A 533,484-nucleotide genomic window follows, 5' to 3' on the forward strand; every position below is an offset into this window, starting at 1 on the left:
GGGACAGTCATGGGCATGTATTTCCGCCCTCTGTCTAGTTACAGCCTGAAGGATGCAGTGGTAACTGTGATGTACATGACAGTGACCCCAATGTTAAATCCTTTCATTTATAGTCTGAGAAACCAAGACATGAAGGCTGCCCTGGGGAAGCTCTTCAGCAAAACACTCTCCTCATAACCAATGTGAAGTCATATTGGAGAGTCAATTGGAGCCATCCATCAATTAGAATACACTTGAAAATCCAGTTCCAATGTCCTCCTCTACCAATAAGCCAACTTTGTTTTTCCTAGCTAATAATTCCTCTTCTCTGAAATCTTATGATATTTCTTATAAAGTTATCATTTTTACATATTGTTGTCCTTTTGGCAGCACAGGAATATTGGATTCATGACCCAGATAAGCTACTGATAATCAGAATAAAATTGAGAAGGTCTAAAGCTCTGCTTCTACATGAACATATTAGGAGTAATAGTATCTGCCCCATTTTGGTCACAGGGTGTGAGGATCACAATAATCTATGATTTAAAGGCTATAAATTGTTATTTAAATGTCAATTTTTTTACTATTACTATTTGCTAATTACCCCTACAGTGCTTACACACCTCTGAAGGCAAGAACTGTCTTAAAACATCACTGTACTTCTCATAGTCTTGGTCCTATAAAGTGTTCCCAAAGATTTATGGTGGAAAGTGACTTGTACAAATAAAAATACTATTCTCCAAATTTTAATCTGACAATGATAGACCTAGTCAGACTAGACTTTATTTACCCATCCAGTAAAATCTTTAAAGGAAATGACCTGGGTAGATATTTTGTTCTTATAGATTGTTGCTTAAACTAGACTGTTTCTAAAGAGCATAAGATTCTCCCTAGATTCTCCCTAGAATTTACCAAAATGACCCTCACCAATGGAGATACTGTATCTTAACATAATAAATATTCTGATTTAATAATAGCATGAAATAAAGTTATTTTAATAAAATTATTCATCCCAATTAATAATTGGGGTTCTAAATGAAAAAAAAAAAAGAGGAATATTGAAAACTCATTTCTCCAATATGGCCCAAGGAAGATGAGACTTTGATTCTGGATGATCAGCCCTGACATGTAGGTGATAGTTCCTAAACAGAGATAATTAATCCTGCAGGTCACTAAATACCCACCAAGGAAACCCACAACCTATGATTTGATTCAATTCTGAAGAAATTATAAAACTTTCTCAAAATATTAATAATATATAAGTGATTGTCCCTAAATATCATTTTTCCAAACAGGGTAACATTTGTAAGAGGTAAATTGAGTGTATCTTAAAACACTGTGCAAGCTGTTTTATTGTTTACTATTTAACTGTCAGTGAAAATATAAAATTATTATTTTCTGTAGATAATTCACTTTGTCAGCTAGTTGTCCATATTGGAAGAATTTGGATGCTGGAAGATGACATCATTCACCATTTAATGCTTTCTGGGTCTCTAAAATACCAAGGATGAGAACTATCCCTATCTTCTTTTCAACCAAAAAGGATTTGATTACATGTGTGTATGAATCTGTGTGAATGATTGACCAACATGGAGTAAATGGAGGTATTTCATGTAGGGAATTTTCAAGGTTGGCCAAAAAAATGTTCTATAAATGTTATTGCCTGTCTCTCCCCCATGAGAGTATGAGAGTATGGGATCTGTTTTGTTCACTGTCATGTATTCAGTACTGAGACAATGCTGACATATAGTAATTATTTAATAAATTTGTATGAAATGAACATAGGAACCCTGCAATAGTATGTTTAAATAATAAATGCAACAAGGTTAATTTTGCTGTTGTGGGTAAGCTCAAGAAGGCCAAATGGTGTGAGATATTTCAAATATTTCCCATAATCAAAGTGCCAAAGAGAAGTATACAGAAGAAGAAAATGTAGGCTTTTAGGAGAACTCCATACCACTTAGCTGCTCTATATCAGTCTCACATTATTCCTCTATTTAATTTGGAGAAGAGAAGTTAATCTCCTCTACTGTATCCTACAGTAAACATAAGTATCTACGTTTATGTTTGTAATGCAAATAAAAATCTCTGCATCTGTACGTCAAGTTATTGTCTCAGCCATTTCCCTTTGATTCTGTCAAACAAGCTGTTCTGGAATAAATTTAGCACTATAATTTCAGTTACTTCACATACTAATATCCAGGGATTGGCTAAGTCTGGAAAAGACTACAGTACATATGTGGTGTCAGTTTGGGTCAGTTCAGGCCCACTCAGGAAATACAAATCACATCTGGTTTTTTAAAAACCAAGAAGATGTAATACAAAGAAATAGATACAGAGGTTTGTCTTGAAAGACTGTAGGAGAAAGATGTATGTGAAGGTAATGCAGAGATTATTAACTGCAGTAAAAAATCGCTTCCCCTAGGTACAAAAGGAAAGGTGGCATCACCAAAACCTGGGAGCTCAGAAGAGACTGACCACATGTCTGATGTTTATGTCTCTGAGAGAGCTATCTAACAGCTGCCACCGGGTCTTCACCTGCTGAGAGGACCCAAACCTTCATTCTTGAGGGATCTCTGTCCACAATAATACTGCCTTTATTATTATTATTATCATCATCATCAACATTATTATGATTATTATTATTATCATTATTACTTTGGTTGTTATGATTTCTGTTCATCTCTATTATTGGGCATAGAAATACAAAAGTCACCCCAGACATAGTTCTAAACATGGTTCTAAGGAAAGCATGTTGTGTGAAAGCAACTAAATATCCTTGGTAATTGGGTTATCTCTCCAGCCAGTAGAGAAATTCCTTTTTCTGAATGGCTCACAAAGACAGGCTATAATTTTACTGATTCCAAGTAACATAATAACATTTAAAAATATAAATCCCTTCCCTAGATAGCCTAAGGATGAGACTTGTCATTAGAAAAAAACAAGAGATTGTAGCATTAGATCTTCCAACCCCACCCACTAGCCCTTGAGGCAGGGAGAGTTTGCTGGAGGTTGAACTCTATATAAACACTCTTAAAGAACCAGTTTAGAAGACTTTCCAGGTTGATGAAAGTTTCCATGGGTCTCGATGGTAGCACACCCCACCTCCATGGGGTACTTGGGACACTTCTGGACCTTAACATTGTACCTCTACATCTGACTGTTTATTTCTATCCTTTATAATAAGCCCATAGACCTAAGCAACAACAACAAAAAAGTAAATCCTTAATTATTATTATTGATACCCTTTTATAAGGTTATAAATAGCTGAACAAAAAAGTTTCCGGGAATATGTAGATGCAATAAAAATACATTAAGAAAAAAAAAAAAACAGAGACTTCTGAAAAGTTGGTGGAGTAAGAGTATCTAATCTCTCCTTGTCCCACAGATATTCCTAGATAACAGCCACATCAGTGCAACCAACCCAGAATATGACTTAAAGACTGTCAAAACAGACTTTCCACAGTTAATCTTATTGAGAAGGACACATCAAGAAGGGTAAAAGTGGTGGAGATGGGGTCAGGAACCGAACTCCCAGCAACACTAACCACAAGCAGGAGGGACACCACAAGCACGGAGAAAGGAGAGGAGCAGACCCCATATCAGGCACCCCAGTCAAGGGAGACCTGCACTGAGTCAATGAGTTCTCATAACATTTGGCTTTGAAAACTGTAAGGTTTAACTTCTCAGAGTTTTTACAGCCAGTGGGGTTTAAAGCCAGGCACTTTGAAAATCATCAGGCCTGGTTATGTGAGAGCAGAAGGGTGATAGGAAACTGATTCCCCACATTTAAAGGCCCAGCATAATAAACTACCCCACCAAGATACAGCATAGGAGCAGCAGTCTGAAAAGTGCCTGGGGGTATATGTGAAGGAAATTTATTTATTAATCTCAGAACATTGCTGGAGGGGCAGGGACATTTAGGAGACCTCTCCAAGAACAAAAACCTGGTAGGCATCATTTTTCTCCCCTTCCCCCAGTCTAGATAGCCATACACTTGGAGGAACCAGTGCAAATACCCTTCACCTACCTTGGTAACACCATGTGCTCTTCCCCTCTGTTCTATTAATCTACACAACTGAACACACCCCACTTGGCAGGTATCCCTCCAAAATGGTTCTGGAAAGACACATCCTACAAGCAGTCCCATCAAGGACAAGCATCACTCTGAAGTGACTGCTTCCCTGGGGAGAGGGGAAGATACCCACATACACCAGTTTACCTGTAGCCCCAGCAGATGGAATGGCTTAGACACCTAATCTGACTACCAGCCCTGACTACCAGCAAAAATGTTTCAAGAGTCAACACTGGAAGAGAGCCCTCCAGTTTGGGTTCACTGAAGCCCCAGTAGATGGATTGGGGTCAAACATCTGACTGCAGACCCTCCCCCCCTTTCAAGGGACAATACAGGAAAAGCAACATACAGCTCAGTTTGCCTGCAGCCCTGGCCCACAGGCAGAGGGGAAGCATCTGATCTGACCACCCAAATGACACTGCTCAATGATAAGCCCACAGAGGCCCCTGACTCACCACTTAACAGCACAGGGACAAAACCCTGTTCATAGTAACAAAGTTGATCATTGCAGCTGACAGAACTGGAGAAAAACATGATTCAGCCACAACAGTAAGGTAGAAACAACCTACACAGGAGACACACTTGAAGTACCTGGTTCTGGTAAAAAGAGTACATTTTACTACAGAGCACCACAGGATCTCTTCTTCATAAGGCCACTACTTTCAAGATCAGGACACATAGCTGACTCTCCTAATACATAAACACAAACACAGAGAGTTAGACAAATGAGGAGAAAGAGGAAATTGTCCCAAATGGGGTGGGGGTTGGCGGGGAGAGCAGGACAAAACCACAGCAAAAGAGCTAAATGAAATGGAGATGAGTAATATGTCTGATAACAAATTCAAGTAATGGTCATAAACATATTCACTGGACATGAGAAAAGAGTGGAGGCTCTCAGTGAGATTATCAACAAAAAGAACATATCAAAAAGAATCTATCAGAGATGAAGAACTCAATAACTGAAATTAAAAATTCACCAGAGGGAACTAATAGCAGATTAGAGGGGGCAGAAAGATGGATCAGTAAGCTGAAAGACAAAACAGTGGAAAGCAACCAACCTTAACAGCAAATAGAGAAAAAAATAATAAAATAATGAGAACAGGTTAAGGAAACCCTGCATCATCAAGCATAATAACATTCACCTTATAGGGATCACAGAAGGAAGAGAGAGTAAAGGGGGCAGAAAATTTATTTGAAGAAGTAATAGCTAAAAATTTCCCTAATCTGGGGAAGGAAACAGATATCTAAATCCAAGGAGACACAGAAAGGCCCCAAGGAAATCAACCAAAAGAGGTCCATATCAAGATACATAATAATTAAACTGGCAAAAAGTAGTGACAAAGAGAGAATTTTAAAAGCAGTGGGAGGACGGGACTGGGGGGGTGGGGCAGAGAACAGTTACATACAGGGGAAACCCAATCAATTCGAGCTGATTTCTCAGCAAACACTTTTCAGGCCAGAGGAAAATGGCATGATACACTCAAAGTTCCAAAAGGAAAAAAACATGAAACCAAAAATACTCTATCCATCACCATTGTCATTCAGAATAGAAGGAAAGATGTTTCCAAGACAAACAAAAGTTAAAGGCATTCATCACCACTGACCCAACCTTACAAGAAAAGTTAAAGAGAATTCTTTGAGTGAAAAGAAAAGCCCATAATCATCAGTAAGAAAATTATAAAGGGAAAATTTCACAAGTAAACTCAAACATAATGAAAGTTTGTTTGATAGATTGATCAGTTATAAAACCAGTAAGGAGGTTAAACAACAAAAGCAATTAAATCTATAAAAATCATCCAAGATATTCACAAATTAAAGAAGGTAGTCTGATATCATATACATAAATCATGAGGGGGCAGTAAAAACCTAGAGCTTTTACAATGGGTTCAAACTTAAGCAACCATCAATTTACTATCGTCTGTAATATACATAAGAAGCTATATGAGTGAATGGTGACCACAAATCAAAAACCTACAATAGATACACAAAAAAATAAAGAGAATGGGATCCAAACATATCACTAAAGAAAGCCATGAAACCACAAAGGAAGAGAACAAGAAAAGAAAGAAACAGAGAAGAACTACAAAAACAACTACAAAACATGCAACCAAATGGCAATAAGTATATATCTATTGATAATGTAAATGGACTAAATACTCCAATCAAAATACATAGGGTGACTGAATAGATTAAAAACCAAGTTTCATCCTTTATGCTGCCTACAAGAGACTCACTTCAGACTTAAAGACACATGCAACTTGAAAGTGAAAGTATGGAAAAACATTTACCATTCAAATGGAAGCAAAAAGAATATTAATACATATATTGGACAAAATAGACTTTAAAGACCTTAGGGGTGCCTGAGTGGCTCAACCATCTAAGCATCTGCCTTTGGCTCAGGTCATGATCTCAGGGTCCTAGGATCAAGTTCCACATTGGGCTTCCAGCTCAGGGTAGTCTCCCTCTCCCTCTCCCTTTGCACCTTCCCCCCATGCATGCTCTCTGTCTCACTCTGTCAAATAAATAAATAAAATTTTTTTAAATAAAACAAAACAAAAATAAAAATAACAAGAGACATAGAGAGACACTGCATAATGATAAAGGGAAAAATCAAACAAGAAGACATAACAATTGTAAATATTTATGCACCCAACATGGAAGAACCAAAATATATAAAACAAGTATTAAAAGACATACAGAACAAATTTGACAGTAATACAATAATAGCAGGAAACTTTAACACCCTACTTACATTACTTTCAAGTGTGCATGGGACATACTCCAGAGAAGATCATGTTAAGCCACAACACAAGTCTCAACAAATTCAAAAGGATTAAAATCATATCATGAATCTTTGCTGATCACAAAAGTACAACACTAAAAAGCATTCACCAAAAAATTCCAAATAGATAGAAGCTAAATAACATACTACTAAACAATGTATGGGTCAACAAAAAAAATCAAACAGGAAATCAAAAAATACATGGAGACAAATGTAAAAAAAAAAAAAAAAAAAGAAAAGGAAAGGAAAGAAAACACAACACAACACAATAGTCCTAAATCTTTGGAATGCAGCAAAATGTGTTCTAAGAGGGAAGATATAGCAATACAGGCCTACCTCAAGAAGCAAGGGAAATATCAAATAACAACCTAATCTTTCACCAAAAGGAGCTGGAAAAAGAAGAACAAAGCCCAAGGTCAAAAGAAGAAAGAAAATAATAAAGATACGGAGCAGAAATAAATGAAATACAGAAAGAAAAAGAAAAATAACACTAAAACAGATCAGCAAAACCAGGAGCTGTTTCTTTGAAAAGAGCAATAAAATAGATCAACCTTTAGTAGACTCATCAAAACAAAGAGAAAGAGAGAAAATGAGTAATGACTCAAATAAACCATAAATGAAGGAGGAGAAATAAGGCAAAGATTAGAGATAACATTCTAGGTTATTTGTTTTCCAAAGTGGCTGCACCAACTTGTATTGCCACCAATAGTATAAGAAGGTTCCCCTTTCTCCACAAACTAACCAACACGTGCTTCCTCTCTTGTTAATTTTTGCCATTCTAACTGGTGTAAGGTGGTATCTCATTGTGGTTTTGATTTGTATTTCCCTGATGGCTAGTAATGTTGAACAATGTTTCACGTGGCTGTTAGCCATTTGTATGTCTTCTTTGGAGAATTGTCTCTTCATGCCTTCTGCCCATTTCTTGACTGGATTATTTATTTTTTAGGTGTTGAGTTTGGTAAGTTCTTTATAGATCTTGGATACCAACCCCTTTATCTTAATGTCATTTGCAAATATCTTCTCCCATTCTGTGGATTGCCTCTTAGTTTTGTTGACTGTTTCCTTTTCTCTGCAGAAGTTTTTATCTTGATGAAGTACCAAGAGTTCATTTTTACCTTTCCTTCCCTTGCTTTAGAGATGTGTCTTGAAAGAATTTGCTGTGACTGATATCAAAGAGGTTACCACCTATGTTCTCCTCTAGGATTTTGATGGATCCCTGTCTCACATTGATGTCTTTCATCCAATTTGAGTTTATCTTTGTGTAAGATATAAAGAATGTTCCAGTTTCATTCTTCTGCATGTGGCTGTCCAATTTTCCCAGCACCATCTTTTTTTCCATTGGATGTTCTTTCCGGCTTTGTCAAATATTGGTTGACCACAGAGTTGAGGGTCCATTTCTGAGGTCTCTATTCTGTTCCACTTATCTATGTGTCCGTTTTTGTGCCAATACCATAGATCTAAGATCTATAAAGAACTTACCAAATTCAACACCTAAAAAACAAATTATCCAGACAAGAAATGGGTAGAAGACATGAACCAACACTGGTCCAAAGAAGGCATATAAATGGCTAACAGACACATGAAAAAAATGTTCAACATCGTGAGCCATCAGGGAAATACACATCAAAACCTCAGTGAGATACCACCTTACAAAAGTTAGAACGTCTAAAATTAACTAGACAGGAAACAACAAATGTTCTGCTGTATGCAACTAATGAATCGTTGAGTGCTACATCAAAAATTAATGATGTACTACATCAAAAAACTAATATGTTGGCTAATTGAACATAATAAAAAATATTTTTAAGTTATAAAATTTCCATATTTGTCTCCAATTAAAAAAAAGAAAGAAGGGTGCCTTCTTAAAATAAGAAAGAAGGGTGCCTTTCTTAAAAAAAAAAAAAAGAAAGAAAGAAGGGTGGCTTTGTGGGTTAAAGTCTCTGCCTTCAGCTCAGGTCATGATCCCAGGGTCCTGGGATCAAGGCCTGCATTGGGCTTTCTGCTCAGTGGGGAGCCTGCTTCCCCCTCTCTCTCTGCCTGCCTCTTTGCCTACCAGTGATCTCTCTCTGTCAAATAAATGAATAAAATCTTTTAAAAATATAGATCTATTTAAAAAAGAAAAAAAATAGAATAAATTTTATGACAATAAAGGAATGAAATAGTGAGGAAAAGAGTAATTTTTTTGTAATTATTCCTACTTGAGGAAGAATTTAGAGGGTCCTGTGGGACACTCTTGTGGAAGTATTTAATAAATTGTGCAATGAAGATCTGAAACATCGCAGGAAAAATTTACAGAGCATGAATCAGAATGCAGTTGATACAAGGAAAGTTTGGAAATAGATGAAGTCATCTAAGAGATTCTTGTAGAATGTCTAAATTTTTACAAAGGGCTCCATGTTGGAGAATAAGGATTCTAGTGGAAGAAGGAAAAAACTTGTACAATCTTGACTGATGTCCCTGCAAGTCAGGCTATTTGTCTTTTTCAGTGTGCTCTGTCAAAACCCATAGCACAGTGTATATTCACTGTATTGTTATTATACCATTGAGTGGGCACACATATGTTTGTTTTGGAAAAAAATGAAACAATAGCCTTCATAAGGACAAAGGGGTGAATGCTACAAAGGTAGTTCCACATGCCATGTAGTTTCAGAAAAAGCAAGCAGTTCATTAAATATCAGAAAATGCGAATACATATGTACTTTAACTATATCACGTATATGATAGTCTCTTTTAATTCTCAAAACAGTCCTGCAGCATAGAAAATAATAGCCTTCTTTTACAGAGGAGAAAACCAAATCTCTGACAGGGCATATGAGTTATGTGCTGTCTTTCAATTAGAAAGAGGCAGATTAGGATTTGAGCCCTATTTTCCAGATTCCCAGTGTTCTCCTGACTCAATAGCTGGCCTATTATATAAAATAATGAGAGACATCTGAGGAAGTCAGGCTGTGTGCAGGAGACATAACTAGGATTTTGACAAGCAGAAGGTATGCTCCTGCCATGGTAATATTTGAGCTATAGGGCAGAGGTGAGAAACATGGACCCAATAGGACTATCAGACTTTATTATTCTTTGGCATTGAAAAACAACATTTATTATTAATTTCTTTAATTATACGGATAATGAATTCTTATCTACCATTTATTGAGCAATTTTATGTGCCTAGCCATGTGTGAAGCCCTACACATGAAATACCTCATTTAACCTTCATGACTTTAAAGCAGGAAAGAGAAGTGATCATTCTAGTCTCTGTTTCCATTCTCATCACTGTCATTCAGTCCATCCAAATGTATCCAAGACCACTACAAAAAATTCACAAGGAGAGATGATGGTAGCATAAATCACAGCTATCACATTCCATTCATGTCTCTGGTTTCCCAGGAGGTCATATAGATATGATTAAATGGTATGGCATTGGGCCATGGGCTTGGGTAAAAAGCAAAGCAAATAAGCATTTCTATTCTAAAATCATGCCTTCCCTATCCTGAGGGGATAGCAAGATAGATGTCTACTGAGGACAGGTCTCTCTCAAGGTACAAAAGAGAAGGAAAACGTTCCAAGTCCTTTTTAAAGCAAGTGGAATATTGATTTTAAAACCTGACAAATATTGCACAAAACTAAAACCACAAATGAATCTGACTTGGAAACACTGATGCAAATTCTCAAAAAAATATGAGAAGGGGTCAATGAAACATTAAAAAAGCACAATATCTTCATCAGATGGGGGTTATTCCAGGAATCCTAATACATAGGAAATTACTTATTAAGAAATATACTGGTATCATCCATGAGAATGCTTCATATATTTAACAATATTCAAAACCCATTTCTCATTAAAAATAATCACTAATTGGAAATCAGTTGATATTTCAGTAACATGATATAATATTATATACCTCTATTTAAAAGCTAATTTCATAGTGGGAAGAAAGGAGGCATTTATACTAAACTCAGGAATAAGATGAAGATATTCATTGTTAAATCCTATTTTTTTAAGAGTTAAACTTCCAATTTTTTTAAGTTTTCATTTAAATTACACTTAATATACTGTGTAATATTAGTTTTAGGTGTACAGTTTAGTGATTCAACACTTCCATACAACAACCAGTACTCATCACAAGTGCACTCTTTTATCCCCATCAACAATTTAACACATGCCCCTTTCAACCTCCCCACTAATAAACAGTATGTTTCTCTGGTTAGAGTCTGTTTCATGGTTTTCCTCTATCTTTTTCCTCCTATGCTCATTTTTTCGTCTCTTAAATTCCACATGTGAGGGAAATCAAATGGTATTTGTCTTTCCAAAGACCTTGACCTTAATTTCATCTGATCCCAGGAATTCAGCCAAATACCTATCAAATCGTTCTAAACATATGCAAACTCAACCAGAGATCAAAGAAAAGAATAGCTGCAACTCTATGAATAGAAAACTGACCACTTTCTGCAAGGAAGAAGGTGTGGAGAAGTGAATCCAAGATGATATATGGGAATACAGAGAGCTAGGGGAGGGAGCCTACATCAGCCAGCTACTGGCAAGTGATAGACATCTAAATAACCAACAGACACATGAAAAAGTGCTCAACATCACTAGGCATTAGGGAAATACAAACCAAAACCACAATAAGATACCACCTAACACAAGTCAGTATGCCTAAAATTAACAAGTCAGGAAATGACAGATGTTGGCAAGAATGTGGAAGAAGGGGAACCCTCTTACACTGTTTGTGGGAATGCAACCTGGGGCAGCAACTCTGGAAAACAAGTATGGAGGTTCCTCAAAAAGTTGAAAATACCTTACAACCCAGCAGTTGCACTACTGGGTATTTATCCCAAAGATACAAATGTAGTGATCTGAAGGGGCACCTGCACCTCAATCTTTATAGTAGCAATGTCCACAATGGCCAAAGTATGGAAAGAGCTCAAATGTCCATTGACAGATGAATGAATACCCAACTTTTGTAATAACATGAATGGGACTGGAAGAGATTATGCTGAGTGAAATAAGTCAAGCAGAGGGAGTCAATTATCATATGGTTTCACTTATTTGTGGAGCATAACAAATAACATGGAAGACATAGGGAGATGGAGAGAAGGGAGTTGAGGGAAATTGGAAGGGGAGATAAACTATGAGAGACTATGGACTCTGAAAAACAATCTGAGGGTTTTGAAGGGGCAGGGGGTGGGAAGTTGGGGGAGCCAGGTGGTGGGTATTATGAAGGGCACGTATTGCATGGAGCACTGGGTGTGGTGCATAAACAATGAATTCTGTTAAGCTGAAAAGAAATAAATAAAGAAATAAAATAAAATAAAAAGCATAAGCTATGGGGATCTAAAAAAAAAGATGTGAAATATATAGGGAGGGACTAATGAATATGGTGGAATACTACTCATCCATGAAAAAATGAAATCTTGCCATTTGCAATGACATGAATGGAACTAGAGGGTACTGTTACATGAAATAAATTAATCAGAAAAAGGCAGTTATCATATGATCTCACTGATATGTGGAATTTAAGAAACAAGGCAGAGGATCATAGGGGAAGAGAGGGAAAAATAAAAAAGATGAAACCAGAGAGGGAGACAAACCATAATAGACTCTTGATCATGGGAAACAAACTGAGATATGCTAGAGGGGAAGGGGGTTGGAGAGATGGATAACTGGGTCATGGTCATTGGGGAGGGTATATGCTGTAATGAGTACTGGATATTATATAAGACTGATGAATCACAAACCTGTGCCCTGAAACAAATAACATATTATATCTTAATTAATTGAATTTAAATAAAAAGAAAAAGAAAAAATCTTATTTTAAATTGTATTAGACAATATATTAATGCAATTCAGCAAAAGCTGTGCTAAAGGGGAAATTAATAGCCAAAATGCTTATATTAAAAAATAAGAATGAGCTCACATCAATAACAACCTTTACAACCTAAGGAACTAGAAAAAGAATACACCAAAACCCAAAGCTAGGAGAAGAGGGAAATATAAAGATTAGAGCATAGTAGCAATGGCCACAATCACCAGACTGTGGAAAGAGCCAGGATGCCCTTCAACAGACGAATGGATAAAGAAGATATGGTCCATATACACAATGGAATAGTAGGTTACCATAAGAGAGGATGAATACCTTACTTTTGCATCAACATGGATGGGACTGGAGGAGATTATGCTGAGTGAAATAAATCAAGCAGAGAATGTCAATTATCATATGGTTTCACTTACTTGTGGAGCATAAGGAATAACATGGAGGACATTAGGAGAAGGAAAGGAAAAGTGAATTGGGGGAAATTGGAGGGGTATATTAACCATGAGAGACTGTGGACTCTGAGAAACAAACTGATGTTTTTAGAAGAGAGGGGGTGTGGGAGATGGGTGAACCTGGTGGTGGGTATTGAGGGTATGTACTGCATGCAGCACTGGGTGTGGCACATAAACAATGAATCTTGGAACACTGAAAAAATAAAATTAAATTTTAAAAAATAATATAAAGTTTAGAGAAGAGAAAAATGAAATAGAGAATAAGAAAACCATAGAAAAAATCAATAAAACCTAAAGTTGGTTCTTCAAAAAGGTCATCCAACTTGACGAAAAATTGGTTGGATGGACTAAGGGGAAAAGAAGCCTCAAATTACTACAATCACAAATGAAAGTGGAGACATTACAACCAATTCTGCAGAAATAAAAAAGGATAATAAAAGAGCATTATCAACAATTATATGCACAATTCCTAGAAACACACCACCTACCATGACTAAAGCATGAAGAAACAATCTAAATAGACCTGCATTAGTAAGGAGATTACACTGATAATCAAAAATTGCCCAACAAAGAAAATCCCTGGACCTGAGAGCTTCACTGGTGAATTTTAACAAACATTTAAAAAACCCAAATATATGGTTTGCAAGCATTTTGGATATTAACTCCTTGCCAAATATATGGTTTGCAATATAAATACATTATTGTTTCATTTTGTTGACTATTTCTTTCCCTCAGTTGTACCACAGTCTTTGCAGCGCCCAAGGAGACACTCCAATCTGTGCTGAAGCAAAGGACAAGGGCCCAGATTCCAACAAAGTACCTAGAAGAGGTCAGCTCAGGGCTTGGACCCTGGAGACACACTCTCTGGGAAACACTCTTGCCCATCCTTTCTTCTAGAAAAAAACTCTGGGAAAGATTACTCTTGAGGATCATTGTCTCCTCAGGGCACAGCTGTAGGAGTATGTAATGAGTCTCAACAATTACTCTGACTATGGCCACAATGAAGACCTGAGGGAAACATGTTTAAAGAGATCTTATAACCCGGCAAATAGCTCCTAATTTTCTCTATTCTATGACCACCTTCCTTCCCGAGGAGGAAGCTAGAGGCCTCATCTTCCTGCCCCACCTAGAACAGTCACCCTTTCGGCTCCATGATTAGGAAACTCAGAGCTCTTCTTTCCAAACCATCCCAGTCCTAGCTCCCTCACCTCAGGTCCAGAGGATCAGAGACCTCCTCTCCAGGCCTATTCATGGCCATTTCTGCAGCATGCCTGTCCCCTAGGGGGACTGTTAACAAGTGCTACAGCAGCTGGCTGTGAACTTAAGAGGAGGGAAGGCCACAGGACCAAAACTCTTTTTGACAGCATCTGAGCTGACTCCTCAGTAGGAGCTGTGAATGTTGGAGAAGCCGAGTCTTTATACAGTGACAAATCAAGGATAGATAGCCAGCAACTGTACTACCTGCATTATTTCCTTTGACCCTCCACAAAACCTCCAAAAGGTAAGTAGAATTATTTTTGTCATTTTTTTCATACCAAGAATGATGAACTAAATTGCCTAGGGACACAAATAGACGTAGTAACAACATTAGGACTCCGACTTTGGCTCCAGAACCCAAGTTCTCAAGATCAGCATCAGCTATGGCTTACAACACTTGTTCTAAGTTTTCTTCTTGTTTCTCATACCTAGGTATTCCCATTTCTCTCCTTTAGGTTTAGCTACATGCATCTTTTTTTTTAAGTTTTAAAGATTATCTAGAATTTCTATGTGTTTTAATTGGAGGGACTTGTCAACATTAGCTTAATTCTCCATGTTGCCAAAAGCTCCACCTCTGAAACATTATAGACCACATGAACTATTCATAGTCTCTTAGCACTTTAACTTTATTGAACCCTCCAAACCCAGTAGGGAAAGTCGTTTCAAAAAGAAAACAAGTTTCTTTTGTTATAGAGATTATTTTAAGTATATCATATTTGGAGAAAATATACTGAGAACTGCATCTCTGTGCCCAATATATAATTCACACAGGTACTACAGGAGACATTGAGAATTAGTGCTTGAATTAAATATAGATTGAATTAATTATTGAGTATGCAGTATTCAGTACTTACTATTGAGTATTGAGTATTAAGTATTCCTCCTTAGAAAAATTAATGAATTACTTGGGATATCCTGAACTACAATAACAAATAGATCACAAAATGTATGACAACTTAAACAGAATAAAGTCTATTTCTGTCCTATGTAATAGTTCCTGTGGGTATCCTTGGTGATGCATGGCTCCACTGGATATGGAGAACTAGGGACACAGGCTCATTCTCCCACAGGACTCCACCAACCCATTCAACCTCCTGGCCATTTCCATCTAGTTGGAGGAAGCCCAGAACTGGAACACATGGGTTAGGATGGACCAGCCAAAACTCAGGCATGTGAACACACATCAGTGCAAGGGAGGCTGGGAAATGTAATTTAATTGTGTGTCCAGGAAGAAGAGAACACCAGGGATTTGGATGACAGTTAGCAATCTCTGTCATCACTAGTATGTTGCAGAATGGAAGTGAGTCAGAGGAGAGACTCTGTATGCAAGCAGTTAAGGGAGCATTATAATATTTCAAGCAGAAAATGATGACAATCTAAGCCAGAGTTCCAAAGCCATAAGTAGAAAGGTTGAGTTATGAAAGCATTATTTTAAATGAACAATCAAGAAGATCAGATATAAAAGTGAGGGATATACTGGGTAAGTACGCTTCTGAACCTCCCACATGTGGGGATCCCAAAACAGAAACCTTGATTTAACCCGAGAGTTAATTGAGTACATACAATTGTCCACAACAGTCTCTCTGGGTTATTAAAACAAACAAAGTATAGTTTTCATTTTCAAATAAGCTTGCAAACACTTAGGTTGGAGTGTAGAGTATAGTGTTTGGACAGACACGTTGGCAAGATAGCTGCATGAAGAAATATGGGAAAGAGAGCTCAAGCATACAGACATAGACCCCAGAGTTTTCATAGCACAAGCTGAAATGACTAGGGAGTTGGATGACTCAACAAAAGAAATAATAAAGAAAGAGAAGAGACAGCTGTGTGATTATTGATATTAGAGAGTTCTCCAAAGAGGTACTCCCTATCAAAAGAGGTGGTGAAATTCTTAGAAAAAAGGGACATTTGGGGAAGAAATTCCCTAGGCTTGTTATTACTAGGACATAAATCCAGTGATCCTAGTGTCTTACAATCATCCAATGTCACTGTAGACACCTGCTATTTCCTGGGCCTGGGATCACTATTAGTTTGGTCATTTGGACAACTCCCAAGTTCATGGTTTGTCCTTGTAATAACATATCCTTTGCACGGGCGTATCTTGTCATATATTCCAAAATACTACCCTTTCTTTGTCAAGTGTAATAAAATTGGCATCGTGACTTTTGGTTTTTCCATTACATTCTAAAGTCCCTGAGAGCAAAGACTATGTCTAACATGTTGAATAAGTGGACTAAAAATTGTATTTTACACATATTTTTTCCATAAGCCTAGCAAAGTATCTAGCACATACAATATAAAAAATATTGCTTAATTGACTAAATCCTAGGTGTTTGAGGGATGGTTCTGGGATGGAGGAGGGTGGGCATCTTTGATTCACAGATTACTCACTTCTTAGACATTTTGTCAAGTGCTAATTGTTGATCAGTCCCACGGATGAGCAACGATAATTGCCCAAAATGTTGGCTATCCCTGGATTCAGCAAATGCTTCATAGAGATTGCTGGTCACTTGAATCAAAACTGATGGATCAGGAAGATCATCACAGTAACTTTGCTAATATTTCTGGATTCCTCTCCCCTTTCTTAACAAAGGAGCCATGAGAGAAGACAACCAATCCTCTACCTTGGAATTCATCCTCCTGGGAGTTACTGGTCAGCAGGACCAGGAAGACCTCTTCTTCATCCTCTTCCTGTTCATTTATCCCATCACATTGATTGGAAACCTGCTCATCATCTTGGCCATTCGCTCTGACATTCGCCTTCACAACCCCATGTATTTTTTCCTTGCCAATCTCTCCTTTGTTGACATCCTCTTCTCCTCTGTAACCATCCCTAAAATGTTAGCCAACCATGTCTTAGGCAGCAAAGCCATCTCCTTTGGAGGATGCCTAACACAGTTGTATTTTATGATTGCCTTGGGTAACACAGATAGCTATATCCTGGCTGCAATGGCATATGATCGTGCTGTGGCCATCAGCCGCCCACTTCATTACACAACAATTATGAGCCCACGGACTTGTGTCCTCCTAGTTGTTGGGTCTTGGGTGGTTGGAAATGCCAATGCCCTCCCCCACACTCTGCTCACAGCTGGTCTGTCTTTCTGTGGCAACAAGGAGGTAGCCAACTTCTACTGCGACATTACCCCTCTGCTTAAGTTATCCTGTTCTGACATCCACTTTAATGTGCGGATGATGTACCTAGGGGTTGGAGTCTTCTCCATGCCATTACTATGCATCGTCATCTCCTATATTCATGTCTTTTCCACAGTTTTACGGGTTCCATCTACCAAGGGTGTGCTCAAGGCCTTCTCCACCTGCGGTTCCCACCTCACGGTTGTTTCTCTGTATTATGGGACAGTCATGGGCATGTATTTCCGCCCTCTAACTAGTTACAGCCTCAAGGATGCAATCATAACTGTGATGTACATGGCATTGACCCCAATGTTAAATCCTTTCATTTATAGTCTGAGAAACCGAGACATGAAGGCTGCCTTGGGGATACTATTCAGCAAGAGAATCTCCTCATAACCAATGTGATATTGGAGAATATAGTCACTAATTGGGTGCACTTGGAAATCTAGCCCTAATATTCATCTCCTCCATGAAGCTGCCTTTGATCTTTTCAGCTACAAAGTCCTCTTCTCTGAAATCTAGAAACAGTTTATAATATATCTCATTTAATTTATCACCTTGTACAGATTATTATCCTTTAGGCAGCACAGAAATATTGGGTTCATGTCCCAGATAAGCTACTCAAATCAGAGTGAAGTTGAAAAGGTCTGAGGTTCTGCTTCTACATCAACATACTGGGAATAATAATATCTGCCCAGCATGGCCACAGGATGTGAGGATCACAATAGCCCATGATTTAAAGGCTATAAATCACTATTCAAATGTCTGATTATTACTATTATGTTAATTACCCCTACTATGCTTACAAGCCTCTGAGGGTAAGAACTGTCTTAAGACTTCACTGTACCTCTCATGGTCTTGGTCATATAAAGCGTATCCATAATTCTTGTTGGAAAATGGGATGAACAAATGAAAATATCACTCTGAACTGTAATTTCATAATGATAGACATAATCAGACTAGACTTTCTATACCCATCCAGTAAAATCTTTAAAGGAAATTACCTAGGCAGAGATTTTTGTTCTTACTGTATCATTGCTTAAACTAGACTGTTTCTAAAGAGTATAAGATTCTGTCTATAATCTTAACAAAATGACACTCATTAATTGAGTTACTGCATTCTAAAATAAAAAGTATTCTGACTTAATTACATCATGAAATAAATTTACAGTGACAAAAAACTGGGGTGCCAAATAAATGCAGAATAAAAGAGCAGTATTGAAAATGATGTGACCTCATATCTCCAGCAGGGAAGATGAGACTTTGATTCTGAATAATCAGCCCTGACATTTAAGTGATAGTTGCTAAACAGAAATTGTTAATCCAGTGCATCACTATCCACCAAGGAACCCTAAAACCTATGATTTGATTTAATTCATGAGGAAATCATAAAACTTTATCAAAATGTTAATAATATATAAGTGATTGTCCTTAAGTATCATATTTCCAAACAGGGTAACATCAGGAAGAAAGGAGTTGAGTGTATCTTAGAACAGTATACAAGCTGTTTTGTTATCTACTATTTTTAACTGCCAGTGAAAATATAAAATTATTTTTTTTCTGTAGATAATTCACATTGTCAACTAGTTTTTCATGTTGGAAGAATTTGGATGTTGGAAGGTGACATCATTCACCATTTAATGCTTTCTGGGTGTCTAGATCACCAAGGATGAGAACTATCCCAGTTATCTTCTTTTCAACCAAAAAGGATTTGATTACATGTGCATATGAATCTGTGTAAATGATTGGCCAAAACGGAGGAAATGGAGGTATTTCATGTAGGGAATTTTCAAGGTTGACCAATAAAAATGTTCTATAAATGTATTGCCTGTCTCTCCCCCATGAGAGTATGAAGATTTGGGGTCTGTTTTGTTCACTGTAGTGTATTCAGTACTGAGACATGCTGACATATAGTAATTATTTAATAAATTTGTATGAAATGAATATTTGAATCCCACAATAATATGTTTATTATATGACAATAGTATGACAAATGCAACAAGATTAATTTTGTTGTTGTGGGTAAGCTTAAGAAGGCCAAATGGTATGAGATGTTTCAAATATTTCCCATAGTGAAATATTAAGTGCCAAGGAAGAGTGTATAAAAGAAGACCTGACAATGTAGGTTCTTAGGAGAACTCTATACCACATAGCTAGTCTATATCAGTCTCACATTATTCTTCTGTTTAATTTGGGGAAGGGAAGTTAACCTCCTCTACTGTATCCTGCAGCAATCATAAGAATCTACATGTATATATACAAGGCAAAAAAAATCACTGTACCTGTATGTCAAGTCATTGTCTCACCCATTTCCCTTTGACTCTGTCCTGGAATAATTTAAACACTATAATTTAAATTATTTTACATGCCAATGCCCAGGGATTGACTAAGTCTGGAAAAGGCTGCAGTATATAGCTGGTATGTCAGTTTGGGTCAGTTCAGGCCCATTTAGAAAACATAAATCACATCTGGTATTTTGATACCAAGAAGATTTAATACAGGGAAGTAGAAACACAAGAAACAACAGCTGCTGGCGAGGATACAGAGAAAAAGCAATCTTCTTCCACTTTTGGTGGGAAAGCAAACTGGTGCCCTCTGGAAAACTGTATGGAGATTCCTCAAAAAGTTTAAAATAAAACTACCCTACAATGTAGCAACTGCTCTACTAGGTATTTTTCCAAAGGATACAAAAGTACTGATTTGAAGGGGTACATGCACCCCAATGTTTACAGCAGCATTATTACCATTAGCCAAACTATGAAAGGAGTGCAAGTGTCCATTAACTGATAAATGGATAAAGAAGATGTTGTATATATATATATTCAGCCATCAAACAGAATGTAATCTTGTCATTATATATACCACATTCAGATGTGGTATTCAGCCACCAAACAGAATGTAATCTTGCCATTTACAATGAGGTGGATGGAAGTAATAGAGGCTATTATGCTAAGTGAAATAAGTCAGTAAGAGAAAGACAAATACCATACGATTTCACACGTGTGAATTTAAGAAACAAAACAGATGAACATGAAGAAGGGAAGGAAAAATAAAATAAGATTTAAAAAAGAGGGGAGAAAAACCATAAGAGACTCTTAACTACAGTGAACAAACCAGGGGTTTCTGCAGGGGGTGGTGCGTGGGAGGATAGGCTAAATGGGGGATGGGCATTAAGGAGGCACTTGTGATGATCACTGGGTGTTACATGTAAGTGATGAATCATGAAGTTCTACTCTTGAAACCAATACTACACTATATGTTAACTAAGTCGATCTTAAATAAAACTTGGAGGGGCTCCTTGGTGGCTCAGTGAGTTAAAGCCTCTGCCTTCAGCTCAGGTCATGATTCCAGAATCCTGGGATCGAGCCCCACATCATGCGCTCTGCTCAGCGGGTAGCCTGCTTCCTCCCGCCACCCCCCGCCTTTCTGCCAACTTGTGATCTCTGTCTGTCAAATAAATAAAATCTTTTAAAAATAATAATAATAAATAAATAAAGGGAAGTAGATACATAGATTTGTCCTGAAAAAGACCATAGGAAAAAGAGATGGATGTGAAGGTCCAGAGACTATTAACTGCAAGAAAGCATTTACTCCCCATAGGTACAAAAGGGAAAGGTGGTGTGACCAGAAACTGGAAGCTCAGAAGAGGGATGATCACATGTCTGATGCTCATGTCGCTGAGTAGAGCTGTCAAAATAGATGCCACTTGGTTTTCACCTGCTGAGATGACCCAAAACTTCACTCCTGAGGGATCTCAGTCCACAATAATACTGCCTTTATTGTTGTTGTTGTTGTTGTTGTTGTTGTTGTTGTTTGGTTGCTGTAGTTCCTGTTAATCTCTATTATTGGACATGGAAATACAAAAGTCACCTCAGTGGGGCACCTGGGTGGCTCAGTCAGCTAAGCCACTGCCTTCGCCTCAGGTCATGATCCCAGGGTTCTGGGATCAAGCCCCACATTGTGCTCCTTGCTCAGGGGAGAGCCTGCTTCTCCCTTTCCCTCTGCTACTCCCCTTGCTTGTGCACTCTCCCCCAACCCCATCAAATAAATAAATAAAATCTTTTAAAAAAATTTCACCTCAGGCATAGTTCTAGACATGGTCCTTCTTGCCCCTCATTGTGTGAAGGCAACAACACGTCCTTGGTAATTGGGTTATCTCTCCAGCCAGTAGAGGAATTCCTTTTTCTGAATGTCCTGCAGAGACATGCTACAATTTTACCGAATCTAAGCAACATAATAGTAATATTTAAAAATGTAAATCCCCAAAGATTGTTACTGATACCTCTTTTTAAGGCTATAAATAGCTAAACCAACAAAAAAAACTTTCTGTGAATAGATATATATGCAATAACAGTGTACTATAAACAAAAGAAAGGCAAAGATAGCACAGGATTCAGTATGAGAGGAAATTCAAGAGTGGAGAGTCAGGAGAATGCAGCTGGGTATACCATGTAGTTAGATACGAGTTATTACTAAAGACCTAACTTTCAAGTTGCATGGTGGGTCTAGGGGTATTTATGGTATTATGTAGATAGATAGATGATTGACTGATTGATAATAAAAGCTCTGCATGAGGGAATAATGAGGGTTTGTGTTGAACTAAAATTGGGTAGACCAAGAACAGTATGGGAGCATAGGATTGGTGAGACCAGGAGTTTAATTATACAGCTCAGAGAAATCTAAAGAAATAATGAAGATAGAGAAAGAGGATCCACAGTTGACTCTTGAACAAACATGGTTTTGAACTGCACAGGTCCACTTATGCATAAAATTTTTATAGAATAGTACTATAAATGTATTTTCTCCTCCTTATGATTCTCTTAATAAACATTTTATATTCTCTAGCTTATTGTAAGAATACAGTATATAATACAACATACAAAATATGTGTTAATAGACTTTTTGTGTTATCAGTAAGGCTTCCAATCAACAGTAGGCTATTAGCAGCTAAAATTTGGGGGAATCAAAAGCTACTAGCAGTTTTTTTGTTTGTTTTGTTTTGTTATTTTTACTGTGTAAGGGATTGGTGTCTCTAACCCCCAGTTGTTCAAGGGTCAACTGTAAATACAAAGGTAATGGAAATAGAAACTATAGAATACAATAATTATTATGAAAGTAGTAAGTAAGGAGATATCTTTAAGAGCTTAAGGTTTCACTAAAAATTCAATGATGCATTTAATGAAAAATTGTAAGCAAGAAAGTCATTTAAGAAAAATTAATTCCATGTTTTCAAGAGTTCTTATGGGACATTTTCATGGAGGTATTCAATAAAATAGTAAAATGAAAGATATGAAATTTTGGGGTACAATTAATAGCACATGGATCATAGTGTAGTGATAAGTAAAGTTATGGAAATAGATAAAATCATCTAAGAGTATAAGATTCAAACCTGAGAGTCTTGTAGCGCAACAAAATTTCAAGAAAAGGAGCCATGATGCAGAATGAGGATTCTAGTGGGGGAAGCAAGACACTTGTACATTCTGGAATTGATGTCAAGCTACATATCTGTCTCCTTTTTGTAACAGCTAAAGCACATGGCAGTGTATTGTCACAGTAATGTTGAGTAGGCACTCAACTCAAAACAATGAAACAATAGCCAACAGAAGGAAAAGAATGATATATAAGTGCTACAAAAGAAATTTAAAACATGCCATGCAGGCTTAGAAAAAGTAAATAACTTCATTAAATATCAAATATACATTTGTATGCAGTTATATGTATTTACTGTAATATACATATTGTTGTGTCTTTTAATTTTCCTTTTTTTAGGATTTTGTTTATTTATTTGTAGGAGAGAGAGATTGTGTGTGTGAGCATGAGCCAGGTGGGGGGAAGGGCAGGAGGAGAGAGAGAAGAAGGCTCCCGGCTAAACAGGGAGCCTGATGTGGGGCTTGACCCCAGTACCCCAGGACACTTAATAGACTGAGACACCCAGGCCCCCCTGTGTCTTTTAATTTTCAAAATAGCCCTGTGGCATAGAAGAAATTAGCCTTCCTTTACAGATAAGAAAGTCATATCTCCAAAAGGTAAAATGACTTATTCAATGTCTTTTAATTAGTAAGATGCAGGTCTAGTAAGATGGAATTTGAGCCCAGTTTCCTCATGAGGAATGCTCTTCCCTCAACTCCACCACTGACCCACTGAAAAGATACAAAATTCTAAGGGATATCTAAGTATATCAGGATGCATGCACTAGCAGAGCTATGGCTAACACTTTGACAAGCAGAGTGAACTCTCAGCCCTTAGTAAAGCGTGAGTTATAGTTCAGAGATGGGAAACATGAGCTCATAGAAGTTAGCAAATTTTGATACAAATGAGAGAAATTATCCTTCTCTGTTTCTGTCTTCAATCTGTCAACCCAAATTTATCCAGTGCAGACTGAAGTAGATGCTGAAAAATTCCACAAATAGCTTGATAGTGTTCAAAAAAAGAGTCCAAAATGGTGTCAGCGTTCCCAAACTGATGCTTAATATATAATCTAATTGCAGTTTCAACTTCCCCTAGAAATGTAGTCTTAATTGGTCAGTCAGAAATTTTTCAATCTGCCCTAATGAGATCGCCACCTGGGCCCTCAGCATCTCTCAAAGAAAGAGGAGGTCATCTACATGATAAGACCGCTTGCTTTTCCCCCAAGCAAACAACCCCTTCTAGAACAATCCTTTATTTTTTTTTATTTATTTATTTTTTTTTGCTAGTAACTCCTTGGTCTGCACCCACTTACCATGAAAACCTTCCATTTTGTAAAACTCCTTGTAGTGCCTCTCTACTTGCTACTTGGGGGGCTGCCTGATTCATGAGTTATTTAATAAAGCCAATTATATCTTCAAATTTACTTGGTTGAATTTTGTTATTTAACACTAGTAACATAAATCACAGCTATCATATTCCATTCCTCCTCTGGTTTTCCAGGAAGTCATGGGAAAATTTAAAATATGTGGCATTGGCCCATGGGTTTAGGCAAAAATCAAAGCAGGAAAAGTATTCCTTTTCTAAAATTACACCTCTTTATTTCTGAAGAAAGGAATAATATAAGAACCATGTGTCCTCTGAGGACAATTGCTCACTGTCTAGAGTTAATGAGAAGCACTGGGGCTCTAATCTCTGATGATTGCAGCAAGCCTTGAAAGATGTCCATGTGTCGCTGGTGAATAAAATGCTAGGATCCTACCCAGACCACAGAGGTGTGATGGCAGGTCCTTAATACCTTAGTGTCTCCCAGACCAGCCTACAACAGAGATACAACATTGGATTCTCAGTGCTTTTGGGTTTTGGTATTTCTCAGAATTAGTTATCTTTAATTTAATGGATCTTGAGATTGGTCCTGCTTATAGCTAAGAATAGCAGAAACTTACTTCCAAAGATGCTGATGAAATTACTAGAACACATTTCTCATGGGTCCTATGAACAAGTAAAAGGGGCAGACATTAGCAAAATTCTGAATAGGAAAGGGGTGTTTCATGGTGGTTATCAAGCTCCATGTGGTATTCCTTGAATGCTGCATCCCAGTATGACATATGTTGGCATGGTCATAATCAACCTGGAAATCTTGTACCTTTTTCACAGAATGGACCAAAATTAAAAGCTCTCTAATAAAGTGAGACAAAAAGGAGAAATTTGAGCAAATGCAGTAATGGCAAGAATCATTCAACACATCCACAACATGAAGCAAATTTCCTTTTGGTGCCTCTAAAAGATGCTTCTGTCTCCTTCCTCTAACCATCCAGAGTGGGAGAGAGGTATGTGAAGCAGATGAAAGCCTGCCAGTTACACCCTTAGTGACTGGCAAGAACAACCAGGTAAGAGCTAGAGAGGAAGATACATGACTCTGTTCTGCCTCTTTTCTCCCCCTTTCTCCTGTGTCCATCCCACACTGTAGTCATCAGGTTGCCCATCTCTCACGAACAGCTATGTGACAACAGTGATGATACTGCACTGCTTTAGAGCAGAGACCCAGGTCTTTGAACTCTTATAGACAGTGAGAGTCATTGTGCTTTAAGGAGAACAGAGCACAGGAATCAGCAGTTACTTCTCTCCAAATAATTCCATGATAATCCTTTTCACTCAACCTCTAGCCTTAGAAGGACACACAAATGCACACACACACCACGCACATGTACAAACACACAACATACACAATCATGCCCACACACCACATTAAGCCATTAAAAGGATATGGCTCCAGCTAAAGAAATTTATCTGCTATTTATAGAATCTTCAGTAAAGAGAGGCTACGTTATACTGCATTGTCTTTCACTTTATACATTTTATGAGCCCTTGGTTTGGTTTTGGAGAATGGTTTCCTCAATTAATTTATTCTTTAATAAGTACTACTTTCATGTAGTTCAAACTTCAAAATGATGTAAAAGATATGTATGAAAATCTCTCTCCCTCTCCTGTGTCTCATCCACCCAATTCCCATACCTCTAACAAGTAATCACTTGTTAGATTATTAGATTATTGGTTTCCTGTTTATTTTTCCAGAGATTTTTAATAAACATACAAAATATTATTTTGAGAGGTGAGAATAAACTGTTCTATATAGAACCAATGTAGGAATAGGACTTGGAAATATTCCTGATCATTCAGTCCCCACCTACCACATTATTCCTTGTTTCTAACATTGTAACTTCTACTTTTTTCCTCCCTGGATGTTCCTTTCCTCACCTGTGGGGAACAGGGCTTCTCTAAATTTCATTTCTGTTTTCAAATGTGAACCTGAGTTCAGAGGGCTTCCAAGTTAAGTTCACTAAAAATTATAATCGATCAACCACAAAAAGTGTATGTTAAAAAAGCATGCAGCCATATAGAATATGAGAATGAATTTGTTTTGAGTCTCAGGAGTTATATTTTATAGTAAGCCTGGGGAAATCCCCAATGTGGAAAAACAATGCTCTGAATGAGTTTTATGTTTGGATGAAGTGCTGAGTATTTTTACAAGAGATGGCCTCAAAGTTGGAAGCAAACATAGAAAGAAAGGACAGCGCATGGTCTCTAATCTGTGACTTAGAGAGCTAAGAGGAAAGCTAGTGGGGGAGTTAGGGTTTCTGTCTGCTGAGCCAGAAATAGTCAAGAGACAAGACTGATAAGAGTGAAGATGCTGAGACCCTTTTGATCTGCCTTGAGCCAATAAGCCACCTCCGTCCTGATGGAGGGAGAGGGGAGGGTCAGCTCCAGGCAGTGGAAAAAGCAAAAGCTCTGGAGGTCAAGGAGCCACAGAAGTTAACTGTGGTTAGAAAGGGCATAGGGAAAGTCAACCAATGCAGCTGTGTACAAACACGCAGCTAGTCCCACTATTCCCCCACTACACAGAGATCTCTAAGGGTTTGGAGATTATAGAATCTAGTATTGTGGGGACTCCTAGAAGAGAGTGGGGGAAAGACCACCTATCATGATCACATTTCAGCCAATGACACACAGCAGGTGACCTTGCAGGTATCACCTGCTAACAGACAAATTGTGGTGACTTAAGGACACCAGGAGTGGGGTGGAAGGAATAGGTCTTGCAATTAAACACTGAGGCTGGGTCCAGGTTTTACACTTGCTGGATGTGACTTGAGAGTTAGTGGTTACTTATTCATTTTTCTATAGGGGTAGGTTATCTTTTACCAATTCATTAAAATTATTGATTACTCTTTTAAGAATATTAATTCTTTCTATAATATACATTAAAAATAACCCCCCACTTTTTTTGTCTTTTCGCTTTGTGTGTGATCTTTTTCTTTAAAAGGATAATTTTTAAATTTAATCTGATTAAACAAATTCTCTTTTCCTTTTCTTTTCAATGCTTCCATTGTTTTTTACTTAGGCCATCCTTGTTCCAAGATCAAATAACTATTATGTGGTATTTTTTTCTGGTTACTTTATAGTTGTGTGTATATATATATATATATATATATATATATATATGTATATATATATAAATGCTATTCTATAAATAGCATATATATGTATTTATTCTATAAATAGCATATATATGTATTTATTCTATAAATAGCATATATATATACATAAGTATATATATGTATATACACAACTATAAAGTAACCAGAAAAAAATACCACACACACACACACACATATATATATATGTACATATATATATATATATATGTACATATATATATATATACTTTAACCACCTGAAATTTATTCAGTAAACACTGGCAGGACCAATGTAGGAATAGGAGATGGGAATGTTCCTGATCATTCAGTCTAAATTCACTTTCCCCATAGAGTCAACCAGCTTGTCCCAATACCATCTGTTCAATCTCCCTTTCCTTTCCTACCATTTGGCACTACCATCTTTAGCGGAGTTTACTTATGTTTACTGTGCTGTTTCTGTGCTTTCTATTTTTTCCTTTGATACGTTTTTTAATAAGGAGGGGGAGCAGTGTGCAACATGCCATGCAGTATCTACATACAAGAGAAAGATAGTTTGGTGAGAAATATATATGGTCAGGGAGAGAATAAGATACCACTATTGCCTGGTGAACAGTAATTCCAGTGGGTGCAGCTAGGGCTGACAAATGCATAGGACATGCTTAAGTTTGGAGGGGAACAGGAGCAAGGTGGAAAACATTCTGTGAATTAATTCCTCAGATGAAAGAGTGCTCCATTCCCAGAATTTTATGTAGTATATTTGTTTTGTTTGACATCTTTGTGTCTCTGTCACCATAATGTTTTCTGCAAATTCCTATGGCCAAGACATTATGAACTCAAAGCTATGTGTAACTACTAATCAAAAGGTGCAGGCTGTTCCCTCTGCCTGATATTACTTCTAACCAATCTCCCTTTCAATTCTTTCTATTCTTTGAAGTTTATTTATTAACATGACAGATACTTGGTGAGCACCTATGTTATATCAGGCTCAGGGCTAATGCTAGATTTCAAAGATGAACAAGATAGACATTTTCTTAAGCTGCTCTCAAAGATACAGTAGAATGGAGGACACAGACAAGTAAATAGGTGGTCACAATCCAGAGTGACACATGCTGTAATGGGGGACATGCAGGACCAGAAGGGGCATGAACCTGAGTTATTATAAAGAGGGTAAGTCAGGGAAGACTTCCTCAAAGAAATGACATCTAAGCTGAGACATGAGGGAAGACTATTCTAGCACAAGAAAATAAGATGGAAAAAATCCCAAATGTGAAAAAGTATCTAGATCTTCTAAATAATTGAAAGTATAATTGTTCTTATGATATAGAATGGAGAAGGAATTCATGAGTCAATGGAGACATCTATAATAAGTGCCAGTATGAACAAGGGTCTTCAGGCCATGTAAAGAAGTTTAGGGCTTATCCTGGGAGTAATGAAAAACCCCGAAGAATTTTTCAGGTGGAGTGACAAAATCAGATATGATTTGTAGGAAGCCCACTCTCTCTGTGGTGAGGAGACCAGATGACAGATGGGTATGCCTACAGGCAAGAAGAATGACTGCCTTAATCTAAGTGATAAATGAGTATCCTGAACAAAGGTAGTGACAGCTAGGACCAAGGACAGTGGATAATTTTTTTTAAATGGGTAAATTTTCACTATGTTGAGAAAGTAAAATCACCAGGATTTGGTAGTATTTGGATACAGATGAGGAGGAAGAAAAATTGGTCTATAATGGCATCCAGGTTTCTCATCAGTCCAGCTGTATAGATAGTGGTGATGATGATTTCAGCATTAGATATGCTTTTCACCAATTCCAAACCTTTTTTCCAATAGCCATGCTTTTCAAAATATTGGGAAAATATGCTAAAGATTTATTTGACCTGTGAAGTCTTTGGATGGGTTAATGTCACAATGTCCACATGAGTACCACAGGAGTTATGCAAACAAACAACTCCAACGTAGCTTTAAAGTACATGCATTGAATTAATGCTTATATAATTTTTTTTAAAAGAAACCTCTTGGGGTGCCTGGGTGGCTCAGTGGGTTAAAGCCTCCGCCTTCAGTTCAGGTCATGATCCCAGGGTCCTGGGATCGAGCCTGGCATCGGGCTCTCTGCTCAGCAGGGAGCCTGCTTCCCTTCCTCTCTCTCTGCCTGCCTCTCTGTCTACTTGTAATCTCTGTCTGTCAAATAAATAAATAAAATCTTTAAAAAAAAAAAAAAGAAAGAAACCTCTTTCCCATTGCAAACAAATCTTTGGTTTCCCATGGCAGAAAGCACAGACATTTGCAAATACTCAATTGAACTATATGAAACTGCCATTTTTGTAGGTCCTAAGCAGTGAAATATTGGTATTTCATATGATTCCTTCTCACACTAGAAGATTAACATTGGAATACTGCATAATTTTCAGAGTTCACAAACCAAGGCTTACCAATTTCATTCTATTAACCCAACTTTCTGTTTACAGGCAAATGGGGTGGGAAAACCTGACCAGCATCTCAGAATTTTACCTCCTGGGGCTTTCTGAGCAGCCAGAACAACAGGAAGTCCTCTTTGGGCTGTTTCTGTCCATGTACCTGGTCACAGTGGCAGGCAACCTCCTCATCATTCTGGCCATCATTGCTGATGCTCACCTCCACACGCCCATGTACTTCTTCCTGGCCAACCTCTCTCTTGCTGATGCCTGCTTCATGTCAACCACAGTCCCCAAGATGCTGGCAAACATATGGATCCAAAATCATGTCATTTCATATGCAGGGTGTCTATCACAACTGTATTTTTTCATGTTGTTTGTGATGTTGGAGGCATTCCTCTTGGCCATCATGGCCTATGACCGCTATGTGGCCATATGTCACCCCCTCCATTACATCATGGTCATGAGCCCTGGGCTCTGTGTCCTTCTAGTTTCTGCATCCTGGATCATGAATGCTCTCCACTCTCTCCTACACATACTCTTGATGAACAGCCTGTCCTTTTGTGCAGACCATAAGATCCCACACTTCTTCTGTGACATCAACCCACTTCTGAGTCTGTCCTGCACAGATCCCTTCATTAACAAGCTGGTAATTTTCACCATTGGGGGTCTTGCAGGCCTGGTTTGTGTGTTTTGCCTGATTATCTCTTACACACATATTTTCTCGACAATCCTGAATATCCCCTCAACTCAGGGGAAGCAGAAAGCTTTTTCCACTTGTAGCTCTCATCTCTCTGTAGTTTCTCTATTCTTTGGGACTTCCTTTTGTGTTTATTTCAGTCCTCCCTCAACCCGCTCAGCACAGAAGGGCACAGTTGCATCAGTCATGTACACAGTGGTAACTCCAGTGCTGAATCCTTTTATCTATAGTTTGAGGAACAGAGACATCAAGTCTTCCTTAAGAAAGCTAATTTGGGTTAAAAAAAATCCACTCCCCTTTGTGATACTGACTTCATATCCAATATGGGGGTCTCCACTTAATTGTATTCACCATAATTAAGAAGTAAAAAATGAGAGAAGGATAAAAAGTGGAGACCGCACTTCTAGGATCTGTAATATGAACTTGAAATATTCATGCCTAAGCTATAGGACTATATCAAAACATACCCATCATCAGGCCAATATCATTAGCTTAATTTCTTCCAGTTATAATGTTCTAAAATCAGTCATTCAGATTTACAATATAATAAAGGATATACCTGAATACTTTCAAAATGATATGGAACAGCTCATGACCAAAATAAGGGAATATCTGGTTGTGCTCTTGTATGTGGCCAAGAATAAACTCCAGGGAATCAATTTCCCCACCATGTTATGACACTGGTGACTTGGATCCCTACCAATAGTGTTTTTGACACTGGGAATCCCCATATCTATGAAGTCCCCATGCTGAGAGAAGAGAAACTGGGACTGGGAAGGAAGTGTTTTCTTGAGATGGAGTCCTTAGGTAGACCTGATATAACATTTTACCAGGCTACCAAGACCTCCATCCCTTTTAACATCTTAATTTTCACAAGAATTTTAATTTTTATCTTTGGGGAAAGTTTTTCCAAGTCAATTTCATCTTTGCAACACCAATTCTTACAATTTGGTATAACACCTGGCACCATTAACCTGAGCCCCACTGGCATGGTTACATTCATACAGTTAGGTGCCAGGAAAGAATGATTCAATGGACAGTTCATAGTCTCTTAGCTAAATGATTGAAAACCCACTGAAATGTTCCTCGGTCCCCAGTCTCTCCCCACTCCATCCATTCTGCACAACACAATCAGATTAATCTTCATTGAATATGATTACCACCCTATTAGAAATATCCAGTGACCTTACACTGCCTGCAGAATAAAGTTCAAATTTATTTATTATAGCATTGAGGAACAGTATCACCAGCTCATAACATATATGGTTCACAGCTCACACTGTTCTGCATTGCTACCAAGATCAACTCAGGCCAATATTTTCATAACATGCTGATTATTGTTGAAGTTTTCCAAAAAGGACTTGGAAAGCTAGGTCGGTAAAATGTTTTGGCAAGTATATGTACAATACGGTACACCATAACTAACTATGTTCCATAAGAAAATAAACAGCTACTCTGGGGTGTTATTTTTTATTCTTCCCTATTTCCCTTTAAGTATCTGGTTGCATGCTTAGTAACTTAGGTTGTGATTACTGTAGAAAACATGTTCTCCAGTAGAAGTCAATTGTTGATAGCCAGCTCCCCTGCTGGGTGATGTTATGATGGTCATATCACCCTCAATGGGCAAAAACTGAGAGCTTTTCTCCTAAGGTAAGGATCATGACAGCAATGTCCACCCTCATCACTATTATTCAACATAGTACTAAAAGCCCTAGCCTCAGCAGAAAACAAAAAGAAATAAAATGTATCCAAATTGGCAAAGAAGAAGTCAAGGTTCATTCTTCACAGATGACATGATACTTTATGTAGAAAACCTGAAAGACTCCACCAAAATATTGCTAGAACTGATTCATTAATTCAGCAAAGTCATTAATTCATTAATTCAGCAAAGAAAAATTGAGGAATCAATCGCACTTACAATTGCACCTAAAACCTTAAGATACTTAGGAGGTAAAGAATCTGTACGTAGAAACTACAGAACACTTAGGAAAGAAATTGAGGAAGACACAAAGAGATGGAAAAATATTCCATGCTCATGGATTGGAAGAAAAAACATTGTTAAAATGTCTATGCTGCCCAGAGTAATCTACACATTCAATGCAATCCTAATCAAAATAACACCAACATTTTTCACAAAGCTGGATACAAATAATCCTATAATTTGTATGGAAGCAGAAAAGACCCCCAATTGGCCAAAGTTATACTGAAAAAGGAAAGTAAAGTGGGAAGCATCACAATTCCAGACTTATAGCTGTTTTACAAAGCTGTGATCATCATGACAGTATGGTACTGTCACAAGGGCACCTGTTTGGCTCAGTCAGTTAAGCATCTTCCTTTGGCTCATGTCATGATTCCAGGGTCCTGGGATAGAGCCCCATGTCGGGCTCACTGCTCAGTAGGGAGCCTGCTTCTCCCTCTCTCTCTACCTGCCAGTCCCCCTGCTTGTTCTCTCTCTCTCTCTCTCTCTCTCTCTCTGTCAAATAAATAGATAAAATCTTTTAAAAAATAAATAAAAGTATGGTACTGGCACAAAAATAGTCACATAGATCAATGGAACAGAATAGAGAACCCAGAAATGCACCCACAGCTATATGGTCAACTAATATTCAACATAGCAGGAAAGAGTACCCAAGGTAAAAAAAGGACATTCTCTTCAACAAATGGTGTTGGGAAAACTGGACAGTGACATGGAGAATAAAAATGGACTACTTTCTTACACCATACAAAAAGACCTAAATGTGAGACTGAATCCATCAAAATCCTAAAGAAGGAAACAAGTAGCAACCTCTTTGACCTCAGCTGCAGCAACTTCTTACTAGACATGTCTTCAGAGACAAGGCAAAAATAAACTAATGGGGCCTCTTCAAGATAAAAAGCCTCTTCACAATGAAGGAAACAATAAAACTAAAAGGTAACAGACAGAATGGGAGAAGATATTTGCAAATGATGTATCAGATAAAGGGCAAGTATCCAGAGTCTGTTAGGAGTTTATCAAAATCAGCACCCAGAATGTAAATAATCCAGTTAAATGGGCAGAAGACATGAACAAACATTTCTCCAAAGAAGACATACAAATGGTTAATAGACACATGGAAAAATGCTGAACATCACTCATCATCAGGGAAATACAAATCAAAACCACAATGAGATACCACCTCACACCTGCCAGAATGGCTCAAATGAACAACTCAGGAAACAACAGATGTGGGCGAGGATGCAGAGAAAGGGAAACCCTCTTACACTTTTGGTAGGAACGCAAACTGGTGCAGTCACTCTGGAAAATAGTATAGAGGTTCCTCAAAAACTTAATAGAACTACCGTATGACCCTGTAATTGCATTACTAGGTATTTGTCCAAAAGATACAAAAATAGTGATTTGACGGACACATGCACCCCAATGTTTATAGCAGCATTATCAACAATAGCCAATTATGAAAAGAGCCCAAATGTCCATCACCTGATGAAGGGGTAAAGAAAAAGTGGTGTGTATATGTGTGTGGTGGAATATTATAATGGGGGACAGGCTAAATGGGTGATGGGTATTAAAGAGTACACTTGTTGGAGGGAGGAGCAAGATGGCAGAGGCATAGGAGACCTAAATTTTGTTGGGTCCCAAGAATTCAGCTAGATAGCTATCAAACTATTCTGAACACCTACAAACTTAACAGGAGATTGAGGAGAAGAATAACCACGATTCTAGGAACAGAAAGGTGACCACTTTCTGGAAGGTAAGTCATGCAGAGAAGTGAATCTGAGGCGATATACAGGAAAAAAGAATGCAGAGGGAGGAGCCAGCTCCCGGCAAGCAGTGGAGCAGTGGAGCACAAAATCAGAACTTTTAGAGAAGTCTGCTCCACTGAGGGACATCGCTCCAGAGGCTAAGTGGGTTAGAGCCCTTACAGGGACAGTGTGGTCTCAGGACCTGAATGGTCACAGAAAGACCAGGAGTATCTCAGTGTGGCAGAGCTCCCGGGTATAGCTTTAGGAAAGCCGGCTGCAAAGACAGAGCCAAGGAGGGGCTCTCAGCTAGGGGTTACCTTAATCTGTGATCTGAGGCACAGTCAGGCCACTGCTCTTTGTGCAGGGACCCCCAGAAGTGGCAGATCTGGGGAGACTCACTTTCCTCCCTTGGGGGAGTGGCATGAGAATATGCTGCAGGAATCTGCTGGGTTTGGAGACTCCAAACAGGGCTCTGTGCTAGGGATAGAAATGCTTGATCACAGGCTGGGTGAGCATGGAGTGCGGGCAGAGACCAGGGAGACAGGAGGGATTGACTGTTTTTCTCTGAGGGTGGACTGGGGAGCAGGACCCTGAGCTTTCAGCTCCTCCAGCTAGAGATTGGGAGGCTGCCATTTTCATTCCTGTCCTCCAAAGCAATTCAGAAAGCATTCAGGGGAAAAAAGCTCCTGAGAGCAAAACTGAGTAAATTACTTAGCCTGGCCCCTGGCAAGGGCAGTGCAATTCCACCTCAGGCAAAGACATTTGAGAATCACTGCAACAAGCCCCTCTCCCAGGAGATTAGCAAGAACATCCAGCCAAGACCAAGTTCTCCGATCAATGACAACTATGGAACTCCAGAGCTAGGGAAAAGCAACACATGGACTTCATGGCTCTTTTCCCATGATTATTTAGTCTTTCAAAGTTAAATTTTTTTAAGTATTATTTTTTTCTTATTCTATTTTTTAAAATTTTTCCTCTTTCCTATTTTAACCTTTTAAACTATTTTATCTTATGGATACCATTTTTAAAAATCCTTTTTAATTTTCATTTTTATAGTCATATTCATTGTATTTAACCTTATTTTTTGTATACATATGGGTTTTTCTTTCTTTAAAATTTTGGGATACTGGGGCACCTGAGTGGCTCAGTGGGTTAAGTCTCTGCCTTCAGCTCAGGTCATGATCCCAGCGTCCTGGAATCGAGTCCCACATCGGGCTCTCTGCCCCACGGGGAGCCTCTTTCCTCTTCTCTCTCTGCCTGCCTCTCTGCCTACTTGTGATCTCTGTCTGTCAAATAAATAAATAAAATCTTAAAAAAAAAAACTGGGGATACAGTTTCTTCTAACAAATCAAAATATATCCTAAACCTAGCACATGTTCTAGTCTCCAGCCTGATCACATTCTCTCCTCCTTTTTTATTTTTTCAACCAATTTCTTATCTTATCAATTCCTTTTTTAGAATCTTTTTTCATTTTCATCTTACAGTCATTTTCCATCCCTTCATGATGTTTACCCTTATTTTGTATATATATAAGTTTTTCTTTCTTTCTTTCTTTAAAATTTTGGGAGGCAGTTTATTCTAACAGACCAAAATACACCCAAAATCAAGGGTGTGTCTCTGTCCTATTCACCAGTCTAAAAAAAAAAAAAAATATATATATATATATATATATATATATTCCTCCTTCTTTCTTCTCCCCCTGGTTTTGGGTATCTTCTGATTTGCTGATTTGGTTAGAGTATGTTTTTATGGGGTCATTGATACCCTTTTAGTATATTGTTTTCTCATTCATCCATTCTTATCTGGATAAAATGACAAGGCAGGAAAACTCACCTCAAAAAAAAAAAAAAAAAGAACAAGAGGCAGTACCAATGGCTAGGGACCTAATCAATATGGACATTAGTAAGATGTCAAAAGTAGTTCAGAATGACAATTATCAAGGTGCTAGCTGGGCTCAAAAAAGGCATGGAAAATAGTAGAGAATCCCTTTCTGGAGAAATAAAATCCCTTTCTGGAGAAATAAAAGTACTAAAATCTAACCAAGTTGAAATCAAAAAAGCTATTAATGGGGTGCAATCAAAATGGGAGGCTCTTACTGCTAGGATAAATGAGGCAGAAGAGAGAATTAGTGACATAGAAGACCAAATGATGGAGAATAAAGAAGCTGAGAAAAAGAGAAGTTGTAAAGAACCCAAATACATGGAGGCTAAAGAGCATCTTACTAAAGAGTAAATGGGCCAGGAAATTAAAGGAATACATGGATACAAATGAAAATGAAAACACAACTGTTCAAAATCTTTGGGACACAGCAAAGGCAGTCCTGAGAGGAAAGTATATAGCAGTACAAGCCTTTCTCAAGAAACAAGAAAAGTGTCAACTACACAACCTAACCCTACACCTAAAGGAGGTGCAGAAAGAATAGCAAAGAAAGTGTAAACCCAGCAGGAGAAGAGAAATAATAAAGATCAGAGCAGAAATCAATGAAATAGAAACCAAAAGAACAATAGAACAGATCAACAAAACTAGGAGGTGGTTCTTTGAAGGAATTAAGAAGATTGATAAACCCTTGCTCAGACTTAGCAAAAAAAGAGAAAGGGCCCAAATTAATAAAATCATAAATGAAAGAGGAAAGATCCCAACTAACACCAAAGAAATACAAACAATTATAAGAACACATTATGAGCAACTATACACCAGCAAATTAGACAATCTGAAAGAAATGGATGCATTCCTGGAGACATATAAACTATCAAATCTGAACCAGGAAGAAATAGAAAACCTGAACAGACCCATAACCAGTAAGGAGATTGAAGCAGTCAGCAGTCATCAAAAATCTCCCAACAAACAAGAGCCTAGGGCCAGATGGCTTCCCATGGAAATTCTACCAAGCATTTAAAGAAGAATTCTATTCTCCTGAAATGGTTCCAAAAAATAGAAAATGAAGGAAAACTTCAAAACTCATTTTATGAGGCCAGCATTACCTTGATCCCAAAACCAGACAAAGACCACACCAAAAAGAAGAATTACAGACCAATATCCTTGATGAGCATGGATGCAGAAATTCTCTCCAAAATACTAGCCAATAGGATCCAACAGTACATTAAAAGAATTATTCACCACAAACAAGAGGGAATTATTCCTGTGCTGCAAGGTTGGTTCAACATCCACAAATCAATCAATATGATACAACACATTAATAAAAGAAAGAACAAGAACCATATGATACTCTCAATAGCTGCTGAAAAAGCATTTGACAAAGTACTGCATCCTTTCTTGATCAAAACTCTTCACAGTGTGGGGATCGGGGGCACATACCTCAATATCATAAAAGCCATCTATGAAAAACCTGCAGCAAATGTCATCCTCAATGGGGAAAAACTGAGAGATTTTCCCCTAAGGTCAGGAATATGCCAGAGCTATCAACTATCACCACTGCTATTCAACATAGTACTAGAGGTCCTAGCCTCAGCAGTCAGACAACAAAAAGAAATTAAAGGCATCCAAATAAGCAAAGAAGAAGTCAAACTCTCACTCTTTGCAGATGATATGATACTTTAAAGATTTCTACTTATTTATTTGACAGCGATCACAAGTAGTCAGAGAGAGAGAAAGGAAAGCAGGCTCCCCACTGAGCAGAGAGCCCAACACGGGGCTCGAACCCAGGACCCTGGGATCATGACCTGAGCCAAGGCAGAGGTTTTAACCCACTGAGCCACCACCCAGGTGCACCAATATGATACTTTATGTGGAAAACCCAAAAATCTCCACCTGAAAACTGCTAGCACTCTACAGGAATTCAGTAAAGTGTCAGGATATAAAATCAATACACAGAAATCAGTTGCATTTCTATACACCAACAAGACAGGAGAAAGAGAAATTAAGGAATTGATCCCATTTACAATTGCACCCAAAACCATAAGATACCTAGGAATAAACCTAATCAAAGAGACAAAGAATCTCTACTCATAAAACTATAAAGTACTCTTTAAAGAAATTGAGGAAGATGCAAAGAAATGTTCCATGCTCATGGATTGGAAGAACAAATATTCTGAAAATATCTATGCTACCTAGAATAATCTACACATTGAATTCAATCCCTATCAAAATACCATCAACTTTTTTCAAAGAAATGAAAAAAATAATCCTAAAATTTCTATGGAACCAGAAAAGACCCTAATAGCCAAAGGAATGTTGAAAAAGAAAACCAAAGTTGGCAGCATCACAATTCCAGACTTCAAGCTCTTTGCAAAGCTGTAATCATCAAGACAGTATGGTACTGGCACAAAAACAGACACATAGATCAATGGAACAGAATAGAGAGCCCAGAAATGGACCCTCAACTCTATGGTCAACTAATCTTTGACAAAGCAGAATTCCAATGGAAAAAAAGACAGTGTCTTCAACAAATTGTGTTGGGAAAATTGGAAGCCACATGAAGAAGAATGCAGAAGAATGAAACTGGACCATTTCCTTATTCCAAGAATTCAGAAGAATGAAACTGGACCATTTCCTTACACCACACACAAAAATAGACTCAACATGGATGAAAGACCTAAATGTGGGACAGGAATCCATCAAAATCCTTGAGGAGAGCACAGGCAGCAATCTCCCTGACCTCAGCCGCAGCAACTTCTTTCTAGAACCATTGCCAAAGGCAAGGGAAGCAAGGGCAAAAATGAACTATTGGGACTTCATCATGATTTAAAAAAAAAAAAAAAACCTCTTGCACAGCAAAGGAAACAGCCAACAAAACTAAAAGAGAACTCACAGAATGGGAGAAGATATTTGCAAGTGACATATTAGACAAAGGGCTAGTATCCAAAGTCTATAAAGAACTTATCAAACCCACCACCCATGGAATACATAATCCCATCAAGAAAATGGCAGAAAACCTGAACAGGCAGTTCTGCAAAGAAGACATCCAAATGGCCGATAGACACATGAAAAAGTGCTCCACATCACTCGGCATCAGGGAAATACAAATCAAAACCACCGTGAGATATCACCTCACACCAGTCTAAAATGGCTAAAATAACAAGTCAGGAAACAGCAGATGTTGGAGAGGATGTGGAGAAAGGGGAGCCCTCCTACACTGTTTGTGGGAATGCAAAATGGTGTAGCCACTCTGGAAGACAGTATCAGGGGCTTCTCAAAAAGTTGAAAATAGAGCTCTCCTACAACCCAGCAATCATACTACTGGGTATTTACCCTAAAGATACAAATGTAATGATCCAAAGGGGTACATGCACCCCAATATTTATAGCAGCAATATCAAACTATGGAAAGAGCCATTATCCATAGTTTGTAGATAATGAAGATGTGATACACACACATACACACACACACACACACTTGCGCACACCATGGAATATTATGGAGCCATCAAAAAATGAAATCTTGCCATTCACAGCAATGTGGATGGAACTAGAAGGTATTATGCTAAACAAAATAAGTCAATCAGAGAAAGACAATTATCATATGATCTCTCTGATATGAGGAATTTGAGAGGCAGGGTGGGGGATCATAAGGGGAAGGAAGTGAAAAAAATGAAACTAGATGGGACCAGAGAGAAAGCCAAACCATAAGAGACTCTTAATCTCAGGAAATAAACTCAGGGTTGCTGAGGGTTGGGGAGGAGGGATGGGGTGGCTGGGTTATGAACACTGGGGAAGTTATGTGCTATGGTGAGTGCTATGAATTGTGTAAGACTGATCATTCACAGACCTGTATCCCTGAAGCAAATAATACATTATATGTTAATAAAATTTAAAAAAAAAAAGAAAAAGAGTACACTTGTTGTGATGAGCACTGGGTGTTATACTTAAGTGCTAAATCACTGAATTCTACCCCTGAAACCAACAACAACAATAAAAAGCCATTGATGTTTTCCTTATTACTTAGTGGTAGTAAGATTATATTTCACAGATGAAAAAATTTTGGTTCTAACAAGTTTAGATATGTGGAGCTGAAGCCCAAGGGAACTGATGTATATGACTTTATCTATTATTTTTTAAAATTTTCATTTAAAAAATGAAATTACCCAAGTGTAAATATTAGTGTTTACCAGATTTGCCTAAATAAAATATGTAGTCTGTTTAAAATAAAATAAAATAAAAACCATGTAAAGGGTGAATTCCTAGAATATGGTATATTTTAAATAACTGTTAGTGGCCATAGTCTTGTTAAAATTAAAGCCAGGAGGTTACTGCTAATTCCCTCCCCAAAACTGTAAGGAATCACCTGTGACCTGCTCTGTGAAACTAGATGGCATTCTGTGCTTCAATCATATTTTTGGAGAACATTTTGAGTTCAATGTAGAATCACCTACTTACTGGGATTCATGTGAAGGGATGATTTTAGTCTATCTTAGAAACCATGCTTTCTAGGTACTTAAATTTAAAGTAAAAATTTACCTAATTAACTGAAAATACACAGATTTGTACTGTCCAATACTCTCTCCTAATTCATGGACAGACATGTATCTGCCACTGGTTAAATAAATTTTCACCAAATTTTTAGTTCTACCTTTAACTTAAATTATGTTACCCTTTCATATTTATATTTTTGTATGTGAATGCATTTGTAACAACACAGTTTACATATCTGTCATAATTATACCTTTTAAGGCGTGTCAATACACCCTCACACCACAGTTTTTTGTTTGTTTGTTTGTTGTTTGTTTGTTTTAAATATTTTATTTCTTTATTTGACAGAGAGAGACACAGTGAGAGAGGGAACACAAGCAGGGGGAGTGGGAGAGAGAGAAGAAGTCTCCCCAAGGAGCAGGGAGCCTGATGCGGGGCTTGATCCCAGGACCCTGGGATCATGACCCCAGCAGAAGGATAACAAATGAAGATAACAAGGATAACAAGTGAGCCCCCCAGATGCTCCAACACACTGCAGTTTTGTCAAAGACTGCCCTACTATATGTTTGAGGATAAATTTAAATTTTTGAATATTAAAAAATATCATTTCAGCAAGCATTAACCTTTTCACATAATTTACTCTCCTAGTTTACATTCTTAAAAAGAAATACACCCACACATATATATGAATTTGTCATCAAAATATAACTGTTTACCCACAGTCTCACCGATAATGTTTCACTATTGTATTCATTTTAGTAGCTTAGTAAATATGTAATACTATAATTATTGGTATGGATGATTATCTTCTGTAAGTATTGAAATCTGAGAAATATTTAGTAAAAGTCAAGAAACACATAAGAATAAATCTAGCAAAAGATGTGGAAGATGTCTACTCTGAAGATTATACCACATTATTATTTGTTTAAAGTAATAGCCATCTGTGTGTCTTTTTCAGAAAAGTATCTATTCATGTCTTTTACCTATTTTTTTCCCTAGATTATTTGTTTTTGGGCTGTGTAGTTTTATAAGTTCCTTATTGTTTTGGATACTAACCCTTTATCAGATATGTCATCTACAAATATCATCTCCTATTCTGTGGGTTGCCTTTCAGTTTTGTTGATTGTTTACTTTGCTGCACAGAAGCTTTTATTTGAACAAAGTCCCAATAGTTTATTTTTTCTTTTGTTTCCCTTGCCTCAGGAGACCTGTCTAGTAAGAAGTTGCTACAACCAGTGTCAAAGAGGTTGCTGCCTGTGTTCTCCTCTAGGATTTTGATGGATTCCTATCTCACATTGAGGTATTATGAGCAAGGGGGTTTCAGAGGGGCAAGGAAGAGAGGTAAAACAAGTAACAGATTATTAACTACAGAGAACAAACTGAAGGAATGGGGGGGTTAAATAGGTAATGGATATTAAGGTACTTGTGGTGATGAGCACTGGGTGTTTCATGTAAGTGATGAATCACTAAATTCTGTACCTGAAACTAATATTATACTGTATGTTAACCAATTAGAATTTAAATAAGAATTGGGGGAAAGAAAAATATAATTTTAAAAATTACCCAAAAAATAAAGTGAACTAAAAAAAAAAAAGGAAAAATACACCATGTTCAAGCTTTAGTTGGATATCCACACTCGTGGGGGGAAAAAATGTATCTTGACCTCTATCTCACCAAATATCATAATCAATTCTAGATTAATAACACATCTAAGTGTTAAAGTTAAAACAATAAATCGTTTAACATAAAGTATAGGTACTCAAGAGTCAAGTGTAGCTGCACTATTCATAACAGCCAAAATTGGAAACTACTAATACTCATCAAGGTAGAATGTATTTCTCCTAATGGCAGAGTCATAAAACAGAACATTAGACAGCAATGAACGATCTACAACCACATAGAGCAAAATGGGTAAACTTCACATATATAATGCTAACTGAAAGAAACAGACACAAAAGTGTACAAACTATGTTCTTTCATTTATATAAAGTACAGATATGGGTTAAACTAAATTACAGTATTAAGAGTGGTTAGTCTTGGAGGAACAGTGACTGAGGAGGACATGAGGAGTGCAAAGTGATAACAATGTGCTTTTTATTTGAGTTCTGGTTATTTGCATTTTGTCAGTTTGTCAAAATTCCCACCAAAATTTTCAGGTTTGGTTTTAGCTTATAAACACCTTTGGTTTTTGGTCTGTGTCTGATTATCGTATTTTCAGATGCCTTTCATCTGTTGGTTCTTGCTTTTAGTATCTTATTTCCTTGTGTGTCTGCTTCTTTTTTAATTTGTGCTTAATACTATGTTTAAATATTATTGAAAGTAATCATTTGAAGATTAGGCTAACATTATTTTCCTCTAAATGTGATTTTTCTCAATTGTTTTTATTTAGTATTTGGGGTCATAACAATCTCGAATCATCCTAATCCAAATTTAGTGCTTCAGATTTTCCAGTCCTCTGATCACTCAAAGCCAGGCAGGAGTATGTGTGTGAAGTCTTCTTTAATTATGGTTTATTCTTACTCCTAGGAAACCTTTTAAGATGCTGCCCAATATGGAGTTGGTTTACTCCTGTAAAAAAAGACCGATTTCCCAAGAAACTTTCTAACAGATATTGATGTTGGAGCAATTATCCAGGTTTATCTCAACAAGCTGTCTTGGGATTGCTTCCCCAAGGCCTCTACAAAAGTAATAAATAGGCCTGATGTGCTCCCAGTACACCCCCTTTCTTCATGAACCTGAGATCCAAGCATCAATTCTCAAATGCCAAATTCTCATCAGGGCATCCATTTCTTCCATACTGTCTCTTCTTTACAAGAACTGAAGATCCAGGCACCAATACCCTCCTTCCCACTTTAGCCAATAGGACATATTGCCAAGTGTACTCAGAAAGCAATGCATTAGGGTCCTTTATGCCTTGATTGGATTTATATCCTATGTAAGAGGAAACAAGGCAGCAGAACCAGGCAACTCTGAGAGCAGCAAAGAACAGTGGGTAAGGTGTACACATGACAGACTTCATTCTCTCTCCCTTTTACCCTTTATTATCTTCTTTCTTCACTTCTCGTCTGTCACACAAACATACAAACTTTAATGGCCGTCATATAATCTAATCCCTTAATATTTGAAGGTAATTGGCATCCCCTCCCATCTTTTTAGCACTCTACAGTTTTCAAAGCGCTGTCACATACTCTGTTCTCAAATCTGCAAGAAAGGCTTCATGGGTGGGATGCAGCGGCTTGGGGAAGCTCCATGCCCTCCTCATCTTCCTGCAACCAGGGAGCAACACAGGAGGTACCAAAGGACACTTTTCCAACATCAAGTTTGGAACACTTTTCCATACCACCCCTACACTCTCTGCCCTCACTGCAGAGGGGTTTGTGTCTCTAAGGCCATCTGACCACACAAATGCTCAGAACCCATTGAGTCTTGCAGACTCAGAACAGCATTTCTGCACAGTGAGAATCACCAGGTGGCTGCTAAAAAGGACTTGGTTCTCAAAACAGAATCAGTATTTCCAGAAGGGGGCCACAAAATCAGCTTTTTGTTTTAAAGTGTCACAGGTGTTTCTCTGCACACTGAAGCATGGGAGACACCAGCCTTGAGGGTTAGAAAAACAAAGATATCAAGCCCTCTGGGTGTTCTCTGTCTTTCCCCAGCCCTCTTCCCTGCTTCCTTTCTTCCCACCTGTGAGGCAGATGTCCCAGAGGGCCCTAAATCCAGACAAATGGGCTATGGAAGGAAGTAGTTTCTGATGAGGTCTAAGGAGGTGTAAGACCTTTGTCTCCATGACAGAAACAGAGATGGTATCCAGTGTGCTCAGGGTTGTGGTCACTCAGGGAGTTACCATTATGCTCATTTTCATTCTTGGGCCTGGAGTGGTCTCTGGAATTAGCCCATCAGTTCCCCATTATTAGTCAACTATTCCTCTAAGAGACAAGCAGTCTTCTACTAGCCTCAAGTTTCCAGGTTTTCTACTTTCTCCCAGTTCTAGACTAACAAAGTAAACACATGGTTTGGAACTCCTGGTCAAAGCCTCATCCCTGCCACCAAATCATTCTATGACCTTGGACAGATCTCTTCAACCAAAACTCTCCCTTAAGTATGGGTAAAATAAATTATCTCATTCATGGTGTTGAACATAGGTGAATTATATGGTGACAAACAACAAGTATGGGAAGCTGTATATATACAAAGTATAGAGTCTGTGCTAAGAGTTACTCCCATTTTCATTCAAATGCCAAAGAGGCATCACATGATTACTGGAATCTTAGAGTTTGGAATCTTGGAGTTAAAAGAGATCTTAACCATAACCTACTTCTACTAAATTCTTGTTCCAGCTCTGAAATGACCACTCAGCCTGTGAGATAACGTTTGAATGCCTTCTGTTATAGGAAATCCACTTCCCCACCAGCCCCTTTCATTCACAGAGTATTAACTCTCCTGGGAGATAGCCTGGCTCTTCTCTTTGTCTCCATTTTACTCCCTAGCTGCTGACTTGGACAAATCATACCCCATGTATGGGAAGCCCATGATAGTAGGTTCTGTCACTCATCTCTCCCCATGTACACAGCACCAAGGTACCAGCCACAAATGAGTCTGCATCTGGGTCACTCTCTGCAGACACAGGTGGGCAGAGCCAGTCTGGGGATGGAAAAGAGACTTGGACCCCTGATGCCTCTTTTCCTGAGAGCAGGGTTTCCTGCTGGAGAAGGTGGGAGATAATCAGAAATAATCAGAAAAAAAGGACTCCCTTTACAGTCACTCCCATTTAGGTTGGAGAAGTACCTCCGTGTAGAACATTTCAGTTCTCAATACATCTTTTCAGGTAGGTATTGTCTTATTCAGGTATGGCAAAATCATTAGGACATGGACTTTCCAGGAAGAAGAAGGAGACTCTCATTCTGATTCTATCAGCTCCTGGTTAAGCAACTTGGTAAATCATTAACCTAAGTCTTGGTTGCCTGATCAAGAAATTGGAATATTAGAGTCAACTTGTGATATTGTGTGAACTAAATACAAGATTTTAATAGATATAAAACACATTGTCTAACCTTCCAATAAGAGGTAGTTTTTTGTTTAGAAAAACAGTTGTATGTGTTAAGCTAGGACTTGGACCTAAACTTCTGACTCAAAATGTCCTCCCTCCACTCCACCACCCACTCTGGATATGCGGGGAGTGAACTTTGTGAAGATAACAAATCTGCTCATCTGCTAAATTCTGGGCCTTCTACCCTTCCCCCAAACTGGAGCTCCAAGTTATTCTAATCTCCCGGGTTACTCATTGTCCACACATTTGCAGTTCTTTGTCCTGCTGCTACTTCAAATTCATCATATTCCAGATGGAAATTCCAGAACAGGCCTACTTCCCCCACACACACTGGCTAATTTTTCTGATGACTGCATCTTATCTGTAGTATTGCTGATTCGTTTAAGCTTTCAGGCTGATCACTGTACTCCATTCATCTTGTACACATGCAATGCTTGATATTCTATATACAGTTCAGTTCCGCCTTCATATGTTGATCCTATGCTGTTTCTGATGCTGTGCAAGGTCCTGGGGTACAATAATGAAAATGTTATTGTCCCTGTTTTTGAGGCACTCACAGTATTGTGGAGAACAGACATTTATTTAGGCACTGTAGGACAGGAAAACTATAAAAGTGTACAAAGCCCAAGAAATAATGTTTCCTACATGTCTCATATCTTTTTATGCCTCTATTCCTCCCTTAACTGACTTCTTTTCCATTAAGTGAATAGTTTCTAATATAGCATTTTAATTTCTTAAATGATTTTGAAACAATATTCTTTGAGGGTTGGGTTGTTTGTTTTGTTTTGTTAGTGGTTGCTCTAGGATCTCCTATATACATCTTAAAATGGGAGAAGCAGCTTCAGATCTATTGTAGCTTAATTTCAGTGGTGTATATACAAACATGGTTTTTATGTAGATCTATTCCCTTTCCCTCTTTTTCTACTATTATATGATATAACATCTAATAATTTACAAGCCCAACAAAATATTGTTATAATTATTACTTCGCTCTCTGTAGTCATTTCCTTAGTCAGTACAGGTTTGATCCCACTGACATCCTTTGTGGTGCTATTGACAATATATTACACATATATTATAGATCTATAGGTTCAACAATATATCATCACATATTATTTTCTATACTTGGTTTGTAAATCAGTTAAGGCAAGAAAGGAGAAAATAAGCATAAAAAAAGCAGTTTATATTTACATAATTGCCTTTCACTGTTCCTTGTTTTCTGTGTGCATATGAATTACAATTGGGGTCATTTATACTTTCAGTTCAAAAAAAAACTGCTTCAGTATTTTCTGTGAGGCAGGACTGCTAGGAACAAATTCTCTCAGTTTTGTTGACCTGAGAAATATCTTATGCTGCCCTCATTTTGGAAAGTAACTTCACTAGACATAAAATTCTTGTTTGATCGGCTTTTTGGATTTTTGTTTTTGTTTCATACTTTAAATATGTTATCCCACTGCCTTCTGGCCCCCATTGTTTCTGCTAAGTGATCTATTAATGTTATTAGGGTTTCCATATAAATAGTTTTTGGTTTCTTTTTTTTTATTGTGTTATGTTAGTCACCATAAAATACATTACTAGTTTTTGATGCAGTGTTCCAAGATTCATTGTTTATGTACCTCACCCAGTTATTGGTCTTGCTGCTTTCAGGATTTCTTCCAGTATTCACTTTTTAGCCCTTTTATGATGATGTGTCTGTTTGTGGAATTCTCTCTGTTTGCTGAGCTTCTAGATGTGTAAGTATTTTTCAGTAAATTTGGGACATTTTCAGTAATTATTTCTTCAAATATTTTTCTGCACCTATCTCTTTCTTTCTCTCTTTCAATCTCTCTCTCTCTTTCTTCTTTCCAGTACTCCACTACATATGTATTTGTGTGCTTAATGATGTCCCACATTTCTCTGAGGCTCTCTTCATTCTTCTTCATTTTCTCTTTTTTCAGTTTGCATAATCTATAACAATCTATCTACAGGATTACTAATTCTTCTGCCAGTTCAAAGTCACTCTTGACCAGGGAACTTTTCGTTTTAATTATTATACTTAGAAACTCCACAATTTCTATGCGGTTATGTTTTAAAATTCCTTCCTCTTACTGCTAGTTTTGATTTGATAGGCATTGTCATAATACTTTCTTTTACTTCTTTAAACATGTTTTCCTTTTTTCTATGAACATATTTTTTTGAGGCTTATAAACTTTATTTTCTTTCCAATGTTTTTTCATTTTTTAAGTTTTTATTTTAATTCCAGTTAATAAACAGTGTTATATTAGTTTCAAGTGTCTGATGTAGTGATTCAACAATTGTATACATTAGTGCTCATCTCCACAAGTGTACTCCTTAATCCCCTCATCTATTTCACCCATCCCCCACCCACCTCCCCTCTGGTAACCGTCAGTTTGTTCTCCATAGTTAACAGTCTGTCTCCTGATTTGTCTCTTTCTCTATCTCTTTCTTTCCCTTTGCTCATCTGTTCTTTCTTAAATCCCATATATGAGTGAAATCATATGGTATTTGTCTTTCTCTAACTTATTTCACTTAGCATTATACTCTCTAGCTCCATCCATGGCATGATTTCATTCTTTTTATGGATGAAATATATGTACATACATATGTATATATATATTCTTTTTTATAGATGAAATGTGTGTGTGTGTGTGTGTGTGTGTGTGTGTGTGTATATATATATATATAGAGAGAGAGAGAGACAGAGACAGAGACACTGCTTCCATACCTTGGCTACTGTAAATAATGCTGTGATAAACATGGGGGTACAAGTGTCTCTTTGTATTAGTGTTCTTACATTCTGTGGGTAAATATCCAGTAGTGCAATTGTTGGATCATATGGTAACTCTATTTTTAGCTTCTTGAGGAACCTCCATACTGCTTTCCTCAGTGGCTGCACCAGTTTGTACTCCCCACAACTGTGCAAGAAGGTTCCTTTTTCTCCACATCCTTACCAAAACCTGTTGTTTCTTGTGCTTTTTTTTTTTAATTTTCGTGATTCTGACAGGTGTGAGGTGATATCTCATTGCATTTTTTTTCCTCATTGTAGTTTTGATTTGTATTTCCTTGATGATGAGTGATGTTGAACATTTTTTCATGTCTGTTGGTCATCTTGGCTTCTTCTTTAGAGAAATGTCTGTTCATCTCTTCTGCCCATTTTTTAATTGGATTATTTGTTTTGGGGGTGTTGAGTTTATAAGTTCTATGAACATACTTTTAATGTCTTCTTTGAAGTATGTTTCTGTTAAGGCTGTCCTTTCATCACTCTCACAGATGGTTTCTCTTGCCTGCTTTTTATCCAGCTGTATGGGTCACATTTTCCTGTTTATTTTTATGATATAAAAATTTGTTGGAAAATGGACATTTTCAGTAATACATTGCAGCAACTCTGGGTACTGAACCTCCCTTCTGGATCTTGTTATTGTTACTTATTTATTTGTTTAGTGTTGGCTGAATTATTTTATTGCAGTCAGTTTTATCCCCCACAGTGATAAGCCTCTGGTGTTGTTCCTCAGGGCAGCACAGCCATGGGTATGCCTACAGTCATTGTGAGCTGACCATAGAATTGGTAAGGCTCCTCCTCTCTTCCCTTCATAACACTCAGCTGTTAAACACCACTGCTTGGCAGTTGGTTTTTCTATGATTTTCAGCAATTACCTGGGACATAAATTGCTCTACCATGTATCCTATCAAATTGTGACTCCATGGAAGGAATAGTATTTTAACTCAATGCTTAATATCTCTTCTCTCTCTGGGAAGGTTCCTCCCAGCTGTCTTTTTACTCCGTTTTCTATAACACAGTAAGGACCCTACAGCCTAGGCTATCTCAGTATCAGATCCACAAATCTCCTCCCAATTGCCTTTCTCCTGTTCTTGAGAGCACCTTTGGGCTTGAATTTATCTGTGCATTATTGCAAATAAATTCAGTTCTTGGGAGAAGAAATTAAGAGCTATTTTTTAGGGCTGCTTCTACAACCAAGCAAATCCCTAAGCCATGACTCTGGAGCTGCAGGTGAGGAAATTAGTAGTCTTTTCTCTGAGTGGTCCCACAATACCTAGACACTGAGCATTTTGTTAGAGGGGAAGCAATTTGAGTTCCAGTGAGCTTACTTCTCCTGGTGTAGAACCCACAACTCATAAGCCAGGGAAGCAAGGACACCTGGAGTTCCTAAAAACTCAGCACTCCATACTAAGGTAGAGCCTCCATTCCAGAAGTGGAAGCTAAGCAGAAAAAGGACCCACCTTTCAACTACACTTGTCTAGGGCTTAGCCTCAGCAACAGGTAGCTGGGGGCATGATTAGGAGCACCAATGACCTGCTCTCATGGGAAGAACGTTCTTCTGCTGGGTGTAAAGACCTGTGTTCTGAGATGTGGTAGTCTGGAGTGGAGTCTGCACATCACTGAGATAAGAGGGAAAGAGGTAGAGTCATGGTTCAAAATGCCACAGCCTCCAGTGTTTCCCACTGAATTTTCAAAATTTTTCTTGAATAGATGTTTCTTCATTTGCTCTTCATCTTTAGAATCATTTCCAGAAGTTTTAAATTATCCTTTTTCTATATTTCTACCAATAGAATGGATACTGGAGCATCTCACACTGTCATGCTGGAAGAAAATTGCTTCCTCCATTTTAAATTGTATTTATTTTGTTTTTCACGCAAAAGCAAGACTTCCTGAAGTGAAGCAGTCTTTTTAGGTAGAGGCACTATTTCCCTGCCATTGATGTAATGAATCATTTTTTTTTTAAGTTTCTCTTTTTTCATAAAAGAAAAAGTCTTCTGCATAAGGGGACCATTCACCTGATTGCTTAGAATGATACCTAACTTTTAGACTCTTTAGTTCATTCAAATGACTATTATTTTATATGTCTGTTCATTTTCAGAGAGGTAAGTTTGGATTTCCTAGAGGTTTGGGGGAGAGAGTAATGGATTAGTGTTTCCCAATATGAAATACTAATGTATATCTCCTATAGTATTAATTTCAAGAAGTGTAGGAAAACTAAATTAATGAAAGAGTGGAATAAAATGAGAGGAGAAATAAATTTTGATTGGAAAATATCCTTAATTTCAAGTGGAGAAGCACTAATGAAAAAAGACTGGGAAAAGTTTTAAGATTAAAGAAAAAAAATATGCAGGTTATGCAAGAAGAAAAATCTCTAACACTTCAGCTGTACTGGATTTCATTGAGTGCTTTAAACACAGTAAGACCTTTCCCACCTCAGGGACTTTGCACATACAGCTCTCTTCCTGCAATGTTCTTTGCCCAGTGCTTGACAAGACAGAATTCTTTTGTCTTTCATGCCTCAACTAAAAAGACATCAAAATGTTAGCAGTGGTTATCTATCTCCACATGGTAGGATTTGGTATAATTTATTTCTATTTATTTTTTTATTTTTAAAATCTTTATTCCTTAAACATTATGTTTTCAAGTGGTTAAAGATGCAATAGATATTTTAGTCTTTGCTATCTTTGAAATTTGCTTAGTAAGATAAAAACATTGATTTAACTTTTCTCCCAAATAATAGACAGTTGTCCCAGTGACATTTATTGCATGGTGCAACTTTTTCTGCTAATTTAAAGTTTTATCACAATAATCCACTTAATACTACATGCACTTGGTTCTGTTTCTAAAGTTTATATCCAGTTCTAGTGATCTTTCATTCTACCATTAGCACATGCTGTTTCAGAGTCCTGGCTATGTGACAAAGCAGTGACTCCTTCTTACTGTTTTTCCACATTTGCTTAGCTTATTTTCATGCTTATTTGTAGATGACATTTAGATTATCTTTTATTTCTTAAAAACCATTTTAGAATTTTATGTTTCAGTGCATTTAATTAAAGATTACTTCAAGGGAATATGCACCATTACAACCAATTTATCTTTCTGTTTGGTATCATTGTGTATCTATCATTAAATTTGTACAAGGTGCCTCACTGGAGATTTTGAAGGTCCTGCCTGACTCCTGCTAACGTTTTAAGGCATGGATCTGTTTGTTGATAGTGTGGATGTGACTGTTTCACATTATGTTCTATCCTATTTCTGATTAGTGTTTACATGTAAGAACAATAGGCAATGGTTCTTAACCTCTCACTGCAGGCAAGCTCCCTGTGTTAATTAAGAACATTACTACTTAATATTATCCTTGCCCATTTTCACATGAAGAAATGGACTATTAAAGGTCTCAAGTAATTTATCAGACAACTCACAGCTGGCAACACTCAGACTGGAATTCAAGCGTTCTGACAATATGATCTTAATAATGGAGAGTGCCATGAGTGTAAGGTCCATGTACTGTATAATTGTCCAGTTTCATGAAAACCCTTTTTATTCCTAATGTCATATCAGTTGATTATCTTAGATTTCCCAGATAAATTTTCATTTCAACAAATAATTTTTCCTTCTCCTTTCCAATACTTTTACTTTGTATTCTTTGTGTAATACCCACTTTTATAATGTATATACTTATTTTAAATATCTTTGAAAAACAAATGCATATACACTATCATAGCACAACATAGTAATCTTTAAGCACTGTAAGAGTATTTAAGAGGATAGGATTTCATATATGACATTGACATAATCCCTAGAATATTGAGAATGCCAAACTAGAAGTTCCTGGAATGATTAAGGTGCATAAAGATTTTTTTATGTTCTGTTTTAGTGTCTGTTATTTCTTTCTTATTTTAAAAGAAAGTATAAAATTGAGCCTATTTTAATGATATTTTTACAAAATTGAGATATTTTTAATGCTAAGAAAACCTTGATTTTGCTTATCTGAATATCCTTATTCAATAGAGGACACTTAGCAGACATTTGATGGTGCTGATGTTGCAGAGAGTTGGGGAAATGGATGAAGGCAACCAGACAGGAGTCTCTGAATTCCAACTCCTGGGGATCTCAGACAGTCCTGAGCAGCAGCGGGTCCTGTTCTGGATGTTCTTGTCCATGTATCTGGTCACAGTGGTGGGAAATGTGCTCATCATCCTGGCCATCGGTTCTGACTCCCACCTGCACAGTCCCATGTACTTCTTCCTGGCCAACCTCTCCTTCACCGACCTATTCTTTGTCACAAATACAATTCCCAAGATGTTGGTTAACCTTCAGTCCCAGAGCAAAGCCATCTCCTATGCAGGGTGCCTAACACAGCTGTACTTCTTGGTCTCCCTGGTGACACTGGACAACCTCATCCTGGCCACAATGGCATATGACCGCTATGTGGCCATCTGCCGCCCCCTCCACTATGTCACAGCCATGAGCCCTGGGCTCTGTATTTTGCTCCTCATCTTATGTTGGGCACTTTCTGCCCTCTATGGCCTCACCCTCACTCTCCTCATGACCAGGGTGACATTCTGTGCATCCCGGAAGATCCACTACATTTTCTGTGAGATGTATGTCTTGCTGAGGCTGGCCTGTTCCAACACCCAGATCATTCACATAGTGCTGATTACCACAGGCATCTTTATTTTCCTTACCCCTTTTGGGCTCATGATCATGTCTTACATCCGTATTGTCAGAGCCATCCTCCGAATACCCTCAGCCTCTAGCAAGTACAAAGCCTTCTCCACCTGTGCTTCCCATTTGGCTGTGGTCTCCCTCTTCTATGGGACACTTTGTATGGTATATCTGCAGCCCCTCAAAACCTACTCCATGAAGGACTCAGTAGCCACAGTAATGTATGCTGTGGTGACCCCCATGATGAACCCTTTCATCTACAGCCTGAGAAACAAGGACATGCATGGGGCTCTGGGAAGACTGCTCTCAGGGAAAGCCTTCCAGAGGTTGACATGAGGTAATTTTGAACACTGTGAAATGGAGACTGAGAATTTCCTTCACCATGTACAAGGCATTATCCTATGGGGAATACAAGAGGGATTAGGACAAAGCTCCAGCTCAGAATGAATTTATGTATCTGTGGTAAAGGAAAGACATGTATGCATAACCCAAAGTCCCCCAGTCTCAAAAACCTTGGAAATAAATAAAGCCACACTAACACTAATACCAGAATTTTGTAGGATAAGATCCTTCATCTTATGTGACCACAGTACCACATTGCCACCATGCTTTGGAATCCATGTAATAGAGTAAACTCACCAACTAAAATATACACAATGTCTGAATGGATAAAACAAATATATCCAACTATATGCTATCTACAAGACATACCACTTGAGATTTGAGAACACAATGGCCTGAAGTGAAAGGATGGGGATAAGATATTCCACATTATATGTAGCCTAACCATAGGTGGCTATGTTTATATCAGACAAACAGAACTTTAGATCAAAAAACTCACCAAAGACAGAAGAGGACATTATAAAATGATTTTAAGTCAATTTAACATAAGATATAAGAATTATAAATGTATGTGTACCCAAGTTCAGAGGACCTAAGTATATAAAGCAATACTAACAGAACTGAAGAAGAAATGGACAGCGACAATAATAGTAAGAAACTTCAATACCCTATTTTCAACAATGGATAGATCATACAGGCAGGAAATCAATAAGGAAACAGCAGATTTGAAAAACACCACAGACCAAAGGGACCTAACAGACACATATAGAACAGTCTACCAAACAGCAACAAATAAGCATTCTACAGTACACACAGAGCATTCTCCAAGGTAGATTACATGACAGGCCGAAACACAAGTCTTTTTTCTTCTTTTTCTTTTCTTTTGGGGTGGGAGTGTGAGAAGACACATTTTATTTATTTTTTTAATATCTTAGTTCAACTAATTAACATATAATGTATTATTAGTTTCAGAGGTAGAGATCAGTGATTCATCACTCTTATATAATACCCAATGCTCATTATATCACATGCCGTCCTTAATGTCTATCACCCACTTACCCAATCCTTCACACCCATCCCCCACACCCCTCCCCTCTAACAACACTCAGTTGTTTCCTATGATTAAGAGTCTCTTATGGTTTGTCTTCCTCTCTGATTTCATCTTGTTTATTTTTTACTCTATTCCCCTATGATCCTCTGTTTTGTTTCTTAAATCCCACATATAAGTGACATCGTATGATAATTATCTTTCTCTCACTAACTTATTTCGCTTAGCATAGTAACCTCTAATTTCATCCACGTCATTAGAAATGGCAAAATTTCATCTTTTTGATGGCTGAGTGGTATTCCATTGTGTTTGGGATATATCACACACCTTCTTTATCCATTCATCTGTGGATGGACATCTGGGCTCTTTCCATAGTTAAGCTATTGTGGACATTTGGCTATGAACATTGGGGTACACGTGGCCTTTCAGGTCACTACATTTGTATCTTTGAGGTAAATACCCAGTAGTGCAATTGCTGCGTCATAGGGTAGCTCTATTGTCAACTTTTGAAGAATATCCACACTGTTTTCCAGAACTATTGCACCAGCTTGCATTCCCACCAAGAGTACAAGAGTGGTCCCCCTTCTCCACATTCTTGCAACATCTGTCATTTCCTAACTTGCTAATTTTAGCCGCTCTGACTGGTGTGAGGTGGTATCTCACTGTGGTTTTGGTTTGTATTTCCCCAACACAGTGTGATGTTGAGCATTTTTTCATGTGTTTGTTATAGTCATTTGGATGTCTTCATTGCAGAAATATCTGTTCATGTCTTCTGCCCAGTTCTTGATTGGATTATTTGTTCTTTGGGTGTTGAGTTTGATAAGTCCTTTATAGATTTTGGATACTAGCCCTTTATCTGATACATCATTTGCAAATATCTTCTCCCATTCTGTCAGTTCTCTTTTGGTTTTGCTGACTGTTTCCTTTGCTGTGCAAAAGCTTTTTATCCTGATGAGGTCCCAATAGTTCATTTTTGCATTTGTTTCTCTTGCCTTTGGAGACATGTCTAGGAAGAAGTTGCTGCAGCTGAAGTTGAAGAGGTTGCTGCCTGTGTTCTCCTCAAGGATTTTGATAGATTCCTGTCTCACACAGAAGTCTTCATCTATTTTTTTATGTTAATTGTTTTTTTTTAATTTTCAACATAACAGTATTCCTTGTTTTTGCACCACACCCAGTGCTCCGTGCAATCTGCGGCGCCCTCTCTAATACCCACCACCTGGTTCCCCCAACCTCCCACCCCCCGACACTTCAAACCCCTCAGATTGTTTTTCAGAGTCCATAGTCTCTCATGGTTCACCTCCCCTTCCAATTTCCCCCAACTCTCTTCTCCTCTCTAACTACCCTTGTCCTCCATGTTATTTGTTATGCTCCACAAATAAGTGAAACCATATAATAATTGACTCTTTCTGCTTGACTTATTTCACTCAGGTCTTCATCTATTTTGAGTCTATTTTTGTGTATGGTATAAGGAAATGGTCCCATTTCATTCTCCTGCATGTGACTGTCCAATTTTCCCAACATCATTTGTTGAAGAGGTGGTCTTTTTTCCAAATAGATGCATTTTATTAATTACCCTACATCTACAGTTTAACTTGAGGTAAAATATAAGCAACACATAAAAATATCTATTTCTGTTATCATGTAATATAATTATCCATTGTGAATATTTTGATAAAGCTAATGAAAACTCTATGCCATCATATACTCTAGCTTCTCTTATAGCTGGTATTTTCTAGCTCTCATTTTCTGTGAAATCCCAATACATGTAAGATTCTCCCACAAATGGTGTAGAATATCAGAGTGTCCATAATTAGCTTATTAGCCCCTCCTTCCCCACCCTGGAGCCTCAAAGTTACAAGTAGAGTTCTAAAATAATGAAGGCCATGAAAACTCCTTGAGTCTGATCCAAGCTGGGCAGTGTTCCAAAGAAATACACACCACAATTTAGGTTGCATGATAGTGAGTGTTTAGTGTCATTGAGCTTGCCCAAACACTCAGACCTGATCTTAAACATCTGGTACACCATGCCTTTGGATGAAAAATAAATGTAGAAGAGATTCTCTGTATACCATCTATAAGCCACATGCTGACATATGTTATTTCCCATTAGGTGATCCAGATGGTGATTTTTTAATTATAACAAAAATCATATGAACCATGATAGATAGCTTAGGAAAGGGTTTAGTCAAATATACAGATTCTAACTGTTCACTCAGTCACCAAGGAGATCTGTAAACAAAAGGATCATTTAAATGACTCTTCAAATAGAAAAACTAAAGGGTTGAACTATCACAAGTGTTTTCTTCACTGCAGAAGATGATGTTCCAGTAGGGGAGATCTTCACTTGACTGGAAAATAGACACCATAGTTGAAGGCTCTGTTGATACATAAAAAATCTGGTGAGTTCCATGCCTGTCATTTTCCCTGTCCTTTTTCCAGCTTTGCTGTAAAATATTTATAATACATTCCAAAGTAAACCAGCCATTCCAAATCTACAGTCACTTTGCTCTTTATTTCAATTGACAGAACTGCTGAAAAAGTAGACACTTCTATCTAAAAGAAGGAAAAATGTTTGTATAGAAGGAGTTTCTGTGGGGCACTTGGGTGGCTCAGTCAGTTAAGTAAGTGACTACCTTCAGCTCAGGTCATGATCCCAGGATCTTGGGATTGACCTTCTCATCAGGCTCCCTGCTCAGCAGAGTCTACTTCCTCTCCCTCTGCCCCTCTCCCTGCTCATGATCTCTCACTCTCTTACTCTTGCTCTCTCTCTCAAATGAATATAAGCTTAAAGAAAAAATAAGGTTTTTCTGTTACACAAAGTAACAGCCTGTGGCAGTAACACATCTGAAAACTCTTCTGACCCACCAATACTTTAACCCTGGAGGGAAGAGGTCTAACATGCAGGGCCTGGTTTTTGCTTGATCTGAGAGTTTCCATCAGTCTCTTTATTTCTTCTGTTGCAGGAACCTCCGACTGGCTTGGCTCAGCTGATTCTTGTATCACTGGACCTTTTGACTCACTCTGATCAACCAATTCTAGGATCAACAAGTCCTAGAAATGGTCTAATGACTGTGAATTTAATGAACTCAGCAGAATCTAAGATTCTTCCCAAAGAGCTGATTTCCAGGTAACTGGGGGCTTTGAATGACCCTGTGGGAGGAATGCCATTAACTACCACACAGCCAGGGTTAATTGCCATTTTCCTGCACGGAACATTCACAGGAAAGCCCATACTAATAGCTTCACCAAATTTTGACTGAAGGAGCCATTAACTGTTTCTCTGAAAAAGTTGTCTAGTTTTTCTCAACTTTTGATATTCTTTCTTATTCATCATCTGGAATTGTCACCTGAATGATGTTAAGATCTCCAACATCTGATTCAGTAGTATGAACACTGGGTGATGAATTTATTCTCAGAGGGGTGCTCTCCTTAACTGCGGTCTCAAACATTTCAGGCTTTTTAATGATGAACTAAATTTTAGCTTTGTTTCTGAATATCTTCTTCAGCCTTGGAATGCCAAAAGGAGACTGCAGTCAGAATGACACACCTTTAAGCAAGCTTTCCGCATAAAAGTCTTCTGGGAAAGATTCAAATAATGCAAATGGCACTTACAGAGCTTGCTTAAGGCCAAGAACTTCACAGCATTTTTCATTGAAAAGATTTTCGACTTTCTGTTTTAGGTCTATGATTTTGGCATTCCAGGCCACAGAAAAATACTCTCACCCTTGAGGATTAAAGGGAGCATTAGAACAATTAGTCTGAGTAGGGGTTTGAACTGTGAGGTTTGAGGTCATTTTTTTTCCCCTAGATTTTTATTTATTTATTTGACAGAGATCACAAGTAGGCAGAGAGGCAGGCAGAGAGAGAGAGGGAAGCAGGATCCATGCTGAGCAGAGAGCCCAATGCAGGGCTCAATCCCAGGACCCTGTATCATCACCTGAGCTGAAGGCAGAGGCTTTAACCCACTGAGCCACCCAGGCGCCCCTGAGGTCATTGTTATTAGGACCTTCCACAGTGACCTCAGTTTCAGGAACTTTTGAATTACTTCCAGGACTTCATGGTCTTTTCAGGGACTTGGCAAGCCTTTAGTGTTTACTTTACTAGCCATTCCCAGAGGCAAATAGGAGATAACTAGTTCAGGATTTTTAACAACACAAAGTGATTGTATTACTCCCAAAGATAATCCTTTCAAGTCACAAAACACAAGTCTTAACAAATCCAGAAAACTGAAATCATTGTATCTTTTCTGACAACAATGGAATGAAGCAAGGAATAAGGAACAAAATGAGAACAGAAATACTCACAAATACATGGAAGTTAACCAATATATTATTGAATAACCTATAGGACAAAGAGGAAGTCAAAAGGGGAATTAGAAAATATCATGAGTCAAATAAAAGTGGAAACACAATATTCACTTCATTAGCAGATATACTAAAATTGGAACAAGACAGAGAAGATTAGCATGGCCCTTGTGCAAGGATGACACAAAAATTTGTAAAGAGGTCCATATTTAAGAAAAGAAAAAGAAAACACAACATATAGAAACTTATGTAACACAGCAAAAGCAATTCTAAGAGAAAAGTTCATAGTAATAAAACAGCAGTATTTAAAAAAGAAGAAAAATCTTGGGGCGCCTGGGTGGCTCAGTGGGTTAAGCCTCTGCCTTCAGCTCAGGTCATGATCTCAGGGTCCTGGCATCGAGTCCCGCATCAGGCTCTCTGCTTGGCAGGGAGCCTGCTTCCTCCTCTCTCTCTCTCTGCCTGCCTCTCTGCCCGCTTGGTCTCTGTCAAATAAATAAATAAAGTCTTTAAAAAATAAAAATTTTTTAAAAAAGAAGAAAAATCTCAAAAACAACTTTATTATATACCTCAAGGAACTAGAAAAAGAATAAATTATGTCCTGAATTAACAGAAGGAAGGAAATTAATAAAGATCATAATAGAAATTAATGAAATAGAAAATAAAAACATATAGAAACTAATAAACTAATGGTTTCATTTTTTGAAAAAAACAAACATAATCAAGAAACACTAGACAGAGAAAAAAGAGAAGACAGATTTTGTCAATTAGAAACAACAGACATCACATTTAATGTCATAGACATAGAAAAACAAAAAGATAAAGGACTCATATTAAAAACTACATATCAACAATTAAACAACCTGTAAGAAGTAAATAAGATCCTTGAAACATACACCTACCAAGACTGAAGTAAGAAGAAATAGAATGTATGAAAAAAAAAAAAACAGCAAAAAATAGATTGACTCAGGGGCACTGGGGTGGCTCAGTGGGTTAAGCCTCTGCCTTCGGCTTGGGTCATGATCTCAGGATCCTGGGATCAAGCCCCACATCAGGCTCCCTGCTCATCGAGGAGCCTGCTCCCCCTCTCTCTCTGCCTGCCTCTCTGCCTACTTGTGATCTCTCTCTCTGTCAAATAAATAAATAAAATCTTTTTTTTTTTTTAAGAAAAAATAGATTGACTCAGCAATAAAAAATCCAACAACAAAAAAGTGCCATCCTTCAAATATCTAAAGAATCATTCTTAGGTTCTTCCCCCACAAAAAAAAATGAAAAGGAAGAGGTACGCTTCCAAACTCATTTTACAAGGCTAGCATCATTCTGAAATCAAAGCCAGACAAAGACACTGCAAGAAAAGAAAGCTATAAGCTCACTTCCATGAAGAATACAAAGGCAAAAATACTCAACAAAAATATTATCAAACTGAATTCAACAGCACACTAAAAGAATTATACACCAATAACAACCAGAATTTACCCAAGAGATGCAAGGATAGTTCAATATATGCAAATCAATCAATATGGTACAGCACGTTAACCTTATAGAGTTTAAAAAACCACTTGATCATCTTAATGGATGTAGAAAAAACATATAACAAAATTCAACACTCTTTCATGTTAAAAACTAAAAAATTTTATATAAAGGGCACTTACCTCAACGCAATAAGGGGCATATATACAAGCCCACAACTAACGTCATGCTCAATGGTGAGAAAAACTGAAAGCTATTCCATTAAGATCTGGAACAAAGCAAGGATACCCACACTCACCACATCTATTCAACACAATAAGGGAAGTCCTAATCAGATGAATTATTCAAGAAAAAGAAATAAAAGGTATCCAAATAAGAAAAGAAGAAGTAAAATTACCTCTGCAGATGACATGATCTTATAGGAATAAAACACCAAAGATTCTACAAGAAGACAATTAGAAATAATCAAGGAATTCAAAAAATGTGTAGAGTACAAAATCAATGCACAAAATCAGAGATATTTTTATACACTAACAATGAATTGTGAGAACAGGAAACTAAGAAAGCAATTCCATTTACAATAGCATCCAAAAAATAAACAAAATACTTGGGAATATTTAAACAAAGACAAAAAAAAGACTTGTACATTGAAAATTATAAAATATTGATGAAGGAAATGTTAAAAGACATATAGAAAGACATCTCATGTCCATGGATTAGAAGTATTAATTTTGTAAAAATGTCCATGTTACCCAAAGTGGTTTCTTGATTCAACGCAATCCCTATCAAAACTCCAGTGGTATTCTTAACAGATATAGGGGGGCAAAAAAAAAATCCTGAAATTCATTTGGAACAACAAAAGACCCCAAATAGCCAAGGCAATCTTGACAGCCAAGACAAACTGGGGGCATCACACTCCCTGATTTCAAAATCAATAGTAATCAAAACAGTATGGTGCTTGTATAAAGGCACACATATAGACCAATTGAACAGAATAGAGAAACCCAAAATAAATCCACACATACACACTGATCATTGAAAAAGGTGCCATACTGATATTTAGTAAGATATACATATCCTTTTTGATGGCCATCAAGAAGAATGAAATCTTGGGGCATCTGGGTAGCTTGTGATCTTGGTGCCCTGGAATTGAGCCCTGAAGGGAACCTGCTTCTCCCTCACCCTCTGCCCCCCTCCTACTCTCGCTCTCTCTCTCTCTCTCTCTAATAAACAAATAAAATGTTTTTTTAATTTTTTATTATGTTCAGTTAGCCAACATGTAGTACCATCATTAGTTTTTGATGTAGTGTTCAACGATTCATTAGTTGCATACAACACCCAATGCTCATCACATGTACGCTCCTTAATAATCATCATCCAGCTACCCTGCCCCTCCCACCCCTCTCTTCTGAAACACTCAGTTTGTTTCCTCGAGTCCAGAGTCTCTCATGGTTTGTATCCTCACTGAAAGTAAAATCTTCTTTAAAAAAAAAAAATGAATGAAATCTTACCATTTGCAAATACATGGATGGAACGAGAGAGTATTATGCTAAGTGAAATAAGTCAGTCAGAGAAAATCAAATCTCATATGATTTCACTCATGTGAAACAAACAGGTAAACATAAAGGAAGGGAAGGAAAACTAAAATAAGATGAAAATTGAGAGGGAGGAAAACCAGAAGAGATGTTGAACTCTAGGAAACCAACTGAGGGTTGCTGGAGGGGAGGTGGGTGGGAGGAAGGTGACCCATTAAGAGGGACACTTGAAGTAATGTACACGGGATGTTATATGTAATTGATAAATAACTAAATTCTACCTCTGAAACTAAAAAAAAAAGAGAGAGAAAGAGAGACCTACATGTAATTTTGGTTAAGTTGACCTTAGGTGCTCTCGCCACACACATACACAGACAAACAATGGTACTTTTGTGAGGTCACTGATATGTTAACCAGCTTGATTGTGATAATCATTGTACAATATATATATTTGTCAAAATGTCATATTGTAAAACTTAAATATATACATTTTTATTTGACAATAGTAGTTCAAGAAAATGGAGACAAATTAAAGTGTCATTTCAGTAAGCATCTGTATATTACCTATAGTCTTAGAAATTAAATTATCCACCTATAGGGGTACCTGGGTGGCTCAGTTGGTTAAGCATCTGCCTTCAACTTGGGTCGTGATCTCAGGGTCCTGGGATTGAGCCCCACTTTGGCTCTCTGCTCAACGGGGAGCCTGCTTTCCTCTCTCTCTCTCTGCCTGCTGCTCTGCCTACTTGTGATCTTCTTTCTTTTGGCCAAATAAATAAATAAAATCTTTAAAAAATATATCCACCTATAATTATGGATAGTTTTAATTTCATGTCCTATAATGCCAAACTGATATCAAAATGTAACCATTTCCCCACAGCCTCACCAACACTACTTCAATATTTTTATTTATTCTATTAGCATAATAAAAACAGAGTAATGTAATTTAATTATAGATAAGGATAATAATTTGCCAATCAGCATTGGCAACTGAAAATTATTCCTATCACCCAGGGTTTTATCAAATTTTCAATATCCTTGCTACTCCTACAAATGAAAATTTTAAAATAAAGATATTTGTGGTGTGCCTGAGTGACTCAGTTAAGTGTCCAGCTCCTGATCTCCCCTCAGGTCTTGATCTCAGGGTTGTGAGTTCAAGCCCTTCATACCCAGCATGGAGCCTAGTTTAAAAAAAAAAAATCTAAAATAAAGATATTTGTAAATAGAGCAATACGGTGTCATCATCACACAACTGAAGGCATATTCTTAGACAACAGAATTAAATAAACCGCATTAGCACTTAAATGTTTTCCTCCAAGATAAAGTAGCCCACTATCACCATTATTATTGAAAATTGTACTAAAATAATAATAAAATAATACTAAGGTACAAACCAGGAAATCAGGGGAGATGAAGAAATTAAAGAAATTTAATATACAAAAAAATTCCACCTATGGTAAAGTAACAGGGTCTGGACTACCAATGCAAGCTTAAAAACTGGATGTAGGAAAAGCTATTTTAAAATATTGGACAACAGGCAGCAAAACTTGTAATACCTGGAAGAAGGACAACAAATGACATGCACTCTATCACTGGACAGATTTTCTGTCTGGAAGAAATTTCCAGACTGTAGCACAAGGAGAGAAAACCCAAAGACCATAAATCTCATTGAGCTAAGGAGAGAGATCAGTGTTAAGGGAGACTGGGATGGCTAGAATTTGCAAGGCAGAGTTATGGAGAGGAGAAAGCCACCGAGACAAAGAATTATATTTATCAACAGAGATATCTAAATAAGACTTAGGCTGAATATCAACTTCTACATTCATAGGATGAAAGCCCTGGTAGAGCCCAGATGTCCAACAGAGGAATGGATAAAGAAGATGTGAGATATGTGTGTGTATATATACACATACACACACACACACACACACACACACACACACTCATACATACAATGGAATATTCATTAACCATCAGAAAGTGTGAAATCTTAACCATTTACATCAACATGGATGGAACTGGAGGGTATCATGCTAAGTGAAATAAGCCCATCAGAGAAAGACAATTATCATATGGTTTCATTACATTCTACTTGTAGAATGTAAGGAATAGCACATAGGACCATAGGGGAAGGGCAGGAAATCTGAATGGGAAGAAATCAGAGAGGGAGACAAAACACGACAGACTCTTAACTATAGCAAACAAACTGAGGGCTTCTAGGGGGCAGGTGAGTAGGGGGATGCGGTAACTGGTGATGGGCATTAAGGAGGGCATGTGATGTGATGAGCTCTAGGTGTTATATGCAGCTGATGAATAACTGAACTCTACATCTGAAACTAATGACATACTCTATGTTGGCTAATTGAATTTAAATTTTAAGAAAATACTGGAGACCTGTACAGCAAATAATTCTCTGTGCTCACACTGGATCAAGAATTGTTTGAGCTCCCTTCACCCAAAATGGAGAGACTTTTCCATATACAAGACATTCGTAAGATCCCAAAAAAGTGTTTTATAGGTAGGATTAAATTAGCCCTAAAATAAAGGCTATTCTAGACAAGACCTAAAAGAAGCTTTAAAATAGCTTCAAAGCCATCAAACTAACTCATCTGTAACTTAACCATCAGCAGCAAAAGTCTCACACTCCTTACACAAACACAACAGGATCCAGTGCTCAACAATATAAAATTCACAGTGCCTGGAATACAATGAAGTAATACTAGATATACAAAGAAACAGTAATGTTAGATCCCATAATTGAGAGAAAAATGAGTTATAGGAACAGACCCAGAAATGTTAGATGATGAGACTAGCAGATAACTATGTTAAAACAGCTGTTACAGATAGACTTCATAAGATGAAGAACACAAATGAAAATGAAAACATATTAAGTAGAAAAATAAAAGGAAAAAGAACATTAAGGAAATTACAGAGACTTTTAAAACATAATACATAGAATGAATATTTCACTGGAAGAGATTAAAAGAGTATTTAACATTGTAGAGAAAAAGAGTATTGAACTTGAAACATAAAAATATAACCAATAAAATAAATAATAAAATCCAAAAAGAAAGCAGAGAGAAGAAAATATCACAATAAAATTAACAAACTCTCAGTGAGCTGCAGTCTAATGAAAAATCAATAATACTAATAATGATAATAACATGCAATAATATCATGTGGTCTAACAAATATGTCATTGGAATCTCAGGAGATAGAGAGAGGGCCAAAAAATGATTAAAGAAATAGTGACCAAATATTCCCACACAAAATAGAAGCTTAACAAATATCAATTGAGCAATCTAAACACATCCACACACACCCATACCAAATATGGAGAGGAGAAAGCCAATATGCAAATTACTGAAAGTGAGCAATAAAGTTTCAAATATAGCCAGAGAAAAATAAGAACCATTACCCACAAAGGAACAAAGGCAAAAATGTTAGCAAATTTCTTATGAGGATATATGCATACCAGAAGAAAAAGAAACACATATTAAGTGCTGAAATAAAAAACCTGTCCACATTGGGTTATGGACATTGGGGAGGTTGTATGCTATGGTGAGTGCTGTGAAGTGTGTAAACTTGGCAATTCACAGACCTGTACCCCTGGGGATAATAATTATTATATGTTAATAAAATAATAAAAAACCTGTCCACAAAAATTCTATGTCCAGCAAATACCCTCTCCAGTCATCCATCCTACCTGCCTAGCAAATCTGCAATTCCTGGATACACACAAAACTCTCCTTTCTCTACTTCTACACTCAAGCTGACAAGGACTATCAGAAAATATGTTCCAAAATATGAACATGTTCCATGACAAATTCATCTTCCACCTTGTTAGGTCCATAATCAAAGGAGCAAGACTGATACAAAGCAAAGGTCAAGCAAAGCTTTATTACTAACGGATCAGGGCTGTCTCTTACAAAGAGGTGCCGACGACCCTTCCCACCCTCACAGACTAACTTTTATAGAGGTGGTTGAGCCTGGCTTATACACAGGTGGCCAATGAGATTGCAATACACAGGGAAAACTGCACAGTCATGCTAGGTCGGCAATACGGGTGGCCAATTGAATTTCAATTTACCATAGTAAATATATGCGTGCCCTACTGATTGGATGTCTCCACCCTGCCTGGCCTGCCCTTGTATCTGGGCTTTGCAAGTAAGTTTTTCTGGGAGGGGCAGGGTCAATCTAAGTTTACAGCCAAATGGCTTCCTCTGGCTAACCAGGCCCTTACACACCTCACCTAGTCTCTCCTCAAGAATCCTTTCACTCAACCTTGGCAAGTGGTTTCTACGATTTTCTTCTTCAGCACTTCCACACCTTCATTACACAACTTGGGTTCCCTATATCTCCCCACGCTCCGATAATTGCACTATATCACACTGGACAAGTTGCCCAACATTTCCTGCAGCTAGAAACTTGAATAAAGTTTATACTTCTTCTTTAGTCAATTTTGGCCATTTCAATTTTTATGTGTGCTAGAGACTGAATTGTGTCCTTCCAAAATTCATATGTTAAAGCCCTGCCCCCAAATGTGTTGTTTTATGGATCTGGGCCTTTCGGAGACTGGGATTACATTAGATCATGAGGGTGGAGATTTCATGATGGGATTAGTGCCCATATAAGAACAGACACCATGTGAAGCGTGTAAGCCTAATGATTCACAGACCTGTACCCCTGGAGCTAATAATACATTATATGTTCATAAAAAATTTTTTTTTAAACTTAAAAATAAATAAATAAAAAGAACAGACACTGGAGCTTACTCTCTCTGCCATCTGAGGACCCAGCAAGAAGTGGCTGTCTGCAAACCAGGAAAAGAATTCTAACCAAATCCAACCCAAGTAGCATCCCAGTCTCAGACTTCCAGCCTCCAGAACTGTGATAAGTAAATATCTCTTGTTTAAGTCACCCAGTCTTGGGATTTCTTGTAAGTCAGGCCAATCTAAAACAATATAACTTCAAGTTAACAAATAAACCAAAAAATCCTGATATTTATTTACTTTTCATATATCTTGGTATCTGTTGATGGGCCAACAATGTTATAAATACATACATAATTCATAATTTCACCTATTTAATGTATAATATTGATTTTTATGATCATCATTCATAATAAACAAAATTACAGATTATGTTATAATTGAGATTTTTACATAAGTGTTTGTTAACATAGTTTACATTTCTATTGATAATAATGATCTAAGGATTTAAAAATAAAATGTAATTGTGTTCAAATATGAAATTTCACAATAAATGATATTAAAGTAAATGGAAAAATTGAAGTTATTATTTTTTAAATGATTTCAAAAAGTTTTCTTCTAAAACATTACAATTATGTGTGACAGGCAAAATAAAATTTAAAATAATAAATATAAACTTTTTACTGAATGAAATAAAACTGTTGATTTCTTAAAATTTTAATTAAATTTGTTTTATATCATAAAAAATAAAACGATTTTCAAATTTAGCATTCAAAGTTCATCCAGTTGCCAATGTAAACTGTCAAATCATATTTCATACATGTTATATTGACCTACGTGTATAAACATTACAAGTAATATAAATTATTTAATATTTCAAATGTTTTCAATAGCTATGTGCAATTGTTATGGATACAGAACCGGAAGAAATGGGACGCTCAGCACTTTAAGAAACAACACTTCATTCATGCATGAATCCATTGCACACATGCTATCATGAAAGGGAGGGCTTAACAAGTTACTCAGTCTTTTCTCTGACCTCAGAGCTCCGCTGGTCCAACCCTTCCTACACTCTGAATCTGTGACCGCCACCGACACCAGCAGAAGCACAGCACACAAGGCTTTACAATATTAAGATGTAGGTGCTTCTCTCTCAAAACCTTGGGAAAGTGAAGTGAAGGAGTCTTGCTTGCCCTGGGGCTTGAAGGCTCTAAATTGCAAGAATGGGCTTTCCAGTTCCAGACCCTGCTATGCCAGAACAGAGCTCCAGATCCCCAGTAGAGGAGGAACCAATGTGTGTTTGCAAGGTGTAAGAGCTCTCTCTGAAGCAGTGGGCTCAGCTGGGGTGATTATGCACCCACACCACACCTGAGGCCATTTGGCAATGTCTGAGGATACTTTTGGTTCTCACAGCAGGAATGAGGAGTAATGTCGCTGGCAACAAGTGGATGGAGGTCAGGGATGTGGCTGAACATCTTACCGTACACAGGACAGCACCTACAATAAGGAATTATCCAGCCCAAAATGTCAGTAGTGCCAGAGTGGGGCAAATGTGGCCCAGGAGAGGGGACCATGTTGCCCAAGATTAAGGGCAGGTCTATAAAAGGCTGCATCTGGAGGGCAAACATGTTTTATTTGACCTGAAGAATATTAATTTTTATATGAATTGTTGTCAATATTAGAAGCTGAAAGATTCTCATAAAAATCCAAATGAATAGTTTATAGTTTAATAATTATAGTTTAATCCAAATATGTAGTTTAACAGAATGTGCTCCCAAGAATTGGACCAGTCATCCAAAGCTTTGCTTAATAATTGGAGACACAACATGTTGGACATCTGTACCAACAGAGGCCAGACACAGGGCCAAATAGCTGGGAGATTATGTGATCCTGGGTCTATATTACTATACAAAAGCAACCCCCTGTGGCTCAGTAGCACTTTGACCTTTGAGACAGGGCATAAACTCTCCCATTCATCAGCATGTTTCATAGTCTTCTTGGTATTCCTTTTCTCAAAAGAAGGTAACATATACTGGATTCATAGAGATATCAAAAATGGAAAAATAAATAATTACGCTTTTCAGGAAAAAGTGAGAATCTTTCTGGAACGTATGGCATCCCAACATGTTTAATAAGCATGCATCAAAGAGCACTGAGTCAAACCTATTTTACATTAAATGAATCTTACAATGATCAGTGTACAAAAAATTATGATACAAAAAACTTAAGCAAAAATAAGACTGAAATTTTTAGTTTATTTTTTCTTATGACTATAAAATTAGAAATGATATTGTACAATGCTGTTGTATTAAATGAAATAATTGACTGGCCTTTACACTCTTTGGAGATTTCGGGTATAAATAATGGTCTTTAGGGTTTAGCAAAAATTATGTTCTTCAAACAGAAACAAGCATCTATGTCTTGCCACACGAGAATATAAACATAAATAATATCACTGAATTCACTGTTTGTGATGTTGATGAAAGGTTTGATCTTTTCATGGAAACTTTGGGAAAGATTCCCTAATAGACACAATATCACGAAATTAGCTATATTTTTATTGGAGTAAAAATAACTTCAAAATTTTAATGTCACCTGGTCAGTATTAGTAAGTCTATGACAAACTACACTCTGATAGTATTGGTAATAAGATTAACCTCGTTTTTAAAAATTAAACCCAAAGTGGCAATATTTTGCAAGACACCAGATATGAGTTCATTTATTATATTTTTCAATGTTAAAATGTCAAAAATAAAATGCATTATACAATAATACTTAATATCATGAATTGAAATGTTCCCAAGAATTGAACCAGCTGGCTAACGCTCCACTTTTAAAAAATGGGTAAACAAGATGGTAACCTTCAGCACTACATGGAGGTCAGGCACAGGGCCAGAAGGTTTTGGAAATGTTTAAAGAAAACAAGTTACTTGTGTCATACACTAATTAAAAAAAAAAATCCTCTCATATCACTTGTGAAGGTTTGATTCAATACATGGCCTTAACTTGACATTGCAAATCATGTAAACATTCTGAATATTTCTCTGCAAATACATTCACAAATAACTGCACAAATATTTCATTCAATTGATGGATACTCTTAAATATATGTACTTTGAAAACATGGCAAAGAAAAATGAAAACTACTCACTATAGCTAAAATATATTTAGGGAAATGAAAACAATGACTGATCTACATGTATGAAATTACAGAGTTGAATGATGAGTTCTTTTAAAATGTTCATTTATTTCCTATTTTTTACAATAAAATAACATTATATGTTATATGAACCTACTAGTTCACCTTTCCCAACTAATATGATGGTGTAAATGAAGAGGGAAAATTAAAGTTAATATTAGGAACATTGTGCAATACTGAAAAGTATTATGACAACATTGGAATATCAGAATTCTACTTATACCTCCAAAACAGTGACCTTAATTATAAAAATGTCTGTGCAAAGATTTGATCCATATTCAAAGTACATGTGTTGGTGAGTAGTTCTTGTCTATTATTAAGTAGAAAAAAAAATCTAAATACCACTCCCAGTTAAATGGACCCAAGCTTAAATTCTCTACTAAATAATTCAAGGAAAAAAAAAAAAAAGGACTCCACACTGACATCTTGGTCAGAAAAAATGGTGCCAGGTTTTGCTTCCAAATCAAAGGAGTTATAAAATCCAATAATGTACCTACTGATTAAGTATTTCTATTTTTATTTAGAGTTTATTTGATATCAGGGTTAAAGATCATCTCCAGTGGCATATATTTTGAGTTATGATAGATGAATACTCCAAATATTAATAAAATAAAGTACCTTTTATCATATTTCTGCAGCTGGTTTTTCTTAAATCTGATACACTTTACACTCAACTACATTAACTGCTTGGCCACTGGGATATAGGTTTAGAACTCCTGTTCTATACTTTATGATTATATATGAAGAAGATCATTATTCAACCAGAAAAACAAAGATATGAAAGAAATAAATGAAAGCACAACCAACTGACAAGTGAGTTAAACTGAACAAAACACACCATTACAATGGAGGGATGTGATTCTATAGTCTCAAAATGCAGCATAGTGTAGTCGTGAGGATCTTGGGCTATAAGACAAATGGCCTAGGCTTCAATCTGAACTTCTTATTTGATGTTAGATGGTAAACTAACCTTTCTATCATTTTAGTTATAAAATGGGGATTATAATAGGACCAACATCATAGAGGTGGTAGGTTAATAGATTGGAAAAGAACCTGACACATACAAAAGCACCCAACAACTGTTTGCTATTTGTTTTCTTTCAAAGATTGATTTTCTGCTCTGGCTCAAAAAAATAGAGTTAGAATTAAAGTATAGAATGAGGCAAGCATACGAATGGAGAGAGGGAAATATGAGATGCTTTTATACATAGTGGAGAATAAGGTGTATATAGAAGCTGAGAGCTCCAGGAGTCTCTGTGTTCTGTGAGAAAGAAAGGTTGGGTTTTATTCTTTCTTTGCTCATGCACATTACTGAGGATTCCTGGGCAGGAAAAAAGCAATGATTACAGTAATGTTTTAAGAAGATAATTCCTGGGGGTGCCTGGGTGGCTCAGACAATTGAGCGGCCAACTCTTGATTTAGGCTGGGATCATGATCTCAGGGTCATAAGATCAAACCCTAGGCTGGGGCTCCACACTCAGCAGGAAGCTGGCTTCAGGATTCTCCCTCTCCCTCCACCACTCCCCCTGCTCTCCTTCTCTCTCTCTCTCTCTCTGAAGTGGATAGATGAATCACGAAGAAGAAGAGGAAAAAGAAGAAGAAGGAGGAGGAGGGAAATGTAGGAGGAGGAGGAGGAAGAGGAGAAGAAGAAGAAGAAGAAGAAAGAGAAGAAGAAAGAGAAGAAGGAGAAGAAAGAAGAAGAGAAGGAGGAGAAGAAGAAGGGGGAGGAGAGCAGAAGGGGGAGAAGAAGAAGTAGAAGAAAATTCCTAAATTGAAAGGAATAAGGTATTTTGCACAAAGGTATATAAATCTTATTTTCAACTTCAATTCCACCTAGCAAGAGGGAAATAAGGACTCAGAACAGACTGGTTTGCTGCCCCCAACTCTACCTCAAAACAGCTAAGTTGTCATCATAGTTTCATATTTGCCTTTAATATGATATCAAACAAAAAGTTTGAAGGGTTTAAAATTGAAGGGGAAAAAACATGGATTAAGAGTAATTTTCCATTATCAGTATTACTATACCCACTGAATTAAATAATGTGAAAATCTCAATTGTTACCACTTTAGAGAGAAAGATATTTTATTTTTCCAAAAGACTCTTCCCAGGGCTCCCTTCATGTCTCTGTTCCTCAGGCTGTAGATGAAGGGGTTCAGCATGGGAGTGACCACAGTGTACATCATGGCCATGACAGTCTCCTTAACAGTAGAATTATTAGTTGATGGGCACAAGTAGAGACCAATAATTGTCCCATAAAAGAGAGACACCACAGAGAGGTGGGAGCCACAGGTGGAGAAGGCCTTGTGGATGCCCCTGGCAGAAGGAACCTTGAGGATGGAGGATACAATCCGCACATAAGACATGATGATGAGCAGGAACGGGATGACAAGAATGAGCCCTCCCATGATAAATATCACCAACTCATTAACACGAGTGTCAGAGCAGGCCAGTTTCAGCAGAGCAGACATATCACAGAAAAAGTGGGGGATTGTGTTGTCTGCACAAAACCACAATCTGGCCATGAGCAGAGTGTGTAACATAGCGTGGAACATGGTCAGCACCCAGGACAGCACTACCAGGGAGAGACAGAGCTTGGGGCTCATGATGGTGGTGTAGTGCAGAGGGAAACAGATGGCCACATAGCGGTCATAGGCCATCGCCACCAGGAGGAAGCTCTCCAGGTCTCCAAAAAACAGGAAGAAGTACATCTGGGTCAGGCAGCCGGCATAGGGGATGGAGGAGACTTGGCTCTGCATGTTCTGCAGCAATTTGGGCATTGTGACAGACGAGAAGCAAAGGTCAGAGAAGGATAAATTGCTGAGAAACAAATACATGGGCGTGTGGAGGTGGGAGTCCAGGCTAATGAGGATGATGATGAGAAGGTTCCCCAGGATGGTGGTGACATACATGGTCAGAAACAGGGCATAGAACAGGCCTCGCTGATCTGGATCAATGGGCAGACCCAGAAGGAGGAAATCTGAGACAACAGTTTGGTTCCTTTCTGTCATTCTGTGATGCTATCATATTTATGAAGAAAATAACAGACCTTAAAATCCAAATATAAGAAATAAACATATGTCTATTGCATGTGGTCTATTGTCAAATGTATGGATGAGTGAGAATTAAGGCACAGGTCGCAGCTGGCTCTATTGAAACTACCCCCATCAAAGTCTCCAATGACTTCCAAGTCTCTGAATCAGATGACAGCACATTTAACACCAATGATCATTTCTTCCTTTGTAAAACTCTCCTGTCTCTTGATAGTGGTGATACCTCAGCTTCATGTTCTTCCTGCCTGCCTTGCAATACCTTCACCCAGTCCTTACAGAGCTCCCCCTTCCCGGTCATCATTTGAATGTTGGTGGTCCTCAGAATATTTTCCTTCTACACTTACCCTAAATATGAAAGTGAATCCCAAATGTATTTATTCAGCCTACATAGCTCATCTGAGCTACAGTTATGGGTGTTCAGCTCTTTGAAGACCAGCTTCCCTGTGTGTCTCACTGTCACTCTGAAACCAATCTGTCTGAAATGTCTGTAGTCTTGTCTTCCTTGCCCTGTAGGTGTTCCACTCCCAGTAGCTCTAGTAGTTCAGTGACTGGCAGTACCACCTACAAGGTACTCAAGCCAGACTGAGGGCCATCCTTGGCTCCCTTCATGCTTGTCACTCATTTACTGTATGTTACCAATCTCCCTTTCTACTCACTTCTCATATACACCCTGCTACCCATCCCACAGCCATCATTCAGGTCACTCAATTTTTCTCACCTGAACCATCACAACCAATCTGGTCTCTCCATATTTACTTTCACTCCCTTCCATCCCATTGACATTACCCAGAATTGTTCTTTTTATGACTCAAACCTGCTTGTGCCACTATTCTAATTGAAGAGTTTCCTCTTTCTGTTAACATAAAGTCCAAAATGGTTAACATGACCCACAAAACCCTTTTATTTAATCAGATCAATTAGCTCATGTTTAATCCTCTCTCCACTCCAAGCATACCAATTATTTCTGATTTTCTCAAAGGCATCCTGCTGTCACCCACCATATCACATCATGTCCTCCATTTACTGACACATGCTGTCTGTATTTCATTCCATCCTCTCTCCTAGGAATTGGCCCAGACCATTAAATCGGGATTATTTGCTCTTTGCTAGGCTTTAAGGAAAGGGAAAATTTCTATCCTGTTCATTGCTGAAGCCTAAAATCTAGAACAATGTGTGGAGAAAGAAAGAAAGAGAGGGAGGGAGGGAAGGAGGAAGGGAAGGAAGAAGGGAGAGAGAGAGGGAAGGAGGAAGAGAGGGAGAGTAGGAGGAAGAGGGGGAGGAAAGGAGGAAGGGAGGGATGTAGGAAGGAAGGAAAAGGAAGGGAAGGAAAAAAAAGAAAATTTATGCCACCCAAGGGATTTCCTATTTGTTTCAACAGACACCAAAAATTTTGGAGGTTGGAACATCCACTGACACTGAGCCTTTCCAAATCTGAGCTCCCTTATCTAAATCTGTTGTACTGATTTCCAGATACCGTACTGCAGACTGTCCAGAATTTCTCTCCCTGAGTCAGCACACTACCCCATCTGAAGCTATCCTGCTCTATGTCTTACACTAATTTACGCAGACAACAGTGCTATCAATTTTTCCTTAAGATTTACCCCACACAACATCAATATTGTAGCTTTGGGAGGTGGGCAGGAACAAATTAGAAGAAATTAGACAGATGTGGAAGTTGGGAGATCATGAAAAAGTGAAAAAAATGAGGATAACTTCGAATCTCTTGGATCTATTTCTGGTCTCCTCCAGATAGCCTTCCCACAGTGTGAGTCAGGATTGACAAAAAACAAGAGCATTTCAGGATGAGAACACATCTACTAACCCTGAAGAGAGAGAAGAGTGCACTCACTGCAGGACATTCACCAAGATCCCAGGGCTTAAACCAGGCATATTCATATGTTCTCACACTTGGACAGAGGACAGAAAGATCTCTTATTAGGTATTACTGGAGGAAGGAGCCATCTCCGACTTCTCAGGAATTTCTTTTTCTGGGAAACAAGTGGGATCCATCTACTGTATAAAATACCTGATTAAGGGCCCAACTCAGAGATCACTATAAATGTTGCCATTGAGGAGCCATATGAACTTTACCTACTCCTTTCATTTTTCTACATCTTACCTGCTTCAGCTTTAAAATGTCAGTACTGACTTGCTCCTGCCCACCTCCCAAAGCTACTGTAAACAGAAATTTCTTTCAAAAAATCTCTGCAAAACACAAAAGACTCTGTCGTGAAATACTTACAAATACTATTTGAAATACATATTGAATCTGGTGACACAAATGAAGCTATTTCTAGAATGTTGAGCATGTGTTGTTGTTGGTTTGTTTTTTTTTTAATTTAGACTGCCTGAACTGCCTGAAGAACAATCCCACAGAGTCACATCATAAAACCTTAGTAACCTGAATGCTAAGAAGAAGTCTAAGTCATGTACCCTCCAGCCTAACTTACCAAGTATGTTTCAAGGGGACTTCAGGGCTTTTTTCCAGGACCCTTCACTCTTATTTATTATAAGCTCATGGAGACTCAGACTGTAATCATTACCTGAATCTACACCATCCCTTTTCACTTCTCTCATTTTGTCTTCCTGAGCCTGGGGGACTTTGGGTCCCTGTGGAACCTATGTCTTGGGGGGAAAAACATTAATAACCAACAAAATAAATTCCAAACCTTCCTGGGACTAATCCCCTAGGATGTCTAAAGCAGGGGCTTCTTAATTACTGGCCATATTTAGGTAGGGGGAGAGGCAACAGAGGAAATAGCTCATGTCCCAGTCCCACCAGGAATACACCCTGGTTACCACAGTCCAGAAGACTTCTTCCTTCTTTGACTTCATTATTTTCACTCCTGAAGTATTTATTTGCCTTCTGAAGTGCTTAAGTATGCCTTCTGAAGTGCTTAAGTATGATAACCTATTTTTCTGAAGAGTCCATTTATTGCTCCTGAAATATCATCCTGAAAACAGGAAAAGAAATTTTCCTTGTTGATCAACTGATTCTAATAATTGAGTCCCATAATTTATCCCTGCTACATTTAGGAAAAGTAACTGTGACTTATTTCCACACATTGCTTGTCACTTAGTGATGAAATCTCATTGCAGTCTGTAAGCACAGTGCCTTCACTACTCCCTCACTTTCCTAGCCACTCCCAGCCACATTTGACAACTGTGTCTTGGATCTTGGATCTCTGTGAGGCAACTGGATGAAAAGAATAGATGGAAAGAAAATGGTTTTCTCAGCAAACTAAATAACTTGTGCAAAGATTTAAGAATTAAAGATAATATGGCATACTCAGGGAATTTGAGCAAGTTCAGCATAACTATCACATATTGTTGAAGGAGGAAATGCAAGGGCCGGGGTAAGAGAGGCAGAGGACTGGTCAGGCAAGATCTTGTAAGGTGTGCTTCTTCATCCTTAAGGCCATCTTCATCCTCAGAAAAACATCTCTAAATAGTTTTAAGGGGAATTAGGTGTTAAATTTTCATTTTTAGGACAGTAATTCAGATTAAAGGAGAACACACTCACATTAAAAAGGGAGAGAAATCATTAATTCAGTACCCCAGGTTAGAGATAATGGTTACTTGAATCCAGGTAGTAGCAACAGGGTTTCAAGGTGGATATATTAGAAGAATGTGTCACTTATAAGCATCCACTAAGTGTCTTAAACAAACTAACATTTCTTGACATGAGGCTCTATGGAAATAAAATAAACAAATCTCTCCATTCACACAGAATATAGTGGGTTGCATCAAGCAATGTGCTGCTGCAATGATCATTTTTAAAGAACAAATTTTTACATCATGAAAGGCATCTAAGGGTTGTAAAAGCAACAAAAAGTACATAAATTAGTTTCAGAGAGAGACAGAATGTTCTGAGATGAGGTGAGTACAACTGGCTCATTTTATATTAGAGGCTACTTCTTGAGTCTGGGCACAGACTGAGACAGGATATATGCTAGGGAAATACAAAGCATCAAAGCTTATAGCAGTTGTACAGTACTGGAAATTTGAGGGGACATAAACACATGGCTGGTTTTCCTCTGGACATTTAATGAATCTCATGCAATTCCAGGGAATGAGGATGAGTTTTTTAAAAGGCAGCATAAAATGTCCTACAGTCCTTCAGAACTGAAAACCAAAGTTCATCAAAGGAAAAGGTCTTCTTTAAACACATGTATGGCCTTTCTGTCAAGATTACTTGCCAAAATTTGAAGTTTCATGGTGCAAGACACTAGAGAGCTAGGGGGAAAACAAAGTCTAAAGAGAACCTCCCATTATCTTTTAGAGCTGAGGAACTCATCAAGTTCTCAATCAAAAGCCTAGGAGAAATACACCCTAGGAAGTAGTAAGTCTGCAGTCCAGCCCTAGGCCAAAATCAATCCCTGGCTATAATAAAGTGAACAGCCCTTTCACCATATCTGCCAAGCAGGAAAGGGAGAACCATCTCTGGCAGAAGATGACATCATCTGGAGCCACAGCAATACTAATGATAATAATGTCCAGCATACAATAAAAAAGACCAGAAATATGGAAGAGGCAAAACACTGTGGCCAATAATAAAGAATAAATAAATAAATAAATAAATAAATAAATAAAAGAGGAGGAAAAGGAAAAGAAAAAGAAGCAGCAAAGACAAGCTGATTTTAGAGGTGGTAGATAAGGAATTTAAACTACAGCAATTAATATCTGAAAATAAAAAAGGGATCATAACTTTCATCAGCAAGTGACATATATAAAAAGAAATCACTGGACATCCCAGAAGTGAAAAACAGAGTATCTGGAATTAACAATTCAGTGAATGAGTTTAACAGCCAACTGGAACTAGCAGGATACAGAATAAATAAGCTAGAAGACAGGTCAATATAAAATACCAAAACTGAATTTAAAAAAGGAAAAAAAAAACAGATGAGATCATAAGAGCTATATGGGCATACATTGAAGATCTAACATATGTATCATTGAAATCCAAAAAAGACAGGAGAAAGAAAATGAAAAAGGGGGAGCAATATTTGAGAAAATAATGACTATTATCTGAACCAATGAAAGACAGAAAACTACAGGTTTAGTTTGTTCAGTTAACCCCACTGTATAAATTCAAACAAAACTAAATCTACACATATGAAACCAAATCTAAAGAAAAATCTTAAAGCAACTGGGGTTGAGAGTAAGGGCACATTATCTTCATAAGAGAAACAATTAAAATGGCAGCTAACTTCATAACAGAAATGATGAAAAACAAAAGACAGTACCATGCCATCTGTTAATAGAGATGATATACAGCAAAAACATTCTTCAAAAATGAATAACATTTCCTGACAAATAAAACTACAGGAATTTGTCACTAAGGACTCCACAAAGAAAAATTTTAAATATTAAAGGAGATGTTGTAGGCAAGATGAAAATGATCACAGACTGAAACTTAGAAATGAGATTGGAGTCTTGTGTCTCAAACATGCAGAAAGGGTAAGCAAATGATCAATTATTGAAAAACTGCCTCTACAAGACAAAAATTATAATGTCCTGTGAAGTTTAAAATATGTGTGGAGATAAATTCCATGATAATAATAATGTGAAGATAAAAGGTGGTTAATGGAGTTTAAATGTTCTAAGATTCTAGTAAAATCATAGAAACGATAAAAGAAAAAAAATCACTTGCATTCAATTGTAATAAGTCAAGGATGCATGTTATAATCTCTACAGTAAAAGAAAAATAAAACAATGTATAAATAAGAAGTATATATAAGGATAAATAGATTTAAAATATTAGACTTTTGAGTTTTGAAAGAAGATAAGAAAAGGAAAAAAGAATACAAAACAGATGGGTAAAAGAAAATTTTAAGTGAGATGCTAGATATAACTTCAAGTATATTAGTAATTACATAAACCTAAGAGGTTAAATACTCCAAATGAAGATTAAATTTTTCAAACAAAATAAAAAAATAAAAACCCAGCTATAAGCTATTTACAAAACACACATTAAATATAAGGATTCAGAAAGTTTAGAAGATGGGATAAGATATACCCTGTACACAAAACTTTTTTCAAAAGAAAATATATACAGTGGAGATGTTTTTAAGGAAGTGATAATACTAGAGATAAAGAGTAATATTTTGTAATTAAAAATAGGTTAACCTAGTAGGATGATATCACTATTCTAAATTGGAATATGCTTAAAAGGATAGCTTCAGAATATATAAAGCAAAAAATGCTAGAACTAAAGTTAAAATTAATAAAATTTTGTTTAAAATTTGTTTTGTTTTGTTTTGTTTAAAATAATTTGTTTTGTTTAAAATAAACAAATGCACCATCATTCCATTCCAGCATGAAAGCAAACATTGACAATATGTAACTGAATGGGGGAGTGGTGAGTGCATGGGTGCAAGATCATTAAGCATCTGCTTTCAGCTCAGGTCATGATTCCAGGGTCCTGGGGACTTGGATCAAACCCATGTCCAGCTCTCTGCTCGGCGGGGAGCCTGCTGCTCCCTCTCCCTCTGACCTCCACTCTGCCACTCTGCTCCTGCTCTCTCTCACTAACTCTCTCTCTCTCCTCTCTCTCTCTCAAATAAATAAATAAATAAAATCTTTGAGGGAAAAAAAGAAAAAATTATGTAACTGAATGGGCCTATGTTTCAATAAAATCTATTTATAAAAACAAGTGGCATGTAGATTTGACTCACCAGCCATAGTCTGTTGACTCTTAATTCAAAACAAACATACACAATGGTGAGATATTTAAAGCTTTCCTCAAAGATCAGTAATGTCATTATCACCACATTAATTCAACACTGTACTGGAAGACCTAGTTGGTGTTAGAAGACAGAAAAAGGAAATAAAAGATGTAGGGATTGGAAAGGAAGAAAAAAATGTCATTATTCACAAGCCTGAGTGTAAACATATAAAATGCAAGAGAATCTACAGATAAACCAATAGAATCAGTAGATGTCTCCAGCAAGATCACCAGATACATGGTCAATATGTAAAAATCAAGTGTGTGTGTATATTTATATGCTATATACTATATATATATATATATATACTATACATACATACTATATATATTATACTATATTTGGTATAAAAAGTAAACAAGTAGAATATATATATAAATAAACATATAAATAGTTAACAGCTAGAAAACAAATACATATAATAGTAAACAGGTAGAAAAAATCTTCAAAATGTTACCATTTAACAAAGTATTTTAAAGATATCAAATTCATAATGGGGAAGAACTCTACTGAAAACCATACAGTGTTACTGAGATTAAAAAAAATAATAAGCCTTCCAAAATGGAGAAATATACTACATTCCTGGTTTAGAAGGTTCAATATTGGAAAGATGCACATTCTATCCCCAAGTTAATCTAATTTCAGTGCAATAAAAATTAAAATCCCAAGAGATCTTTTTGAGGAAATTGACAGGCCTATTCTAAAATTAAATAGAAATTCAGGGCCAAGAATAGTGCAAGAAATACTGAAGAAAAAAATAAATCCCATTAGAAGATATAGTAATCAGGGCACCTGGGTGGCTCAGTCAGTTAAGCATCTGCCTTTGGCTCAGGTCATGATCCCAGAGTCTTGGGATCAAGCCCCATATTGGGCTCCCTGCTCAGCAGGGAGTCATCTTCTCCTTCTGCCCCTCCCCCCTGCTCATGCTCTCTCTCTCTCTCGCTTTCTCTCAAATAAATAAGTAAAATCTTTAGAATATATATATAATAATTTAAAAGTTGAGTATTGATTCAAGGATAGAAAAATGCATAGGACAAAGAGTTCGGGAACAAATTAACATATATACAGTCACTTGACTAATAATAAAGATTTACATAGCAATTCAGCAGGGACAGTATGGCCTTTTCAATAAATGGCACTGAGTCGGTTGGATATACATACTTTGGTAAGAAAACTGTACTTTGATTGCTCCCTCACCTGATATAAAAATCAAGTCTAGATTGACAACAGATCTAAATGTGAAAGGTAAAGTCATGTATCTTTTGGAGGAAAATATAGGAGAATATTGGCAAAGATTTAGCAAAGATTCTTAAACAGGATACAAACAATACTAACTATAAATTAAAAATTGTTAAGTTGGAGTGTTTTAAAATTAAAATATCCTATTTCACAGTATCCATCATTAGCTGAGTGAAAGACAACCACAAAGTTGAAGATGTTACTACATACATCTGACAAAGGACTCTTTTTTTTTTATTAAAAGATTTTATTTATTTATTTGACAGAGAGATCACAAGCTGGCAGAGGGGCAGGCAGAGAGAAAGGTGGAGGCAGGCTCCCTGCTGAGCAGAGAGCCCGATGCGGGGCTCCATCCCAGGACCCTTGGATCATGACCTGAGCCGAAGGCAGAAGATTAACCCACTGAGCCACCCAGGTGCCCCTGACAAAGGACTCTTAAACAAAATACATAAAGAACTCCTATGAATCAACATGAAAGGGTCAGGAAACCCAATAGAAAAAATGGTCACAAGACTTGAAGAGATAATCTACACAAGAGAATATACCTGTGGAGAATAACCACATGAAAAGGTAGATGCTTAACTTCCTTAATCAGAAGGGACATGCAAATTAAAACTACAGTAAGATACCACCACACACCCACCAAAAAGTTCCAAAGAGAAGGATGGAAAATACCAAATCATGTTAAGAATGTGGAGCAACTGGAACTCTCACTGGCTGCTAAAGGGAGCATACCAATACTATGTTAAAACTAGTAGATGAGATGGAGGAGGAGCAAGATGGCAGAGGAGTAGGAGACCTAAATATCATCAGGTCCCAGGAGTTAAGCTAGATAGTTATCAAACCATTATGAACTCAACAGGAGATTGAAGAGAAGAACAGCAATTCTAGGAACAGAAAACCAACCACTTTCTGGGAGGTAGGACGTGCAGAGAAATGAATCTGATGCGCTATATGGAAAGAGAGACTTCGGGGGGAGGGGCCAGCTCCCGGCAAATGGTAGAGCAGCAGAGCACAAAATCAAAACTTTTAGAAGTCTGCTCCACTGAGGGATGTTGCTCCAGAGGCTAAGTGGGGGGTGGGGGGTGGAACACTTGCAGGGACAGTGTGGTCTCAGGACCCACAGGGTCACAGAAAGACTGGGGCTGTCTGAGTGTGGCAGAGCTCCCAGGTATTGGGCCAGGGAAGCCAGCTGCAGAGCTGGAGCCAAGGAGGGGGATCTCACCTCAGGGCTACCTTAAACTGTGATCCAAGGCAGAGTCCCTCTTCGGGCAGGGACACCACAACTGGTAGATCCAGGGAGAGTCCCTCCTTCCTCCTCTGGGAGGAGCAGTGCAGAAGCATGCTGCAGGAATCTTCTGGATTTGGAGATGTCAAATGGGGCCATGTGCCAGAGATAGAAACGCTCAGACACAGGCTGGGTGAGCTCAGAGTGCAGCAGGAGACCAGGGAGACAGGAGTGATTGACTGCTTTTCTCTGAAGGTGCACTGATGAGTGAGACCCCAAGCTCATCAGTCTTACACACTTCACAGCACTCACCATAGCACATACCCTCCCCATTGTCCATAACCCAGCCACCCTCTCCTTCCCCACCCCTCACCCCCCAGCAACCCTCAGTTTGTTTCCTGAGATTAAGAATTTCTTATGGTTTGTCTCCATCCCTGGTCCCATCTTGTTTCATTTTTTTCCCTCCCTAGACCCCACGATCCCCACCCTGTCCTTAAAAGTCCTCATATCAGAGAGATTATGTGATCATTGCCTTTCTCTGATTGACTTATTTTGCTTAGCATAATACCCTCTAGTTCCATCCACATCATTGCAAATGGCAAGAGTTCTGGTTTTTTGATGGCTGCATAGTATTCCATCATGCATATATACCACATCTTCATTATACATTCATCTGTTGATGGACATCTAGGCTCTTTCCATAGTTTGGCTATTGTGGACATTGCTGCTATAAATTTTGGGGTGCATGTACCCCTTTAGATCACTACGTTTGTATCTTTAGGGTAAATACCCAGTAGTGTGATTGCTGAGTCATAGGAGAGCTCTATTTTCAACTTTTTGAGAAGCCCCCATACTGTTTTCCAGAGTGGCTACACCAGCTTGCATTCCCACCAAGAGTTTAGGAGGGTTCCCCTTTCTCCACATCCTCGTCAACACCTGTCATTTCCTGACTTGTTAATTTTAGCCATTCTGACTGATGTGAGATGCTATATCGTTGTGGTTTTGATTTGTATTTCCCTGATGCTGAAGGATGTTGAGCACTTTTTCATGTGTCTGTTGGCCATTTGGAATGTTTTTCCATTTCTTTATGTCTTCCTCAATTTCCTCAATTGAGTATTCTCTGGTTTTCTGAGTAGAGATTCTTTGCCTCTTTGGTTAGATTTATTCCTAGGTATCTTATAGTTTTGGGTGCAATTGTAAATTGGATCAACTCCTTAATTTCTCTTTCTTCTGTCTTGTTGTTGGTGTATAGAAATGCAACTGACTTCTGTGCATTGATTTTATATCCTGACACTTTACTGAATTCCTGTATGAGTTTTAGCAATTTTAGAGTGGAGTCTTTTGGGTTTTCCACATAAAGTATCATATCATCTGAAAAGAGTGAGAGTTTGACTTCTTTGCCAATTTGGATGCCTTTCATTTCTTTTTGTTGTCTGATTTTTGAGGTTAGGACTTCTACTACTATGTTGAATAGCAGTGGTGATAGTGGACAGCTCCGGCATGTTACTGACCTTAGGGGTAAAGCTCTCAGTTTTTCCCCATTGAGGATGATATTTGCTGTGGGTTTTTCATAGATGGCTTTTATGATATTGAGGTATGTACCATCTATCTCAAAACATCACAAACATCATGATTTTTCACTCTGGGTCCAATTGTTCTATTATCTAGAGTCCCTATAAGCCTTTCAGCTATTGGCTTTTGTTTTCAGTATCTTATCACCTTGTGTGTCTGCTTATCTTTGGGTTTGTGCTCAAAATTATATTTGAAAATGGGATTGAGAAAAATAATTTGAAGTCTACTTGATGGTATTTTCCTACATCAGATAAGATTTTTTTTTAACTTCTTTTACTTAGTACTCAGAGCCACTAGCCATCTGGGATTATCCAAATTCAATGCTTGAAGTGTTCTGGACCTCTGATGACTCAAAGCCAAGCTGAAGCATGTTTATGTAGCTCTTTCTTTCCTGCTAATCTAATTTCTAGGGCACGTTTTAGGATTGGAGCTTGTTTACTCCTTGTAAACTAGACTTATTTCCCAAGACCTTTGCATGTAGACATTAACAGTAGAGCAATTATCCAGTTTCATCCCTACAAGCTGTCTTGGGATTGCTTCCCCTGCGTCTCTCCAAAACTGATATATAGCCCTGATGTGGCTCAAGCTCATTCATTTTTTCATGAACCTCATATCCAGGGTTCAGTTCTCAGATTCCACAAGTTCATCATAGCATCCACAGCCTAACATTACTCTTTTGTGCAGGCACTGAAAACTCAGGCACCAATTTCTATCCTATTCAGAAATAATGCCTTAGGGTCCTTTGTGTCCTGATGGAATTTTCATCCTGAAAAGGAAACTGGAGACATTGTACTACAAGCACAGAGGAGTGGGTAAGGTCTGGACATCTCAGACATTCCTTGTCTCTCTTTCCCTCTGTGTCTCCGTCTGTCTCTCTCTCTCTCTCTCTCTCTCTCACACACACACACACACACACACAACCTTTCTTCTCTTCTCCATTTATTCTCATGAACATACCCACATACTTTAAAATTTTCCATGTAATCTAACCCTTCAGTATTTAAAGGTAATACAACAATCCCTCCCACCTCTTAGCACTCTAGTATTCAAAGTGTTGTCACATGCTGTCACTCTTGATTCTCAAGCCTGCAAAGAGGGCTTCATGGGTGAGATATGGAGGCTCACAGATCATGCAGGTAGAGAGCAAAACCAGAGGTATGAAAGGACAGTTTTCTAAGGCTGACTTTGGAGCCCTTGCCCATACTGTCCCCCACCCCCTTCTCTCCCCTCTTCGCCCAGCCACACTGCAGAAAGCCTTGGGCTCTAAGGCCATCTGACCTCACAAGTGTCCAGAAACCACTGACTCTTACAGACTCAGAGCAGGAGTTCCCAAAACACACCATCAGAATTAACAGATGATCACTAAAAAGGACTTAGTTCTCAGAACACAACCAGTATTTCAAGGAAGGGGGCCAGAAAATCAGCTTTTTGTTTTAAAGTATCACATGTGATTCTGATGCACACTAAAGTGTGGGTGATGCTGCCTTGAGGGCTAGAAAGCAGAGCTATCATTCCCCTGGGTGTCCTTTGACTTTTACCAGCCTTCTTCCTTCCTTTCTTCCTCCAACCTGTCAGAAAGATGTCCCAGAGAACCCTGAATCCAGGCAATAGATTACACAAGGAAGTAGTTTCTGATGGGGTCTAAGGAGGTGAAATATCTTTGTCTCCATGGAAAAGCAGAGATGGTGCCCAGTGCTCAGATCTGGGACCCTCAGGCCATTACCATGGTGCTCTTTTTCATCCTCAGGTCACTTCTGGGGTCTGGTAGTGGTCTCTAGGATGAGCCCATCATGCCCCATTTTCACTGAAACTCTTTGCTTTCCTAAGAAGCAAGCAGCCTCTTCAACTTGAAGGCTCACATGCTCAGAGAAACAAAGGAGCTCAGTCATAGTGTAGAAACTTAGGAGAACTATATGAGTAACAAATAGCTATGGGCACACAGAATATCATGTCCTAAGGATTACTCCCATTTTAACTCAAATGCCAAAGGACCAGCACAAGATTACTCTATAATTTGGAATCTTAGGGTTAAAAGAGAGATTAACCATCACCCACCTCCACTAAATGCTTGAACCAACTCCAAAATGATCACTCAGCCCACTATATCATAAGCTGTTTGAAAGTCTTCCATAAAAGGAAGGAAGGAAGGAAGGAAGGAAGGAAGGAAGGAAGGAAGGAAGGAAGGAAGGAAGGAAGGAGGGAAGGGAGGGAGGGAGGGAGGGAGGGAAAGGGAAAAGACAAGACAAGTAAAAGAAAGTCTTCCATAATGGGGAATCACTTCCCCTGGCCAGCCCCATTTGCAGGCACAGCACTTAAGTCAGATAGCCTGAATTGTTTTTCTATGTCTCTTTCATTTCTTATTTCCTGACTTGACCAATCCACACCGCTTAGCCTGTGAAGGCCATAATGCATTCTCTCACTTTTCTCTGCTCCTTGTCAGCAGCACCAAGGGGACAGCCACAAATAAGTGTCCCCTCAACATCCTGGGTCACAGCCTGCAGACACAGGTGAGCTAAAGCAGCTCCTATGTGAGTTGGGAAGAACCATGCCCAGGATAGAGACAAGAATGGGGTCCTCTATCCCTCTTGGTTCTAAAAGCAGCATTTCCTACTGGAGCCGAGGTGGCAGGCAGTCAAAACACAGGGAAACGATAAGAAAAGGACTCCTTCTGAGATCCTCATACCAGCACCTCCCACTTACACAGAGCTTTAAGTTGAAGAAGTGCTTCCACATTCAGCATTTAAGTCTTCTCTAAACCCACAGTGAGGTAGGCATCTTTACTCTTGTTTAATGTGTGGCACAGCAGTAAGGGTGTGGACTTAGAGACAAAAGGAAAGTCAAATCCCAACTCCATCAGTTACTAGTTTTGAGTAACTAGGAATTGGAGAAATCCATACCTCCCAACTCTCAATCACCTCGTCTATAAAATGGGATAATAAAACAAATAGTGCTGTTGTATAGACTAAATGGGGAGGCGGGGGGGGGGCAGTTCAGGAGGGAGAGGTGACAACTCACATGTCGTCTGGTCAGATACTCCGTAAAGGGTAATGGTTTGTTCAAAAGGCACTCGTAGGTGTCAAATTGAGATTTGGACCTAAACATATGACTCAAACTTTCCTGTCACTGTACCATGGACACCAAACATCTGGGAATTCAAATGTTTTCATTGAAATATGCTAAACAGTGAGCTTCCCCATGCCCACCTCACCTGCATACTGGAGCTCCAAATTACTATACTCTTGTAGGTTACTCACAGCTCCCACAGTTACATTTGCTCCCTAACACTGAGATTGCTCAGAGGACCTCTTTTTTAAGAGCTTCTGACATGAAATGTCAGGTTTCACTCCAGAAAGTATAATCATTTATTTCATCAGATATAAAACTGCCTGTAAATCCCATCTTTTGATAAGTAATAAAGCCATATGTTCATATGCTTTTGACTTTGACCTTCTTCTTTTGTGAATTGCACATTCATGTCTGTTCCTATTTTCAAATGAGGATTGGCAACTTTATTACCAGCTTGAAGTAGTTATTTTCTGTTAAGCATATTAAGCCTTTGTCTATCACGTATATGGCAAGTATTTTTCCTTTTTGGCATTTTTATTTGTTCATATTTTACCACTGTTTTACAATGTTTTGATGTAAGAGGTATTTTACTTTTATGAAAATAAAATATGGCATAAATTTTCATAAGTTTTATTTCATAATTTTCACAATTTTTCATTGTTTCCTGCTATCAGTGCCACTCTTGTGAATGTAGTTTTTCTCTTGTTGCTCATGCTTTTGCTGTCACATCTTAGAACCCTTCACTAAATCCAAAATCACAAAATTTCTCCAAATTTTCTTCTAAGAGTTTAATAGTTTTAGCTCTTACATTCAATTTCAAATTGATCCATTTAATATTAATTTTATTTAAATTTAATTAATTAACATACACTGCATTATTAGTTTCAGAGGTAGAGTTTAGCGATTCATCAGTTGCACATAACACCCAGTGCTCATTACATCAAATGCCCTCCTTAATGCCCATCACCCAATTATCTCTTCCCCCCACCCACCTCCCCTCCAGCAACCTTCAGTTTGTTTCCTAGAGTTAAGAGTCTCTTATAGTTTGTCAAATTAATTTTTATATACAGTGTGTGATAAGAATCCAATTTTGGCATGTGGCTAGTGGTCCAGCACTTTTTGTTGAAATTATCTTTTCCCTCCTGTGTAATCTGCATACCCTTGTCAAAAATTAGTTAACCATAGGGACAGCTGGGTGGCTCAGTCAGTTAAGCATCTGTCTTTGGCTCAGGTCAGGATCCTAGGGTCCAGGGATCAAGTCCGGCATCAGGATCCTTGCTCAGCTGGGAGCCTCCTTCTCCGTCTGCCCACTCTGTCTGCTGCTAGCCCTGCTTATACTCTCTCTGTCACTCTGACAAATAAATAAAATCTTTTCTTAAAAATCTCAGTTGAGCATGGATACATGGGCTTATTTCTGGACTCTCAATTCTATTCCATTCATCTATATGCCTATCCTTGTGCCAATACCACATTATCTTCATTACTGTTGTTTGTAGTAAGTTTTAAAATTGGAGAATGTGAATTCTTGTTCTTGTTTTTCAAGATTGTTTTGGCTATTCTGGTCCCTTGAAATTCCATATGAATTTTAGAATCAGTTGGTACCAATTTCTGCAAAGAAGTCAGCTAGGATTCTAAAAGGAATTACTTTGAATATGTAGATCTATTTGGGGACTATTACCAGGTTAACCATGTAAGACTAAGTTATTGATTTGAGATCTTCCTTCTTTCCTAATATAGGCATTTACAACAAAAGTGTTCCTTCTAGGCACTGCTTTAGCTGCATCCCATAAATTTTGGTATGTTATATCTTCATTTTCATTCATCTCAAAGTATCTTCTGTTTTGGTTGTTTTTTTTTTTTTTTCTCTGACCCACTGGCTATTTTGTAGTGTGTTCTTTAATTTCCACAAATATGTGAATGTTCTCAAATTTTTCCAGCTAGTCATTTCTAATTTTCATTCCATTGCACTTAGAGAACATATTTTGTGTTATTTTTATCCTTTTAAATTTATTGAGGTTTGTTTTATGTCCTAGCATATGGTTTATCCTAGAGAATATTCTAATGGCCCTTGAAAAGAATCTTGTCCCGTTGTTGTTGGGCAGAGTGTTTTATATATATCTGTCAAGTATAGCTGATTTATACTATTGTTCAAGAGGCACCTGGGTGGCTTGCTCAGTCAATTGAGCATCCAACTCTTGGTTTTGGCTTAGGTCATGATTTCAGGGTTGCAAGATCAAGTCCCATGTCAGACTCTGCTTCAGATTCTCTACTTCTCTGTCTTCCTCTGTCCATTCCCCTGCTCTCTTGCTCTCTCTCTCTCTCAAATAAATAATAAATCTTTAAAATATATATATATAGTATTGTTCTCTACTCCCTTGTTGTTCTTCTGCTCAATTGTTCAATCCACTACTGAAAGTGTGATGTTCAATTTACCCTTTTAACCTATAAATGTCTCCATTTATTTCTAAAAACCTTTTTATTTTTTTTTAAAGATTTTATTTATTTATTTGATAGAGAGATCACAAGCAGGCAGAGAGGCAGGCAGAGAGAGAGGAGGAAGCAGGCTCCCCGCTGAGCAGAGAGCCCCATGCGGGGCTCGATCCCAGGACTCCAAGATCATGACCCAAGCCGAAGGCAGCGGCTTAACCCACTGAGCCACCCAGGCGCCCCTAAAAACCTTTTTAAATTAAAGTCTATTTTTAATCTCTAAATCTACTTTTATATTTAAAGACTAATGTATAGCCACTCTAGTTTTTCAGAGGTTGCTGTTTTCCCATCTTTTTATTTTCCATATTTCTTATTGAATTTTCAAAGATGTTATTGAACATTTCTTCATTTGCTGCTTGCCCTTAGGACAATTTCCATCAGTTTTAAATCCTTCTATTTTGATATTTCACAACTGTCATTTGGGGAGTGGGTCATTGGACCTCCTCACATTGTTATGCCAAAAGTCGATTGCCTACCATTATATTTTTAAATTTCATGATCTTATTTTTCACCCAAAAGGAAATTTTCTTAATAGAGGAGCACTCTCTTTTGACAGAGGCAATATCCTCCTGCTATTGGTATCATTAAATAATTTTTTAAGTTTTCTTTCTTTATATAAAAAGTGTTTTGCATAAAAGGATTATTCACCTTAATACTTGGAACGATACTCTTCTTTTAGACTTCTTTTAGTCTATTCAAAACACGACTTTAATCTATTCATTTTCAAAGAGACAGGTTGGGGTTTACTATGGGTTTTTTTCAAAGAGATGGAGTAACATCGCTAAAATGAAATGTTAATTTATTGTTAATGTATAGATACAGTATAAATTCCAAAAAAGTACCAAAAAAAAATAAGGAGAGAATGAAAGAATATTCTCATAAAATGAAGGGAGACATAATTTTAAGATTGGAAAGGACATTCTAAGTCAGATAAATCAGTGAAGGAGAAACATCCTTCATATCTCAAATAATAAAAACATCAAAATATGAAGTTACCTATCTCCACACAGTGGAATTCAGTTTAAGATTAAATAAAAAATCATGTAGACAGCAATATAAAGTTATTCAAGAAAAGTATATAGTAGGGGCACCTGGGTGGGTCAGTGGGTTGGGCCCCTACCTTCGACTCAGGTCATGGTCCCAGGGCTCCTGGGATTGAGCCCCACGCTGGGCTTACTGCTCAGCGGGGAGCCTGCTTCCCCCTCTCCCTCTGCCTGCCTCTGTGCCTGCTTGTGATCTCTCTCTGTCAAATAAATAAATAAAATCTTTTTTTAAAGTATATAATAAATCACAATACTGTCTTGGAGAAAATTACTCATCACACTGTTGAGTGCCTAAGATAACTGAAACAAAAACCTCAAGGTATGTTCACCAAAATGTTACAGTTGGTTGCAAGGCAGAATTTGTGATGATGTTTGCTTTCTTTCACTTTAAATTTAAGTAAATTTAAACGCAAATGTGGTTCAGTATTACCAGAGCTATCAGTGTAATAGGCACTGAAAAAGTATTTGATTAAAAATGGAAATCCAGGGGCACCTGGGTGGCTCAGAGGGTTAAAGCCTCTGCCTTCGGCTCAGGTCATGATCCTGGGGTTCTGGAATCGAGCCCCGCATGGGGCTCTCTGCTCAGCGGGGAGCCTGCTTCCCACCCCCTCTCTCTCTGCCTGCCTCTCTGCCTACTTGTGATCTGTCTGTCAAATAAATAAATAAATAAATCTTTTTAAAAAATGGAAATCCATAGTTAATTATTAAAACACTATTGGTAAAATACAAATAGAAGAATAGTTGCTAAATAAATATACCCTCTTCTGCTTTTAAGGCTTTTTAACTTTTTAACTTCTAAGGTTTTTTACTGTACTTAGAATAAAATTTTAAAATCCTAACAAGGCTCTGAATGACCTGACTCCTGCTTCCCTGCACAACCCTACATTTCACCACTCTCTTCACTCCAGCCCTACTGACCCATATGTAACTCCTTACATACAACGAAGTTTCAGCTCAGGTGCTTTGTACATTTAATTCTCTGTAATGCTCTTGACCCAGATTTTATAAACTGGCCTTTTTCATCCTTCACATTGCAAATAATCCAAACACCAAAATGTGCACCATTGTTATTTATCTCCACACAATGGAATTCTAATTAACTTACTTATATGCCCTCCTTTTTATTGTTTGTTTTTACTTTTAAGATTTTTCTTTATTTCAGGTTTTTGAAAGGGAAAAAGACACGTTATTTTAATCTTTGGTATGCTTGAAATGTGTTTGGTAAGACACAAAATACGGATCTCATATTACCCCCAAAATAATAAGACAATTGTCTCAATGCCATATATTGAATAATACAACAGTTTTCTACCACAAAAGTACTAGAGTAATAATAAACTCAGTCCCACATGGTCTTTGGTCTGAATCTGAAGTTTCTTTCTGTTTGGTTGATCCGTTCATTCCAGCATCAGTACCACATAGTTTGTATACAGCCCTTTATATTTATATTTATATTTTTCAAGATTTTTCTAGCTTATTTTCACAACTATTTTGAAGTTAAACATAGATGTTTTCTTAAAAACCCTGTTCAAAGTTTTACTTCACATAGTTTAAATTTTAGATTAATTCAGTAGAATACACACCTTTGGAATACTGGTATGTTTTTCCACTTACCAAGTTTCCACTACATGCTTCTTTGAAGAATTTGAAGATCTTGCCTGAATGTTAACATTTTAATGAGTAGATTTATTTTCTGGTGACGTGGATGGCATTGTTTCACATTACGTATAATACATATATGTATTTTATATATATATGCATAATATAAATATAACTTTTTTAAATTTACGTAATCTTTACACCCAACATGGTGCTTGAATTCAGGACCCTGCAGTCAAGTCACATACACTTCTGAGTGAGCCAGCCAGGCATCCCTTTCACAATATATTAAACTTATTTGTATTTATTGTTTCTTACATATAATAATAATAATAACAATAAATATTTCTTGAGTATTTACTGCAGGCCACCAGCTCTTTATTACTTCATTTTATTCTCACCCTGACCCATTTTTCACATAAAGAAATGGAATATAAAAAAGCTCAGGTAACTGGCTGGGGGGTTAACAGAAAGTGTCAGACCTCAGATTTAAATTGTTTTCAAATCCCGTTTTATTTCTAATGTCATTTTAGTCAATTGTTAAAGGTTTCCCAGATAGATCATCCTCTCAGCAAATAATGATAATTATTCCATTTCCTTTCTAATACTTTTACTTTCCCCCTTGTCCAATTGTATAAAATCAATTTCTTATACTATATGCACTTGTTTTAAATATCACGTAAATCTATACAAGATCATAATATACCACATGAGTCTTTAAGCATTTCAAGAAAATTGTAAGATAGTATGATTTAAAATAAGACATGGACATTATTCCATATTGAGTATACTAGATTAGAAGTTGCTGGAATGACTGAGTTGCATAAAAATTTTCCATGTTATGCCTTTATATGTTATTGCATTGTCTTATATCCAAAAAAATTATAAAAGTTAGCCTAAGATACTTTTAACGCTAAGAAAACAGTTGATTTTGCTTATTTGGATGTCCTTATTCAATTAAGGGCATTTAATAAACAAAATTTGTTGGTGCTGATGTTTCAGACAGTTGGGGAAATGGATGGAAGCAATCACAGTGGAGTCTCTGAGTTTTTGCTCCTGGGGATCTCAGACAGTCCTGAGCACCAGCGGGTCCTGTTCTGGATGTTCCTGTCCATGTACCTCGTCACAGTGGTGGGAAATGTGCTCATCATCCTGGCCATCAGCTTTGATCCCCGCCTGCACACTCCCATGTACTTCTTCCTGGCCAACCTCTCCTTCACTGACCTCTTCTTTGTCACCAATACAATCCCCAAGATGCTGGTGAGCCTCCAGTCTCAGAACAAAGTCATCTCCTATGCGGGGTGTCTGACACAGCTCTACTTCCTAGTCTCCTTGGTGGCCTTGGACAACCTCATCCTGGCCACAATGGCATATGACCGCTATGTGGCCATCTGCCGCCCCCTCCACTACACCACGGTCATGAGACCTGGGCTCTGCATTTTGCTCCTCACCTTGTGTTGGGCACTTTCTATTTTTTATGGCCTCACCCACACCCTCCTCATGACCAGGGTGACATTCTGCGGTTCCCAGAAGATACACTACATCTTCTGTGAGATGTATGTCCTGCTGAGGCTGGCATGTTCTAACACTCAAGTGAATCACACAGTACTGATTGCTACAGGATCTTTCATCTTCCTTGCCCCACTAGGGTTCATGATCATGTCCTATGTCTGGATTGTCAGAGCCATCCTCCGAATACCCTCAGCCTCTAGCAAGTACAAAGCCTTCTCCACCTGTGCTTCCCATTTGGCTGTGGTCTCCCTCTTCTATGGGACACTTTGTATGGTATATCTGCAGCCCCTCAAAACCTACTCCATGAAGGACTCAGTAGCCACAGTGATGTATGCTGTGGTGACCCCCATGATGAACCCTTTCATCTACAGCCTGAGGAACAAGGACATGCATGGGGCTCTGGGAAGGCTTCTCTTAGGGAAAGCCTTTCAGAGGTTGACATGAGGTAAGTTTGGAAAGGGCATTCAAGTAGAGACTGGGAATTTCCTTCACCATGGGCAAGACATTACCCTCTGGGGGATACAGGAGAGTTTAGTACATAGCACCAACTCAGAATGAACTCATATACCTGTGATGAAGAAAAGAAATGTATGCATAATCCAATGTCCACCAAACAATGGAAACCTTGGCAATAAATATGGTCACTAACACTAATACTAAAAGTTTGCAAAATCAAATCCTTCAACTTGCCTAACACAGGACCAAAGTCCCAGCCTTATCCAGACATTCCCAGTTAGGACCTAATGGGGTCTGTTATGTTCTCTAGCACACATCCACTCAGTGTCTCTGAGCTCTGAACTTCTCTAAAAAGCCTGCTTCCTGCAAGCCTTTTATGGAAGACAACTTGCATCAATCCACTGTAGATGTCCGGGGTGATGCCACCCCTTACCTGAAGCTCTGCTGGGCACAGCCCCCATTGCTTCAGTTCTGATCCATAGTCCCTCTGGACACAACCACTGATGTCCAGGCAGAAATGGCAAGAAATCCCTTTCTTTTGCTCTGGGGAGATATTTTTCCTTTGGGCCTCAAAACAATACTATTTCTCTTGCCTTTTTCCTGCATTCCTTCTCCCTGAGAGGAGTCAGGCTGTCTTTGGAAAAGTTCATCCTGTCCTTTTTTCTGTAGTTCCTTACCTCTCATCTTCTTCATTCCCTCAAAACAAAACTCTCAAGCATATCAACATATGCTCATGACAGGAGTGGTGGTATAAGCAGAAAAAGGGGAGCAGGTAACTGTGAGACCCAAACCCTACTTAGGTTCTTCAATTCTGACAGAAATTTTGGTGTGTGTATTTTTTCCAACAACACCAAGCAATTCTCTGATACCAGCTGGATATCCTACAATTCAACTCAATTCTGACACTATCTACCTGGAGATAGAATCAAATCTCACAGCTTAAGGGTTCAGTCCTATAAGACTGCCCTCACCCCACTTCAGACACCAATTGAAGTCCAAATTGTCACCTGTGTTTCTGACTGACCAGCCAATTGGAGGTTTTCAACAATCCCCTCCTTGGGATGGGTTAATTTTCATTAATAGCTTATGGAACTAAGAGAAACATATTACTTAGTAGATTACTAATTATTATTCAAAAACAACCAGATGAAAGAGATCCATAGAACAAGATATGTGGGAAGGGGCATGGAGCTTCTATTCCCTCCCTGCATACACCTCTCCCCAAATTTACATGTGTCACCAACCCAGAAGCTCTCTGAAACCCATCCTTTTAGATTTTTATTGAAGCCTCTTTACATAGGTGTGATTGATCAAATCACTGTTGATTGCCCCTCTCCACAGGTGGGGATAGTGAGCAGCAGTGATAAAACTGAAAATTTCAACACTCCAATCACATGATTGACTACCCTGGAAATTTACATTGCAATGCAGCAGGGAAAGGATAAGCATTTCAATAAATGGGGCTGGACATTTGGATATCCAAGTTGTATATCTAACTTTTGGAAGAAAAAACATCTTCTTAAAAAATTTTAGTTATTTATTTTTCAGAGAGAGAGAGAGAGAAACAACTTGAGCAGGGAGATGAGGAGAGAAAGGGGAAGAGAGAATCTCAAGCAAATTCCTCACTGAGCAAAAAGCCTGACATGGGGTTTGATCTCATAAATCTGAGATCATGACCTGAGCCAAAACCAAGAGTCAAACACCAAACCACCTGAGCCACCAGGTGTCCCTAGGAGGAGAAAAAAAAGTCTTGATCTCTCCCTCACCTGATATAAAAATCAAGTCTAGATTGACAGCAGATCTAAATGTGAAAGGTAAAACCATGTATCTTTTAGAGGAAAATATAGAAGAATATTGGCAAAGATTTAGCAAAGATTCTTAAACAATATATAAACAATACTAAGTATAAATTAAAAACTGATAAATTGGAGTATTTAAAATTAAAATATCCTGATTCACAGAACCCATCATTAGCTGAATGAAAGACAACCACAAAGTTGAAGATGTTACTACATACATCTGACAAAGGACTTCTAAACAAAATACATAAAGAACTCCTATAAATCAACATGAAGGGGACAGGAAACCCCAATAGAAAAATGGGCACAAGACTTGAAGAGATAATCTACACAAAAGAATATACCTGTGGAGAATAACCACAAGAAAAGATAGATGCTTAACTTCCTTAGTCAGAAAAGGCATGCAAATTAAAACCACAGTAAGATACCACATACCCACAAAAAAGCTCCAATGAGAAGGATGGAAAATATCAACTCATATTAAGAATGTGGAGCAACTGAGGGCACCTGGGTGGCTCAGTGGGTTAAGCTTCTGCTTTTGGCTCAGGTCATGACCTCAGGGTCCTGGAATGGAGTCCCACATTGGGCTGCTCAGTGGTGAGCCTGTTTACCCCTCTCTTTCTGCCTGCCTCTCTGCCTACTGCCTACTTGTGATCTCTTTCTCTCTCTCTCTCTCAAATAAATAAATAAAATCTTAAAAAAAAAAGAATGTGGAGCAACTGGAACTCTCACTGGCTGTTAAGGGGAGCATAGCAATGCTATGTTACAACTAGTAGGGGAAGCTGTATAGCACTGTCTTCTAAACTAAATGAACACCTGCCCTGTCATCCAGACATTGCCCCCATATAGAAAGATGCCCAGGAGGAATGTGCAGCTCCACTATTCTTAAGAGCCCAACACTGGAAGCCACAAGTGCCCATCAATTGTAGAATGGATTTCAATGGCAGTCACACAATGCAATGAAAATGAACAACCCACAACCATCTACAACAATGTGGGTAGACCTCACAATATAGAGAGTGAGAGAAGCAGACACAAAACAGTCCAAAAGAGGTACTTCCATTTCAATAATGTACAAAATGGGTCAACTGATTCATACTATTAGGAGTCAGGGTCTGCTGACCTTGCAGGAACAGTCAGTGACTAAAAGAAAACCAGACAGCAACTCTACAAGGCTAGTAAGGTGTTTGTTTGTTTGTTTTATCTGATTGCTGGTTACTCATCTTTGTTCAGTTTGTAAAAAGTCCTGCCAACATTTCACAATTAGTTCTATATCCCAAAACATTACAAACATCATGATATTTCATTCTGGGTCCAACCGTTCTGTTATCTAGAGTCCCCATATGCCTTTCAGCTGTTGGCTCTTCTTTCAGTATCTTATTTACTTGTGTACCTGCTTATCTTTGGGTTTGTGCTCAAAATTATATTTGAAAATGGGATTGAGAAAAATAATTTGAAATCTACTTGATGTTATTTTCCTACATCAGATAAGATTTTTTTTTAACTTCTTTTACTTAGTACTCAGAGCCACTAGCCATCTGGGATTGTTCAAATTCAGTGCTTGAGATTTTCTGGACCTCTGATGACTCAAGGCCAGGCTGAAGCATGTGCGTGTAGCTCTTTCCTGCTAATCTAATTCCTGGAGCATGTTTTAGGATTGCGGCCCAAGGTGTTCGTTTACTCTTTGTAAATAAGACTTACTTCCCAAGACCTTTGCATGTAGATTTAACACTGGAGCAATTATCTAGGATCCTCCCAACAAGCTGTCTTGGGATTGCCTCCCCAGTGTCTCTCCAAAACTGAGAAAAAGCCCTGATGTGGCTCCAGTTCCGTCTCTTTCTTTTTTGAGCTTAGGATCCAACCATCAGTTCTCAGATCCCCCATCTTCAACAGGGCACCCACGCCTGCCATTCTCTTTTGGACAGACTGCTTATCCAGAGGCCAATTCCTCTGCTTCCCACCTTTAGCCAAAACGACAAATCATGAAGTCCTATTCAGAGATTAATGTCTTAGGGTCCTTTGTGTTCTGATTGACTCTTCATCCAATGTAGGAAGAAACTGAGGGCAGCAGAACCAGGTAACTTTAAAAGCAGCATAGAACAGTGGGTAAGGTCTGCATATCACAGACCATTCTCTCTCCCTTTTCTCCTTTCTTATCTTCTTTCTTCACCTTTTCTCTCTCACACAAACATAACAAACTTTGATGGTCTTCATATAATCTAATCCCCTAATATTTGAAGGTAATTGGTATCCCCTCCCATCTTTTTAGCACTCTTCAGTTTTCAAAGTGCTGTCACATACTCTGTTGCATGTGATTCTCAAACCCACAAGAAAGGCTTCGTGGTGGGATGAGGAGGCTCAGGGAGGTTCCATGCCCTCTTCATGGTTCTGCAACCAGGGAGCAACACAGGAGGTACCAAAGGACCCTTTTCCAACGTCAAGTTTGGAACACTTTTCCATACCACTCCTACAATCTCTGCCCTCATTGCAGAGGGGTTTGTGTCTCTAAGGCCATCTGACCACACAAATGCTCAGAACCCATTGAATCTTACAGATTCAGAACAGTATTTCAGCACAGTGAGAATCACCAGGTGGCTGCTAAAAAGGACTTGGTTCTCAAAGCAGAATCAGTATTTCCAGAAGGGGGCCAGAAAATCAGCTTTTTGTTTTAAAGTATCACAGGTGTTTCTCTGCACACTGAAGCATGGAAGACATCTGCCTTGAGGGTTAGAAAAGCAAAGATATCATGCCCTCTGGGTGTTCTCTGTCTTTCCCCAACCCTCTTCCCTGCTTCCTCCCAGAGGGTCCTGAATCCAGACAAATGGGCTATGTAGTCTCTGATGAGGTCTAAGGAGTTGTAAGACCTTTGTCTCCATGGCAGAAACAGAGATGGTGGCCAGTGTGCTCAGGGTTGGAGTCACTCAGGGAGTTACCATTATGCTCATTTTCATTCTTAGGCCATTTGCCGGGGGAGGCATGGTCTTGGAGTGGTCTCTGAAATTAGCCCATTAGTTCTCATTCTCTCTGAAACTCCACTGTCCTAAGAAGCAAGGAGCTCACCCCTTGCTGACTTTGTGTTTCCTGGTTTTCTACCTCCTCCCCCTTCTTAGGCTAACAAAGCGAACACTTGACTTGGAACGAGGTCACAGCCTCATCCTTGCCACCAAATCACTCTGTGACCTTGGGCATATTGTTCCAGCTACAACCTTCCCTTAAATATTGGTAAAATAACTTACCTCATTTATAGTGTTGAACTTTGGGTGAATTTTACAGTACCAAATAATAAATGTGGGAAGCTGTGTATGCAAAAAGTCTCTAGAGCCTGAGCTTAGAGTTTCTCCCATATTCACTCAAATGCCAAAGGACCATCACATGATTACTCTAAAGTTTGGAATCTTAGAATTAGATCTTAACCACCACCCACCTCCACTAAATGCTTGCATCAGCTCTGAAGTGATCACTTAGCCCACTGTATCATGCAGCCCTGTTCAAAGGCCTTCTGCGTTTGGGATCACTTTCCCCTGCCAGCTCTTTTCATCAACACAGCACTCAAGTTTTTTGGGAGACAGCCTGGATATTTATGTCTCTCTTTTATTTTCTAGCTCCTGACCTGACCAATCCATATCTCTTTGTATGGGAAGTCCATAAGAATACATTCCTCCTTTTCTCTTCTCTCTCAACCATGTAGACCACACCAAGGGGCCAGCCACAGGTGAGTCTTCCCTAGGACATCCTGGGTTATTTCCTACAGACACAGATGGCCTGAGGGTGCTCCTCTCTGTATGGTAGGGAGAGCCAGGTGCAAGATGGAGAAGCAAGTAGGCCCTGGATGTCTCTTTCTCCTGAGAGCAGGGTTTCTGACTTTAGGGGATTAAGAGATACTCAGAAGCTTGGAAAAATGGTAAAGAATAAGACTCCCTTTGGGACCCTCATAACAGCTCCTTCATTTACATATGGATTTAGGGTTGGAAAAGTGCTTCCTCCTCCATTTGAGCTCTTTTCTAAACCCATAGTGAGGGAGAAATCATTATTCTTGTTTAATGTCTAGCAGAGCAGTTGAGGCCTGGAATTTGGAAGCAGAAACTGGTAATCAGATCCCAGCTCCATGAGTTACTGGTTGGGCAACATTGGAAAACTCATTAACCTTCTAATCTCCAAAATGGAGAAATAGAAAGTAATAGGGCTATTTGTGGAATAAATATAAGATTTAATATACATAAAATATTCAACACATTGTCTAACAAAGTACTCAATATTGGGCGGTTGTTTGCTCAAAAAACAGCTATATGGGTTAAGCTGGGACACAGACTCAAACTTCTGACTCAAAGTCTCCTTCCACTATACCACTAACACAGGATATCTGGGAATTGAACTCTCTTCATTGAGATAATGAATCAACTCATTTGCTAAAAGCCAGGTTGGCCTCTCCCCTAAAACCCAGAGCTCCAAATTACTGTTATATCACAGGTTATTCATTGTCCCCACATCTACATTTGTTTATATTGCTGCTACTTCAAATTCATCATGTTCCTGACTAAATTTGCAAAACATGTCTACTTTCCTTGACACACTGACTGATTTTCAAAACAACTGCATTTTTTATCTGTACCTTCATTCATTCATTAAGGTTCTTGGCCTTATGACTCCCCCATTCCTTCATCTCAAATCCACTAAATGACTAATATTCTATACAGTTCAGTTCAACCTTCATTTCTTTTTTTTAATTGACAAAGTTGACATAAAAAACCTTACTACTCTCCCAATGACATTTATCACATAATGCAACTCTGACCTGTTATCATAATAATCCACTAAATCCCACATGTACTCAGTTGTTCCTGAAGTTTCTGTCTCATTCTATCAATCTATTCAGTGCAGCACCAGCACTACACCATTTTTTAATCCTTTACGGTTGGCAGAGGAAGTGTCTCATTGTTATTCTCTTTCTCAACATTTTCTTACCTTATTATTGTGCTTATTTTTAGATGAATTTTAGATTAGCTTTTGTTTCTTAAAAACTTGGACTTTGAATAGGTTAGTAATAGAATTTTTGCCCTTGCAATATTTCAGTTTTCGGTTTGGAATCTGGTATATCCATCCATTTATTAAATTTTTACTTTATGCGTCCCTGGAGAATTTGAAGAGCATGCCTGATTCTTTTATTATTATTATTATTATTATTATTATTATTTATTAACATATAGTGTATTATTTGTTTCAGGGGTACAGGTCTGTGATTCATCAGTCTTACACAATATACAGCATTCACCATAGCACACACCCTCCCCAATGTCTGTCACCCAGTCAACACCACCCATGCCGCTCCATTCCAGCAACCCTCACTTTGTTTCCTGAGATTAAGAGTCTCTTATAGTTTGTCTCCCTCTCTGGTTTTGTCGTTTCCTTTTTTACTCTCTTCCCCTATGATCCTCTACCTGGTTTCTCAAATTCCACATATCAGTGAGATCATATTATAATTGTCTTTCTCTGATTGATTTACTTCGCTTACTTCTAGTTCCATCTACATCGTTGCAAATGGCAATATTTCCCTTTTTTGATGGCTGTATAATATCCCATTGTATATATACCACATCTTCTTTATCCATTCATCTATCGATGGACATCTGGGCTCTTTCCAGTTTGGCTATTGTGGACATTACTGTTATAAACATTGAGGGGCAGGTGCCCCTTCAGATCACTACATTTGTATCTTTGGTATAAATACCTAGCAGTGCAATTCCTGGGTCGTAGGGTAGCTCTATTTTCAACTTTTTGAGAAGCCCCCATACTGTTTTCCAGAGTGGCTACACCAATTTGCATTCCCAACACAGTGTAGGAGGGCTCCCCTTTCTCCACATCCTTGCCAACATCTGTCATTTCCTGACTTGTTATTTTTAGCCATTCCGACTGATGTGAGGTGGTATCTCACTGTGGTTTTGGTTTGTATTTCCCTGATGCCGAGTGATGTGGAGCACTTTTTCATGTGTCTGTGGGCCATTTGGATGTCTTCTTTGCAGAAATGCCTGTTCAGGTTTTCTGCCCATTTCTTGATGGGATTATGTATTCCATGGGTGTTGAGTTTGATAAATTCTTTATAGATTTTGGATACTAGCCCTTTATCTGAGATGTCATTTGCAAATATCTTTTCCCATTCTGTGAGTTCTCTTTTGGTTTTGTTGACTGTTTCCTTTGTTGTGCAAAAGCTTTTTATCTAGATGAAGTCCCTATAGCTCATTTTTGTCCTTGCTTCCCTTGCCTTTGGCAATTCTTCTAGGTAGAAGTTGCTGTGGCTGGGGTCAAAGAGGTTGCTGCCTGTGTTTCCTCAAGGATTTTGATGGATTACTGTCTCACATTTGGTCTTTCATCAATTTTGAGTGTATTTTTGTATATGGTGTAAGGAAATGGTGCAGTTTCATTCTTCTGCATGTAGCTGTCCAATTTTCCCAATACCATTTTGTTGAAGATACTGTCTTTTTTTCCATTGGATATTCTTTCCTGCTTTAACCATAGAGTTGAAGGTGCATTTCTGAGTTCTCTATTCTGTTCCATTGATCTATGTGTCTGTTTTTGTGCCAGTCCCATACTTTCTTGATGATTACAGCTTTGTAATAGAGCTTGAAGTCCAGAATTGTGATGCCACCAGCTTTTACTTTTTGATCATGCCTGATTCTTATCAACATATTAATGCATAGATCCATTTGTTGATAATGTAGATGGGATTGTTTCACAACTGATTACTGTTTGCATGTGATAATAATAGGCAATATTTGTGGAGTGTTCACTGCATACAAACTCTCTGTTAAGTGGCTTATTGTTTAATTTTCTCCACTCCTGACCTATTTTTGAAATAAAGAAATTGAGTCTTAAGGAACCCAGTTAAATGGCCTGAGGTTTCACAGCTAGTAAGAGGAAGCACTCACACTTGAATTCCAGTGTCTGACAACACAGTCTTCATCACTGCAGTATATACTTATAAGAGCACCATTAGTTTTGTGACTATTCACTGTGTGATTGGTCACTTTACTGAAATCCCTTTTTATTTCTAATGGCACTTCAGCTGATCATCTTAGGTTTCCCAGATAGATCATACTATCAGCAAATAATGTTAATTTTTTTTCTTTTCCCTTACAATATTTGTCCTTATCTCCCTCCTTTGTCCATTGTACCATATCCATTTCCTACAACACATACACCTCTTTTAAAATCACTTAAATCTATGCAGTACCAAACTATAACATACTAATATTTAAGTACTTCAAGAATATTATAAGCTGATAAGGTTTAAAATAAGACATAGACATTATTTCTATAACATTGAGTATGTCAGATTAAAGGTCGATGGAAAAAGTTGAATAAAGATTTTCCATGTTATGCTTTCATTATTACTTCATTGCTTACATTAAAAAATTATAAAATTTAGTCTAAGATATTTTTAATCCTAAGAAAATATTTGATTTTGTTTACCTCAATGTCCTTACTCAATACTCAATTTGTAAATGTCTGTTGGTGCTAATCTTGCAGACAATTGGGGAAATGCATAGAGATAACCAGAGTGGGACCTCAGAGTTCCTCCTCCTGGGAATCTCAGAGAGTCCTAAAGAGCAGGGGATTCTGTTCTGGATGTTCCTGTCCATGTATCTGGTCACAGTGGTGGGAAATGTGCTCATCATCCTGGCCATTGCCTCTGACTCCCGCCTGCACACTCCCATGTATGTATTCTTAGCCAACCTCTCCTTCACAGACCTCTTTTTTGTCACCAATACAATCCCTAAGACATTAGTAAACCTTCAGTCTCAGAATAAAGCCATATCCTATGTGGGGTGTCTAACACAGCTCTACTTCCTGGTCTCCTTGGTGACACTGGACAACTTCATCCTGGCCACAATGGCATATGACCACTATGTGGCCATCTGCCGCCCCCTCCACTATGTCACAGCCATGAGCCCTGGGCTCTGTATTTTGCTCCTCACCTTATGTTGGGCACTTTCTGTCCTCTATGGCCTCTTCCTCTCCCTCCTCATGACCAGGGTGACATTCTGCGGTTTCCAGAAGATACACTACATCTTCTGTGAGATGTATGTCCTGCTGAGGCTGGCCTGTTCCAACACCCAGATCATTCACATAGTGCTGATTACCTCAGGCTGCTTCAAATTCTTCACCCCCCTAGGGATCATGATCATGTCCTATGTCTGGATTGTCAGAGCCATCCTCCGAATACCCTCAGCCTCTAGCAAGTACAAAGCCTTCTCCACCTGTGCTTCCCATTTGGCTGTGGTCTCCCTCTTCTATGGGACACTTGGCATGGTATATCTGCAGCCCCTCCAAACCTACTCCATGAAGGACTCAGTAGCTACAGTGATGTATGCTGTGGTGACCCCCATGATGAACCCTTTCATCTACAGCCTGAGGAATAAGGACATGCCTGGGGCTCTGAGAAGACTGTTCCTAGGGAAAGCTTTCCAGAGGTTGACATGAGGTAATCTGGATCATTGAAGTGAAAACCGTGTAACTTCATGCCCCAAAATCTTATATTTGCCCCACTTCTACTAAAGTCAGTAAGATAAAGCAATTTAAGCATGTTCCTTCAAAAAAAAAAAGAATTCTAAATGTATTATTTAAATCTGGTTTAAATAAATTTGGGGAAAATGTATAGAATCATCATCATGAAAGGAAATATTGGCAGGTCTGTGATTACTGATGGGTCAGGTGGAAAAATGGTGAAAATATAGAGGATCTAAACAGCATGATTGATGTGCTTGATCTGCGGCATTTACATGCAGTGATTAGAAATCGAATATTTTTCTTAAGCACATATGGAACATTTGCAGGAATTATTAGGTACTAGGACACACACACACACACAGTGTCAAAAAATATCAAGGAATAGAATCTGATCATAACTTGGTTTGAATTTTAATGACAGAAAGGCAAATAGAGAATCCCAAATTTGTGGGCACAAAACGCTAGCTAACTCAAGATTAGAAATGAAGTCAATATGGAAATTTGAAAATATTTAGCTATTTTCTATATTTCCTAAATATATTTAGGATATTTGAAAATGAATAGTAATAGAGACACTGCATGTCAAAAATTGTAGGACATGGCAAACATGAAGTGTTCAGGGAAAAATTCAGTATTAAGTGATTATATTGGAAAAAAAGAAAGCTTCATGTTTATTGAGCTAAGTGTCTCTTAGGATTCTGGGATAAATGAACAATGGAATGAGTGCAGGGAACACAGAAAAAAGAGACAAGTTGAGAGTAGAAATCAATAAAACAAAATACAATAGAGAGGATCAAATATGGTTTGGTTCTTTAAATGAAATGGACAAACTTCTGGGAGATTAATCAATCAATTAATCAGGAGATTAATCAATCAATTATTCAAGAGATTAATCAAGAAAAGAGAAAACACAAACACTATGCTGGGAAAAAGAGGGATAAAACTTAAGATAAAACTGCAATTAGAATGGTTAAGAGTATTATTAACATCTATATGCCAACAATTTTGAACATTTGGACAAAATGAATGAATTCGTGGAAAAATATGACTTGCAGAGCTGTCTCAAAATAAATGGAAAAACAGAAAGTCTATAACTATTAGAAGAATTGAAGCAGTGGTTAAAGATATCCCCACAAAGAAAACATCAAACCCCAATGGTTTCACAGGCAAGTTTTAGCAAGTTCTCATTCATCCAGTGTTTTCACAAATTCTTCCAGAGAATGCAAAAAGAAATAAAACTTCCCCACTCATTCTATGAGATCAGTATCACCTGATACCAAAGCAGAAAAAGGTGCAAGAAAGAAAAATTGCAGGGGCTAACCTCATTTATGAATATAGATATAGGAATTCTAAGCAAAATACTTGTAAATTGAATCCAACAGAGTATTTTAAAAATAATAATAGTAACAAGGTTTATTTATATGATTGGTTTGGATTTATCACAGGTCTGTAAAGATCATCTGGTATTTTTTAAATCCATAAATGTTACTCACTATGTTAACAGATTTTAAAAATATGGCCATCTTACTAGATACAAAGCATTAGATAAAACTCTAGACAAAAAGAATATCCCTGATAAAGCAGTAAATTTACTAAATCTCAAGGCTTGAGTACATATCTTTTCAACATTCTGTGTGATGAAATGGGAAACACACAATGAAGCACTTCTGCATCCCAAAGTACAATGGTTGTCCTGAGAGGAAGCAATTGTGTGTTCTTTGAGTTTGAACTGAATGAGCCACTCCTTGGAACACCACTTTTATTTGAAAGAATAAATTGAAAGAATAAATGGTTATTCAGACTTGGGTATTTGGCATATATTGTCTCAAAAACAAATGAAATAAGCCTCTCCCTGTAAGGAAAATAATCAATGGTGTTCATTACCAGTAATAATATTTGAGATTTCAAGTGAATATAAGAATTTTGGAAAATTTTATGTCATTGTAAGCTCAACAGCTTCCCAATATGTTAGGACTTTTACAATGAGAACTGTGATGAGATAAACAGACAGACAGACAGAATGAGGACATGTCAACAATACGTAATGAAGTGCCTGAATGTTTGTTAGATATACATAACTCAGATAACTCAGTGAGCTAATATTTTCCAAGCAACCAATGCATTATGTGACAAAGTCACACATGGGTAAAAGATCAATTCAAAATGCAAGATAAAACTGATGGATTTTAATGTCATAGAGGATAAAAAGTTCATTCTTACGGTATCAGATTCCACACTGTCACTGATCTCTAAGAAACTACCACTTATCAAGTTTTTATATAGTATCAAAGAAGAATATCCATAATTAACTGAAAAGACTATTAAAATACTCCTCCCTTTCCAGTTACATGTTTGTACAAGGCTGCTGGATTTTCTTCATATACTTCAAACAAAATAACATGAATGCAGATGCAGATATGAACTATCTTCTACTAAGCCGGATATGAAAACACTTTGAAAAAAGTGTAAAACAATGCTATTGTTCAAATTTTTTGTTTTGAAAAATATACTGCTTTTCATTTAAAATCCTACTTATGATAATGTGTAATGGGCACATTGTTTTTTAAATGAATTAGTGACTATTTTCAAATTCAAGAAAATCATTCTTTTGAGAAAGATGACAGAATAGGGGAAGGAATTGGGATAATGCTTCAGTGCCATTTATAACATTTTATACATTTTTGAAGAAGTGACACAATAAGGTAACAAGTTAATATCATTTAACTTCTTAAGGACTGCATCTCTATCTAAAATTATTTCCTATATTGTACTACATGTTTGAAATTATTCATGATCTTTTTTAATTTGTAAATAATTTGAAAGTTTGAATTTGCCATTGAGTTTGATCAGATGTGAGGAAACACCTCTTTCCCTTCTAACTATATAGGAAATCTGATAATACACCTCAAATTTTTAAAATAGCCAAGTTTGAAATCCTAGAAGGAAAAATCATCAGATGCCAGAAACAAAAAGCCATGAAGAGTTGAATTAGTGACCTCTGGGACTACTGGGAAGTTTAGGGGATGGGATTTTTAACTCCCACAGATGCAGGAGTTGAAGTATGAGGACTCACGTTGGTGGAATTTCAATGTGGACTTCCTGTAAATGAAAAATAAAAGAGCCAAGAAAGCTGTGTCTTGTTCATGAGTAGAGCCTGTAAAGTTTCCTCTCTCTGACCCAGAATCATAGCTGGAAGGGAGTCATCCACCCTCAAACATTTCATACTTTCATATCTCTCTATTCCTATATGTGTCATGTCTTAAGAAAAAATCATCAGCTTGACCTTTCACCTCAATACTTTATTTTCAGCTGCATCTACTCTCTACCTGGACCAATTACTCAATTTTTTTTAACAATTAGGTTTTTCATTTGCAAGCAATAACCACTGTCCTTGTTTCATGGATATGCTGGTTCTAGGTAGTTTTGCCATAAGCATCTTTGTTCTAAGCATTTTCACCACAAACATTTTTGCTGCATAATTAATTGGCCATAAGGCTATTTTGCCATAAAAGATAAAATCACAAAAAATTAGGAACATTCATTTAAAAAGACATAAAACATGAAAAATTAGTAACAAAATTGAAGATACTTTAATACAAAATATTTGAATACATTTGAAATGTACAGTGTAGATTCATGTCAATACTGTACATGTAACTGGGGAAGCCTGGTACAGTTAAGCATCTGCCTTCAGCTCAGGTCATGATCCCAGGTCCTGCATCGGGCTCCTTCCTAGGTGGGGAACGTGCTTCTCCCTCTGTTTGCCACTGGCCCTGCTTGTACTTGCTCTTTCTGACAAATTAAAAGAAAAAAAAATTTTTTTATACCCTGCACATATAACTGATTTTATTTGGGGGATTGTACCTTGTCTCCAAAGTCTTTTACTCATAGTATACTTTTTGCTCTTTGCTTGTTCATTCATCTCACTTGGCATTGAACTTTTCTTTTCACTGCAACTTCTTCCTTCCTTAAGAGAAGGATCAGTTTCCAAATAATAAGATGCACATTTGTATTGCATTTTGAAAGCTTTCTACACTCTTGTTTTTTCTTGGTATACTGTCATATGTATAGACATTGCAAAGTTCTATGCAAAGTGAGTTCAAAACTCTTCACCACTGTATAGACCACTATAAAAGCTAAGACTTAAAAATAATGGGAGAACTATATCAGTGGAAAAATGAAACCCAACTGTCAACCAGTTTTTATCTTTCATAGCAAAATTGCTTTACAGCCAATTAGTTATATGTCAAAAGTGTTTGCAAAAATGCTTGTGGCAGATGTCTACAGCAAAGAAGCTTAAAGCAAAAATACTGGACAAGCAATGTTCTACGCAGATGTATTTCTCTGAACACATTACTATACTTACTTAAAAGAAGTCCTGTTCTTGTGCTCAATTAGGTCTATTTCCTTGGGTATAATTTCTTCTTTTTTGTTTGTCTATCGTTTATCATTTCATTTCCATAAATTTTGTGCTTTTGCAATGGCTGGTGGATTCTTGATATATGTACTTGTGTTTGTAGCTGAGATTCCCTATTTAACTGTCCTTTGTCTCTGTATATCACCTGCCTGGGTTGGGGGTGGAAGTTAAAATGGAAGCTTGCATTCTGCACTCTTTTCACTGACAGTTGGATCTAAATACAAATTTAGCTGAGATAACACACCTCAGCAGCTGGTCTTTTGGGCATGAGTGTCCCCTGTTTTCCCCAGATTTCACTAGCTAGTAGGGGCACTTTTCTATCTCCAACCCAACCTTCTATATTTTTTCCCTCCCACCCACAGTCAAATAATCCCATCACTGTTACCTGACCCGACAGAGTTAGGCTGTTGCTGATCCCACTACAGAACGATGGATCACTGTGCCAGGCAGTCCTGGATGCCTTCCTACTCTAGAGTCCATCACTTCTAAGTGGAAAACACACTTCATAATGCCACAAAGTACAGCAGTATTGTGAAACACAGGGAAGTAGGAGAGCAGAGAAGCAAACCTGCCAAGGGGTAGGGACCAGGGAGGAGACATGCCCTGAAGTGGGCCTGGGAGGATAGGAAAAAAGAAGTTATGGCCATAAAAAAAGTAAAAAGGAAAAATGAGGCAAAGGGTGTGGCATAAACAAAAGCACAAGACCTTTAAATAGCCTGGTACATGTAAAGTTATAGGCAGTTTGAATAATTAGACCATTGGGTGATAAAGCTGTTCAGGCAATGTCACAGGTTGGGCTCACTAGGTACTAAGATGGAGTTTGGAGTGGAAAGTGCTTATTAGAGATCAACATCCGAGAAATAACAAGGGTGGAAGCTTAACTGGGTAGATGAAGTCAAAACTTCAAGCAAGCCCTACCAAGTATTAGCCAACACAGCAGGCAGACCTGGAGTGAATACTGATCATTAGAGTTGTCCCACATCAGCCCAAAATAGACACTCTATATCCCCACCTGTCCTGGTCACCTGAAAAGACGTGTTTTCAGGCCAGGAAGCTCTGTGCAACTGAGGTAAAGCCTCAAGGAGTTGACAGCTGGACGCTCTCTGCTGACTGCTGCACTCCCCACAGCTGGACAGCAAGTCTGTCCTTGAATAGGATGTGGGCAACGAATCTCCATTTTTTCATAGACATGCAGAGGCAATGTCACCCAGGATCCCCTATAGCCGGTTAGAGAGCCCAGATTTTATTCCATGGGCAATGAAGAGCCCATGGTAAGGGTCAAGCATGGGAGTGATGATGCTCAGCTTTTTGTTAAGTTGACAGTCTAAATAACAGATGTGAAACTGGAGGTGAAGAGTTAAAACAGAGCCAAATCAGGAGACTACCAAATTGTTCCCTTTCTAGGAAGGACATGCACAGGGTACTAAAAGAAGTATAAGAAGTGGATAGATCAGAAAATTTCCAAACTAAAACTTGCAGGGACCCACGCCAAAACTATGTACTTTGGGGAGGTAAGTTGGGGTATCAAATATGCAAAAGCAGAACATTTTGACATCCGCCCTCACTCCTTACCAGCCCACATTCAGCTGATTAAGGGCTTCCATCTACTTTTGTTCACCAGTTTCCCCAGTAGGTAGAGCACTGCCTCCTACATAGTAGATGCTTGAGAAATATTTATTGAGTGAATGGATAGATGTGTGAGAGGACAAAGACCCCAGTCAACTGACACAAGATGTGAATGCTACTTCCTAATCATGTGAGTCTTCAGAAACCTTATCAAATTGGAGCATATAAATTCACACAACCATCCAAGGTGGAATTCAGAACAATGAGAAGACTGACACAGTAGCACAACCTATCTCTGGGTTAACAGTGACTGAAAAATGGGCATGAACCCTCTCATGCAGCAGATCCAGTGGAATAAACAACCTCCACAATCAGACATGCTACCCACTTAGCTCTGAGCCAAAATTATCTTTTAAACCTAAAAATCTCTCCGCCCCCCACCAACATACATTTCAGATCCCAGCTCTGAGAATGACTAGAAATGCATATTCTGAGCACTCTCAACCAAATATCTAAGATGCCATTTGATTAGAAATTAAAAAGCCTGGGGGCACCTGGGTGGCTCAGTGGGTTAAGCCTCTGCCTTCAACTCGGGTCATGATCTCAGGGTCCTGGGATCGAGCCCCATATCAGGCTCTCTGCTCAGTGGGGAGCCTGCTTCCCCCTCTCTCTGCCTGCCTCTCTGCCTACTTGTGATCTCTCTCTCTCTGTGTCAAATAAATAAATAAAATCTTTAAAAAAAAAGAAAGAAATTAAAAATCCTATCCCCAACCTAATTAATACATATTATGTATGAAGTCCCCATTCACTTGTTTTTTAATCGGTTTCCTTGCAAAAACAAGCAATGCAAATGTGCATAAAGTTAAAAGGAGTGTGTATACATAAATGCCTATTTACGTAAACTGTTCTGAAGGATACTCGAGAAACTTAGGAGGTTCCCTCCAGGTATGTGAACAGGGACATCACAGTGAGAGAGGCATACTTTTCACTGACTACTCAAGCAGCTTCTATTTTGTCCATGTATACGTATTATGTATATGTAGTATATGTACTACTTTTTTTTAAATTGTCAAAAAAATAAATCTTCACCACCACCCCATATGTGCTTTGATATCCCAGAAATTAAGGTTTGACGTGTATCCTTTCAAATACCCATCCTTTCTTCCACAGATTTTCTGGCCCAAGGGTGTGTCTGTCTACATGGTATTATGGAATAAACTACTTAAAATTACCTGGTCATTGTACTAAGTCTCTCTGTTCTTTGTCCTCAGAGCTGAGTAACAGAACAGTGACCCAAACAGGTAGCCAGTGATTCTGCCAGAGCAGTTTTTGCCAGGTTGCATGTTGTGCCCACTGCAACTAACATCTTACCTCCCCACACAAGCCATGGGTCTAGACCACTGCCTCTATCCCAGTCCCCATCAGGTTTATAAAGTATTTTCTATATTCAATTTTTTTGTTTAGCAAGGATCCCCACAGTTCCTTCAGCCTTTTATCTACATGCATATTCTATAGCATCCAGCTCTGCGAGTATGCAGAGAGGCTGGGCCATCTTCTCCTGGTAATAAAAGCAACATCTGTCTGGTTCTCCTTTAATCAGGACCCAGCAAAACCTGGAGCGTGTTGAAGGTGGGACGAGGCAGCGCTACCGTTTTTATCCACAAACCACTCTAGACGCTGGACCTTATACAGTTTCCCTGCTTTGGGCCTACGACCTTTCCAAGTATTGATAAAACACTGAGTGGTCCCCAAAAAAAAAAAAAAAAACCAGATATATATATATATGCATGCCCGCCTTGGCATCAAGGAGCAAAAATGCAAAATTAAATTACTAAATATTTATCTCAAGGTCTACAAAACCTAACACATCAACTTGGCGACAACTCATGTCTTCCAGAGTCACCTACCAGTTATGTTTACCATGGAGCATGGTGCATTTTAGTGATCGATTTTGCGTGGGGTTAGGCCTCCCGTACTGGGCATCTACCGGGCCCTTGGGTGATTCCGGCGGGAGGTGACTCCCGCGCGCAGAGCTCTGCGGGGGAGGGCAGAGGCTGCATACAGTGGTCTCCACCACCCCGGCCTCCATTAAGGACTCCAACCCAGAGTCCCCTCGCCCAGTCAGAGCATCCAGATCTCAAGTCCAAGTAGACTCCGCTTCCCCACCCCCCGCCATGTTCTGGCGAACTGCTGAACGCCCCCAACCCAACCTCGGGACCAGCTGTCTCCCGAAGCTGGTCTGGCCCTACTTGCCGCGGACTTAACTCAGTGTACGGGGTCCAACACGTAACTCTAGCCTGAAAGCTACGGACAACCTCCTTGCCTCCTTCAAGGAGAGGACAGCAATTGCAGGCGCAACAGCCAATGGGAAGCCCTGGGGGTGGCCCTCCTGTTTGATTAGCCAATGGAAGCGGAGGAGCTGGCCAAACCCAGTGGGGAGTTGAGAAAGGCGGGACTTCCGCAGAAGAGGCTAATGAAGAGCTCCGGAAAGTTAGTGCTCAAACAACCTTTTGGTGGCGGACTGACGGAGATGGTAAGCGTCTTTATGAGAAGCAAAACCTGTTTCAACCTTCCCAGCGTTCCCCAGGTTTTAAGAAAAGATCCTGCCAACTCTCCTCTCCCACCTGGAAGCAAAATAGTCTGGGCCCTCTTGAAAACTAAGTAATTCTTTCTCAGTACTGCCTGGCGTGGGCTCCCACTGGGCAGGCTCTCTATTCTGTTAAAGCATTTGATGCAGGGCTCTAAATAAAACACTAGAAAATTAAGTTCAGGATTAAAGTAAGAGAGTAATGCACAATTACAGGGATCAATCAGATCTTTAGAAAAACAATGGCAGTTGATAAAATTTAACCTCAATTACCAAGTTTAAAAAAAAAATGAAATTCTCAGTAAACTAGGAATTCAAGGAACAATTTGACAGACTCAGAAAACCACAGAGAATCTCACACTGTGTGAAATTCCTATGAAAGTCAAGATGGATACAAATACAGTTGTCCCCTTTTATCCAGGAGGTACCTTTCAAAACCGGCAGTGGATGCCTAAAACCAGGGATAGTATTTCCGTACTGTATATACTGTTTTTTCCCATACCTACCTATGATAAAGTTTTATTTATAAATTAGGTATGGTAAGATTAATAACAAATAATAATTATAACAATATACTGTAGTAAAAGGTATGTGAATGTGGTCTCTCTCTCCCAAAATACCTAATATTGCAGTCCTCATCCTTCTTGTGGTGGTATGAGATGATAAAACGCGGAAGTGATGAAATGAAGGGGGGTGAATGATGCAAGGGTTATGATTAGGTTCCATTGATCTCCTGCCCATAAGTCAGAAGGAGGATCATCTGCTTCCAGACCAAGGCTGACCTCCAGAAACTGGAACTACAAAAAAGCGGAAACCCCAGGTAGGGGGACTATCGTACTCCAAGTCTCCCCAATTTCATTTAATGTTTTTTTTAAAGATTTTATTTATTTATTTGACAGAGAGAGAACACAAGTAGGCAGAGAGGCAGGCAGAGAGAGAGGAAGGGAAGCAGGCTTCCTGCTGAGCAGAGAGCCCGATGTGGGACTCGATCCCAGGACCCTGAGATCATGACCTGAGCAGAAGGCAGCGGCTTAACCCACTGAGCCACCCAGGCGCCCCTCATTTAATGTTTTAGAGAGACTGACAGGGAGTGGAGCAGTTAAGAGTAGAAAAGGAGAAGAAAAGACAAAACATCATTATTTCAAGTGAAATTATCCCTGAAAATCCAGAAAAATCCACTAAAACCTGAAGAATTCAGAAAGGCGTCTTGAAGAAAGATGTATTTTTTAAAATAAATTATATTTTATTGCAGAGGTTGAGCCAATGGTAAGTCACTGAATTACTTTTTTTTTTTTTTACATTTTATTTATTTATTTGACAGAGCACAAGCAGGGGGAGCAGCAGGCAGAGGGAGAGAGAGAAGCAGGTTCCCAGCTGAGCAAGGAGCCCAATGTGGGACTCATCCCAGGACCCTGGGATCACAACCCGAGCTGAAGGCAGCGGCTCAACCAACTGAGCCACCCAGGTGTCCCAAGGAAAGATATATTTGTGTGTACAAAGTGTTATGTGTGGGTAATAGAAAGAAGGGAACACATGAAAGAAGACTATAGCTTTTTCTCTATGCTAATATCAAAGACTTATGCTCTGTGGAAGAAAAGAAGATCCCATTCAATTGAAGAGGGAAGGCAAAAATTTGGTATATAGAGATTATATGATTGTGTACTTGGAGATATAAACTCAAATGAAAACTATTAATAACAATAAGAGAATGGCATAATTTGGGTACAAAATCAGTACACAAAAATTAGTGTTTTGGGGGGGCATTAAAGAAAAAAAATTAGGGTTTCCATATACAAAGAATCAGGTAGAAAATATAATAGAAATTAAAATATCCCATATATCATAGCACCAAAAAGAAATACTAACTAGGAAGAAACTAACAAGAAACGTTCACTTTCTTCTATTGGCCACTGGAGTACATAAAAGAAAACTTAAATCCCTGTTTGTAGATAAGAAGGCTCAATATAATAAAGATGTCAAATCTCTCTAATTTAAATTATAACATTAATGTAATCCTAATAAAACTTCCAAATGTATTTGAGAAGTACTTATTAGAAAATTGATTTTTTCTCTTTTCAATTTTTTATTTAAATCCTAGTTAGTTAACATACAGTGCAATATTGATTTCAGGAATAGAATTCAGGGGCACCTGGATGGCTCACTCAGTCAAGCATCCATTTCTTGGTTTCAGCTCAGGTCCGATCTCAGGGTCCTGGGATCCACTCCAGCGTTCCACTCTGCGCTCAGTGGAGAGTCTGCTTGAGGATTCTCTTCTTCTCCCTCTGCCCCTCTTCCTACTCACGGGCTCTTTCTAAAAGAAATTTTAAAATCTTAAAAAAGAAATAAATTTCAGTGATTCGGTGCTTACATACAACACCCAGTGCCCATCATAACAAGTGCCCTCCTAACCCATCACCCATCTAGCCCATCCACCACCCACATCCCTCCATCAACCCTGTTTCTTCTCTATTTTAAGAATCTCTTATGGCTTCTTTCCCTCTTTTTTCTTTTCCCCTCTCCCATATGTTCACCTTTTTTGTTTCTTAAATTCCCCCATAAGAGTGAAAATCATACGGTATTTGTCTTTTTCTGACTGACTTATTTTGCTTAGCATAAGACATCCTAGCTCCAGCCACATCATGGCAAATGGCAAGATTTCATTCTTTTAATGGCTGAGTAATATTCCATTGTATATATATACCACATCTTCTTTATCCATTCATCAGTTGATGGACATCTGTGCTCTCTCCATGGTTTGGCTATTGTTGATAATGCTGCTTTAAACATTGTGGTGCATGTACCCTTTTTAAACCGTATTTTTCATCCTTCGGGTAAATACCCAGTAGTGCAGTTACTGGATTGTAGGATAGTTCCTATTTTTAACTTTTTGAGGATACTCCATACTGTTTTTCAGAGTGGCTGCACCAGTTTGCATTCCCACCAACAGAGCAAGATGGTTCCCTTTTCTTCGCATCCTCCTCAATATCTGTTGTTTCTTGTGTTATTAATTCTAACCATTCTGGGGACGCCTGGGTGGCTCAGTTGGTTGGACAACTGCCTTCAGCTCAGGTCATGATCCCGGAGTCCCAGGATTAAGTCCCGAATTGGGCTCCCAGCTCCACGGGGAGTCTCCTTCTCTCTCTGCCCTTCTCCTCACTCATGCTCTCTCTCACTGTCTCTCTCTCAAATAAATAAATAAAATATTTTAAAAAAAATTCTAACCATCCTGACCAGTGTAAGGGGGTATCTCATTTTGGTTTTTATTTGCATTTCCCTGATGATGTGTGGTGTTGAGCATTTTTTCATGTGTCTGTTAGCTGTCTGGATGTCTTCTTTTAGAAAAATGCCTATTCATGTCTTCTGCCCATTTCTTAACTGGATTATTTGGTTTTTGGGCATTCAGTTTAATAAGTTCTTGGTTTTGGATAGTAACCCTTTATCAAATATGTCATTTGTAAATATCTCCTCCCATTCCATAGGTTGCCATTAGATTTGATGACTGTTACCTTTGCTGTGGAAAAGCTTTTTATCCTGATAAAGTCCCAATACTTCACTTTTGCTCTTGCTTCCCTCACCTCAAGTCATGTATCTAATAAGAAGTTGCTCCAGCTGAGGTCAAAGAGGTTGCTGCCTGTATTCTCCTCTAGGATTTTGATGGTTTTCTGTGCCACATTTAGGTTTTCCATCCATTTTTAATTTATTTTTCTACATGGTGTAAAAAAGTGATCCAGTTTCATTCTTCTGCATGTCACTGTCCAGTTTTCCGAACACCATTTGTTGAATAGACTGTCTTTTTTCCATTGGATATTCTTTCCTACTGTGTTGAAGATTAGTTGACCACAGGGTTGAGGGTCCATTTCTGGGTTTTCTATTCTGTTCCATTGATCTATGTGTCAGTTTTTGTGCCAGTACCATACTGTCCTCATGATTACAGCTTTGTAATACAGCTTAAAGTCTGGAATTGTGATGCCTCCCACTTTGCTTCTCTTTTTCAACATTACTTTAGCTATTTGGAGTCTTTTAAGGTTCCATACAGATTTTAGGATTGTTTGTTCTAGCTCTGTATACAATGCTGGTGTTATTTTGATAGGGATTGCATTGAATGTGTAGATTGCTTTGGATAGTATAAACATTTTAACTATGTTTGTTTTCTAATCCATGAGCACGGAATGTTTTTCCATTTCTTTGTGCCCTCTTCAATTCCTTTTTTAAATTTTATTTATGCTTTTTCCTTTTTTAAATTTAAATTCAACTAATTAACGTATATTATTAGTTTGAGTAGAGGTCAGTGATTCATCAGTTTTAATAACACCCAGTGCTCATTACATCACATGCCCTCCTTAATGTCCATCACCCAGTTATCCCATCCACCCACCCCCTCAATTTCTTTCATAATTGTTCTATAGTTTTCAGAGTACAGATCTTTTACCTCTTTAGTTAGTCTTATTATTAAGTATCTTATGGGTTTTGGTGCCATTATAAATGGATCAATTCCTGATTTCTCTCTCTGCTGCTTCATTATTGGTGTATAGAAATGCAACACATTTCTGTATGTTGATTTTATATCCTGTGACTTTGCTGAATTCATGAATCAGTTCTAGCTATCTTTTGGTTGAGTCTTTCAGGTTTTTTACATAGAATAACACATCATCTGTGAAGAGTGAAAATTTGACTTCTTCCTTGTCAATTTCAATGCATTTTATTTCTTCTTCTTGTCTGATTGGTGAGGCTAAGACTTCCAGTATTACATTAAGTAGTAATGGTGAGAGTGTCTTGTTCCTAACCTCAGAATAAAATCTCTCAGTATTTCCCCACTGGGAATGATCTTAGTTGTGGGTCTTTCGTATATGGCCTTTATGATGTTGAGGTATGTTCCATGTATCCCTAACTCTGTTGAGGGTTTTTATCAAGAATGGATGCTATAGGGACACCTGGGTGGCTCAGCTGGTTAACCACCTACCTTCAGCTCAGGTCATGATCTCAGAGTCCTGGGATTGAGCTTTGACTCCATATTGGAGTCTGCTTCTCCTTCTCCCTCTGCCCCTCCCCCCATTCCTGTGTGCACTTTCTCTCTCAATTAAATAAATAAAATCTTTTTTTTTAAAGATTTTATTTATTTATTTGACACAGAGAGATCACAAGTGGGTAGAGAAGCAGGCAGAGAGGGGGAAGTAGGCTCCCCGCTGGGCAGAGAGACCAATGCGGGGCTCAATCCCAGGACCCTGAGATCATGACCTGAGCCGAAGACAGAGGCTCAACCCTCTGAGCCACCCAGGCGCCCCTAAATAAATAAAATCTTTAAAAAAAAAAAAAAGAGTGTATGCTGTATTTTGTCAAAAGCTTTCTCTGCATCTATTGAGAGGTTCAAATGGTTCCTATCCTTTCTTTTATTAGTGGTGCATCACATCAATTGATTTGTGAATATTAAACACCCCTGCAGCCCAGGAATAAATCCCACTTGATTGTGGTAAATAATTCTCTTAATGTACTGTAGGATTTGATTTGCTTGTATCTTGTTCAGAATTTTTGTACCCGTGTTCACCAGGGATACTGGCCTGTAATTCTCCTTTTTAATCAGGTCTTTGGTTTTGGAATCATGCTGGCCTTGTAGAATGAGTTTGGAAACCTATTTTTTTGAACAATTTAAGAAGAATAGGTATTAACTTTTCTTTAAATGGTTCCTCATCCCCTCACTTTCAATCTGCAGGTGTCTTTAGTCTAAATGAATCTCCTGTAGGCAGCATATGGATGGGTCTTGGTTTTTTTTTTTTTTAATCCATTCTGATGTCTTAGGTCCTTTGATTAGAGCATTCAGAGTGATTACTGAAAGATACGAATTTAGTGCCATTATGTTACCTGTAAAGTTGGTGTTTCTGGTGAGGTTCTCTGTTCCTTTCTAGTCTTTGTTGCTTTTGGTCTCTTGTTCCCCACTCAAACCATCCCCTTTAATGTTTCTTGCAGGACTGGTTTGGTGGTCATGAACTCCTTTAGTTTTTGTTTGACTTGGAAACTCCTTATCTCTATTCTGAATGACAGCCTTATTATAAAATATTCTTGGCTACATATTTTTCCCTTTAAGCACGTTGACTATATCCTGCCACTCCCAACCGACCTGTCAAGTTTTTGTGGATAGATCTGCTGTGAACCTAATCTGTCCTCACTTGTAGATTAAGGACTTTTTGTCCCTTGCTGCTTTTAGGATTCTTTCCTTGTCTATGTATTTTGTGAATCTGACTGTGATATGTCTTGGGGATGACCAGCTTTTGCTGGATTTAATGGGAGTTCTCTGTGCTTCTTGGATTTTGATGTCTATGTCCTTCCCCAGATTATGGAATTTTTCAGCTGTAATTTGCTCAAATAAACCTTCTGCCCCTTTTTCTCTCTCTTCATCTTCTGAGACTCCTATGATACAAATGTTATTGTGTTTGAAGCAGTTGCTGAGTTCCCCAAGTCTACCTTTGTGATCTAATACCTTTCTTTCTCTCTTCTTTTCAGCTTCTTTATTTTCCATACTTTTATCTTCTATATCACTGGTCTTGCATCTTGGTTGTAGCATTTTTAATTTCAGCCTGACTAGACTTTAGGTCTTTTATCTCTGCAGTAAGGGATTCTCTAGTGTCTGCTATGCTTTTTTCAATCCCAGTTAGTATCCTTATAATTGTTGTTTTAAATTCTAGTTCAGACATCTTACTTATATCTGTATTGATTAAATCCCTGGCTGTTACTTCTACTTCTTGTCCTTTCTTTTGGGGTGAATTCCTCCATCTCGTCATTTTATCCAGAAACAAACAACTATATACTAGGTGTGTTTTGGTCTGCCAATAAAAGAAGCTGGATCCAAAAAATATATACAAGTAAATTTTTTTAATTAAAAAAAAACAAAAATAAAAAGGAAGCTAGATCCTATTTCCCCTAGAGCTTAAGCTTTGCAGAACTCTATGTTTAGTAGACTTGGAGCATATGAGGGGTTTGTGCTAGTCTTCTGGGGGAAGGGCCTGTTGTGCTGATTCTCAGGTGGACTTGCCTGCAGGGCACAACGGGGCAAGTTTTGGTGTAAGTGGCTGCAGTCTCCACTTGGTGACACTATTTAGCTCACAGAGGTCCATCAGTGATGATGAGCAATAGGCAAAATGGCCTCTGCCTGCTCTCTGGTCTCCAGAGCAGAGAGCTTGTGCCCACCACCCTTTGGGAAGTACTCACAGCAGAGCAAACAATCACCCTTCTTGTGTCCCCAGCTTCCATCAGATTCCTGCCTTTGCCCTGTCTGTGCCTGAGCTGTCTGCCTGCCAGGCAGCATAGTACTCCTGTGTTTTATCTCAGGTGCAAGGCTGGGTTTCTAGACTCCAAATTTAGGGACTTGCACACCTTGTGGCCCCACAGTGATCCTCTGGGAGAGGGTTTCACCAGGCTTTTGCCATTTGCCAGCCCATCCCAGGAAAGCATTTGCATGACCATGCAGTGGTTCAGAGTTTATGGCAAAGTGGAGCAGAAAGCCAATACCCAGGCTTGCTACCCTCTGCTGTCATCCCTGCTCCTATGCCTGGGAAAGGCACAATACATTAGTGCCACCCATCCTTTTGTCCCCAGAGAGGCCTTGCCACCACTCCCGAATGCACTCCAAGTAGGGGAACTGTTTCTCCCCGTGCAAGGCAGGGGATTCTCAGACCACACTGTCCATTCCAGGGTTTCCTCCCTCTTTCCCCACAGAAGCACTGCTAAGCCAGTCATGGTCCTGGTGCGGCAGACTTCTAAAACTTCAGGTTTTGCACTCTGCTGCTTATAATACCTTGCAGTAGTCTCTGTAAGAAGGGTTCCCTCCCCTCCACAGCACCCACAGTTCTTAATCCCCCCCAAATCAACTCTCTGCACTTCCTACCTTTCATGAGGTTGTTCCTTTTCTACTTCTAGACTTGCAATTTTGTTCTCTGCCTTCAGATTTACTCCTTGAGTGCTTGGAATGACTTGCTATTTATCTAGCTGTGTTTGAGGGACAAGGCAAGCTTAGAGTCCCCGTACTCCACCATCTTAACTCCTCCTCCTAGAAAAGTTGATTTTAAAGTCATATGAAATTGGGGTCCCTTGGTGGTTCAGTCAATTGAGCAACTGACTCTTGGTTTCAGCTCAGGTCATGATTTCACAGGATCTTTAGATCAAACTCCATGTCAGACTACAAGCTCAAGTGAGGAGTCTGCTAAAATTTCTCTCTCCTCCTCCCTCTGCCCCTGCCCCATGCTTGATCTCTCTCTCTCTCTCTCTCTCTCTCATAATCTTTTTTTTTAAATAAAGTTATATGGAATTATAAACTTTCAATAAAATCAAAAGAAATAACTTTAAAAATTCCCTAATCTTATGGTCGCAGATATCATCAATGTTGTAAAATTCACTAAGAGTCCAAAACAATGAAACCCATCTATTTAAAAACTTACCCCAAGACATGTTGTCAAAAAATTTTAGATCACTGGGCACCTGGGTGGGTCAGTGGGTTAAGCCTCTGCCTTCAGGTCAGGTCATGATCTCAGGGTCCTGGGATCGAGCCCCACATCGGGTTCTCTGCGCAGCAGGGAGCCTGCTTGTGATCTCTCTTTGTCAAATAAATAAATAAAATCTTTTTTTTTTTAAATCTCAGATCAGCTGTATATGCAGATCATAAATGCTTCCAGAAAAGAAATATAATCAACTATAAAAGGCTATTCTGGTTGCTAAAAGACTGGTGCAATGCCTTAAAAAGCTCTGAAAATAAATATTTTCAGTCCAGAATTTCCAGCCAAGCCAGGAATCTAGGACAAAAAGTTTGTCTCCTGTTTTTTTCTTAAGAAGGTACTAGGGACAGGGCTTAGCAGAATCAGGGAGTAAGTCCAAAACAAAGAGTTCATGGAATTCAGAAACTCACAGATTTAACCTAGGAGAGCAGCAATACAATCCCAGGTTACTGACTGTGCAGTCGGCTTAGAAAGCAATCCAGCCAGATAGAGCAGAAGGACTCAGTGCTTGGAAAAAAGTAGACTCAACTGGACTTGAGGAACAAAATGAGACTATGCATACGAGAAAGTAGGCAAAGTAAAGTTGAGGTAACTGTTCTCTCTGGGGGGAACATAAAGCTGTACAAGAAAGAAAGTATAATTCTATTTAACTTATAGTGAGCAAGGGGTGCCAGGGTGGTGAAGCCAGTGGGTCACCCAACTCTTAGCTTTGGCTGGAGCCATGAGATTGATCACCATGTCAGGCTCCATGCTCAGCGTAGAGTCCGCTTGAATTTCTCTTTCCCTCCTCTTGAGCCCCTCCTCCTTCTAAAATGAATAAATAGGTGGAGCGACCTCCGGGCAGCTGGAACAAGAGTGCGGAGGAACTACTACTCCCAGAGCAGCCCAGGCCTCCCATCTCCGCCCCGCAGCGCGCTCTGGCACCAAGAACTACAATTCCCAGCATGCCGTGAACTTGATGGCTGGACTTCTTGGGCAGCCTCCAGCCCTCCCACTCGCCCAGCTCTCAAGCCCGGTCCCCGCCGCTGCACCCGCCGCGTGCGGAGCGGGGACGCGAGCCATGGAGGAGACACCACCCCCAGGCTGCAGCGAGACACACCTGGAGAAGTTAACGCTGGGAATCACCTGCATATTAGAATCTTCCCCAGGTGTGACAAAGGTGACTATCGTAGAGAAACCACCTGCTGAACGTCATACGATTTCTTCATGGGAACAAAAAAATAACTGTGTGCTACCTGAGGATGTGGAGAATTTTTACCTGATGACCAATGGCTTCCACATGACATAGAGTATGAAGCTGGATGAGCACACCATTCCATTGGGCAGCATGGCAATTAACAGCATCTCAAAACTGACTCAACTGACATGGGGAGATGGAGAGGAGAAGGGAGTTGAGGGAAATTGGAAGGGGAGATGAACCATGAGAGACTATGGACTCTGAAAAACAATCTGAGGGTTTTGAAGGGGCAGGGGGGTGGGAGGTTGGGGGAGCCAGGTGGTGGATATTACAGAGGGCACGTATTGCATGGAGCTCTGGGTGTGGTGCATAAACAATGAATTCTGTTACACTGAAAAGAATTTTTTAAAAATTAAATAAATAAATAAATAAATAAATAAATAAATACTGACTGACTCAACTCAACCATGTCTTCTATGTATTCACTCCCTAATGCACCAACTCTGGCAGACCTGGAGGATGATGCACTTGAAGCCAGTGAGAACCAGCCAGAGAAGCCTCACTTTGATTCTCGCAGCGTGATATTTGAGCTGGATCCTTGCAATGGGAATGGGAAGGTTTGCCTTGTCTACAAAAGAGGGAAACCAGTGTTAGCACAAGACACTGAGATCTGGTTCCTAGACAGAGCATTATACTGGCATTTTCTCAAAGACACTTTCACCGCTTACTATTGCCTGCTCTTCACGCACCTGGGCTTGCCGCAGTGGAAGTACGCCTTCACCAGCTATGGCGTTAGCCCACAGGCCAAGTAGCGGTTCAGCATGTATAAACCCATCACCTACAACACAGACCTACTTGCAGAAGAGACCAACTCCTTCGTGAACAAGCTGGATCCCAGCAAAGTGTTCAAGAGCAAGAAAGTGCCCCCACGTCCTCCCTCCACCTCTAAATCCTCTTCTAGCCCTGGAAACCCTGTCTGGAAATGAGCACCCCTACCTCCCTGCGAGTCCCTCAGCAATGATTTCCATACACAGATGGCCTAAGCCTCAGATTCTATGAGTTGTACCATAGCTCTCTTCCCATCAGAGTGAGCCAAATCCTAGGCCTTCTACTTCCGTTGGCATTAGCCAGGAGTTCAAGGGCATTCTCAGGTCTCCTCCAAAGTCCTTTCCTCATCTCTTCCCTCTGAAAAAGAGTTTCAGAACTTAAGTGTTAAATAGAGCTGTTAAGAGCTTTCCTCTCTTTCCACCCTCAAGCCTATACACACGTCAGCAGTGATGAGAGAAATCCCCTGAAGAAACCACTGATTTTGACCCATGAGGCATTAGAACTGTGCTGTTCAATTAGTAATCACTAGCCACAGTGGCTGTTTAAACTATATTAAAAATTCAGTTCCTCAGTTGCATTAGCCACATTATAAGTATCCATGTGGCTAGTAGCTTCTGTATTCAACAACAGAGATAATGGAACATTTCCATCATCACAGAAAGTTCTGTTGAGCAGCACTGCATTAGAATATTTTCATGCTGCCCTTATTCAGTTCAGCTCATTTTTGTTAGAAAATGTGGATACCTTGATTTGATGGGTCATAATGTTCCATGAAAATTCTTAAAGATACAGTTGTATATGTTCTTTTTATTTTTCCTAATTCTCTCTGGTCCTTTTTCAGCTTCCTATAAAAGTTTGTTGTTTCCAAAATATAATATAATATAATATAATATAATATAATATAATATAATATAAATAAAATGAATAAATAAATCTTTTTAAAAAGGATTAACTTTATAGTGAACAAAACTTCCATCATTATAATGACTCATACAATTTGCTCACATAACTAAAAATACTGCTTTATTTTGGGAAGATGAAGGAGGGGAGGAGGGTTAAAAGAACTAATTCCACATCTGTTCCAAAAGGAAGATGATAAATACAACTAAAATTGATCAGTCAGTAAATAGCAGCATAAGCATATATCAAACAATACGGCAGATACAATGTGGGATAGGCAAAGTTTGTAGGGTTAAAAGTGACTCTCGCTGGTTAACAAGACTGCGAGTGGGGAAGGATAAAATCAGGTGACTATTTTTTCATTTAAAACCTACTTGTGGGGGCGCCTGGGTGGCTCAGTGGGTTAAAGCCTCTGCCTTCGGCTGGGGTCATGATCCCAGAGTCCTGGGATCAAGCTCCACATCGGGCTCTCTGCTCAGCAAGGAGCCTGCTTCCTGTTCTCTCTCTGCCTGCCTCTCTGCCTACTTGTGATCTCTGTCTGTCAAATAAATAAATAAAATCTTTAAAAAAAAAAAAAAACCCTACTTGTGGGGGCACCTGGGTGGTTCAGTGGGTTAAGCCTCTGCCTTCGGTTCAGGTCATAATCTCAGGGTCCTGGGATCAAGTCCCTCATCAGACTCTCTGCTCTGCAAGGAGCCTGCTTCCTCTTCTCTCTCTCTCTGCCTGCCTGTCTGCCTACTTGTGATCTCTGTCTGTCAAATAAATAAATAAAATCTTTAAAAAAACAACAACAACAAACCTACTTGTGGTATCTAAATTCTTTAACTATGATTTATTTATTTTAATTTAAATAATTATATAACCAGGAAAAAATCTGGAAAATCAGAGATATGGAGAGTCCAGACCTACCAGGAAAATAGTATCTAGTTATAGCAAGTTAAATATTAGGACTAGCAAAGAATAATGCAAGAGAATACAAAGTTGGACCTAACTACAGAAATTTAATAAGTGACAAAGGTGACTTTTTTTTTTTTTTTTACAAAGGTGGCATTTCTACTCAATGAGGAAACATTGAGATATTCCGTAAATAGTGCTGGGGAAGCTGGATAGCCATCTAGAGAAAAACACTCACACTGCTCTTTATATCAAATCCCAAATGAAACAAAGGTTTAATTTGTTTTAAAAAATAAAGTCATAAAAGTTTAAAAACACATTTTTAAAAAAGAACATTTTATGATCTTAGATTAAGGATAGCCTATGTAGATTAGCCACTAAATCATGAAACAATTGAGACAAGACTGATTTGGCAGACGTTATTTATCTCCCTCATAGCCACATTCCTTTTCTTCCTTACTAACAAGCCTTGTTTTAAAAGTGAAAGGAAATGAACAATGTACCTATAAGTCATAGTCTTCTTTCTAGATTCCCTTGGAGATCTGACCAATGAGATATAAGCAGAAACAGTGACTTTTGGGAAAGCTTTTCTTCCCTGGTACAAGGCCAATGTCTTTATTTTTTGCCCTTTTCACTCTGGAACGGAGATGGGAGCACTGGAGGTGCACTGTCCAGCACCATGTGGTTACCACCAGAGTGATGAAGACTGTGTACTAAGAATAGTGAAATAGAAAAATGGAGAAAGCCTGATTCCCTAATGGCTTTGGAACTGCCTATCTCCAGGCTTCATACTTGCTAAAAGACAATTTTTTAGATAAGGTTAAGTCATGGCTCTCATACAGTATAAAAGTGAACACATGTTAAATATTTTATTTAATGCATCAAAGAGGAAACAAAGAGGAATCCAAAGAACACATTTTTAGATCAGGAATACTGAAATAAATGTACAAACTGGCTTTCCCACAGGGTCAGGACAGTGGGAGAGAGTTGTTTCTCTACTGGACATCATTCATTTGCATGTCTATAGGCTATAATTATTTTTCTTTGCTATCAGTTATCTAAAACTTAGATATTAGAATCAGATAATGCAGGAAGATGTGCTCTAGACAATGCAGTTTTCCCTGCATGTTCCATGAAACAAATATTCCCCCATCTGTTCAAACTGTTGGCTCTTTATTTCCCATAGCTAAATACAGTCCTAGTTGATACAACTGATAAATTTGACTACATATAAAAATTGAAAGGGCACCTGGGTGGCTCAGTCAGTTAAGCGTCCAACTCTTCATTTCAGCTCAGGTCATGGTCTCAGGGTGGTGAGATGGAGCTCGGTATCAGTATCAGGCTCTGTGCTCAGTGGGGAATCTGCTTGAGATTCTCTCCTTCTCCCTCTTCCTCTGCCCCTGACTCTGCTCTCTCTCTCTCTCTCTCAAATAACTAAATAAATCTTTAAAAAAAAAAAAGAAAAAATTTAAAACTTCACACAGCCTAAAATAGCATAGAGTCAAAAAACAACAAACTGAAGGAATTATTTCCAATGTGAATGACAAATGGCTAATGTCCTTAATATCTAAAAACCAAACCAGTAAGAAAAAGACTAACGCCACAATAGAAAATGGCACAAGGCATTAACAATTCACAGAAAATAAAATGCAAATACATTTTAAACATAGGGAAGATATTCAATTACCCTCATAAGTTTTTTTTAATGTAAATTAAAACTACAATGAAATACTCTATTTCACCTATCAGATAGGCAAGAATGTACAAGTTTATTGAGAGGGAAATAACGTATTGTCATATATTCTTGTAGAGGAGTAAATTCATATAGCCTGTGTGAAGAGCAGCTTGGCACTGTATCTGAACTCCCAAGTTCACTGAAGCCAAGAAGTGGAAACAAACTAAATGTCCACCAACAAGTGAAATGAAGAGATTGTGGTATTTATGCAATGGAATATTATTAAGCCATTAAAAAGAAGGAAATCCTGCCATTTGCAACAATATGGATGAACGTAGAAGATATTCTAAGGGTAATAAGCCAGACACAGAAAAACAAATACTCATGACCTCACTTATATGTAGAATCTAAAGTAGTCAAACTCATAGAAGCGGAGACAGAATGATAGTTGCCAGGGGGTGGATAGAGGGTTAATGGGGTGATATTGGTCAAAAGGGTACAAGGTTTTATTTATGCAGGATGAATAAATTCTGGAGATCTAATGTATAGCACAGTAATACAGTAAACAATACTGCATTGTATATTTGAAATTTGCCAAGAGAGTCAATCTTAAGTCTCCTCATCTGGCAGGAGAGAGTGGGTGCAGAATACAAGACTCCAAAATATACCAGTTGGCATATAGATTATTTTGAGGTAAAGGCAATAAGACCAATCAGCCTCAAGAAAAACTTTTACCTCTACCTTAACTACCTAAAAGAATTCAGACTGGGGGGTGTGACCCAGAAAGAGAACTCTTACCAGAGAGCCCTTTTTATCTGGAAGGCCTATCCACATGGCAGCACAAACATCAAACTATCAATAGTTTGCTCCTCTTACCATCCTTTCCTTTGAAGCTCCAGCCCCACCCTATTCCTTAGCTCAGGATGGCATATAAGCCTCAGCTGCCTGACCCTTACTCTTGAGTCTTACAATCTGGGGACCCCCATACATGTGAAATTGTATTTGTTTTTCTCCTGTAATCCATCTTATGTCAATTTAATTAGACCAGCCAAAGAACCTAGAAGGGGAAAAGGGAAAATTTTTCAGCCACTATACACCAAAAAAGAAGACAACAGAGGAGGAAAGGGATGAGGAAATGGTAGTGAGGTGAGGTTATGGGTATGTTAATTTGCTTGATTGTGGTGATCATTTCACAATGTATACATATATTAAAACATCAAGTTGTACACCTTAAATATATATAATTTTTATTTGTCCATTGTACCTTAATAAAGCTTTTTGGTGGGGGGAAAAAACCACTCAGAAGGAAAACAGTCAGTAAGAACCTTTGCAGTATCAATATTACTCCCGCATCATTCTTCATTTTTCCACATTCATTAAGTGGTCAGGTATTTTTAGGTTATCAACATATCCCATGTTTTCACACACCCCCTCTGTCTAATAAGAGGGTTCTATTGGTAACCTGCCCACGGGGTTATCTGTGGCAGTCATGTGCTCCCTGGCTGTAGCTTATTGGACCAGGAGATGATGACTTGACCTCCTTAGGCCAATCAGATTCTCTCTCATGGGACACTGACTAGAAGAAAACACTGGCCCAGGGCTGACTCAGATCAGAGCAATCGGACTTGTGTGTTATGGAAAGGCTTTTTACCAGAGAAACTGAGAAAGCTGGCCTGCATCTGGGTCCCATCAAGAAGAGGCAAACTGCACAGTAACTTGAATAGGAAAGATTTAATAAGAAGAATCATTAACTGTAACAGAGGACTGGCATAATGAGAGGTTGGCTACTAAGAAGGGTAGTGAGGGGCTGGCTACAAAAACCTCCAAAGAATACAGGAATAGCAGAAATAAGGAGCAGCCTCTACCCCTAGGGCTGAGATGTGTTGCCCAAGGAAGAGGTTAACCCCAGGGCTAAGATTCAGACCTTACAGGCCTGGTATCTCTGGATAGAAAAAGAAGAGAAGTTACTGTGTTTCCACACCAGTGGAACTTGCTGGAAATCCAACCTCTTTACTTGGGGTGGTATCTATCTGAAGGTACAACATTATAAGACCCGCTGGACCCTGGGTGGGGAAATGGGAATGTTGGAGAAGGTCACCAAGAGGAAACAACTGCTAGTTGACCCTCAAGCTGGATGGAGGTGGTCAGAGGCTCCTCCCTTGCTCCTGTGTCCTTGAAATGTGCGTTCCACCTGTCTTCCCCACAGGGAATTTTCAGGGAGCTCTTGAGAGAACAGTGGGTGGTTGAAACCATCTGCACAGTTTATGTGACTGAACCCAGTTAAGGACTCTGTATAAACTTTTAAGATTCTGGCAAGTGGATGTGGAGATGTACTTCTCTCAGTCAAGTCCCAAGTCTTGTCCCAAGACAAGCTTCATAAGTAAGTTCCCTTGCTTATTAAATCTGCCACCTACTGAGCTAGAGGAGTCTGCCTCTTTTCCTTGCCCTCCTTGTAGGTTTCCAGCTTCAGATCTCACCCAGGGAGTTCCTGAGGTTGCCAACTACAACTGGTGAGCCAGCCAGGAGACCACAGAAATGGGCCTTAGGAAAGAGGCACCTTTGGGAGCCTCCCAGCAGGGCATCACTTCTGTGTAGAGAGGGCAAAATACAAGCCAAGACTGCCTCCAGGTGACGGGCCATGAGAGGCAATCAGAGGTCGCATGTTGGGCTCACTATTTACTAGTACCCCCAGAAATAAACAAAAGATGACAGCTCTGGTTGATACTGGAGCCAAGTGTACTCTCCAGACACCATAACCCTCAGAGGTTTTCTGGCCCCCTCAGTGCCATTAGTGGTTAGGGAGGGCAAATAATTATGCTCAAAAAAGTCCCTTTGACACTCCAAATTAGAAGTTCTCCACCATGACAACTGGTATCCCTTCAATACTAGAGAACATATTGGGCATATCCTACAAAGTCAAACTCTGCAAACCTCCATCAGTGAATTCCACCTCTGGGTTAGAGTAATCAAACCAGTCCTGAGGGGCAATGCCAACTGGGAACTAGTAAGCCCACCACCCATGAGAAAAATAGTATAAATTGCCTGGGAGCATAAGGAGCTAGGAGAATTATCCAAGAACTGCACCAAACTAGTATTACATGCTTTGCTCATAGTGCTTTCAACAGCCCAGTATTGCCAGGTGGCTCATGGCAGATGTCCAGGACTCCCAAGAAACGAACAAGAATGATGTTGGGGCGCCTGGGTGGCTCAGTGGGTTCAAGTCTCTGCCTTTGGCTCGGGTGGTGATCCCAGGGTCCTGGGATCGAGCCCCACATCAGGCTCTCTGATCCACAGAGAGCCTGCTTCCTCCTCTCTCTCCCTGCCTGCCTCTCTGACTACTTGTGATCTCTGTCTGTCAAATAAATAAATAAAATATTTAAAAAAAAAAAGATAATGCCATCCGTCCGCGTGGATGTGACCAACATTGCCACCACCTTGAATACTTTGGCCATGTTCCTAGGAGTGCCCCGTGCTGTACTAGTTTTAGCCAGTGCTTTATTCAGTATATCCTTTGCTACTGAGTCACAAGATCAATTTGCCTTCATGTGGGAAGGGCAACAATGGACCTTCCCCAAGGCTACCTCACAGCACTCCAGTATGTCTAGTGATTGTAACATGAGACCTGATCCTGTTCTCCTTCCCCACAACAGTTACATCAATGATATAATGTTAACACGTGGAGACTCCCCTCTGCTGCAGGACACCCTGAAGATTTTGCTGGAACATCTGCAAGGGAAAAGATTAATTCACCAGAAATTCAAGGCCCAGATACCACCACAAAATCTGGGGGAATTGTTTGGTCAGGTAAGATGCATGTTGGCCCAGAAACTGGGATTGATAAGATACAAGCCTATCCAACCCCTTGGTACATAAAAGAAATGCGAGCCTTTGTAGGAGACTGGGGGTTTGGTAGGACTTTTATTCCCCACTTGGCACGGTGCCTCCACACTTTAAAAGGAAAAAAAAAAAAAACAGATGATCAGAGTTGCAAGCCACCTTTGAGAGGCAAAAACACTAGTGAGAGAGATTAAAGCTCTGGACATCTCCGAAGCAGGTCTACCATGTGAATTAGATGTTTCTGTGACTCTAGAATGTGTGGGCTGGGCACTATGCAGGAGACAACAGAAGGAGAAAATACCTCTGGGATCTGGGTCTTAGCCCTGAAAAGGGGCAAAACCCTGATATACCTCCATAGAGCAAGAGCTCCTAGCAATGTGCACATATCATGGTAAGAGCTTCCCTTTCTACCAAGGGATGGGTAGAGACCATGTTCCATGGACCCAATTCTGCCATGACTCAAACTCCCACTTTAAGTGGCAGGCCACCAGCCCACAGAAATGTGGGTGCTACAAGGCCCTATAGAATATAAAGATCCTCCAAATGCCCCCACCCTATTCTGTGGCAGCCCCTGCAGTCTATAAAAAGGGCATAAGGAACACTGCTGATGCCTGATATCCCACAAGGAGTGTGGAGACTCCACAGCCCAACACTGACACCAGCCCAATGGAAACAGAAGGAAGCTGGCCCTTAACCCTTTACATAGATAGTGGAGTGGTTCTAAAAAGATTAACCCTATGGCTTAGACAATGAAAAGCTGAGGTGCAGATGATCATAAATAAGCCCTTAGGAGGTCAAGATATGGGAAAAAACATTTAGGTTTGCCTGCAAGAGCCTGCGGCCGTCCTCACTGTTTTCCACATCCCAGCTTGTGAAGTACAAACACTCTCTCGCCATCAGGGAACTGATGTCCTAGCAACTAACTCCTCAGTAGATATGGCAGATGGGACACATAGAAAGAGAGGCCACCATAACACCCAGATTAAATGGCATTATTACCAAGAATGCCAGATTGCCCTTAAAATACAGTGGCCTGGAGAACCTGGGTGGCTCTGTGGGTTAAAGCCTCTGCCTTCGGCTCAGGTCATGATCCCAGGGTCCTGGGATCGAGGCCCGCATCAGGCTCTCTGCTCAGCGGGGAGCCTGCTTCCCTTCCTCTCTCTCTGCCTGCCTCTCTACCTACTTGTGATCTCTGTCAAATAAATAAATAAAATCATTAAAAAAAATAAAATAAAATAAAATACAGTGGGCTGGTTAATGCAGTAATAAATCCTGTGTGTTCTAAGCCATCCTCAAGGCAACTGCCAAAGGGATCTGGGACCATCCACTGGAGTTTCCAAATGGTGAAGGATTAGCAAACTGATCACATTCACTCTCATCAAATAGACAGCGATCAGGGAACACATTTCAAAGGGCATGATATATAAGAGTGGACAAATACATGACGTTAAACAGAAGAACGTGCCTATAACATGCAAGCGGCAGGACTGATAGGAAAAAAATAAAGAAATATTAAAGCAGCAGATTAATTTACTAACAAGTAAAACCACCTGACCAAGTGAACTAAAGTATTATCCCAGGCTTTAATACATTTACATGATCAATCAGTAAGGCCCATTACCCAATATGCCAAACTAGGAACCCCTCTGCCAAGGCACCCAATATGGACCATAAAGGTATAAAAGTCAAGGGAGGGGTGCCTGGGTGGCTCAGTCGGCCAAGTGTATGCCTTCGGCTCAGCTCATGATCCCAGGGTCCTGGGATCAAGTCCCTTATCCTGATCCCTGCTCATTGGAGAGTCTGCTTCTCCCTCTACACCTCCCCTCCTGCTCATGATCTCCCTCTCATGCTCTCTCTAATAAATAAAATTTGTATTTAAAAAAAAAAAAAGCATCTGCCTTTGGCTGAGTTCATGATATTGGGGTCTTGGGATCAAGAATGTGTCATGGGGCTCCCTGATCAGTGGGGAGCCTGCTTCTCCCTCTGCCTCTGCCCCTCCAACTCCAGCTCATGTTCTCTCTTGTACTCTCTCTCTTAATAAATAAAATATTTAAAAGTTAAAAAATTGAAGTCGAGGGAGACAGCCTTTGCCCTGAGTCTCCCCATAAATTAACATTCTATCCTGCTGAGAACATCCCCCATCACGCCTTGAAAAGGCATTTTGTCCCGGAATTCTCAATAAGACATCCCACCAGGATAGATGAATTATTTCCCACCAGTGGGAGCCCATTGTCCTGCTGCAAGCCAGGCCTGCTAAAATGCACTATACCCAGAACAGAACATGCCCCCTTTGAAAGAGGGGGGCATCCTGGTCTGGTGTGTCCCACCCCCAGTCCATCTCCTTATTCCTGCCTGCTGCCGTCCCCAGCCAACATGTATGGCATGCACAACCAGGTCAAATTTCTAAAGCTACAGCCACAATAACATCTAATGATCGGGCCACATATGTAATTCAGAAGGACAAGACTTTCCCACACAATTACTTCTCTTTTAACCTTAGACTTCTGCTGCTCCTAGGGTGTCCAGTCATCAGACAGACTCCTAATATAAACACCTTTCTACAGTGGGCCCACTTGTATGCCCAGTGAAAGAACTACTCCAACTATCGGGTATATGAGCAGCTGCCCCCTTCTATCTCATCAGGATTATCACCACTCCAAGGAGAGAATTAAGAAGTCCAAAAGCAGTATGTGAAAAAAGAACAAGCTGGACTAGTCCTCTTAATTCATCTGATATTATTAACACAACTCCAGAAACCAGGACTATGGCACCCACTATTATTAACACTGGACATTCTTTTCCTGAGACTCAAACAACATGAAGAGCCCATCAAAATGACCAAAAGGGCCCTAAAAAAATGCCATTTGAGCCACAGGTGACTGGGCTCAGAGTTGAGATATAGTCATAGGGCTCACCCTGGGTTATGGACATTCGAACACTGAATCATCCGGTACCCCTATGTCAGGAACAGAAAAATCACTCTAAACAGAACCAACCCAGCTGTACCAGAAATATGGATGTCACTGAAACTAGCTGGTCATTACGTCACACTAAAGGATGGCAGCTAGTTGACACTGACTGGTCATATTGCCCAGATATTTTTTGGGGAGTCCCAAATGGAGCCCAGTGGTTTGGTGGCACAGATCTTTGGCCACGGTTTCCGCCTGTATGTCTGGATCACTGCACCTGGCTTTCCCTGGGCACAAGGGAGAATCAGCCCCATCAGAGCAGCAATTGCCAACCTCCCTCTCCTCAAGGCCAGAGGGGCATGTCCTGTTTTCCACTGGTCATCTGGCTGCCATGTTTGTACCTTCCAGTGGCCTGGAGGACATTGAAACCCACATGGAAGCCCTTACTAAATTCACCCCGCAAGCCCTACCTGACAGCCAGTAAGGGAAAAGCCTGCCCTTACTAAACACTAAAATATCTCTAATGAGAAAAGCTGTCCCCCAACATAGGATTACCTGGACATTATCAGTGACTTGCAAGGAGGCACCCAGGCCATCATACAAACAGAAGGCTGGGCATTTATACCTGAGAAATCTGCTAATGTACCATCTTTATTAAATCACATAAAGAAACAACTAAATATCCTGAGTTATCCAACCCTCAACCTAGAGGACCTAATAAATCAATAATTCAGGTCATGGGGCTCTTAATTTTAAAAATCACAACTTATTGTGGGAATCATTATCTTCCTCTATGTTTTTTCTTGCCTGTGTCTAAACTGTTGTTGTGACACCTGCCTCCAGTGTGGCCAGAGTCACCCAACAAGCCACCTCCCTGCTAGTAAAACCCTTGCAGACTGCTCAGGGCACATTACAAAAGAGTGCTACGTGTATTACAGGAGCCAGCCCCAAGAGGCAGAGTATTGGAGGAGGCCATCCAGAGGGTAGGACCGCCCTTTGACCCCTGAGCTGGACCCAGACAGTTGGAGGCTCCTCCCCCTCCCCTGCCCTTGATCTCAAGGCGTATTTGTGCGCTCTGCCTGCCTACGCGCCCTAAAAGCTGCCTCAGGCACACAGACTTGAGACAGTAATGCGTTGTTGAGACCATCCCGGACATGCAGGACTGGATATACCATCTACTAGACATGACTGAACCCGGTTAAGGCCTCTGTATAAACTTTTAGGAGTCTGACAGGAGGGTGTGAAGATTTACTCCTTGCGCAGCCCCCCAGAACGAACCCTATGGGCAAGTCCCCTGGCTTCTTAAAACTGCCACCTACCAATCTGTTGGGCACTGCCTCTTTCTTAGGTCTGTCCTTGCTCCCCATGCCCAGGGGCCAATTTCAGATTTCACCCAGGAAACTCCCAAGGTCAGGAGCCACCAGAGTGCAAGAAGAGGTTGTCGCCAGAAGAAGCCACCGGCCACTGGGCGCTGCTGGCAGCCCTGCCCTGAGGAGCTGAGCGCTGGAGGAGCTGAGCGCTGGAGATGCGGCTGAAAGAGCTGCTCCGTGCAGACGCCTGAGCGGAAACCCGCGCATGCGCCTGTGCAGCCGCCGGCCAAGGGAGACTTGAGAGCCCGCCCGCACAAGCCTCCGACAACCGGAAGCAGACCTCTTTTTTCCTCCTACGGTGTCTCTCTTGCTCCCTCTACTGACAAAGCTTAACAGCATGGCCCGCCGGCAAAGGACACCTTGAAAGGACCCAGATCCATTCGCAGGCTGGGCAGTGAATGGAAACCTTGGTCAGGAGACCAGCTCAGCGAGTCTTCAGGGAGAGAGTAAAGACAAAAAACCATCACAGTTCCTTCAGGAAAAGACCTACAACCCTACATTGAAACAAAACATGTAGCTGCACAGAGAAGAAAGCAGAGGGCGAGAGACAGGTGAGAGGTCTGATGACTTTGCTGTCCTTCCAGTCGCCGGGATGATGCATCCCCGTCCTTTGATTCTAGGAGACTCCTCTGTTTTTTGTTTGTTTCATATATATATATATATATATATATATATATATATATAGATAGATAGATATTTATTAGCAATTTTCCTCTCAGAGACACAGCAAGTATGGGATGGAATGCGATCTGCTCATTCCTTCATGTGGGAGGGCCTAATCCTGCTTTCAAACCACCCCTTCGAGTGCACACAATGTCTAAGATCAAAGGTAATTAAACAAACATTTAATACATTACATTAATACATAATTACATAATACAATACATTAATCAGAGCAACACAGGGCACACAATTCGTGTGGTGACTTGAGAGCTGCAAATAGTCATCAAAGCATCAGAAGACCAGCAACATCCCCGTGGGATTTAGCCTTCCTGTGCGAGTCACCACCCAGAACTCACATCACCCACTGTGGATCAACACCGGTCACATCCATGCCCTAACTTGGAACGGAACGAGGGGTTCCAGGTACCCAGAATTTGGATGAGCAGTCGAGAAAGCGGACAGCTCGGCATCATTAACCATGTTGGGGTGGCGACATACGCACACCGGGAACTGCCAGGTGCCAGACACTTTTGTCAGCTTAAACTAGCTGGAGCTGGCTTTAAGCCCTGCAACAAAGTCATCCAGGCCAGCAATAATAGGTCACCGAATTAAAATCTCAGTTAATCGTTTTATCATTGCCAGGGCCTTATAATAGGTTACAGTTGTTTGCACCTGTGGTAACCTTACCCTGTCGAGTTTTCAGAAGCACTCTTCCTTAGGGACAAATACTATAATTAAACAAGTTAAAATCCTTTTTCCTTAGAGCCATTACTGCTCTCTAATTACTGCTCTCCCAGATTTCATCTGGGCCCCGTTGTCCATTTTCCCTGGACGTTTCCTCAGATTCCCACTAGTATTAAGTTCTTGTAAAACCTATGAATGATATTTTAGAGCAAGGCTATAAAGACTTCCTCGTTAGTCTCATATTTAATTTTATTGAACGTACTGTCATGCAGGTGATTAGTAAAATCCATCCGATCTAATAATTTGGGCAGGTTTTCTACCATCGTTCTCATAAACAGTGAGACACAGTCTCACTGCTGTCTATTCACCCACATGATGCTTCGATGGGGAGCTCTTCCTGCTGCAGCTTGTCTTATGGGTTCTTGGATGTGGGCTGCTTGGTGTTAGTACCCCACCTGATGGAGTCAAGTCATCAGCCACAGTCTTCACCTACCGTAGTTACTGGATTATTTGGCCTTTGACATAGTCAATGGTAAGGAACATCCCACCCATGGGGGTTCTTTCCAGCTGTTTCCATCAGCTCCGTTTTGTCCCCAGGTCTCCAGGAAGTTTCTATACTCTCATGTCACATCTTTCATCTGATCATGTGTTTGGATGAAGATGCTCTAGCCATCTTTTAATTTTTAATTTTAATTTAACTTTGTTTTCTCAACATCTGATTTTTCTTTTCACCAAATTCCTTCTGTCTCATGCACAATGTTCATCTTTTCTCCTGGTGTTTCTCCTTACAGAACAGCCTTGTTCACACGGTCATAATCCATTTTCATCTTAATGTACTCCTTACAAGCTTCATGGTGTATGTGTGCTTCTCTATTCTGTTCCGACTGGTGATTCCCTTTCATTGTCCCCCAGGATCCTATGTCTTGTTGGGAGAGACGTTTCTTCCATTTCTAATGACATTTCTAATGACAATCCCCTTAGTTGCAGGGCAGGCATCACTCAACCCCCCTCCCCCACACACACCCTCGCTCCTCTCCCCCCTTTCTCACTGGACCTGAGACCACCATAATAGGAGAGAAACACACACAGACACTGCAGATTGGATCAGTGGTTCCCGAAGCAAAAGACTGCTTAGAATCTTCCCGTGCTTGTTAAAAATGCAGACTCCTGGGTCCCACCCAGCCCTCTGGAATGCTGTCTACAAACTGCATTTTAACAATCTCCCCAGGTGATTTTTTTTTTAAGATTTTATTTATTTATTTATTTGGGAGAGAGAGAGAACAAGCAAGGGAAGCGGCAAGCAGAGGGAGAAGGAGAAAAAGCCTCCCTGCTGAGCAGAAACTTGACGTGGGGCTCAATCCCAGGACCCTGGGATCATGACCTGAGCCAGTGGCAGACACTTCACCAACTGAGCTACCCAGGCACCCACCCCTCTCCATGTGATTTTTATGCACCCTAAAGTTGAACTGCCAGGGAAGAAGACCTCCCCAGATGGGTATCCTGTTCCAAGAGTAGAAGGCGCTGGTCTGAAGTTAGGAACAACCTTCTACAAAGTTTCTCAAGACCCTGATGCTTCCAGCAGGTATTACCTCCGCCCACAGAAATAAAGATCAAAAGTCCCCTTCTGAGGATCTCTGCCCTCAGGTGCCATAACCATGTTTCAGAGTTCATCTCTGGAACTTAACGCTGGTTCCCATAAACAGTGAGGTCCTTCTAGACGGACTAAGAAGCAAATTGACATGAGACACGTTAATAGGAAAAAATCAAATTTAATAGTGTCTGTAAGAGGAATCCACATAGGCATGGAAATTCCAAAGACAGTCAGGCAAAATGAGGTCTATATGTCATCCTGAACTAGGAAGAAGGGGTAGGGGTCTGCGATTTCAGATGAAAGGAATGGAGGGCAATTAGAAAATGAACAGATGTTTGGTAATCAGATGTTTGCACCGCTATACAGATGGGTCACTCAGAAAAAATTTACCCTTGCTCAACACCTTTATTCTGGGAAAGACCCCCAATTTCAAATCTTCTATGTAGTTAAGGGAGGGGCAAAAGTTTCTCTTGAGGCCATAGAGTCTTGATTGCCTCGAGCTTAGAATAATCTTCATGCCAAAGTGGTCTGTTTTGGGTAGCCTGCCCTCAGCCCCTACCTACTCCACCATAGGAACACAGGGACAACATTAAAATTTGAGGACACATGTTTCAATGGGCCATAGCAGTGGCCCACCAAACTCACATTTCAAATTCAGAGAACAACTGGAGTCACTGGAGCTGGCCAAGGAGCCTCACCAGGCTTGTAGAAAGCACCACTTCATGAGATGAACATCGTTCATTTCATGAGAACCGGCCATGAACCCAACAGCCCACCTCATTCCCTGGGTTATCTAAGAGGAAGACTGTCTCTGTGAAGGAAGGAGAACATCTGACTTGTCCATCTGTGGTCCTCCTACACTGAGGGGCCTCCAACCACATCCCCTCATGGGTCGTGGTAAGGTGATTGTCTGAACGATGGCCAAGACCACGTGTCCTCACTAGGGCCTGGAGAAGGGAGAAGGTAAGAGCAGAGTGAAGAGAAAGAGTACTTGGATATGGCATAGAGCAGCAGACATTGTTACTGCTGGCATCGGGAGGATAAAGGAATATCCTGATAAAAGAGTGGAAACCAAATTAGTAGCAGGGCTTGAAGCTCTTAAACCAGTAACTGAAGACTACAAGGTAGATGTCTTAGGGCAGGAGCTGAGGAAGGGGAGAAATGGGTTCCCCTCTCAATGGCAGAGGACTCGTGACAAAACAGCAGCATTTGGGGGCATGTGGGTGGCTCAGTCAGTTAGACGTCCAACTCTTGATTTCAGCTCTACTCGTGATGTTGCAGTCATGAAATTGAGCCCACATTAGGCTCCACGCTCAGTGTGGAGTCTGTTTGAGATTCTCTCTCTCTCCCTCTTTGCTCCTCCTCCCACTCTCTCTCTCTCCCTCAAAATAAATAAATACAATCTTTAAAAACAAAACAGAGAGGGGCATCTGGGTGGCTCAGTGGATTAAGCCACTGCCTTCGGCTCAGGTCATGATCTCAGGGTCCTGGGAGCAAGCCCCGCGTCAGGCTCTCTGCTCAGCAGGGAGCCTGCTTCTCCCTCTCTCTCTGCCTGACTCTCTGCCTACTTGTGATCTTGTGATCTCTCTCTCTCTGTCAAATAAATAAATAAATTCTTAAAAAAAAAAAAAAAACAGAGGCACCTGGATGGCTCAGTCAGTTAAGCATCTGCCTTTAGGTCAGGTCATGATCTCGGGGTCCTGGATTGAGCCCTGCATTGGGCTCCCTGCTCAGTGGGTATCCTGCTTCTCCCTCTCTTCCCCTCGTGCTCTCTCTTGCTATCTCTATCACTATCTCTGTCTCCTTCTCTCTCAAATAAATAAAATCTTTAAAACAAACAAAACCAGCAGCACTTGCAGGCCTGCCAAGCAAAAGAACCTGTGGAAGTTTGGCACTAGAGAGAAAAAAACAAGAGAAGGGTTCAACCTCCTCCTCCACTAATGTGGGCCTACCCACAAATGAGGGTAAACTGTAATCAGCCAAAACTGAGGAAGTTCATGTGGCTGGTCTCCAATGACAGGGGCATAACTGACTGATGGTCCCAGCACAACACTCCATAAACTGTTGCTGTTTTCCATGGCTCACATCAAAGCCAGGCTTCCCACAGGCCACTCCCACCCAATTGCTGGGTGCAGCAAGGATAGTAAATTGGGGCTCATTCTTGTGATATGGGGGACTCCCCTAGTGGGTGGCCTTGGGTAGAGGACTCTCCAGTGGCCTTGCTGAGCTTTTCTTAGAACTGGACTGACACCAAAGATGCCTCCACCCTGTCTCACTCCCTCCCATCTCTCCTCTGCTCAGGTCAGACCTGTGTCTCAGTCTGCCAGCTCTCCCAGCCTTCTGCAGAGCTCTCCCCATTGTCTCTCAGGCCTTTTCCCCCTCATATATGTCTTCTCCCTATCTCAAGTGCCCATGCTAACACGCATGAGTTTGCTCTTTTGGGGACAGTCTCAAAATAGGTCTCTTCCCCAACCCAGCACTGGGTGCAGAAGAGCAGGGGAGAAGGAGGGGCATGGATGTGCAACAGACAAGCCACCTGTCAAAGAAAAATTGCACCAGAGTTCAACAGGCAAGAACGACTTTATTCAAGACTATTGCAATAGAGGAGAGAGAGATTGAACTCCCCTTCAAGTACAACAGGGGCATGTGGGGATTTCTAGGCAATGGGCAGGATGAGAAATTGGATGGAAAATTACTCAGAAGAACTTGGTTAAGAAGCAAGGGTGAGGAGGAGCAATGTGATTGGATACCAAGAGTGGGGGGGCTTCTCAATAACCAGTTTAACGGGATTCTTTGCTAAAACTGAGCTGGGCAGGCCAAAGACAGACCAAGGATGACACCTCATTGAAAAGAGGGCTCAGAGGAGCCTGACTGAAGTTCGGGCAAGGGGGGAGTCCTTGACTCACCCTGAGCCAAAACTCCAGCCCACCAGCCAGCCTATTCTGGAGGGTTGGCCAGGGAGGGGGCTTGGAATTGAATGTCAATTGAAGTTTAAAACAAACAGGACTGGGTCTGAACCGAAACGAAATGGTTTTCATAACTAATAGCTATTGCAAAGTTTCAGAATTGGACTGGGAATTGTTACAGGAGCCAGCCCTTTGTCCCCACGGGTCAGAGCACAGCTGATAGCACCACCAGACACAGCGGGCACTCAAGAAACGAGATTGAAAGAAATCCCGAGCATGGCCTGAGCAGGCTCCTCAGGAAAGCGTTTCCCGTGTGGCAGAAAGAATAATGTCCCCCAATATGTTCAATGACTGCTGCGAGCCGCTGGACACTGCAGCAGAGGGAAACGGGTTTCAGGAGCCCTGAGAACGAGCGCCACCTAGTGGACAGAACGCAGAAACACAGAACCCAGATGAAAGGTGAGCTTGCGGGACCAGCAGAGGTTCCGAAGGCTTGAAGGGACAGTAACTGGCCCACCTGAAGAGTGCTCATGCCTCCTACAGCACTTCCCCCACAGGCAGAAAACGTTCCACCCCCACAAAGGCTCTGGGGAATCGGTGATCCCCCAGATCCTAGGAAGAAGGCTTGAACCCAGAAACCAGCCAAATCATGGGGTGTGGAAGGTGGGGTGGGGGGGCGGGTTCCTGTGTGAAAGATGCAGTTTCACTTGCCCTGATGGGGGCGCCACAGACAAAACCGGAAACTCCTGAGAAATGGGGCTCCAATGAGGAACCGCACAGCCAGGTGTGACCACCACAACCCAGGATGCTGCAGGCATGGGCTCTGGGACAGCACCTCCAAGGCAGGGCAGGGCAAACAAAGGGAGTGAAACACACCTTCCTGAGTGTGTCCTAGTGCATCTAGAACCCCACACTCCAGTACTCACCTTCATAGTGAAGTCAGCACATCCATGCAAATCGGCAGCAAATTTAGGTTGCAAACTGCAATTGGATTCTGATGCTTTAAGTGAAATGGGGATAATAATAGCACCTGCCTCCGTGCGGGGCTTGGGGGCCTAAATGAGATAGTCAGTCCTGCTCCAACACTTGTTTTGAAAACGGAAATTGGACGCGATGCAATTGATATAGTAGGGGGACATTAGAGTCTTACCCAAGCTGCATGTTTGATTACGCAACTCATCCACTTAAAGTACTAGATGAACTCAGAAAACCGAGCAGCATGGGAGCACACAGACCTAGCACACACACCACACATCTGCCAGAGACCCCTGCAGACCACGTGTCGTGAGCCTCATGCAGCTGCATCTGTGCTCCCGCTGTCCACCTGACTGCAGGGAACTCTCCTTCCACCTCTTCACAAGAACCCACATGCCTGCTTCCACAATCTAACCTCAGGTCCGTGACAAAGGAAAAAGCCCTGTCATAGTATTTATTTCTTAATCATTTAACATGTGTAAAACTATGCTACCATTTTCATTAAACTTTTTATTTGCATGTGTCACTGGCAATGTTTTTGAGTCTGTGTCCCAAGCCCCACTTCCCATAAGCCTTGTGCCTACGGTTTTGCTGGGTGTTGTGATTTTTAGGAACTAGGATGTTATGTTATAGAACATATAGTGTGTAAGTAAAACACCCAGCTGTTGTTATGATCATAGTAACAATTATTATTGAACCTCCAATGCTTGAATAACACTGGCCCCTTTTTTTTTCAAAGTTCTTTCCCAATTATGGATTGACTTCATCCTCATGCTTTGCTTGTGGGCTATTTTTCTGATTATACATAAAACACAAACCCAGAGAAGTGACTTGCCCAAGATCACACCACCAAGTCTTAGCTGAAAAAGACCTGTTACTTGTCTTCAAATTTCTTAAGGAAAAAAAAAAAAGTGCAGATATTTCTTGTAAAACCTACATTCAAATATTGTAAAGCAAAATGTACATCAGAGGAGGGCCATTTGGGAGTCGAAGGTGGCTAGGAGAGAGGGCAGTTCATCACAAAAGAACCCTTGAAGAGGAGACTTGGGAATGTGGAAAAAATGGGTAGGAGGAGGAAAACTGCAGGATGGAGACAAATCAGTGGATAGCAGGGGTCTCAAACTCAAATGCCAACAGGGGCCATGCACAAAACAGGAATGGATGAAATGCTCCAGGTATAAATGGTAGAAAAGGGTGGGGACTGCAGTGACTCAAGTCTCACCAGAGGAGTAGCCTCTGGGAATTGCTGACCAATTTGTACCATGCCTATGGAGTGGATCCAACATCTGGTTTTTTAGGAGAAGCAAAAAATCTCAGATTTTATACGACAATTCTGGGTTGGGATCTTTTTTTTTTTTTTTCATTTTCATTGTGGTCTTAACATCAACCATTTTTTAAACATTGGCAACCAATTCAAGTATTCTAGAATACTCTTCAGGCCAAAGTCACACACGTACAGATATGGCCGTACAGATATGCCAATATTCAACCTCTGATGAGAGATGAGGCTCAGGGCTTGGGGCCAAGCAAAGAACTCTGAACGATGATGGACACAAAATATGTTATTTATTGTCAATTTCTGCAAAGACACATTTAAGCAACAAAATATACATTTGTCGACCTTTTAGAATTTGTTTTATACATTAACAAATACAATGTGCTACCATAGCAATAAATTAAATGTACATTATTTACATTACATAGGCAGTCGGGGTCTACGAATCACCTCCTCAAGAAGAGGAAAGAAAGAAAAGTCATCAGCACACGGATCATCATTTCCGAGCTACACGTCTTAAGTTCTATCACACAAAGGGATCTCTTCACACTAGAACATCAGCACTCCCCGGGCTGGAGTGTAGAAGGGAAACGCCCATGACGGGAGTGCTGGCATACATGCTAAGGAGCGGGAAGGAGGAACTGACCGTTCCAAGTGGAAATATTACAAAATCAAAGACGATGGCCTTTCATTCCAGTTTTCCAGCCAAACACCCTCTCCCCAGTGCCGCTAAGGCACGGGACAGAGCCATTGTCCCAACAGCCTCTCACTAGGCAGGGCTCCACCATCCTTGGCCCTGGTGGGGGTGGTCTCCTTTCTCCCAAAGGGGCAGATGGTCCGACTGAAAGGAGGGAGATGTGGGGTTGGGGTGGGTGAGGGGCAGTAGTAAAACAGACAGCAGAGCTTTTAATGTTCCTTGGCAGACTTGAGAGACTCCACTGGCCCACTCTCACCTTGGAGAAAGGGAGCTAGAGTTTTGGGGAGGAACCATGGGTCCCCTGCCAGCCACCTACCTGACCCTGGCCATTCCCCAATAACAACCTGTCTCTGCTGACTCAGAATCAAATGAGGAAGGTAGTGTTTGCATTGGCACCTTAACCAGTCAGTGTAAGAAAGTGACTCTGGCTCTCGTCCCACATCAGCACAGGAGCCTATATTTTATTAACGACCCTTGTTTAAAGATCAGGGAGAAGAGTTTTCTTTTACCACTTTTCTTCTGAACTTGAGATGGGGAAACTGAGGGCTTGCTAACTGCTCTCTTCCCTGGCCTCCACCCCCATTACAGACCAGAGCTGAAGAACTGAGATTACCAGAAATGGTCCACTAAAATCTTTCTTTGCTCAAGCTGCATCCAAAACCCCAGCACCCTCCCTGGAAAACTGAGCACATAAAATGAAGAGACTGACATCCCATCTTGACTGCAGACAGCTCCCAACCAGTGCCCAGGCACTAGCTGGCCAGCTCCTCCGAAACTCAGGACCCCAGCAAGTGCAGCCACCGGTTCTACCGGCCATGTAGGCGAAGCTGAAGAACAGGCTGGGCTGTGGGCTCCAATCCCAGCTTTGCCACTCGTTGGCTGTGCGACCACCAGTGAGCCATGTCCCCTCACTGGGCCCAAGGTTTCTCAGCAGGATGACAGTATGGATGGATTAGATGTCAAAAGAGGCCCAGAAGCCTTAGACATCGAGATGATACCAACAAGGCTGAAACCATACAACAGTTTTCACTCATTTTTCATTCATTCATTCATTTCCCTTCATTAGAAACTCAAGCTCCAACCTTCTCTCTCAAGCTCATTCTGCATCTGTAGTTAATTAAGTAAGCATCACTGAGCAGAGGCATCTGGGTGCCCTGCAAAGCCTGACCAGTGCAGCTTCTTCCACGAGTCAGGCCCTTCCCAGAAGCAGAGACATGTCCAGGAAACACTTCTCCTGTGTCCAGATCACAAGCAGAGTGCCTCAAATACCAGCATGAGCACCGTCAGGATGAGTCTGGTCCCAGGGACCAAGGAGACTTGAGCAAATCTTTGAGCCCCAAGACTGGGCACAGCAATAAAAGGAAACTTTGGGCCAGAGCAGATGCAAGAGGATATGGGGAAAGCAGCCTTCATGAACCCAAGCTGTCCACCCCATGGTCCAGGGGGGTGACATAAGACTGCCCACTCCCTGTCCTCTTCCTCCCCCTCAGCCCTAGGACCTCAGGGGCTGCTCGTGTGTACTCTAGGAGCCATATATGGACTGGGCTTTCTAAAGAAGGTAAAACAGGACCCAGAGAGAGGGACATTTCAGACTCTGCCCAGCGCACTCCCCAGTAGCTAAGAGCAGGTAGAGACCACTTCTCAGGTCTGTTTTGTAGGGAGCATATCTGTGCCTCCCGGTGTCCCTGGACACTCTCAGCCATCCCGGCTCAGAGGCGGGGACACAGCCCTCCCAGCAGGTGGGGGCTGCAGAAGGAGCAGCCGGAGCAGCAGAGGAAAACAGGTATGTGGTTCCCAACGCAGGTAAGAGAACAGGGTGGGGATGACCAGGAAACTCCAGAGGACCCCCAGACCACAACACAACACAACCACCAAGCAGCTGTAAATACCAGCTACCTGAGAAGCAAGCCAGAACCTGGAATAGTTGGGCTTTTGTTGTTGTTTTTTTTTCCTTTTAAATGCAGTTTGACCTTTCAAGTTCCTTCAGCAAGCCAGCTAACAGAACACTGCCAGAATCCGCAGACCTCATTCCAGCAGTGGGTGCTGCTACAGTGATTTTTAATAAAACCTAAACAGATGTTTGTTGACCTTCTCACTGGAAGAAATTTTACCGGACTAGTATTTTAAGTAAACACATTTCCCAAATAGTGTGAGGGGTAAGGTCCACCCAGCCTGCAAAGAGGATCCCGCCATGTCCACAAGAGTGAGAGACAAAGGATCAAGGTTTTGCTCTAATGGCAAAGCAATGGGGAAACTGTCACATCAGTCAAAAACAAGTATGACATTAACTTGGGATTGCTTTGACTTTGGAATAGGCCCAGATCCCAATGCAGATGAAACAGGTGGTAAAAATCTGTGTCACCTGCTCCCAGAAGCAGGGGCCCAGCGTAAGGCCCCGGGACTATCCCGTGTCACAGGGCCCCACGCACCCGAAGTGCCAACACCCACAGGGCTCTGCGGAGGACACCCCGCCTTACCCTCCACCAGGGGCCGGGCTGCAGAAGCGACTTTCCGCCCTGCAGACAAGGATGGGTGAGAAGCAGGGAAAGGGGAACTTCTCCCGGGAGTGAGCTGGCTCTGGCCAAGGGGGCAGGCGGCAGGCAGCCTCTGAGCTGCCTCTAGCTGGGGCCCACATCATAAAAATCCCACTAATGTGACCACCGCCTCCAGACTCACGGTTGAAGGGGATCGGAGGACCAACCAGGCCAAAGGGCACAGCAGCTGGAAAGAGCCCCAAGGTAGCTCTAGGCCCACCACAGACGCCAAGAGTAGAAATCCCAGAGGGACATCGCTCCTTTCTCACGCCTACATGCTGCGTCCACACATTGACCGAGGTGGACAGGTCAGCCCCCCGCCTCGCCTCCCCGGCTCTGACCTCAGTGGTGGGCTCAGGGAACTCTTCCACGAGCCTCCACCACCAGCGGGGGCCTAATCCCCGCCCAGCCAAGGTCCCAGAACACAGCTCACCAGCTTGTTCTTCCTCGATTCCTTCCTGCTCGGGGGCTGCCCATCCCTCCTTGGGGAAAACACCCACCCCGAGGGGAGAGACCTGCCCAGGGCTTGTCCCACAGCAATGACGCGGGGCCACCTCCACACACATACAGCTGTCTCGCCTCTGCTGCCGGCACCCAGGACACACTGGCCACAGGACCAGAGGCAGTGCCAGGCCTGAAGTCAGCAGGTGGGCAAGAAAGCAGCCCCCAGCACACAAGCACACAGGTGTGGGAGCAACACTGCTGATTCCTGTCACAACATCATGGAGGATGGCTACAAATCTTGGTTCCACCACCACTAAATGGATTCACTGTGCCTGCCACATCCAGGGCACAGGCTGCCCCCCTCCCCATGCAGCATTATGCTGATGGCCCCCGCACCCCACCTCACCACTCTCTGCCCCACTAATCTCTGACCAAGTCCCCGGGGCCCAGATCCCCCCAAGTCCAACTCTTTCTTCTGTGCACAAAACAAGATGATGGATGGGCCAGACACACATCACATGGGCGGTCAGGAGCAGGAGGAGACTTGAGGGAGGTGGCCTTGTCCAGAGAAAGAGAGCGCTCACAGGGTGTCTTGGCTAGGGGACAGGCAGGGCGGTGGCCAGATCGGGACATGGGGACAGACGGCTGGTCTGTGGGCAGGTGGCTGGTGGGGCAGCAGGGCTGTGACGGTCAGAGTCGTGGATGGCACCCCCAAACTGCTGGGAAAAGGCCTTCTCCAAGACAGAATCAGGGCTTCCCTGGAGGAGAGAAGGAGGGAGAGGATGACCAAACACGGCATAAGGAAGGGAAGGAGAACTTGTGCCTGTGGCTTCAGCCCCCTGAAAGGGCTTGGAACATGAGGGGCCAAAGACAAGGGTGCCAGACATCAGGCAGCGTGAGCAACTGGGCATAAACACCGATGTGGTGAACAGAGCAGGGTGAAGATGAATGTCAGAATTCCCACTATCTCTTCTACTTTTTCACAGATCGGGTTTATACAAAGTGGCCCCCACTTGGCTCCAGCTGTGACTCAGCCCCCTCAGCGGGGAGAGGGCTGGGAAGGCAAATGGCTCTCTAGTAAATTTACCAGCAGGGGGTCAGGCCTTGGTGGTGACAAACTGGAACCAGGCCCGACTCTGCTGAAAACCATGCACTCCCGCAGCGGAGGAGCCTCCCTTGGGTCATCCCACACAATGCTGAGGGACTAGGACATCTCTGAACATGCAGGGAGGACACATTTCAGGCCAGAGCCCTGGCTGAAGATACAAGGAGGGAAAGGCTACCAAGAACAAGGAGACAAGGGGACAAATGGAGGAATCCCCTGTCCGAGGGAGGAAGGTGAGGTCTGGGCTACTGCCCGTCTGTCTACTGGAAGCCATCCCTTCCCAAGGCAGGGAGACCGGCTCAGTGAGTCTGGGCAGATCGTACCTGGCAACCCTTCCCACCCGCACCCGAGGCTGTCTGCTGTCTTCCTCCACCCAGACCAGGGCCCCATCCCAGAGGCTTCAGGGAGGAGGCGAGCGGTCCTCCCCAGCTCAGGATCCCTGGGGTTAGTAGACCACGAGTACTCTGATCTTAACATGGACACATCTCCCCTCGTGGCAACAGCAGGACAAACACTTGACCCACCTTTGACAAGCGAAGGACTCCTCTTTCACATTAGTGACCCTGTTTCAAGAAAAACCCATACAAGAGTTTTAAATAACTAGACAACATAATCCCCACCGACTGAAGCTTCTGTGCGCTCAGCTCGCAGCTCTCTGAGCTGCGAGCTAAGGAAGGGACATGAGGCCCCAGGAGCCAAGAGTTCCCAACTCCCACCTGCATGTGTCTGAGGGTATGAAGTTAACACGGGAGGTGTGGTAGAGCTGGCCAGCACCCCTAGGCCACGTACCATGCATGGTACATGCCTGTACCATGTGGGGACTGTGACATGACCGCCAGATCTGACCAGAACTTTCCTTCTCCCAGTGTGCTGTATGAGCCACCCCTTCCTCCGGCCCCCAGGAAAGACAGCTGTCTTTGGGAGGGGGTTGGAAGGTGGGATACGGGAGGCTCCCCCCGACTCCCCCACTACCCCCCACCCCTATCCTCATGCCCCTAAGCCTTACCGCACTAGAGCTGGCGTGGCTGAGCTTATCAAAGCGGAATTTCAGGTTTGACCTCGGGGAGTTTCTGCTTTTGGGATCTAGGAAAAAGAAGTTTCCATGAAAGGTGGGCGGGTCCGCAGAGGTCACTAGGGCTGTTTGGGGGGGGTGCAAGTGGGGGGGGGCCTCCTCTGTCCCCTAGGCACTCCAGCTGACCTGTGGCATTTTATCAGAGCCAACTCTCAAATCTTTAGAAATTTTTAGAAACGTGAGCTGTTTGGTAAACCCAGGCATTTTTTTTAAATTAAATTACAGAAATTTACAATTCAATAAATGATAATCATCAAAGATATTAAATACCCAAAAGTCCTCACTCCCTAATTATTGCACTGATTTTTACTGTTATCAGCTGTCGTTGGGTCACTTCTGTCCGTGGCCATCTGTCTGGCAGCGCACTGCGGGCCAGCGCTCAGCCGTGGTCGAGCCCTCCAAGCATGGAAAGCAGTGGACGCTGCAAAATCAGGGCCTGACCTACTGTTTCATTGTCTAGGCTTCAAATAATGAAGAACAAGTTAAAAAAAAATACTAATGAGATTTGAAAATGCGTCGTGTCTGCACCCATTACATTAGGACCAGCACAAACATGGGAGTCAGTTCTCATCTGACCCTCAAGAATTAGGATGTGATTCAGCAAAGAAGTGGCTGGCTGGCTTACATTCCTGACAAAAGAGCGATCGTCAGTCGTGTCAGAACTACACCTTGCTGGGGACGCCTGGGTGGCTCAGTTGGTTAAGCAGCTGCCTTGGGTTCAGGTCAGGATTCCAGGGTCCTGGGACTGAGCCCCACATCAGGTTTCCTGCTCAGTGGGAAGCCTGCCTCTCCCTCTCCCTCTGCCTGCTGCCTCCCCTGCTTGTGCTTGCTCTCTCTCTCTTGCTCTCTCAAATAAAGAAATAAAATCTTAAAAAAAATAATTACACCTTGTTGGTCCTCTGCAACTTTCAGTTATCCACACATAAAGAGGTTAGACAAAGAGCGATCGGAGTGCTCGGTGAGAATCATTTGGCAATATGAGATTTAGAATAAAGAAGTCTAATGCAGCATTATCTGTATCAGTACACAAGTGTGTGTGCACATGCACGAGTGTGCCATGGGAAAGCTGGGCGTGGAACATGACCAGCACACCCAGCCAGGGGGACCACTCGGCTTTCTGGCTTTCCTCTGCTTGGGGGAGTTTACAGGTCAGTACACTGCAGCCAGAGGCTACTGGCTTCCTTCTGGTGCTTCGGATGAGGGGCTCCAGCCAGCACTGTGAGTACCTCTCAGTCAGATGTGCCAATCCCCTCTCAGGACCCCAGGCACCCAGATGTGACATGCTGATGATTGGGGATCAGAGACCACAGATGCTCGACATCAGGCCTTCCCAGGGGATCCCCCTCTTCCCAGATGCGCCAAGCAGCTTATAACAGGTTCCCAGAAGTCTGCAAACTGACCCCAGTCCTGCGGGTCCCCAGCACAGCCTCCATGAGGCTGGCAGCAGGAGGCCAGGGGTTCAGTACTGCACAGGGGAAGGGGATGACAGCAGCCCATGTGTGGTGCAGGAAACCCAGGAGGGGTTCGTCAGGTCCCTTCAAAGTCCCCCTGTGCCCCGGGTGACCTTCAGCAAGTGGCAAACCGTCTCAAAACCTCCCACTACTCAGAACCTTATTTGATTTGGTACTTATTTAATATCAAGTAAGAGCCAGGCTTGGTTACAGATTTTTTCATTCATTCCTTCAATATTTAATTACGCCTTATTAAAAATCACGGCATTTATATTAGAACAAGGAGTTTGGGTGCTTGGGGGTTTTACAGAAGGGGAGACTGAGGCTCAGAGAGGTGAGCCCGTCCTTGCCCCAGCCAGGACTGGAAGCCAACTCTGCAGCCGCCCAGCACAGGGGGCCATGTGACAGAAAGCCCAGGAATGGGCTCTCTCTATGCTCCTATCATCAGACTCCAGTTTCTCAGCCTCAGCTGATGGATGTTTCGGGCCAGAAAATCCTTTCTTATGGGGGGGGCTGCTCCATCCTTTGTCAGATGTTTAGCGGCATTCCTGACCTCTATCCATCAGGTGCAGGGCACTCTCCTCCCACAATCATGAGAAGCAGAAACACATCCAGATGCTGTCAAATGCGCCCTCGGGAACAGGATGCCCCAGGTTGAGCACTATTAACTACACTATTGTTTTATTCCTGCCATTTAACCTAACCAACATTCAGGTTAACAGTTCTAAGTCTCTGATGACTGTGAGTTCATCTAATCTTCACACAACCAACCACAAAGAGGTAGGAACTATTCTGCTCCCTTCATCCTTTGCTTAGGGAAACTGAGGCATAGAAAGGCTCAGTAACCTGCCTGGTGTCACCAGTAAGTCGCATATCAAGGATTTGGATCCAAACCCCCCAGTCCTGCACCTGCCCCCACACGATGCTGCCCTCCTCGAGGGCCGGACAAGGCTCTGATTTCTGGGTGATGGTGCCCTACCATACCTATCATGCACATCCCCTCGAGTGCCAACCCCTCCCCCCTCCCCAGAGCTGTTGCCTCATACTCTGTCTGACCACAAGGATCCCAGAAGCCCCAAGGGCCCAGATTCTTTGCTCTCCCTGAACCCCCACTACTGAGTGGAAGATTTTACCTCCTTGATATCTCTTGCATCTACATCCTTCTCCGTTGCTCCAGACAGCCCCAACCCACAGCCCAGCCACCCTCACTGCCCACTGTGACCCCTCACTGATCTCCCTCCGCCTCCACTGCCCACCCACCCCGTCTACTCAGCCAGCTGCGGCCACCTAGTCCAGATGGCGCTTCACTACATAAGACCCTCCAGTGGCTTCTCTTGCCAGCAGGACAATACCCAAGTCCTTGCCAGGGTCTCTACAGTGGCCCCGGCCCAGCATCCTATCTGCCATCTCCTCTCATACCTGTCTCCTCTGCGAACTGCAGCCCAAGGAACCACTCACATTTCCCTCCAGCTGCAACACTCACCCCACTTTGTACCCTTGCACTTGTCATGGTCATCACTGCAGCCCAGGCACCCAGCATCAGGGATGGGGTGCAGCCAAAGAGCCTCCACTTTCAAATCCCAACTCCTCTACCCAATCACTGAGCTTCCGGAGCCTCTGTTTCCCCATGAGTAAGGAGATGATAAGAACACTCCGCAAACAGACAGAATGAGCTAGCAGAGCTCAAGGGCCTAACACTTGGGGGCTGGAGCGGAAACCGGTTGGTGTGGTGTGGCTGGAGCTCACACCCATGGTCACAACACAGGCCCTGCCCCTCCGGCCCCAGGGCACACAGCCCCAGACCCCACTGACCTGTAGGACTCCGGCTCATGATGATGGGGGTGGCTGCGGCCCCCAGGCTGGGGTTCTCGCTGCTCGGGGACGGGCTGTAGACAAACACCTCCTGCTTGAAGGGCGAGGTGGTGGATGGCTGGCTGCTCTGGGGAGAGAGGCTGGGTGAGTGAGGCCAGCTCCAGCCTCAGCGGCCCCACAGGGTGGCCTGTGCCATGGCAGGTCTGACACCGACACTGCCTCCCACATTCCGCATGGACCTGCTCTTTCTGCTGCCCCCAGAAGTGCCCCAATCCTCTCTTCTCTGGCCAGGAACCCCACAGCAGGGACCCCACTCAGTGTGGCCCCTGGCCCTCTGCTGCTATTCCTGTGTCACTCCCAGGGAGAAGAGACAGCTGACTGGCCCATCTCTTTCTTGTTTCCATACTTCCCCTTCCCAGCCTCCCCACACCCCCATCCTCAGAGCCTGGATGGGGCTCTACCCACAGCAGCTAGTTGAATGCACACAGCCGGAGTCTGGCTGGACCCAGGGTGCCTCTCCCTGCTCCCCAGGGTTGGAGGGAGCCACACCTACCCCGCTGTCACACTCCTCCATGGCCTCCCCCTCCCCCGCCGTGCTGCTGAAGCTGCTGGTGCTGGAGGATGAGCGGGAGATGTTGGCTCGGCCATTCTCCTTCAACTTTATGAAGGGCCTGTGGGAACGGGAGCAGGACAGGCCTGGTCACTCACGGAGCCCATCCCCCAGACAGGGCAGACCTGGCAGTGACTCCCCCTCCCCCGCTGGCTTTTGTGTTTCACAGAGTTCTCAAGGCAAAAAGGCTGGCTCTAATTGAGAGCGCATTCCAGGCAGCTCCAGCCGGCCCTGCCCCCACCCTCTGCCCTGCCCTAACCCTCGCTCTCTTACTTCTCCTTGTTGGGGCAGATTTCCGGAGAACTGGGGTTGGATGAAGCCTCAGACTTCATCTCCTGAGAAGAGTGTGCACCATCTGGGGTCTTGGGGTTGCTGGATGCACTGTCACTAAGGAAAGAGGAATAAAGAGGGGTGAGGTCGCAGGGCCAGCCCCTAAGCCCCCATCCCACCCCCAGGCCCGAGACAGGCCCAAGCAGCTCTCAGTGCCACAGGGCCTGTGGGGTCACAGCATCCCCTGCCAGAGCACAGCCACCAGGACCTCCATTCCCCCAAGGCCCACTAGAGCCGCAGCGGACAGCAGGGGTCCCTGCCTCCTCTGTGGCTACCACAGGCTCCTGGGTGAGTCAAGAGTGATCGAGCAAGAGTCCTGGCTGGATGCCGCCAAGCCCATATCCACTCCCCACCGATGCTGGCCATCCCACCTGGCAGGGCTCAAAGTCAAGAGCCGGAGGGCCTATGACACACACTTCCACAGCGGGGAGAGTAACCCAATGCGCATGTGCTCGGTGGCGGGGCAGGCAGGGTCGCTGTGCATGATGCCCTTTATACAGACCACAGGACGAGCTCCCTGGATCTGTGTGACAAGGTGGCTGGGAAGGGCATCTTGGCCAATGGGCTACTCTTGGCCAAGGGCTCAAGGGATTCCTTCTCTTGGAGTTCAACAAAGACCAAGTACGCCACCCACCATCTGTCCTGTGCCCCCTGCTGGGGACAAGGTGGCCTTGTCCTCAACGCAATTTTTATAGCTTTACTGAGATACGATCCACATAGAATTCACCCAATTAACAGTGTCCAATTCAATGGTTTTCAGTCTACTCACAGAGTTGTACAACCATCACCGCTATCTCATTTTGGAACAATTTAGACTCTCTTAAACTCCAGACCCACACATAACCATTCTCTGTCCACCCCTGGAAACTACAGATCAGCTTTCCGTCTCTCTGGATTTGCTGGTTCTAGACAGTTCATACGGATGAGATCACATGACCTGTTCTGGTCTTTTCTGACTGGCTTCTTTCACTCAATCTTTTCAAGGTTCATCCAAGTTGTAGGCATATAGCAGTACTTTACTGCTTTTTATTGCAAAAAAAAAAAAAAATCCCATTTTCCAGAAACACCACATTTTATTTATCCCTTCACTGAACCATGGACATCTGGATCCTTTCCACTTTGGGCTATTATGAGTAATGCTGCTAGAAACATCTGTGTGCTAGTTTTCATGCCGACATACATTCTCTCGGGTGTAGACCAGGAATGGAACTGCTGGGTCATATGGTAATTCCACGTTTAACTCTCCAAAGAGTTGCCAAGCTGTTTTCCAAAGCAGGTGCATTAGTTTCCGCTCCTACCAGCAAAGCCCAAGGATTCGAATTTCTCTACATCCTTGCTGACACTTGTCATTACGTGTCTTTTTGATGACAACCATCTCAGAGGCTCAGTGCACTTTTAGTGAGGCTGCTAATGACCTCCTAATTGTCCCCCCAAGCAGGGGTTTAGGCCCTGGAATAGGGCTTCTCTGCACATCTGACATGGTGGACCCTCCCTCCTGGAATTCTTCCTCTCCAGGCCTTCTTCTCGTCTTCCTTCCCTTTCTCCCCTTGTCCTGAGATACTGGTGTTCCCCAGGCATTCTACACACTCCCTTGGGGGGTTGTATTCGTTGATCCATCTTTAAACACCACCTGTGCCCCAGTGACTCCCTTCTGCAGCCAAGGCCTCACTCCTAAGCTCAAGGCCTGCCGTCTGACCACTCAGAATTCTGCACTTCTCTCCTGGGTAGGCCATAAGGACTCTCACAAGTATAGGTCCCAAACAGAGTTTTTCATCCCCCTCAGTGAACCTGCCCTTCACCCTGCATGCCTGAGCTCAGGGCACCACCACCACCATCCAGGGCAGCAACCTGGAAGTCAACCAGGTGTGGGGCTTCTGTAGTTCTTGCCTGAGCGTAGACCCCAGCATGTAGCAAGCACTCGAACACTGCTTGCTGAATTAAACAAGTGGGCTCACCATTAAAGGACGAGAAAGACAATTAGCAAGAACAGGTTAAGGATGGTGCAATATGAAAGCTGCTTTTAACAAAAGGGAAAACATTCTAGAAGCCCTAACGTAAGTTCAGGGAACTATCTGGCAGAATCGCAGAAGGCTTCGATAAGAGTGAACATCTGAGTGAGCATTGGGAAAGGAGGTAAAGAAAAGAAAAGAATCCAAGCAATGTTTCTAGTTTGGGTCCAGACACGACAGACAGTTCTGGAAAGTCCCGAAGAGAGCCTGGCCAAATCTGTCTCAGGGGGTGGAGCAGAGGGAGTGACCTAATGCGGGGACCAAGGCTAGAAGGCTGCCATCTACCAGAGCTGCACAAAGCCATCCCCAAGGCTGGGCATCTGGCAGCGGTGGCAGGACCCACAAACACATGCTGGACAGTTACCATCGTGTCCGGCCATCGCCTTGGCCTTCAGAGCCTGTGTGCAGCCGGGGGAAGAGCCCTGACCGCCGCTTGATGGGGCTCCGTGACTGGTTCTTCACCGCCGCTGCTGCTGCTGCTGCCGCTGCCGGAGGCTGTCAATGAAACCACCGAAATGAGTGTCCACAGCCCACCTCGGACCCCAACTCCTTCCTCTCACCCCCTTTTCTGGTCTACAAACAGCTCCTGCAACCCCCGAGTCTACAGGAGATCCCAGAAAATAGGGAGGCCGCTCGGGAGGCTAGGATCCACGCAACAGGGACTGAGACCCCAAGACTCCTGCCACGGCAGCCTGTTCCCCTGTGTTCTTAAGCCAAAGCTCGTGGCCCCACGTAATAATCACCAAAGACCAGAATTCTTGGAGGAACAGGGGTCAAGGCCACCATAAAGACAGCCCGGCATACCAAGGTCAGGGTGTTTCGGGGGTGTCAAAGACTGAGAACCACACGGCTGAGGGGGCCCTGGGAGAGACCTGGTCCAACCTCTCGCTTTACCCCTGAGGAAGCTGAGGAGCCAAAGGATGAGGGGATTGGGCAAAGGTCACAGAGCAAATTGATGGCAGGAAAGGGACGAGAACTCAGGACTCTGACTCTCCTCACAAATAAGTGGGTCCAAGCCAGGCATCTCTATAACAAGATGGAACGAAAGCAGCAAAGCCAGGTCCACAGGCCGAAGGAACCTGCCGAGAACCCACCAAGAACGTGGCTCTGTGTCAGCACATGCAGGGGGATAAGCACGGGACTGAGGAAAGGGAGACTGTGGTCATTCTTCAGAGTCCACCAGGCCTCTAATGCAGGCCCCAATCTCCTCATCCACAGAACAGGGATAACTGTCCCGCCCTGCTCCTTTCAAAGACCCTCTCGGTGGAACAAGATAACAGCTATGAAAATATCTGGTAAGTTCAATGAATTATGTAAGATCACTTAGAACGCAAATCCTGAGTATCAAGGTGGGTGTATTCTATTTGAAAAGAAAAGAAAACCCTTGTCTATATAAATCCAAAGTCACTTTGTTTTTTATAAATGGACCAACTATGTGGTTCCTTCACCTGGCCAGTTGCTTGTGCAAAGAGACCAGGCCCAAACCCACAGCCACACCAGGCTCCGGCCTTGGGAACTGCACACACAGTGATTAATGGCAAAGACTTTGGGTCAGGGAGATATGGATTCAAATCCCAGCCCTTCAGCTTAGCTAAGGGCCCCAGGGCAGGTTACTAAGCCTCTCTGGGCCTCCTTTCCTCAAGTCTGAAATGGAGAATACATCAGTTCCTACCTCAAATAGCTGTTACGAGGATCAGATGAAAGCATGTCCATGAATTACTTCGCTCAGTCCCTAGTGCACAGCAAGGCAGGGTGGCTACTGTGATCGTTAATAACAAAGTGACGACACCCCTCCTGAGTCCCAAGACACTGGGCAGAGAAATATGCCCCAGAACCACTCTAAGGGGGGCCCACCCTTAGAACAGGACAATGGGCGGGCTTCTAGTCTGGGCCAGCCCCAGCAGTGCCTGGGATAGAGACTGCGAATCACAGGCAGGGCCTAGGGTCACCCCCAAAGAGCCTCGATCTCCCCAGTCCCTGCTCTGGACTCCCAGCCCAAGCCTGGGTGAACAGACCCTCCTTCGCAGGCCCGGGGCAGGGGTGGGGGGCCAGAAGAGGCACCCTCCCTGGGAACCGTGTGCTGCCCCAGGGCCCGAGGCACTCACCGAGAAGGTAGTCTTGGTGACCTCCATGCTGTTGTGCGAGATGCCCCCACTGAGGCTGCCAGGGATGCCCCCGCTGTGCTGCTTTTTCTGGCTGCTCACCATGGTCTCCATGGAGTGGCTACGCACACGGATGGCCCTCTGCAGGGAGAAGCGACAGGGACCCGATCACTGGCGCTCAGCCCACCAGATGCCCCTGTCCTCTCAGGGGGTCTGTAGACACAGCCCTTCGCTTGGGCACACTCAGGCCACACAGGGCCTTGTGCCCACTTAGGGTCACCAAAGAGCAAAGGGCATGTTGGCAAACAGTGACACATCCAGGAGGGAAAACCAGGATGGTCGGGACTTGCTGGTCCATGTGCATGGATAAGAACAGCTACAGTCAAGAATGCTTTGAGCCTACAGCAGGGACAGGCCTGGGAGGTGATGACCGCACCCCCAGACCACTCTGCAGGTCTCTGCTGTTCTGCAACCAGACCCAAGAACAGTAACCACAGTGAGGACAGCTAGTTAACATAGAGCGAACCCTCCCACAGGCCCTGGGCTTTAGAGAACTGCCCTAATTCTAGGAACACATCTGGTTTCCCTGACTGGATGCTCCTTAAGACAGAGGTCAGGCCTGACCTTCTCTGACTCCTCTCCTGTGACTCCCTGGTCCCAGCACAAGGACAGACACATGGGCAGCACGTGGAAAAGAAGAGTAGCCACGTTTACTGGGGACTTATGATCACCAGGCTCTCTGCGAAGAGCTCAAATGTAATCTCACCACTAGCCCATGGTGTGGCTCTCCTCCATCCCATCTCACAGCTAAGGCTCAGAGAAGCCAAGGGACCTGACCAGGGGCCCCAGCTAGTAGGAGGTAGAACAGAGGGCAGACACATGCCAAGATACACAAATGGAGGTATGTGTTGCTCACGTAAAATGGCCATCCCCACCATATTCCTCAGTGGAACAAGGGGTTAAATCAATCAGTCTAAGGTGGTTGCCAAATCTCTCCCCTTGCCAGTGGGGTCTGAGGAGATGGTGGCTGGGAGCTTGAGGATGGCCAAAAGAGAGGCGACATTCTGCACCAGAACTGCAGTAGCCACTCTGGGGCGTGGGGATCAAGCCCGTGGGATGAAGGCAACAAGCCAAGATGGCAGAGTGGGGAAGGGAAAGAATCCGGATGCCGAGGACCCCACAGAGCCATGAGTCACCCCGAGCCTCCTCGTTAAGTGGGCTCGTGGATTTTCCTTACTGTGGGAGCCGGCTGAGGTCCTCAGGAATGCAGCTTCAGAAAACAGGCTCAGAAGGATAACAGTATGGATACGGGAAGCCAATTCAGGAAGAAGGGCCATCTGCAAACATGGCTGCCCTGGAGACTTGCTACTTTTGCAAATGAGGCACGGAGCCCCCCAGCCTCCTACCCCTGATGTCATCCAGCCCCTCCTGGGTGAGTCAAAGATACCACTTGAGGGACATCATGGCTCTCCCTTTCTAAACCACAGAAGAGAATCGCCTAGTGACAGTTTCCAGCCCATACATTCTATTCATTCCATCACCCAAAGTCAACATTAAGTCGCACACCCTTTGAAAAACTGAGAGCAGGACCGGTTGTGGCACCACACTAAGGTGCTCCGGGATAAACAGCAAGGTTCCAAAAAAAAAAAAAAAAACCAGCAAGGTTCCTTAAGTGAGTCAGTTCTCCATAAACCTCAGCCCCGTGACATTCTGCTGGGGCCCTTGTGGGTGCCGCCACCATCAACAATATCGTGTGTATTCTGACACATTCCTCACGGTCTCTTTCCAAGAAAGACCACATGTTGTGTGCTAGGATCTGGTCTACAGAGCTTCACAGATGTGGACTTACTGAATCCCCGCACCTCTTAGAGGCAGACAGGACAGGCACTCACAGAAAAGGTCCAGAAGAAAGGCCCCTGGGCTCCAGATGAAAGGGTACCTGGTATCCCAAAAAGGGGTCGAGATTGAACACCGAACTAAACTAGTGGTTGGAGGATTAGAAATCAAGGGCTCCTAGCCTCTCCTCCAAAAAAAAGTCTCCATGGCTGATGTTAGGAAGGATGTTTTCTCCTCAAATGACCTTGGTGCTGCTGTCCGAGTCAACAAGGAGTCTGAGAAGACGATGGGCTGGCAGAGAATCCCTAAGATGGGCACGGTGGCCATCTGCTGCTTGAGGATAACAGACAGAGGGTTGCATCCTGGTCTTCCCAACACCATGTATGAACCTCTCTGGCACACGGACTCCTCGTCTATACAACATGGTGACAGTCCTGTGTGAGGACGCTGGGAGATCATGCGTGCCAGATGTCTGGTATACAAGCTGCCTGCTGGGGGCCAGCTCTCCATCCCCTACTCTGAGGGATGGAGCTGAGGGACACAACAGCTAACTCAAAACCTTGACATGAAGCCGGAGTTGGACAAAATCACCCAGTGATATGGTCTGAAGTATTTTATGTTTCAATGTGATGTTGAGCTGGAAACACTAGCCTTCTCAAACCGGGCAGAAAAGTCAGGGAAAGGGCCAAGAAAAGAAAGGACAGACTCCCCTCTGCTTGCGTCTTCCCAAGGCTGGGATGCTCATTACGTTCAAAACTGCCTTTTCCCATGGTAGAGAGCCTGACCTTTGGAAAGGTCTTCTGTGCACCGAGCTGAAGTCTTACCAGTTCTAGGGCTTGAAGTCTTAGGCCAGTCTGTTTCGTATCTCACCCAACTGTTCCTCAACTGTCTGAGGACACCACTGTCCCCAGAGTCTGCTCTCCCCCCAGCTGACCACCTCTGGTTCCGGTGTCCCTCCTCAGTCCGGATGGGTTTTCCAACCCTCAGCTCACTCCACGGCTTACCTCTCTGAACAGGCTCTCCTTTGGTGGGGGGGGTGGAGGGGCAAGAAAACAGACATGGTGTCACTTTCTCTTTATCACTGCATGTCAGCAGGGATGTGAGCTACTAGTTAGCATTATGCAGGGAACAAGTCTCTTCTGGGCTCAACACAGGCCTTGTTTCTTATGGGTTTGTGCTTCCTTATGCTTCCAGATGGGTTTTGGGACTTGTTTCAATTCCACAAATTTAATGCACACAGAGCACAGACATGAGCACTAAGGCGGGGTGGGGTGGGGTGTGACAGGATGCCTATCTGTATCAGGTAAGCAACAGAGAGAGGGCTGCTTAGGGAGAAAGTTGCCAACTGCTTGCCTCCTGAGATCACACCTAATTGGGAGGCACCCTGAGGGACCTTGAGGACTGGAACAGGGTCTTCTGTTCCCCCAGAAGGGCAAATAAAGAATGGATGTTGACAGGAGAGGGCAATGTTCCCTCACATCTGCACAGACCAGAGCTCCGACCCATGAGCCACCCAGGCTGCCCCAGCTGCCCCAGCTCCAACCCCAACTGGGGGTTGGAGCACGCTGGCAACTTAACTGCCACTACCCACCCCCCAGAGTTCTGGGAGAAATGCACCTACAGTGGTCCCTGTTTGCCATGGTCCCCATTCTGCCCCTGGGCCTTTTCCTCCCTGGTCCTTCATTCCCCCTTCTGCACGACGACATTAATGGGGGAGTGGGCTAGCTCCCTGTTTCTCAAAATGTGGCTCACACGTGCCCTGCATACAGATCATGTAGGAGCGCTACTTTTTCTTTTCATTACAGACCAATAAAAATTGCATCAACAGCTAGCAGCGGTAGAGAATGGCATTTGAGAACAACGGTCTAGAGATCAATACTTTTCAAAAGTGAATAACGTAGAGCTCTTTTATAAAGGAAAATATTTCTTCAAGACCAAGAATCCATCCACAGACACCCCCTAACCCCCAACAGTGGTCCCACCGACTGCATTTGCAAGATACCTACTTATGCCACACAAATTCTTTTAATTGTGAGTTTCACTGCAAAAGTTTGGTCTCTATAATTGGAAATATGTATATTTTTAGATTATCATCTAAGTGAAAATGCAAAATTTTTAAGTGTTGGTAGAACTGCCAGATTCCTAAGACTATCTCGAAGCCCTCAGTTTGAGAAGCAGGTCTGGACATCCATAAACCAACTGTTCCATTTCTCATGGAAGAAAAGCTTAAATGACAGCCAGCAGAATCGAAGTGAGAAGGGAGGACTAGCCTGCATGGTGGGAGGTGCCGGGCAGCACGATCTAGGGCAGCGATCGCTCTGCTTCCTGGAAGAGGGAAGAATCGTCCAAAGAGGCCAGGGAACGGATGGCTGAGACTGCTTTTAGCCCTGGGAATTCCCAGTTGTTTCCCCAGGAGATGAGACCTTTGACCAAAAGGAGACAGAAAACACAACTTTTCCTTCTGGAATCATTTTGTGCACTTGTTCCAAGAGGGATCCTATGGAGGTGCGGGTAAGGAACTCCATGAGGAATGAAGAAATACCAAAATGAGTGGTTTCCTGAACTGGTTCAGACCATAGACCCGGCCACAGGCACAGCCCAGGAATCAGAAAACCCCAGGGCCCCTGGGTTCCATGCTCCTGTGCTGGCTGGCCCCTAGCTTCGGCCTCCACAGCCTGAGAGACAAAACGGTCATGGTGGAAGGGACAGGGCAAAAGAGCCCATGTTCCCAACTCCGGTAAGCTCATCTTAATGATCAGAGCCCTGAAGGCTTACTCTGTGTGACTGCTAGTGACAGCCCCTCCCTCACGCCATAAGAGTTACCTCAGGGACAGGCGTGGAAACAGAAGGCACAAGCCGAGCTATCTTCAGTCCACAAGTGGAAGGATTAAGGGCTGAAAAAGAAATGGCCCTGGACTACTGGATCAAAGACGAGTAACGATAAAGTCTTGAAGCCTCTCCCCTCCTAGAGACTCCTTCAGTTGGAGCCACTGGAGTCAAGGGCAGATCAATGGTTTCTCCTCCAGAGGCAGGGAACCAGACAAAAGGCCTCAGGCCGCCCTCCTTCAAGACCCCCAGCTCATGTGTAGCTGCTGGGCCATTTTCTCCATGGGCACCACGGGCAGTGTTCAGAGCCCGCAGGCTTTTCTAGTTTATAAAAACCTTTGAAACTTGAAAAAAAACTTGAACTTCCAAATACAGAAAGAAACTTGCAAAACTGAAAGCAACACACGCTACTTTAAAACCTGCAAACTATGCCACATGATGGCAGCTGAAGCCATATATAAATTCCAGCTACTGTGGGACGTGGGAGCATTGTGATATTCTGGAGGGGTGGAGCCTACACGGGCGTTCCCATTTACTGGGCCTCACTCCCCACCCCACCACCACTGGGCTAGCTGAGCTGGCGCCTTCTTTCTTCCCCAGCCCCTCCCCTCCCTCACACCGCTTTCCTCTTGATCTCCACTTTCTCCTATTTCGCCCTGGTTGTGCTGTCCATGAGGCCTGAAACAGATGCCCCAGGAATGTCCCACTAGCCTGGACAGGCAGCTCAGCTCCCACCCTCCTACCCCCACCCCTAGAGGAATATCAGCAGCTGCCCCAAAGCGGGGCGAACGGAGCCATGCCCTGCTCTCTGCAAGGCCAGCTGGGCTGCCAGGGACAGACCCCAGGCTTGCCCAGGCATGGGTGGAATCTTAATGGACCTGGGAACCAGGAGCAGGACAGTGGAGAAGATGGGCTCTGCAACCCAGCAGACTCGGATTCAAATTACTTTGTCTCTTTGAGCCTGCATTTCCTCATGTGTAAAATGACACGCATGACTCCTAAAACAGGAATGAATTAGTATCCCCATCAGAATGGCCTTCCTCACAGGGCACAGGAGGCACTGTGAGGCTTCACATGGGACGGTGCGCGTCCAGCATCCACCGGAGCCAACACCAGCCGCTGACGCTCTCACTGAGCATCCACTGTGTCCCAGGCAATGCACACTCTCCCAGTCAGCAGGTCTTATTTTGGGGATCTCCTGTGGCCTCTCCAGAGGTCCGATCTATCACTCCCGTGTTGTAGAGGAGAGCGCCATAGCTCAGAGACGCAGATCACACCGAGCTGGGATTCTAACACAGGCACACAGTGTCCCTTTACCATTCACTCTGCAGTGGGCAGTCCAGCAGAATGCTAACCTAAGAACCAGAAAACCGGAGCTTGTTCCTCTACCTCTAAGTAACTGTAAGGTGTTGGGCAGTCCTGCCACCTCCTTCAGCCGGTTCCCACTGCGTGCGTGTGGGAATGACGAGATCTGCCGCGCTGAGAGCACAGGAAACAGCCAGAGTTGGTGCTGGCTATTGGGGCTGTGTGGACCACAGAGCACTCAGTAAGCGTGGGACGATACACCCCCTGTACCTCACGCTGGCTCAGGGGCTGGCCGAGCTCTACTTGAATACCTCCAGGAACTGGAAGCTTACTGCTTCTCTTAGCAGCTGGTTATGTTATGATTGGAAGTTCTTCCTTTTGAGACATCCAAAGGGAGTTACTTGCCCGTAACTCCATCGCACTGGCCCTGGCCAGGTCCTCCAACACCCTGCCAGCTGGAAAAACTCATGGCAGTACCACACACTGGCTGCTAAAGACCCCGAAGACTGTGTCCTTGCTCAGGTCCTCCTGCCCTGGGCTCCTCATGCTGACACAGAAGACGACGCTGAAGGCAGTAATGTGCCTGGTTTGTACTGGCTACTCTCCCACTGCTAACTCTCTCCCTGTCCCTGCTTCTCAGACTCCCTGGCCCCAGAGGTCATGATCCACATCAAGGAAGGATGGAGAGGATGCTGGAGACACCACTGGCTGCTCTGACCACTCGTGCTTCCTGAGGCCCCACCCTCTGCCAAAACTGCAATGCTGCCATGAGGGCTCTAGGGACAGGACCCCATGGACCTTGGGCCCCTTCCCTTGTGCCTTCCCCCACCCCCACCGTGCAATGTGCCAGCCACTCTCATGCCCGTACCTTGAAAGACTCCAGGAATCCCCCATGGCCCCCATTCTCAAACTTGTCCTCTTCTGGGCCCAGTCCCAGCATAGCCTGAGTGTGGCTGTGAAGCTCATCGTGGAGGTTGTCCAGCAGGGCAGCCCTCGTCCGGTCCTAAAAGGAAAGAGGGCGGAGATTACATGAGGGCGGGTGGGCATGGAGGAGGAGAGAGTTGCACCCTCTCCTGGGGGCTGCCGACACCTAGCCACCAGCATCTGGGGGACAGTGTGGACCGAGGGCTCCATGCTCACAAACACTGCAGTTACCAGGAAAGCTCTGTGGCTGGCCTCTGATCTCTCCCCTACCCCCTCTCCATGGGCCACCCCACAGCTCTACCCTGCTGACTCCCAGCTCAGATCTCTGCCTCAAGCTCCACAACCTGGTGTACCCAACTGCCTTCACTGCTCGTCTCCATCCAGGTGCTGGGCCAGGGCCATGCGTTCGACCGCTAGGGGGCACCATTCACACATGCCAGCAGCAGCCCCTGTGGGGACCTCCAGATCAGCAGATTCTCACAGACCTCGTCTCCCAAAGGCCCCCAGGTCAGTGAAGAGCCCCAGCAAAAGACCCAAGAGCTACCCCACCATTCCACTTCGCCCTACCCTAGACACAGGATCCTGATCCCAAACCATTTCCTCCTGCAGCCCATCTGAGCAAGCTGCCCTCATCCGTCCTGGGTTCCTTTTATTTTCCCTTTCTTTTTTTTTAAGATTTTATTTATTTATTTGACAGAGAGAGAGACACAGCGAGAGAGGGAACACACGAAGGGGCAGAGGGAGAGGGAGAAACAGGGAGCTGAGCATGAGCCTGATCCTGGGCTCGAACCCAGGACCCTGGGATCATGACCTATGACCAAGGCAGACGCGTAAGGACTGGGCCACCCAGACACCCCTGTCCTGGGATCCTATAACAGCTTCTAACCTGCCACCCTTCCTGCCCTCCTCCCTAGCGAGCTGCTCTTCTCATTGCCGCCAGAGTAATCTAACACACAAAGCAAACCATTACTCTAAGTACTTTATGAGCACCTCATCACTTCTAAAGTTCAAAGCCCTTCCTGACCTGACCCAAACAACACCTCCACTGAGTCTCCACGAGTCCTCCTCTCAGGCCCCCTTCACGCCCTCTGGGGCTCCCTCAAAAGTCATGTTCTGATCTGCCTGGCCTTTGCCTATTGCTGTTTCCCATGCCTGGAATAGCCCTCCCCAAGCTTTCCTCCTGGCAAAAGGCTCGTCAGAGATCCAGATCCAGCAGCTCAAGGGCCACCTCCTCCAAGAAGCCCTCTCTGAACACATCCCAGTTCTTCAGGGACAGAAGCAGTCACAGCCCCTGTGCTGGCCTCCATCATGGCCCAGTGCTGACACGTACCATAACCAGTCTCTTAAGTAATGGCCCCTTGCCACCAGCCCAAGCGCTCTGGAAGGCAGAAACCATGCCTCACTTACCCCTGTATCACAGGGAACAGAACAGAGCCTGGCACACAGCAGGTGCTCAATAAATGACTGGTGAATGGTTGGCTAGACCTAAGGTTTGGGTGGAGTTTCCACAAGAAGAAAGAGTTCCTATATCAACACAGGGCTGAAGGCTTAGAGGGGTGGGCAAAGACAGTGCTCCTCGCCTCGAGCACCCCCAAGAACAGACCCCCAGGAGAGGCTGGCTAACAAGCAGCCAGGAAGGCAGGAGGAAGACGTCCAGAAACAGCGCTCTCACCTCCAGCTTCGCAAACTTGTCTGACTTGCAGCAAGCGTTCTCTGCGTTGGTGAGCTTGGTGAGCAGAAACTCCCTGAACTCCGGGCCCTGGAACAGACAAGAAGCTCTGCAATGCCACCAGCCCCAGGTGTGGCTGAAAGTGCTTTCAGCCACAGGAACAGGTATGCAGAACAGGGGTTCTGGGGAGACCCCCTAAAGGATCCCCTTCTGACATGTGGTCATCTTTTAGCCCAGACCAGGACCACCTGCTAAGATGCCAACTGGTGGAAACCAGGTGTCCCAGTCCTGAGAAATCAATCCCCCACACACTGTTTCCATGACTGGAGGCCAGTCTTGCTGAGGCTGCTTGGACTGTGGAGTACGTATGAAAACCCTTCTTCTCCCACAAAGGCAACCCCGGAGTCAAATAACCTGAACAAGGGGTGTTGTGCTAGGCCAGACTGGTAGCACAAGGAGAGGCGAGAGAGACCCCCCAAGGGAGGAGATTCCCCCAAGCCTGCCAAAGGGGCCTCCAGCCCAGATTTAGCCCCCATTCCAGCCACTGCCGCTCAGATCCTGAAACCTGGAGTCTTGGAGAAGAGAAGAGCGGAGAGGGGAAGTTCTTACCTTCTGGAAAACAGGAGGGCTAGGCAGAGGGGGGCCAAAGGCAGGCACATCTTCCCGGGCCGTGACTGAGACCTGAAACAGAGTCTTGGTGTGGGCGAGGAGGGAGGAGATCCAGCCTGAGGATGATAACGCTTCACGAGCCTTGGCCCTAGGGACGCCCACGGCTCACAGCACATGTCCTCCCTACCCCAGAATTCAAATACAAGCTCCCGTGAGCACTCACCAGCAGGGCCAAGCAGCTGCCGCTACAAGCAGGCCCAAGCTGCACAAAGCCATCCACGCGCTCTCGTCTGCCTTCCTAGGGGCCGGCAGTGAGTCTGGCAAGATGACTGCCCGGGACTGAGCAGTTGACTGGGCCCCGGCTTCTACTGCAGTACAAATGCCCAGGAGACCTTATCTGGTTACCTCATCTGACTGGATATTAATCCCACGGAGACGGCGAAGTGAGAACTGTTGACCCTGTTTCACTGATGAGGAAACAGAGGCCCAGACACTGGGGCCATCCAGATTTCCCGACCCCGCCATGGGGTTCGTTTCCCACAACACTGACTCCTGAACCTGGCCATACAGCAGAATCACTGAAAGTGGTTGAAAAATAAATACCGACTGCATGGGCTCCATCCCAAACCTCCTGAATCACAAGCTCTGAGACGGAGCCAGGAATGTGCAACAATTACGTGCTCCTCAGAGCCTTGGCGCGGTGGGTAAACTAGTGCTCTTGCGCCCTGACCCCACATGCGGGGTCAGACAGTCCAGGCGAGGCTTGGAGTGCCAGGGTCCAGGCTGGCAGCTGTGGGTGGGGGGGATATCAAGGCACTCTGCACAGGGCGCCCCAGGCTCTTCACGTGCTATACCCTTCTGGCAAGCCCAGGGAGGCGGGGAACTCATAGAGTGAGAGCACCCAGGTACTCTGTGTGGGGGGCTCCCAGGCTCAGGACAGACCCTGCACGCCAGCGGCTCTCCCTGCATGGAGGTGCCCTGGTTTCACCTGTTCTCAGCCCACAGGGCCAGAGGCCTCTCTGGAAACTCTGCCCGCTCCCCTTCCCAGACGGCCACTGACGTGAGCCTGGCTCTGGCATGCTGCCAGCCTCCCTGGCCTATGAAGTAGGGCAGATGCAGGGATTCTGCCAGACCGGGCGAGCAGGCAGCTCGGAGCCCAGCCAAGGGAAGGCCCTGCCAGGCTCTGGAAGGAAACAGTGGGAGAGAGCTGGTCAGTACAGCTTTCCCTCCCCAAGCTAAGGCTGTCTGCATGCCTGGAATTAAGAAATGGTGTGTGTTCAGCTGACGGGATTTCAGGCTGGTTCCTGCTGCCAAACACAGTCCCCCAGCACCACCCACTGTGCACAGGAATCTGGAGGGGGGTGGTGGGAAGGCACCTGGGAAGAGGTCAGAGGTCAGGCCTCTGCCTTCTTACCACCCCAGTGCCCCCACTCCTGCTTGTGCTAGAGTGGTCTATCCTGGCTGGCTAAGGAGCTTCAGCCATCCACTGGCCGAATCTCCCGGCCAGATAAGCCCACCACAGAAAAGCAGGGGACAGGACCCTTCCTGGTGATAGACGTGCATCGTCTATCCCTACAGGGTTCCCTCTCCTGACCCCTTTCCAGCACAGTGCCTGGGTCTTTGCTGTTCCTTTTTTTTTTTTTTTAAGATTTTTTTTATTTATTTGACAAAGTCAGTGAGAAAGGGAACACAAGCCAGGGGGAATGGGAGAGGAAGAAGCAGGCTTCCTGCTGAGCAGGGAGCCCTGAAGGGCTTGATCCCAGGGTACTGGGATTATGACCTGAACCAAAGGCAGATGCTTAACTTAATGACTGAGCGACCCATACGCCCTGCTGTTCCCTTCTCTTGAGGACAGGTGGGTTGCTGGGTGGAACCAGAAGCTGCCAGAACACAACCCCACCTTTGGTTTTCTAAAGTCCAGAGGCGCCTCCCAGCAGGGGGCAGGGAAGGGCTGAGGGGAGAGGATGGAAAGCAGGAGGAGGCTTGGGCCGTGAGGACAAGGATACACCAGGGAGGTAGGGCGCCTCCCCTGACTGCAAACCTGAGATGCCACAGCAGTGCGGCCTGGCAGCCTTCATGATCTGTGCCAGGGTGCGCAAGCACCAGATCAGCAGGGAGGGGAAGGGCATACCCAGACAGGCCCCCTCCCCAGTGGTGTGCTTTGCATAGGGTTCCAGAGACCTCTGTAGGATTTCAGAGTCAGGGCCAGTGAGAACTCAGACAGGAAGAGAGGGAGTCTGAGTGATGGCTCAGCTTCTAACAGGGCAGAGTAGGGACAAAATTCATGTCTGAAAAATCATGCAATGTAACCTTTTATGTACACCGGAGTTTGGGAGGCAAGTTCCCACCTGCTCCGACCGCTCAGGGATGCAGACCACAGGTAAGCCTGGACAGCAACTCTGGCTCCACCACTTCCGGGCTCTGTGGCCTTGGGCCTTAAGCAACTTAAGCTCTCAGCTTCAATTTCCTTCCTGGAAATTGAGGAAGAGAGACCCTGCCTGACCAGGGGCTTGGGAAGATTCTAGAAGACTGTGATTCTAAGAATCCAGCACAGTGCCTGATACGGAGCAAACACCTGGGGAGGGGTAACATGCTACCTGGTGCTTTTGGTTGTTGTTTTTTCTTTAACTTTCCTTACTGACCTGCATCTAATAAAGGACACCTCAAATACTACAGAGTTCCCCTAAAACACTTCTTAACCTCCCTCCCTCTCTCTCTCTCACCCCTCCTTCTTCCTCAGCACCTCTGCCCTGGCCCCACTTCCCTTCCTGCAGTATGTCAGGGCTGGAGGGAACTCAAAGACTGTCTAGTCCAACTTCCTCATTTCACACAAATGGAAGCTGAGGTCCAGAGAGGGAAGGAACTGGCCCAAGGTCACAGAGCAGTCAGAAGCAGGGCCAGGACCAGAACTCCCAGCTCCTGAGCCTCTCAGTGTGGGGGCCCTTCCTGAACATTCCTACCCCTGTCCTTCCCTCCCTTTCCTCTTCTTTTCTCCCCTGTGGACGGCTCCCTGGGGCTATCTCAGCCTCTTCTGCCATAGCCCCTAAGTCTGCAGAGGTCAGCAATCCCATTTTACCCTGGACCCTCTGAGGAATCTCACGGGGTCCTCCCCAGTCTTCTCATCACCTGGGGTGCTGCTGGGAGTGTGACTGGACAGAGCTTTGGGGAGTACCTAGGAAGGCTGGTCTCCCTCCCTGTGTTCTGCACCCCTGGCCCCCCATTCACAGGTCTTGCCCTTCTGGCCCAGATATTTCCCCCGCAGGTGGACTACATGGTCCTACAGCTTGGGACAGTCGGGCTCTTCCTGTGGGTCCTACTTCTCTGTGATCGCCACCATCTCTGAGGACAATGCTTTTCCCTGGACCATGGGCTGGGGTTGGGAGGATGTGGTGAAGACTTCCAGCATCAAAGCTGGAGGTGAAGTGCTGCTTTTTTTGGATCGCTGTATTTTCCCACTCCACTAAGCTCTTGGGAAAGTGGAGAAAATGGAGCTGAGTTCCATTTCCTAGTGGGAGCTAAAAACAAATACTAAACGTCCACAAGAGGCCTCATTCTGCCAGCAGGGGCCCAGCAGACAAGCCACACATGAACCCATGACTGCCCGGCAGGGGCTGGGAGCCTTCCCACCACATAGCTTGACCTTGAAGACCCTCCTCGGTGGCCCTCTGCCTCTACTGGCTGTGGAAAGAGCCACTTGGCTGTCTGAGTGGCCCAGTGGCTGAACTCCACCTCAACGGTCCCCTCTCTCTCCTGGGAGGCCAGTTCTATACATCACTTCCACATGCCCCATCCCTAGCCAGGCCCACAGGAGGCACCAATTGAATACACTTGCTCCCATCAACAAACTGGGGAGCTGTCTGACATGAATCCCCATTTTGGTCTAGGAAGTTGATCCTTCAAGGAAATGCCCAAGCCACAGCTTTTCTGACTTTTTTGCTAAAACTGCTCAGTGAAAGAGGAGCAGGAACGCGAACAGGGGGATGTGAAAGAATTAGCTTCCCTCATAGGAGAGAGTGTGAGGTTCTATTTGTAGTCTCAGATTGAGTTTTAAAGTTGATGTGAATTATACAATTAAAATATGTGGGTTTCTACTGATGTAACAATTACATGACATCATTTTTCTTTTCCAACATCTTTGAGAAAGAGAAAGAGAGACAGAGATAGGGCAAAAGGAAAGGATCTCCAGCAGACTCCCACTGAGTGCAGAGCCCAACACAGGGCTTGATCCCATGACCCTGAGATCATGACCTGGGCTAAAACCAATCAAAGCGGATACTTCGTGAAGGTGGCCATGAAGCACTAGGGACTCGTGAGCTCAAGAGATGACACAGTTATTACACTTTCAGGTTTCCCAATTTCCCCTTAGCAATGACGCGCTCATTTCCCTATTATAACAGTGGTTCCTAGCACTTTAGGGAACAGGGAGTCCTCTGAGTATTTAAGCTTTGGTTTCTCTCCCCCTAAAACATAAAGCAGCACCTAAACTCAACATTCTTTGCATAAACAACATTTTGCATATAACCACAATGGGTTATATGGTTATATGGTTAAACCACTTTAAAGACCCTGCCTCAATCTATCTCCCTTGGATCCCACACCCCCAACACCACTGAGATGGAGAGCAACTGTTGCCCAAGAGGTCAGAACTGCTTCTCATGGAGAAGAGAAGGGCAGGGCTGGTGGTACAGTCATCAGGAATGGGCAGGGTGAGGACTGCTGGGGCTTACCTGCATTAAGGAGGATACTAAGCCATTCTGGAAGACCACTTGTTGATCTGGAGGCTCAGACTCAGCCACTTGCAACCCCACCTCCCTGGAGTCTTCAAATTAAAATCAATCATTTCTTCCAGAACAGCTAAACCAGAAGGACCCACCCCATGGCCAGGGTCTACCAGGCCCCCTACTCACCACCATTCTCACCATAAACATTTCTCCTTTTACATTCTTTCTCTTTGTTACCACCCTTCTTCCTCTCCCTTTCCTGATGGTCCCTCCACCCCCAACCTTCTCTTTTTTTCTCTCCTCTGGCTCTGCCTTAGTCCAGCCAATGGCATCACCAGATTCCAAACAGAGGCACCAGGGGCTTCTCAACCCTTGAGTGAGATGCTGCTGAACCCAGAGGCAGCCAGATGGATGAGATGACCTCAGAAGGTGACTTCCACCAAGTCCAGGTCCCAAATCCCAGAAAGCTGGGATTTCTAGAAAACTAATCACACCAGTGCTAGGAGTATCATTTTGGAGAATGGCCTGAGAAGCCATGGAGAACTAGTGGTCCTCGACATTACTAAATCCAGAAGGTATGGTAAAGTACCTGAGCCCCCCAGTTCCTCCAACGAGCATTCTTCTCACCTTGTAGGACGGGGTCTCCGTGCCCGGGTTCTCAGCCTGCACGACAATGTAGGCGTGTAAGAAGTTGGAGGCAATCATATCTGGGACAAACGGTGTGTTTTCTTCTTGGAAGATGATGGCCACAATGTCATTCCCAATGTGTCTCTTTCTCTGGAGCTAAACAAAAAGTGGTCAGTTGTTATAAGCCAGCTAGGAACAACCTGAAAACAGACAAGATCTAGACAGGAAAGTCCTCATTATTCTATCTTTATACAGAAACCCTGTAACTCTGAGACCTAGCTCTCCAGGGGAGTTTTCCCCCCAATCTTCAGAAACCACCAAAAAGAAAAAAATGGGGAAGACTAGATAGGTAGTGGCTAGTGAGGATGTTACAGAGCTCTAGAGGAGCCAGGGTCCTGACACAGGACTCGGGGAGAATGGTTAAAAGATGAGGAATGGGTTTTGCCCTGGCAGAACCTGTAATGGGTCTGGAAGGGACAGAAACACAGATGAAGCCACCTGAGAACAGTAACAAAGGCACCAGCCAGCAGGTGCTACATAGGCTGCCACACACAAAACATCTGGCACTCTGGGGGCAGAGAGGAAGGCAAAATCAGAGGCCTGGCGCTAACTGGAGAAGGCTTCCTGGAAGAGGAGATGGGGTGGGTGGGCAGTGCTTGAAGGAAATGTGGATGCGCAGGGATTATCGAGCAGAGCATTCTATACCAGAGGGAGGGAGAGCCACGCTTAGAGAAAGAGGGCAACCTGGCTTGGCAGGGGTCACAGGAGAGAAATCCATGCCTGATTCAAACTGGGCCAGGTCCTTGCACAGGCTCACTTAGTCACCGAGCAGCTACTGTGCGTCAGGAACCATGCCGTGCTGTTCGCATGTGTGACTTCAAATACTGGGGCCACGGAGTCCTGGCTAGGTGCCTACCTATGCATTTGTTCCTCGATTAAGCACCTCAGGCATGTAGGCTCTACGTTTCACAGTGACTTTCATATTTATGGAGCACTGCTGTAGACTGAGCCCCAGGTTGGGCACTTTTACATGAATTGTCTCACTTATCCCACCCACCTCCTCCCATTTCTTGGGAGCAGAAAATTAATATTTATTCAGCCCTTGCAGAAAGCCAAGCTCTGTGTACTTCCCACTGAATATAGGGGAGACTGAAAGAGAGCCCCAGGCTGGGCAGGGGGCGAGGAGGCCATGAGGGAACAGAGACAAAGGTGAAACGTGGAGAGAAAAACCTACTTTGGATTCAAAAGGAATCCTGCTCCCATTTGTTTCTGGAACATTCCGTGGTTATTTTAGAGCCAAATCACAGTCTCATTTGCCAATTTCCTTTTTCCCTACGAAGCCAGGCACTATGTTTACAGTATTACATCTGTGCTCCCTCCTCAGTTCCCTGCTCAGAGAGGAATGGGTCAGAGTCTGGGGAAGAGCCTACCTTCCTTTCTGAGTTTCCTAGAGACTGAAAAGGCACAAAGAGTGGGAGGGGGCAGATGGTGCAGCAGCCAGGCCTCAGCTGATGATTTCAGGGCTCCCCAAGAAAAGAGCTGGGCCACCTTGGGGACACGCCGCTCTCCAAAGCAGCAAATGAGAGGGAAGGCAGGATAATGCTGGATGCAGAGGTCTCATCCAGGTTCCCTGGTTGAGGTGAAGGCTGAACTCCTGTCCATGAGCAGGTGCAGCAAGAGATGAGACTAGAAAGGTTGAGAGGCAGGGGCAATAACCACTGTTGGGGGGTCCTGCCACCCATCACTGGGGCAGGAAGGAGGGCCATGGTCAGGAAGGAAGCCTGCCACAAGCCAGGCACCATACTGAACCGTACCTTCAGAACCTTCTGTGATGCCCCCAACAATCCTGTGACTTAGGTGGTCTTATCTGTTTTGCAGCGGAGGAGCATGAGGCCACAAGCTTAACCAGCTTGCCCGGAGCCACATACCCCCAAGTGACAGAGCTGGCGTCAAGCTGCTACTTGCAAATGCCATCATGTCCTCCTCACCACCACCCTACACAAGCAGGGCATTTGGACTTTGCTCCCAGCTCTGCCCCCAACCACGCTGAGCTGCAGTTTCCCCACCTGTCAGAGCGAGACAAGCAGGAGCCCTGTCCTGCCTCCCACACCAGGTGCCATGACAGGCCACAAGGGTGAGATGCATTGTGAACAGACTGGCCTCTGGATTATGAAAGTGGGAAAGTGGACCAGCCCCTCAAGTACCCAACACCAGAAGCTGGCTTTCACCTCACATGCCCCACGCTCCCAATGCCCTCCCGATCCAGGTTACCTGCTGGGCGTCTCCCTCGGTAAACGGCAGCTTTGTGGAGACGTGAAACATGATCTCTCTGTCCCGGAATATCGTGTACACGGATTCCACCCCCGTCTGTCCGTGGGTCACATCCAGGCCTCCGCGAAAACTGTCAGCAAAACATGGCAAGAGCAGGAAGGGAGTAAGTGTAAGGAAAAGTAGGCTACGTGGTGCCTTCCCTGAGGATACGGGGGCCGGAGAAGGAACGAGAAGACACTCAAGAGCAGGGGCACAGACAGAATGATGGGCCCGGCGCGGGGGGGTCCAGGCTCCTGAGTACACAAGACCCAGAGGTCTACCCATAAGCCTCTTGTTTAAGAGACAGAGGCAGAACATCCATCCGGCCAATAGGAAGGGAGGTCACCCATCCTCAATCCCAAATGCCATCCCGGGTGCCAGTGGCCCCCACAGCTGGGCGTAAGCCTTTCCTCTCCACAAGGCCATGTCCAAGTCCTCAGCCCAGAGCCAGGGCAACCAGCTCTCCTGTGGGAGAATCCAGAGGCAGCGTGAAGAAGTGACAGACTCTGGATTTCTGCCCAGCCAGTCCCTCACGCAGAGACCCAGCCACAGCAGCATCCACCCCAGCGGCGTCCAAGGAGCCCCTCTCTGGTATCTCCTCAAAGGCAGGAAAGAAAAGTAATAAGACCCTGGGTGGGCTTCCAGGATCCACCCCTTCTTCCTTTCCAGACATGGGCTCCCGGCCATGGGTCACAGTCTTCAGCAAGGGGAGGAGATGCAGGTTCCTTTAAGAAAATTAAATAAAGCACACCCTGGATGTCAGTCTCCAAAAACGTTTTAAGACAAACCAGAAAATGTGCTCCGCCCGGCATGGCGGGAAGCTCAGCAGGCTGGGGGTCAGGCGCTCTGGGTCCTGCCGATAAGCCAGCACGTGACCTCGAGCACATCACTTGACCTGTCCTCATCTGCCCCAGTTTCTTCCTCTACATGATAAAGGGCTAGAAGTCCATGATCTCTGGGGTTCCTTCCTTCCTTTTAACAGCCTTTACTTCATCTATTCTAAGGCACACCTTTTTTCATACTTGAACATCTCTGAAACCAGGATGCATCTTACAATGATGGCTCCTCAGAGTCGATGGAAGGGGGCACAGGAAGAGCAAGAATGGAAGGACTCTCCGCGCTAACTCTGCATGGGGCCCCAGACCTGCTACTTCACCTGCAGGATCTACTTGAATCCCTCAACAACCTGGTGGCATCAGCACTAGTTTTACCTCCCGGCTACAGATGAGGAAACTGAGGCTTTCAGGGGTTAAGGCACTTGTTCAAAGACACAGAGCCAGTAAGTGATGGAGGTGGGACTTTTACCCGTGTGTGACTGACACCAGGTGGCAGTGATGACCTTGGAGGGGGAAAGAAGAAGTGGAGAAGAGAAGGGAGTGGAGGAAGAAAGTAATAACTGAACACCACTACACACCAGGCCCAGAGCTGGGCACTTTCGCACCTGATAGGAGATCCTGTCAATCTGGCTGACGAAGCAGGGGATCCCTGGGGCTCAGCGGCATGTCAGCCACAAAGCACAGAACAGGCTGGCCAGGCTGGAAGTTCCGGTCAAATGTTGCCTTTGTCAAGGGAAATCAAGGGCCAGAGTTTTCCAAGCATAGTCCCAATATTCTTTCTTTCCACTTAAGAGAACCAGAGGCTACTGCACAAATTTCTGCCAGGGAGATTACTGTATTTCCACAAATTCTTAATTATCCATTCTTTTTGCGTATTCTCTGAAATGGGCCCCTTCCCCCCACAGGGCCCTCTTTCCTGAAGGCCTGGCCAGTGAGTGACAGAGAAGGTGGATTCATTTCACTCTTGGTCGGAGCAGTTTCATCACACATCGGAAGGCCAGTGTCAGTGCCATTCAGAGAATGTGCCATTCTGGGTTATCCCCCACGTCACCCATTTTCTTAGAGATGCAGGGGAATGTTGGTCACTTGCCAAAAAACAATTCCATGTTTCCTGTGTGTGTTTTCACCTCTCACATACCCCTGAGACTCAACTGTTGCCCCTCTCCCTTACTCCAGGCTTTCATCACTAGGGCCAGAGGCCTTGGCAGAAACTCACCCTTTGAAATCCTGCAGTGTGATCGTGTCCCCCAAAAGGTCCAAGAACTCCTTGAAAGCTGGACTCTCCTCATTGTTTCCAAACAGCTCTTCCTCCAGGGTCTGAAAGAGAAACAGAATCAGGGTAAGAGTCAGAAAGAAAAGCCTTCCTGATGCCAAGGGAAGGAATGTGGCTGCCCAGCTACCTGGTCCTTTTCTTCCTTTCTCCCCAGCCCCAACACATTTGCCAACCACTGGCTCTGCTTGACTGGAGGAAGAACAAATAGCATTCACTCAGCAGAGCCGGAACTTCGGGGCTGGTTAGTAAGAACTTGCCAGCACAACACAGGCTGCTGGCCAGCGCAAAAGGCAGAGCTGAAGCAAAGAGTTCTTAGACTTGATACCAAAAACCATTCCGTTAATGAAAAATTAATAGTTGGACTTCTGACAAAGGACTAGTAGCTAAAATATATACAGAACTCTCAAAACTCAGTAGTAATCAAAATCATAATCTCTCTCCCTGGGTGGCTATAATCAAGAAGAAAGACAAAAACTGACAGAGAGGGGGTACCTGAGTGGCTCAGTCAGCTGAGCAGCAGACCCCTGATTTCAGCTGGGGTCAGGGGCTCAGGGGCCTGGGATCGAGCCGCATGTCAGGCTCCAAGCTCAGCGGGGAGTCTGCTTGAGGAGTTTTCTCCTCTCCCTCTACCCGCCCCCGCTTCCTCTCTCTCGCCATCTCTCTCTTAAAGAAAAAAAAAAAAAAAAATACATCTTAAAAAAAAAAAAAAGAACTGATGGTGAGGATACGGAAAAGTCAGAAGCCTCATACACTGCTGGTGGGAATGTAAAACGGTGCTGTCTCTTTGGAAAACAGTCTGGCAGTTCTTCAAAAGGCTAAGCATAGAGTTACCATATGGCCCAGCAATTCTACTCCTAAGAATATATCCAAGAAAAAGGAAAACATAAGTCCACATAGAAACTTGCACATGAATGTTAAAAGCAGCATTATTCATAACAGTCCAAAAGTGGAAACAACCAGAATGTCCATCAACTGACAAACAGATAAACGAAATGTGGTATGTCCATACAATACATAATTCTGCCGTCAAAAGAATGCAGGACTGCCTCATGCTACAACATGGATGACCCTTGAAAACATGTTAAGCAAAAGAAACTAGACAAAAAAGACCACATATTATGATTCCATTTACACAATGTGTCCAGAACAGCCAAATCCATAGAGACAGAAAGTAGATTTGTGATGACGGGAGCTGGCGAGAATGGATATGGATAGACCGCTAATGGGTACGGGGTTTCTTTGGGGGTTGATGTAAATTATCTGGAGTTAGATAGTGGTGATGGTTTTATAACTCTGTGAATATACTCCAAGCCACTAAATTGTACACATTTGAATCATATTAAATGTGAGTTACACCTCAATAAAGCTGTTATGAAAAGTTTCGAACAGTTAAAAAAAAAATCCAATTAGAAAATGGTCAAAAGAGGGGCACCTGGCTGGTTGGTCAGGACAGCATATGACTCTTGATGTTGGGGTTGTGAGTTCAACCCCAATGTTGGGTGTAGAAATTACTTAAAAATAACATCTTAAAAAAAATGGAAATGAGGGGCACCTGGGTGTCTCAGTGTGTTAAGCCTCTGCCTTCGGCTCAGGTCATGATCTCAGGGTCCTGGGATCGAGCCCCACATTGGGCTCTCTGCTCAGCGGGGAGCCTGCTTTTCCCCCTCGCTCTCTTCCTGCCTACTTGTGATTTCGCTCTCTCTCTCTGTCAAATAAATAAATAAAAAGATTTAAAAAAAAAGAAAAACGACATGAATAGTCATTTCACCCAAAGAAATATATACAGAGGGCAAATAAGCACATGAAAAGATCTTCAACACCATTAGCTGCCATTAGGGAAATATAAATTAAAACCATTATGAGACATTACTACACATCTATCAGAATGGCTAAAATTAAAAAATAGTAACAACACCAAATGCTGGTGAGGATGTAGAGGAAATGGATTATGCATACATTGCTGGTAGGAATGCAAAATGGAACAACCACTCTAGAAAACAGTTCAGGAGCTTCTTACAAAACTGAACATATAATTACCATAAACCCAGCATATGCTCCTCGGCATTTACCCCAGAGAAATGAAAATTTATGCTCACCCAAAAACCTATATACAAATGTTCACAGCAGCTTTATTCATAGTCCCCCCAAATTGGAAACCACCCAGATATCCCTCCAAGGGTGACCAGTTAAGCAGACCACAGTATAGTCACACCACAGATTACTATGCAGCCATGAAAAAGCAATGACACCCCCCCCTTACAGATACACAGAAGAATTTGGATGAATCTCCCTGAGTGGGAAAAAGAGCCAATATCCAAAGGTTATATAGTGTATGATCCCATCTATGTAACAATTTTCAAATAACAAAGTGTTAGAAAGTAGAAAATACATTAGTGGTTGCCAGGGCTCAGGGACTGGAGGTAGGAAGGGATGATGGAGGCAAGAAGGAGGTGGGCATGCTTATGAAAGGGCCACATAAGGGATCCTTGTGTTGGTGGACTTTTTCTGTATTTTGACTGTGAAGCCTACACTGTAATAAAATTATATACAATGAAATACATACACACACACACACACACACACACACACACATATCCCTATGGTCACATGAAAACCTGGAGAAGTCTGAATAAGATCTGAGGATTGTATCAGTGTCAATATCCTGGCTGTAATTGAGCACTACAGTTTTATAAGACATTACCTTTGGGGAAAACTGGGTAAAGGGCACACAAGAGCTTTCTGTATTATTTCTTAAAACTGCATGCCAATCTACAAACATCTAGAAGTTAAAAGTTTAATAATTTTAAAAAAGTAGAAAGCAAAGCTGAAAATGGTGGTAAGCTCTGCCCTTGTGACAGGCTCCAAGCAGTGCATGGCCCTGCCTGATCAGCAGGCTCTGCCCACTGAGGCAGGATCGGCAAAGAGCGATGACTCACAAACATCCACAGATGGCAGTTCACAGCTGCAGATGACCCAGGAAACTCCAGCATGAGCAATCCCTTCAAGGAGAAAGTCTCTAATAGGTGACTCTTTAATATCTCCTTAACACCTGCTTCATCACAAAAAAGAGCAGATCCCAGGTTCTATGCCTTCAATGGGCAGCAAAATCTAGCTAGATTTCAATAACTTCACTCTTTTTCATGGTATTTCCTTTTTCGAATGACCTTCATTTCATGCAAGGGATATTGATTTTCTAATTAAAATGGTGATACAAAATTTCCTTTAAACCATGCATGTAAGGTGGGAAAAAAAGGCTTTTTAAAGAAAATGTGAGGTAGTTAATAGTACAGGTGCAATAAAAAGTGTAAGAGAGGCAAACAGGAGAAAATATGATCTTGGATGTCATTTGTGAATGTCTGAAGTTTGGGAAACATGGCCCTCTAGCAGGGGTCAGCAAACTGTGGCCCTGGGACCACATCCAGTCTGCTGCTTTATAAATAAAAATTTATTGGAACACAGGACTATCCATTTGGTTCTGTCTATGGCTGCTTTTGCACTACAAAGGCAGGGTTGGGTAGTTAGTTCCACAGAGACAGTACAGCTCATGAAATCTGAAATATTAATTATCCAGCCATTCACAGAAAGTGTGCTGATTCCTGCTGTATAGAGAGCATGCCACAAAGGCATCACACACAACTCTGACCCAGCGTGCTGTTTACCGCAGGTCGTGAGGCCAGAGTGTGCGAGAACAGCTGCTTCCAGGTAACACACATCTTCTCCGGAGAAAGCAATCCAGCTTATTCAGCAGGGCGTGCAGCTCTCGCTAGGATGGACATCCAGCCTGGTGCTAGCAGTGTATTTTTACACTGGCCATGAGTCTGACCATGTGCTCAGGGAGGGGGTCTTAGTCAACACTGTGTCTGACAAACAGGAGAATTAGAGGGAACTTACTTGTATCCTAAGAATGACATAGAGCTTTCATGCAACAAATGTTCATATAACCTGCCCCATGGGTACAGGTCTGCAAAACAATAACTTTTTTAAAATTTTTTTAAAAAAGACTTTTTTCTCCCTGTGTACCTCCACCGGGGCTCAGCAGCATCCAGTAAATAAACAACACCCAGACTCCTCCGAGAGGTAGGTGGTTAATGTTTGGCAGTTATAATTTTGCTTGGAACACTGGGTTGTAATCATCTTATGAGATTTGCTACGGTAAATTTCACAAGCAAAAACTTTAATTAGGGGGGTTATATTAGCAGACCTGTACAAAATAAATATGCAATATATAAAAATAATTAGAGCAGCTACCTGAATAATCTCCCTTCAATTATAAGATTCATCCGTGTTGGCCTCCCAGCTCCTAAACTCTTCACTTAATTAGACTGTTTTTAAGCAAACACACTTCTCTTGTGGTCTAGTATCTTCAGACAAGGAAGTCCACTATCAGCTAGCCAAGAAACACACCATCACGGGGGAAAAAAAAAACAAAAACCCCATAGATAATGTTAAAGATACTATCAACTGACCTACCATAAGAGCACCAAAACTTTTATCCATTGATTCACACAGAAAAAAGTTATTGAGTGTTATTTCCATAAAACCACCATGCTAGGCTCTTGGATGATACCAGGATAAACCTGGTGTAGAACCTTCTAGGTGAGGAAGCATGGGTGTGTTCAGCAGCCCACTTCTCAGGGTGTTAATGCATGTCCATGATAGGCAAGATGGTAAGTTTGTGGTTAAATAAGTATGGGAAACACTGTGTTCAAAAAAGCTCTGTGAGCTCTTTACCCTGGGGTTCTTAGAGCCTTTAAAATGTTCCCACACAATCGCCCCCACCCCGAGGAATTTGTTCACAGAGTACCCACCAGGCCAGCGTCTCATGGAACACACTTCGAGAAACATTATCCCGACCACCTAACCTCAAAGCAGCATAGAAGTGCTATGACAGACAGAGGAGGGGGAGGAGTAGTGTACCCGGAAATTTTTTTTAACATCCAGGTTTCCAAAGAGGGAAAGCAGAAGCCCTAGTTTGCGAATTTTCTGGTGTAAATACTTCCGCCATGGCTGATTTCAAGCCACCGGCATGACATTGCGGAATGCAGAGCTGGGAAGAGATGCACGCAATGCTCCAGCAACCTAAAAAAGTCCAGGGAGAAAGAACTAATTCCCAGCTGGGAGAAGGACAGGCAAGGAGAAAGCAGCTTGTGCTAATCCATTCCCTCTACCCAGTCCGATTATTCTTAGGACAACAGCCCATAGTTCAATATAAGCTGAGGTAGCCAAGAAGAATTAGATGTTCCTTTATGAAAAATGACACTGCTGTTTAAAGGATGTGCAGGCCTTCTTGTGAGGAGGAGCCCACCTTGAAGATCCTGTCACCTCCAGCCTAATTCACTCTGTAACGTGACTATTGTGCTCAGCATGTGGAAGAAGCTAGCGTAGAGCTTCTGTGCTTGAAGGGAGACAAAGAGGGAGTGCCCAGAGAGAAACCACAGGGTATAGTGACCAGTATGGATTCGTGATGCTTACCTGCCTGGCTTTTTGATAAATAACCCCAAATTTGAACGTGTTGTTGACATCGTGCTCATCATAGGACACAATCATTTGGGAGGCCTAGAAAAATGTAGAGAGAAAGAAATCAGGCTGTTCATTAACGGAGGGACAAGGGAGGAAGCAAAAGGAAGGGAAAGCACTCATTCTGGTGGAGAATGTGTCCCCATGGTGTAAGACATCCACACACGTGCGGGGAGGCACAGGGGGAAGCCAGAGGTCTCAGCTGGTTCCCAGACTGGGGCTCTCCCACGGCGGCCACACCTCTGGATCTCCACACCATTCCCATCCAGATGGGCCAGCCAAGGCCTGGGAGTCCAGCAGGACTCAAGGAATGGACTTGCCCCAGTGTTTTATCTGTGATGTAAAAAGTGAAGGGCCCCAAAACTGGTCAGCGAGGATGATGCTGGCCCTAATTACCTCTGATCAGCATACGATTTTAAGCAAGGCACTGCTCATGCCCAGACTTCAATCCCCCTTTATCCATTAAGTGAGAGGTCTCTAAGGAGGAACACACAATACGCAAAGGGAGGGTGGGGTGGGAAAGAACCCTGACCACTGGTTTGGTTTAGTTTTCTCTTGTGCCTCCGTGTTGCTGTCCAGGGCCCAGAAACACCAAACTCTGTATCTTGAATCTGCTGCTTTTACCTGCATAGCTTTGAGTGAGCCATTTTACTTCTCTGGACCTCAGTTTTCCCATCCATTAAATGGAGATGTGTGGTTGTGAAGATTCAGTAACACCAGGCACATAAGGTGCTGAGCAACAGAGCAGCTATCACCATCATCATCCTCATCATCTGTGTAACCCTCCAGAAAGGTCGGAGCTGAACCAGCTTGTTGGGAAGGAGACTTGGGCTTTATTGGGATAGTCTCTGCAGTAAAAAGGAGGGATCTGACTACATATTACACAGGAGGGACAAACAAGGCATGTCTGGCGGTTTAGCATATGCAACCCAAGGGAGGCTCTGAGCCACCCAAGGAAATGGGCTCTTCTCAGCTCCGCCGGGAACGGCACCGCTGCCCAGGCCCAGAGGGAGACCCCACACCCACATGGAACAGTCAAAGTTGCAGACCAGCTGCCCTGCCAGGGAAGAGGCATCTAGCCATGGAGAAGGCCCCACAGAATGTTCTAGACTCTATGAATTATACACACACACACACACACACACACACACACACACCCCTCGCTCAGCCAGATTAACAACCCAGCCGGACTAAGTGGTCCTTCAAATACAGAAAACAAGAAAATACAGCTGCTTTTCCATTATTACCAGAGCCGGAGGCTTTCCAAGTCACAGGGAGAACTGTGCAAATGAGCACCGTCCCCAGCTTCTCTCGGCAGACAGGATTTGATGACAAAAACCCGCCAAACTTGTAGTTAAATAAGGCCTTCATGACGGGGTTTTAATGTTTAGTTAAAACTCACTAATTCAGCTTTAATTATAAAGGGAAGGGCAGCCTGAATGAAAGAAAACGCTCCATGGGGGGCAGCTTATTCTGGGGAGAGCCTCCAGACGCGCAGAGGGTGTCTGAGAGAGGGGGCTCTGGCACATTCCCGTGCAGGTGAGGACCCTGCCGTTAGCTCAGCCACAGCACAGGGATGAATGGTGTCAAGCACAACCAACATCCAAGCCATGTGTTCCAGGGGGGGCCGAATTCCTCGGCCAGGACAGAGCCTCTCTTCCCCACCCAAACATTCCAGCTAGCCATCCCTCACTACCAGCAGCGGGGTGCAGGGAGCGGACTGAGCCAGCCCCAGCAAGCCTCCGCGGCCACTGTGTGGGTGCGCAGGGCGAGCTTCGAAGCACCGCTCACTTCCCCTTCCTGCCCTCCAGACCCTGCCGGCTCATGAAGCAGTCTGCACACCGGCTCTCTTCCCGTGGCCAATTTAAAGCAATTCACTGTCCGTGAGTGATTTAGGTCCTGTCATGCCGTAATTGTTCTTGAGTGGGCTTATTGGTTTAGTTTTGTTATTATTGTTCCTCTGCCCACCCACACTCCCACAACTGGGGTCAAATTCAGGCCAGTCCGAAGGAAACTGATAACAGAACCAGCCTGTTTATTAACTAGGGCTGTGCGGGGGCTGTAAGGCCTCAGAGCTGCAGTAACACTGGCAACGGGAAGCCACAATCTGGCCTTTTCTCTCTTATGGGGTTCTGCCCCCTTGCTCCTCCATGATGGCAGACCAGATCTGCACTAACCCTCCAGCTATAGGTGGAATCACTCCCTACATCAGAAGGGCCTCCAGGAAGTATGACGAGAATAAGGGGGAGAGGTCACAACACTGCAACCCCTCTACCGCCCCCACAACAGATGGGGACCAATTCAGGTGGGTCTCTCCCCAGGCACGGCCAAGGACAGGTTTCCAGTGGACCAGTTTGCAAAGGGGTGAGCAGGGAGAGGGAGAGACATGGAGGTTTACTGGAGACCCCATAAAACCCCACCAAGATGCACAGAACATCCCACAGAGCCACCGGTATGCAAATCCATGCCAAGCTACAGAGCCCTGGGCGAGGGGAGAAGGTGAAGGTCCTCACCTTGGGGTATAGGACAGGGTTGAATTTCAGCCCCACAGCGTCATCACAGAAAGCCTAAGCAGGAAGAGAGAAACACACAGTTCAGGGGCCATTTCCACTGAAAACATTGGGGCTGCAGGATCAGAAGGCCCGGGGCTGAATCCTGGCTCTGCTGCTCACTAACTAGTGGCCAGGAAAGCCAACTCACCTTCCTGGGATTTCCTGATAAGCTGAGGCCAGACAGAAGGCATTCAGCACAATTCTGCTTGGCATTCCTGCTCCCAACATGTGAGTCCGACCATCCTTCTCACCCCACTTTGCTGACTCAGTTCTCAAGCTCCCAATATCTCAGAGCAAAGACATGGGTCCCTCCACCAGCTGAGGGGACAGCTCCTTACTCAAGGTGGGGGGTGGGGGGTGTCCTCTGTCTGGACCAACAGCCTAGCCGTCCTCCAGCCTATCTCTCCTGTGTTGTGAAGACTGTCTGGCCACCCGACCTCCTCCTCCTCTCAAGTCCTACAGTACTCTGCATAGCCAACCCTTTCTTCCCATGTTTCTGGTCCCCTGGACCAGCTGTGAACTTGGGGGTGGAGGCCATGAGCAGCCTCAGCTGTGAGGATGAGATGGGGAGGTTGTAGGCAAGATGAGGACATCTGCCAATAGCCCTCCCTCACCCCAACCATGGCATCAAGGGCCAAAGAGCATAGTGGCCTTCCCCTCTCCAAGGACAGAGCCCTCTCTGGACGAGCCTGCACCCCTGCCCCAGCCCTGGGCTTAAGAGAGGAAGCCCGCTTCTCACAGGGGTTGGTTGTTACCTTTGCAATCTGAGGGACGCTGGGCAACTTGTTCAATCCAGCCAAGGGGATCCTTTCATGCACTGTCTTCACTTTGGACCTGCACATGTGAATGAAGGTGAGAAAAGGGGTCTATGAGAAAGGAAGTCCATTAGGAAAAGCACTGAGGTCACACCAGACCACAAGGCACACTAGCTTTGCATCTCCCTGGGTCAGATCTGCTGCATTCCACCCAACCCATGAGCTGGGCGCCACACTCAAGTGGTGGGAAAAGGGAATCTTGTACTTATCCCGGAGGAGGGTATACTGTTATATTTCTGCAACCAAGATGTGGGATGTGTGGAGAGTCACCTTCAAGTTCACCATGATTTTGGGGTTGTTGTGGGATGTTTTGTGTTCTCCCAAAGAACTGGGCACAACTTCTGGATAGATGTGTGTTCTCACATGCAATTAAGCCTTTATGAAAAGAAAAATCTAATACTTGAAAATCTAGATTTAGTCAAAATATAAAAGGGATGAAAGTTGCTTTATAAAGGGATTCACCGTAAGACTCTAAATTTAGCCTGTTCCCGATTCCTTTAGCACATTATGAAAGTGTTGAATTTTACTGAATGCTTTTCTGCATCTGCTGAGATAGTCACATGGTTTTTAATCTGTTAACCTGGTAGATTACACTTCTGTTGAGCCATCTTTTCGCTCCATGGGTAAAACTCACTTGCTTATGTATTATTTTTTCATAACCTGCTGACTTTAATTTGTTAATATTTCCTTGAGACTTTCATATCAATAGCAACACTGGCTTTTTTATTTTCCTTGTACTTCGCTTGTCAGGTTTTGATATCAAGGTGTTATCCCAGCCTCATAAAATTGCTGAGGAGATTCTGAACCTTTGAATTCGTTTGTATACACCACAGGGACTTACTGTTCCTTAAAGGTTTGCTAAAACTCATCCTTGAAATCTCTGGGCTTCCTGGGGGTTTTTTTGGGGGGGGTGGGGGGGTGGGATAGCTTTGGCTATCAATTCAGTTTATTTAACAGTGAATATTTAGGTTTTCTACTCCTTATTGAGTCAATTTCGGTCATTTATGTTTTTCTATATAATTATCCAACAGTGCAGTGACATAGTATGGGTTTTGGTATTCTCTTAGGACTTAACCTGTACTTATAATCACACCCCTCCCTTCAGTGACTTAACATGATCTGTTTGTATCTTTTCTCTGTTTTCCATAATCAGACCTTGATGGGGGTGTACCTATTTTATTAATCTTTCCAGAGAAAATTTTTGGCTTTGTCGTCTCCATTCCTTTTTATTGTTGCTTTCTACTTCACTAGCCTTGTTCATTGTCTTTTTTATTTCCTTCCTTTGTATTTCCTTTGGGTTTTTTTTTTTTTTCCTGCTGCTCTTTTTCTAACTTCTTGACCCGCATGCTTACACAGTTAATCTATCTTCTTTTTTACAAATGCATTTTAAACTATCCATCTTTCTAACTACCACTTGAACTGCATCTCACAAAATTCTGGGTGGTATTTTCACTGTCATTCAGTTCTAAATATTTTGTCAGTTCTTTTGTGATTTCCTCTTTAGTCCGTAAGTTATTTAAAGGGTCGCCTTCTTTTTTTTTTTTAGCTTTCTAAATGTTCTCTTCCTTCAGTAATTGTTGATTTCTCACTTAATCTTCCCAAGTTCAGAGAACATAATCTGTATGTTAATTATTTTAGATCAGTTAATGTACTACACAGACATTTTTCATGTTCCATGTGGGCTTAAAAACAATGTATTGTTTTGTTTCATTTTGTTGAGTTCAGGAATGTATGTTACAAGATCAGATTTGTTAACTGTATTGTTCAAATCTTCTACATACTTACAATTATCTGCTTATTCCATCGTGTCTGAAAGATATTACTAAACTCTCCTACTATAACTGAGGATTTGTCTATTACATTCCTATCTGTTTCCGCCTGTCTGAATCCAATACCATATTACTAAGTATAGCTCCATGACTGTTAGATCTTCAAGGTGGACTGTTCTCTATCATCATGGGGGCCGAGCCTTCTGTGGGTCCAGTAAAGGGCATTTTTCTCCACCCAGGTAAGGAACAGATTCAGAAACAAAAAAATTAAGAGCAAGGTGATTAGAAGTCAAAGTAACTCCTTCGTTCCTGATAAAAGTCACCCACTTTAGTGTACAGATGAAATGGGTCTTCTAACTAAACCCCAGGATTGTCCTTCAGGTCCCAGGTGCTGCCAGGCAAGAGGCAAGCCTCCTCTGGAGGGGGTTGGCTCAGGTGGGGCCTCCAGCACAGAGGAGTGGAGGGTATATGCTGTGGGCAGCCAATTCCAATAGGAAAAACAGAAAGGGCTACATATGTCAAGTTCTTGCTCCCTAACCCACCGATCAGAGAAGGCAGAGAGAGTCAGGGGTGTTAACACAGAAGTATTCCTTCCATACAGGAGGAAATATCAAGAGTGGGGAGAAGTTATTTCCAAGCTACAAAGGAATATACTCCCTTTACCCTTACTAATTCTTTGTTCCTGAAATTCTATTTTGTGTAATATTATTGTTGCTATACCACCTGGAAGCATTGGTTAGGATTTTCCCAGCGTATATTTTCCATTTCTTTTATTTGAAATCTTTCAACATTATTTTTCTCTAGGTATGTATCTTATAAGAAGAATAGAGCTATAAACCCTATGATCCAGTAATCGCATTACTGGGTTATTTACCCCCAAAAAATACAAAAACACTAATTCAAAGGGATGCACCCCTATGTTTATTGTAGCATTATTTACAAAAGCCAAGTTACGGAAACAGCCCAAGTGTCCACTGATAGATGAATGTATAAAGAATCTGTGCAATGGGATATTACTCAGCCATGAAAAGGATGAAATCTTGCCATTTGCAATGACATGGTTGGAGCTAGAGAGCATAATGCTAAGTGAAATAAGCCAAAGAAAGGCAAATAACATATGATCTCACTCATATGTAGAATTTAAGAAACAAAACAAATGAGCAAAGGGAAAGAGAGAGAGAGAGACAAACCAAGAAACAGACACTTAACTCCAGAGAACAAACTGATGGTGAACAGAGGGGGCGTGGGGGGAAGAATGGGGGGAAATAGGTGATGGGGATTAAGGAGTGCACTTGTCGTGATGAGCACTGAGTAATGGAAGGAATTGTTGAGTAACTATATTATACTCTTGAAACTAACATTACACAGTATATTCACAATACTGGAATTAAAACAAACTTAATTTTTAAAAAGAATGGCAAAGGTGGGAGGAAGAATATAGCTGTAAATTTAGTTCAGTTTTAGTCTGCTAGTCTGGTATATTCATATGGTAAATTAATCTATTTAAATTTATTGTGATTACTAATATATTTGGAATTATATCTATTATTTTATGTTTTCTATTATTCTGTGCTTTCTTTCCTTTTTAAAACTCCTCCTTTCCTGCCCTCAGTTTAATTTAATAAAAAAAATTCTCCTTATCCTTCTGCTAGTTTGAGCTGCAGATTATATGTCTATAACTTCCAATACACATTTTTATACATTTTTCTAACAAACTCTAAACTTACCTTGCTGTGTCTCTTCTGAGGAGGGAAGAGGAAATAGTAACTCAGTGAACTCTTCCCTCCCTATGGTCCTTCCTACTTCTGTCCTTCCAATCATCCTTCCCACTTCCTAGTGAACTCTTCCCTCCCTATCATCCTTCCTACCTCCAGCAACCCTCAGTTTGTTTCCTATGATTAAAAGTCTCATGGGGGGCGCCTGGGTGGCTCAGTCGTTAAGCGTCTGCCTTTGGCTCAGGTCATGATCCCAGGGTCCTGGGATCAAGCCCCACATCGGGCTCCCTGCTTGGCAGGAAGTCTGCTTCTCCCTCTCCCACTCCTTCTGCTTGTGTTCCCTCTCTCGCTGTGTCTGTTTCTGTCAAATAAATAAATAAAATCATTTTTTTAAGTCTCTTATGGTTTGTCTCCCTCTCTGATTCTGTCTTATTTTTTTTCCTCTCTTCCCCTATGATCCTGTTTTGTTTCTTAAATTCCACATGAGATCATATGATAATTGTCTTATTTTGATGACATTTCACTTAGCTCTAGTTCCATCCACGTCGTTCCAAGTCAAGCCTCTTTTTAAACACACAAAAACTAATTCTTTTTCCCTCCTCAGTAATTAAATTTATCAACACAGTTGACCTATTTCTTGCCACTTTATTTTTTTTAAGATTTATTTATTTTGAGAGAGAGAAAGAGTATGCGCACACATGAGCGAAAGGAGCAGAGGGAGAAAGAATCCTAAGCAGTAGAGTCTTCCTCGCTGATCACAGAGCCTGACATGGGACTCAAGTCCATGACTCTGACCTGAGCCAAAACCAAGAGTCATACACTTAACCAACTGCGCCACCCAGGCACCCTTGCCACTTTTTAACATCTTTTCATCTGGTTTCTCTTTTCTTCTGGCTGAAGTACATCTTTTAGTAATTCTTTCAGGGATAGCCTGAAATTCTCTTGTCTGAAAACAGTTTGACTTTGTGTTTGCAGAGAGCTTCTCTGGGTATAGAATTTTAGGTTAAAGGATTCTTTCTGTTCCTCTTTCCTTTCTTTCTTTCCTCCAACATTTTAAAGACACTGTCCTATTGTCCCATGGCTGATAAGAAGCCTGCTCTCAGCCAGGTTGTCATCACTTCATAGAGGAGTGTCTTTATTCTTAGGAAGCTTTAAAAATGTTCTCTTTCCCTTAGACGTTCTAATGCTTCACTTCAATGTGTCCAGTAGTACTTCTTTGTTTTAAAATCATGCTCAGCACCACAGTGTGGTGCTATCTTCCATTCTGAAATATTCCCAGCCATTATTTCTTTTCTTTTTTTTAAAGATTTTATTTATTTGATAGAGAAAGAGAGAGATCACAGGCAGAGAGGCAGGCAGAGAGAGAGAGGGAAGCAGACTCTCTGCTGAGCCGAGAGTATGATGCGGGGGCTCCATCCCAGGACCCTGAGATCATGACCTGAGCCAAAGGCAGAGGCTTAACCCACTGAGCCATCCAGGTGCCCCACCAGCCATTATTTCTTTAGATATCTCTTCCCCACTGATTTTCTCCTCTTCCCTCTGAGACTCTACAACAAAAGCTATCAGTCTATTATCCACACATATTCTTTCTTTTTCACGTATTTCCTCACTTTATCTGCACTGTACTCTGACTGAATTCTTTGAGACTATGTTCCAATGCATGGATTCACGCCTTAATTCCAAACCGATTATATGAGACTAGATTTTATCCCATGTATTGAGGTTTTCAATTTCAACTGTTTTATTTCCCATAATTCCAACTGTTTTCATTTTGTACCCATGTGTATCCATTCTTGATTCATCCACTCATTCAATATATCATAATTTATTATCCCTTTTACAGTTGCTATTATCTCCTTCAGATATTAAGTATATTTAAGTCATTTGAAAGTATACCATTATTTGCATTTCATTAGCAGTGAAACCAGTTCATTTGTTGATATTTTCAGCTTTTTTTTTTTTTAAGATTATTTATTTATTCATTTTAGAGTGAGCGCATGTGAGAGCACCAGCAGAGGGAGAGAGAAGCCCAGGATCCTGGGATCACGACCTGAACTAAAGGCAGACACAACCAACTGAGCTACCTGGGTACCCCTCAGCTGTCTTTCTTAATGTCAATTTTCCCTGGGTGTTTTGGAAGTTTCCATCCATTTTTCTCTATCCTCAGTGCAAGGCACTCTGATCCACTTCCCATCAGAACTGGTTGCAAACACCTTATGCAACCTGGTGGCCTGTCTAATCACATAACAGCTGACCCTTCACAGCAGGCTGTCACTTCCTGCTTCCTGCTTCTGGCCTTGCCTTCCCTCCAAGACATTCCCCTTACTCTAGCCAGTGATCATTCTACAGTGCAAATCATATCATGACATTCCCCTTTCAGGAGCTCTCCTCTGGCTCATAAAAGAAAATCTAAGTTCCTAGACATGGTCCAGAGAGGATTTCGTTTTTCCTTGCCTCTCCAGCATGACCTCTCAACCTTATGTACACTCACACAGACACACACACAGACACACACTCCACATTCAAGCTCTTATAAACTTCTTTCTGTTCTCCCATCCATCTATCTTTGGATCACCGTCACTAGACTAAAATAATCCATGTCCATAAGAAGACGATAAGTGAGAATGAGAACAGGAGTAAGAATACCTAATCCATATTGAATGTTTTCTGTAGCCAAGTAACAAGAGATGAGCTAATTCCTTACATTAGTTCCATCCCTGGACAAAGTCTGGCATGTATTAAGCCCTGATTGAACAAGACTTTATCTTCTATGAATAGATGATAGCCCTTTTTGTTACACTGATTGCTTTTTTTCCCTCAAATTCTACTTTTTCATATTAATACCACCAACTGTGCTACCTTTTTATATTTGCGATAACTTTTTCTCAACACTTTTCTTTGTTGAGTTACTTTCTTTAGTAAACTTAGTTACTTTCTTCAATAAAATACAGATACATTGATTGATTGATTAGTGGGGTGGGGGGAGGATGAAGGGATGACTCAAACTGAGAATCTTTGCTATTTAATAGTGGAATTTCCCTCATTTATATTTATTATATGTCACATGTACTCAGACTTCCATTTTATTTATTTATGGTTCTTTATTTCCTATCTTCTTTTACATATAAATGTTTTCTTTATCTTCCTTTATTTTGGAAGGTTTTCATTCTACCAGTGATTTTATATCCATGAAATACTACATTTTCATCAAAATATGTTCAGCTTTTAGTTCTCTTTCACTCATTTTGTCTGATACTAGGTGAATCATTTTGATCTGCAGAGTTAAATCTTCAATCAGCTAAAGAACATCAATTATCCACATGTTTAATTCCTGCTCCCTGTCCTCCCTATTCATTACAATTTTGCTCATCATTTTAGAGTTGTGTTTTCCTCTGAATTATGTGAAAGCCTCTCAAACTTGCTCTCAATATTACTAACTGGGTTTTCCACAAACTAGACTCTGCTCTTTAGTGCTTCTAAAACCATTTAAAATTCTTTTGACCACTTTCAGTTTTCTTATATTCTTTCCTTAATTTAACCAGCAATTTTTCATCTCATTCTGCTGTCCTATTTTATCTTTTGTCTTTTCTTTCATACAGTTTTGTTTTGTTTTTTTTTTCTGGAAGTTTGCTGAAAATACAAAGTTAATAGACATCTAAATTTTACTTGGCTTTCTGTAGTAAATCCTTCCTAAAATTTGGTCATTTCCCTACCTTCTAAATACTAGGTTATGCTTTTTTCAATGCAGAATCTTTTCTTTCAGTAACCTGTGAGGGTTTTTTTCCCTACTTCTTCTTTATATCTAAGCTTGAAAAAGAAGAAATCTTTGTTGATGATTGAATGTTATTCATTTCCAGTAGTGGATAAACTCCTCTTGGCTACTCTCATAGCACACACAGAGGCTGTCAGAATACTCTTCTCGGATTTTAAGCTGGAGAGCTGGTTCTCTTAAAACACCAGTTAAATAATCTAGAAGCCTACAGGGAATGAGGAAGATGCCGGGACAAGAGTCGCTGCCAGCGAGGGAGTTTCGCCTCTGTATAATTTCTTCTTTGTGTCTGGTAAAGCTTCTAAAGCTGTAGGGCCAATTTTTTTATGTCTGGTTTTCAATCCGGCCTGGCCATCACCCCAAGTACATGATATGATTGTCCAACTTCCTAGCTGGTGTATGGCTTCTCCCTGCCACCCTACTCACTGGTTTTCTATTTCGGAAAGCCACACTTGAGCTTGCCCTTGGGCTCCCCAGGGGATCGATTTTAAATGCTGGTGACCCAAAACAAAAAAGTGGTTCCATGTGGAAAGAGTCCTGACTCCCCCAGAACCTCCAATTTCATATATTCCCATGCTACATTGCTATCTAAGGAAGGTGAGCTGGATTTTAACTCTCAGTGTTGTCCACATTATAGTCCTAACTGCCCTGTAAATTATTTCTTAAAATATTCAAAGTGTGTGTTGTGTTCCTGACATCTTTCTCTAATTTTCAGTTCTGAAGCAGCATTTCAGATAGGATATAATATTAGAAAAAAGGAGTTAGAACCTTGTGTTCAATTGTCATCTTACTCAGAAATCTGATTTTACTAAGAAAAGAAATAATTTTCCTTACAGAGATTCACCTAGCTTGAAATCCTATTTGGAGATGGGGATCCACATATTACTCCCTCAAAAAAATTTGCTCTAACAATTTAGTTACTACCTTCTCCTTGCCTTGCAAATATGATTTTGCTAGCCAAGTAAACCTCAGTAAAGAAAACTGTTTCCTTTCTTAATAAAAAACCAAGATTGGACGGGTGCTGGCAACATCCTTGTACCCTGCCCTCCCCCACACACACACCTCCCCCACAGCACAGATATGTGCCCCTGCTCCCTCCCGTATTTTATCTCAAAATCTGGGCAGACAAAAAATGTTATTGCTTTTTCCAAACACCATCAAGGACTTCCAATTAGATTCAACAACTATAGACTGGGAGCTTAACAGGTTCATAGCACTTCGCTGAGCACTAACATGTGGCCTCCCAGGCTTTTCCACCAGCCCACCAGGGACAGAGATAAACAAGATACAGCCTCTCTGTGTTCCCACAGCATCCTGTGCCTATCGCTAAAATAATACCTGTGACACATACTAAAATCCTCTGTTTTTTCTCTCCCATTAGACCAGAAGCCTTTAGAAAACAGATCTCCACTCAGTCATCATTGCATCTCCAGCCCTCATGATGCTTCCTGGTGCAAAGGAGGTTTTACAAAACATGTTAGTGGAACAAAACGGACACCAGGTCTCACTCCTGCCCTTGAACCAAGAGAGATACCCTGGCTTAGCTATAAAACGGTGCTCCCGCTGGGAACACTTTTCCATCCCGAGGAGCCCAGCACACACAGAGAAGCTTCAGGACATATCTTCATGATGGGACGCGCACCACAGGCAGTGTTCTAGCAAACCCTCTCCCAGGACGACTTGGAATGAGCCAGCTCAAGTTTCTCTTCCCAACTCCTTCAGAGCCACGGTCCCCACACGACAGAAAGGCAGGTGGGGGTTGGTCTAGGTGACCTTGAGACTAGGATACCCCTCTAACTCCCACAGTCCACTGGCTGACAGAAACACCTGGTCTCTTGGCCTGGCAGCCAGAACGGAGCCCCGGGACTCCAGTCAGTGGGCTCCCCGCCAGCACACCCAGACCAGACTGGTCAGACGGGTATTTCTGGGTCCCTGCCACTAGAGGCGTGGCCTCCAAAGGCACAGCAGCCCCACCTGAGAATGACCCGAAGGTACTCGATGCCCTCCGCCTCCTCACACTTGATGGACAGGAGCAAGTTCCCCAAACTGCTGCCAGTACAGTAAAAGTTTAGGTGATCCTAGAAACAGAAATCAGGTATTAGTAGGCAGGAGGGGACCTTCCAGACATGGCCCCCCAAATCCCCTCCTTCCCCAGGAGCAAGAAGCCCCACAGCAGCGAGGAGGAAAGACGAGGATGCTTCTGCTATGGCTGCTGCTGAGGAGGAGGAAGAGGAGGGGAGGAGGACAAGGAGGAAGGAGCAAGATCACAGGAATAGATTCCAACAGTCGTTGGGGTGCGCCAGGCAATGGACTAAGGACTTAAGGCACATTGACTCCTTTAATCTTAACCACAACTTCATGGGGGAGATGACATCATCATCCCCATTTCACACAGAAGTAAGCCAGTTAAGTAACTGCCCAGGGTCACACAACCAGGAAGGGACAGATCCAGCACTCAAGTCCACCTTGAATGCTAATGCTCAAACTCTTCTCCAAGGACCCCACCCATCCACCTCCTTGCTCCCAGGGGGTAGCCCTCACTGATTCAGACCATTTGCAGGAATAAAGCTAGGAGGCCCCCGGCTCCTCCACCCATGAGGAGCTAGGAGGTCCTCTGGACAGCGGGTCTCTCTAAGGCTCAGGGAGCCTACCGCAGACCTGCCGTATCAGCGTGGGGCCCTGGAGTCTGAATTGGACCATGCAGATGAGACTCTGCGAAACTGCCTCAGGCTAGAGACTTCCAGAACCTGCCCTCGGGAACCAGGCAAGTCTGAAGAGCAGAATGTATTTAGAGAAATGCGACTGTCACTTATAAGCAATCAGAGGCTCACACTGCATCATCCAGAACAAGTGCCCTGGGGACTGCTGGAGTGAGGACAGGCGAGACTGGACGACTTACATGGAGACAAAGACTTCCAAGGTGTAAGAACACATTTTCTCCTTCACCCTCCTTCACCCGCCAACACTACCCATCCCATCACCTCCGAGAACATCTGCTGGGAGCGGTGCCTCCAAGGACCCATCTCTCTGAGCCCTCCTGACTTCTGCACACCCGTCCCCCAACCCAGGAGTAGCACTAATCAGACTTTCCCAGGATGGCAGGACAGCAGCAGGGCCTAGGGAGGGGGAAGGCCACGGAAGGAGGAGAGACAGAGACAGGGATGCTGGAGGAGGCCGGCCCAGGCGGGTTTCCCTCCCCGCCCTCAACTGCTTTGGCGTGGGGCCCTCAGCCTCACCTTCCCCAGGAAGTGCCTGCGGTAGGCCCTGGCTTCGCCCTTGCACTCGAGCTTATAGCCAAATGTGCTGGGACTGAGACTGTCCTCTTCCTCCTCCTCACAGATGCTGCTGCCAAGGGAGGTCGGCGTCCCCACATTCTCTGGGTCCTCGATCCAATAGCCCCCAAACTGGGGCAGGACAATCAAGGGGTACGGGCCTCCCTTCTCCACAACCTGAGGCAAGAGAGAAGGTCTTACACTGAGGCCTGCCCTGGCTTTACAGGGGGAAGGGACAGGAAGGTTGCAGGTGGTATATACCCCCCACCTTTGAACTGCTCCAAGGTGAAGACCCCTGTATTTGAGGCCAGATACAGTAACACAAACCCCAAATTTAAGCCCAACAACATCTGCCAGCTTCACCGACGCTGGACCAGAGTTACAAGGCTTCGAGAAGCACCCCATCTGAATACAACAAAACTGAGGCCACAGAGCTACAGTCTCAGGCCTGAGGTCCTCTCCCACATCGTGTGGAGCAGGGACCATCAGCACCACCAGCTCGCCCAGCCCTACCCCAGAGATGAGACCCAGGGCAGGCCACAGTGGGGCCAGGGGGCTCCTACCTCATCAATGCTGGGGTACGGGATGTAGTCATCCTGCAAGACAATCAGACAAGGCTGCCGTTAGCCCCAGCAGCGCTTGTGAAGTTTGAAGGTTACTTCCATTCCCCTCTCCCAGGCCGGGGGGTTGAGGGTGCCTGTCAGGCTACGCCAGAGCTTTGAGAGCATCAAAGAGAATAACACCAGATCAAGAACAGCAGAGATGCTCTGGGACCTGGCCTCCCTTGATGCTTCCCCAGACTGACAGACCCGGAGCACAAACCTGCCTAGCTAGAGACTCATAGCTAGAGACTCGGTACATAAAGGCTATGAATTTCACACCTTTCCTGACATCAGCTTCACCCCTTAGGAAGCTTTAACAGGAAGATGACCCCTGATCCCTTCAGGCAAGGGAGCTGACCTCTAAGTGATGAGCTGCCCAGCCCCCAACCCCAGGCCTCGGGATAGGAAACTGAAGCTGAGAGCTGCTGGAGCCCAAAGCCTGATGCCATGAAATGCCATGTGCAGTTCGTTTGCAGAAGCAGGTACAGAAGGGCTGGGTTGAGCCATAGGCCTTAGGTCTCACCCGAGGCTTCCACCCCAGGCCACTGTAAGGCTGCCCTGAAGGCATCAAGCCAGAGCCTTCCTACTGCCCACTGTGCACCCGTGGACACGGGCACACCCACTTAAGGAGCTCTTGGTGAAAGGCAGATGGCAGCCTACAGACCCCAGCATGCCAACCGTCCCCATGCCGGGCCCACCAGGCTCCCTCCCACCTCATCCACACAGCCCACCTTGTTCTTCTGGGGGCCCGGCTTCTGCTCTTCAAGCTTGATCCCCTGTGGAGACAAGGAAAAGAGGATCCATGGGAAAGAAAAGGTCATAAAACAGGGGGCAAATGGAGGGTTCCCTTGGGATTCTCAAGCACCTGCCTTGATAGGGTTGGTAATAACAATGACAGCGGATATGTGCCAGGTGCTTACACATCACATGCCTTGTCATATTCAGTCCTCACGGCAGCTCCAAGTAAGGCAGGAGGAGAGGCAGGGAAGAGCCCAGACTTAAGCGAGATCACGAGGGCTCAAGTCCCAATACTGCCACTTACAACCCTGGGCAAGTCCCAAACCTCTGTGGCTCAGTGTTCCCATCTGCAAAATGGGAATGGTAGTAGCAGCTACTGCTGGAGTCAAGGTTAAACGCTGAGGATGCATTCAGCCCTTGAAAGAGTGACTGGTTTTGCTTTGGTCATTATCACCAGGCAGAAGTATCATCCTGCCACTGAAGTCTCTCTCTGCCAGGCCCTTAGAACCAGGAGGTGAGGGGCAAGGATGGGAACCCATGTCTGAATGGTGTTGAAGCCAGCACTCTGGACCCAGTGCCTCCACAGCTCCTCTCTCTCACTGGGGTGAAAACCCACAGGTGACAGGCGGGGGGCCTGGGGCTCATTCGCTTCTGGGAAGCAGTGCCTTGGCCAGTGTTCCTATGGTCAAGGTCTGACTTAACTGGGTTTTTTTCAAGAGGGGAGCACATGAGTAGATTAAATAAGTGAGTACATTAAGTAAGACTGAATAAATTAAATAAGGGTATAAAGTGGTGGGACAACTAGGAGAGAAAACCACCCTAATCATAACATGGGGATTTTAAGCTTCCTCAGCAACTTCCCACTGTTGTCTCCTATGAAGCCCTTGGCACATTTATACCAAAGGGAAACTGAGGCACAGGGAGCAGACTGCTTCTCAGATTTCACAGCTAGTGAGTGGCAGGGCCTGGATTTGAAGCCAGGCTGTCCGTCCAAGTGCACTATCTTATCCCACAGGCCCTTGAGCCCAGGGCTCCTGCCCACTGGCTGGATTTAGACTTCAGTATCTCCGGACTTCTCCAGGCTGAGTCACTCTGCAGCATTGCTCAGGAGGGTGTGGGAGGACCCCTCCCACTGGACAGGTGCTCCTCTCCCCACACGGGGAGATAACCACCTGGGTGGCCCAGCAGATCCTGTCCAGGGAAGCAAACTGGGCAGATGGGGAAGGGGGTGATGTCAGGAGTTTGTTTTATTTGTCCTGCATTAGTCACCCATACCTGGGAACAGCCCCTGGGCAGAAAAGCAAACCTCCTCCCTTCCCCTTCCCTCCCTGACAACAGAGCCACGCCCAGCTCTGGGCCCTCTCCCCTCCGTGGGTCTGCCTTTGCAATCAGCATTGTCATCATCCCCCTTTTTCCCTACCATGAAGAAACTGAGGACCAGAGAGCTAAAGCCACTTGACCAAGGACACTCAGCTAGACAGTGTCAGGGTTAAAACTTGGAACCCAGGACCAAATGGACCCAAAGCTTGTCTACTTAGTCCACGTTGCTTCATAGAGATTATGCCCTCTTCCAATTCCTCCACTCTCAGATAGGGAGTCAGGAGCCCCAGATCTGAGTTTCAGCTCACCATGACTCACAGAGCACTTGATGCCTCTGAGACTCAGTGTCCACAGCCACAGCCTTGGAAGCGGTGGCACCCACACCCAAGCACGGGATGTGGCCACACCATGCCACCTGCTTCACTCCCAGTATTTCCCCATATGTAAGGTTTTGTCCATCAGAGGAGCTGGAACTGTGGGCCTCTTGGAGGCCAGGGAAGTTTTTCAGTCCCTGGCCGTCTCAACAGAGATGGAATGGGCAGACCCTTGGAGGTCCGCTGCTACAAACATACAGAGGGAGCCTAGACGCCAGACCCCCGCCCTCAAGAGGGTCGCAATCTGGTTGAGAAGTCAAGCCCAGCAGTGTAGTAACAGAAGCAATGGAGGCCAGTTAAGTGAGGCTGAATTATGTGCTCAAACAGAGAGCTCTTTGTGGGGGGGCTGGGGTCTCCAGATGGGGGTGAGGGACTGGTGGGTTGTGGGAACAAATGAAGAGAAGGCCAGGGAAGCCGCAAATCCCCCGCCAGCTTCCCCGAAAGCTGGGATTTCGAGGGCTCAGGGTGAAAATCCCCGCTTTACTCCAGGCAGCTGAGCACGTAATTACACGCCAGCTCCCACCACTTGCTGTCAAAGCGCATGCCAATCCTCTTTCCATAACCTGACCAAGGTCCCTAAATGTCTATAAAGTTAGTGTGCAGTCCACACACTGCTGGGCCCAGAGGAGGCTCTTAGTCACTTGTTCGTGACAATGGCACAACCGTTAGCAGCAGGATTCTTCCCTCCAATGGTTTCTGAACTTCCCCAGGGCTAGGGAGACCTGGCTTCCCTGTGCACACCTCAGGAGCTCCCCCTGCACCTCAGGACCCTATCTGCCTCTCCTCTTGCGCCTCCAGACCATTGCCACAGAGCCTTCCTTCCTTCCTTGAGCTGGTACCATCTACTTAGGGCAAACAGCTTCATAACGGCTAAGACTTCTGGCTCGGAAACTGCTTGCTACCCATGAGCGCTTGAGTGCTTTAAGCAAGACCTCTGTGCCTCAGTTTTCTTACCTGTGAAAAGGGGACATTGGCGATAATAGAGCTGCTTCCTATGGGTTTCACCAGGAAGAAAGGGGATAACACTTGCAAGTGTCTGAGCTGAGAAAAGTGCTTAAAATACATGTGCTAGGGACACCTGGGTGGCTCAATCGGTGAAGCGTCTGCCTTTAGCTCAGGTCATGATCCTAGGATCCTGGGATCAAGTCTCTCACCGGGGTGAGGGGAGGATTCCTTGCTCAGCAGAGAGCTTGCTTCTCCCTCTGCCTCTGCCTCTGCCTGCCACTCTCCTGTTTATGTTTGCTCACTCTCTCTCTCTCTGATAAATAAATAAATAAAATCTTTAAAAAAAAAAAATACTTGTGCTGTTGGGGCACCTGGCTGGCTCAGTCAGTTAAGCGTCCAACTCTTGATTTCGGCTCAGGTCATGATCTCAGGGCCGTGGGATCAAGCCCTGCACTGGGCTCCATGCTCAACACACAGTCTGCTTTCGATATTCTCTCTTCCTCTCCTACCTCTGCCCCTCCCCATCCTTTCACTCCCACTAAATAAATAAAATCTTAAAAAAAAAAATACATGTGCTCTTGTCCACATCGTCTTCTCATCCTTCCCACTTACATCAGTTAAGGCTTCCGGATGCACCACCCCACCCCCATACTCCACAGGGCAGTAGTTCTTACCTATGAGCCCTGGCCCCTTGGTGAGGGGTGATTAGAAAGGCCCCCAAATCCATTTTGAACACTGATTTTTCCGCAGTGCCTAGCAAGTATTGACATATATTATTTTATCCCAACAACTCTGTAAGTGGGTATTTAAAATTATTATTTAGAGGGGCTGTGGCATAATTTGTAATAATCAATATTTTGGTCTTCACCCCATTCCTGGCACAGAGTTCCTAAAATAGACGCTTCACCGATTGAGCCACCCAGGTGTCCCTAGCACATGTATTTTGAATTTCCTAAGCGATGAGAGCAATGGGAGCGTTTGGAAGCATCTTTTGTTATAATCCTTCATCTTTTGTACTTGGTTCCTGAAACAGCTCCAGGGCCATAAAGGTGAAAGCTCCAAAGTTATTCCTTTGTTAAAGAGGTGCCTTCTGGGACACCGCTGAGGACGAGCTGGATGCCCAGGGAACCGACCACTATTAGAGGGTTGGAAGGTGCAGTCCCACCCCTCCAACCTCCCGGGAGTTTGAACCAATCATGCCTAAGTACTGAAGCCTCCATAAAAAAACAAATGATAGGCTCAGAGAGCTTGAGTTGGTGAGTACATGGCGGTGCAGGGAGACAGGTGCATCCTGAGGTCGAGGAAGCTCTTCCCCTCCCTCCACACACCTGGCTCCCTGCAACTCTTCCATCTGGCTGTTCCTGAATCATATCCCTTTATAGTAAATTGATAATCCAGTAAGTAAACTGTTCTGAGTTCTGTGAGCCACTCTAGCAAACTAACCGAACCTGAGCAGGGGGTCAGGGGAACCTCAAATCTATAGCCTGTTGGTCAGAAACACAGGTGATAACGGACTAATGACTGGCGTCGAAAGTGGAGAGGAGGCGACCTGTGGGGCAGAGCCCTTGCCCTGTGGGATCAGAAGTCAGAATGGAGTTGACTGTAGGACACCCAGCTGGTGTCACAGAATTGCTTGGTGGGGGAAAAACCACCACACATTTGGTGTCGGAGGGAGGTGAAAATAGTGCTGTGAGTAGACAGAAAACAGGAGCCAGAGGCTCAGAAAAGGGAAGGAACTTGTGCTAGCGAGTGTTAGGTGCGGGTTTGACCTCTAGTGGGTCTCTCCCCCTCCGTTCTGCCTCCCAGATACAAGATGACCTCCCCTTTTAGAAAGGGCTTTCTTTTTCAGACTTTCTTTCCCACCCATTCCAGGAACAATGGACCATTTCAAGCCCTCCCCACATCTGTGGGGGTATACCCACATCTGCTCTGCTGGAGGGGTTCTGCTTTCTGTCTTCTCCCCATCTTCAGGCAGGAGCCTTCCCAGAATCCTCGGTGCCACTCAACACAAAAAATGGCCTGAGGTAGTCCCAGCCATCAGGCTGGCGGTTCACTCTTCTCTGCCCCTCCCTCCAAGGCTCCCATGTTCTGCCTGGTTTTGTTGCCTGCACGGTCACTGCAGCACGCCCACCCCCCAACCCAGGGCTTGGCCTCCCCACTTTGGGATGCTCACCTGCATTTTCTCCAGCATCTCGAAGAACTCCGCCGACTGAAAGACACAAAGAGGTTGCATCAGCTTGGAGGTCTGCTGAGAAAATCTCCTCGCCAATTTTCTGCAGGCCTAGCCCAGGGCTTCCCCGGAGACAAGAGTCATTTGAATCAGAAGGTAATTTGATTTTGCCTTTGCAGGGCTGGCGGGCCAGAACACCCCCTAACAGAAGAAAAAATTACATGCGCCCAAGCTGGCAAATGGCCCTGGGGAGAGCAGGCACTCAGTCTCTGTCAAGAGAGAGGAGCCTGTGGAGCCCCAGGGAAAAGTCAAGTTCCCTAAAACACCTGTCAACCCTTGGATTCAGTCTCCAGGAGGAGTCCTGTTTGGGATGTTTTTCATCCCAACGGTGGGCTTAAGGTGTCCAACACAAGTAGTTTCCCAAACTTTTGTGGCCACACGGCCCTCCTGTCTCCAACCTCACTTAGAACTCCAACATATAAAACCAGTAGAAGCAGAGCCCCTCTGGCCAGAGCAGCCATGAGGCTTGAGCTCCTACGGTGCCCATCCCGGTCCCCTGTCCCCAAGGCAGCTCTTTGGGACCCTAGAGGTTGTGAGCAAAGCCTGGAAACCACTGAAGTGGAGCCTCCAGGGACCTGGACAGATTATTCGAAAAATCTCCAACTATGAAAGTCCAAACGTTTAACCTGCTTTGGCACCCTCCTTGTAAACTCCAGGTAAATTCAAAAAGCAGAAAAAGGAAATGGAACAGAGGGGTGAGGGGCCAGAAGCTCTACCCTAACAAAACCCACGCAGAGATCTCTCAGCAGTTTCCCCACTTCCCCTTCCATAAAAATAGCTACACTTTCTTGCCTTAGCATCACTGCCCACATCTGGGCCCTGGCAAGCCATGAGTTAATGAGCACCCAGAACACAGTCCTAAGATGAATAGGAAAGGAAAGAAAGCAGTGATGATGAAAAACAAGGAGGTCCTTGTCACTTCATGTGGAGGAAGAGCGTCCCTCCCTTCCTCTGCAGTCAGCAATGGGCCAGAATTACCTAGAGACCCCTGCCCACAGAATTCCCAGAGAAAGCCACCATGGGAAGGATCTTTGTGGAGTCCCCTGGCTTCAAATGAGCACCCTTCAGGCCACAGTTGGCCTTTTGGAGGCAACAGTCTCTGACCCCCAGCAGTTCGGCTCTCAGAGTCTGGAAACCCCCTGTGGGAATGTACAGCATGGAAGACAAGCTTCAGGCCCCCACATCGAGCATCCTTAACCAGAAGCAGCCGAGAAACACACGACTCCTGAACCTATCTTTCCCACTGGCTCTGTGCACCCTTACCAACTCCAGTCTCCAGGAGACCAAGATTCCTAGACAGAAAGAATTTATACAAATCAATAGGGCTAGAAAGATGAGCAGGAAGAGGACAAAAGGGCAGAAACAATCAACAATTACACACGCAGACATCTGACCCAGTGATTACATTTCTAGGGATCTGTGCTATAAGCACGCTTCCGTGTGAGCAAAAGGATGGACGTTCCCTGAAGCAGCATTTCGTTACAGTGAGCTACGTTCGGATAGTATGAACAACTGGGTCCCATTAAATTAAATGGCTTGGATGAAATGGACAATTTCTAGCAACACACAAACTACCAATGATGACTCTAAGAAATGGAAAATCTAAAAAGATCTATAATAAATAAAGAAACTGAATTAGTAATCAAGAAGCTACACAAGGAAAAGCCCAGGTCCAGATGGCTTCAGCTGTGAATTCTGCCATTAAAGAAGAATTAATACTAGTTCCTCAGAAACTTCAGTAGTGCCTGCATGGCTCAATGGGTTAAGCCTCTGCCTTCGGCTCAGGTCATGATCTCAGGGTCCTGGGATCAAGCCCCGTACCGCACCGCGTTGTCATTGGGCTCTCTGCTCAGCAGGGAGCCTGCTTCCCTCTCTCTCTCTGCCTGCCTCTCTGCTTACTTGCGACCTCTCTGTCAAATAAATAAATAAAATCTTTTTTTAAAAAAACATCTTAAAATAGGAGAAGGAACACTTCCCAACTTATTATAGGAGGCTAGCATTACCCCCACAACAAAACCAAAGACATCATAAGAAAACTACAGACCTATATAGCTTACGAATACTCAAAAACACCAGCAAACCAAATCCAACAATGTATAAAAAGAATTACACATTGTGACCTGGTGAGATTTATTATGGTAAAGTTGGTTTATGCAAAAATCCATGCCTATAATACACCAGACAAACAGAATAAAAACAAAAACCATATTGTCAATTCAACAGACATAAAGAAAGCATCTGACAAAACTCCAAACCCTTCTTGATTAGAAATTAGGGGGGGGGGACTAGATAGAAGGGAAGTCCCTCAACATGAAAAAGGGCAGCTACAAAAAACCACACGTGGGGCACCTGGGTGGCTCAGTGGGTTAAAGCCTCTGCCTTCGGCTCGGGTCATGATCCCAGGGCCCTGAGATCAAACCCCACATCGGGCTCTCTGCTTAGCAGGGAGCCTGCTTCCTCCTCTCTCTCTCTCTGCCTGCCTCTCTGCCTACTTGTGATCTCTGTCTGCCAAATAAATAAAATCTTTAAAAAATAAATAAATAAAAATAAACACACACACGTAATAATATTCTTAATAATGGAAAACTAGTGCTGCCTGGGTGGCTCAGTGGGTTAAGCCTCTGACTTCAGCTCAGGTCATGATCCCAGGGTCCTGGGATTGAGCCCCCGCATTGGGCTCTCTGCTCAGCGGGGAGCCTGCTTTCCTCTCTCTCTGCCTGCCTCTCTGGCTACTTGTGATCTCTCTCTCTGCCAAATAAATAAATAAAATCTTTTTAAAAAATAATAATGGAAAACTAGATACTTTGTCCACAAAATAAGGAATAAAACTAGCCACTCTCATCATTTCTATTTATCACTGTGCTAGATGTTCTAGCCAGAACAGTAAGGAAAAAGAAAAAGAAAAAAAAAACTATTATAAAAGGCTTCAAACTGGAAAGAAAGAAGCGAAAGTATCTCCATTCACAGATGACATGATTGTGTATATAGAAAATACTAAAGGGGCACCTGGTTAGCTCAGTCAGTGACTCTTGATTTCAGCTCAGATCATGATCTCAGGGTGAGGAGATCAAGCCTGTGTGATCTCAGCACACCATCTGCTTGAGATTGTCTCCCTGTTCCCACCCCCTACCGACAATCTCTAAATTAATTAATTAATTAAATTTTTCAAAAAGAAAATACTAAGGAATTCACTAAGAAAACTATTGAAACTAATATAATAAATGAGTTCAGTAACCAACCTAACTGTAAGAGCTAAAATTTAAAAACTCTTAGAAGAAAACACAGGAGTAAGTCTTTATGACGTTGCATTTGGCAATGGATTCTTAGATAGAACACCCAAAGCATGAGGACCACCAGCAAAAAAAAACACAATAAATTAGACTTCACCAAAAGTAAAAACTACTGTGCTTCGATGGACACTGTCAAGTAAGCAAAAAGACAATCTCACAGAATAGAAGAAATATTTGCAAATCATCTATCTAATAAGGGACTTGTATCTAGAATAAAAGTTTCTTACAACTCAATAATAAAAATAATTTTTTAAGATTTTTTTTATTTTAGAGAGCGAGTGTGTGCACAAGTGGGGCTGGGGCAGAGGGAAAGAGAGAGGGAGCAGACTCCAAGCTGAGCAGAGCCCAACATGGCGCTAGATCCCAGGACCCCAAGATCAAGACCTGAGCTGAAACCAAGAACTGGAGGCTTACCAACTGAGCCACACATGTGCCCCAATAATGTAAAAATGAGAAAGGGATTTGAATAGGCATTTTTCCAAAGAAGATATACAAATGGACAATAAGCTCATGCAAAGACACTCAATATCATTAGTCATTGGGAAACGTCAACCAAAACCATCCTGAGAAACACTTTCCAGGCATGAGAATGGCCATAACCAAACAGAAATAAGAGCAAGTGTTGGCAAGAACGTGGAGAAATTGGAGGCCTCACACACCGCTAGTGAGAATGCAAAATGGGGCACCCACTGTGGAAATAAGTTTGGCGGGTCCTCAAAAAGTTCACCATTGAGCCACCATTTGACCCAGGAATTCCACTCCGAGGTATGTAACCCAAGAGAAATGAAAACACATGGCCACCAGAAAAACTCACACACCAACATTCACAGCAGCCATATTCATAACATCCAAAAAGTAGAAACCACCTAAACAGCCATCAACTCATGAACTAACAAATTCTGGCATATCCACACAGTGGAACAGTATTTAGCCATTAAAAAAAAGAATGATGTGTTTATTCATGCTACACACAACACAGGTAAACCTCGAAAACAGTACGAGAAGCCAGAACACAAGAGGCCACCTATTATGATTCAATCTGTAGGAAATGTTCAGAAAAGGCAAATGTATAGAGACAGAAAGTAGGTCTGTGGTTGCCTAGGACTAAAGGAAATGGGAGATGTGGAGAATGATGGCTAAAGGGTATAGGGTTTCTTGGTTGTTTTTGGTTTGGGTTTTTTTTTTTTTTCATTTTAATACCAGTACAGTTAACATTCAATATTATAATAGTTTCAGGTGTACGAGGGTTTCCTTTTGAGGTGATGAAAATGTTCTAAATTCAATTGTTGTGATGGTTGCACAATTCTGTGACCATACAAAAAAAAATCCTTGAATTATACATTTTAAATTGGTGACCTTGGTACAAAAATTGTATCTCTATAAATCTGTTTCAAACAAATTATGCGGCCATTCAAAAGAAAGCAATAGAGTTACTACTTCCATGAGACACTCTCCAAGATACATTAAGGGGGTGGGGAGAGCAAATTGGAGAACACACAGAATATGATCCCATTTTTACAAAAACAAAACCAAAGGCTGCCTATCTGTATACCGAGAAGAGAGAGTGGGAATAGTAAAGGGGGGTTATGCTTCACATACAGCCTACTTCATAAGCACACAGACCTACACAACTCGCATAACCAAATTTCAAATAAATACATTTTGTAAGGGAAACCAAAATGTGCAAAAGATGTGAACAATTTGCTAAAGGAGAAAAATAAAATGAACATAAAAGACACAGTACATGCCCAACCTCCCTTGTTATTAAAGAAATTATGATAATAAGGCAACATCTTTTATCTGTCAGATTGGCTGAGATTAAAAAGAAAACTTGGTTGGCAAGGATATGGTATTAAGGGTACAGGGACTGTGTAGGTTAAGTGTGTACCGGGTACAATCTTTCTGAAGGGCAATTTGGTGCTCTCTGTCCACAGCTTTAAAAATGTTCACGTATGAGACACCTGGGTGGCTCAGTCAGTTAAGCATCTGCCTCCAGCTCAGGTCATGATCCTGGGGTCCTGGGAGCAAACCCCACATTGAGCTCCCTGCTCAGTGGGGAGTCTGCTTCTTCCTCTGCCTGTCACTCTCCCTGCTTGTGCTCTTCCTCTCTCTCTCTCTCTCTCTCTCTCTCTCTCTGACAAATAAATAAAATCTTTCCCAAAAAATGTTCATGTATTTTGGTCCAATAAACCCACTCTAGGAAATTTACCCTAACGCAGTATTTGGGCAACTATACAGTGATATTTGTTGTGATGTTGTTTACAGGCAAAAAAGTAGGAAACTACCAGTGGCACCTGGTGGGCTCAAGTTGGTTGAGTTCGTTAAGCATTTGTCTTCTCAGGGCTTCCTCCTCAGCAAGGAGTCAGCTTTTCCCTCTCTCTGTGCTCCTCCCCCTGCATGTGGGCTCACACCCACATGTTCTCTCTCTCTCTCCATTCCTCTGTCTCTGTCTCTCTCTCTCTCTCTCTGTCTCTCCCCCTCTCAAATAAATAAAATCTTTAAGGAAAAAAAAAAGTAGAAACAGCCGAAGTACCCACCAGTGAGGGAAAGAGTAAATAATGCATGAGATTATGCCCCTACAAAAAATACTATGAGAGGAGATCTATGCTAATTATACAAAAACAAAGATTCAAAATGCACTGTGAGAAAAATGGAGTTTAGGCGATCCCATTTTTTTCAATTAAATATAAAAATCGGGTTTGTGTGTGTATTTCCTATGTAATATTCATGGATATTGATATACAGATATAGAATATATATGTATATATGTATAGATACAGATGTATAAGTCTGCATGTGAATACACACATCCCTCATCCAGAAAAAAAAATAATAACTTGAAGGATAAATGCCAAAATAAGTTATAGGTTAAGGATAATTTTTTTCCTTTTTGCTTTTCAGTATTTTTCACATTTTCTGTAACAACTATAAATTATTTTTGGAGTAATAGGTTACCCAGCAATAGTTTTTAAGACTTCAACACACAGGGGCTCCTGGGTGGCTCAGTCAGGTAAGCATCTGCCTTCGGCTCAGGTCATGATTCCAGGGTCCTGGGATTGAGCCCCGAATCAGACTTCCCGCTCAGCAGCATGACTACTTCTCCCTCTCACTCTCCTCTGTGCTCTCCCCCTTCTATCAAATAAATAAATAAAATCTTTAAAAAAAAAAAAAAAAGACTTCAACACATAAGTGAAAGCTCTGGCATTGTGTTCTTTGCTTCTCTAAACGCCTGCTCCGGGCCCTTCCCCCATCTTCATCACAAGGTGTCCAGGGACACAATGACGCTGACTTTGGTACCCAAGAATGTCCCTGGATTCAGGCCAATTCACCTCCAGGTCTAACCTTGGCTGTGTGGATTACAGTCTGGGGCCCTCCTGAATCACCCCCATATCCAGCTTACTCTCTGTTACCCATGCAAACTGCCAGTTAAAAAATCCTCTGTATGGGGAAAAAAAAAAAAATCTGTGTGTTCTTAGACAATGCCTTTGTACTATTTAATGTTAACCCCAAATGACTAAGCAACTGCAAGGCATGGGCCGGACACTGGAAGTTCTAGGCAAGGCCCCGATTTTCAGGGCACTTGATCTGCCAGGGCTACGTTACAGCTGCCCAGTGCCCCAGTGTTCAGAGGAGGCCTGAAGCACTTCTGTCTGGAAGGTCAAGTGTATTATTTCTCAATTGCTGTGTAACAAATGACTCCAAAACTTAGTGACTCGAAATTCCCTTGGTTCAGGAATTCAGAGGTGGCTCAGTTGTATGGGTCTAGCTCAGAATTTCTAAGGTGGTTGCTGTCAGGATGGGATCAGGAGCTGCATCATCTGAAGACTTGATTGGGGCTGGGGTGTCTTCTTCCAATGCGGTACACTCACAAGGCCCCATTCCTCAGGACATGGACCTCTCCACAGGCTGCTGGAATGTCCTCAAAATGTCACCCCCTCCCCAGAGTGAATGAGCCAAGAGACAAAGCTATAGTACCTTTTATGACCTCGTCTGTGAAACTGCACACTATCATATCCCCCTCTGTCCTCTTCATTAGAAGCCAGTGTTCACAGGCAGCCCACACACAAGGGGAGGGGAATCGGGTTCCACCTCCCGAGAAGTACCAAAAAATGTGTAAACACATTTTAATACCACCACACCAAGGAAGGCTTCTTGCAAGAAATGGGATCCCACTAGACCTTAAAGGATAAACAGAAATCACTTTGAATGGGGGAGCAGGGGGGCACATTACAGACAATGGTTCCTATATAGACACAGGTGGAAAGATGGAGAAGCATCATGAGTGCTCAATGAAGAGTAAGTGAGTGGATCAACCTGGCAGACACGTCTCTGGGTCAACATCCTGAAGAGGACACTGGAAAGAGAGCCTGGGGTCTAGGCCTGAGAGACTCCACATGCCAGGAATTCAGGTTTAACCTGCAAGGCACAAAGAGCTACAGACACTCATGTCCCGTGGAAGGACACAGGAGGCAACAGAATCCAGTGGTCAAAGCTGGGTTTGGGAAGTAGTCAGCCCACTGCCACCCCCCTGTGTAGCATGAGACACGATACCCAAGGTATCTTTACTCCCTCACCTCAAGGCAGAATCAGCCCTGCCTTTCAGGGGTCGCAGAAGGAAAACTGAGAACATGGACTTGAGAAGTACTGGCCAGGGCATGGTCCACGGCGAGCACTCAGTGCCTTCTGGTAGTTGCTATTTACTGTTAGAAAGCTCATTCTGAAGTGAGCTTTGTCCTACTGGGAGATGGTCTGAAAACTTTAGGGGTGTTCCTGATTGAGAAGACAGCTTTTCTTATCTTTTTCTTGACAGTCTTCCCAGAGGCAGTATAGTTAAGTTACTGTTAAAAATGGGTTTTTAGGGATGCCTGGGTGACTCGGTTGGTTAACTGGCTGCCTTCAGCTCAGGTCATAATCCCAGGATCCTGGTATTGAGTCCCACATTAGGCACCTTACTCAGCGGGGAGCCTGCTTCTCTCTCCGCCTCTGCCTGCCGCTCTGCTTACTTGTGCGCTCTCTCTCTCTCTGACAAATAAAATCTTTTAAAAAGAGGGGGGCGCCTGGGTGGCTCAGTGGGTTAAAGCCTCTGCCTTCGGCTCAGGTCATGATCCCAGGGTCCTGGGATCGAGCCCCATATCGGGCTCTCTGCTCGGCAGGGAGCCTGCTTCCTCCTCTCTCTCTCTCTCTGCCTGCCTCTCTGCCTACTTGTGATCTCTATCTGTCAAATAAATAAATAAAATCTTTAAAAAAAAAGGGGGGGGGTTGTGTTTCCTCCATGAAGATGCTGGGGCACAGGTGGGGAGCTGAAAGGGCAGAGATCCGGCCTCAGGCCTGAATAATGCACGGGGCGGATGACTCCTGGGTGGACAGCATCCAGGAGCAGAGAACAGTGGCAACTTGGCTTCAGCTGTGCCAGCCCCACTTCTCGGTGACTCACTGAACTTTCCGATGGGACAGTTCCAGCTTTGGCAAAGAGCAAGTCTCTTTTTCCACCCAGAAGCAGGGTGACTCAGGCCAGCCCAGAACAGCAGCTCCAGCCACTCAGACCTATCCTTGTCCACACCCCCCTATCTGTGTCACACAGCCAAGGGCACACAGAAGGCATGCAATAAATGCTCACTGACTCACCCACACTGTCCCATAGGCCCTTCAAGCCCGAATGAAGTCCTATCCTCGGGAAGGGAATCCCCCTCTGTCAGGAAGCCAGGTATCGGGTTTTCACAGAGAAATGTAACTCAGCCTCCTCATCGATAGCAGCGTCCGCTCAGCTGTCCAATTTATTATTAGCAACCACCGTTGCCACCCAGATAGGATCCACAGCCGGCGCTTCCCCTCAGGCCCCCACTTCAGCAGCCAGTCAAGTAGGCCGTCAGATAATCACTGAGAGCCAGCACCCAGCCAAGGAAATCACAGGCTGGGCCCCAGGGTTTTGTTTCGGTTCAACGCCATCCTCTTCACCTCCCGATATAGAAACCATCTGGTCTTCCTTCAGAAGGGCAAAGCCAGTCCTTGGGGATAGAACCCAGGAGGAGGGCCGAGGAGGGCCAAGGAAGCAGGAGCAAAAGTGAACTGGATCTGCAAGGCCAGCCTCGAGAAATCCTCTCGGTGGCCCTACTCGTTCGCTCCGGCACTGGCCCCCCGCCCAGGCGATATAGCAGCAACCAGGAAGGAACACGGCGTGTGCGAGGGGAGGAGGGCCACTGCCTCCCATCTCAGCACCCTGTGTCCTACCTCCCTCTGGCCCTCAGCAGCTGTGCACACAGATTCGGCCTTTTCCTGCAGACAACCGGCCACCTGCTTTTTCCTTCTTGTTCCATCTCCACTTGGAAGACCCGCCACCAGCATGTTCCCTCTCCCTCCTCCTTTTCCCTGACCCTGTTTGGAGAGGGACACCCACTGCCACCCATCTGCGGCCCATCAGGTCTGAAGCTCCTCTCCTCCCCTCCTGGAGTTGGGGTGTGTTTACATGTGAACAGCCTTTCTATCGCCCCTGCCCAGGAGATACTGCACCCCCACCACTCCCAGCACAGGACAGTGTTGCCTGAGCATCTGCGCCTTGGAGCGGGGCTGTGGCTGGGGTAACCTGAGCCTGTCTGCAGAGCCCAGCATGGCACCCAACCCAGAGCACGTTCCTGCACGGTAGCAGCTGTCTCCTTACTCCTGCCGATGGAAATCTAGAATGCAAAGGGGCAGAGGCATGTCGACAGCAACAAGACACATGAAAACAAGACAAGGATGGAGGAGAAGATATTTTCCACCCTGCAACAGCCCCAGGAAAATGGGATGGAGATGTGGGCTGGGCAGTGCAAGCTGAGGAGGAAACCAGAGCGAGCTTCTTGTCCCGAAGGCAAGGAAGGCACTGCAAAAGAAAAGGCTTTCTGGACAGTTCTGGGATAAGATTTTTTGGAAAGCTGGGAGAGCTAGGAACCCAGAGCACACACCTCACAGGGAGCCAGATAAATGTGTCCCATGGCTGCCTAACCACAGCACAACTCTGCTGCTGGCTCAGAGGTCCCCCATCCATGGCATAGGAAGGATGAGGGGGCCAGGTGGCCACCAGGCTAGCTCCCGAGGCCTGTGGAAAACACTGGGGCTGCTCCCCACGAGAAGGCAGAGAGTAGTGCATTAGAACAAAAGGTCCTCACAGGCAGGCTCTTTATTTTGCTCACTGCTCTGTCCTTGGGCCTAGAATTGCCTGGCACGTAGTAGATGTTCAAGAAGTATCTGCTGAATGACGGACTGATCTCTCTGCCAAGCCAGCTGAGAATGAAGCAGGAAGGGAGGCTGCCTCGGGCCTGAGAATCTGGGCTGCACCCAGCCAGTGTTCCTCCTGGTAAGCATTGTCTTCGGCCACAGACTACACACCTCCCCGCGGAGAGCGAACCCCATCCCCAACAGGGGCCTCCAATAAGTTGCATCCCGATACAGGGACTGTTCCAAGCAAGCCTCCTTTCACTCCTCTCCCATCCTTCCTTCTTGCTCCCTTTCTCTTCTTTGGTCACCAATGCCACCAGTTCACACTGGACCCCATCCCTCTGGAGCTAGCATCTGCAGGCACTGCTTCAACTATGTCAGCTTGGGCCAGGAGCCTACAGCACTCCTGATTTTCTCTGGCAATGATGACTCAACAGAACCACCTGGACGGCTTGTTGAAAACTGGGTTTGTAGCCACCACCACCCCACTCTGAGTTTCTAATGCTGAGCCAGAGACTCTCCATTCCTAACAAGTTCCCAGGTGATACTGACATTCCTGGTCTAGGGACCACGCTGAGAACTTCACTAACCTGTGGAATTAATTGTATTTAATGCAGGTGGTGTGTGAAAGGGACCAACCTGGCCAGAGTAGAGACGGAACAGTGTCAAAAATAATGGGAAGGGGGCTGCCTGGGTGGCTCAGTGGGTTAAGCCTCTGCCTTCAGCTCAGGTCATGATCTCAGGGTCCTGGGATCGAGTCCCACATCAGGCTCTCTGCTAGGCAGGAAGCCTGCTTCCTCCTCTCTCTCTCTACTTGTGATCTCTCTCTGTCAAATAAATAAAATATTTTTAAAAATTAAAAAAAAAAATAATGGGAAGATGGCTGGGCTCTTAGAGGACATCTTAAAATTAAGCAGAATTCCATTTAAGTCTCTAATACAGGATTCAAAAATGCAAATGACTAGAGATACCGCGCAAGTAACATAAGAGTGAAGCAATAAGTAAAGAGATTGATTCAATAATCAAAAACCTCCCAACAAAGCAAAGTCCAAGATCAGAAGGCATCATGGTAAATTCTGCCAAGTGCTTCAGTAAAAATTACCACCAGTCCTTCATAAACTCTTCCAGAATATAGAAGGGAACACTTCCCAACTCATCCTAGAAGGCCAGCACTATCAAAACCATACAAAGAAACTACCAGGGAAAGGAGCTACAGACCAATATCCCTGATGGATATAGATGCAAAAATCCTCAACAAAATACTAGCAAACCAAAGTGAACACCATGCCATAAGCCATAACCAGGTAGGATTTATCCCAGGAATGCAAAGTTGGTTCAACATTAGAAAATCAATGCAATACATTGTATTAATAGAATGAAGAGGGGAAAATCCCACACGATCATCTCAACTAATTCAGAAAAGGCACTTGACAAAATCCAATAATAAAAACACTCAGAAAAATAAAAATAGAAAGGAACTTCCTCAATATGATAAAGGCCTTTTTTTTTTTTTAAACCTTATTCATTCTCAATGACACTGAAACAGTATCCATAAGACCTGAAACCAAATAAGGACACCCACTCTCACCACTACTATTCAAGGTGATGAAATTTCTAGCCAAAGCAATTGGGCAAGAGAAAGAAATAACAGGCATCCAAATTGGAAAAGAAGAAATAAAACTATATATGTTTAAAGATGACATGATCCCACATAGAAAAACGCAGGGGCTCCTGGGGGGTTCAGTTGGTTAAGCATCTGACTCTAAAATTCGGCTCAGGTCATGATCTCAGGGTCATGAGATGGAGCTCCACGCTGAGCCCTGTGCTCAGTGTGGGGTCAGCTTGGGATTCTGTCTCTCCCTTTCTCTCCCCTCTGCCCTTCCCCTGCCTGCACACTCCGTCTTGCTCTCTCTCTAATAAATAAATAAAATATTTTTTAAAAAGGAAAGAAAAAGGAAAACCCAAATACACACACATACACACACACACTCTATGAAAGCAAATAAAGGACATCAGTAAAACAGCCGACTATAAGATCAATAAACAAATATCAGTTTTTATATATGAACAATGAAAAATCTAAAAAGAAAACTAAGAAAACTGTTCCATTTGCAAAAGCATTTTTAAAAACCTAGTACAATTTAACCAAGGAGGTAAAACACTTAGACACTGAAAAGTACAAAACAGTAATGAAAAAAATTAAAGACCTAAATAAATAGTATGACATCCTTTGTTGGTGGGTTGGCAGATGCAGTATTCTTCAGATGGCAATACTACCCAAACCCCTATTAGAATCCCAGCTGGATTCTTTGTAGAAATTGAAAAGCTGATCCTAACGCTGATCTGGACACTCAAGGGAAAATATTCAGCCAAAACATTCTGTCTTTTATCTGAGTATAGCTGACACACCAATGTCACATTAGCTTCAGGTATACAACAGTGATTTTTTTAAAGATTTTATTTATTTATTTGACAGAGATAGAGAGAGAACACAAGTAGACGGAGCCACAGGCAGAGGTAGAGGGACAAGCAGGCTCTCTGCTGAGCAGGGAGCCCAATGTGGGGCTCAATCCCAGGACCCTGGGATCATGACTTGAGCCAAAGGCAGACGCTTAACTGACTGAGCCACCCAGACGTCCCAAGTCTTTAGGATTTTCTATGCATAATACCATGTCATCTGCAAATAGTGACAATTTAACGTCTTTAACAGTTTGGATGCCTCTTATTTCTTTTTCTTATCTGATTGCTATGGCTAGGACTTCCATTACTGTGTTGAATAAAACTGTCAAGAGTGGATATCCTTGCCTTATTCCTGATTATAGAGGAAAAGCTCTTGGTTTTTCACCACTGAGTATGATGTCAGCTGTGGATTTTTCATATTTCTTTATCAAGTTGAGGTATGTTCCCTCTAACCCCACTTTCAAGAGTTTTTATCATGAATGGATGTTGAATTTCGCCACATTTTTTTTCTGCCTTTATTGAAATGACTATATGATTTTTTATCCTGTCTTTTTGTGGTATATCACATTGATTTGCAAATACTTAACTATCCTTGCATCTCCAGAATAAATCCCACTTGATTGTGGTGAATGATCTTTTTAATGTATTATTGTATGCAGTTTGCTAATATTTTGTTGAGGATTTCCGTATCTATGTTCATCAGGGATATTGGCCTATAGTTTTCTTGTGGTGTCTTTGGCTGGTTTTGGTATCAGGGTAATGCTGGCCTCCTAGAATATATTTGGAAGCTTTCTTTCCTCTTCTGTTTTTTGAAATAGTTTGAGGAGAATAGGCACTAACTCTTCTTTAAATGTCTGGTGAAATTCCCCAGTAAATCCATCTGGTCCTGGACTTTTATTTTTAGGGAGTTTTTTGATTACTGCTTCAATTTCATTACCTGTGATCGATCTGTTCATATTCTCCATTTCTTCCTGTTTTAGTTTTGGAAGGCTGTATGTTTCTAAGAATTTATGCATTTCTTCTAGGTTGTCCAGTTTACTGGCATATAATTTTTTCCAATATTCTGCTTATTTAGGGGCTCCTGGGTGGCTCAGTTGGTTAAGTGTCTGCCTTTGGCTCAGGTCCTGATCCCAGAGTCCTGGGATCGAGCCCCATATCAGGCTCCCAGCTCAGTGGGGAGTCTGCTTCTCCCTCTCCCTATGTCACTCCCCACACTCATACTCATTCTGGAGAGAGAGAGAGAGAGAGACAGAGACAGAGAGAGGGTAGGTGGGGGAGCACAGGAAGAGAGGGACAAGCGGACTCCACTGTGAATATGAAGCCCAATGCAGGGCTTGATCTCACGAGCCTCAGATCATGACCTAAGCAGAAACCAAAAATTGGAGGCTTAACCAACTGAGCCACCCAGGCCCCCCAACACATAATTTTTAAAGTATGCTCTTATAATTCTATTTCTGTGGTGTTAATTGTTATTTCTCCTCTCTCATTTCTAATTTTATTTATTTGGGTCCTTTTTCCATTTTTCTTGATGACCATCAACTAAACACTCTTGAAAAAGAACTCACACTTCCCAATCTCAAAACTTATTACAAAACTATAGTGATTGAAGCAGTGTGGCACTGACATAAGATAGCCACATAGAGCAATGGAATAGAATTGAGAGCCCAGACAGAAACCCATACATTTATGGCCAACTGACTTTGGACAAGGATGCCATGACCACTCACTGGGGAGAGAATGGTCTTTTCAACAAATGGTACTGGAAACACTGGATACCCACATGCAAAACAATGAAGTTGGACTCCTACACTTTATACCATAAACAAAAGTTAACTCAAAATAAAGCAACAATCTAAACCTAAAAGCTAAAACTGTAAAACTCTTAGAAGAAACCAAGGGGGGTGGGGGGCAATGCCTGGGTGGCTCAGTTGCTTAAGCAACAGCCTTTGGCTCAGGTCATGATCCTGGAGTCCCAAGATAGAGTCCTGCATCAGGCCCCCTGCTGAGCAGAGAGTCTGCTTCTCTCTCTGACCCTCCCACCTCTCATGCTCTAAATAAATAAAATCTTTAAGGAAAAAAGAGGAAGAAGAAAACATAGGGGAAAAATATTCATGACCTTAGATTTGGCAATGGATTATTAGATATGACACTTTTTTTTTATTAAGAAAATAGAGGTAAATTGGCCTTCATCAAAATTAAACCCTTTTGTTCTTCACTGGATAGTACCACAGAAATCAAAAGAAATCAACAGAATGGGAGAAAATATTTGCAAATCATGCATCTAGTAAGAGCCTAGTATCCAGAATATTAAAAAAAAAAAAAAAAAAAAAAACCTCATAACTTGGGCAGCTGGGTAGCTCAGTGGGTTAAGCCTCCACCTTCAGCTCAGGTCATGATCTCAGGGTCCTGGGATCGAGCCCTGCATCGGGCTCTCTGCTCAGCAGGGAGCCTGCTTCCCCCTCTCTCTCTGCCTGCCTCTCTGCTTGCTTGTGATCTCGCTCTCTCTCTGTCAAATAAATAAATAAAATCTTAAAAAAAAAAAACCTCATAACTTAACAAAAAGGCAAACAACCCAATTTAAAAGTGGGCAAAGGACTTGAACAGACATTTCTCCAAAGAGGATATACAAGTGGACAATAATCACAAGATGCTCAATATCATTAATCACTGGGAAATGCAGATCAAAACCATGGTGAGATACCACTTCACCCCTACTTGGCCAGTTACAATGAAAAACATATATATAGAAAATAACCAGTGCTGGTGAGCATGAAGAGAAACGGGAAGGCTCATGCACTGCTGGTAGGAATGTAAAGTGGTGTAGCCACTGTAGAAAACAATTCGATGATCCCTCAAAAAGTTAAATGTAGGGGTGCCTGGGTGGTTCAGTCAGTTAAGTGTCTTTTAGCTCAGGTCAAGGTCTCAGGGTCCTGGGATCCAGCCCTGCTTTGGGCTCTCTGCTCAGCAAAGAGCCTGCTTCTCCCTCTCCCTCCACCCCTCCCCTTGCCTGTGTTCTCTTTCTCTCTCTCTCAAATAAATACATAAAATCTTTTTTTTAAAAGTTAAATATAGTGTGTTACCATATGGCCCGGAAATTCTACCCCAGCTATAGACTGAAAAGGACTGAAAACAGGTAATCAACAGATACTTATACACAAAAGTTGTTCACTTGTACAGTGAACAGCAGCAGCACTAGTCATACCTGCCAGAAAATGGAAACAATCCCCATGTCCACCAACAGAGGAATGAACACACTGTAGTGTCCCCACACAGCGGAATATCATTCAGTCACAAAAAGGAATGAAGCAATGACACATGAACTCGGAAACATTTAAGCTAAGTGAAAGCTGACAGATACAGAAGGTCACAGTCTATGATTCCATATCTCTGAAATATCCAGAGCTCCAGAATCGATAAATCCGGAGCGACAGAGAGCAGACTAGTTTTTTCAAAGAGCTGGAGGGAAGGGAAATGGAGAGTAACTGCTGAAGGGAGTTTCATCTGGAGATAATGAAAATCCTACAGAACTAACCAGAGGTAGGTCTTGCACGACAGTGTGAACAGACTAAATGCACTGAATTGTTTGCTTTAAAATGATTAACTTGGGCCATCTGGGTGGCTCAGTCCGTTAAGCATCTGCCTTTGGCTCAGGTCATGATCCCGGGGTCCTGGGATCGAGCCCTGCATCGGGCTCCCTGCTCAGTGGGGAATATGCTTCTCCCTCTCCCTCTGCTGCTCCCCCTGCTCTTTCTGTCAAATAAATAAATAAATTCTTTAAAAAAAAAAAAAAAGCCAGAAATCAAATTTGCATATGAACTCTCACAATTTTTATTTGTTGATAGCCAACTCAAAGTTTTAGAAATCTCTATGCAGACCAAACAAAATACATCTATGAGCCAAATCAGCCCAGAAGACCTAAGTTCCACCCTCTGCCCTGGACAGCAGCAAGTTTATGAATGTCCCTGAGCTGGAAAATGGGACGACAGAAGCAAAGTATTAGGAAGCCCCAAGGTGTCCTCTGTTGGGCCCCTGTGATATACCAGGCACTGAATCGGACACTTCACAAATGTCGCCATATAAGCCTCGAAGATGTCCCGGGAGGAGGTGGGAGGGTGGAGGGTCTGTCCCCGGAGGGTCTGAGTGGTTAAGCAACTCGCCCAGAGTAAACACACGCAGAAAAAGCAGAACCTAGGGACGCCTGGGTGGCTCAGTGGGTTAAGCCTCTGCCTTCGGCTCAGGTCATGGTCTCGGGGTCCTGGGATCGAGTCCCGCATCGGGCTCTCTGCTCAGCAGGGAGCCTGCTTCCCTTCCTCTCTCTCTGCCTGCCTCTCTGCCTACTTGTGATCTCTGTCTGTCAAATAAATAAATAAAATCTTAAAAAAAAAAAAAAAAAAAAGCAGAACCTAGATTCAAGTCCAGATCCACCTGGGTTTGCCGCCTCCACATCTCACACATGTCTGACAAGTGTCTCAGACTTCACAAGGCCCAAAGAATGCTCATTAATGTTTTTCCTCAAAAACCTTCCTCCACCCATTCCTGATGCTCAGGACAAAACCCCAGAGTCACCATCACTGGATTCCTTATTCCTCACTCCCCACCCCCCATCCTGCAAGTCCACTGCCAAAATACATCCCAAGCCCGGAGGCTTCTCCGAAGCTGCCCTGCCTCCACCACGTCTCACTGTCCCTCATCAGGACCAGGCAGCTGCCTCCTCGCCAGGCTCCTGGCCTCCACGCCAGCACCTCCCCCGTCAGTTCCCCCCAATGACTGCCACACTGTCTTTCTGAAAGATAAAGCAAATGACATCGGCACCCAACTTAGAGCCCTCCAACACACCACTCCACACCCCTGCCAAGGCCCAGGGACGGGTCAGGCCATTTTGTTTAGTAACAGGGTCACTAGGCTCAACCCCTGTCTTAGGGCAGCACGGCCTAAGATTTGGGGGACTCTACCCCCACCCCCAAAGAAGTGTCCCACACTGTCCACACTCATCCCTAAATGGTCACCCTCAGCTCCCCTAGAGAAAGGAGGGTAACACAGCCAAGGAGGGGGAAGAAAGGAAAGAACACAGCCCACCTTGACCTACGGCAGACAAGTCTGTGAGCGACGAAGAGCTCAGCAGACCTGAGCTCACCCAGTCAATCGAGGCCCTCCTGTGTTTCCTAGGAGGGTACAAAGAACCTGGCACAGCTGAACTCGGGGATCACTGAGCCTCCAAGAACAATGTGGCTTGGCAGAAAAGGACCTTGACTCTAAGGCTAGCCAGGAACATCACACGCGCACACACATACACACACACACACACACACACACACACCACTCCCAAGTACACACTAACTGCACAGCTCTGAGGCTCTGGGACAGGACGCACAGCCCCTGCCAGGGCCATTCAGAGCACCACGGCACAAAGGGGAGAGAGGGCTGGACCTCCAGGGCAGGCCTGGCCAGCTCTAAGTGTCCATAGCCAGGCAGCAGCCCAGCTAGAGAGTTCCCCCTCCCTCCCTCGCCTGGGCACCCCCACTTGCAACATAGCTTGCGGCTAGCTGTGGGTCCCCTCCGGCTCTGGCACAGTGCCAAGAAGCCTCGTCAGGGTTACGCAGAGATGAATTCTGCCCAGTTCCATGCCAGGACCCTATTTCAGTTCTCCAGGCCAGGGAAAAAAGGCTCTGGTCCCCAACTTTGTCAGGGCCTCCCACAATTCCTTCTACACACACAGCCCCCACTGTCCCTGATCTTTGTTCCTACTTCCCCTCAATGACAGGTTCCTTCCCTGCCCCAGAGTAGGCCAAGAGCCACCAGGGGCTCCCTGCCAGGGAACAAGAGAAGGGACTCTGGTTCCTCCCCTGCCCACCCCCTCGGGGCAGCAGGGCCTGGATGGGCATTCCTCCACGGCCTGGGGACACTCACCAGAATGTTCTTTAAGAAATCCATCATCTTCCACCAGTGCCCTCCCCTGCAAGTCGGTAGCGGGGGGGAGGGGGCTCTGCCTCCCCGAGCACCACTGGAGCTGTTGCTACTCCCACCCCAGCTGCTGGGCTGCTGCTGACGTTGAACAACTTCCTTAAGATCAAACAAGGAACTGCAGGATTTGGGTGTCCGCCCGGAGCTGTTATTCCACATTGACTGGCCCTGACCTTTGACCTCCTCCTGTGCCAGTGCTGTTTTCCTGGGAGGCCGGGGCAAGGAGTACCCCCCAGGAGAGAGACATCACGCCAACAGGATGTAAGAGGGGACCCCCTTGGGGGAATAGGCAAGTCGGGGTGTAGGAAGCATTCCTGTCCTTTCTGTCCTTTCATGAGCTCTCCATGCTGCTGGCCTGTGAGGTGGGATGGAAGGCAGGACCCCGTGTGCTTGGGGCCTCAATGTTCCTATCTGTGAGCTGGAAAGCCCAATATATAAGAGAATAAGAACAAAGCTAAAGCAAGCAAGCAGGGGCCTGCATCTTTAAAGGCATTCTCATGGGCCTCCCAGATCCTGAATCGTCCTACCTGAAGGTCTGAAGAAACACGGGCAAGAGTAAGAAATGGGTCCTTTCCACGTGGGGCTTATGGGAGGAGGGCTGGGCATGGTGAAGTGGTTTCTTTCATGAACAGCCTAGGGGTTTTTTTTTTAGAACCATTACATGTATTATTTTGGTTTAAGAAAAAAATTTTTTAATGTGCTTTAAAAAAAGAGAGCAGTCCTCATGTCCTGTGTCTATCCCATAAGAAAAATTAAAAATAAATAAAGCAAATGGCTTGGAGAAACACATGTGGCTTCAACAGCTCAGGGCCCAGAGGCACCAGAGGGCTGGGGCTTTTTTTTTTTTTTTTTTCAAGATTTATTTATTATTTGACAGAGAGAGACATAGCAAGAGAGGGAACACAGCAGTGGGAGTGGGAGAGGGAGAAGCAGGCTTCCCGTGGAGCAGGGAGCCCGATGTGGGGCTCGATACCAGGACCCTGGGATCATGACCTGAGCCAAAGGCAGACGCTTAACAACTGAGCCTCCCAAGCGCCCCCAGAGTGCTGTGTTATTAACAGGAGCACAAGTGTGGGGAGCGAGAAGCCAGGTCCCAGAGCTCAGCCCAGGGCTCGCCTGGGTCTCAGAGTCTCTCTCCAACACTAATAAACGCATTATGTTCAATACCCATCCACAACCCTCAATCCCATTCCAGCTTTGGGCAGAAAGCAATGTCCCTGGCTCAGAAGGAAAGGAATAATTTTTTTTTTAATCCCTCCCCCAAAAAGGCAATGTGGTATGGTGGAAATAGCCCCAGCCTTAGTGGTGGAGGACAAGGTTTTAACTCGTGGCTCTATTGTTCATAAGCTGTGTGAGCTGGTCACTCAGCCTCTGAGCCTTAGTTTCCCTGTCTGTAAAATGGGGAGATCTGACCCACTTTGCAAGGTGCTTTAGAACAGGATGTGGTGCATAGAACCTGTCTAGTAGAGGGCAAAACTCAAAGACCCTCAGCCTTTTAGTTGGTGGTATGAAAAGTACCCCACCACCTGCTCTGCCACACCCAAGAAGCCAATCTTATCTCTGCTTTCCCCACTCTGACCCAGCCCACCACAAGGCACATGGCCCATCTCCTCTCCCCAGTCCAGCGCACCATCCTGCTACTGCTTGAGCTCCAGAGAGCCTAAGAGCAGCCACAGGTGAACAAAGGCCAGGAAATGCCCTCAGAGGCTGGAGGAGGGCACAGCTCAATTGAGGTCAGCAAAGGCATGGGTCCATGGAATGGATTGACACTAGAAGTCATAGGGGAAGTCATAGAGGAAGAAGGGCAGAGTTCTAGGATGTGGACTGGGCTACTGCACGCAGTTACAGTTACAGGAGCCATATGCTAGGGGTCAGCCCTGGCTGCAGAGAAGGATGACAGTGTCCCTTCCAACTCTTAAAAATTCTGTTCGAAAACCAGCCTCCCTGCCTGGGGAAAGGTACCCAGAGTAAGGCTCTGGTGTCCTCACCAGAGGATGCACGGAGGAGAGGGCAGCGGCTATGCTACAAAGGAAGGACTGTTCCCTGCCACACTTGCTTCTGGTTCACCTGCATTCCGGCTCAGAGCCAATGAGTCATTTAGCAGAGCCCCTACCCTACCCTTGCCATGCCCGCCCCTGCAGGCCCACTCCCCAGGCTCGCAACCCCCCTGCCATAGCACCCCAGGGCCCAGGAAGCCTTGTGGTCCACCCCTTGCCTCTGCACTGAAATGCATTCAGAGGCACCTGGCAGTTAGGAAGGAGAGAAACAGGGAACTAATCCCCCGCTGAGCCAAGCCCTGGCTTGAGGCAGGAGACCCAGAGACCAGCCTCCGTCCCTCTGATCTGGTTGACTCCTACTTGCACTTTAGGCTTTAGCTTGCAAATCACCTCCTCTCGGAGGTCTTCCTGGCCTCCCCTCCTCCCCATGCCCTATGGAATCACTTCTCTCTGTGTTCTAAGTTCTTGTTTGTTCCCTCCACTTCATCTGGCACCTCAATGCCTGGCACACAGGTGCTCAATAAACACCTGCTGAATGAATAACGGAAGAAAGGAACTAAGTTCCATCTAGTGACTAAGATAATCACCTAAGTCAATAATTACAACACAGTAAAAGAGGAGCGGTAACGGGGATGAGCTGACCCCGACCCCTGCATGGATGCACGGAGAAGAGGGCAGCGGCTATGCTACAAAGGAAGGATGTAGCAGAAAGGGTTTACTGTCCCCATTTTGCAGGTAAGACAACAGAGACACAAGAAAATCATGTCCTGCACCTAAGGATACACAGTGGAAGAACAGGAGTCAATATCCAGGCCTAGGATTCATTTCCACTACCCCCCATTTAACCTTCATGATAATCCAGCTGGGGAGGAGTTGGGAAATGAAGCTCAGAGAGGCTGATTGACCTGCTTAGGGTCACAGAGCCTGTTGGGAACAGAGCCAAGTATTCCAGATGAGAGAGGGGATGCAGTAGAGGAAATGGAGAGGAAGGAGGAGCAAAGTGGGGGGAAGATCAGTGTATCTGCCTTTGCTAAACTCAAGAGGGCAAGAAGGAGGCTCTGGGTAAGGAGGCCCACACCCCCTGGCGGGGTCATGAGCACCTGTGGCAGTGGGACCACCCACTGGCACGCAGGTGGGGTGGGCCCACCGGCTGACATAATGAGTCTGGAGGACAGCCACACACAGAAGAAGGAAGGAGGGCCAGGGAGCCAAGCAGCCATTCTGGTGGGGACAAAACTGCCCTCTGACCAGTGGGAGGTAGGGAGCAGAGATTAAGACCTGAGCAAATCTCCCCTCTGTCAAATTAGCCTCCTGTGCCTCTGAAATGAGACCTCTCTTCCTTCTACACCAAAAAACCTGCTATTTAGAATGCCTGACAGTAATAATTTGATTATAAAATATCTTGCCTGCAGCAAGTTCACCTGGACCAGCAGGTTTCCCTCCCTGCCTGGAACTTCTTGCCGCCAGCAGCTGTGGTCCAGTAAAAAGAGCAGCAGGGTAGGAGTCAAGCAGGCCAGCATCCAAATCCCAGCCCAGCCATAGGCCAGCTGGGTGACCTGGGGCCTCACTTTCTTCATTTATAAAACTTCAATAGTGATTTCCACCCCCCCACCTTCCTTCCTGGGTACATCTGAAGAAGAAATGAGATGACAAGTGTGTGTGCACCTAACACAAGGACAGCAACTAGGCAACAAACGTCTTCTCTAAATCCGTCAAATTTATAGAATTAATTTCATGGTAGGAGCCGCTGACATGCACTAAGCTCTCATGACACATGCCAGGCCCTCGACTGGGACCCTCGTGACCATCTGTGAGGCAGTCACTATTATTATGCCCACTCTATATTTGTGGAAACTGAGGCCAACAGAATTCACTAACTAGGTCAACAGGCAGCACTGGCAAAACAAATACAGCCTCCAGAGTCCAAGTTTGAAACCACCACACTAACAGGGCCTGGCTGCAATGTTTGGATCAGCTGCTGGGTGCACAAGAGGCAGGATGCCCAGGGTCCCAATCCCACCTATTCTTCCCTAAAATCCTTCTGAAACCCTCAGCCCAAATACCCAGAGCACCTGACTTGATTTGGGTACATACCATATTCTGTTTCCTCTTAATGGCTAGGACTGTCTGCTCTTTCCTCTAAATTAAAAACTTCAGGAGACCCCTGGGCAGCTCAGTCAGATAAGCGTCTGCCTTCGGCTCAGGTCATGATCCTGGAGTTCTGGGATCGAGCCCCACATCCAGCTCCTTGCTCAATAGGAAGCCTGCTTCTCCCTCTAACCCTCCCCCTGCTCATGCTCCTGTTTGCTCTTTCTTTCTCTCTCTCAAGTAAACAAATAAATAAATCTTTTTTAAATTTTTAATTTAAAAAATTAAATAAATAGGGGCACTTGGGTGGCTCAGGTCATGATCTCAGCGTCCTGGGATCGAGCCCCGCATGGGGCTCTCTGCTCAGTGGAGAGCCTGCTTCCCCCTCTCTCTCTGCCTGCCTCTCTGCCTACTTGTGCTCTCTCTCTCTCTGTCAAATAAATTTTTTTTAATCTTAAAAAAAATTAAATAAAAAATAAAAACTCTTAGCACGTAGAAGCTATGTCTACACACGCCACATTTTTTCAAATCTAAAATGACCTCCACTGTAAGATACACACTATCTTATGTATCACTAACAAGGCAAAAACATGGCCAATTACAAACTGGGGCCCGTATCGCTAGTGAGATGCAGCCTGATCTCAGAGATGTTCAGTGAAAGGGAAAACGTGTATCTCAAAGCGATGAAATACAGTTGTAGCTACTTTGTAATTATTTGTACTCAGTAATTATTTCTCGGGATAGTAGAGAGAATACTGAACTAGAAATCACAAGCCTCGAGGCTGTGTCTTCCAGCTGGCTAAGGGGAGTGCTCTGTGTACCTAAGACTTAATTTTCTCATCTATAAATTGAGGGAGAGAACTCGTCCCTTCAGGGTAGTTGTGAGAACCAGAAGCATTCAAGAAAATGCTTCATACAGAGAGTGTCAATTACCATACGGTTTCACTTACTTGTGGAGCATAAGGAATAACACAGAAGACAGTAGGAGATGGAGAAGAGAAGTGAGTCGGGGGAAACTAGAGAGGGAGACGAGCCATGAGAGACTTGGACTCTGAGAAACAAACGGAGGGTTATGGGGGGCAGGATGAGCCTGGTGGTGGGTATTATAGATGGCATGGAGCACTGAGTGTGGTGCATAAACAATGAATTTTAGAACACTGAAAAAAAAATAAAATTTTTTAAAAAATTGAAACTGAAAAAAAAAAAAAGCTTCATAAACTAAAGCAGTGTCCCAACTAAAGCTGGTTGAAGATGAAAGGTGGAAGGTGGACGTCACCCATGGTTAGTTATGTCCAAGGCCAGACCCTGTGGGTGTTTGTAAGAGGCACAGCCTCTGGATAATCCAGCTCCCACCTTCTAGGAAACAACCAAGGTTCCTGCTTCTAAGATGTCCCTACCTTGGAACAAGGGTGTAACACTTGTTCCCAGGCCAGCACTGATTAAGGAATCGTAGAGTCTACACAGCAGAGACTCTCCAAGCCAGGCTTTGGGGATCTGATCCAGTCTGTGGCCTGAAACTTGCAGGCTTCCAAATAAAAGTGGGCTCAGCTTCAGGTCCCAGCCTCCCAGTGGTGAACTGGAGAAAGAGCTCTGTAAGTCTCATGGGGTCATCAAGTTAGAGGCCAACCACCAGGGTGAGCCGGGGCCTTAGGCAGCAGCTTGAACAAAAGCTTGCAGGCAGGAAAGTGATGGGCATAGCCTGGCTCGGGTCTCACCAATGGCCATACTGTGTTCCCCTGTTCATGTCTATCCCGAGGAATAAGAAATAAAACAAGCCTGAAGCAAAGGGCAGTGTTGGCCTCCAAGAAAATCTCTGCTTCCCCTCAAGCCTTCTTGTCCCTGAAATGCAAAGTGTCCCACACTCCATGGCTGTCCTCTCTCCTAACTGGCACTGGGGGTGGGTGTCTGGCTGAGTGTCAGAGGCATGGCTCCCTCCCTCCATGACTCCTTAGTGATCTCTGTTCCCCAGGCAAGTTTCCTGCATAAACCAGGGCACCTTCCCACTTACCCTGTCCCATTAGGCTTCCTTCCCCTTGCCCTGGTCTCCCCTCTCTGTTCTGCATGCTCTCCTGCCAGCTCTCTGAGAGTGGGTACTGCAGCCATGCTCTCCAGCACATCTGGACACTGGATCTGCAGCGAGGGCAGCAGAAGCATTCCATACCCTACTTCTCCCCCTCTCCCTCTAATAAGGAGTTTGAAGGCCCAGGCACTACTGACCTTGGTGCCAACTAGCCTCCTCCCGCAATCCTGGCCTTGACCCCTGGCCTGGGAGAGAAAAGGGGCTGAAGAAGCTGCCGCCAGTTTGCCCATTCAGAAAGAATCCAGCCCCATTATACCCGGACATGGGACCTGCGCCCTTCCCAGCAGATCCTGCTCCCCTTCCTTTATCTCAGGAGCAGCCCCCTGCCCTCCCTTGGGAGTGTCACTGCCCTGTTAGTGGTCTAGATGACCTCAGGGAGCCATGAACATATCCAGCTACTTGTCTCCAAAATAACGATTCCTCCTATTCTCACTCCCCAACTCACTCCAAAGGCTTCAGGAAAGACTGAGTGGAAGGACACAACTTCACACCATGTCTAAAGCAGGAAGTAGCACAACCCAAGACACACACCACAAGACCCACACCACAGATCTTCTCGGCAGGCCTCTCCTAGCTCTGTCCCTCAGCTCCCACACTCATTCAGAGTCTACAGGAGCTGCTCTCCCCTCCCCAGAGAGACCACCAGTGCCCTATCACCTGCTCTCGAAGACCCAGCATTTGGCCCAGCACCCTCCTGCCTGAGAGATGCTCCCAGCTATAAAACTCTGCTCTGAGGCAAAGAAGGAAAACAGCTCTCCACACACCCCATGCCCACACCAGCACATTACTAAGTGACAACAGCAAGGTCTAGAGATTCTCTAAGCCAGAATTTCAATTATCTGGGCTCTCCCTATTAACACCTCCTCCATCCAGGACAAGAGTCCTGGGACGTGATGGAGACAGTCCCATTCCTAGCACACAGCAGGTCCTCAGCCGGCGCACTGGCCTGAGAACCCCACAGGTTGGGCTGCTGGGCTCCAAGTGAAGGGACAAAGTCAGAAAAGAAGCCATAGGAAATGGGTAACTTTGGAGGCTCATGCTTCCAATGTGCCTGAGAGATGCCACTGAAGTCCTCCCACCTCAGCCCCAGCAGTCCCCTCCCCAGAGGGAGACGGCAGAGGGAAGGCTGGGGCACTGCAACCTCGGGTGGTTTGGCCAGTGGCTAACCAGCAAGAAGGGGACAGCTGCAAATTGCACGCTCTTTCCCTTCCCCATCTTGCAGTTAATGATTACCCAAATAAATGCTTTGGTCCCCAAGTGATTCTAACAGGCCTGGAGCTCCACAGCCTAATTACACACACACAACTGCATGGGGACATTGACACTGAACAGCTCTTTCCCATAAACCGTAAATCAAGTGCCATGATTGCCCCGCCCACTTTTGCCAGCTGAGGCTGATGAATGGGTGCTGGGGCAAAGGTGTGCCCTCGTAAGATCTGGGGCAGGACTGCAGGGGCCCCCCACCCCAGGCCTGGCTGTCCTGGCTCGGGGGCAGCATTCGGTGACAAAGACACCATACCTGTGCAGCATCCTATAGCAGCCACCCCCAAACAGACACCGCCTCCCATGGGGAAGGACAACAAAGAACAGCCCAAACATTCACAGCCACCCCCCCTCACACACACACACACACACACACACACACATGCTCCGTCCTCGGGGATGCTCAGGGGGGCCCCCCAAGGTGAGCACCATCAGCCAGCCACACTGGTATCTGCTGCCTGTATCTGCTGCTGTTTCGACGGTGCCTGCCCCACAGTCACCTCCTAAAAGCAGACAGACAACAGAGGAGGTGTGCAGAGTGAAGGAGGACCAAATACAAGCTCTTAGCCTTTTTTTCACAGTCCGATTGCTTTCCTGCCAGATCCCGGCATCCAGCATCCAGCGGGTGTGTTGGGAGTGGTGCGGACACCTGGCTCAGAGGGCTTGTGCCACCTTCCAGACCTCAGGCTGAGGCCTTCGGCAGGGCAGGAGCGACCCAGCAGATGAGCCTGCCATGGAGGGAACCTGGAAGTCCATGGCAGACCAACTCACTCGGACCGAGGAGGCTACCATGGACCCCACCTAGGCCTGGTCTCCCCTGTGGATGTCTCCAGGAGCACCTGAGTGGCAAGACAGACAGTGGACACAGTGGTGGGGTCCCAGCTCCTGGCAACAGGACCCCCTAGGTCTGCCCTGCTGGCTGTTCCCCAGTCCCCAGCAGCTCTGGCCCCAGGCTAGCAGCTGGTGTTGACGGTGCTGGCCACAAGGGGGCCTGGTGAGCCATACAGAGGGTCCAGACCCACAGCGGGGCTTCAAGTCACTCCCTGCAATACAGGTGGATAAGGAGACAGGCAATTGCCAAAGATCTATCCAAAGAGAGCTCTGGCTTTTTGCAGAGCCAGACACACCTCCAGGACACTTTCAGCTCCCCAAAGGGCAGGTGATATGCCCTAACCCCAAGGCACAGCCACATTTTCCTGAACTGGGAATTCCTTTGGCCCCATGACTGTCCAGACGGAGGAGAGGTAAACTGGAATCCCAGGAGGTGACCAGTCTAAAAGGGCCATCAGGAGGTGAAACCATGACCCTGCTCTCCCAGGCCTAAAGGACAGGACATGTCTACTGAAGAAGGAAGGTGCATTTGTGATTTTGGCTGAACCTACGAGGCTTGGGTTCACCCTTATGGCCATCCTCTCATAGCACCCTGGATCTGTTCTGCCCCAGAAGACAGGGCACCCTGGTCACAAAAGGAGCCCCCTGCCTTCTTGGGGCAGGAAAGTCATGGGATCCTAGCCACGAGGACAGTCTGACCATGCACAGAAGAGACCCCATCTCTAGCTGTGCTTGGCCGCTCTGGTCAGCTCTGTGGAATTCTGCAGATGAGTGACATAGCCTTTCTGTCCATTGCTAACCAATCTGGCCCCAAAGCTCCCTTGAAACTGCTCTTCTCAGGGTCACCAATGACCTCCATGTAGCCAAGCCCAAGAACTTTTGCCCTACCTCATCTCTCGGTACCACTACCCCCCTTCTACAGTCCCTTCCCTAGGCTTCCCAAGGGAGCTGTTCTCCTGGTTTTTGCTCAGCCCTCCTCACAGGTTTCTCCTTTTACCTCCATCTCTGCTGTCTTCCCAAGCTACCTATCTGTCTCCCTGCATTTAATACCTTCTCTAGGTTGACTCCTCACATGAATGTCTCCCTCCTGGACCCCTCCTTGGACCTCTAAATTAGCATTTTTCAAATGCATATTTGGTTTTTCCACTTTGCTGTCTCATGAATAGCTCAAACTCAGCATGTCCAAAACAGAGCCCCTGATCTTCCTCAAGAAACTTTCCAAGTCTTTCCATCTCAGAAAAAATGGGACCAAAACCCACCCATTGCTTAAGTCTCATCTAGGACAACTAGACATCTATACTCCTCCCCCACCCAGTCCAACAACACATCCTATTGTCTCAACCTTCAACATAACTCAAATCCACTCATTTCTCTCCATCACCGCTGCCAACCACCCCCAGTTTCAAGCTCCCTCCAACTTTTTGCCCAGACTAGAGCAAAAGCCCTGATCTCCCTCCTTCCACTTTTGCTGATCTACAGTCCACAGGGGCCCATGCCCACCACAGTGATCTCTCTGCAGTCCAAGGCTGAATCTGGACAGTAGCCCCAGAGCCCTGAGATGGGACAAGCTAAAACCGGAGGCTTCAGATTGGATAAGAACAGCTCCTGCCCTTGAAGCCCCATCCTGCAGAGGAGTCCAGGCCAAACCCCGGGGTCTCCCAGGAATCTCGCCCAGGTGACCAGGGTGATAGTCTTCATGGGGCTGAGGATGTAAGTCCCCCACCCCCTCCCTGTCCCTCACAACAGCTGATAGGCAATTCCCAGAAGAGACCATCTGGGTCTCGGTGCAGAATGTCCCCCACACTCATGCATCAAGGAGATTCAGAGATTATCAGTGAGCTGGAAGACCCTGCCGGGGTGTTTGCACACCCAGTGATACTGAGTTTTAAACATGTGTTCCTGTTTACTCTCCCTGCCAGAGCTTTGCTGGCTGCCCTGTAGCCAGGCAACGCTATCTGACCTGGGGGACCGAGAGGGGGACTTTCCATGCCAGTCAGGTCACCTGGGGAGGGTTATCTAAGCACAGCATAATGAAGCTCCTGTCTTCCCTCCCACACCTTCCCTCCCTCACCCTGAAACAATCCTGGGCTCACCGGCCACAGAGCAGACCACTCTGATGGGAAGAAGTAGGTTAAATGGGAGGAAGAGGACAGTGTGTGGTTGGAGGCAGGCAATGGCAGCTCCTTTCACAAAAACACTGGACAACCCCAAGTCAGGGCTGGGTGATACGCACATATGTCACTTTTTTGCCCTCAACGGAGGGATAATACTTCCACCTAGATGGGGGGTCAGCAAGTTGCTGACCTAAGGCAAGAGAATCAAGGTCACATCTCAGCTCCAGACTGACTGTGTGAATGTTGTGTGCCTTTCTTTTCTCTGTGGAAAAGCTTTGGGACAAACGACATGCCTACCCTTCAAAACCCATGGTCGGGAGAGGACATCTGAAATTATATCATTGGTCCCAGGCTTACAAAGCAATGCAATCAGGCAGATAAAGAATCAGCCACAGAAACACGGAAGCCCATAAGAGGAAGATGTAGTGTGCCCGGGGGCGGGGGTGGGGGTGTGTGTGCAGGGGAGGGGGACTTCTAGGGTTTCCTCAGGAATGGGTAAAAATCCTCCAACCGACAGACGAGGAACTCAAGTCTAACAAAGCCTAACATCTCCCACTGAACCATGGAGGGCGCCTGACCTTGACATAGGCTGAATAATGTCCCCGTCCAAAAGATGCTCTTGTCAGAATCTATGAATATGTGATGTCACAAGGCAGCAAAGGGGAAATAGGTTGCAGCTGGGATTAAGTTTGCTCAATCAGCGGACCCTGAGACATGAAGAGATCCTAGACTATACAGGTGTGTCCAATTTAATCAAGAGTCCTTATAACTAGGAAGCCAAAGAGAGAGAAGCAGAGAGACAGCAATGGTGGAAGGACTTGGCCAATGTCACTGCCTTTGAAGACAAAGAAGCAGAGCCCTGTCAACACCTTGATTTTAGCCAGTGAGACTTCTCACCGCCAACATTTTGACAATAAATCTGTGTTGTCTTAAGCCACCCAATTTGTGGTATTTGTTTCAGCAGCTGTAGGAAACTAGTACAGACCTCCTGACAGTAACGGTCCGATAAGACTTGGGTCCGATAAGACTTGACCGAAGGAAGGAGCTCTGACACTCTAGCACCATGCCTCTGACTGGGTAACCTCTCTCCGCTCCCCAAATCTGAACTGCTCTGTGCCACATAGTCAGTCTGGAGTGAACTTCTATCTTGTTATTTTGATACCTGCTTGGAACCTCTTTGCTGACCTCCAAGAAACCAGGTGTGAACTTCTGACTTTCACTGGGCCTGGGACTCGTGTAGCAAGAAGAAAGGCTGTCCAAACAGGTGGCAGAGAACCAGTCATGCAAAGAAGCCTGTCCATGGCAACTCAGGCTGGTCCGACGACCTGAGATGCTGCCAGCCCTTAGACTCTGGGTCCCTGCATCAGCCTTGCTGTCTGGGTGACAAGGCCCAACCCTGACATTTACTAGACCCTCCTAGCATTAGAAGACCCACCTTCCTGCTCCCCAGATTGGACTGTGGTTCTTTTTTTTTTTTTTCTTGGACTATGGTTCTTAACCTACTTTCTGCTTCACTATTTTGGTGCCTGAAGGATTGACTGGGGCAAACACCAAGATCCATTACCTCATGGGTAAGTGACAGAGACAGCATCATGTCAGGATTTCCTGCCTTTGTGAGCTTACCCAGGCTGTCCTTATCTCTATGCCCAAGCAGGGACCACTGGCCTCCTTAGTGGAGGTCATGTCCCATCTTGGGTCACTCTCAGAGGTAGTTTCTGGGCTTCTGCCTCCCTGTAGGCATCACACCCTCAAAGAGGAGCAATCATATCTTCCCACTTCCACAAGGGTCACCAAACATGAGGAGACATAAATAAGTCACAGCTCCTGCCTCCTGTCTTGCATGGCCTAACTCTCCAACCCACAGAAGGACTTCCCCAAACTCCATCTGGACAGGGAGTCACAGGGAGATCCAGCTGGACTCCCAGAATCATCCTGAGCCCCACCGCATCTCTGGGGTAAGATGCAATTCAGGTCTCCTCTGAGCCCGGGCCACCCACCAGGACCAGCCCATGGGAAGGGAGAGCTCTAGAAACAGCAGCAGGACTTCTGGCAGAGGTCAGCCGCCAGGGAGGATACAAGGAAAATAGTCACTGGAGAGAACATGTCCCTCCCAATGATACTCAAATGAATCTTTTAACATCATGTTGGTCAAAAGAAGCCTAGGCGAGGGCAAACTGGGGCTAGGCCACCAGCTGGTGATCCTGGATGAGGCAACCCAGCCCTTCCACCTTCCCTCTCCCTCCTCCCACTTCTCGTCTCCTGCCCTCTCTTTGCCTCTTCTTCCCCCCCACTTCCTCTTTCCTTTCTCCTTAGTCCCCCTCTTTTCCTCTTCTACAACAGATGACACCACCTGACCATCCACCCCCCACTCCTGGCTTTCCTTGCCAACCAGCCATCGTATTAACATCTGACATTTCAGAAACTTCTCTATCTTGCAGACCAATCAAATCAGCTCAGCCTACCTCATTTGCTAACAAACACAATTCACCCCTGAAACAGTCGTGATTTCCACATATAACCAAGCCAGAGGGTCCAGAGGCTCCCTCCATGAAGGAGACCCTGCTAACCCAGCCTCCTGCTAAGGGCACAACAGTTCCCTTCCAAAGGACTGTGTCACACCCACTGAGAGGCCGAGTTCACAGAGGACACCACTCTCCTCCAAGGAGCTAACCACTCTGTTACAAAATTGAAATAATTTAGCAAAATAATAATAATAAGGTCTCTGCCCTCAAAGTTATGCCGTTTTTTTCCTAGTCTTTTACCTCATCTTTAAAGGACTTTTCTGGAAATTAGTATCTTTTACAGAGAGGAAACCTTTAACTAAACTTCAGCAATTCCTTCTGAGCTACTTGATTTTTTTTTTTCCTCACTGGTTAAACGCAAGTAAAATCAAATTTAACTCTTTTTATTACAAAGGAGCACAAAGAGTGAGATTCCAAGTATTCACACCACTATCTGTGTGGATGATGCCAAGATGTCTGGACACTTAGCAAACGGTAAGGAGGAATATGTCTGGATGGCAGAAGTACTATTAGGGCTTTCTTCCTACTTCCTTTGTACTTTACAATTGCTCAAATTTTTTATAGTGAACACATATCATTTTATTAAAAATAGTTTGGTTTTCGCTGCTTGTCATTTACTTGCAGAAAGCTCTTACAGAAATCCTCCAAGAAAATGCGGGGTTTTGTCTGTCCAGTGCCACCGTCGCAAGGCTGGATTGATCCCTGCATGTTCGTCATCACCTGTTATGAGCATTATTAAGCACTGACCACTCAGTATTTATAAAGCACCTACTCTGGGCCCCTAATGTACCAGGCCCCATGGCAGCAAGAACACACTCTTTCCCCTCAGGACAGAGCTGGGGCCGCCCTGAGCCAATCTCTCCCCGCCCTGCCCCCAGAACACCCACCCCCATCACACTTGAATGACCTCCAACCACACATGGGCGAGCAGGTGGTGGCAGAGCTGTAGATACGTCCTCACAGAGAGTGGCTGGGGATGGGGTCCTACCAGATGCCATGAGCCGCCTTCCTCGCCCGCTCGCATGCCTGTGTGCCCTCACAAGCTCCTATCGGGAGATCCCGAGGAGGGCAACCCACACCCAATCGTAGGCTAAATGGCAGCCCCGCAGAAGATATGCTGGCATGCAGGAACCTGTGACTGTCATCTTATTTGGAAACAAAGGTCTTTGCAGGGGTAATTAACTTAAGGATCTCAAGATGAAATCACCCTAGACTACCCAGGTGGGCCCTGAATCGAATGGCAAGTGTCCCTATAAAAGACTCGCAGAGCGCAGACAGCCACGGAGAAGAGAAGGCCACATGAAGACAGGCCCCAAGCCGAGGGAACGCCTGGAACTACCCAACACTAGAAGAAGCATGGCTCCCCCACCCCTCGTGCCCCTGGAGGGAGCACAGCCCTACCAGCACCTTGAGGGCAGACTTCTGGCCTCCAGCACCGCAGAAGAGTCCGTTTCTATTGTTTCCCACCACCAAGCTTGTCAGACGTTGCTACAGCAGCCCCAAGTGAGGGCCTGAAACTCCAGCTCCACCCTCTGTGAGGAGCAGAGAATGTTCCAGGGGTCCAGCAGGGGAAGACAAAAGGAAGGGGCACATGGGAGGTACCTACTTGGACTCATAACTGTGTAGGTAGTATCTCTTCAGGAACAAAAAAGAACCCACCATCCAGTGCCACCCCCCAGCATCAGACACACTGGGCTGCAGTGTCAGGTGAAGGACACACAGGCATGCGAGCGGGCGAGGAAGGCGGCTCATGGCATCTGGTAGGACCCCATCCCCAGCCACTCTCTGTGAGGACGTATCTACAGCAGCTACAAGAAGGAGATTACCAATGAAACCTCCCACAAGCATTTAGCTCACTGCCCACAATAATAACCACTAGTATCCATACATGCCAACATATATAACATGCACACGGGTGCTATGAAGCCCTCGCTCACCCACTTCCTTCTGTAATCCTCCCAGCAACCCTGGGAGCCCCTGGGGCAGCTCAGTCTACAACTGAGGGAACTGAAGTTCATAGATCACCAAACTGCACAGTGTTACACAGTTCCTAAATTCCAGGCCCAGGGCTCTGTCCTGAACATTCGTCACAGGAGTCAGGACCCAAAATAAGCAGGGATGTCACAGAGGCAGGCTCTAAGTTGGGGGCAGGACAGCTGGTCAAGCCCTCAAAGGTGGCATGGGTAGGGCTGGAGCAGGGAAGGGAGAGACCCCAAGGAGATTCTAGAATGCCAGCTGCATTAGCAGGGCACGAGACCTGTCCAGAAGTAGAGGGTCATTTTAATATTAGCCGCAGGCAAAAGGAATTAAGGAGGACACTCCCAAAAGGGACAGACAGATCATGAAAGGCATTCCAAACCCAACCCTGGGCTCTCCAAGGCCCTGAACTGCCCAGGTCTACACTTAGTCCAATCCCAAAATCCTTTATGCAGATGTTGGCCTTGCAGGGTCTTGGTGCCACTATGAGAACATGATCCAGAGGGATGCTCCCTCCCTGAAGGCCCCTCCCCCAGAGGCAGGACCCTTGGTTTGGGCCTTTTTCCAATACCCTCATGGTTGCCCACATGTCAGGCAGGGATTGGCGTCTGAGACACAGGGTTCAGGTGGGACCAATCATACAAAATGCAATTTCAGTTTCATCCATCAGACCTGGAGAGGCACCTCAACCATGGGCACCAAGCAGGGCAAGAAATGAGGAGAAACTACACTAACAACAGAAAAATTGGTAGATTTCCTTCTAGACTTTTTCTCTAAGCATTGCTATCCTATGGAGAAATCATAACGACTAACATCTCTGCAGCACATGCTACAGGCCCCTGTTCTAAGTGATCAACACAGATCATCTCAATCAGCCTCCGTTACAACCACACGAAGCACGTTCTCTTATGTCTCTATCCTACCAGTGACGAAACTGAGGCACAGAGAAGTTACACGGTGAGGAAGTGTTAAAACCGAAAGCCCAGGCAGACAGGCTCCTGAAACTGTGTTCTTAACTATGACTCAATACTGTTTCACATTTTTTGAGAAAAAACACCAAAGGGGTCCAAGTCCAGGTCAAAGGAATGGGATCAGCCTCCACAGTGGGGGAGACCACGTGGCCTGGCAGAAGGAAGGGCAGAATGGGCTGGAGAATCAAAAAGGGGAAGAAGGCTCCCGAAGAAAGCATTCTGGAAGCCTAGCCATTCCCCACACACATGGGAGAGAAGAAACAAGGCCCAAGTGGTCCACGTGGCTAGGCCAAGGCCTGTGGCTTAGGCTTCAGTTGGCAACGTCTAGTAAGTAGGGCTCCAGACAGCTTAGAAACTAAGGATCCCAAGGCTACATGGGAGCAGACCAGGGACTCTCCTCTGTGCTGGTGGATCCCAGTTCCCTGGAGAGAAGCCCTGACTACATGTTTCTCAAGGGTAAAAACCACATCTTCATTGTCAAAATTATCATCACTATGAGGAGCACCCAGCTGGCTCAGTCAGCAAAGTCCATGACTCTTGATCTCAGGGCTGAGGGTTTGAGCCCCATGTCGGGTGTAGAGATTACTTAAAAACAAAATATTCTTAAAATTATCGTCTATTATTACAACTAATTATTAACCACCTACTATGCATTAGGGACTCTGCTAGCTACTTCCTGGGTTACCTCATTACTCCTCACACCCCCTCCTCCAGGTCAGGCAGCTGCTGTCCCTGTACTACAGGTGAAGAAATTAGGGGTCAGAGAGATCAAGTAATGTGCTTAGATGATTCACACCCAGGACTGTGGAGTAGAGCTTAAGAGAGCACAGTCTCCAGAGTCACGCAGACAGACTTGAGCCCAAATCCGGGCTCCACACTCACCAGCTGGGGGACCTTGAGCAAATAATTTAACCCCTTCTGACAATCTCAGTCAGAGCTGCCAGAAGTGAGCCGTCTCAAATGTCAACTCCAAATGACTGGCGGTGGGGGCCTGCAGTGCTTTGGTGGCGAGAGTTCTCAGACCACATCTGAAGTCAAGGGAGGGAGCGCTGTGATCCATTATTGACCTCCGCCATGGGACAGGAGGGTGGAATCACATCCGGGCCATCCCCACCTAGAGGAACACTGTGGCTCACAGAAATACCCACACGAACTCACTTCTATGGCCAGGGCACTTCTGACTAAAGCACCAACGCTACTCACAGCCTTTGCAGTGACCAGATAGCTACATGGGAATAAATGGACCTGGATTCCTCTGCATATGCAACTCTGCATTCCTCTGCCATATGCAACTAAATCGAAGTAGATCGTAGACCCACAGCTAAAACTATAAAGCCTCTAGATAAAAACATGGAAGGAATCCTTGTGATTTGGAGTGAGCACGGACCTCTTAGGACAGAGAAGGCAATAGATGTAAAATGAAAAATCAGACATCAACCAAACTAAAGCTTCTGCTCATCAAAGGCATCATTAAGAAAAGGATGAATTAGGGGCCCTGGGTGGCTCAGTCATTAAGCGTCTGCCTTCGGCTCAGGTCATGATACAGGGTCCTGGGATCAAGGCCCACATCAGGCTCCCTGCTTAGCGGGGAGCCTGCTTCTCCCTCTCCCACTCCCCCTGCTTGTGTTCCCTCTCTTGCTGTGTCTCTGTCAAATAAATAAATAAAATCTTAAAAAAAAAAAAAAAAGGAATGAATTTGTATCCAGACAATGTAAAGGAGGCCTACAAGAAGATGCTATTTTAAAGAGGAAGAAGGGGCAAAAGAACTACAAAATGGTCAACAAGCATGTAAGGAACTGCTCAACATCATTAGTCATCAGAAAAATGCCAGTGAAAACCACCATGAAATGCCCCTCCAGGCCCACTCAAGCGGCTAAAAGGACACAGACTGACAAGGGCAAGTGTTGGCAAGGCTGTGGAGCCATCAACCTTCTCACACCATTGCAGGCAGCAGTGGGAAACGGTACAGCCATGCGGCGATCGGCAGTTTCATATAAAGTTAAAATTCACCTACCCATTGACCCAGAAGTTTCACTCTAGATATTTACCTAGGTGAAATGAAATCACATCTCCAAAAGACAAAAACATCAACACAAAACAAATCAGACTGTTCCCAGTATTTGGCTAGTCATTACAGCCAAAACTGGAAATAACCCAAATGTCCCTCAACAGGAGAATGAACCAATTGCTGTGTATTCACCCACTGGCAACAGAGAGGCACAAGCTACTAACCCACTCAACAGCATGGGCAAATCCCACACACGTTATGCCAAGCTGGACACAAAGGAATACATACTACATGACTCCTTACAAATTAAATTCTAGAACAGGCAAAGCAAATTAAGCGTGGAAAAAAAACACAGAGCACTAGCAGTTTCTGTGGCAGGGGCAGTGCAGGTGGGGGTGAAGTTGATTAGAAAAGGACACAGTGGAACATTCTGGGGAGACAGAAATGTCCTACACCTGAATCAGAGTAGGGTCACATGAATGAAGCCATTAATGAAGGCATACAGTTAAGACTCATGCATGTGAATGTAACTACATTTTTTAAAAAGCAGTTACACCTGAGGTGATCTGCAAGAAATGTAAGCTAGTTGGCCTGGAAGCATGAACAAAATCAGGGAAGACACACACATGTGCAGATATGCAAGCATGAGGGGCAGCTTCATGCAGGGGTGCACACGTAGACATCGCCATGTTCTTAAAGCCTCCCAGATGCACCCCCACAGACCCAGATCCAGGCTAGGCCTCCCTCATGTCTGCACTGTCCTCGAGCTCCTGGGGAGTAGCTCCTAAGGGGATGACATCTGGACAGGAGACATAAATGAGGGTCTTCGTGAAGACCAGAGACGGCCCTCCCAAGGCCCACAGAGTATCACCAAGAGAACCTGTGCAGTGGTGGTAACGCGGGAACAAATATTTTTCCTCACTTTCATGTAACCCTCCAGGGCTTTCTTGAAGAGGGGGAACCAAACCTTCCTGCTATGTCCTTGAGCCCTTTCTGCCCCAAGAAGGCCCCCAACATCCTTCTCACAAATGCCTCCTCACCTCATCCACACAGAATTGGTAGATCTCAGAGGGGCTGACATAATCTCTACTCAACCTTGACGGAAGGGGGCAGCCTCCCTTCCCAGAACCAACAGAAGAGACGAGGCTGGAACTAGCAACAAACTGGAGAGCTGGCATCAGGCCTGAGGATAAGCTACAAGCTGGAAAGGAAAGTCCAACCCCGCCCCCAGGGGAAGAGAGGCTGATGGGCAACTGGTGAGCCTGGGAGGGTGGGAGGAGGAGACCAGCACAGCTTGGCCCAAAGGGAATGAAGAGGGTGCAGAGAACAAGCTCCTCAGACTCCATTTTCTTCCCTAGCATCTGGAGACTTATATACCTGCTTGACCTATCCCTGAGGGTTTCAAGGGCATTAGTGAGTCATGGAGAGCAGAGTACCAAAGGGACAATGAAGGAACAAGACTTACTGCTCATCCCCACAGCAAGAACCCCAGGCCCCATTACCTTCCTCTGGAAAGAAATCTGAGAGGGATTGCCCTCAGACTCTCACAAAGGGGGATGGGGAAGCTGCCCAGGGGAGCTGCCCTCAGGCTCTCACAAAGGGAGATTGAGAAGGTCCCAGAGGAGCTGCCCTCAGACTCTCACAAAGCAGGATAGAGAAGGTCCAAGAGGGAGCTGCCCTCAGACTCACACAAGAGAAGATGGAGTAGACTGAGCAAGGGTCGCCTCCCAACTGACCAAGCCACCACAGGCCTGGTGGGGATCCAGAGACAAATATGACAGTCCAGGTCAAGGTCAGAACAGGTCCAAGCACTGTCACCTTCAACAAAATGCCCTGCACACTCACTGTGAGCTAGGAGAGAATCAGGAGGGTCAACCACAACCCCTTTACTTCAGAAGGCCCGGAAAGATTGTCTCCGGTCAGTCCCAGGGGTTAGCCCACCCCTGCGCTTGCCATCAGGGCCTTTCTGCCCACCCCACCCTGCCTCCCCAGGAAGCCATCCTCACTCCCCTCCACCCCACTGAGAAGCCACATGACACATTTGAGCTTGTCACATGCTGAGCCATATGGTTTCTTCTGCTCAGTTAAGGCCACCTGCAGACAGCAGGCTCTTTGAGGGGTGAGGACTATGGCCTCAGTTCGACCCCACAGAGCCCAGTGCAATGCCAGGCACACACAGGCAGCCCTTTCTAAATGCCTACTGATCCATCTGGGTATGAAAACCAGATCATAAAAAATGCGGACCTAGAAACAATCCACAGCATTCCCAGGGAGACAGTCCCAAACCCCTTTCCCAGCCCACCCTGCACCATCCACAGTGTGAGTTCTGGCTGGAACTGGGCTCTCCTTCAGCCCATCTGCTTAGCATCTCTTTGGTTGCTTTTTCTCAGTTTCATATTAGAAAAAAAAAAAAATCCCCCTGAACAACACAAACAGCAGAGAGCGGGGGAGGAGAAGCAAAGACCAGTAGCAGCATCAGGTGCTCAGTAGGGGCAGAAGCCCGGGTTGAGGAGTTCTCAGGGGGTCTGCAGGCTCCCTCTGCTCCTGCAGTCCCTTTCTGGTAGGAGAAGCAACCAGAGGAGGGGCTGTCCTGGCTGTGAGAGGTGGGATGGGAGGAGCACTTTACCAAAACTGGTTGGGTTTAAGAATTTAACTTACTGTATTGACCGAAGGGGGAGCACCACTATCTTCAGGAGGACCTTAGGTGAGTCTAATTTCCCATCCAATCTATCTATAAAAGAAATTACTCATCCCTCCCTGATATTCTATGACTCCCAAGCTAATCCACCCAAGGGGGAGGCCTGCCAGTGCTGCCCCAAGCCTGCACTGCCCCCACTGCCCAGATGCTGGAGGTACAGCAGGGCCATGCTGCAGAACCCCCAAGGCCAGAGACCCTGGAGAGAGGCTAGCTTCTACCCTGGATGTCTCAGACATCAGTGTGCACTAATAACCTGGGGAGCTCGGGAGCTTGGCAAAGCAGAGGCCTGAGCCCGACATCACCCGTGGAAGCCCAGGTCCACGCAGGTAGAAACTCCCCTACGACAGATGAGGAAAGGGGGAGTTTTAGTCTGCATCTTATCACAAGGCTGGGGGCTTAATTCAGAAAAGTATTACCTGGAGACAGAGGGTCTGTCTGCCAGGATATGAGATTCAAGCAAAACCAGAGAAGTAGAAGACCAGTCACAGGTTCCTCCCACCCGGATGTCCCAGACAGTCCGCGTGCCAAAAACATCCACCAGCAGAGAACGGGAGAGTCGCTGCCCTTGAGGAGCTCAGTGCAGGGTGGTGTCGAATGGCCAGCAACAGGGCTTGGGAAGTACAATCACAAAAGGGACGCTCCCTCTGTGATGAGCAGGCTGGCAGGAGGACTGTGGTTTTAACTGTATGAGTCAGTATGCTTTGCCAAAGGACAAAAAAATAGGCTAGCCACAGACAGCCTCTTAACCATGGCCACAGGTTAAGTCTTTGCCACAGAACAAGCCCACATAACAGTCATCAAGAGACCCCTAAGTCCAGGTACACCCACACCCACACACACTGACCCCCAACCCCAACCACAGAAGGGTCCCAACCCCAGTGTGAGCCTCCAGGGTGACCTGTCATATCTTCCTCTGAGTCCTCAGCTCTGACCTTGGCCTTGAGGCTTTGGACAGGAAAGCCACCCCGATAGGTTAGCGCTCTGCTCGGAGCCTGCCTGGAGTTCCAGTAAGGCCAGCCTTACCCCCAACAACCTGTCAGGCCCTGTACTGGCCAGAACAGAGTAGGCTTGGGCACCCAAGGCGAGTCATAAATGTTTTGAATGAATCACTATACTAACTAACAATCTCTTACTTATGCTCCGGATTCCTGATCAGCACCCCTCCCTCTTGTATCCATGCACCCTCGTGGCTCCCTTCTTCCAACATTTCCACTCACTCCTCAGCCCACCCCTGTCTGCTGTCCACATCTCCCTCCCCAGAACTGTCCCAAGTCACGGCCCGGCCACACGTGCTCCCCCATATTTGGGCCTCTCTGTCCCGCTGACACAGCTGTCCATCCTTCCTTCGTGGAACACTCCTCCCACCCAGTCTCCAGCTTTCTCCACATTAACTTTTGCTGGGAGAGTCCCCCAGGGTGCCACCCCAGGAATCTCTCCTCTTCTCACTCCACACTCTCCCTGGAGCACTTACTGGCCCCGGCCCAGCCCTCCGCCCCAAGTTTTAATGTCCCCCTTAGAAGAAAGGCTCCAGATTACTGCCTCCAGTCCAGACCCTCTTCTGAGTCTGGCCCCCAAACTAAGCATTTGTGTCTCAAACATGGGCAATGCAGCACTTACACCTTCAGCCCTCATCCTCCCTCAGGGGTCCCCCATCTCAGAGAGCAGCTTCACCATTTACCAGTTGTTCCAAACCCGAGGTCACTCTTGCCTCCTCTCTCTCCCCACATCCTCCTATCTCATTAATCTACCTCCTGGGAAATCAGAGATCTGACCACTTCCAAACAACCCCACAGAACCCTCAGAGTCAGGCCACCATCGTCTCCTCCCCACCCCTGCACCAGACTCCCTCAGTGCCCTCCCAACACCTCCCCCACTTCCCTCTGCTTCTCCTACAAACTCTCCACCCAAGAGCCGGGGTGATTTTCCAAAAGTCCCATCCTCTGGCTACTGCTCAGACAAAAATCTACAATGACATCAATGTCCTTAGTCAGGATAAAGCCCAAAATCTTTAACAAAACTTCTAAGGGTCTAGGTGGAAGGGATGGGCAGAGTGGGTGAAGGGGAGTAGGAGGCACGGGCTTCCAGTTCTGGAATGACTAAGTCATGGGGATGAAAGGCCCAGTGTCAGGAATACAGTCAGTGGTGCTATGACAGCATTGTGTGGGGACAGATGGGAGCCACACTTGTGGTGAGCAGAGCCTAATGTGCACACTTGTCGGATCACTATGTTGTACACCAGAAACTCATGCAACATTGTGTCAACTATACTTCCACATAAAAAATGTCCTCAGATTAAATTTTTTAAAAATAAAAAATAAAAGAAAACTTCTACGGGTCTTCCTCTTTGTCCCTAACTGTGGGTGCTCTGGCCCTTCCGGTTTCCCGTTCTGCCCACGCAGCCACCTCTCTCCTGCTCCAGGGAGGCTCACGGAGCCTGCAGCGCACATCTGTGTACCCATCTCGAGATTCTGCACTTCTGAGGCGCTCCCACATGATGCGGGCCTTGCTGGTCCCTTGGCCTCGCATGGAGCAGCAAGCATCTAGAACAGTCTCCTCCACCCTGACAGCACCTTTGCCAAACAAAGTCCTACTCAACTCCCAGGGCTCAGCTTCCACGTCATTTCCTAAGAAGTCCTGCCTGACCCTCTCCAAGGTTCGGCTCGATTCACACACACACACACACACACATACACACACGCATGCACACCCCTTAAATAGCCCCTGAGCTAGGCTCCACTTCTCCTTTGGAACGTTCATCACACCTAACTGTCCATCCTTCATCTTCAAATTAGTTTTTCAACTTTCACCTCCCCTTCCCCAACTAGATGACAAGCTCCAGAAGGGCAGGGACCATGATGCCTTGTTCACTGGGCCTGGCACACGGCAAGCACCTGTGGTAGAAAGCTGTTTGGTCTTGTCCGCCCTGCCTCCATCCCCCCATCTTCTTCTAATGACCCTTCAATGTTCCTTTGAAAAATCACCCCTCTCCCACTCTCGGTTCTCTGAGCTTAGATAGCAGGTCGTGAGACCCAGGTCTGGCCAATCAGAGCCCCCACCCCTCTGGCCACAGTGATTGCTTCACAACTGGACAGGTGACCTACACCAGGCCCTCCAGCTTCCTCCCTGGGACTTTTGCTAGAAGTACCATAGGGAAGAGACTCTTCTTTCCACTGAAGTTACTCAGCAGGTAGGAGCTACTGTCACCATCTTGCCACCACGGAGACAGAGCTTAAAAAGAACAAAACCAACACAGAAGACAGATGGAATGAGGCAAATCTCATAGATGCAGTCATGCCTAGAGTCCATATTTGCCATCACAAAGCAATAAATTCTGTTTTATGTGTAAGCCAAAGTGAGTTATGTTTCCATCACTTGTAACCAAGAGTCCTGACTAATACAACATTCAAGCAAGTACTGGGTGTTGAATGAATTAAATGAGCATGTGAGTAAGGGAAGTCTGCCAAGAGAACTCAGTGACTCTTCCTCAGAAACTTCCAGGTTTCTTCCTGCAAACTTCCGCCACCCAGAAGCACAGTGACAAGCATCTGACAACCAACTTTGAAGACCAAGGGGCTGAAACTGAGAATGGTGACGTGTTTGTCAGCGTCACCCTGGGCAAACAAAGCCCCCAGCACTTGGCTCGGATGCCTGCACTGGGATTAGGCTAATGGAGGTGCTCTGCCTTTCAGTGCCCATGGGTACCCCACCAGGAAGAAGGCAGAGCTGTCTGCAGTCAGCCCTGTACCCCACCAACTCCTGAACTCCTAATCCAACCAGGGCAGGCTCTGGCTGTCATTCTATGACATTCCCCCTTGATGCATATCACACAGCTCTCCGCGTGGTGGGCATTCAGTATGGGGTGATAACGGAAAGGAGGCTTTTATCTACTTCCTTTAGGGGGGGTCATTTTCCAACAGATCAGGTTAGGGGAGCAGGGATACAACAAAGACCAAGAGGAGAGAGAGGCGTAATTATTTCCCTGTGAGTCATCTCACAGCAAAGCTCTAGGACAAAGATGGAAGGTGGACTAGTTGTCCCCTCAGATGACTCAGGAAGCAAATCCTCGGACTTGTTCAGAGCTAGTCCTCACCTGCCCAACTGTGAGAAGGAGGGAGGGTGGGAAGGACCATCATGCACTGCTGCTTAGGTGGGAATACTGGCTGAGCCAAAGTCCTCCCTGTGACCATCCTGTCAGGGGGACTGAGAGCTGAAGGGAGACGGGCATGGTGTAGGGAGGGTACAACGCCTCAGCTCCTCTCCAGGAATGAGCAGTCAGGGCTGGGGTTCTGGGAGGTGGTCTCCCAGGAAGGAGACTTGTGAATAAAGTACTAATAGGAAAGAATTATTGACCCCCAGAAGCTCCAGAGCCACTCTCCCACAGGGACTGGGGTGACAGGGCCACCCCAGGAGGGCCAGTCAGAGGCAGGTAGACCACCATGCAAGTGCCACCCAAGTCCTAGGAAGGGGCCACCCCACAGACCCACCTTCCATAGCCCCGCCACCAGGCAGCCCTCCTGGGCAGTAGCCCCCTAAGACACCAGGCTGCAATTCCTTCTAGGCCTTTTGGCTAAGATCAAGTGAAGACACCAGGCTGCACTCATTCCTGCCTGGACCCCACAGCTCCCCAAGGCCTCCTTCAGCCCCTGACACCCCCAAGTCTCAGTCATAGTTCCCCCCGCCTTGGTGAGCTCAGGTGGACACTGCCTCCTGAGGTTGTCAGGGCACTCCATGGCACCCACTGGACGGCATCAGCTGGGCCTGGACCAAAGGGACAGCTACTTCCCTCCCCACTTACCAACTCTAACTAAGCCTCTTACCTTCATGGTGGGAGGTGCCGTGAGAGGAGGGGACAGCGGCCGGTCTGGGAAGGTCACATCCGAGCTGTTGGCCAGCTCCTGCTTCCTGTGAAGAGGCCACAGAACACAGAAGAGCTGAGTGAGGGCCCGCCTGAGCCATTCCCTCTCTCTGCCAACAGGAGCCGGGCATGGGGACCCGGTCTAATACACACCGTGCAAAACTAGACTTGGGTGCATTCTCTACTGGAATGCGGTAAACTTTGTTTTGTTTTGTTTTGTTTTAAAACCTAACACAGGGGGCGCCTGGGTGGCTCAGTGGGTTAAAGCCTCTGCCTTCGGCTCAGGTCATGGTCCCAGGGTCCTGGGATCGAGCCCCGCATCGGGCTCTCTGCTCATTTATTTATTTGAGAGAGAGAGAGAGCACACATGCGTGCACACGTGTGAGCAGGGGGAGGGGGCAAGGAAGAGGGAGAGAGAATCTCAAGCAGACTCCCTGCTGAGTGCAGAGCCAGACCTGGGGCTCAATCTCACAACCCTGAGATCATGACCCGAGCGGAAATCAAGAGTAGGAGGATTAACCGACTGAGCCCCCTGGGGCTATTCCCTGTGCGGTCCCTGCACCAGCCACATCAGCATCACCTGGGAACCCGTGAGAAATGCAAATTCTCAGGTGCACACCAAGGTCTCCAGCAATGGGGCCTGGGAATCTGGGTTTACAATCCCTCTGATGTACGCTGCAGTTTTAGAACTGCCGTTCTAAAGACATATAAGACCCACAACACCTACACGCCTCAGACACATGGACAAACACTGAAAGGCATCAAAATAAACGTAGCCGTTTTGCCGCAATGACATAGTAGAAAATAATTAGGCCCTGAAACTGTAGCAGTTACTGTTTATCTTCAAGTATTTTCATTTGCCAAAATTACAGTGGTTAATAAAACGCAGCTATACATTTGATAGATGTATTCAAAATACATTTGAATTCAGGACCAAAGAAAGAGAGACAGAACAGGATATAAATGTCCCCTTTGCCCCTATGACTGTGTGCACACACGCGTACATACACACACACACACACACACACACACACACACACCATGGCCAGAGAGCTGACCTTGGGAGGATGGGGCTGCCTGCTGTGTGAGCTGCAGGTAGAACTTATTTTAGTCCATGTGGGCTAGGACCATGGAGAAGCAGCTCAACAGAATCGTGTCACCATGACAACATGACAGCAACAAGTTCACTGCTCTCACATACTCCCCACTTTCCATCTGGCCCTTGCTGGTGACCAAGGAGCGCTAGTTTCCAGTCCAGTCACCAGGCAGGATGTTGGCAGGGAGATAAGGCTCTGGAGCACTGGTTACACAACAAGGCCAGCTGGACAGTACCTGGGGGAGCCCCAGACAAGGCACTCTGGAGTCCTGGACGTGCCCTGGCTGTCTCCTGGGACAGCAGGGAGAGGCTAGGGTAACAGTGTTAAGAGCCCAAGACCAGGCTAAGCCACCAAGGCTTCCAACTTTGCAACTGTTTCCTTTTCCAGAGCCCCAACCTGAAGCAGAGTCAGTCTGATACCTGGGTCCCACCTTGATGTCCAAAGGACCCCCACTGCCACCTCAAGGGAATGCTTCTGTACTTTCCAGCCCACATCTTGCCAACAGGGAGGACAGCCTCAACCCCAGGCTTCCTTCATGAGAGAAACCCACCCTCCCTACAGAGCCCCACCCTCTGCATTTCCAGAAGAAGCCCTTGCACGAGAGACAGGCACCACCCCAGGATGGGTTTACAACCCCTTAGCCCACAGGGCAGCCCAACCTGAAAGAAAACCAGGCCAGGTGGTGCCAGGCCTATCTATCCCGACATGACTCTCGCCTAGCCCTGCAGCAGGCCATGCCTCATTGTCCTCTAGGCAACCAGGTAAGGAGGCTGCATGAACATCTGACTTTGTACAGGATCCATATGACCCCCATTAACCTCAACCTGCCTTTCTGATCAGACCCCCTTTCTGATCCTCCATCTTTTTCTTCATGTCTTTCTGGACCTAGGTCCCACTCTGAGGGTGTGGGTGGAGGAGAAGGAAGGTGCCCCCCTCCAGATTCAGACTATTACTGGCACAAGAACCAGCAGAGCCACGACTCAGCACGTGTAGATGCGCACACGCTCACACGCAAAGGAATGAACGAGCCTCCTTCTACCTTTTAGTCAGAAGCCACCAATTCCCCTTCCATTTCTGGCCTTGGGCCAGTGCGGGGTCCAGCCCAGCTGCTCTGGCCCCCACCTGCCCGTGGACCCCACTGAGCTGGATCCTGGCACAGGCTTGCCCTCTCCAGCCACAACGCCATCTCCCACGCAGCTACAGCTCCTCCTCAAAGCGCCCAGCCCCTGAAGAGCCAAGATGGGGGAAAGGAGGGGAGGAAGGATAAGCAGGGACCAGGGCACCAGCCTCAGGTCCCCTGAGGTGAGGATGGATGAGGGCAGCCCCTCACCCCCCAGGGGCTGGGAGCCAAGAAGGAAGAAGCATGCAGGGAGGGGACAGGAGGCATGCCCCCTGCCCAAAGTCTACAGGAGGAGGCTGTGGCACACTCGCCTGACTGCAGTCCTGGCTCTCCAGGGACACCAGTCCTAGAGGAGGGCAATGTTGCCAGGTTTTTACCATCCCTGGTCTAGGGACACTCATTTACAGAGTCATGCTGTCTGCTTCTCCCCCACCCCATAAGGTGCAAGATGTCCACTCCCATGGGCCCAAAGCAGATGTGGTCATTACCCAAGGCCCCTGAGTCTCAGGCAAAGGGCCACTGCATTAAACCCCTCCTGGGCTCACCCCACTTCCCTGCACCAGCCTGTTTTCCCTGGAGGCTGGCATAAGCTCCTGGGACCACTCTCCAGGGAGCAGTGAGGACAATTCAGTGAAGGCATGAGGTGTTTTCCAGCCAGAAGGATTCCCTCAATGGTGTCTGGAGCCTGGAAGGTGCCAGCAGGAATAAGCACCAGTAGCTAGCAGCTTCGTGCCTGTTCTAGGGCTCTGTCCAAGACTCTGGATGGGATGCCAGCATGGACAGAAGGCAAGACTGTGGCCTTCAAGGAGAGCAGAACTCAGAGTACACAGAGGCCCTTGGTCACAAACCTACCCCACCCTGGTATAGCGATGGCTTCGAATGGCACCTGTGGGAGGGGACGGGACACACTGCTCCAACCCCATTCTCACCTCCTAGACGCCAAAGCTGCCTGTTACGAGTTGAACTTGTGTCCCCCCAAAATATATGCTGAGGTCCTAACCTCCAGGACCCGTGAATGTCCTTATTAGGAGATGCGACAAGAGGTCATTAGGATGGTTCCCTAATTCAACTGGACTGGTGTCCCTAGGAGAGGCGAAGGCAGCCATGTGAAGCTGCAGACACACAGGGAGAACGCCAGGTGACAACAGAGGCAGAGACAAAAGTGGCGCCAAGGGTGACCAGCCCCCACTGGGGATTTCAAGACTCGAGGAAGGCGTCTACCCCAGAGCCTTCAGAAGGAGCAGGTCCTGCTCACACCTTGGTCTTGGACTTCTAGCCTCTAGAACAGAGACAACAAACGTCTAGTTGTTTTGAGGCAGTGTCCTTACTATTATTTGTAACAACTTTCTTATGAACCACAGTGATCTTGACATGGTCACAGAACTGAGTCTGAAACTGCCTTTCCGACCAAGCCAGCCAAATGCTCACACACAGCTTCTAAGATGTGGGGTCCCAGACCCACACAGGGACCCACAGGAGGAGGGAAAAAGGGGAATGAAGAAAAGGCAGAAGAGGGAGGAGAAAGCTCATACACTGGGCTCGGAGAAAGGTGGCAAACGCAGACACAAGTGGTCAGGGGCCTCCTCCAGCCTCTGGGGGCCGTGGGGGTGCCTCCCACTCAGCATCTCTCTGCCCCAGAACCACGAGGCACTGAGGTTCTCTGCTCTGGGATTCCTTCCCTGGAAGCATGGACAAACCTGGGGCAGCTGGGAGTGGGTCTAGCTGCCTTTAGCCAAATGCAGGTCTCAAGAGGAAATGATCAAGGAGCCTGTGGTGGAAGCTGAGAAAGTCAGATGGGACTGTTCATCCCCCCAGGTGAGGGCCCTACTTACAGCACTCAGGCCTTCTAGCTCCTTCCGTCCAGACTCAGATTGGGACCCTAGACCCAGACGCTCTGAGGTCATCTCCCCACCACTTCTATGAAAGTGCCCCACACTAGGGATCAAGAGACTCCCGGGTTCCAGCCTGCCTCTACCTGCTACCCCACTGTGAGCCCTTGGGCAAGTAACCTCACCTCTCTGTGTCCCACTTCCTTCATCTGCCAAGATTGAGGCAATGATGTTCTGAGGAATTAAATGTAATGGCTATGAAATAAAACATAAGGTCCTACACAAATACAGATCATTATTACTATTATCATCTTTATTTACTGTAACCCCTAAAATGATGATCTAATGTCCAAGTGGAGAGCGAGAAGCAAGGAAGGGTCCAGCACTGTTTAATGTCTTTGAAAACATTTCTGGCATTTCAAAAGAGCACCCGTTCTAGTCCCAGCAATCCATTCTCAGGATCATAATGATCAGTTAATAATCAAAAGGAAAAATACCCACCTCTCAGCAGATGGCTCTGGGGCCAGCTTGAAGGCCTCCTTCTGGCAGAAAGTTCTCCCAAACCGACAAACTCCCTCTGTCTCCATCTCTCACCCCACTGGGTCCCCAGCCCACCTACCCATTTCTGGCTCTACTTTCTCTGGCTTCCAAAGAGCCACGCTAGAGGAATACAGACCGCTGGCCTCTTTACAGAGCTTCCCAGGAAAACCAAACCAAAAGGAATGAAACATACCATTCACAACAGCCAAAGGTGGAAATGACCCAGAAATGAACAGAGAAAGACAAAATGTGGTCTAGCCACAGGATGGAATAGTATTCAGCCATAAAACGGAACAAAGTACTGACAGGCTACAGTGTGAATGCACTTCGAAAACATGATGCTACAGGAAAGAAGCCAGACAGAAAAGGCCCCATACGGTGTGATCTTATTCACAGGAAATGCCCAGAACAGGCAAATCCAGAGACAGAAAGTAGATTGGTGGTTGCCAGGGGCTGGTGGAGAGTGGGGAGGAATAGGGAGTGGTGGCTAATAGATTCAGGGGTTCTTTCTGAGGGGATAAAAATATTCTGGAACTACACAGGTGATGGAGGCACAACTGTGTGAAAATACGAACCAGCACTGAATTATACACTTTAAAGGGTGAATTTTATGGTGTGTAAATTATAACTCAGTTGTTAAAAAGGAGGAAGAGAGAAGGGGCTGAAAGGGCTCTATATCTGTCATTTCTGCAGCTTATTTTCTGCACTGGCTGCCTTCTGGTGCCTCCAGGGCCCTGGGCTGCGTGCAAGTTCTGGCTTTGAGACTATGGTTCAGACACCAACGAGGGCTCCCTTACTACCCGCACCTGCAAGGTCCTTCATCTCCACTCCCAGCACTCAGAAGTACCTGCATTGTCATTTACTTGGAGCAATCGTCTGAGTCCTAACTTTTCCTATTTCCCCATCCTATATAGCTAACTAGAACATAAACGATAGGGATAACATAAAAAGCCTATGGGAAATTAGCACAAGAAGCAGACACGCTAAAAAGAAAGAAGAATTAGTAGCCAGAATTAGCTTGAGGCCTGACAAGCTGAACCTCAAAATCTTTCTGCTTTCTCTGCTTTCTCATCTGCAGAATGGGCAGGTTAACTCCCAACACATATTCCCTGAGCAGGACTCAGAAAATTGGGCTCAACTCCTCGATGACTAGTGTCTTAGATGGCTTTTATGGTGGCAAAGAATTATGTGGTCCCTGGGTAAGGCAGGCCAGGGGGAGGGACGAGCAGAGGGGGAAGGCAGGGTACAGGTCCATGTCCAGGGAAGTCTGCCTTGTTGTCTACAGAGACCCCAGGCCCTGTGGCACAATCACGTAGCCCTCACCCTAGCAGCCAGCCATCCTGGGGCACGCCTGCGGCTGGAAACATATTCGAGTTCTATCCAGGCTTGGCAGGACATCCTGGCAGCAGGCTGGATGGAGGAGAGGGCCGGGCAAGTGGGCGGCACGTACAGTGGATCAAAAGCACTGGCTTTATGGTTCAACAGGCCTGGATTTGAATTCTACCCCAATTAGCTATGTGACCCTGGTCGGTCACTTCACCTCCATGCCCCTCAGCTTCCTCATCTGTAAAATGGTATAATTACAGCCCCCTTCCCGGTGGCCTGAATAAGGCCTACGAGGCACTCAGCTCAGGGCCTGGTTTAAGAAGACCTGCTCACCACCGCTCTGTTGCCAAGGCTGCCATCAAAGCGGGGGAGGAGTGGGCATGGAGGAGAGGGCTAAGGCAGAAAGCCAGAGGGTGGAGGAGAGGTGCAGGAGCAGCTTCAGATCTAGGGACACTCAAATGCCCATGTACTCTGGACTCTAAGCCTGGGAGGCAGGGACAGGAGGGCCCAGCCACTGTGTGGGCCAGGTCCTCAGCACACGCACAGAGCCTGACTGCAAGCCCCAAAGGGACAGACACAGATGTGAGGGGGTTAATGTCCATCCTGCACTGGGGCAGATGTGGAAAGGGAGAAGAGGAGGGCCCAGCGGAGCTGGCAGGGTAGCAGACAGACAGAAGGGAGCACAGGATTTGGGAATGAGAGGTTGTAGCAGGTAGAGAAATGCCCCCCCTGAAGAATCCCTTAGGAAGGAGCAGCTCCTGCTCACCTGGCAGCATCTGGCAGGGTTGACTTTGCTGTCATGTCCCATCCCTGTGCGCACTCCTGATTCCTAGGGATTTGGAACCCAACCCTGGACCACTGATGACTCAAAACTCTCCAGGGATGCAAAATGGCTACTCCCACCCTACCACGCCCACCACTTCCTGGGATTCGTGGGCACTGACCAGCAGCCCTGGGAGGAACCATCAGAAGCCATTCAACCGTGGCACCTGGGTGGCTCAGTAGACTAAGTCTCTGCCTTCGGCTCAGGTCATGATCCCAGGGTCCTGGGATCGAGCCCCACATCGGGCTCTCTGCTCAGCAGGGAGCTTGCTTCCTGCCCAGCCCCCCGCCTGCCTCTCTGCCTACTTGTGATCTCTCTGTCACACATAAATAAAATCTTTAAAAGAAAGAAGAAGAAGAAGAAGAAGAAGAAGAAGAAGAAGAAGAAGAAGCAGCAGCAGCAGCCATTCAACAACCTAATGCCAAAGACAAGGACACCAAGGCCCAGAGAGGCAATGGGAAATGCCCAAGACCCCCATGCCAGGCTGTCTCCTGGTCTCCAGAGGGTGCAGTTCCAAATCACCAAAGCTTAATACATGAAAAGTGAGCAGGTCGCATCTCAGGAAGAACTGCTCAGAAAGTATAGCTGGTCTATGCACACACATTGATAAAACATGAGTGTTGGGGCACCCAGCTGGTTCAGTCAGTAAAGCATGTGACTCCTGATCTCAGGGTTGTGAGTTCAAGTCCCGTGTTGGGCACAGAGCTTATTTAAAAAAAAAAAAAAAAAAAAAAAAAGGCCTGAGTGTCAGGGGCCTATAGGGTCTATGGGCCCCCTGATAAGGGACGAATCGACAGCACAAGCCAGGGCTGCAAAGGAGGTAAACAGGCCACACCCTGGGCAATGAGACGGGGCTCCCTGTGGGACCAAGGAGAAGTCTGGCGATAGTTTGTGCCTGTAGCTTTAAAGAACATACTGGCTTCTCTCTGGCTGTGCTGGGTGAGGGTGGCACTGCCCTTTCTTGGAGGACCATGAATCCCTAAACTGGGCCAAGGGAAGGAGGAAGGCAGGCACCAAATGGGAGAGTTACCCAGCCCTGGAGACCCAGCCACAGCCCCTGGTTCAAGACAACCGAGTCTCCTCCACTATTACATCTCAGAGCCAATGGACCAGCCCACACACAGGCACATCCCCATGCTCCCGGGAAAAGCCTTACCAAACAGACAACTTTTAAGAACTGATGCCACATGGCTCCCATATGAGTAAGAGCAGACCTTGAGGGGTCTGGTGTGGGCCTGTGAGTCACAGAATCAGAAATCTGAGTGCTGGGCTTCAATTCCCCAGACCCCCCACTCCAATCCCATTGCCCTCTCCTGTCACACCTGTCCTGTGTGCCACAGCAGATGCAGAGAAGGGAGGACAGCACCTTCTCATGTCCCTGAAGCTTGAGTTCTTGGAGATCAAGGGTGGGCTGTGTATTGGTTACCAAGGGCAGTAGCATCAGTACTATTTACAAGCCCCCAAGAAGACAATCCAGGACAGAGAAGTGAAAATGCAGACACGGTCCTGAAGGCACAGCGCACCCACATGAAAGACCCACTTGTCAAATACCAACTGTGGGTTATACAGAATAAAGGGCCATGGGACTCGGGGGAGGGATGCCAGGTCTCCCTGGGAGATCATCTCAGGTATCACAGAAGAGGTCACAGCTGAGCTAGATCTTGAGGGCAAGGCCAACACCTACCCAGGAGGGAAAAAAATGGGGAATGGCAAAGAAGCAGAGACATGGAGGAATGAAAGCAAAGAACACCGAGTCAGACCATCCAGTGTCACCAAAACAGAAGAAATACTTCCCCAGCTTTAGCAGGCCCTCGAAAGGAATAGTAAAAACCCCCAGTCCCCAGGTTTACTATGGACCAGGGCCGTTGGAAGCCTGGCTCACTGAAGACTCATGACAGCCCTTTGTAGCAAATATTATTAACCCCATTTTACAGACGGGGAAACTGAGACTTGGAGAGATTGGGTGACTTGTCCCAGTTCCCACAGCTGGAAGGCAGTAGAGCAAAGCCTGGACCTGGGGCAGTCCAGCTCCATAGTGGGAAAAACCGGGGCTCACTGGAGAAGAACATCCACATCACACTTTCCCAGGGTCAGGCACGTACGTCACCAGGTCAAGCTACTGGATCACAAGAGAATTCGAGAGATAAGTGATACCATAAAATGAAACAATATTAGAATAACTGGGATCCCAGAAGAAAAAGAAAGAGAGAGGGGGGCAGAAGCTATATTGGAGCAAATTATAGCAGAGAACTTCCCTTAATCGGGAAAGGAAACAGGCATTAAAATCCAGGAGGCACAGAGAACCCTCCTCAAAATCAACAAAAATAGGTCAAGTAGTCATCAAAAATGTCCCAACAAACAAAAGCCAAGGCCAGATGGCTTCCCAGGGGTATTCTAACGAACATTTAAAGAATAATTAATAATGGGGCACCTGGGTGGCTCAGTCATTAAGCAGCTGCCTTTGGCTCAGGTCATGATCCCAGGGTCCTGGGATCAAGCCCCATGTTAGGCTCCCTGCTCTGCAGAAAGCCTACTTCTCCCTCTCCCTGTACTTGCCTCTGCCTACTTGTGTTCTCTTCCTCTCTGACAAACAAATAAATAAAATCTTTTTTTAAAAAGTCTCACATTTGAGACTTCTTAAAAAAAATTTAATACCTATTCTCCTGAAACTGTTCCAAAAAATAGAAATGGAAGGAAAACTCCAAACTCATTTTATCAGGCCAGCATTACCTTGATCCCTAAACCAGACAACAGTCCACCAAAAAGGAGAATTACATACCAATATCCCTGGTGAATATGGAGGTAAAAATTCTCACCAAAATACTAGCTAATAGGATTTAACTGTACATTAAAAGGATTATTCACCATGACCAAATGGGACTTATTCCTGGGCTGCAAGGTTGGTTCAACATCTGCAAATCAATGAATATGATATAATACATTAATAAAAGAAAGAAGAAGAACCATTTGATACTCTCAGTAGATACAGAAAAAGCATTTGACAAAGTCCGCATCCTTTCTTGATTAAAACTCTTAATAAAACTCTTAATATCATAAAACAAACCTTAATATCATAAAAATCCATCTATGAAAACCCCACTGCAAATATCATTCTCAATGGGAAAAACTGGGAGCTTTTCTGCTAAGGTCACAAACACAGCAGGGCTGTCCACTATCACCACTGCTATTCAACATACTACTAGAAGTCCTAGTCTCAGCAATCAGACAACAAAAAGAAACAAAAGGCATCTGAATCAGCAAAGAAGAAGTCAAACTCTCACTCTTTGCAGATGATATGATACTTTATGTGGAAAACCCAAAAGACTCCACCTGAAAACTGCTAGAACTCATATAGGAATTCAGTAAAGTGTCAGGATATAAAATCAATGCACAGAAATCAGTTGCATTTCTATATACCAACAACAAGACAGAGGAAAGAGAAATTAAAGAGTCAATCCCATTTGCAATTGCACCCAAAATTATAAGATACCAAGGAATAAATCTAACCAAAGAGGCAAAGAATCTGTACTCAGAAAACTAGAGAATACTCAATTGAGGAAACTGAAAAAGACACAAAGAAATGGAAAAATATACCATGCTCATGGATTGGAAGAACAAATACTGTGAAAATGTCTATGCTACCTAGAGCAATCTATACATTTAATGCAATCCCTATCAAAATACCACTTTTTTCAAAGAAATGGAAAAAATAATCCTAAAATTTCTATGGAACCAGAAAAGACCCCGGAAAAGAAGAGCCAGAGGAATGTTGAAAAAGAAAGCCAAAGTTGGTAGCATCACAATTCCAGACTTCAAGCTCTATTACAAAGCTGTAACCATCAAGATAATATGGTACTGGCACAAAAACAGACGCATAGATCAATGGAACAGAATAGAGAGCCCAGAAATGGATTCTCAACTCTATGGTCAACTAATCTTCAACAGAGCAGGAAAGAATGTCCAATGGAAAAAAGACAGTCTCTTCCACAAATGGTGTTGGGAAATTTGGACAGCCACATGCAGAAGAACGAAACGGGACCATTTTCTTACACTACACACAAAAATAGACCCAAACTGGATGAAAGACCTCAATGTGAGGCAGGAATCTATGAAAATCCTAGAGGAAAACACAGGCAGCAACCTCTTTGACCTCAACCGCAGCAACTTCTTCTTAGAAACATCACCAAAGGCAACAGAAGCAAGGCAAAAATGAACTATTAGAACTTCATCAAGGTAAAAAGCTTTTGCATAGCAAAGGAAGCAGTCAACAAAACCAAAAGACAACGGACAGAATGGGAGAAGATATTAGCAAATGACATATCAGATAAAGGGCCAGTATCCAAAATCTATAAAGAACTTATCAAACCCAACACCCAAGAATAAATAATCCAATCAAGAAATGGGCAGAAGGCATGAACAGACATTTCTGCAAGGAAGACATCCAAATGGCCAAGAGACACATGAAAAAGTGCTCAACATCACTCGGCATCAGGGAAATACAAATCAAAACCACAATGAGATACCACCTCATATCAGTGAGAATGGCTAAAATTAACAAGTCAGGAAACGACAGATGTTGGTGAGGATGTGGAGAAAGGGGAACCCTCCTACACTGTTGGTGGGAATGCAAGCTGGTGCAGCCACTCTGGAAAACAGTGTGGAGGTTCCTCAAAAAGTTGAAAATAGAGCTACCTTATGACCCAGCAATCGCACTACTGGGTATTTACCCCTAAAATACAAATGTAGTGATCCAAAGGGGCACATGCATGCCAATGTTTATAGCAACAATGTCCACAACAGCCAAACTATGGAAAGAGCCTAGACGTCTGTCAAAGGTGAATGGATAAAGAAGACGTAGTAGAGGGGCGTCCGGGTGGCTCAGTGTGTTAAGCTTCTGCCTTCAGCTCAGGTCAGGATCTCAGGGTCCTGGGATCGAGCCCCGCATCAGGCTCTCTGCTCAGTGGGGAGTCATCTTCCCCCACCCTCAGTCTGCCTCTCTGCCTACTTGTGATCTCTGTCTCTCAAATAAATAAATAAAATATTTTTTAAAAAGATGTGATATACATGTGTGTACACAACGGAATACTATGCAGCCATCAAAAATGAAATCTTGGGGCACCTGGGTGGCTCAGTGGGTTAAGGCCTCTGCCATCGGCTCAGGTCATGATCCCAGGGTCCTAGGATCGAGCCCCGCATCGGGCTCTCTGCTCCGCAGGGAGCCTGCTTCCTCCCCTCTTTCTCTGCCTGCCTCTCTGCCTACTTGTGATCTCTCTCTCTCTCTGTGTCAAATAAATTTAAAAAAAATAAAATCTTTAAAAAAAATGAAATCTTGCCATTTACAACTACATGGATGGAACTAGAGGGTATTATGCTAAGCAAAATAAATCAATCAGAGAAAGAGAATTATTATATGATCGCACCGATATGAGGAATTTGAGAAACAAGACAGAGGATCATAGGGGAAGGGAAGGAAAAATGAATTAAAACGAAACCAGAGAGGGAGACAAACCATAAGAGACTTTTAATCTCAGGAAACAAACTGAGGATTGCTGCAGTGGAGTCGGGAGGGAAGGATGGGGTGATCAACACTGGGGAGGGTATGTGCTGTGCTGAGCTCTGTGAATTGTGTAAGACTGATGAATCACAGACCTGTACCCCTGAAACAAATGATACATTATGTGTTAATAAAAAATAATAATAAGGGCCACCTGGGTGGCTCAGTGAGTTAAGCCTCTGCCTTTGGCTCAGGTCATGATCCCAGGGTCCTGGGATCGAGCCCACAATCGGGCTCTCTGCTCAGTGGGGAGTCTTCTTCCCCCTTCTTTCTCTACCTGCCTCTCTGTACTTGTGATCTCTGTCCACCAAATGAATAAACAAAATCTTTAAAAATAATAATAATTATAATAAAAATGAGTTCGGGGGCAACTGGGTGGCTCAGTCAGTTAAGTGTCTATCTTTGATTCGGTTCATGACCCCAGCATCCTGAGATAGAGCCCCACATTGGGCTCCCTGCTCAGCAGGGAGCCTGCTTCTCGCTCTCCTCCCCACTTGTGCTCTTGCTATCCCTGTCACTATCTCTCTCTCTCAAATAAGGAAAATATTTTAAATAAATAAATAAATAGTTCATTCAAGTCTTAGACCCTGAGCAGTTACAGGAAACTATTAAACAACTACCACAGGTGGCACCGAGACCTGACAGAAATGGGGAAGGAGGTCAGCAGATGGGACTGCAGTTTGGGAAACAGGCACCATTCCATCAGGAAGCTGCAGTTTCGGAGGCAGGGCTCTGCTCCAGGGCAGGAGGCAGAAGGAAGAAGGCAACGGGAGAAGCCCCTGCTGCACTTATAGCCACAGGAACAAAACCAGGGGGTCCCAAGGCATCTCAGAGCCAAAGCCAAGATCACTCCAGGATAGAAGGGGAAGCTCGAAGGCTGGTTTCAGAAAACCAAGACATGGGTGCTTTGACCACCACACAGCCTGAGGAGGAGGAGAACTAGCTTGGCAGGAGGCAGACGTTCACTCAGGACAAACCGCAAGTCATGGGCCCAGGGAAACCCAGGTGGGTTGAGAAAAGTACCGAATCCTTAGCAGAGAGCCAGGGGTACAGACGAGGGAGGTCATGCAGTCTGAGTGCATGGCAGCCCCCGGAGACCGCCAAGGGAGCAGCTGCCCTCACATGGTTGGCCGCTCCGCTCGGCATCGCCTGGCCTCAGATGAAGGAGCAACACCACAGTCAGAGCAAAGACGGCCAGCTCCCAAGGTCATGGCCTCAGACGGCTTTAGACCCAAACATCACAAAGCCATGGAACCCCAAAAGCACAGGATATCCGCATTCTCCCAGCCTGTTAGAATTTCTTGACCCAGATGGCAAGTACGTGGGTGCTTACTGCCTAATTCAATTTGGGTGTATGGCATGTATCCCAATAAAAAATAATTCTTAATTAGTTCTCTCTTGCTTCCTTTAGGGGAGGTGGATATAAATACAGAAAGGGACACAGACATAGAGGTAGAGACCAACATCGTGTTCAGCCTATTGAGACGTCCACGCTGAACATATCAAATGGCTTACCTGCATTTATTTTGCTTCTTCTGAAGCCCCTTAAAATAATAGTTTTTTTTTTATTTTTTTTTTTTTACAATGTGAACTGGCAAGAGCAGATGTATTAGAAGAGGAAAAGGGAGCTCACTGGTACCTGGAAGATAAGGGGATGGATGACCCTGGGGGAGTGTTTGATACCTAAAACACTTATGGCCCTAGCTGAGTGAGCATCCTAGCCATCTCCAGCCCTATGAGCCACCCAGGACGAGGTCAGACACTGCGTAGCAGAGATGAGCCACCCATCATCTCCAAGGCGCCCCACCTGAAATCCTAACCCTCAGAATCTACACATGACAAAATGGTTGTCATTTTACCATAATAGGAACAGTAAGGGATAGCGCGCTCTGCAAATGAGGTCTCCTGATGAAAAGAATGGAACTGACAGGAGACTTTATAGGTACAAACCCTTGGCAAAAAAAACACTATTCAAGGAATTATGATAGAATAAGTAAAAATGGTAAAATCGAAAAATAAAGATAAGTACACAGAAAACTATGCTAACAGGGGGAACATTAGTTAATTACTAACTCCAGGGAAAATAGAAGCTTATACAAGAAAGGAAATAGTGGTGCCAGGAAGGCTCAATCAGTTAAACATCCAACTGAATTTCGGCTCAGGTCATGATCTCAGGGTCGTGAGGGCCCATGCTGAGCATAGAGCCTGCTTGAGATTCTCAGTCTCTCTCCCTCCCTCTCTCAGAAAAGAAAAAAAAAAAAAAAAGAGATACAATTATAGTGCCCACCTTGGCTCAACAATAAGTGATTCTTACATAGTCATAGTGAGTAAACCTTGACTATTGCACTGAACCAAAAACGTGATGCTAACGTAAGGATACACTGCTAACTATGTGGTCGCAAGTCTTGGCAGAATTCCTGTAAACCCTCAAGAGAGAAGGAGCCCCACCTCCTCATCTCCAGCACAGGTATGTGTTAAACCACCCATGCTAAGGAACCACCCAGCTGTTGGCATTGGGGTTACCCCAGCCATCCCAGAGGGGTTCGGCCTCCCTAGTCAGTAGTCACTCCAACTCGACTCCCAGACTCTGCCTTTAACTCTGGACTTTTCTGGATACATTATTAGTAACATGACAGTCAGAGAGTTTCATCATTGGTTTATACTACTGAGTCTCAGTGGAGACAGATCATAGAATTTCAAGGTAAATATGCATGGTCTTTCCAATTAATAATGTTATTACCAATCTCTGAAAGCTTCATTCACTAGAAGGACAAATGCTTGGAACAATTTTCCAATACCCAGACAGAGCGCAAGGCCCATCCTCATTCTTGCCCTTTCTTGTTTGTGACCGTGGTCCATGACTGGGAGATGAACGCCCAGGGAAATGGGGTCCACCTGCAGCCAAGCAACCAAGCATAGCTGAGTCCACCCCGAGGGACCAGGGCTGTGATCTCACCTTACCAACATGCTCCAACCCAACCTACAGAACCCAATGCTGAGGAACCAAACCAGTGACACCAGAAGTCTTGTCTCCTCCTAGCAGCAGCTTCTTTCTCAGGGACATTGGGAAAAAAGGATAGAATAACTGTGCATGCCTCTGGGGATACACTGGAAAATACCAGGCAGTATCCTATGGCTAGAAGGCTCAGAAAAAGGACCTGGTTACCTGGAACACCACTGGATAACCAAGATCTCCAAGTGATGAACACAAACTCACTCCCCTAGCCAGGCCGACCTCCTGACTCAGTGAGAACAGAGGGCCTTAATGAGCCACCTTCATCCGCCCAGGCCCCTTCCCTGGTCTCCGGCGTACACCCTGACCACTGGACCAGCCCCCAGCAGAGTGACTGGCACTGAATGAACTGAACAGTGACTAAGCAAATGAGAAGCTCACAGACCCTCAGAACTAGAGGGCTAACTCAGAGCAGCAGGGTATAGGCCAACGTTCTCTCCACTGCAATTTGGTCTGTCCACCCTTGTGGCTTTGACTGACCTCAACTCCCTGTTCAAGAATCACAGGCAGAGTTAACCTATTCCCCACTAGTTTGATCCAAGCTCGTGTCATTGCCTTGACCTTGGATCACTCCTCTGGACAGGGATGTAGACATAATAAAAGTATCCTTCAGGGGCGCCTGGGTGGCTAAGTGGGTTAAATCCTCTGCCTTCAGCTCAGGTCATGATCCCAGGGTTCTGGGATCGAGCCCCGCATCGGGCTCTCTGCTCAGCAGGGGGCCTGCTTCCTCCCCCCCCCACCCTCTCTGCCTGCCTCTCTGCCTACTTGTGATCTGTCGGTCAAATAAATAAATAAAATCTTTAAAAAAAAAAAAGTATCCTTCAGCATCATCCTCATCTTCATCCTAATAGCAGCTAGTATTGATCTAGTAGAATGCAAAGCTCTCAACATGCATTATTTAATCTTTTCTACGACCCTATGAGTTAGGTACAGAATTATGTTCCTGTTTTACAAAGAAACTGAGGCTCAGAGAGGTTAGGTGACTTATGGATGGTCATAGAGCAATTAAGTGGCAAAGCTAGCAATCCAAGGGACCCTGGATGGCAAGTTATAAAAGGCCCCCCACCACGGCAGCCCATGTCTCTGGGAACTGGCAGCTCAGGCAGTAGGAGCAGCCATTAAACTCTGCTGGGAGGGGCGCCTGGGTGGCTCAGTGGGTTAAGCCGCTGCCTTCGGCTCGGGTCGTGATCTCAGGGTCCTGGGATCAAGCCCCGCATCGGGCTCTCTGCTCGGCGGGGAGCCTGCTTCCTCCTCTCTCTCTGCCTGCCTCTCTGCCTGCTTGTGATCTCTCTCTGTAAAATAAATAAATAAAATCTTAAAAAAAAAAAAAAAAAAACTCTGCTGGGAAAAGAGTGGCTCCAGATCCTTCAGGGCTTTCTCCTGGACCAACCAGATGTCCAAGAGCTATGCTGCTTGGGAAAAGTGCCTGATGTGAGTTATTTTTGGCTTTTTGGTTTTTTTAAAAGAACGTTATTTTTCATTTGCTAAATCCCTACAGAAGTATTTTTTTTAAGTTTTTTTTTTTTTAATTTGACAGAGATCACAAGTAGGCAGAGAGGCCAGCAGAGAGAGAGAGAGAGAGAGAGAGAGAGGAGGAAGCAGGCTCCCCGCTGAGCAGAGAGCCCGATGTGGGGCTCAATCCCAGGACCCTGAGACCATGACCCAAGCCGAATGCAGAGGCCTAACCCACTGAGCCACCCAGGCATCCCCAGAAGTATCTTTTAAATACAAATAAGCGGGACACCTGGGTGGCTCATCGGGTTAAGCCTCCGCCTTCAGCTCAGGTCATGGTCTCAGGGTCCTGGGATCGAGCCCCACATTGGGCTCTCTGTTCGGCAGGGAGCCTGCTTCCCCCTCTCTCTGTGCCTGCCTCTCTGCCTACTTGTGATATCTCTCTCTCTCTCTCTGACAAATAAATAAATATATAAATAAAATGGTTTTTTTTTTTTAAATAAATAAATAAATACAAATAAGCTATCCTGGATTGTTTCGAAGGACAACACCAAGTGAGAGACCGTCACTCCATTTCTGAATTTTACATTTTTATTATAAATATCAATGCATATTCATGGGGCGGGGGAATCCGAAGAACCCAGAGGTATCTAATGAAGTGTACTGGGTGTGGGGAAGGGCCTGCCACATCTGCTTCCTGCAGCCCATCAAACCAGAGCACGTGAGGCCTCAGGGAGCAGACCCAGCACCTGCCACAGGGAATCGGGGCTGAGAAAAGGCTGCTGTTCTGGCTCCCCTGCTGCGTCACTTCCAGCTGCCATGGTCACGTATGTGACAAGATGATGCATCAACGTCAATAACGCTGGAAGGGTCTGTCCACAGAAACGGCATCATTCTCCCCAGGAGGCACGAAGTCGGCCTCGACAGGCAGCTGGGGCCACCGAGAATTAAGGTTCTCTGTCTGGGGCCTCTGTTGCCCTCCCCCCAGATCTACTCCCTGCCCCAGCTGGCCAGACCAAACAGTGAAAGGAAAAGGCCACACCTAGGCCAGCCACAAAAACCCTCCAGTGACTGAGCACTGCTGCAGCCTCTGGACTCAGAACTGAAGAGCATACGGCGGGACGCAGACGACACACAGGCTCCTCCTGCTAGAAGAGCAGGTCCCAGCTTTGGGACTCGGTGGGGTGCCCGGGCCTTGCTGGCCGGCCTCCCGTGTGCGCCTGCGCATCACTCGGTCACTCTTGGCTGAATGAACTGAAGAGCTGTAGGGCCATGTTGGGCCAGTGCCCCACGCGAAAACACGGTAAGAACCTTCCAGCCAGGTGCTCCGTGGAATGTGTCTAGCGGCAGGCCAGGCTGTGCGCGCTCGGAGGGCAGGAGTCTCTAAACAGCCCACGGGGCCCAGGGCCAACAGCCTTCCCTGCAGGCCTTCAAAAACTGTCAATACTGAGACTTTTTACTGTCTAGCAACTGGTCCTGATGACCTTTCTTATCACCTTCTCTGCCAAGCACAGTTCCATGAAGATGATGGGGACAAGGAGCTATGTTTTCATCTTCTACACAGATGAGACGGCTGACGCTCGAGAAACACAGCTCGTTCCTGGAGGGACCAGAACCCAAATGCAAGCATTTTGATGGCACAACCTGTGGCCTGAGCCATCCTGTTTCTGCACAGAGTGAACGAGCAGGCAAAGGAAGGAAAGAATGGAAGCAAGACAGCGGCAGCCCCTCTGCCCCCTGCCCCCTGCCCCCTCCACCTTCTGGCAGCAAAGCTGGGAACTCGCCAACCTTCATTTTCCCAGCTCGGTCAGGGTCCTGCCGTATGAGCAGGGCTCTTACTCGCACTGCAAACTCCAAGTATCTGAGGACAACACCCTGTGCTCCTTACATGCACATCCCCCACAAGCCTCCAACAGCGCGGAACAGTTAAGTTACCCCTCTTGCTAAGCAAGGTCACAGCCATGTGCTTGTTAGCATAGCACCTGGAGCTGTTGCAAGGTTCACACGGCTCTGCTTAAGCCAGGAACACAAGCCACCAGGCAGAATCGGCCCCCAGCAAATCCTCCCTAGGGTCCCCACACTCTCCCTGGAGAGAAGAGAGCAGGCAGAGAAGAACACAGTCCACACAGACCAGGGGTGACTTCAGTAGCCCGTCCAGCTTTGCCATTGCTCAGAGGCTAACTTGGGTCTCCAGGCCCCTGCCGGTCTTCCAGGGTCCCTCCCTGGACCATAAGGTAAGCAAATGGCCACCCACCCATCTATCTGGGTCAGAGCCTCTGAGGCTGGGCTGACAAGGCCCCAGGCTGCAAGGCAGTGGCCTGGGATTCTCCGCCAGTAGCCCCAGGAGGCATGGAGCTCACTAATGCCCAAAGCGCAAAAGCCAACTCCCAAGGGAGGCAGCCACTTTACGCTCGCTGCTCAGAGCTGCAGATGGACTAGATGAATGAGATTTTTTTCAAGTGTGTTTGTTTTACAGATTTACAGAACAGGGACAGGGGGAGGGGCAGGGGAACCAAGCAGAGGATGAAAAGGGAGAAGAGAGAAAAAAGGGTGGACAGAGGAGAAAGGGAGAAAATGGAAGCTTTCCCAAGCTTCTCAATCAAAAGACACTTTCCTCCCCATCTAGCTACCATTAATGAGTTAAAAGGCCGCACAGCTGGAGAAGCCCCAGCAGGTTGGGGGCGGGGGTGGGGGGGACCCAGAGCTGGGGCCTGTGGCAGGAACATCCATGAGCACCACTAGAAGGGCTGGGCCAGGTCTTTCTGGGTCCTCCCGGGCTCTCTGAGCTCTCCCTGAGTGTCCCTGGAGGAGCAGTTTCAGGTGGCATGACCTGTACACAAGGAGTGCTTTTGGCCCAAGGCTGGAGACCTCAGAAAAGGTTTCGTGTCCTCAGAGCTGCCTGTCCAGCCCCCGACTGCCCCCACAGGCTTAGACCCTCCCCCGAAAGGCCATTCTCTCCAGCTCCCCGCCCCACCCCCACATGGTCTCCTGAGGCAGGAGACCTTGAAAGGAAGAGAGGATGGAGATGGTCCAGAGCAGGGGGCTCTGTAACCCTGCACCCACCTCAGAAGAGGAGCTGCTAGGCCTCTCTTCACCCCTCCCCTCTGAGACCAAGGACACTATTGGGGAGCAGTCATGGGAAAGGCCCCCAGTAAAAGCACAAAGAGCTTCAAAGGCCCCATTTCTCCTCTTGAGGAACCTGGTGCTCAGTGAGTACCCACTATGTGCCAGCATCTAGGGACATGATGTGACGAAGTCATGCGGGAGCCCCTCTTCCCCACCCAAGGCCTCTAATGCATCACTAAGTCCTCACCACCTCCCAGATTGGTTCTAATTCTTCCACCCCACTGTCTCCCCGTCACCTATCAATTTCTCACCTGGACAACAGAACCCCCATCCTAACCCCTCTCTGCCCACCACACCCCTCCATCTATTCTCCAGGGAGCAGACACAAGGATCTTTCTAAAGTGAAAAGCTGATCACACCCACCAGGATAACCATAATTTTCTTTTAAGGTGCAGCCTCTTTGAAGATTTTATTTGTCAGAGAGAGACAGAGAGAGCACAAGCAGGGGGAGGGCCAGGGGGAGGGGCAGAGGGAGAAGCAGGCTCCCCACTGAGCAAGGAGCCTAACGTGGGACTCGATCCCAAGACTTTGGGATCATGACCCGAGCTGAAGTCTGACTTAACCTATCCTCCAAAAGTTAAACCCAGAATTACCATATGACCCAGTAATTCCATGCCTAGCAACATACCCAAAAGAACTGAAAACACACGTTCAAACAAAATTTTGTACATGAGGGGCACCTGGGTGGCTCAGTGTGTTAAAGCCTCTGCCTTAGGCTCAGGTCATGATCCCAGGGTCTTGGGATCAAGCCCCACATCGTGCTCTCTGCTCAGCAGAGAGCCTGCTTCCTCCTCTCTCTCTGCCTGCCTCTCCACCTACTTGTGATCTCTGTCTGTCAAATAAATTAAAAAAAAAAAAAAAACTTAAAAAAAAAATCTTATACATAAATGTTCACAGCAACATTATTTACCATAGCCAAAAGGTGGAAATAACCCAAATGTCCATCAGCAGATGAAGAGATCAATAAAATACAGTACATCCACACAAATGTTATTCGGCCTTTAAAAGAAAGATGTGCTGACACACACCATCACACGGATGAACATGAAAACATTACAGCAAGTGAGAGAAGCAAGTCACAAAAGACCACATATGATGGGATCCCATTTAAAGGAAATGTCCAGATAGGCAAATCCAGAGACAGAAAGCAGATGGGTGGTTGATTAGGGTAGTGGAGGGGAATGGGAGTGACTGCTGCTGGGGACAGAGCTTCTGTCTGGTGATGAGAGAGTTCTGGAGAAGAACAGTGGTGTTGGGTACACCACACCACGAATGTAATTAATGCCACCTAACTGTACACGTTAAAATGGCTAAAACGGTAACTTCCATGTGGAACTACCAGAGTAAGAAAATGAAAGTGAAAACCCAGTGCAAAGTAATAATAGCACCCTCCTTTCAATGGCTCACCTCAACCACTAGGACCAAACCCAACTCAACAGGCCCTCAAGGAAGGGCCCCTTATCTGGGCCCATCCAGCTCTTCTCACCCCTTCACTTCCTTTCCTCACCTGGGACCCACGCCCCCATCCACAAAACCTGTCAGCTCATCCATTGGGCCCCTCTCACTCATACCAGAGGCCCCTGTGCGGACCTTCCTCCTTGCCCACATTCCCTCTCCAGACTTAGTCCACCTGGGTTTCCGCCAGAACGTCCCTTCCTTAAGATGATGTGCCAACCCCGGGTTGGGGCCCCTGTGCTCCCCGCTGCCGCAGCACAACAACCCATGTCCCAGCACCCAGCCCCTTTGCTGCAATGACCTGCTGGGGGCCCGTCTTGCCCACTGGACTAAGAGCTCCATTACGGCAGGCATCAGGCCTGCCTCATCCCCACTGGATCCTCAGCACCAAAATACAATGGGGGACATGGACGGACAGATGGACGATACTCCCAGGAAGTTTACAGTCAGGCTCAGAAGGGAAGAGTAAATGGACGAGAGGCCAGCTGGAATACATGGGCACCAGCAGGGGTGTGATTCACAGTAAGGGAGATCGTGGGGACTGATGTAAATGGTGGCGGGGGTGTGGGGGAGTGTTCAAGCCAAGGAGATGGATGGAGAAGGAACTGGGACCATCAGTGTGAGAAGTGTACGGATCTGGGGCCAAGCCAGGCACTTGCAGAGGGGCGGGGAGGGAGTGAGTGGCCAGCATCCATCCTGACTGCGCACAACCTCTAGAGAGCCTCTGGGCTCAGCATGTCATATACAACAACTCACTGACCCTCACGACCACCAACATTATTACCCCATCATGCAGATGCAAAAACCAAGGTCCAGAGAGGTAAAGTGCCTTGCCTAAGTTCACCCAGCTAAGTGGGATCTCAGACCAGGTTCGCTTGAGTGCATGATGGGGCTCCAAGGCAGCAGAACACCCAAACGTCCTAGGACAGGCAGGACAGACATGACTGGAGGCTGTCCCCTCTCTTCAAGAACCAGAGCTGTGTGGTCGCCCTCATGTGCCCCAGACTGGCCACTGCTTTCAGGAAAAGGCTCCTGCTAATTTCCTTTGCAAAGCTATTAAACCCTCAAGGTCAGAATAGTACTGAATTAATGTGGGGAAGAAAACATCTGCCCCACGTCCCATCAGGTATCTTAACCAATGCCCTGGCTTTGCAACTGATCTTTCATGGAAGTAATACAACTTTCAGAGAGCAAGGGTTCCCGCAGCCCTTACCTCCCTTGGTGTAGCTCTCCCCCACTCAGTCTCACCCATACGGGGGCTGCCTTTGGTGTTGCTGTGAGGACTCCCCACTGTCTGTTTCCCGCTCGGGCTTCTCTGAGCTTCAGACTCCAATGCCAACCGAACACCTCCACTTGGGATCTCACTAGTCTCAAAATCAACATGCCCAGAAGTATTGTCATTTCCCCCCACCAGTTCCTCCTCCCAAGTTCTGTCTCCCAAACAAAGGCACTGAGCACTCCTGACTCTTCCTCCTGCCTTAGGCCTGATATCCATCCCCTAATAGTCAAGGTGTGTCATGGACCAGCAGCAGGAGCATCATCTGGAAGCTGGCCTAAATGCAGGTTCTCAGGCCCTCCAATGGGAATCTGCATTTTGACAAGATGACCATGTGAGCTACACACACAGTAAAATTTGAGAAGTGCAGCTCTAACAATCCACGATCCTTTCATTCTGCCTCCTGCATTTCTCCCAGGTCCATCAATGTCCCTCCATCCCTCCCCCACCATCATCTCAAAGCCATTGGTTAGGACATCTTCCTAACCAATCACAGTCCCACTCTTGTCCCACTCCAATAACTTCTTCCCAGGAGCTTGAGTGACCCTTCAAAATGTAAATCTGATCATATGAGCCTGCTGCATAAGGCCTTGAAATGTCATCCTATTACCCTCACTATGAAAACCAAATTTCTTTCATTCACTCACTCAATTTTTATTGAGCATCTTCTACGTACCTGGCACTGTTCTAGGCAATGGAGAGAGATGAGTGAACAAAACAGACAAAAACCTCTGCCCTATGGAGCTCGTATTCTAGTGGAGGAAAGAGATAATAAAAAGTTTAAATAAATGAAGATAAAATTTTTAAATAAGAAGCCTATCGAGTGGTGACAAATGCTAGGAGGAAAAATAAAGCACGGAACAGTTTGCAAATCTAAATGGGGTCATCAGAGAAGCCCGCAATGAGAAGATGACATCAGAGAGAAGACACGAAAGCAGCCAGGAAGCAAGGAGGGAGGGTGGCTGGGGAAAAGCATTCCAGGGAAAAGTAACAGCAAGCACAATGGTCCTGAAGCAAAAGTATACCTTAGCTGAGAGGCCGGTATGGCCAGTGAAGAGAGAACAAAGAGTAAATAACAGGAGCTGAAGGCAGAGAAATCGCAGGGAACCTGTGACCAGGGTCAGAACGCTGGCTTCCACCCTGAAGAAACAGGAAGCCAGAAGGCAGAGCTGTGAGCAGAACAGAGATGTGACCTGACTTACAGGTTCAAAGGATCACCCAGTCTGCAGTGTTGAGAACTGTAAGGGGGCAAAGCATGGGAGCGGGGAGGCCCGCTAAAAAGTCACCTCGATTGCCCAGGGTGAGAGCGACCGATGGGCTGGACCGCGTTGATGGTTATGGAGATGATGGGAGGTGGTCGGACTCTGGATGAGTATGAAGGTACAGCCAACAGGATTTGACAGATCAGATGTGGCGAATAAGAACAATCCAGAGAAGTCAAGGGTGACTGCAAAAGTTTGGTCTAAGAGACTGAGCTGGGGAAGGCCACAGGAGGGATGAGTAGGGAGTTAGAGAGAGCAGGAATTTCACTGTGCACCTGCCACTTCAGGAATGCCTTTCAGACAGCAAGGGGGATCACCACTGAGGGAGACAGAGAAGAGGAAACAGCCTGGGCACAACCCATGCAGGTCCGAGGAAGAGGAGGAGGGCGGATTAAGCTGTGTCAAATGACTAAGCAGAGGGCAGAAAGGCAGCCGTGAGGTGTGGTGGGGAGCAAAGCCAAAGGAGGTCTTCTGGAAGCTTCGCCATGAAGGTGAGAGGAGAGAGCAGTGGCTGCAGGTGGATATGGGGTTGAGGGAAGTCAGCGCTCATTGGTTTGCCATGGCAACTGATGTGGGAAACAAAGGCAGAAGAAAATTATTACATTTCCTTACTACTTACAGCCCATTGACAAGTCCTTGAAACAGGCAGAGTGGCAGTCCTCTAGGGACTCAGCTGCCTCGATGCTGATTCTTTGCTAAGAGCAAAGGCAATCTTAGCCCGACCCTCCAGGATCCTATAAGTCTACTTTAACATATAAAAATTCCTTCAGGGGCACCTGGGTGGCTCAGTGAGTTAAAGCATCTGCCTTCGGCTCAGGTCATGATCCCAGGGTCCTGGGATCAAGCCCCACATCGAGCTCTCTGCTCAGCAGAAAGCCTGCTTCCCTTTCTCTCTCTGCCTGCCTCTCTGCCTACCTGTGATCTCTGTCTGTCAAATAAATAAATAAAAATCTTAAAAAAAAAAAAAATTCCTTCAGAAACTTCCTTTATCTCTACCCACCCCACCCCAAGATATACGTTGGCAAATCATCCCCCAAGCATAGGACCCACCAATATACATTGGAAGAGTCTCATGACTGAGGGTTTACCAAACAGTAATAAATGACCTTTTCCCAACAAGAGCTAGACCCCTCAGGATCCTGGAAACCTTGTTTCCAAAATATTTGGAAGGCTTACGCCATCCCTAACCCCCTCCCAACTTGACAGTGTATAATGGGCCACTCCTCACAACCCCAGCCCAACTCTTGCTGTCCACAGGTCCTGTCCCTGTGCTTTAATAAAACCACCTTTTTGCACCAAAGACGTCTCAAGAATTCTATCTTGGCCATTGGCTCCAAAGCCTAACGTCTTTCCTACATCAGCTGCCTCATTTTCTCCAGTTTCAAACCTTCAGGCTTGGACCTCTCAGCTAGTTCAGGCTCTGCCCATCTGGGGTGTGAACCTGAACTGTCTTCTCTCCCTTCTCCTAGCTCACCCTCTTCCCCTGGCAGGGCATTTATTCTCCAGCTTCCAACCCAACCACCTGGGGCCACTGGGAGGACAAGGTAAAAGTTAAACTCTCCCCAGGAAATGAAAAGACCTCATTTTCCCCAGACAGGAGCTAGAAATTTTTCTGAAATTCCAACCATTCCTCCCCTTTGAGTCCAGACTGTTTTCAGTCTTCACGAGTCTCCATTAAAATGCAAATGTCCCAGCCAGTGAGAGGGAAGGTGGTAAGGCTCTGTGGTCATCCTGCCCTTCCTCCAGAGCTAACTCACAGGGGGAGGCCCACCATTCCCAGGCATCATGCTTAAATCCCTAACGTCTCATGCAACCTTCAGAATACTGACTCTTTTATTATCTATACTTCGCAAATGACTAAACCGATCCTCTGAGAAACGAAGCCATTTATCCACAGTCCCAGAGCTACAAAGTAGCTAAGGCAGGATCTGAACACCGGTCGCCTGACTCCAGAGCTCACACTCTGTGAGGTTTCTGTATTTACTTTTTTGGTTTTTCCACTCTTTTTTGGTCTGTTGACTCTTTTTTTACTCTTAAAATTATGGTAAAATATACACCAAATTTCCTAGCTTGACCACTTTAAAGTATACAATTCAGTGACTGGTTCAGTACATTACCACGAAGGAGGGTCTGGTTCTGAAACTTGTCTATTACCCCAAAAGGAAATTGATCCATTGATTTTTGAGTAATACTTGAATGTAGTTCAAAAGCCACAATTTATTTGATGGTATATGGTGAAAGGCATTGTCTTATCCTTGTCCCAATCCGTCTAGCTCTCCACCCCCAACCCTATGAAATGGTTTCTACACGTCCTTCTCCAGTTTATGCAAACATAACCCAACATAGAGATAGGGCCCTATTTTCCCCCTTTTCCACACATGCACACACACACACAAAAATAGCACATTGTACATTCCATTCTGCACCTTGCTTTCTTTACTCCAGGTATCTTGGGAGAACTTTATCTTGGTCCAAAGAAAACATCCTTATTCTTTTTCAAATAACACAGCAGTCAGTCCAGTGCCCAGTTCACTATCACTAGGCATTTGGTGGTTTCCAATGTCTCGCTATTTCAAATAATACTGCAATGAATGACCTTGTATAATACTGTTCCACACGTGTGGAAATATAGGTGCTGGATAAATTCCCAAAGGCAGATCTCTGGTTCAAAGGGGATATGTGCATGCATAATGATGCTGGGTGTTGCCAAACTGTACTGCTCATGGGATGGTCTCAATCCATCTTTCATTAAATTGGTATGAGAGTGAGGGCCCACGTGCCCACGCAAAACACTGTGCCAGCCCCTCAGGGCTGGAACCAACACCAAGGCAACTTCCGATTCTGGTTTCTGCCTGCCCAACTCACTTTATCCCTTCATCTGATAATGAAACTCTCCACCTTTACTTCAGAGAGCTGCTCCTTTCGCAGTGGAAAGGATGCTTACAGTCACAATACCCACACCAGCCGCAGGAATGAGCCCCTGACTCAGACATAATGAGCCTCTGACTCAATCATAAACCCCCAACCCCACCTGCACACACAGATTAATGCAGAGATCAGCGTGTGATTCAAGCCAATCAGTACTCCTTGGGGTTTGTCTAACTGGAGCTGGTGGAAAGGAGGGGTTTTTTTTTGCTCTCTGGAGGGAAAAACGTTAAAATGTTAAGCTCACAGTAGTCTGTAACCATGGTTTCAACATCATATGTAGAGATGACCCAAGAGAATGCAGCCAACACAAAGAGAGACAGAGACACAAAAGACAGACAATCAAGAGACTGCTCAAAGTCCTGGATCCAGCTGTACCTGAGGCCCAGCCTTTTCTATAGATGGGTTATGATTGCCAATAAATCCCCCTATTTTGTTTGATTAATTCAACCTGGGCTTCTGTCACTTGTCCCCAAGAGTCATGACTAATATACTGTATTTAAAGTATAATCCCAATTTTGTTATAAAACAAAAAAACAGATGTAGATGCAGATGTAAATACACTGTGTGGGAGGGTATATGTTTAGGGAGAAAAAAAGACCAGAAGAGAATATATTAAATGTTAATAGTGGTTATCTCTGCAATTCCCCATCTGGGGTTGCAGATGACTTTTATTTTAGTCTTTGTACTTTTCTGTGTTTTCCAAATTTTCTGCAAAGAACATGGATTTTTAAAATATAATAAACATTTCTTTAAAAAAATCAGATGGGCAAGAAGCAGCCCAGAAGATGCTCAGAGGAAGGTTCTAAGCTCATGCAAAGGGACAGCAGAGAGGTCCAACCCTGAGGCCTGCTCCACAGGGACAGCAGATGCTGGAGTGGCTGCTGCCCATCTCAGGGCTGGCTGGCAGGTCACTGAAGGCATCCATGTTGTGGACACTAAGCCCAAGCCTTCCATCATGTGGCCACAGGCTCTGGGCTGTGCCCAAAGGTCAGCTCAGAGCCAAGATTCTTCTCTCCACACTCCTCCTGGAACCCAAGCTGAGCCCCCAGAAGTCCTCACCCACCCAGTACCAGTCCCCTTGGCCTCCAAGGAACACCCTACAAGGCACTGGCAAACACCTGTCCATGAGTCCTCAGCAGCAGGAACAGAAAAGACTGGGCTAAAAGGAGAGCTCACACAAGGTGGTCCACTCTCTCCAGCACCTTCTCCCTGGGCTGAACTTCTTATCAACACAGAACCACTGGAGAAGGGGGGGTTGGACTTGGACAGGACAAAGGTCTTGGGGACCGTCAACTTCAGAACACGGCCTATAGAGGAGAGCAGCCCTTGCTTCCCAGGAGTCCCAGGACACTCTGGCCCCAAATATATCTGGGTTTTCATAGAGACCAGACTAGAGCTAGCCCCACCTGCCTGCCCCATCTCTGACCAAGGAAACACTCTCTTTTATCTTTTTTACATAATAGGGTCTGAATAAGATGTTTTTCTTTTACCACTGTAGCCATTTCTGAGTAGGCAATTCAGTGGCATTCAGTATTACACAGCCATCGAAGCTATCCATTTCCAGAATCTTTTCATCATCACCAAAAGAATTTCTAATCCACTGAACAATAACTCATGGGGTGCCTGGGTGGCTCAGTGGGTTAAACATCTGCCTTGAGCTCCAGTCATGATCTCAGGTTCCTGGGATCAAGCCCCACATCGGGCTCTCTGCTCGGCGGGGAGCCTGCTTCCCCCTCTCTCTCTGCCTGCCTGTCTGCCTACTTGTGATCTCTCTATATATATCAAATAAATAAGTAAAATCTTTAAAAAATAATAATAACTCTTCCCCACACCCTGTTAACTCTATTCTACTTTCTGTCTCTATGCTTTCACCTATCGCTAAGTACATTATACAAACGAAATCAAGCAATTTCTGTCCTGTGGCTGGTTTCGTCACTTAGCTTAATGTTTTCCAGGTTCATAAATGGTGGATTGGAATTCCATTCCATTGTACAGCTGAATAATATTTTGTATGGATATACTACATTTTGTTTATCATCCAGTCACCTGCGGAAGGACATTTGAGTTGCTCCCACTTTTATCTGTTCTGAGTAATATTGCTATAAACATGGGTGAGCAGATAATGTTCAAGTCCTCGCGGTCCACAAGTAAAATCATTCATTAGCCCTACTCCCATTTCACAGATAGGGAAACTGAGGACCACAGTCTGAACACCATGTACCTTCAGGATCATACACAGTACTACCTCCCCTGGGTTTTTTCCCTAAGGCTTCAGGCTGCCCCTCCGCCCTGCTGCAGAAATTTCCTTGTAATCTAGGGGTCCCTACCTCTCATACCCCTGAGATCTCTGCTGGGCCTGGGCCTCCGGCAGGAGAATGGATCATGAAGAGTCCACCAGGACCTTGGGACCAAGAGCACCCATCGGCTAGATGGCCAGAGGAAGAGGCAATCTAAATGGAAGGAATCCAGACTTCCCGGGTTGAGGCGGAAATGAGCCCCACAAAGCAACAGCAAAAGAGGATGGGGAAGCATCATTCAACCCCAAAGCTGAGCACCAACCCTGAGCAATGCCAGGCCATTCTCCCAGACAAGGTTTCACTCAGTCACACATCTGACCGCCTCAATGTTCACAATGGACTCCGGGGAAAGGGGTCCCAAGGAGTGTGTTTAATAAGGTTGGGGATCCAACAGGCTGTGTCAGGGAAGAGAGAACACCTCACCCATCAGAGGCAGAAGGGGGCATCTGGGAGAGTGCTAGCCCCTGCAGCAACCAACCAAGTAGACAAGACTGAGCAAAGACCAACACCAGTGAAGCCACCAGGGCCAGCAGAGTGGACAGCTCCTGGGTTTTCCTGACCAATGTCCATTCCGTGGTCTACTGACAGCAACACATCGAATGTCCCTAGGTGACCTGCCCCTCCTTTTTTCTCAGTACAGGTGACTCCATCCCTAGAACCAGGAGGGGGCACAACACCCAGACTCAACTAATCAGCATATCCCAGCCCTATAACCAAAGTTCAGGGATGAGCACATGAGCCAATGTGCCCAGTGTGAGTCATCCCTGGGACTCCTGCTAAAATTACTAGAAAACAGATTTGCTCTTCCTGTTGGTGTTGCTAAACTGGCAGAATGTAAACCTGGCACAGCCATCATCCTTCTTTGTGGATAACCTAGCTCAGGATGAAGCCAACCCAAAAGAAAGCACGGCTCTGAGATGGGGAGAGAGAACGATTCCAGCGCTGGATCCAGCCATACCTGAATCTGTCCCCCATGAACCTTCCAATTACCTAAAGCAATAAAATTTCTCTCCTCCTTTAGGTTAATTAGAATTGGGGTCTCTTGCAACCAAAAGATTCCTGACTCATTTACCTAAACTGCCAGTCAGAAGAGTTATTTTGGGGGTACTACTCCTCCAACAGAAAGACCCTCTAGCCCCAAACCTTCATAAGAAGAATTACAATAGAAGTTATTTCAACTGTAATGCTGACTAATTCTGTTTTTCTATGCCAACTAGGGTACCAAACTGCCATGTGAGTTTGGGGGAGGCAGGGAACAGAGAAGCCTAACCCGTCCTTCACTCCTTGGCATTTATCACCAGCCACAAAGTGGCCTCAGGTGACCCTGACAGCCTCGTTTCCCTCTATTTCCCAATATGAAATCCACACCACAGTCCAACTGAGTTCTGAACAGGTCCCCTGCTCTCTCTACCTCCGTTCCTTTGCGTAGACTGTACCATTTAACTAGAATGTACTCCCCCACTCGATCTCCCCCTACAGAAATGTTGTCCAGTCGCCATGGCCCACCTTAAATACCACCAACCCCATGAAGCCCTCCTTGGGGGGGGGGGTCCCTCTTTCTGTTGACCTCCCGAGTGTCTTACACCTCTTATTCAGCACGCCCCATCTTCTGTATGGGGTTCACAGTACGTGTCTGGTTTCTCCTCTGGAGCACAAGTGGCTTTTAAGGCAGGGAGAGTAACTTACTCTCCTCCTGGACCCTGTTTGTCCAAGGGCTGGTACACAGCTGGAACTCCACAAACATTGAGGGAAGTGACTTGAAACCACACAAATGAACATTTGGAGCACAATCCGCTTCTAGGCAGGACTGCTGCCTGTGTTTGCATTCATGGAGGAGAAAGACAGGTGAATCCTGTAGAGGACGGATGGGAACGCTTTCCAGAAAGGGAGGAGGGGGGCCAGAGGAACTAAGCTGTGAAAGCCAGGTGTCCCCATTCCCATCGCTTGCACCACAGGCTGTGTCCTGCCACCACGCGGCTGTGCCCTTGGGGGACCTTCTCAGCTATCAGTAACTGGCCTTTGTTGATGTCACACTCAAAAGCCCTTCCTGGCACTTTGGAAGATCTCGTTTTCAGACAGCCTGTTTCAGTCACCTCTTGATTTACACACTCCTTCCATCTTTGCATCTCGGATTAAATCTTATTAAAATAAATGTTCTATTAAAATACAGATGGCACAGGTAACCCAGGCTCCAGCCCAGACCTTCCCGTTCTCATAGAGAAGCAGAAATTTCTGTACTAATTAGTGAGGAAGGCAGCCAGGAGCCCTTTCAGCTTATCTAAAGCCTGGTAAATCAGAGTTTCCCCCAATCTAGCCTCCACTTCCCTCTCCCTTGCCCCAGCTTAGGCCCCATATTCAAAAGAAGTCCAGTTGCCTGAGAAACCAGTCCAATCTCTTCCTTAAAAAATAATGAGAACGGGGGCACCTGGGTGGCTCAGTGGGTTAAGCCTCTGCCTTCGGCTCAGGTCATGATCTCGGGGTCCTGGGATCAAGTCCCGCATTGGGCTCTCTGCTCAGCAGGGAGCCTGCTTCCTCCTCTCTCTCTCTCTCTCTCTCTGCCTGCCTCTCTGCCTACTTGTGATCTCTGTCAAATAAATAAATAAAATCTTTAAAAAAAAAATAATGAGAATGTGTTCAGGTGCCATGGTTCTTCAGGTTTTGAAGCATTTTCACACTCCTGGTATGCATTTCATACACCTGAGTAACATCATCATCCACCTCGTAGAGAGTGAAAGTCAAGGGCAGAGAGGTCAAGTAACTCAGCCGGGGTCACCATGAAATTGGAAATGGATGAAAAGGCACAGTGTTTGGCATCAGGTAGATCTGGGTTGGATTCCCAGCTCTGCTGTATGAGCTGGAGGACAATGAAAATGTCACCCCATTTGAACCTCAGCTTTCTCCTCTATAAAGAACAGAGATGGTGACAGTAAGTGTGGTGCGGAGAATGGGACACCTGGGCCCCAGGTGCCAGCCTCATGCCATGCCCACCACAGACCCAACAGGAGCTCCCAGCCCAGTCTCTTCTCTTAGGATTCCTGACTTTTTATACTGTAACACATAGCCTCCCATACTTCTGTTATTTTCCTTAGGGGTAAGTAGGGAGGGAAAGGGAGGAGGAACATCTAAAAACAAATTAACAGTGGCCATTCTGCAGCCCACCTCCTGCAGGGAACCCTCACTTCCAATCACAATGGAACTGCCCCAACCAAGGAAGCCCAAGGGGCATGCAGGGCTGGAACCTGGCCCCAGCTGGAGCTCCTGACCCCTGAGCCTCCTGCTTCCCACACTGTACATCCAATCCCTGGGGGTGGGGGAAGGGGCATGAGCACTGCCAGATGTGGCCAGGTGGTGGTGCAACGGTGAGCAGAAAGGGACCAATCCCACACTAAGCCGGGTACTGACAGTTTAGATGTGATGCAGAAAGACAGGCCCAGCCAATGTTGCCAAAGCTTCTGATCTCTCAAGAGAAGGCGGAAAAAACCACCGGCAACACAGAACCTTCCAATTTTAAGAAATATCCATTTAAAAGGGAAAAACGCATGTAGGCCTAATAAAGCCCTGGGAGAATACACAGGGCTGTGCACCTGTGCCATTCCCTGCTGTATCCCAGCACCCAGAACAGTGTCCCGCCCAGTACAGAGGCTTCATGAAGCTTTGAGGACTCAGCATGGGCCACGTCCCACCTCGGCCTCAGACACCTGGCAAACTCCCAGGTGCCAGGCTGCTGTTGTCCCACTCCCTGCAGACAAGACTGTGTGGTGTTAGAGCATGGGGGTGGGGGTGGGGGAATGAGATCCCTTACTAGGGATCTGTCCTGCAAACCAGGGGAGAGGTGTGACTTACTTGGGGGCTGTTTCAAGTTGTTGTACTCAACAAGGAAGAGCTCATGACCACAGGCATCCTCACAGCCTCTTTATTCCGCCCCCCATATTCAGTGGTCGGTAAAGATCTTTACAGTAAATACATGGAAAGGGGGAGGGGGCTCTAATCAACAGGACTGCTCCCTCCTTTGGAGAAACGGACTAACCCTGAGGCCTGGCAGGGTCAGCCCACCCCTAGAGGGCTCTGGGAAGGACTTGGCTACTGTTCCAACCTTCACGAAACAGAGTGTTCATAACTGATAAGCTTAAAAGCAAGTGACAATTTTTCAACCCACCCTTGCTCCAAGGACAGTGAATAAACACAGCATTGGCTCCAGGTTCCTACAGAGTGTGTCGAGAAGGAAAGGGGAAGGTGAAACCAAGCTCACCCGCCCCCAGAAGTCAATGTGGATTCTTTGACACCTTCTTCTTCAGGGTCAAACTAGGGTTCCCCACTTAGAAATGCCAACTCACAGGGGCCCCTGGGTGGCTCAGTCGGTTAAGTGTCTGACTCTTGATCTGGGCTCAGGTCTCGATCTCAGGGTTGTGAGTTCAAGCCCCGCATTGGGCTCCACGCTGGGCATGGAGGCTACTTTAAAAAAAAAAAGGGGGGGGGCACCTGGGTGGCTCAGTGGGTTAAAGCCTCTCTCTTCAGCTCAGGTCATGATCCCAAGGTCCTGGGATTGAGCCCCACATCGGGCTCTCTGCTCAGCAGGGAGCCTGCTTCCCCATCTCTCTCTGCCTGCCTCTATGCCTACTTGTGATCTGTCTGTAAAATAAACAAAATCTTAAAAAAAAAAAAAAAAGAAAGAAAGAAAAGAAAAGAAATCCCAACTCATAAACTCCCAAATATACTCTTCCCTTTATTACGGGTTCCAAGGTGCCCCCGGGTCCCCCACTTACCAGGCAATGGGTCTGCCTCCACAGTAATTTTAACTGGACTGTGACTGGACTGTGGGGAAGGAAGGAGAAGCCTGCTGGGGTGCAGGAAAGTTCTATGTCTTGATGTGGACAGTATCTACACAGCTGGATACATATGTGGAAATCCACTGAGCTGTGCCCTGAGATTTGTTGTACTTCCACGCCTTCATGAGAACAGCAGCAGCGTGTATGGGGAACTTCTCTGAAGCCAGGCACTGCGTGAGTGCTTATCCTGGGTTCCAAATAATAGAAGAGTTAAGAGGACAGCCCCTGGACCTCAAAAGACCAGGGTTAAAATCCCTGTTTGTCTCCCTCTGATTTTGCCCTCTAGGTGTTCCTCAAAATCTGAGCCTCTGTGTCTCTACTGGAAAACAAAGATAATAACCAGTGGAATTAAGACAGGTATGCAACCCTTGCAAACAGTAAGCCTCAAAAGATGTTGGCTCGTTACAACCATTCAACCTTCAACAACCCCAGGACCCTGGTGTTGGGGGCCCACTTGACCATATGAGAAAAGTGCCTCCTTCCTTCCCACTGTGCTCCCCAAACTGCAGACATTTCCACATCATCTTCTCAATTTTTTCCCAAATCCATGTACCACCTGACTGTTACTTTTCTTAACACTTTTCTTTAAATTGATCACAATTTTTTACTTAAACAAATTTACTTTTCGAAAATGTTATGTAACCGTCGTACATGGAAAACCAGTATCACTTGCCAGAATTCATTTTTTAAAATAGCAATTAAGATAAAAGGCATTTGTCCACCTGAAATCATCTTGCCTACCTCATTTACTTTTTATGGATTCAGGAGGCAAAGAGACTCAGTTTGCAGGGCAGGCGTGGGGTAGGGAGGGCAAGAGGGCCTCATCTGCTTAAAATGACTGAGAAGATTCCTGAGCCGTTCAGCAGCCCCCGTCTGCCCAGAAGTGATTTTCGTCGGTTTAACCAAACGGGCTTGGCAGGCCCTCTATTTGGCAACATCCTGGTAACCAGCCATCTGTGTACCACATGGGCTCCAAAGAGAACTGCATTTAGAAAAAACATATATTCACTAATGGCGACTGTTCACCAATTCAGACACACACTGGCCCCGCTCTTTGGCATGAATGAAGAGAGCCCGCCTCTGCCTCTCAGACAGCAGCTCCAGGACCTGAGATCTAGGAACTCAGTGTCAGGACAGCCCTGGAGCCCAGCTTCAGGGCTGAGCCTGGCCCCTCATGTGTTCCCTAACCATGCAGGGACAGGATAGGAGTCAGAAGAGTAATATGGCATGCCGCATGTACACATCATCAGTTGTATTTCTCTCCAAATCTCTTCCAAAGGGGAACGAAGAAGAGAGGAGGGGAGAATACCTCAAACCCACATAAGAAAAGGACACCTTGAAATCTGTAGCAGAGGGCACTGCAGTATTAAGAGGACCTGGGGGAACAGGCGGTGGGGAGTCAGTGAGTCTCATGTGCACCCATTCGTTCACACAGCAAATATTTACTAAGCACTTCCTATTCCGGGCAATGGGGGACCCAGGAGTGAAAAAGGCAGAGTCCCTGCTCTTAGAGAGCTCACATTCTAGGGGTGGGAACGGTCAGTAAATTGTTTATTACATAACCCAGATAATACCAGTTAATGATAAGAGCCATGGGGCTAATAAATCAAGGTAAAGTAATGATGGCTGGAATGAGCTGCCCAGATTGGATGGCCAGGGGAGTCCTTTTAGAAGAAATGACATCTGAGTTGACACCCAACAATGAGGAAGCACCACTCAATTAAGTCACCATAAACAGCACATGTAAAGGGCCTGGGGCAGGCACAAGCTTGGCATGTTCCAGAAACAGAAAGGCCTTTGCAGCAGAAATACAGTGACCACAGTGAGTGAGAGACAAAGTGGAAGTAAGGTCAGAGAACAAGAGAGAATAAGGCAGGGGATACAGGCCGGCTTCAGAGTTTTAAATTATAATGGAAAGCCTATGGAGAGGTTTCTACAGTGGAGAGACTTGATTTTACCTGAATTTTTAAAACTCCACTCTGGCCACCATAAGAATAGATAAGGAGGACAAGAGTAGGGACACCAAAGAGGAGACAAAAACAGTGGCTCCAAAGAAATCACAAAACCCCTCACATTCTCTCCCTGAACTCTAGGTGTCTAACTTCCCAGGCGCTCAGTAAGGCCTAAAATGGGAAGCTGGCTAAAGGGAGATGTTTGTTCTTTAAAGCAATGACAGCCAACCGGATGGCATTCAAACATCAGACAAGAGAGGCCAAGTAACAGGCCCTTCCACAAAGGGCAGGACCCGGCCACCTCCCAAGAAGAGAACAAGCAGCCATCTGTTCCAGGGCTGGGGAGTAGAACAGTTCCCGCCGTGCACCCCTTCCAGCCTTGGGACTCTGGGACTCCAAGGCCAGGCCTCCAGCGCTCCACAGGCTTGGAACCCCAATCCAGCCAGCTCATAGGCCTGTCCCATAATCTCCTGTGGCAGAAAGCAAGTATCCTCCACGACACCAACCTTCAACCTCCAAGGACAAATCAGTCAACTGCCAACATCACCAAAACAGACAATCAGATAAACTCCAGTGCGAGGTCTTGCCCAAAAAAAAAACCAAACCAAACAAAACAAAACAAAAAAAAAGTGATAGAGCCTCAAAGCTAAATACCGACTTACAATATCATAGGGGACAGCAGAACACGTTAGATGACACCAGGAGATAGCATCCACAAAATCCTACTATGGGCAGCTCCCCAAGATGATCAAATTTCTCCAATAAAGAAATTATAATGAAAAAAAGAAAGTAGCAGTAGAAAATTCATAAGGTGACATATGACCAATTACACTGGATTTTTTGAATCCTGCCAAAAAAAAAAAATTTGAAGGGCATCTGGGTGGCTCAGTTGGTTAAAGGTCTGCCTTCAGCTCCGGTCCTGATCCTGGGGTCCAGAGATCGGGGATCAAGCCCCACATCTGGCTCCCTGCTCAGTGGGGAGCCTACTTCTCCCCCCACTTGCCCCTCCTCACCCATCCTAACCAACCCTCACCACACCACATATGCTCACTCTCAAATAAATAAATAAAATCCTTAAAAATTTTTTTGAAGAACTTATGAGACAATTAGGGGAATTGGAACACTAATTAAATATGATATTAAGAAATTACTGTTAACTCAGGGAGTACAATATGGTAGTGTTCTATTTTCTTAGAAGACTTCTTTAAGGTGTATACCAAAATATGTAAGAATGAAATGATATCCTGTCTGGGATTTACTTCAAAATAATCTTGTGGGGGGGCACCTGGGTGGCTCAGTGGGTTAAGCCTCTGCCTTCGTTCGGCTCAGGTCATGATCTCAGGGTTCTGGGATCGAGCCCCGCATCGGGCTCTCTGCTCTGCAGTGAGCCTGCTTCCTCTTCTCTCTGCCTGCCTCTCTGCCTGCTTGTGATCTCTCTCTCTCTGTCAAATAAATAAATAAAATCTTTAAAAAAATAATAATAATAATAATCTTGTGGGGGAGTGGGTTGGTAAATAAATGAGGTAAGAGTTGACAAATAAATGAGTTGACAATGGCTCAAACGGGGTATCATATTACACTAGTCTCTCTACTTTTGTGCACGTGTGAAATTTTCCACAATAAAAAGTTTAAAAAAAAAAAAAAGCTAGGGATGGACTTTTGCTTGTGCAAGGGACCATGATAATCTTCTCTGTATGATTCCGATTTTAGCGTATGTGCTGCCGAAGCAAGCATGGAGTGAACTTTTCTAATAACCGACAGGGGACTAACCTGCTAGACATTATATCCCTCAACAGAGGAGTGAGATGCATTAGATTCACTGTTCTGCCCCCCCAGAGCCTGCCATGGGGGGTTTGCTGAAATTCATATTTTCCTCCTCACAAACCCCATGGTGAGGGTTGTCTTAAAATAACTACCCCCTGTAAGAAGACGATGTCTTTTCATTTATGCCAACTGACCTCTGTCCAGTTCAGAATGTCACTCTCAAGGGCACACAGCAACATCCGCACCATTTGGAACCTACCTATTTTGATTGTTTCTCTGCCTCAACCCTTCCTACCAATGGTACCTGTTTTCCACCTCAGAGGACAGCACTCCCCCACACCTGCCCATCCACTTCTACATGGCCAAGGTGGGGCTACAGATCTGACCCCAATCTGCCACAGCGAAGAGGAAGCAAGATCTGAAAAGTCAAATCACTTGAAAGGAGATTTCCCACTACAGCAGTCCCCAGAGCGCCATCTGCAATGAAGGCTTCATTCAGGTGCCTCCTTGGAACCATGATCCAATCAATCCCCCCTCGCAAACACACCATTGTTTCTGAAGGAGCCCAAGCAGTGGAGTCCCTGGATGATGGTCAGAAAGAGGCAGAACCTCCAGGTTATCCCACAACTCCCAGACGGAGTCGTCAGGTAAAGGCTGACGAGCACCACAGCCACTTCTCCAGGATGCAAACCGAAGCTGGAGCTTTCAGCAGAGTTCTCGGGACCCACCAACAGCGTGACTGGAGTCTTCTGGTTCCGGGGCCGTTTGAGATACCCGTGTCATTACCATCCTCCCTGGCACACCTGCCTCCCCCAATATGCCAATATATTTCTAAGGAGCCTGGGTTAGGGCAGGAAGATGATAAGGACCCTGGGGGCCATCACTGCAAAGCCACACAGGACCACTTCATCCCTTAAGGCCAACAGCTGGGAGGGTCATCTGCATAAGCTTGTCAATTAAAGGTGCTGGGAAGATGGATGGATGGATCCAGCCTTCTGAGAAGGATAAAGAAGGGGTCTGAGTCTGACCTGTGATGAGGGTTGGGAGGAAGCAGAGACTCAGCAGACCGAACACCCACCCTGGAGTCTGGGGAGCACGTAAGAGAGGTGGGGCAGCTGTAGCCTGCTCCAGCGCACCCCCCACACACACACACACACCCATCCACCCCACCCCCAACCCTCACACCTGGTGCCCACAAGGCAAGGGTCAATAGTGAGCACCGCACTTCAGACGCTTAAAGACAAAGAAACTCCAGATTACAGCAAGCAAAGAAAAGGTCATTTAGCACCAGCAGGAGATCAAGCCCTCTCTCTCCTTGGGTAAGTTAAGTCTGTTGGCCAAAGCAATCAGGATGACAGAAGCCAAAGCAGACTAGGACGAAGGCAGGGGTTGGAGGGCCTCAACGCCTGCTGCATTACAGGGAAGGGCACAATGTGTCTAGGAGGAAGGACAAGATGTCATGAGCCATGAGCAACCTTCCTGTCCTGTCCCCTGTCCCGTACTTCCCTGTGCCTCATGCACAGCTGGTCTGGACTAGTACTGGGGCTGTTGCCACCAGACTCCTTGCCCTGCTCTCCAAGGGCACGAACCCACAGAGAGGCAAACGGGAACAGTTCTGTTCAAACCCCTTCATCCTCACATGGCATTTCACACCTCTCAGGTGCGTTCTTCACCCACATTATCTCCCTTTGGCCTTCTGTATGGACACAGGAACAGGCTCGGGGAGACTACATCAATACTACATGGTCATAGTCAACGGATGAGCCAGGACTGTGCAGGGACCTTCCACCCTACCATACACTCTGTACTCAGAAACAGGAACTGGTCTGAGGCAGCCGCCTGTAGGTCAAGCACACCATCCTTCTCATTCCTCAAAACAGGCGCTGGTGGTCTCAGAATGGCCATCCCCTATCCCTCTGACTTTAGAGGGCTGCCTTAGTCATCGCACCTCTATAGATAAAATGCTGAAGGACAGGGAACAGGAGAGAGTCAAAGTCTAGACGGGAAATGGGGCCCAGACCTGGAGCACCAGGCTCTAGAGTCCTGCTGGTAGCTTTACTGCTAGAAAGGTTTGTCCCCAGCATCAGCCATTCCCTAACATCACTTGCAGGATTTCTGCCACACCCTATACCATTTGTACTATCACTCTTTCAATTAAATGGACTCATCCTTGGGGCTTTATACATTTAATTTAAAGTGATGCTTTATATCACCACCACAAAGACACAAATCAGGACCACTGGCCATGACAAGGAGAGAATTCTAAAAATAAATAGCATAAAAACAACCTAAATTGTAGGCAGGCACTGTTCCCCACTTAAAGGCCCAGAGCCAGAAGTCTGCTTTCTCTTTGTTATGAGAGAGATCAGTAAGTGTTAAGAGGGTGTTAAAGCCAGACTAGCACCAACCTGAAACTTTCCCCTTGAAGAAATCACATGCATTAGTAGAGAACTGAAAAGGGAAGAACCTTCTCACTGGGTGACTCAATGTTATTTCATGCTTAACCACCTGAAGTCATTTCACTGGCTAGTCACCTTAGCTATGGGAAACATCGAATCAGACTGCATCATAGGAGGGGGACAAGAGGGATGGGGGGCAACTACACCACAGAGGCAACCCATGCCAGCTTCTCAAAGTGCTCTAATTCATTGCCCTCCACTCCCCTTCACCAGACATACCCAGCTTCTGGGCAAGCCCAGGGGTCACCTGTCACCACCCAGGTATCTCTGGCTCCACTGTCCTTGTCTTATTTAGCCTTTGCCTAATGCAGAGCACAGCACTAACCACTCCAAACTCCTCTGCAAATCAGGACCCAGCAGAGCCACTGGAGTCACCCCAAATCCTTACAACATCTCTGTGGACAGTCAGCTCTGATGAAGCCCAGTTGCTGGGCACCTTTGGGCTCGTGTACCATGGCAGAGGAGTGAGTGGGTGCCAGCGGGTGTGAGCAGCTCCCTTGGGTCTTGAGGACATCAAGCCTGCAACAAGGGACTGGAGCCCGAGAAGCTGTCCCAGAAGCTCCTTTGCTGGCCCCAAACCCCTACCTCTTTTCCCCACAGGTCAGCTCAAGAGGACAATTTCCAACATCCAGGAGCAAACAATTAGTACAGTAAACCCAAGAAAGGTAAAGACGGAAAGAGAAAAAAAATCCAAAGAAGGGGGAAGGGGGCTGTTAAGCAACCTCCAAACTTGCTCCTCGCCTGCCCGCACTGTGTGCAAGGCAAGCAGATCCCAGCCTGGCGGGCACCTCACAGGCTCAGCCAAGTTGCAGAGAAGCAAACGGCATCTCTGGCGCATTGGGCCACTCGGGTTGAGCCAGGGGCTGTCACCCAGGTCGGATCAACGCTACCCACGCTGCATGCTTTGTCAAGGGAGCTGCGATGGGAAAATAAGAACGAAATGTGCAAACGGGAATGGGGACGAAACACTTGGTGACCCTCTGTTGATGATGAAACCCGAAGGGCCCTCCCAGCCTCCCTCCGACCCAGCCAAAGTCCTGCCTCAGCTTTCTCCCAACAGCCAGTGTCCGGGTCGAAGCTCCAGAGTTGCTCCCCCGACGGCGCACAGAGCAGAGGTTTTTCCCAACCAACTCGGGGCCAAAGGCCCTTTTGGAAAAGTCCATCCCAAAGAAAACGGGGATTTAGCATGAGAGTGGAGGGAAGGGGGAGGCGGCGCTGCCAACCTTTACCTTTTCTCTTTATTCTGTTTTCGCGATTTGTGCAGGAGTCCGATGAGCACCACCGCGGCGCGGATCCCTGCCTTTCGGCAATGCATCCTCCCCGCGGGCTGGGACATGGCAAGGCCGCCGGCGGTGCCCGGCCGCGCCCTCGCCCGCCCGCAGCGCGCCCCCGTTCGCCCGGCTCCGCGCGCTCCACGCCGCCCGCTCCCAGCCCCTGCGCTCCGGTCCCGGCCGTCCGCCTCTCATGGGCCCCGCCCAGCCTAGGTGCGCCCCGGGGGTCAGGTGACCGGGCGCTCACTTCCCGGCGACCTTCAGCGTCTCCTCGGAGCCTGCCGGGCAGCCGGCGCCCGCTCCCCCAGCGCAGGCATTTCCAAGGCTCGCTCCGGGCGCGGCCCGGACGGGCGGCTCCGGGGCTCCGGCTCCGACGCGCTGCCCGCGCCGGGACCCCGCCCCGGCCCCGCCTCCCGTGCCCCGGCCCGGGCACTCGGGCTGCGGGCGGTGCAGGCGGCCCGGCCTCGAGCGGAGGGAGGCGGCCCGCTTGCGCTCAGCGCCCCGGGGGGCTCGGCGCCGCGTTCGCCCTCTGCTCCGCGCCCGGGCTCCTTCCCTTCCTCTCCCGGCGGGCAGCCGCCCGCCCCCCCCTTCTCTCGCCGCTCCCTCTCCGTCCCCTCCTCTGCGCTCCCCCGTCCCCGCCTCCGCTGGCGGGGCCCCGGGCTCCCTCCCCAGGCAAAGGCGGCTGACGCGCTCTCTCCCAGCCCGGCCCGCCGGGATAGTTCTCCAATGCTGTCACTGCCTTTAAAACACAGGGAGAAAAAACATCCACCGAGACGAAACGCGTGTCCTCAGTCCGTGCGAAACTGCCTTCGCACAAGGGCACCGCCGCCGGCCTCCCCCGGCCCAGGGCCAGGCGGGTAGAGAGGGCACCCAGCGCCCAGCGCCCGCCCTCCCCGGCCTGAGGCGCCCGGGCGTTTTGACTCAGCGGAATGCTACCTTCTACCTTTCCCCAAGTCCGGGAAGCGGATGTCCTGGGAGGCTGGAGGGGGCAGGAAGGGACTACTCCAGCAAGGGCGGCGCTACCTGAGCTGGAGTCAGTCCCCCGTTAACCTTTGTTTCCCCTGCCCTGGAAGCCTGACACACCACCCGGTCAATGATCAATTTCACCGAGGCTACACCTCTGCCTGGCGTCCCAGGTTGCCAGGGAACCAAGGGGAGCCCCCACCCCACCAGCACCTCACAGACACCCCGCATCAGTTCTTCCCTTCCTCCCGCATACCCCATGCAAGCTTCATCTTCACTTCAGAACCTAAAGAAAGAAGGTCACTGGCCAGTTCGTAGGGAAAGGGCCGGGGCTGAGTCCCTGATGTGGACGGGGCTGCTCAGAAGCCTCTCACTCACTCACTTCCAGCTGGGGCCAGGAAACCTAGCCCCTTCTCACCACCATCACCACCACCCCCTCCAACGTCCACACTGGCTTTGCTTCTCCTTCCCCCACAGAAGGGACTTGGGCAGAGGGCTGGAGGGAATTAAAATAAGCCCAATTAGTCCATCTTCCGAAACAGCCCTTTGGGACCATAAAGGTCCTGAGGCAATTTGCCTTGTTGTGGGTTCTGTTGTTTTGTTTTTGTTTTTCAGATAACCTGGTGTTCATGCAAGCACAGAGAATCCAGCAGGGAAGGGGACTTGCTGGAGAGGGACAGGGCTGGAAATGAATTCCAGGGCCTGAGGCCTCAACCTCACCTCTCCAGCGGGCACATTTTCTCGCTGGCACTGGAGCTGGGGTGGAGAGGAGGGAACGCCAGGGTGCTGCCAAAATGTGCATGGTTTATTTATGAAGCATCCATTAGCAATGGCCCAGGCCCTCCTGGGCCTGCCTGGATTGTGGGGGGCATCACAGAGATAGCCATGGACATTTATTTATAGCCAGAGAGTGAGTGACCCCAGCCCCACCCCTGGGACTGCAGCTAGGCCTGCTGCAAGGAGTACACCAGTAGGGACCGGAGAATCAGTCTAGAAAAAGAATGGGGAAATGAGTGTCCTCAGGGGGTTAGAAGGCAGAGCACAAGCACAAGTAGCTCAGGGCTTTTGCCTCCCGCAGAACACGAAACTGACAAGTTAGCTGATGGACTATTTCAGGACTCACAGGGTGATGGGGGCACTGGCCATAGGTCTAGCCCAGCATGGGTGAATTCTATCCACCCACACATAGAAGCAAGCTGCATTCCAGTGCAAGGCCTAACCCTTTCCCAGGTGAGTGAGTACGGGGTGGCTCCAGCCCATTCCCCACCACCTGGGAGGTATTTCAGATCAAGTGCATCAGTGAGCAACAGGGCACTGGAATGAAGGCAAAAAAAAATCTCTCCACCAAGCAGGTTATCCTTCTTGTTCTAGGGTTCCAGGCTCTCTCAGTTCCTCTACAACCCCAATATTTCCAGCCCCTACGTGGCTGAAAACACAAGGTTGTCCCTAAAAGACCAAAACCTGATCTGATTCCTGAGGCCCTAGAGGTAGAAGTTTGCTGACAGTGAAGAAGCCCTTCCTTCTGTCCATACCGCACACCAAAACACCAAAGCATAACGAGCTGCCCCGCGACCGTCTGCCTTTCGGTTCTGAAGTGAAGATGAAGCCTGCATGGAGAATGCAGGAGAATGAGAAGAACTGACATGGGGTGTGTGCCCCAATGGGGCACCAGGTGCTGGCGGAAAGGGGGCACCCCTCCATCTCCCTGATATAAGGCAGAGAATGCAATGGCCATCCATGCTAGACTTCCCCATCCCACCAACATTTATTAAATACTTTGTGCAGAGGGACTAAGGTAAGTGAGAAAGAGAAGACCACCTTTGCCCAAAACAAACATTGCTCTAACACACAGGAAACCACAAAACAACCCCATGCCAGGCTACCTGGTGCAGTGTGACCCAGCCACAGTTCCCCAAAATTAGGCCATTCACATACCCCCTTCACCATTTTTTGCCTCAACATCACATACCCCGTCATTTAATATTATTTCCCCTTAATTAAATCAACTCACTTTTTAACTTAATTACTTTTAAAAGAAAACATTACTACCCTAAACGAAAATTTATGATCGCTTGTCATTCATATCATGAAAACAAATACAAACTTATCAAAATCTAGCTCTATACTATTGCCTGACAAAGTCTCTGAGCTTCAAACAACTTTGTTAAAGGAGAAAAATAGGCAAGTGTTAGGTGTTAGCCAAAGCACTTGCACCAAACAAAGACATGGTCCTTAAAGAAATCACAAAGTTTGAAAGAGAATCGAAAGGGAACACTTTGGGGGCACCCGGGTGGCTCACCCGGGTGGCTCAGTCCGTTAAGCCTCTGCCTCCGGCTCAGGTCATGACCACAGGGTCCTGGGATCCCGAGCCCCACATTGGGCTCCCTGCTCCACAGGAAGCCTGCTTCTCCCTCTCCCACTCCCCCTGCTGTGTTCCCTCTCTTGCTGTCTCTCTCTCTCTGTCATATAAATAAATAAAATCTTAAAAAAAAAAAAAGGGGAACATTTTTCACATTAGTGAGTCAACAGACAAGGCTGGACACAAGCAGACCAGAGCAAAGGAGGTCAGGGAGGACTGCAGGAAAGGGGTTTCCCAATCTCTACCAGCAGTCTATCCCCAGCAGTATCCCAGCTCACAGAACCTCAAAGGTCAGTTCCCGCCCACCCCCGCCCCACCCCCAAGCCCACAGTCCCTGAGAACAAAGTGCCAGGCAGCTGCCAACCTGGGTCTCTGCCCCACTGGGGGGAAGCCCAAAAGCTGAAGGGGCCTGGGTGGGAGTCGGGGGAGGGCACGACAGGCAAGTTAATCATGAACAGAGGGCAGACAGCTGCACACCCCGTTCCTAAGGGGCCAGTGGGGTGAGACAGACAGACACGCATGCTTGGTCCTAAAGAAAAGGGCCTTCTGTGCCTGGGAACCCGCTCCAGGAGACACATCCGTGTGAAACTGGGACTTAGCCCTGCTGCCAGCGCCCAAGTCTCAGAGAGAAACAGGAGCAAGGGCTCCTTCTCCACCCCATGCCCCCTCAAGCTCTGGGACCTCCATGCTTCTGGAAAATGACTGCAACCCCTTCTTGGCTAGGATTGGGAAAAGATAGGCAGCAAAGAGTGGCTTGGGAGCCAGCAGGGTGGGGCCTTCTATGAAAACCAGACTTCTTTCAGATGCCTCGCCCCTCCCCTTCTGCAGGAGACAGCTTCCCCGACCACCCTATGGATCGCACAACCTTAGGCCCGCTCAGGACAGGCCAGGACCACGACTCTCTTCTGCCTTTGGGGCACATCCACGTATACAGCAGCTCGGAGAAATCACTCTGAAGCCTCTCACTCTCACTTCTACAGAACACCCACACCTGTGCTCTAGGCAACGGGATGACATTCATTCTTGGCAGGTACATCAGCGCCCCCTGCTGGGCCTCATTACAGTTGTGTCTCTGGGATACTAGCCCAGGAAGAAGAGAAAAAAAGAGGAAAGGGGAGAGGGGTGGGGGTGGGGTGCTCCAGAGGGAAAAAGAGGGAGGGAAAGAGAGAGGAGGGAAAGGCTGGAAAGGTCTGAGGTGTGGAAGCCATTTATACTTTGTTCTATTTTTAAGTAGGCTCCATGCCCAGCGTGGAGCCCAACACGGGGCTTGAACTCACAACCCTCAGATCAAGGCCTGAGCCACAATCAAGAGTCAGATGTTTCACTGACCCTCTCATGCGCCCCACCATTCCTACTTTGAAAAGAGAGATGCAGGAGGGGTCTTTGCCAACACCCAACGCACTGCCTCTCCTCCCAGCTCCCAATGTCCCCTCTCAGAGCCCACCAGCAGCCCCCAAGGGGGCCCACCCCACAACACGTTCCTTCAGTGACTGCACCAGGTCATGCCCAGGCCCAGCAGGGAGGCCGCAAAGACAAGCCTCGGGAGCCCTGGCAACAGCCGTACTTTCCTGGAGCCACACATTTCATACTAAACAGAGGATCTGCCTAGAAACTGGCTCAGATTTTGGAAACGGATCTTGGTGACTTGTGTGGCATTTCCGAGCTCCAGGGAAAGGAAACTGTGCCTGAGGAAACCCACAGATCCCACTCTGTGGCAGGGATCCAGCCCTCAGGCTGCACGTCGTTTGGGACCCAGAGTCTGCCATGCACGACGTCAATCAGGACTGAACCCATGAATCTAAGTGGCATGACTATAATTTTTCCCTCGGTAGAAACATTCGAGAGGACTCTTCTGTGCGTGACATTTCTGATGCACATGAAGCAAATTTTGCATGGCGGCCACCCAGGGCTCCCCCCAGAGAACCAGGAGCGGAAGAGGCTGAGGAATGAGTGGCCTGCAGCCTGTCACACTGAGGACCTTCTCTCATACCCGGGGTCCCTGGTCCCCATTTCACATCACCAAGCCTCGCCAGCTGTAGCTACCCGAAGCCACTTCTACTTCCCGGCTTCCGAAGACTGAGTGGAAAAGTGAGGAGGAAAGCTGTCTTTCCATAATATTAGCAACATTGCTTAGCAACATCGTTCCAAGCAAGAACCGGCAGACTCTCCAAAAACCTATTCTGTTTGGATCTACAAAGAACAGAATGGTTCCTTATACATGTATTATTTATATACTATTTTATACACCCAGTCACGCCTTCTGTCTCTGGCTTCCTTAAGAAATGACGTATTACGCCTAACTGAGATTTCCAGACAACTAGAGCTCTGACTTGCAAAACTTTTTGTTTGCCTGCTTGCTCTTAGCATAATAACCTTGGCCGAAAATTTCTCTAAAAGTCTTACATTTTCGTTCTTTTTAAAGGCAACCTTTCCTTGGTGGCTCAGAGCCATTATGATCAATACTAACCATTGTACTACGCTAAAACTCTGTTATGGGGCACCTGGGTGGCTCAGTCGGTTGAGTGTCTGCCTTCAGCTCAGGTCCTGATCCCAGGGTCCTGGGATCGAGCCCCATACCAGGCTCCCTGCTCACAGGGAGCCGGCTTCTCCCTCTCCTCCCTGCTCGTGCTCTCTCTTGCTCGCTCACACTCTCTCTCTCAAATAAATAAGTAGAATCTTAAATAAATAAACAAAAATAAACAAAATGGACAATCCATAAACAAACTGTGGAATATCCGTACCACGGAACACCACTTGGTAGTAAAAAGGAACAAAATACCAAGACATGCAAAAACAAGGATGACTTTCTGAAACAGTATGCTGAGTGAAAAAAGCTAGATACAAAAAAAAAAGTATGATTCCATTTATATGAATTCTAAAACAGACAATCTAAGGTGCAAGAATTAGGGCAGTGGTTGCCTCTGGGGGTAAGGAAGCTTCTGGAGAGACAGAAATGTTCTATTTCAGGAAAGGGTGGTGGAATTCATTTGTCCAAAATGTACAATTAAGATCTGTGCATTTCAATGTATGTAAGTTTTACCCCCAAAACAATGAAATTAACAGTAAGCGCAGTAAGGAGTGGGCTGGTTGGAGGTCTGGCTCACCCAGGCACGGCATAGCAGCGGTAACTGCGGGGGGCACGATTCTATTTACTGTGTATGTGCCTGACATTTTCCGTAATCAAAAGTAAGAGAAGATGTTCATAGTGGGAAGAAAAGGTTAACAGATTATCTCTGGAAGTAAATGATGATTTTTATTGTCATCTTTGTGTTTTTCTACTATATACAAATTTATAAGGACTCCATTTTCGTTTTCTAAGTAAAAAGATGGCTATGGTCAAACTTTTTTTTTTTTTTAAGATTTTATCTATCTGGCAGAGAGAGACACAGAGAGAGAGAGAGAGAGGGAACACAAGCAGGGGGAGTGGGAGAGGGAGAAGCAGGGACTCGATCCCATGACCCTGAGATCAGGGCCTTAGCTGAAGGCAGCCACTTAACAGACTGAGCCACCCAGGCACGCCGTTGTCAGACATTTTAAATGAGAATGCCTGTGACACCCCTGACAAGTACTCTTGGGGAGGGGGGGGCCTTGCTCACTGGGTTATTTTGAATCCTCGCTCAGTGACTGTTTACCCAGAAACCAAAGAACTAAGCTTGACAACAATGAGAGTGAGCACCTGAGGGCTGTGGTGAAGCTCACTTTAGAACCTTTTTGCTCCTGACTTGTATGCATTTGCCATATGCAAGAGTTTTTAGAAAGACCAAGGCACTGCTGTGTACGAGCAGGCAAGTGTTTAACACACACACACACACACACACACACCCTCAGGTCAATCTAGGATTTAGGTGCCCACATAGTCCATCTGCATTCCCTGCACTGCACATTCCACCAGGGTGTGTGTGTGTACACACGTACATGTGCATGCACACACATGTGTGCAGAGGCAGGGATGGGATGCCGAGCAGAGTGTGCTAGCTGACACCAGACCAGGCAGGAGTACCAACGTCACCTCTGAGTCAACACCAGGAGGATTGCTGTGTGCACCACGGACAGCTCATGAGCCTGGTCAACCAGAAACTTCATAGGTGAGGGCCCCATCTACTGATCCCTGATAAATCTTAATCTGTTTTCTGTTGTCTGCACTAATCTCTCGCTTCTTTGGGATGGACACTCCTTTCTAGAGAAAACTGCCCCTTGGGTGGGGGTAATCAAAGCTCTTCGGCTCCAGGAAAGGTGCTTCCTTCACAAAGGACTCTGCACTGGGACTCACTGATGTGTTAATAGCTCTTTCCCACTCTGACATTAAGTCCTTTTAACCTCAAACACAAACACAAAGTTGATCTCCAGTGTTGACGCAGACTCCCAGGGCTTGGAGCCCCTCGAGGCCCAGCCCTGAAGTTCCTGGCGAGCAGCTTTCCGAGCTCTGCAAGCTTTCTACCAGGCAGGCTTTCCAGGGCTCTTTTGCTCCTTACATCAGGAAAGTTCTTCCAGCTATCTAGCCTGCGTTACTTCTGTTGTAACCTGTGCTCTTTGGGTAAGCAACTCCCCTCCACCTTTAGAGAAACCCCATTTAGTTCCCACCATCTTAACCTCTCCCAAGTCCCAAAACTGTGCAGGGTTGATGATCCTTTTACCCAAGCCTCCAAACTCTTTGCTTCCATCCATTTCCTCCCTTGCCCCGGCCCTCTTCACTCAGTCACGAGACAGGATCAGGGACTGCGTGGATCACAAATGATGGGTTGTAGCTCATAACTAAAGAACCAAAGCTTCCCAATTCGTCCCTTCTTCTTCTTAATAGATTAGAGCCATTTCAAGGTTGTGGGGAGCCAGGCTCAGGAGCCGGCTTTGTGGGAACACCATCTGTCAAATCTGTCGTGGCAGGGGACATGCAAGGAAGGGTGTCCTAAGATAGTCTCCAGGCAAAGCCGGCAGTGACCTTCACGTGGCCCCATGTCAGTTATGAGAATCGCTCTCTTCACCAAGCTGGGAAAGCAGGGGTCTGGAACAGAGACAGTTGCAACCCACCCCACCCTGCAAAGCAGTGGGGTGCCCCAGAGGCAGGACAATGGATTGACAGTGTAATGTACCCAAAAGATCCAATGGGGAAATCAACTGAGCTGCTTTCTCAGCTGTTGATCTGTCCCAAAAGCAAGCCTCGTCCCCAGAGAGGCCTTCATTGAGCACTTACCTAGAGTACATCCCCTGGGTTACGGAGGACCTAGCTCGTTTTGTTCTGTTTTTATTGATTTGTCTGTTCACTTGTTGTTTGGTCTTTCTGTCCCAGTGGAACATAAACCCCACAGAGGCAGACACCATGGACGTCTCAGACATCACCACCATTTCCCTGCACCCAGAAGAGCATGTGACCCACTCCAACGCTCGGTAAACATCATTGGAAGGGAGAAGGGATGGAAGCAGTGGAGGGGGAGGGTGGAGAAGGAGTAAGACAGGAGTCAGGAAGGGTAGCCCTCCAGGAGGATCTTGTGTCCTGGAGTCTGAGCTTCCTTGGCCCCCGAAGATCTTTAGGCTTTTGACTTGACAGAAGTGGTTTGGCTGGCTGTTGGGTAAGGCAGAGCACTGAGGTCCCAGGGCTGGAAACCCACCCTCCCCTCCTCACAGGTGGAAAGATTCAGACAGGGTGGCTAAAAGGATGCCCTGCATCAAGCTGGTGCAGCCTGGGGAGTCTAGAAACTGCAAGGCAGCTGCTCCAACTCCAAGGTTTCTTTTGGAGTTCCTGAAAGCCACCTCAGCTTTTAGACAACCCCAGGGAAGAGAGGGCTCCAAAAATACCGTATTTCCTGCCAAGCCTAGAGGGAGTTTTTCTAAGTGTTTTTTCTCTAAGAAAAATAAGAGCGTTAACTGCAGAGAAGGTGCAACTCTCTTAGGTGGTCCCGAATCTGGTTCATCAGACACCAGCCACCTCCACCACGAGGCCTAAGTTCAAGCCCAATGAAGTCAAAGTCATATACCTGTGGCATACCAGTGGGAAAGTCAGTGCCACGTCTGCCTGCCCTGGCCCCAGAGATCGGCCCCCTGGGGCTGTCTCCAGAAAAGCCTGGTGATGATGTGGCCAAGGCAACCAGTGATTGGAAAGGTCTAAGGATGACCATGAAATTGGCCATTCACAACAGACAGGCCCAGACTGAAGTGGGACCTTCTGCCTCTGTCTTGCTTATCAAAGCCCTCAAGGAACCACCAAGAGACTGAAAGAGCAGGAAAACATGAAGCACAGTGGAAACATCACTTTTGATGAGATTGTCAGCAATGCCCGACAGATGAGGCACTGATCTTCAGCCAGAGAACTCTCTGGAAGCACTGATGAGTCCCCGAGGACTGCCCAGTCTGTGGGCTGCAATGTTGATACCATCACCCTCCCAACCCCACAGGTGACCTCAACAGTGGGGCCGTGGGATGCCCCACTGTTAAGAACTATTAAGGAAGATATTTCAATATGGGATTATTTGACAACCCCCTCCAAAGGAAAGTAAATATGACAAAAATCAAACAAGGTTATTATATTTCAGCTCACTGGATACTGTAGCCTGCCCAAGGCCCTGAGTCTCTACTAATAAGGAAGATTAGCAAATATTACAGAGATGTTAAAGACATATTAGCACCTAACTGAGATTTTCTCCTTGAGGTTGTGAGGAGCTCCAAAAGAGACCCAAAAAGGGAATGGCTTTCTCTCCAGTGACCGGTGCCAAGCCATGCTGTGTCCCTATACCACCTAATGTCACTTTTCCCAGTTCCAACTTTGGAATCACTGTGCCAGCCCATGCATTTCCACCTTCTTCCTCTCCCCACATGGAACTCAGAGAATGAGCTAAGGGCTCAGATGGTGCCCAGTGAAGAAATCACCCCACCAGTCCTGAGGTGTCCACAGCCTGGTGTAGGTCACCATCCCAGCTGTTCCTGTCCAGGAACAGCTCTCAGGGCAGGTGTTGCTCATCCCGAGAAGCCTGGGTGACTCAGTCAGTTAAGCATCTGCCTTCGGCTCAGGTCCCTGCTCAGAGGGGAGTATGCTTCTCCCTCTCCCTCTGCCCATCTCCTACCCCTCGCTCACACACACTCTCCTTCTCTCTCTCTCTCTATCAACTAAATAAATAAATAAAATCTTCAAAAAATATATATACCCTCCCCATTTGCTAGATAAGTAAACTTAGACACAGAGAGGTTAATGCTCCTATCCAGGATCACACGGCTACTAAGAAACAGAGCTGGGAACCAGCCACAAATGATCCCCATAGACACTGACCCCCACAAAATCCAAAATGAAGAGTAATGGAGACTCCAGAAGAGGAGGTACTGATTGGGCCAGAGGCTGCCCAAGCCTATCACCAGATTTCTGCCTGTTCAGTACCCAGGCCCCCCTGGTTGACAGACCTTGGAAAGCACTCTGAAACCATTGTTGTTTTTTGTGACTCAGGTGGGGCTGTCCTTCTCCCAGCCTACCCACTCTGAACTCCTGGGTGGGTACCATGGTCCAGGCCTGACAAATCCATGTATTCCATTCACTAAGCCACAGTGATCGCTTTAGGGATGAGCACATTAAACTGGTAAGTCCAGAGTGAACACCTGAATCTTTGCTGGCACCACAGGAAGAAGCAGCTTTCTAACCCTGGAGCTTCCAGATTCAGTGGCTGTGTTATGAGAGGAGAGCTGCCTACAAATGAAGTGAATGTGGAGGAAACCAGAGCCAAACAGACTATCTAATATTTTCTGACCTACCTGGATCCAGCCATTCCTGAAGCTGAGTTTTCATAAAGGTATCCATTACAAGAACTTTTTTGGATTTGTTTTTCCTTTTGATGTCTTTTTTTTTCCCCTAAGCCAATGTGAACTAGATTTCTGTCATGAGTGACCTAGTTAACTAACGTAGATCTCTACCCAATGGGTAAGGACACACATGAGGGGGCAAAATTACAGCTTTAACAAGTAAGAGGGCCAGATCACTCCCTCACCCCAGGGGAGCAACCCCCAAGGTGGACCATGGAGAAGCCTTCCTGGGAAGAACCCCCAAAACTGCTTCTCCAATACAAACAGACCTGGGTGCACCAACCCACCCAATAAGCGACAGGTTTGGGGACAGTTCATGGAGAGTCCTCAACCCTATCAAGGGGAAAGCAAATGGCACAATGCTGACCCTGAGAATAAACCAGGAATTTCTCTCTTCCTCTCTGCTGCCAGCATGCAGGTCACTCATTTCATCTTTCTTCAATAAGATCAAGGACTATTCAAGGAAGATGTTTTAAAAAGGAGGGAGGGGGAACAGACCAACAAATCTAAAATGTGGGACGTTCTATAGAACCACTTTGCCAGGTCTGCTGTTCTATATTTAAGGAGACTAAAGAAGTGTGACAACCCAGTGCAGTGGCCACTAACAAAAAGTCAATAATATCACCTACTACATGGTCCATATTCAAACTTGGAACAACTGGAAATATTTAGATAGAGACCATATGTTAAATTATCTTATTACGTTAATATTAATTTGCTTACATGTGGTAATACTATTGTGGTTACATCAGAGAATGGTATTATTTCAGGGAGGTTTTGGTGAGTTTTTTTTTTTTTAAGATTTTATTTATTTATTTGATAGAGAGAGATCACAAGTAGGCAAAGAGTCAGGCAGAGAGAATGAGAGGGAAGCAGGCTCCTCGCTGAGCAGAAAGCCCGATGCGGGCTCGATCCCAGGACCCTGGGATCATGACCTGAGCCGAAGGCAGCAGCTTAACCCACTGAGCCACCCAGGCGCCCCTGGTGAGTATTTTTTTTTATTTTTTTAAGATTTTATTTATTTATTAGAGAGATGGAGAGAGAGCACAAGTAGGCAGAGCAGCAGGCAGAGGGAGAGGGAGAAGCAGGCTCTCCACTGAGCAGGGAGCCCGATGTGGGACTTGATCCCAGGACCCTGGGACCACGACCCGAGCCGAAGGCAGATGCTTAACCGACTGAGCCACCCAGGGGCCCCTTTGTTGAGTATTTAGATGTAAGGTGTCATGATGTCCGCAACTTGTCTCTACCTTACCATCCTTACACAGACAAAGAGAGACAGAACCGCTGGCAAATGGACCAAATCTGTCCTCTTGTTATCTGTAGGTCCCTTCCCTAGTCTGTATTCTCCACTGTAAGATGAGGGCTAAAGGGGCACCTGAAAAAAGAACTGAAGACAGAGGCTAAGATGAGATGGTCCTTTCCAAGGTATTGGTGATAGGAGCAGTCTCCTAGGTTACCCCCTCTCTCCCCAGTTGTTAGTTCTAGGCCTCTCAGGGGACCCAGTTCTTAGAACTTGACCTTAAGATGGGCAGACAACACCCTAGACCAGCCCAGTAAGATCTGACCTCTCAGTTTTATCAGCAAAGGAAATGCAGCTGAGATCTAAGCTGTGGCTTGCCCCAAGGCACCTGCAAGGTGGGGCTGGTGTCTTGTAACCATGACAAGGTGAAAAACCATAGCCAGCCCCTCTGAACGTGACTGGGAGGTCACTGCATTCAGTCTCACAACAACTTGCCAGCCATCTCTCTTGTCAGTAAAGCTCTCTGGACTCCCAGGGCTTCAGAAAAGGGAGGGGTGGAAGATATTCTCCACAAAAGACCTTCCTGCGAAGATCCCAGATACATGCAGACAATTCAGAGGGCCACAGTCCACCGACTTAGAGAGGACTGTGCTGCTCGGGGCGGATGGTGTGGTGGGCAGTGCACAACTAGAGAGACTTGAGAGGATGAGAAATCAGAGAAATGAGATCCTAACAAAAAGGACATTTCACCCAACAGACTGGTGAACGTCCACACCCACCCGTGGTGGGTGTAAAAGCTGTTGACAATTTAGCAGTATGGCTAAAAGAAGTCACCTACCCTACCGCCAGCAGTATCACCCCTAAGCTTTACTCATGTCTAGAGACATATTCCCACGTGTATATAGAGACAAGTACAAGCATGTTCATTGGAGCACTTTCTGTAAGAGTAATAAAACATCAGAAACAATTGTTTAGAGGGAAAACAGGTAAGTAGAATGTGATCGATTCACAAACTAGCGACTATGCAATGGTTACAAAGAGTGAGCTCAGCCTGGGGCACCTGAGTGGCTCAGTCAGTTAAGTGTCTGCCTTCAGCTCAGATCATGACCCCAGGGTCCTGGGATCAAGCCCCATGTCAGGGTCCCTGCTCAGGGGAGAGCCTGCTTCTCTCTCTGCCTGTGTTCCTTCCCCTCGATCGTTCTCTCTCTCTCTCTCACTTCCTTTGTCAAATAAATAAAATCTTAAAAAAGAAGAATATATGTTCATATTATATAGGAATTTTTCAGAAGCACTGGAAAGGACCTCTTAAGTGGATTTAAGGAGGTGACAGGGTGGACTGGTAGTAAGAGGCAATCTTCTCACTGTATATATTTTTATGTCAATTTGCTTTTTGAACCAAATACATGTAAATACATCTACTGTTCAAAAGAAATTATAAGTAAATAGTTAAATAGTACCAGTCAGGATAACCACAACACTTTAGACAGCATAGTGGAAACACTTAGCAATACTCATAAAAACAGAGGTCCAGACCCTTTGGGCCAGTTATTCCACCCTCAGGAATATATAGCCCAAGGAAATAAATTCTGCACATGCAAGAAACTACTTTCACCAAAATGGGTGTTCCTTTGGCATTTCTGGGGATGGAGAACTTGAAGCAACCTAAATGTCAACTAATATGAGATCAGTTCATTTATTTATGCCCTGGGGACAAGGCTGCTGGGTACACCGTGGGCCGCCTCCCTTGGGATGCGCCTCCACACCTCTCCCAAGCACGGGTCTCAGGACAATGACAACTGAGTGCAGGTGACCAGCCTTCGGGTGATGAGATCGGCGGACAGCACAGGTGAAAGCCACTGATGCTCAGAGTTTCCAAGAGGAGCCCCACACTCCATGTGCCCAAGCACAGTCTGCAGCCATCGTGAAAGCTGCAGGTCCCAGGACCACCCTCCAAATTCCAGTACAACACATCTGGGATGAAGTCCGGGAATCTGAATTTCAACAAATACCCGCAGTTGGTCCCCTTTGGTAACCACTGGCCTATGTCGGTGCAAACCTGGGAATAATTTCCATGAGGGAGAAAAGATTAATCGCAGGAGATTTTTGCTTCACTTTTCTCATGTTTTCTTTTACTTCTTGTATTTTTTTTTTAAGATTTTATTTATTTGACAGACAGAGCTCACAAGTAGGCAGAGAGGCAGACAGAGAGAGAGGAGGAAGCAGGCTCCCCACCGAGCAGAGAGCCCAATTCGGGGCTTGATCTCAGGACCCTGAGATCATGACCTGAGCCAAAGGCAGAGGCTTTAACCCACTGAGCCCCCGAGGCACCCTACTTCTTGTATTTTTTAAGTAGGCTCCACACCCAATGCAGGTTTGAACTCACAACTCTGAGATTAAGCATTGCATGCTCTACCCACTGAGCCAGCCAGGAGCCTTCTCATGTTTTCTTTAACATCGTGTGATGTTATCTTTCCAGTAAACACACAGACCCGCACACGTGGATAATGATTTTTGTATATAAGCACAAGCCCAGGAAGCTGAGGTCTTCTGGAAGTAAATGTCTCAGTCCTGCTTTCCAGGGAGACCAGAAAGCCCTCTATAGTCTTACTAAGAAGATGTTACCATTCTATTGCTGTTATTATATTAATATCAATTAATTACTAATGTAATACAAGTATAAGCATTATTAATCATTAATAAATGTTACTTTAACAAGCAATTTCATTGCATTTACCACGTGTACTGTTGGAAGCACTTTACACTTGTTGACTGAATTAATCCTCATGACAATCTGTGTGGTATTACTCTTAATACTCCCATTTTACAGACTTAGAAGCTGAGAGATGGAAAGGTGAAGCCATTTGCCCATGGTTTCAGGTAAGGTACAGAGCTGGACTCCCCACTGGGCAGGGGGCTTTAAGAAACCAAGCTCTTAAGCACTCTGCTCACCCAACAGCCTAGATCCTGCCAGATGGGCCAGGAGGTCAGCACCAGGCTGCAGCCAGTTCAGTCTGAGAAATCACTCAAAGGGCACGTCCTAAGCATGGGGTGGAGGTTGCTTTATCTCTGTGGCATAAAATGGCCTTTCCCTGACAGTCTCTATGGAGCTCTTCCACTGTTTCATGTGATCCCTTTTGCTGTCCAGTTCTCCCTTCTTGGGTCAAGCCCAGGTTCCCACCACCAGAGGTGATGTGAGTCCAGTGCCACTTGCTGGAGTGCTACAGGTGAGCTGGGCGAGGCACCGGGAGGGGGCCCAAGGGGTTCTAGAGTGAGGGGTCCCCCAGAAACATTCTCTGCTGATGGGGGTCACTGGCCTTTTCCTTCATGGAGAACTGAAGCCCTGAGAAGGAGGCGGTAGGCACAGAGATTTAAAAAAAAAAAAAAAAGCCTTCCTAGCCCTAACTCACCACACCCTCCATCGAAGAAAGCAAGTAATTAATCACTGAGACAGGAACCAGCTGCACCCGGGAGCAGTGGGAGAGGGGAGGAGCAGATACTGAGAGAGAGCAAGACAGAAGAGCAAAGAGAGATGGAAAAGATGCAGATACCCAGAAATGGGGAGGGAACAGTCACCAACAGAGAAGATGAGCAAAGAAACACTGAAAATGACACAGCAGAGGGAGCACAACAGTCAGGAAATCGTCACCCGCTCTTCTGGCCCTGGCTAGGGCTCCCTCATGCGTAGACCTCCTCTCCCCAGAGAGCAAGAAGAGCACATATCCCAGGTTCTAAACCTGAGCGAACGCAAGGCACCTGTTCTCCCATCTGCCCTCCTGGCCGCCTGGAGAGCAGGCAGTCTGTGCTAACAGCGCCACCTGCTGGCGTGGGGGAGAACTATGTGTTCCCATCTTGCCCACCAGGCGGGGGTCAAGCCTGACAGGTCTTAACCCATTCCCCACCCTCCTTCTGCATCTTCGCACCTCCAAGCCTCCAAGCCTGTTCCCGCCTCAATACAAAAGTCCTGTTCCCACTGCCTGGGATGCTCCTCGTGGCTGGCTTCTTCTCTTCACTCAATGTCTTCATTCAAATGTCATTTCAATGGAGGGGTTATTTCTGACCACCCAAAGTATCCCCTGTGCATGCCCCTTATTCACCTCACTGTCCTGCTTCCTTCACAGGACTGGGCGTTATCCGAAACCACCCAGGTTCTTTATTTTGCTCCTGTCTGCCTCCCTCATTAGAAAGTACCACGAGGCTCATCTAGATCTTAACAGTCTACTTTTGTATGACCTGGCTCCATATTCACTTAGCTGAGCTACCCTGAGCTCAAGAACCCAACTTTAAACTCCACGGAGATGAGCCACAAGCTCTTCAAACTCACCGCACTCAAAGCCAAAGTCATTATCTTCCCCATGGAAACTGGGTTTCCCTCCTGTACTCCCGGCTTGGTGACCCACAGGACAACTCTGCAAATCTTCAAGGCATGAAGCCTAGCTTCATGGGACTCCCAGCTTCTCTGGGACTCCCCCACTCACACAGACAGACCCCACGTGGACCAGACACCTGCTCTGAGATTCCCCTACACATGGCTCTGGCCAGGGCCCTCCCCTCCAGCCCCAGTCCCTGCCTCCAGTTTCCTCAGGAGCAAGTGTCCTCACCTCCCAGTTCCAGCCCAGGACTGCCAAAGCTGCCTTCCCAGGATCTCTCCCTCCCCCTAACCTGGGGCTCCCATCCCCTCCTTAGTCCTACATCGGAGACACCCCCACACTACCTGAGCACACCCCACACTCACCTCAGTACCTGACTCACTGTTTCTCAAACAGCTCCATACATTTGCCAATCCCATGCCTTTGCCCTTGTGCCTACAACTCTCCCCTCTTGCGTGATTCCTTTTCAACCGACAAATGCTACCTCCTTCAGAAAGCACTGCCTGATTCCACAAAGAATTCTCTGCTCCTCCCATATCTCTACCAGCATTGCCTCACATCCCAAGCTTTGTAGTTGGCTGTTGAACGTCTGTCACCCACACACTGTGAGCTCCTTGGGCACAAAGACCAGGCCCTGAATCCCGTAACCACTCTCAGTGTCTTCAGTAACAGCCACGGTCATGAGCAGTAAGGACTGTGCTAAGCACTTTTCATGTGAGTGCATTCAACCCTCAAATATCCCTATGACGTAGGGGCTTTCATTATCTTCACTTTCCAGATGGGAAAACAGAAGCTCAGAGAGGTTCGGGAGTTTTATCCAAGGAACGTCATTACTGAGTGACAGAAGCAGGATCCCCAGCTCCCAAATCAGCGCTGGCACAAAGTAGGTGCCCAATGAATATTCATTAGCTAAACAAACAGCTCTCTTTCTCCCACGGTAGACCTCAGTGCTGTTCACAGTTCAAAGGCATGAACACCCCATGTTCTTGCTTTCTCTGTGCCAACTCTGACCCAGTTATATGAGCCAAGTTTCTCATCTTCTCTCTGTCTTCCCCCTCCTGCCCAAACTGTGAGCCAAAAACGACCCTGCCGTGTCAGGTGAGAGAAATGCTAATGATGAGCCTATGTTTAAAGGGCATGACACGTTTGGAGGTCAAAGCAGGCGCTGTACAGAGGCAGCCCTCAAAGCTTCCAGGTGTCCCCTTCAGAACCCCCACCGGCGTCGACACCTACCTCCCCTTCCTCTTCTCTAGCCAAGCCTCCTTACTTCAGCTTGGTATACAGAATCTGCAATCCATACACAACTTCCCATTCAATTGTGTTGTTTCCCCGCTGTTTAATCAGTAATTGCTCCAGTAGTGCTTGGCCCTCTCTCCAACTGCCTTATTTATTATATAACCACTCAGGAACGTGGCTACCTCTTCTCACCTTGACTCAGGATGTGAGCTGTGAGTTCTGGATAGCTAACCCAAGAGGTGGCACGCAGGGCACCATCGCCCCACATTCTTCTGTACGCATGAGGCCCACCACAGCCAATGCATTGGCGCTTACTCTGTACTCACAGTTGACTAAAAGATCAAGAAAAAGATAAAGGCAAAACGGTTGACTGAATTAGCCTCCCAACAGTCTTCCTGTCTCAGACACAAATTCCTGAATCCATACCATTCAGGAGGCAGGACATGCTGACATCGCTGGGGCCCGCCCCCCCCGACAGAGCCTGGGTCCCACAGTTCACTCCGAGGAACTTGGACCCCAGCCTGGGAGACCAAAATGCATCAGGCATAGTCATGTGACATATGGTCTCATAACACAGCCCCCCCAGACCCATAAGACCGGAAACTACCTCAGTCCCAAGGGGAAGCGGTGGGGGCAGCGGGGCAGTGTCCAACCAACCCCCTGGCTGATGCGGCTTCCACCACAGCATCAAGAAGCCCTGGGTTCAGGTGTGAACAGAGGAAGTGACCTGTCTCCCCTGACATGGAGGCAGTAGCCACCCCCTCCCAATCTGTATCCCTCTGTGTGTCTCCCGAGCCTCAAAGGGACTAGCAGCATCGATGTGTATCTGTGTGAGTGCAGAGCACCATTCCATCCTTCCACGCCTGGACCTGTGTCTGAGTGTGCCACTGGGTCTGCCTTCGGGCTTGTGCTCAGAATTAAGTATGATCCAGAGACCAGGGGCACCTGGGTGGCTCTGTCGGTTAAGCGTCTGACTCTTTGATTTAGACTCGGGTCTCGATCACAGGGTCGCGAGTTCAAACCCCATGCTGGGCTCCATAAAAAAAAAAAAAAATGGGAAAGAAAACAGAATGATAAAACCTGTAGAGCCAGACAACCCTGGCTGAGTCCTCCTTCATCCTATACCACCTGTGGGGCAGGGGAGGTCAGTGTACCACCCCGAGCCTCGGTTTCTTCCACTGTAAAAGGGAAAGAACAGAAGGGGCGACTTCACAGGACAGTGGGGAGGACAGAATGAGGTAGAAGAGCCAGTGCTCTGGAACTGGCAACTCTCTTTATTGCTGTTACAATGGAACGTGGCAGCAGATGTCAAACAAAAGTTTGTGCTTTTTAGGGACAGTGTTTCCGAGAGTGGGTGTGACTGTGTGTGTGACTCTGGATAAGGTCCTGTCTCAGTGCACGTACCAGTGTGTACAACTGAGTGCCAGGGAAGCCAGGGCTTATGGCTCACTACACGGGGCTGGACCTCACCAGGTTCTCTCAGCTCCTATTCCCTGGCCGGAGGTGACAGCTGTGTGTGAACTCCGGCTCGTGGCCACCCCCAGGGAGCCACCTAGTGGCACTAGATCTGGGCACCCTGACGCCTTCTGGCCCAAGGGTCCAGGAGCATGTCAGCAGCAGGAGACACGTCACAGACTGCAGAATCTCTGGGCCTGTGCAGCTCTCGGAAAACCACCAGGGGAGTGTGGCCTTCCATTTCTAACCAGTGCCGTCTAACAGAACTGTCCGTGATGGTGGAAATGTTCTGTACCTGGGCTCGCCAGCAAAGGAGCCACCAGCCACATGTGCCTACTGAGCACTGCGAATGTGGCTAATGCAAATGGGGAACTGCATTTCTAGCTGTACTAATTTTAATTAATTTAAATGTGACTCACCAGACGTGCCTGTACAGGACAGTACTAGCCTGAAGGACTGTTTGATCCCGGGCATCCAGCTATGCCCGCAACAGACAGACCAACTCCCTGGACCAAGGCATCTCCTTTTCACAAATGCCACTTTGACTCTGACCACATCTGCAGAGTCCTGACCGACCCAGTGATGAACAGCCGAGCAGTCAGATCCTCTCCTAGAGTCCCTGGGGGTGCAAGCAGGTCCCAGGAAGTGTGCCACGCCTCCAGGACACAGCACACCCTGATCCTGGAAGAGGTGGGGGCCCTGTGACTGAAGAGCCTCCTGAACGCAGACAGAAGACAGAGAAACCAGCTGTGTGATTTAAGCCAGGGACGACATCTCAGAGGCTAATTTTCCTCACCTGTGAAATAGGACTCGGAGCATGTAGCCCAGAAAGACTAGGTGAGGATCCAGATGAGGCATATAAAAGCATCTCACACAGTGCAGATGCACAGAATATGCAGAAAATGTTGGCTAAATTATTAACAGTTCTATATGGCTTAAGGCGCCTGGATGGCTCAGTGGTTAAGCATCTGCCTTAGGCTCAGGTCATGATCCCAGGATCCTGGGATTGAGCCCCACGTCAGGCTCCCTGCATCAGGAAGCCTGCTTCTCCTTCTCCCACTCCCCCTGCTTGTGTTCTGTTCCCTCTCTCGCTGTGTCTCCCTCTGTCAAATAAAATCTTAAAAAAAAATAATTCTCTATAGCTTTATATTAAACCATCATCACGTAAGTTTTTACAAACTGAAAAAAAACTTAATAGAACAATTCTCTGGGTCACCCAGATGCCACACAGGGACATAATCCTTGGCTCCCCCTTTCCTTCCAGCCCAGGTCCATCTTGCAGACTGCACCCCACAGCACCTGGCAGCCATTCATCTACTCACTTGAAGCCGCCTTCCTCTTCCTCTTGACCCACTGCTCATCCCCGTCCATCAGCTCCCAACGCAGTCCCACATGGTCTGCCCTGGCAGCCACAGCCACCTTCTATAAAGCTCCACAACACCCCTCAGAACCTCCACCTACCTCCCCGAAGCTCAACAAACTGAACGCACACTCTGAAGTATGACCTTCAAGGCCCACCTCCACCAGCCAGGCCCCCCACCCTTTTGACCTGTTATCCTCACTCTTCCCATACCTCAGCCTCACTCGTCACATGAGCAAACCTTGCTCTTTTTCACCTCTGAGTCAGTATAAGATTCAGCAGAAAGGTCAAGGGAATCAAACAGAAACCCAGAAAAGGGATCTTTGTATATGTAAGAACTTAATAATAGAAGGGGAAAATTAAAGTCTTGCACTGGAGTGACTATTTGGAAAAATAAGTCTAATTTCATCTCTCATCTTATCCCAACTAAATTCCAAATGGATTAAAGAGATTAAGTGAAAAGGAAATAAACCGATATATATATATACATATGGGAAACGTCAACTTTCTGGATGCAGAAGGACTTTTCTAAGCACAAATGTAACAAAGAAGGGGCGCCCAGGTGGCACAGTTAAACATCCAACTCTTGGTTTCAGTTCAGGTCATGGTCTTGATCATGAGATTGAGCCCCACATTGGGCTCTGCACTCAGCATGGAGTCTGCTTGAGATTCTTTCTCCCTCTCCCCCCGTCCCTCCCACTTGTGGTCGGTCTCTCTCTTTCTCTGTCTCTCAAAGAAATAAATAAATCTTTAAAAAAAAAGTAACAAAGACATCACAAATGAAAAGACTGACAGATTTACCAGCTCAAAATTTAAAACATTTGCACTAAAAAACAAGTGTAAAATTTAAGGGCAAAGGGTAAACTGAGAAAGATTATTTGGAAATAAAAATGTGAATGACAAAGGGTTAATAGCTTTAACTAAAAGAGAGTTCTAACCAGTCAACAGGAAGTATATGAACATCCCAGTAGAAAAATAGGCAAGAGTCATTACGAAATATTTTCTCAAAAAATAAAATAAAAATAAATGCGTGACAACACCTTACCTTCAGTGGTTGTCAAAGAAAATAAAGAGACATACAAAAATTTATATTCAAAGATGTTTTGCAGCATTTGTTTATTAATAGTTAAAAATTTAAAACAACTTTAATATCTGAAAATAAAGGAATAACTATATTATGAAACATCATAATGATAAGATTGTGGGGTGCCTGGGTGGCTCACTCATTAAGCGTCTGCCTTCAGCTCAGGTCATGATCTCAGGGTCCTGGGATCGAGCCCCGCATCAGGCTTCCTGCTCAGCGGGGAGTCTGCTTCTCCCTCTCCTACTCCCCTTGTGTTCCCTCTCTTGCAGTCTCTCTTTCTCTCTCTCTCTCTGTCAAATAAATAAATAAAATCTTTTTAAAAATCTCTAAAAAAGTGATAAGACTGTGTGCAATATTTTTATCATGTTTTTAAAGAATATTTAATGGTGTTGAAAATGTAATTACATAGTAAGTTTTAAGGGGAAGCTAAAAGGTACAAAAAGACTAAAGAAACATCAAAATGATAACAGTTTGAGTGGTGGGTCGTGAGTTTTTATTTCTTCATCCCCATATTTGTATGCATTTCCTAAATCTTCTACAGTGAACATGTACTATTTTTATAATCAAGAAAAAAGCTATTTTTAAAAAGAAAAAAAAAGGCTATTTTGATACAGGGAAATGTTTGTTATACAATGTAGAGAAAAGGCCATGAGGGCTTTTGTTCACTTACTCGGAGTTACAGTAACGTTGATATAATGAACTGAGATGTACCGCATCAGTCAAATCAGTGTAAAAATTAAGTATCAGTGAGGACATGAGGAAAAGGACTCTAGTAGAACCCACATATACCCCGGCAGCAGTGTTAACAGTAAAACCTCCTTTAAAAATATAAAAATAAAAATTATATCTATACTATTCATATAATGCATATTATATATACTTGGTTTTATCACAGCATACATGACATAGAATGTTCCGTGACTTTCAGCTGTACACACAGTGACTAGCTAAGTCTGCACATCAGGCTATGCTCACAAGTGTAGCTGCCATCTGTCACATACAACACTACTAATGGACTATATTCCTGAAGCCGTACCTTTCATGCCTGTGACTTACTGAATCCATAACTGGAAGTCTGTACCTTCCACCCTCTGCCCCTCTGACAACCATCGGTTTGATCTCTGTATTTATGAGTCTGTTTCTGCTTTTTGTTTTTGTTTTGTAGATTCCACCCATAAGTAAAAATCATAAAGCCTTTTTTTTTTTTTTTACTTTAAATTCCAGTATAGTTAACCTACAGTGTTATATCAGAATAAAATAACAGTGTTGGGGCGCCTGGGTGGCTCAGTGGGTCGGGCCTCTGCCTTCAGCTCCAGTCATGGTCCCAGGGTCCTAGGATCGAGCCCCGCATAGGGCTCTCTGCTCAGCGGGAAGCCTCCTTCTCCTCTCTCTCTGCCTGCCTCTCTGCCTACTTGTGATCTCTCTCTCTCTCAAATAAATAAATAAATAAAATCTTAAAAAAAAAGAATAAAATAATAGTGTTATATCAGAATAAAAAAGTTTCTGCACAGCAAAGGAAACAATCAACAAAATTAAAAGGCAACCTACCAAGTGGGAGAAGATATTTGCAAATGACATATCCAATAAAGGGTCAGTATCCCAAATCTATAAAGAACTTATAGGGGCGCCTGGCTGGCTCAGTCGGTAGAGCATGTGACTCTTATTTTCAAGGTTGTGAGTTCAAGCCCCACTTTGGGGACGGAGTCTACTTCAGTAAAAAAATAAAAATAGGGACGCCTGGGTGGCTCAGTTGGTTGGACGACTGCCTTCGGCTCAGGTCATGATCCCGGAGTCCCGGGATCAAGTCCCACATTGGGCTCCCAGCTCCATGGGGAGTCTGCTTCTCCCTCTGACCTTCTCCTCGCTCATGCTCTCTCTCACTGTCTCTCTCTCAAATAAATAAATAAAATCTTTAAAAAATAATAATAATAAAATAAAAATAAATAAAAATTAAAAACCTATGAAAAAAAATTAAGAACTTCTACAACTCAATACCCAAAAAACAAATAATCCGATTAAAAGTGGACAGAGGAAATGGACATAAAACCTCTCTTCAGGGTAATCTGGCTACATCTGGAAGAGGGGCAACCCAACAGCCTCACCTGCAGGTATGCCCCCAGGCTCTCACGCAAATGCACAGAAGGTCACACAAGGACACAGTCACTACAGCACTGTCTGCGATATAAGAAAACAGACTGCAGGAGGGGGTGTGCGCCTGGGTGGCACAGTCTCTTGAGCATCCAACTCTTGGTTTCAGCTCATGATCATGATCTCAGGGTTGTGAGATTGAGCCCCACATAGGGCTCCAGGGCTCCATGAGGCTTGAGACTCTCTCCCTCCACCTACTCCCCCACCCTGTGTGCTCATGCTCATGCACACACTCTCTCTCAAAAAAAAAAATAGATCTTAAAAAAAAAAAAAAAAAAGAAAAAGAAAATGTTAACGACCCAAGAGACCATCAATAGGAGATACAAAGGGGAAGCAAAAAATACAACATATTCGTACACATAAATACCACATGGCAGTTAAAAAGAAGGAACTAGATGCATGACACCATGGATAGATTCCAAAATCCATGTGGAGAGGCACAGATGCAGAACTATAGCAGTAACAACGGACACTGTTCTAAGCACTAGACATATGTAGGCTTACACAATTCCCAAAATAGTCCTGCAAGAAGGTTTTAGGCTTTACTATTATTCCCATCTTACAGATGGCTAAACTGAGGCACAGAGAAATTATGTTAACCTGCTGGAAGTCTCACAAGCTGGTAAGTGGCAGAGCCAAGACCTGAACCCCAGCAGTCCGATGCTAGAACATGACCATGACACACATAAATTTAAAAGGACATGATGCACGTGGATTCCTAACACACAGAGAAAACTATATAATGGCTCTAGACACCTACTCATGGATATGACTGTATTAGAAAGACTGAGAAAAAAAACACCAAATTCCCAACAGTGCTCACATCTATGGAGGGGGGAGACAGGGTAATGGAGCCAAGGAGGAGTGATTACAGGGATTTAACTTCCTTTATTTAAAAAAAAAAAAAAAAAGGCTCAAAAAGTTTAATACAGAAGTACCATATGATCTGGCAATTCAGTTTCTGGGTATGTGCCCAAAAGAACTGAGGAACTCCTCAGAGTCTTGTAGATTCATGTTCAGAGCAGCATTATTCATACCAGCCAGAAGGTGTAAGCGTTCCTCGACAGATGAGTGGATAAACAAAATGTGGATAAATAAATACTCTCTGTGTATTTTATCTTAAAAAGGCAGGGGATTCTGACACACACCACCACACGGATGAACCTTAAGGATACTACGCCCAAGTGAAATATGCCAGACACAGAAGGGTCAACCCTGCACAAGCCCACTTCTCTGGGGTCGCACAGTGACCAAATTCACAGGGACAGAAAGCAGAATGCTGGTCAGCAAGGGGCTGGGGGTGGAGGGGGAGACAGGGAGTTTCAGCTTGGGAGGATGAAAAGTTCTAGAAATGACTAGCGGTGATGGTTATACAACATTATAAATATAATGCCACTGAATAAGTAATAATGATATTAAAATAATAGGTATATTTTACCATCATTTTTTTAAAAAGGTTTGGTGAAAAGAAAACAAAATGTTCACAACTGCCAGGTTTGGGTCATCAGTACTCCAAGGTGGCCGTGTCACTATTGTAAAAATCAGACAAATGAAACAAGAGCCTCAGGATGGCGGAGGGTGTAGAAGCGAGGCCCAAGCCCATGCAGGCAGGACGCCCCTCATCGCCGCCCCTCAGGCTTTCCCATCCCTCCCTGCCCCCGCTCCTATTTCTACTGCATTGTGGTTGCTATAGAAACAAGGCACCTTGGGCTCCCAGAGCCCAGCCCAGGAGCTGCTAACTCCAGGAATCATGTCAGAATGTGAATGCAACAAAAGCCGGATCATCCGGGCCTCATACACACACACATACACACACACATACGCATATACACATACATCCATATGCATACACATACACACATATGCATTCACATATACACACATACACACACACATATACATAAACGCATACACATATACACATACACACACATACACACACGTCTGCTCTCCTGGTAGGTTTACCAAATGAGGGCGTGTCTGTGTAGGTGCCCGCACTGATACCAGCTGCTCATTCCCGACAGCCGCAGGCCTGGGTCTGGATGCATATAGGTCCCGTTTGCCCCCCGGGGGTATGGCTGCATGCATGTGCACGTGTCACATGGGTATCAGTGTCCACACAGTCTAGGACTATGATTACTAATACCAAAAATCCTGTGGCAGGTAACATACTCCACGCCTCCCCTGGATTATCTCCTTGAAACCTTAACAGTAGTACCTACATGTATTATCCCCAACGAGACACAGAGACACTATGCAGCTTACATGAGGTGACCCAGAGCACATGAACATCCCCACATGACTGTGGGGAGAGAGCTTTAAATGTCACCGGTTCCCAAAAAGCCGCAAACACAGCTGCCTCTGAATACCACCCCTGGCCTTGCTAACACCCGGGTCTCCTGGGCCCCACCTAGGCTTGAGGAAGCAGACTCCCCAGTGTGGGGGGAGCATAGCAGCCGGGGTTGGGGGCACCCCCTGGTCCAGCCTCGGCTGAGCTGGCAGGGTGGTCTGGACAGGCTGTGGCAGGCTGAGTTCCCTTCAAGTCCTCTTTCCAGGCGTAGAAATGGGCCTGGAAAGCCTGCAGCCCAAAGACCCTCAATTCCAGACGGTGTCTGCTCACAGTGAGGTAACCAAGAAAGTGCCAGTGGCTGCCACCTCTCTCTCTCTTTCACACGCGTGTGCACGCGCACACTCACACACACACACACACACACACACACACACACACACATCCCTTGGGGCAGGGCTCCAAAAGTCAGTTATGTGGCTTTGCGGCCTGCCAGGCACGGATTTCCGCCCACTCCACCCTCTAAGAATGAGTGGGTCGTGGGGTGGAGGTCTACACTGCGGTCACCTCCTGGTTCACAGCTCAGCCCGAGGCAGGGAGGGGTCAGTCACCTCACCTGAACAACAAACCATGACGAAGTTGGGCTGGGCACCTGCAAGGCTCCCCCAGCCTCACACTTCAAGGGGAGAGGGACGCAGGCAGAAACCGCTGGACCACCGCAGGGCAGGAAGAAATAAAGGCATTTCCTGCCAAGGAAACAACATCAGCAAAGACAGCAAAGCTGAAAAGTGCCAGAAAACAGCAAGTCACACCATCTGGCTGGAGCTGAAGATCAAGAGGAGGTTGTAAGAAAAGTGAAAGAAGGGAAAAAAAAAAAAAAAACCCTAGAAATGTACTGGGGCACAGAGAGGTTAAATACCTTGCCCTAGGTCATGGAGATGGTGGATCAGGATTTGAAACGTAGGCTGCCTGATTCCAAAGCCCACACGTCGACCGCTAAAATGGGCTTCACTGCTCGGGAGGCTTCGCTTCAGCTCATGTTCTGGAATGCTGTGAAGCTAAGGCTGGCTAGGCCTACAGCAGAGGTCCTCTGTGGGGTGGGAGAGCATCTGCACCCCTTTCCCCTCAAAATTCAGCAATGTCACTGCTAGAGGGTAGGTTGCTGGGATCTCGTAAGCAAAGGCCGGGAATGCTGCTCAATATCTACAATGCACAGGACAGCCCCCACCACAAAGGGTTATCCAGCCCCAAATGTCAATAGAAACCTTGGCCCAGAGTGACTCACTCACCGGGAGCCCACTTTAACATCCAACCTGACCTGAGACAATCATCACACTTGCTCACCCCTTGAGCGGGATCCCAAATTTTGCTGCATATTAGAATTCCCTGAAAATCTTAAAATATATATATATTGATGCTGGGTCACACTCCAGGCATTCTGATTTCCAGTTCTGGAACTGGGTGCGACCTGGGCATGAGAATTTCTTCTTTTTTTTTTTTTCAGCGTCACTTGGCACCACAATGAGATACCACCTCACACCCGTCAGAGTGGCTAAAATTAACAAGACAGGCATGGGAATTTCTTAAAGCCTCCCAGGTGATAGATAGCAAAATATAAAAAGTCTGGGAACTACTGCATTGGCAGGGAGGAGAGGATCAAATTATCTGCTAGGGGCCAAAGACTTTCGTGGATGCTAATGCCAGAAAGAGAAGTCAACACGACCAAAGACTGCCCAGCACCCCACCAACATGGGGCAGGGACTGTCCCAGAAACAAGCCTGCATGGAATCAGCAAGAACAAAGCCTGCCATGGGTGCAGGGAGGACAGAGCCAAAGATGGCTTGGGGATGACGGATTAGTCAGAGTTGGCAGAGGCCTGGGGACGACATTAATTAGCCTCTGTCACTGTCTAGGCAGGAGATAATGGGCCTGAACCAGGAGGAGGGCGGGAGAAGACCCCATGACTCAGGGACTTCACAACCCCGTGACAGAAAGAACTGGACTGGAAGACAGAAAAGGTTAATTGAGAGCGAGTGCAGTCTGGGCACAGAGCAGGAAATGATCTGTCGGCAGCTGAAGGTGGGGGTGAGCGCACCAGGGTGGGGGTGACCTGGGAGAGGGACTAAGGAGTTGGCCATGAGTAAACGGGAGCTGGAACCCGAGAGGGATGACAGTCCCAGAACAGGGGTGGCCCACGGGTGCTGAATCTATCCTACAGGGCAGGCCAAACGCAGCTTGAGTTTGCTGTGAAGATTTTTCCTCAAATTCCAGATTTCCAGATTCTCTTGGACAGTGGAAAACATGGTGAGACGGAGAGCATCCCAGCGGAGTGTTGGTGTGTGCCCCAGACCCCTCCCTGTGGTTGTCTTTCGCCCTGCCAGATCCCTGCAGCCAACAGGCCTCTCTTCAGAAACAGGAGACAAGATAACGTGATATGTCGGAAAGCAGTGACGACCAAGGGGTGGCTGGGGAAGCAGGAAAGCAGCCAGATACTGCACGGAGCCAGATCCCAATCTCTCATCCCAGTCCCGCATCCCCCACCTCTGTGCAGTGCCATCTCAGCTTAGGAACATCCCTCCTTTGGGTCCCAGGTACTGATCTGCAAACAAGGAGGCCGATGCCCATGACATCTAGTTGTCCATCCTCCTGTCCACTGCGCTCCTGCAGGCTCCCCAGGTCAAGCCCTCTGGCCAGGCTTTGAGATGAAGCCTGGAAAACCTGAGTCTTTCCAGCAAAGAGCAGCCCAGGCAGGGAGAAATCCCAAAAACAGCTGAAGGACCCAGCAATGACCAGTCAGGGAGAAGAGGAAACACAAGGAATAAGAACCACCATCCAGGGATGCCTGGGTGGCTCAGTTGGTTAAGCATCTGCCTTCAGCTCAGGTCATGATCCCAGGGTCCTGGCACTGAGTCCCACGTCAGGCTCCCTGCTCAGAGGGGAGCCTGCTTCTCCCTCTCCCTCTGCCTATAGCTCCCATCGTTTGTGCTTAAAATTTAAAAAACAAACAAACAAAAACCGCTTTCCAAAATCTGAAGGGGTCTCAGGAGAAAGCAGGATTAGCCTTGTTTGGGGAGGGATGCAGGACCAAGAAACAGCAGTTACAGAGATTCCAGATGAAAGGAATAGTCAGCTTTGAATAATCGGAGCTGTATTATAATAGAATAGGCATCCCTACAAAGTCATGAGCTCCCCATCACTGGAAGTAACCAAGCTTGGGCTCAGTGACTAGTTTCAGGGGCACAAAGAATACTCATGGTCATTAATCTTTTTTTTTTCTTAATTTCAACTTCTAAGATTTAAGGATTATCTAGAGATCTCTTTTAAAGGCTCCCCCCTCCTCCCAATGCCCCCATGGAAAGCTGTCTGGGATTAAGCTCTGGACTCTGCTTTCTAGAAAGGGATGGCCTCGATGGTCTGGATAAAGCACAGAACATCCACCTCCCTGCTGCCCTCGCCCTTCAGTAAGACCAAAATCCTCCAGCCAGACCCAGCAACCCTTGCAGCACAGCCCCCATCCCAGAACAGTCTCACCAGGGACCCCTCCAAGGCAGAGGGAGCTGCTAGATGGCCCTCCCAGCACAAGCCAGAGAGGCCATCCTCATCCCCTCCCAACACTCCCATCCCCAGTCCCTGCTCAGTCCCCCGGCAGGAGGAAGGAAATGGAAGGAAGGACCCCCCACACTCCCAGGAACCTCTGAGTGCTACCTGGGCCCCTGTCCAGCAGGAGCCTCTCTCAGGGCAGTGGGGGGTCCTGACACTCCCATGAGTCCACAGTGTATGGACAGGAAGCACACGGGATACATGGTGTGGAGGGGTCAGAACCTATCTCCAAACCTCACAGGAGCAACTGTTCCCGAGTCCTGGCCAAACCCAGCTCCTGGTAAGCCAAGCAGAGCCATCCAGCCTCCTCTTCATGGGACCCTGGGTCTTCTCCTCAGGTCAGGTGAGCAGGCCTCTAGGCCTGATGAGACCTGTGAAGAAGCTCAAGCACACAGCCAGGGACCTGGGGCTCGAAGGACACTTTTAGGGAGCTGAACGGGGTGAGAGGGCTCTGGCAAGGACAGCTAGGCCGGTCCGGTGGGCCAGAGGCTGCCATCTGCGTCCTGCTCTCCTGCTTCCCTGTCCTGTCTCCCACAGTGACACACTTAGCCCTGTCCCACGGGATCCATAAGGACCATTCAGCTCACCAGCCACATGGCAAGTACCCTCGCAGGGCCTCAGGAATAAGCAGAAGCCCTCCTGCCCTGAGCCCCATCCCCACCTCAGAAGAGCGCAATGCCCAGTGCCCACTGGCCAGAGCTGCCAGCCGGCACCCTGCTTGCCCCTCAGCAGACATCCACCAGACCTGGTCAAGACCCACAGAGCTGCTTGTTCATCAAGAAATCAGAACAGGGACTCACCAGGGCTTCCTAGGCATGGCGGGGACCAGCCGGGATGAGGGCCAGGAACACACAAATCCCTGGAATTTGCAGACCTTGCTGCCTGGCAAACGGCACCTCCAGGTGCATCCCCCGGTGCCTGGTAATGCAATCAGGCCACAGCCTGACTGCCAGCTAAGCGCCCGCCCGCCTTGCTTCTCCCTGTAGCCACTCACGCCCTGAGACTCCAGATCCCAAAAGAGACATGTTCGTGGTTACCATAGGAACTCGCTAAAGCCAAAAAAGGCACCACACAGTCACCCACATGGGCCCTCAAAGCTCACGTCCACCTGCATAAGCAAGCATACACACACGCCTACACACCCCAACACAAGCCTGCACTGTTCTTAGGCTGGGGGCCCGCCAGGTGTCAGAAAGTGGGTTCCTTGCATGCATGGTCCAGCCAGGTGCAGTTACAGGCCAGAAGCACCAGCCAGTGCTTACGTGGTGCTCAATTGCTTACCTGGCACTCATCTTGCCAAAGGCTTCCTCAAGGCTGAGCTGGGTGGGGCTGAGAGCCTAGGACCACCACCAGGTCTGCTTGCAAGGTCAGGCCTGAAATTTCCGGGCCACAGACCAGCTCTTGTAACCCTCCTACTCCTCTCCTCTGGTCCCTCCATGAGGGGGCAGGTATAAGGGTCAGGATCTAAACCAGTCACCTGGGGTGCCTGCGTGGCTTAGTCAATTACGCAGCTGCCTTCAGCTCGGGTCATGATCCCAGGGTTCTGGGATCGAGCCCCACATCAGGCTTGCCGCTCAGCGGGAAGCCGGCTTCTCCCTCTCCCACTCCGCCTGCTTATGTTCCCTCTCTCGCTGTGCCTCTCTCTGTCAAATAAATAAATAATCTTTTTAAAAATTAATAAATAACTAAATAAAACCAGTCACGTGAAGAGGGAAGAAGGGAAAGAGCCCTACACCCTCATCTCCATAAATGGGACCAACATGCACCCAGGAGCTCAAATGAAAACTTGAAAGTCTTCACCTTGACCTCTCTCTTGTCCTCACCCCCAACATCCAAACCAATCCAGCCTGGGGAGACCACTGCCTCAGTAGCTCTCCAATCTGTTTCCTCTCTTCAACCCACTGCCCCCACCCCAGCCTCCAACCTCTCCAATGAGTCAGCAGATGGCAGCCAGGGGGGGCCCTCAGACTCACATCTTGGTCACCCAGAGAAGCCAGCTCAGCCCCCCACACAGCTGTCCCATACTCCCAGGGGCAGCTCCGCCTGCCCCCGAACTCCCACCCCAGTATTCCATCTGTAGTAGTCACAGCCCCACACCCTGCCCACCTCCGAGTTTCTAACCTGTCTATGCCCTACTGCTGTGACCCAGAGTGCCTCACCCCTGGAGATGGCTCAGGCACTCCCAAGTCTGCAGGAAACCCCTTCCATCCTCTCAGAGGACATCTCTGCTAGCCCTCATCACATTCCACTGCAATTCTCTGTTTAGATGTCTACCTGCCTGCAGGGCTGTAAGCTTTCATGAGCAGAGACGCGTCCTTTTCTTCTTTGTTTCCCCTACCCCAGGGCCTGGCTTTGGGCATGGGCTATAAGTGCCCAGTAATTGTGAGCTGAACTGATGCAGCCTCCTGACCCCCTAGAACAGTAAGTTCCCCCATCCCTGACAACCCAGCAAACTCTGAGCACATGCTCTGGGTGTGTAAGAGAAGTGACAAAGGGAGCAGCCCCAGAAGATTCTAGAACTTTTTGGTGGTACCTGAAGGATTCCTGTCCACTGCCACCACCCCCCACCCAGAGTTCCCGTGAAGTTCCACGCCTCCTGCACCACCTGCCCCTGAGGGGGCTCATCAACCTGAGTCTCCAGCAAGGGCACGTGCAGTGAAGGCAGACGTGCACTCTGCGGCCAAGTGCATGTATGTCGGGGGTAACAAGGGTGGGAAATCAGCATGGGGAAGGTTCTGAGAACTACTCAGCTCTAGCCAAGACTAAACCAGCCATTAAGTACAGACCTGGATTCAGATCCCAGCTCCATGACTTTAACCACGTGTCCTAACCTCTCAGAGACCCTCTTTTCTCGTCTGTAGTGGCTGCTGCTTCAGGAGGGAGCCATGAAACCTCAGGGAGACTGTGCAATGTGTGACAACTTAGCACACATATATGTTCAACACTGCTGGGGCCAGGACCCCCACATTCAGAGCCGTGTGGCTCAGGGACACCTCCAGGAGGTACATGGCTGACTGTGTGGAGAGGACCAGGTCCCTAGAGGAGGAGCCAAGGCAACTGGCTCCGGGGGGGGTGTTTGGGGCTACACTAATGGACAGAAAGATGTCTCACCCAGCAGACGCAGAGGGAAAGTGGCATCATGGGGCCAAGGAGAGCTGTGGCCTGGGTAGCTGGCTGCCTAAGGGTCATGTCAGGGAGCAGAGCCACATCCTGGCTTCCAGGCAGAACTCTGTATTAGGTGCTATCGATGGGGGGGAGGAAGAAGGATGGATGAACGGGTACTGAGCTCCCTTTTAGTGCCAGGGGAGCAGGGGTGGATAGATAAAACCCTTTATGGTGTCTGCACAGCCCACAGTCCACTCTTCCTGTCTGAGAACTAACCCCTCCCACAGAGAGAGAGGACCACAGCAACCACAGCTTATCCGTAAGACCCCATCTCTCCAGCTAAACTGACTGGACCGGGGATCCACAACTGACCCAAGCTGGGCCGGTAAGATGCTCCCTCTTTTTTGAGTTTTACTGAAATGTAATTTATGTACCATACAACTCACGGTTTTAAATTGTGCAATTCAATGGCTTTTAGTGTATTCACGAAGTTGGCGGTGCTGTCACCACTATCTAGGCCCGAGGCACTTATACCACCCCACAAAGAAGCCTGTATCCTTTAGCCCTCACTCCCCTTAGTCCCCGCAACAACCTCCCCAGCCCTAGGACACTATGAATCTATTTTCTGTCTCTACAGATTTGCTTATTCCAGACGTTTCATATAAACGGAATCACGCGTTATGTGGTGTTTTGTGACTTTCGCTTAGCATGTTTTCAACCCTCATCTATGTTGTAACATGTATTAGTACTTGATTTCTTTCGATGGCCAAATAACATGCCATTGTACCAATATGTCACATTTTGTTTACCCGTCCATCTGCTGATGAACGTCTGGGTTGTTTTCACTTTTTTTTATATTTTTTAAAGACTTTATTTCTTTGACAGAGAGAGAGAGCACAAGTAGGCAGAGAGGCAGGCAGAGAGAAGGGAAAGCAGGCTCCCCGCTGAACAGAGAGCCTAATGCGGGGCTCGATCCCAGGACCCTGAGATCATGACCTGAGCCGAAGGCAGAGGCTTAACCCACTGAGCCACCCAGGTGCCCCTGTTTTCACTTTTTTTGAAGATTTTATTTATTTATACTACTCAGCCATCAAAAACAAAAACAGAAACGAAATCTTGCATTTGCAATGATGTGGATGAAACTAGAGGGTATTATGCTAAGAAAAACAAGTCAGTCGGAGAAAGACAATTATCATATGATCTCTCTGATATGAAGAATTTGAGAGACAGGGCAGAGGGGTCGTGGAGGGCGGGGAGGGAGAAATGAAACAAGATGGGACCTGGGAGGGAGACAAACCATTAGAGACTCTTAATCTCAGGAAACAAACTGAGGGTTGCTGGAGTGGAGGGGGATGGGAGGGATGGGGTGGCTGGGTGATGGACACCGGGGAGGGTATGTGTTGTGATTGCTGTGGATTGTGTTAAGACTGATGATTCAGGGACGCCTGGGTGGCTCAGTTGGTTGGACGACTGCCTTCAGCTCAGGTCATGATCCCGGGATCCCGGGATCGAGTCCTACATCAGGCTCCCAGCTCCATGGGGAGTCTGCTTCTCCCTCTGACCTTCTCCTCGCTCATGCTCTCTCTCACTGTCTCGCTCTCAAATAAATAAATAAAATCTTAAAAAAAAAAAAAAAAGACTGATGATTCACAGACCTGTACCCCTGAAACAAATAATACGTTATATGTTAATTTAAAAAAAAAAAAAACTGGCTCAGTTAGGAGAGTATATATTTGCAGCTACAGTAAAGTTATACAAAACAAAAATAAACATGGAAAAAGTAAAAAAAAGATTTTATTTATTTATTTAAGAGAGAGAAAGAACAAGCAGTGGGGAGGGGCAGAGGGAGGGGGGAGAGGGGGAGAGAGAGAGAGAGAGAAGCAGATCCCCTGCTGAGCAGGAAGCCCAATGTGGAGCTCAACCCCAGGATCAGGAGATCATGACTTGAGTCCAAGGCAGGCACTTAACCAACTGAGTCACCCAGGCACCCTGGGTTGTTTCCACTTTGAGTTATTATTAAGGATGCTATGAACAGGGAGGGGCACCTGGGTGGCTCAGTTGATTAAGTGTCTGCCTTCAGTTCAAGTCATAATCCCAGGGTCCTGGAATCAAGCCCCACATCAGGCTCCCTGCTCAGCCAGGAGTCTGCTTGTCCCTCTCCCTCTGCTCTCTGTTTCTCTCTCAGAAATGCTATGAATGTGTTACAAGTTTCTATATGAACATATATTTTCATTTCTCTGGGATACATACTTAAGAAAAGAATTGCTGGTCATTTGGAAACTCTACCTTTAAACTTTTGAGAAACTGCCAGACTATTTTCCAAAGTGGCTGCACCAGTCTGCGTTCCCAGTAGTGGCGTATGAGAGTTCCATTCCCTCCTCACCCTCACCAATGTTTGCCATTATCTTCTTTTTGATTATAGGCATTCTAGTGGGTGTGAAAGAGTAGCTCCCTGTGGCTTTGACGTACATCTCCCTTATGGCTAATGACGCTGAATATCTTTTCTCGTACTTACTGTCCATTTATATACTTTCCTTGGAGAAGCAGGGAGCCCGATGCAGGACTCGATCCCAGGACCCTGGGATCATGACATGAGCCGAAGGCAGACGCTTAACTGACAGCCACCCAAGGCATCCTTCTCTGGCCATTTTTGTAAAATGTGTTGTCTTTGTATTATTTTACTGAGTTGAAATGGTTCTTTATATATCTTGGGTATGAGTCTCTTACCAGATATGTGATTTGCAGATATTTTCTCCCACTCTGTGGTTTGTCTTTTCACTTTCCTGATAGTGTCCTTTGTAACACCAAGTTTTTAATTCTGAGGAAGTTCAATTTACCAATGTGTTGTTGGTGCTGTTACTTATGCTTTTGGTATCATATCTAAGAAACCACTGCCTTATTCGAAGTCATGAAGATTTCCATCTATGATTTCTTCTAAGAGTTTCATAGTTTTAGTTTTTACATTTAGGTCTTTGATCCATTTTAAGTTAATTTTGGTATACGGTGTGAGAGAAGGGCTCAATTTCATTCTTTTGTATGTGAATATGGTTGTCCCAGCACCATTTGCTAAAAAGCTATTTTGCTTCATTGAATCGTCATGACACACTTGTTGAAAATCAACTGACCACAGATGTGAAGGTTTATTTCCAGATGCTATGTTCTACTACGTTGATCTAGATGGCTATCCTCACACCAGTACCAAATTGTCTTGATTGCTGTTAGACTTATAGTAAGTTTCAAAATGAGGAAGTAGAGTCCTCGAACTTTGTTCTTCCTTTTCAAATTACCCTTAAATTTCCCTATGAATTTTAAGATCAGTTTAGCAGTTATTGCAAAGAAGCCAGCTGGGATTTTGATGAGGAGGGTTTCAAGTTCCTGTTCAACCCCTCCTGAACTCTAGCTCCACCTCCTCCCCTGGGTTCTCTGAGACACCCTGGGATCTTTTCTGTAACTTCTGCTTAACCGGGTTACCCTGAGTTTTTCTTTCTTATAATCAGAAGACTCTTAACCAGGCACAAGTAAGAACACAGTCCTACATGCTGTCCCAAACAATCATCTCAACACCACCTCCCCAGGACTAAAGCACACAAACTGTCCCCCAGATACCCACCAGGGTCCCAATCTCAACCACTGGCCGGTGTCCCCAGCCACCTTGTTACCAGTTCCCTTCCAGGTTACATACATCATTTTTACCAGTTAAATAGGCCCTCAATAAGCACTTGTGAAATTGAACTAGGAACCTAAAACAGCACCAAAAGAAACACTCCTACCACTCTGTGTAGTAATCCTGCTTCGTGCCTACATCCCATTCAATCTATAGATAAGAAGTTCTAGGAAATCAGACACCATTGTGCCCCCTCAACAAGGGATACAAACCCTGAAGTCTGGAGAAGTTAAATGTCTTGCCCAGGAATGACTTGCCCTGAACACTGACCTGCACTGTGGCACACACACCCCATGCCAACCAGCACAGGCACAGGCATACCCATAGTCCCACCCCATCTTCAAGAGTCGCCATAGAAGCTACCTCCTCCTGGCAGTCTTCCAAGACTGCTCCAGCTGCACCTGTGTCACCAACTCTACAAAGAGACAGAAAGCTCTCAGAAAGCAGGGACTGTTTGCATGCACTCCTGCCCTGCTAACCGTTCCACCATCACCCTTCTGAGCAAAACAGTCCAAAGTGGGAAGCCTCATGCCCTGTATTCCAACCCTCAAGAGCAACTCTGCCTTGCCCGGGGACCTGTGCCCAGCCAATGCTAGCAACCAGATGGCACGTAGAGGGCAGCTGGCCCAGAAAACCTTTCAGCTGAGATGGAGGGTTACAAGCAGGAAAAGCTGCCTCTGAAGGAGAACACTCATTGGAGGAATTCTTCATGCACAAGCTAACTCACATATGGCAGGATAATATTTTGGGCTAGCAACCAATGCTATATTTTCCCTCCTAGAATTCCCCTCCTTTTCAATTCACTCAACTAGAGCAGATGGTTGGTCACTCACTACCCAGGGAAGGGATGGAGATGGAAGCTGATTTTGTTAAAGTCTGAAGGGGAAAGGGGTCAGGGTGCAAACAAAATGGTTTGCCCAGAAACACCTGGAAAAGGAGCAAAGACGGTGATGGAAGAGGAGAGAGGAGTATCTGCTCAGGGCTTCCCAGACAGATGAGCAGACATATGGCCAAGCACGAGAGACAACTTCCAGACCCCAGATCTATTGTTGAAGCCTCAGAGACACCCAGGGCCGGGCTCACAGGATGACATCTGTATAGTAACAGATGAGTCAATGACCAACTGACCACACGCACATGCACGAGCACATGCACATGCACACACACTGGGCTGTTCCATGAAGTTCTAGAACTCTGTGGCCCAATTTTCCAGGTAGGTAGGAATGTCAGAAAGCCCGATGGAACTGGGGCTTCACATAATAATCAAGACAATAGGAAATATAATTATCTTTCTTACGCCCCCAAGTTGTGGCCTAGAAGGCACTGCTATACACATTACCATCAATCTGGCCCCTGCTCTTTCCAGTCCAGCATCTCCCTTCTTCAGATGCCCCAGGAATCAAGTGCCTGGTCCATCCTTTCCAGCCCAAAACCCCTAAGACTGAGATGGAGACTCTGACAAACACAACAGCCCCATTCATGTCTCCCACAACTCAGGGGGAAATGAGGTCCCCAGAGGACCTCTGGCCTACCATCATCTCCGATCACTACATAACAGGAAGTGGCTACTTACTTGACCTTTAGGCTCGCCAGCATGGTCTTGTCGATCCTGCCAAGAGAAAAGCAGAGGCTTTGGTCAGTGCTGAGGCTGAAGGCTCCCACCCAGTACATGCAGGGGAGGTGGTCCCTGGCCAGTCCAGACCACCAAGCCAACAGGGTCCTTCAGGGGACAACCACTGCTCGACAGGGGAGCTCTCCTCCAGCCCAGGAAGGAGGGCTGGACCCACACATAACCCTGTGAGGCAGGTACTGCTATTCCTCCCATTTTAGAGATGGGGATACAGAGGCTCAGAAGGATAACATCATTGGCCCAGTCTGAATCCGGGTTCTGACTCCACACCCAGAGATCGCAAGCACTGTGTAGATGGCATTTCTCTTCATTACCCCCACTCCACAAGAGAAGACTGCAAGCCAGCTCCATCGGTCACTGGCACCTAGGCATTCAACACAATGATACTTCCTGGGCTTCTGCTCTGAAAAGATGCCAGCACCAGGGACCCCTCTCCCTGCCCTGCTCCCAGAGCTGCCAGTCCGTGCAAGGAGACAGACCCCACTCCTGAGACAGAAACCCAACAGCAGGCTCCAGGATGCATGGGCAAGTGTGAGCTGTTGGGCATGGGGCTCAGAGCAGAGAGGATCACGTTCACGGCAGACTGTCCTGGCAGCCAGCTCCTCCACACCAGCCTGCACCCACCCTTGCTGGAAGACAAGGCAGGACTGCTAAGCTTCTATTTTTACCCTCTGCATACGCCAGCCCTTATGGCTGGTAAAAGAGGCCCCCTCCTCTCTGCAGAGACAGAAAGGTGGGCAAGATTCCCACTGTCAGTGTCTCCTCTTGCTTAGGGATCACGACCACCAGTGTCACCCTCCCATTTCACCACCAGCCCATGTCATCAACACCACCTTGTTACCACCATCAGTGTCACCACACCTCCATGTCCCATCACCATCAGTGTCACCATCACCACCCCGTGTCATCACCTTCAGCATCACCACACTCCCCACCCCATGTCACCACTACTGCCATGTCAGCATGACCATCAGTGCCACATGCAGGATGCCTTCAGCCACCCTCTCCAGGCAGCTCAGCTTTGCCAGAGGCTTCCTATGAGGCAATGCTGGAACGGGAGCAGTGTTAGGGCCACACGGGGAGGACACAGAGCTGCCCCAGCAATCACAAGCCAGCACCAAGCCCTTGAGCTGCGAAGCAAGATCCTTTTGCTCTGAGTAAACTCCCAGCACCTTCTGATCTTGGTCCCCAGCAGCAAAACAAGCCACACCCCAAGGCTCCCGACCCAGGTCCCTCCCAGCTTCTTCTCCACTGTGTCCTGGGCCCCTTTCATGGAGCCTCCACAACTGGTCCCCAAGGGCCTCATGAGGCTCCATCCCTCTGGCATGCAGACATTCCTCTTATCCCATTCTGCCCACCAGATGGGGGTAGGGTGACTCCAGGGGCAGATCCCCACATTCTGCTATAAAATTTGTAGCCCAGAGCTACCTAATTGTTACCCCCAATAACAAGCCCTTACACTTTCTTTTCTGGAGGAATCTCTTTTAATTGCTACAACATCCCTCCGTTGTGGATAAGGCAGAAATCACCCACTTTCCCATGGGGAAACTGAGACCCAGAGAGGGGAAGTGTCCTGCCTGAGTTCTTCAGAGTCAAGGAGGGGGGGGCAGCACTTAGAAGCAGGACTCCTAGTGTGGCACCCTCTTAACCCAACCACCCACCACCGGGTGGCACTGTGGGTCACAGGAACCCCAGGCTCAACACCCACACCCAGTCAGCAGTCTCTCCACAGGGTCCCACGCTGGGGTGCGGCCCTGGGAGGGCGGGGCCAATGGCCTTGGCAGGACTGAGACTACAGACACAGCAGCAGCCTGTGTCACTGGGCTTCTCTTTCAGAAAGCCAGACTCCCCAGATTCTCCCTGGCGCCTTCTCTCCTCCCCACCACCCGTCCGCCCCACCCCATTCCCTCTCCTCACTGTGTCCACCCCTGATGCCAGTGGTTCTCCACCCTGGCATCCAATGGAGCTTCTAGAATACCAGTCCCCTGAGATTCTGGTCACAGTCTGGAGGGGACCACGGCTCCAGAAATCTGCCCTTTAGTCTCCAACCCTCCCAGCTGGTGTCCATCTCCAGATGATGCCTACTCTAAAGATTTTTTTTTTTAACTTGACAGACAGAGATCACAGTAGGCAGAGAGGCAGGCAGAGAGAAAGAGGGAGAAGCAGGCTCCCCGCTGAGCAGGGAGCCCGATGCGGGGCTCGATCCCAGGACCCTGAGCCGAAGGCAGAGGGTTTAACCCACTGAGCCACCCAGGTGCCCCCAGATGATGCCTACTCCAACCCACCAACCCCACCAGGAAGCCCTGCTGTCCCCTCAAACTCAATGAGGCCGATAACCAGATGCCTGTCGTGGGCAAAAAAACATGTCACATAGTCACTCCATAAGCGTGGACTGAGCACACACGATGTGCCACGCACACCTTCCTGGTCTGCTCCACACCTCCCAGAGAAGCATGGCTCTTAGACAGAAAGCCTCTCATGGCCCCGAGCCCCGCCCTATAGTGATCCCAGCCAGCCTGACTAGGAAGCAGACGAGGTGATTCGAACCCAGAGCCCACACTCAGCACAGCAACCCCTTGGCCCCAGGGGAGGGAGGGGGCTTCGGAGGGGTGCCCATGAGCAGGTCCCAGGCTGCCCTGTGCCAGCCCTAGCACCATGTCATCCTCACTCTCCCCATCTGCCAAACACGCAGCACCCGCAACTCCTTCCTGCCGGAGGACGGATGGCAAAGTGCCTTTGGAGAGAAGGGAGAGGAAAGTCAAAGTCTGCACACACACAGAAGTGTAACCAGCCAGAAGAGCTGACGGAGCCCACCTCTTCCCAGCCCTGGCGGCCCCTCCTTCTCTCCCTTGCCTCAGTGCCCCCCCCACTCAGCCCACCAGGCTCCATACCAGGGCACCCCAAGCCACCCTCCCTGCAGCAGTGGGAACCTTTCCTCTGACAACGCCCCAGGCCCAGAAGCTGAAAGGAAACCGATAATGAAAACCACGAGACCCCGCTCCCCAGCTGAGGAGAAGCTGCCAACAGCTGGTAACCAGAGACAAGTCTTTGACCTCAGTCTCCCCATTTTCTGTCCCCCTGGGGAGGGAAGAGCCTCTCCCTTGTTCTGCATGGAAGCCTAGTGGCCTCAAGGACCAGGCAAGAGGCTGGAGCACAAAGCCAGCGGCTCAGGCTCAGATGGAGCTGGGATTGGCTGCCCGTGGTGGGAGGAGGGGTATCTGGACACAGGCCTGCCCATCCCTCGCAGCTCACCCCCACAGCGGTCCAGTGGGCCACAGACACCCCCATCACAAAGTCACACACACACACACATAAACACACACACACACAGATGATGCAGATAGCACACACATACGGACAGGAGCACACAAAGCTACAGACGACCAGAGGAGCCAACACCTGCTCAGAAATGCAGAGTGCACACGTGGTCACACGCCGCACACACCTACGCAGCCAACCACACGCTTCATACACGGCCACCCAGACAGGCAGCTGCAGGCATGCCGCACACAAGCACGCACGCAACCACGATCATCACAGAGGTGCCGAAACACACACGGGAGCACACGACAAGACACATTCAACCCCACCCCTCCAGCGAGCTCATGCTGGCACCAGCTCCAACATTGTGGGTCCCCTAGATCCTGCTCCAGGGACGGCAAGGAGAAGCTTGCTGTCTGATACCCCACCATCTCCACCAGCCCCTGCATCTCAAACACCCACCTCCCCACAGGTCTCAGGCATAACCCAAGTCCCCTCACCACCCCCCAGGCGGCCGCAGCAGATGCAAGACTTCCCAGCTGGGTTTGCTCCCATCCCTGCGGCCGCCCTCCTCTGCCACCTACCATCCAAAGCCCCCAAAGGAGACGCTGCGCTTCCTGCGAAACATGGTTGTAGCCGGGGGGCCCCGGGTCCCGGCAACGTCCCCGGGGCTGTTGGCAAAAGGGCCGTGGCGCAGCCGGGTCGGTGGGGCCACAGGCTGAGAGCGGGACACCCGGTGTGGCACCTCCCCTGTCGCCTGCCCCCCAAGCCCAGCACTTCCTGTGGGTGAGGCCGCAGGGCTGGGAGGTGTGTCCTGCCCCCCAGGAGGCACCGAGACAGCCAGCAGGGGAGTTCGCAGAGGGCAGCTTCCCCACGCCCAGAGGAACCCGCAGCTCCGGAAGGGGCTCGGCGGGCAGATTGCACCACAGCCCGACTTGGCAGCTCGGTCCCACACAGCCCCAGCTTCCCAGATCCCAAAGGAGGGCGAGGCATAGGCACACACAAACGTGCCTGTGAGGGAGATAGAGAGCCTACTGGAAGGCTCGGGAGCCTTGCAGACAGGCCACTCACACCCACTCCCCTGAGCTGCCGGAGACGGGACCGCTGCCTTCCTGCTCCCGCAGGGCTCCACACACACCAGCTGAAGCAGCCCCATGCCTGCACACTCATGGGCACTCACAGGAGCACAGGGGCACACACACACGTGCATACGTATCCATGCACGGGCACAGCGGTATGCTCACGCAAGCATCCTCAGACACCCACATACACACGCACACAGGCATGACACACTCCCGTGCAAGTCCACACAGACCCCGCTCGACAGTGATACCTGCGTGTAGATCTCATGTCCGCATCTCCCCACAAGACACAGGCTCACACAGGGAGGGAGACCCACGTGCACACGCCCAGGCACACACTCAGACTGCACACACGCCCACGTACCCACGCAGAGGCACAGACCCCTTCAAGGGTCTAGACAGAGGTCAGCGGGGTCACCCTTCGTGCTGGTGATAGTGGGAGTGGGAGGGTGACCCATGTGGGCGAGTGGGTTTCTTTCCTGCTGGAACTCAGCTCTGCGTGCACCCATGCCAACCGTGCGGGGTATGCAGTAGGTTCTCACTAATGACAGCCCAAGGAAGGGTGCGGCACACCCGCTAGCACCGGCCTGAGTGGGAAGGACCACAGCCGAGCGCCAGGCCCCTGCCCTGCCCTCAAGCAGTGCAGAAAGGGAAATACAGTTGCTGTGGCCTTTTTCACTGGCCCACCCTCCCCACAGCTTCCTGTTTGAGACCCACTGCCACTCTGGGTGTCAGATGGGTGGAGCCACCCCCAGGTCACAGACAAAGGACACAGGCGTTTCTATTTTCTGGACTCCTCCACAGCAGGAAAGGCCACACAGGTGGCAAGTAGCCCCCTAGATGGGCCACAGGACCAGCTTCAGGGCCCAGCCCAGTTCCGATCCATGAGCGGTAAGTACGGGGTCCTTTCGTTGAAGGCAGCTGGCCTCCCGGCAGAAGCCTGGTGGTCCTCGGTTCCGCTGCATACTCCACCCCCGCCTTCACCAGGGAAGGAAGGACAGTGTGGCCCACCCTCTGGGGTTGCACCAGACCAATGGCTTCCCACTGGATGTCCACTCCACATCCAGACCTCTCCCCACACTGCACCCACGCCACACCCAGGAGCTGCTTGGCAGAAAGCATGGATGCTTGGGGTCCTGCCGGCCCGGCGTCCGTGTGGCCTCCCTCTGGGTAAAACAGCTCTGTGCCCCATGCACCCCCAGAAGGAGCCCTGGGCCAGCCCAGCTAACCAGGGTGCCTGCCCTGACGGCCACAGTGACACACTCAGGAGTGGGCAGGAGAACTCTGCGGACCTCACTCCCAGAACACAGCCCCCTCCTGCCAAGGCTGCTAAACCACAGGATGGATGCACAGTACATAGGAGAGTGGGGGAGAGAACAGGAGAAAGCGGGTCTTCAGGACATCAAACTCCTGGAGCAGCCAGCCTCTGGGCATGCAAGAGCCTGACATATATCCCATTATCCCTAAAGCCAACAGGAGCTGGATTCCTCTCACTCTCCACTGAGGAAGTCCCAACTAAGATCAAGAGCTCGGTGGGTGCAGGGGTGCAGGCGAGAAAAGGAGCGGGCCGCTCAGCCCACCCCTCCCCATGCCAACGCCAGTCCTAGGCCCACCACGGCTCCGGGTACAGAGAGCGCCAGGTGAGAGCTGGGGCTGGGTGCCACACGGGTGACTAATAACACAATTCCTGTTGCAAATTACTTCCTTTTTTTAATCAATTAGAGGGAGATCATAGTGAACCCATCACTGAAGCCCATCATGTGCCGTCTTTCATGTGGGAGAGAATGAAGTGGGGTCATCCCAACAAGCTGGGGCGCTTCCAACCACACGTCAGCTAGTCTCACCTGTGTACACACGTGACCCTGTTTTCATGTTATCCATCACCTGGGGGAAGAGGCGGACTAGAGATGCTCTCACGCAAGCCCTCCTAGTAGACAGAGACACCTGGGCAAACACTGGGTGAGAGACCACAGCCCAGGATTGCTGCAGGCCCAGGCCCAAGCATCCGGAGGTCAGCAGTGCGGCCCAGGGACCCGACAGGAAACAGCATTTCAAGGCCCCAGCTGCTGCCACCTGGAGGCTGGATTCTCCTACTTGGGGTTCTGGTCTCTTACATGGTAACCACAAAAGACAGGGCGCTTTGTGACTCAGACCCCAGGCCCAGGACCAGCAATGGCCTGGCGGCATCAGCAGGAAGGAGCACAGAACTCACAGTGTCCTGGATGTCCTCAAAGCCACTCAGATCCGGGAATCTTGGAGAGTCCAGACAGACCCATGCCTTTCTGACTCCTCAGAGTGAGGGCCCGGAGACAGAGAAGGGAGGTTCCCAGATGGCTTATATTTTACTCTCTGAGCTCTAGAGGGAGCTGAGAGCCAATCTAGAGCATCTCCCATTTTCCCTTCCTCAGCTCCAGTCTCGCCGAACCTTATAGCCGTGTGACCTTCAGCAAGCCACCTAACCCGGGAGGCCTCAGTTTCCCCCTCTGTATTGTGGAGGCTGCCACCACGGCTTACAGGATTAAGTGCAGGGCTCCCACACCATTACGGGAGCTGTTATAACTAGAATCTATTACAATCCCGCCCCCTCCCCTGGTCCTGCTCAGCCTCCTGTCGCCCCTGCTCTGACCCCTCAATTCCTGTTCTGTAGGAGGGTGGGTGGCGAGGGGTCCATGCACTCTCTGGGAAAGACCATGAGTCAGAGAAAAGAGAAGCATGCTGTGAGCCAGGCCCAGCCCTCCTACCCCCACCACGCACAGCCCAGCTTCCTCCCAGACCTCCACTGACTCAGACGGCCAAGCCATCAGAATGGAGACAAGGACAAGCCACGGGGATGGCAGAGCCAAGAGCAGCGCCTGTATCTGGGAGCTTCCTATGGGCGGTGCCAACCTAACCGCTTAGCTCCTCTTGGTCTCACAGCCACCTCTGAGATAACACCACTGTTACCCCATTTTACAGACGAGGACACTGACGCACAGAAATATCAAGGAACTTGACAAAATTTGCCCAGCACAATGGTAGCCAAGTTAGGTAGGATGCTGGAGACTGAGTTATCAGTCATTGTCCTATATGACGCTCTGCACTGGTGCCGATGACCAAATCAACCTACACAAGGGCCCAATTCATGCAGCACCCATTTTACAGGCAGGAAAACTAAGGACCTGGAAGCAGAGCACAGCTCAACAGCTACAAGGACGAAGTCAGAAAGAGCAAGTCCTCGCATCCTTCTAATACCAGGCGAGACGGGCTGCTTCCCTCCTGAGCTTGCTCCTTGCCCCATCCACAGAGCCAGCTTAGGGTCACCAAATCACAAGGCCCTGATTTCTGTGCTGGAGGCCTGTGGGTGTTCCTGGTCCAGGTGACAGACAAGTTCCAGCCAGAGCCTTAAGCCCAGGACAGAGCTCCGGGGGACCCACTCAGCTATCCGGGCTTTAGAGGGATGTGGAGCTGAGAATGCCAGCTGGGATCAGAGGAGGAAGCAGTCCGAGTCCCTGCCAATAGCCCCTGAGCCAGGTCTACAGGCCCTTGGGGGCAGGAGGGAAGGGAGTGACCATGGGGCTTCCTCTGCTTGGACAGCTCTGTCCTCACAGCCACTAGTGGGAGCTAAAAGAGGAGACAAGCTCCTTTTCCAGGCATGGGGATGAGCAGTTATGGGAGGCTCAGAAAACAGAGGCCCCTGGAGAAGCAGGCACTATGTCATTAGACCTAGATCCTCCCCTGTCCACATGGTGTGACCTGGCACCAGCAGTGACCTGCGGTGGCTCAGCTTTCCTCCCATCCTGACCACTGAACCACCCAGAGCAGGCCACATACTCCTCAGGGGCTTCCGCTGACCTTTCCTCAAAGGGGAGGCTAGATTCACCCCTGCTTCCTTCATAAGCCAACTGAGGACAAAGGATAGTGGCAGAGAAGGACACTGATCTCCAGGAAAACAGGGTGGAATGGCATTCAGACCCAGCAAACCCGAATCGGTGAGAAATCCACACTTTGGGATGGTGACAAATGCACGTCTAAGATCTGCACTGTGATTTAGGCTGCACTGATCACTTCCCCACACGCGCTATCTCAGGGGCCAGACTGAATTTCTCATTGCACAAGTTCTGCAAAGCAAGACGGTGATGAAAATTTGCAAAAGCAATGCTAGTGAAAACCGGACTCCTGACCCCTGACCGCACGGTTTATTCTGACCTGCTCAGTACTGCCTGCCAAGAGAACTGCTCACAATACATGGCTGTGGACTGAACCACCATCAAATGGACCACAACTTAAAACTGTTTAAACAGGACACCTAGTGGGCTCAGTCCACTAGGCATCTGCCTTTGGCTCCGGTCACAGTCCCAGAGTCCTGGGATCGAGCCCCACATCAGGCTCTCTGCTCAGTGGGGTGTCTGCTTCTCCCTCTGCCTGCCTCTCCCCCTACTCACGCTCTCTCTCTCACTCACTCTCTCTCTAAAATAAGTAAAATCTTTTTAAATAAATAAATAAAGTTGTTTAAATAATAACAAGGTACCCCTTTTAGCCAACAGATGGTAAAGGTTAAAAGAAACCTTGACAATGGTATAAGGATATAAGGAAACAGGACTACCATCATTAGTGTAGGTATTTAGCAATATCTATCAAATTTTTAAGTGCACACACCGTTCGTGCCACACACACCGTTCGTGCCAACGGTTTTTGTTTTGTTTTGTTTTTAAAGATTTTATTTATTTATTTGACAGAGATCACAAGTAGGCAGAGAGGCAGGCAGAGAGAGAGGAGGAAGCAGGCTCCCTGCTTAGCAGAGAGCCCAATGTGGGGCTCGATCCCAGGTCCCTGGGCCAAACGCAGAAGCTTTTACCCACTAAGCCACCCAGGTGCCCCTTGTGCCAACAGTTTTGTCTTCAGAGATTTATTCCACATATAAACTCATACAAGTCGACAAGATCTATGCATACAGATGTTAATCACACCATTGTTTGAAACAGCAAATAACAAAAAAACCTAAATGACCAACATTTAACTAGACTGGAAAATAAGCATAAGATGGGATGCTATGTGGGTGCCTGGGTGGCTCGGTCAGTTAAGCGGCTGCCTTCAGCTCAGGTCATGATCCCAGGGTCTGGGACCAGAGTCCATGTCAGCTCCTTGCTCACTGGGGAGTCTGCTTCTCCCACTCCCTCGGCTGCTCGCCTGGCTTGTGTTCGCGCACGCGTGCTCTCTCTGTCAAATAAATAAAATCTTAAAAAAAAAAAAAAGATGGAATATTATGGGGCCACTGAAAAGAAGGCAGAATATATGTGTTGCTATATAAAGATAATCTAAGAATTCAAGTTTAAAAAAAAAAGCTCATATAGTAGGATTTCATTAGTTTAAATAAATACAGAAATTCTTCTTTTTTTTTTTTTTTTTTTTAAGAGGGAGAGGGAAGGGGTGGGACAGAGACAGAATTTTAAGCAGGTTCCAGCCTCAGCATGAGCCTGACCTCACCACCCTGAGATCATGACCTGAGCCAAAATCAAGAGTTGGACGCTTGACCAAATCCCTACACACGCCTGGACAATTTCTGGAATGGAACATAAGCAATGGTCCAACACTAGTTACCTCTGAAGAATGGGACCAGAAGGAGAAATTTGGGGGGAAGGGACTTTTCACTTTATGTTATTTTGTGCTGCTTGTTTTTTGTTCATTTGGGGCTTGGGGGGGGCTTGTCATGAACGTGTTATAATTTAAAGAAAAAAATGTTAAACATATGAATGATTTGCTTTAAAAAAAAAAAAAAAGGCAGAAACAGTAGCAGCTACAAAGGCTCATTTCTTTAAAACCTTCTTATGCAGGGCCCCTGGGTGGCTCAGTTGTTAGGCATCTGCCTTCAGCTCAGGTCATGATTCCAGGGTCCTGGGATCGAGCCCTATATCATGCTCCCTGCTCAGCAGGAAGCCTGCTTCTCCCTCTCTCACTCCCCCTGCTTGTGTTTCCTCTCTCGCTGTGTTGTCTCTCTCTGTTAGATAAATAAATAAAATCTTAAAAATAAAGTAAAACCTTCTTATGCTATTTCAAGCTCAAACAGACACTTATCTCAGTCCTGGGACCATCTCTTCTACTCTGAAAGGAACTTTGTCTTGCCCCAGAAAGGGCAGACCAGGCTCTCTTTCACTGCCTGACTCCAGATGGTTCCTCCATCCACTCTTCTTTTAAGCAAAGAGTCTGTGCTTTAATCTTAAGAAAACTCAAAGGAGACTAACATACAATTATGCTGGAGGAAATTTGGATCTGGTGTTCATTTTACATGAGTGTATCAAGTTTATGGAAATTCACCCATACCCTTAACATCTGTACACTTTCTGTATGTGTATTATGTTTTAATAAAGAGGTTTTTTCTTTTTTTTTTAAGATTTTATTTATTTATTTGACAGACAAAGATCACAAGTAGGCAGAGAGGCAGGCAGAGAGAGAGGAGGGGGAGAAGAAGGGTCCCTGCTGAGCAGAGAGCCCGATGCGGGGCTCAATCCCAGGACCCTGGGACCATGACCTGAGCTGAAAGCAGAGGCTTTAACAAACTGAGCCACCCAGACGCCCCAAAGAGGTTTGTTTTTTCATACACATGCTTTTTGACCTCTCAATTCTGTTCCCAATTCCACAACCTCCCAAGGAGAAAAATACCAGCCAAGTTTTACCTTCAAGGGTCTCCTCCACACTGCTGTCATAACTATGAAACTATGGAAATGACCTAAATCACTGACAGGGTAAATTCAAGAAAGATCCTACCCCCCAACAAATGAGTCCATTCCAGTCAATATAAAGTATAAGTACAGGGGCGCCTGGGTGGCTTAGTGGGTTAAAGCCTCTGCCTTTGGCTCAGGTCATGATCTCAAGGTCCTGGGATCGACCCCCGCATGGGGGGGGGGGTGTCTCTGCTCAGCAGGGAGCCTGCTTCCTCCTCTCTCTCTGCCTGCCTCTCTGCCTACTTGTGATCTCTGTCAAATAAATAAATTTTAAAACTCTTTTTTAAAAAATAAATAAACAATAAAAAATAAAAGGAAGCAAAAGGAGGCAAGAAAGGGGACAGGCCCAGTGTTATAAGTTACTGGTTTTCAAATGCACTGGGCGTGAGAGTCACCTGGGGCTTAAAATAACATGGGTTCAGGGGCCTCTGGGTGGTTCAGTTGTTACACGTCTGTCTTGGGCTCAGGTCATGATCCTGGGGTCCCAGGATCAAGTCCCGCTTTGGGCTCCCTGCTCAGAGGGGAGCCTGCTTCTCCCTCTCCCACTCCCCCTGCTTGTGTTCCCTCTCTGGCTGTCTCTCTCTGTCAGATAAATAAATAAAAAATCTCTTTTTTTTTAATTTTTTTTAATTAACACAAATAAATAAATAAATAACACAGGTTCAAAGCCCAGCGCTGTTGCTTACCAGCAGTGTGACCCTGGGCAAGTCCTTCAACTTCTCTGTGTCTCAGACCAGACTCCCCATCTATAAGGGGTGAGGGGTATATGAAGCCTTTAGAGGGGTACCCGGCATAGACCTACATGTGTGTTAGCCCATGGGACTGCTAAAATCCTGACTCCATCATTCTGGGTTAGGGCCAGGGAATCTGCATGCTTAACAAACTCCCCTGACAGCTCTGGCTCTGGCCCAGTGAGGAGCACTGGAAGGAAATCCACTAAAACGTTCCCATTATCTCTGGTGGCCCTGAAACTATCTGCAGGAAGTCTTGGGCACTAAGAACTGTCTGAGGGAGATCTCTCTAAAGGAGATCACAGAGCCCCCTCTTCCAACTCTGTCCATCCTCCATTCTCCATTCTCCATTCGGCTGGGTCACTCCCAACCCTCCCCTACACCTACAGAGACTCTCCTGAATTGGCTGGTGTGGGCGTCAGCACCCTCTGCAGGCAACTCTGGGTAGTGCAAGTAGGAAACGGGGCATCTCACTTCTATTTCTTTGATGGCAGCCATACTGCCCCCTGGCATAAGGGACTGGGGGCTGGGGGAAGCCTATGTCTTGCAGGAAGGAGATAAGCAACAACCGCCTGGTGTCAGAACACACAGGTTCCAGCCCTGGCTCTGACGTTAAATATAGCTGAGGAGAAACCACTTCAGCACCCTCCAACTCCGTTTTTTTTCATCTGTAAAGAGTAACGGCACTCATTTCTCGAGACTCTCCCATGAACCAGTTATATCATACTTTCTACTTTATTTTATCCTGGCCACAACCACGTTCTCTCTCCTGGTGAGGAAATGGAGCCAGAGAGAAGTTAAGGAACTTGCTCAAGGTCACAGGGCTGGTGGTGGGTGGCAGTGACAGGATTCAAACCCAGAGGCCCGGCCTGTAACTCATCTGCCATTCCTAGAGAGAACAAGGGCAGCATTAGACCTGAGCTAGCACCAGGCTGGGCACAAGAAAACAGATTCTTCCTGGGCCCCCACCAGTGCCGAGCTGAGGAGCAGCCCCAACCTGGGCCAGGAGGAGCACACCCTGGGATTCCTCCCCAGGGCCTGACAGACGGGTTGGGGAGGGAGCCTTCTAGCAGAGGAACAGTGACTCTGGTGGAGGCAGGTAGGCGGGAGGACAGAGGAGAGGCAAGGCGCTCCCTAAAACACAGCATGCTCACGATGTACTTATCATGATCCCCTGAATAAAGATGGCGGTCCTAGTGGGGCTTGGCCTCCCAGGCCCAGAGAAATCCTGATGGAGTCCCAGCCTTGTGATATCGCCATCAATACTTGTCCCTTGCCCCTTTGAAGGGAGCACGGCTAACTAAGGATGACACAACAAATGGAGACAAGCAAGGCCTTTCCCACTCAAGGTTCCCTCTTCTGTCCCCACTGCTAGCCCCCACCCTCAAGAGGCCTCTGAACAGTGAGGTGCCACCTGTACTGCACGCAGATGGGTGGGAAATTGGGGCTGGATCCCTCAGCGTGGTGAAAGCCTGAACCAATGCCCCACCTGGGGCCGGGGGATCTCTAGGTGGAACTATAGTCCCTGCTAAAGAAACAACCCAAACAAGTAGATGCTAATGTTGTCCCCATTTTATAGATGGAAAAACTGGGGCACAGAGAGACTAAGTAATTGGCTCAACGTCACACTCCTAGGATGTAACTGTGGCAGATGGGTCATATTTTCCAAAGACAGCCACACCATCCCACAATGCAGCCCCATCCCACTCGCTCTTATTGCCATGGAACACTGACCCCCTCCATTGAGAGGTGGCATCTCCGTTCCCTCCTCCTGGATCCGTGTGGGTCTGGGACTACGGCAGGAGCAATGCTGCATTGTCTCTGAGACCAGGTAAGAAAAGGCAAAAATAGCTTCCGCTTGCTCTTTCCTGGGATTCTTGCCCCTTAACCCAGCCACCGTGCTGAGAGGAAACCCAAACTAGCACAGGGGGAGGGGGCCTTTGCGACAAGAAGACTGCGCCCACAGAGAAGCCTGTGTAGTAAGGAACTGCATCCTCAAGCCAACAGCCAGCATTAAATGCCAGACGTGAGCAATTGAGCCTTCAGACCATTCTGATCCCTGCTCTGAGCCACCCCAGACGATGACCACTCTGCCCCAAGTGCAGATTCCGAAGCAAAATAAATGCTGCCTCTGTTTTCAGCCGTGAGCTTGTGGACAGTTTATGATGCAGTATGAAATAACCAGAAGAGTGGCAGAGCCAGAACTAAACCCAGCAAGCCAGCTCCAGAGCCTGTGCCCCTGGCCACCCGGCGATGGTCTCTGCCGCCTGAGAGACAGCACAGAGGGGGTGAAAGCCTGGGCCTTGAGGCAGACGTATCTTCATATACTAATTCACTCATTCATTCATTCATTCAACACGTGCTTATTTACTGCATCCCGAGATAGTGTGATTTATAAGAAATACGTGTTTGGTCTTTGTCTACCGTTCCTGGCTCACAGCTCCCCAAACCCTTGGAATTTCATAAGTACCGAGAGTGATAATGGTGTCCTGTCATGTGAATGAGGTGACTTTTAGAAGCACCAAGGGTTGGAGGCTGGTTGCCAAGAGAACCAATCATGTGATTAGAGGGTTGGAACTTTTAGTCCCACCCCTGACCTCCAGAGAGCTGAAGAGGAGCAGGAGACTGATTCAATCGCCAACGGCTAATTTAATCAATTGCTACGTAAGGAAGCCTCCATAAATATACACAAGGACAGGGCTGGGAGAACGTCAGGGTTGGTGAAATGTGGAGAATGGGGAGAGAGCATCCCCTCTCCCCACACACTGTCCCACACATCTCTTCCACCTGCCTATTCCTGACTTACATCCTTTCATAATAAATGGGTAATCTAGCAAGGAAAATAAACTCTGAGTTCGGGAGCTGCTCTAGCAAATTACCCCAACCTGAGGAGGAGGAGGTCCTGGGAACTTCTTTTGTATTGTCAGGGGTCAGAAGCACAGGACAACCTGGGCTTGTGACTAGCCCTTCAGTTGGACTGAACCCTTCACCTGTGGAACACGGGGCTATCTCTGGGTGGGTCGTGTCAGAATCGAGTTGAATTCTCATTATCCCTGTTGGTGTCCAAAAATTGTTTCATTATATATATGGGGAGACCTACCCATCCAATCACAACCACACGCACACACACAATGGAATTGGTATCAGACCATCCCTACTATGTTCCAGGCTCTGCTAGTGCTGAGGATAGAATGGTGAACAAGGCAGATCCCTGCCCCACGGGAAATGGGAGGGAGGAGGTGAAAGAGGAAAACTGGTAGGATCCAAAAGGGCCTGGGTGTGTGAAGAGCCCTGTTTGGAGAGGGTGACTGGGACAACCACTCTGAAGGGGAGACGGCAAGGACAAAACTGTCCAGCTTTGTGAAGAGTGAGCAGTACAGCAGCAAATGTAAAGAACAGAGCTGGCGGGCTCCACTACTTACTAGCTATGTGATCTCAGGGAAGTGACCCAGTCTCTCTGAGCCTCTACTTCTTCATAAAATGGGGATACTTTCAGAACCCACCTCATAGCATTGCTCTGAGGAGCCAAGGAGCTAACACATGGATGGTGTGCAGTCCAGGACCTGGCTCAGGAAGAGCTCCAGAAATATAAATGATTGTGGTGACAGGAATTACTCGAGGCGAAGGGCCCCCGTGGAATGCCCAGAGCCCACAGAGACCACTCTGCTCCCTATCAGAAACTGCTGGCCACAGCAACCAGGAGGTGGACAGTAGGGGGGCCTCCCACGGCCACACTGATACTCGGGCCTCTGGGTGGCGGGGGGGGAGGGTTCAAGTGTGTGGGGCACGCACACACTTCCCTGAAGCATGCTGACACATACAGCCAGGCTTCAGCCCACCCCCTGCAGCCGTTCTGACTCATCTCCACAATCCAGGGCTCATCCACCTGCCACTGGATGTTCAGAGCTCAAAGGCTGGGGCTGGAAGGTGCACCAATTATCCCTCCCAGGCCCTGCCCCAAAGGCAATGCCCCTTCCCCACCCGGAGTCAGTGGGGAAGAAGCAACTCCCTCAAGGCAGAGGGAGGTACAAGGACAGGAAACTTGGAGAGAGGGCAGAGCATGGCAGGGTAGAAGACTCACGAGCCACAGGGGGCCAGGCAATCATGCTGGGGCCAAGTATCACCAGCCATCAGACCTGCATCTTTGAGGACTCTGGAGGGTGCCCAGTGGGTGGCCGACATGCATACCCAGGGGAAAGCACAGGAACATACAACAAAGCACAACAATGCACACAGCGACACACACATACAGAGATGCTCAACAACGTGCCCTCCAGACACGTGTGCACAGCTTCCTGTGCCCAGCCGCCTGTCCCTCCCCTCCTGCTCTTGCTCACTACTGGTCATCTCATCGGCAAGGTCCCCCCAAGGGCCTGTGCCTGCTGCCATCTGCTGACCCAGACCTGGCAGGGCCCAGCCAGCAGACCCAGCATAATTCAGGAAGCAGGCTGCCAGCCCTGGATCAAAACTAGGGAAGGGGGCGGGAAACCAGCTGGCTCTGAGACCCCAGCACGGCCAGGGCCAGGGGCTCAGCACATTCTGCTTTCAGGCCGAGTTCCCCAGAGCCCAAGCCTTGCCTTGGGGTCCCACCTGCCATGGGAGCCCCTGTGGCAGGTGGAAAGGAATCCCCCTTATAACTATACACAAGCCCTGAAGGGTTGTGGCAAGCAGAGCAAAATAAAAAATAAATTAAAAAAATAAAAACCAACTATAGCATCGCTGGTTAAGATCAGACATGAAGCAGAACTTTCCACTAGAGAAGCACCAAAGCACTCAGAGAAAGGTGTGGGCAAGAAAAGACAGTCATGTGGCTCCATAAAGAAGTCCTCTTTAAAAAGGGAGGAGGTGGGGACGCCTGGGTGGCTCAGTCAGTTAATGCAACTGAAAATGTTTTTCAAAACTAAAAAAAAAAAAAAAAAAAAAAAAAAAAAAGCAAGCATCTGCCTTCAGCTCAGGTCATGATCCCAGGGACCTGGGATGGAGTTCTGCATCAGACACCCTGCTCAGCAAGGAGCCTGCTTCTCCCCACTGCCTGCCACTCCCCCTGCTTGTGCGCTCTGTCTCCCTGAAAAATAAATAGATAAAATCTTTAAAAAACAATAATAATAAATAAAAAGGGAGGAGGTAGATACACCAGCATTACTGATTTTTTTTTTACTACATTTATTAAAAACAAAAGGAGTCCCAAATCACAGAGGTCAGAGAGATCTTTAAATGGCTGTAAATGAAGATAGTGGCTGCTGAACATCCCTGGCCTGGGCTGCTTGGGACCGTGCATGCAGGCAGAGGGATGGATGCAGTGACCTTTGGGCTGCTGGCCTGAACTGCCTGGGCATGAGCATGAGGCAGCTGGATACTGTCTCCACTGGTCCCGTCTCCCTGAGGGGGTGGCATGTTTCTCAGAAACAGTGGGTAGGCTAGGGACACCAGGGCCACCACGGTACAAAGCCTTGGCAGAAGCACGTCCTCAACAGGACACAAATGTCTACAGACAGCATCTCAGCTGCCAGAGCAGGTGATGTGGCCAGAGAGAGGCCAGGTGATGTGGGAGCCACTTGGGGGGCAAAGGAGGATGAGGAGGCCAAATATAGGTGCCCCACCCTGAAATACGAAGCCTGCCCGGCGTATGTCCTGGGACCACCAACTAATTCTCAACCACGGTCATCCCTCATCTCATGCTAACCCCCGTCGCTCTCCCAGAGGCCCAGCCTGTCCCTGCCACCTCAGGCACCAGGCTGCCCCCCTCGCCCCACAGGCCTGGCTCCTCCTCACTCTTGGCCATCCCTTCCCTTCCCTCTCTGCTATTTTCTTTCCCCTTCTTCCATCCCCTGTACTGAACTCCCCACTGACTGTGGCCCAGACCAGTGCCCACCACCATCTGCCAACTCCACACGCCAGCACCTGCCCTCCTGCCACTCCTCTTCCAAGCACTTGCTTCAAGCCTCCCACACCCCTCGAGTCCCACTGCCCACTGCCAGGGACAAGCCCAGCAAGAGGCACATCCGAGCAGCCGGCCTGGAGGCAGGGCGAGCTGGCTCCAGTCCATAGACTGCACCGCAGGACATTACAGGGGATCTGGGAGATGGGGCCACAGCTCCAGAAGGAACTGCCCAGGGCAGGTGTCTGGCCCTGGAACCCCAGATTCTACTGCCAGGGGCCAGGGGCGGGGAGGGGGGGACATATTTAGAGGTCACTTAATCCACCTCCTCCCCCACTTAAGTGAATGAGTGTCTGAGCTCCCCACAATGGGCGATCTTCCCAACTATACAGAAATACATTTAAGGACGCATTGCCAGGTTCAAAAATTTAATAAATACCTTATTTAATGCTGATAATCCCCGATAAGAAAACCGAGGCTCAGAGAAGACAGGTAATTTGCCCAAGGTCATGCAGCATGTTGGATACCTCAGTATGCCGCTTCAAACCCTCTCTGCCCCATTTCTTACTCCAGCCACTTCAGCAACAACCAGCCTTCTGCAGCCTTGGAGCTGCAGCACACGGACCTCATGCAAAACTTCACCAAGGGCCACGTGGGGCCTTCTCCGAGGCTGCAGTGTGGGACGCCCTCAAGAACCCACTTGGGCCTCACACAGGTACGGCCTGGAGGCATGTGGGAGTTACTGTCCATGGAGTCATCCTGTCCAGTGGGGAAGAGAGCTGATAGATGAACGCTTCCCTGTCTCTCTCCGCAATGGGGCAGTTCTGAAATGCATTCCATAAGGCTCCTCAGGAGACTGCCCAGGACAGAATGGTGGTCAAAAAAAATAACGTACTCTGGGGCACCTGAGTGGCTCAGTCAGTTAAGCGTCCAACTGTTGGTTTCTGCTCAGCTCATGATCTCAGGGTCATGGGATAGATCCCCATACCAGCTCTGCACTCAGAGCCTGCTTGAGATTCTCTCTGCCCCGCCCCTCACACTCATTCTCTCTCTCCTTAAAATAAATAAATCTTTTTAGAAAATGCATCCTTGGGGCACCTGGGTGGCTCAGTCGGTTAAGCATCTGCCTTTGGCTCAGGTCATGATCTTGGGGTCCTGGGATGGAGCTCCATGTTGTCAGGCTCCCTGCTGCAGGGGGAGTCTGCTTCTTCTCTCTCTACTTCTCCCCCTGCTAATGTGCACACACACTCTGTCTCTGACTCAAATAAATAAAATCTTTTCTTTTAAATTCATCCTTGTACTGCTTTCCCCTTTTCTATTTTTTTTGGTAAACTCTACATCCAACATGGGGCTTGAACTCACAACCCCCAGATCAAAAGTCCCATAGTCCCATGCTCCATAAACTAAGCCAATCAGCCACCCTTCACTTTCCCTTTTTCCCCTTCATGCCCTCTGCAGCATCCTTGTTTCCCAAGACCACTTCCCAAACAAACCACCATACACAAGCCTTTCTCTCAGCTTCTGCTTTGGGGGAACACAGGTGGAGACACAGTGAGAGGATGGTGGGGCTGGGATACAAACCCAGGTCTGAGTAACAACAGGGCCTTTATGCTTAACCAGCTGCTGCTGCTACCACCATCCATCCCAGGGTCCCTTTTCCTTAAGGTTCAAGTCATTCTGAATCACAGCAGCTCAGCCACACTTGCTCCAGACAAGGTACAGGAAACAGGGAGCAAAGGGTATGAGGGTACCTGCAGGAGGAGAGTCATCTCTCTGGAACTAAAGCCACCTCCCCCAAATTGCTTCAACACCCTGGGTTGAGCAGGAGTCCCAGCTAGGTATGCCCTGGCCCTACCATCTGTAACATCTGCCTCTATCCAGAAACTTCTGTGGCTCTTCAGCTCCAGTCCCCCATCCCAACCCCCAAACAGGCCCCCCAAGTGCACCCCCACTCTTCAACATCTTTCAAAGGAGAGGGGACCTCAGGTAGCTTCTTGAAGCCTGAGCAGCCAGAACTAGCAGACACCCACACTGCCCCACCCTGGGACTCAGAAAACCCAACACACCTGCTTGGAGGTGAGGACAGAGCCTCTCCCCCACCCCCCCCGGACTCCTGCCCAAATCACAAAGATGTGATGGGACTTACCTGGGAGAAATCACTCCTGGGACCTCACAGCCCTGAGTCACTCCTAGCCTCCCTGCCCCATCCCACCCCTACTCTGGCCCCTGTTTGAATCCTCCTTAACCTGTAGCAAAGAGGGGGGTGGTTCTTCCCTCTGCATGGGAAACTGAGGCCTGTGAGGCTTAAGGTAAAGCCAGTGTCGCAAATCATGAAAAGAACCCAAGAGTCCTGGCACCCGGCCCAGGACAACCCTATTATTCCCTTAGGGAGGCTGCTCTGAAGGGGACCACTCAACGGAGGCAGATCTCCAGCATTCAGAGCCCAAACCCCACTTGCATATCAATGCCCTTTGGTTTGTTAAGAAGGGTGTAGAGGGAGCTACAAGAAACAGATGAGGAGGAAGAAGGATTTCCCCCCCAGCCAGCCTGGTCCAGACACGCAGCCTCTGGTCATGGCAAAACCAAGTGGACTCTACATGGTCCTAAGGTCCCCTGAACACACACCTGCCCTAGCCCCCCACCCAAGGCTGGCTCTGCCACACTCCCTCACTCAGGGCCTCCAGAAACGAACAGCGGGCTGGAAGCCAGCCCTGCCCCTGAGGTCCATTAAGGCCTCTCTGCCAGCACCCCGCCATCCTGGCTCCCTTCTCCGCAACAGGCACAGGTTAGAGTGACGATGGGGTGGGGTTTATGCCCATTGGAGGGAAACACACACACACACACACACACACACACACACACACACAAAACTAACCCAGACTAGCCACAGGGTCCCCCTGGGTTCCTGACTGTTTTCTTCCGCCACCACCTGTAAACACCCCACCTCTGACCTCCACCTCGGTCTGGAACTAGCTTCTCTAGCCAAAGACTTTGACGGGAGCTAAGCAACGTCTCACTCAGACACACACACACACACACACACACACACACACACACCCCGATACGTGATGTGTGTGCGCAATGCCCCACCCGCATGGATTGCCAAGGACAGTCACCCCATCTCCCAAACAGAACCCATTACGCTTAATTGCCCTGTAGAACCGCACCACAGAGCTCGCACACGTACGAGCTGCATTTCTCTTTGCAAACACACGCATTTACACTCACAACATCCACCCCGATTCCACGTTCAGTCACACCCAGGACTCGCGCCCCGACCCAGGCTGTTTCTGGAATCACCACCCAGCCCCGGACCCACTGACCTTCTCCGACGCACCGCGCCCAGAGCTCACTTCTCGACGTGGACAGAATGTCAACAGTCAACCGCGGCGGCGGCGGCTCACCCCGCCCGTACGCCCGCAACGGCGGCGTCCTCCTGTCTCCATCCGGACCCAAGCCCCCTCCCGGCGGCGGGCTTCCCTCGCAGCCCGCCCAGCCGCGTGCGCCGTCACCGCGGCGCGCACACGCGCACGGCCGGCAGGCGGTTGCGAACGTACAAAGCTGCGCCCTCCGCCCCCCCGCGGCCGCCCGCACACCTGGCGGGCGCGCCCCCAGCCACCCGAGCCGCGCGCCCGCGCCCGCTACGGGCGCGCCCGGCCCGCTCCCCTCCGCCGCCGGAGACGCCGCGGCCCCGGTCCCGGCGGGGCCAGGCCCGGCCCGGCTCCGCTCGCCCGGCACGCCGCTGCGCCCCTGCAGAAGGGGCGCATAGGGAGGGTCGGGGGGCAGGCTGGCGGGGTGGGGGATGCGGCGGGTTCCGAGCGCGGAGCCCGCAGTTTGGAAGCTCTAGTCGCCGCCGGCGTTAGGAAACTGCCTGAGGCGGCTCCTCGGGAACAAAGGCGCGAGGCGGAGCAGGCACACCCAAGGGACCCGGGGGAGAGGAGGGAACGGCCCACCAGCCCACAGAAGTTTCTGGAGCGTGGGGCCCCGGGGCTGTGGTGAAGGGAGGTGGGGAAAGATCCATAGGTTCCTGGTCTCCAGCTTTGTGTGGGGTGGACCTAGGGAGGAGGTACAGTGTTGACTGGACTTGGAAGTAGGAGGCCTCTGGGATCACCAAACCCCTGAAACTGCCCCTGCTTTGCACCTAGCACCTGGGAGCTTTCCTTCATTCACTCCACAGACTTCCTCCCAGCTTCCGCCAAACCAGGGACACTCCTGAGGTTGAAGGGGTTGAAGAAATGAAGGGGTCCTCTAGGCAGCCTTTGGGATGCCTCAGTCCTTTCCTTGGTAACCTCCACACCAGGCAGCCTCTGGAACATGGCTTGTACACCTCAGGGATGAGAAGCTCCCTCCCTCAGGAGGCAGCCCACACCGTCCTCAGGCAAATCTAAGTGCTAGAAAGCCATTCTTGAGCTTCATGGAAATCTGCCTCCCTTCTATCTGCTGACCATAGCATCACCCTGCTGTGCCACAGTGGCTTTCTGCTTCTAGAATATACTTAGGGCCTTGTCATTGCTGTTTCCTGCCCCTGCAATTCTCTTCCATCACATCTCCTGTGTCCCCTTCCCCCATCCACCAGCAGCTTCTCCATATGGCTGCCCCCTTGTGTCCTTCAGGACTCATCTTCTCAGAGAGGCCTTCCACCACATCCAAAACCACACACACACACACACACACACACACTGGTCACACTTTCTCGATGTCCTGTTTTAGCACCTTCAGCACACTGATCGCCATAGGAAATTCTCTTGTCTATGTGTCTGTGGTCTGTCTCCCACTAGAATATGTGCCCCATGGAGGCAGAATCCTTGTCTCACAACGAGGCCCTGCAAAACCAAAGCCTGAGTCAGAGCAGGGTGAAGGAAGAAAGGAAGACAGAGGTGGCCAGCCCACGGTCTGAGTCCCTTCAGCAGCTCTATCCATCATCCTGAAATGCAACCTGCTCAGCCATTCCAGGGTCATATCCGGCGCGGTGTTACCAGAGAAAAGGCACTTAGTCCATGCCCGCCAAACAAATGAACAGAAGAAAGAAACTTCCTATTAGAGGAACCTTCCTCTGAGACTCAGAACGGCAGGACCTTCCCTTCCCCTGCCCTGGACTCTGCCCCAAGCTCTTATAGCCTCGAGATGCAAGCATTTTCTTAAAACCTAAATCATGGGGCTAGACCCCAGCTTCTAGGCAGTCAGAACCCATCAGACACCTCTGAGTCCCTTGTCTCACTCCAGGTATAGGCAGGACTGGAGGCCAAAATAAATTTCTCGTTCATCCCTGTTAAATTGTACCTACTAGATTTGGACTTAGGAATCCAGCCTCCAGGGCACTGTGGATCTCAAGTCTGCCATCTTGTCTGTTGGGGTAGTGCCCCAGTTCCTGCCACCAGCAATGTCACCAGCTCTCCATGTGGAGCAGGATGCGGCCACTGGCAGCCCACTCATCAAACTCAGAACTACAGTCTTCTGCTTCACCACCACCAACCTACTTTCTAGTCTAGAAAACTAATCGGGAAAGCAAATAAGCTTCCCCCAGCAGGATGGGTTCTCAGGGAATTTACGTGCTGAATTCTCAAATCCTCTCTTTAGAAATCAACTCTGAAATTGACCTGGACAAATCCTGAGTTCCCTATATACAGTTTCTGGAGTTATTTCCTCCTTGTCAAGACAGACATTACCTTAGCTGTCTCCTGCCTTTGGGCATGTGCCTTATTCTCTGAGAGGCAGAGTGTGTGGTGGTTACATGCATAGCAACTTACTAGCTGTTATTTAACCCCCGTGCCTCAGTTGAGTCATCTGAAAAATGGGGAGAACAAGAGTACTTAAATCATAGCCTTGTTACGAAGATTAAATCAATTTATTCTTAACAAAGTATTTACACATGACACATAATCAGCACTCAAAACATTAACTATTAATATTCCGTCATAGAAATTAGTACAGAGTATGGCAGCCCCCTCTTCAACTCCCCTGGGATGGAGCCTTCCCAAGTATGAGAGCTGATTTTATTCCAAATTCCTCCATCCTGTCTTATGATTGCTGCTCTCCTCCAAGGACTCAGCTCTACTCCTGTGACTCTTAAATGCGTTCTTGGTCTTCTGCTCAGAAGACAGAGCAGCTCTGTCAGCTCCGGGTCACTGGAATGGGCAGGAGGTCTCAGCCTCCCCTTCTTGCCTTGCTGTTACCCTGGGCAGGTACAACTGGCCCACCTGTCATGGAGTCTAGGAGGCTAGCCTCTCTCCCAGCCTTCCTACAGGTTCCGAGCCTGCATTGCCCTTGTTTGTTTTTTCACCGAGTACCTGCTTCATGAACTCCTTCTCTGACACAGAACCTCAGGACACAGCAAAGAACAAGCTGGAAAAGACCCTGCCCTCATAAAGCTTACATGCTCGGGGGAGGGGCGTTGTCATGGACAATGAACAAATAGACAAACAAGAGAATGTCAGATCATGGCACGCGCTTTGAAGGCAAGGAGAGAAAGGGAGGGAGAACCTACTTTAGTATATCAGAGGGGAATGGCACACAGTAGAGTTTTGCACGTTGCCTGCAAGTGACCTGACCCTGTGGCCTTCCTGTCCATGTGTCACTAGAGTCTCCCAGAGCAGCCACACCAGCCTCTTTCTTTTCCCCTGCAAGCATTCACTGCTATACACTCAAAATTTCATTTTGGCACCCTTCCTAATAGTCTTGCCTTATGCTCTGGGGAATTTTCTGTCTTTTCTGTACATTATCTGAAATCCACCCTCTGGAATCCAGGACGCTCATTTGACTACCCATTTCTTGACTACCAAGAGTTCCCAGGTGGCCTGAGTCACCCTTCCCAGAGTTCCTGTCCCTTCCACATCGTCATCCAATTCATTCTTCCTCCAGAGTCTCAGACCAATATCCAGAGTACCCAACCAACTCGCTGTTTCCCATACCTACTGAAAGCTTGATGAGACAAGAGAGAGCACTGCTCTTAGCTAAACAGGACTGTGGGCAGATATCTAGGAGGTGAAGTCTCCCACCAACTTCTAAATCTTATTCCTGGGGTCATCTGGGGAGCAATGGTAGAACACTACCCCTGTTCTCTTGTGGGCCAGCCCATGACATACCCCCCCAAATGATACCACCTCCACTCTTCTTTCATTTAAACCACCCCAGGGAGGTGTGGCCAGCTCATTCTTGGCTGTGAGGGTCCTGCTACTTTAGGAGCTGGTGTAAAGAGATCTTGAGGGGGAACGTGGAAGAAAGTTCAAGATCAGGTTTAAGCAAAAGCCTTGGGAAGGGGGTGAGGCCACAGCAGTTTTATCCAAGATCTCTGTGGAGACCGCTAATGATTGTCACATCTGTCCAGTGTGGTGGAAGAGGGGGCAGGAGCCTGGGAGCAGGAATCTGGGCCAGCAAAAGCCCTCTTCTCCCAGCCCCTCACTCAGACGCAGGCTCCCAGGTGGACATCTGGGGAGGGAAGGAGGAGAGGAGGAAGGCAAGGCTAGCTCCACCCACCCAGGTCAAGGAGGGGTGGGGAGGCTGCCCAGCAAGTCTGCCAGCCACCCTCCCTCTTAAAGAGGAACCACCTGACTCCTAGACCTTAGAATTCTCTGCAGTCATCATTTCCCTTGAGACTCATGATCTTCATGATACTCATACCCATTTTACAGCGGAGAAAGCAGAGGCAGTGAGCTCCCTCAAATCACTCCGTGCCTTCTAGGCTGAACTAGCACCCAGGCTGACATACTCTTTCCAGAACGCTGGGAGAAGGCTCCTCTGCCAATGAGGGCAGTGGTCCCCATAGCAGATTTGCAGACCCATGTGCAGCTAGCTACATAAGTACGGCCTTTGGAGAGTAAGGGCTGTGGGTCCCTTTACCTGGAGGGAGACTCAAGGTCGGCACGGCTGAGGATGCGATGCTGCTGTGGGCTGTAGAGCCACTGGAAGGCTGTCAGTGTCCTCTCCTCAATTCGGAACCGTCCTTCCTGCACGTACCTGTGAGCAGGACAGGACAGAGTGAGAAGACAGGCAGGTTGTGCTCTGCACAGCTTCTTTGGAAAGTTCACTCGGCTTGCTAGAAAAAGATGGATGAGGGGTACCTGTGCCCAGATCTCCCCAGTGCTCATCTGCCAGAAAGCCCTGTTTCTACAAGGTCCCAGTTAGAATACCATGAAGAGGAGGCAGCTATAGGGTTTCAACTCAACAATGGAAAAGCTTTCTAAAAGTTAGCTATCTGAAGTTGAAAGGAGTCACTTGGAAGGGGTGAGTTCCCTGTCACTGGAAGTATGTAACCAGAGGCTGGGCAAGGGATTCAAGCATTAGACCAGGGTTTATTTTCCAAGCTCCTTATAGGACTGAGATACTGGACTTCTTGATTTCACAGCAGGAGAATGGCTGCCCTGGAGTGGGACTCATGAGTCAGATGTCAGGGTTAGTTTCTTCCAGAAACTCTCACGGGGTCTCAGCCACTGTCTGGATGGACAGTGAGTCTACAGTAGGATGGAGGAAGCTGGGCTGGGCACAGTAAGAATAAATGGGTTCCTCCCTCTCTGGCCACCCCCTTCTGGTAGATGTGTGAATCCATTCATGATTTCAACATTTACTGAGTATCTGTGATGATGAGCAAAAGAGACTTAATCCCTGGAGTTTACAATCGTACGGAAAGAGAAACCACCAAATAGTCACATGAGCAAACATATCATTACGATATATTACGGATACATTACCGGCAAGAATGTCAGTTGGTATAAATCTTCTGCAGGAGAACCTCACAACACTTGCCTAATTACAAGTGCAGGGCCACCTGGCTGGCTCAGTCAGTAGAGCGTGTGAATCTTGATCTCAGGGTTCTAAGTTAAAGTCCCCATGTTGGGTACAGAAATTGCTTAAAAATAAAATCTTTAGGGGATGCATGGGTGGCTCAGTGGGTTAAGCCTTTGCCTTCGGCTCAGGTCATGATCTCAGGGTCCTGGATTGAGCCCCGCATCAGGCTCTGCTCAGTGGGGAGCCTGTTTCTCCCTCTCTACCTGCCTCTCTGCCTGCTTATGATCTCTCTCTTGGTGTGTCAAATAAATAAATAAAATATTTTAAAAAATAAAAAAATAAAATCTTTAAGAATATTTTTAATTTAATTAAAAAATAAATTAGAAGTGCAGTTCCTCTGTAGCACAAGGATCCACTTTCAGAGAATTTATCTACAGATTCTAGCATGTGAACAAGGGTATCTGGGGCATTTGTTGTTGTTTTCTTAAGGTTTTGTTTGTTTGTCTGTCTGGTTGGTTTTGGGTTTTTGTTTTTTTTTTTTTTTAGTAATCTCTACACCTAACATGGGGCTCAAACTCATGACCCCAAGATTAAGACCCCAAGATCAAGAGTCTCATGCTCTTCCAACTGAGTCATCCAGGTGCCCCTCTGTGGCATTGTTTATAAGAACAAAAGTCTGGGAACAGCCTAGGTAGTCAACAGTATGAAATTAGTTAAATAAATTATAGTACATCCATATGGAAAAAACAGGGTGCAGTCATTAAAAATATTTTAAATGAGGGTGTTCTCTGTTCCCTATCATGCAAAGATCTTCAAGATACATTGTTAAGAGGATAAAAAAAAAAGTGCAGAAATAGCTGTATGTGTAATTTATATTAAAAGTGGGGGGAGGGGGACTCCTGGGTGGCTCAGTGGGTTAAATAAAGCCTCTGCCTTCGGCTCAGGTCATGATCCCAGGGTCCTAGAATCGAGCCCTGCATTGGGGCTCTCTGCTCAGCAGGGAGCCTGCTTCCCCCCACCCCTGCCTGCCTCTCTGCCTACTTGTGATCTCTGTCAGATAAATAAATTAAATCTTTACAAAAAAAAATTGGGGGGGAGGGAATAAAATATGAACTCATATTTTATCTTTATAGAGAGAAACTCTGGAAACAAAAGAGCTAATAAAAATAGTTAGCTGGGTGGGGAGGAGGGAGAACTGGGTGAAGGGAGGCATGGGAGAGTGATTGTAACAATATATGTTTTGGGGGCACCTGGGTGGCTCAGTGGGTTAAATAAAGCATTGCCTTCGGCTCAGGTCATGATTCCAGGGTCCTGAGATCGAGTCCCCCATTGGGCTCCCCGCTCAGCAGGAAGCCTGCTTCTCCCTCTCCCACTCCCCCTGCTTGTGTTCCCTCTTTTCCTCTCTCACTGTGTCTCTCTCTGTCAAATAAATCCATAAAATCTTAAAAAAAAAAGTTTGTCTTCATACAGGAGAGGTATTACCTATTCCATATAGGATATGGGGAGAGGGGGGGCAGAAACTACAAACTGCAGAAAGTTTGTGCAGCTGCTGTGATTCTGCCCAATGGGCCAGGCTATCTGCTGGGCAAGGGGAGTTCCCAGAAGGCAGGGGGTGGGAGGGCAGAGAGAGCAGAGTGCTTTCATGAGTCCTAGGATCTTCCACATCAGAGCACTTGTCTCCTTTCACTCTCTGCATGATCCCAGGGGCATTTGGGGAAGAACATCCAGGCTGCTGGGTGGAAAACTGCAGGGCTGCCAGGGAAGGGGTCTTGCGGGGGTCCAGAGGGGACTGTGGTGACCAGTATCAGGGGACAGTGCTGGAGGTGGAGTGAAATGGGAGAACTCTTGAGAGTTAGCTGTACCTGGTGATGGGTTGGATGTGGGTGAAGGGGAGACAGGCGCAGAGTTGTTCCCCAGTTCCTAGCTGGAGCCAGCAGCTGGCCACAGTGCCATTCACACTGGACAGGAACAGGTTTGGGAGGGAAGATCGTGACTTTCATTTGGGACATGACCCTCCTCTGTGATATGCTTCCTGCCCCAAGATGACTCCCCTCCTGTAAAACCCGGCTCAAAACATGATTCTTCCAGGAAGGCCACCCTGATTAATCCCATCTTCTTCTGATGACAAGTTTCTACGCCTTTCCTGGTCCTTGGACTCCTTGTGACTCAGTCCTAAATGACACTGTTGTGATCTCTGCAGGAGAAACTGATGACACCAGTTGTCTCCAAGAAGGGGAACTGAGCGGCTGAGGAGCACTGCATAGTGCTTCTTCAATTTGAACCGTACAGGTATACTATGTTTTCAAAAAGTATCTTTTTGATCTGCTGATCATGAAGTCTTAGGTCATTAGTGACCAAGAGGTCACTCATCTGTTCCAACAGCTTTATTTTACAGGATGAGGACAGGAGGCCCAGAACAGTCTTGCCCAAAGACGTGGCCGAACCAAAACCTGCTAGTGATGTCCCCTCACTTCCAGGATGATAGAACACACTAGGGCTGCCCTTGACCCCACCAAGCACACACAGGCCCGCAGGCTGCAGGAGAAGTAGACCCACTCAGGAACCACCCCTACCCAAGTTCTCCCCTCACTCACCACCACCCCCCACCCCGTGCCTCTGTGCGTAATGCAAACCATGTCAGCTACAAGCACCCCGTCTGCCTCTGTGGGCACCCTGGCCTGAGTTCCACTTACCAACAGTAGATGAGCGATTTGTCCACCCCGAGTCCCAGACTCCTCACGTATAAAATGGGAGTGACGATAACACCCAGTTTGAAGGGTTGGGGGCAAGGATTACATGAAACAATGTGAGTGAGTCCGTTGCCACGTGCTCATCTTTATCCCCTTCCCTCCCCACCATCCCCATCAGCCTTCACCAATTTCACCAAGTCACAGGCCTTAAGTGCTTTACCCACGACAGACAGACCCACCCCCTCCAAGGCTTGCAGCAAGCCCCTTGGAACAGGTGGATTCCATTTTAGAGATGAGGAAGAAGAGGCCAGGGAGGGAAGTCAACTTGTTTGAGGTCACACATGCAGTCAGCTCATGGCATCCAGTGTCCTCCTAACCAGCCCCCTACACACAGATACACACACACACACACACACACACACACACACACACCCTCTCTCCCTCCCCCATACCAGCCCCCAGACCCCTGCCCAAAACTGTTAGTGTCTGCATATCACATTACCACAGTGTTAGTGACTGCATATCAGGTATCCTCCAAACCGCTCCTCTGAGAGTCCGAGCGCTCCCACTTTGTTCCCTTCCAGCCTTTCCCACCAGATCATCCCACCTCCTCCACATCACACATAGGAGCCCCCGCATCTGTCTGTCTCATCTGTTTGTCCTTCTCTAAGCATGCCCTGCCTGTTCTTACCTCGGAGCCCTCGCTCAGGCTGTGCTCTGACCTGAACTGCCCTCCCTCCATCCCTACCCCAAATCTGCCCCCCTCGCTGCAACCCCTCAAACCACACTGCTTCTAAGAGTCTGCCCCGATGCTCTCACCAGAATGGAAGAGCCAGGACTTCAGACAGGCCTCGCTTAACTTTGATCAAAACGTTGCTCTCTATCCGCCTTTACATGAGTCATTTACACACCAGTCTGTCTCCTACTAAGTGTCAAGATAGTGTCTGATCATCTCTGAAACCCCTGAAACATCCTCGTGCAGACCCCTCTCACCAAAGCCCAGCCTGCCAAGGTCACAACAACAACGGCGACCAAGTCATCACAGCCTGGGGAAGCTTCCTTTCTAGAATGCTCTGACACAGTTGATCTCTATTAATGAATCCAATTTATTAACTTAGCGGGTTTGCTATATTGGACCACTCTGAAGGAACACCACCCATCCCCACGTACATCCCTCATTAACCTGCCATGTACCTGAAATCCTATTGAACTGTACTCAAGGAGAGATTAAACACCACAGAGGCTCACCCTGTAAGCCACTCTCAACCATTAAAACCTGAACAAGAAGCAGCTTCTCAGATTATCCCTGGGAGAGTGGGGTCCAGAGCCTGGGGCATCGTCAGGGACATTTTGAAGGGAATGAAAAGAGGGAGGATGGAAGCTGCTCCTAGAAGCAGACCCCAGGTTGTGGGGGTGGGGTGACCCCTCCAGAAGGACACAATCCATCACCAAAAGAGAAAACGGTCAGGCACTTTACAGGTTACAGGTTTACAGGTTATTTTTTTCAGCTGAACACTGGGGTAGGTCAGGCAGGCACTGAACCCTGAGGCTTCAACAACAGGCTAAGTGAAAGAAGCCCATCACGAAAGACCTCAGACTGTACAATTCCATTCATATGAAATGTCCAGAATAAGCAAATCCATAGAGAAAGCAGATTTGTGCGTGCCTAAGGGTGGGCTTGTGGGGAGGGGGTGAGAGGGGCGTTGGAAGCTAATAGAGGTAATGGTTATGGGGCTACTTTACAGGAAGATGAAAATGTTCTAAAATTGATTATGGTGATGGTTGCACAACCCTGTGAAATACTAAAAACCATTGAATTTTACAACGTTCAATGGGTGAGTTGTAGGATTTGTGAATTCTATTTTAATAAAGCTCTGGGGGCCCCTGGGTGGCTCAGACAGTTAAGCGTCTATCTTCGGCTCAGGTCCTGATCCCAGGATCCTGGGATTGAGTCCTGGGTCAGGCTCCCTGCTCAGCAGGGAGTCTGCTTCTCCTTTTCCCTTGGTCTGCCCCACCCCCGCTAGCTCGCATGCGCTCTCTCTCTCTCTCTCTTTCACTCAAATAAATAAATCTTTAAAAGAACATTTTTCTTAATTTTAAAAATAAAGCTCTTTTTATAAGAGCAAACATCCATGAATGCATACTGATACAAATAAATGAATACATAAATAAAGGGAAGAAAGAGACAAATCTTCCATGCACAAGAATTCCAAACAATGTATGTAAAAACTCAGCCCTCCAGGGAGCAGGTCACAACTCTGCTCTACTTAAAGGTGAGCCTCATACAGTAACTTCCTTCCCAAGAGTACTCTGTGGGAAGAGGGAGGGGAACAGTAACCTTTCAGTGGAGAAGCCTGACAAACACTAGCTCAGCCAAGTGACCAAAGTCAATATCAACACTGATAAATCCTGATGATGGTATGTAGCCTCTATATGATGTGATGACACAGCACTCCATCCCTGTGGTCCTTCTCCCAAAACTCATAACCCTTAATCATAAGGGTTTTTCTCTAATTGTGAGAAAAACATCCGACAAATTCCAGTTGGGGGATGTTCTACAAAAAGACCAGTACTTCCTGAACTGTCAAGGTCATCAAAAACAAGGAAAGTCCAGGGGGCACCTCGGTGGCTCAATCAGTTAAGCATCTGCCATCATCTCAGTTCATGATCTCGGGGTCCTGGGATGCAGCTCTTGTCAGGCTCCCTGCTCAGCGGGGAGTCTGCTTCTCCCTCTCCCTCTGCCACTCCCCTGCTTGTGCTCTCTCTCTCTCTCTCTCTCTCTCTCTCTGTCTCCCTCTCTTTCTCAGATAAATAAATAAAAATCTTAAACAAAACAAAACAAGGAAAGCCTGAGAAACTGTCACAGCCAATAGGATCCTAAGGAGCATGACAACTAAATGTAATGCAGTATCCAGATGGGACCCTAGAACAAAAAAAGGACATTAGAGGCACCTGGGTGGCTCAGTCCTTAAGCATCTGCTTTAGGTTCAGGTCACCATCCCAGGAAGACCTGGATCGAGCCCCGCATCGGGCTCCCTGCTCAGCGGGAAGCCTGCTTCTCCCTCTCCCGCTCCCCCTGCTTGTGTTCCCTCTCTCTGTGTGTCTCTCTCTGTCAAATAAATAAATAAAATCTAAAAAAAATAAAAATAATAAAATATCCTAATTCTCAAAAGATTTTAATTCTCCCACAAATCTGAACATGGCAGCTTACCACAGGTAAAGATTAAAAGTGGTCCTGCCTTGAGTTTTCACTTTTTTTAAGATTTTATTTATTTATTTGAGAGAGAGAGCATGCACAAGCAGGTGGAGGGGCGGAGGGAAAGGGAGAAACAGACTCACTGCTCAGCAGGGAGCCTGATGCAGGGCTTGATCCCAGGACTCTGGGATTATGACCTGAGCCAAAGGCAGATGCTTAACCGACTGAGCCACCCAGATGCCCTGGATTTTCACTTTTAAAAATCACTTGAAGCATTTTATTTTATGAGAGAACTACTAAAGCCTTGCCCCATATTCTTTGGCTATTTAGATGTGTCTCTGCTCTTATGTACCATGAGCACATTAAAAGGGTAGCTGATCTGAACAGCTGAAAATCTTTTTATTACCAAGGAGTTCAACAGCTCGACAGATGTGTTCATTTCCTGTGGAACTGGTACACACTACACCAATACCTTAGGGTAAGAATTTGATCGGATCTCCTCCCCCCTCAACCTCCGTTATTACATTATAAAGTTTAATATCTTGCTTTTGAACGCTCCCAAAACCCCAAAGCCTTCCTCAGTTCTGCTTCTGAAATACCAGATGTAGAGAGAACTGTAGCCCACAGCCCTCTAGTGCGCTTCCTCTCAGCACCACAAGGTGGCACTGTTGAACACCAGTCCTGCACAGTCTGGTGGAGACTACACTGCTGTGGGGAGGTCCTCTTTCTGTATGAGCTCTTTCTGCAGCCATCCCCCACATGTGGGCTCCCTTGCTTCACGTTCAGACATCATTCCCCCAATGAGACCCCGAGCAGCATCCACCAGCTCCCAGGGTGTTGAGCCTGAATCATTCACCACTTAGACTCCCAAGTGTTTCTGGGTAACTATTATGGACTGAGAGTTCGTGTCCCCGTCCGCTCATCCCCTACCTCAAATTCATACATTGAGGACCTACCCTGCAATACAACTGTACAGGGGCCTTTGTGGAACTAAGGTTAGGTAAGACCCTGATCCAATAGGATTCGAGTACTTATAAGAAGAGACACCAGAAGAGCTTCTCTGCTCTCTCACCATGTGGAAGACACAGGGAGAAGGCAGCCATCCGTAAGCCAGGAAGAGGGCTCTCCCCAGAACCCGGCCATGCTGGCATCCTGATCTTAGATTTCCAGCCTCCGGAACTGTCAGAAAACGTCTGTTTTCTGTCAGAAAACTGTCTGAAAAAAACTGTCAGAAAATGTCTGTTGTTTAAGCCACCTAGTCAGGAGTCAGGGTGGTTTCTTCTTTATCTTTTTCTCTCTTTAAGTTTTTTTTTTTTTAAGATGTATTTCTTTATTTGAGAGAGAGAGAGAGAGAGAGAGAGGGCATGCGCATGAGCATGAGCAGGGGGGAGGGGCAGAGGGAAAAGGAGAGAAGCAGACTCCCTGCTGAATGTGGAGCCTGACCCAGGGCTCCATGAGGTGCTCGATCTCAACGACCCTGAGATTAACACCTGAGCCAAATCAAGAATCAGACACTTAACTAAGGGAGCCACCCAGGCACCCCTTCAAGCTTATTTATAAGAGCACTTCTTACATTTAGCAAATTTGCAGTCAGCCTGTTTTGTGTAAATATTATTATCCAGTTTCTAGTTTGCCTTTTAGCTTTATTGTGGATTTGCATCAGTTTTTGTTGCCCAATAATTTACCATTCGTCACCCTCTCTACCACTCAAAATTCTACCGTTGAGGTACTGGTGACCCCAACCCTCAGCTCCCTCATTGGGCACATGGCCCAGCCTGGCCAAAGGGAGCAGTCCATCCCCCTGATCCTGGTGATTGGCTCTAGGATGGTCATGTGACCCAAGCCGGGCCAATGACATGATATCCTGAGGCTGGCTGGGACTACTGAGAAAGGAGAGCTCTTTCCATGACAGTTGCTAAATAGAGAGAGGCCTACAGCTGCTGATAGCCAACTTGCCTCCACAAGGGACTAAAAGCAAAACAGGAAAATAGAGGGACGAAGAGCATAGAGCATTATTTGTTGACATTTGAGTACCTGGGAGCAGTTATGCCTGAAACATGAAAAGTCCCTGGAGTTCTCAGTTCTGTGAGCCAATAAATCCCCTTTTTCTCTTGAGCCAGTTTGAGTAGAGCAAACCAAGTCAATGTGAAATTCTGGAACCAGGGGCCAAGGCTGACATGTTGGGAGCATGCCAAGAGGATCAGAGGGTGTCCTGCCCTCAAGAGTGCTCCCTACCAAATGCCTGACCACTCAAGCCACATCTTCAGGACCTTCTCACAGCAAGGGACTTTTACTTGGTGAAAAGTAACCCCAAACCTAATTAGGGCACTAACAAAAATTCATGTATCATTCGGTTCAGCCCAAGATCCAACCCAGTCAGGCAGCATCAGGGCAGAGAAAGAGAGAGATTCAGACCAGAATCTAAGCTCTACCCCTTTAAAACTTCCTATTTCCTCCTCTATGAAGCGGGGGAGGAATTAAACTAAGAACACTGATCTGAGAGATCCTGCAGTCCCGGAGTACTGCCTCCTTACCAGGGAGAGGACACTAAGTAACTGCCAGCTTTCCACTAACTCTTTAAGCAGATTAACTCTACTTTTATCTGTTTTATGTACTGGTGGCTTAATTTTAAAATTGGTTCCACTTCTAAATGACAATTTTGATTACTTGGACTTTGATTTTTGGGATCTTCCCAGCGCAGAGGTGGGCTGAGCAGGCTGGAAACCCAATGACCCCTTCTGCTCTGACATGTTAGAGTTTTCTGACAATGGGAACTTGGCCGTCCAGCCAGGCTGGGTGGGATAGTGCAGGAAATAGGCAAAACAGAGGAGAAGTTAACACCCTAGGCAAGACCTGGGCAGAAATCCTGACTCGGCCACTTATTTGCTGGGTGGCCTTGACTAACCACTTTCCTTCTCCAAGCCTCAGTTTCCTCATCTGTAAAATGGAGATGCTGATACCTTCCTCTGAGCATCACTATGAAGACTAACTGTAACACCCCAATCCTAGAGACAGAATAAAGTGTGCAGGAAGCTCAGGTTGTTATTATTGATGATATTATTCTTTGTATTCCAGTTACAGAATATGCCTGGTTCGATGTGTCCAGAATGTTACTTCAGAGATGCTCCCTGGTCCTGGTGTGGGTGGGATGATGTGGGATGGGGAGGGGTCCCAGCCAGACATTCTCCTTTGACTTTTTGACTTCTCCCAAAGCAGGTTACCTTGTATTCAAAATCCCACCAAGCAGAGGTCAGGCCTCTGGCCGAAGCAGCCCTCAAGGTTCGTTCGGACACTGGGTGACTCTGGTGCTGCTGCGTGGAAACTCGCTCAGCCTGCAGTCAGGTAACCTGATACCCAAAGGCCTGGACAGGACTGCGGTGGGGGTAGGAGCAACGACCCACCTACGCAGGGACCTCTTCCTTCACCTTCTAAGCCCCCATCTCTGAGCCCCCAACTCCAAAGTGCCCCATCCTCAGAGGTCCCTGTATAGATAGACAGGGCTATCTCCTTGAACAGGGCAACTGAAGGTTGTGGGTTGTGCCCCTGGGGCTCAATTCCATGGCCCGACCAAAGCAGCAGAAGGAATGGAGGTGGGCGGGGGACCCCCATGGCACAAATCACAAAGCTGAGGTTGGGGGGGGAAAGAAAGGAGGAAAACTCAGCCTATGAGCCTGTGGAAGGAGGGCAGGGCCCCCCAAAGCCTGACGTCAGGGACAGGGTCCCAGGTTCCAGTGCCGACCTCTCCGGAGAGCCGCAAACACCCCGCGCAGGGACGCGGGATGGTTACGACCAGCCAGTCCCGCGCCTCTCTGTAAACCTGGCCCCGCAACCTCAGCTCAAGAAGAAACTTTGGGCCAGCGCCCCTCTCCTTCCCGCGCCCAACCGGACCTCGGGGCGCGGGGCGCGCGGGTTCGCTCCCCCTCCAGGCCCCGCGGCCCCCTCGGTGCCCACTCACCAGCGCACCAGCTGCCAGCGCTTCTCCCCCGGCGCCCGGCGGCCCGCCATGCCTCGCCCCGCCGCCCACCAGCTCCCTGCCCGCCACGGGCCACTAGGCGGAGGCAAGTCCGGTTGCCGCAGGCCAGTGCGGAGGGCGCGCTCGCGGGCGCGGGGCGCGGCGCGGGTGCCGGAGGGCGGGGCGGGCGCGGCGCGACTCCGCCTGGAGCCGGGTGGGTGCGGCCGGCGGCGCTCATCCCTGGTGCGGCCGTGGCCCCGCCCCTGGAGCTGGCTGGGGCTGGCCGCGCGCTCCTGCGTCGCAGCGGCCGAGGCCACAGCCGGTCGGGTCACTGCCCAGCGGTACAGAAGAGCCTGGTTTCTTGGGAGCACTGCGTGAGGAATCAGGTTCTCAGAGTTCTACTTCGAGGGAAACCGGACTTACTGAGTGACGAGCCCTTTCTCCCTTACGACACCTGCTCTACCTATCTAGAAAGTTATGCATAAAAAATTAAATCTCTCTCCCTAAAATGAAAATTGGTGTGCCCTACAGATTGTTAAAATATTTTACAGTGACTGTATTTAAAACAGTAGGACCTTGGCCCGGCGTGCTGCCCATCCGGGCTTCAAGCTACTTCCACCCCAGGATCGCTGACATTCCTGTAGCTGAGCAAAGACCAGTCTGGCCCACAACACCATAAGCGAATGCTTCTCAAGCCTAGTTTGAAGCAGCTGAGTTTTAGAAATGTTTGTAAACATAGAGGTTGCCTACACATTGTAGAGTGCCCTCCAAATTCACCTGCCTCCCATACCAGGACAAGCCGCATCCGTTGCAGGAGGGAAACATGTAGAGAGAAGAAAACCTGGCCTCCAGTGTGAAGATCCTGAGAGCCTGCCTACCTCTTACGGATTGTTGGCCATACCCAGGAGTATTGAAAAAGTTTGCAGGGAAAACCAAAAGCTACTGACATTTGCTATTATATATATCCATAGGTGACTTCCCCAGTGTTCAACGAAAACCAAGACTGCATATATCCTAAGAATTCTCACCAAAGCTTTCCACCATGTCTAAAGAAGTGACAGGAAGCAACAGGAGACAAGAATGTAACCAACAGAGAGGCACCATGTAAAAAGAAAACAGGGAAGGACATACAGACAAGGTAAGTTGGCAGCTTGTCTTTGACCTTCAAAGGTATTCTGAGGCTACCAATTGCCTTTGAGCATCCCTTTTGGAGGGGGAGCAGAGGGAGAGGGAGAAAGTGAATCTTAAGCAGGTTCCATGCCCAGTGGGGAGCCCCAGGAGGGGCTGAATCTTTAAGATTATGACCTGAGCCAAAATTAAGGTTTGGACACTTAACTAAATGAGTCACCCAGGTGCCCCTGAGTATCCTTTCTTTAAGTTTTCCCAGTTTAATTAACACAGAAACCAAGGAAACAAACAGAAAGTCCAGAAACATCCCCAAAGATGTGTGTGATATGTATTTCAATTTGGTGGGGGAATTGGTGGTGGGACAATTAGTTAACCATTGGGGAGGGAGTGTCTATTTCACATCACAAAATACAGTTCAAGTGAATTATAAATATAAGTGTGTATATATATATATATATAGAGAGAGAGAGAGAGGACTAGAAAAAATATAGTATTTCATTATGTATTAAAGTGGGGGTGGTTTTTTAACCTTGACATCAATGTTAGATGCCATAAAGGAAGAAATCAATGGATCTGACCAAAATAAAAATATTTAGCCTTAGCAAATTAGCAAGATATGATGAGCAAAATTAAAAAGCCAACGTCAAACTTAAATGTTTCTAAAATATACGTTTGTATCTGTACATCCATGTTCATTATTAGCACTGTTATTCACAATAATGGAGGGGTGGAACCAACCCAAGTACTCATGGGTGGATGAATGGCTAAGCAGAATGTGGTACATACATATAATGGAATAGTCTTCAGCCTTAAAAAGGAAGGACATTCTTTTTTTTTTTTTTAAGACTTCATTTATTTATTTGACACACACAGAGAGAGAGAGAGATCACAAGCAGGCAGAGAAAGAAGGGGAAGCAGGCTCCTGCTGAGCCCCATATGGAGCTCCATCCCAGAACCCAGGACCTAGCCGAAGGCAGAGGCTTAACCCCCGGAGCCACCCAGACGCCCCAGGAAGGACATTCTGACATGTGCTACAATGGGGATGATGCTTGAGGAGATTGTTAAGTGAAAGAATCCAGTCACAAAAATACGATACCGTATGATACCACTTATATGGGGTACCTAGAGTAGTCAACTTTATAGAGACAGAAAGCAGAATGGTGGTGGCTAGGGTCTTGAGTTGGAGAGAGGAAGGATGGAGAGTTAGTTTTTAACAACAAAGAGTTTCAGGTTTGCACGATGAAAAGAATTCTGGAAATTGAGAGTGGCGATGGTTGCACAACAATGTGAATATACTTCATGCTACTGAACTATACACTTAAAAACAGTTAAGACAGTACATTTTAGGGTTGCCTGGTGGCTTAGTCCATTAAGCATCTGCCTTTGGCTCAGATCGTGATGCCAAGGGCCTGGGATCGAGCCCCACATCTGGCTCCCTGCTCAGCGGGGAGCCTGCTTCTCACTCTGCCTCCCACTCCCCTGCTTGTGCTCTCTCTCTTTCTGTCAAATAAATAAATAAAATCTTTTTTTAAAAGATAGTAAATTTTATGTGAATCTTAATACAATAAAAAACTGAAACACTGAAAGTTTTTATTGGGGCACCTGGGTGGCTCAGTGGGTTAAGCCTCTGCCTTCGGCTCAGGTCATGATCTCAGGGCCCTGGGATCAAGCCCCACATTGGGCTCTCTGCTCAGCAGGGAGCCTGCTTCCCTCTCTCTCTCTGCCTGCCTCTTGCCTACTTGTGCTCTCTGTCTCTGTCAAATAAATAAACAAAATCTTTAAAAAAAAAGAAAGTTTTTGTTATAAAAGAATAGGACATGATGAACATTCCAATAGAGAAATGAGTGAACATGAACAAACAACTCATGCAAGAAATAAAAATAGTGCTAGAAATTAAGTACTCAGAAATCTAAATGTGATACCTTTTTTTACTTGTCAAATTTGGAATAGCTGACTGTTGTTGGTTTTTTTTTTTTTTAGATTTTATTTATTTATTTGACAGACAGATCACAAGTAGGCAGAGAGGCAGGCAGGGGGATGAGGTGGGGTTGGAAGCAGGCTCCCTGCTGATCAGAGAGCCCAAGGCGGGACTGGATCCCAGGACCCCGGGATCACAACCCCAGCCGAAAGCAGAGGCTTTTAACTCACTGAGCCACCCAGGTGCCCCTCAATATATATTTTAAAATGAAAGAAATCAGCTGGGGCGCTTGGGTGATGCCATTGGTTAAGCATCCAACTCTTTTTTTTTTTAAGATTTTTTTATTCATTTATTTGACAGAGATCACAAGTAGGCAGAGAGGCAGGCAGAGAGAGAGGGGGGGAAGCAGGCTCCCTGATGAGTGGAGAACCCGATGTGGGGCTCAATCCCAGGACCCTGAGATCATGACCTGAGTCGAAGGCAGAGGCTTTAACCCACTGAGCCACCCAGGCGCCCCAAGCATCCAACTCTTGGTTTCAGTTCGGGTTGTGATCTCGAGGTCGTGAGATCAAGCTCCGCGACGGACTCTGCACCCAGCGCGAAGGCTACCCTAAGACTTTCTCTCCCTCTCCCTCTGTCCCTTTCCACGGCACTCTCTCTTTCTCTCAAAAATAAATCAGTAAGGGCGCCTGGGTGGCTCATTGGGTTAAAGCTTCTGCATTCCGCTCTGGTCGTGGTCCGGGGGTCCTGGCATCGAGCCCCGCATTGGGCTCTCTGCTCCTCGGAGAGCCTGCTTCGCCCCCCACCCCGCCCTACCCCTCACCTGCCTCTCTACCTACTTGTGATCTCTGTCTGTCAAATAAATAAATAAATAATCTAAAAAATTAAAATATATATATATATATATATATCAATAGATCTTGGGAGAAATCTGAGTAGGAGACGAACCATGAGAGACTATGGACTCCGGAAACAAACTGGGAGTTTTGCGGAGGGAGTTGGGTGAGCCCGGTGATGGGTAGTAAGGAGGGCACAGATTGCATGGAGCACTGGGTGATTTTCGCAAACAATGAATCATGGAACACTACATCAAAAACTAATGATGTACTGTATGATGACTAGCATAACTTAATAAAAAAAAAGTCAGTAAATCTTTAAAATAAATAAAATATAATGAAGAAATCAGTTACCATAAATAACGTGTGTGTGTGTGTGTGTGTGTGTGTGTGTGTATTATTTATTTATTTATTTATTTGACAGAGAGAGAGAGAGATTGGCAGTGATAGAGGGAACTTACAAGCAGTGGGAATGGGAAATGGAGAGCAGTCTTCTGGTGGAGAAGGGCGTCCAATGTGGGGCTCAATCCCAGTACGTTGGGATCATGACCTGAGCTGAAGGCAGATGCTTAACAAATAAGCCACCCAAGCATCCCAAGAACTAGTATATTAATGTATTTGTTAGAAAAATCTGGAAGAATTATTGGCACATATAAAAAGGTGATTGGGACACCTGGGTGGCTCAGTGGGTTAAGCCTCTGCCTTCAGCTCAGGTCATGATCTCAGGGTCCTGGGATAGAGTCCCGCATCAGGCTCTCTGCTCTGCGGGGAGCCTGCTTCCTCCTCTCTCTCTCTCTCTCTCTCTCTCTGCTTGCCTCTCTGCCCACTTGTGATCTCTCTGTCAAATAAATAAAATCTTTAAAAAAAAAGTGATTTATGTATGGATGGGTGAAGTCATAATGATTTTTATTTTACTCTTTTTCTAGTCCATATATCCTAATTTTTCTAAATATATGCAATAAGAAAAAATACAATAAAAGTCACTTTTCAAATGATTACGCCACCAAGATATTCATCCATTACTGTTTATAACTTTAAAAAGTAGAAACAACCAGGGGCACCTGGGGGCCTCAACTGATTTAAGTGTCTGCCTTCAGCTCAGGTTATGATCCTGGGCTTCTGGAATCGAGCCCCACATTGGGCTCCCCACTCAGCGGGGAGTCTGCTTCTCTCTCTCCCTCTGTCCCTGTCCTCACTCATGCTCTCATGCTCTCTGTCTCTCAAATAAATAAATGAAATCTTAAAAAGAAAATGTAGAGGAGCACCTGGGTGGCTCAGATGGTTAAGCATCTACCTTCAGCTCAGGTCATAATCTACAGGTCCTGGGATTGAGCCCCATGTTGGGCTCCCAGCTCAGTAGGTAGTCTGCTTCTCCCTTTCCCTCTGCCTCTCCCCCTGCTTGTGCTCTCTCTGTCTCTGTCTCTGTCTCTCTCTCAAATGAATAAATAAATAAATAAATAAATCTTTTTTAAAAAAAGGAGAAACAACCTGATTATCAAATAATAAGAAAATGGATGGATACATTGTACTGTAGTTTGCATGTATAGTGGAATTATACTCTGTAATGGAGAAAAATGTTCATGCTATATTGCTAAGTTGAAAAGACTACAGGGGAGCCCGGGTTAACTCAGTTCTTTGGGTGTCCAACTCTTGATTTCAGCTCTGGTCTCCATATCAGGATCTCATGGTCATGAGTTCAAGCCCTGTGTTGGGCTCTATGCTGGACGTGGCACCTACTTTAAAAAAATAACAAATAAATATTAAATAAAAAGACTACAAAATAAGATATTAAAATTATATATTTATATATGCAAGGGAAAATATTTTTTTTTAATGTCAAATGTTACAGGTGGGGAACTTATCGGATTCAGAGCTCAGCAGGAAGTGGGATACATAGAACTTATTAATGATGGAAAACTTTGAGCAGAAAAGTTGAGGACAATGGGGACAATGAGAACAATGATGGACAATGAGGAGGTTTTTACTCTTTGAAGCATCAACATGTCCTATTTTTTAAAGTGTTTTTAAGAATTGTCTCGGGGCGCCTGGGTGGCTCAGTGGGTTGGGGCCTCTGCCTTCAGCTCGGGTCATGTTCCTGGGGTCCTGGGATCAAGCCCCACGTCGGGCTCTCTGCTCTGCGGACAGCCTGCTTCCTCCTCTCTCTCTGCCTGCCTCTCTGTCTACTCGTGATCTCCATCTGTCAAATGAATGAATAAAATCTTAAAAAAAAAAGAATTGTCTGGATATTAAAAAAATTATCTCGATAATATGTATATAAATCTGTATTATCTGGACGATGAGACTGTAGGTTCTTTATTTTCTTCATTAGAAATTTTTTTTTAATTTTTTAAATTTTTTACAATTTTAAGTAGGCTCCACACACAATATGGAGCTTGAATTTATGACCTTCAGATCAAGAGTCGCATGCTCTACTGACTGAGCCAGCCAGCTGTCTCTAAAAATCTTTTTTTTTCTTTTTTTTTAACGTAGATTCCACACTGGATGTGGGCTTGAACTCACAACCCTGAGATCAAGACCTGAGCTGCGATCAAGAGTTGGACACTTAACCAACTCAGTTGGATGCCTACCCACCCAGGCGACCCCCTAAAAAATCATTTTAAAGTAGTAATTTCTATTTTTTTAAGATTTTACTTATTTATTTGAGAGAGAGAGAGCACGAGCGGGGGTGGGGGGGCAGAGGAAGAAGCAGTCTCCCAGCTGAGCAGGGAGTCTAATGTGGGACTCAAATGCAGGACTCAAATGTGGGACTTGATCCTAGGGCTCTGGGATCGTGACCCAAGCTGAAGGCAGACAGTTACATGACTGAGCCACCCAGGACCCCAAGTAATAATTTATCTCTAACAAACAAAAGGCAAAAACCAAGCAGAAATAGCCAATTATTTTTAAGAGGTTGCAAAACTATAAAAACTATACAGAAACATGAAAAAAAAAAGTTATGATCCAATGTGGTGGAAAAAAATCAGATAGTTATGGCATGGAAACAACTAAGTGAGTCATCATGCATATGAAAATACTGGAAGATAATTCACAAGTGATATTAGTTATATTAGGGCAATAGGATCACAGGCACAATTTTGTTATTACATTCATTTCCCAGTCTTTCTAAAGTGTAGTTCTAATACTTCTCTAATAAAACATATTGGAAAGAAAAAGCTGTAGAAAGTGACACATTTAGGGAAAAATGAAGAGCATCGTGTGGTACAGTTAATATAAATCCTGGCACGCCTGGGTGGCTCAGTTGGTTAAGCATCTGCTTTCAGCTCAGGTCATGTTTTTGGGGTTCTGGGGTTGAGCCCCATCGTTGGGATCCCTGCTCAGCAGGAAGTCTGCTTCTCCCTCTGCACCTCCCCCCATTTATGCTCACTCACACTCTCTCTCAAATAAATTCTTTTTTTTTTAAAAAGCTAATATATTGGGGTGCCTGGGTGGCTCAGTGGGTTAAAGCCTCTGCCTTTGGCTCAGGTCATGATCCCAGGGTCCTGGGATCGAGCCCTGCATCGGGCTCTCTGCTCGGTGGGGAGCCTGCTTCTTCCTCTCTCTCTGCCTGCCTCTCTGCTGCTTGTGATCTCTGTCTGTCAAATAAATGAATAAAATCTTCAAAAAGAAAAAAAAGCTAATATAAACTTAGGGGAAAATAAAGGAAAAAAGGAGCCACAGTTACACCAGATCACCAAGGAGTTTGGAGCTAGTTGCCCAAGATCATGGAACGTGATCTAAAATGGATGGATTTGGAGCACCTGGGTGGCTCAGTCACTTAAGTGGCTGCCTTTGGCTCAGGTCATGATCCCAGAGTCCTGGGATGGAGTCCTGCATCAGGTCTCTGCTTCTCCCTCAGCCTGCCACTCCCTCAGCTTGTGCTCTCTCTCAGTCTCTCTCCGTGTGTCAAATAAATAAATAAAATCTTTAAAAATAAATAAATAAAATAAAAATGATGTATTTGAGACATAGGTAGCAGAACCCCTAGGGTTCTAACATTCAGTATTTATCCTGATTATTTCTTTTAAAGATTTTATTTATTTATTTGACAGGGAGATAGCACAAGGAGGCAGAGAGGCAGGCAGAGAGAGAGGGAGAAGCAGGTTCTCCCCTGAGTAGGGAGCCCCATGCGGGGCTCTATCCCAGGACACCAGGATCATGATCTCACCTGAAGGCAGATGCTTAACCGACTGAGCTACCCAGGTGCCCCATGTTGCTTATTTTTAATTTATTTATTTTAAGAAAACCTCCCTGCAATTTCAATAATATCTGTTGGGAGAGCTCCTAAGCTTTCTGCCCTAGGGGGGAGGATGGTGGATGTAAGCAAGGTTGAAGCAGAGGGTATGTGTCTGAGGCCAGAATGTGGCCCAGTACACACAAACACACACACACACACACACACACACAGCTCATTCCCATTGCCATGCTAGTGGTTTAGGAATAATCAAAGACTGAACTTCAGGGCTGAGATTTTAGAGACCATCTTGTCCAAATCAGGTATTTTTTAAAAAGATTTTATTTATTTATTTGACAGAGAGATCATAAGTAGGCAGAGAGGCAGGCAGAAAGAGAGGGGGAAGCAGGCTCCCTGTTGAGCAGAGAGCTGGATGTGGGGCTCGATCCCAGGACCCTGAGATCATGACCTGAGCCGAAGGCAGAGGCTTAACCCACTGAGCTATCCAGGTGCCCCTAAATCAGGTATTCTATCACTGAGAAGAGTGCAGCCTTGCTCCAGTTTGATCTTTCATTGGGAAGGTGAGCTGTCTAAGAGGCTCACCCAGATGACCTCTGGTCAGCTTTCCCATCCCAGAACTCCCTACCCACCATCGCTGTAGCCACAGAATCCTAAGGGAACCAGGGTGGGTAGTCTTTAGGGCTCCAATTCTCAACTCAGGAGGTGAGGACAACATAGCTAGGGTATTTGAAGAAAGGAAAGAGACTGCCGCTGTAACTCGGTCACCTGCCTCCTTGTTCCATGGAGAGGTGGTGTTGGTCCCCACCAATGCTAGGGCACTCAATGGGCAGCGGCCTGACAGAGAACAACAAATGAGACCCAAGCCAATAAGGAAGGTTGTGCCAGATATCTCATCCCTCCAGAACCTTTCACCATCTTTTTCCACTCTGCTTGTGCCCAGGGGAGTTAACCTGTCCAGGCAATGTCAATGGCCTCCCTTCACTTCTGGCTGCTGACTGGGATTGGCTAGAAAATGCACCAGGAGGGTATCGGGAGGCTAGAGGAGAGTGAGGTCAGTCTCCTTATTCCTCAGCTCTTTCCCTGCCAGGTCTCTGTGGGTGCACTGATTCCATTTAAGGAAAGCTACAGCTCCCAATAGGCCGCTCTTCTCCCCATATCCACCCTCTCTGAGTTCCCCAAACTGCCTTCTCTTGTCCCTCCACGCCTAGGGATGGTTAAGAGGTCTACCTATATCTTGTCCCTTAAACTCCAACCACAGCTTTGTAAATAGTCCCTTAACTCTTTTCAAATGATCCATTTTAAATGCGCTGTCTGTTCCCTGCCAGGACACTGACCCATATACAGAGCTGTTACCCAAACAGAACTCAGAAAGCTGGTAATCCTAAGATGTCGCAGAGATGAAGGGAAATTCTAGGCCTTCTCTGCTACTCAGACCTTATTCTTCTACCTGGTGTGCAGCTTCGCTTAAAGCTCATGACCCATGTGGGGGCCTTCCTCCAGAGCTGGATTCAGCCCCTCACTGAGAGGCCTAACAAAGTTACCTCTGGCCTTGACTGGGCTAGGGTTTGAGTCTAGGCTCCACTGCTTACCATCTGGGTGGTGTTAAATTTGACCTCTCTTGAGTCTCATTTTCTCTACCTACAAATGGGAATCAATCTTTCCAATAAGATTTCTCTATAGTTTAAATGACATTATGTGGGTCAACTGCTCAGCTCAAAATAATGGTTATTTCTGATGTGAGATGTACATTTTTTTAAAGATTCTAACGTTTCTATTTTTGTTTTTTGGTTTGCTTGTTTTTTGTTTTTTTTTTAAGGAGGCTCCACACCCAGCGTGGAGCCCATCTCGGGGCTAGAACTCATAACCCTAAAATTAAGACTAAGCTGAGATCAAGAGTTGGACATTTAACCAACTGAGGCAACCAGATGCACTGTGTTTGTTTTTTAAGTAAGCTCTACGTCCAACCTGGGGATCAAACTCATGACCCAAAGACCAAGTGTCACTCGCTCCACTGACCATGCCCATCAGCTGCCCCAGATGTACACTTTTTATACACTTTGGTTTCCTTAGACTTCATTACAGGTTTAATTTTGAGGGACGTGTGCTGTCTCGGTCTATAGAACATGCAACTCTTGATCACGGGGTCATGACTTTGAACCCCATGTTGGGGGTAGAGTTTACTTTAAAAAAAAAGTTTAATTTTGAAAATAGTAAAGATTTTTAAGCACTGTTTAGTAGATTGCCTGGCACAGAGAAAGTGCTTAATGAATTTTAATTATTATCAACATCATCATTTCCGGCATCATCATCTCCACATCTCACAACATGTCTGTGTCCCCCTACAACCGGAAGTAGAGGGCCATGCAGTCAGCTTTGCTCAGTATTACCCTGTGTACTGGCTTTATAATTGTTCACATCCTCAAGGAAGTGCCCCTGAGTCCCCTTGCTCCAAGTCCAAGCCCTAACTCTATTACTCTCTTATCTCTGTTGGCCCATCACTTTCAGTTATTTTATGGGTGTTTGTGCACATCTTTTGTCATTTCACACGTTGCCAGAGATGTTGTTCGTGCCCTGAAGACACCCTTTAGAGGCCAGGCCTTCTGTGCCCAGCTGGGAGCTTGGCCCAGAGCAGGACTCTGTAAGAAGTGCTTCTTGGAGCAAGGCTAGAGCTTTGCATGAAGTAGGGCCACCCCTCATACAAACAGCTAAAGCAGGACTGTTTGGGGTGAAAAGCTGCTGATACAGAACAGGGAGAAAAACATTTAGGACGTGGTCATAACAATCCCATCTGTACAAAACACATTCACTCTCACCACCTGACACCACCACAATGAACCTATTGGCAGAGTAGATGTTACTTCTCCCATTTTACTGAGGATTGGGCCCCCCCCCAAAACACAGCTAGAATTTAGAGTTCCTACAGAGTGGACTTTGAAATGCCTTTGAACAAAATAGGAACCCCACTTGTCAAGAGACCTAACAGAGAGTCATTTCTTCAACTTTTTGAGGGTTATAATCTTCTAGAAGCAGCTAAAGCCCTTCTTTCTTTCTTTCTTTCTTTCTTTCTTTCTTTTTAAGATTTTATTTATTGTTTTGACAGATAGAAAGAGACAGCAAGAGAGGGAACACAAGCAGGGGAAGTGAGAAAGGGAGAAGCAGGCTTCCTGCTGAGCAGGGAACCTGACATGGGGTTCGATCCCAGGATCCTGGGATCATGACCTGAGCCGAAGGCAGACACTTAACGACTGAGCCACCCAGAACCCCTAAAGCCTTTATTGACATCCAAGTCCAGTTAAGGCTTAAAAGTTGAATGGGGAGGGCAGGGAGGAAAGGGATCCATAGAGAGAAGACAGGGTGCCCTCGAGGCAAATGAATTTGGTCCTCTCCAAAGCCCACATGCCAGAGTCTTCCAGTTCTGGAGACAAAGATGGAGGACTTCTCTGGACATTTGGCCCAAAAGGGTAGGGCATGAACTGTTCGGTTGGCAGTGGTGTGGGAAAAGTCAGATCAGCCCTTTAATCTGAATTCCCTCAGACCCTTCCTCTGGCTCCTAAAGGTAGGGATAGAAATGACTTACCTAGAGCTGGGCTACCTGCCACTCACACAACGCGACCCGGTCCCTTGACATCATGAAAATGAATGCCTAAAGAGCATGCAGCACTGTTTTAAGCACTTTACAGATATGAATTTATTTCATCCTCACAACAACTCAAAGACTTACAGGCTGCATAGATCATCATTATCCTATTTTACAGATCAGGAGACTAAGGTCCAGGGAAGAGAAAGGTATTTGTAGAGCCAGAATTAGAAGCCAAGTAGCCTAAGTCCAGAAGTCTCCCATGTACAGTGAAACGTATCAAAACCAATGTTCTGGACTTCAGAGTTTATAAAGGATCTTCTCTTGGTTCTTTGGACCCTCACAGGAAAGATAATGCCTTATCAACTGTGACCCAGAGAGGTGATGCGACTCACCCAAGGTCACACAGCTAGTGAGAGGTCTGGAGTGGCTTCACTGCCAAGAGGCACAGAATAGGTTTCCTAACCCCTGGTCAGCTCGCCCCAACACTTCCCTGGGCCAGTGGAGAACTGCTCTCTGATTCCTACGCCAGTCGGTGGGCAGAGGGGCGGAGCGGATCGCGGCCTACCGCCTGAGCGCTGTCCGCGGTGCTGATCCGCCCGCCGCGCCCTTGCTCGCCAAGCGTCCGGCAGGTTCCCCGGGTTTCCCTTCAGCTCCCAGCCAAAGCCAGCTTTCCGAGTTCTGCCCGCCGGGGTCCTCAGGCCTGGTTCCCGGAGCTCCTGGGTTTCCCCCTCCCCCGACTGCGCGCCGCCAGCCTCCCTTCCCCCCGCCCCGCCCACGGCCCCTCCCCGCCAGTACCAGGTCCCTCCCCTCCCCCCTTATCTCTCCCGCCCCCCCCTCGCTCCCCCTACGGCTTGTTCGCCAGTTCCGGTCACGTTGCTGGGTGTTTACGCCTGGAGCCCGCCCCGGACCCCCCTTGGCGCCCCGGAACCCCCCGGAGCCCCGGCCCGACAACCCCGCAGCCTCGCAGCAGCTGATGGCGTCGCAGCCCGGGCGGGTGCTGCGGAACCCGGGGCGCAGCTAGCGAGGGGAAGAAGAGCGCCTCCCCCCCACCCAGCCTGGCCCGGTCCCAGGGCCCCGCTGGCCTGTCGCTCCCTCAGGTCCCGAAGGTGAGGAGGTCGGTGGGCGTGGGGGGTGGACGGCGGGGTGGCCCCGGACGGGGAGCAGCAGGGCCCGAGCTCCAGCTCCCCTGGGAGGGCTGGCGCTGGGCTGGGCACCGCAGCGCGCGGGAGGCGGACAGGACCCGCGGGCTGCTGGCAGAAGTTGTCCTCCGCCGCCCAGACTCCGGTCCTTACCGGCCCTGGCGAAGAGTCCAGAGCGGCTTGAGGTCGAGCCACCGCCACCTCCTGCCACCTCCCATCACACACATCTGTTTTCCTTTCCCTGTTCTCCCTGGTACCCCTCTTCCCCGTCCTCCTTAGTCTCCATCTCCCCCTCTGCCTCCTCTGGGAGTCATATTGGAGGTATAATCAGGCAGAACACCAGACTGAAGAGGATGGACGCTCCAGTTTCCTCATACAGGCCACTCCCATGTCCCTGGATCCTCAGCTTTGCTGAGGTTGGGGGTCCTGAGATCTTCAGTGGAGGGGGGGGGGAAGTCATAGCCTAGGGGTAACAGGGGAGGAGGGGTTCTGGCGTGGAGAGGACCACAAGACCCTTGGAGAAGGTAACTCCACCACTGGCCAGGTAAGCCCACCTTGCAGAGTCCAGACATCTGTCAAAGGCTGACTTCTTGTTCCCAAGACAAGTCCCCAGGAAACCAAGGATTTGGGGGGGGGATGGGGATTACTTTCTAATACATACACTTACTTGCCCTAGTGACTCCCAATAATACTCAACTCTTTCTCCCAGTTTCACCAACATTTGTTGTACACATATTCCATACAAAGGATTCCCAGAGACAAGGTATTGACCTCCGGTAGCTTATGGCTTGGAGCAGAAGCCAGGGAGGCACACACCGTGGGGAGCACGGGTGTAGAAATGTGATACATGGCATAATGGTGCTTGGCAAACAGAGATGGAAGAGTCATCCCAGCTTGGTGAGGGTCAGGGGGAAAACTCAGTAAGAAAAGTAGCTTTTGAGAAGTGCCTTGAAGGATGGGGCAGGTTTCAGGAGGCAGAGATAGAGTGGTGGGATGTCCATCCATGTTTATGAGAAGAGTTTGTTGTGAGAGCAGTAAAAGGTAGAATCCCTAAAAGGAGGAGATCAGACTGCAAATGTGGACTGTGCTTGGATTTGAAGGGCCTTAATGCAGGGTGGGAACCCAATGGGGAGTTCCTAGTTGCCAGCCACTACAGCTGTGTATATTGAGCAAGGTACTTAACCTGTTTGAGCCTCTTTCCTCATCTGCAGAGGGGACATGCTAATAGAAGCTTCGTGCAGGGTCGTTATAAAGAGAAATGAGTTAATGTACATAAAATGCTAAGAACAGTGCCAGCCATTTATTATTGTTCTACAAGTATTATTACCTATGCATTGATGATTATTATAAGTATTATTACCTGTGCCTCCATATCTGAGAAAGACTTTTTGAGTCTCTGTTCTCCCTCGACCCCAGGCCTCAAAGTCAGGTAGTAAAGAGAAATAAGGACTAAGAAAAATAAAGAACACAATTCATTTATACATTTATTGCCATGCCTGTCCTAATATACCTGCCCTGACTATAAAAATGAGTTTAACATTCTCCCTGAACCAAGAAGGCGTACTTAAAAAATTTTTAACAAAATGTGGATATTGAATGTTCAGAACACTACAAGGATATTTGTTGACTCAATAAATACTTTCAGTCCCAAAGAGAAAAGAAACACTAAGGGTGACATTGAAACTGGGACAAGAGAAGCAGTCAGGGGGTGAGGGGCGGCAGAAAGTGCAAACTCCACACAAGCAGAAAGCAAGAGTCTTCAGTTCAGGTTCCTCCCCAGCCACTTTGTCTGCCTGAGGGTGAGATGCGGCAGCAGAGGCCAGGGGACATTGAGCAGATCAAGGGAGGGGAGTAGTTAGCCACCCAAAGAAAGACTGGACTGTAAAAGTGTTTTTCAAACCTTTGATTAGCAGAAGGCTTCTCTCCAATGAATTTGTATGTACAAGCCCATCAAAATAAAGAGGGGTAAAAAGAGCAAAGCCTCTAGCCCTGCCTTGCACCCCCAACCATTTTTGGCAACTTCTGAGACCCCTCTGCAGAACTCTAGGCTCTACAGAGCAAGATTTGCAAACCACTGTGTGATTTGAGATCACATTAGGGTGATCTCAAAGACTCCTTTGAGCCCTGAGTGTTATGATTCTTCTCTTTTCATGGTTCTTCCAACCCAAAGAACTATAAGAAGTGGAAAGGGGAAAGAACTACAATTTCCTCCTTGCCATGTCAGTTGGAGTCAGATGGCTGGAAGAAAAGTGGTTAGAAAAATATTTACTCAGGGGCACCTGAGTGGCTCAGTGGGTTAAAGCCTCTGCCTTCGGCTCAGGTCATGATCCCACAGTCCTGAGATAGAGCCCCACATAAGGCTCCCTGCTCGGCGGGGGACCTGCTTCCTCTTCTCTCTCTCTGCCTGCCTCTCTGCCTTCTTGTGATCTTTATCTGTCAAATAAATAAATAAAATCTTTAAAAAAAAAAAAAAAAAAGAAAATAGTTACTCACAAGCTCCAAAAAGACAAGCAGGGGGGTGAGATTGTTTTCAGAAACCAGAAGCTCAGGCCTTAGAATCAGAATTGTGTAAGTTTCAGAGAGATGAGAGGCGTGTCCAAAGTACTTGGAATTAACTCTATAACTCCACACATAACTCTGTATTACAGGTCCTTTTTTAATTTCTAAATAAACAATTTTTAATAAACATTTTTCATCAAGCTAGAAAATTAAAACAAAGAAGAACCTAGGAGTACCAGGAGAACGTAGGCAGCAGAAACAATATAGACTCTGAGGTGGTCAGGACGGTGGACAAAGGCAAGGGACCCTTCTCACTTTAACCCATGAGATCAGGCATCTTGGGCTGGATGTGGGCTGAAGAGAAAGCTGGTAACCCTAACCTTTCTGCCACTGTCACCAGTCTGGACCAAGTCCTCAGGCACAAGCTCCTTCTCAAGCCAGAGGGTTCCAAGACTGCATTTTTATGGGAATGTCTGACATTTCTATGACATTTTCCTGGCTTGGGCCTTCTGAAGTGTGTGTGACAGCCACATGTGAGAGGGCTGTGTTGTAGTTCCCGTTCCCCAACCCATTTCCCACCCTCCCTCAAACAAACTAAACAATCATGTGTAAGACAGAATATCTGCCAAGATCTTCTGTGACCCAAATTTCTGCCCTGAGAAGAGCAGCCTGCCTAGTTGGAAGCAAACCCTCAAGTCCTTCTGGGAAGGCTCAGAAACAGCTGGTTGGCTCAGCCCCTCACAGTGGCCAGGGTCCAGTCTCCAGGGCTGTGTGGAAAGGGCTCTTACTCTTCAGAAATACTTGCATTTCAGAGGTTGGGAACAGACATTTTCTCTCTTCCTCTTAAGCAGAAGCTCACATCCTTCATCCTCCAGAGGCACACAGAACAGACACAGATGCAAGAGAAGCAGGACCCCCCCAACAAGCGTATACACATACGTGCACTCCTCAAGGCACACCCAGTCTCGGGTATGTGCAGACACACAGGCACACACATCCCAACATGGTTATGCAATAGCACAGACACAGCTCATCTGCTTCTCCTGAGTTACACACCAGGATATTCGACTGCGTACTTGGCATCTATGTTTCCTTGTTCAGGTCTCTTGAGCATGTAGAATCTAATATATTTTGTTGTTGTTTTTTAAAGATTTTATTTATTTATTTGACAGACAGAGATCACAAGTAGGCAGAGAGGCAGGCAGAGGGGGAGGGGGAAGCAGGCTCCCTGCTGAACAGAGGCCCTGATGTGGGGCTCGACCCCAGAACCCTGAGATCATCACCTGAGCCAAAGGCAGAGGCTTTAACCCACGGAGCCACCCAGGCGCCCCAGAATCTAACATGTCTTAAGCTTGATCGTCCCTTCTCTGTAAATCTCTTCCTCCTTCAGTCTGCCCCAGCTCCACAAACTCACGCACTCGTGCATTCCCTGCATATTTACTGAGTATATTTTATTTGCCAGAGATTGTGCTAGGGCACTAGGGAACAGGAGGAAACAAAAACACAGTCCTTCATCTTGTGTTGCCAACAATCTGGCAGAGGAAACAGACAAGAAACAAAATGTAATATATTCATGTGGTGATAAGTTCATGGAAGAAAAACAATGCAGATTAAGGGAATGGAGAGTGACAGAGGGCTCTATTTTAAATCAGGTAATCAGAGAAGGGCCCTAAGGAAATGACATTTGAGCAGAATCTTGAATGAAGGGGAGGAGTGGGCCATGAGGGTATCTGGTGAAGGATATTCCTGGGAGAGGGGACAGCACAGACAAAGTTCCTGAGGCAAGAATGTATTTGGCATGTTCGGGAAATAGTAAGGAGGCCCGAGTAGCTGGGGGGGGGGACCAGCAGTGGGAGAACAGTAGTAGATAAGGGCAAACAGAGCCAGGGGCAATTGTATAGGATCTGATAAGAAATTTGGATTAGGTAGTAAGTATGATGGGAAGGTTGGAGGGAGACACGATCAGATTTGCTAAAGGAACGCCACCTACTACATAGCAAACAAGGAGTGGAAGGGAGAAGCCCATCAGTAGGCTACTACAGGGTACATCAGAGCGATGGCCATAGATGGGACTGGGGTGACAGCAATGGAAATGGTGAGAACTGATTCGATTAAGCATACACGTTTTCAAAGGTAGAGACAAGTGGATTTGCAGATGGATTGTCTGGAATATGAAGAAAGAGAGGAATCAAAGATAACTCTTAAGTTCTTGGCCTGAGCCACCGAGTGAATGGGCAAAAACCAGTGCCATTTATTAAGATGGTGAAGAGTAGGCAAGGTTTGTAGGATGAAGAGCTCAGCACTGGAACTTGTAAGTTTGAGGGACCCGTTAGACATCCAAATGGAGGTGTTACATAGTCAGTCTAGAGTGCACGGGAGATAGTGTGGGGGTCAACATATAAATAGTATTTACAGCCATAGAATTGGACAAAATCACCTAGGGAGTGATTATAGAGAAGAGGTCCATTGTGAAAGAGGTCTAATGTCAAAGACCAAGAAGTGTAGAAAGAGCCAGAAAATGTGCCTTCATACTTGAGTTGCCCAAACCAGAATACTGGGAGACATCCTGAACATTCACCTACCCCGTCATCATGACTTAATCCATTCTGTTCCCACATACTGACCATTTGACCCCCCAAATACACCTGAAACGTCTGTCTTCACCTCCCTCATCTGGTCCAGGCCTTCATCCTCTCTCAGCTTGACCACTGCACCATTCTCCCAGCTCACCTCCCACATCCACTCTGTCCCCTCTAATCTGCCCTCCCTAGAGCAGCCAGCCAGCGTGATCTTTTAAGAATGCAAATCATATCATGTCTGTCCTCTGCTTAAAATCCTTTAACAACTTACCAATTCACTTAGTATTCATGCAAAATTCTTCGCATGATTTACAAGACTCTGCAATCCTTCTCTTGCCAACCTCACTTCCTGCAACCATCCCCGACACGTTACACTTCAATCCTCACCAGCAGTGACAATGTCTCTGTTCCCCCAAAAAGATCATGTGAGGGATGCCTGGGTGGTTCAGTGGGTTAAGCCTCTGCCTTCAGCTCAGGTCATGATCTCGGGGTCCTGGGATCGAGCCCCACATCAGGCTCTCTGCTCAGTGAGGAGCCTGCTCCCCACCAACTCTCTCTGCCTGCCTCTCCGCCTCCTTGTGATCTCTCTCTCTCTCTCTCTGTCAAATAAACAAATTAATTAATAATTTTATTTAAAAAATTTAAAAAAAAGATCATGTGAAGCACTTAGCACAAGGCTTGGCACATAGTAAGCACTGAATAAATGTAAGCTATCATTATTAGCCTACCTCAGGACTTTCACAAATGCTGTTCCCTGCTTGGAATGTCCTTCCCTTTATTCTGCTTCTAACACCTTCCCTTCCTTCAAGTCTTTATTAGTTTTCTATTGCTGCATAACAAATTTCCACAAACTAAGTGACTTAAAACAGCATACCTGTGTTAAGTCAGTTTCCAAGGATCTGGGGTCTGGCATATTTTAGCTAGGTCCTCTGCTCAAGGCCTCAAACGGTTGAAATTAAGATGGGCTGCATTCTGGGGCGCCTGGGTGGCTCAGTGGGCTGGGCCTCTGTCTTCAGCTCAGGTCATGATCTCAGGGTCCTGGGATCAAGCCCCGCATCGGGCTCTCTGCTCAGTGGGAAGCCTGCTTCCCCTTCTCTCTCTGCCTGCCTCTCTGCCTACTTGTGATCTCTCTCTCTCTGTTAAATAAATAAAATCTTAAAAAAAAAAAAAAAAGATGGGCTGCATTCTCATTTGAAAGCTCAACTAGGGAAAAGACCTACTCCCAAGATTCCTTAGGTAGTTCATAGAACTGACTTCCTTACAGCTATCAAACTGCAGTCCTCGCTGCTTGCTGTCTGCCAGGAACCATCCTCAGCTACCAGCAGCCTCTCTCAGGTCTTTGCCTTGTGGTTTCCTCCCTGGGCTGCCACACAGCATGTGGTACTCCTTCAGTACAGACCCTATGAACTGCCCCCCAGAATAATCTCCCTTTCGATTAACTCTGAGTCAGTTGATTAGAAACCTTTATTACATTGAAAAATCCTTTCTAATCACAGGAGAAAAAAGCCATCATATTCAAAATCCTGCCCACACTCAAAGGGGAAGACTCAGGAGGGCATATCCACCAGGGGCTGGGAATTGGGGACCAGCTTAGAATTCTGCCTGCCACAAGGTTTTGGCTTAAAATCACTTTCTTTAAGAGACCTCTCTGGCCCCAAATCTAAACTAGGTCCCGCTTTATATTCTTCCACGTTACCCTTTATGTTTCTTTTAGGGTGCTCTTCACAGATTATAATTGTATACTTACCGATATTATTTTTTATTTGATGCATTTATTTATTTGTTTGTTTGGTCCTTTTCATCCTGTGAGCTCCACGAGAGCAAGGATTTTGTTCTGTTCATCAGTGTGTCTCCCATACCCCCATAGCTGGCAACAAGTAGATTACTGAATGTATGAATGAATAAAGGAGCAAATCAAGACAAGGAATAACCTACCCACACACTAGACAGAGAAGAAGTGCTCTGCACCTTTTAATCTCATTTAGTTCTCACAACTATCCTAAGACTGTTACCATTAGCCCCATTTTACCAGGAAGGGAAAAAGGATGGAGAGAAGTTAACTTTCTTGCCCCAAGTCACACAGCAGGTAACTGAAAGACTCAGGATTCAAACCCAGGACTGTTCTCAGAGTGAGTATTGGGAACCTACGTTGGATTCAAAAGACCCAGTAAGAGAATTGGGTCTGCCACCACTTACGGATCACATGAACTGGCACAAATCACTTCAGCTCTGAGCCTTTTTTTCTTTTCTTTTTTTTTTTTTTTTAACTTTTAAAATTTTTTTTAAAGATTTTATTTATTTATTTGACAGAGACAGATACAGCAAGAGAGGGAACACAAGCAGGGGGAGTGGGAGAGGGAGAAGCCGGCTGCCTCCCGAGCAGGGAGCCCGATGCCGGGCTCAATCCCAGGACCCTGTGATCATGACCTGAGCCGAAGGCAGATGCTTAATGACTGAGCCACCCAGGTGCCCCAAGCCTCAGTTTCTTTATTTGTGAAATGGGGGTGGTAACATCTACTAAAGACAGTTAGCAGAAGCAAGGTAATGTGTATAACGTTCTTAAACATAGCAGATGTAGTAATGTAAATGTAGTCAGTGGTTGCCACAGGCCAGAGGGCCACCCTCTGCTGAAATGAAAGGCCTCTTTTGTTAGGTTAAGGGAGTAAAGGAAGGGGATCCCAAGAGACCAATGTGAGTTTCTCAGGTGCACCTGCTTGATGCAACCCTACAAATGAAAATCTGGATTTTCAGGGACTTATATCAAAGTCAGTCTGGAGGGAACCATTTGCTGGAAAGAGTGGTCCATCAACTGGCCTCTCTCTCCAAGGCCCAGGGAATTTCTGGGGCAGGTAGAAACAGCTCCTTCAGAAGTTTAGGGAGTGGGGTGCCTGGATGGGTCAATCGGTTGAGCGTTGGACTCCTGGTTTGGGCTCAGGTCATGGGCTTGCGGTCTTGAGATGGAACCCTGTGTTGGGCTCTGCACTCGGTGGAGAGTCTGCATGAAGATTCTCTCCCTCTGCCCCTCCCCCCACTTGCATGCGCGCTGTCTCTCTCTCTCTCTCTCTCAAATAAATTTAAAAACTTACAACAAAACAAAACAAACAAACAAAAAAAAGCTTAGGGAATCCCTGGCAGAAAAGGCAAGAAATCTGCCTCCTGTTTTTGCCCTCTGCTTATGCTTCTCCAGGATGGTGATCATCACAAGAGGGACTTCCTGGGAAAGGGATGGAGTCAAAAGGGGGAGGGCTGCAAAGCCAGGGCATGGTTAAGGCTCAGGGGTGCAGAACTCCCCTCCCTTCACAGTCTTATGTGTTCACCATGGAATCACTGGCATGGGTCTCCTTATCAACGTCTCCCACTCTTCTTTTTTTTTTTTTTTTTAAAGATGTTATTTTTAAGTAATCTCCACACCCAGCAGGGCTTGAACTCACAACCCCGAGATCAAGAGTCGCACGATCCACTGACTGAGCCAGCCATTCCTCTTTTAAAAAGGGATTCTGGGGGTGCCTGGGTAGCTCAGTGGGTTAAAGGCTCTGCCTTCGGCTCAGGTCATGATCCCAGGGTCCTAGGATCGAGCCCCGCATCGGGGGGGGGGGGGTCTCTGCTCAGCAGGGAACCTGCTTCTTCCTCTCTCACTGCCTGACTCTCTGCCTACTTGTGATCTCTGTCACATAAACAAATAAAATCTTTTAAAAAAAATAAACAAATAAAAAGGGATTCTGCCACCTGCCTTCAGCCCACAGAGTTGGTGTTCGTAAAATACTCATCAGATCTTCCTCCTCTGCGACCTAGAGGGGCCCAGAGTCCCGGATTAAGGTTAAGTCAGAGAAATGGAGTTGAATTGGGATAGGATGTGCTCTAACCATCATTCTGGTCTGCCGGCTGGTGGGCACCCTTGCTTAATGCTTACTGGTGGGATACTGGTGAGATGCATTTTTCCATTCCCCAGCTCCTCCAGTTTAGCCATGAGAAAACCAAGAGCCCAGAAAGGGAGAGGGCTTTGCCCAAAGCTGGGTAAGAAGCAAGCTACAGCCTATCTCTGTCTCCCTTCCCTGACTTGGCAGCTCCATTCATGTTCCTCTCTGAGAGGCAGAAAGGCTAAAGTTACAGGCAGGCAGGGGAGTGCAGCCTTTTCCCTCCAGGCCTCTAGTTCTTCATCTGTTAAATGGGAATAAATACTTCCCCGACAACACACAGGTGACACTTGGGTGAGTAAACACAGGGGAAATGAGTACAGCCATAGAACCATCTACCTGGTGGCAATGGGAGCCCAAACAGCAGGAGGCTCAGAGGGATCTGAGGGTGGGCAGGGCAGACAGGCCCACAGGATGGGGGTTTACCTTATCTTCTTCCACCCAGGTGGGGCCCAGGCCTGGGTTGCCATGGATACCGTCTCCCTGGAGCATCAGATCCAGAGTGTACAACGCCACATCAGCTTCCTGAAAAAGGAGCAGATGGCTCTGCTGCGAGACCTGCACCTGGAAATCCTGAGGCTGCAGAAACGCTGTTCAGGTGAGGGGATAGGGGGAGGATGGGAGGGAGAGAAGGGTGAGGGGAGGGGAGGGAGGAGGGGTGGCGGGGAGATCATGGAAGACCCTAACAAATATCAGGACAGCTAAGAAGTTTGGCCTGTTCTCCTGGGGAGTAAGGAGCCACGGAAGGTTTCTGAGGGGCATCATGCTGCATTGCGAAACGTGAAACTTGCCAGTTGTACGGAAGATGAATTGGGAGGGAGGCAGGGAGACTCGTGGTGGGGCCGATGAAATGGTCTGGGGAGAGATGGAAAGGGTAGGAAGGGGAAGATCAGGGTGGAGATTGGGTGAAGGGAAGGACTTGGCAACCAACTGGATTTGTGAACAAGAACAGAAGGAGATACCAAGAATGAAGCCAAAACCTAGGCCTGAACTCTGCTCTTGGACCTCAGGCTTCAGCCACCTGCCCTCTCAGAGGCTGGGCTCTAGCCAAAATGCTCACCCAGGCTGAGTCTCCAAGTACAGGCTTTAGAGTCTGTGGAATGTGTCAGCTGGAACAGCCCAACGTCTTCATTATACAAATAGGTAAACTATTTGTTTACCTAAGAGAGAGAGCAAGAGAGAGCGCCACACAATATGCTAGTGACAGAGCCAAGATTAGAACCCAGAGCTCCAGACTCAGCTGTGTATGCCTCTGCAGCTTTCTGCACACTTTTTCCCCAAGACGCTCAGACTTCTACTGCCCTTGCACCCCTGCTCATGCGAGGCTCCCCATTCTCTAGAGGGAAACTGAGTGACCTGCCTGGGTTCTCACTCTGTGGCAGGAGAAGCTGATCGTCCTGACTCTCCACCACCACGTCCTCCTCTGGTTCCATATACAGAAGCAGCTGCTACATTCCTAGGCCAAGCCCCCTGCCATCTCCCTTGAAACTTGGATGGCAGCAGAGGCCAGCCCAGGGGGCAGGGATGGCCGGCACCAACTCCCCCCGCCTGATGTCCTTGCCGGATGCATTTTTTCATTGCCGTGACAACATTAAAGGAAAATCAGAATGAACATACCCTAAGACCCTACAGCTCTTGCCCTAATTTCTTTTTGCTTTGCCCTAATTCTGAAGACCTGGGTTCTTCCACTCAGGACATAGGCCAGGATCCCAAGAAAGTGTAAGAGGCTAGAACAGCCCCACCACCCTTCCCAGCTGGGTATGGGACTGCAGCCTCTTGTTATTGATTACGGAGATAAAAATAACTCTGGGCTGGCCTGAAGAAGCCACTCTTGGGGCTGAAATACATTAATAAGGCCCTTCTTCCAAGGGGTGGAGGAGTGAGGGGAAGAGAGCAAAACAAAGATTTTTTTCAAGGAGACTAAATAGGGACTCCGAGGGCTGCCTGGCTGGCTCAGTCAGTAGAGCATGGGACTCTTAATCTCAGTGATGTGACTTCAAGCCCCTTGTTGGGCATGGAACCTACTTTAAAAGATAAAATAAACTTTAAAAAATATATATAGGAGCACCTGGTGGCTCAGTTGGTTGAGCTGAGCGCCCAACTTGGTTTTGGCTCAGGTCATGATCTCAGGGTCTTGAGATCAAGCCCCGCATGGTCTTTCCCTCAGCCCTTCCCCCACCTTGAAGCCTCTCTCTCTCTTTTTTCAAATAAACAAATAAATAAAATAAATAAAATCTTTAAGAATATATATAAAAATAAAATAAACTGGGACTCAGAAGCTGGGAGGGGGGTGAAAGAGGGGATGACATAGTGTAGGAACTAGCTGGGGAGGGTTTCAGAAAGAGCCTGCCAGAAACAGGTGCCACTCAGACTAAAAGGGTTTAAGATATGGGTGGGTATATTCTGGCTGCTGGGGCAGCCTGCATGGTAACAAGAACTGCCCCATATATTCAGCACTGACTCAGCCCTGGGTTGGGCGCTCTGTTTATTTTCTCTATTAATCCTAGCAATAGCCCCTTGAGAAGCAGGGGTGATTTTGTCCCCACTTCACAGGAGAATACTGAGGCTCAGAGAGGTGCCGTTACTGGCCCAAGGTCACACAGGGTATCTGATCTCCCTGCATGCTCTTCTAAAGGTGTGGACTCTGGCCAGAAGATGGGCAGGGATATCTGATGGATGGGAGAGTAGAGCCCAGTCCCCTCCCCCAACTTCCCTGATTAAGGGTATAACTGGCCCACTGGGAGATAGTGGCAGAACCAAATCCCCTCGGCTACTCTGGGGCCTTGCAGGAGGGGCCAAGTTGGCTCCAGGGAGCCCTAGAGAATAGAGGCATCAGGGTCCTCCCTGGAGCTCCAGGAAGGAGGTTCAGAATCAGGTCACAGCAAAAGGCCCAGGTACCCTGGCTCTCGGTCTCCTAGCAACAGTTGGCGTCCCAAGGGAAGAGCCAGTAAGGAGGGGCAGAGGGCCCAAAGGCTAGACGATGTAGGTGTTGCTGGGCATTGATCCCAGAGATTTGCTACCTTATCCCACTCCCAGGTCCACATCTCCTCCCTTTAGGCACCAGATTGCATCCCTGCAGGTACACACACTTGCTGCAGAGGAGATCCCGTCTGTCACCAGCAGCTGCGGGACTCCCTCCGTTTTCCCAGCTGAGCCACGGGGGAGTTGGGGGAGTTGGGGTGGGGCTGAAAAAATTATCAAACTCAGCTGGCCGAGGAATGGGGCATTCTGGGCGGTAAGGAATGGGGACTGGGAAGACAGGGAGGTGCAAGGGTGGTGGCTGGGCTGCTGGCGCCCGCGAAGAAACCTCTCTCAACACCAGCACCCTTAGCGAGCTGACCCCTCCCCCGCAGCGCAGAGGCGAGCACCATGTAGGCCTTCCGTCACCAGGTGGCGCTATCCTCCTTGAAGCCCCATTCTTTGCCTTGCGGAATATGGCGGAAACAGGGTTTGGAAAGGAGCCTGACTGATATTCAGAAAATAACACAGGCACAGCAGTACTGGCTGTGAAAATAGTGAAACGCATGTACCCTATTGGTAAATATCTACTGCCCTGAGTCCCCTTCCAGAGCCCCCAAGCAGCCCAGGACCCTCCAGCCTTCCCATATCCACCAACTAAACCCTAAAGGGGCTGTGCCCTGCACTGCTCCAGAGTGGCTCTGATTGGCTGCCACGTTAGATACTTGTATATCACCGCTGGCAAGGAGCAAATACTCCCCCAGCCCCCAAAAGCAAGCCGGGCTCCTCAGTCCAAGGATTGAACTAACCTCCAAACGCAGCTCATGGCGCTTGCACTGGAAAGATCTCTGGGCTTAGAATCAGACCAATCAGGCTTAGGCTGTGCCTTGCACCTCTATTCATCTCTTCCTCTCACTGGACTGCAGTAAAATGGGTATGGAAGGTGGTTCAGATGGCTTCTAAGGATGCTAATATTGCCACTTTCACTGCGTTGTGATTCCCTGATCACGGTCTCTCTCTCTTTCTCTCTCATACCACACACACACACACACACACACACACACACACACGACTACCTTTTCTTTTCTGTCCTCCCCACAGAACTGACTCGTGATCTGGAGATGAGAGAGGCCCAGTCTCATCAGCAAGGTAAGAGAAGGATGACTGGTGGGGAAATGCCACAACAGCCCAGCAGTCACCTTTTCCCCACCACTTAGTAGGACCCAAGCCTTCTCTGTCCCTAGTCCAGTCATGGGGGGCAGCCATTCCTCAGCTTGCTGAACAGAGTGCTGGATGTCAGCCCCATCTGCCTACTCATCTGGGTTACATTGTGCAATGAACAACCTGTACCACCATACCCTGTATACACGTCTCTACCCAAAGTAGGAAAATGAACACAGGACGGATATGGTACCCAAGAAGTCCATCTGGTTGACTTTACTCCTTTCTATATGACTTACCTCTCTCATCTTTCCCATCCTTGCACAAGTGATTTCTATGGTCAGTGTCCACACCCTACAAGATGCTGAATGGTGAGATACGACACAATGGCAATGTGGAGTCCATGACTTGAAGGAACTTTATCTAGATGAGGAGAAAAAAGAAACACATGCACATCAGCAAATCCTTCATTTTACAAAAGCACGACTTCTTGCCACATAGCAAGTCCACTAAAATATTTGTTTACAGATTATTACTTCACCCATAAAATGGAGGCAGGGGGGATGGTGTTCAATGAGCACAGAGTTTCAGTTTTGCAGAACAAAGAAGTTCTAAAGACATGTTGCACAACAATGTGAGTTTACTTAAAACTACTGAACTGTACACTTAAAATTGGTTAAGGTGGTAAACTCCATGTTATTTGGTGTTTGTTACAATTAAAACTTTTTTAAAGGGGAGGGGTTCCATTGTTGAGATCTTAATCACCAAAATTATATGATCTCTGAGAACTGGGACTGGGTGTTATCCATTGTCTCCAGGTGCAAGACATGGAGAGGGACTTGGTAAATGGTTAATTTAAAATGAATCACCACATAGTCTTTCTTAGCCGGGAGGGATTTAGCAGGATTTAGCCATACTGATGTGCTGCTGATTAGATCAAGTGCTACATACGTGACCAAGACTTAGGCATGGAGGAAGTTGAAAGTTTAAGTTTAACGTAAAACATTGAGAGTCGTACAAATTGCTTTGCATATTCATGCATAAAGATATAAACATTTATAGACTTGAATGAATTCTTCCCACTTCTTTAAGTGGCAAACAGAGGCAACCTCTTCCTGTCTTGATACTTGGAGGAAGGAGGCATACATCCCAAACACCAGTTCCATAACAACAGCAACCTTCACCCCACCTACTATCCTTCCTCTGAAAGGGTTTCAGGGGTCATCTAAGCTCAAAGTATTGCCCAGTGTCCTGGTTTCTATCTTGTCTCTCAGTGGGTTTGACCTCCCTTTCTTTTTCCCCCACCATTTGCTGATTTTCCTATCCTTTCTGGAGTCACTTTTTGCCTACCTTTTGTCACCTTCCAGCTATCTCTACCTCTACAAATACTCACATGTGTTAATTCCAGGATGTGTTCCCTGCTGAAATGGAGCTCATGATCGGGGAGACAGGGATCCTCAACTCTGTGGGTACATTAGAATTACACGGGCACATTGCACATTGAAGACGTGTCAGTTCCCAGGTCTAATCCCAGAGATCCTGATTCAGTCGGTCTTTGTTAGGGCCCAGGAAACTATTTTTTAAAGCTCTCTGGGTAGTTAACATATATCCAGTGTTGAAACTCAGTGCAGTGGGCAAAGGCTAACAATAAATAACACACATAAATTACAAAACATAACAAATGCTCTATGAAAGAAACTGCAAGGGTCACCTGTGTGGCTCCGTGGGTTAAAGCCTCTGCCTTCGCTCAAGTCATGATTTCAGGGTCCTGAGATCAAGCCCCGCATTGGGCTCTCTGCTCAGCAGGAAGCCTGCTTCCCCATCTCTCTCTGCCTATTTGTGATCTCTGTCTGTCAAATAAATAAATAAAGTCTTTGAAAGAAAGAAACAAACAAAACACAAGCCCCAGGGCCCACTGATTCCCTTTTGCTGCCCACATTCCCAGGTCCCAGGTCTTTCAGTCCCTCACTCTTGCATGTCTCTCCTACCCTGGAGCCTTTGCACCAGCTCCTCTGTGCAAACCACCCTCCTCTCAAGCTCTTCACTAAACTCCAACTCATTCTTCCAACTCCTGCTAGCCTAAGTGGCTTTTCCGTTGAGAAGCCTCATTAGATCACAGTCTCCTGTGAGTCATGGCCTTGGCACATGTCACAGATGCAAGCTCACATTCATTTGTGATTATGTACTATACCTCTCCCACTATGCTTGCTGTAAGCTTCATGAGGAATGTTTTATTATCCTCCATTTCCCCTATGCCTAGCACAATACATATAGTAAGGGTTCAACAAATATTTATGGAGCGCATAAGGGACCAGGGAGGGTTTTGCATTTAAGCTGAAACCTGATGAATCAAGACAGGCCAGAGGATAGGATAGGTCCAAGGGCCGCGAGGAAGAGAAAGGTAGCCCATGAGTAGGGAGGGAGGGCGAAACGGGGCTCTGTAACTTGGGTCGGAGAGCTGTGCGGGGTCGACCTGGCGGAGACCATCACCTCTCCTCTCCGTCTTCCCTCCCCAGAGACGGCGTCCCGGGAGCTGGAGAGCAAGTGCCGCGCGCTGGAGTCGCAGCTGGCCGCGCGGACCGCCGCCAACGCCGAGCTGCGGCGGGAGGTGGCGCAGCGGGAGGCGCTGGTGTCCGCGCTGCGTTGCAGCCTGCGCGCGGAGGAGCGCCGCTTCCTGGAGGAGCTGCGGCGGCGCAGCCACCGTGCCACCGTGCTGGGCACCGAGCTGCAGAAGCACACCGAGGCGGCCGCCTACCTCTCCTGCCAGCTGCACGCGGCGCGCCAGAGACTGCAGACTCCGCGCCCGGGCCCCGGCGCCACCGCCGCCACGGAGCCCCGGCCCCGCCGGCGCGCGCAGCGGGCTCGCCGCCCGCCCGCCGCCGAGGCCGCAGCCAAGGGCCCGGGCCGGGACTGGGCCGCCTGGGACCGCGCGGCCCGCTCCCTGGACGACATCGACCCCATGCCCGACCCTGCGCTCTTCCTCTACCCCCGGAGGCCCCCGCGGCCCAGCGGCCGCAGCCCGCGCCAGCCGCCTCCCCAGGAGCCCCCGGACCAAGCCGGCCCGCCGGCCGCGCCCAGCCCGCCTAGCGCTCCCGGGGAGCCGGAGTAGGCGGGGGGGCGGGGGGGCGGGGGGGGGGGGCGGGGGTGTTGTGGGGTGGGGAGTGCGGAAGGCCGGCTCGGCTTCCGGCTAGGGACGCACCTTGGGCCGCGCAGGCGGGTCCCGGGGGTCGCGGGAGCCGGCGCTCCTCCTGGGAGCCAGCGGAGGCGGCCCCAGCTCCCCCAGCTCTTCCTACCGCCCTAGCCTTTTTGTATCCTCCTCCCCCGAGGGCTCCTCCGCGGGGCTGAGAGAGTGCACCTTTTTTTGTGGAGAGGACTCGCAGTACGGAGGCTTATGTGGTCCCCACCCTGCTTCAGGGAGGGGCGGGGGCGAGGGTCGCCCCCTGTCCCGGGAAAGCTGACAATCGTTGGACGCGAGGGGGGGGGAGACTGGGCAGGCCTACAAAAGGAACACAGTGGCACTTAGCACCCCTAGGCCTTCCAGGCTCCTCTCTCGGACCTCCCCCAGCCCCGCACGGCTGCCCTTCCCGCCAAGCCTTCCTTCGAGGGGAGGCTCAGGCTCCGGCTAGCGGCTGGACGTTCTTCCTCTGACGCCGCTTCTCCTACCCCGACCCCGCTGATAGGTCCTTACCGGTGAGCACCCAACACTTTAAAGGCATTTCCTGCCAGAGCCCCTGGTAGGGGAAGTGTGACGCGATGGAAGTTTGAACTTCTGGAGAGGAGTACCGAATGGGTTAGATGGCAGAACCTGGTCTAAAGCTGTCTCCAGTCCTGTTCTTCCCCAGAATGCCCCCCCCCCCAACCCCTAAGTATTTAGGCTGGGAGCTGTGCTAGGGAAGCAAGGGGAGGGGGACACGGGGTCCGCTGGAGTCAGCTGCTCCTTCAGGCTTGTGGAAGGGCAGAAACCGCCTTCCCCTTCTGGAGGAAGCTGGGAACCTGAAGGCTGCCTTGGGAGCTTTCCTAGTCCTGTTTATTGGTGCTAATTTTGCCCAGCTGCACCTAGAGGTGGGAAGAAGGGCCAGGTTCCTGGAAGTGGCAGTGGTTGATAAGAGGTTTGAGTTGGCTGTAGGGGCTGGTGGATAGGAGCACAGCTTAGTCCCCAGGCTGGTCTCCTCCAGGGATGCACCCAATCCTACCGGAACTGACAGTGGTGGGTACTCAATGTATGTAACCCTTCTGTCTAGAAGGGGGGAGTGGCGAAATGGAAAGTGGAACAGCCCACCTCCTAGCTACTTTCTCCCCAGCTCCCTAATCCTGACCCAAGGCAGGAAGGAAGTGCAGTTCCAGTCCAGCACATGGCCCCCACTGCAAGGCCAGCCCCTAGAAAGACAAACCCTATGCCCCTTCCCCCATGCCATGCCTCCTCTGTTGGTCCTGCTTTGAGTCCTAAGTGCCTGTGAGGTTTTCCATGGGCTGCTTGAGGGAGTATGGGGCAGGGAGAGGCCTTTACCTCACTCACGGATAGTGCATCCCGGGTCTTGTCCTGGCTGAGGCCAAGCATTCTGTGTGTCACCCAGGGTCTGGGAGACGAGCAGAATCAGTCTCTAGGGGTAGGGAATCCTTCTCCCCTCATGGGCCCTGTAATGAACAAGAGGAACCAGCCATCATGTTCCCTTTCGCTCTGTACGTCAGAGAGTGTGGGAGGTCAATCCGCAAGAAGTAAAACCAGTGAGCATGCTCCCTGCCCCCACAAATATGCTGTCCTCTCCCAGCTGACTGCACTCAGGACTGCTGAGACCACTGAGCAATAACCGGGCCTCATCCGGGTTATTTCCAGCCACTGGGCTGCAAATGCCCAAGATGTGAACGTCCTTGGGACAGACAGTGCTCTCCCTCTCTCCCTCAGTCTAAGTTGGGCCACCTGGGGGTCCTTGCTCTGCCCGTCCTGGCCTCTTACCCTCCTCTCCCACCCCATTCTTGTGCCTCTGCCCTCCGTGTCTCCCCTCAGATGTGTGGAACACACTGTGCCCGTGGTCCTATTGCCTCCCTTTCAGAGGTGTCCCCGTGAGGAGGCCTCTCTCTTTCTTGGCTGCCCTCTGGCGAAGGAGCCTCAAGGACTATATAGGAAGGAGCAGCCCACCCACACCCTGAACTTCCACAACCACACTCTGGGGGTAAACAGGGTGACTTTGTTATGTTGATTCTTCTACAGAGATGGTGACATACTTTATCCACCCACCCACCTACTAAAAGCCATAGCTATGCCCACCTGGCCTCCCCCCAGCTCTATAGCAATAGCCCTTTTCCTCCCTTCCCTCCTGGGGACCCAGTGTGTGTAGCTGGGGGCCTCTACCACACCCCTACCCGGGGAGGCTCCAGTGGCCTGCTGGTCTCTCCCCAAGTGACCCCATCGGCACCTCCGAATTCCTATCCCTCTTCTAAGAGATCAGCGATAATGACACTTAATTATTTGTGGGGTGCTTAGAGATCCCCCAGATGAAAGGTTCTGAGAGTGCTGGGGGCGGCTGACTTGCTGACTCTCACCTGAGGGTCTGGGAAGGGAAACTGGCCAGCCCTCCTCCTCCACTTAGCCGGCTAGGGGAGGGGATGAAGCAGATGGAGGTTTCCAATTTTAACAAAGTCCTCTTCTCCGTTCTTCTCCTGGAAATAATGGACTAAAGACTCCCCTCCATCCACCTGCCCCTGGGGTTTGGAACAGAACCCGCAGTGCAGTAGAATGGGCCTGGGAGTCTGTAGCCTGCCCTTGGCCTCAGGAGCCCCAAATTCCTTAGCCTCCAGCCTTCTCCCTCTTCTAGCCTGGGGACCCACCCTGCCAAAGGAAAGACCCCCTCTCCTAAGCCCCTGGAATGTCTGGGTGACTAGAAGAGAAAAACTTGTGTCTCCTTCCCCTGCTCCCCTCCTCTCTGCAGCACAAATCCCCACTAGGGGAGGGGCACATTGACAAGAACACTCTGCCCTAGGGGGAGGTCCAGCCATACCCCAAGTGTGGACAGACCCAGGAAAGAGAGCGGCAGGTGGGGACCCCTCCCTGTTCTGGAAGCCAGCCAGGGACTAGTGGGCAATGCAAGGTGAGGCTCTGTACCCCTGCCCCCCATATCCCACCCACAGTGGTCTGAAGTTTGGGGGACCACTCCAGGGCTAAAATGGGATAGCCCTTCCCCATATCAGCAGTAGAATAGAGGTCTCCCAATGGGGAGGAAGGAGGCCAGGAGGGTGTGGAACAGTCTCTCTTTAGTGCAGAGCTGGGGATCCCTGAGCACCCTCTCCCTAAGGTGCCAGCCTTGAATGGGGAACACGCAGGGCTTCCGAACCACGTGGCAGGAGCCCCACGGGTGGGGCAGAGGGATCCTGCTCCAAATTCTCTGTTGGCTGCGCTTTTTAATCCAATGCTTTTCAGAGTGTACTCACTCACCCACAGAAATAGAGCCCTATGCTTTAGGGGTGACTGTCATATGCCTTATTCTTAATAAAATTATGTGAAAAACACACAAGTTAGACCTCTTCTCTGTGGGCACTCTGCCCTACTCCAGCCTCTGTTCCTGCAGGTGTGGGAGAGGATGTGGGGGACATGGAGAGTTGTTTGGGAGTCAGCTGGGGGGTTGGGTGAGACTGAGAGCTAAGACTCTGGAGTCTTCCCACTGAATATTCCTCACAAGGCATAAGGTACTCATCTGCGGCGTCCCAACGCTCAGCTAGCCCTGACTCTTTCCCATGCTATCCCAATCCAAATGAACAAATGAGACCTTAGAGCGGAGGCTCCTGGCTAGGGTTGGGAGAGATAGACCGGAAGGGCTCCAGGCCTGGAACAGCCCATTGTGTTGGCCAGGAAAGAATCCTGGGGTTCTGGCATCTTCAGCCATGCCGGTTCCCCTTCCATGACACCCAATCCCATCTGATCCAGCTGCAAGAAGCCCAGCATCCCAGAAATGAGCCCAATTCTTATATTTCATTAATGAGAGTTATGCTGAGGCTGTAGTTAAGGAGCTCAGCACACCCAGCGCCCATGAGAATTTAAGCCTGTACATTTCCAGTGTAGGTCTATGTTGTGGACCACTCTAGGAGAAAAAGTGGGGAATATATTGGTTTGTCAGCAACCCTTCTGATAAGAGGACCCATTGTTTCCTTTTGGGGAACTGCCCTTCTTCTATTTCAGTCCCTGTTGGTGGGATGGGAGGCTGACTCTACCCATGTAATCCAGGTAAAGTAATTCATACTGATTGGGTTGGAGATGGTCACACGATTTCAGTCTGAACCAATGACAGTCAGTCTCAGGACTTTTGCTGGAGCCATTCATTCAACACACCAAGTTAGATGCTAGGGATGCATCAGTAAACAAAACAAGACTATTGAGAAATACAAACTGGTGGCAAAAATGGCAGAATATCAGCCTGGAAGTCTGGCAGGCTGTTTGCCACCACAAGGGAAAGGGCTGCCTGAATATGAAGCTATCACACCAGAAGCAAAAGCGGGAGAGATGGAGACATTTGCTAATAATCAAGCTGCTGGATCCAGCTTTACCTGCATCCCATATCCCCCCCATCTCTTTCCGTTATGTAAACCAATAAGCCCCCTCCTCCCCCCATACTTATGTTTTTAAGTGGTCACCATTAATTTGTGCCTTTTTTTTTTTCAAAGATTTGAAAAGATTCCTTTTCAAAGGAGAAAGGAAACACAAGCAGAGAAGGAAGGAAAGGAAACACAAGCAGGGGGATTGGGAGTGGTAGAAGCAGGCTTCCCAGTGAGCAGGTAGCCCTATGCAGGCTCAATCCCGGCACTCTGGGATTATGACCTGAGCCAAGGGCAGACGCGTAACGACTGAGCTATCCAGGCACCCCATAATTTGTGCATTTTAAAAAAAGATTGTATTTACTTATTTGTCAGAGAGAGAGAGAGAGACAGAGACAGAGCACAAGCATGGGGAGTGGTAGGCAGAGGGAGAAGCAGCCTCTGGGCTGAGCAGGGAGCCTGACTGTGAGCTCGATCCTAGGACTGTAGGGATCATGACCTGAGCCAAAGGCAGACGCTCAACCGACTGAGCCACAAATTAGGGACACCTAATTTGTGCATTTTTTAGCTTAAATTTTTAAAACTAATTTTAGACCTAGAGAAAAGTTGCAAAAATAATACAGAGTTCCTATATACCCTTTACCCATCTTTCCCTTATAGAAATATCTTACTTTATCGGAGTACAACTAAAACCAAAAAATTGACACTGGTACATGACTATTACCTAAGCTACAGACCTTATTTGAATTTCACCAGTTTTTCCACCCATGCCCTTTTTCTGTTCCAGGTGTTCTATCCAGGATCCCATTGCATTGTTATCTTAACATGGTCTTTCAGTTGGTGAAAGACTTTTTTTTTTTTAAAGATTTTATTTTTATTTTACACAAAGAGAGAGAGAGATCACAGTAGGCAGAGAGGCAGGCGGTGGAGGGGGGAGGCAGGCTCCCCGCTGAGCAGAGAGCCCAGGACCCTGAAAGCATGACCTGAGCCCAAGGCAGAGGCTTTAACCCACTGAGCCACCCAGAGGCGCCCCTGGCGACATACTTTTTAAAGCCATTTTAAGTTGGGTTTCACTGGCTTGCTAATCCCAAGAGTCATGATGATGTCCAAGAACAATCAGTTGTCGGACAACTGTTGGAAAGTTAGTGGACCTCAACCAATAAATTACATTGAATACAATATTTGCAGAGTTCTAGAGAGAGGGTAACTGCTTCTAGCGAAAACTTAAAAGGAGCTTAACATATACAATGATATCTGATCTTGACTATAGTCCTGGGATGGCTTCCACACCTGGCCTGCTTTGACATCAAGAAAAGTGACTTACTCAAGGTAAGTGAGGAAGCTGTAGTGAAGGAGTCAGGGATGGAGCTGGACTTGAAGTCATGTGTATTGATTCCACCCAGTATATCCAGGTAGAGCAGGCAAGCAGGCCTGGGCTGCCCCATCTCTTTGCTCCAGCCTCTGGGGATCAGACTGAGGCCAGGATGGGCAAGGACCAGACCCGTAGCCATTCCCATTCTGAGAAGTATGGCTCAGGCTTCTGGTTGTCAATCACCTTTTATCTCCTGGGGCAGCTAGGAGACGCAAGGTCCGGCCTTAGATAAACATCTGCCCAGGACTCTGGGGTCCCTGTTCAATTCAAGAAAAAGAAGAGAAGGGGAAATTGGCCATAGGGTCCCCTCACAAACCTCTGGAGTGCTTGGCTGAACCCAGTCCAGAGACACATACAGGGTGGAGATGTGCAATGTCAGCACAAGATAACTCAGAGATCATGTATGCAACCCCTCATTTTACAGATGCGGAGACTGAGGCCCAGGGCATCTCTAGGACTGTCATTCCTTCCCTCCTGGCAGTTCTGCTCACACAGGTTTGGGGTTGAGGGAGATGGAACATTTCCTCTCTTATGGGTCACTGGAGTCAAGCCAGTAAGGTAGGGGGACTCCCCTCTTCAATCCAGGAGTCTGGGTTCCTGCTCACCTCTCCAACCCCTTGGAAACTCTGAAAAGGAGGGGGGAAATAGGAATGCCCAGCTGAGTGGGTGTATTCATCATAACACTAATTAGGGAGGTGGGAGGCTTTAAACAGTTTAATTACGTAGGCTAGGTCTTAGCCTTGATAAACCTCCCTTCATACTTAGTTAGCATCTTTACACAGGAGCCCTAAAGATGGGAAAACTGAGATGCTCAGTCCCCAAGGCAGCCAGCCCTGAGGTTGGGGACCATGTAACTGGAGCCTGCTAGGGAAAGGGGAAAGGGATCCATGGAAGCTAAGTTGCAGGTTTTAAGGCTGCTGGGACTGGTTAGTCCCTGGGCCCATGTACAGATTGGTCGCCAGTACCCATGCTGACCAGCTCCTGACCGTGAACAGGACAGGGGAGGAAGACCAGGGTATGGTACAGGCTGGTACCTCTCCAATGCTCAGCCTGGGTCTCAGCCAGGCGTTGAGGAAATGATCTGAGGCTCTGGATACAAAAGTCAAAGCATACCGATCACAAGAGGGATATCTACAAGGAAAGCCCACATATTATAAATAACATGGGAATCAAAGGTAAAACCCTGCATTGCTAGCAACACTCCCTCCTCAGCATCCCACAGAGCTTTCAAAAGCACTGCCTGGTACTCTGTACATGTGATTCATCCATTCCACCAGCAAATGAGCATTAAGCAACTACTGTGGTTCAGGCTTTAGGAAGATGCTGAGGATGCCCAGGTGAATAAGGTATGGCCCTTGCTTTCAGGAAGTCCCCCAGTCTAGGAGCACCTGGGTGGCTCAGTTGGTTAAGTGTCTGCCTTCAGCTCAGGTCCTGATACCAGGGTCCCACTCTCTGCTCCTGAGGAGCCTGCTTCTCCCTCTGTCCTCTGCCTGCCACTCCCCACTGCTTGTGTGTGTGCTCTCTCTCTCTCTCTCTATGTCAAATGAATAAATAAAATCTTAAAAAAGAGGAAAAAAAAAAAGACACCCCCCCCGCCAAGTCTAGCAGCCAGATGCCTCACCTGAGAACCAGACATGCCAACATGGCTGAGACAGTCTTAGTTTATACCAGTTATCCCAATGACATTATTAATAGTGTCCACTTTCACTCTCAAAAGTGTCCTGCTTTGGCGGACATAGTCCTCTGACCATGGCACAAGGTATAGGCACTGGTGGGAGAGTTGTGGAAATTGGTGGTTGTAGCTGCTCTTAAGACCATAATGAAGAAAAAAAAAAGACCATAATGAAGAGGGGCGCCTGGGCTCAGGTCATGATCCTGGGGTCCTGGGATAAAGCCCTGCATCAGCCCTGCATTAGGCTCCCTGTTCAGTGGGGAGCCTGCTTCTCCCTCTCCCCTTGTCCCTCTGCTCCTCCTCCCCTGCTCCTTCCCTTCCTTACTTCTCCCCCGCTCCCCCCTCCAAATAAATAGAATCTTTTTTTTTTTTTTTTAAAGACCATGATGAAGAGACATTGGTGGAGGCAGCTTGAAAGCAAAAAACTGTCTGCTTAATATGTTACTGGAGGTCAGCCATCAGATAGAGAAAGTGGCCAGAGGAGGACGCTTTTTGTGTATGTTTCCCTATTACCAGGCTTGCTGCTCCTAGTGTTAAAATTCACCTACATTTCTGGTTATGAGTAACGTTACCAACATGGAGGGGCCTTCTACCTTCAGCTACATTGGACTAGGCATAATTGAGTTTCATGGATACAAAGTACCCATCAGTTGGGAGACTAGTTAAAAGAATTATGGCACCATACTGGAATATAATCCAGCCATAAAACAGAATGAGAAAGCTCTTTGTGTACTGATACAGAACGATCTCCAAAATGTATTGTCAAGTAAAATAATCAGGGGAGCGGCCCCTGGGTGACTCAGTTGGTTAAGCGTCTGCCTTGGTCTCAGGTCACAATCCCCGGGACCTGACGATCCAGCCCAACATCACATCAGGCTCCTTGCTCAGCAGGGAGCCTGCTTGCTTCTCCCATCTCCCTCTGCCTGCCACACCCCTTGCTTGTCCTCGCTTTCAAATAAATAAATAACATCTTTAAAAAAAAAAAATCAGGGTAAAGAATAGCAGGTACAGTGTGTTAACATTTGTGTAATGAAAGGGGAAAAATATCTATACACACTCTTATATGCAAAGAATATAAAAGAAGAGGTAACTCTGGTGATCTGGGGAGGGAACTTAGGGGGGCAGGTGAGAGATTTCAAAGTATACCCTTTTGTACTTTTTGAAGTTTGAACCACGTGCATGTGTTACCTAAAATTCTAAGTAAAATTAAAATATTAAAAAAATAAATCACTGAGTGAATAAATTCCCAGAGTCCTTCCTTCTGTGTCTGCCCGCATAATTCCTCTGACTTGCTCGATAAAATCCTTCTTACCCTTTGAAGCTCAGTTCAGAGCTGCCTCTTTCCAGAAGCCCTCCCTGACTGCCTCCTGTGCACACTTAAAACAGCCATCCTTAAAGGCTTTTCCTCTGTAGCCATGGACATGAGGTTGCTGTGTGCATTTCACTTCATCCACCAGATTGAAACTTCTCCTGGCAGGGACTGGGTCTGGTATCTCTGATCTTCCGGCAGCACTGAGCTTTTTGCAAGCTGTGCTGGAAAGACACAGTGAATCACCCAGAGTTTCACACTATCTAAAATACTTTGATGACCACCATCTCACAACAGCTAGTAAGAGGCTAGACAGATGGGCGTATTTGATGAAGCTCCTGAGATTTGGTGGAATAGAAGTGCCTCGCTCCAAGTTACGAAGAGAGAGACAAGGTAGAGGTTGTAGGATGCAGATTTCCAATCTAAACAAGTATTAGGTTTATACCCCGTCCTGCCTGCCTGCCTTATGCACCCAGTAGCCAGGTCTTTCTTTTATCTCCAGGCTTCTTGTGCAATGGTCCACCCTCCTCTGCCCCTCATCTAGTTCAGCGTCCTTTTATCCCCCACACAGCTCTCAGAGCATTTCTCATCTCCCTTCCTCCGGTTTAAATGCTGCCAAGACTTTCACTAGTTCCTCTTCCCAGTACCTGTACTCCAGGACAAAGTCCTCTTTCCTTCAGAATTTTCACAAGGCTCCAGGGCCCAGCCCACCTCTGCAGTTCCAGCTTCCCAATTCCCATCAGATCCTGGCAAATGTCAGGAACAGACCTTAAATGATTCCCAAGCCTCCCTCCTCTCTCCCTGGAGAATGTCAGCTCACTGGCAAGACCTGGTGAAAATGCTACCTGGGCAGCATTCTCTGACCTCACTTCTCAGTCCCCACCAAAACCCAGACTCCTAAAATAACGAACGACTGTAAAGTGTCCAGGTTGTGCACTTAGCTTGACTCAGCTCTTGTTCTCGCTGTCTGTGTGACCTTGGTCTCAGCTTCCTTCACTGAAAAATGGGAATAATGTGCCAACCTAGAAGTAAGGACCCATCTGGTGGGGGCTGTTGAGGCCGCTGGTAGGGAGGAGCACGTTGTGGCTCACAGCAAAGTTTGGTGGCTCCATTTCTGACACGGCATCCCCTTTAACAGCCCTGCACCCCTTCCTCAAGAAACTAGACGCACCCCAGCTCCACCCTTTCAAGAATTGTGAGGAGGGTGCCGTGGATCACACTGACACCGCAGATTAGAGACCGCGTGGTCATTTGGCAGATTTGCAATAGGAAACAGAGGGCCATTGGGGGAGGGGACGGTGAGCAATGGCTGTCCCAGATGAGTCTCCACCCAAGGTCAGGGCGCCCGCGGGACGTCTAAGAACGGCAAGGACGCCTCTCCGCAGCCCCGCCCCTCAAGGGGACCAGAAGCCTCTCTGTACTCGGAGTCACAGTGCGTTCCCTTTAAGGCGTTTGGGAACGTCACCGCCTTTGGTGGGCGGCCAACGAGCACGGTGCGTTTTGTCCCTCGCGCGCTTCCGTGGGCCGGGCCAGGCGCGAGGGCGGGGCAGGGGAGCGGCGGTGGGGTCAAAGGTTACAGCGCGCACCACGTGGGCCGGTGACTCCGTCCTTCCCGCAGCGGCCGCGGCGCGCAGGGCACTTGGGTTAGTGGCGCGGCGGGCGGCGCGGACAGCCGAGCAGGACGCCCGCTCCCGCCGCCATGGTCATCAAAACGGACGAGTTGCCAGCGGCTGCTCCGGCTGACGGCGCCCGGGAGCCCAGCTCGCAGTCCGGTGGCAAGGGGCGGCCGGGCGCGGCCGGTGAGCCGGGCTGGGGCCAGCGGTCAGCAGGGCGGGGAGGCTGGACCGGGCCGAGTGGGCGGGTGGATTCGGGGTTTGCAGGAACCGCCGCATTCCCTCCGCGCCGTGCCGGATTGCATCTTACCGGGCCCCCCCCGCCCTGAAGGTCACCTTCACTGTCGCCCCCGGCTGCGGCCTGGGTTTCGCATGTGGGGTCCCGGGTAGACAGCCGTAGGGGGGACACGTGCGCGCGCACGCGGTTTCGGGGTGCGCCGCCGCCGCAGACGGATAGAATCGGTGGCCCCACCCCCTGAGCGTGCGGGCATGGGTAACCCTCCTGGCTGGGGTCGCTGACACTTGCTCGGTCTGGCATCCTTCCCTTCAGGTTCTGAAGCGTTGCGTGCGTACAGGATTGCAGCTCTGCGAGTAAAGCTCAACCTGGGACTTACCACCATGGTCTGTGGAGAAGAGTGCGAGCTGGGGGTGGGTGTGTGTTGTGAGGGGGCTTGTCTGGTTCATTCCCAGAGGCAGTGCTTTAACCCTAGGTGTTCAGGCTCTGATCTCTTCCATGTTAGGTGTTGGCTTGATCTGCAGACCTAGAGGGTCTGCCTGCGTGTGGGGGTAGAGCCGAACTCCTTGGCAGGAGTAGGTGTTTGTGCCAGAACTTGATCATTAACCCGCCTTATTGCGAAAAGTGGATCAGCTCAGGGTTGCTGTTTTTAAGGCAAAGGTCATCCCTATGGAGTGGAGCTCCCAGCTCTCCCCCGTGGGGTCTATGTGGCATTGGCTTTGGGAGTGGCTGCAGCTTTTCTCTGGTGGGGCCTGCTTCATCTGTTTCTCCTGGACTTTCTCTGTTCCTTACATCATGTCTTAGATTCCAGCCTTGGTTGTCATCTCCAAATCATCCTTCAGGGCCCCAGTCCTGGGCTGTGGTCCCTCTCTGCTCTGGTTAGTGGTGAGATGCAGAACTATCCCTGTCTTCCACTCCCCCCCGCCCCCAGCGCTTCTCAGCAGGGACTTGTCATCTTCATCTCCGTTCCCAGCTTCGGTGGGTCAGGATGGGAACAATATTTAGGAGGCTTTCTGACGGTGTCACAGCAGAGTTACCTTGTGCTGGGGATAGGTACAGTGGCAGCTTTGCTGATTGCCTAGATAAGGCCAGGGTTTGGGCAGAACAACAGATGCTGATGAATCCAGCCTGCCAGGCTTTTTACCCTGATGGGGCTCTGAATCAGTGGGGCAGGCTAGATAAGAGGAGGTTAGGTCTGGCGGATTTCCCTTCTAGCAAAGAGACCTGAAGAGATAAAGTGACTTGTCCAAGGTTACACAGCATTGTAGCTGTGGGGGGCATTTGGATTTCTAGCTTGTGGCCAGCATCCCAAGGCTTCCCCTACATGTCCCAGAGGAAGCCAGGACAGGCATGTTGGTTGGGTTTATGTTGAGAACATGGGGACTGAGGAGGGGAGAGTCTTTTGGAGGGTTTCCCTGCGGGCTTGAGTAAAGCCCTGTCTCTGCTGTGTGCTGAGAGGCTCTGTCTGGGGCAACCTGGGTCAGGGGAAGGGCACAGCTGTTCATTTTTGGGAAACTGGTAGTGCTTGGGGTGGGGGTGGGGGTGGGACATTGGCCCCCTGTGTCTCTGGGAAGCAAGATAGATAGTTAGGCTTTGAATTACAGCTGTCCTGAATCTATTCAAAGAAGGATCATGCCCTTAATGGTGATCCCTGAGTAGGTTCTTATCTAGGCTCCTGACCCTTAGGACTCAACTCTGGAAGGTTCTCCAGTCCCTTTGAGGAGGTAATCCAGGCCTTTTGGGGTTGGGGGCAAGGGTCAGTTACCTTGTTGGGAATAAAGCTGCTTTTAGGGGTTAAGAGAACAGGCAGGTTTTTCAAGTTCGCAGTGGTGTGTCAAGTTCCTCTTGCCTAGGGGAGGGCTCCTTGGAGTTGAGGCCCAGAGCAAAAAGGGGGCTGGTAGACTGGGGAGGAGCTTGAGGGCTTAAGGGAGCTCTCTAACAGAATCCTAAAGCTCTAAATGTGGGGAGGTCTGAGTAGACCAGCTTGAAGATCACAGGACTATCTCCAGACCTTGCAGACCTGTCTCTGGCCAGAGGGGATGGGAAGGAAACAGATTCCCATATCACGGGGGTCTTCCATAGGCTGCCTGCCTGGCCCTACCCTTTTCTTTTGAAGCCCTGCGTTCCTGGGAGGGGTGATGTGTCTTTTGGGGCCTTACTTCCTGCTGGAGCCCCACCTGTTGAGGCCTTGACTGGGGCAGGGCTTGGCCCTGGCACAGTCTAGTGAGGGAGGCCATGCCAGGCTGGAGAAGACACAGGCCGCTTGGGATATTCTAAGTTTCTTTTCTAACTCCTTTCTGCAGCCCATGGGGGCTCTGTGCTCCCAGTCCAGGTGTACGCTTTTATGTCCTCATTTGGATCCAGCCAGTGAAGACTGGAGGTGTGTGTGTGCAGTGTGCAATTCGGGCAACCCCTTCCCATTCTGCAGAGGACCACCTTTTCCCCTTCTCTAAAGCCCAGATCCTAGGGGTGCCCCCTGGGATATGCAAAGAGGGGGTGCTGGCCCAGGGTTGTAGAGGGTTGGGAGAGTGCTATGGTTGGAGACATATCTGCCTACTGGCCTGAAGCCTGAGTCCTGGAGGAAGAAGACATGCCGTGTACCTGGTGGGTGCTGCAGCCTGGGGAAGTGGCACTCCGAGGCATGGATTTGGACACCTGATAGACCTAGCTCTTTCTGGACGTGGCTTGGCCACCTGTCGCCTCTGGGTCCTAGGGCAGTTTGCTTACTGGCCTCTGGGGCCTCAGTTTCCTCAAGTGAGATGGGCCTATTGAGCTGATTGAGGGACTTGCTGTGGGATGGGCCAAGCATGAGCACAGGCTTTCTGGGAACCAGAATGGAGATGGTCGATGCTGCTACTCAGAGGTCATTGCCAGGGTGCCTGCCCCACCCCCCTTTTCCAGAGGGTTTGGGTGTGTTTGAGAAGAGGGCAGGATAAGGAGAGCTCTGCCTGGGTCTGGCCCTTCTTACCATCTGGTCAGCATGTGTGGACGGGAGCCCCCCCCTTGGTGGGGGCTGTGGAGATGCTGAGGGCCTCCCTGGGACAGGACTGGAGGGGAGTGGTCCCGGAGGGAGCCTGTTTCCCCGCCCCCACGCTGGTTTGCATGGATGCCAGAGCAGTGCTGGCTGGGCCCTGGCAACAAGTCAGAGGCCCTGGGAAGGTGCCCTGGCGAGGCTGGGCATGTTCCTTCTCCACAGCCCAGCGGCCTTCGGCCTCTAGCTGCCAGCTCTGTTTTCCCCCAGAGAGAGACTTAGTTTTCTCCTGGCAGCGCAGGGGCTGCTGGGAAGGGAAGATAGAGCCTGCCAGCTTCTTGGTGGAGCTGGAGGCCTGGGGCCCCCGGTGCAGTTGTCCTCTAGGAGACTGAGGGCCCTTCCCCCTTCCCACCAGAACCAGTGCCTGTCAGGAAAAGGAGAGCTGCCAGGTCACCTGCAGGGGGCAGCAGGAGCCAGAGGCCTCAGCCAGCTACTTGACCCAGGAGGCAGGCAGGGTGCTCAGCGTCTGCGACTGGTGGACGGGGTAGACCGGGTAGCCGTCTCATGGCTTGGGCCCGGGTCTGCGCCAGCTGTTGCTGGCAGCTGGCTGAAGCCGTCCTGCCCACTCGCACTGGGGTTGGGGCTGAGGAGAGGACCCCCTTACTGGGTCCTGCCCCTGCCAGCCAGTCCCCAGGGCCCTCGATCCCGAGGGACCCAGGTACCCCAAATGCTGGGTTCTCCTGCCCCTCTCATGGCTTCACCAGTAGTGACCCCCCTCTTGGTGGGTACAGGGAGGTGGACCTGAGCGCTGGTAGCAGCTCCCCATGGGGTCCTGGAGCCACTGGGGCCTCCTGGCCCACAGCCGTCCTTCTGGCCGACCTTGAGCAGGATGCGAGGCAGGGGGAGTGTGCCCTTCCCAGGGCTGCCCCAGTAGGCCTGGCCCCACTGAAACCCGAAGCCAGCCAGAGCTCAAGCCCTGGGCTGACCGGCTGCATGGGGGCGAGGGTAGTGGCAGAGGCCGGGACAGGGGACTCAGGCAGTGCCGAGCCCGAGCCGGAGAGCTGTCTGCCTCGCTGCGGTGGCGGTTCTGAGACTCCAGAGTCCAGGAGAGGGCAGCCTCCAACTGCACCAGGTGGGCTGTGGGGGCGGGGAGCCAGCCTCTTTGGGGACATCACTTGGCTTTAATCCAGCAGTAGGGAGATCTTCAGGGTTCTTAGAGGAAGGAGGAGAGGCAGAGCCAGCATTCTGGGGCCATGGAGGCCCCTGGGAACCAGTCACATTCCTTTGAAATCTGATAGGGGATTGGGTACCCCCCTGGGGCATAACATGGTGCTGAGGTACCTTCTGGGCAGGCTCCCCAGCCTGGGGAAGAGGGGTGGGAGCTGCGGCTACCCTTGCCTTGTCTTCCCTGCCCTCCTTCCTATCCTTCCTGGCCCAGACTCCGAGAGCACAGGCTACCTGTCTGGGGTTTGGTTTCTGATTTCTCACTTGTGGGGTCTGAGACCTCAGCGCTGCTGTACCGTATTGGGGGGAGGGGGCTCCTTCCAACAGCAAAGCCTTTTTCAGGGACCCAGTTAGGGGAAGTGCCGCCTCATATCTGCCATTCCTCTTGCTGCTGTTGGAAGCTGACCAAGCACCGCCCTTCTCCCCACCCTCCTGCCTGCTTGGTCATAGAGTCAGCCAAGTTCTCCCTTTGGGGTGGCTGCTCACTTTAGGGCCTTGGGGTTGCACTGCTGGGGCTGCGGGCTCATTAGAGAGAGGTCCTCGAGTGTCCTTGTTCTCAGGAGTTCCACCTCAGGTTTGGAGAGGTGTGCTGGGATAAGATGGGTGTAATAACAGTCCTTGGAGGTCCATAGTGGATAAGATTGAGGGCGGTGTGACGGCATGGTGGTGTGGGCTCTTGATGGGGAATCTAGGGTCTGCTCTTGACCTTGGACAAGGCTCTGAACTTTTCTGGGCCAGATGTCCTTATTTGGAGAGAGGTGGAGGGAGCTATGTCTTAGCTCCTGGTGGTCCTGTTGATCACTGAGCTGAAGGGACACAGGGAAGAGGGAGCTGCTTCTCCGCACACCCCCCTGGTGTGCTCTTCTGTCCTGGGCTTATCTCCTTTTCTGAGGCCCCTGGCTCCACCTTTCTGGTGGGTCTGGGTAAGGCTCACAAAAGTCTGGGGAAAATACCAGTAAGAAGAGGAGGTGGGGTATGGACCCGGGGCTGGCTGAGCTGAGCTGAGCTGTCTGGACCCCTCAGACAAGCAAGGGGCCAATTTGGCTGCCAGGCAGACCATGGGCAGAAATCCCCGTGGGCCAAATTGGCAGGCCTGTGTCTTCCTGGCATGATTGTGAGGCAGTCCTTGCTCCCCGGGGCAAGGAGGGGCCTCTCCTTTATTCCCCTTAGTGGCTGGGTAGAAAGGGTGGGTTTTGTCACTTGGTTTCTTCTCTTTCCCCACAGCGTGTGAACTGGGTGCTGTTCCCAACTATGGGACTTTTAACTCCACGTTTGCAGTAATTAACTCATTAATTCGGTACTTTTCTGTTGAGTGCAGGAAAGACAGAAGGAAGAAGATACAGCTGCTAGTGTGCACAGCACCCCCGGCCCCGAATGATAGAACAGTGCTCTGGGAGGTGGTCACCATGTCTCTGGGGGCAATGAGGAGGCAGTGATTCTGTTGTCAGGGCCCATTTGGGCAGGCTTTAGAGAAGGGGATTTAGGGGAGCCTGGGTGGCTCAGGTGGTTAAGCGTCCGAGTCTTGATATCGGCTCAGGTCATGGTCTCAGGGTCATGAGATTCCAGCCCTGTGTTGGGCTCTGAGCGCTGAGCATAGAATCTGCTTGAGAGTCTCTCTTCCTCTCCCTCTCCCCAACTTGTGCTATAAATAAATAGAGAAGGGGGTTTATTTCACCTGGGCCTTGACAGATGAGTAGGAGTTTGCCCAATGCAGTGGGCAGCATGAGCTGCACAAGAGCACAGAGGTGGAAGGGAAGATGTGGAGCTTGTTCTCAGGCTTCCTAGTACTTGGGTGTATCTGAGACGTTGACTGGGAGAGCTGGCTGGAGTTGAGATGTACTTTGGGCTGGTGCCTCAGAGTGTTGGCCTAAGAAACTTGGATCTTGGGGCGCCTGGGTGGCTCAGTGGGTTAAGCCGCTGCCTTCGGCTCAGGTCATGATCTCAGGGTCATGGGATCGAGCCCCACATCGGGCGCTCTGCTCAGCAGGGAGCCTGCTTCCCCCTCTCTCTCTGCCTTCCTCTCTGTCTACTTGTGATCTCTGTCTGTCAAATAAATAAATAAAATCTTTAAAAAAAAAAAAGAAAAAGAAACTTGGATCTTGTGAGCAGTGGATTCCAAGTGGTGCTCTTGAAATAGGGGAAATGGCCTGTCCAGGGCCGTGGCTGCAGAGGTTGGGTTCCTTGACCATTGGAAATTAGGCTGGGTGACTGGGGTTCAGGGGGCATTTACAGAGCAGAGGCCACCTTACTGAGGAAGGTGAATTCCATGTGAACAAGATAAGACTCTGATCATGCCGAAGGGATGGCTACATCTTGAAGTTTGAGCAAGGCCTAGGTGAGCAGGTTAGCTGCATAGTGGGAGGGCATTTGAAGTCATGGAAGATCAGGAGAGGCTGGGGCCATGGGACACCCTCAGCTTGGGCTGCTGGGGGTGGTGGAGCTAGAGAGCAAGGAACAGGGAACAAGGGATCAGTGGCTATAGGGAAGGGGAGGAGAGGGTGAGCAGTGGCGGGTGTTGCGGAAAAGTTACACACAGAGAAGACAGTTGGGTTCGGCCCTTGGAGTGCCTCTGGGGAGAGGGATTTGGGTGGTGTGCTCGAATGGAAGCCAGACTAGAAGACTGAGGACCAGATGGGAAGGGAGGGCGCAGGATGTGGAGGGGAGAAAGCAGGGGTCTCAGGTGGCCAGGGTTGAGGGAAGTTGTGTGCCCAGCGTGAGTGGGACTGTGGGGTCTCTGGTAGAGCCGAGTCTCGGGAGGAAATGCAGATGCCATTCTTTGGTGCACGTGTCCACCCAGGTGGGTAGGCAGGTGGCCCCGCTTGTCTCAGCTCCTTTCTTGTTACCTGCAGAGCTGCCGTCCGTCATGCTGCTGAATGGGGACTGTCCAGAGAGCCTAAAGAAGGAAGAAAGAGCTGCTGAGCTGCCCCGGGAAAATGGTCTAGATGAGGCTGAGCCGGGAGAGGAGACGACTGGACAGGAAGTCATTGTCATTCAGGACACAGGCTTTTCTGTGAAGATCCTGGCACCCGGGATTGAGCCCTTTTCCTTACAGGTGAGATGGAGGAAGGGTGCTGGGAACCAGAGCACAAGCCCGTTAGGGAGGACAAGGCTGGAAGGCCATGCCTGGCTGTCACTTGTCCTAGTTTTACACTGTAGGGAAAGTAGTATGTTCTCACCAGGGTGTTTTTGACCTTTCTCTTGGTAGGTCTCCCCCCAGGAGATGGTACAGGAGATCCACCAGGTACTCATGGACCGCGAAGACACATGCCACCGCACCTGCTTCTCACTGCACCTGGATGGCAACATGCTAGACCATTTCTCAGAGCTGCGCAGCGTTGAGGGCCTACAGGAGGGTTCGGTGCTACGTGTGGTGGAAGGTTTGTCCAGAAGTCGGGCAGCCTGCCAAGGGAGGGCACATGGAGATGGGGCCAGGTCGCACTCCACCCACCCTGGCTGGTATCTCAGTGTCACAGATGAGTGTGTGGAGGCTCAGAACAGTACTGAACTTGTGAAGGCAGGATTGGAGCCTGGATCTGCTCCCCAGGCCTTCACACGTGTACCCTCCAACATTGTAGGTTAAATATCAAAGTCATGGCTTTTTAAAAAAAGAAAAAACAGTGCCAGCTGGGTTTCCTGGGTGGCTCAGTTGGTTAAGCATCTGTCTTTGGCTTAGGTTGGCTCAGGTCATGATCCCAGGGTCCTGGGATCAAGCACCAAGTCAGGCTCTCTGCTCAGCGGGGCATCTGCTTCTCCCTCTGCCTGCTGCTCCGCCTGCTAGTGTATGTGCACGTGCACTCTCTCTGTCAAATAAAGTCTTAAAAAACAAAGAGTACCAAGGGCTTGAAATTAGCCCAAATTCTATAGAGAGAAAAGTTAATGGGGCACCTGGGTGGCTCAGTGGGTTAAAGCCTTTCCCTTCAGCTCAGGTCATGATCTCAGCGTCCTGGGATTGAGCCCCGCATTGGGCTCCCTGCTCAGCAGGGAGCCTGCTTCCCCCTCTCTCTCTTCCTGCCTCTTTGTCTACTTGTGATCTCGTCTGCCAAATAAATAAAAAAATCTTAAAAAAAAAAAAAAAACAGTTAAATCTTGGAGCACCTGGGTGGCTCAGTGCGTTAAGCATCTGCTTTCAGCTCAGGTCATGATCTCAGGATCCTGGGATCGAGTCCACATCAGGCTCCCTGCTCAGCCAGAAGCATGCTTCTCCCTCTGCCCCTCCCTCTGCTTTTTTTTCTTTCTCAAATAAATAAAATCTTTTAAAAAAAATTGATTACAGTTTAGAATTTAAAAGAAGAAAGAAACATTAAATTTAAGGAAACTAAAGGTTTCACTTCTCTCATAGATCAGTTGGGCCCCATGTACAGCAGTTGACAGATGTGGCGAGGCTGGTTTGCTTGTAAAATAAAAGTTCTGTGACCTTGGGTCCCCAGGGGAGAGGGAACTCAGAGTTTCCAGCCAGTGTGAGCTTGTTAAAAGCAAATGTGGAAAGTGTAATGCAAGTGTGCCCAAACTTACTTGATGATGAAGTCTCCTCCCTAAGAAGAGCCCCCGTTAAAATTCACAAAGCATATATTAGGGGGCAGTGTTGTAGTTACGGGGAAGTCCTCAGGTCACCCAAGCAAGGGCTGCCCTAGGAGAGCAGCACTGAGGCTGTGGTGTAGGGGCCCCACAGCTCCTTGGGCCTATCCACCTGGGACACCTGTGAAAGAGCAGGAGATTTTTATGGGCTCCCTGAGGCCTGTGTGCTTTGGAGGCATGTTTTTTTGTGCCCTTTAGCAGTAGATTCTTTGCAAACAAGCATCCCTGCCTAACAGAAAGGTGGGGGGTGTTGAGTCCAGCACTCCAGCTTGTGTGCTCATAGTGGAATTTATAAGTGGAGGCCAAAAATGTGAAAATCAAGACCATCATGGTAGCCCCATGGCCGACTTCTGTGCTGGGGATGTTGGTGTAGCAGGGGATGTGCCCTGCTTATGCGCTGCCCCTCGCCTTCCCACCAGAGCCGTACACAGTCCGTGAGGCCCGCATCCATGTGCGCCATGTCCGAGACCTGCTCAAGAGCCTGGACCCATCTGATGCCTTCAACGGGGTTGACTGCAACTCCTTGTCCTTCCTGAGCGTCTTTACTGACGGCGACCTGGGAGGTGCGGGAGGCATTGGGGCTGGGGGTTGGGCAGAGGGGCCAGGGGCAAATTGGCCAGGGGTCAGTGAAGGGGCTGGGGGCCAGGCCTTGCCACCAGAAGGGGGCAGGGCTGGAGTCATCTGTGCTGTGGCCAGTTTGCCCCTGGGTGGCCCTGTGCTGACCATCAGCCTCGGGTCCCTCAGACAGCGGGAAGCGGAAGAAGGGCTTGGAGATGGACCCCATTGACTGCACGCCCCCTGAGTACATCCTTCCAGGGAGCCGGGAGCGGCCTTTGTGTCCCCTGCAGCCCCAGAACCGTGACTGGAAGGTAGTACTCCCGGAACAGAGCTGGGGAGCAGGCCCTGGGCAGGGCATTGGGGGGACAGCACTGCACCCAGATCTGGCCCCCACTCATGCTTGGCCATTCTTGCAGCCCCTTCAGTGCCTGAAAGTGCTCACCATGAGTGGCTGGAACCCACCCCCTGGGAACCGCAAGATGCACGGGGACCTCATGTACCTATTTGTGATCACAGCTGAGGACCGGCAAGTCAGCATCACGGCGTCCACGCGGGGCTTTTACCTGAATCAGTGAGTCCCTGTGTGAGCCCATCTGGGGCTTCCGGCAGCTCTCTGCAGTGCCCTGCGGTGACCATCCTCTTCCCACAGGTCTACAGCTTATCATTTCAACCCTAAGCCTGCCAGCCCCCGCTTCCTCAGCCATTCCCTGGTGGAGCTGCTCAACCAGATCAGCCCGACCTTCAAAAAAAACTTCGCCGTGCTGCAGAAAAAGAGGTAGCGCCTTGGCCGGGTCTCTGCCCCTTGTCTCATCCCCCATGAGGGGGGCGGGGCCAGCCTGCCGGCCTGAGCTTCAGCACAGCTGCCCTCAGAAGCCCTATGCCCTCAGCCCCTGGGACCCCAGAGCCTCCCTTAGGGAGCGGCGATACCCCAACACAGCAGTCCCAGAAGAGGTCCTCATTCATTTCTTCCACTAGACTGGGAGGGGGGCAGGGTCTCTGGGCCAGGAGGCATGAGAGCTGGGGGAGCTTCAGAAAAGGTCACTGGACCTGGGCTCTGAGCTTGGCCGTCTTCCCCATCTTCCCCCCCCCTCGGTGCCGCAGGGTCCAGCGCCACCCCTTCGAGAGGATTGCCACCCCATTCCAGGTGTACAGTTGGACGGCCCCCCAGGCTGAGCACGCCATGGACTGTGTGCGTGCAGAGGATGCCTACACCTCCAGGCTGGGCTATGAGGAGCACATTCCTGGACAGGTGCCTGCAGCCTGGCCCCCGCGCCCTCCCTGGGCCCCTCTCTCCCCATCCCTGGGTGGGTGCCAGGCTGGGTTCTGTGCACCTCTGCTTGTGTCTTGTTCTCTCGGGAGCTTCTGAGACTGTCCACAGGCAGGTGGAGGGAGGGGCTGTGCAGAGCAGGTCTTGGGGCCTGGGCTGAGTCGGCATCTCCCTCCCTGGTCCCTTTGCAGACCCGGGATTGGAACGAGGAGCTGCAGACGACGAGGGAACTGCCCCGCAAGAACCTGCCTGAGCGGCTCCTTCGAGAAAGAGCCATATTCAAGGTGCCTACAGCTCCCTCTGCCCGACTGGCTGTCTCAGGCTAGCTTGTCACCTGCCAAGAGGGCTGGTAGGGTACCCTGCAGGGCACTGGCTGACTTCTCTCTGGGCAGACTGTCTCAGCTCTGTTCTGTGACCTCTTCGAGACATGGAGTCCATGGGCTGGGCAGAGGATAGGGGGACCTCCTCCACTGTGGGCTGTGTGACAGGTTTCTTCCGGCTTCCCACCCTCCGCTCTCTGCCACTGGGACCTTTTACTGCCTAGAGATGATGGTAATGGTAATGATAATGGTAAACATGAGATCTCACTGTGTTGAGTACAAACTTTGCCAGGGGCTGTGTCCGATGTTTTATGGGCATTGCCTCCTGTCATCTTTGGGACACCTTGTAAAGATCACTGTTTGTTTGCTTTTTTTGTTGTTGCTTTTGTTTTTTAAAAGATTTTATTTATTTATTTGACAGACAAAGATCACAAGTAGGCAGAGAGGCAGGCAGAGAGGGAGGGGAAAACAGGCTCCCTGCTAAGCAGAGAGCCAGATATAGGACTGGGTACCAGGACCCTGGGATCATGACCTGATCCAAAGGCAGAGGCTTTAACCCACTGAGCCACCCAGGTGCCCCAAGATCACTGTTATATAGATAGGGGACACAGGTCTGAGCGTTGACCTGGCCAAGTTCACCTGACACATAATGGGTGGATCTGAGACCTGCTCCTGTCCTTCCCCTCCTTGTGAATCCCTAAGCTCTGCTGTCTCTCTGAGCATAAATTACTTTTTCTCAGACGAGGGTTTCTTCCCCTTTTACAAGTGGGAGGAAGCTGAGGTTAGACTTCCATGACCCCCAGGGCCTTCCACCTGTCCCCACTGTCTGGGCGAGCTTGACCAGGTGGGCTGAAACCTGTGGCTCTTGGGGGTGGGGCTTCTCTCACCCTCCTGGTCTTGGCCCCTCCCAGGTGCACAGCGACTTCACGGCCGCGGCCACGCGGGGCGCCATGGCAGTCATTGATGGCAACGTGATGGCCATCAACCCCAGTGAGGAGACCAAGATGCAGATGTTCATCTGGAACAACATCTTCTTTAGCCTGGGCTTTGATGTGCGTGATCACTACAAGGACTTCGGTGGGGACGTGGCGGCGTATGTGGCACCCACCAACGACCTGAACGGGGTGCGCACGTACAATGCAGTGGACGTGGAGGGGCTGTACACGCTGGGCACGGTGGTGGTGGACTACCGTGGCTACCGCGTCACGGCCCAGTCCATCATCCCGGGCATCCTGGAGCGGGACCAGGAGCAGAGTGTCATCTACGGCTCCATTGACTTTGGTAAGACAGTGATGTCGCACCCTCGCTACCTGGAGCTGCTGGAACGCACCAGCCGGCCTCTCAAGATCCTGAGGCACCGGGTGCTCAACGACCGGGATGAGGAGGTGGAGCTCTGCTCCTCCGTGGAGTGCAAGGGCATCATCGGCAATGATGGTCGCCACTACATCCTCGACCTGCTGCGCACCTTCCCCCCTGACCTCAACTTCCTGCCCGTACCTGGCGAGGCGCTGCCTGAGGAGTGCACCCGCGCCGGCTTCCCCCGCGCCCACCGGCACAAGCTATGCTGCCTGCGCCAGGAGCTCGTGGATGCCTTTGTGGAGCACAGGTGAGGGCCCAGGCTTCGGAGGACACCCCGCCAGCAGCAGTGCCGGGGCCTTATCCTTTCTGGGAGAGGCTTTGGCCACTGTCATTACACCCCCGGCGTCCCCCGGGTGACCTCCGGCTCTTCAGCGAGGGTATTGGAGCTTTATGTTGGTGGAGAAGCAACGGTCAGCGAGAGCAGGGGCTTCCCGTGGAGGTGGCGTTCTTCCTTCAAGGGGGCATAGGGAAATCTGCTAGAGGTGTTTTGTTTTGTTTTGAAGATTTTATATTTATTCATTTGAGAGAGAGTGAGTGAGAGCACAGTAGTGAGGAGGGGCTGAGAGAGGGGGAGCCCGACGCGGGGATGCGGGGCTCAATCCCAGGACCCCGGGATCATGACCCGAGCCGAAGGCAGATGGTTAACCAACTGGGCTACCCAACCACCCCTGCTAAAGTGTTTTAAATGTTCCAGTACCAGGAGGTGTCACCACTGTCGGCATTCAGTGCGTAGGAGTCAGCCACATCAAATGTCCCATACCACAAACCAGTCTCCTCAAAATGCCAGTGAGGTTGCCGTCCATCTCCCTTGAGAGCCTGGCATGCACGGAGCCCCTGGCCCCTGCCCCACTCACACTCTGTCTGCCGCCTTCCGGTTGGGAAGAGCTCAGTTTTTGCAGTGACCTGTGGTGGCTGGTTGGAGTTGCTGGGGTGCGGTGCGTCCCCACGCTCATATGGGCCAGGAGTCTGGGGCATGTCGCAGGTCGCTGCAGCCAGCAGGAAGCTGCTGGCCAGTGAGACTTGCTCTCCCATGTCTTGCTTTGCCTGCCCTGCTGTGCCCTAGGTACCTCCTGTTCATGAAGCTGGCTGCCCTGCAGCTCATGCAGCAGAAGGCTGGCAGGATGGAGAGCCCCAGCACGCTGGAGAACGGGGACTCCCTGTCCTCGGAGTCAAAGCCTGAAGATCCCCCGGGACCTGAGGCCGGAAGTGAGGAGGAAGGGGGTGGCGCTAGTGGCCTGGCCAAGGTGAAGGAGCTGGCAGAGACCATCGCCTCAGACGACGGGACAGGTGGGGCCGCTGTGGATGTCGGGAGGGCCTAAGCCCGCATCTGTCCTGGCAGTTGTTTCTGTGTGGATCTGGGGCAAGGCCCGGGGGCGCGTGGCACCTCCCACCGCTGGGGGAGGGGCACTGCCTCCCAGCCCACCGTGTCTTCACAGCAGACCCTCGGAGCCGGGAGGTGATCCGCAACGCCTGCAAAGCAGTTGGCTCCATTAGCAGCACAGCCTTTGATGTTCGCTTCAACCCTGACATCTTCTCACCAGGCAAGCTCTGCATTAGGCTGGACAGAATCCTATGGGGGTCATTATGGGGCCCTGGGTGCTGGTGGGTGCTGCTCTCTCTCCCCCACCTGCCTCCTCTCTGCCTGGCTCAGGCCTCTGTTCTCCTTCCCCCAGGGGTTCGCTTCCCAGAGTCCTGCCAGGAGGAAGTTCGGGACCAGAAGCAGCTGCTGAAAGACGCCGCTGCCTTCCTGCTGTCCTGTCAGATCCCCGGCTTGGTGAGGGAGGTGCCACTAGTGTGAGGGGCTGCACGGGGCCTGCTGTGAAAGGCCCTGGTGCCTCATCCATCCACTTCTGGAAACTTGTAGAACCTTTCCAGGAGTAACTTCCTTAGACCTGCTGGTCTGTGAGACAGACGGGGCAGAGTGTATTTGTCACCGTTGTAGAGATGGGGCCGCTGACCCAGAGAGGCCAAGGGAGGCATCAGGCACAGAGTCAGCTCTGTTGTGCCTTCCAGAGCAGCTGGCACCTAGGGGTCTGGTCCTCTGAGCCCACGTGTGACAGGACAAGCGGGCAGCTGTAAAAAAGGTGGGGTGGATCCTGTCCTCTGAGCCTCAACATGCTTTGTATGTAGGCTTTTTGGATGATGGGGCACTTATTTCCTAGTAAGGTAGCCCTGTGGTTGGGTGGCACACTTCTCTCAGATCTTTGAGCCAAGTGTTTCATGCTCTGGCCCCCTGCCTGATCTCTGTGAGGCTTGGCACAAACTTCCAAGACTTGGCAGTGCTGGGGACCCCAAGTGGTCACCTCTGCTCTGTCCTGTGTGCCCAGAGGGGCGCCCTCATTCTGTTGGGCTCTGTCAGTGGGGCTCTCTCATCCCTGCTTCCCTCTTGGGTGGGCTGGTTGTCACAGGGTGACTGCTGTCTCCCATTTTCCTGTGGCTTGTGCAGAAGACTGGGGGACACATTTCTCACGTCTCGACTGCTGATTTGTCTTCTTCACTCTTCCCAACTGTGAGCTCAAGTCTCAGTCCCCTCCTTCCCTCAGGAACTCAGGATAGCATGATCTCCCCTGCCAGGAAGACCCGGGGCGGGCTTAGGTGGAGGGCCCAGGCTGGGGGAGCCTGACGTGCTGCTGCCTGCAGGTGAAGGACTGCATCGAGCACGCGGTGCTGCCCATGGACGGGGCCACGCTAGCCGAGGTGATGCGCCAGCGGGGCATTAACATGCGCTACCTGGGCAAGGTGCTCGACCTGGTCTTGCGGAGCCCGGCCCGAGAGCAGCTGGACCACATCTATGTGCGTGACGCCTGGGTTGCTGGGCTCTGCCACAGTGGGGGCTGGGTGGAGGTCTGGGCTGGACCCAGACTCCCTTCTCTGAACCCTTGCAGAAAATCGGCATTGGAGAGCTCATCACCCGCTCCGCCAAGCACATCTTCAAGACGTACTTACAGGTAATGCCAGTACCCTTACCCCCACCACGGCGGGGCGGGGTGGTGGGGGGGCCTGTATGACTTGAGTCCCAAATTCCCTTGCAGGGAGTGGAGCTCTCGGGCCTCTCGGCTGCCATCAGCCACTTTCTCAACTGCTTCCTGAGCTCCTACCCCAACCCTGTGGCCCATCTGCCTGCTGACGAGCTCATCTCCAAGAAGAGGAACAGGAGGAGGAGAAACCGGCCTCCAGGGGCGGCAGATAACACGGCCTGGGCTGTCATGACACCCCAGGAGCTCTGGAAGAATATCTGCCAGGAGGCCAAGAACTACTTTGACTTCAGCCTTGAGTGGTGAGTGAGCAGCGCGGTGGGGGCAGGGCCTCTGTGGTTGCAGGGTGTGGGCTGGGAGAGGAGGAAGGGAGCAGGGGAGGGCTGCCTGCTCAGCGAGTGGGGATAGGGGTTGTTGGTGTGGGTCCTGGCTGGTGAGTACTTGGTACTCAGGTGGGGAGGCAGGGGTGGGAAAGGGAGCCAAGAGGGGCTGGGCTGCTTGGGTCCACATGCCGCCTCTCTCTCAGCGAGACCGTGGACCAGGCTGTGGAGACCTATGGCCTGCAGAAGATCACGCTGCTGCGGGAAATCTCCCTGAAAACCGGAATCCAGGTGGGGTGGCTCAGGGCCCCTCCCCTGCCCTCCCTCCCTCCTGTGGCGTCTATGGGACCATCAGGGTTGGGGGGGAGTGTGGCTTTCTGACGACCTGGGACGGTAGGTTGGGAGGTGTTGGCCACGTGAGCCTGGGGTTGAGGCCACCCGCGGGTGTTGGGCTGTGTCCCCCAGATCCTGCTGAAGGAGTACAGCTTTGACAGCCGCCACAAACCTGCATTCACCGAGGAGGACGTGCTCAATATCTTCCCCGTGGTCAAGCATGTCAACCCGAAGGCCTCGGACGCCTTCCACTTCTTCCAGAGTGGGCAGGCCAAAGTACAGCAGGGTGCGTGACCAGGTGTGGCCGGGGGGAGGGGGGTCCCCTGGCCCGGCCCTGACCTTGCCACCCTTGGGGGTGCCCTGCAGGCTTCCTGAAGGAGGGCTGTGAGCTCATCAATGAGGCCCTGAACCTGTTTAACAACGTGTACGGAGCCATGCACGTGGAGATCTGCGCCTGCTTGCGCCTCCTTGCTCGTCTCCACTACATTATGGGCGACTACGCCGAGGTGGGCCTGGAGCACCCTCTGGGCTGTGTCAGCGGAGGCCTTGGCGCCTAGCCTGGCACTGGGGGCTGGCGAGCGAGGGAGCCGGGGCTATGTTCTCACCCCATTTCACAGGAAGCGGAGGTCCAGGCCTGGGGAACTGCCCTATCTGTGGGGCCAAGAGTGCTGCTCTCCTTGGGAGCCCCCCGGGAGGAGCAGAGACCAGGGGACCCGGGGGAGTGGCTTGTTTGGCCTGGGCTTGCTTCCCCTGCTCTGCAGCTCCATAGTTAGGTTGTCGGGAGAGCCGCCATGCTTGTGGACGGAGTGGGTGACGACGGAGCCTCCCTTCCTAAGGAGAGTGGGAAGGATGGCTTCTTGGTCACAGGGCCTGGGACCTTGTGAGAGCTGCGTGGGCTGTCTCTAAGCGTTCCTGGGCCTGCTGGGCTTCACCTGCCTTGTTGGCCCGGGGCTTCAAGAGGCTGCTTCCTGGGGCAGGTGCCCTGTAGGCCTCCACGCCTCAACCCTAGAGTCTGTCTGTTGTTTGTGTGTGCCTCTTTTTATTACTGCTTTATCTTTAGCCTCATTTTTGATTTGTATAGATGTTTGCACAGATTTTGTTAAGGGGCAAAAGGCTCAGGACAAGCTATTTTAAAAGGCCTCAAAGTGGGGCATGACCTTCTATGCTCAGAACTGAGTTTTGAACACCTCTCTGCTGAGGAGGCTGAGCCACCCAGGGGCTAGGCAGACTCGATGTGGGGAGCTCCCCACCCTGGGATGACTATTCCCCACCTCTCCCAGGCCCTGAGTAACCAACAGAAGGCTGTGCTGATGAGCGAGCGTGTGATGGGCATTGAGCACCCCAACACCATCCAGGAATATGTGAGCAGCTGGTGGGGGCGGTCGGGGTTGGGGGGGGCATCCGTGAGCCCCGGGCCTGACACGGCTGCCCCCACAGATGCACCTGGCCCTGTACTGCTTTGCCAGCAGCCAGCTGTCCACGGCCCTGAGCCTGCTGTACCGTGCCCGCTACCTCACCCTGCTCGTGTTTGGGGAGGATCACCCTGAGATGGCGCTGCTGGATGTGAGTGCCGGTGGGGGTGGGAGGCCAGGTAGGCGCGAGCCTCAGTCCTGGGGCAGCGGGACTGACCTGGGCCCTGACACTGCCCTCAGAACAACATCGGGCTGGTGCTGCACGGAGTAATGGAGTATGACTTGTCGCTGCGCTTCCTGGAGAACGCGCTGGCTGTCAGCACCAAGTACCACGGGCCCAAGTCCCTCAAGGTGGCCCTCAGGTGAGGCCGTGCTGGGTTAGGGACGGAGGGGGAGGGTATCGGGTATGTGCCCAGGGCCACAGTGACGAGGTCCCGATGGGGGGGGTCACTCAGAGGGAGGGTGGACTGGGGAGCCAGTGTCCTATCTTCCAGCTGGCTCCTAAGGAAATTTTATCTCAGCCTGGTCTCTCCCCCAAGCCCTGGGCCAGCTTGCTCCCCTTGGGGGGGATTCCAGAGTGGAATCTAGCCGAGTCCGCGTGCACCCACCACGCCCCCGCCCACTCGTGTCCCTTCTGTGCTGTGCCTACGTCCTTGCAGCCACCACCTGGTCGCCCGGGTCTACGAGAGCAAAGCCGAGTTCCGGTCGGCCCTGCAGCACGAGAAGGAAGGCTACACCATCTACAAGACCCAGGTGGGCTGTGGTGGGGGCTGAGGTGGCAGTGGGGGGGGGCGGGGGCTGTGTGGGGTGGCTATGGGCTCGCTGACGGCCTCCTGCCTATCGGTCTGCCCCATAGCTGGGCGAGGACCACGAGAAGACCAAGGAGAGCTCCGAGTACCTCAAGTGCCTGACCCAGCAGGCTGTGGCCCTGCAGCGCACCATGAACGAGATCTACCGCAACGGCTCCAGCGCCAACATCCCGCCCCTCAAGGTGGGTGTCCCCTCACCCCCGCCCCCCGACACCCCGCGCCACTCAGGGCTCATCTTCCCTGCCGTCCCGCAGTTCACAGCCCCCAGCATGGCCAGCGTCCTGGAACAGCTCAACGTCATCAACGGCATCCTCTTCATTCCTCTCAGGTAAGTCCCGCACGCTCCTGCCGGGAAGCTGGCTTTTGTGTTGCGCTTTTCCAAATAAATCATTCACTGTCATGGCTCGGGTTTGAGAAGGACAGCCCGTGGTGGATTGTTCAGGGAACATTCTGCTTAGTTGAGGGAACACCTGGATTTTTTTTTCCTGTTTTCCCATTTTTTTATTTGCACACAGTCGTAGCAGAGCAGGGACAGAGCTCTACTTGCTGTGTGTCAGCAGTCTCCCCTTGCGCGTGCACAAAGAGCGGCCTCCCGCTGCCTCCATGGGCGCACACCCCACGGCCAGACCCCCGGGCTCGGCTGTGCCCCGATGGCCCAGACGGCCCTGCCCGCCGCTGGGGGCGGGGTGGTCAGCCAGGCCTCCGGCACCACGGCCTACCTGCTGTGTGCCTGCCCTCACCCGTCTCACACCGTGTGTGCCGGCTGCTGTGGGAGAGGACCCGAGGGGCCACGTGTTCGAGCTGGAGGTGAAGGCTGAGCGGGAGCCAGGCCTTCACGGGAGGGGGTGGCCAGCAGCTGGAGCGCTTAATTGTTTTAGCACTTAGAAGCCTTCTGACTTTGCAGAGAGAAGCGCTTGTTCTACACGTGTCTTGCCAAAGAAAGGAGACTGACTTTGCGCCGGGCTTAGGTTTAAACAGGGCCAGTGAGGGTCCAGGCCTGCTCTGACACCTGCCCTTTATCCCTGTCCTTTTACTCAGCCAAAAAGACTTGGAGAATCTGAAAGCTGAGGTGGCGCGGCGGCAGCAGCTCCAGGAGGCCAACAGAAACAGGGAGAAGGCTGAGGAACCCATGGTCACCGAGCCTGAGCCAGCAGGGGCCCCAGAGGATTCAGCCTCCCAGCCCCAGGCTGCCAAGGACCCTTCTTCCCCAAGCTTGCAGGGATAGAAAGGGACAGACAGATGGACTCTCAGCCAGCTGCCCCGTTACCCAGTGATCTAGACTCCAGGAGAAGGGGGCATGCCCTACAGGTCGGGAGAGGAAACGAGTCCCTCTTCCTCCATGTTTCCAACCCCAACCCCACCCCCAAGCATCCTCCTGGGACCCTGGCCTGGCCTTCCTGCCCCCCCCACCCCAGAGGTGTTTTTGCACTGGTTCAATGAATATACGATCCAGAGGCCTCATTGAAGACACGTGAATGGAGTGTGTGGGCAACAGTTCCCAGTTGGGGGGCAGGTGCCCCCTTGGGGCCCCCCATCCTCAAGCAGTTGTGTGCGAGTGTGTCCATGCCCATGAGTGTCTCGATCCGTCCTTCCTAACTTGTACATAGCCCCACGTTGGTTTCGAGTGGGTGATGTGAAGATGAGATTTCTCAGGTCATTTGTATGTTTGACATTATGGCTGCTGCTTTTGCTGCCACTGCCCCTGGGCCCGACTTGGCTTAAAGTCCAGGTTTGAAGCCAAATAGAGGGGAGCTTTCCTGTGGTCTAGGATGGGGACTCAAAGCTCTGTGGCAGGGCTGGAGGGTGGGGGTGCACTTTAGCTTCGTGGCAAGATGAGAGCAGGGGCTTTCCTAGTTGTGACTGGGCCTGGCCTTGCTGTGCTCCGACTCGGGGAGGGGTGGGCAGTGGTGGCTCCCTAGACAGACACCCTGTACCCAGCCCTGGCCTGTCTACCCTTGGGCCCCAACAGGAGGCAATGCCTCCCCACTCCCTGTGTCCCAGCTGGGGCTAACCCTAGGGGCTAAAGTCTGAATGTATCCTCCCCCTTTTAACCTGAGCGGTCTGATGCGCTGTGGGGCTGGGGTAGGCGTGGGGGCCTAGGGGGGAATCAGGGCTGAGTCGTGGATCCTGACGGGGAATTGACTAGATACAGGAGTGATTGCCACTTGTTGGTAGAGCCCAGCTCCCTACCTGGTCCTTGTCACACAAGCACCTCCTACAGAGAGGAGAGGAGCTCGGGGGCGGGTTGGGGGGTGTCCATGGAAGGCGGTGGGTCCCGTGAGCCCCAGCTACTCCCTCTCCTGCCCACCTGTGCCGCTTCTCTGTGCCTGCTGTTGGAGCCCTGATGGGTCCAGGGGAGATGGCCACCCTGGGGAGCTTGAGGGAGCTGTTCCCGGGCTGGGGCCTCTGCCTGGGGGCTTTGTGGGGAGCTGCTTCTGGATATGGTCTGTCCAGATACCTTGTTTCAAAGGCAGTGGGTGTGAGCTAGCAAGCAAAGCCTCCCCACCGCTGAGCAAGAACTTTTTCTTGTTTTTAAACCATCACGTCTTCATTTCACATTGGAATAAAGTGAGTTTTTGAAACCTGCTGCCCTGGTCTCCTGTGTGTTCTGTACCAGTCTCGTTCAACTGGGAGGGCTATTGCCAAAAATATTACTGGTGGGAGAGTTTATAAAGCAAATAAATAGTGTGTAAATTAGGTCAAATTAAAGGTTACCCCTAAAATGTATTTTAAGAGGGTATTGTCAGGCACCCAGCTAGGGTTTACCGGACTGCCAGTCACTAGACCCATGAGAAGAACACAACAGATAAAGGTCACCTGTTGGTCACAGAAGAGAGGCTGATACTCCTTCATAGAGCTTCGTGTGGTATAGGTTTGAGTGAAGATCAGTTGGAGTGAGGGGTTCTGAGAGGTGGGGGCCCAGGGCCCGGGCTTGCTGGCCCTAATAGGTTGCTGACCACCTAATTTGGGTCATCTGCCCCTGTCCCTTTGAGTCAGGAGAACTGGGCAGCAACCCCCAGAAGACCAGGAGTGCTGGAATGGTGGGCTGTCAAGTTTGCCGTTCCTAGGGTAAATTTTGGGCGACCTAGGCTCTTGTGGAGATCTAGTGAGATAGGGGAAGGGGGAACGACCTAGGTGAGCTTGAGGGGCAGGGCCTGTGAAGTGGTGGGAGGGTGCCTGTGGGGACCTGTCTCTAACTGGCAGCTGCTACTTGGCCATCTTGAGCAGGTAGGTCTCAGCAACATGCATACTTGAATACCTTTTTGAGTACTTGGAGAGGTTTTTTTGTGTTCTTAGCAAATTCTCTAAAAAGAAAAAAAAAACACTCCAACGCAGATACTTGTTCCTTTTTCTGAGCCAACTGGAAAGAAGATGTTCTTGACCTTGGAAGTTTTCTCTTTTAAATATTTTACTCATTTGTTAGAGCACAAGCAGGGGAGGGAGAAGCAGACTCCCCACTAAGCACAGAGCCTAGTGTGGGGCTCGACCCCGGGACCCTGGGATCATGACCTGAGCCAAAGGCAGACACTTATCTGACTGATCCATCCAGGCGTCCATGGATTTCTTTTTTTTTTTTTTTTTTTAATTTAATTGACAGAGATCACAAGTAGGCAGGGAGGCAGGCAGAGAGAGAGGAGGAAGCAGGTTCTCTGCTGAGCAGAGAGCCCAACGTGGGGCTCGATCCCAGAACCCTGGGATCATGACCTGAGCCGAAGGCAGAGGCTTTAACCCACTGAGCCACCCAGGCGCCCCCATGGATTTCTTTTTAACACGCATGTTACTTTTATACTTGAGTATCTTTTTGAAAAGCTAATATAGCCAAATTAGCTTTTTAAGATTATATCATGGGGGAGTGGGGGAGATTGTATCAACTGTCTCCACTCTTGAAACGCCCATTGTGAAATGGGTATTGAGAGGACTGTTGGAACCCAGGAGGAACCTGTACTCTGAGGCAGAGAAGCAGGTATCCTGCTGCAGCCCAAGTACTTCCACTGCCAGAGCCCAAGCTATCAAATCCAGGGACACCTGTAGCTCAGCTGATTCAGCCTCTGCCTTGGGCTCAGGTCATGATCCCAGTACACTGGGATTGAGTTTGCACTGGGTTCCCCACTCAGCAGGCAGTCTGCTGCTTCTCACTCTCCCTTTGCCCCTCCCACCCGCTTGTGCTCACTCTTTCTCTCAAATAAATCTTAAAAAATTTTAAAAATCCAGCAAGGCATGCACATCAGGACACCTACAGAGGATAGGTGACTCTCAAATGCAAACTGAAATACCCCTATTAGGCAAATCCATTGATTAAAAAAAAAGACACTGGGATACAGACCACGTAGGACCCAGTATCCTGAGACAAACATTTCAAATATAATGATTTAGGAGCTTTCCTAAATTCAAGTGTAGGCAACATAATAATCCTTGACCCATTTGCCCTGTTCCCAATGGTCCTCTCCCAGGGAGTTGGCAGTGTGGTACAATGTGATAGTGGGCCTCAGGGATGGGAGGGGGCGTCATTCCTACTTTGCTAAAGGTTAAAACACAAAGTGGCCAGAAGGTCCTCCTTACACTTAACAATATGCTTAACATAGGCAGAAACAGGTAAGGGAAAGAGCATGTACATTTGAGTTTGGGTGTCAGCTCACCCTCTAGATTAGCTTCATACCCTTGGCACAAGACCTCACCTCGTGAGCCTGTGTTCTCATCCATAAAAATGTACTAACATCCACCAGCAAGGACTGTTGAGGATAAATGTGTGTGGAGAATACAGATGTGGGCACCTAAAAAGCCTTCAAAGTGTTAGGTATTTTCTCTCCCCTAGTCCCTCCACCTCCATTTTTATTTTAAAAAATCTTAAGCAAACTACACCCACCATGGGGCTTGAACTCACAACCCTGAGATCAAGAACCACATTCTCCTCTGAGTCAAGCACCCTCCACTTTTACTAAGAGGGCTGGTGATCAAGTGGGTATGATGACCATACAGAATATTCACACAGGTTCTATATACCAAAGTGACGGTGGTAAAGAGGACTGATCTGAGCTCAAACCCTGGCTCTGGGGCCCTGGGACCAGTGACTTCTGTCCACATGTCTTCTTCAATGAGAAGCTAGTTGAATTAATTAGGATCAGTGTTTTTTTTGTTTTTTTTTTTTTAATTTTTTTTTTAAATTTTTTTTTTATAAACATATATTTTTTTTCCCCAGGATCAGTGGTTTTTAAGCTTGAGCCTTCACTAGAATCATCTGGATGGCTTGTTAAAATTGATTTTTTCATAGATGTTTTAGAAACAGTAGGTCTGAGCTCAAGAGCTTGCATTTCTGAGTTCCCAAGTGCTGCTGCTGCTGGCCTGCTGGGAATAACTTTTTTTCCTTCTTTTTGGAAGATTTTATCTGACAGAGATCACAAGTAGGTAGAGAGGCAGGCAGAGAGTTAGTTGGGAAGCAGGCTCTCCGCTGAGCAGAGAGCCCAATGCAGGTCTTGATCCCAGGACCCTGAGATCATGACCCAAGCCAGCCAAAGGCAGAGGCTCAACTCACTGAGCCACCCACACACCCCTGGGAATCACTTACCTACAGAATTCTGGTAGACCTCTCTGATGCAAGTCAAGTTTTACCAAAGCCCAAACAGGGACAGAGCTGCCACATCTACCGTTTCCCTACCAAGTCTTCCATTTTCCTATCCCTCGTCCAATGTTAGGGACACCCAATGAACGTTGGAAAAAAGCTTGAAGGGATATACCAGGGAGTGCATTCTGAATAGCGAACTGCATTTCAGGATGGTGATGCCAAAGCTAGAACTCTCTACTGCTAAGGAAAGTGGTCAGGCTCACCAGCTGCGTCTCAAGCTAGGGGAAAAGAGGAGCCCTGCAGGGAAATGGAAAAGCTGCAAAACTCAGATGACTAGAATTTCATGCAAATTATTTTGGTGTTCTGAGGATTCCTGTTTTGGGATGGGGAAGGCAGGAAGACAACTGGGCTGTAAGTAAAGCGCTGTATCATTCAGCTTTGTCTTTAATACATGAAAAAGGCTGGAGACTTGCTGGGTGCTCTGGACACTACAGGCGCTGGCTGAGCAGTAGTAGGGATGGGAGGTAGGACATAGCCAACATGTGCAAAGCAGAGGGAAAGCCATGTGGCTTCTGGGGCAAGAGTGGAAGATTTTGGTACATTTCAACCAAAATTGAAAGCAATATTAAGAATCCTCAATAATCCGGGCCAGCTGGGTAGCTCAGTGGTTTAAGCCTCTGTCTTCGGCTCAGGTCATGGTCTCAAGAGTCTTGGGATGGAAACCCTCTTCCTGCTCTCCACTCAGTGGGGAGCCTGCTCCCCCCCCCCCCCCGCCCATCCCCTGGCGCGCTCTCTGCCTGCCTCTCTGCCTACTTGTGATCTCTGTCAAATAAATAAATAAATAAATCTTAAAAAAAAAAAAAAAAAAAAGAATCCTCAAGAATCCAAGACCACTGGACAGAACGAGAGTCTCATTCATTAATAGAACAAAGGGGGCATGATCCTTCTCTCTGGACCCTGACCATTACAAGAGGGAGTCTTTGTTGGGGTGTGTGGGGACACAAGAGCATTTACAATAGGTCATTCCTGGCATCAGCTCTCCGGTGCCTGGGCCAATGAGCTGGTCACTGTCAGAACAGGCTGCTGGAGGGAGGGTGGTGCTTTATACAAGTCTGGTTTGGGCAAGCCCACCCAGCGCCCAGCACCATAGCAAGAGCCCCTGCAGCCTAGTTACTGACCTCCTAATAAGGTGAAGGACAGAGAGAGCAAAGGCAGTGCCCGCACTGCTCTGGAGAAAAGCCTTCCATTGAGGCCCTGCTACCAATCTGCAGCTTACTCTATGACTGGTGTTGAACACAGTCCCATCTCCTATTAGGAATCAATTTAAAGGCTTTAAATCTCTGCTCCAGGACACCAAAAAATAAAAATAAATCACATCTAGTTTTATAGGCATTTAATAGTTTACCAATTGGTACAATAGGATTTTTTAATATGCAGAAAACATGAATAAATTTTGTTTTACACAGTCTGAGAGCAACAAATCTTACTGTAAAACACAAGAGCAATATTATATACATTCCTTTACTGATTTTTTTTAAATTGTGTCAATATCTTCAGTTAACTCTTACAATCTGGGAACTGTTTTCTCCAATCACCACCACCTCTGCAACATTCATATGAAATCAACGCTTGCCTTCATGTCAGCGTTAGGATCAACTTCTAACCCGAAGATTTGTGTTTGTTTCTATCATCTTCAGTGAGCTTTAGGATGCCTGAAGGATAGGCAGGACAAGAAAGCAGCTACTTACATGATATAGTGGAAAGATAAAAAGGCCAGTTCAGTCCAGTTGTGACTTGTAAATCCAGCTTGCCCTCCCCCCACCCTACTGAAAAAAACAAAAAACAAAAAAACAAAACCCAAAACCTTTTTCACTGATTTTGTACATGTCGCTTCTCTACTGGGAGATTCTTCTTTGCATCATCTAGATTAATTAACACATTGGACTTATATACAGCTGGACAGAAAGAGTAGCCATTTTAAGTGCCTTTTCCTTCAACAATTTTAATTTCAGTTGCTTAAGGATTATCAAGCCACCAATGTCAACAAAATATCCTTTAATTTTAAATAGTTTTTCTTCAAATAAATTTAAAAGAAAACTATTTAGTGAGTGATTTTACCTGGAAGTTCACAGAGAAACAGGAAGAGGCAAACAGGAGAGCAGGGCACTGACAGTAAGGAGACTGCGCTTGGTGATCTAGAGCCAAAGCTTCCAAAGACGACAGCGAGCGCTCCACAGCCTGGACGACTTGCTAACACTAGTGATTTTTAGAGCAGTGCGCAAGGGCACACCATTGGTCACACCACACATAGACAAAACAGGACGGTCTTAATCTCCTAAAGTGCAAGATGCCAAGTCAAAAAGCAACTATTCTCCGGGCAATGTCTACACCACAGCTTCCGTGGCTTGCACTTTCTAGAGTGCAGCTAGGACTTCTTGGGCACATTAAGGGTGGCACTGGAATGTCTGTTTTCACACACACAAAGTCAAATAATCATCTGAGGATGCAATTCTACCAGCTTTTTATTTCTTAAATAAGTGGCCAATTTGATTGAGAAAGTGACAAAGCAGCAGTGAACCTCTAAACCAATTCATAAATTCCTCCACTTACAATCCAAACCAGTAACCTCATCATTGTACTTATCCCAGGCAAGGCACAGGGTTAGACAGCAGACAGAGAAAACGGAGGCAACAGGAAGAAAGGGCATCAACAGGGCAGTGTCAAACAACAGTGCAGGAAACCGCACACCTCTGATTCCGGACTGTGGATGGATCGCTCTTCCCCACCCCCTTCATTATTCAAACAGGGCTCGTTACATTTGGATCCAGTTGAGGACCATCCCTGAGATTCAGTGTTTGCTGCTTCTTAAATGGAGGATGTCTGGTAGCTCAACTAAGCAGCAGGCTGTGGCAATCTCCCAAGTAAGGATAACTTTGTTTACAGAGTAATATTGTTTCTCCTCCTTTGTCAACAAAAGTCACTGTATGCTGCAGGGGGGGGGGGACCCAGCGGACAGCAGCTTTGTTTCCTCCTAAATCGGTACCATTTTTTCCCTTTATTGTTCATATCTATGAGTGATTTCTAGATGTTGTGGCTTACCCTTAAACAATTCATGTTGCTACATGCTAAAAATGAATTAAAATACAAGACATTTATACATGTACAAACAAATGTTAAGATGCACCATTTCTATGTTTTTATATTTCTTAAAATAGGACAGGAAATAGCAGCAAACGAGAACAAAGATATTTTCCATAGCTTTTGTAGAAAACTCCAGTCAGAACAGCTAAAGGGGGAAAAAAAAAAAAAAAGACTTCTGAACATGAGAAGAGCTGTGAGGCAATATTGTCCTGAAAGTTATTCTACTGAATTTAAGGAATTAGCTTAAGTTGTAATTTTTGTCTTCAAAAATAGCCATTAGTTCTCAGAACACTTTTCCTTCCAGAGATGTCGCTCAGGAATTATTAAACACAAAGCAAACAAACAAAAAGACACAAGTTAGACATAAAGCTGCTTCTAGTAAACATAAGGCCTAGTCTCTGTGTTTGTGTACCTAGAGGACACTAACTCTAACCCTTTGTCTTTTTCAGGAACCAAATTTCCATTAAATACTAAAAGGGACATCTAAAAAAAAATCACATATTATGCAAATGAATAAAATGCAATTCAGAGTAAGTTTCTTTGTTAAACTGTCTTTGTTATTTCTTTGTTCTGTTAACTTTTCAAAGGACCTTAAAAAAAAAAAAGGCTGTTGGTTAGCTAAGCAATGGAATTATTTATTTAATAATCTGCAATGAAATATTGTTTCCAAAGTCATGGATAAAAATTCTCTTAGACTTACTTGTAGTAACTTTGGATCACAATATACAATATATCAGGATGTGTAAAATGCTGAACAGCCAAACTCTGGGGTGTGTGTGCGCGTGTGTGATTTTCCTCTTAACTGGGAAAAATTCCCACAGAGTCAGACCTAGTTTTCAGAAGCATTAGGATCAAAAAGGGCTTGTTCTAAAGCATGGTATTCCACAGCAAAATTTATTCTACTTGTATGTTTTAGCACTTCTTCAAAAACCCAGGACCCAAAGACATGGAGGTTGTATGTGTGTGATATACATATACAGACTTATCCACTTACAGATAGGCCCATATAAACGTTTATATATAAACAAAAGGTGAAAACACAGTACATTTTTATGCATGCTCCATTAAACCCTGTCTTTTTTTTAGCTTGTAAGTTAAATACAGTTCAAATCAATAACAGATTCATGTTGAAAAAACAAACTGCTGTATTTCTCCCACTTCTTTAAAATGGGCAAACATAACCTTTTCAATATTTGTCATTATGTAATGCACATTGCACATCCCTAAAAAACATCAAAACAAATAGTGATTTGTACCATGACACACTCAATGGGAAGATTAAATTCTACTTGGAAGTCACATCACTATACAGTCTAATAGTATGGAGAATACAACTAGAAGTGTGTCTAGTGTGAAAAATAGAAGCTTAGAGTATTACAGTGTTTTGTTAACCTGTTTACAAAGCATTAAGACCCAAATGAAATAAATGATTTGCTATTAGCTGCTGAGATTTTTCTTATTTGAGATTTACAGTCATCTTCTTACATAAATATACCACTAGCCTCTGCTTCATAGGCTGCCAAAACATATGTATCCTATTCATTTGGCAAATGTGTCATGAAAAATTTTCAATGTGTAATCCCCATTAATTACATAGATGGTTCAGAAAATTTTGAATTGTAGCCTTATCATCTAACATCCTTAAAGAAGATTTATTAAGCACACTTAAGTGATGTTACATAGATACACATTTCAGAAAAAGCCCTAATAATCACCACTTTTCCCCAAATGAGGCCATCAAGTCAGGCACCAACAGATAGCAGAAAGAAAAACAGGAATTAATAATCCAACATAAAATGACACTGTCAACTATTCAGTTTAGTGCCCTAGTTCAATTTATTCAACTTCTGCCTTCTTAGGCCTGGTGTGACCAATGCCAGCCCAGGTTTTTAAACCCTATGGTACTTCTAGACAACGTATGTAAATTTACAGTATACAATTTGGATTCACCATGCATGAATACTTTGTGTGTAACATTTAATAAGCTCAATCTACATCCAGAATAATTTACATGAAAGGACAATATTTATTTAAACAGAGCTCAATGGGGTAACCATGGTATCATCAGAGTGCATCCAGAGGAAAATGGGAAGAGGGGCCAAATGAGACTCAATCAACGGCACTCCCACACCTTTACTGTTTGATCTACACTGCCAGTAACCACGTATGGTGCCGTCTTATGGAAATCTGAAAGAAAAAGAAAAAGCTTATTTTAAATCTAGATAAAATTTTCAACAAGTCACAAAATAAGCAAGTCCAAGTGCCAGGGATACTCATTTTTTTTTCCCTATATACACCCACACACCCACCCCTGGTTTAGGGAAGCTGAGATGTAATGATTAAGTCCTATGTTAATACTTTGATAAAAATACCTCCCCCATTTACCCCCCCCTCCCAACTAAAGCTGAATAAACACTCAAATCTGACAATAATAAGGGCACCCTCAATGTATCTATTAACTTACTATGTTCCCTATTAGTACTAAAGCTTGGTATTAATGCTTTATATTCATATTTAATTCTTGTAACAATCCTACGAGGTGGGCATTAGCTTTATTTTTATCATTAGATCCATCAAACCCTAGGTATATTTTATTTCACTGTATTCACTATTTTAAATTCTAGATTCAGATCCAGATAACACTGAGGATATTTATTAAACATAAATACGATTCTGAGTTCCCAGTACATGGTAGTATACACCTGTCAGAGGAAAAAAGGCGGAGTAAAATTTACTTTGAGAAACTTACAAACTAGTAGGGGAGGAAAATTACCCATCAGAGTGGTTAGTAAGCATCCTCTTCACAATCCTAGTTTCCAAAACCAATGTTGTGCATGGAGAAAGTAATTTTTTTTATTATAAGGCTGATGATGGAGAGAGAGAGTTAAGGAAAGGAGAATTTAAAACAAATGGTAGGAATCCACAAAGTTTTTAAACTGTCTTCTCTAGTCTGTCCTGAAAGCACAGTCATTTCTTACCTGGAAAATTCCACATGATTACATAAAACTGTTTACATCTGGCACTCCAAAATCTAATTGCTTAGAAACCTCATTACTCATACATACCCAAGGAGGTAACAAAGTGTTCATGCGCATTGAGGGTCTTCATGCATCGCTTGTTCTTGTAATCCCACACACGTAGGGTCTTGTCATCAGCACAACTCAAAATAAACTTCCCCCCAGAATGGAACAGAACTCCACGTACCCAGTTATCATGACCCACCTTAAAAACAAAAAGGTATTTAATAAAGGGATAAAGTATTTAAATAGCATCTAGAAAAATAGTAAGTCATTACTCAAAGCACAATAAAAAATGTCAATGCCAAAAAAGAGCCACTGGGATGACTGGAGAAAGTGAATGATGTCAAATCTTTTTTTTTTTTTTAAAGGATTTTATTTATTTATTTGACAGATAGAAAGATCCCAAGTAGGAAGAGAGGCAGGTAGACAGAGAAGGGGAAGCAGGCTCTCTGGAGCCTGATGCGGGGCTCGATGCCAGGACCCTGGGATCATGACCTGAGCCGAAGGCAGAGGCTTAACCCACTGAGCCACCCAGGCGCCCCCCCCCTTTTTTTAAATCATTTTTTTTAAAGGAATCTCTACACCCAATGTAGGGCTTGAACTCACGACCCTGAGATCAAGAATCAGATGCTCTACGGACTGAGTTAGCCAGGCGCCCCAATGTTAAGTTTCTTGAGTATGATCATGTTATTGTGGTTATACCGAATACCTTTATTTTTAGGAGATACAACTGTCATGGAATCTACAAGTAACTCTCAAATTGTTCAGCAAAATGTACACACACACACACAAACACAGAAAGGAAAACGTTGGCAACTGGTGACTCTAGGTGAAGGATACACAGGTATTTACTGCATATCCATTCATCCATTCATCTACCTACATCTCCTACCCCAGGAGTTCCAGTTCTTGCTATTTACTCTAAGAAATAATTAAGAATGGCCCAGAGATTTATTCAACAAAGATGTTCATCAAAGCACTGTATGTAATCAGTGATAAAATATCTAACAACATGAGCAGAGTCACATGCCTCCTAAGTTGAAGGTTTGCCACAAATATGTACAATATGATTATCAATTTTACATATAAAATCTCCACCATCTTCATCTACACAGGAATTAAAGAAAACAGCTTAGAACCGCACAGTCCAACAGGGTAGCCATTTAGTCACATGTAGCTTTTCAAATATAAACTAACTACCACCAGGGTGCCTGGGTGGCTCAGTGGGTTATCCATCTGCCCTCAGCTCAGGTCATGATCCCAAGGTCCTGGGATCGAGCCCCACATTAGACTCTTCGCTCAGAAGCTCTGCCTACTTGTGTTCTTTTCTCTCCCTGTCAAATAAATGAAACCTTAAAAAAAAAAAAATAAACTAATGAACATTAACACTATCAGCAATTCAGTCCTTCCATCTCACTAGCCACATTTCAAGAGCTCAATAGCTGCATGTGGCCGGTAGCCACAAATCTGGGTATTAGAGATACAGAACATCATCACAGAAAGTTTTACTGGACAGCCCTAGACTAGAAAATACACTTCATAGGTATTATAAGTGATATAAGGGAGATACTTATTTTCTTTTTTTAGCTTTTCTGTATATTTCTAATCTTTCTACAACATAAATAACCATATTGCTTTTGTAAAAGAACCAAAAAAAAGGGGAGTTAACAAAATAAAAAAAAAGATGAGCAAGGTGATATACCCTTTGTTCTAGGGGTGCCTGGGTGGCTCAGTTGGTTAAGCAGGTGCCTTTGGCTCAGGTCATGATCTCAGGGTCCTGGGATCAAGCCCTGAATTGGGCTCCCTGCTGAGGGGGAATGTGCTTATCCCTCCCCATTTGCCCTCCCACCCCTGGCTCATGTGTGTACTCCCTCTCTCAAATAAATAAAATCTTTAAAAAAATACCTTTTTTCTATTAATGTGACCTATAAAAGTCACCAATCACTAGACATAGAAACCTCAACAAAAGTTAGAATCACATTTCCGTGGCTACACCAAAATAAAGCAGTAAGAAGTACCCTCCTTCAGGGACGCCTGGGTGGCTCAGTGGGTTAAGCCTCTGCCTTCAGCTCAGGTCATCTCAGGGTCCTGGGATTGAGTCCCCCATCGGGCTCTCTTCTCAGCAGGGGGCATGCTTCCCTACCCCACCCCACCCCTGCCTGCCTCTGCTTACTTGTGATCTGTGTCAAATAAATAAATAAAATCTTAAAAAAAAAAAAAGTATCCTCCTTCAGCTGAAAAAATAGAAGCCAGAAACCTTTGGGGAAATTAAGGTGACCTGTTATTACAGGAGAGCACAGCACATGCTTTTTTTTTTTCCTTCTTAAAGATTTATTTATTTGACAGAGAGAGAGAGAGATCATAAGTAGAGATAGACACAGGCAGGGAGCAGGGGAAGCAGGCTCCCTGCCAAGGAGAAGGCCCGATGTAGGGCTTGATCCCAGGACCCTGGGATCATGACCTGAGCCGAAGGCAGAGGCTTAACACACGGAGCCACCCAGGAGCCCCTTTTTCTTTCTTTTTAAAAAGATTTTCTTTTCAAGCAATCTTTATATCTGATATGGGGCCCAAATTCACAACCCTGAGATCAAGAATCCCCACATTCCACTGACTGAGCCAGTAAGGTGTCCCATACACACATTCTGATTTTAAATGCAGGTGAGCTTTTTAAATAGTGATATAGCATATCTGAGCTCAGAATACTACTACAGGAGAGTTTAACTTTCTAACCTTTTTTTTTTTTTTTTGGAGCCCACTGTGGGGCTTGAACTCACAACTGGGAAATCAAGACCTGAGCTGAGATCAAGAGTCAGACACTTAACCAACTAAGCCATCCAAGTGCCCCTCTGATCAATTCTTGATGATAATTCCAAAGTGTCTATTGTATCCTACAGAGAGACAATCATTTCAACATATGGTTAGCACCTGAAGAAATCTCTAAAACAAACATGGATGCCCAATTACAAAAGCTGCTACTGAATTAATGCCTATAGATTCCCTTAGAACCTCCTTAGGCAAAGAAGAATCTTCACAATGCTTACATCATTTATATATACTTTTTAAAAAAAGATTGTATTTATTTGAGAGAGAGAGCATGAGCAAGGGGAAGGGGTAGAGTGAGAGAGAGAGGCAGACTCCCCACTAAGCAGGGAATCCACTATGGGACTCAATCCCAGGACTCTGGCATCATGACATGAGCAGGAGGTAGACACTAAACCGACTGAGCCACCCAGGTGTCCTCATTTATGTATCCTAATACCAAATTCTAGGTGCTCCTAAAAAGCATTTCCAAGTCATAAAGCTAGGTAACAACAGTAACATCAGAATGGTAAAATAGGGGCGCCTGGGTGGCTCAGTGGGTAAAGCCTCTGCCTTCATCTCAGGTCAAAATCCCAGGACCCGGGATCGAGCCCCGCATCGGGCTCTCTGCTCAGCAGGGAGCCTGCTTCCTCCTCTCTCTGCCTGCCTGCCTACTTGTGATCTGTCAAACAAATAAATAAAATCTTAAAAAAAAAAAAGGTAAAATAAACCAAATAAATTGGACCATGTGAACAAACAGATAATAGTTAAGTGGATTCATATTAAAATTAAATACCATGAAATATAGAAACAGTTTTTTTTTTAAAAAATGAATGAATCTAGGGATACCATGGTTAAGTGCCTGCCTTCAGCTCAGGTCATGATCTTGGGGTCCTAGGATCCAGCCCCATGTTAAGGCTCCCTGCTCAGCAGGGAGTCTACTTCTCCCTCCCTCCCCCCCCCTCCTCCTCCAAATTATGCTTGCTCTCTCTCTCAAAAAAATAAGAGTGTATTATAATCTCCTATAGGAAAAATATAATTTTAAAGATACAGTGAGCTAGGCTCTCCCTCTTGGCATTAATTGGCTTTGTAGATTCCTTAATATAAACATGACATTTTACAGGAATAATTTTCCTATCACTGTAACAATAGAATTACAAAAGTTTAAGAAAAATAGTGTTTGGGGCATCTGGGTGGCTCAGTGGGTTAAGCCTCTGCCTTTGGCTCAGGTCATGATCCCAGGGTCCTGGGATCGAGCCCCACGTCGGGCTCTCTGCTCAGCAGAGAACCTGCTTCCTCCTCTCTCTCTCTCTCTGCCTACTTCTCTGCCTACTTGTGACTTCTGTCTGTCAAATAAATGAATAAAATCTTTAAAATAAAAAAAAGAAAAATAGTGTTTATAAGGAAGTTCTTTTAAAGCTTGTAATAATTCAGATTATTTAATAAGATATCACAAGGCATCTAACCGAAAATATATAAATATAGTTAAGATACAAAAGAAGCAGTAAGATTATGCAAACTTACTAGGGTCATAAGGCACATGCCAGTACTGACGTCCCACATCTTAATAGTCTTGTCTCTGGATCCAGACAGTAAGAATGGCCCAGGCTTGCCACTTTTTTTAGTCTATAGAAAACATACAAAAATAAGTTTCCCACGTAAGACGTTGAGTGAGGACTTTAAATGATCTACATTTCCAGTTTTTATAAAAATGCAATTTTGGGGGACAAGTATTGTGTATGTTTATTACACACAATCTGATGTTCTGAAATATATATAAATTGTAAAATGACCATCATAATCAGGTTAATTAATATATCCATCACCTTGTATGAACATTCCCACCCCCTTTTAGGCAGTGAGAACACATTTTTCTTTAAAGTGAGAATACTTAAGATTTACCCTCTTAGCAAATTTCAAGTATATGCCACAGTATTATTAGCTGTAGTCACCATGCTGTATTTTAGATCTCTAGGACTTATTCTTCATATTTTTCTGTATTGAAATACACAGGTCTTTTGACATACATAGGCTATTACACAGGAAAGACCCAGATAATATGAAAACAGAATTATCTCTACTAAGATTACGATTCAGTTTCTATAATACTAATGGGATGATCAATTTACTGTTCAAGACTTCTGTAATCAAGAAAAAATTTAAACCTACTTAATTCAGTCTATACAGTCCAGCCAGAATCAAATTTATGACATGGTAAGTAGCCACCACCAGAGGGCAGTAAAAAGAATCTGAAAATGCAACCAGTCAGCCAAAATACAATACAAAATACAAAGTTACTACAGAAATCTCATTTTGTAAAAATAATTTTTGGGGATGGGGAGGTGGGGAGATGGGGGCTGAGGAGGAAGATTCTCCTCCTTCATTTATTAGAACGTAATTTAAAAATATCCACAATAGAGGGAAACAAGCCATAAGTGACTCAGGGATAGAGAACAAGGATGAGAGGGAGGTGGGGGATGGGCCAGATGGGTGATGGGAATTAAGGAGAACACTTATTGTGAGGAGCACTGGATACTGTGCTTTTGATAACAAAAGCAAAACTCCCCAATAGGGCTGTATCTATATAAAAGACGTGGTCAATTCTGGCTCTGCAATTTATTCAAAGAAATAATATTCTGTAACTTATTTTTAAGATATTAATCATAAAGACTGAAATAATGAAAGTACCAATTAAGAACCATGAAGAAATATAATGAAACTACAGACTAGAAAACCCAAAAGACTCCAAAAAATTGCTAGAATTAATAAGCAAATCAGTAAAGTCTCAGGATACAAAGCCAACATACATAAAGCTGTTGCATTCAATAATGAAGCAACAGAAGGGGAAATTAAGAAAACAATCCCATTTATAAAGGCACCAAAAATAGTAAGATACCTAAAAATAAATCTATCCAAAGAAGTGGAAGATCTATACTCTGAAAACTATAAAACACTGATGAAAGAAATGAAGACAACACACAAAGAAATGGAAAGACATTCCACACTCATAGATTGGAAGAACAAATACTGGTAAAATGCCTATACTACCCAAAGCAATCTACACACTTAATGCAATCCCTATCAAAATACCAACAGCATTTTTCACAGAACTAGAACAAACAATCCTAAAATTTGTATGGAACCACAATAGACCCCAAATAGCCAAAGCAATCTTGAAAAAGAAAAGCAAAGCTGGAAGCATCACAATTCCAGACTTCAAGTTACATTACAAAGCTGTAGTAATCAAACAGTACAGTACTGACACAAAGGTAGACACATAGATCAATGGAAATGAATAGAAAATCCAGAAATAAAACCACAGTTATATGGTCAATTAATCTTTGATAAAGCAGGGAAGAATATCCAATGGGAAAGACAGTCCTTTCCACAAATGGTGCTGGGCAAACTGGACAGCAACATGCAAAAGAATGAAACTGGACTACTTTCTTTAAACAATTTTTTTAAACAATTTTTTTTTTAAGATTTTATTTATTTGTCAGAGGGAGAGGGAGAGAGAGCAAGCACAGGCAGACAGAATGGCAGGCAGAGGCAGAGAGAGAAGCAGGCTCCCCAGTGAACAAGGAGCCCGATGCGGGACTCAATCCCAGGAGGCTGGGATCACAACCTGAGCCGAAGGCAGCTGCTTAACCAACTGAGCCACCCAGGCGTCCCACGAAACTGGATTATTTTCTTACACCACACACACACTTACACTAAAGACCTAAGTGTGAGACCTGAAACCATAAAAATCTTAGAAGAGAGCACTGGCAGTAATTTCTCTGCCATTGGCTCTATCAACTTTTCTCTAGATAGGTTCCCCGAGGTAAGGAAACAAAAGCAAAAATAAACTACTGAGACTACATACATCAAAGTAAAAACCTCCTGCACAGCAAAGAAAACAATCAAAACAAAGAGGTACCCTATAGAATGGGAGAAGGTATTTGTAAATGACATATCTGATAGTATTAAAAATATATAAAGAACTTCCATAACTCAACATCCAAAAAAAAATCCAATTAAAAAATGGGCAGAAAACATGAAAAGACATTTTTCCAAAGAAGACATTCACATGGCCAGGAAACACATGATGCTCAACATTACTCATTATGAGGGAAATGCAAATCGAAACTACAATGAGATATCGCCTCACACCTGTCAGAATGGCTAAAATTAATTAATAGAAGAAACAACAGGTGTTCATGAGGATGTGGAGAAAGGGGAACCCTCCTGCACTGTTGGTGGGAAGGCAAACTGGTGCAGCCACTCTGGAAAACAGTATGGAGCTTCCTCAAAAAGTTAAAAATAGAACTACCCTATGACCCAGCAATTGTACTACTGGGTATTTATTGCAAGAATTAAAAAAACCCACTAACTCAAAAGGATACATGTACCCTTTTATTTATAGTGGCATTATTTAGAACAACCAGGATACGGAAGCAACCCAAGTGTCCATCAACTGATGAATGGCTAAAGATGTAATGCTCACACACACACAATGGAATATTATTCATCCCTAAAAATGGGGGGGGGGGGGGAAAGGATGAAATCTTGCCATTTGCAGTGATATGGATGGAGCTAGAGAGAATAATGAAATAAGTCAGAATGTAAGTCAGAACGCTATAAGGAAATAAGTCAGAGAAAGACAAATACCATATGATTTAATTTAAGAAACAAAACAAGCAACGGTGCGGGGGAGAGAAAGCAACAAACCAAGAAACAGACTCTTAACTCTAGAGAACAAACCGATGGTTACCAGAGGGGAGGAAGGTGGGAGGACAGGTGAAATAGGTAATGGGTATTAAGGAATGCACTTGTGATGAGCACAAGGTGATTAAAAAAAAAACTCCGGACTCAGTTAGTGCTTCTATTGATTAAGAGTATCAAGAGGACTGCATATGAAATATTCTTTAAAATTAGTATTTAAGGACTGAACTGCATTCCACCATAAATTTATAAATAAAATAATTATGTTCATTAAAGGCTATTCTTCTAAAAGATAACTTTAACCTCTCCCGTAAGTTTTACTTTGCATTGGTATACTAACAATGGCATTTCTGATAAATTTAATGACCACTTTTACAGGAGAATCTATCATCCCCAGCACAAGTCAAGGGTCAGCTGACAACAATTAACACTGGTTAAAAATATAAGTAACTTCCACATGTCCGAAAGAGTAAAGACTTTCAAGATACAGAATTCTGGGATGCAGATTTGTCAATGCATTAACTGCCCTGTATCTGAGAATCAAAAAAGTTATCTAAGATTCTGATATCAGCAATAAAATAATGAAATGACATATAAATCACATACCTCAGATCCTGTTGCTTCAGAGATGGAAGAGTATGAGCTTTCTGGAGCCCAGGAAATACATTCTACCACATGCTCATGTTCTCGAAGCTCAGCCTTGCATTCCTTTGTTGCTACGACCCATACGCGCACCGTCTGATCATTGGAACAGCTGGCTATCAGAGTGCCGTCCTGATTTGGCCGCACCATACGTACCCATTCTCTGTGTCCCGTGAATGTCTTCACACAGTAGCTATCAAAATAAGTAATAATTTACATAATGAATGGCAATTTCTAGGACACTTTCCAGAAGCAATATAAAACTAGCCATGCACTGGAATGAAGAGGGTGGCACCAAGTTAGAGTAACCACAGGCAAGTCAAGAGAATAAATGTACATTCACGGTTAATAAAAGATGGGGACAGGCCACAAAATCAAATTATCAATTAAAATGTGCTGACTGGAGTATTATCAAGGAGGTAATCAATCAACACATTATAGAAGAAGCTACAACACATTACAGAGAAAAATAAAATCTTCTAAAACAAAACACACACAATAAACCTAACAAAAAAATTTATAGCCTTGTTGGGAAAAAGACACTCTCTACTAATCTGGGTAAAACTAGTAGTACGTTAAGGTTTTTTGTTTTTTTTTTAAGATTTTATTTATTTACTTGACAGAGATCACAAGTAGGCAGAGAGGCAGGCAAAGAGAGAGGGGGAAGAAGGCTCCCTGCTGAGCAGAGAGCCCGATGTGGGGCTCGATCTCAGGACCCTGGGAATCATGACCTAGGCTGAAGGCAGAGGCTTTAACCCACTGAGCCACCCAGGCGCCCCGTACGTTAAGGTTTTATGGTAACAATCATGTGTCATTCTAAGCACAACCAAATTCAGCCTAATAAGGGAATACCTGCACAAATGTTATTATGTTTTATTTCAACCCACAGAGAAATCACCTAAAAGAAGACCACAGAGAAATAAGCCACTGAGGGCAGCTGGGTGGTTCAGCTGGTTAAGCGTCTGCCTTTGGCTCACGTCATGATCCCAGAGTCCTGGGATGGATCCTTGTGTCTTGTCTGGCTACCTGCTCAGTGAGGAGCCTGCTTCTCCCTCTCCTTCTGCGCTCTGTCCCCTCCACCCCCATGCTTGTTTTCTCACACTCTGCACTCTCAAATAAATAAATAAAACCTTAAAAAAAAAAGAAAAAAGAAAGAAAGAAGCCATTGCATAGAAAATGGGTCTCAAGGACATGGAAGTTTCTTTTATAATTTTCCTGTTCCTTTCTCGGAAACATTTAAGAGATTAAAACCTCATATTAAAGTATATAAACACAACCAGCACCATGATCATTTGGGGTTAAAGTCAAAATAATTGGTTCAGAACACATTTTGGCTATTTGTTTTATATCTCTTCAGCTGACACCTTTTCAACCAAACCTACTCACCCAGTTTGCACTTCCCACATTTTTATAGTTTTATCCCTTGAGGCAGACACTATATGATCTCCATTGGGCATGATGGCTACTGAAGAAACATTGTGGTCATGGCCTAAAATACATAACACATAACACAGCAACGTATTAAGAATACATCACCAAGAGCAATTAAACCTCAGTTTACCGTGAGATTTCACCGTGGGATTTCAAATACCGCAGCAACTTTAAATACACTGGGCTTTATATAAATTTGATAAGAAAGCTGGATTTACATACATAAGTCAAGGAATTAGCAAATTAATAAAGTAATTCATAATGAATTAAGTAGCTAGCTCAATTTATGATTAAATTTCAACCTGTACAACTGTTTTAACACTACAAGGAATCAGTATCATCAGCATTTGAATATACTAATATGCTATATGTTTATATATGAACACTAGATACACACAAAAATTTCCATGGTTGATATCCTAAGATATATGTTAGAAATAAGACTTACAAAGCTAAAGAGAAAGAAGAAGAAAAATGGAGATTTGGTTCCATATTTAAAACAGTGGTTGAAAATTTCCTTTTTTGTTGCTGATGTCCCTGGGGATAAAAATGCATTATCCTATATGCATTATTCACATTCCTAATCAGCTATCCTTTGTGGAAAAAATTCTAGAGAATCCTCATAAATATCATTAGCTTAAGGAATATACAATGATTGGAAAAAACTCCTTTATAAAAAATATTTTAAATGTAAGTATAGTTGACACACGTTACATTAGTTTCAGTTGTACAACACAGTGATTTGACAAGTTTATACACAATGCTACTATGTTCACTGCCAAGTGTACCTGCCATTTGCCACCAGACACCGGTATAATATCATTAACTCTATTCCTTATGCTGTGCATTTTATTCCCTTGACTCCTCATTCCATAACTGGAAGCCTGTATCTCCCACTCCCCTTCTTTTTTCATTAAAGTCACAGCCAAAAAAAAAAAAAAAAAAAAAAAAAAAAAAAAAAAAAAAAAAGTCATAGCAACAAGATTCAGACTACTCAAAGAAACATAAACACTAGATTTTACTAAAGGATTCCATTCTTTTATGAAAGAATTCCTTTAACTGGTAAGCTTCCCACTTAATTTGGGGGAAAAACACCTTTCAAATTATACTCTCTATGTAATCACATCACAATTATCTATTAAAAAAAAAAACTCTTTTATTACCAACATAGCATGTGTTCTTTATGCAAAATCCAAATACTCAAATTTTATCATATTTAAAGAAACAAAAATCCTTAGTGGGCACCTTCTATGTGCCAGGTACTAAACCAATATGATTCATAGATAGGATTTCATTTTATCCTCACAACAATCCTATGACAGGTATTATTATCTCTGTCTTGCAGATGAAAGAGGTTGAAATTTCTCAATGTCACAAGTAAACAAGTAGGAATTTGAACACAGATATATGATTCCAAAGCCCATGTTCTTTCCACAAGGCCAAACGGCCTCAGAGAATAGTCTCTAGGACAAGACTCAGGAAAACAACCTAACATTGAGACTATCGTGTATGTGGAACATTAGAGAGTGAGCAAGAAATACCAGGTTCCAGCTTTTACTATACTTATTTGCTCTGGACTTCCGTTTCTCAAGTGAGAAAAATGAAAAACAAAACAAAACAAAACAAATCCCCAATAACTTCATTCTCTTTCTTTCTTGAAGACAGAGGTCCCAGGAGTTTTTCTTATCCAAAAATATTCCTGAAAACGAATTAAGTATTTTATATAAACCAGTACTAGGAGATACTTAAAACCTCATAACTGAAACAACTCAACTACTGTGACTTCTCCATGGGTTATTTACATCATACACTCTTCCACTGATACAATTAAGACTTAAATGTAGGGGACCTGCATGCTATTAGAAAACAATATTCTTTTCTCTGGAATGTCACATTACAAATCAATATCAAAATACTATCCACTACCCCTTACCGTGCATGGTTCTGATGCATTCAAAGCCCTGAAAATCCCATAGTTTAATGGTCATATCTGCAGAACAGGAAGCCAGAAGCTTGCCACTGTGGTCAAATGAAATATCCTGTACAGAGTCTGTATGTCCCTTAAGAGTTCGCTCAAAATCTCCAGTCTCATAATCCCACACCTGTCAAGTGACCAGAAACTTAGTTAACATCAACCCATCCCTTTTTCTCATTTTACATTAGTCACTCAGCAGACCAGTACGAGTAAATGAGAGACTTAGAAACAGCACATCTTCAAGTACAGACTGGTCTTTTCTCTAGAGAAAACTGAAGTTATAATTATTAAAACAGACTTCTAGTACCATATTATCTACCATACACTTTATGCTAGTGAGTAGGTATATGAAACCAAAAGAAAGTCTTTTCCCAGTCTGACAGGAGACAACACACACATAAACAAATAAATTTAAAGACAAAAGTTTTGGGGGTAGTTGATAGGCATCTATAGGCAGAGTATTAGGGCACAATAAAGAGTGCTCAATCCTAATAGACAAGCAGAGCTCAGACATCTAAGAGGAAGGAAAGACTTCACAAGAGGCTACTGTCCATGAGTAGATTAACAAAAGCATATATCATTCTGATGCAAAAATGGGAAGTCACTAACACATTTTCTAAAGATAATTCTCCTAAGATAACAGACATAATAATCTATTAAGAATAAATATTAGGGGTGCCTGGGTGGCTCAGCTGGTTAAGCATCCAATTCTTGATTTCGGCTCAGGTCCTGATATCAGGGTCATGGAATTGAGCCCCCACTGGGGAGTCTGCTTGTCTCTCTCCCTCTGCTCTTCCCCTCAATCGTGCTCTCTCTCATTCTCTCTCTCTCTTTCAAATAAATAAATAAATAGGTAAATAAAATCTTTATTAAAAAAGAATAAATATTAGGAACAGACCTCAAGAACATACTAAACTTTCACTCTGGTGGTCAAATGCTAGTCTGAAGTTCAGTCTTTACCCGACACCAATTACATTCTCTAAAATCAGATTGATTCCATTCTTCCCATAGTAGGTTCAAATTTACTTGTAGGAGGGTATATATCAACCAATTTAAAGAAACTTAGAAAATGCATTTTGAAAACTTGGAAACAATCTAAATATCCAACATTAGGGGAATGGCTAAGTAGATATAAAACTTGGGATTATAAAGAACTTGTGAGTAATGAAATAATGTTAAGTTAAAAAGAACACGAAATTACATGTGATCACAACTACATAAAAACTTCAACTAAGAAAAATAAACTATCTTCTAAAAAACTTCTTAAAATTTTTTATTCTTTTATTTATTTGACAGGCAGAGATCACAAGTAGGCAGAGAGGGAGGCAGGGAGGGAGGGAGGGAGGGAGGGAGGGAGAGAGAGAGAGAGAGAGAGAGAGAGAGAGGAAGAAGCAGGTTCCCTGCTGAGCAGAGACCCAGATGCGTGGCTTGATCCCAGGCCCCCGGGATCATCATCTGAGCCCCGAAGGCAGAGGCTTTCACCCAATGAGCCACCCAGGCACCCCTAAAAAACTTTCTTTTAAAGAAAATGTACATACCCTTCTCAATATAAATAAGATTTTTTTTTTTAACCATATATTCAACTACTACATAAAAGTGATTTCTAATTTTGCACATATTTTGTTAGATTTATCCTTAAGTATTCTGGGGTTTTTTGATGCTACTCTGTGGCATTTTAATATCTCAATTTTCAAATTATTCATTGCTACTTTATAGAAATACAATGACCCTTTGTATAGTAACCCTGTATCCAGAGATTCTGTTAAATTCAGCCACAGTTCTAGTAGCTTTTTTGTAGATTCTCTGGGCTTTCTACATAGATGACCATGTTGTCTACAAGTAAAGACAGTTTCATTTCTTCCTTTCCAATCTGTATGCCTTTAACTTCTTTTTTTGCCTTACTGCACTGACAAGGCACTCTTCTGCAAACATGAAATGTAAGTAGTTGAGACTGAACACCACGTCTTTGGTTTCTGATCTCAGGAGGAAAGCATTGTTTTCCACCATTATTATGCTCAGACACCTTTTAAACTTTTATCAACTTAATGAAGCTCCCTTCCTAGCTTGCTGAGAGCTATTATCATGAATGAATGTTGGAATTTTGTCAGATGCTTTTTCGGAACCCATTATGTTTTTTATTGATGTGGTGTATCACACCGATTGTGGAACCAATCTTGCATTCTGGGATAAATCCCACTTGGGTCGTATTAATTAACCTTTTCATAAATTGCTGGATTTAATTTGCTTACAATTTGTTAAGGATTTTGCATATGTGTTCATGAATAATACTGGTCAGTAGTTTTCCTTTTTGTAAGATTTCTGTCCCATTTAGTATCTAATGATACCAAGAGTTCAGATGAATATTTTACATATTACAAATAAGGTATCATCTTGCAGTTCAGTTCCAGTTAACTTTCCATGCATTTATCAAAGAACACTATAGCATTTTCTCTAAAATACACCCAGAAAATGAACTGTCTCTTCATAAATGGTGAACAAAGCATTTTAATGTCTGTAAGTATCAAGAACAAGAATTAATTTTATTATTCTTTTGATATTTACCTTTTGTATGATTATAAAAATAAATGCTCATTTTTTCTTTGCTTTTTACCACAAGTATTTTTTCCATGCCATTCGAGATTTGGCAAACTTTTTTTTTTTTTTTTAAGATTTTATTTTTAAGTAATCTCTACACCCAACGGGGGGCTCAAATATTGTATGCTGCACCCACTGAGCCAACAACGTGCTGCGCACCCCACCCCCCTGCCTTTTTAGGGTAAACATCTTTTTTTTTTTTTTTTAAGGAATTCCTACTGTTAGCTAATTTTTTGGCAGAGAGCAGAAGGGCAGAGTGAGAGATAATCTTAAGCAGGCTCCATGCCTAGCACAGAGCCCAAGAGGGGCCTCAATCTTACAACACTGAGATCATGATTATCTTAGCCAAAAATCAAAAGTCAGACAACTTGACCAAGCCACCCAGGTACCTCTAAAATTCTGCATTATTATAGAAAAATTATATAAACGAAAATCTTTGAATATTAAAAAATATCTCTTCTCATTTTGCAATATTAGGTCAGATAGTGAAAAATCATTTTGGGTCAAAAAATACAGACTTTAAGCCCTTTATATATTCTGCTGAATTGTTTTCTCATAAGATTTTATGAAATGCAATGAGAATGCCTGCTTCATTAAATTCTTATCACCACTGGGAATTCACATCTAAAAAGTAAAATATACTGACAGATTTGAGGTATATTGTCATATTAATATGCATTTTTCTACTATTAGTAGCAAACCCAAAACTTCTGCTCCTTTGGTTAGCCATTTTTTTCTTCTCCTATGAATTGTCTGTTCACGTCCCACAGCTCAATTTTCTACTGACATGATTAGTTTTTCATATTTGTTTTGAACTCTTATAAAAAGTTGGCAGTCCTGAGGTGCCTGGGTGGTTCAGTCAGTTAAGTGTTTGCCTTTAGCTTAGGTCACATTCCTCAAGTCATTCTCCCTGCTCAGTGGGGAGCCTGCTTCCCCCTCTCCTACTCCATTCCCCCTACTTCTGCTCTCTTTCTCGGTCAAATAAATAAATCTTGAAAAAAATTTTTTAAGGGGCGCCTGGGTGGCTCAGTGGGTTAAAGCCTCTGCCTTCGGCTTAGGTCATGATCTGCCTGCCTCTCTGCCTACCTGTAATCTCTGTCAAATAAATAAAATCTTAAAAAAAATTTTTTTTTAAAAGGTTGGCACTCCTTCATCTGCTTCATTAGCTGAATTTATTTTTCAGTTTTATTTCCTGTTCATTTTTTTAAAAAGATTTATTTATTTGACAGATCACAAGCAGGCAGAGAGGCAGGCAGAGAGAGAGAGAGAGAGAGAGAGAGAGAGAGAGAGAGGGAGAGAGGGAAGCAGGCTCCCAGGACCCCGAGACCATGACCTGAGCTGAAAGCAGAGGCTTTAACCCACTGAGCCACCCAGGCGCCCTCCTGTTCATTTTTTAAAATACTTAAGAATAGTTCTACATGACAATCGGAATAACATTCCAAGGGATGCCTGGCTGGCTAAGTTGGTGGAATGTGTGACTCTTGAATCTTGGGGTTATGGGTTTGGAGACTACTTAAAAAATAAAATCTTAAATTCTTTAAGGAAAAAAAAGGGAAAATTTTTCAAAAATTTAAATGATGCACAATTCAAAATACTGTTATGAACTATTTCACAGAGCCATCCTATATTTTCCCTAAATTATTAATTAAAGTTTAAAGGTTGATGATATAAATGAATTATTCTATCTGTTGTATTTATCAGATGCACAAGGGAAATAATAAAAATTTCTGTTATCAATAATTGTAACATTAACTACATTTTACTGAGCCCTTACCATCTACCTAAACCTGCCAGGCACTATACTGCTATATGTTGTATATAATTTTAAGCCAAAGAACTGTCTTCCCAACAAATGAGAAAACTGAGCCTTAAACATATCAAGCACTTTGTCCAAGACAGTCAAAAAATTACAAAAAATTCTGTTTATATTAATCCTTTGAGTTTTGGGAAAAGTAGCTCTATCACAATCCTCATTTAGTCATCACCTAGGTTTTACTGAAACTGAACATTAAAAGTATGGAAGGAGAGTAGAAAACCATTCTTCTCATTCTAAAAAATATACACAGAAGTAATTTAATGGGAAACAAAGCTTTATGTGGAAGACTAAACAGAACATTATTTATGATAGTAGATGACTGGAAATGGTATAAAAAGTCCAAAGGGGGGCGCCAGGGTGGCTCAGTGGGTTAAAGCCTGTCTTCGGCTCAGGTCATGATCTCAGGGTCCTGGGATCGAGCCCCCCATCGGGCTCTCTGCTCAGCCGGGTCCTCCTCTCTCTGTCTCTGCCTGCCTCTCTGCCTACTTGTGATCTCTGTCAAATAAATAAAATCTTAAAAAAAAAAGAAAAAAAAAGAAATCCAAAGGAAGAAAATTTGTTCACCATACTGAAACACTGCTGGCACCAAGTAAGTACTCCTTTAGTATCTGGCCAGTACTGTTTTAAGTAGTTTCCACATATTAACTCATTTAATCCTACCAAAAGCCCTAAGAGGTTAGTATTAATTATCTTCATTTTACATCTGAGGAAAGAGAAAAACAAAAAGTTAATCTGCCCATGATCACATTAATTTTGGGTGATGGGGTCAGGACTTGAACCAAGAGCATTAACTATCCTATAAATCCTCCACATGTAAACTAAACAACTGGCTTAAAATCATTAAAAGTGATTAATCAGAAACAAAGGAACCTATTTCTAAAATAATTTAATTAAAAAAGAATAAAAACTAAACACAAATGTTTTTCATTAATGAAACAACCACGTGAACACATATTAAATAAAGAGTAAATGGAAGGGAGAACTATTAAGTAGTTGCTGAGATATATGGCATGATCATTATACATAGAAATTTTAAAACTTCTAATTTTAACCTTTTATTTTTTTAATAATTGAAGCCCCAACATGGGGCGTGAATTCACCACCCTGAGATCAAGAGTTGCATGCTCTACCAAGTAAGCCAGCCAAGGTGCTCCAATTTGTAATATTTTAAAGTTTACTCAGTAAGTATAGTTTAAGATGGCACATTGATAGTTTTGTTTATGCTTTTTTATCACTGCTGCAAAATCAATAATTAAGACCAGGTTTTTAACCTATTCATCCTTACGCCTCATGATACCAGTACAGTTTCACAGTACACAAGACTATCATAAAATCAGTAATTTAAATACATGTCTCCATATTCTTAAAAAACAGCAACAGTTAATGTATTAGGTATGTAATCATTTCAGACTACATGGTACACATATGATTTAAGACTCTCTTCCAGTAACTCTGCTGCCCACCCCATGGATGACCAGTCCATGGGATGTAAGGAAGCCACTGGTTTAGAAACTAAAGAAAGAAACCATGTACGGAACATATAAAACAATGTTTAATTTGAACAAATTACTTTAAGTAGAGTCACAATTAAGTCATTATGGTATTTTACACTGGACTGCTGTTAGATGATATATACCATCTTAACAATCTACTTATGTTTTCTTAATTATACCTCTATAAATGAAACTTAAAAATCTAGAACTTAATCTGGAAAAAGCCTTAGAGGAGAAAAACCTACCTAAACCTTTTAATTATATTTTACTTATCTTTCTGCAGGTAGTTTATACAACTGTTACTGTAGTGTGTCTGGATCAAATGGAATTATAAAAATAACTTTTTTTCTGGATTAAAAGATGAAACATCAGAATGTGTATACTAATTGTAAAAAATATAAAAATGAGAGAAATATGTAACTTATAAAGTGAAAACCTTTTGTATCACCACAACCCCGGAGAGAACTACTGTTTGGAATCAAAGGCAGTATTTAAAATACATTAAGGAGAGTCCAATTCAAGTTAAGTCCCCTACTGAATTCTTTTGCAAAATATATTCACCCCCTGAAGTATGAATATTGTAATCTTATATTTTCATCTATCATCTCTGCTTAAAAGCAAGGTACACTCATGTTTTCATTCCAAGAACAAAATGTTATTCAAGTACTACATGACCTATGGCTCAACACTAAATCAGTGACACCCAATTTTCTCAAATTCATCAGTAAACTTATCTGGCAGCTTGCCTCTCAGGAGCTCCAAGCTCCTGTCTTTCCTATCTTGCACAGGTCTTCATTTTCAGGATCTCTTTACCTCTTTTACTCAATTAACTTTAATCTGCTTTTAATAGTTACCTTATTGTCCATCTTTAATTTTGAAAAAATTACCTTAATTGTAGCATCCTCTGAAGCAGAGACCATAACACTGAACACAGGATGGAAAATTACTCGAGTGACTGGACTCCTATGACCACTCAATGCGTACTTTTCTGGTGGACGGGGAATCCATTCTTTTGGGTCTCGTTTCTGACCAAGGGGTCCACCCGACGTAAATTCTTCTTTTGCTTCATTTAGTTTTGATTCTAATTCCATAACCTTGAGAAGGAACAGTTATATACAGATAGATTCCAATAAAAATAATATTATTTGATGTTTTTAAAAATTGCCTTTAGTTTGTATGTTTATGCAGGATACTTGAAAAAATTTCAATAATTTACAAAGCATTCATCAAATTTAATTGAAAATGATCTACATACTCCTCAAAATTTCATTACTGTGACAAAACCGAAACTTACTTAACTAAAAATAAAATTTCAATTTTTATCTACCAATTAGAGGAAAAGCAGTGAAATAAAAGCTGACATTTATTGAGCATGTACGTGCTAGGTAACTTTTCTAAGAGCTTTTTATGGATTAACTCATGTTATGAGAACGTTATTTATTTATACTAACTTCGCCTACTGAAAGTATAAATTTTAGGACCAGAGTATTATTTGCTGCCTTCACTTTACAGATAAAAGTAAAACTTCAGAGATGAAAATGACTTCCCTAAGTACACACTTTAGTGCTTCTTCCCCATCATACTGGCTACATGCTTTCTTCCAATTTAAATGCACAAATGAGTTCTTTCAGTATCAATTCTTTCAAGTCAGGGTTATGTAGATTCACTGGAGCCAACACCTGGGTTGCGTAAGTGAGCATGTATCAGCAAAGACCTATCTAGGTCAAAGTTTTTTTTAAATGCATAAAAATGATTTTTACTTGCCTTTCAAGAGTAAATATAATTATTAATTAATGCAGAGTAACTGATGTTAATATTTTCAGAAAGTTTATATAAGAACACTGAATACAAGTGACTTTAAAGAAAGAAGATATAGATACCTTCTTTTGTAATCTAATAACGGATGTCCATTTTTTTTCCAAAAGACCAGCATATTTCTTATCTAATTCTTCATTCTAGAGAAAAAAATGAAAATCTTTTTAAAAATGGCTCAACTACATTTTTCAAGGTATACAGACCATTCTCCTTAGCGCAAATGTTACTAAATATCTGATTATACAAAAAAAGGGGAGATGAAAATCTAGGGCCAAAGTGAACCATGTAACAAGTGGTACCATTTGTGAATAAATGACATGATTGTTCCATACTGATACTGGAGTAAAATCCACTTATTAACTATATCATGAATAATTGTAAAAAGGGAAACATACCATATCTAATTCAGCTTCCTTTTTAAAAACTGAATATGCCTCTTCGTAGCCATTTGAACGAAGATAATCTGCTATAGCTCGATTTCTGAAAGAAAACAAATTCAAATGACTTCTAACAAAACCTGATTTTTTTTTTTTAAGATTTTATTTATTTATTTGACAGACAGAGATCACAAGTAGGGAGAGAGGCAGGTGGAGGCGGGGGTGGGGGCAGGGAAGCAGGCTCCCTGCTGAGTGGAGAGCCAATGTGGGGCTCCATCCCAGGACCCTGGAATCATGGGTTAAACCACTGAGCCACCCAGGCACCCCAAAACCTGATTTTTAAATAAGATTTTATTTATTCATTTATTTAAGAGAGAGAGCAAGCATGTGCAAGCAGGTGGAGAGGTAGAGGGGAAAGGAGAGGGACAAGCAGACTTGCACAGAGTGGGCATGCAGCTCTACGTGGGGCTCGATTCTGCAACCCTGAGATCATGACATGAGGAAAATCAAGAGTCAGATGCTCAACCGACTGAGCTACCCAGGCGCCCCACAAAATCTGATTTCTATGTTAAATATTTTCTTTAAAATCTCATAAATCTTAAGACACTCTTAAAAGTATTCCCTTCCAAATCATACAAGTATTTCACAAAATAAGGAACAAAAGCCTCTAACACATTTCATTCTGTCACAGTACATCCAAAATATTAAAACATTATTCTTGAGCTTTTAGTTATGTTTCTAATGTATTGCTTGCAAGATGCAGAGACTCCTGAGTCAAGATATAGCTTATAGAACAGCTATCAATATGTGACAGTAATCAATTTTGTTCATGTTTACATTCAGCCTTCCTTTACTAACTGTTACGCTAGCAGATGCTCAAGGACTAGCAAATGAAATTTAGTTTTGCATAGAAAATTGTTCTGATAAGTTATAATTAATAACTATTTAATATCAGAGAAAATTTTAACCGTTAAAATGGGTGAATAAAAGGGCACAAGCTCTAAACTTAGTATAGTATCACAGAATCACAGAATGAGACATTCATTTAGAATTAGAAAATCTGGGGCGCCTGGGTCGCTCAGTCGTTAAGCATCTGCCTTTGGCTCAGGTCATGGTCCCAGGGTCCTAGGATCGAGCCCCGCATCGGGCTCTCTGCTCTACAGGGAGCCTGTTTCCCCAGCTCTCTTTGCCTGCTTCTCTGCCTACTTGTGATCTCTGTCTGTCAAATAAATAAATAAAATCTTAAAAAAAAAAACAAAACCCACACTGTAATTTAAATAATTTTAAAGTTAACATATATGCAAGGTTAAACAAAATTTAAATATATAAATATACAATAAAATATCCTTTTTACTTCTGACCCCAATATTCCATTACTGGGGTAACCACTTAATGAGTGTTTTGTATATTCAGAGACAATCTATACACACACATTCCTGCATAGTTTTCTAGAGATAATCAATATTTATTTCTTACACAGTCACATAAACTCAATTTTAGCCATCATTCTTTACCAGCAGACATAAATCTACCTTTAAAAAAACAATTCTATTCCATTACAGACATATGCTTTTTACTACCACAGACAATTTTCCTATGACCACCATATCAAAGCCACTGCCCACCTAACGCTTTAGGAAATAAAAACACTCTAATAGTATTGTAGAATTGGTGGAATAAAGTTTTAATTTAATGGCATGTTAAAAGTAAAACAGTGGAGAAAGATAATAGGAAATTACAAACACTTCATATTTCAGGTAATTATTAGCATACCAAAGATTAAAGCATAATAACTAGTAGAAGACAGGGTCAAGCACATCACATTCAAGAACATGGGGGCTGAGGAAAGATAAATTCTTACTATTATTGAGTCTGTGTCTGTGTGCTGCTCATATTACACAGCCTGTACCTTTTGGCCTGTTCTACTAATGGATAACTTGCTTCATAAGAAGTATCTTCTGTACATGGAGCTGAAATCTACTTCGTCTTAATTTCCAAGTAGTTCTACTTGGGCCTTCCAAAACAATACAAAATAGGAAGGCAATGGATCTCTTAAAATAGTTCATCAAATACTGTGTTGTCAAAGCCTGTGTTACACACCTTCAACAAAAGTAAATTTCCCTTGGTTAGACTATCCCAAATAATAAGGGAAATAAAGAAGTTAAAAAACATATCTATTTCTTAACTTTATTTTGTTCTTAAAAAATGTCAAGGGTAAACAAATCATATATAGTACTTGTAAATATTTAAAGTTCCTACCTAGCTCCAATCTCACCTCAGGGTTAAGCCGTAATGCCTGAAACTTTGTCTGAAGACACAGCACACAGCTTGCAACTCTGAAGCTCACATAATAAATAATACACACATATATATGTAATATGGGTGCAAGTTATAAAAATTATGATCTTAATGGACTTATTTTTTGTAGAGATTAATAAATGATGGTACTTTTCCAGGAAAGAATAGTAAAGGGGGAAAATGGAAACCAACTATTCCTTTTCCTTATTTAAAAAAAAAAAAAAAAAGTCCCAACATTTTCAGATTATCACTGCCAACCCTTCAGTCTGGTTGTCTCATACCATGTTCTTTGCCAATAAATTCACATCACTGTGGATGCATTATGTATAGCTCATTTAAAAAAAAAAAAAAAAAGACTTTATTTACTTATTTGAGAGACAGAGCATAAGAAGGGGGAGGGACAGAAGGAGAGGAAGAACCGGATTTCCCGCTGGAGAGCAAGGAGCCTGGGGCTCAATCCCAGAACCACTGGGATTATGACCTGAGCCAAGGGCAACTGCCCAACCAACTGAGACACCCAGGAACCTTCCCGTATGGCTTTTAATCAAGTAACTTAATCTGTTAGTCTTGTTCACCATGTCATGAAACTCTTCCCTTGTCAGTAAATATTAATCTACATTATAGTTATTAATATTTCAAACACAATATTCTATGACATAGATGTACCAAATTTTATTTAAGCAATTACCTACTGTTGGACTTACAGGTTGTTTCTAATTTTAAATAATGTTGCAAATAAACATTCAATATGAAGTCTTTCTCACATCTTTACATTACAGTCAAAAGGTGCTAAAGATTGAATGTTTATGTGTGTCATCCTCCTCCCCCCACCAATTCTTACACTGAAACCTAATATGACAGTATCTGGAGAAGGGGCCTTCGGAGGTGCTTATTAGGTCTTGAGGGCAGAGCCCTCACGAATGGGATTAATGCACTTAAAAAAAGAGACTGTGAACTAGGAGGTAAGCACCACCAGATACTGCATCTGTTAGTGCTTTGATCTTGGACTCCCAGCCTCTAGAACCCTAAGAAATAAATCTCTGTGGTTTATAAGCCACCCAGTTTACAGTATTTTATTATGGAAGCCTGAACAAAGGCAAAAATTATATACATTTTTAGGACATTTTGATAGCTACTGAAAAATTGCTCCCCAGAGTTGTACCAGTTTATATTCCTATCAATAGTTATGAATGTTATCTCTTTACCATCTTTACTTTTCAAACACTGGATTAGCATTTACTGACTTAAAAAAACAAACCTGTTTTTATCCTTTGATTCTGCTTATGTAACTTTTATAAAATGTGGACTAGAAGTTATTATTATTATTTTTTTAGATTTTCTTTATTTATTTGACAGAGAGAGACAGCAAGAGAGGGAACACAAGCAGGGGGAGTAGGAGAGGGAGAAGTAGGCTTCCCACTGAGCAGGGAGCCTGATGTTGGGCTTGATGCCAATGCCTGGGATCATGACCTAAGCCAAAGGCAAATGCTTCATGACTGAGACACCCAGGCACCCCTAGATGTTAAATTTTTAAAACATCTGCAGTATTTCTATATCCTATGTAACTTAACCCAACATCTGCATTTTATGTTTGTTTTTTTTTTTTTAGATTTATTTACTTTTGGGGGCACCTGGGTGGCTCAGTGGGTTTAGCTGCTGCCTTTGGCTGGGGTCATGATCTCAGGGTCCTGGGATCGAGTCCCGCGTCGGGCTCTCTGCTCATCAGGAAGCCTGCTTCCCTTCCTCTCTCTCTGCTTGCCTCTCTGCCTACTTGTGATCTCTGTCTGTCAAGTAAATAAATAGTATCTTTAAAAAAAAAAAAAAAAAGATTTATTTACTTTTGGGGCACCTGGGTGGCTCAGTGGGTTAAAGCCTCTGTCTTTAGCTCAGGTCATAATCCCAGTGTCCTGGGATCAAGCCCCGAATCAGGCTCTCTACTCAGCGGGTAGTCTGCTTCCTCCTCTCTCTCTCTCTGCCTGCCTCTCTGCCTACTTGTGATCTCTGTCAAGTAAATAAATAAAATCTAAAAAAAAAAGATTTATTTACTTTTTTGAGACAGAGCATACATGAGCAGAGGGAGGGCCAGAGGGCAAGAACCTCAAGCAGATTCATGCTGAGTGTGAAGCCCAACACAGGTCTCAATCTCATGACCCACAGACTCATAACCTGAGTTGAAATAAAGGGACAGATGCTCAACAGATTGAGCTACCCAGGCGCTCCTTGACATCTGCAATTTAAAAAGATGTTGTGTGGCAAAAGCAATGAATAGATGAAAGAAAGAAAGAAAGAAAGAAAGAAAGAAAGAAAGAAAGAAAGAAAGAAAGAAAGAAAGATGTAGCTGATTACAAATGTGCATAAAGCAGCACCTCATTATAGTTGTATGTCACATTTATACATTTTATAAAATGTTAAATCCAATTTAAAAAAAACAACATTCATTGTCTCTTTTGATCCTAAAACAATCCTGCTAAAGTAGGTAAAAAAGTATATTACCCCCACATTATATATTGGCAGACTAATTCATTGAGGCAATAAAACTAGTAAGTAGTGAAATAATCTATGGTAATAATTCCAAAAAACATTTACTGAGTGGATGGGGAAGAAACTGGCTAAACAAGTGGAACTCTGCACCTCCCTTTAATCAGAGAAGTTCCATTTTTATATATTCCCATATACTGCATTTTCTTCATATGTTTTAAAAATGGACTTATAATGGGGCGCCTGGGTGGCACTGTCAGTTAAGCGTCCAACTCTTGGTTTCAGCTCAGGTTGTGATCTCAGGGTCATGAGATCAAGCCCTGCATTAAACTCTGTGCTCAGTGTGGAGTCCGCTTAAGACTCTCTCCCTTTCCCTCTGCATCTCCAGCCCCTGTGTACACACGCTCTCTAAAATACGTAAGTAACTCTTTAAAAAAAAAAAAAGAAGAAAAAGAAAAAGGACTTACACTGCTCTTTAAAAAGCCCTACACCTACACCAAAATCCTTAAAGCCAAAAATGATTCACACTTTTAACCACTAGACTTTTGTTTTAGTAACTGACTAGATGTAAGAGATGGGACAACACAGTTAATTCCCAAGTTTCTAGTGAGTTTAGTACCATTCACTTGGATAGAAAACACAGGGAAAAAAGAGGAAGAAGAAAGAGAGGTAGAATACAGTAAGTTCAATTTTAAACCTTCTGACTTTAAGTAGCTATAAGATATTTAAGTAAAGATACATGATAGGGGCGCCTGGGTGGCTCAGTGTGGTTAAGCCTCTGCCTTCAGCTCAGGTCATGATCCCTGCATCGGGCTCTCTGCTCAGCAGGGAGCCTGCTTCCTCTTCTCTCTCTCTCTGCCTACCTGTGGTCTCTGTCAAATAAATAAATAAAATCTTAAAAAAAAAAAAGATACACGATGTAAGTGGTAATTAGATATGCAGGTCAGGGCTTGAGAGAGAGACTTGACGTAAGAAAAGCATTTGGGAAAATTAGCAATCAGGGAGTAGCGATTCAAACCACATAAGTGATGAAAGACAATTCAGAAGAAGGTATATAATGAGGGCAAAAAAAAAGGAGACCAGAACGTAACTGATGGAACCTTGACATATACCAATATTTAAGAACAAAGACAGGGGCGCCTGGGTGGCTCAGTCAGTTAAGTGTCCAACTCCCAGGCTTCAGCTCAGGTCATGAGCTCAAAGTCCTGAGATCAAGCCCACGTCAGGCTCTCCGCCCTCAACAGGTAGTCTGCTGGAGATTCTCTCTCGTTTTCTGTCTCCCTCTACCACTCCCCGCACTCATGCACATGCAATCTCTCTAAATAAATCTTAAAAAGTAAAAATAAAAAGAAGTAAGACAATCAAGAGAGAGGTCAGCAAGGCAATGGAGATGGACAGCAGTGACAACACAAAAGAGAGGTCAAAGTAAGTCTAAAAAGTGCCCAAGCAACCTGGCACTAAGAGATACCTGTCAACTTTAGCAAGCACAGTTTCAGAACCTCAAGTGGCCTCGGTAGTCCATTCCACAGTAAGATTTCAAGTGAGCACTGTAAATCACTGGGGTTGGGGAACAGCAACGAGTTCTGAGAGTATCAGGGATGTACTCTCTTTTTTTATATGAGGATATATGCTTGGTAAACACTATGATATATGAAAGTTTTAAAAGAGATACCATGGGGCGCTTGGGTGGCTCAGTGGGTTAAAGCCTCTGCCTTCGGCTTGGGTCATGATCCCACGGTCCTGGGATCAAGCCCCGCATCAGACTCTCTGTTCAGCAGAGAGCCTGCTTCCCCTTCTCTCTCTGCCTGCCTCTCTGCCTTCTTGTGTTCTATGTCTGTCAAACAAGTCTAAAAATAAATAAATAAATAAATAAATAAATAAATAAATAAATAAAAGAGATACCACATGGCATTAATAATAACACAGAACAACCAAAGAGCAAGATACATATACAAAAATACAGAAAACAAATTAGAACTTAAGTTTTTAAATGAGTCTAATGCCATTAAGGATAACTGAGTCCAGTGATGTGGAACCTCTACCAAGGGAAGGTGTACCACTATCAAAGTAAGAGTACGTTAAGACTGAAGAATCTCTTGGATCTAAGAGTCTAACAGTGCTTCTAGAGTTAGCTACTAATTTCAGTTGTTAATCTAGAGTTAATTTTCATCAGGTTTTTTTTTTAAGATTTTATTTATTTATTTATTTGACAGATAACAAGTAGGCAGAGAGGCAGGTAGAGAGAGGTGGCAGAGGGGAAGCAGGCTCCCCACTGAGCAGAGGGCCCAGTGTGGGGCTCGATCCCAGGACCCTGAGATCATGACCTGAGCTGAAGGCAGAGGCTTAACCCACTGAGCCACCCAAGCACCCCAATTTTCATCAGTTTTATTAAGAATGGAAGACTTAATCTCTTCTGAAGCAAGTGGACATCTAGGCACAAGTTTATAATCATCTCTCCAAGAAACTTCACACATATGATTTAAATTAATCTGTTAAGTCTCAGGAGATGAAAAAAAGCAACCAATTACTGGAATCAAAGCAAAATTCCTACATAAGTATAACATCATGCTGAGTAGAACCAAACTAGTAACCCTATATACAAAGCAAAGAAAATGGCTAGAAGAGAAAGAACTGAGATGAAGGACTTTTACCCATGAACAAACAGAATTGGCTACACAGAGCTTAGGCTTACATACGGAAATACTGTTATCCTTTGAAACGATCAACAGTAAGATCTGTGTTTGCCTTCTAAACGACTCCATTTATTCAAATGCCAGGGTTAGATTTTTAAGCATTTTAGCTGACTTCCTACATTCTCTTCATTGTTCATTTATCCCTCAGGATAATTTTTGTAGCTGTAATATCATTTCTAACACCCCACTACTACGCCAACCCTCATAAAGGAGGTAAGAGTTTTAAAAGTTACTCCAAATGTGGGGCGCCTGGGTGGCTCAGTCTGCGAGTCGGTTAAGCATCTGCCTTCAGCTCAGGTCATGATCCAGGATCAGCTCCCTGTTCAGTGGGGAGTCTGCTTCTCCCTCTTCCTCTACTCTTCCTCCCTGCTTGTGTTCTCTTTCTCTCTCTCTTTCAAATAAAATCTTTAAAAAAAAAAAAAATTACTCCAAATGCTGTGAACTGCTAAATAGTATCAACTCTAGAAAGAGTGGATAGCACCAACAATAAAAGCAAAATACTTCAGGGACCCCAGTATCTCCTAAAAATTTAAATCAGAGCAGAGGGAATTCCAGAGAATGCATTAGAAGAGACTGAGATGGAAGCTGTTTTTCACAGATAAAGAAAAAGAGGCTCAGTGAATTTAACTGGCCTTCTGGCTAGCAAGCAATGAAGCTAGGAATCAAACTTGAGTCTTATGAAGCCAATGTGACAGTAACAGTGTTTTTCCAAACCCTGTACTCTAGCATTCTATGGATGAAAAAAATGTTCCATGAATTCTCTAAGTATTTTACTGTAAATCCATTGTTTCTATGAGGAGAAACAAGGGTAAATCAAAAGCTGACAAAATGAGTAAGATGTTTCTTACCAAGCCCATCAAAACAGACACACTGAAAAGGCTGAGTTCACATATTCAGGAACTAGGAAAGCAATGGAGTTAATGCTCTTTGTTCTAAAAGGTTGCAGTGGCCCAATAAATCTGGGATGTCTCCAGGGTTATGAGGGCACACTGTTAAGATAATAGAGACGACCAGTCAGGATCAAGAATGCCAGTTCACAGCACCACGAGGACACTGTCACCTTTAGTGCCCTGCACCAAATGACCCTCACCATTACAGACAAATATCAAGATGAACTACAAAGTCCTAGGGGAAGATATGAATAAAGTTCATTTCAAGCAAAGACACTACTGAGGGTCTTTCCATAAACTGCTGCCATAGGACATCAACTAAGACAGGTAACATGACTTTTTTTTTTTTTTTTTAAGATTTTATTTATCTATTTGACAGACAGAGATCATAAGTAGGCAGAGAGAGAGAGGACGGAGCAGGTTCCCTGCTGAGCAGAGAGCCCGATGCGGGGCTCAATCCCAGGACCCTGAGATCATGACCTGACCCAAAGGCAGAGGCTTAACCCACTGAGCCACCCAGGTGCCCCATAACATGACTTCTTAAATATGCTACATTGCCCACTGGTCGTAAGTCTTATACCTATCCAACCACATGCGCCCCCAATAAAGAGTTACAATGATCATCCTTCACTACCACACTTGAAAAAATGTACCTACTTTGTAAAGTAGATCAGGATTCAACAACTACCAATCTTGGGACAAGTACAAGCACAGCAAGAGGTTACAATGAGACCTTATCTTGGCCGTGATGAAGTAAAAGAAAATGCAATGTGGGTGAGTTAGTATGAGTGGACCCTCATTTTTACCATTAAGCAGAAGAACATGTATCTGGTATACTGGCCTTTTAGTTACCATTTCTCTTCAGTAGAGCTCTGGGTCTGAGGTAACATCCACCCCTCTTTCTCCACACCACAGGACCAATAAAACTATCTACCAAATAAGTGCACCATGTTGGATTTTTTTTTTTTAAGATTTTTTTTATTTATTCGACAGAGATCACAAGTAGGCAGAGAGGCAGGCAGAGAGAGAGAGGGAAGCAGGCTCCCCGCTGTGCAGAGAGCCTGATGCGGGGCTCGACCCCAGGACCTGAGATCATGACCCAAGCTGAAGGCAGAGGCTAAACCCAACTGAGCCACCTAGGCACCTGGATTTTTTTTTTTTAAGGTAAAAAAAACCCCACAAAAATATGTATAACTGTTCATGTTCATATTTAGATAGTAATGTTTGAGTTATGGAACCACAAAGCAGAAATCACTACTGAACAGATCAGTTTTGATCTTCTCCCTTATGTTTTCTTCTTTATACTCTTTTAACCTGTTAAGAAAAAGAACCTTACTGAAAACTAAGGTAAATGAAGGTATGATTATGATATGACTTCACACTAACTAAGCTATACTACTGATAATGCTGTTTAATGATACATATATTACCGACTGACATTTGAAAAGCTGCATGCACTACTATAATCAAAAGTCAGTGATGTCAGGGCGCCTGGGTGGGTCAGTGGGTTAAGCCCCGGCCTTTGGCTCGGGTCATGGTCTCCAGGTCCTGGGATTGAGACCCTCATGGGGCTCCCTGCTCAGCAGGGAGCCTACTTCTGCCCCCCACCTGCCTGCCTCTCTGCCTACTTGTGATCTCTCTTTGTCAAATAAATAAATAAAATCTTAAAAAAAAAAAAAAAAGTGATGTCAACAAAAGATGGAGATTTTGCCTCAATTCCTCAATACAACTTTCAAGACATTTTCTTGGGGCACCTGGGTGGCTCAATGGGTTAAAGCCTCTGCTTTCAGCTCAGGTCCTGATCTCAGGGTCCTGGGATTGAGCCCCGCATCAGGCTTTCTGCTCGGCAGGGAGCCTGCTTCCTCCCCTCTCTCTGCCTGCCTCTCTGCCTACTTGTGATCTCTGTCAAATAAATAAATAAAAGCTTAAAAAAAAAAGACATTTTCTCCACTTTTTTCTGGCTTTAATATAAAGTTTACAGTAATTTTTAAAGATATTTATTTTACTTAACTATGAGATGCACTTAGAATGTATTTCTGTGAGAAATTATTTTGCATACTTAAGAAACCCATAAAGAAAGTCAGGTTCTGCAACAGGGACAGACAATATAGCTGTCATATATTGGGAAATTTGAAACATTTACATTTGTAAAATATAAAGCAAATTTTCACTATAGAACAAGGAAGAAAAATAAAAAAGGGAAGAGATGGGGAAAGGATGATGAGTGTCTGTTATATTCCCAGCTTCATACTACAGAATATAAAGGGAGGATTAGGTTATGGTGCCTTGTCTTCCAGGAATTTAGAAATCTAAGGAACAAAACCAAAGTTACCGAAATATGTGAAACCTAGTTAAAAAAAGAAATAAACAAGAGTAAATGAAGAATTTTTTTTATAAAGGTAAGATGTGAGCTGAGACTTTAAGGAAAAAGATAAAGCACCCATTATAAGGAGGAGAATCGGGGGAAAAAGGAATGAGAATGGTTAAAAATGAAGATCTCAATGTATATTTAGTCAAATAATTCAACATTCTTGATTTTTATTTATTTATTTATTTTTTTAATATTTATTTGACAGAGATCACAAGTAGGCAGAGAGGCAGGCAGAGAGAGAGGAAGGGAAGCAGGCTCCCTACTGAGCAGAGAGCCCGATGTGGGGCTCTATCCCAGGACCCTGGAATCATGACCTGAGCTGAAGGCAGAGGCTTTAACCTGCTGAGCCACCCAAGCGCCCCAACATTCTTGGTTTTTAAGAAAAAAGACTGATTTACTTATTTGAGAGAGAGTGAGTGAATGAGTGAGTGCAGGGGGGCCAGGCACAGGGAGAAGAGAGAAATCTTAGCAAACTCTGTGCTGAGGGGGGAGCTGGACATGGGGCTTGATCCTACAACACCAAGGTCATGGTTCCCAGCCAAAAACAAGACTCTGGCACTTACCTTCTGTGCCACCTAGGCACCCCTCAACATTCTTGACTTTAAAACATTCCTTAACAATGGAAAGGTCTTCATAACATTGAAGAAAGATATCTCATTATTATTATTTTTTAAAGATTTTATTTATTTATTTGACAGACAGAGATCACAAGTAGGCAGAGCGACCCACAGAGAGAGAGGAAGGGAAGCAGGCTCCCTGCTGAGCAGAGAGTCCGATGCGGGGCTCGATCCCAGGACCCTGAGATCATGACCTGAGCTAAAGGCAGAGGCTTTAACCCACTGAGCCACTCAGGCGCCCCTCATTATTATTTTTTAAAAGAAATCTCTCAGGGGTGCCTGGGTGGCTCAGTCAGTTAAGCCTCTGACTCCTATTTCGGCTCAGGTGAGGATCTCAGGGATCGAGGCCTGCCTGCCATCGCGCTTCACACAAGGGTGTGGAACCTGCTTAAGACCCACTCTCTCCCTCTCCCTCTGCCCCCTCCCTCCCTCCCTCCCTAAATAAAAAAATAAATGAATGAAAGAAATCTCAAACCTTCAACCAGTAAATAGAATACTTAATGGCAAAACACTACAAATATTTGCACTGAAGTCAAAAACAAGGACAAGGATGCTTATAATCACTATTACTATTTTAAATGGTTCAAAAGTAATCCATCTAATAGCTATAAATACTGAAATGAGATTAAGATAATGAGAGAAATGGCTGAAAAGACAGGACAGAAGAAAATTATTAAAGACATGCAAGGCAAGAAAAGCCAGTTTAATGAAAGTGATATTTTAAAAAGACCTATTTATCAGAAGTATAGTGGAGGATTTAGATGGGAGTGCAACCAAAGGAAGATCATCATATAATAAGTCAAGCCCTAAAGAATAAGTGAAGATCCTTTAAAATCAGGTAATCATACACTGCATCATCATAAGCATCTCCAGAATTACCTTGCTAAATACAGGTTTCATTTGTTGATGGATCATAGTTTTTACCCTGCATCAAACCGGAAGACTGTCAATAATCTACAATATTGCTAATAATGGACTTAAATTTTTAGAGTCAGAATGGGTCAAGTCCTGGGGCGCCTGAGTGGCTCAGTCCTTATAAAGCGTCTGCTTTCGGCCCAGGTCATGACCCCAGAGTCCTGGGACTGAGCTCCGCATCAGCTCCCTGCTCAGCAGAAAGCCTGCTTTTCCTGCTCCCACTCCCCCTGCTTATGTTCCCTCTCTATCAAAGAAATTTTAAAAATCTTAAAAAAAAAAAAAAAAAAAAAAGAATGGATCAAGTCCTAATGCATGGCTGTCATTCCACTGCTGCCTGATCATTTACTTGTCCCTTGTCCCCTTGCCTCATTTCCCAATTATCTAATTGTATTCCTTGGGTTGACCTCCAACCTCATACAAGAAATAGGAGCTACTCAGTATATAACTTCCTCAACTTACTTATTTGTGGCACTGCCTTTCTCTCCTACAATGTTTCTTTTTCTAATACACAGAATAAGACCAACAAATCTTTCAGTGAAATAAATGTGATATATAAGCACAATAAAAGGACTTTGTATGAGTTCTACGGAAAGTCAACAATTTTAGTCTCGATGACCGTATCTTTTTTTTTTAAGATTTTATTTATTTATTTGAGAGAGAGAGAGAGTGACCAGGAGGGAGAGGTAGAGAGAATCTGAAGCAGACTCTGTGCTGAGCAGAGAGCCCAACATGGAGCTTGATCCTACAATAACGAGACCCTGACCCGACCTAAGCCAAAACCAGAGTCAGATGCCTAACTGACTGAGCCACCCTGGTGCCCCTTGCTTATCTTTAGGGTTGCTTACACTTCATTTTTGTTAACAAATGTTGGAATATATTTTTTGAAACAATCAACAATTTCATAATTTTTGTTTAAATTCACAAATGAAGTATATGTTTTAGTTTATTGGCTTACTGTTTTGACAAATCTAACATGAACAAAAGGGAAAAAATACCAGTACTCCTACAGTATAGGGTGGCAATACTTCTTATATGGAATGATCAGAATATGATGCATTCTACCGAATGAAATATTTCCATTAAAAATCAATTTTCGGGGTGCCTGGGTGGCTCAGTTGGAAAAGTGACTGCCTTCTGCTCAGGTCATGATCCTGGAGACCGGGATCAAGTCCCGCATCAGGCTCCCTGCTCAGCAGTAAGTCTCCTTCTCCCCCTGCCCATGCGCTCTCTCTCAAATAAATAAGTAAAATCTTTAACAAAAAATAAAATAAAATAAAAATCAATTTTCAAAAAATAAAAGGACTGGGACACTTGGGCAACTCAGTTTATTACGAGTCCAACTCCTAATTTTGACTCAGGTCATGGTCTCAGAGTGGTGGGATTGAACCCTGCAGGGGTAGTGTCCTTGTCCCTCTCCCTCCCCCTGCTTGTACTCTCTCGGTTTCAAATCAATCAATCAATCAATCAATCAATCAAATCTTTAAAAAAAAAAAACCTATTCAAAAAATTAGAAGATTAGGGGGTGCCTAGGTGGCTCAGATGGTTAGTGTCTACCTTTGGCTCAGGTCATGATCTCCACTCTGGGCCTTGGGATGGAGCCCACATCGGGCTCCAAGCTCAGCAGGGAGTCTAGTCTGCTTCTCCCTCTCCCCCTGTGGTTCCCCCTGTTTGTGCTCTCTCTGCTTCTTTCTAATGAATAAAATCTTTTAAAAAATAAAGTAATAAAAATACTAAACATAATACAAACAGAATACTTAAATTTCCCTTTGAGGACTCAGAAGCTTATAATATTTTACAGCAAGGCAATAATTAGAAACTTTAGTGATCATTTTATAGGATGTGATAACACAGGCAATATGGTTATAAGCTCCACGGTTATCAACTTTTTAAAGTTTAAAAAGCAGCAGATTCTCAAAGCATAAGCGGGTAAAAGCAATAGTTTACTGTTAAAACTACAGTTAAAACATTAACTAGTTTATGTTTAAATATACAGCTGACCCTCTAAACAACAGAGGATTTTGAATTGTGTGAATCTACATATATTGTGGGATTTTTTCCTCCAATATATACAGTACAGTCCTGTAAATATATTTTCTCTTCCTTGTGATTTTTTTTCCTTCCCTCTCTCCCTCCCTTCCTTCCTTTTCTTTCTTTCAGAAAGAGAGAAAGAGCTCACAAGCAGGGAAGGGGGAGAGAGGGAACCCAATCAGCCTCCCACCCAGCAGACTCCGACTTAGGGCTCAATTTCACAACCCTGAGATCAAGAGTCAGACACCCAAATGACTGAGCCACCTAGGTGCCCCTCCTTACGAATTTCTTAGTAACGTTCTCCTCTCTCTAAGTTTACTTTATTGTAAGATACAGTATTTAATACACGCAACATAAAAAGTATGTGTTAACCAACTGTTTGTTATCAGTAAGGCTGCTGTTTAACAGCAGTTAGGTTTTGAGAGGAGTCAAAGGTGACATGTTGATTTTCAACTAAGCAAAGGGTCAGAACCCCAACCGTCACATTGTTCAAGGGTCAACTGTATTTACTTTAAAGTTGATGAAAATATATAGCTATTTTTACACATATAAAGACCTGAAATTGAGAGGATATGAATTACAGTCACAGTCTTATTTCAGTCCCAGCATTCATTATTTTGCTTTTGTTGCCTAGTATGAAGAAAATTCTAATTCACAAAGATTAAGTAGTACAAACTGGATTTAAACAACTCAAATGCAGTCTCAGAGTATTCTTCAATTAAACTGAACCAAAAGATTTTATTTTTTAATATTTTATTTATTTATTTGACAGAGAAAGATCACAAATAGGCAGAGAGGCAGGCAGAGAGAGAGGGGGAAGCAGGCTCCCCGCTGAGCAGAGAACCCAACGTGGGGCTCCATCCAAGGACCCTAGGATCATGACCTGAGCCGAAGGCAGAGGCTTTAATCCACTGAACCACCCAGGCACCCCTGAACCAAAAGATTTTAAAAGGAATGGGAAATAACTTTGAAAACTGAACCACTAACAAGATCTAAACATTGTTCTCATTCCTATCATAGATCCTAAAGCCAGACAAGAAGTGCTCAAAACTTTAAACCCTAAAACTACCAGTAATAGGATACTGCCATGATGCAAACTGTTGTGCCTACACTTGTCTTCACAACTATTTCCAACATGATGACAATGTGCACCTGTGCCAGAGCCTTGTCTGGCATCTAACTCAATTCCGTGAACATGTGTAGCTGTAGTGTATTCTTTTATTTTTTTAAGATTTTTATTTATTTATTTATTTGACAGACATAGATCACAAGTAGGCAGAGAGGAAGGCAGAGAAAGAGAGAGGAGGAAGCAGGCTCCCTGCTGAGGAGAGCCCGATGCGGAATTCGATCCCAGGACCCTGAGATCATGACCCGAGCCGCAGGCAGCATCTTTTTTTTTTTTTTTTTTTCCCCCCTCGCAGGCAGCATCTTAACCCACTGAGCCACCCAGGCGCCCCGCTGTAGTGTATTCTCATGTACAATTTTACATGTACATGTAAGGGCATATCTTTGCTTTTTTTAAAGACCAGGGCAGAACAACATTCAAATATAAATATAAATAACATTCAAATATATGCACAGGAGAAACTTGAACACCTCAATTAACAGCAGAGGTTACTTTTTAAAAGCAAAATACAGCTTAAAAATACATTATAGTCATGAAAGGACAGGGAGGAACCTCAGATGCATCACCAAATCAAAGTCATTCTGAAAAGGCTATATACGAGTCCAACTTTATGGAGATGGCAAATTATGTAGACAGTAAAAAGATTAGTTGTTGCCAAGGGATGGACAAATAGGTGAAGCATTGGGGTTTTTAGGGCAGTGAAGCTATATATAGGTAAAGTAGAACTGAAGAGAAGGGTAAAGAATTAGTTTTGATGTGTTGGCCAAAATTAACTAACAGAGATAAACACAATAAATTATCTAAAAAGGGTTTCAGGGGCACCTGGGCGGCTCAGTGGTTTAAAGCCTCTGCCTTCAGCTCAGGTCATGATCGTGGGGTCCTAGGATCGAGTCCCACATTGGGCTCTCTGCTCTGCTGGGAGCGTGCTTCCTACGCGCGCGCGCGCTCTCTCTCTCTCTGCCTGCCTCTCTGCCACTTGTGATCTCTGTGAAATAAATAAATAAAATCTTTAAAAAAAAATTAAAAAGGAGACTTATTTATAAATAAATAAATAAATAAATAAAGGGTTTTCAGATCACTTTAGGATGGTTGCCAGCTCAGCTGAAGAGGATCTGGAAAGTTGAGAGGCAACATGCCCCAGGGCATGGGACTGTAATAATATGATAGAAAGATGTTCTAAGACAACACATTAAGTTTCAAGCTATCCCAACTCATTCTTTCCCACAAACAGAGCTATCCTCAAAGATGACTAAGAAGAAGGAAGGATGCAACACAGAACTAATGAATATTTTCTTAAGAGAAGGGGAAAAAATACGTGTGGCTGACTTGGTAGAGCACGCAACAACTGATCTCAAGGTTGTAAATTCAAGCCCCATACTGGGTGTAGAGATTACTTAAAATCTTAAAAAATAAAAAAAATAAGTGAGAGAGAGAGAGAGAAGGGGAAAAGTAATAAAGCAAATAAACTAGAGGAAAGAATGTTTCAGAGAGGAAGAAAAATCCCAGAAAGAAATGGAAAATTAGATAACTCCATACTCTCAAAAAAACGAAATCTATAGTAACATAAAACTAAAAACAAACAAAAAATATATGATACTATATAATCAAATAGAGTAAAAGAAAACATTTCTTTTTTTTTTTTAAGATTTTATTTATTTATTTGGCAGAGAGAGGCAGGCAGAGAGAGAGGGGGGAAGCAGGCTCCCTGCTGAACAGAGAGCCTGATGTGGGGCTCGATCCCAGGACTCTGAGATCATGACCTGAGCCCAAAGCAGAGACTTAACCCACTGAGCCACCCAGGTACCCCAAGAAAACATTTCTAAAATAAAAAATAAAATCAAGCTTGGTGAATATGAAGATAGGTGGGAAAAAAACCACTTTGGATACACAGGCAGAAAAGTAAAGAGGAATATCAAGCTGACCTAAAACATGACCGCAACTTGTTATCTGTACTTCCTTTGTTTAAAAGAAATTCACTAAAATTTTACCTTTTTTTTTTTTAAGATTTTATTTATTTATTTGACAGACAGAGATCACAAGTAGGCAGAGAAGCAGACAGTGGGGGAGGGGGAAGCAGGCCCCAGCCAAACAGAGAGCCTGATGTGGGGCTCGATCCCAAGACCCTGAGATCATGACCTGAGCCGAAGACAGAGGCTTAACCCACTGAGCCATCCAGGCACCCCTAAAATATTATTCTTATTACACAAAAAAATTAGTAAGTATTGCCTTATAAAATATTCAAACAATACTGTCACAAATCTTTGTTCCACTCTATCCAAATCTTATTCTTCTCTTCACAGGCAACCACTGTTAACAGATATAAAGGCACAGAAGAAACATATAGTTGGGTGTGCGTATTTGAGGGGGTGTTCAATATAAATGTATCAGAGTATGTTATTTAGCAAGCTATTTCACTCGACAATAGATTTTAAAGCTCTCTAAAAAACATGAATATACTACATTCCTAAACTGCTATAAGGTATCCCACAGATTGGAAGTACTATACACACACCCACACACACACATTTATTTATTTAAAAATTTCATTTATTCACCTGAGAGAGAGCAAGAGTGAGAGAAATCACATAGGGAGAGGAAGTGGGAGAAGGAGACTCCCTGCTGAGTGTGGAGCTCAACACAGGGCTCAATCCCAGAACCCCAAGATCACGACCTGAGCCTAAGACAGACGTCTAACTGACTGAGCCACCCAGGCGCCCCTGAATGCACCGTATTTAACATACTCTTACTGACAGATCAACATTTTAGGTTGTTAACAGTTTCTTAAGACAAACAACAATGCAACAAACCTCCTTTTACATAGCTATCGCCTAGAAAAATACTTGCACATGTGCTAAAAAACCTCCTTATAAATAAAACATTAAATCAAAGGACATACTTTAAAAGATATTGTTAAAATGACCTTTAAAGAAATTATAACAATGTATACATTCCCACCACCAGTGTCTAAAACAACCCAGTTCCCCACATCCTTGCTGGCAAAAGCGGTCTATGATCAGAATTTTTTCATTTCGATCAACTGCCTGAAGAACAAACTGTCATTTTGTTTACACATCTTAAACATTATTTCACATGTTTACCGGCCAATTTTAAATTTGTTTTGTTTGTTAATGGCCTTAGTATTATCTTTATCTCATTTTTCTACTGGCTGATAATTTTTATCAATTTTTATGATTTCTTTATATATTCTAGATGCTATTTCTTTGTTACATATGTTGCAACAAGTATTCTCAGCTGGGTCACTTTATTATTATTATTATTATTTATTATTTTAAGTCTTTTTTCATATGAAAATTTTATATTCTGATATAGTCACACGTATCCATTTTTCTTTTAGTTTCGATATTTGGAATCTGTACAAAGTCCTTTCCTACCAAAGGCTGTATTTTTTCCTACTACTTTGACATTGTTATTTTGTATGTGCTTAACATTTGGGCTTTTAGGGGTGCCTGGGTGGCTCAGTGGGTTAAAGCCTCTGCCTTCGGCTCAGGTCATGGTCCCGGGGTCCTGGGATCGAGCCCCGCATCGGGCTCTCTGCTCAGCCAGGGAGCCTGCTTCCTCCTCTCTCTGCCTGCCTCTCTGCCTACTTGTGACCTTTGTCTGTCAAATAAATAAATAAAATCTTAAAAAAAAAACTTAAAAAAAAAACCCATTTGGGCTTTTACTTCGTTTGAATTCAAATTTATTTTATTTAGTACAAACTATGGTAGTGATACTATTTGCTGAACACTACATCTTTTTCTTATTGTTCTATCTTTCAGCATTTTCTTCTTCCAGAAGAATTTCAGAATTAAGCTGGCCAAATTCATGCAAAATTCTGTTTGGATTTTAATTGGGACTGTATTTAATTTTATTAATAATTTGGGAGCTCTGACAATTTTCCATTATTAACTTCTTTTTTCTAGAGTAAGAGGGCAAAGAAATCTTTTTTACATTATCCAGTAACAAAAACAATTCACTTTTGTATGCCATCTTATTTCTGGACAATATACTAAACCCAGTAATTTAACTATTGATTCTCTTTCTTTTCTTCTTTTGAATTTTTTAAATGATTTTATTTATTTATTTGACTGAGAGAGAGATCACAAGTAGGCAGAGAGGAAGGCAGAAAGAGAGGGGGAAGCAAGCTCCCCGCTGAGCAGAGAGCCAGATGTGGGGTTGAGCCGAAAGCAGAGGCTTAACCTATTGAGCCACCCAGGTGCCCCTTTCTCTTCTTTTTTAAGATTTTATTTATTTAGGGGGACCTGGGTGGCTCAGTGGGCTAAGGCCTCTGCCTTCCGCTCAGGTCATGATCCCAGGGTCCTGGAATCGAGCCCCGAGTAGGGCTCTCTGCTCGGTGGGGAGCCTGCTTCCTCCTCTCTCTCTGCCTGCCTTTCTGCCTACTTGTGGTCTGTCAAATAAATAACTAAAAATCTTAAAAAAAAAAAAAAAGATTTTATTTATTTATTTGAGAGAGAGAGAGCACCACGGCGGGGGGGCAGAAGGAGAGGGAAAAGCAGACTCCCACTGAGCAGGGAGTCTGACACAGGGACTGATCCTGGGACCGGGGATCATGACCTGAACTGAAGGGCAGACTCTTAACCAACTGAGACACTTTAAGTGCCCCCCCACCACCACTTTGATTTTCTATATAGATGTTAGCACCTACAAATAAGTTTGCTTTCTTCCTTTCCAACAGTTCTATCTAGTTCTTTCTATTGCCTTACTGCATTGGTTAGAATGTAAATCTAAGTTTAAATGGTAGCAAAAACATGGGAACTCTGAACCTGTTTTTATTCCTTGGGAATGTACTTACTACCTCCAACACTTGCTGTAAATTTCAGGCAGAGTGCCTCAATCTAATTAAGAAAATATACCCTTTCTCATTTTCTAAGAGAAAAGAGTATTTTAAAAATATTTTAAGTAATCTCTATACGAAATGTGGGGCTTGAGCTTACAACCCTGAAATCAAGAGTCACATGCTCTACTGAGCCAGTCAAGTAGCCCTTTTAGAAATTTTTAACAATCTTGGGGCACCTGGACAGCTCAGTCAGTTAAGAGTCGGACTCTTTTTTTTTCCTTAAGATTTTATTTTCCATTTTATTATTTTTTTAAGATTTTATTTATTTATATGACAGAGAGAGAGAGATCACAAGTAGGCAGAGAGGCAGGCAGAGAGAGGGAAGCAGGCTCCCCGTCGAGCAGAGACCCCGATGGGGGGCTTGATCCCAGGACCCTGGGATTATGACCTGAGCTAAAGGCAGAGGCCTTAACCCACTGAGCCACCCAGGCGCCCCTTTTTTAAAGATTTTATTTATTTTGACAGAGATCACAAGTAGGCAGAGAGGCAGGCAGAAATACAGAGGAGGAAGCAGGCTCCCTGCTGAGCAGAGAGCCCGATGCGGGGCTCGATCCCAGGACCCTGAGATCATGACCTGAGCTGAAGGCAGAGGCTTTAACCCACTGAGCCACCTAGGTGCCCTAAGAATCTGACTCTTGACCTCAGCTCAAGTCTTGATCTCAGGGCTGCTTCACACTCAATGTGGAGCCTACATAAACAGAACCAAAAAAAAATTAACAATTAAAAGTGGGTATTAAAATTATTTCTGGGGGTTGGGTGAGCCTGGTGGTGGTTATTGAGGAGGACACGTTATTGCATGGAGCACTGGGTTTTATATGTAAAAAATGAATTTTGGCTGGGGTGCCTGGGTGGCTCAGTGGGTTAAAGCCTCTGCCTTTGGCTTAGGTCATGATCCCAGGGTCCTGGCATGGAGCCCAGCATTGGGTTCTCTCCTCAGCAGGGAGCCTGCTACCCCCCCCCCAACTCTCTGCCTGCCTCTCTGCCTACTTGTGATCTCTGTCCGTCAAATAAATAAATAAAATCTTTAAAAAAAAAAAACAACAATGAATTTTGGAATACTACATCAAAAATTAATGACGTATGGTGACTAACACAACACAGTAAAATTAAAAAAAAGTTTCTGTATCTTTAGGACTGATACGAGTTTTCTATTATTAATATATTAATTACATTAATAAGTATCTTAATGTTGGAAACTTGTGTTCTTGGGATACATCATACTTGGCCATATGAACTTTTTCATATGCTACTATATTCAATGGTCATTTAGTATCTTTTATTATCTGAGTTCATGTAAAAATTAACCTGTAATGTTTATTATTTTCCCTTTGCCTAGTGCTACTAAAGGGGCTATTCTAGCCTCAGAAAATGAGCTCTTAAGTTTTCCACCTTTTGTAGTACCTGGGTGGCTCAGACATTAGGCGTCTGCCTTCAGCTCAGGTCATGATCCCAGGGTCCTGCATCTGGCTCCCTGCTCAGCAGGAAGCCTGCTTCTTCCTCTCCCACTCCCCCTGCTTGTGTTCCCTCTCTTACTCTGTTTCTCCCTGTCAAATAAAAAAATAAAATCTTAAAAAAAAAAAGTTTTCCCCCTTTTTCTATGTTGTGGAACGCAATATAATCTTCAAAGTTACTGGTCCTTAAAGACTCAACAGAATTAAGAGTCTAGGCTTAGAAACCATCTGGACTTAATGTCTCTAACTATATTTAAAATTTCCTCTATAGGGGCTCCTGGGTGGCTCAGTTGGTTAAGCAACTGCCTTCTGCTCAGATCATGATCCTGGAGTCTGGGATCAAGTCCCACATGAGGCTCTCTGATCGCCAGAGAGTGTTTCTCCCACTGTCCTCTCTCCTCTCATGCTCTCTCAAATAAATAAAATAAAATAAAAAATTTCCTCTATAGTACCCTATTCAAGTTATCTACTTTCTGAACCAATTTTATCACATATATATTCCTAGAAAATCACCTGGTTATTTAGATTTTCTAATTTAATAGGGTAGAACATTTTCATAATTTTGAAAATCACCTCTGAGTTCATTTTATGTCTCCTTTCTCATTACTGTATTATTCATCTGTGTCTATTCTTCTTTATTCATCAGTCTTTTTAAGGGTCTTTCTTAAAAGCTAGTTTTTAATTTTGCTAATAATCAAGTTTACCAGGTTATATTTTCTATTTTATTAATTTCTGCTTTTTTAAAAAATTCTTTCTCTTTGTTTCCTTTGGGCTTATTTAATTGTTCTTATTATTTTTTAAAAAAGATTTATTTGTCTTAGAGAGAAAGCAAGCAGAAGTGGGGGGAGGGGCAGAAGGAGAAAGAGAATTCCCAGCAGACTGGTCACTGAAAGCAGAGCCCAAAGAAGTGGGGTTCTATCTCACAAACCTCTGATCATGAGCCAAACTCAAAAGTTGGTCACTTAACCAACTGAGCCACCTAGGCACCCCTGTTGTTCTTATTCTTGAATTGAATGTGTAGCTCATTTCTGACCTTTGTTTTTTTATTTATTTCAGAGATTTTATTTATTTATTTGACAGACAGAGATCACAAGTAGGCAGAGAGGCAGGCAGAGAGAGGGGGGGAAGCAGGCTCCCTGTGGAGCAAAGAACCTGATGTGAGGCTTGATGCCAGGACCCTGGGATCATGACCTGAGCCAAAGGCAGAGGCTTTAACCCACTGAGCCACCCAGGCACCACCTGACCTTTGGGTTTGTTTTTTTTTTTTAAGATTTTATTTATTTATTTGATAGAGAGAGATCACAAGCAGACAGAGAGGCAGGCAGAGGGAGAGGGGGAAGAAGGCTCCCTGCTAAGCAGAGAGCCTGATTCGGGGCTTGATCCCAGGACCCTGAGATCATAACCAGAGTCGAAGGCAGAGGCTCAAACCACTGAGCCACCCAGGCGCCACCCCCGACCCCGACCTTTGGTTTTTGTTTTTTGTTTTGTTTTTTTAAGATTTTATTTATTTTATTTATTTGACAGAGAGAGACACAGTGACAGAGGGAACAAAAGCAGGGGGAGTGGGAGAAGGAGAAGCAGGCTCCCCGTAGGGCAGGGAGCCCGATGTGGGGCTCGATCCCAGGACCCTGGGATTATGACCTGAGCCGAAGGCAGATGCTTAATGACTGAGCCACCCAGGTGCCCCCCGACCTTTGGTTTTTTAAAAGACTTATTAGACAATCTAACTTTATGTACACTGGTTTTTATCCTAAATAACCTCATTATTATTTATTTCGTTTCCTAAGTTTCATTTTGTTCTCTTAACTCCAAAACATTTAGAAGTACATTTTTATTTTTTACTGTATTTTGAAGATTTTATTTATTTGAAAGGGAGGGAGGGGGAAAGAAAGAGAACAGGCAGGGGAGGGGCAGAGGGAGAGGGAGAAGCAGAGTCCCCACTGAGCAGGGAACCCAATCTGGGTCTCAATCCCAGGACCCTGAGATCATGATCTGAGTCAAAGGCAGACACTTAACTGAGTGACCCAGGTACCCCTAGAAGTACATTTTTATTTTATTTTTTTAAAGATTTTATTTATTTGACAGACAGATCACAAGTAGGCAGAGAGGCAGGCAGAGAGAGACAGAGAAGCAGGCTTCCCGCTGAGCAGAGAGCCCCATGTGGGACTCGATCCTAGGACCCTGGGATCATGACCTGAGCCGAAGGCAGCGGCTTTCACCCACTGAGCCACCCAGGCGCCCCAGAAGTACATTTTTAAATGTTGACATGGATAGGTTTCTCTTAGCTCTCCTTTTGCCATATTAATTTTTATATTAATTTTATATTAATTTTGGTAATAGAATTGTAATATTTAATGAACAGTGAACTTAAAATTGGGAAACTTGTCCTGCCTCTATTACTAGTCATGAAATTGGTCATCTTAATTTTTCCCATCCTCAATTTATCTGTAAAATAAAGATATCAGTCATATTCACTTAAATGAATTTATTACTCAATATTTGTATGCCACAGCAAAGTAAAAACAAAGAAGGCAGGCAATATACATTTGCTGAGCTGAATCATACTTAGTAGTACTGCTCAAATGATGGGTGTCCAGTATGTCAAAATTCATTGCATTTCAACCCCAAAACACCTCAAAGTATTTTACAAGCTAAATGGTATCCAACATTCTAGAAATGCTAAAATGTTGCAAAGGCAAGATTAAGTGACAAAATGTATCTTACTTGTAAGAGGTACATAAACATTTGTTTCTTCCTCTCAGTAAATATATATTCATATTATTTTCAAAAATGAGAGAAAAAGCAAAAACCATCATTTTATCTCCTTACTAAAAACTCCCAAGATTTTTTAAAAAAGATTTATTTATTTATTTGACAGAGAGAGAGAGAGAGATATCACAAGTAGGCAGACAGGCAGGCGGGGGGGGGGGGCTCCCCACTGAGCAGAGAGGCCAATAAGGGGCTTGATCCCAGGACCCTGAGATCATGACCTGAGCTGAAGGCAGAGGCTTAACCCACTGAGCCACCCAGGCGCCCCTCTCAAGATTTTTCTACTCCCCAAGTTTACATTTAGATGTAAAACCAATTTTCTTTGCTTAAAGAGCACTCTCATGTCATTCTTACCTAAAATCCCCTACAAATTTAGCCACCTGAAATTAGGTTCTCTCCTCAACTGATTTTTATTTAAAATAAAAGCTCTATTTTGGGGGCGCCTGGGTGGCTCAGTCGGTTGGGCATCTGACTTCAGCTTAGATCATGGTCTCAGGGTCCTAGGAATCGAGCCCCACATCAGGCTTCCTGCTCAGCATGGAGTCTCTTTCTCCCTCTGACCCTCTCATAGCTAATGCAATTCTATCAAATAAAAAAATAATAATAATAATAATAAAAAAGCTCTATTTTGGGCCACAATATTTAAATATCAATGTTGGTTATGAGGGCAGTAAGGATGACTTACAGTCAGTGCACAGGCATCTAGAAGAAAAAGATCTGGATTTTTTTTTTTATAAAGATTTTATTTATTTATTTCACAGAAAGAAAGATCACAAGTAGGCAGAGAAGCAGGCAGAGAGAGAGAAGGAAGTAGGCTCCCCACTGAGTAGAGAGCCCCATGAGGGGCTTGATCCCAGGACCCTGAGATTATGACCTGGGCCGAAGGCAGAAGCTTAACCCAGGGAGCCACCCACACGCCCCAAGATCTGGATTTAGAAACAAGAATGATTAAAAACCAGATATACCTTCATTAACACAAAAGTACATAAGCAGAGTTATTAATTACAATATTATTTAGAGTTACAAAATAGTGGAACATAAATGTCCCAACATGGGAGAATGGTTGAAGAAACATGGTATATACACAGAAGAGTACTATCTAATTGTTAAAAAAAAAAAAAGAGAGAGAGAGAGAGAGAAAAGTTGTTAAAAAAAAAACAAACTGATATGGAGTTTGGGGCGGTCCTGCTAATGGAAAAAAAGCCAAGCGCTAAAGAGCACATATAATGTGCCACCTTTTTACTTAAGAAAGGACAAACAAGGGATGCCTGGGGGGGCTCAGTCAGTCAGGTCATGACCAGAGATCCTGAGATCAAGCCCCACATGGGGCTCCCAGCTCAGTGGAAAGCCTGCTTCTCCCTCTCCCTCTGTCCCTCCCGCTGGTTGTGCTCTTTCTCTTGCTCTATCTCTAATGAATAAATCTTTAAAAAAAAAAAAAGGAGAAACAATAAAACATAAAACATACATGTATATCCCTTATCTTTATTTTTTTCCTTTTATAGAGGGAGAGAAGGGGAGGGGCAGAGAGAGGATTTTTTTTTTTAAAGATTTTATTTATTTATTCGACAGAGATCACAAGTAGGCAGAGAGGCAGGCAGAGAGAGAGGAGGAAGCAGGCACCCTGCTGAGCAGAGAGCCCAATGCGGGGCTCAATCCCAGGACCCTGAGATCATGACCTGAGCTGAAGGCAGAGGTTTAAGCCACTGAGCCACCCATGTGCCCCAAGAATCTTTTTTTTTTTTTTAAAGATTTTATTTATTTATTCACGAGAGACAGAGAGAGAGAAAGGTAGAGGCAGAGAGAGAAGCAGGCTCACCAAGGAGCAGGGAACCCAATGCGGAACTCAATCCTGGGAGTATCGGGCTCTCTGCTCAGCGGGGAGCCTGCTCCCCGCCCCCCCCGCCTGCCTCTCTGCCCACTTGTGATCTTTCTCTGTCAAATAAATAAATAAAATCTTTAAAAAAATAAAATAAAATAAGTACCTGTAAATGTGTATGTGTATTAGTGGGCCTCAACTCAGGGAGATTTTACACATGCCCCATCCCAAGGAGAGCCAGCAATATCTGGAGACATTTTTAATTGTGGTATCTAGTGAGTAGAGGCCAGTGATGTTGCTAAACAACTGGCAGTGTATAGGACAGATCTCACCGTAAAGAATTATTTAGCCCAAGATGTCAATAATGCCAAGACTGAGATAACCTTAGAATACATATGTACCAGAGCATCTGTAATGTTTAGACGTACACATTTCTTGTTTCTGTCTACTTAAAGAGCCCAGAAGCAGACACCCCACAGCAATAAATACACTTAGTACCCATATCTTGATGTCTAATGCCATTCCCCACTAAAAGGAACCACGGCTTATTGCAGCAATGACTGATTCTAGGATTAAGGCAGGATGGGTACACATAAGCATGGACCACCTTGTTATGCTAGAAAGTAATAAAGTGTCCACAAATAAGGCCATAAGTAAGAGCCAACTGAAGAGGATCCCATGGGCCAGTCTGGAATAGTCAAACACCAAAAGTATAAGAAAAGTAATGAATGATAAAAACCTATTGAAAATATGAGAACTTAGGAGTTCATACCAATAATGGGAAAAAAAAAAACAACTAAATAAGAAGAAATGCAGAAAAGTCCCTAGATTACAGCAAAAGGCTGAGTGATAACTAGTAATGTGGATTGAGTGGTTGTGTATGAAAATCACCACTTTGCAACCACTGTAGTAAAGAATGGTTCAGGCAAGAATTATCAATGGATGTTAAATTTAGTGTGAAAATTTGATGGAAATAAGAATGTTTTGCATGGGGGCACTTGGGTGGCTCAGTCAGTTAAGCAGCTATCTCTCTCTTTTTTTTTAAAGATTTTATTTATTTATTTCAGAGAGAGAGCTAGATCACAAGTAGGCAGGCAGAGGGAGGGGAAGGAAGCAGGCTCCCTGCTGAGCAGAGAGCCCCTTGGGGGGTTCAATTCCAGGACTCTGAGATCATGACCTGAGCCGAAGGCAGAGGCCCAACCCACTGAGCCACCCAGGCACCCCAAGTGGCTATCTCTTGATTTCAGCTCTGGTCATGAACTCAGCTCTGAGCTCAGTGAAGAGTCTGCTTGAGATATTCTCCCTCTACCCACCACACTTGCTTGATTTCTCTCAAATAAATAAATACACCTTAAAAAAAAAAAAAAGAATGTTTTGCATGGTCCTAAGATGTCTTTTTATGTGTTGAAAAGAAAATTAACGTAACTAGACAGTGGAGAAATCAGGCATCTTGACTGAGGGATCAAAATTAGCGTCACCACTGAGAGGTAGATAAACATTATGTGTCTCTAGACATGATATCCCGTTAAGAATACAAATTACTTACATAGTATTCTGGTCAAGAATACATAATCTGAATCTAATCATGAAGAAACATTCGACAGCTACAAAATGAGGAATATACTATTAAATAAAACCCAAACCAACGACTATTCCTCAAAAATATTACTGTCCTAGGCATGCCTGGGTGGCACAAGGCTGACATACAACTTTTGGTTTTGGGTCGGGTTGTGATCTCAGAGTCCTGAGATGGAGCCCCATGTCAGGCTCTGCACAGAATCTGCTTTAAATTCTTCTTCCTCCCTCTTCCCCTCTCACGTGTGCTCTCTCTCTCTGTCCAAAATAGTAAAGCCCCCGGGGTGCCTGGGTGGCTCAGTGGGCTAAGTCTCTGCCTTGGGCTCAGGTCATGATCCCAGGGTCGTGGGATCAAGCCCCACATCGGGCTCTCTACTCAGCAGGAAGCCTCCTTCCCCCTCTCTCTCTGCGTGCCTCTCTGCCTACTTGTGATCTCTGTCAAGTAAATAAATAAAATCTTAAAAAAATATAAAAAAGTAAAGCCCCCATCGGGCAACATGCTCAGTGGGGAGTCTGCTGGAGATTCTCTCTCTCTCCCTCTCTGAAATAAAGAAACAAATCTTTAAAAATAACAAAGACTAAAGAGAAATGACAACTAAATACATTACCTAATTTTGTATGGACAGTGTACTAGAAAGGAGAGAGAGAGAGGAAAAAAAAAAACCAAACAAACCAAGAACCCTGCAATGAAGGACATTATCAGGTCAACTGAAAAAATTGGAATATGGAAAGTAGATTCAATAAATGTATCATGTCAATGTTAAATTTGCTGAACTGCCAACTGTCCTATGGTTTTATAGAAGAATATCCTTAAGATCTTTTGTATATGCAACTTATTCTCAAATGGTTCAGGAAAAAATACTGCAGGTACACACACACACACACACACACACACACACACACACATACAGGTACGGAGTACAAATGATAAAGAAAATGGTACAAAATGGTATAAAAATGTTACAAAACAGGTCAAGTGCATAAAATGTATATTAAGTATTCTTTGTACCAATCTTACAACTTACCTATAAATTTGAAATTATTCCCAAATAGTTTTGTAAAAAGACAGAAAATTTAAAAATCTAGAACATGAAGCTAAATTATTCCTCGTATTCCTTACCTACAAAAACAGAATGCTACAATATATGGGATGCTACAAGATACTATAAAATATCAGTGGTCGAATCATTTTATGCCTCTGTCATTAATGCATTTACATTAACTATTACGTTATCTACCTCATAAATTTCAAATCCTCTAACAGCCCCTGGATGATAAAGATAAAAAAAATACAATAAGGCAAAGGAAAGGAATTAACAATAACAACATAAAGGCCTTCATTTTTCTAATACACACATTTCACACAAAAAAATTTAGGAACTCTGAATGATCTATTTTCCTACTGAACGTAATATATTTAAGACAAGCTCAGAGTAAAACTTATCCCAACTAACTTATTTGTTCTGCTTTAAATTTGTATACAATAAAGTCACAAGGGTATAACACTATTTCAAAGATCCAGTTTTAAAATCAGACCAAACTGCCCAAAACAATATCTGAACACTTACAGTAATAGTTTTAATCTAAGAATAGCTCTCCCAAAGCTGTATTTTAATTTGCTACTTTGTCTTTTATGAGAAGATGTTTTAAAAAACCACACAAAACAGAGAAACTTACAGTTCATCTCGTTGTCTCTGGGACAGCACCATTTTGGCTGTAATATCAAGCTTCTTTGATATAGTGGTATGTCCCTCCTTTGGGAAATCAAAAAGCTTTGTGATCCCTGGATTTATAATTAAATATGCCACTAAGTGGCGTCCACAAAGGGGAAGACGATTCTTTTACAAGTGAATCCAACCAGTAATCAGGAGATAGTCAACGAATAAGGTTCATTCCACCTAAGGGAGGAGAGAGAGAGAGAGAGAGAGAGAGAGAGAGAGAAGGTAATTTCTATTACTTGCAGTATACTCTTTCAAAGACGAGGTTTACTTAATGCTAACATGAATTTAATATGTTTTCTGTTATAATCAATGCCATAATATTAGTATTTTTTAAACTACCTTATAGTTTTACTGAACCAAACAAAACAGTACTATTTTTAAATTTACCCATGCCCAACCATGTCACCTGCCAGAAAATATTGGTATCAATTTTATTAAATTTCAAATACTAACATATAATTTCTCTAGATTATAACTCTCCCTCAAAGTAAAAAAAGGGGGCAGGGCACCTGGCTAGTTCAGTTGGTGGTGCATGCAACTCTTGATCTCAGGGTTGTGGGTTCAAGCCCAATGGTGGGTATAGAGATTACTTAAAACTGAAATCTTTAAAACAAAGAAACACAAAAAAAACATAACTGAACTAATTTTTTTTTTTTTTTAAGATTTTATACATTTACTTGACAGAGAGACAGACAGTGAGAGAGGGAACACAAGCAGGGGGAGTGGGAAAGGGAGAAGCAGGCTTCCTGCTGGACAGGGAGCCCGATGTGGGGCTGGATCCCAGGACCTGGGCTGGGATCATGACCTGAACCGAAGGCAGAAGCTTAATGACTGAGCCACCCAGGTGCCCATGATATAATCTTCAAGACTGAATATAAGTGAGTAACAACCTCAGAATAGTTGATATTATGCTGATAAACTATTCACCAAACGTTTAACCAATACATTTAATCAAGCAACAATTTCATGTTCTTTGAATTTATTTTGTGTTCTTTAGAAGCACTTGCTACCCTAGAGTCTATGTGTTCATACAGTAATCCAATCCTCTAAACCCATTTTGGATAATAGCATCCAGTATTTCAGAGCCCTTTCTTTATATTTTAACCCTGTAAAATCAATTTCTGTATAACATCTTAAAAGTACTGTCATCAGTTCAATCAGAGTATATTTAAGTAGAAGAAAAATAAAAAACTATTTCTTAAAGAATTATTCTTCAAATCTCCTATTTTACACAAAAATAAGTTTAGTTTGTCTTACCACACTGTACAAAACTAGCTAGATAGAATTTCCACTGTGTTTAGAAAATATATTTGAGATAGTCTTACTTAAAATACAGACTACTGGTACATACAAAATTTTGTGGGCAGGGACACTTGAAAGAAACAGGAAATCATCCTCTAAAGAAAATGAAATTAACATCTAATGAAGGGCCTGTGGGGCCACCTATTAAGAGACACATCAGGGATAGAAGAGACAAAGACTATTGAATCACTTTTTGTGCTATGCCAGTCAAACTGTTGTATGCACAGGGGACACAGTGGTGAATAAGCCAGGCAAAGAGTAAAAGAAAAAAAAAAAAAAAATGAGAGCAAACTCTTGTTTTAAATATGATCCAGAAGTCAAAAAGTGAGTGCTCAGATGTTCCTGATGGTAGCTATCGACTCTGATGAAGATCCTTCTGTTTAGCAATTCTAGCAAATACAAACGGATTTATTTTATGATCTTTAATGATTCTTCCAATCTAGAGACCATCTGGCTCAAAATGACAGCTGAAAAGCACCACATCTCTTTAAATTCAGAAAAATATGACTAAATGTCAGTAATAAAAAGAGGAATGAGAACCAAACATAATGGACAACCCAGAAAACCATCTCTCTTTGGTATTTAACAATTTCTATTATTTAAGATTCACTTTTCAAAGTCTTCTTTATTTTTTTTAAGACTTATTTATTTGAGAGAAAGAGCACGCGTGTGAATGTGGGAGGTGGGGCAGAGGGAAAGGGAGAGAGTCTCAAGCAGACTTGTGCTGTGTGTGGAGCCCAACGAGGGATTTGATCTCATGGCCCGAGATCATGACCTGAGCCGCAACCAAGAGTCAGGCGCTTAACTGACTGTGCCACCCAGGCACCCCTCACTTTTCTAAATCTTAACTGCCACCAAGCAAAAGCATCTAGGGACTCCTACACTCTGATAAAGGTTACATTAGGGTAAGGCTTATCTGATGACGGTGACTATCTGAACTGTCTTCTATTTATTATCTGGGACAATGGTAATCCACAGGGTCCAGTTTAATTATGGAGAGACTACCTCTAGCTAAAAAACTAAATCAGTGTACAAGAGTGATAGCAGTACTAGAATAGTAGGATGATCTAATAACAATAAAACCAAGACATAAACAAATTACTGAATATGTAACTGTGTCCTACATAATTTATTAATTCATCAAGCATTTACAAAACATTTATTATGTACCAGGCACCAGGTCTAATGAAGGAAAATACTTGGTCTTTATGCTTGAGAAGTTTACAGTCTACTGAAACAGTCAGTTAAAAGTGCAAAAAGAGGCATCCGAGTGGCTCAGTTGACTAAGCATCTGACTTGATTTTGGCTTAGGTAATCTCAGGGTCATGAGATCAAGCCCCACCATCAGGCTCTGTGCTTGGTGTGGAGTCTGCTTGAGATTCTCCCCCCTCTGCCCCTCCCCCTGCTCTCTCTCAAATAAATTAAATCTAAAAAAACCCAACCAACCAAACAAAAAACAACCATCAGTGCAAAAGCAGGACAAGTATTACATAGGAGGCGATGACTCAAGAAAGAAGATCATAAAACAATCTCAGGTCTTTACATTTATCCTAGGGGCAAGGGGGATCCATTAGATATGTTTTTCAGAAAAATCACTCTTACTCATATACCAAAAAATGGACCAGAAAGACAGGAAAGGAACAGACCAGACAGGAGGCTCACAATAATGAAGGTAATAGATGATAGGGATTCACACTAGCATATAGCAACAGTGAATGAAGAGAATTAGTTGAATTTAAATTATTTACCAGGTAAGTCTTACACGATTGGTGACTACATGTAGGCAGCAAGGTGAGAAAGGTCAAGCAAGAAGTCAAGGATAACTTCCAAAGATTTCTGGCTTAAAACTATGCTGAATAGGAAACTCCTATGTGTGAGGGGATGAGGAAAGTATATGATTCATTCCATTTCAGGTATTTTGATTCCAAGGCCTGTGAGATTTTTAGTATGAAATAGTACAAACAACTCAGCTCTGAAGAGAACCAACCTATCAAAAAACCCCAAAAATCAAAAAACAAAAAATGGTTTGGCACTTATCAGTTTAGAGATGGTGTTAACTGAAGCCATGAGAATGGAGCACCCATGGAGAATGAGCAGAGCTAGATAAGCAGAGGGTCTAGGCTAGAGCCAGGAAGAACAAACCAACACCTTAAAAAAAAAAAAAAAGTCTACAATTGAGGTTGAGAGAAAGCATTTAAAGAAGTAAAAGTACAAACAGGAGAGAGTACATCACAGAAGCAAAGGGAATATTTCAAGAAGCAGCAGCAATCAACAGTATCTAAAATTACCCAACTACTAAGCAAAACAAGGTCTGAAATGGGTCTACTCCATTCCATGTAGAGCGCACTGATAACCCTGATGAGAATGGCTTCAGTAAAATGATAAGGATGTGATTTAACATGCAGAAACCATATATAAATGGGCTGATAAGTGCAGAGAGATGAAGTAAAGACAGTACCATAAATAAGTATCTTAGAAATAGTTGGAAATGTTGAAATTTTTTTTAACCAAAGACACAGAAGAAATGAAGAAAGGAATAAAGACTTTTAATATCACCATTTTTACCCCCAATCAACCAAAGGCAACCAGACATGACAGAGTAACACTGCACCAGTAACACTGGCAAGTAACACTTGCCACAAAATCAAGTTTGAATCTGTTTAAGTCTCTGGCTCCAACTATCTATTTCCAAGAAGTACAAAGGGCAGAGGAGTATGTTAAAGACACCATGGGGATATAACCAGCAATATCCAGACTGTGAAAAGCCTTATAAAATAAATGATCCAGTTTCTTCAAATAAATTTCAAGGAAAGGAAGAAGAGCCAGAAAGGGAAACCTACAGATTGAAAGACACAAGTGACATATCAACAACTGCAGTTTATGGACCTTATTTAGATCTGGATTTTAAGAAATTGTTTGAAAAATAAACTGCAAAATAAATCAATGACCAAATATTTGGGGAAAATGAACACTGGATGGAGGTCTGATGATATTAAAGAATAACTGAATTTTTCAAGAATCATAATGGTATTGTGGTTATTTGTTTATTTTTAGAGAGCAAGCAAGTGCATGTGTGTGGGGGTGGGGGGGACAGAGGCTCCATGCCCAGATGGACATGGGGCTGTATCTCACAACCCTGAGATCATGACCTGAGCTGAAATCAAGAGTTAGGCACTTACCCAACTGAGCCACGCAGGTGCCCCAATACTGTGGTTATTTTTAAGACTTTTAGAAATTTAAAAAAAAAATTTATCAGTAAAATGGTATGTCTGGGATATGTGTCAAAAATATTTGTGTAGTGGGGCGCCTAGCTTGCTCAGTTGGTGGACCAATGTAGCTCTTATCTTGGGGTTGTGAGTTCAAACTCCACGTTGAGCGTAAAGTTTACTTAAAAATAAAATCTTGGGGCTAAGAATCTAAGAATATAATGTACAGTATTTCTCAGATTTACCTTTTAAGTTGGTTAATAATTTAACATAAAACTGTAAAATATCACATGGCACAAAAATAAATGGTTCTCCAACAGAGCAAAAGAGATAGTTTAGAATATTTTGCAACGAACAACCTATATTTATAACCAACAGTACAAATAAACCAGGCAATGTTTTCAAGCCACTTGGTGAAGGAGTTCTTAATCTTTTTGGGGGGTCACTGGATTCCTCTGAAAAATAATGAAAATCAAGATCTCTTCCCTCAAAGAAACACATATAAACAAAATACTATATGCATTTCAGGGCGGTTTACAAACTCTTCCAAAGTCAACATAATGAATGAGAAGACTTAATATTTCTGAAATGTATTTTGGCAGCACTGCAATAATACCTCCTAAGCTACTTGTATATATTACAAACATATTTCAAAGAAGAGTCTCATTTATTCATTTGCATGTCAATATCCAGACGTTCTCAGAGATCAGATCTGTGTTGCCTAAGCACTAGAAACAGAAGCTTTAGTATTTTTTGGAATGCAGAATTCTTAACCATTCTACATTCTAATACTGTATCTGTTTATCTGCTACAAAAAAGCAGCAGCTCTCCTAAACAACGTTTACTGCTTGGATAAGCACCTCACCACAGAAAGAGAAAGGGGAAAAGTAAAAAAGAAAATATAAATAACAGAGCATTAAAAAATCTTACAAAACTAGATGGTGAGTGAATTATTAATTTAAATTCTTTTCATTTCCAGTTTCCATGTGTTATTGTAGGTTTCACACTTACTGAACAACCTTTATAACATATTTCATTAATAATTTATTTTGTACATTGGTTCCTGCTAACCATGAGTTTATGATATAGGGCATATACAGAAAATAAAGGACGTGCGGTAAGGGGAAAAACAACTAATTTATGGTAACAGTAGATATTAACAAATATAAAATGGAAATAATCAGATTTGTTAATAGATGCAGACCTAAGAGTTTAGGAGAGACACCAAAGACCTATTCTATAGTAACTGGATATTACCAATGACTCCTGCTCTCATGAAACGGTCACTTGACAATGCTTTATTTAAAGAGAGTCAGCAATGAACAGACATTTCTGCAAAGAAGACATCCAAATGGCCAAAAGACACATGAAAAACTACTTAACGTTACTCAGCATCAGGGAAATACAAATCAAAACCTCAATGAGATACCACCTCACACCAGTCAGAATGGCTAAAATTAACAAGTCAGAAAATGACAGATGTTGACAAGGCTGCAGAGAAAGGGGAGCCCCCCTACACTGTTGGTGGGAATACACCTTGGTGTAGTGTAGCCACTCTGGAAAACAGTAAGGAGGTTCCTCAAAAAGTTGAAAACAGAGCTACCCTATGACCCAGCAATTGTCCTACTGGGTATCTACCCCAAAGGTAACAAATGTAGTGATCTGAAGGGGCACATGCACCTGAATGTTTATAGCGGCAATGTCCACAACAGCCAAACTATGAAAAGAGCCTAGATGTTCATCAATGAATGGATGAAGGTGATGTGGTATACATACACGATGGAATATTATGTAGCCAACAAAAAAAAAATGAAATCTTGCCATTTGCAATGACGTGGATGAACTAGAGGGGTATTACGCTAGGGAAATAAGTCAATCAGAGAAAGACAATTATGATCTCACTGATATTGAGGAATTTGCGAAACAAGACAGAGGATAATAGGGAAAGGGAGGGGAGAATGAAACAAGATGAAACCAGAGAGGGAGACAAACTATAAAAGACTCTTATCTCAGGAAACAAGCCAAGGGTTGCTGGAGTGGAGGGGGGTGGGAGGGATGGGGTAGCTGGGTGATGGACATTGGGGAGGGTAAGTGCTATGGTGAGTGCTGTGAATTGTGTTAAGACTGATGATCACAGACCTGTACCCCTGAAATAAATAATACATTGTATGTTAATAAAAAACAATAATAATAATAATAGGGTCAGCAGAGGGGTGCCTGGGTGGCTTAGTTGTTAAGCGTCTGCCTTTGGCTCCAGTCATGATCCCAGGGCTTTGGGATGGAGCCCCGCATTGAGCTCTCTGCTGGGCAGGGTGCCTGCTTCCCCCTCTCTCACTGCCTGCTTCTCTGCCTCCTGTGATCTCTGTCATATAAATAAATAAATCTTAAAAAAAAAAAGGAATCAGACCAAGGTTTTTTAAAGAACACAGACAACCAGCATCGAACAAAAAAAGAGACATAAGACTACCTATTCATGTTACATGTCATAATGTTCTTATTGTTTTTAGATAATCAAATTACCATATTTATATTAAATACTAATAAAGTTCTAAGCTTCTCTCAACTATGAAATGGACTTAAATGTGAAATATCTCAGGATTTAGTGAGGATTAACCAGGATAATAATATAAACAAATTCTGTAATACCATACATGTTACCTCTGCCATCAGTTTTGAACTTTAAATGTATATATTCTTAAGATTTTATTTATTTATTTGACAAACAGAGATCACAGGAGGCCTAAGAGGCAGGCTGTGGAGGGCCGGGTGGAAGCAGGATCCCTGCTGAGCAGAAAGCCCAACGTGGGGCTCGATCCCATGACCCTGAGATCATGACCTGAACTGAAGGCAGAGGCTTACCAGGCACCCTTTAAATGTATTTTAAAAATCTCAGCTTACATACAATGAACACCTGCAGTGAACCTCAGACATGATTTCTTACCAATGCTCTTGCTCACTTAATTTTTGACACTTTTTTTTTTATTTGACAAAGATCACAAGTGGGCAGAGAGGTAAGCAAAGAGTGGGGGGAAGAAGGCTTTCCGCTGAGCAGAGCCTGACACGGGGCTCAATCCCGGGACCCTGAGACCATGACCCGAGCCGAAGGCAGAGGCTTAACCCACTGAGCCACCCAGGCGCCCCAATTTATGATACTTTTTTTTTTTTTAGAGTTTATTTTTTTTTTAAGATTTTATTTATTTATTTGACAGACAGAAATCACAAGTAGACAGAGAGAGGAGGAAGCAGGCTTCCTGCTGAGCAGAGAGCCCGATGCGGGGCTCGATCCCAGGACCCTGAGATCACGACCTGAGCTGAAGGCAGAGGCTTTAACCCACTGAGCCACCCAGGCGCCCCTTGATACTTTTTTCATAAGGCATAACAAAGAATGTGTATGAACTAGGTAGTGTCACATGACTGATATTCTATAAATTTTGAGAAATGAAAACAGAAGCAATCATCTCCCAAAACATGGTCTTACCCCCGGAAATGTTTTTTTCACTTGTGCCATCATCTTTCCCCCTTGCTTTCTTTTAATTGTCTGCACCATCCAAATCATTCTCATCTTTGTACAACTAACCTATCAGAGCATACATATGTGGGGCAACTGGGTGGCTCAATTGATTAAGCATCTGCCTTTGGCTCGGGTCATGATCTCAGGGTCCTGGAATGGAGCCCCACATCAGCAAGGAGTGTGCTTCTCCTTCTTCCCTCCCCCCCCCCCCAGCTCATACGCACACTCCCCCATCAAATGAAGAAAATCTTAAAACACACACACAACTTTGATTTACAGAGTCCCCATCATATGGAACATTTCTCCTTTAAATAATTAGTGGTGGGTAGGAGTGCGTGGGTGGCTCAGTCCGTTAAGCGGCTGCCTTCAGCTCAGATCATGATCCTCCTGGGATGGAGCCCTGTGTGAGGCTCCCTGATGGGTGGAGAGACTGCTTGAGACTGCTTCTCCCTCTCCCTCTACCTGCAGCTTTGCCTACTTGTTCTCTCTGTCAAATAAATAAATAAAATCTTTAAAAGAAAAAGAAAAAGAAAAAGAAATTAGCGGTGGGTATTTTGAGTGTTCCTGCAAATTCTTGATCACTTTATTAAAATGATGTTCCTTAACATGACATCAGACCTAATAGCAGGCTATAGGTTTCTCTGAGCTCTCATATTTGACTCTGAGTATTAATCTAGGTAAAAATATTTAAAACTGCATCATTAATGCTATGCTGCAATGCAGTCAAATAAAAAAAAAATAATAAGTAAAGTTACCTATGAAGTCACTGAACTGAATATTCTGAAAAATACCCCCGTATATAGTTTAAATCCATGAGATTACCTAGGACAACAAAGTACTTCCTCACAGTAACTTCATTTCCTGAATTCAATCTTTATGATTTCCTCACTTTTCCATCTACAGATAGAAGTTTCTAGAGTTCTGAAGTCACTTTCTAATAAAAATAAAGATAGCAAATTACCCAAACTATTAATTTTCCTTTGCAGTATCTTGTGTTCTGTGTGAATGATTAAGTATGAGAAAAGTTTTCTCCCATGCCCACAATTTGAAAATGTTCGATCACTGTAAGTTTTTAATCAAATACCCAGGCTTTAATGTATACTTGCTCTTACTCTCCTCTAGCTTGGAGGTCCATGATTCACTGGGACTTGCTGTTGGTAGGCAGTAACAAGACCAAAAAAGACTAGATTGATCCATCATTGAGAGACAGACTAAGCTCAGGCACAGTTCCCTGAAAAAGTAAAATTCTTCCAACAGCTACACCATTTCCTCACTTCCTATTAGTTATAGCCAATATCTCATTTGCAAGATTTAAGTCACTCACCAAATCAATATTTGGGTACATATAAAAATATTTTGCATTTTTCAATGAACTTTGGGCCAAGGATTAAGATACCATTTTTTCAGAGAACTATTCTTAACCAATCTCAAGTCTAGTAACTCTAATATTAAAGGCAAGTGTTGTGGGGTGCCTGGGTGGCTCAGTGGGTTAAAGCCTCTGCATTCGGCTCAGGTCATGATCCCAGGGTCGTAGGATCGAGCCCTGTGTCGGGCTCTCTGCTCAGTGGGGAGCCTGCTTCCTCCTCTCTCTCTGCCTGACTCTCTGCTTGTGATCTGTCAAATAAATAAATAAAATATTTAAAAAATAAATAAATAAAGGCAAGTGTTGTAAATAGATGCTCCTTAGCTAGATTATGAATCTGAAGAAACAAAGCAGAAAGTTTTTGGGCTTTGAAACTGAACAGACATAAGATTTGAAGTAACAAAATATAAATATCTAGATGTCCACTTTTTCTTTTAGAATCAATCTTTTTTGCTTTGTCTTTTGCCTATCACTGGAACCACGCTATGAGATGGTTTCTATTAAACCTCCAGTGATGGTTAATTCATGTGTCAACCTAGCCAGGACACAGTAGCCAGATATTTTGTCAAACACTTGTTTAGATGTTGCTATGAAGATATTTTTTAGATGAGGTTAACATTTAACTCAGTTGACAGTGAGTAAAGCAGATTACCCCCAGCCCCATACCCCAAAATGTAGATGGGTTTCAGGCAATCAACTGACGGACATGAAAGAAAAGACTTACACAAACCCTGAGGAAGAGGGAATTTTGACAGCCGCATGCCTTTGGACTCCAGCTGCAACTCAACTCTTCCCTGGATCTCCATCCAGGCAGCCTACCCTGTAAATTCTGGACTTGCCAACTTTACAATGATGTGAATCAATTACTTAAAATCTAACCCACGTTGGGGCGACTGGGTGGCTCAGTGGGTTAAGCCACTGCCTTCGGCTTAGGTCATGATCTCAAGGTCCTGGGATCAAGCCCCGCATCGGGCTCTCTGCTCGGCGGGGAGCCTGCTTCCTCCTCTCTCTCTGCCTGCTTCTCTGCCTACTTGTGAACTCTGTCTGTCAAATAAATAAATAAAATCTTTAAAAAAAAATAAAATAAAATAAAATAAAAAAATAAATAAATAAAAAAATAAAATCTAACCCACGCACCCCTAAGTGACAGAGAGAGAGACTGTACTTTCTAAAAATATATACATAGATTCTATTGGTTCTGTTTCTCTGGAGAACCCTAATATACCCCATACCTTCAGTTCTGTATAATAATATAGCAGCCTTTATTATTATAGTCTTAGCATTTCAATAAACTCTACCGGAATACTCTTCACGCCTCATAGCGCTTAAAACGCTACTCCCTGGATACCCTCCAGGCAAATTAATGCCTTCAAGGGTTATCAAAAATAAAAAACTGCTTCCGGGGCACCTGCGTGGCTCAGTCGTTGGGCAGGGTCGTGATCTCAGGGTCCTGGGATCAAGCCCCGCGTCGGGCTCACTGCTCTGCGGGGAGCCTGCTTCTCCCTCTCCCACTCCCTCTGCTGTGTTCCCTCTCTCGCTGTGTCTCTCTCTGTCAAATAAATAAAATAAAATCTTAAAAAACACACACACACACAAAACTGCTTCCAACCTACAACAAACAAGAAAGAGACCCTCAACAAGGGCTACTAACATGCGAAACAGGTAACTAAGAACTCACCCTACCCACTCTGTTTTCACCACTCTCTCTATGAAGTTTCTGATATTCACTACTATTACAATTTATAAGCACCATCTCATTACTACTGATCTTTCCTCTCTTCCTATTTTTTCCTCCTTGTTTCTTGGCCTGCCTACCTCATCATTTCTTGGCTCTCCCTTTACACAGACATTAATCAGCGTGCATCCACACAATCCCATGGCACACCCATCAAGCATGTTAGATGTAACTGTCATCCCAGCATTTTTTACTTGTTGATGGGTGCTCAAATACTGCTTCTTCATTGATTAAAAAATAAAGTTTCCTCCTCTTCTTTGACTTAAGTCATGAGCCATTTTAACATTTTATTTTTTGAGAGAGAGACAGCGAGAGAGGAAACACAAGCAGTGGGGAGTAGGAGAGGGAGAAGCAGGCTCCCTACTGATCAGGAACCAATGTGGGGCTTAATGCCAGGACCCTGAGATCATGACCCCAGCTGAAGGCAGATGCTTAACCGACTCAGCCACCCAGACACCCCAAACATTTCTTATGAGGGCACCTGGGTGGCTCAGTTGGTTAAGCAACTGCCTTTCACTCAGGTAATGATCCCAGGGTCCTGGGGTCGGGCCGTGTGTCAGGCTCCTTACTCAGCGGGGAGCCTGCTTCTCCCTCTCCCTCTGCCTGCTACTCTGCCTGCTTGTGCTCTGTCAAATAAATAAATAAATAAATAAATAAAAAAAATAAAAACTTGCCAGTATGATTTTAGAGATTGTGGGTCATTTCTTTTCTTGTAAATTTACTTCAGTGTCAAAACACAGTAAAATGAAAACAAAAGGGAAAGATCTATTTTATGATAATTTTACATACAACCTGATAAGAACACTGACAAAACAAAATGGTTCCAAATATAAACTATTCCTTCTAAAAATGTCATTTCCTGTAAGTTGTGTTTTACATTATCAAATCCATTATTTCCAGATTCTTTGAGATTCCATGATGCCAAATAAATATAAAAATGAAGAATATTAAATTATACTACTTGCTCTAATTTAATTTTCAATTTAGACTCTATCATACTATTGACACCAAAAGAAAATGAATTCAACAATTGATGTCACTGACCTCTGCAAGTTTAAATCCACTTAGACAAGGATTCATTAGGTTGAAAAACACCTATGGGAAACAGAACAGTGAATGCCACACGTGTATTTTTGTCAAATCGGATTCATTAAAATAGCTGGAGAAAGAAGTAACCAGGTATACCTTAGAACCACCTGAGGAACTTCTGAAGAAGGGCCTTATCCTCAGAGATTCTGAGGAGGCATCTGAATTTTAGTCTCCAAGTGATTTTGATGCACATCCTCAGTAGAAAACCATACCCTCAACAGTATAAACTACAGCCAGTCCTGAAGGGTCAAAAGCAAAATCACAACTATTTCATTAGGAAACTATGAGTGTCAGAAAATGGTATCTGGGCTTCAAGGTCAAAAAATCAAATTACAAGGCCAAGTTACTCAGATTTCAATGGTAATTCCAACTGCCACTCAAATTCAAAAATATACTTACAAGACTCCTCAGATATACCTTGAAGAGATACTAACAGGAAAAAAAGGTCAATCCAACATTTTGAAATACATAGTTTTCATTACAGTTAAGCTTTTATTAAGATTTTTAAAAAAGATTTTATTCATTTTGAGAGTGTGTGTGTGCACATGTGTGCAAACACACAAGCAGAGGGAAGGGCAGAGGGAGAGAGAAAATCCCAAGCAGACTCCATGCCAAGTGCAGAAGTGGAGAGACATGGGGGCTGATCTCACAACCCTGAGATCATGACCTGAGCGGAAACAAGGAGTCAGAGGCTTAACCAGTTAAAGCAACCCAGACGGCCCCTATTAATTTTTTTTTAAGATTTTATTTATTTATTTGACAGACAGAGATCACAAGTCAGAAGAGACGCAGGCTGAGAGAGAGGGGGAAGCAGGCTCCCTGCTGAGCAGAGAGCCCAATATGGGGCTTGATCCCAGGACCCCGAGATCATGACCTGAGCTGAAGGCAGAGGCTTAACCCACTGAGCCACCCAGGTGCCCCCCCTTAAAGATTTTTAAAAAATATTTCAAGAAGGGGCTCTTGGGTGGCTCAGTCTGTTAAGCACATGCCTTCGGGTAATGATCTCGGGGTTTGGGGATCGGGCCCCTCATCTGGCCCCTGACTCAGCGGGGGAGTCTGCTTCTTCCTCTGCCCCTCCCTTTGCTCGTTCGCTCTTTTGCTTATTCCATCTCTCAAATAAATAAATAAAATCTTTAAAAAAAATACTTCAAGATGAAAATACAGCTGGCTTCTTCATTATGTAACTAAGTCTTCCTGGTATATTGTAATAGACAACATTCTTTTGCATCTATATTAACTTTGTTACCTTTTATTCTGATTGTGTCTTCTCCCCTATTTATCTAGATCAGGGGTGAGCAAACTTTATGTAAAGAGCCAGAAAGTATTTTAGGTTTTGCCAACCTCACAGTTTCTATAGCAAGAAACAATAAATAGTATGTAAAGCCATTTGCAATGATGTGAATGGAGCTAGAGATACTATTTGTCTTTCTCTGACTTACTTTTGCTTATCATAATACTCTCTAAGCAAGTAAGTCAGAAAAAGACAAGTACCATGATTTCATGCATATGTGGAATTTAAGAAGCAAAACAAACAAGTTAAGAAGGAAAAAAAGGGGGAGGGGGGCAAACCAAGAAGCGGACTCTTAACTACAGAGAACAGAACACTGAAGGACAGTGTGTGGGGGGATGCGTTATATAGGTGATGGGGATTAAGGAGTATACTTGTGATGAGATAGGGTGATGTATGTAAGTGATGAATCGCTATACTGTACACCTGAAACTAACATTACACTGCATATTAACCAGAATTTAAATAAAAACTTAAAAAAAGGGCGCCTGGGTGGCTCAGTGGGTTAAGCCACTGCCTTCAGCTCAGGTCATGATCTCAAGATCCTGGGATTGAGTCCCGCATCGGGCTCTCTGCTCAGCAGGGAGCCTGCTTTCCCCCCTCTCTCTCTCTGCCTGCCTCTCTGCCAACTTGTGATCTCTCTGTCAAATAAATAAATAAAACCTTTAAAAAAAAAAAAAACTTAAAAAAAGATGAGGGGCACCTGGGTGGCCTAATGAGTTAAGCATCTGACTCTTGATTTTGGCTCAGGTCATGATCTCAGGGAAGTGAGATCGAGCCCTACGTAAGGTTCCAAGCTCAGTGTGGAAGCCTGCTTGGGAGTCTCTTTCCCTATCCCTCTGTCCCAACCCCCTCTTTTCCCTCCTCCTCTGCCCACCACCTTGTGCTCTCACTGTCTCTCAAAACAAAACAAAACAAAAACAAAACAAAACAAAAAACAGTACGTAAAGGAACAGGTGTACCTCTGTTTCAATTAAACTTTATGGACACTGAACTTTGAAATTCATGCAATCATTTTTTTAAACAAATTGGTAATTTATAAAAGTAACAATTTTTTTTTTACAAAATAAAAGTATACAGAATATTCTTTTGCTTTTTTCAACCACTAAAAATTGTAAAAATCATGCTTAGCTCACAGGCTGTACAAAAACAAGTAGCAGGCAAGATCTGGTTTGCCAGCCATAATTTTGAAATCCCCTTAATCAAACAAATGAAGTTAACTGATACAGGCCACTTTTACTAATAGTATCTATTTCACAGAACTGTCAGACAGATTAAATGAGTTGATTACATGTAAAGTGCTTACAACAGTGCCCGGTACACTAGAAACGCTGTATGATTTTATATATATCTATACTTTATCTTCTCTACTTTGTTTAATATCCCCTCCCTATTAGCCTATTGCACTGAAATGTTTTGTCTAAAATCTGTTTTAAAAGGGAAAATCCTTCACTGTTGAGGGAAAGTCTTCAATGATTCACTAGTTTTTCCTTGAAACTGACTTTCTAGCTCTCCTTCCCAAAAATCTAAGGTAAATATCTACCTGCAATTTATCAATAGCAGTAGCCCCATTAAGCAAAACAAAGCCCCAAAAAGCAAAACAAAACAAAACATCTTACCTACCTACTAAGACATCAGAGGAGGACATAAAGATTCCTAATTTCCAACATACTAATGTAATTGTATTTAGGAAGGACTTGCCTGTCAATGCACCATTACATGATAACCAAGGCATAGCTTACAAATTAAGGTTTAGAGTACTTTTTTCCTTTAGTTAAGCAATTTAATTAGCCAAAGAAAGTTAGTGATTCTTATCCTGGCCTGGTCCAGACTAATACTAAAAATGTGAGTCAAAGAACGTAAGGAAAAACTACCTAGAACACAGGAGAGGCCATTATCTCCAGAAAGGTATAATGAGGCAGCATACCATATGTCCAAGTCTTCATTATTAAAATGTTTTATCTTGGGTATACTCCCCTTACCATCTTTTGCAATTTTCCTTTCCCCTTCAAGATTCAGCCTGAAAGCAGTCTATCACTACCTCTGTGAAGCCCACCCTGGCTAGGCTACTCCCCTTGGCAGAGGTAGGTTCCCTCTTTTTAGTCTCACTGTTATCATGTACATATAATCCTAATAACCATTTACTGCCATTACATGCTAGGCTTCTTTTTTTTTTTTTGTAACACACACATTTTAAAAGATTTTTTTTTAAAGATTTTATTTATTTATTTGACAGATCACAAGTAGGCAGAGAGGCAGGCAGAGAGAGAAAGGGGAAAGCAGGCTCCCCACTGAGCAGAGAGCCTGATGCGGGGCTCGATCCCACAACCCTGGGATCAGGACCTGAGCCAAAGGCAGAGGCTTAGCACACTGAGCCATCCAGGCGGCCCTAATAAAAGATTTTTTTTATTCATTTTATTCATTTTTAAACACACACACATTCTTTAAAACACATTTTTGATAGAGATACAGTGTGAGAGAGAACACAAGCAGGGGAAGTGGGAGAGGGAAAACAGGCTTCCCCAGGATCAGGAAGCCCGATTTGGGGCATGATCCCAGAGTCCTGGGATCTGAGCTGAAGGCAGGCGCTCAACAACTGAGCCACCTAAGCGCCCCTATGCTTGGCTTCTTTAATGCAATGTTTAATTCTCACAACACCCAGCAAAGAAATGAATATTCTCATTTAACAGATGAAGAAGTCAAGGTCAAACAGCTGGATACTGGCAGAGCCAGGATTCAAACCAGGTTTGCTTTCTACTCCCACACCAATGGTTTCAAACAGCAGAACAGAGAGGAGGCCAAGCAGGCAAGACTCTCTTTTTATCCACTTACATATCAAGTTTCTGTATATGAGATTTTCAGGAAAAGTTTCCACTCTTAAGATAAATTTGAGGAGCACCTAAGTGGCTCAGTCTGACTCTTGATTTCAGTTCAGGTCACGACCTCGGGGTCCTGGGATTGAGCCCTGCATCCCGCTCCATGCTCAGCAGGGAGTCCGCTGTTCTCCCTTTCTCTCTGCCCCCTCCGCACTGCCTTCACATGTGTCCTCTCTCTCAAATAAATAAATCTTCAAAACAATAGAGATAAATTTTAAAAATTACTAATACTACCTTGTGCTGCACATTCTTTGCAAGTAACTATATACATGCCATCTCTAGTACCACACTGACCTCCTTAGGGGCAAACACAACTGAATTTCTTTGCCTCTAGAACCAGGCATAGGGTCTTGGCACTCAACAAATGTTTGTAGGGAATCAAGCTTTCATAGCAAAACTCTCCAAATTAATTAACTATACTCCCAAAGTTACAGACAATTATAATTTATAATTGCATGGCAATTTATACTCAATGAAATTCTTTCGTGTCTATGTGTGCATGTGTATATAGATATATAATCTTAAAAAAAGAGAAACCAAACTGAACTTTTTAACATGTTTCCCAAGGGCTCCTGGGGTGGCTCAGTTGGTTAAGCGACTGCCTTTGGCTCAGGTGATGATCCCGGATTCCCAGGATCAAGTCCCCAATTGGGCTCCCAGCTCCAAGGGGAGTCTGTTTCTCCCTCTGGCCTTCTCCCCTCTCATGCTCTCTCTCTCTCTCTCTCTCTCTCTCTCTCAAATAAATAAATAAAATCTTTTTAAAAAATTTTAAAAATTAAAAAAAATTTTTTTTAAATAAAACATTTTCAAAAATGGCACATTTATTCAATATTCAAGGCTTTATTTTAATAAAACATCAATTATCTGCCAACTGCCAAACAATATTGGCAAAAGTTACCATATTTTATTTTCATTTTCATTGCCATACCAAAATACTACTGGGGTTAAACCATATTAAACTGCCAATATTGGCAATTACACAGGTTCAACCTAATACTTATCAATGCTATTTAAAGAGCACTAGAAAAATTCTCAGCAGCTAGCATAAACACCAGAACTTGAGGGATTTATTTACAGTTTTAACAAAAAAATTAGGCAGAGTAACTCCCTCCTCTGTGATTTCATACTTGTTTGTATATACGTACACAATTTAACAATTCTCACAATACGCTATAATTATCTGCTCTCAACAACACTCCTCCAAAGCCTCCAACCTTGACATATTCCTTCTTCTATCTCTATCAAATATCACGGTAATTCTTTTAAAAAAGAAAAAAATCATGGTAATTAACACAAAATTGGTACTTAGTTAAGTGCTTCTAAATGACCTCTACAGGCATCATAGTAAAACTGAGATAAAAATCCACTATGTTCTCAGAACTAAAGATGCACTGTATCACTTTACTCTCATCCCTTTTAAAATTCCAAAAAAAATTCAAATTCTGAAATGTAGGCAAAAATCAAAGCCCAGCTCCCTGGGGCTGGTTTTGATATAATTTTCTTTATTTTTTAAGATTTTTATTTATTTATTTGACAGAGACCACAAGAAGGCAGAGAGGCAGGCAGAGAGAGGAAGCGAAGCAGGCTCCCTGCCAAGCAGAGAGCCTGATGTGGGGCTCAATCCCAGGGCCCTGGGATCATGACCTGAGACAAAGGCAGAGGCTTTAACCCACTGAGCCACCCAGGCGCCTCTATAATTTTTTTATTTTTAAAGGCTGAACAATGATTATACTACAAACTTAAAATTGAACATCTTTTTACATTCTAACATGCATATTACTTTTCTGGTTTCTGCTTACAAATATTACATTTTTGGGTGACAAACATAGCTGTAACAGCCCTCTAAGCCTGATGTTTTAAGTTAAAACTAAGTCACACACACAAAATTCCAATGCCATAACCAAGAAAAAGTTTCCTAACGCTTTCCAATCACACAAATAATATAATACTATTCTTTCTTTTCTTTTTTTAAGATTTTATTTATTTATTTGAGAGAGAGAGAGCAAGAGTAGAGGAGAGAGAGAAGCAGAGAAGCCCGATGTGGGACTCCATCCATGGACCCTGGGATCATGACCCCAACCAAAGGCAGACACTTTTTAACCAACTAAGCCACCCAAGTGCCCCGAAGATACACTATTCCATGTACCTTTTTTTTTAAAAAGCTAAGTGAATACAAATGAAGATAGCCCATTATGACAATGCAGGTATCACTACAATTCCTTTTTTTTTTTTTTAAGATTTTATTTATTTGCCAGAGAGAGAGAGAGTACACACAAGCAGGCAGAGAGGCAGGATGCAGCGAGAGAAGCAGGCTCCCTGCAGAGCAAGGAGCCCGATGCAGGACTCGATCCCAGGACTCTGGGATCATGACCCGAGTGAAGGCAGCGGCTTAACCAACTGAGCCACCCAGGCGTCCCTATCACTACAATTCTTAAGCAATGGAGTAATGTTCTAAAGTTGGTATTTCATGGTGACTGTTTTGGAGAAAATACATAGGAGATATTAAAACATTTGGAAGTAGAAGATGACTGGGATGGAGCAAAGGGAATGATTTGAAAAAGGAGCTTTTATGGTCAAAATGCAATTAAGCAAAAGTGGATTTTTTTTTTTTTTGGACACAGACCACTACCGCTCTTGGTCTTGAGGATGACATTCTCTAGTCCTAAATACAGATCCCCTGTTTACATCCAAGGACAACTGCCCAGGTATTATGACAACACAACTGGAAAACCTGCAGTGTCTCTCAACTGAACTGATTTCTTCTAGTTTACTATTATCCATAGCAGTGTTTGCCTCCACTAAAACAGATAATTGAGAACTATATTCTTGGTGTTTCTTACTGAGGATCTTCCAGGTACCCAGTATTCAAATCCAAAAATACAGACCTGTGTCCCATGTAGCTCAGCGCATAGGAAAGCTACCTATGACATAAAAGCAATGTTAAGAAATAGTTCCTGCCCATAAAAAACTTATATATGTTGAATATAACTGGAAGATGTGAGCTATACATATCCTTTCATTCATTCATTGATTATTATGCTAGGCTCTGTGCTACCAGGTTTTAAGATTAAAGATACTTAAAATGCAATCAAACCCTAAATTAATGTACAATCTAGTTTAAAACTAAGGTGGGAAGCAGGGGACAGGAAAGAAGGTAATGAGACTATAAAGTGAGCTGAAGACTAAGCTTTACAAACTAAAAGATTAAAAAAAACTGAAGTGATTGGAAAATTTTTGAGGAAGGTTTTGGAAGAAGGGAAAATCTTATGTTGAATAAAACATGACAATAAAGTTTCCAAATTCAAAATTATTTGAAGCAGTTGGAAAATACAATATTGCTAAGAAGTTGAGGCTAAAGACGGGAAACTAAGAAATGCAAGAGTGATCAGAAAATAGGTTTTGACTCTGAATTAAAAAGATTTGTAGTTCTAGTTTGGATGAAGAAAAAAATCTTATTTTTAAGGGACAGAGCCATATATGTTTCTTGAGGGTAGAGACCGTATCTATTACAGACATAAATAAAAAACAGTACCAGTACCTCCTTACATTTAATCTGTGCTAAAAATTATCATGAATCCTGATCTATAGGAATGGTCTTCTGCTGAGGCAAGTTCTAGCAACATAAGATAGGGCTGTGGCCCTTTTTTCTTTTAAGTCTATTTCTTAATGATTTTACTATGTAGGGATACTCTGGAAAAACAATGATCTGTGTACCTTCGAAGAAGACAGTCATGAAGCAGATTTAAATTTTCTTCTAAGAGGAATCTTCTACTAGCACTCGCACAAATTCTGAGTACACTAGGTTTTCACAAAAATATTTCAATCCTACATATAAATGGTATGTATTTCATGTGCAGAACATCTGCAGTTTAGGTACTTGCCAAAGAAATCAGTATCAGGGGCGCCTGGGTGGCTCAGTGGGTTAGGCCTCTGCCTTCGGCTCAGGTCGTGATCTCAGGGTCCTGGGATCAAGCCCCGCATCAGGCTCTCTGCTCAGCAGGGAGCCTGCTTCCCCCCCTCTCTCTCTTTTCGCCTACCTCTCTGCCTACTTCTGATCTCTCTGCGTCAAATAAATAAATAAAATCTTAAAAAAGAGAGAGAGAGGGGTGCCTGGGTGGCTCAGTGGGTTAAGCCGCTGCCTTCGGCTCGGGTCATGATCTCGGAGTCCTGGGATCGAGCCCCTCGTCGGGCTCTCTGCTCAGCAGGGAGCCTGCTTCCTCCTGTCTCTCTGCCTGCCTCTCTGCCTGCTTGTGATCTCTCTGTCAAATAAATAAATAAAATCTTTAAAAAAAAAAAAAAGAGAGAGAGAGAGATCAATATCAATATGTATGAAAAACTGGGTTGAGAGAAATTAGATCCCTTGGTCAGACAACAAAGGACAATCTACATACTTTTTCAGACTGCCTCTCCCATGACATGGTCGATCTTTCCATATTAAGTGTTATTAAATACTAGACATCCATCTAACTTAGAGATGTTGATGAGGGTAATGACAATAGTACATAATCCCGGTTATGAAGACCTCCATGAAAAATTCTACTCTGATAGTGGTTACTTATCTTTCTGAATTAACTAGTTTACTTTTATCATAAGAACATTGTGAAAATAATGTAACAGGTTTTTTATTCTGTTAGCTCATAAAAAGCTAAGAGTTAAATTTGTACTCTGGCTGTAACAAGTACATTGTGATATACCTTTTTGGCCTAGATTCTGATTACATTTTATCCTTACCCTTTATTTGTTTCTTTCTCTTCACTTTTTTTTTTTATTTGCCAAATTTGCTCCTTTTTTAAGGTAGCCACTCATAGATTTGAACATAAACATACAGCACTTTGCTGAAATGAGTATTCTTTTTAAATTTACAGATTCTATTTATTCATTTGAGACAGAGAGAGAGAGAGAGCTTGAGCAGTGGGAGAAGGAGAAGAAGCAGACTCCCTGCTGAGCCGGGGGCCCGATGTGGGACTCAAACCCAGGACCCGGGGATCACGACCTGAGTTAAAGGCAGATGCTTAACCATCTGAGCTACCCAGGTACCTGAAAGGAGTATATTCTAAGTACATTTTTTCGTAGGTTGATTTCTGGTCTGCTTGAAGCATTCCATTCCAAGATAAGAGAAATCTTTCTCTTCACTTTTTGAAGATTTATTGATTTGACAAAGAAATAGAGCCAGAGAGGCAAGCAGGAGGAATGGCAGAGGGAGAGGGAGAAGCAGACTCGCTGCTGAGTGGGGCAGCGGGGGTATGGGGTGTGCCTTCCATCCCAGGCCACTGGGATCAGGACCTGAGCCAAAGGCAGATGCTCAACCCATTGAGCCACCAAGGCACCCATTTCTCTTCACTTTTAATCTATGGTATTTTATAGTGTGTGCATCTTTATAAACTGCCTTAAATAAAGGGTTACAAATCAAATTTAGAGACTACAGAGGTAAAACTGTGAATCACCAAGAAAAGAGACAACAGTGACAGAACTGGGTTTTTTTAGTTGTTTAAGATTTTATTTATTTGACAGAGAGATCACAAGTAGGCAGAGAGGCAGGCAGAGAGAGAGAGGGTGAAGCAGGCTGGGCAGAGAGCCTGATGTGGGGCTCAATCCCAGGACTCTGAGATCATGACCTGAGCCGAAGGCAGAGGCTTAACCCACTGAGCCACCCAGGTGCCCCAAGGTTTTGTTTTTTGTTTTCTTTTTTAAAAATATTTATTTATTTGACAGAGATCACAAATAGGCAGAGAGGCAGGCAGAAAGAGAGAAGGAAGCAGGCTCCCCATGGAGCAGAGAGCCCGACATGGGGCTTGATCCCAGGACCCTGGGATCATGACCCGAGCTGAAGGCAGAGGCTTTAACCCACTGAGCCACCCAGCCGCCCTGTTTTGTTTTGTTTTGAATAAAAAGATTTTAGAGTCAGACACTCAGCAGGCTAACCCAACCAGGCACCCCTAGAATGTGGTTTTTAATATAAGTTCAATTAAAAATAAAATGATCAGAAAAACCACAATTGCAAGTTAAAGCCTGAACTACCTGGGACACCTGGGGGGCTCGGTCAGTGGCGCATGCTGGAGTGTGCAACACAATCTCAGGGTTGTGGGTTCAATCCCTGTGCTGGGTGTAGAGATAACTTAAAAAACAAAAACAAAAACAAAAACAAAAACAGGGCGCCTGGGTGGCTCAGTGGGTTAAAGCCTCTGCCTTCAGCTCTGGTCATGGTCCCGGATCCTGGGATCAAGTCCCGCATGGGGCTCTTTGCTCAGTGGGAGGAGCCTGCTTCCCCCTCCTCTCTCTGCGTGCCTCTCTGCCTACTTGTGATCTCTGTCTGACAAATAAATAAATAAAATCTTAAAAAAAAAAAGAAAAGAAAAAGAAAACCCTGGACCATCCACCCACTTGCAGTCTCTGGATAAGGTACTTAATAAATACACAGTTCTTGCTAAAAGGTGGGATGGTTAATGAGATTATACCAGTTTTCAACCACTCTGCTTAAAACCTTTCTAGAACAAGGGTATATGTAAAGCTTTTAAAAAAAAAAAAAAAGGTGGGGCGCCTGGGTGGTTCAGTGGGTTGGGCCTCTGCCTTCCGGCTGGGGTCGGGTCATGATCTCAGGGTCCTGGGATGGAGCCCCACATCGGGCTTTCTGCTCAGCAGGGAGCCTGCTTCCCTCTCTCTCTCTCTGCCTGCCTCTCTGCCTACTTGTGATGTCTGTCAAATGAATAGATAAATCTTAAAAAAAAAAGATGAATATCTTGCATCACAAACTTCATGAATTACAAACTGTCTTAGTATCTTTTTGATCTTCAACTGCACTGTGTCCTCACAACTACTTACACAAAAATGCAGAGATCACACACACAGAGAACAATGCAAGTAATATAAATGAGCAAAGCAGGCAAGGTTGTAATCTTTCCATACTAGATTCATTTTGTTTGCGTATTAATTATACTACAATATTCTTCACTTCCAGAGAAATATACTCTGTTCCACTTTTGCTAACTACTGCAGTCACCCAACTATACTTTTTTTCCATTTCTTACAGAAACATCAACAAAGAAGTATTTCTTCACTATAAAAAAACAGTGCAAGGGCAATAATAAATAGTAATGAAATGGTAGGAACTTGTTTCACTGGTGAGCTTATCCCCATCTATAGGAGGGCAGCTGCAACTCCACTTGGGCCAATTGTTGCCATGGGAACATGTGAGCCTCACAGTTCCAAGAGCTCCTAATTTTTCAGGATAATCCAAAAATGGAGACTTTATGCAAAACAGCTAATTTTTAAATGTTGACTAAAAAGAATTCTTTTAGGGGCACCTGGGTGGCTCAGTGGGTTAAAGCCTCTGCCTTCGGCTCAGGTCATGATCCCAGGGTCCTGGGATGGAGCCCCGCATCGGGCTCTCTGCTCAGCAGGGAGCCTGCTTCCCCTCCTCTCTCTCTGCCTGCCTCTCTGTCTACTTGTGAGCTCTCTCTCTGTCAAATAAATAAATAAAATCTTAAAAAAAAAAAAAAGAATTCTTTTAACAATGCAATGCAAAAAGAAATGCAATTATAGATTTGGTTCTGCCTAAAGGCTGCCTATCAGTGTGTAAACCCTAGCACACTACTGGATTAATATGGGTTTTTGTGGGTTTTTTTTTTTATTTTTTTTAAAGATTTTTAAAATTTATTTGACAGAGAGAGAGAGATCACAAGCAAGCAGAGAGGCAGGCCGAGAGAGAGGTGGAAGCAGGCTCCCCGGTGAGCAGAGAGCCTGATAGGAGGCTCAATCCCAGGACCCTGGGATCATGACCTGAGCCGAAGGCAGAGGCTTAACCCACTGAGTCACCCAGGTGCCCTTAACACGGGTTTCTGAATAGTTGAAGAGACTGAAGAAAGAAAAACAGGATTTAAGAATTTATGGTCTAAAAAAATATATGTATCAGTGCTAACAGTATGATCCGATTTATTCAATTAACAACATAAGAATTACTAAATAATAAATATTTAATTAACCTTAGGACAAATTCTGCAATGCAAAAGCAAAAAATAATTTTTTTAAGATTTTATTTATTTATTTGACAGACAGAGATCACAAGTAGGCAGAGAGAGAGCAAGGGAAGCAGGTTACCTGCTGAGCAGAGAGCCCAATGTGGGGCTGGATCCCAGGACCCTGGGACCATGACCTGAGCTGACCACAGAGGCTTTAACCCACTGAGCCACCCAGGCGCCCCCGCAAAAAATAATTTTATCATGTTATCTACAGAAAGCTTCATGTTTACTGAAGTACTATCTGTAAGGAAAATTTAGAAACAACCTAAATGTCTACTTTTGTAGTACATGTATAAAGAAACTACAGAAGGGGTGCATCAGTGGCTCAGAGGGTTAAGCCTCTGCCTTCAGCTCAGGTTGTAATCTCAGGGTCCTGGGATCGAGCCCCGCATCAGGCTCTCTGCTTGGAGGGGAGCCTACTTCACCCCCAACCCTGCCTCTCTCCCTACTGTAATCTGTCAAATAAATAAATAAATAAAATCTTTTAAAAAAAAAAACTACAGTATAATCATATATGATAAACTATACAACAAAATAAACTAGATCTATATATATTAGCAATACATCTAGAAAACATCTTGTTAAGTTAAAAAAACAATTGGTAGAGGGACGCCTGGGTGGCTCAGTGGGTTAAAGCCTCTGCCTTCGGCTCAGGTCATGATCCTGGAGTCCTGGGATTGAGCCCTGCATCAGGCTCTCTGCTCAGCAGGGACCCTGCTTCCCCCTCTCTCTCTGCCTGCCTCTCTGCCTACTTATGATCTCTGTCAAATAAATAAATAAAATCTTTTAAAAAATAATAATAATAAATAAATAAATAAAAAGAAAAAAAGAAAAACCTTCATCCGCTCCCTATTTTTTATTTACTTAATATTTATATAACACTTACTATATGCTAGTCACTGCTTTAGGTGTTTTACAGGTGTTCATTTACTCCTCACAACGGCTTATGAGAACTTAAGTAACTAGTCTTTATAGTGTGCACGTGTGTGTACACACACACGTGTGTAAAATATAGATAACACAGTTATGTAAGCAGCAGAGCTAAAAGCTGAACCCAGCACCTGGGCTCCATAGTTGGGGCTCTTAATCATTCAACCATGCTGCCTCCCTACTTCCTAAAGTCTACCTGCTTTAAAATAGTTCATATGGCCCTTGATGAGTATCTGGTGGTCCCTGCCCACATTTCAAGTCTCATTTCTAATCAAGTTCCACTTTGCTCACACTCCAGTAACACTGAGCATCATGTAATGTAGTGTCAAGTCTTCCTTCTCCCCACTTTGTGACCTTTATGATTCTACTTCTGCTGTTCCCAGTTTGGAGCACCTTCTAGTACTTCAGCATGGTTCCTACAACAGACTGCACTGAATACATCCCAATGACTGAATCAATTTTTTAATGCTTCATAAGGTTAGTGAACAATAAAAAACAAAAATTTCCTATTTTAATTACACTGGCAGACATATGAAACACAAATACACCAAATGTTTCAGGACTCAAGTCTTCAGTACACCTAACTGGTTATCCAGTTAAAACACACACAAACAGGGTGCCTGGGTGGCTCAGTTGGTTAAGCAACTGCCTGCAGCTCAGGTCGTGATCCTGGAGTCCCAGGATCGAGTCCCACATCAGGCTCCCAGCTCCACCAGGAATCTGCTTCTCCCTCTGACCTTCTCCCCTCTCATGCACTCTTTCTCTCAAAAAATAAATAAAATCTTAAAAAACACGCACACACACACACACACACACACACACAACAACAATAACCAAAAAACCTTCCCCAACCTTGGTCCTCCTTCAACTCTTTCTTAAGTCTATGATGGAGCCTGGAAATTTAAATTTTTAACAGATAAAAACCTACATCTGATGAGGATGGTCCATTAACACCCTGCTTTAAAGGCCAGATCAAGGTCATCAGACCAGATCAACTCCTCTATACTAACTCATGACACCAGCTATACTGAACTACTTGGAACTTTCCTCACCAAACAAGGTGTACTCATGAGACTGGGAACTAATCATTTTCTCTGCCTGGAACCCCAAATGATATTAAAGGATTTCTTTTAAAATGTTCAGCATCTTTGTGAAGACTTCTTTGAACAGTATGGGCCCTCATCACATGAAGTACATACTTTGATTACAGCAGTGTTATGCTACCTTTGCATATTAAGTTATCCAAAGGTAGCATACCTTCAAGGGCAGACATGACAATCATGTCTGTATACGCTGTACTTGGGATATAAATTTGTTAAAAAATGTTTGCTGGAAACTTTGATGAAAATTTATTTTTTCAAAAGATTTGTTTTTAGAGAGAAAAAGTGAGAGTGCAAGGGGAGAGGGAGAGAAAGAATCCCAAACAGACTGCTGCTGAGCATGGAGCCCATAGCAGGGCTCCATCCCACGACCCTGAGATCATGACAGGGGGCCAAAATCAAGAGTCAAAGACACTTAACTGAGTGAGCCACCCAGGCACCCCTAAAAACAAAACAAAACAAAACAAAACAAAAAACTGATGAATATTTAGAAGAGAAATACATGTAATGGTGTTGAATTTTTTTTTATTTTTATTTATTTTTAATTTTTTTTTTTTAAATAGGCTCCATGCCTAGCATGGAGCCCAATGCATGGCTTGAACTCATAACCCTGACATCAAGACCTGAGCTAAGATCAAGAGCCTGAGCCTCCCAGGCACCCCAGGAGCTTTTTGGTTTTTTGTTTGTTTATTTGTTTTGTTTTTAAGTAGAAACCTAACACAAATCTCTTAAAAGTGTTGCAATGTAAGGGCAAGATATAAAAAGAATTGTAGTAAATGCAATTCTCAAAAATAATCCTACTCTCAAATTATAAATTCTCCTTAATGTAAAATAAATCTTTCAAGACATAGATCTACCAGTTCTGTTTTGAAAGTAAGAGTTTAATCAGTCAAAATGTTTTGTTTTCTGCTGTACTATTTAAAACTTATTATTTGGGGGGCGCCTGGGTGGCTCAGTGGGTTAAGCCGCTGCCTTCAGCTCAGGTCATGATCTCAGGGTCCTGGGATCGAGTCCCGCATCGGGCTCTCTGCTCAGCAAGAAGCCTGCTTGCTTCCCTCTCTCTCTCTGCCTGACTCTCCGTCTACTTGTGATCTCTGTCTGTCAAATAAATAAATAAAATCTTTAAAAAAAAAAAAAACTTATTATTTGGTGTATTCAAATACTAGTAAAGAATCAATGACTAAGATACCCTATTTGCTTTGTTTCTCAGATCACAGCAGTCTCCCTCTAAACAAGCCCCAAAATGGGGAAATGGGAGAGCTCTTCCCTAAAATCCCAACACTGAACTTTACTCTTAGAATAATTTCTAAAGGGATATATAATTCACTTAAACACATTTCTTCAAAAGCTTTCCTTGATCTTAGGTTTCCAAATTATAGTCACAACATAAGGATCTTAAATATCCTAAACAAAATTTTTCTGATAGTCAAAAATGTAAATTGTTTTAATAAATGGGGAAGAGATGAATCCGTTTTACAGAAAAACTCCAATTAACATGTTGGTAAACACTGCTCCCCTCCCCAAACACTGAACTCGACTAGCTTCCAAAGGATAAAGTAGGGGAAAGAAAAAACAGTAACTTTAGGGTACAGAGAAAACTGGAACATACTATGTAAACTAAATGATGAAGGTTAACACCACCAATGATATTTTGTGTGTATCATATAGCCCTAGATGATAGGATGAGAAGTGCACTTCACCTCTGTGGTATTTCTTCCCAAAACCCTTCACCCAAGTCTACTGAAAAAACCACCACACAAACCCAGTTTGGAAGACATTTTACTGGATACCTGATGAGTACTACTCAAGACTCACAGGGTAGGAAGCCTGGGTGGCTCAGTCGTTAAGCCTCTGCCTTCAGCTCAGGTCATGTTCCCAGGGTCCTGAGATGGAGCCCCACATTGGGCTCCCTGCTCAGTGGGGAAACTGCTTCTCCCTCTCCCACTCCCCCTGCTTGTGTTCCTTCTCTCGCTGTGTCTCTCTCTAATAAATAAAATCTAAAAAGAAAAAAAAAAAAAAAGACTATCAGGGTAATGAAAAACAAAGAACCAACAAGAAACTGTCACAAACCAGAGAAGACTACAGAGGTATAACCAAATGTATTATGGTACCCTGGGATGGATCTAGAACAGAAAGAGGACATTAATGGAAAAACTAGTCAAATACAGATAATGTCTGGAGTATAGCTAACAGTAAATACCAAGACAGACAAATGTATCTCAAAAATATAAGGGCGCCTGGGTGGCTCAGTGGTTAAAGCCTCTGCCTTCGGCTCAGGTCATGATCTCAGAGTCCTGGGATCGAGTCCCGCATCGGGCTCTCTGCTCAGCAGGGAGCCTGCCTCCTCTTCCTGTCTCTCTCTGCCTGCCTCTCTGCCTACTTGTGATCTGTCAAATAAAAAAATAAAAAAAAAAAAATCTTTAAAAAAAAAAATATATATATATAAGATGTTAACAATGGGAAAAATTGGGTTCAAGGTGCATGTACTCTGAACTATCTTTACAACTTGTCTGTAAACTGAAATGATTCCAAAATAAAAACTTATTTAAAAAAAAAAAAGGATGGGGCGCCTGGGTGGCTCAGTGGGTTAAGCCGCTGCCTTCGGCTCAGGTCATGATCTCAGAGTCCTGGGATCGAGCCCCGCATCGGGCTCTCTGCTCAGCGGGGGGCCTGCTTCCTCCTCTCTCTCTGCCCGCTTGTGATCTCTGTCAAATAAATAAATAAAATCTTTAAAAAAAAAAAGAAAATTCGAGGGGCGCCTGGGTGGCTCAGTTGAGCGTGGGACTCTTGATTTCAGCTCAGGTCATGATCTCAGGGTAGTGAGATCAAGCCTGCCTGCATCAGGCTCCGAACTCCGTGTGGAGTCAGCTTCAGATTCTCTCTCCCTCTGCACATGCCTCTCTAAATAAATAAATAAAGTCTTTAACAAAAACAAAAACCAAAAACAAAAAATACCTCTGAAGAGATCACTGGTTTCAGATACACATAATGGATTGGGGGGGGCCATGGGGAGGATTCCTAATTCTTTTTTTTTTTTTTTAAGATTTTATTTATTTATTTGACAACGACACAGCAAGAGATGGGACACAAGAAGGGGGAGTGGGAGAGGGAAAAGCAGGTTTCCCTGCCAAACAGGTGCCCCCTTAATACTAATTCTTAAAAAAATGCACTTAAGGGGTACCTAGGGTGGGCTCAGTCAGTTAAGTGTCTTTTTGGCTCAGATCATGATCTCAGGGACCTGGGATCAACCCTGGCATCAGGCTCTCTGCTCAGTGGGAGTCTGCCTGGGATTCTCTCTTCTCCCTCCGTCCCTTCCCCCCGCCCCGCCCCACTCACACCCCTCTCTCTCTAAAATAAATAAATCTTAAAAAAAAAAAAAAAAAAAAAAGAAATACACTTAAAAATTTAAAAAGCTACTCTATTAAGGGGCACCTGGATGGCTCAGTTGGTTAAGCATGACTTTGGCTCAGGTCATGATTTCAAGGCCCTGGGATCAACCCCGCATCCAGCTCCCTGCTCAGCAGGGAGTCTGCTTGTCCCTCTGCCCCTCCCCCCACTCCATGGTGGGGGAGCACGATGTGCGTGCAAGCTCTCTCTCTCTCAAATCAATAAAATCTTTTTTAAAAAACCACTATGTTAATATAGTAATGACTATTTGATTAAACTGTACGTTAAATTCTCCTTTAAAAAATCTTTAACAGGGCACCTGGGTGGCTCAGTGGGTTAAGCCTCTGTCTTCAGCTCAAGTCATGATCCCAGGGTCCTGGGATGGAGCCCTGAGCCCCTCATCGGGCTCTCTGCTCAGCAGGGAGCCTGCTTCCCCCCTCTCTCTCCACCTGCCTCTCTGCCTACTTAAGATCTCTGTCAAATAAGTATATAAAATCTTTTACAAAAAGAAATCATTTACTGAAGGATTTACAGGACATTCATCATTCAGTAGTAGCCATTATTCTCTGAATTAGATACTACCAACATTATCCATTTATAGATAAGGAAGCTGAAGCTTCTGCTCAAAGAATATAGTGGGCAAACTGTGGAATTAGGACTACTAAAGTAATCATATATGGTTTTAGTCAATAGCTTAATTTGTTTACTGTGATAATGCTGAATGTGTAACTCTCCTGCTTAAAAAATAAAAATTAGCAACAAAAAAAACAAATAAAATAAAACTGGCTCATCTTCACCTTCCTTTCTTTGGCAGTCAACATATTTTTTCTTCAAATTTTTATTTTATTTATTCATTTAAGTAATCTCTACAACCCAATGTGGGGCTCAAACTCATGACACCAAAATCAAGATTCACACACTCTTCTAACTGAGCCAGCCAGGCTCCTGCAGTCAGCATATTTTTGATAAAATAAAAACAAATACAAAAAGATGAATAAAATATGCCTTAAGCATACAGAGCACTAATATCACAAAACATATCGTTCTTTGCCAAAGACATAAAGTAGATTAATCAGTATGCAAAATCTTAATAAACTTGAAATTCTGTATGCCTTTAAAAAATTGAAGACCTTGAAAATTTCCCAGATTCTTAATTTCACTGTTACCAAAAGACAATCTCTCTGAGAATTTTTTAACTTTTTAAAAAAAATTTATTTATTTAGGGGTGCCTGGGTGGCTCAGTAGGTTAAAGCCTCTGCCTTTGGCTCAGGTCATAATCCCAGAGTTCTGGGATTGAGCCCCACATCGGGGATATCTGCTCAGCAGGAAGCCTGCTTCTTCCTCTCTCTCTGTCTCTCTGACTACTTGTGATCTCTGTAAGTCAAATAAATAAAATCTTTTTTAAAAATTTGTATTTATTTATTTGACAGGGAGAGAGAGAAATCACAAGTAGACCAAGCAGCAGGCGGCAGGGGGTGGGGGGGGGAGCAGGCTCCCTGCTGAGCAGAGAGCCCAATGCACTCAATCTCAGACCCTGAGATCATGACCTGAGCCAAGGACAGAGGCTTAACCCACTGAGCCACCCAAGGGCCCCTCTGAAAATTTGTTAACAGCCTTAGTTAAATGTCAATAATTCTTGACATGTTAAGAGCTCAAAGAACAGATAATCACAATGAAAAATAAAACAAATAATTACAAGATGTAAATGTAATACATCCAGGTGGATTAATTCACTTCTTATGGATGAGAATTTAGTGAATTTAGTGGCCCTGATGCAAGTATTTCAGCAGTGTGACCCTATTCCCTCAAATAACATAAAATCTCTCTCTCTCTTTTTTTTTAAGATTTTGTTTATTTGACAGACAGAGATCACAAGTAGGCAGAGAGGCAGGCAAAGAGAGAGTGGGGGGTGGGGGGGAAGCAGGCTCCCTGTGGAGCAGAGAGCCCGATGCAGGGCTCGATCCCAGGATCCTGGGATCACGACCTGAGCCGAAGGCAGAGGCTTTAACCCACTGAACCACCCAGGCGCCCCCAAACATAAAATCTCTTTAAAGGAAGTATGAACACTTCTTCCCCCTTCACCTCAATTCCTGAAAGATCACTGGAAGTCAGCTATTACAAAGAACTATAGCATAGCACATTTCCTTTCACATAACCCTGGATTCAATCTATTACAACAAGTATTTATTTACTTACCAATACTACTTATGCAGATTTACTTAAATGTCAATATTTAATATTAATCTATTAACACTTGCTTATTAATACTACCAGCATATACGCAACAAGTATTTATTTACTTATTAATACTACTGTAAAGCAGTATTAGGAACTCTCTGGGAGTCCCTACTCAAATGCCTAACGCCTTAATCAAGCAAAACAGCTAACAATACAGGACTGTATGTTAATAAATGCCAATTTAAATGATGCAGGCAATAAATGCTCATGGATTTTCACCATTTTAGAAAAGAAATTCACAAACACAAGAATAGTCATAAAAAGGGTCCGTTTTGTCAAAAGAATGAGGAATCATGCAAGGCAATACCTAAGTGGTTTAACACCTGTATTTACTTCAATCTAGCTGCTACCCCAACATATGACCTCAGGGAAAGACAGTCTCTAAATTTTAGTTTTGTCACCCATAAAAATACCAATCTGCCCCAAAAAGTAGCAGAACAAATGAAGATGAATACCAAGTTCAATACATTTACAAAGTTCCAGGGAAATGTTTATGACAATGTTAAATGACAGTAACTTTAGAGGGTATCTTTCCAGAAGTATCCTTAATGCATAGACCAATCCTACCTACGAATGTAACAACCAAAAGCCACCATCTTTTAAAGAGAAAACAATAAATCAAAATAATAAGCACTTATGATGTCTGCATCCACTGAGTATAAGCATTTCACAAATACCAATTAAATCTAACTGCCATGGCAAGGTTAAAAATTACACAATAGTAGTTCAGACACACACACCAAGATTCTATTTAAATAACTACCTGAAAATGTCATGCCAAACTAGCAACAAAGCTAAAACAATCCAAAAAGCCTTAATTTAAGCAGTTGATTATTAGGCTCATATTAAAGCATCTTTTTTCAGTAAGTATAGATTTCTCAAAACATTTGGCCTTTAGCAACTAGGATTCACTCTATAGCTAAACATCTTCAGGAGAACAGGTTTTCACCTTTTTTTTTCCCTTTATCTTTTCAGAACTCATTGCATTCCATTAGTTTTATTTTAAATAGAGCAACATTTTAAGTAAAAACAAAACAATTACAGACCTACTGTAAAAGACTTAAGAACAGTGACAAAGAATTTCCACTTCACTTTTAACTATTTCTCTCTTTCCAACATACATGAAAACAGGTTACCTGTCACAATGAAGTATTTTCAAAACAGAGACTTTGAAGCAAATTAAAAAATCTCTTTTAGGACCACAGCAGACATGGCCAGCTCAGTTTAAAACCAATTGAGCCTTATGTCCCTTTGGCAAAAGAGTATGTGACTCACTACTGTAGAACTCAATGGAAAGACTTGGAAAATTCATTCTGGTTGCCTTAAGATTTTCCTTTGAGTTTGTTTTTTAAAGACACCTCCATACTAACATTGTCAACTTCCATAGTTTCTATGGCTTGTTTATAAAGATGATAAGTTGTGAGTAAGATGAGCCACAGGAAAACAAAAAGTAAGGTCCTATTTTTTTCTTGAGTACCTAAAATACGAGCCACAAGGTGTATATATGCAAATATGTGTAATACACATTGGCATTCATATTATTTAATACATAAAAGAGAAACATTTACATTGAAAAAATAAAATAGAGACAATGAAACATGGATGTTCTAGCTAGAGAGAAAAGTTATGATACTGATTTTTTCCTTCCAGACACATCTCCAAATTTCCAATATACTAAAATTATTTTAATTGGAAAAATGGATACCAAATAATTCTACTAAAAAGATGAAATCTATGCCAATCTCATTAAAAATTTTATAAATAGGGGTGCCTGGGTGGCTCAGTGGGTTAAAGCCTCGGCCTTCAGCTCAGGTCATGATCCCAGAGTCCTGGGATCACCCTGCATGGGGCTCTCTGCACAGCGAGTAGCCTGCTTCCCTTCCTCTCTCTCTCTGCCTGCCTCTCTGCCTACTTCTGATCTCTGTAAAAAAAAAAAAAAAAAAAAAATCATAAATACAGGATTATGAAGAATTTTAAAAACTGATCTCCAAACTAAGCAAAAGATCCTGTCACATGTATCAGAAACGTCCACATATACATATTTGGAAATAAAGCTCTCTTAAACCAAATTATTTTACGCTCCTGATCAATGAAGAGTCTACTGAAAAAATCACCACTCTTACTGCACTTTTATACCTTAAAATAGTAAGATGGAAATATGTGACATAACATAGTGAATTACCATTCCCTAACTCACTCATTCCTCAACATATGAACCCTTCTACCTTCTAATCACATTAAAATAACAAAAGTGTGAAAATATATCATACATTGACAAACAGTCTTAAATCTCATCAAAATCACATTTACCACGTGAATCTGACATTCTTTTGAAGGTATCTATTTACATGAATGCTTGATGCAAGACACTAAAGTGACCTACCGTCTCTATGGTAGAACCTTACAAAAGGTCCCTTTCAAGGAACACCACAAGAAGAAAACCTTTATAAATAGCCTTTAACACAAATTATCTTACCCTTTTTACTCATCTTTAATATTATTAAAAAATAAGATTTACTGTTTCAATCCAAACTAAAGTAAAAGAAAACAACTACAGTATTCTCATTTAGATTTTTGCCATATTTTCAGTTACTATTTCTTGCCAAATATTTCTGGCATTCATTAACTTACATTTACTTGACTAAAACAATTAAAAAAACATTAACACAGGTTGTATATATATGTGTGTATGTATACACAAATACAGAAAGACAATAAGTGTCTGCTTTAGGGCAGGGACATTGCTTTTTACCCCAATCATTCAATACCCACCTTGCAAAAATGGTGGAAACTAAAAACATCAGATTTTAAAATTTACTACAGAGAAATGCCTTTGTTGTAGCACCAATTAGCATCAAATAACCTTACAAAACATAAGCAGAAGAAAAATGCTATGAAAGGGCAATCTAGCATTTCACAGCTTCTGCTCTCTTACTCCACCCAGTCTCCTCAGCTCAATGGCTGTTCACAGCATCCACAAATATTAGCCCATTTTTAAAAGGGGAGGGAGTAGGTACCAAAATACGGTTATCTCTATCAAAATCAATACATACAGAAATATCTCATAAAAAATTGGGTTTCTTTCTCTGATTTATAAAACAAATTTAAAAATAACAGCTTCAAATTTGTTTTAAGAGATCCTCCCCTTCTGAACAATCCAAACAATGATAATTTATAATAAGACATGAAAGAATAAATCACCCTAAATACAGATTACACTTATGCTTTAATAAAAACGGCAATTTGCAAATGCCAGTTATTTTGCAAAACTGTGTCTTGAAAGACACCCATGAGAGATTAAAAGCTAGCTGATGTCTTAGAAGCAAATCAGAATTTTTAAGTAAAAGCTTTTTATATATTCAATATTATATCACTGCCGACATATCCAGGCAGGAAATTTTCCTAATTAAGAACCCTTGCAGCAATCAAGCCCTGCTGCAGGGAAAAAAAAAAAAAAAAAAAACCAACAAAAACAAAAACAAAAAAATTTTATTTTTTTTTTTTAAGCAAATACTACTGTGGCAAAAGAGGAGGGATGACATTACTGGTATGAAAGGCCCAAGCTCTCTCCTCCGCCCTAGTCTCAAGATGAAATTCACACAAAACAACCCACTTCCCAATAAAAACAGAATTACCAAAAATGGCATATATTTTTTGTTTAGCCTTTAAAACGTTATGAATCTCGAGGACTACGTGCTGAAATAGAGGTCGGGATAACAGTAATATCTTTATTCTCCCCCGATTGCCTTTAAGGAAGGGGGGGGGGGACCTTGGCATGACATCGCCCACTGAGAATGAAACCACAAATCTGGTTCTTCTCTTCAAAAGCACAAATTCTTAACCAAAGGGTTGATGTAATTTGGACCCAAACCCCAACCCCAAAAGAAAATTTCCTGCCTCCTCCCAGGGAGTTTCTTGCTAAGTCACTGAAGAAAGGCAGAAAAACAAATAAAACCAAGGCACCTTGCTTGCTCTCTTATCTATAATACTGAAAACCTACTCCACTTCTCTACTGCTTAGAGAGAGAGAGAGTTAGAATTTGCCCACCAGCTCAAAGACATTTTCTATTTTTTCACCTGGGAGACTAAAGAAGGCACTGCGTTTCCTAAAGGAGTGGGGAGAAAGATGAAGGGGAATGGCTGAGGGCCTCGAAGCTGTCTTACAACGTCAAAAGGCAACTCCCGTCTCAGGAGCCAGTGGCAGAATAGAAAAACCTGCCAGATTCGGTGGGTGGATGCTGCGGATGGTTCGGTGGGTCAGCCGCTCCTCTGGAGAAGGTGTAGAGCCTGGACCACCACACAGAGGGACCAGGGAAGGGCTGGGCCATCCTCCTCAGGTCAACCCCATCCTAAGGACAGGTGGGGGACGGAACGCCTGAAGGCCTGTGGGTGCCGAGGCCGCGCGGAGCTGAGCGCAGTCCCCGAGCCGCCAACTCCGGGTGGGGTGGGGACTGCGGAGCTCGCCTTCCGCGGCCAGGGAGAAGAGGGCCAAACCCTTTCCCCAAGATCAGAGAGCGACCTGCTCTCCACGCCCTTCCTACCCAAGAATACTTTTCTTGCTAAGTCACTGAGGGAGGAGGGCGATCTATTCCCGGGGAGGGCCGCGGGTGGAGTCGCGGCGGCTCCGGCACCCCAGAACCCGGGCCGGGGAGGAGGGGAGCAAGGGCAGCGCCCTCCCCGGCCTGTCCCCCCTCCTCCCGTGTCTCTCACTCAACGGCCGTCGCGGCCGCCATTTTGAGAGCGAGGAGAGAAGAAGAAGGAGGAGGCGGCGGCGGCAGGGGGAGGGGAGAATGGGAGGGAGGGGACCGGCGCAGCCACCTCGTCAGGCCGCCCGGCCCGGCCCGCAGCCGCCCGAGCGCTGTGGAGAAGACAGAGGAGAGGGCGCAGACCCTCGCCGCCTTACCGGAGCGCTGCACCGCCGCCTCCGCAGGGCCTCTTCCGTCCTTCACTCCCATCCACCGGCGGGGGAGGGGGAGAGGGAGAGGGAAGGGAGGAAGGAGGGAGGGAGGGAAGGAGGGAGGGGGAGGATGGCGCGCTGGGCCCGGTCCCGGGAAGGGGGAGGGGAGGGGAGCGGGCGGGCTCCTCAGCCGTTCCGGGGCTCGAGCCCAAGCTTGGCGCTCGCGGTTTCTCTCGCTCGCGCCCGAGCTCTCCTCCTTCTCTTTCTCGCTCCTTGGGCCCCGGGATCGCTGCTCGTTCGCTCGCTCACTCGCTATCTCAGTCGCCGGACTCCGCCGCCGCCCCGCCGCTCCAGCTCCGTCTGTCACAGGAGCTGCCCCAACGCCCTGACGTCACCGCGCCGCCGCTGAGGCCAACGCCGCCGCCGCCGCCGCCCCAAACCCGCGGGGATGAGAGAGGGGAGGGGGGCCGGGAGCGGAGAGGGCTGCGGCGCATGCGCCGGCCTGGGCCGGGCCCTAAACCGCGCTGCCTTCCGCTTAGCGGGCGGGCTTGCTATGCGGTTTGGCGGTACCGAGTGGCGGGCGGTAGAGTTTGCGCAGGAGGTGCGCCTTCTCGCGTTCCGCTCGCCTCTGTAACCTTGGGTTCCTTTTTCTTAGACCCGCGTCTGACGGTTCAGGGACCCCATGAATTCCGGCTCTGTTCACCTCCCCGCCCTGCTTTTGCCCACAAACAGAGCCGTCCCCGTTTCTCCCGGGCAACAGCGGGGACCCGTGAGGACCCATGGATTGCGGGCCCCGATAGCCTTCAGAATAAAGTGGAGCTCGGGCCAAGCTATGTCCGGCTTTCGGCTTTATTTCCCAGTTTGGTGGGGGCGAAGAGGAGGGAAGTGTATTGGATTGATTTGGAGAGAGGAGCTGTTGAGGGTAAAAGGCTGATGGAAAGCCCAATTGTTTCATTTTTTATTACAGATTTTTAATTTGGAGGATTCGCTTTTAGACATGATTCAGCTATTCTTTTCCTTAGTCACACACACGTTTGAGACACCTGAAGTTTCAAAACTGACCCCCAAAGAAAGACCTGGAACTTTAATCTCAGAAGGTGCTCACACCTTCGTGTGTGTGCGTGTCTGTGTGTGTGTGTGTGTGTGTGTGTGTTTGTGTGTGTGGTAAATTATAGGTTTATATACTAATGACAAAGAAGTCTTGCGGATTTGCAGTCTATTTATTCCACACAGAGCTATTTGATTTAAAACAGGCCAGATTTATGTTGCACTGTATGTTAACTAAAATTGAAAATAAAATAAAATGGGCTTAATTTGAAGTTCTGAACCTTTCAATATGAAATAGTCCCTTAATAAAAGGTATCTAGTGTGATCATCTATTAAGTTTATATTGTCCAAGGAAACTCGTTTCCTAAAACATAGGTTTAGGCTTATGTTTATTGATTTTGTTAATTCCCTTTATGTAGGTAAATGCATACACTGACTTTGAGAAGCAGCTGGGTTAATGAAAGAGAGAACCTGGGCATGAATCCTGGATCAGCCATTTACCGGAGGTGCAACCTTGGCTAAATTACTCTCTGGCCTAGGTTTCTCTATAAAACAGACCTAATAAATAGCTAGCTTACAAGGCTTCTATGAGAAATGGAGAGATGATGCTGCATTTGTGATATATAGTACCTTAGTGGGGAATCCTAGGTAATCATGTAACCATTTCTGCTGCCTGATACCAAAGCCAGTTTCCTTTTCCAGAGAAAGATTGTCTCTATCCCTGAAGGTGTTCAGGAGGAGCATGAGTGAGGGATGGTTGTCTGGAGGGCTTGGGTTTTTCTTCATGAAAGCAGGGAAGGAAATCAAAAGGTCTCTGGAAGGTCTTTTTCAGGTTTACAGCTTGGAATTCTTAAGTTAGACAAAGACAAGAGGAGGCACAGAGGTTTGGTCTGTGCTGTGTCCCGTAACAGTCAGGAAACATGAAATAAATTAACCTCTCTTGTTCTAAGAATCTACCTTTGGTTCATTTTTACCTTTTAAAATATTTATTGTTGTGTGATATCACACTCCCTGGTATTTAATCAGCTGAGTAAATCAGTTATTTTTAAAACGAATGTTCCAAAAGCCAACAGAATTACCCAGAAGGAAATCAGAATCACATTGATAAACACTGATTTAAGACAAATAGGTAGTAGTGATTGCTGTAAACCTTGAGCTCATAGACTCATGTATTTAGAATCTTTAAAATCTGTTTTTATGTGATTACACACTAAACTGAGATCAGCTTTTATTTCTGTAGCACTCCTTTAAAGTACAAACCCTCTTGGGAGGAATGTATAAAAACTTTCCTTGGATTATAATTTTTCCAAATGGAAATGAAACTGTGTTATATGCCTAACTTGATGTGGAGTGATGTGTTATGGTTCTGTGCACTTCTTTTCAGTTGCTCAAATGATAGATCCATCTTAATAAACACTTGTCTTTTAAGAATAGAGAATCAGGACATCTATGCCATCCATCATAATTCATAAGGACTTACTAGAATCTACTACATCTATCCAGGAAACATTTAATAATGAATATTGTGGATGATGTTTCTTGAGAAAAGAGTAAGTATAAACATCCATTTGACTTACCACAATTTAACAATCTCCCCATTCATTTGAATTGCAGATCTTTATTTTTTCAGCAGACATTTTCAAAATGGAAACATTTGTTTCAATTGCTGCAGTAAAATTAGTGTTAGTTTAAACAATTCTGCAAATAAGCTGACTGGAAGAAACACTCCAAAAATACTATTGGGGAGAGGACAAAATGTCTTCTAAAATCTGTTTACAATGAGCACAAATTTTTTTCTTTTTTTAAATTATTACTTGTATTATTACTTTTTAATTCCACTATAGTTAACATACAGTGTTATATTGGTTTCAGTTATAACAATGAGCACAAGTGTTAAAACTTTATTTTGAGACTTAAACTGCCCTTTGTTTATAGGCAAAGACACATTGTTGTATGTTCATATCTGATAGAAAGCAATTAGCAAATGGTGAGAAGATAGCTTTCAGGTATACAATTTATGTGAATCAAAGTCCCATCAGAAAACCATGACCCAACTAGCAAGAGACTCACTGTAGGAGATTTTAGCTAATTAGTTTCTGTACCTGCATTTCTCCAAAGCATGGGCATGTCAGTGAGGGCAGGTCCAACGAGTCATTCTTCATCTCAGCATCATGACATCCTCATGTGTCACTAACATTGGGAAGCCGTAGAAACAAAAACTATAAGGTGAAACTCTCAACCCAGACATAGAAAAACTACTTACAAGCTGCACTTTGTAATCTGAAAACTTTTAAAATATAGAGAGAAGAATAATTTGTAAAATGCTAACATAAAGAAACAATACAAAAGGACATGTCAAATTCATTTTAGATGTCACCACCATAGACCATGAGGAAAGTAAAACAAGCTTTCTTCCTTTTATGTCTGTGTGTACACGTAGTAGAGTAAAAGATTCTGAGAGGACTCAAAGAAGGCTTTATGAGGGAGGTGATTTAAAGCAGACCTTTAAAAAATGGCTAGAATTTTAATTCACTCATTCACCAAATATTTATTGAGTGCCTTCTATGTACCAGACACATTGAACAGAACAAATAGAATCCCTGAGGTCATGGAGTTTGTATTCTGGTAGAAGCCACAGGAAAAAAGGTGACAAAACTATGATGGCAATAAACAATATTGAAGTGAAAAAATATGAAAGACTGCACTAGTGAGGGTAGTAAGAGAAAACATTTTTGAATGAAGGACATTTAAGCTAAGACTGGAGTAACCAAGGGATTGCAGTTTAAGGGACAAGTACAAAGGCCCTGAGACAGGAAAATGCTTGCTGTGTCCCAGGAAATGAAAGAAGGTCTGGCAGGTAGAATGAAATGATGGTGAGGAAGGAGGCTTCTTGACTACATTGGTCCAGGGGACACCATTCACATTTTATTCTCTAATAGCCCATCAAAGGAAAGAAGTAGGAGACAAGATCAGAAAGACAAGTAGGAATCAGATCATGCAGGGCTTTGAGAACACAGTATAGAATTTGGATTTCATTTTTTTAATTATCATTTATTTATTTTTCTTTTTTGAGAGAGAGAGAGAGCATGCAAGAACATGAGTTGGGGAGGGCCAAAGGGAGAGAGAGAATCTCAAGTAGGCTCCACACAGCACGGAGCCCAATGCAGGGCTCAGTCTCAGAACCCTGAGATGATTTTGACCTGAGTCAAAATCACTCAACAGACTGAGCCACACTGACACCCCTGGATTTCATTTTATAGCTGTGGATAAAGATAAAGACAAAAACCAAATAAACATATTTTGACCCTGCCTTTTGATCTCAAGGACTTAAAAATAATTATGTTATTGGGAAGTCTGGGAAGCTCAGTCGGTTGAGTGTCAGACTCTTAGTTTCAGCTCAGGTCGTGATCTCAGGGTTGTGAGATGGAGCCATGCATGGGGCTCCAAGCTCAGCAAAGAGTCTGCTTAAAAAAGAAAAGACTCTCTCTCCCTCTCCTTCTGTCCCTCCCCTCCCCCTGCACCCTCTGTCAGATAAATCTTTTTAAAAATTATGTTATTATTTTACCTTTTTTTTTTCATACATTTATTTGACAGAGAGAGACACAGTGAGAGACAGAACACAAGCAGGAGGAGTGGGAGATGAAGAAGTAGGCTTCCCGCGGAGCTGGGAGCCCTATGTGGGCCTCGATCATAGGACTCTGGGATCATGACCTAAGCCAAAGGCAGACACCTAACAACTGACCCACCCAGGCACCCCTATTTTACCTTTTTATATGTAAAATTTCAAATGTATACAAAAGTAGACAGAATGTTATAATGAACCTTCATATGCCCATCAGCAGATTTGACAATTATAAACTCATGGCTAACCTTATTTCATATAATCCCGTTCATTTCCCTCTCCATATTATTATTATTTTTATTAAGTAAGTTCTATGCTCAGTGTGGGGCCTGAACTCCTAATCCTGAGATCAAAAGTTGCACACTCCGCGATCTGAGCCAACCAGGCTCCCACCATATTATTTTGAAGCACATTCTAGATATATTATTTCACTCATTAATAGTTTAGTATGTCTAAAAAAACCTTTTATAAAACATAATCATGAGACCATTATTTCACTTAAAAGATTAACAATAATTCCTTAAGGATATTCTGACCCTCTCCTTTGATCTTTGTCTCACCAAAGGCATGGAAAGATCAGAAGTTATAGAGAAATCAGACAAGGAATACAGTTAAGAGATCTTGGGCAAAAGAACTACCCTAGATTACTTAAGGTCCGCCCACAGCTTTTCAGGCATAAATTTAAAATTTGATATAAACAATTGGTCTTTTACCCGATTACTGTGAATATTACTAGTAGAAATGGCTAAAACAGTACATAGTAGGAGCACCTGGACAACTGAGCTGTTGAGTGGCAAATTCTTGGTTTTGGCTCAGGTCATGATCTCAGGCTCATGATCTTAAGGTCATGAGATTGAACTCTGATTCAAGCTCCCTGCTCAGTGCGGAGTCTGCTGGAGATTCTCTCTCTCCCTCTCTCAAATAAACAAATAGATCTTTAAAAAAACAAAATGGTACACAATAAATTTTTTACCTGTAACAGTTGACCCAGGAAAATTGCATATGATCAAAATCATGACCACAAAGGATACTCACAGTAATAGAAGACATGAAAAAGAGAAAAAACACATTAAATAAAGAAACTATAAGAAACTCTGATAAGTCAAATTTCCTTTAAAAAATTATTAGAAGAAAGAACTGATGCCAACGAAAATAATTTCACTAAAATAAAAAGTGAAAATAGAAAAATCAGAAGTGGTTTAACTCTGCTAAAGAGAGAATTGATCAAATAATTAAATCGGTTAATAGAGATTGTTCTGATAAGTTCATTTTCCCTAAAAATGCACTGAAGTTGCTATAATTATGATTAAAGCACTTGGATTTGCAAATGTTGAGGTATCATGTCCTTAAGGTCAATATATAAGTGTCAAAACTTCCTGGCTCTGAGGCATATATTATAGACATATAATACAAACCATACATGTAGTGGTAAATTTTGTGGCAGTTACATTTTCAAAAGTAAAAAGATGTAAGTTTTGTGGCAGTTACATTTTCAAAAGTAAAAAGAGAGGGAATTAGTTTTTTTTCATACTTTTTGAAATCTGGTGTTTATTTTATATCTATAGTATATCTCATTCCATACTAGCCACATTTCAAGTTCTTAATATCCCATGTGGCTAGCAGCTACCATACTGGGGAAAGAAAATCTAGGTGGAAAGAATGGCTTGAGCAAAGATATGGAGACATAAATGTGGAAGGCAAGTTCTGGAAACAAGAAATGGTACGAGGCGCTTGGGTGGCTCAGTGGGTTAAAGCCTCTGCCTTCGGCTCAGGTCACGACGATCCCAGAGTCCTGGGATCGAGCCCCACGTCGGGCTCTCTGCTTGGCAGGGAGCCTGCTTTCCCCTCTCTCTTTGCCTGCTTGTGATCTCTGTCTGTCAAGTAAATAAGTAAATAAATAAATATGTTAAAAAGAAAGAAAGAAATGGCTCCAAGGGGGACGCCTGGGTGGCTCAGTGGGTTAAGCCTCTGCCTTCGGCTCAGGTCATGATCCCGGGATCCTGGGATCGAGCCCCGCATCCGGATCTCTGCTCAGCAGGGAGCCTGCTTCCCTTCCTCTCTCTCTGCCTGCCTCTCTGCCTACTTGTGTTCTCTCTCTGTCAAATAAATAAATAAAAATCTTAAAAAAAAAAAAAAAAAGAAAAGAAACGGCTCCAAGGTAGCTGAAAAGGAAAGTTTGTGTATATGAGAGAGGAACAGAAGGTAGATGGAGGTCTGGAGAGGGAAGAAGGGAGAAATATACAGGCCGTAAGACTGGAAAGATAATCTGGACTGGAAGGTTTTAATATCTTGAGAGCTAGACTGTCCTATTGGTTATGGAGTTGCTTTCATTGTCTTTGTGTAAGACCATAAACCAGGAGCCTTCATCTTCCAGAGAACGTTCCTGACTCCCTTAAGAGTACACTTTTTGTCTCTCAGTTGCTATTTCTACTGTTTCTCTCTCCCCTATTGACTGTACAGAGAAAGGAAGGACTGAATTTTGGGTCTCCAAATGATGGTCCAGAAAAACCACTAATGCTAAGTTACATCAAGACATACCCTAAATCATGGTTTTTGTATTTTCTTTTTCTCCAAAGTTTATTTTTTTCGAACAAAATATTACACAGAATGTCTACATATATATATATATATATATATATATATATATATATTTTTTTTTTTTTTTTTTTTTTTTTTTTTTAACCCCAGAGCTTCTCTGTTCTATTTGAAGTAAGGTCTGGGGACACAAACTGACACCCCCTCCACCGTCCTACGCCAACAAAAGGAAGTTTCTATCATCTCGCTGTCCATCCTCAACAGCATTCACAACTCAAATCACATTCATTTCTTCATTAAAAAAAATTAATGCACTAACTCAATCCTTTTTTAAAGGTAAGTTGATATGGCTGCATGTCCAGAATTTATGATTTCCTTCTGTACTCCAGTGTACAGTACTTACAATATTCTTTTCCTTATAATCACTTTTGACACATCTATATTTAAAAGCATGTAGTGTTTTGAAGCACCTGGCTGGCCCAGTCAGTAGAGCATACCATTCTTGATCTCGGAATTGTAAGTTCGAGCCCCATATTGGGTACAGAGATAACTTTAAAATAAAATCTTCTAATATATACAAAATAAAAGCATGGAAAATTTTGTTCCAAACTTCTTCCTTGTAAAATTGGAGGGGTTTTTTTTGTTTGTTTTTTTGTTTTTAGTGTCTCTCACAGGACCACTATTGGCGTTTTAGATGGGACAGTTTTTTATTATCTTTATATTTTTAATTAAATTTTTTATTTTAAGGGGCACCTGGGTGGCTCAGTTAGTTAAACATCTGCCTTTGGCGCAGGTCATGATCCCAGGGCCTTGGAATTGAGTCCCATGTCGGGCTCCCTGTTCATTGGGGAGTCTGCTTCTCCCTCTCCCTCTGCCCTAACCCCCCACTCATGTTCTTGCTCTCTCTCTCTCTCTCTCTCATTCTCTCTCAAAGAAAAAAATAAAATCTTTTTAAAAATTTTTATTTCTTGGGGAGCCTGGGTGGCTCAGTGGGTTAAAGCATCTGCCTTCGGCTCGGGTCATAATCCTAGGTCCTGGGATCGAACCCCGCATCGGGCTCTCTGCTCAGCGGGGAGCCTGGTTCCTCCTTTCTTTCTGCCTGCCTCTCTGCCTACTTGTGATCTCTGTCTGTCAAATAAATAAATAAAATATTTTAAAAAAATTTTTTTTATTTCTTTATTTGTCAGAGAGAGAGCACAAGCAGAGGGAGCGAGCGGCAGGCAGCAGGAGAAACAGACTTCCCACTGAGCAAGCAGCCCAATATCGTACTCAATACCAGGACCCTGGGATCATGACCTGAGCTGACGCTTAACTGACTGAGACATCCAGGCATCCCAAATAAACAAAATCTTAAAAAAAAAAAAAAGCCAGCTTTTTATTTTAAGACAATTATGGGTGGGTACACAGCTGTAAAAAATAATACAGATCCTTTAGATACTACCCCAACAGTAACATCTTGCAAAACTATAGTACAGTATCACAAGTAGTAATATTGACATTGGTACAATCAAGATATAGAACATTCCCATCTGTAGAAGGATCCCTCCTATTGCCCTTTTAGAGCCAAACCTAGTTCCCTCTCTCCTTACCCCTTTCATAACCCCTGACAACCACTAATCCATTCTTTATTTCTAGAATTTTATTAACTTAAGAATGTTTTATAAATGGAATCAAACAGTATGTAAGCCAGTTTTTTTGAGACTGGCTTTTGTTTCACTCAGCATAATTCTCTGGAGCTGGATCTAGACTGCTGTGCATGTTCACTAGTTCATGACTTTTTATTGCTGAGTATTACGCCACAGTAAGGATGTAACCCAGTTTAACAACTCACTTGTTAAAGAGCATCTGGTTCTTTCCAGTCTGATGCCATTATGAGTTAAGGAGCTCTGAAATTTGTGTAAGTGTTTCTGTGTGAACATTTTCATTTCTCTTAATATTCATTAAGTTTTCATTTCTCTGGGATAAACATACAGGACTGCAATTGCTGGATAACGTGATAGTTGCATGTTTAGTTTAAAAAAAGGGGGGGGGGCGCCTGGGTGGCTCAGTGGGTTAAAGGCTCTGCCTTCGGCTCAGGTCGTGATCTCAGGGTCCGGAGCCGTGTCGGTCTCTCTGCTCAGCAGGGAGCCTGCTTCCCCCCTCTCTCTCTGCCTACTTGTGATCTCTGTCAGATAAATAAATAAAATCTTTTAAAAAAAGAAACAAAACCTGCCAGACTATTTCCCAGAGTGGCTCTACTATTTTATATTCCCACTAGTAATATATGAGTAATCCTGTTTCTCCAAATCCTTGCCAACATTTGGTGTTGTCACTAATTTTTATTTTGGCCAATTTAATAAATTTGTAGTGATATCTCACTGTGATTTTAATTTACGATTACCTGATGGCTAATGATACTGAGCATCTTTTCTTGTGCTTCGTTGCCATTTGTATATTTTCTTCAGTAAATTGGTTCTTCATGTCTTTGGCTCCCTTTCTAATTGGTTTGTCTCTTACTGTTAAATTTAAGACTTCTTTATATACTCTAGATACTAGTCCTTTGTTGGATATGTGGTTTCCAAACACTTTCTCAGAGTTGGTAAGCTTGACTTTTCATGCTCTTTTTTTTTTTTAAGATTTTTATTTATTTATTTGATAGAGAGAGATCACAAGTAGGCAGAGAGGCAGGCAGAGAGAGAGGAAGGGCTGGGGGGGTGGGAAGCAGGCTCCCTGCTGAGCAGAGAGCCCTATGCGGGACTCGATCCCAGGACCCTGAGATCATGACCTGAGCCGAAGGCAGCGGCTTAACCCACTGAGCCACCCAGGCGCCCCGACTTTTCATGCTCTTAACAGGGTCTTTCACAGCAAGATTTTAATTTTGATAAAGCCCAATTTATCACTCTTCCCTTTTATAAACTGTGTCATCTGGTGTCAGTCTCAAGACCTCTGCCTGGCCCTAGATTGCAAAGATTTCTCCTTATTTTTTTCTGATATTACTATAGTTTTATATTTAAGTCTGTGATCCACTTCAGGTTATTTTTTATATAAGGTGTGAAAATTAGGGTGATGCTTTTTTTTTTTTTTTTTTACTATAGATGTCCTCCAGCCCCATTTATTGGAAAGACTATCTTTCCTCTACTAAATTGTTTCCTACACCTTTGTAAAAAATCCGTTAGGCTTATTTGTGTAGGTCTCTATCTGAAGTTTTTACTCTGTCCCATTGATCTGTGTGTCTACCTCTTCATTTGTCCGTCAATACTACACAGTCTTGGTTACTATAGCTATGTGATAAAACTTAATATTGACACAAGTGATTCCTCCTACTTTATTCTACTTTTTCAAGATTGTTTTAGCTCTTCAAGTTCCTTTGTCTCGCCGTATACATTGTAGAAAAATCTTGTCTGTATCTAAAAAAAAATCTAGGAGGGATTTTAACAGTAATTTCATTAAACCTATATATAAATTGGGAAAGAATTGACATCTTTACTATGTTGAGTCTTCCAATTCATGAATACCATATGCCTCTCTTTTTCTTTATGTCCTTTTCCCATCAGCAGTTTACATATTTCAGTATGTAAGTCCTATACACATTTTGTTAGATTTGCACCTAAGTAATTCACATTTTTCAGTGATTATAAATGCATTGTATTTTTAATTTGGGTGGCTACTGTTCATTGCTAGTATACATAAATGCAACTGATTTTTGTATGTTTATCTTTTATCTTCAAACTTTGCTAAAGTCACTGATGAGTTTGGATGTTTTCTTTGGAGATTCCGTGGGATTTTCTATGAAGACAATTATGTTATATGAAATAGGGACATATTTTTTCTTCCTTTATGAGTATATGTCTTCTATTTCTTTCTTGTGCTTATTGCATTTGCAGAATGAGGTTGATTAAGAGTGGTAAGAGAGGGTATCATTGACCTGTTCCCAATCTTTGAAAGAAAGCATTCATGATTTCTGAAGATGATCTTTTTTTTTCCTTAAGATTTTATTTATTTATTTGACAGGGAGAGACACAGCAAGAGAGGGGACACAGCAGGGGGAGTGGGAGAGGGAGAAGCAGGTTTCCCGTGGAGCAGGGAGCCCAATGCGGGGCTCTATCCCAGGACCTGGGATCATGATCTGAGCCAAAGGCAGACGCTTAATGACTGAGCCACCTAGGCACCACTCTGCAGATGTTCTTTATGAAATTGAGGAAGTTCTCCTCCATTCCTATATTTGTGAGTTTTTATCATGAGAGAGTATTGGATTTTTTCCAAATGATTTTTCTGCAGCTCTTGTTATGACCATGTGATTGTTTCTTCTTTAACCTGGTAATAAAGTAGATTATATTAATTTCACATATTGAGATAGCTTTGCATCCCTGGAATAAATGCCATTTGGTCATGATGCATAATTATTTTTATATGTTCCTGAAATCTATTGGGTAGTATTTTGTTCAATATTTTTGTGTATGTACTCATGAGGGAAATTGGTCTATAGTTTTATTATCTTTTTTTAGGCTCTCTTTTCTGGTTCAGAGACCAGGATAATACCAGGAGGGAAGTGTTCCCTTGTCTTCTATTTCCTGGAAGAGATTATGTAGGATTGGTGTTAATTTTTTCTTTAAATGTCTGATTTCTATCTCTTGGAGGTTTTAAAATTCTAACAAAGTGAGAAGACACAATTTACCAATATCAGGAATGAAAAAGGGGATATAATTATAGACTCTGAAGACACCAAAGAGATAACAAGGGAATATTATGAAAGACTCTACACACAGAAATTTGACAGCTTGGATGAAATGGACCAATTCCTCTAAAAGCAGAACTATTCCAATTCACACAATGTGAAATAAGCAATTCACACAGCCCTATTAAGGATATTGAATTTATATTTTACAGACTTCCAATTCTAAGTGGCCTCTGATCTATTTTGAGTTGATTTTTGTATATGGTGTAAGGTAAGGGTCCAATTTAATTCTTTTGCACATGGATATCCAATTTTCCCAGCACCATTTGTTGAAAAGACTGTCCTTTCCACATTGCAGGATCTTGGCACCCACACTGAAGAGCAACTGACCATACATGCAAAGGTTTATTTCTGGGTTCTTTCTTCTGTTTCACTGATCCATGTGTCTGTCCTTATGCCAGTTCTACGGGGTTTTGATTACTGTGACTTTGTATTAAGTTTTGACATTTTGATGTAAGTCCTCTAACTTTGCTCTTCTTTTTTGGCTGCTTGGGATTCCTTAAGATACCACATGAATTTTAGAATGGGTTTTTCTATTTCTGCAAAAATAGTAAAGAAGCATATGAAAAGATAGTCAACATAACTAATCATCAGAGAAATGCAAATCAAAACCCAATGAGATATCATCTCATATTTATGATGGCTGATATAAAAAAATAGGAAATAATAAGTGTTGCCAAGAGTGTAGAGAAATGGGAAACTGGAACCTTATACCCTATTGGTGAGGGGTTGTAAAATGGTGCAACCACTGTAGAAAACAGTGAGGTGACTCTTTAAGAAATTAAAAATAAGAGTGTGTGGTTGGCTCAGTCCATTAAATGTCTGCCCTCAGCTGGGGTCATGACCCAGTGTCCTGGGATTGAGCCCCGCATCGGGCTCCCTGCTGAGCAGGGGAGTCTGCTTTTCCCTCTCCCTCTATCTTTGCTCCTCCCCCAACTCATCCTCTCTCTTCTTGAGAAAGAGAGAGAGAGAGCACAAAAGTGGGGTGAGAGACAGAGGGAGAAGCAGACTCCCCGCTGAGCAGGGAGCCTGATGCAAGACTCAATCCCAGGACACTGGGATCACGACCTGAGCAGAAGGCAACCACTTAACTGAGACAAAACCACTCAGGTGCCTCATTAAATAAAATCTTTTAAAAAATTAAAAATAGGCCTTCTGTGTGACCCAGTAATCCTTCTTTTAGGTATCCAAAAGAATTGAAAGTATGGTCTTGAAGAGATATTTGCTATGTTCATAGCAGCACTATTCACAATAGTCAAGAGGTGGAAGCAACCCAAATGCCCATGGATGGATGGATGAATAAAGAGAATATGATACAGGGGCGCCTGGGTGGCTCAGTGGGTTGGGCCGCTGCCTTCGGCTCGGGTCATGATCTCGGGGTCCTGGGATCGAGTCCCACGTCGGGCTCTCTGCTCAGCAGGGAGCCTGCTTCCTTCTCTCTCTCTCTCTCTGCCCGCCTCTCTGTCTACTTGTGATCTCTCTCTGTCAAATAAATTAAAAAAAAAAAAAAAGAGAATGTGATACAGACATACAATGACATATTATTCAGGCTTTAAAAAGGAAGTACATCCTGTCACATACTACAACATGGATGAAACTTAAGGCCATTGTGCTAAGTAAAATAAACCAATCCCAAGACCACAAATACTGTATGATTCCACTTATATGACTATCTAAAGTAGCCACATTTGTAAAAACAGAAAGTAGAATGACGGTTACCAGGGACTGGGGAGAAGGAGAAAAAGCAGAATAGTTCTTTAAAGGGTATATCAGTTTTGCAAGATGAAAAAGTTCTGGAGATCTATTTTTTTTTTTAAAGATTTTATTTATTTATTTGAGAGAGGGGGAGAGAGCATGAGAAGGGAGAAGCAGATCCTCAAAGAGCTGGGAGCCTGATGTGGGACTCGATCCCAGAACTCCAGCATCATGACCTGAGCTGAAGGCAGTGGCTTAACCAACTGAGCCACCCAGGCATCCCCTGGAGATCTATTTTAGAACAACACTTCTGATATATACTTAACACTTCTGAATTATATACTTGAAAATGCTTATGTTATGTGTTTTTTTGCCACAATAAAAATATTAGCATATCAAATGTTTTAAGTACATTAAAATAATAACACTATGACCAAGAATGATTTATTCAAGGAACTATAAGATTCTTTGACATTTGAAAATGTATTAATATAATTCATAATACTATTTTTTTAAAGGTTTTATTTATTTATTTGACAGGGAGAGAGACAGTGAGAGAGGGAATACAAGCAGGGACAGAGGGAGAGAGAGAAGCAGACTCCCCACTGAGCAGGGATCTTGATGTGGGTCTGGATCCCCGGACCCTGGGATCATGGCCCGAGCCGAAGGCAGACACTTAATGACTGAGCCACCCAGGCACCCCCATAATATTATTTAAATTAGGGAGAATATCTATATGATCACCCTAGTGGATGAACAAAAAAGTCTTTAATAAAATTCAACAAACTAAGCCGATAAAATCTCCTACTTAAGTAAGAGTAACAAGGTACTTCTTTTTTTTTTTTTTTAAGATTTTATTTATTTGACAGAGAGAGATCACAAGTAGGCAGAGAGGCAGGCAGAGAGAGAGAGGGAAGCAGGGTCCCTGCTGAGCAGAGAGCCTGATGCGGGGCTTGATCCCAGGACCCTGAGACCATGACCGGAGCCGAAGGCAGAGGCTTTAACCCACTGAGCCACCCAGGCGCCCCTACACACGCATTTTTAAAATAAAATTGGGATCATAGTATATTATTATCCCACAACATGTTTTCTAAACTTAGCAAAATAGCATGGACTGAGTTCATGGCTGCTATTAGCCATCGACCTTATCCTTTTCAATGGCTGCACAGTATTTCATAGTATAAATGTGCCATAATTTACCTAACTATATCCTACTGATGAATTTTAAGTTGTTTTAATTTTTTTACCATTAAAAAGTGCTTCAGTGAATACCTTTATATATACATCTTAGTTCACTTGTGAAAGATAGTCTTTTAGAATTGAAATTGCAGGGACGCCTGGGTGGCTCAGTGGGTTGAGGCTCTGCCTTCAGCTCAGGTCATGATCCCAACGTTCTGGGATCAAGCCCACATTGGGTTCCCTGCTCAGTGGGGAGCCTGCTTCTCCCTCTCTCTCTGCCTGCTGCTCTGCCTACTTGTGCTCTCTCTCTTTCTGTCAAATAAAGAAATAAAAAAAAAAAAAAAAAGGGAATTGCAATTGCTAGGTCAAAAGACAGCAATTTAAGATTTTTGCAAATACTCAAATTATTCTTTGAAAGTATGTACCCGTTTATAGAGTTTTGGAGCATCCATCTATGCATATTCTCACCAACAAAAATATATTATGAAATCTTGGAACTTTTGCCCATCTGGTAGATAAAAGAAAAAAGTCATGGATGTGAAAGTGATCTGGCTGAGACATCGGTCACTCCACTGATCGTCAGGGTTGGTTCAGCTGATCTGGAGGCTAGGTTCCCCTCTGCCCTCACCGTACCATGTGTGTCACTCCCGAGGCTGTGAGCTTACCCGATAGAGGAGGACCATTCTTCGGTCTGGGGCATAAGAGCAGCTGCAGTCCTCTGCTAGTACCTCTAAACAAGTTCTCAAAAGTCGATTTATGGGAGAATCTAGGGTGGTCAAGCTTCCAAGACTCCCGACATATCCAAATGGAGTGCCACATGTAGCAGTCAGGCTTTGTTTAAAAAAAAAAAAAAAAAGTCATTATTTGTAGATTATATGATCATTTACCTGGAAAAAAATTAACTAAGTAAAGCTTGGGTTTTTAAAAAAAAATTTTTTTAGGGGTACCTGCCAGGATGGCTCAGTCATTAAGCTCTTGTCTTCCGCTCAGGTCATGATCCCAGGATCCTGGGATCAAGCCCCAATTTGGGTTCCCTTCCTCAGTGGGAAGCCTGCTTCTCCCTCTCCCACTCCTCCTACTTGTGTTCCCTCTCTTGCGGTGTCTCTCTCTGTCAAATAAATAATAAAATCTTTAAAAAAATTTTTTTAAGTTTTATTTATTTAAGTAATCACAACAGCTAACATGGGACTGGAACTCACAACCCCTGAGGTCAAGAGTCCCATGCTCTTCCAAATGAGCCAATGAGGCGCCCCTTAACTAAGTAAAGTTTAGACTGGAGAGCTGGATGTGTGTGAAGGAAAACACTTTCATACCCAGAGGATGTATACATTGTATTCTGGAAGGAATTTTTCAGTATGAGTCAACTGTAAAAATACACAACACTTCTGACCTAGCAATCAAAATCCAGGATTTCTTTCCAATGGAAATAAGGAAAGATGCAAAGTTTTAGTTATAATAATTTTTACTGAAGC

The 533,484-nt window shown here is 45.1% G+C and overlaps 10 protein-coding genes, 1 long non-coding RNA gene, 2 other non-coding genes and 2 pseudogenes across 22 annotated transcripts; 9 read left to right on the forward strand and 6 right to left on the reverse strand.

Moving 5' to 3' along the window:
• Positions 1–16,953: 16,953 nt before the first annotated feature.
• LOC116860630 (olfactory receptor 1A1) lies at positions 16,954–17,883 on the forward strand. Its single transcript, XM_032846727.1, has one exon. It carries the CDS (start codon positions 16,954–16,956, stop codon positions 17,881–17,883), a length of 930 nt encoding a protein of 309 aa, XP_032702618.1.
• Positions 17,884–29,723: 11,840 nt separating this feature from the next.
• LOC116860646 (olfactory receptor 1G1-like) lies at positions 29,724–30,839 on the forward strand. Its single transcript, XM_032846767.1, has one exon. The coding sequence runs from the start codon at positions 29,724–29,726 to the stop codon at positions 30,837–30,839; it is 1,116 nt and encodes a 371-aa protein (XP_032702658.1).
• A 21,574-nt stretch (positions 30,840–52,413) lies between these two features.
• LOC116860622 (olfactory receptor 1D2-like) lies at positions 52,414–53,394 on the forward strand. The gene has a single exon (XM_032846720.1). The coding sequence runs from the start codon at positions 52,423–52,425 to the stop codon at positions 53,392–53,394; it is 972 nt and encodes a 323-aa protein (XP_032702611.1). The 5' UTR covers positions 52,414–52,422.
• Positions 53,395–57,341: 3,947 nt separating this feature from the next.
• On the reverse strand, positions 57,342–58,635 carry LOC116860647 (annotated as a pseudogene).
• A 227-nt stretch (positions 58,636–58,862) lies between these two features.
• Positions 58,863–58,965, forward strand: LOC116860655. The gene has a single exon (XR_004381332.1). It is a non-coding gene; the product is annotated as a U6 spliceosomal RNA (small nuclear RNA).
• Positions 58,966–71,692: 12,727 nt separating this feature from the next.
• LOC116860626 (olfactory receptor-like protein DTMT) lies at positions 71,693–72,671 on the reverse strand. The gene has a single exon (XM_032846724.1). It carries the CDS (start codon positions 72,669–72,671, stop codon positions 71,721–71,723), a length of 951 nt encoding a protein of 316 aa, XP_032702615.1. The 3' UTR covers positions 71,693–71,720.
• A 19,997-nt stretch (positions 72,672–92,668) lies between these two features.
• LOC116860614 (olfactory receptor 1D2-like) lies at positions 92,669–93,631 on the forward strand. Its single transcript, XM_032846716.1, has one exon. The coding sequence runs from the start codon at positions 92,669–92,671 to the stop codon at positions 93,629–93,631; it is 963 nt and encodes a 320-aa protein (XP_032702607.1).
• A 9,317-nt stretch (positions 93,632–102,948) lies between these two features.
• On the forward strand, positions 102,949–103,917 carry LOC116860625 (olfactory receptor 1D2-like). Its single transcript, XM_032846723.1, has one exon. The coding sequence runs from the start codon at positions 102,976–102,978 to the stop codon at positions 103,915–103,917; it is 942 nt and encodes a 313-aa protein (XP_032702614.1). The 5' UTR covers positions 102,949–102,975.
• A 10,875-nt stretch (positions 103,918–114,792) lies between these two features.
• On the reverse strand, positions 114,793–121,033 carry LOC116860616. Its single transcript, XR_004381328.1, has 3 exons — positions 120,941–121,033; positions 118,987–118,990; positions 114,793–114,825 (listed from the first exon to the last, which is right to left on the reverse strand). It is a non-coding gene; the product is annotated as an uncharacterized LOC116860616 (long non-coding RNA).
• A 1,594-nt stretch (positions 121,034–122,627) lies between these two features.
• LOC116860648 lies at positions 122,628–123,157 on the forward strand (annotated as a pseudogene).
• Positions 123,158–146,746: 23,589 nt separating this feature from the next.
• Positions 146,747–374,584, reverse strand: RAP1GAP2 (RAP1 GTPase activating protein 2). Of its 7 annotated transcripts, none has more exons than XM_032846741.1 (26): positions 374,505–374,584; positions 350,836–350,952; positions 325,293–325,328; positions 245,668–245,752; positions 201,343–201,378; positions 196,524–196,568; positions 195,754–195,786; positions 195,155–195,367; positions 193,893–193,996; positions 184,606–184,684; positions 183,812–183,865; positions 181,254–181,337; positions 175,725–175,825; positions 173,634–173,763; positions 171,363–171,518; positions 166,015–166,086; positions 165,409–165,495; positions 163,681–163,815; positions 156,849–156,986; positions 155,108–155,238; positions 152,678–152,791; positions 152,348–152,465; positions 151,795–151,921; positions 148,466–148,542; positions 147,984–148,022; positions 146,747–147,112 (listed from the first exon to the last, which is right to left on the reverse strand). In XM_032846741.1, exons 1-25 carry the CDS (start codon positions 374,576–374,578, stop codon positions 148,014–148,016), a joined length of 2,355 nt encoding a protein of 784 aa, XP_032702632.1. In that variant the 5' UTR covers positions 374,579–374,584; the 3' UTR covers positions 146,747–147,112; positions 147,984–148,013. The 7 variants fall into 7 exon arrangements, with proteins under 7 accessions (XP_032702632.1, XP_032702633.1, XP_032702637.1 ...); XM_032846742.1 differs by lacking the exon at positions 374,505–374,584 and adding an exon at positions 361,562–361,622; XM_032846746.1 differs by lacking the exon at positions 195,155–195,367.
• LOC116860657 lies at positions 283,212–283,315 on the reverse strand. Its single transcript, XR_004381334.1, has one exon. It is a non-coding gene; the product is annotated as a U6 spliceosomal RNA (small nuclear RNA).
• On the forward strand, positions 374,052–390,571 carry CCDC92B (coiled-coil domain containing 92B). The gene is made up of 4 exons (XM_032846749.1): positions 374,052–374,318; positions 383,789–383,941; positions 387,403–387,450; positions 389,979–390,571. Exons 2-4 carry the CDS (start codon positions 383,812–383,814, stop codon positions 390,569–390,571), a joined length of 771 nt encoding a protein of 256 aa, XP_032702640.1. The 5' UTR covers positions 374,052–374,318; positions 383,789–383,811.
• A 10,350-nt stretch (positions 390,572–400,921) lies between these two features.
• Positions 400,922–421,898, forward strand: CLUH (clustered mitochondria homolog). Of its 4 annotated transcripts, none has more exons than XM_032846675.1 (26): positions 400,922–401,138; positions 408,232–408,434; positions 408,588–408,759; positions 410,377–410,520; positions 410,702–410,826; positions 410,932–411,086; positions 411,165–411,290; positions 411,617–411,764; positions 411,974–412,066; positions 413,014–413,708; positions 414,525–414,748; positions 414,898–415,002; positions 415,135–415,235; positions 416,102–416,254; positions 416,347–416,409; positions 416,494–416,738; positions 416,963–417,047; positions 417,222–417,375; positions 417,456–417,595; positions 418,370–418,450; positions 418,527–418,652; positions 418,742–418,863; positions 419,161–419,254; positions 419,358–419,492; positions 419,565–419,638; positions 420,349–421,898. In XM_032846675.1, exons 1-26 carry the CDS (start codon positions 401,039–401,041, stop codon positions 420,533–420,535), a joined length of 4,050 nt encoding a protein of 1,349 aa, XP_032702566.1. In that variant the 5' UTR covers positions 400,922–401,038; the 3' UTR covers positions 420,536–421,898. The 4 variants fall into 4 exon arrangements, with proteins under 4 accessions (XP_032702566.1, XP_032702567.1, XP_032702564.1 ...); XM_032846676.1 differs by having other exon boundaries at positions 414,901–415,002; XM_032846673.1 differs by lacking the exon at positions 400,922–401,138 and adding an exon at positions 404,687–405,290.
• A 4,350-nt stretch (positions 421,899–426,248) lies between these two features.
• Positions 426,249–517,599, reverse strand: PAFAH1B1 (platelet activating factor acetylhydrolase 1b regulatory subunit 1). The gene is made up of 11 exons (XM_032846725.1): positions 517,227–517,599; positions 480,241–480,461; positions 450,697–450,781; positions 450,367–450,441; positions 449,374–449,580; positions 442,541–442,709; positions 440,563–440,665; positions 439,141–439,369; positions 435,355–435,456; positions 431,077–431,233; positions 426,249–430,198 (listed from the first exon to the last, which is right to left on the reverse strand). Exons 2-11 carry the CDS (start codon positions 480,270–480,272, stop codon positions 430,125–430,127), a joined length of 1,233 nt encoding a protein of 410 aa, XP_032702616.1. The 5' UTR covers positions 480,273–480,461; positions 517,227–517,599; the 3' UTR covers positions 426,249–430,124.
• Between the last annotated feature and the right edge of the window lie 15,885 nt (positions 517,600–533,484).

This window comes from Lontra canadensis, unplaced genomic scaffold, assembly GCF_010015895.1.
Source record: "Lontra canadensis isolate GAN:19392208 unplaced genomic scaffold, GSC_riverotter_1.0 scaffold180, whole genome shotgun sequence".
In the NCBI taxonomy this organism is placed as follows: Eukaryota; Metazoa; Chordata; class Mammalia; order Carnivora; family Mustelidae; genus Lontra; species Lontra canadensis.

Coding starts and splice junctions, on each gene's coding strand:
- LOC116860630 (XM_032846727.1), top strand. CDS start 16,954: ATGAGAGAAGACAACCAATCCTCTACCTTGGAATTCATCCTCCTGGGA.
- LOC116860646 (XM_032846767.1), top strand. CDS start 29,724: ATGATTCCTTCTCACACTAGAAGATTAACATTGGAATACTGCATAATT.
- LOC116860622 (XM_032846720.1), top strand. CDS start 52,423: ATGGTGCTGATGTTGCAGAGAGTTGGGGAAATGGATGAAGGCAACCAG.
- LOC116860626 (XM_032846724.1), bottom strand. CDS start 72,671: ATGACAGAAAGGAACCAAACTGTTGTCTCAGATTTCCTCCTTCTGGGT.
- LOC116860614 (XM_032846716.1), top strand. CDS start 92,669: ATGTTTCAGACAGTTGGGGAAATGGATGGAAGCAATCACAGTGGAGTC.
- LOC116860625 (XM_032846723.1), top strand. CDS start 102,976: ATGCATAGAGATAACCAGAGTGGGACCTCAGAGTTCCTCCTCCTGGGA.
- RAP1GAP2 (XM_032846741.1), bottom strand. CDS start 374,578: ATGTGTGTGATGGGAGGTGGCAGGAGGTGGCGGTGGCTCGACCTCAAG. Junction 171,519..173,633: donor CCGAGGGAGACGCCCAGCAG/GTAACCTGGATC, acceptor CTTTTTGTTTAG/CTCCAGAGAAAGAGACACAT. Junction 165,496..166,014: donor GCCCTCCTGTTTTCCAGAAG/GTAAGAACTTCC, acceptor TGTCTGTTCCAG/GGCCCGGAGTTCAGGGAGTT.
- CCDC92B (XM_032846749.1), top strand. CDS start 383,812: ATGGATACCGTCTCCCTGGAGCATCAGATCCAGAGTGTACAACGCCAC. Junction 383,942..387,402: donor GCTGCAGAAACGCTGTTCAG/GTGAGGGGATAG, acceptor TCCTCCCCACAG/AACTGACTCGTGATCTGGAG. Junction 387,451..389,978: donor GGCCCAGTCTCATCAGCAAG/GTAAGAGAAGGA, acceptor TTCCCTCCCCAG/AGACGGCGTCCCGGGAGCTG.
- CLUH (XM_032846673.1), top strand. CDS start 404,723: ATGGCTTGGGCCCGGGTCTGCGCCAGCTGTTGCTGGCAGCTGGCTGAA. Junction 413,709..414,524: donor GATGCCTTTGTGGAGCACAG/GTGAGGGCCCAG, acceptor GCTGTGCCCTAG/GTACCTCCTGTTCATGAAGC. Junction 415,003..415,134: donor CCCTGACATCTTCTCACCAG/GCAAGCTCTGCA, acceptor TCCTTCCCCCAG/GGGTTCGCTTCCCAGAGTCC.
- PAFAH1B1 (XM_032846725.1), bottom strand. CDS start 480,272: ATGGTGCTGTCCCAGAGACAACGAGATGAACT. Junction 450,442..450,696: donor AGGAAGCTGAATTAGATATG/GTATGTTTCCCT, acceptor TTTTTTCTCTAG/AATGAAGAATTAGATAAGAA. Junction 442,710..449,373: donor CAGAGGATGCTACAATTAAG/GTAATTTTTTCA, acceptor GTCACTTGACAG/GTGTGGGATTATGAGACTGG.